This window comes from Condylostylus longicornis, unplaced genomic scaffold (genome assembly GCF_029603195.1).
Source record: "Condylostylus longicornis isolate FDR11 unplaced genomic scaffold, ASM2960319v2 ptg000018l, whole genome shotgun sequence".
In the NCBI taxonomy this organism is placed as follows: domain Eukaryota; kingdom Metazoa; phylum Arthropoda; class Insecta; order Diptera; family Dolichopodidae; genus Condylostylus; species Condylostylus longicornis.
This window is the reverse complement of record NW_026577987.1, coordinates 3,528,718-4,038,848: the sequence shown is the minus strand read 5'-3', so window position 1 is coordinate 4,038,848 and position 510,131 is coordinate 3,528,718. Positions and strand designations below refer to the sequence as shown.

General features: G+C 26.0%; 17 protein-coding genes across 25 annotated transcripts; 9 read left to right on the top strand and 8 right to left on the bottom strand.

Moving 5' to 3' along the window:
* Nucleotides 1-28,975: 28,975 nt before the first annotated feature.
* LOC129606275 (neurogenic protein mastermind) lies at nt 28,976-101,998 on the top strand. Its single transcript, XM_055516507.1, has 6 exons — nt 28,976-29,929; nt 47,392-49,512; nt 96,736-96,961; nt 97,047-98,063; nt 98,122-98,382; nt 98,466-101,998. The coding sequence occupies exons 1-6, from the start codon at nt 29,921-29,923 to the stop codon at nt 99,419-99,421; spliced, it is 4,590 nt and encodes a 1,529-aa protein (XP_055372482.1). The 5' UTR covers nt 28,976-29,920; the 3' UTR covers nt 99,422-101,998.
* Nucleotides 101,999-115,590: 13,592 nt separating this feature from the next.
* Nucleotides 115,591-406,837, bottom strand: LOC129606305 (SH3 and multiple ankyrin repeat domains protein 3). 4 transcript variants are annotated; one of them, XM_055516558.1, is made up of 15 exons: nt 406,560-406,837; nt 404,024-404,784; nt 308,811-308,906; nt 280,999-282,515; nt 227,461-227,478; nt 149,322-149,447; nt 148,852-149,183; nt 138,528-138,696; nt 135,010-135,204; nt 132,322-132,388; nt 123,469-123,744; nt 120,239-120,749; nt 118,814-120,173; nt 118,324-118,751; nt 115,591-118,240 (listed from the first exon to the last, which is right to left on the bottom strand). In XM_055516558.1, the coding sequence occupies exons 4-15, from the start codon at nt 281,164-281,166 to the stop codon at nt 117,127-117,129; spliced, it is 4,764 nt and encodes a 1,587-aa protein (XP_055372533.1). In that variant the 5' UTR covers nt 281,167-282,515; nt 308,811-308,906; nt 404,024-404,784; nt 406,560-406,837; the 3' UTR covers nt 115,591-117,126. The 4 variants fall into 4 exon arrangements, with proteins under 4 accessions (XP_055372533.1, XP_055372534.1, XP_055372535.1 ...); XM_055516559.1 differs by lacking the exon at nt 406,560-406,837 and adding an exon at nt 405,962-406,163 and having other exon boundaries at nt 404,024-404,786; XM_055516560.1 differs by lacking the exons at nt 404,024-404,784; nt 406,560-406,837 and adding exons at nt 332,200-332,267; nt 368,457-368,582.
* Nucleotides 406,838-422,722: 15,885 nt separating this feature from the next.
* On the bottom strand, nt 422,723-428,044 carry LOC129606223 (WD repeat-containing protein 19). The gene is made up of 14 exons (XM_055516404.1): nt 427,882-428,044; nt 427,659-427,816; nt 426,770-427,495; nt 426,464-426,707; nt 426,041-426,406; nt 425,838-425,987; nt 425,644-425,785; nt 425,281-425,568; nt 424,943-425,225; nt 424,715-424,883; nt 423,576-424,659; nt 423,230-423,522; nt 423,097-423,173; nt 422,723-423,039 (listed from the first exon to the last, which is right to left on the bottom strand). The coding sequence occupies exons 1-14, from the start codon at nt 427,894-427,896 to the stop codon at nt 422,934-422,936; spliced, it is 4,101 nt and encodes a 1,366-aa protein (XP_055372379.1). The 5' UTR covers nt 427,897-428,044; the 3' UTR covers nt 422,723-422,933.
* Nucleotides 428,045-431,801: 3,757 nt separating this feature from the next.
* Nucleotides 431,802-434,183, top strand: LOC129606523 (putative zinc finger protein 66). 2 transcript variants are annotated; one of them, XM_055516877.1, is made up of 5 exons: nt 431,802-431,955; nt 432,033-432,072; nt 432,220-433,194; nt 433,257-433,389; nt 433,612-434,183. In XM_055516877.1, the coding sequence occupies exons 1-5, from the start codon at nt 431,927-431,929 to the stop codon at nt 433,887-433,889; spliced, it is 1,455 nt and encodes a 484-aa protein (XP_055372852.1). In that variant the 5' UTR covers nt 431,802-431,926; the 3' UTR covers nt 433,890-434,183. The 2 variants fall into 2 exon arrangements, with proteins under 2 accessions (XP_055372852.1, XP_055372851.1); XM_055516876.1 differs by having other exon boundaries at nt 432,033-432,164; nt 433,612-434,034.
* Nucleotides 434,184-435,506: 1,323 nt separating this feature from the next.
* Nucleotides 435,507-447,580, top strand: LOC129606453 (zinc finger protein 41-like). Its single transcript, XM_055516790.1, has 10 exons — nt 435,507-435,765; nt 435,825-436,653; nt 436,705-436,889; nt 436,955-437,078; nt 437,159-437,458; nt 441,434-441,615; nt 445,712-445,861; nt 445,928-446,801; nt 446,881-447,062; nt 447,127-447,580. Exons 1-10 carry the CDS (start codon nt 435,637-435,639, stop codon nt 447,526-447,528), a joined length of 3,357 nt encoding a protein of 1,118 aa, XP_055372765.1. The 5' UTR covers nt 435,507-435,636; the 3' UTR covers nt 447,529-447,580.
* Nucleotides 437,480-438,683, bottom strand: LOC129606525 (uncharacterized). The gene is made up of 3 exons (XM_055516880.1): nt 438,385-438,683; nt 438,217-438,297; nt 437,480-438,147 (listed from the first exon to the last, which is right to left on the bottom strand). Exons 2-3 carry the CDS (start codon nt 438,294-438,296, stop codon nt 437,739-437,741), a joined length of 489 nt encoding a protein of 162 aa, XP_055372855.1. The 5' UTR covers nt 438,297; nt 438,385-438,683; the 3' UTR covers nt 437,480-437,738.
* On the bottom strand, nt 441,299-443,614 carry LOC129606522 (rab proteins geranylgeranyltransferase component A). The gene is made up of 4 exons (XM_055516875.1): nt 443,465-443,614; nt 442,642-443,190; nt 441,991-442,584; nt 441,299-441,934 (listed from the first exon to the last, which is right to left on the bottom strand). The coding sequence occupies exons 1-4, from the start codon at nt 443,511-443,513 to the stop codon at nt 441,474-441,476; spliced, it is 1,653 nt and encodes a 550-aa protein (XP_055372850.1). The 5' UTR covers nt 443,514-443,614; the 3' UTR covers nt 441,299-441,473.
* Nucleotides 447,581-448,153: 573 nt separating the features above from the next.
* LOC129606524 (60S ribosomal protein L12) lies at nt 448,154-448,870 on the bottom strand. Its single transcript, XM_055516878.1, has 2 exons — nt 448,753-448,870; nt 448,154-448,690 (listed from the first exon to the last, which is right to left on the bottom strand). Exon 2 carries the CDS (start codon nt 448,677-448,679, stop codon nt 448,182-448,184), a length of 498 nt encoding a protein of 165 aa, XP_055372853.1. The 5' UTR covers nt 448,680-448,690; nt 448,753-448,870; the 3' UTR covers nt 448,154-448,181.
* Nucleotides 448,871-451,412: 2,542 nt separating this feature from the next.
* On the bottom strand, nt 451,413-457,764 carry LOC129606200 (repetitive organellar protein). Of its 3 annotated transcripts, none has more exons than XM_055516360.1 (8): nt 457,605-457,764; nt 457,371-457,549; nt 457,108-457,302; nt 456,455-457,044; nt 456,183-456,311; nt 455,249-455,470; nt 454,638-455,171; nt 451,414-454,569 (listed from the first exon to the last, which is right to left on the bottom strand). In XM_055516360.1, exons 1-8 carry the CDS (start codon nt 457,668-457,670, stop codon nt 452,456-452,458), a joined length of 4,029 nt encoding a protein of 1,342 aa, XP_055372335.1. In that variant the 5' UTR covers nt 457,671-457,764; the 3' UTR covers nt 451,414-452,455. The 3 variants fall into 3 exon arrangements, with proteins under 3 accessions (XP_055372336.1, XP_055372335.1, XP_055372334.1); XM_055516359.1 differs by having other exon boundaries at nt 451,415-454,569; nt 457,359-457,549; XM_055516361.1 differs by lacking the exons at nt 457,371-457,549; nt 457,605-457,764 and having other exon boundaries at nt 451,413-454,569; nt 456,455-457,048; nt 457,108-457,284.
* Nucleotides 457,765-465,714: 7,950 nt separating this feature from the next.
* Nucleotides 465,715-473,457, top strand: LOC129606251 (C3 and PZP-like alpha-2-macroglobulin domain-containing protein 8). The gene is made up of 6 exons (XM_055516460.1): nt 465,715-465,874; nt 471,937-472,233; nt 472,297-472,401; nt 472,478-472,562; nt 472,629-472,708; nt 472,764-473,457. The coding sequence occupies exons 1-6, from the start codon at nt 465,865-465,867 to the stop codon at nt 473,099-473,101; spliced, it is 915 nt and encodes a 304-aa protein (XP_055372435.1). The 5' UTR covers nt 465,715-465,864; the 3' UTR covers nt 473,102-473,457.
* A 6,793-nt stretch (nt 473,458-480,250) lies between these two features.
* Nucleotides 480,251-481,651, top strand: LOC129606252 (40S ribosomal protein SA). The gene is made up of 3 exons (XM_055516461.1): nt 480,251-480,316; nt 480,562-480,811; nt 481,002-481,651. Exons 2-3 carry the CDS (start codon nt 480,593-480,595, stop codon nt 481,596-481,598), a joined length of 816 nt encoding a protein of 271 aa, XP_055372436.1. The 5' UTR covers nt 480,251-480,316; nt 480,562-480,592; the 3' UTR covers nt 481,599-481,651.
* A 44-nt stretch (nt 481,652-481,695) lies between these two features.
* On the bottom strand, nt 481,696-483,130 carry LOC129606253 (uncharacterized). Of its 2 annotated transcripts, none has more exons than XM_055516464.1 (2): nt 482,417-483,130; nt 481,696-482,293 (listed from the first exon to the last, which is right to left on the bottom strand). In XM_055516464.1, the coding sequence occupies exon 2, from the start codon at nt 482,290-482,292 to the stop codon at nt 481,840-481,842; it is 453 nt and encodes a 150-aa protein (XP_055372439.1). In that variant the 5' UTR covers nt 482,293; nt 482,417-483,130; the 3' UTR covers nt 481,696-481,839. The 2 variants fall into 2 exon arrangements, with proteins under 2 accessions (XP_055372439.1, XP_055372438.1); XM_055516463.1 differs by having other exon boundaries at nt 481,696-482,353; nt 482,417-483,128.
* Nucleotides 483,131-484,544: 1,414 nt separating this feature from the next.
* LOC129606452 (uncharacterized) lies at nt 484,545-485,060 on the top strand. Its single transcript, XM_055516789.1, has one exon. The coding sequence runs from the start codon at nt 484,545-484,547 to the stop codon at nt 485,058-485,060; it is 516 nt and encodes a 171-aa protein (XP_055372764.1).
* A 4,466-nt stretch (nt 485,061-489,526) lies between these two features.
* On the top strand, nt 489,527-493,540 carry LOC129606220 (valine--tRNA ligase). The gene is made up of 7 exons (XM_055516398.1): nt 489,527-489,854; nt 490,037-490,195; nt 490,251-490,620; nt 490,691-491,375; nt 491,428-491,635; nt 491,814-492,840; nt 492,896-493,540. The coding sequence occupies exons 1-7, from the start codon at nt 489,645-489,647 to the stop codon at nt 493,402-493,404; spliced, it is 3,168 nt and encodes a 1,055-aa protein (XP_055372373.1). The 5' UTR covers nt 489,527-489,644; the 3' UTR covers nt 493,405-493,540.
* A 2,900-nt stretch (nt 493,541-496,440) lies between these two features.
* On the top strand, nt 496,441-502,230 carry LOC129606345 (origin recognition complex subunit 3). The gene is made up of 7 exons (XM_055516626.1): nt 496,441-497,026; nt 499,507-499,762; nt 499,833-500,317; nt 500,393-500,518; nt 500,577-501,664; nt 501,721-501,813; nt 501,922-502,230. Exons 1-7 carry the CDS (start codon nt 496,997-496,999, stop codon nt 501,938-501,940), a joined length of 2,097 nt encoding a protein of 698 aa, XP_055372601.1. The 5' UTR covers nt 496,441-496,996; the 3' UTR covers nt 501,941-502,230.
* On the top strand, nt 496,995-498,997 carry LOC129606346 (cytochrome b5 reductase 4). The gene has a single exon (XM_055516627.1). The coding sequence runs from the start codon at nt 497,146-497,148 to the stop codon at nt 498,940-498,942; it is 1,797 nt and encodes a 598-aa protein (XP_055372602.1). The 5' UTR covers nt 496,995-497,145; the 3' UTR covers nt 498,943-498,997.
* A 3,613-nt stretch (nt 502,231-505,843) lies between the features above and the next one.
* On the bottom strand, nt 505,844-509,862 carry LOC129606420 (caspase-3-like). 2 transcript variants are annotated; one of them, XM_055516744.1, is made up of 4 exons: nt 509,045-509,862; nt 508,037-508,321; nt 506,686-506,821; nt 505,844-506,106 (listed from the first exon to the last, which is right to left on the bottom strand). In XM_055516744.1, exons 1-4 carry the CDS (start codon nt 509,844-509,846, stop codon nt 506,040-506,042), a joined length of 1,290 nt encoding a protein of 429 aa, XP_055372719.1. In that variant the 5' UTR covers nt 509,847-509,862; the 3' UTR covers nt 505,844-506,039. The 2 variants fall into 2 exon arrangements, with proteins under 2 accessions (XP_055372719.1, XP_055372720.1); XM_055516745.1 differs by having other exon boundaries at nt 509,063-509,862.
* Nucleotides 509,863-510,131: the final 269 nt, after the last annotated feature.

Genomic DNA, 510,131 nt, shown 5'->3' with positions numbered 1-510,131 from the left:
CCTACAATAATAAGTTGAAATGAAACGGCACTTTTTATTCATTTATTTCACATTAATTAAAAATATGGCGTATTCGGAGAATAGAACTAAAATAATTCATTTTTATGAGCTGTTGTACTTAAGAAAATTTTCTTGATCATGGATTGTATTACAGATGGACATGTATGCGGTATTGACACGTGCGGTATTGCACGCTTTATATACATATTTTCCGTAAAATGTCATAAAACTATATTAAACAAAAAAAAACAACGCCCAAAATTAGGCAATATTTCTGAAATTTAATTTTGAACTCTATAGTTATAAAGATGAAAATAGGTTTGTAGCTTTGAAATCTAAAAAAAAAATTTAAAAATATAAACAAGCTTCTCAATAAAATTGAAATACTATGAAAATTAAACTAACATATCAACCCCTCACCAACATATATGTGGAAAACCCTCTACTCTGCCGAAAAAATAAATTTTAAATATTTTGCACTTAATAGAAAGAACCTTCCAAATTCATATGACTGGAATTTTGAGTGCATTATTTTGAAAAATAAAATAACTTTCAATCAAAGTATATCTACTAATAAGTAATTCGACTCGTTCCATTCCGTTAGTTTTCATTTGCATCTTGCTTCCAAATTCTTAAAATATTCAATTTTTTTTTTAGAAATAGATGATAATAAGAGTTGTGTAGGTAAGAAAGACACAAAATATTGTAAACAAACGAGTGTATGAAAAACATTGGACTGAAATAAAATTAAATTAAGTTATTAAGTTAGGTAAAAATTTTGTTATTTTTGTTTTGATAATAACAAAATTTATTTTTCATTTTTTAAAGTTAGGTAAAAAATTCGAATGTATAAAAGCAGAAGAGTTTGACATTTCATGTATGAATATACACATGCATGTAGCTGGTACAGTAGATACACAGTATCAGGTAGTGACATAGAAATAAAGTAATTTATAAAGAAAAAAAGATGTATGCATACTGATCACTTTATGAAATATAGTTATTACCGATTCATTTAAAAGAACAAAGCTTTCCACATCTCTTGGCAACAAATGAAATTTTCGTGTCGGCTTTTTTTGCCTCACGCACAATATTACATCCCAAACACTTCAAATAATGTTTACCCATTATTATAAAAAAAAAATTTTTTTCACAACTACTTAATATTTTTTTTAATATTATACGTCTTTTTAAAATTTATTTTTATTATTTTTCATATAAATTATAATAATTTTTTTTAAACACTATAATAATTTTTCCCGCTTCGCTTTTATAATATGAATACAACTTTTTTGCCACCTTGTACTGGAATGAATTACAGAAAATATTGTGTCGCTTTTAAAATTCTTAATATTTTTCCTTATTTATACTTTATATACGAGCAAATAATAAAGTGTCGCCTTTCAAAATACATTATAAAAAAATAGATTGACATCTATTGCGTACTCTTTCCCTCTCCCAAAAATTCTTATGTGTATAAAAATGAAAATAACAAGGTATACTGCTTAACTCTTTTAACTTAGAGAATTTTTTGTATACAAATATTGGTGAGTGATTGCATTAGTGTAATGTAAACGGAGAGTCGAACTACTTGTTAGTAGATATACTTTGCTTTCAATTTACAATCTTCATAATTTGTAATGATTAGTAGAGAAATAATATTTTCGATTTTTATTTTGAAATTATTGCTGAATAATTTGAAAATAAAATGCTGAATAGAGTGTTTTCACCCATAAGTCTTTAATTTGCCATAGTTAATTAATTATAACAATATATGCTTTCAAAACAAAGTCAGAATATAAAATATTTTTCCATGATGCTAGTTCAATTTATGTAACATGTTATTTTAATATGGAATCTTCCATCAACTTGTTATATAAATAATAGAATAAAACATTAAATGTTTGCCTTTAATTAAATTTTTTCGTTAATATAGAAAATATAGAAAAATACAAGTAATTATCTAATTTCAGTCACTCACTATTAAAAGATCCAAATTCTTTTCAACTAATAATTTTCAATATTTTTGATTTCATAATTGTAATACATATTTGAATATCCTAGAGTTACTCTGATTAATTAATTTTTCTGCATTTTTATAACTACAAATGTACATATTATATACTGTAGTACCAATTATATATTTTCGAATAAAATGCAAAAGAAAATAAAAACAAGAAGAAGAAATTTAAATTAAAATCAACTCATTTAAAACTTTCCCACCCTCATATTTAAATGAATTTATTTTATTTTATTTTTACGTTGAAATTTACTTATTATACCTATTCCGCTAATGAAAACCGACTCTCAAAATATCAACTTGGGAACACTGGAATAAACTTAAGTACATGGTGCATTGGCATAATAAATAAATTTTGTTGACAGTTATTTACTATACAAGTATGTATGTATGTATATGAAAACGTAAAAACGAAGGGAGAAAAGTATACAAAAATATGAGGAGAGATAAAAAATTAAATAGATCGAAAAAATAAAGAGAGAGAGAGAGAGAGAGACAGAGAGAGTGAGATGAAGAAATATATAATAATAAAACCAGAACAGATAATAAAAACTAGTAAAGAAAGAAAACCAGTTAAATTTTTTATTTATTATTTTTTTTTCTCTTGCTAAATTTCTTGTGTCATAACCCATACTGACTATTTCTTACATTTTACTTTTATAACACGCTTATATGTTCATATTAATATGTAGATTTTTAGTACACAATCGCATAAAATTATTTTTGAAATGAAAATGTACATAAGTTTTACATGTATGCACATATTAACATACAATATTCATATTAAGTACTTACATATAGACCTGAATGAAAAATTAATTTCTTTTGCTTTAAAACAGCTCATTTTTTTTTTAGCTTATAAAATGAAAAGTTCGTAGGGTTCGATAAATTTTATTCATTTTTTTTTGTTTTTATTTCTTTTTAATTTTTATATCGTTATATTGTATTTTTATATATGTATGTACATATAAGTATAAATTTTTTTTTTTTTGAGTTCAGCTCAGTTCAGTTCAGTGAAATGAAAAGAAAATGTAGGCTATTTTATGCGCGACAATATGACAAGTTGGTATGGCAACATCACGTTGCACATCTTCAATTATTTTGATGGTATATAATATGGTTGGGCTTGTTTTTCCTCTTCGGTTATAATTTTATTTTAAGTTTAGATTTATGTTATTGCCTTTCCTTTTTACATTTTGATTTTCTGTTTTTTTTTATTTTTTTTTTAGATTTTACAATATTTTCATATACGGATGTTATTATTTTTTATTTGAGAGTTTTGTGAATATACTCGTATATTAAATATATTTGTATTTATAATTGCACGTTATAAATATACAGAACTAAGTAGTTACATATAATTTCGTGAATATTTTAAGAAACGAATGTACATACATACACACATATGTGGGTATACAGAAAAAATTATACACAGTAATAAAAAAATATTGAATTTTAATTTTGATGAAGTAATAAACGTTTTCTGTATATAAGTAGATACAAAGTAGAAATAATATTCATTATTTCAAAATTTCACTTTAATTTACAATTTATTATACAATTAAAAGGAATTATTTACTTCGTCATCTCTTTAAATACTATGCAATTTTGTATAAATAAAATACGCCGATTTCTTTACATACTGCATTTTATAAGACTTGGAAAATTTATCCATAAAGTTTAAGAATAAAAAAATGTTCGTATCATATTTATTTTAAAAAATGTGAATATATTTAGCGCTTATAGTACAAATAGTGCACAAGTCAAAAAAGAAAATTTTCGAACTTTTTTTTTACAACACATTAAAACAAAATAACCAAAAATACGTTTAGGTAGGTTATTTACCATCATTGCAGCACACCCTCAAACTTTTTACTTATATTGAGCGAAAGCTTTTACCCAAAATCATTCAATATTCCAAATTCAAACACTCGCTTATTTAAACTTACTTAAACTTAAAACTAAACACTTAAAGCTAAAGACCTAAACTTATCAGTTTCTTTCTTTTAGAAGTTTAGATCTTATTTACAAATTTCCATTCAGAATCATTTATACTCGTATAGAACAAAAAGTGAAAAATTTCATAAAGAAAATTACCAATTTACTTAAGTTACTAATTGAGATCTATTGTCATTTGTACTATAGATACTTACATTTCGAAAATGTATTGATTTTAATGTAGTTACAAACACTTTATGTTTGTAAAATAGACAGAGTCTAATAAATTGTTTAAAACTCAATTATAACAATAGTGAATATTTTTTAGTATTTCAGTTGTATAATTAAGTTACTCTTGAATTGATGAAGTGCAAAAAAAGCAAACTTAAATTTAACTTAACTGTTCCAAACAGCAGCAATAATAGCGGTATTGAAGAATTTTCTCGCCATCAATTTACTTTGAAAATTAACACGGTTTGCTTCAAATGTTGATTTGGTACAATATGAAAAATTATTAATAATTTTATTAATTTGATTTACAAATTTATAAATATAAAATTATTATAAAAAGTCAAATTAAAAATTTGTTTTTTCATATATTCGCGTATACATATATATGTACAAATATTAGACCCACTGAGAAAAAAAAAATATTAAATAAAAAATTGCAAAAATAAACTAAAAATTCTTTAGATATGATCAAAAACTTTAAATCAAATTATTTTATACATCATTGACTTTTACATAATTATGCATGTATATACATATGTATATAATATTTAAGTATGTTGCATACCGTGTAGGTATCAAGATTGAAAGTTTATATTTACATGTATGGGCACTATATCTGTACATGCATGTATATAAAACAAACCTACCTAATGTTACTCATTTTTATGAAATCGCAGCACTTGGCACTCATACTTTTTAAAAAAATAAAAAGTTAAAAATTGAAATCAAAAACTTCAAAATAAAATCAAAAATTGCTACTTTCTGCATCATACTGCATCATCATCAGCAATAAAAATAACAAACAAACAAGCAACCAAACAAACAGTGAAAAAAGAAGAAAAAAAAATGAATTCATCTGCACAATGTGAAAATATTGGCAACAATTCCAGCAAAAATAAATCAAAACTAGAAGTAGAAACTGAACTAAGGGGTACACAACACAACAAAGTAAGAGAAACTTTGGAGCATAATATACATAAAATAAAAAAAAAAATAAAAATGCATAAGTATATTATATATAACAGTAGTACTTGTGTACCTATACACCTACATAAGTACATAATATGTGAACTTTATATAGATGTATATGATAAAGAGTTATAAACCAATAAGCAAACCACAACAGGTTTTCATCATCATCATCACCACCGCACTATCCTCGAAAAGAGAACAACACTTAATAACAAAATAGAAAGAGACACCAAATAATAAAAAAAAAAACCAAAAACCTAAAACTTAAGTAAATAGGTAAAGGTAAGAGGAAATATGTAGGAGGATTTTAGTACTTATTTTATATGTTCGCACATATTGAAATGTTATGTTGTATAAAACCATGTAGAAGAGACAGAGGCGCGCGCTCTATAGAAGAAATAGAAATAAATATCAAGAAAAAAAACAAAAAATAAAAACGAGATTTTTGACATTAAAAAACCACACATTGACATATTGAAAAAAAAAAAAAAGTGGAAGGGAAAAATTCATATATAAAATTGTAGGTATGTAATTGTAAAAACAAAAAAAAAACATACTGTATAGAAAAATACCATTTAGAATGCAGACATTATTTTGTTTTCTTTATAATAATTTGAATTTCTTAAATATTTTCGAAAATAATAATTTGAGATATTGTTAAATTTTAATCGCTTATAAGTATTTATAAAATATTGATTAAAATTATTAAAGAACAAATTAATAAATTAAAAACAATTTACAATTCAAAGAATATGCATTTTAAAGCTGCATATCGAAGGGGGCCTCTGATTTATGAAGTTTGGCAATTAAAAGTAATTAAAAAATCTAAAAAACTTTTAATAATTTTATTCGAATAGCACAGAAACAGACAGCTGTTTAGAATTTATAATTCTATAAGTATTGTTTCAAAGGAAAAAAAAATACGCTAGAATTTTAGTGATATATAACTTGCAACTGAACTTAATATTGAGGCTAAATTTTCAAGTTAATCTTAAACATCAGCTCAGAAATACTTTACAAAAATGTTTTTTTACCATAACTAAATTGGTCAAAAATATTTTTTACCTCTCTAATTCTGAATTGGCGAGGCTTTTGGTCAATTCTATCCACTTATTCTCTGTAAAGGTTCTAATATTTACATATATAATCCTACTTCGTGTTGTTATAAAAATCTTGATTGAAAGAAAATTTTTTAAAAAATTATTTTAATTTTTATTTTTATTAAAATCTTACATTTTTCAATTCGCATTTTAAAGCATTTTCTTCTTTCATTTGAAAAACAAAAACAAACTATAATAATTTAAAGAATTCTTCGAAATTTTTCTCCTAAAATCATGCAATTTTTATATTATTTGAATATTCTATTGAACTTCGTAGTAGAAGTAATAGCTATAGAAACGTTTCATGAAACTTTATTTTTCTTTGAAATTTGTACTTTCAATTTAAAAATTTTAAAGAAAATATTAAAAATTTAATTGACTTTTTCAAAAAACAAAACAAAAACAACATAGGCAGAAAACTAAAAAAAAAAACCTCTTCAAATTTTCCCTAACGACGACCTAAGTTCAATATATTTTAACTTTATACAAATAATTATTTATGCATATGTATGCCTTATAAGAGCATAAGAAGACGCACCAATATTTATATAATACTTCACCTCAAGCATATATACGCCATTCTCATACTTCCCCATTAAAAGAATTCTTACAAAAATAAAAAACTTCTCATCCTTATTACTTTAGCTATAAAACATAACTGTTTGTTATGTATTTGTTGCTGTTTCTCTACTTATTTTTTGCCGCCCATATGCCTTTTATTGTTATCATTATCCTGTGAGAAGATTTACGGCTTAACAGCAAATTAGATTTCGGTTCAGGTTTTTATGATCTCAAACACAAAACAGAAAAACAGAAAATACCAACAATAAAAATCCACAAGAAAAATATTGGTAAAAAATAAAGGAGAAGATAAAAACAACAAAAAAAAAAGTTCAAAAAATTTGAAAGTTTTAAAAAAAGAAGAAAAAAACAAATAAAAAAAGCTCATTTTTAGCACTTTTCCAGTTTTGAAACCTATAAGCATTTTTGAGAAAAAGTGTTTATAAGTTTCACTTTGTCCGTCCGTCCGTCTGTCCGTCCGTAGAGATGTTTAAAAAACTTTTACGCCCTTGAAGATAAAAAGCTGAAATTTCATATGTACATAGATTCTTACTAGAAACTTATTTCCGTAGAAGAAAATTTTTACCTATTGCACCCGTTCTAAAAATTAAAGCTCTTCAACGATCTAAAAATGCCATTTTTCGTTTACTTATTTTAAAGAAACTACCATATAATTGCTCCACCATTTAAGCTAATTTAATTTGAACTTTAGAAAAACAAAATGGACTTAAAAATTTAGCGTTATCTAACACCGGTTTTTCTCGAATTTTTGAGAATCCTTTAATACACGGATAGATAATTTATTTCGTTAGAATGCAATTTTTTTCCACTTTCAGCCCCCTCTTAAACTATTGGGTTTCGAAATTTGTAAAATTTGAAATTTTGGCATCTTATATATTCGAAACTGTAAGCTTTTTTAAATTTCTAGAAATACAGCTAACGGTAACTTTCATGCCATTAAAAAATATAATTAGCCTTGTTATATTAGTGTTATTATATATGTATATAACCCTTAAATTCGAGCATTATGTTAACGCGCCTCTAATATTTTTTTTGGTTTATTGCAAAGACTGAATATATTACTCATCCTAAATGTATGCAATTTTTAAAATATATTCGAATATGAATGAAAGTAGTTTTAATAATGTAGTATTATGCTAGACTGTTTTTAAAGACAGTATTTTCTGTTTTTGAATAGAAAAGTGCTACATTTCAAACCATTGATTTGACCCAACTTTATTTTTCTCTTTTTCTAAAGCTTTTATTAAAGAACTTTTATAGTTTTTCACTGTGTATAATTGTTGTTGTAGCACAAATAAGTTGTTCCTGGGATCACTTATGAAAATGTATACATATTGTGTTAAGAGACGGATTAAAAACGCGAATGAGTTTCACGGTGGCACACATTTGGTGGGTGTAGTGTTTTCTGTTTTTTTATTGCCCATCAAATTTGCTTATTTTGATATTTTTCATTTATTTTAGTAAATCTCGTTTCCTGGTTGTAAGTCCGTCCCCTAACCTTATGAAGTAATCAGTTGTCGGCAAATAACCTTTAGCTGTGGGCCGAATTTACATTTCTGCTCATATTATAAGAAACTTGCAAAAAAATTTTCTTAAAATTAAAAGTTATTTTTCAAATAAACAGAAAATAAACTTCTACTAAGAAGCAAATTTCATTTTTCTAGGAACATCAACTACAAAATTACGAAATTACTTGCACAGAATTTGAAATAAATGTTTGAGGAACATTTTCATATTCCCATATAAAACAATGTAGTTCGTTATATGCCGTTCATATCAGATTTCTTTTCTTTATCTGATTTGCAAGGTCTATAACGCATTCCTTTCGGCAGTCTCGACAGAAACTCCGCACATCAGCATTAATTTTTTTTTGCTTTTTTAATTCGTCTTAATTAAAAAAATCAATTCTGATATACATATATGCATATGCCTACATAATTTTTCTGTAAGTTTTCCATAAAAATTATACTTAATGTTAAACTTAATCTTAAAATAATTTCAAACTCTTTTATAATATGTGTAATCATACAAAAGCCCTAAACAGATATTATTTGTTATGTAAAGTTTTGTTTGATGAATAAAATTCTATAGTAATTTTTGCGTTTGAATTGCTGTTAGACTACGAAAGGATATTTTAAAGAACGTAACTAATCTTAATTTAAGTATATCTGATATTGATTAAAGGAATTTGTACATGCTTTTGAATATTTTATTAAATTATTAAAAGAAAAATGTGAAACGATTTAATGAGACTCAAGTTTTCTTTTTATTTAAATTAGAATACATATTTGGTTTTCATCCTTTCTTATAGAAGTAAAAATTTCTTCCCTAAACAAACACAGTTTTACAGGCAAATCTTATGTAATCTAAGACATAATAATTTTATTCTCAATTATTTCGGTGTTCATAGAAATTTCATATGATAAACTTTAAAATTTTATTTTTAATAGATTACAGTCTAATATTTTCTAATAGATAAATTTTGATTGTTACGCTCAATCAATAAAAAGTTAAAATATGAACCGGAAATTAAAAATATTTGTGAAATAATTTTGTTCAATATTTTTGTTCAATTCAATTACTTCAATATAATTAAAATAAAATATTTATCAAAATCACATTTTAAAACACGTAAAAACTAAGCCTATAGAAAACTATTTTAAAATTCAAATTTTGAACTGAAAATTTTTATGATAAACTTTTCAGTTTATTATTCAGTTTACTTTAAAACCCTCATTTAATTGCAACAACAAATATTTCTCATTTTTCATTTTATACCTATTTCGAATTGTTCAACAGATATTCATGCCTACATACATATACATTCATATACATTTGTTTGTATAGGCGTTTGCTCAACTCATATTAATATGTATTATAAATGTTATTCAATTTTAGTTCTCAATTTACAAGAATACTTGTGTGTGATTGTGTTTAAAAACAGATTTACAAAAATATTATTAAAAAATTCATATACGGAGTGTTTCAGAATAAGTGGCAAATGAAAATATTATAATTACTGTTTATAAATTATTTCTTGATTTAAATTTTTTCTAAACTATACTGGCCGAATTTTATACGAATTTTATTTTATATTTTTCTAAACTATACGAGGGGCTCAGAATCAAAGTGGTCTAATCCTCACTCACAAAATATTTGCCACAATATGTGAGTTAGGCCAGCTTTACACTGGGAAAAATTAAATTTTGGGTTTAGGCCAAAAAAGTAACAGAATATAGGAAATATTTGACTCTTTTGTGGATAAAATTAGGTTTTGGACTTGATTAGCACTTTTCCAGAAAATATTTGAAAGTAAGCTTATTAGTTTCAATCTGTCTGTCCATCCGTTCGCCCGTCTGTCCATCTTCCCCTCTAGAAGTTGTAGCTCCTCAAAGACCTAAAATAGCCATTTTTTCACTAGTTATTTCAAGGAAACCATAAATATTTTTCAAATTTTGTTAGCGCAGAAAAGTAGTGTGGGGTTTTTTTTTACCTCGGCATAGCATAATTAAATATTAAAAATGCGAAATGGGTGCTAAAATTTACCGTTATCCGAATTTTTCCGAATTTTCCGAAAGTCCGTTCTTTCCGAATTTTTCATATTGTTTTTCTTCTAATCCATAAGTTTTAGGAGTCTGAAATTTAAGAAGTTTTTAGATTTAGGTAAATAGTTAATTTTATTAGAAGGATTTTTTTTTCCCTTTCTCAAGTTATTGCCTCTTGAAATTCAGAAAATTTGAATTTTTGCCACCTTATATTTCCAAAACTGCAAGCTTTTCCAAATTTCTATAAATGCAGAAAGCTAACAATAAATTCCCTGCCATTAAATAATATAATTATCTTTCTTAACTCGGGCAATTAATTAACCCTTAAATTCGAGCATTATGATAACGACTCTTTAAATTTTTTTTTGTTTTATTTCAAAGTTTACATGCATTTCTCATCCTAAATGTATGCAATATTTGAAACATATTCGTATAGGAATGAAACTTATTTTAATAATAAAGTGCACAGATTGTTTTTAAAAGCAGTATTTTCACTTGTTGAAGGGAAAGTGCTACATTACAAACCATTGATTAAAGTTGGTACAAGGTTTGAACCAACTTCATTTTATTTACATTTCTAACAAAAAAGCAAAAATTTTATAAATCGAAAATGAAATACTATATATAGTGAAATAAAAAATGCAAAACAGAACAATTAGCCGGAAAATTACGAAAAAGTGCGATTTTTATCACAACCTGTATGTAGTTATAGTGAACTGTAAATGTGATTTTTTCTTCGATTTCAGCTCAATAAATTAAGTCGAACTTATCCACTCTTTCAAAGAAATCTATAAAGCTTACGCTTACAGAATATTTAACATCAAGGAATACATTTTATAAAACATTTGGTAAGACTTCACAAATTTCAAAAGTACATTTTGTTTTACGTTCTAATCAACCTGGTTACATCCACAAGAAATTTTTAAATGCAAAAACGAAATTGAATTTTTAATTTGGGGTCACCTTGTATCATTTATTTATTAAAGCATACCATACAAATGAGTACACATTAAAATATTTTCTCATAAAATTGAAAACAGAACTTAAATTTATACATATGTATATATATATATATAATATTATATATTTGTGTACATGGAAATACTAAATTTCGTCCTCGTTTTCAACTCATCCTTTCAAATTTCAAATATTTTTTCATGTGTATTATAATTTTTGGCAAATGAACTGGATTCGTGCCAAAAAGGGACTGACATGATTTTTCATTTAAAGAACAAAAAAAATTTTATTTTTGTTTTTGTTCTTCCTTCTTTACTTTTTCTATATGCTGTTTATGTTTCGTGCTTCAATTTTCCTTCTCTTAAAATTTTTTTCAAAATGAAAAAAAAAAATAACTTTTCTGAAGAAGTTGCGCGTTTGCGCATTCTTTTAAACCTACTTGCGAAATCAACAATTAAAGAAAATTAAAAAAAAAGTTTTCACCCGATGTCCTCATTTTCAGGATAAAAAGATAAAAACATAGAGAACTAAGGACAATAAATGTTAAACATTAGAGTTGAGAGTTATGGCTTACAAAAACAAACGTAGGCGAATAAAAACAAAATATGATTTTCTATAAAACAAGATAGGTAAAAAGAGAGTAAGAGATTTTAGTGAAAACAAGTGGATTTTTAAAGTTAAATAACGAAAAAATAAAAAATAACTTGACCAACTTCGTATTTCTATTCAAATTTTTATAAATTAAAACAAAACTTTTCTTCCAATTTGAGTGTAACAAAAAAAGCACTTGAGAATTTGTTGTACTTTCAAAGAAGCTAAAATGAATTTAACATTCGGAAAACAATGCTGGTCTTACTTTTAAACTAGTTTTTCATATGAATTTTGTAACGGTAGAGAAGTTTGGTGGAGAGATAAAGTTCTTGTAATAGAGAAATGAGCTTGATTTTTTAAATTTCAACTCTATAATACTAGATGATTTAAACTTGTATTTTAAATTTATTGACGTTAAAAAATAGAAACAATTTTTTAGATAAAATTTAATGCTCGCCTACGATTTAAAAATAGCTGTATGAAAATGAATTGAAATTAGTTCCAATTACCCCCCGATGCCAATTACAGTGGAAATCGAAATTTTTGTGTGCTTGTTAGTATTTTCAAAATCTCTCAATCTTCCTTTATGTTATAGTCATTTTCATCGTAAAGAATGCGAAATTATAATTGTAAGCACAAACTAATTAATACAAATGATTCGTGTATATAATATCATTCTTATCTTCTCAGATTAAGCCCGAATGTCTCCCTTTTCAGCACATTTCCAAAAAAAAATTTTGAAAAAAAGTGCTTATTAGTTTTACTCTGTCTATTCGTCTTCTACTTTCTTAAAGATTGAAAGAATTCTACTTTCTTAAAGATGAAAAAATTTCATATGCAAATAGATCTTTACTACAGAAACTTATTTTCGTTGAAGAAAATTTTTTCCTAAAAATGCCATTTCTAACCGTTCATTGTAGTGAAAACATAAGAATTTTTCAAATATTGCAAACGCATATAAGTTTCAAAATTTGTGAAATTTTAATTTTTCGCATATTATATTTCTGAAATTGCAAGCTTTTCCAAATTTCTATAAATGCAGCAAGCTAAAAGTAAATGTCACAACATTAAAAAATATAATTATTTTTCTTAGCTCACGCAATTAACACTTAAATTTGAGCATTGTGTTAAAGCCTCTTTCAATTTTTTTTTGTTTTATTTCAAAGACTGTATTAATTGTCCATTCTAAATGTATGCAATCTTTGAAATAATTTCGCATATGAATGGAAGTAAATAATGAATTAAAAAAACGGCAGTACTGTCACTTCTTGAGGGAAAAGTGCTACATTACAAATCATTGATTTGACCCAACTTTATTTAGCATTATCACGACAAATTTATAACCCCTCGGTGATAGTTTATTACGAAATAGCATAGTATAACAATAATTTTTGCAAACACTTTTGTGTGTTTACAGTTATCATGTATGTATATATGTACGCTTTTATATTAGCAATATTGTGATAATGTATAAATTAACGCATAATATAATATACAAAAGTTTTTGTTACGTATGTGTGTATTGCCATTATCTTTACATATATACTATATATATAGTATATATATATATACTATATATATATATACTATATATATGTATGTTATATAGGAATAAATAATTGTGTATATTGTCTCATACTACTATTGGCAGCGTAACATCTAATTTTTCTATTTTGTGGCAATGTCCTATAACATCAAACTCAAAACACTTACTCTATTCTATTTTTTATTTCTTTCTATGCTATTATAGACTCTAAAATTATATATTAGGTTTTGTTATTCTTCTTTCTCTCTACCTTAGTATTATGTACTTCTATTGTAGCAACCGCTACTATTGTTGTATGCAGTTAACTGTCGCTAATTCTTCGTTATAATAACATGTTGTTGTAGCTGATTGAAGTTGTTGATTTTGTTATATACTCTCAGGGTTTTATAAATTTTAATAGGTACTACAACAAGTATTATCGCATGCATATATGTTAATGTATGTATATCTGCAGAAGAAAAAGTATAGATGAGTTACCTATACATATTATCATCATATATCATCGTTATACACGTACTATAGATACGCCTGTATGTATTGTATATAATATAGTATTTCTCTGTATATACTATATAGGGAAGAATGCTAACTCGTTTGGAAAGAAGTGCAAAATGAAAATTAGAGAGCATAGGATAGAAGAAGTGATAGCATACGTGATTTATGACTGAAGGGTACTTGTTTTAATTAAAAGTAATTATGTACATAAAATAAAGTACATTGAAGGGAGAAGAAGAAGTGAAAATAACGAGTAAAAAATTTCTTTATTAATTTAATTTTTTTTGGAAAAATTTTTTCGGGAATTTTTAAAATTAACATTTTTCTAAATTTTCAATTTTCTTTGTGTCTTTTTGTAAAAATTCGTAAATAAGAGAAAAATATACATACATAAAGACTTAATGTGTTCATTTACATTTCATTCAAATCCCATAGGTCTCTGCAATATTTCATTTAATATTCGTTATGTTAAATTTTTTTAAATGTTTAAAAGATTAGGATTATGTTTAAAAGTTTAAATTCACGGTCTAAAAGACATGCGAATGCAGATTGAGTATACATGTGAACTTTAACAGCCATTTTGACATGAAATTACCCTATACTATTTTGCGCAAAAAAGCAAAAGCCCTTTTCAAAATATATTTTAACGTGGTTGAAAGAAAAAATAAAAACGATTCTTTTAAATAAAAAGATTTCGGACACAAACTCTTTTGGATAAAAGTCGGAAGTTTTCAAAATCGTAATGGACTTACTGAAATGTACTAAAAACTATTCCTAAAATGTGAACATAAGTTCAATCTTGTATGTTACATGTTCCCTTGTATTCCTAATATGAGAAATAAATAACATCAATTTTTAAATTTCATTGTTACTTTTCCAAAAACCCTCTTATTCTCTTTCGAACAAAATGAATGCAAATATCATAAAATCTGAAAAAATTTCAATTTCTACATTACATTCTATTAAAAATAAAATTGGCACACCCGAAAAAGGTAAAAAAACTACTTAATCCTAAGTAAACAAAATTAAAAACTTACTCCTAAATTAAATTGATGAATATAGAAAATTCTGTGTTGACAATTTTCATTATAATTTTTTATTATAACATTTTAATTTTTATTTTTTTATTATGAAATTGGTGCGGAAGTTTATAAATTTCCTGCAAATAATTAGAAAATAATCCATAAAATTTTGTCCTTCCTAAAATAAATTTTTAATTAAAATTTATAAAAGTTGTATTCAAATGTAAAAATAACAACAAAAGTAATTTACTAAACATATTTTTCATATAATAAAATCAAAATGCAGCGCGATTAGTGTTATACATTTCATATATGGTTAAAAATTACTGAAGAGCTTAAAAATATTTAAATGTTAATAAACTAATAAAGTAGCCTAAAAATATGCAATTTCTGTTTTGAATTTTTTTACTATAATTTAATAAAATAATTTACTTATGTACTTAAATATCATTATTATTATATTTAATTATATTAAATATAATCAACTTTTATTTCTAAAAAATTACGAAAAATTCTACTCTATTCATTAATTACGTTTTGTAATGTGTGTTTGTTTACAAAACATCGAAGAAAATTTTTCCTCTTAACCCAATTAAAATTTTCATCTACTGTTCTTCCATTTATTGCCCTCCAAAGAACTGAATATGTAATTTATTTGAAAACGATAACAATTTTTTAAATTCGACATACCTAATACTCGTATTATGAAAACTTCTCTTTATCTTTCCTAGTCTAAAATATCATAAGTAAGTCTCATGTTGAATTTAAACCTTAAATCCATTGTTATCTTGAACCGATTTCTTCTTCAAATTTTTGATCTAATTTCTATTGCTTTTACGGAAATTAGGGTAGATTTCAGAACTATCATTTTATAGATATTAATAATAAATACGAGTATTATTACTTTGATACTCCTCTCAAATAAATGCGACAGGATTTAGTATTACATAAATAATTATTTTTGGAAATGTGCTATTTTACAATTCATTGGTTTATAGGCTCAGTTTTTTGCACTATGAACAAAATATAGTCAAATAACACTTAACTAGTAATAGACTAGAACGAGAATTTTAATTTCTAAATGTATGTACATATGTATGTATTATAATAACATGTAAAAAAATTATTAACAAATTTAAAAATTAATATTCAAGCAAAAATTAAATCAATGACCTTAGCATAAGAAGTTTCCAAAATTGATAAAAATATTTTCAGTATTTTATTTAATATTAAAAACGAATAATAACAAAAACAAAAAATAAAAAATTTTAAATACTTTCAAAATTGTAATAAAAAAAACAATCAAATAAATTAAAAAATAAAAGTACATATTCAAATTATTTCTGATAAACCAATAAAAGTTTCGTTAGCAAGAGGAACATACAAAAGGTGTTCGTAATTCGCCTTAACTAATTGATATCCTTTATAAGCCTCACTTATGTATATGCATACTTTTTATTTACTCTCAAAGATAATTTATGAGCAGAAAACATAATATCAATAAATTTGTAATACAAAATACGCACACACACTAATGCATATTTTAAAAAAACTCATTTTTTCCTCTAACTCAATCTCAGAACACAAAATTTCGTAATTGAGAAGATTTTCACTAACACATTCATTGTATAGTGAAAAAAGTACATATGTATGTAGGCACATAGAATTTTTTCACTTGTGGGTTTTCTTTTTGCTTCATTCAATTCACTTGCCTTGTTAGCCATACGTTTCCTGCAAAACATTTTCATTTACCTTATAAAGCATTGCACAATATACTATTTTATTTTCTTTTATGTTTGTTTTTTGTTTTTATTTAGTCTGTCTTCTTTAATTTTATTTAATTTTTAACATCTGGAAACAAAGCTTGGACACAAAAATCTGAACAGCTGTTTTCTTTTTTTGGATTTTTTTTTCCTTCAGGTATGTGAAAGGAATAAATTCATATGTTCGCATATGTATGTATTTTGATGAATAACCGCAAATTATTATTGAATGACTGCAAATTATTTAAAAAATTTACAACATTTTCCCACAACTTTGATATTGTAAAACAATTTTTAGTAGTAGCATATGATAAATCTGCAAACTGTGCAAATTTTTCAATCTTTATTCGCATGAGAATTTTTACCCCAATATAAATACGTTATGCACGTTATGTGGATTTCCAACCTATATTCAGTTTGTGCCAGTCAAATAAAAAGTAGAAATATTGACAACATTGGATTAGTTATACTACCTCATTCATTTTACTAGATTATAGTTATTCTGCAGAAAAATCAATTCAAACAAATAAAATAAAACAAAACCAAACCTCGCCTAAAGCCGACACGATTTTTTTCAAATTTAAAGTTCATCCAATCCAACTTTTGTATATAGTTTTTGTATCCAACTTATATTGGCTTTTGATTAAATAAATAATTGATACTATTCTATTTATTTAAAGTAAATGTGCATGTAATGATAGGCTTTGCTTTATCACGAACAGGGTTGCCAAGTACAAAATATTAAATGATCAGAAAGAAGATTTTTTTTAATGTTATAGGGTAGATGAGGTAGTTGTTAATGAAAATCTAAAAACACAAAATTATTAAAAAATTTTTTTATCTATCAGTGTACAATTTTTTTTTTTAGTTTTTAATTATTTTAATTAAAACTATTCACATTAATTTCTAGCACTAAAAATAGCACAAAAGCTGGAGATATAGCAATAATAATAATAACATTAAAACTATTTCCACTATACTTACGTTATACTATATATGTATGCACATATGTATGTATGTATCTAATATTAAAATGCAATATACGTGGTATAGATGGGTACATGCAGATGAGCAATGTTATAACGTAAAAATTCCTATTAATTTTTTTTAAATTAGCTTTCCCTACAAAGACCTTTTTTTCGTAGCATACATAATTTAATGAATTTTTCTTGATAAAATGATAATAAATAAAAATTTATGTTTGTAGTTATGTTAACTTACATTTACATGCATTAACACACTGATAACATTCCTTATGCTTCAGATCAGATTCTTAATGCTCAAATAATTTTCATAATATTCTACCACGAACACATACATAAATAAATGATAATACTTATGTATATGTATATAGCAAAAACTTTTATACCCATGTAGTCGTCCATAAATGCTTAGTTAATATAGGCATATTTCATTTCAACATTATTATCTAAAATAAACAAATAATAAGAAAAATGAATCACTTGAGAAACATACATACATACAAAGCGAATCACCCATAAAAGTCGAATTTCGAAACAGTACTTATATATTATGCATAATATGTGCAACTGTTTGTAAAGCAACGATGAATTTCCGACATTAAATATGATCGAAGCGCGTGTTGAAAAACATAACATGATGTAAAAAAAGAGGAAAAATAAGAAGTTGACCGTGTCAACTCTGTCATACCCATACGAATTTTTTATCCTATTTCCGAATAAATATGCCATAGCTGACTATGGGACAGACTATGACTTTAAGTTGCCGTATTACCATGTTAATTTCGAGAAACGAGTCAAAAAATTTCAATGATTTTTATCACATATAACAGCCCTAACAATGCACTTGTTTTTACGAGATTTTTATATTATAATTTCAATAACTTCTGAGATAATGCCAAATAACTTTTGGAGTTGTATGGCAGCTGAATCAAACAAAGCTAAATCGACTCAGAATTCAACGCTGATGAAAAACACTTGAGTCTATATTTCAGACCATTATTTCTTAGCGTTACAAACGGTAAGGCATATTTAGTATACCCTTCGAACATACATTTGGCTGAACGAATTTCAGAAAAACTATGAACTCTGGAGAAAGAAAAGGAGGATAAAAAGCTAAAATAAAAAATTAATTATGTTTTTTAATTGTACTTACAAATTCGTATAATAATGTGCAATATGTACACACGTATCGAAATAGGAGAACGGTCAAGTGCTTCTAATATAACAACAACATTATTAAAAAATATAAGAAAAATACCAATTTTGTCGTAACCAAACGTAATTTTGTAAAAAAAAATTGTAAACTGTGAGAATTTCACTTTAGGATTTAAAATAATAAAGAACAGTGTTGGGATATTAGCGTAATTTAAGGCCAAATTTGACGTAATCCATATTTGATTTCAGTTTTGGATTGAGTTTTTAAAACATTACGCCTAGCGCATATCTGGCACAATAGCGTTTTAAAAAAGTATTCAAAAATCTTTGAAAAGAAAGCTTTAAAGGTTTAATTTTTATAAACAGCTTTCATTGTTTGATATACATATGTATGTATGTATGTATCACATCTTTTTATTTCAACAATTACCACTGATTCGAATTTTGTGAATGTATTTAATTTTTAATTTTGAATATTAAGACTTAAAAGATGGTTTCATTTATTTTCATATTTGTAAGTAAGATAAATTTACATATCTAAATTAAATTAAAAAAAAACCGTTTGCTTTTTTAATTAAACTCATTTTACCTACCAAATTTTTGAAATTTGGCAGAAAATGGCATTGTATTTTGCCTAATCTAGCACAATTTACTCAACCAAAAATATCCAAACACTGAAAATGAACCCCATTTTATTTCACATTGTTTTTCTAATTGTTTTGTTATTATTAACTGTGCCTCTTTTTTTTCTCTCTCTTATCAATTATTTGTTAGAATTAGTTGTTGTATTAGTCAAAACTAACACACACATAAAAAATCAAAGTTTGTGTGGACGAAGGTAAAACCAACGCAGAGTAGCAATAGTGTGATATATGTTTGTAAATAATATATGTATATAAGCATAAGTATAGATACATACTTATTTCGCTTTGAATTGAATTGAATAATAAATGATTTTATATTTTTTGGACTATGTATTCTCTTTCATTATCTATGCATGCCTGACACAGGTACATACATCCATAGATAAATCAATACTACAAGTAGTAGGATTGATTTTTTCAACGAAATGTTAATTTAAAACATTATACATATGTATGTATGTAGTTTGTAGAGGTACTAAAAGAAAATAATATGTTGAATTTTTGATCACATGTATTTATCTATGAGCAGCAAACTTTTATGAAACATTCATACATATATGTATCTAAAAATTTGATCAAAGAATGCCCTCTTAAATAGTAGAAGAAGAATGTTCACATGTGAGATTAATAAACTTTAATTAAACGATCAATTTAAGTTACAAATAAACTTATTTTTAATAGCACATTACGTGAAAGAATAGGCTAGTTAATTTATTTATACATACATTAATAAATTTAATTCACTTGGTTTAATAAGTAATACTCTTTAATTCATTATTTATTCAAAACATTTTCCATAATTTGGAAAATATAAACATAATATGTACGCATGAAATGTAAAAGTATTTAATTTGAACTTAATTATATATTATTAATTCGAAAATATTAAAGTGTGTGTCTAATATCAAAGAATAATGGAGGCGCAATTTAATACAACGGCCGGGTCTGACTTTATTTATAAATTCCGATTAATCTTGAAATACACTTCACATATTACCCAATACATACATACATATTCACACGCAAGAAATTAAGTAATTTCATCGAGAGAGAACTAGAAATGTATATGCAACAAAGTGAATTTAACTTGAAATAACTAGAAAAAAATATATATAAAAAAACATAAACATAACAACAATGTAGTTTATTGTTTATCGCTACAAAACAACAATGGCAACCACGCGGCCGACAAAAAATATTTTAATAAGAAAAATAATTGATAAAAAGAAAGAAAATGATAATTGAACATTCAACATTTAAACTACATAACCACATTGTGTTATTTGACTAACAACGTTTATTATTAATTCCTTAATTCATCATCATTTTCATTAAAGATGTGTACTGCATTACCATTGAAAAGTTGTTCTCGAATACAATAATATTGGGTCGCTGGTACCTTTATAAAACAAGCTACAAATTATTTTTATTTGTTGTACATATGTACATACATACATACTTACATATAATTATTTTTATTTCTTTGAAAACTTTTACACTACTTATAATCTAGTGCATCATATTATACATATATTATTCAAACCTCTTTAATAAATTATTCAAACCTTTTTTTATGATTTTTAAATGGAACACAGAATGCAGCTTTTAAATGGTATGCTTTTCTATGCGAAGCTTCTATAATACTGTTTGAATTTCTTAATTAAAAACTTATTTATGAATGATAAATATCAAAGAATTAACGATAATTTTTCATAAAAAAATCTGTCTCTCTTTTTTAAAGAAATTTTAAACCTGAATATGCTTCCTGAAAATTCAATACGAAACCAAAGCTCTAATTTACATTAACAAATTCTAAGTAAAATTGGAATATAACATATCCTAGTACAAAATATTATTTTTGATATTTTTAAACAGTGCCGAACAGTAAAATTTTCGATAATTTTACAAAGATTCTATAAAGATTTGTTTTTTTTATATAACGAAATACAAATAGCTTTGAAGAAGTTCGCAAGCAGAAAAGTCAGAAAAATATTTGAGTCCGAGCCTTGTTTGAATCATAATTTTAAATTCCAGTTTTTAAGAAAGTTACTAATGGTTTGATTTGTGACTATATTGCATTAAATAGCAATAAAACTAAAGCAAAACTTAGCCGAAACAATTAAAAAAATAATTAAGTTTGCAATACGATGCCAATGATATAAAACCAAAAAAACAAACAACAAGTAAGTTTGTAAAATGTTGCCAATATTTAGAGTTTCTACATATAAATCTTCATCGAGAACGGTTTATCATCTGTATTTCAAAGAACATCTAACTTGAAATCACCTAAAAAATCTCGAAATGATATTTAAGTGAATATACATTATATAAATAAGATGAAATGCCCTCATACAAGGTTTCGCTGGTTGAATTCAATTACGAATTTCGGGTATACAAATTGCCATACTATAGTAATACGAGTGCCTTCAAATAATCAGACTGACCGACCCACTTTATCATAGGAATAACTTCATACTATTTACTTTCGTAAAAACAAAAAGCAATTAAAAGAACGGAACAATTTTTTTTTAATTTCACGTTGAAAATTCCATTTAAGCAAGAGGAAATAAATCGTAAAACAAGATTGTTGCCGAATTGAGAAATTTTAAGAGAAATGAGAATAATTAAAAAAAAGTATATACATGTATGTGCATATGCAATGATGTGTAAATTGTAATACGATTAAACGAACGAAATAAAATGAAATATTATGGAAGGGAGAAATTTAAAGAGTAAATTTTGTTTTAAAGGATACAAATACATCCAACACTTTCAATGAAGAATAGAGTGTTAAATAAAAATGATAAAAATCAAATAAAGAGGAAATAAAAATAAAGTGAAAGATTTTGAAGCGTTGCGTTGCGTTGTCTTCTCTCTTAACTTCATTTGCATTTTTTTGTTTCTAATTTCTGAATTGATGAAGGGGAATCTTCTGTTATATTATACGGTAAAATATTATAATGTATATAAATATATTTGTATGCTCCTACTATTTATTTTTCATGTGTTTTATTTTCTGCAATCATCCTAATGTATTACATACACATGCATGCAGATATATACACATGTGTATGTGTGTTTTATTTTAGTTAGGCTTCATCTAAACCGGCATTACCCAGCCTTAAAAATTTGATATAATTTAATTTCATTAAACGTTTGTAATATATGCATGTATGTATATTGTATGTATAAAATTTGTAGGTTTTAGTACTCTAAAACAGTCAATAAAACATCAACGTTTAAGCCTATAAAATTATTTTGTACTTTGACGACTTTAAGGCTTCTGGTACGTACTTACATAAGTATGTAGACACATATGTAGGTAGTTTATTCATTTACCTCAATTAAACATAATTTTGATAAAAATGAAATTTTGAGAAATTACTGGAACAATTTTTGGTGCTAAAAGCAAAATATATTGATTGTCATCCTTTAGAAAAAAAATAAATACAGGGAGTAGATACCTATATGTTGCAGAAAAATCAGAAATTAAGGATGGTTTTCTAACCAGCCCTTCTTATGTACATATGTATGTATGTGCGTAAAATCTAATTTAAGAATCTTCAAAATTCAGAAAACTTAAAGCTGTAAGACTTTGAAATATTTTTAACAATCAGGCATATCTTTTCCAAGTACATAGATAGATGTGTACGTAATTATGTTGATTTATAATAATGGCGATAATTTTCGTTTTGGGTTCATGGTTCATTAAACCACAGATAAGTGATATTTGATATTGTTGTACATATGTACATACTTACATATACTTATGACGTCCAATATCCAAATGATAAAAATGTCTTTTTATTGTGCAGAGCAGTTTTATTTTTCTTCTGTTTCTTTTCAAATTTAAAAGAATTTTTCTACGAAAAATATTGAAAGTATTCTTGGCAGTAACAGCAACATATGTATACTGTACATAATATACACAAAAACAACTCAATGTTATCCAAATACCGGAGTATTGTTCACTCTTTTGCTCGTGCGCTCTAAAGTGCTATGGTACATATGATTATTATTTATTTACATATTTGTAAACATACATCCATACAAATAGTATTTATCTATATCACATATTTCAAGTACATATGTATATTAAATTTGAATTGAAGGTATGATAATTATACTTATAGTGTTTATGATCTGGCTATACTCTTGCTTACGTATTATAATTTTGTAGTGAATTTAATATTAAGTAAAAAAGTAAATCGCAAATTGAAATTCTTCGAAAATATACACACATTTTTGTTTTTTTGTGTATTATTATGTATGTGTGTATATACTAAATCTAATAAATAAAAATATGTAATACAAAATAATATTTCTCTAAATAAGTAGATATGTATAATGAGTCAAAAACGTAAAAAATAAACGAAGAGAGTGTGTAAACATTTGTAAGTATAATTTAGCTTATTGTATTCACTTGTGTGTGTTGAATTTGTATTCTTTTTGTTTGCAAATAGAGTATAGATTTAAATTTAAAAAGCAATTGGATAATTTTTATGCTGAATTTTATAAAAAAATCGCAAAATATTACATTTTTCACTAATTTGAATGTGTTTTTGGGCTAATATAAAAAATACGTGTGTAAGTCCAGAGTAAAATAGATACATGGCACATTTTTCAAAAATTAAAATGTAGAAACATACATACATACATACATATGTACATACATACACTATTTCTAAACATGAATTTTATTGAATTCATAAGAATGAGAAAGTGTTTTTAAAACTATACATTAACAGAAAAAAATTTTAATACTTATTACGAAAAATAGTATCGCTAAGTGTTTCTCATAAGGAAACTAAATTACAGGCGAAAAACCCGTAGCAACGCTCCAATAAGCCGCGAAACGAAATTGATCGTCAATAATGAAGTGGATCCACAAACAAAATTATAAAGTTTGAAAAACAAAGATTAGATACGTATGTAAAAAACTGCGATCAAGTAAAGCAGAAGGAAAAGAAGTCAAAAAGAATTATTAACAGACAAACATAATGTCGTTAAAGATTAGTTGGCGTAGTAATAACATGATATTTTAAATAAGTAATTAAGTTCTAAGCAAATTGGTCTCGTAGTTTGCAAAGTTATATAAAGCCAAATAAACCACCTGAATCTGATCACGAATAATGGTTTTTAAAATGAAAATATAAAGTTCATTTACAATAGACAAGAGTTTGAACTTTGGCATAGACTAAATTTTTTTTTGGTTAGTTTAAACCTAGCTTATTTGGATAATTCAATATATTTTTGTATATAATGTTACACAGACCTGGAAACAGATGATATCAAAAAAAAAAACAGCGGTAAAATAGGAATTTCGCGTCGGTAGTTCCCCTTAATTCTTGGCAGTCCGATTTAAATAGGTGTATTTTGTATGAATTCAAAAAATCGCTCTTGTTCTCTTTTCAATTTAAAGCAAATAATTATTCAAGTAAAATTTACATAACGTTATTGTGACAACAATTTGACAGTTCGTGTAATATCATCGCAATAAAGATAAACTTGATGTCTTTTACTATTGGATTCATATATATACATATGTATGTACTTTGATAGGTTACGCCGGCAAAAGAAAATTAACAAAAAAAAACAATTTTCACAAAAGTGAAAAATTATTTTCAATATCTTGTATGGATTTCACTTAATTGAATTAAAAATAGAGCAAAAATATTTTTAAATAATATGTAAAATAATGTAAATTAAAAATTAATGAATATATAAATACATGTTTACGTATGTATGTATATACTTACATATAGTATGTACATACATTACATGGATGTCCGTCATATTAAATTGATTAATTTTTGGATTGAAGTTTCCAAGAACAAAAAAAATTAATTTTGTTTTAATTATTTTATTTAATATTTAAGATTTTCTATTTGCATATTTAACAATTCTAATTGCATTATCCAATATAATTTCTTTTGTAAAAAAAAAAACAATTTTTATTTTCAAAATTTATAATAAATATTCATACATATATATATATGTATGTACATATGTACATACATATGAAAGTACATGCTAATCTATTTACACCGAAAAATACAAATTTTTTGAAATAATTTTTGCAAAATCAGGAAAATTTAATATAAAATAAGCGAAATTACAAAAAAAAACTTAAAAAAAATTGCTATCACAAATTTAAATAAGTGTAATTTTGATAAGTACATAATTATGATCACTATATTATTGTTTTGATTAAATGTATTCATACTTTTTATACTACTCTTACATGCAACATACACATGCAAACAAATGAATAAAAACAGATTTATATTGTATCTATATAAAATATTTATTTATAAGCAAGCATATATATGTTTGTAAAATATGCTTATATGTTCTACATAAGATTAATAAATTATTGAGTAAATTGAGTAAGCGTTGCCATATTGTACTTGAATATATGTTCATATCATAAATCGTTTCAATAAGAAAAAAAGCCAAATTTTAGTTTTATTTTCGTAATAATTCCTTTGCGCGTCAATTATTATCGTAAAAGTAAAATATTACAAATTGACATCACATGCATATGTATCTACTTAAAACGATAACAAGAGGAAAATTCACGAATTTTCACTCACTTTCTAATTCACAAAATTATTTTCTTAAATAATTCATAATCTCTTAATTCAAATTGAGAGAGAGCCTCACAACCTTTCCCCTTCTGTTTATGCTAGTGTTATTATTAACAATCCCTAAAAGAATTGATCTAAGCATTGATCTAAGCTATAATTTCTTTTTGTGTAATGCTGTGAATATATTTTTAAAGCCGCTTAATAATTATATTTAAAGAATTTGCTTAATAATTACTGGTTGATATTTCAGTGAAATTGTTAAAATAAAAGAAAAATAAATTGTTCTCCAAGACTGGTAATACTGCAGCTGTCAAAAAACAAGAAAAACAAAATTGGAAAAAGAAAAATGTTTTTATAAATATTGAAAATGAATTCCTTTAAATCTACCAAAACTACAAACAGAATATTGTTTTATTTCATACATTTTTCTTTTTTACTTTTTTTGTAAGGTACATATATATAAGTATCTATAATTTTGTAGCAGTCTTATGAGAAATTTACGTGACGCAGTGACGCATTGATAGACTTTATTTTTTGTTCAGACTGTAGTTGTGTGGTGATTCTCTATTATTTCTCTTTATATCAGTTTTCCCACTTATTCTCTCATATTAATATGTATAATGTAGTATAAAATATATGTATACTGTACATATACTTTTGTATTTTTTTAGTTGCATTTTATAATCAGTCGTTTCGATACTTTACCAAATAACATAAAAATATCATAGGAAAAATAAGATTTATTTGATTTTAAAGTGAGCTTTATTTTACATAGTACTTCCTTCTCTTTGTATTTTTCATTTCTTTTGTAACTGTATAACAAAATTACACATTAATTTCCAGTAAGTATTTTTAAAAAAATACGAACAAATTCAAAGAAATTGTTATACATATGTTAATTGAATTTTTCTCAGTATGAAAATATTTAAAAAGTTTTTTTCAACGTTACACAGGCTATTTAACGCACAGGTATACGGTATATGGTATTGTACGCGTTATACATTGTCCAAATTAAAATTAATATTAAACTTTTTTTTAGCAATCCGAGGATATGTACAATGTATACATATTTAAATATGTATGTATGTACATTGGCAACCATTCATTTTGAAATTGACTTGAGTTTATATGTACATATGTTTAGCTATGTACCTATGTACATATGTACAATCAAAATGATATTACTAAATTTTCAAATTAATTTTTTCGGATGCTGAGTAAATTAGTAAACAGAATATAAACCTTTAATGCTTTTATAATTTAAACCACTTTAATAGTTTTGTATTCACATCGCATAACTTCAAATGTACTTTGTTAATGAATTTGATATCTTTATGTGTCAAAAATGTTATGTTAAAATGACATTCGTTATCGTTTGTATTGTTTCAACCAGAGTTAAAATTCATTTTTGAGCTTGCCAAAGAAGCAATTAACTTAAATGGACTTCGCCATATTATTTTTGTATTTATTCTATTTACATGAAGAGGGAAGCGTTTTAATTTCAAGTTACTTGAAAATTTCTCAAAAACAATGCTGTTTCTTTAAAAGTTTCGATTATTATTTATATTTGTAAAAATTAACCAATAAATTTAAATGAGATTTAACGTTTATTTTCGAGAAAAAAATATTAAAGCCAAGAATTTGACATTTATTTTCGGTAGAAAAATATTGAAGCCTTAACTTTCGCTTATTAATTTAACAACGTAAACAGAATATTTGTCTACACTCGAATCAAATCAAGTTTCACATTCCACTCAAATCAATGAAAATCCAAAAACATTTGTTATTAACATGTACATACATACATACAAACTTATCAAAAAGCCAACAATAATTTTTTGTCAAAATCAACAAAAAAAAATGCATTGAAAATGAGTTGCTTTGCTGCTTTGTAGTTCGTATTGTATCATTGTGAGTTGTGAGATTTTTTTATGATGCGCTACATAATATGCGCGTCCAATGCTGCATAACATTTGTTTTTGTAATATTTTATTTGTTTAATATTTTCTTTTCTTTTTATTTTTCGCTTTTTTTATACATTGGGGACTCTTTGGCAAAATACTCAACATTGAACAAATGCTTTTATATTTCACCTTGTTAATATGTACACACACACAATTCTCTAATATATTTTCGTAATTTTTTATGATTTTTATTTTCATTTTTGTTCAAAAAAAATTTTTTTTTCAGTTATGTGATTTTATTTTTGTTTTTCTTATGTCGTGTTGTTCTTCTTTGTTGTTTTTTTTTCAATTTCTGTTTTCTTTTAATACTTGTAATTTTCGTGCAGTATTCAACTGACAGTCGAACCCGTTATAAGTATTTTTATTTTTAGTGTGTATTATTGTGTTGTTTAGGGAAAAAGTCATATTGTGTAGTTAAATCCTAAAATGAGAGGAAAAAATTAATTTGAAAAAATAAAATATTTAAACATTTTCCTGAATAAAAATCATTTTTGCAATATTAATTTTAATTTAAATATTTAAAATTTTTTTTTATTTCCAATTTCTTTCATTATTTAAACACTTATTTTGTACAATTTACTTTACAAAATTTGCAATAAATTTCAGTTTTTTATTAATGATAATTATTTTATATGTACCTATTTATTTTTTAATATTGTCATTAAACCTAAATTATTAAGTGATAAACATTTTTTGAAAAAAATTAAGTATTAAAAAAAAATTATAACTAAATTTAATTATAAATGCACTTTGTTAGTAATCGTGACATAAATAAGAATTAGATAGAGAATCAAATAAAAACATGAAATTATTTTTAATAAATTACATATTTCAATAAAAAATATTAATTATAAATTTTGAATTATGTATATTTGAAATTGATTAACATATATTTAAATTTATTCAAAAATAAAGTTATTGTGAGATATATTAGAACAATTCAAAATACATACGTTACGAAAATATGATATAACTGAAATTTTATTATTTTAAAGTAAAAATAAAAGGAACCGTTAATAGTGGCGCTAGTGTCGTTATTTTAAATATTCTTTAATAACGGAACTTTTTTGACGTATATGAATACATACAAAAGTAATAAGATTTTGTTTTTGCAATCTAGTTACGGTTACTCAGCTTTTAAATAAACACCAAAGGCACTATTCAACAATAGGATCGTTCAATATACTAGATATACCTATACAAATATAAAATTTAAAGCAAAAAAAAAAAAACAACCAATAATAAAACTAAATACACATGTTATTTAATTTTAAAATTTTTAAATTTAATACCAAAACAGTATTTGTGATAAATTTATTTTTTTTGACTGTATTTTATGAAAATATTTAAGTGTGTGTGTGTGATATTATTAACTTTTTAAAAATTGATAAACATCATAATTTTCCCTATTAAAAAATCCTAATTTTAATAATAAAATTTAATATGTGAGAAAAGTAAATAATTCTTGAAATTTTTCTTTTGCTGAAAAAAAAAACACAAATCAAACGAAAACTAAAAAAGTCTTACAAAAAAAAAGCATTTTTTAACAATGCTCTTATCACTGTTATCAGTGTTGTGGTTCCATCACTTTTGATTTCCTCTTTTTATCAAGTTTGTTATGTTATTTGCTCTAAATATACTTCCGAAACAAATTAGTAAAAAAGAGAAAAACTAAAAATATTAACAAGGAAAAAAGAGAAAGCTTAAAAACTTAAAGAAAAATAAATATTACGTTTTAATTTAAATAAAAAACACTTAAGTATAAAGTTAATGTGTAACTTATGTTATTTATGGTAGCAGAAAAACTTAACATGTTTCTGAAATGTGGAGGGTAAGATTTTTGATTGCAACACAATTAAATGCTACTTATATTTAATTATTAATTGATTTTAATGAAAAATTCCAAAATAATGGGACAAAACTGTCTTCACTGCAAATTCAAAATGACTCAAATTGGCTAAAATGTTTTCGGGTAAACTGGTTGTTCAAAGTTGATGCTAGAAAATCTGAATGCGCAAAATCAGTGATGCATGCGACAAAATATATACTTATTTATGGAAATTAATTTTATTATCAAATGTTTGATCGAATGACGCGGCGTGACTGATAACTTATCGATTCTTCGTTGGTTTTTAACTATTTAAGCACAAAATAGTTAAAATATATATGTAATTAATTTTAACTCATGTTTTTTTTTTCTTAAAAATCACATTTAGATTAAAATTTCTTTGCATTAACAAGCATTTCAATGCATGAAATTTTCTTAGTTTAAAAAATCACCTGTACAAAATGTGTGAAACACAAAAATTGTTTTGAAGACTCATTCTTATGCGTATTCACTACACCGGAAGTTGTTCTTCGTAACGTGAACTTTTTAAAAACTATACATTCAACACATATATAAATCATAAACCTGAGAGAAAATGTCATTGGTTAATGTAAGGTGTTCTTTGGAAAACTGGTACCATTTAAAGACAAGTGACACTTTTAGATAAGATAACATTAAAATATGTTTATGTACTTAATTTTTTTTTCTTCTAAAAAAATCAGTTCTGCTTTCGTTAAATTTTCTAATTAGTTTTAAATTGTCAAAATTGCTAATTTCATTGTCAAAATATTCATCCTAAATTAGAATTTATTTTAAATTTGTGTTTGGCTCTGACTTTTTATTCAATTATGAATTTTTTATAATTATTTTCTTTAAAACCAAGTAAATTGCAAGTATGAAAACTTTTGATACTTTTCAAAATACGTACAACATTATAAGAAAAATAATATTATTTATGTGCGATACGTTTATATGCATACACACTTATATACATAGGTGTATTTTTAGGTGTTTTAGGTTTCAAGTAGGCAATATTTTGTAAGTTTGCGCAATCGCAGTATTTTTTATATTGTACATTCAAGGAAAAAAGTGTACCCATAAGTACGCAAAAAAAACCTAACAAAAATTTAGTATAACGAATGGGTTATTTAGTACCACATTTATCTTTAACAAATGGTTGAACCTAGAAAAATAATTAAGTTTATTAACAGCATTATTGTTTACGTAAATAAACTCTAACGATAATTGCAATACATATGCATATATTCCATTAATTGTTTTATAAATATGAGAAATTCCCGATCATACTGAAAAAAGTCATCTAATACTAATTATAATAAGTGCATTTCAAATTAGAAACATTGCTATTTTGGGTTTAAAATATTGCCAAAAGTTCAGTTAACTTCTTATTTGTTTCATAGTGTTTATATTTTTTATCCTATATAACAATATAGGTTTTAATTCCGACTCAATTCAAATTCCGTTCAATTGGAATTTTCCGTTCAATTAGAAATGAAAGAGTTTTACAATTGCAAATGGATTTGCCACTTTCAAATATTTAATATACATGCACTTGCCTATCAAATTCAACTGTTAATCAGTTCACTAGTTCTTGTTTTACATAACTTTTCTCAGCTATTGTCGTAGTTTGTAATAAAATAGTAAATGATACAAAGAGTAAAACTAAGGAAGTCTCAATACGATCTATATCAGCATTGCCTTCTCTAAAAGGGCCTCATGAAATCTAAGATTTTGTTTGTTATATATGCATAATTCAATACAGAATTCGACACATAGGTAGTATTCGCAAGTAGGTATTTCGAATATTTATTTATTCAAAATAATAAATGAAATAGCATGTATGGCAACCACCGAAAATGATAAACATTTGTAAGGAGGTAAAGATTTAAATTAATTAGATTTAACTTAGTTTTGTTACATTTGTTAAGTTAATTACATTTGAGTTGCACGAACTCATTTATTTTGAATTTTAATGTCTGTACTATAACATACCAATGGAAAATACTGCGATTGAGAGGAAATAGCCAGTTATAGTAAAATTACCTTATGTGCCTAAAGTAGATAGAAGAATTTTGACTTTCGGAAACAGTTTAAAAATAATGTCTAACAATCTTAATTACGCATAAAATATTTTGTGTGTCAATATTTCGGAACTTTCTTGAATAATAATGTAATTTAAATAGTTGCATGTACATACTTTTTATTAAATAGGAAATAAGTACTCTAAAATTTTACAAGTACTTAAAAATTTAACTTAATGGATTGCTTATATTATTGTATCTTTAAAGATATAAGAAATGACGAATGACCATTTAAATTGTTAGTTGAGGTTTTGCCTTTTTATACCGATATGAAGTAATGTTGAAAGGGTATTATAAGGTTGTCACTCCGTTTATAACGCTAAGATAAAGTCTTCTGATATAAAGGCGGTTTTGATTTTGAATCGATTTAGCAATGTCTTTCCGTTCGTCCATCCGTTTCAGCGATAACTCTACAACAGATCAAGCTTAGCTTACCAAATTTTAACAATTTGCTTTTAAAAGTCATGGTACGAAATCTGTTAAATTTGGGTTTGACTAAAATATCGATATTAGTACCTGTCAAAGTAATAAAATACTTCCAAAAATAATACTTCTACTAATATAATCGATAAAGGCTATAAAATATGAATAACTTCTAAACTGGAAATGCGAACGCTTAACTTAATAGAAAGACGCAGCTGCAAAAACTAAAAATTTGACATTAGCATAAAATAAAGCTTTTTTAGTTATAAATGTTCTAAGATTGTCATAATATGTTTTTTAAAGTTTCAAAAGTGAAACCACAAAATTATAAAATATTTAATTATTTGCAGTTCACTGAAATATAAATTTAAATTTTTCATTAAAGTAAAAACAAAATTTAAAAGCAACTTCTTTTTATAAATTCTGTAAATCTGATCTTATTTTTTTAGAACAAAAAAGTTTTCGCAGCAGTAAAATCAAAACTGAGTTGTTGCTGAGTATATCTTAAAAATCTTGTTGTAGTTATGTTTAGATATATTAAAAATCTACAAATGCAGACTAAACTGGTCGTTATAAAACAAACTGCAGAAATAGTACCACATTATCATTTTGACAGTACGCGTGCAATACTTGATTATCAAACGTAGGACACATTTAGTACTAAGTTGGAACTGAATTACTAAAAATGCAGAATGTTAAATTTTTATAAACTAGTTTGCTAATAAATTGTAGTTGCACAATTACTTACTGTATTTACAACTCAAACAATAATTAAATCGTACCTCAAAAATTTTAAGGCCTAACTGCTTAAATTTTACTGAAACAAGTTTAATTTTTAAACGGTTAAGATTCTAATTAAATGTTAACAGAATCTTTAGGATTCTCCGTTTGATGAATTAAAAAAGTAGTACGAGTATCACAGAGTTGACATGGTCAACTGTTCTTTCCTCGCTTTTCTTTTTTTTTGGAATAAGAATATTTATACAAATATAAATATTCTTATGCCAAAAAAAAAAAATAAAACCAAGAGAAAAAAAATAAACGCAGAATTTTAACAAAAAATAATTCTCACGGGAAACATTTGCAGCTTAGACATTTTTTTCTTCTTGTTTGTATATTTTCACTTTTTGTGGTACGTGAATGTTAAATGTTATGTTAACTCACATAATGTAATTTTCTTGCATCTCTCTAAAATGCAAGGGTATTATGTACTTTATAGAATACACTTGATTTCGATTTATTTCAAAAGATCTTTTTATACCTGTACGAACGTGTGTTCGAAGGATATACTAAATTTGCCTTACCGTTTGTAACGCTAAGAAATAATGATTTGAGATATAGACACAAATGTATGATTTTGATCAGCGTGGAATTCTGAGTCGACTTAGCTTTGTATGTTCGTCCGTCCGTTCATCCCAACGATGGCTCAAAATTTGAGTTAAGTTAAGAACCCTATTTAAATTGGATATGATCGAGGTACTGGCTCGGGTAGCTGCTATACAACTTGAAAATTTATTTGACTATATCTTAGAAACTATAAAAGCTGTGGTTTGAAATTTTGCACAAGTAGGTATATTAGTAGCGCCAATGTGTTTGACAAAAGTTGTTGAAATTGTTTGGCTCGTTCTGGTAGCCGCCATGCAACTTCAATAGTAGTTTGGCCATATCTTAGAAAATATTGAAAACACAGTACTGAAATATGAAATAACAACTTAAAGTCATAGTCTGTCCCACAGTCAGCTGTGGCATATTTAATTGCACATAGGATAACAAATTCTTACGGTTCTTACAGAGTTGACCGCGGTCAACTCTATTTTTTCTCGTTTTACTCTCAAAATTGCAGATGAAAGTATAGATGAATAGTGTCTTGGAATTGGAAATAAAAATATTTTGTGGTATATGATTTTCGTTATGAAAAAAGAATAAAAAACGTAAATTATTCTTGTGGTCAAATTACAATAATTCAAATATTAAAATTTTATTAAAAGAATGTATTTAGTTCTTTAAATACAAGTGGTATTTTCGTGATTACTTTGGTTTGAAAGGTTCCTCTACCATTTATCTATTTTTCAATTATATATTTTATGTGAAGAATATGTACATTTACGGTTGGCCAAATGAAGAGCGAAATAAAATGCTTCCTCAAATGATGGCATTATAATTAAGACAGGCCGTTGCAAGATGAAAAAGTTTTTGTGTTTTAACATTTTATATTAGTAAAGTTTGTCTGCCTGGCTAAGAGCTGTGGGGATCAAAATTTCTACAAATTCCTTAGTTGAATAATTGCTATACAAAAAAAATTTACTTTGATTTCAAAAACAATATACAAAAGCTAAAATACTAGTTTCTTTAAATAATTTCATTAATGAGAGTATTAACTATTTCAAAAAAAAGAATTGGTTGTTGCTGTCCAAATAATTTAGTTCCAAAACACAGAATTCAAAGCAGAACTCCCAAATTTCATACAAACACGTACGACGCGAAACAGGAGCAACTCAATTCTGTTTTATCTAGGTTAAGAATATTTTTATCTTATGTTATAAACACAGTGTTACACTTTTTTTTTATTGTGCCGCATTTAAGATGCTGTGTTTGATGAACAATTTTCAACACTGTCAAAAGTGTTGATTTCACGTGGAATGTGCCAGCATTTTCATGGTAAATTATGATAAAAGAGAAGATGTTCGCAGGGAAAAAATATGTATGTATAAATTTTTTCACTTATATGATATGTACATTAATTACAAGATCTGTTCTAATATTCAAAGCGGCCTATTGATGTGAAAACGACAGATTTGTTCTCATGTTAAGTTTAAGTTTTAATTGTTACATACATATGTAATTAATCGCATTTTCTATTTTATTTTTACTCAAATTATTGAATTATTTTAACTTTTCTTTAAAATTTAAAATTCTTTTTGAAACCTATAAAAATCATTTTTGCGTAGAAGTACATAAGTAACTAAAAATTTAATTAATTGTACACTTCTATTTTATTTACGATAATTAGTTTGTTTTCATAAAAATTTGCAATCATTTTCATAAAATAATTTTATTTTCAATATACTTACTTTTACGATTAAAAAACCACAGAACAATTATAAAAGCTTATTTAAAATTAACAAGCGCGTGTTGTGTAATTACTGAAACCATGTTTTCTTATCAGTTCTAATTTAATTTTGTTCTCTATTTAAAAATAAAATTTACCCATCCATGTGTGACTCATTCATTTATATTAAAAATTAAAGTTTTAAATAAAGGAAAAAAGTGGAACTAAGTGAGTCGGAATATCGCTTTAGAGACACAAAATATATGTTTGATCTAATTTTTTAATTGACACTGATTTCGCTTTTAATGTACGTAGATACATTTATATAAGTATACTTAGATAACATATTAATTTGCCAGATATTGCAAAATAGCGGAAAGCGTATATGTATGTATGTATGTACACACATCTACACATGAAATTTCCTATACTGTTTTTATGTACAATAATTATGTTAAGCTCAAACTAATAAATATCACGATATTATGGAATAACAAACAAAAATAAAAAAAACCTTGAGCCGTTTACTAGAAGTAATTGATGGCAAAACTGTAAGCAAAAGTTTTTTATGATAAGCTCCGGTTTTTTCCTTGAGGTTGCAGTTTTTAATGTTAAAGAATTCAACAAATTTAAATGTTGCTCCTTATATAACCGCTATTACAAAATGATTCTATTAAATTTTTATCATTATATTTAGAATTTTAAGCAACAGCCCAAACTCAAGAACTAATCAAAGTATACAAATTAATTTTATAATAAACTCTAGTGTATTTGACTGAGTATATTATGTGTACTAGTGCTAGGTATTCACTGTTGATTTTATATATAAATGTATACGCACAAATAACAAAAAGGCATGTGTTGGACTGACCATAAAAAACAATTTTTTATTTATTTTCATTATCCTTACCTTAAAAAAAATCAGCTACACAATATAGAAAAGAAAATCATGTTCCTTTTTTTTCGTAAAATCTCTTAACTCAGCACTATTTAGACAGCATTGTTTAACTTTTAACCAAATTTTGTTCAAATTCTATTCAAGGTTTTATTTGTATACATTTAGTAACAAATTATTAGAGTCTTACATAAAACAGACAATAAAACAAGAAAGAGAAAGATAATAATTCACTTTTACGACACACACTAAAAACAAGACCTTTTTTCGATGTCGTACAAATATCTGTTTAAGTATAGGTACATTTAATTTTTTGGATTGTACCTACATAGTATTTTTACATTCTTGTAAAATGGAACAATTTTCAAGAGGCGAGCAAGAATTTTATATGATTTATTGTGCAAAAATTTTAAATAGGCGGCTCACATAAATATATACATACGTACTTATATAGAAACAAATGTGTTATGTAAATAGAGCTGCCATTTATGAAAAAGTAATATATGTATATATTAAAATTTACATACATATTAAAAAGTAGCGGCGCAATATTATAGATTGAACAATTGATAAAAAAGAAAGATAGCCCTCATGTTTTAATAGTCATGAAATATTCTTGAAAATGTTCTTCTGCTAATAAGGTACAAAGGCAAACCTAATTTATAAAAACAAATATAATTTATTCTACTTCGTAGAATCAGTAACTTACTTTAAGTCCCTGTATCACAGGTGTAATCCTACAATTTAGAGAAACTAAGTATATGTATAAATAAAAGAGCTGAAAAATACGAAGTTCACTTCTCTAAGTGTTGCTGGTTTGCTCTAGCACATTGTACAGGTGAATCACATGCTTAGTATAAACTTAGTAATGCTCTGCAAGAATAAATTCATATTGTAATCAAGTTAAATATACAAATGACAAATACAGAAAATGTTCTATATAAACTATATATGTACATATTATAACTAATACATATATTATTACGATATGCTTTGCAAGCATTATGTTTATTTACATGTTAATTACATAAAAAAATCTGATATGGTCAACACGTAACCGACCGCAAGACATTTTTTAGCTTAGCTAAAATGTTGTATAAGACAACGGAAATGCCTTTTTAAGTACTTTTAGTTAACATACCTAGAAAAATGTAAATTTAGCTTTTATTAGATGCTCACTTTATTCCAATCAAATTTCCTAAAAAGTTCGTCATTTAGTTTTGGTAGCAAATAGAATTCAAATTTTTTATTTCAAGAAATTTCAAGATAACAAATCAAATTTCGGCTCCTGGTTCGGAATCTGAGCCCCAAAATTCCCAAAAAATTTATAAGTTCATGGTGTTAACACCCTGAATGTAAACATTAAAATTCACGGGAATTGAATAATTATTTTTCTTTACATTCGCAAAAATGTAAACTTAGCCCGTATTTTTTGCTTTAGTTACTTTATATTTACATTATATCTGATGTATCGACCACCTCAGTTGTAAACGATTCGAAAGTTGATTGAAATTTGAATATACATTTGTACATATTTACATGTATATATAAGTATTTTTTTCTATTATAACATAATATTAATGCATGTAATTAACGCAAAACTTTTTTGGCTACTTAAGTTTATGAGTAAAATCAAACATAAAAAAACAAACTCTTTTTTTTTGGATTGCTTTATTTTATATGTGATATTATGATTCATGCACGAATTATATTTCTTTGCTGATTTTATTCATTTTGCAGAAAATGTATGACAAAACAATAATAGAATAAATTATACATAAGTAAATGTATGTTATCGATTCTGCTGCGTAACAGGCTTATTAAACTTATGACAAAATAAACATAGCACGAAAAATAAAAAAGTTCTGCATTAAATCTGTATACAATTTATAATATGATGCACATACCAAAAATGCTAAGGAAATTCAGAATAAATTTAATTTTTCGGTTTCCTTTTCTACGTTATTCTTCCGAAGATGAAGAATATAAGCGAAAATACACGATGGTTGCGCCATCGGATTTGGCTTGTATAATGTATATGTAATATAGATAGAATAGATGTATGTATTTCAAAAATCATAAACAAATAGATGAAAAACACATAACGTAGCCAAATGCATAAATAGAAAAATTAAACAGTTAAAAAAAAATACAACAAAACCTGTAAGTAAACAGTATGCAAAAAAGGAGTAAAAATAAAAAAAACTTATTGCTTAAAAAATCTCTAAAACGCAAGGAAAGTAGTAGTGCATTTTCACTAAAGAAGCATTATGGCAAGAGTGAAGAAAAGTTTATGAATTTTTTTTTGTGTATCTAAATATTTACGTACTAACATACATTAATGTAAAAAATACGGTTCCATTTGCGTTTCGTTTTATATTATTATAAAACGAAAAATTCCTTTTCTATCTACTACATACCATTATTTTTTTTACAGTATATTAAAAAGAAGGATTTATTATGATAAATATAATAATATAAATATAATAATGATATAAGGATGAAGGATTAATAAAGATAAATTCGGTATATGTACATACATATATATAGCGATATATATTATATGTTTATACGTACATCTTACAATACATACTTAAAATATTAAATTATATTTTAAGTATGTATTGTAAGATGTAATTGCATAATTATCACGCACTCATTAACCGAATAATATGACCTAATTTATAGAAAAAATCTAATGTGATCAGCACATAACCGACCGCAATGTATATTACCTAGTTTAGTGAAAGTGTTACAGAAGGTTATGGAAATGTATTTTGAACACTTCTTTTCACTTTTAAGGAAGTTAGCAAGCTTTTAACTAACATAACTAAAAAAGTGAAAAGTAGAATTTAGCTTTGTACCACCTGAATCTCCTGAAAAGTTCACTAGTCAGTTTTTGTAACATTGTTAGATTCATTGTTTTAACACTTCAAATTTAAATATTAAATTACAAGAAAATTGGTTGGTCATTTTATATACGCCAAAATGAAAAATTGACCCGCAAAAAGGTCCAGTTTCTTAGGTCTCATATACCCCAAAAGTTGATCAATCCGTGCTATAGCCAAAATAAACTCGCATATAAAATTTCATCAAAATCAATTCAGCTAAATTTGAAATACACGCGTACGCACACAGACCGACATCTTTCTAAAAGTAGTAAATTTACACTTTCCTACTATGGAGAAGTGCGTTTCCACCGAAAAATCGACATCCAAAATTTGGTGCTATCACATCATCTACCTTATTGTATACACAATGCGGTCGGTAATAAAACCTACAGAGTACAAAAAAACATGTTATACTTAATAATTAAATATAATTGAAATGAAATTTTAAGGGTGGACTCTAAATTTCATTGACTTTGGAAATTAAACTGAATTTCGACAAACAAAGTGTGTAAGAAGTTTTATTTATTTAGCTTTTTGTGCACATAATATACTTAATATATGTCAGAGATATAAATATGTATGTATGTACGCATACATATGTTTTTTAAATTTTGAAAGAAAACACGCTTTTTTTTTATTAATAAAGTTAAAATATATGAGTACACATAAAAAGATAATTACAAGTTGTAATTAATTAATTTTAATTGTTTAAATATGAAAATTAAAATATGCTAATTAATAGTTTGCTTTCAAAACTTATTTAAATAATTTTTTAAATAAAAAATGGTCAATTTGTGAGTAAATTTATGTCTAGCCTCCTGAACTTACTTTCTTGCAATTTAAAAGTATTGATAGTAATAATGAATTCACAACATTTTTTGAACGAAACAAAAATTTATTTGAATTTTTTTGTAAAACGATAAGAGAGTGTTAAAAATCAGTTTGTTAGTAATTATTGTAATGAAATGCATTTTTCTATAAAATCTTGTTCACTAATTGAGGACATTTTATTTTATTGATCATATGTATTTAAACTTCTAAAATTATCACTCAAAATGTGAAATATCAACTTCTCTTAAAAAGCAGACCTTAAGTTTGAAGTTTTTGAATAAGAAATAATATCTTCGGCTATTTCTAGACATAGGAATGGAAAAAAATCGCAATTTGTGTGGCAAAATAATTTTGTTTGTATGACTGCAAACACGTCAAATTATGAAAAAAAGTGGTCTTTTAAGTTAATTTTTTATTAAATTTTGCAAAAAATATCTTTACTTTTTATATTATTTTAATAATTTTGAAATACAAAAAAAAAGCATATAAGTATTTATGTAAGAAAGAATAAGAAAGAAAAAGTAAAGTATAACTTAAATTATAATTTGAAAACATGTTCGTTTCCATTTAATCTTATCTTATTTAAGTAATATAAAATTTTTATTTAAGGAAAGTGGTACTATACACTATCTGACAAATATCGTTGTAGAATTTAAAAATTCAAAATATTAAGATAATTTGTCCTTAATAAACTACGTTATTACAATAATTATTAAGTGTGTCGAAATTAAATTTCCTAATGCAAACGTTATTTAAATGTTTATTTTTATTAAAAATAATTAATTGATTACATTATTTAAAAAAATTTAATTACGGGTATATTAAAATCAAATTAAATTGAAATGTATTGTCTAATATATAAAAATATATTACATATTATTACTTTATTTAGAACAGACGTATGTATTATGCATTTATGCATACATATATGAATGTATGTGCATATATAATTATTGCTTAGTTAATAACTGTAAGCTTAACCAATGTTTAAAACTATTTCAAATAAACAACTAAATTACTATGATATTGAAAAGGCAATTTTATAAAACAATTAGGCCTCAAAAATAAGAATCCCATACGTACGTCGAAAACCATTCACAATACACATGTAATTCGTAATTATTGGAAAGGTTTAATCGTACATTAAGAAAAAGTCAAATTTTCATTGAAACTTCATCTTCCAATAATGTCTTAATATTGTCAAATCTTTCGCAATATAGCTCTCAGGTTCTTTGTTCTACGAGATATTCTGATTTTATCTTTCACTATTCTACATTTTATTTAACACACCGAGTCCCAAAAAGCTGTAGCGGGTTCGGTATAAAGAAACAAATACAAAAAAATACTTTTTGAAAATGTTTGGAAAAAATATGAAATTTATTTTGACATTATGTCAAAATTCGTTATTACTTGTGTCAATATATACATTAATGTCAACAACCATTTTGATGTTATGTTGAAATAAATGCCAAATTCTTTGAAGTGCAAAATTGAAAACGTTAGACATTCAATTAAAATAATTCATGAGAGTTTCCACTGTTTTTACTAAAGCTCAGACAAATGTACTAGAAAAAAAATGTTCTAACAATTATATATGTTAAATGACATTTCTTATATTATTGATTTATATAAAGTAAATAAATGAGTATGAAACCAGTTTTAAAATTAAAGTTTCGTATTTTTAATATTTTCCATATGAAATGAAAAATATGGGCCTATTTTTTCCCATCACACTTCTTGCAACAATATAATTGAATTTTTTTATTTTAATTTATTAAAATATTATGCAATAACTCAGTATTAAATTATAAAGTTCTGTTGCAAATTGAACTTGAAATACTTTGAAAATAAAATAAAACTTTTTTTAGAACGTTTCACTCTAATTCACAGAGTGCATTTGTGTTCAATTTGTTACAATTTATATAATTGTTACCTGACATGTTTTTTTTTAAATACTTATATATTTTTTCGTTTGTTGTTTTTCAATTACTTAATAAATATAAAATTTATTTGGCCATACATAAATTCATACAGGTATGGTACGAGTATGTATAGCTACCTACAATTTTACAAGTTTAATATTATTGTTTCACGTGCAATAAATTATTAATTATAGTTTGATGGATTGACTAGAAATCCATATATTTTTTTCATACTTCATAACATTTCAGTCGTATTTCGTTTTTTTAAATATTCATATAATATTTTATTTAAACTAGTTTTTCTTCAATATAAAATTAATATTAAATAATTTAATACAAGACTAATATTAAATAATTGAAATTTTGTGAAAAAGGGTTAAATTTTAGAACAAAGAAAATAATTGCAATACTATTTTTTATTAAAAATATTAAATGACATAAAAATTGAATTAAATTGATAATAATTAAAATGCAGTTTTATATTTGAAATTTATGTGTGCAGCTCTAGCTGACTGTTGTTGCACATAATATTTTCGATGACGAGATTATGTTGCTGGATTAAAAATTACATCTTCTGTTACGTCATTCACATGTAAAGATATACATACACATCTTAAAAAAAAGTCGAATAATAACCGACCGCAATGTGTATTATCTAGTTAAATGAAACCGTTACAGAATATTATAAAAATGCCTAATAAATAACAACCAAAATTTAAATATCAAATTTCAAGAAATTCCATTAATTCGTTCCGTAGATATGGTAAAAATGTAAAATCGGCCCGCAGATCAGTTTTCTGATCTTTCCAAAAAATTTATATGTTCATTGTTTTAATACGAAGAATTTGAATATTAAATTTCAATGAAATCGGTTTATTATTTCTCTTTATATACGCAGAAATGTATATTTGGCCCGTAGTAAACTTCCAGTTGCTGACGCCTGATTTCCTCAAAAAGTTAAGTGGTTTCATGAACAGTTGAGCCAAGCTTATATATGAAATTTCACGTAAATCTGTTGCATATTTTCTTCATAATGATCAAAAATGTAAAACAGACCTGCTAAAAAGTGCAGCTCCCGAAGCCTGACATATTCCAAAAGTTGAACAATCCGTGCTATATTCGAAATAAACTTACATTTAAATTTTCATCAAAATGGGTTTAGCTGAACTTGAGACACACGCGGGCACACATAGAACTTGAGAAGTGCGTTCCCACCAAAAGCTCGATATTCAAAATTTGTTGCCATCAATCCTACCTATTGTACTCGTATACACAATGCGATCGGTAGAAATAAGAGAGAGATAGTTTCTAAAGCGCAACCAAATTTTTTTAAAATCCTATAAATAATTATTTATTCGCAATAAGAACTATAAGCATATTTGTGTACTTATTATAATAAAATGATTGTTTTGATTCCTTTATTTTTCTATTGAAATATTTTGTGTAATAATATAGAACTGAAAAATAGAATAAATATTCACAATACTTTTTGCGTCATCAATAATGATATATGAATTTCATGGAAAAATATAACAGAATTAATGCTAAAAAGAGAGAAAAAAAAGAAAAGATGTTCAAGTTTATAATAATAAACCGATAATAATTCATTTCCTATTTTAATATTGTAGAAGAGCTTTTCTTCAGAATATCTCATAATTCATAAGAATATTTAATCAATCAAATTTTATAATTTCAATATTGTATAACAAAAATGTGTAATGAGCAATAGGAATTAAATAATTTTTTTTTTAATTTAAGTATTTTGTATTGAAATTTCGGGCAAAAATAAAAAATGTTTCGCTTGATTCAATATTTCTATATTTATTATAACAGGAAATATTTGAGTGAATTTCGAATTAATTATCTATAGTCGCTCTTAATATTTTTGAAAATTATAAAATGTAAAATGACATTTTTTAATGATTTCGAACTGTAATATTTTTATTTTACATTAAATTATCGAATTACAATTAGATTCCGTTTTCACTATTGCAGTGTTCATTTTAGTTCTTTTGAAGAAAAATAACCATAAATGTATTCGAAACGTTATGTCTAATGCCTTTTATTAACCAAATACTGAATACTATTGAAAAATATTTGTTCTTACACAATGACGCCTGTAAAGATAAAAGATCCTCGTTTAGCCGCATAATTACGTTTTTATATGGCTATAACAAGACATCAACTAAAACTTTAAATGTTTGACATTTCAAAACCAAATACATTCAGATATGTATGTGTATTTTGCTAAATATATTAGCAAAAAATTTTTATGTTGAACAAAATTTTTCTTACATTAAATACCGAGAAAATATTCAAAAAATTAGATTTCGGTAAAAATACTCAAAAGATACTTTTTTAATAAATCTTTGGGAGACATCAAGGAGGTTCTTAAAAATAGTTTGTAAGAAGAAAAAACTGCTGAAAACTAAGCCTTTATCCAAACTGTTCTATGATCATAGAAATATTACACTCGTTTGTTTAAAGTTATAATTAGAATTTTTACGGTATTAGGGAACAGTTGTGTTTTGAGATAACTTTCTATTATAAAAACATGATCAAAAATTTAATATGTTCAAAAATAAATAGAAGTAATTTATATAATACTTATTTATATTATGTATGTAGATAACATCAAATATGTATATACATATATTATTTCATATGTTTATATAACAAAACTTCAGAGGATACTTACGTAATGTGTTACGTAAGATGTTAGTTTGCAAATCATTTGGGATCATTTGAAAAATTTATATAAGTAAATTAAAGAAAAAAAAAATAAATCGATAATTCACAAATCAATAGACCTAAATAAATCTAAATTAATTTCTTTTCTAAAATTTACATTTTTACAACAATTTAAAATTTTTATTCGAGTGGTAATCTTTCATTTTTCAAAATTTATATTATATGCAATTTCCTTGCAACCAAGTGCGAATTTTCATTTAGTAAAGAAACATATTTCTTTTTATTTGAAATCTGTATATGGGCGGAAAAGTTTTATACTACCATCAATTTCTTTATAAAATTTTATTTATAACTCACTTTCTTTTTCATTTAATGTTCAAAGAATATATTAAAATAGCAAAAAAAACAAAAAAAATGTAATTTAAAAATTTTAATTTATAATAAGATTATTTAACCATCGCTTTCTAAATTAATTGAACTTTAAAGAAAATTCAAATGTTTTTCTCTCCTTTTTATCTATTGAAACTGAAATTTTACTCTTAACTTGTCCACTTAATACGCTTTTCTTTTATGCAATTATCACTACTTTCCTTTGAAAGTTTTCTCTTAATTAATTATTAAAAGCATTTTCTTTTGTTTTATTTTTTTTCTTCTTTTATTTTTATTTAAATGTTTTCTTAATATAAACGCCTGTAATTTTTATACTTACATGTTTGAACATTGATACATACAAAAGTATCAGAAAGTAAAAATTTTTAAAATATTTGAATAAATTTTCTCCATTACAATCTTTTTTTTTAATATTATGAAGAAACAAAAATGTTTTCATGAAAAAAGCATTTTTTTTTCTTTAATTTTATTAAGAAAGAAAACAGACAGAAAAACTAAAAAATTATAATTAAAAATTAAAAAAATCGCAAAAGAAAAATCTGTTGCGCATTATCGCTTTACTTTAAACGAAAACAAAAATAATTTTCTATTTAATTTTAAGTGAAAATTGAAAATTACATATATACACACAAGCATATAAATGGCAATATAAATTTTATATTTACTCATATAGTCCATATTATAGATATTTTTCACACACATTCATGTTTGTATATAAAAAATATAAACATAAATGTAAAGTCAATCAATACACAAAAAAAGGCTTGGACATTGATATTTTTACGCTCTCATTTGGCAACGCATTTTGGTGGTATAAAACTTTTACATACTTATATGCATACAAAAAAATATAATAATATGTGAGCCTTTTTTAAAATATGTACATTTTATAGAATGTTTTTAAAATTATTATAATTTAAAAATAATTTTCGTGTAAAGAGTTTAAACTCTATTGAGATTTATTATTTTTTAAGAACAAATTTTATTTAATTTATAATAATTGTATGAATTACATCAATTATAACCAATATGACCTTTCTCAATAAGAGAAGTTGTTTTTTTTTTAAACTTTTGTAAAATTGAATACTGCACGTTCTTCATGCTTGTCCAGGACAGACAACAATTTTAATGTCATGTATTAAAATAATGAAAATTCGTACAGAGAAAGAAAGAGAGAGATAGATAAAGAAAAAGAAAGAGAAAAGAAATAGTAATGAACGAACATTTTTGATTTCCTATTAACGTATAGAAATTGAGCTGTAAAAATGACAATATAAATTTTAAAAATTTAATTGTTAAACCTTTGTTTTTAAACTTTTTAACGCAAATTAAAATATTTTTACTTAATTTTACAAAAAGCTGACAATGTTGCATTGTTTTGACCAATGAGAAAGAGAAAACTAAAATATTTAATGAATATGAAAAGTAAAAAAAAAATAAAAATTGATTTTTTATTTTAACGAAGTATTTACATACATACATATTTATAAAAACAACTATTTTATAAAACTTAAAAAAATTATTCAAAAAATAATTAAATTTATGAAATAGTAAAAGTTAGCAGCAGCAGTGAAAAATGCAATTTTCAATATGTTGTGCGAAAACTAATTGCTACTCCTGTTACTTTTCTATTTTCTGCGCTTCAATTTCGGTTATTTTCCAACTTTTTCTACATTTTTATAAAATTAAATCAATTATAACATAAAACACTTTGCAATTTGACCTAAAAATGTATTGAATTCATTAATTTCATCTAATGTTTTGTTGTTCTGCAATTTCCCATTTTTTTGTAAAATAAATTAACTAAAAGTAAAGTCAAAAAGCAACTCAAACAACATGTAATTGCAAAGTATAAACAAATAATAATTAATTAAGTGATGGTGGACATCAAATAAATGAACGATCTAACAAATGAACCAATGAATATCTTTAACAAATGAAGGAATGATTGATTTAGTTTTTGAAAAATGGGAATACATACGTTATATTGAAATGAGGCAATGTGTTTGTTAATAGAATGTACATATGTATATACATATATAAACTTATTTACTCATGTAAATATTTGACTTTTAGGAATTTTAACAGAGAACTGCAAAATTTGCTCATTCAGTTTTGAAATTTTTCCTTATATATTAGATAAAATTAACCCATTTTGTGTTGTACATGCAAACAAGATTAATGTTTAAAAACGATATTTTCACATCTTTAATATTTAAATATTTAATACTGTATTTCATAAAAGCTTTCCTTGTTTTTTTCTTATTCCAGCAACAAAAATTCCTTAAACGATCTATAGACGAAACTGATCAGGGTCCAGACAGCTTTGAGCCGCCGGTTAAATTACACAATAATGGAAATGGTCCAAATGATCCAACTCAACAACAGCAACAACAGCAGCAACAGCAACAAAATCCAAATAATCACGGTGGTAATGCTGGTGGTCCAAATGCAAATCTTGGTGGAGCAAATGCTAACGCTAATTCTGAAAATCTAACTAAATTCTCAGTTGAAATTGTTCAACAATTAGAGTTCACAACATCGGCAGCTAATTCACAACCACAACAAATTAGTACAAATGTTACAGTCAAAGCATTAACAAATGCATCTGTAAAGAGTGAGGGTGGTTCACAACAGTCTCAAGGCAATCAGCAACAGCAACAATCGCAAAACCCCAATGATAACAATGTCAATCAAAACATGAACGGTGGTATGCCACCGGTTAATAATCCAGGTGTTAATAATGTACCAGGTGGTGTTGTGGGAGGTATGGGTGGTCCAAATGTTGGAGGACAAAACGGCCCGGTAGGTGTTGGTCAAAATACCGGGGGCATAGGTTTAGGTCAAAATAAAACACTTAATAATTTAGGAAACTTAGTTGAATGTAAGCAAGAGCCAGACAATGACTTTGCTGATCTTGCGGCATTAGAGAAGGATGGAGGTGGTACCGGTAATTTTCCCGGCTTTCCGGATCTTATGGGAGGTGATTCAAATGAAGATAATGATACATTCAAAGATTTGATATCGGATTTACAAGATTTTAACCCAGCATTCTTAGACGGTTTTGAAGAAAAACCACTTATTGATATTAAAACTGAAGATGGTCTTAAAATTGAGCCCAATGCACAGGATCTGATAAATAGTTTGAATGTTAAAAGTGAAAATCCAATATTCAATCCGTCATTTGTCAATGAAAGTCCTTTAAATAAAATGCGGAATCAATTTTCTTCAAATGGACCACCTGCCAACACTGGAAATGCAGGTAATAACAATTTACCTGAATTACCAGCTGCTCAAACTTTAAAAAATATGGCTGAACAACATCAGCACAAAAACACAATGGGTGGAATGAACTTTCCTCGACCACCTATGCAACCACCCCAACAAAATCAAATGCACGGGGGCCCAGGTGGTAATAGGTACAACGATTTTGGTCCATTCGGGAATGATTTCATGCAATCTGCTGGAAACGGTGGTCCAAACGGTGGAATGGGCGGCCAAGGACAAGGTGGTAATGGTAATAACTCAAATTCAGGTGGCGGTATTCCAACACAGCAGCAGATACCACCACAATTTCATAAGGGTGCTCAACAGTCATTTGTTGATATGAAGCAAGAGCTTTTTTACTCCTCACAAAACGAATTTGATCTCAAACGTATGCAACAACAACAACAAGTTGCAGCAACTGCCGCAGCGATGCAACAACATCAACAACATCAACATCCACAGCAACATCATCATCAGCAGCAAACACAACAACAACAACAACCAACACAACAACAACAAGGTGTACCTCAACAAAATCCTAATGGTCCTAATGTCCCTCTCGGCGTTGGACCGATGGGTCCAAACGCTATGCCAAATGGCTCAAAAATGGGTATTCCGCCTACTGTTTTTCTTAGTAAGCAACAACAACAACAAGCGGCTGCAGCAGCAGCTGCCGCTGCAGCACAAAATCAAAATCCACAATCACAATTTCCGCCTTACGGATCATCAATGTCACAAGGAAACAATGGTGGACCAAATATGGGTGGTCCGCCTTTTATGACTAGTCGAGGTGGTCCCGGTATAAATCCAGGTGGACTTGGACCTGGTAATATTATGGGCGGTCCAAATGGACCCCAAATGTCACAATCAGCACAAAATGCAGCTAATGCTCAAAGAGGTGGTGCTAATGGGCCACAACAACAGCAACAACAATCACAACAACAGCAGCAACAACAAACAAATGCTGGAGCAAATATGGGTACTAATGCGCAAAACAATAATCAAACTGGTAATAGCGGTGGTAATAATGGTGGAACAGGTGCTAATACTCAAACGACTACTCTCCAGATGAAACAAACTCAACAATTACATATTAGCCAGCAGAGTGGTGCACATGGAATTCAGGTTAGTGAAACTTTTGTTGTTAATTTAGTAAGTTTTTTTTTACTTAAATAAATTTTGTAACGACTTTAATTTGGTAATTCGATGTTTTCTTTTTAAGTCTCGATGATAATTCTTTCATGTCACTTTCTGTTATTTGAAATTTAACAAGACAATTATTTTGATAGTTGTAATATTCATAACTGTGAATCTTGCGTTATAATAGATTTAATTTACAAAATTAGAAATGGTTTGTAAATTTCAAGAAACAAAAACGGAATTTACATTAATTTAATTAATTTATTTTTTATTAATTTTTAATTAAAATCAATTCCAAAAAGAAAGCAACAAACAAAATTTTTATTCTCTTACGATTAATTTCACACATTATAATAAAAAATTCGTGAATAGGTACATATTTTATTTTAATGCATACATTCTAATATGTTTCGTTTGTATACAAAGCAATTAGATCTTTATCCTTTAGTTACTCCTTCCATATAAACCAATACTTACAAGTATTTTATTATTCAACAAGATCCCTGTATTTGATTCCGCTATTGTAATTGAAAGTCCATCATGGTAATCCACATGAAAATCGTCATATCATCATAGTAATGATTATATAGTAGCTACATTACATTAACAAAAGGTCAACATCACTACTGTAATAATATTCCCGAGGGTTATAAAAAAAACTTACATTTAAGACTCCTTGGAAACAAAATGATATGAAACGAAATTTTCTTGAAAATATGAAGTTGTAAATGCTATAGATAAACCTTCCACTATGAATTCAAACATACGCTTATGTAAAATATATGAGTATCTATAAGTAGGGTAGGTACGTTTGTAAGACAATTTAAAATTCCGCAAAGGGTTAAATTGACTCCCTCATTTCATTTCATTTTATTCCATTTCATTCCATTTTCATTTCATTTCTTCATTCTCATTTTAGTTAATTTTGCTGTGGTTTTACGTGGTATATGTATGTAATATATTTAAAAGAAATTTTAAACATTCTAATATGTATTTCTAAAATTCTAAGTACATAGATAGATTTTAGGTTAAGTAATATTTTGAAATTGATTTTTGTTTGCTAGTTTTTAAAAAGTTTCTTATCATTACTTATCGAAATATTTTTGAACAACCTCATTTTCGAAATAATGGTATGTTTTCAAAACAATAATTAAGTACATATGTTAATTTTTTAGAGCGTTTTTCTCTATTTAACTTAATCTTCGAATATTATCCGAATTATACTAAATTTACTAATATTTAGTAATTGTGACTGTAACTAGGTAGGATCTTAAAATTTTTCAATTCGTTATAAAAATATATAAATAAAATAAATGTATAAACCACTTAATTTTTAGACTTAAATACAAAAATTAACTAATTAAATTGTTTTTTCTTGAAATTATTTCAAAAATTCGAATATAAGTAATTTAGTTCAAGTGTGTTCTCTATAACACTTAAACAATTTATAACTCCTGTTACTAATTTCGTTCTCAATTTTTAACTGAATGTTCGTCTCTCATTTTTGTATTATTTAATTGCTAAAAGATCTTATTTTATAATAAATTTTGCTTATATAGCAAGATAATTGTTTTTATTTATATTTCTTTTTTTTTTCATTTTATAAACTATCACTTAACACTATGAAACCGATATCCATTTTTAATCTGTATAATATTTTTTCGGCTTTGTAGTTATACGACAATCTGTGGTAAACTACAAATATACATTTGTGAATTTATTAAAAACAACAAGAGAAATACAGAACAAGAATTAAGCATACATTTATAATTCAAAGAAAATATCTCAATATCAAATTTATACATACATCTGTATCTACATTTATTTGGCTGTAAAAGGATTGAAACGCTTTCTCCTTGTTCTCAAAAAAAAAAAAAAATGAGAAAAAATAAAATTTCATTTAAAAACAAGCATGAAAGAAAAAAAACAGCAACTAATTGTTATAAAAAGTATGTGTACTCGTAATACAAACACATACATTTCAACATTTATATAATTAGAAATGAAATCCTTTCAATATCCTTTCTTCACACCATGATTTTAATTTTTGGTTTTAATTTTTCGTTAGAAATCGAAAAAAAATTTTTTTTGCGTGTGTTTTCTCATTTTTCAAATAAAAACGCTAAAAATAATTGGATAGCAACAAAAATTCTTGACTTTAAAATATAGGTTCAAATACATATACACACACAAATATACAAATGCATATGTGTTATATAAAATTTTACACTAAATTACAACAAATGGAAAAGAAAACAATGTGAGTGAATAATAAATAAAAATACAAATGGATTGCAGAATGAGAATTTTCAAAAGTGAAGTGAGCACGAAGGAAATAGTGTAGTAAAGTAAATTTTTGGAAAGAAAGAGTAGATAGGGATATTAAGCGAAAACAAAAAATACATGGTTACATTACACGCTTATACAATATATACTTTGTGTATCTAATCTATATATATTTTTTCAGGTACACATGAAAACATTTTTTTATACATGTGTATATATAAAAATGTGTAAATAAAACCACAAATATTATCCGAAAAGAGAAACTAAAATCCATTAAAATTTTCTGTATAATAATTTTAATGCCTCAATGGACGTTATTTGCTTTCTTCCTGATCTTTTTGAAATAATATTTATACGAGAGTAATATCTACACACACATATAAATATGAGGTATGTCCCTTATATATAACTTTGCAATACACTTACATAACTGAGAATATGATGAAGCGTATTTACTAATATTTTAATATAATTTGTATCCTTGTTCTAAAAAGAGTGCAAATATCCTTTGTCACTCTGTTTATTTTTTTTTTTGCATGTGCATATACCTATGTATATGGCATAGCAAGGATTTCTATAAAAACATAACACAACAAGTCAAAATTTATTAAATTAGTAAATCTTTTTAAAATTTGAATTTTTTTTGGTATAAACTCTCTATTTTATAATGCGCATGCTGCCGTATTTCATAAAGAGGGCAACATTAAATTTTTGATATAGGTACAAATGGTTAGAGGAACATTGTTGCTGTATCTTAAAATATTTAGATATTTTTTTTTTATTCATGGACAAAATGTTCACACGGACAAATCTTTAAAGAATTTCTGTATTAGTTTTTTTTTTCTTTTTTGTTTTGAATTTGATTTTTTTGTTATAAAAGTTTGCCTTATTCGAGTTGAAGAAAATTTACTGAAATATTATAATTTTGTGTTTAATAAGAAAAAATAGAGTTGATCATGTCAACTATGTGATGTCCGTTATCATAGAGAAATAAGTAATCCAATTACTTATTTTTCTATGCCGTTATTCTCTTGGCAAATTTATAATACCCTTCCAACACACTTTAGCATACGGAAACAATAGTTATCGTGTTACCATATTAATTTTTGCAAAATTTCAATACTATAATTTTAATAGTTTATAAAATATGAACTAACAACTACTGATATTTGTATGTCAACGATTTTTATTACATATAATAGCCTCAATAACATACTTGTTTGCGCGAAATTTCTATATTATAGCTTGAATATTTTCTAAGATATAACCGAGTAAGTTTTGAAGTTGTAGTGCAGCTACATAAACCACTGTCTTGATCACATCCGATTTAAAAAGGGTACCGGCAATTTCTTTTATAAATCATTTGTGGAAATTTGCTGAGCTTAGCTCAATTAGTTTTTGAGTCTTTTTCACAGATGAACAGAAATGGTTATATTGACTCAGAATTCGGCACTGATCAAAAACATATACTTGCGCCTATGTCTCAGACAGCAGTGTTACGAACGGTAAGGCAAATTTCTAATACCCTTCGAATATACATTCGTATGGGTATAAAAATTAAAATTCCCTTATTTGTTGATTCGAAAGGATAATTTGTACCTTTTTTTTGACATTCACTGTTCCGTACACTTTTTTTTACATGATGGAGTTTTGAGGAAGAACTTCTTGTTTGATTTTGGTTTTCAGTTTCGATTCTATTTTTGGTTCAAAATTTTTAGCCAAACTAAAAGGGTTTTAAGTGTAAAGTCTCTCAATATGAATATTTTTTTTTTTAAATTTATCGATTCCAAATTTTTAAATAAATTCCCTAATTTTAATTCACAAAATATTTCCATATTCTATATCAAGAACTAAGCAAAACACTCAGAGTAGATACATTAAGTCTTATTCAAAAAACAGGTTTTCCGAAAATATCCGAAAGTATTATTTTCACATTTAGTTTCACAAAAGTATGTAATTTTGTGTTCAACTGAAATTCACTTTTCCGTATCGCGGCAATGCAGAAAAAATACATATTTTCAATGTGATATCATTTCCAATGAAATTCAGTGTTTAGTAACAAATTGTACTAATCTTATTGCATCTTACGGTCGCATACAATTTTTTAAATAAATTTGCATTCAAAATTTTTAATCTTCTTGAACCCAAAAAAAAAGGAAATATTTTCGTGTATATGTACATAAAATTATTGCATTAATTTCTTTATAATAATTTTTTATATCATTTTTAATAGCTGTCAAGTAACATACAAAATTCATTTCCAAATGTTACCAAAACAAATGTACTGTTGCGTGTACAAAATGTACTTTTCTGTGAATTTTAGCCCATTTGCAATTCTTGTAAGCATTCTATATTTTCGGCTCATTTTTCCTATATAAATCTGAAATTTTTTGATAGAAAGATATACTTTACCAACATAATTATTTACCAGTTTACCTAAAACTGGTTCAATATCGGATATCGCGATGAAATTTCAAATTTTTCAAGTAGAATATAAAAATCCTCATAAAATTTTTATTTTGATATCAAATAAATCAAAATGTAGTGAGTGTCATTTGGATGAAAGTATAAAATAAAAAAAAGCATTTATTTTAACATGTTGGCAAGTGGTTAAATATTTGATTTATCGATTCGTATGGATTTTTCTGTCTTTCCAATATTTTGAATTTTTGTTCTATACCTTTGTTGTCGAATCCACACCGTTCAGTTTATATAATAAAATTTTTAACATGAAAGAACATTAGTTCACATATTTTTAAAAGGAATGCATTGTTAATGAAAAATAGTTTCTTTAATTCATTAAGTAACTCTAGGTAACCGCAATTAAAAAATTTCCAAATTTAATTTTCCAGAAATATTATTAAGCAACTTTATAAGTAAATCGATCTTAAAAATTAGTGTTAAAAAAATTTTAATTTTATATTTTTAATTAGTTTAAATGTGTATACACTTGTAAAGTTTTCGTTTACTCTACAACATATTTAAATTTCGTTCAAAAATGTAGTGTTGTTCATATAAACGCTTGGTCACTTTAAACTTTGACTTTACAAATTTTAATTTGACTTGATTGCTATTTTGATTTGAAAGATTCTATTTCTGAAGGTCCTTATCGTCTTTCAAAGAATTTTTGACCAGATATGTGACTTCAAAAAGTTTTGATTTATTACCTGCGGTCATCTTTTAATACCCGATTTTATTATTAATAGATTTTCTTTTTAAATTACTGCTTTTGTTTATAAATTTTACAATTGCACTTGACTATGTAATTTAAATTATTTTGTTTCACATCAGAAGATTCTTATTTAATTTCATTTGACCCACTTGTAAGAAACTACAGAAAACTGCTTCTGTAATCGTTACCTCCATTTTATTTTCGTAAAAAATTCTTTAAAATCTTACAATTTCATAGTTTTAGAACCTAACTCACATATTTATACAATAACGAGGTAAACTTTTTTTCGGAAATTTATTAAAAGAAAAACTCGTACATCTGTTATGAAAATTAGTAAAGTAAAGTCAAAAAAAAATCCGAAATTTTACGAACATTTTCATTTTAAAAAATATTTTTGTTTTTATCTACATACGTTGTACATACGAGTAGATATTATATGAAAGTATAAAACTATTCAAATAGCAAATTTCTATATTCAAATAAAAAATGAGAAACAATAAAAGATAAAACAAAAGTTTGAAATTTTTGGTAGCGGAGTAAGATGTGTAATGCATACATAAATGTGGTACCTACCTCAATTATCATTATTATTCTATGGTTCTCCACCATCAGCACTGAATGATCTCTTACCTCCTCCCATACATGCAATATGATATAAAAAAATCCATAATTTATTATGTTATTGCACTGTTGTCGTTTGGTGCCTTTTCTATTTTTTCGTGTTATATAAAATGAAAAAGTTTTGTCAAAAATTTGCAACTTTTTGAATTGAATATAAAAATTGTAAAAAAAAAACAACAGAAAAAAGAACAATAAAAATAACAAATGGAAAAAAAACACTCGTCCTTATCTAGCACCCGAAAATCTGAAATAGGTTAAAATGGTTGTTACAAGTTTTTCTCATTTCTAGTTTTTTTTTTTTTGTATTTAAAATATGAGATTTTGCTAACATAACAGTGGAATTTTTGCGATAGGCAGATAAATTTTTATTTTTCGTTTTTTTTCAATTTTTGGAAAATATCACTAATAGCTACTAAAACAACAAAACTTTTTATATTTTAGTAAATCTGTTCTTCCTGTTTTTTACACCTTTCATATTATGCGATTACAAATAAGGTTGATTTTCATTTTTTTTTTGGAATTTTGAATTTGAATTTTGCAATGAATGTATACAATAAATTTATAGGAGTGTTATTATTTTCTCAGATGAAATATATAAAAAGAAAATTCCAATAAATATTTTGTGACTTATAAAATGGGGGTTATATAATTTTGCTATGTTTTCAATGGTTTTATTAATCAAATTTATTATTTTAAAAAAAAAAATTTAATTCAATGATTAATTCAATTTATTCGTGTTGTGATTTGAAAGTGGCGGCGATAGAAAATTTTCCCATGATTTTATTTTAAGGTAAAAAAGTCTATTTTAAGAAATGAGATGAATTCTTATAATGTCTTTGAATATTTTTTAGGTTGCCCTCGTTTATTATAATGCCGAATTTTTAAGAAGCAAAAAATATATTTTATTATACTTGTCTCATATAATTTGCACTTTTTGCTGGCCAAGGCTTTAAAATATTTGTTTAATTCCCTCAAGTATGTATGACGTTTCGTTATACTATACTTATATTGTTTTTTTTTCCATAATTAAAGTTCCTAAATTCTTACTCAATAATTAGTTACTAATTTATCTAAAAACAACTCATTTCAGGCAACGTTTAACTGATTTTTAGTTTTGGCTTGTTTTGCGTGAAGAAAAGCAAATTGGTGGGTCTGAAAATTAAAGTTTTCACAAGACCTGTAAACTATGAATTTAATGTTCTTTACAATTACATAGTTTTTGTTTTAAATTCTAATATTTGTCTTTTTTCTCGTTTCGTTTCATTGCAAAACTAATAAGATTAGTCCAAGGAAAATTAAAATACATTTATCAAATAAATAATACCTATGTATATAAAGAAGTATTTGAAACTTAAGGAAAAAAATAAAATGCAAAACTACATAATAGAGTTGAAAGACTTAAAAATTTTGTGAAATTTCGTATTATACCATGTAAAATAATTTTAAAACACACGTGCATACTTTAAAAATACATAAAAATTTTACATTTGGCTCTATTTTTTCTTTCCTATCATTTTATGCTTTCTCTTTTTTAATTTGCTTTATTGCATTTGCATAGATTTAACGATGTAAAATTTTATTGGACAGTATCGTTTCAAATAGAATTTTTAATCTAAGTTTTGAAATATTTTCATTTTCGAAGAGCCCTTTAAATAGAATTATAAATATTGTACTTCACTCGTATCCATCATATAAGCTACCGAAGTAAAATATATGTATAATAAAAACTTAAGTTTAGAGATATCTACTGAAATATTACAAATATAAATATGACAGCGGAAGCTATTATAAAGTTGAAAATGTAATTTTTAATTTGGTTAATGCAGACAAAAAACAAAATTTATTTAAGAGTTCGAGATTAAAAATTGAAGTTTGTCCAATGAGCTTCAGTATAATGTCGAGTTGAATTAGAGAAGAAATTTAACATACTAAAGATATCGGAACCGCACTTAGGGCCAATCGTATTTTTCAATTTTCCCCTAATACATAAGTATGACTGGTGTGAGTACTTACATTAAACAGTATACTGAAAATAATGTACTTTTCAGCAAACATTTTCTGATCACAAAAATAGAAACACGCAATTTTCCCTTATAAATCAAAAACTCCATATAAGCGAGTAGAATAATAAAAGCTAATTTTTCTTACTAATTAAGCTAATAAAACGTAATACACTTCAAAAAGAATAATTAAATTATTGAACTTCAGAAATATCTGCATATGATATTTTCATGAAAAAAATGTTTGATTCGAAAAGGTTAATTAGAAAGTGATCGAACATGTTTGATTACGGTTTGATTTTTAATTTCTCATGTTTGATAAGGTTTAAATTATATAAAAAAACGTTAATTTCGATTTGTTTATTAATCAATCGAAATTATTTTTGTTTAGTAGAAAAATTTAGTAGAATTATAGTAAAAACTTTTCTTTATATTCATTTTCTTGCATTTAATTATGAGTTTGATATTTTTCGATTTATCTTTTTGTTATTTGGTTTAATTTTTATTTATTCATCAATATAGTTGTCTAATGATTTAATACAGAAATATACTGAGTACAATAAACCTATTTTATTTCCCTCATTAATTCCGTTTCTTGGCGTGTATAAATACGTATCGTAAATGCAATTAATGAATATACAAGAGTGTTTTTTTTTATTTTAAAATATTTTTAATAATTTATATAAAAATTTCGATTTTGCTAATGCCCTCTCTATACATTTAAAAATTCATTCAATTTTTCTTTATTTATAAAAAATTTTTGTTAGCTTTTCATATTTTACTTATTTAATTCAAATTTGTTTCATATATGTATTTTGTTTATGTACTCTTATTTTTTTTTATTGATTATGCAAATGACATCAACTGTATTTGGTATTACAAAATAAATGTATATATATATGTGTATCACTCGTATATTTTCGTAGCTAGTGGCATGCAACAATATTGTAATCAGTCCAATCAATTTCATCATTCGGTGTTATAATGTGAATATTATCACTTAGTATAATTTATTTTTGCTTTTTAATTTGAAATTATTGTAGAAAAACTCCATAATTTCATTCCAATACACCCAAACGTATAATATGTACAATTATTTATTTATTTATGATCGTATAATTTCGGTATTATACGTACTGGCTAGTACATTTTTATGCATATATACATATAAAATATGTGTAGTTATAACATTTAGGTTAATTTATGTAATGGCAACAAGGAAAAAAAAAGAGGTTAATATTTTTATTTTATTATTTTATTTTCTATCCAAATTGAAGATTCTTTGTGCAAAAACTGAATCCTTAATTCAATCAAAGTGGAATTTTGTATTTTTTATTTTCTTTTTAGTTTATAATTTAATTAAAATGGAAAATAAATTTGCATTCATGTTTACAAGAACATACGTACGTATAGATACATGTATAGTATTTATGATATATAAATCGGAAATTTTCAATCTTTTATATTGGTACCTGTACCTATTAGGAAAATTATTAACATATGAAAAAAGGTTTGCCCATAGTTTTCGAGTGAAAATATAAAACTATGACAATTCAGTATTTCAAAAAACAAAAAATTAAACTTCAGTATTTCGAAAAACATGAAAACAACATGTTCTGCAAAATTTATAATATATGTACATATGTATATTTTTTCAGACATCGTGGAAATAAATGAAAATTTTTTAACTTAAACTCCATTAATTTTTGTGTGTATTGTAAAATTTCAAAAAGTATGAGACTTAATAAGCCCGTGTTCGATTATCTGTTTCTCTATACTGTATCACCAAAAATATTTTTAAATTTTATTATTACAAGTCAATTAGTTTAAACAGTATTCAAAATTAGATTTCAAGAGCTGAAAAAGACTGAAATGAATTTATTCTTTAATAAGATAAAATCTGTTATATTCATTTAATATCAAATTTTGAATTTACATAGATCTAATTATATGAAATCGAATTTTTGTAAATAATCCGGTTTTTACTATTTGTAATGCAATTTTGTAAATAATAAATTTTGTGCATTAAATTTTTATTACTGTTAATATTTATACGTTTTAAAGCTGAAAAATTCCAGAATAAATATTTATTCAAATTTTTTTTTTCTTTAGAATGTACATAACGTATAAATACATACTATTGTGAACAGTGTTCGAATACAATTTACAAACAGAATTTATTAAAGCAAGAAAAAAAATTAAAATATAAAGGTGAGAAAAAGGATTAAATCACATACAAAGTGTTTTTATTTAAAAAAACAAAAACTTTAAATTAAAGAGAAGAAATTCATTTATTCTCTTCAAAAATATTACGGTTAAAAATTTACTTGAACTTTGAAAGTAAATTTAAAAATAAAAAAATTAAGTGGTACAAAAAATTAAAACAGTAAACTGAAAATATCTGAGTCACTTACTTACTCCACTTAAACGTTATTTTTATTTAAATACTTGATATTTTTCTTTATATTTTGTTTTTTCTTTTTTACCCACACAGTTGAGTTTCCCTACTTTTTTTTTCAATTTTTGCCCTTATTTTCGCCATTTCTCTGTTTTTACAATTTTTCTTCTGTTTATTTTTTGTATTTAACTACTATTCATATTTTTTTTAACAATTATTATTATTGAAGCAAAAAAAAAATGAATTCCTTCACATTTCTTTCTACTTAATGTACACATTTTTATACATTTATTTTATTACAAGAAAAAAAAAAGAAGTATAAAATTTTTAGTAAACTTCACTTAAATTTACTGTTTTTTTTGTTTAATATTTTAATTTTTTTGCTATTGTAACTTTAACGTTGTTTTTACCTCGTAAAACAAAAATTAGTCATATTTATATCTTTATTAAGTCGTTATTATTTCGCTTTTTCTTATATCGCGCTTAGCATATACATAATTCAACCTAAATTCAAAGAAAAAAAAAATTATTTGTATTTGCCTATATGTATAAGACTTTGAATTTTAAAAAGATTCATTTTCTACTTTGTATTTTTCAAGAAACCAAAAAAATAAAAAGGAAAACAATTTCTCTGTTGCTGCTCTATAGACTCTACTATGTATACCTTATGTAGTAAACTACCTACATTTATTATTTATTTATAGATAAATGCTTAAGAGATTGTACACTAATACAACCTACTGCTGTTAGTTATAATAGTAATTTTTTTTCGACTATTGTTCAAAATTACATAAAAAAAAAACATTTTTTCTCTTAAGTTTCAATAATGATAAAAACATTAAAAAGAAATAATTTTAAAAATTACTTTGTAGACGAGTGAAAAGTAATTGTTTCTGTTTTTTGAAATTAATGAAAAAAAATAAATTATTAAAAATTTTAATATTTTAATGGAATTATTAATGGAAAAATGTAAGATTAACTAAGGCAATTAAGTTTTTATGTGGGTGTAAAGAATTTAAAGAAAAACGGGTTACTAGGTTTTTTATATTTTGGCTGAAAATTGCTCTTCAAAATATCGATTGAATTTATCACCTTCAGAAACAAAATGACTTGATTTGATAAAGATTAACTTTCCTATAATTTTCGAAAAACTCAGATAAGAAAATGCGTAACATGCATGTAAAGAATTGTTTACATATTGATATTACATGTAAAAATTATACAAATATTCGAATTTCAAGATTCGAATTGAAAGACAATTGAAATAAGTAGGAAGCCAAAATATCACGATTTCAAATCGAACCAAATCAAACACCAAAAAGGTAAACTAATGGCGTGCACGATGATAAAGGTATAATAATCTGTATATGCATTTAGTTAATGCGCCAAATCGATTAATATCGAAATAATTGCAGCGGAGAATATCAGGAATTTTCTATCATGGAAGTAACGTTACCATGCGTTCTCTATTAAATTGACTTCCTTTTTGGTCAAAATGTTTTTTTGTGAACTTTGGAAAATGTAAAAATTTCCAATTCTAAAAAACTTCAGTAGCATCAATAAAACTTAATTTTGAAGATATTTTTGTATGTAAAATTTAAAAATTTAGAAAATCTTATTTTGAAGTTTTGGAAAACATGTAACAAATTGTTTCATATTTTCAATCCATCTTTATAATTGTTGCTATTGTTATAATCTATGTGTAGATTAAATTTCAGAGGGTTGAGGGAAAGAGAATTTCCCAAACTGTGGGAAATTAATCAAATTTTTTTGTTTTGTTTATTTTTAAACGAATCCGAGTTTACCTTTGGTTTAAATAAAATAAATGCTAACAGAAATACAAATTTTTTAGAAACAATCCTATTTCTATAACTTCAATATTTTTTATTCGAATTTCTAATTTCTAATTCTTGTCATACTTATTTACTTATTCTGCAATATTAACGTTTATTAGAAATTGTTACTATATAAAATCGTTAGCCTGTTAGTATAAAATGATTTTAATGGTTTTTTGTAACTGCTGGGATTATGTTATTTTAATTATGCTTAAGTAAAATAAACAAATATTAAAAGTACCACCTAATATTATTTTTAATTTATTTTATTAAAGGTAATCAACGCACTTATACAATGTATACTTTTTTTCTTCACTCTTTGTGTACCCATACTTTATTATTACGAATTTCTTTTGTAAAACATTCAAGGGCTTTGAAAAAAAAACTATTGTATTACAAATAAAATTGTTGTACTTGTATAAAACGACTGGTTTAACATTGAACCGACTTGATATACTTATTTTTTTATTCAACTGTATGGCTACACTTAAGTATGTACATATACATATGTATGTAAGAATATAATGTATAAATAAGTATGTTGCATGATGAATATGAAATTTGCGCAATTACTAATTAAATTGTTTAAATACACAAAACAAAAAATATTATGAAAATTAAATTTTAAACTAAAATCAAAAATCTCTTCAAAAGAAAACCACAGCGTAATTCAAATTATGCACGTACCTACACCACCACCATCAATATTGTTGTTGTTACGATTTGTGATACAAACATACGTACATATTTAATGTTGATAAATACGTACTTACATAATATGTGTACGTATGTGTAGTCTAATATGTTCATGTGCTAGAAATATTCAACCTTACCTGATTTCTATACAATAAAATCTATGTGTAGTCTAGTTCACTGCAGCTGGCTTACCATGAAGGCTAAGCTAAATTGAAGTTAACCGCATTTTATTGAAAATTTTATTTTCTCTTTCATTTTGTAATATGTTTAAAATCAAATTTATCTCTCTCTTTCTCTCTTTGTCTTTTATATGATCACTTTCAGATTTTTTTTTATTTTGTTTTTCTTCTTTACGTATTATGCTCCCAAATTGACATTGAGAAAATTTTTTATTAATATTTTCCAAGATTTTTTTTAACTTCAATAAAATCAAAGAGAATAAAAATCTGTAATTTGGCAAATTCTGACTAATTTTTTTTATATTTATTTTCATCAAAAAAAAATTATATCTAATAAATTGAAAAGTAAAAACAAATGAGAAAGTTATAAAGAGAGAAAAGGATCATAATACCTCATAAGGATCATAAAACTATTATAGAATCCTAACGAAAATTTCCACTAAATTAAATTCCAATTTGTATGGAAAATGGAACATGACTGGACTTTTTTCTGCTAAGTTAAAACTCTTGGGACGCGTTTTCGTTTAATCTTTTGCACAATATTTCCTTGATATTAATTTAATTATAGTTTGGTTATATTAATTAACTTCAATTGAATTAAGACAACCTAAAATCGAAATGAATTAAAAATTTTCATAATAACTCTAAGAATATAAGAATAAAACGTTTCTTAATTATTATGCTCGCATTTGAAATTGTTTTTATGTTCGCATAATAACAATTGAAAACTTTAAGATTAAGTTCGTCCTATTATAGTAAGATAATAGAAGGCTTAATGCTTAATAAGATATTATAAAACAACAATATAATGAATATTTTAAAATTCAATTGAAAAGGGGCCTGCAATGAAAATGTTTATGATTTTTGTTATTTGTGGTTATCTGATCTCATATACGATTCTTTATCTATAAATTTTAAATTAATTTTTGAGGAAATCTCTTTCAAATTTTTATGAAATCCTTCCCAATTTTCACAAAATTGGAAGCAATAGGAAAAAATGAGAAAATATTTTGATTTTTATGTGTAAATAAAATAGCAATTTTAACTGGTATTGTAATTTTTTATTTTTATGAAATTCCGGATGTTAGTGTTATTTTTTTTTTTTGTTTTTCCTTTCCGTCTCTAACATTTATAGCAATTCTTTGAAAATAAAGTACATACATATGTATAACCAGATGTGCACACATAATATTATATAAATGAAATGATGAAAAACACGGGGAAGAAATAATTTTAAAAATCGTATCTATCACATACACATGTGAAAAATGTTTTAATTTATTGCATATACGTTATCCTTTTATTATTGGCAGTTGCCTAGAAGATATTTCGGCTTTATTTGGTTTAAAAGAAAGCAAAAAAATTAATAAAACAGAAATTTTTAAATCATGATTTTCGATTTCATACGTTTTATTGTTAAATTAAATTTTTGTATAACACGAACTTGGAATTCTTCAAAATGTAATTTTGTACGTAAACCATTATATTTTCTCGTTATTGACTTCTAAATGAGAAATGATTGCGTATCAGTTTTTTGTGGCATATTTTTATTTTATATCAAAATTTGTGAATTACGACCACCATTTGTTTAAAATAGGAAACCATAAACCTCCGACTTATTCAGATTTGTAACCGACTTATTCAGATTTCATTTCAAACTGCAATTGCGTATATATCCGAATTGTGCATTTATTCATTTTCTATTTAATTACAAAAATTACATTTGAGGAAAAAATGCAGTGTATATTAAGCAGTTTTTCTTATTTACTTATTGCAAATAAGCGTGTTCGGATGTATGTTTTTATCGGGATTTCCAAATCTTAAGATCATTTCAAGCCATTTTGTGAAAAGTTGAGATTACATAAAAATAATTTGAAAGCATTTTGTGTTCCAAAAATAAAAAATTAAAAGTTAGAATATGATATTTTTTGTTAGAGTTTTACCAACTAAAAAATTCTAAAACGAGTTTGGAACATAAATTTTTTTTTCTCTTTTTTTTTCTTTATTCTGATTTTGGTACCATTTTACATTCTTTTAGTATCTTTGGGCAATATAGGAAAAAAAAGCAGAAAAATTCGCTTTTAAAATACAACATTTTATGTGTACCTACACATAAGCGATTGTATGTGAATTTATTAAAAAGGATAAATTATATCATATCCTTTTTTCTGAGAATCAAAAATGAATTGTGACAGAGAAAGGCTTTTAATATTAAACTTTTTGTAAATTATTCTTGGTAAAGATTTTGTTTTTCTTACTATGTTTTTATTTTCACGTTTCTATATTATCCTCGGATCGGGTTCTCTTATGTATTTACAGTATTACAAAGAAAAATGCTCCCTGTTAATATATTTGTTATATGAAATGTCTTCTATAAGTTGTTATATATACGTTATAATAATAATAATAGTTTTTTTCGGTTTAAGATTATGATGGTCCTTATAATTTGGGCAAATATTATTTCTCCTTAGGTATATATGTATATGTACCTATGTATGTTATACATATGTTTACATAATAAGACCAAAGTAGAAATATGTACGTAAAGAGTTTTGTGATATTCATAAAATTTAGGAAAAAAGAGGATGTTTGCTGTAAAAATTTTTTTAAAAAATTCAAAAGAAAAGAAATTAAAATTTAAAAACTTTTTTTCCGAATTTATACATAGAAACAGGGGGACTTTTTGCTTATTTTTTCTTATTATATATAAAATCAGAGGAAAAATCCTTTATGTGCAATAATCAGCATATATGCAAAATTTAGCTTTGAGTGTAAATTATTTTAATATATTGCTCTCTTACATATAAAGAAAAAAACAAAGTAGTTCTTAGTCTATGAGAATGTAAGTATATGTGAAAATATGTGGGAATATATGTATGAATTCAAATAAATTCAAATTATATTCAAAAAAATATTTACATTACACATAAATTCTTATTAAAAATTAAGATATAATTTTTTTTTTGCTCCAAAAATGAATTTTCTAACAAATTTTTGAAATAACTTTTTTGTATGTAAAAATATTGTAGAAAATGAATTAATTATTAAAATATTCTGTCTGCATTTTTGAAACAAATTAATTATGATGAAAATGTCATGAATATTATTTTAAAACTCGTAAATGAAAGTAAGTTATTACAGGAAAAAAAAATAAATTAGAAAACTTAATTTTTTGAGTACTGAAGATCATAAGTACTCTATAAAGGCTTCTATCAATACTATTGCATTTGTGCTCTATGCACTATAGGGAAAGAATTAAATTAAATATTCTATAAGTATGCAATTTTTTTTTTTAATATATTTCATTTAAATCAAATGCAACAATTTTGTAAAATCTTAAATTGCACAATCATTGTAATTTTTAATTTATACAAAAAATTCAAATTCAATTTCAAATACTTTCAAACGCTTTTCTTATTACAAATATTGTCAACAAAGATCAGAAATTTAAATTGTCATCATTTTAATATCACAATTTTTCATAATAGCCTGTTAGAATTAACAATTGCTGTTTTCTATTGATAAAAAATAATAATAATTTTTTTTTACTTTTCTCTATGTTTTTTTAAGTTTTCTTAAATTTATTCAAACCTTAAAAAACTGTTGAAGTTAAATTGAATAATTTGATTTTTTATTTATCCATTCTATATTTGTTTTGCATTTACAATTATTCAAATTAAAAAATTTTTATATATTTGTTAACATAGTTGAAAACTTTTTTTTTTTAAATAAAATAGAAAACATCTATATGTACACACTTATATAAATTTATAAAATCAATAATTTTAATTATGCAAATGCATTCAATTTGATTTACTTCACCACAATAAATGTTTCTAAATAAGTTTCTTTCTAGCATTAATAAATGTGTTTAAGAAAAGAAGGAAAAACTTAAAAAAATATTCTGTAGATGTTAAATAGACTCTTTTTTTTAATGAAAAAAAAACTGCTATATTTCTAAATAATTGAAAGTATTATTTTGTTGTCTTTTATTTTAGTTTTGAAATGTTAAAAGAGGGAAAAAAATTTGTAGAATTTGCAAAAATTTCATGAAAGTTAGACATAAATTTTATTTTTGTGGTCATTATATAATAATAAACTGCCTTAGTTATAGAAATGATTTTCTAATACATTTTCGAAAATTTCTGGAAAATATGCTTATTGTGTTGACTAAGTCTGTCTATTTCGATCTTTTTGGCCAGTTATATATAGACATTTTTGACTAAAACCAAATGTACTTCATTAAAAGTAAAATATCTTTATCACCCTTCCAAATTAACTTTTTATTTTGTTAAATTTTTAAAATGCGTTTCTTTTGTAAATAATTATTTTCTTCTTTGTCATCTTTTAAAAATTATAAACGCCTTTGAAAATCTAAAATGATAAAATTAAAATTTTACTGCTCTACAAACTATATAGATCTGATTCGAGCAAAAAAATTTTATAAGGGTTTAGAAAAGAAACTCATTAACTTGAAAATTTTGAAAGGTAAAGCGCATCTTTTAAGTCGGTCAAAATGTAATTGAGAAAAAAATCTGTATCGAAAACCATTCAATTTCTATTCGAAGAAAGCTTTGTATTTCAAAATTTCTATACACTAAAACTGTTTTGCCAGAATATTATATAAAAATTTTATTACAATGTAAAAAAAAACCGGCTAATATTTTCAATATTAGAAAAGAAAAAAAATTCTTAAAATTTTCTACCAAAGACAACAATTTTGTAAAATCACATTTATCAAAAAAAATTCAATTTACATAATAAGTAATATTGTTATTAGTTTAATGATATTGTAGCACGACTTAATTTTTTGATAATAATTCATGCCTTAACACTTTTCAAAATGTATATGTGTACTTTATTATTTTTATTTTCCTACATTCTGCTTTGTGACTTCGGTTCAAATTTCACTTAAAATTATTTGTTTTTTTTTGCAATGTTGGCACTTTTTTCAATTATTTCAATCATCTATTTTGATACCTATATTTTAAAAGTATAATGTAAATAATTATACTTCGGAGTTTTAATTCATAATATTTGTAAATAGTGTTATTTAATATTGCATTTTAACATTTTGTTGACAAATTTATGCTCTTGGTTGATCAATTTGTCAATTAGTACAGTTCTGTTAAAATTGAACTTGTTGCAACGATGATGTATTTTTGAAATCTTATATCTTTCTTGATGAAATCTAATAAGTATTTATTAAAATAATTTCTATTATATAAAAAACAAAAAATTATAAACAAATAATTCGTTTTATGTTGCTTCTCCTATAATGTTTTCATTTAAATTTTATATAAAGTCCGAACGCTGATTATTATTGGCGATTTCATTATTTGAGTTTCATTATTTCAGTTTTTGTGTAACAGATTGTCATTATTTTTGTTGGTTTATGTATAGTTTTTACTTTAAGTACCAAACATTTTTTATTTAAAACCAGATCGATTTTATTTTTCAACTTTATTGTTTTATGTGTACATACATACTTATTTCATTTTTAATTATGTAAATGCATTCACTTAGTTAAAATGAATTCGTCGCGTATACACAAAAACAAAAGTATATTTTTTGTTACAAATATATAGTCACGTATATTTGTAACAAAAAATATTTTAATATATATGTAGTAAGTATATATATATATACGCATTTCAATATATAGTGTAAATAAAAAATATTTTAATGTACTTTACACACACACAAAGTCACATACATATTTATGTGTGTACATTTACAATAAAATACACATATATAAATTTTACGATATTTTTTTTACGGTAAACATAATATTTTTAATATCAAACATAGCATTTTTAATATTTATTGAAATTTAAGTCTTTTTTTTAAGAAAAAAAATAATAAATGAGAAATTCTTGGATTTTATTTTTTAAATATAAGAAAACTAAATTGAATTTTTATGTGAATTTTGTGTTAGCTAATTTTAAAGAATTTTGAAGCCAACCTTATTATTTTTTATTAAGTGTTAAAAATAGTAAATGTTCTTTATTCTAAACATACAGCAATGATATAAATTTCTTATATTTACTTGTCAAATAAATTATTATAACAATATTAATTTATTTTTCATTTCGGATTTAATTTTTGACTTCTTTTAGTGCTGCAATACTAATAAACATTTGCAGCTACAATTATGGCTAAAATTATAACTATATGAAGCCTTTTTTAATACACAAATATTATATTAATATAGCGAAAATATTTCGGAAATTTTTAATTTACTTTTATTTATTAATAAAGTCTCGGCGAAATTATTTTTGATGCGCAAAAAAATTTCAAATTTCAAAATAAATAATTAAAATTTAAATTTTATTTGAAATATTGTGATTTGATTTCAAATCAAAAAATAATAAAAAAAAATTAAATGGAGAAATGCCAAAATAACATTAAGTTAAAAAATTTTCATAATTTCGAATTTTGGTGAAAGGCAATGTCTATTATACAGTGTGTAAATATGTATAAATGTTTTAAAGAGTGTTGATATACGCAACATTAAATGTCATCCATCTGCAGTATTTGTAATAAGTATTTTATTTAGTTGTTATATAGTTAATTTAGACTTGGAATTTTATTCATCAACTGTACTGTTTGCCAAAGTTAAAAGTTATTTGCTACATAAAATGTATATATACATGTATAACATAGAATGTACGTTTAAATTAATTCTAAAAAAAACTTTTGAAGCAATTAATAAACCAAAAAAAAAATTTTATTTAGAGTATTCTGCTCTTGTTTAAAATTAGTTGCAAAAAATCAAAAACAAAAAAATTATTAATGTTCAAAAATATTCTTGAAAACCTTAATGTTTGAAAAACATTTTAAATAAAGTTGGGTCAAACCAATGGTTAGTATTGTAGCACTTTTCCCTTCAACAATTGAAAATACTGCTTTTAAATACAGTTTATGTATACCTATCACTCTATTAAAATTATTTTCATTCATAAACGAAACAATTTCTAGGATTGCATATATTTAGGATGAACAATTTATGCAGTCTTTGAAATAAAGCGAAAATTAATATAAAATGGGGTTAACATAATGCTCGATTTTAAGGGTTAATTTTGTGAGTTAAGAAAAATAATTATATTTTTTAATATCATGGAATTTACCGTTAGCTTTTTGCATTTATAGAAATTTTAAAAATCTTGCCGTTTCGGAAATTTAAATTTTACAAATTTCAAGAGGCGATAACTTGAGAGGGGGTGGACAAGGAAAAAAATGTTCTTCTAACGAAATAAACTATTTATTAGTGTCTAAAAGCCCCTAAATTTCAAGCTTCTACAGGCTGGGGTCTAGAAGAAAAACGACATCAAAAATTTGGAAAAAACGGACTTTAGATAACGGTAAATTTGAACGGCCAATTTGTTTTTCTAAAGTTTAACTATAGTATACAGCGCTAAGGGGAAGCTGGCCGCTGCCTTTCTGCGTTTGCAAAATTTCTAAATAGTTATAAAATGGCATTTTTAGGGTTTTGGGGTGGTATAACTTCTAGAGGGAGGGAGATATGTAAAAATTTTGTTCAACGGAAATAAGTTTCTAGTAAAGATCTATGTACATACAAAATTTCAGGTTTCTATCTTCAAGGGTGTAGAATTTTTGTAAACAAAAAAAGTATCCACGGATGGACGGACGGAAGAACGGACGAACAGAGTGAAACTAATAAGCACTTTTTTTCAAAAATTTTTTGGAAAAGTGCTAAAAAGTGCCTGTAAAGTTTACGCTATCGTACTCTCACCCCATCTGTGTTCGGTTTGTGTCTCTGTTCACCTCGTATTCGTACTTAAACCCTTTTTTTTATTTTTAACATTTCATTGAATTTTTAATATTTATTATATTGTTAATTGTATTTCTAACTAATTTAATTTAAGTTCAATTTAAAGTTGTACAAATACATTTAGGAACATATATATAAGGAAAAGGCTACATGGAACGCTGTGATTTTAAAAAATTGAAAACATTTATTTTTTTATAATTTCCAACTTTTGGGAATAATTGCAAGAAAAAATGATTTAAACGGTATTTATTTAAAAATTTTAATTGTGACATTAAAAATGTTTAACAAAACAAACCTTTCTTACAAAAATAGATTTCAATCGTTTCACAATGTGTGAAATTTTAACAATAAAATCATATTTTTTTAGAATTTCTAGTTATCAAATAACGCATATTATTAAAATTTTTTTCACATTATTTAAAGTAGTTTTTAATTTTACACACTACAATTTATAAAAGACCTTGATCTAATTCAATTCTGTTTTAAAGTACCTATAGATTTTTCTGTTTTTTTTTTTTCAAAATTTATTTTTTAAATATTTTCCAAGTTTGATAGTGTAGTGCTTCATTTTATTTCTTCTTTCATTAGTATATATGATATTAATGTTTACACGAATATCATTGCATTAAGTTCAAATTTTCACATAAAAATTTTTGAGTCATGGCTTTGGAATTTCATAAAGTTTTTTCTTCAATCGATTGTTTCAACATATTGTTTGCAATTTGTGATCGATCAATCTGTGTAATTTGAGAAAGGCTATAGTTATGCACACAATTATTAGTATAATTTATATTTTTTTCTAATATTGTTTTAATGTAGTGAATTCCTTAAATTTTAATAGAGTGAAATCACTAAATTACATCATATTTTAGAATTTGATAAATTTTTATCTCAACATTAAACTTTGTCAAGACACAAAATTAAATTAAATTATCAGAAAACTCCAAAGATATCAGTATTCTAAAAATTGTTCAAATAAAACCCTTTGCAATTCACAATATGAAAAAATTTTTTGTAGTTATTTTGAAATACACATGAATTTCTCGGGACAAGGTAATTTTGTAAGTAAATAATCAATATTTTCGTCCCAATGCAAAGACATCTTCAAAAGAAAAATATTGTGTTTCATTTATGACGCATTATGCAATAAAACTTAAAAATTCCAAATCATTTTAGCTTGCAAATATTATGTATGATTCAGTGGTGGAATCATGTTAGTAAGAACAAGATGCGAACCGTATCCATCCCTTTCTTATGTATACACCTATTGCTGTACACTTATACGCAATATTGATAATGTATTTGATAAACTTCTGTAAATTGCTTCTCATTCCGAATTATTTTGAACCAGTTAGTGCTTTTTATACGAATTAAAACCAAATTCTTGTTTATTATGTAATCAGAATAAAAAGTTTCAATATAGCAAATCATTTTTATTTTGCTGCACATGAGCGAATTGCTTTTAAGAAAACATTCATTCTTCTCCTATTTACATACAGTTTGTATCTATACACGAACTTATAATTTTGTTTTATCTCGGCTTTATTTATCAAAAATATCTTAATTTTTCTAAGAATAAAAAAAAATTTTATTTAATCCATAATATAAAAAATTCATCGAATTTTTAATATTTTCAATTTTTTTTTATATTTTTTATTTTTATATAAATATTCCTCAGCATTTTTTTGATTATTTTGTAATTTATTGAATTTAAGAATTGGATATTTTCATTTGTTAAATTGATTTGCTTTGAATCAATAAAAAAAGGGGATCAGATTAATTCCATTTTGATTTGTGTTCTTTGTTTTTTTCTTTTTTTTTTATATACATACAAAGTATACGAGCAGTATATTTTGTGCACGTTCTCACATATTTCAGGTATGTGTATGTATGATTGTATTATTGATAAGTTTATATCATAAGAGAAAATTCATAAATTGTTAATGTGTGTTTGTATGAGTGAAAGAAAAACATACACTCTACACATTGAATAAAAAATTGTTATCTGCAGAAATATTATATACAATACATAATATTATATAGACGATAATATAACGAATATAAATGTTTGTTTGTATGTACATTCATGTAACTTATATATGGATGAGATGAAATTTGTAAAATTTTGTAAATTTGTGTATATATGTAAGTACGTATGGATTATTCACATTATATGCTAGTATATAACATAATTTTGCAAATGGTAATAAATTTTTGAATTATTATAAAAAGTTAATTTATTCGAAAAAGGTAATAAATTGTGTATATTTAGTAATGAAATTTTCCATTTATTTATTAATAGTGTTCAATACTTTTATTTTATACTTTATTTTTTTTTGCCTTTTGATTTTATTTTATATTATTTTTGATACCTTTGTTAAAGTTTTAGTAAAATTTAATTTTTAATATGTGATAGCCCAATATTTAATAAGTTTTTACAAGTGATAAATTTAAAAACAAATTTATTTTTCCATTTTATAACTACTAGTAGTACTTGTTTTGTTTTTTTCAAATTTTAAAGAAAGTTTTAATTTTAAACTTTTTAGTTTTTAAATCTATAAAAGTTGAAAACCTGATTTTCTGTTTAACACTCTACATTTTGTGTTGGTTCTATGTAAATTCAATTTCTTTCTACTGTAAATGGAATTTTGTAAATATTCAATGGGGGATAATCAATTTTGCAAATATGTTGCAAATTTCTATCCTTTATATACTTTTCTTATATCTAACTGTATCTTTTATAATTTCAATCCCCAATTACACGAACTCTATGGAAACTTATCAAATAATAGTATAGCATCTGATATCGGGATATCACAAAGCTATTTTCAAAAAATCTTAATCTGAGTCGAGTCACTACTTCACGCTCACTTGGCAAGCGATTTTTTGGAATCCTTGAGACAGAGCTGATAACTTTCGCTTTCTAAATTTTGCGAATCGACATTATGCACAATATCTTCCTGAAACGATTTCGAAATACTTAGCAATTTTTTTTTTTACAATTCTAATTTATCCATGCAATTTAAAAAATATGATTGAATTGTCTGAATTTATTGTATAATAAAAATCAATATTCATATATTGGCATGAAAAGAAGAAAAACATATTTTTGTATTCCATTAAATATTGCATATGTCAAGGCGATATACAATACATAATATGAATTAGTACTCTTATACTCTTAACTATAGTACTTTCAATTTTTTTAATTAAATTTAAATAATAAAATGCATTAATTTGTTTAATTTTCATTTATTTTATGTTTTTTAAATTGATATGTTGACCTAAATTAAATTTGAAATAAATTTTTAAAGATGGTACTGTCAATTTCCAAATTTGTTTTATATACGTACATATATTTATTTGTATGTATGTATGTACATACATATATGACAATGAAATATCTAAAAAAAGAAATAATTTTCTTACTCTGTTGTTCTTTAAATCAAGAGTTTGTATAAGATTTTCTATATTAAAAATATCTAATTTGGAATTTTACATGTAAATAGGGGTGTGATTTTTTATTTCTGAAATTAAGTAATACGAAACGATCTCAATTAAATTTTTTTTTGTTATTTTAAAAGTAATAAACTATAAATATCAATTGTGTGTCCAATGTGTCAAAATGTAATATCAAAATTCAATTAAAGCTTCTTATATTTTTTTCTGATTTTCTTTTTTATTAAAAGTCTTGTCCTTTACTTAAATTTAAATTGAATTTTACGCTCTTAAATAAATTAAGATTTGTTATGGAAATTTTAAGAAAACAAATTTGGAAAAATTAAGTAAACAAAAAAATGAGGAGACAAAAAAGTGTACAGCAATAAAATTCTATAAAATTAGAGCGACGTTAAGTAAAAGCAACAAATGCGTATGTAAATATAGTTTTCTTTCTGTCAGAAATGATCGTTCCCATCATATGGCGAATACATATAGGTATATTAATAGAATATATAATGAAACTAGCATAAAATATTTACACACAATATAGCAACATTTTAAATCACAAAAAAAAATTAAACAAAGTTACAAACAAATATTATAACACTATTTACTACAATACACACATACATAAGTATACGCATGTACACAATATAAATTTATTGCTTTTTTAAATCAATGTTTTGGAATCGATTTGACGACGAAACGACAACAACAAAAATGTGATCAAGTCAGGAAGCATCCCACCTAATAATAATAAATTCTCTCAAAAAGCTTTTCAAACACGCGTAAATTCAATAATATAGAAAAAAATCAAATAGACAATTATTTTATTTTTTTCTATACTCTAGTCGTCATTCTCTATCACATTTTTGAATATTATTATGTTTTTATACAAAGAAGTGAGACGACTGCGTTGCGTTGTGATTTTTTTTCTTTTTCTTCTTTTTTTTTGTATGCCCAAATGATCGACCCCAAGGTCTTTAAAACAAACCGAAAAAAAGAGCAAAGAGGCAAGAAAGCATTCAATCAAAAACGACAAAATATTAAGAAAATATGAAAATTTTAGATTGTTTTAAGCTTTTTTTGGTTGAAATTACTGACACTTTTTTTTTTGTTTTTCATATTTTCTATCGTCGTTTCGTATAAATTCGTTTAAATTGAAGTTTCGTATGCTAATACGACGAAAGTATTTGCTAACAATGTGAAAATATTTGTTTTTACGTTTCTTTTTTGTTTTTTTTTTTTATTATTTTTATAACAGCTTTATAACATTAAATGACGTTTAATGTTATTTACTCGGTTCAGTGCCAAGTAGCCGTCATTATCAAAAGTTTATTTTTAATTTTTAATTGTGTTAATACATTTATATTGTGATGACGTCACGAAAATCAAAATAAGAAAACGTTGTACTTATTATTTTTACTTACGTACATGAAAAATTGCAAAGATAAAAAAAAATTCCAAAATTTCGTTCATTTATCGAAATTGGCAATTAAATTTTTCTAAACTCTTTGTTTATTAGTACATTTCACAAGTGAATGACTACGAATTTCATGAAATTCACTAGATACAAATATTAATTATTATTTATCCTTTATACACCTTTGTCGAGTTATATTTTCCATAAATAACTAGGAGATGTCGCTTATCTATTGAACAGTGATAAATGAACAAACAATTCGCATTTCAGACAACAATAACTGGCAAATTTTAATTTAATAATTTTAATTTTCAAATTTTGATGTTTATGTGAAATTTTTGAAATACATACTGACTTTCTTGTAAAAATAAAAGAAACAACGGTGTATTTCATAATCAAATATTCGTAATCAAAGATTATTTGATAGCTGCAAGAAGTTGAAATATATGACATAAAATTGAAAGAGAGATACGATATTTTCATCAACTCATGTCTAAGGTCAGATTGTGCCGTTTGACAACAACAGACTTATCAAAGTTAAATTTAAGTATTTGTAGATTTTTTCTTTCATATGTCAGCATATCGTAATTTGCATTTGTAGTAGGTAATGTGTCATGTGAACTAATCACATTCTGAAGAAATACATGTTTTGACTTATAATATATTTTTATACCATGTAGGCAAATATATGTTTACTGTAACGCTCTGAGTAATGTAGGTTCTAAAATATTTCTTAAATTGTTATCAATATAAATGTTAAGAACAGTAAATGTCAATTACAACTTTTTATTTGAGATTTGATTTTTAAAAATTTTAAAAATGAAAATGAAATACTAAAAGTGTTTTTCGTGTTAAACCCAAATTACAAATTTATAAACCTTTATATAAACCTTTATATTTATAAACCTTCGATATACCTTTAAACGGGCTAAACGGAAGCGGAACTTATTCTACATACTTATTATTTATTTCTTACATTACGTACGTACATACATACATATACATTCATATAAACATATCTTCATCAAAATTTTACTGAAATGTTTAAAATACATACATACATATGTATATTAACGTATAAGTATATACCTATGTTATCAGTTATAAGCTTGTTAATTTACGATTACATTGATGACAATTAAATCGCAATTATTTTAAAATGTTTACTAAGAGTTCAGTCAGTTCAATCCGTAATTTTAAGTGGCGTATTAGTAAAATAGCTTTTAAATATCAAAAAAATTCTCCATTATTTTAATATGCTTTGAAAGTATCAATCAAATTTTCGAAAAGTACAAAGAATCTTGTGTCGTGGAAATTTTGTAATTAACTTTTTAGACTGAAATCTTATTCTATTATTATTCGATAAAAGTATGAAAATAATTTAATATTGAAAATATTTTTCTTTTGTTCTAAATTTAGATTTTAAAATGCTAAAATAAAAAAACAATTTTTTTTTTTATTATATTGTAGGTACTATACATGCAATATATTTTGTACTAATACTATTAAAATTCGATAACTTCGGCCAATAATCACGCTTTTATATTATTTTTAACAAAAAAAAATTTTTTAATTTCAATTACAAATTTCGAAAACATAAGAAAATAAGAAAAATTTTGATATTTTTAGAAAAAAACTTCAATATACATAAACAGAATTATATTTAAAACGGAATATTTTCATGCTTACAAATGTTTATACGTACATAAAAATACACGATATACACAATATACATACATATGAATGTACGTACGAAAATGTGAATATTATATACATTTGTACAGAAATATGTATTTATCGTTTTATATTAAAGAAGATCTTAATTTGGAAAAATAAATCATTGGTAAGTTGAGTAAACAAAATGAAAATGTGTAAGTACTAATGTACATACATATATTCATATGTAGGAACATACAGTTAATTCTTGTAGTGACGGCGCCATCCTTTTTTTTTCATTACAATATAACGTACTTACAAAAATTGCATTTTTTCCCACACGTACACGTATTTATATCATGTTGTTATTATATGCATACATATAAATAATGTAAGTACATGTATAATGTAATAACTATTTCTATCCAAAATATTTTTCGTAATGATTGAGAGAAAAAATCTGAGCGTTTTCCAATTACCAATTTATTTGTTTCATCATCCCACATCCAATTCCATATATCATAAATGCATACTTAAAACTAAAATAATTAACTGAATATTTTATCGGAGAAAACAAAAAAATAAGAGAGAGATAAAAGAGAAAACTTCATACATGTATGTATACAAAACAAAAATGTTGCCATAAAACTAATAAAATGAAATTTTGTGAGCGAGAGACAATTAGCGGCAGATTTTATTTAGTAAAGAAATATTTATTATTGTATTTTGTGTTTTATGTATGTATTTGGTCCTTTTTTTAAATGTAACTATTAGTAAAGTATCGAAATTCTTGAACAAAGATGGGAACATTGAATTATTTGCAGCGCTTTTTTGTCATTATTTGCTTTATAGGTCTTGTGGCGACAAATTTTATGTTGCCATTTGGAAAGTATTATTCTATATTTTTATATTGATTCACACTATACTATTTTATAACATATATTGTTAAATATACTTTTATGATCAAACCAACATATTATTTCAAGATCCTTCGATTAAAGGCTCAATACCATAAAGACTGTATCGTTATTTAGATGTTTTGAGAGTTCATAATAAAAATATTATATAACACATAAACAATCAATTATTAATAATGTAAATTAATTAGATTCTCTAATAATGCAATATTAACATTAATAAAACAAAATGCAATTCCAAATTAAATTAATCGTAATACAAATAAAATAAAAACTCTTAATTAATTAAAAAAAATTATTTTGCAACTATCCCGTTTGTCCAATAGCAACTGTATAATTACTAAAATTAATTTACATTGGCAACATTTCAAAATTTCTCTCTTTTTCCAGCAGATGGCCTTAATTAATGAATATTATTATTTTGTATTTTTTTTTTGTTTATAAATTTTTACATTTTTTTATGTTCAAATCACAGGAAATCTTTAAGTACTCTGGTTTACTTTGAATTAAAAATAAAAATTATTTTATTTTGTTTTCTTTAGACTTAGTGATTTAAGCAAAATAAAAACATTATTTTACAAAGCTTAAAATTATAAGTTCTATGAATCAATTTATCTCTATGTATGTGTATTTTATTTCATTTCCCCATTATTTTATTAAACTATAAATAGAAAAGATTTTAAAGGTGTATTTCTTCATTTATCTATATAACAATATAGATAGACTCTTATTATTTAGTCGGGTATATGCAAATATGTGTGTTAGTATATATTATATATATAATTGTGAATGTCAATTAAATTAAACTTAATAAGTTTAATAAAAGCAGAATACTTTTTTAATCATTTTGTTCAATATTAGTATTAGAATTTAATTCTATACTAATATTTTAATTCTATTGAATTTTAATCAGTATTCGATCTGCTACGCTATGGCAAAAAAAATTATTAAAATTGTCAAGGCTTTCAAATTATTTATAGTAATTGTTGTTTTTTTAATTAAATTAACTTGAATTTAGTTTTTTTTTAGATGCAAAGTATTAATTATGTTTTTGTTTTTATTACTTACAGGTTAGTTCTTCCGCTTGTCCTAAAACGTATTCAAAAGGCTTACGGTATGTTAAATTAATAAAAATAATTTTAATATAACTTATCATATTAATGTTTTTTGAGTCTACTGAACATGTCTGTCTACAAGTAGGTAAAATAACAATAACTTTAAGAAACATAACATTCGACGTAAATTTAATGAAAAGAAATATTTACGGTGATTAAAATATTTCCAGACTTTTACATCTTATATATGTATACATGTTTAATACTGCTCTTAAGCATAAATAATCATTTCCTTTTAAAATAAACTATAAAATATTTAATATTTCGAGCACAAATTCTGTAACGCCTTAATATATGCAATTTTTCGTATTTTATTCTTTTGTAAATGCTTGTTCTTGATGAAGCTTTAAACAGCGAAAAATTTGAAAAATATTTTTTAATTTTGAAAATTTAAAAAAAGAGTTGATTTTTCGAGATATTTATTCTTGTAACAAATTTTCTTTGAAGAATTCCGGATATTACGAAATATAGGAAACTTTTAAATGAGAATTTAAAAAGAAATTCAAGTTATAATTTATTTAGAAGCTTAAGATTTAGTATTAACTTCAATACTATGAAATTTTACTTTTATCTACTTTTACCTATTAGAATAATTACTACAGTTCCGTTACTAAATATTTTACACAAAAAAACAAAACTATAAAAGTGTATTATTATAGTACACTTTAATTAAATTAATATTTCCACAATACATACATACATATGCAAATATTATGTGGGGTATATACTTATTAAATGTTCAACAAATAATTTTTTATAATTTGAAATTGTGCGCAACAATCTTCATCCTATATATTCTTCCGTCTCTGTATGTTTGTCAATTTTATTTTTACAAATATGTACATTTGTACATGGGTATGAAAATAGAATAATAATAATTGTTTCATTATAGATTTTATAAATTGCTAAGTTGTAATGCTTTAAATAGAAACTGAAAAACAAAAACAATAATAGTTTTAGTTTCTTGGCATATTTTAATTTTTTGTTTCTTTCTCACGCGTACGCAACATTTAAACATTTACTCGATTCTCTCGATTTCTCCTCTCAGAAATAATTAAATGTTGATTTTGCAAACAGACACATCTCAAATTTACTACTTTGTACAAAAATTTAATTAAAAAATCGTACATTTTTGAAAATTAATTAATATCAAATTTTTTAAAAATTTACTTGTCAAAGTATTTTTAAAAACATATTTGGGGGGATTTATCATAGTATAATTATTAAAAAATTTTCTTAAATAATCGTGTATACAAAAGACGAATATTATGTGGCATGGTGTAGATTTTACAGAATTTAAATTACATACTCATAATCGGTTTACAGAATTAAAAATTACATACTCATAATCTAACTGAAGAGGAGGAATGTAAACAAAATGCCCAGCCATTTTATATATAAATCAAAGCGTAAACAAATCAGTAATTTTGTGCATAAATATATAAAACTTCATTTAGAGTTTTAAGTAACCACAATACCATTTTCGTATTTAATATTCTTCCTCTCACAATTCAAGTAGGTTCTGAAATTTTATGTAAAATTTGATAAGACAAGAGATTTTTTGAGAAATTTTTAACCATTCGATTGAACAGCGTTTAAATTTTGCTGTATAAGAATTCCTAGATACTCTAAAGTTGCCAACCATAAATTTGTTCGTTTTATAAATAATTTAATAATATAAAATAAAAATAAATAAAATATTTTTATAATATAAAATGAAATATATTAAAGTTTGATGGGCTTTAAAAACATTCACTTGCTATTTACTTATGATCTCCTAATTCTATTTAATTTTAATTGATTGCAAAAAAAAATTTACACGAATGTGTAAGATTTTTAAAATCAATGCTATAAAAATCGCAATAATCGAGTGTTTTTAATAACAAGAAAACTAAATTAAAATTTTATTTGTCGGGGGCAAGTAAATTATTTTATGGCTAAACAGAACCTAAAGTAAAATAGAAAACCATACATATGTACGAATGAAGCGGATTGATATATTAAATGTGGAATAGAACTACAGAAATCAAGTAAAATATTTTTGATTATAATCTTATTTATAATGTGCATATAGTAAATCGTATTTATTATAATGAACGACGAACTTTAAATGTGAAACCTTTAGTTTCGTCATGAGTTTGAAAATAGGTATTTATGAACATAATATACTTAAATTTTCTGAACATTAATTGTACAATTTTGTAAAATGAAAAACAAAAAATTATATTTGTTTTTTAAAATGTATTGTGAATGTATGCTATGTACAATGGAATTTTTCTACCGTATCACCTTCAAACTATATTCATACATATATCCGACTACATAGCTATTTTAATATACATTTACTTGCAGTAAAGTAGTAAGTAAGTATATAGAAATAGCAAAATTTAGTATTGTTGACAAAGTTGTCAAGAGAATAAGAGACTAAATATATTGTACTATAAAAAGATATATACAAAAGCAAGAAAATATATAAAAAGAAAAAGAGCAGAAAATAGAATAAGCGTGCTGCCTGCCTGCGCTAAGGCTTTTAATATACATAAACACCATAGATATTTCAACGTTTATGTTATATAAATTTATACTTTTTAGCTTTTATGCTATCCTATTAGATATTATGTATATTTTATTCTGTTTTATAATTTGTTTTTTTGTTTTCTTTCGAGCAAATAATTTAAGCACACGATTGAGTGCCGTTGTCGATTTTTAAGATTTTTATGCGGAAGACTGCTATAAAATGAAGACGCTTTACTCACATAATATTATAATATAAAAGTGTATATATAAGAATATTAAAAATTCTGTTATACTATTTTATAAACTTTTATAATATTTAAAAAAAAATCACATGCACGCTTATACTACTTATGCTCTCTCATAATATTCTATTTACGATATTTTGTTTGCACATGGAATGAAAGAATTACAACATTACGTGTCTTTAAGATAAACGTTTACATATGTACATGCAAATAAGTAGGTACATAATTTTTATACATGACTTTGTGACAATAAACTTTTATACGAATGTATTCGTGTATAAAAGTTTATATTTTTAATAATAAATATGAATGTATGTGTGGCCGTGTTTGGAAAAAATTACACGGAAGAAATTTATATTGCTTTATATATATATATATATATATATATATATATATATATATGAAATAAATATATATAACGTGTAAATGGTTATGTACATATTCCTATTAATATTAAAACGAAAACTTATTTAAAATAATATTATTTTGATTTAAAATTGGCTCGTGTCAAGTACATACCCATACTTTTATTATTTCTATAATATTTTAAATTTTGATGAAATTCTAAATTTGTTTTAAACATTAATTTTTATATACATATACATAATGTAAAATGAATATTGTGTGATATTCAGTTTAAAATACATTATGTAAGTTTTATTATTACAAAATCAGGATGTTTTCAAATATAACTTTTGTAAAGTGTATAAAATTTACATTTTTTATTCAAAAAAAAAATTCTCAAATTCCCTTGCTAAGTTAACAAGGTTCGTCCATCTAACCACTTTCGGAGTTAGCATCTCAGTATTGAACCAACACATGGCAAAAGGTACTCTTTTTCGCAAACTTGTATTAAAACTACGTAGCCAAACAAAATTATTCATTAAAATTTTTTTATAATGTCAACTTAGAATAAATCAAATTAAATTTTCTTCCAATTTTTATGGTTTATACATTGTAAATTTTAAAACTTTTCTATTTTAAAAAATTGTGCAATCCTTTTGTTATTATTTGTTTAAACTGTGTAGTGGTATAAGTGTAATAAATATGTGATATTACTCAACAAAGTGGTCATAAAGTTGCTTTATTGTACGATCTTTTAAATTTACATTTGTATGTTACGTGATAGTAGCTATAATTTCAAAGCTATTTTATGCATAATAAATGAATGTTTCATTATAGTTTATGTGGGAAAAAGTCTTTAAAAAATATTCATAAGAAATATGCTTAAGAATATATATATATATATTTCAAATTAAAGTAAAATTAAAATTGAAATTTTGATATCAAACAAATTTTATTTAATAGTACAAGAAGCTTTGGTAATTATTTTGACATCTGTCTTTGACTGAAATTATAAAGAACGAAATTCTAAATTTTTAAATAACTTTCCGAAAATTGTGAATTTAACAGCTAAGGTTATTTCTAACATTTTTCCGATAGCCTAATGAAAGTAAAAAGCAAATGTGAGACTAATCACATTCTTATATAAAAACATACCTTATTGTCGTAACCAAATCAATTAACAATTTGCGGAGCTTTTTAGAAAATTATCACTTTAAGATTAAAGTTCTTCAATAGTGTATTTAAAAATTTATAACATATTACCATTCACGTAATTCTCTAATTTTGGTTAATTATTAGCAAGAACGATTAAGGTGTCGTTTTTTAACACTTTTACGAAAAAAATTCTGAATGTGTTTTTATTTTTATTCTGTCCATTCGTCCATCTTTCCGTGTCTGTTTACAAAACTTCTACACCCAGAATAGAAAGCTGAAATTTTATATATAAATTAAAAAAGAAAATTTTTACCCATTTACGAGTACGACACTCTTTTCGTTTAACGTCATATTTTTGCGAAATATTGAAATTGATTTCAATTCATTTTATATTTTTTTGTCGTTCAGTTCCCAGTGAATAATATTTACATAAATGTACACGATATAGAAATTATTGTATATGAGAATGTATGTAAAGTCTATCTTTTAACAGGATAATAAAAAAAATGTAGTTGCATTGGCGGGAATGAAAATAATTTTATAAAATTTTTGCGTAAAAAATATGATAGAATTTTTTTTTTTTTTCAAATTCATTTAATAATTTCCGTCTGGAATGATTTGATCGAATTTTATGTTGTATGGCAGAAAAAAAGGAAAGCGAAATTGGAAAAATATAAATTCATATTTCATCTTGTATTTACTATAGATTGGCACTTTAGTGCTGCAAGAGTAAATTTTACATTAAGTAACATATAATTTCGAAATTTTCATTAAAAATTGTTGTAGCTGCAAAGAAATGTGTTAAAAATTTAAATTTGGCTTTGTTGTAGCCTACTCCAAACGTTAGTGGACGATGCTCATTTTCAATTCCTACAAATTTGGCAACTTATTATGGCACCTTTAAAGTGAATAAGATAATAACGCACAGAAATTTTAGCATAGCAAAATCGAAACTTTCATTTTTTTAAAACAAACCACGAAAATTGAAGCAAAACGCTGACGAACTGAATTTTTTAACTCGTTTTTCGGAAATCTTTCTTCAATTCGAGCTATGTTGACATAGAGAACTTGAAAAAAATGCATGTATACAATTTATATTGATTATGATATGAAACGAATCCTTTCCAATCTTTTGAGTTCTTGCAATAATTTGAGTAACCTTGCAAAAATTTATCACTCTTTTTCTTCTTACTCAGTGTATTTATATGTGGAAATCGAAAATTTTAATAAATTTTTTTATTCAAATACCTAATATATAATATCTCCATTACTATTTTCTTGTACTACCGAAATTATATCCTTAAGTATAGGAAATAATTAAGACGTAATTAGAAATGAACGGAAAATTAAAATCCTAATTTTATATTTAAAAAAGTTTTCAGTTTAAGAAAAATTTGTTTACTTATTTTGGAAATAAACAAAAGTTATGCATACTCGTATTATAAAAATTGGACTATGTAGTTGTAGACAACAATAAATTATAGAAGTATAAAATAGACAGCAGAATATTAAAATATTTAGAGTATTCCTTGCCTTGTTTTCGGAACTTTTGACATTCACTATACGGTATTGTAAGATTATTTGTAATAAATGGAAAATTAAAGTGTTTTATGAAAAATGCAACTCTCCCAACTGTTGCAAATTTCAGAAATAGCTGATCAATAACAACCATTGGGATTCTTATGAAGTTTAGGTTTTAACAGTATATATTAATACTGTTATTATTAATATGCGAGTGAAAAAGAGTAATTAATTCTGTGGGTTGTATACTTCACTTCCAAAATTAAACCTTTTAAAACTTTTACAATATTATCAAATAATCATGATACTAAAGACTTATATTTTGCAACTTTTAATAGGAATAAGTGATTTAGCATTTCCAAATCCGAAAATTTTGTTACCTTATAGAAGCAGAAGATATCAATTGTATATTAAAATTAATAAATTTGTTAACTGATTTAAACTACAAATTATTATTTATTTCTGCTGATACATAAGTACATCATTGTTATTTTTTTATATTCGGCAACACTAGTTATACTCAGTATAAATAGAATAGAATTCAGTTGATGCTTTTAAATCGAATGCTATGTAGAATTATTTTTTTTTCTGTTTCTACGTTCGTTTTTCGTTGTCGTTCGTTAATTTCATGTACTCCTTGTGCATGACAGTAAAAATATTTCCCCTAGCAGTTGGAAAAATACAAAATGGATTAATATTGGTGAAAGCATTTTTTTCAATATTATAAATGATGAATTTTTAGATGTTTGTATACATGTTCATTTAAAAAATGGATTTTATAAGTAAACTTATATTTTTTTTGCAATTCGTTTCTTCTTAACTTCATTGCTAATAGTATTATTATATTTTTGTATACATTTTTATTATTTGGAAGTAAGCCTTGTTATACACAATATACATATTTATATAACTTATGAATGTGTATGCTCCGTACACAATATTAAACACAGATATAGGTGATTTTATGTTTATACACAATGTTATATTCACATTGTTTTGACATATGACTTACAAATGGCACACATTAAGTTAATTTAATTAAATAAATTTATTAAAATATGTTTTCTTCCCTTATATTATGATACTTCAATTAAATAAAGTGAAAATTTTATTATTCTGGAAAAGTAAATGCTATGTGAATTTATGATTTTTTTTTCTTGCTCTTGTTTTCTCTAAAAAAATTAAATTTAGAGAGCTGGGTAAAACGAATTTGAATTAATTTTTTTTATTTTCTTAGAATCAAGAGTAGTACAAGATAGGTTTGAAATGAATGGGTTGAAATGAAATATTTTGGTGACAATGAAAAACGCGTATAAAAGCATTCCACACACACATTTATTTTCGATTTCATTGTTTTAACTTGGTTGATTTTTAAAAGTTCCCTAAAGGTATGCAATTTAAATACTCCAAAATTATAATGTAGTATTTTTCTTGTTTCAATTTTTGCCTTCAACTACAAATGAAATAAACTGGCAAATCAAGTTTAAGGAAGAAATTATAAGAAAAAGACAAAAAAATCACAACGAAAATTAAATTTTCTACTAATTCTAGAACTGTTGATTCAACTTTTAAGAGTTTTGATTTATTACAAATCTTATTACAAAATGTTCTTCTGTTATAAACGATCATTAAATACCAAAGTGATGTAAATTACTTTACACACGAAGTATGTTTTTACAGTCTGGTTCTCTTTTTCTTCATTTCCTTTCCTCTCTTACAATCCTTTTTTTACCATTTTTTCAACTGACATTTCCTTTACTTTGAGCATTAAATGTAGTTCACCACAAATTTCCATGTTTAAACTTGTTACTTAAAATCATAACAATTATGTTGATCTCTAAAGAAATTTTTTATATAAAAATAAAAAATTAAAAAAGCTTTGCTACGCTCTTACCGTTTTAAAGCATATGTAGTAACTGTTTTTAAATTTTAGTTTTTTTTTATATTCTTACACAGTTGAGTGCACACATAGTTTTATAAGTATAGTTGTATGGGTATATAGTTGAAGGAATATATACATAAGTATAAAGAAAGAGTATACATAAATGAAAAAAATTAAGTGAATGGGTAAGAATGAGTGCCGTGTTTTTAAAACATGACAGCTAAAAATGACAGAGAATTTCAAAGAAACGCATATATTTGGCTCCTGAAAGTAGGCACAAATCTTCGTGTGCTCTGGTAATTGAGAGATTAAATTACTATTTTCTTCTTAATTAAAATATTTGTGAATGAGTTGTGCTCGCAATGAATAACACATAATTTTTTCCAATTAAAAGTGTTTTTAAAAATTAAAAAAAAAAATCTTCCATTTAATTTTAATTTCCCATATATTTTAAATAAACAACAGGCACACGAAACACTCTGAATTATAAAGAAATAATTATTACATAATTTACTTACATCTAATAATAGAAGCAAACATAAGTAAGAAAATCTGATGTGGTCAGCACATAATCGACCGCATTGTGCATTGTCTAGTTAAGTGAAAGTGTTACAGAATATTATAAAAATGCCTGTTAATTACCTCTTTCCAGTTTTTAGGACATTAATAAGCTTATAGTTAACATACCTAGAAAAATGTAAATTTGGCTCTTAGTAGAATTTCGCTTTGTGCTACCCGAATTCCCTGAAATGCTCGTCAGTTAGTTTCGGTAACAATCAGAACTCAAATATCAAATTTCAAGAAATTCTATCAATTAGTTCCGTAGATATAGTGAAAAATGTAAAATCGGCCCGCAGATTTCGAGCCCTGATCTTTCCAAAAAATTTATATGTTCATTGTTTTAATACGAAGAACCTAAATATTAAATTTCAATGAAATCGGTTGATTATTTCTCTTTATATACACAAAAATGTATATTTGGCCCGTAGTAAACGTCCAGTTGCTGACACCTGATTTCTTCCAAAAGTTAGGAGGTTTGCGGCCGGTCGAGAAAAGCTTATATATGAAATTTCAAGCAAATCGGTTGAATAGTTTCTTTAAAATGATCAAAAATGTAAAACAGGCCCGCTAAAAAGTGCAGTTCCCGAGGCCTGATATATCCCAAAAGTTGATCGATCCGTGCCATGGTGGAAATAAACTTACATATAAAATTTCATAAAACTTGAGATACACGCGTGCACACACAGACCGACAGACGGACAAACGGACAGACGGACAGACGGACAGACCGACAGACCGACAGGTTGCTAAAAATAGTTTATTTACACTTCCCTACTATGGAGAAGTGCATTCCCACCGAAAACTCGATATGCAAAATTTGTTGCCATCACATAACCTACCTATTGTATACACAATACGGTCGGTAAAAATAGAAAATGCTTTAATAAGGGCAAAACCTTATTATGTATAATAATTTTAAATGTAATGTATGTATGTATATCTAAATGTACATGTGAGTATACAAATAATTTTTATACTAGGTCTGATCCTTCAATTTTATATAACATTCATAACTAATAAGATATACACATATATAAGTATAAGTATATTATTATTTATATACCGAATTTATCCAACCTGTTTCGTAAGTACATATGTGTTTATTCACATACATAATAGTGAACATATATCTATGTTCCATTGTATATAAGAACAAACCGGCAAACCAGATTATTATATACACTATATTTTTATATGTAACAATTAAGCTTCCCAGTTTTTCTTATATTAGTGGAAGTTACCAAAAGAAGTATAAAACTTTTAGAAAAAAAATTTAGTTTTTAAGAATTTATTTTACAATATGACAAAAATATTTAGCGGTAAATTGCATTTTTATCCTAGCCGCTGAATAATTATTTAATAAATTATTTTGCATTAAAAGTTTCAAATAGTTAACAAGCAATTCTGCAAAAGATTTTGAATTTTTGTTTCATTTTTCTAATTTTTTATTAAAATAGTAAAAATATAAGAAACTGACTAACACATTTTTCGGTTCAAATATTATGAAATTAAATTTAAAGCGATTTGCAAAAAAATATTCGTATTTCTTAAAGATAAACAAGCAATAGGTTTATAAGCTTATTTGTTTTTATTTCGAGGCGTTTTAAAAATCTGGTAACTCTAAATATAGTTGATGTTTTACAATCACTTCCGTTTATTTAAAGTGAAGCAAAATATTTGTTCCGACAATTCCGAAATTCTTAAACTATTGAATTGTTTTAAACAAAATTAAAAAAATAATTTCTGAGAAAAATAATTTCAATGGTAGCTTAATTTACTTAGGAACTCAATGTCATTAGAAAATAGAATTTGATTGGTTCTTGAACACCTTTCTAAAAACTTATGTAATTTCTGAAATCATTGATAACAACTAGGTACTGTGTACCTTTTATTTTATCAATTACTGATCTCAATTAATAATTTTTAATACTTCCTTAAATTATCTTTTAAAAATAAAAATTATTTTTAAATTATTTTCGTAAAAATTTTTTAAAACAAAGAATTTTTGGTTTTTTCTTTCAAAAGTGCTACATGTCATAAAATTACATCTACATTTATTAAATAATTGACAAAAAAAAATTAAAAAAAAATTTATTTTGAAAGTGATGCTATTTTTAATTCCTTAAATCTTATATTAGATTTGCAAATAAAACCAATGATATTTTTAGATATTTGGAAATATTTAATCAAGTAATTGATCAGGCATTATAAGAAATAGAAATTTTTAATACGCATAAATATATATATACATACATATGTATGTTAACCAAACCCAACAGGGTAGAATTTAAATTTTCCAAAAAAATTTTTTCTTATACCTAAAACCCTTCTTGAAATGAAAATGGGTTTGTCGATCCTTTTTACAAAAATTATAATTTTAACACACGTAATCGCATTTTTTATGTGCAAATAAATTCTTTTACTACATTATATCTTAATTTATGTGAATAGATCCTATAAATATACATTCCTATATATACATTGATATTTTATTGTATTTTTTAAGTATATTATTTCGTTTTTATAAGAGTGGTGTAAGTTCAAATTTATGTTGCCATATGCATATTACACAATCTTTTACATATATTTATTTAAAATATGACGGTTTGTTTTATATCTGCTTAAAAGGCTTTTTTCTCTTTTAAGTTTTTATAAGATTCCAAAGTAAACTCTTTTCAACCTCTATATTTTATAATTCCCTACTATCTTTATACCCTTTGTCGTCAAAAACAAAATAAAGAAAAAGGAATGGACATTCGTGAATCCGATATAAACTACGATTATAAAGAGCAAATTTACATTGATATCCATGTAAATACATATGTTTACTATGTAAATATATATATACCTATTCGTATCACACTAAACATTTAAAAATTTGAGGAAGAAATTTTAAATATCGCATTTCCATTTTATAAATACACAATCATATACTTTTTTTACATAATAATGGTATTAAAATTTTTCAAGTAATTTATACATAACCATATTCTGTATGAAATATAACAATCGACAGAGGAAGAGAAATTGAAATGGAATAAATGAAAATTGTATATAAAGAAACATAAAAAACCCCCAACACTCACCCACGAATTTAAGTCAAACCGCATAAATATATTAAAAATTAAAGCATTTTTAAGTATATACTATAATATAGATACACAAATACAAAAAAAATACATATAATATGTACATACATACATTATACTATTTGATATATACATAAATATTTGCTCAATTGTTATATATTATAGTTATATACTGTTATATTTTAAGTACACTTTATCCCGATGGGTATAACATTCTTTTGATTAATTGTTTATTATAACGGATCTTTTTTGTTGATAATGAGATACTTTAACTGTGTAAGGTCCCATCACTTCACTAGTTTCAAATATTTCTTTTTATACTTTACGCTCTTACTTTGTACTTTTGTATTATTTTTATTATGATTGTCATTATTGTTATTATTATTATTTTTATTATTGTAGCAGCACCGCTTTCGATTTTTATAAATACATAATGTAAACCTTTACATAATACATTCATACACAAACTAATATATTATAATGTTTTATGTAAATAACATCACACACTAATATGTAAGATGTATAACAGTATACGTCTGCATATATGAAATTATAAAAGTACGTATATAATAATAATAAGGGAATAATATTTGTAGTTCGGTAAATTTCGTATATTTTTTAAGAAAAATCGTTTTCGTTACAGCTTTTTCTTTTACATAAACACTTTATGTGTTTGTACCAATTGCTTATGTAATATTCATATAATACACATACATAACACATACTTTTACTAACATTATGTTGGGCAATTATATACTTGAATGTACATAGCGATTTTATGTATTATGATAACAATATGAATAAATTAAAGTTGAAAATTTTTGAACATTATGGTTGTATTTTATAAATAAAACATTATACTAAGGGGTGTATAGAGAGTTTGAACATAGTGGGTATCTTTTACACTACATTTTATAACAAGGGATATTTGTTTTTTGTATAAGGAGAAATTTTAATTTAGAAAAAAGGATAACTTACAAAAGTTTATTGTTCCCTTAGTGTTTAAAAATTTTTATGGCATGCGCATCACTTATTTTTTTCTATCTTATATTAAAGCTTTTTAGCAGAAGCTTAAAGCTTAGTATAAAAATAAAAATAATTATTTTCTTTTTATACGTTTTAAATAAAATTCTTTCGAATTAAAAAAATTTTTATAACAGTTTACCCTGTTTATTTTCGTATTTATTTTGATGTTTATTTATTTTAATTGAACTTTTAATTGAATTAAGAGCCTACTTCTGTGTCTCACTTTTTCAGTAACACTTTGTAGTTGCTTTTCAATAAAAACTCTGTTTTTTTAAATATAGAAATTTTTTTTCAATATAGAATTGTTATTTTTTTCAATTAAATTTTCTGATTTTTTCTCAGTACATCAAGTACAAATATTATAATGTCTTAGCCTATATTATAATATTTTTAAGAGGAAATTATAGAAATATGATTAAATATAATACAATATACGATTGTATATTAAAAACGAGATGTAAGAAAAAGCGTTTCTTATTTGAAAATTTTATTACAAAAGTCACTAATTTACTCCTCATTTAAAGAGTAAAGAAGTTAGAATAAAGCCTTAAATAAATAAAACTATTTATAAGTAAGCGAACTTTGCACACTTTTTTAGATTTATTTTATGAATTTTATATTAATATTATAATATGAATAAATCTACATATTTTACGAAAATATTGCTAACCCCGTTAAGTTATATAAGTTTACGTTTAAAGTCTACCAATTTGGTTTACTAAAACTATTCGATTAATGCAAAATTATCCCTTGAATCAAAATTTATATATAAAGAAATTCAGGCTCTCTTAAATAGTAAAGTTGGATCAAACCAATTGTTTATAATGTAGTTCTTTTCTCTTCAACAAGTGAAAATACTGCTTTTAAAAAGAATCTAGTTATGTGTTACATTATTGAAAGTACTTTAATACATATACGAATATGTTACAAAGATTGCATAAATTTGGGATGAGCAATGAATGTAACCTTTAGCAATGAATGTAATAAGGTAAGGAGCGTTAACGTAATGCTCGTATTAAAGTTAACATCCAATTTCTTATATAATCTTTGACGAAAGATATTTAGATAGAAACAAATTTTAGTGAAACTAAAATTAATTAGAATTGAGAATAATATATAAATATATTAAACAACTAAACAAAATATTGCCAAGTATTGAATGTATATATATGTACTCGTACATTACATTCAAATATAACGAGTTAAGCTCAAAAACACCTACAACAAAATTTTTTGCGAATATTAAAATGGAATTGAAGCAAAAAAATCGTTATATATGTATTGAGTTATAAGTATGTAATATATTTTTTAATGTTTGAAAGAAAAACAAACTCAGAGATGTGTAACTTAACAATTTACTTGTTGAATTATTTTATAAATACGTAAATTATTAGAATGAACGAATCTGAATCGTATCTTTTGTTAACATTTTAAAAGAATTACATTTCCAAAGCGTTCAGTTCAAACTACGTGGTTATCCTCTTTTTGAGCTCTATTTTTTTATGTAGATATGTCTACATTCTAAATATGTTTATGCATGACCTCAAAACTACAATAATACTGTAGTGCCATCAAATTCAACAGTTATTCCAAATCATAATCTCAATTATATTTTTTTGTATAGATTAAAGGAAAACATTTTAAACACTAAAAATTCCATGTTCTCTAATAAAATTCCGTCATCATAATCTTATTCAACTTAGTTTGTCGCTATTCGTCTATTTTTCAGATTGAAAAAATTCAATTTCTTTTCAGTTTTATTTTGAGATTTTTTATACTACAATTATTTTGTAGCTAAATAAAAATTTAAACAGGTACAACATTTATCTTCAATATTTCGTTTCGATTTTTTTTTTATTTTTGTAATTTACTATATACGGATATTGGCTATGGCATATACATACTCGTACATATACATACATAAATATATATTCTATCACGCATATATAGATTTGAAATTTTTTAAATCAATTTCAAATATGTAAATCAAACACACAAACACATAAATTTGTTGTTAAAAGTTCCTCGTACATTTGCAATAATTTCTTAATAATTTGTACTGTGCAATATGCACTTAACCACAGCAATGTATTTAAAAATAATAAAATAAAAACAATAACAATAATGAAAACGGATAATCTCATTACCAATATAAAGAACAATGACCTATTTTGTATATTAGAACGAAAAGCGAATGAAAAAAAATTAAAAACAAAATAAAATAATAAAATTTGCACTAACAGTATAAAACATTTCACAGATCACACATATCTACACTTCACTATAAAGAAGAAGTAGAAAAAAATCTGAAAATATTTAAAGAAGAGAAAGAGTATAAAGTCCACACCACAGCAAAATCGTATAAAATACAAAACACCAATACTCAAAATACCCTATACAAAAGCATTCCTTCTGGATTTACAATCGCTCTTGAACTGTGCTATCGTTCCAAAAAGTTGATTGGGAGCAAAGCTCTGATCTTTCCAAATAATTTATAAATTCATTGCTGGTGTGAAAAAAAATTTTATTAATTACTATTTAAATATAATATCCGAGTTTAAATATTAATTTTCAAGGAAATTGGTTTGTAATTTCTTTTTATATTCGCAAAAATATAAAATCGCCCCGCAAATATATATCCCAGAAGCTAATCAATCCATAGCCAAATAAAGACACATATAAAGTTTCATTAACATCCCGACATCTCTCCAAAAATAGTTTATTTACGCTTCCCTAGTATAGAGAAGTGCGTTCCCACATAAAACTCGATATCCGAAATTTGGTAGCATCACATAACTTCTCTCATTGTGTACAATGCGGAAAATTCAAAATCTGTGTAAAAATTAAATTCAAATTATGCAAAAGAAAAATTTCTAATTTTCTTAAGAAAAAAGTAAAAAAATGACAGAGAATTAATAAACGCCAATTTAAACTAATTTTTTTTGTTCACATACAATCTTAAGTGACTAACTAAAAAATAGTGTATATACTACGATCAAAGTAAATGATAACGTATAGACAGCGATTTAAGTGGCTATTCATACAATAATACCAAAAAGAAGAGAATTATTGTAAATTGTAATTTTTGAAGATTTTTTAAAAATGAGAGTAAGGAAATTGGAGAAGAGATAAAAACCTTTTTAAAGTTTTTCGCTTCTTTATAAAGTGCTAACTACTGGTTCTCCTATTTATATCCCTTGTTTTACATTATATATACTTTTTCTGGCGTGCCAAGTTAATTAAATTTTCTTAAGATTAAGTGGAATGTTTTACCAACACATGACAATCCTTTTTTTCATTTTGTTTTTAAATTTTTTAAAAACTAAATTTACAAATAAATTATTAATTAAGATATTAAAACTTATTCAATATCAAATAATTACGATATTTAGCATCCAGTAAATAGATACGCAACATATTTTAATATTTAAAGAAATTAAATTTTTATTAAAATATACCTATATCTACGTGTACTGATAATAATAAAAGTATGTTTTTCGGTAAATCTCACAAAATGTCTACATTACTCTATTGTTGTTAATTCAGTTATACATATAACAATTTCAATATTAAATTAAATTTTGTACTTTGAGAGTTTTTTTTACGCATCTCTAATTTCTATACTCAGAATCTCTTTTTCTCATTATTTCAACAGCAAAATTTCCAATTTGTTAAGTTTAATTTCTTGTTGTTATTTTGAGGATGTACGGTGGAAAAATGATTTTTTTTAAATTCTCTTAATACGTGTGTCATTCACTCTACGATCACCTCGTTTGCATATATCATTTCCTATCTTTTGTTTTAATCTTTTGTAACCGAATTTTTGTTTTATTTCATTTTGTAATCATGCTGTATTTTTAATGAAACAAATTAAATAAGTAGCTAGAATATCGTAAATCAAATTAAAATCTATTAATTCGGCAAACTCCGTGACATGAACACGAATAATAGGCAGTCCTTAAGAAATTTATTGGTAGGTGAAATTTTGCGTTAAGTGTATACTTAATGACTGTGAATACATGCAGATGTTATGTACATGAATGTTAAATTAAGTCTGAGAGCCAAACTGACTTTGAACGTACCGCAGTACTAAACTACGTTTGACAAGTTTGGGAAATTTTTTTTCTGTCTGATTATAGAACGTAATATATAGAAATTTTTGTATGTACATGTAGAATTTTTGTTTATTATAAAATTATAGAAGTTTAGAAACGATTGGTATTATTTTAAAAAATCATTATTTTCAGTTTACAACAAATTGAAACCTAAAAAGTATTTTATAATCAAAATGAAATGAATTTTCCACATAAAATAGCTAGAAACCATTTGGTCAGGCCGCATTCAGTTTTCAATTAGTTCCATCAAACATGTACATGAAAAATTTGTAGGAAAGTTTTGTAAACTTTGGCAAAATCTTTATTTTTAATTCGAAAATTGTGGATTTGATTGTATGTGCTTTATATTTACAAATCTACATAGATAATAGAAATAAACTAACTCCCTAAAAAACCAACAAATTTAGCATCTAATTAAATATTAAATAATTCAATTGTTATTTAACAAAATTCTGTTTTTAGTTTCTTCTAAAAAGCTACTTTTATGTGATTGTATGTCTGGTTCTTCAATAATAATTAAAATAATGAATCGCTTGAAAAAAATGTTTCCTGTTTTATATTAATACCCACATTCTTTCCTGCAGACACCACGGTATGCCGTTCCCTAAACGTATTGAGGATATTTTTCCTGAAATGTATTTAGCATAAAAATGCGAATTTTATCAGTTGGTGGTTCGCACCAGTTTTCGCAAATAAATCATAAAAAAGTACTAATAGTATCATGTTATATATGAGATTATACTGTACAGACAATTCTCCTTTTTAACACTTCTGCTTGATTCAAAACAAAGGAAAATAAATGTTAATGGAGATTAACGGTGCCAGTCTCATAATAAAGCTATTTTTTTCCTGCTGTTACTAGCATATAGATTTGTAAAATTATTTTAAATGTTTAATGGAAAATGAGTTATAAAGGGGAAAAATGTATAATAAAGGAGACCCTGCTTTTAATTGAAGTAAAAAAATGAGTAAGCAGTCGACTTAAATAAATTGGTGATTTATGTTACTAAAAGCATTCCTTTTATAAATTTAATATTTTTCTACTACTTAGTTATTCTATAAAACATGAATTTCATCTTATAATCGAAAAATTTGTAATCGAAACAAACTGTAATTTGTGTAAACAATTAAAAAAATTTTTTTTGCAAAGTATTTTAAGTTTTCAAAACCTTCCTTAAAACATACGAAAACTAATTCCTTTCTCTTTTATTTTGGTAGGTTTCAGCTGGACAACACCTACATCTTAGTAGTGAAATGAAAAGCAATGTATCGGTAGCAGCGCAACAAGGGGTATATTTTAATCAACAACAAGCAGCAGCAGCGGCAGCAGCAGCAGCAGCTGCAGCACAAAATCAACAATCTCAACAACATTCACAACAAAATAATAATAATCAGCATGGTAATAATCAACAAAATCAACAAGCAAACCCTAACAATTCACAAGGTAAAGTCGTGTTATTTTTAATAATTATTGCACTATAATAGTATTGTAAAATTGAAACTATAAAATTATTGTGTTTTATGTATAGGAAATAATAATGAGTCCTCATACTCAATGACACAATCACAGAATATTAACTTTACCCAGCAACAAGCTTTGAGGCAACATCGACAACCACAATCATCAACAGCAAACAATTTTGTTGGAATGAATAATGTTGGTCCTACAAACACAATGGGTAACAACTCTGGAGGTGTAAATACGTCTTCTGTTGGCAATAACGCTATGCCTAATAATCCTACATTAAACCCAATGAATCAAAGTTCTGGACCTAATGGACCAAATAGCAATAATTTATCAAATACTAGTGGAAATCTCATGGGAGGGCCACAAAATGGTCCCAATAGTGGCCCCAACACAAATAATGGCCCAAATACTAATATGAATCAATCATCTGGAGGCGGGTCTAGTTTAGGTGGCTTGAATCAAATGACGGGTCCAAACAATTCCCTTGTTGCTAGTCCGAATCCTTCCGCGAGCGCTGGTATGGGTAATGTGGCAGCTGGGGGTGGCAATAGTGGCAATAATAACTCTAATTCGGGTACTACGACAGCGAATTCAGTAATGGCAGCTGCTTTAACTCAAGGAATGGGACAAATGGGACCACATGGCGGAAGTCCTAATATGATGGCTGCAATGGGCGGACCAATGGGTCCTGGAGGAAATGTGGGTGGTAGTCAACATGGCCCTGGCGGTTTAAATGGACTACCAAATCAAATGGTGCAAGGCGGCGGATTAAACCAAAACATGGCTAATACAAACGGTCCTAATTCAATGATGATGGGCAGTGGTGGAGGTGGAGTTCCACCGATGGGTATGACACAAGCTAAATTCTTACAGCAACAACAGATGATGCGAATGCAGGCAATGCAGCAGCAACATATGAGTAGCAATCGGCCACCACCTCCAGAATATAAAGCAAGTCAAACGCAGTTGATGCAAGCACAACTTATGCAAGCGCAAGCAGCAGGAGGTAGATTTCCAAATGCAGCAGCACAAGCTGCGGCAATGCGTCGTATGGGTCACCAGCCTATTCCTCCTTCAGGTAATATTTGTAAATTGTATGTTTTTGGAAATTTTTACCAAATTTTGTCTTGTTTTAGGTCCAATGATGAGACCGCAGCACTCCATGTACATGCAACATTCCGCAGGTCATGTTGGTGGACCTCGTAGTGCCATGGGTGGCGGTGGGCCTTATGGTGGTCCCATGGGAGGACCACAACGTCCTCCAAATGTGCAAGTTAGTCCTGAAGGTATGCCAATAGGATCCCAACAAGAATGGCGTCAAATGATGATACAACAACAGCAAAGTATGTCATTTTCTACTCAAAACTCCAGTATGAGACAACAAGGCTTTAATACTGGTAAGTTAATTACTGATGACACTCTGAATTCTAGGAAAATACTGTTACTTGTCAATATTATAATTTTTCAAATTCTTTTTTAGGAAATTTCATGCCGAATTCAAACGCCGGTGGACCTAACCCAAACAGTATGGGATTAGCGAACGGTATGCAATTAACACCAGCGCAACAACAAATGTTACGGTCGCAACAAGCACAACAATCACAATTACAACAAAATCAATTGGCAGCACAGCAAAATCAATTAGCTGCGCAGCAAAATCCTCTAGCTGCAATGAACGCCCAGGGAATGATGATTGGGCCTAATGGTGGCAACTGCATGGGTCCTAACGCACAGCAGCAACAACAGCAACAACAATCCGTAATGCAGCAAATGTTGCAACAACAACAACATCATCAACAACAGAATCAACAGCAACAAGGAATGATGCAACAGATGCAGATGGCATCTTTGCATATGTCACAAACTCAACAAATAGCAATGCAACAACAATTTGTTCAACAAACTTCCTCAACAACAACACATCAACAACATTCACAAATGATACAGATGTCCAATAGTGGTCCAATCGGACCAGGTGGACCGAATGTTTCGAATAATCCTATGGCACAAATGATTGCTGCTACTGCTGGAGTTGGTAATCAAGCAAATAATGGTCCAAATGGTAATAACGGAGGTAATTCAAATAGTGGTGGCAACAGCAATTCAAATAGTCTTGTAAACGCTGGTGGTAATAATAGTGCTGTTGGCTTAGGTGGTGTTGGACATGGCGGTATGAATTCAAATAACCCAAATAATAATAATGGTGGACCCATGAATAATAATAATATGTCAATAACTGCCGCTACAGTTAGCAGTAGTAGTAGTTCGGTTACATCAATTAATCAAACTATTAATTCTGTTGTAGCAAATAGTTCTGATTTTAGTTTAGAATTTTTAGAAAATCTTCCAGTAGGAGACGGTAGTAGTATTTCGGCACAAGATTTATTAAATTCACTTGAAAATGATAATTTCAATCTCCAAGATATTTTAAATTAATTGTAGATCAATGAAAGAAAAATGGTAATGAAAAAAACATATGTATGTATTTGTTTAAATATTAAAAATGTTCTTAATTTATATAAACAATGTTTATAATATTAATAAAAATAATTATATTTTCTAACGAATTGCATTAAAATTTGAAATATCCTATGTATTGGAAATCATATCTTAACGTTAAAAAAAGTATTGTGTACTAAAAAGTAAAAACACATTAAAAAACTACCAGTATTGAGTCAACTAAAAGAAAATTGTCCAACAAAATTTTTGTGTACATTTAATAAACTTCAAGGATTCAAAGCCAAATACTTTATTATGTTAACTAAAGTAACATTTTTAAATCCGAATTATTGTGAACTTATAAATACATTATAATCGAGAGTATTTTTAAATATGAAATTTAACTTAAAGTTCTGATATCAAAAGGATTTAATGACATCGGATTTAATGTTATAAACATTGTTTGTACAATTTATTTTTCTAAATTAAAAGATTGAAAAAACTTATGAAATGTTTTCCGCCGGAATCGCCCATTTTATATACATAAATAATTATACACATTATATTAATCATCATTAGTAATTATTATTTACTAACTATATATTTATATATTTAAACAAAAAAAAAAATAAATAAAAAATACAAAAAAACATAATAAAACAGAAAAATTATATATGATATATAAATGTTCATATATATCATAATTTAATTGAAATTATAAAATAAAATTGGTGATATTTTTTAAATTAGTGATTATAAAATAAAACAAGAATTTATTTAATTGATTATTTAATTAATTAAATATTTAATAATTTTATAATTTTTTTTTTACTTCAACTATTTGTTATTAAAACATGCAATCAAATACTTATATTTTATTTTTAGTTTATTCAATTTTTTATATGTTTATAATATTTTAGAAGTTTTCAAATTAAAATTTGATTCAAAAAATTTTGTTGGAAATTTGAATATGATTATTTATACATTAATATAAATATACATAAAGTAATTATTAAAATCCGTATATTTCTTGTAAGTTTGTTTTTTTTTTTGATCACATAAGTATGTACTAGTAATTGGGCATTTACATTAATACATGAGCAGTATAAAAGATTTTCTAAAACTTTTGTAAGGCTTCCCATGAATGTTTTTGATAAATTCTCAAATGTAAAATAGAAAACATAAATAACATCAGATGAATTGAATAAAAAAAAAATAACAAGTGTGTTTCTAAAAAATAAATGAAAAAATTTCAATTATACACGAAAAATTTAATGTAATATTTATACATTTACCATTATATATTCTTAAAATTGAATATTTATGTAGCTTATATTTTATTTATGATGTGTAAATAATTATGTTCTAAGTAATATACAGTATAAATAATCATATTCTTATAATTTGAATTAAAAAAAATACGAAAATTAGATTATTATTAGAGGAAATAATCAACAAAAAAGCTAATAATTAACAAGAAAAGTTTAAATTTTTAAAATATTTATAAACTTATAAAATGAAAATTAACAAAACAAAAACTAGTTTAAATATTTAACTTATTTTAATTATTACAATTTTAAAATTTTGTAATAATAATTAATAAAAAACCAACAAAATTTTAAAAGAAAAAACACACAAACAAAGAGCAAAAAAAAAATTCAAGGACACTAAAAAAATCTGTATTAAAAAAAATTTACAAAAAAAAAAAATCAAATAATATAATTATAAAATTGATGAATGAAAATTATAAATAAAAATAGAAATTAGAGAAGGAAAGAAACATAACATTAATAAAATATTTTATTCTTAAGGGCAACAAAAAAAAAAACAAAAGAATGATAAACTAACACTAAGAATTAATATAAGGATATTTTGTTTATTAAAATATCCTTTCAAAAATATTAAAAATCAGAATTATTAATAAATTATTACACATAGTAGTTATTATGATTATTATGAAAAAATAAAAATTAAGTGTTTTTATTTATTTAAAAACAAATTATATTTATACATGTATGCATAAATGTATTTTGCATATATTTTAAAATTTTGACAGAAAAGAAAAACATTTTGAAAACATTTAATATTCAAAGAAAAAAAACAAAGAAAAAAAAAGTAATTAATATTGGAAATTTGCAGTTTTTAAAGAAAAATTTGTGAAAATGAAATTTTGTTTTTTTTATTATTTCTGATTTTCTGGTTTTTTTTTTGTTGTTGTATTTTTTCCGCGGTTTTAAACATTTTCCTAACATATTTTGTATGTAAATTTTTATATATTTATTTGTACAAAAAATGGCATTACAAATTTGTAGAAAAATTTTATTTATTTTAATATTTTTTTAGTATTTCTTATTAATTTGTAATTTAATAGTAAAAATAAACTATGCTGTTTATGTTTTAAAAAATAAAAATAACTCAGAACTATGTACGAGTATAATCCTGGTAATGTAGTTATTAATAAGTGCGAATCAAGAATTTGGGAAATTTTTAAGTAGCTTAATTTTTTCTGTAAAAAATTCAAAATTCCCTCAATACTAAGCTATAAATATTTAAAACAAAGTAAAAATTTCGATTTTCAACAACACATTATGAAATTGTTTTTATGATACATAATACACAATAGTAAAGTAGTGCATTCTATTTCTATTATAGAAAAAATGCATTCTTTAAGTAATACAAAATTACTTCACTTTCTTAAACTTTATTATCAGCAAAAATTGACAAGTGTTAAGAATAAATTTATTGTCCAAATTTGTAAAAAAAAATAACATATTCTTACAACAGATTGATTTCAATAGCTGATCTTACTTTTCTGTATACTTTTGTTTGTCAATTAATTGTTTTTCTAATTTATATTCATATTTCTACTAAGCACTTAGTAACATCCAACGTTATTTGCTCGCTCTTATCTACAAAATCTATTTAATAATTACCACCTGATATGATCATGTAATGAGTTATCTAGCGAATGTAAAAAAAAAATAGTTTAATTTTTTTTATAATTATATTTAATTTAATTTTATGATTATTTGCCATTTTATTGTACATTATTTAATCAATTTATAAAAATAGTTATCTTTTTTTTATATATTAATATTATTTAACTATAATTAAATGCTAGTTTCTCGCAAATTAAATTAAAAATAAAACAATTTATTCCTGTGTTTTTTTTTTTTTTTAATAATTATAATTCAAAAATAATTTGAAAAGCGATAAAGGTATGTAAGTTATAACAAAAAAATTTAAAACAAAAGTTAATAAAAAAAATTAACAAAAAAAAAGTTAAACTTAGAAAACAAAATTTTCCTTTTTAATCAAAAAATGAGATGAATTAAAACAAAAAAAAAAAGAAACATTAAAATTTAAACAAGTAAAGAAAAAAAAAAAACAGAAAAATGTTGAAAAAACAATAAAAAATTCAAAAAAAAAATGTTTGTACATAAATTAACTGTTAAATAAAAATAAATTTTTATAGCGATTTTATTTATTAATAGATGAAGATAAGACAAAAATTAAACAACAACAATTATAACCGATTTATAATTACTAATTAATTAATTAACACTAAGATTTAAGCAATTTCATATTTAGAAAAGTTTAGGAACAAACAAACATCAACAAGAGAAAAACAACAAACATCAATAAAATTACAAAAAAAAAAAAAAATATCCAACAACTTTTTTTTTTGTTTTTATTTTGTTTATTTCAAAAATTTTTATTTTATTTAACACTTTTAGATTTTAATGTTTAATTAATTGTATATTTAAATTTTAAGTGGTGTAAAATAAACGCAAACTATATATTTACTTAGAAATTAAATTAAAAAGAAAAAATAAAATAGTAAAACTTAACAAAAAAAAAAAAAAAAAAAAAACTTAAAAAAAATTACAAAAAAAATTAACATAAAAAATATTTAAGTATAAAACAAAATTTGTAAAAACAACAATAAAAATGCCATCTACTACTACAATACGAATTTTCGAACTACAGTTGAACTACCCTGACTCTTGAATTCATTCTGTAACCAATCTTTTAATACATACCGCAAATTCTTTAACGTCAAAATTTTGTTTTCAGTCTGCAAACTGTCTGACGTATAAAACTTTTACGGACAGAAATGTAGTAAACTTTTTACCCGTAATTGACTTTGAATTTTGATCATCCGTAAACGTCAAAACAAAAATAAAATTTTTTTTAGATTTAAAATAATTTTATACTTACACATTAAAAATTAAGAAAAAAAATATTTTTTATATTATTTTTAACGTAATGATAGTCACTCAATACATCTAATTTATTTACTGAATTACTACGTCAGACTGTCTGCATATAAAAAAAAAATCTGCAATTTTGACGCTTAATTGACTTTTTTTAAACGTTTAAGAATTTAAACTTTGACTGAAAGTAAAAACGCATTAGAGTATTCGTAAACTCAGACAACTCAGATTTTGTAAAATTTGACGTTTAAGAATTTACCAATAATTTTTATATTTTTTTTTTAATAAACTCATTTGTAATGGAATGTTTAACTAGTAATGATTAAATTATAATTTTATATAATGATTATTTGAAAGTTTTGTAATTATATTTTTAGTAATAATTTAAAAAATTATACATTTTTATTAATTAATAATTAAGTTTTTATAATCAAATAATATTTTCGAATTGACGAAATTAAGATGCAAATGTAGATTTCAAAATCAAAAGAAAATACTTTGTTTTTGATGTCTATTTTAAGACTGTAAAAAGTTTTATCCGTGAAAAATAAATCTTTGTTTCTATTTGAAAATATTTAAATATTATTTAAATATATAATATTTAAATAAATATTAATTCTATTTGAAAACTTATAGAAAACTATTATTATATTGCATTATGTAGAATATTGACAAAATTTATAACATTTTAATACTAAGTATTATAATAGATGTAACATTCTTAAAATGTTATTTTTGGATCATCAGAACTTAAACACTTATACACTTACTTGCCTACATAATTTGTATCGATATATAAAGTTCAAATTTTAATTTTACATTCAAATATTAAATTATACGTACTTATTATGAAAAATTTATTTTTAAGTGAAATTTTTTAAATTACAAAATTTTCAAATAATCGCCTATAAATTGGTTTTGATAACATTCTATACTTAAAAATAATGGAACATATTATAATATTAAATTATAGATAATCAAATTTCTTGACAAAAAAAAAATTGAAAGACAATATAAAAAAGGGTTAGAAATTAAATTATCTAATTGCAATAATTTATATTCGTATTATTTTAGTTCCATGGCATTTTCAAAATATAAACATACAAATTTTAAATATCAAAATATATTGATATTGTAAAGGAAAATTCTAAACAAAAAAAAGCTAAGTAAAAAACTTAAAATATAATTCTTAATTAAATAATAAAATTATAAAATTAAAAATAAAAATACATATGTAAAACAAAACAAAAAAAAAAAACATTGATTTAGTTGTTGAAATTCGAAACGAAAAAGTTGAGTTTCCCAGAATTTCAACAAATTTTTAAAAGTAATCCGATTCCCTAATTTTAATTAATTTTGTTATTTTTTTCGTTTTATATTATTTTTTTTTTTTGTATTGTTAATCATTATTATTTTACCTTTTTGTAACGGTCAGTAATATTAAAATAATTCCATGTTTCAAAAACGGAAAAACTGTATTAAAAAAACTCCGGGTAATTTAATAAAAAAAAAAAAAAAACTTAAATTTCTGTCCTTCCGCGCCCACGATAACTCAAAATAATTAAATTCAAAAATGGGTTTTAATTTATTAATTCTTTATTAAAATAAAAAAAATAATAGCGACTAAAATAGTAATTTTAAATTAAACCAAACTATTTCAGTAGACTACTTATTAATATTCCCTTATTGAAATCTGAAAGAAAAATTTTTATCCAATCGTAGTGCTGTTTCGAAAATTAATCGATAGATTCAATAGACTTAAATAATTATTAAAAGATTCTAATTCTTATCAAAGAGCTTGAAGAACAAAAAAATTGTTTAATTAAATAGTAATAAATTTTAAACAATATTTGTATTGTATTTTTGTTTGAAGTGCAATAAATATACAAACGTGTATGAAATTTTTCCTAATGCAATCTAAAACTTTGATTCCCAATTAAAATTATTTCTTAATATTTCTATCTTAAATCGAAAACACACCATCAAAAATATTTAAATGAACATTTTTTTTTTGTTTAGAATTAATAAATTAAATCTTGTTTAATAAAAAAAAAAACTCATAAACAATTCATATAATATTTTTTAATGTTATACTGCAATATTTTTGTATAATATTTTAATAATTTTATATTGTTTTTATTTTTTTCAATAACGAAATTATCCTACTGCATAAACATAACTAAATATAATGTATATTTAATTTTTAAGTAGTTTTATTTCATGTACATTACTCAACTATTTAAATTTATTTAATTTAATAGACTATAGTAATATATTTAAAAAAAAAAAATAATTATTTATATTTTCAAAAATTAAAAAAAAATGCAAAAAAATTATAATAATTAAAGTAAAAAATAAAACGACACTATTGAATTATACAAAAAAAGAAGTGACAAAGAGAAAGTCTTATTCCAATCCAATTAACAAACAAGAAATAATTTATGCCAATTTAAGTATCGCAAAAGAGAAACTTATAATCAAAAATGACAGTGAAAAAAAGAAGAGAATTACATACTTCAAGAAGGATTAGCTATCAATTTCCATATACCATTTTTGTAACCTTGCAATTAATTAAGTAGGGCAACAAAACAACCAACTTCTTTTTAAAACATTCTGTATGTCTTCCAAGGCAAAAAAAAAAAAAGAGGGAAAAGGAAAAAGAAAACTTTAAACAATAAAATTGGCATAATGGCAATGGTTTCTATATTGGGGACTGTGCTTTCTTCGAAATTATAACAATTCAATAATTTTTATTTTTTTTTTTTTAATAATAATGCATTATATAAACTATTTATGTATGTTTTTGAATGCTGGCCTCATTGGTATTAAGCATAATTGTGTAAAAGCACTGCGAGAATGGCCTCAGATTTTAAACTCCTGCAATTTAAAAAACAAAAAATTCGATTTTATTCATTTACATCACCTTTAAACATCATTGAATAAATAAATTATGCAATTGAATAATAATAAAATGATTTATTATGCAGTTTTCATATGGTCTACTGATCTGAATTTCCGGTTAGTACTCAAGTATTTTTTATTTATTAATTTTTTTTTTATTAGACCGCATGTAGAACATTGGAATCCTTAGATAATTTCAATTAGTTTGATCATATTGCATACATAATGTGTGTTTTCCTTTTTACAAAAATAGTAATAAAATTATTCAATAATTTATACTTCATAACTTTTTCTTGAAAATGTTGAAAGAAAGAAAAAACAGAAGCCGGACAAATTTAACGAAAAAAAAACAAAAAAAAATAATTTTTTTTTTTAACTTAAGCAAAAAAGATTTTATTTAATTTTAAAAAGAATTTATAATTATTTTTTTTTATATTTTAAGATTATTTTATAATTAAGGGAAAATATTTTATGTGAATAAAAATGAACAAAAATTTTTATTTTGTTATTTTTAAAACAAAAAAAAAAACGAATTTGTGTTTTATTTCGGTATTAGGATTCAGCAATGCTAATGAGTGTTTATTCCAACGAATTATAGGAAAATGAATAATCGCTAAAATTGGGCTCACTGCTTCGTCATATTTAAGTAAGGGAAATTGAGTGGAAATAAACAGACCTGAATTTTTTAATACACACATTAAAAATTTAAATATTTCAAAAGTTGTCAAAACTGTACCGAACTTTAATCAATTCCTTAGGGGAATACCCTTAAAAATTTTTCAATTCAATTTAAATGCGTCTAATACGAGTACAAAATTTCGTAAAACATATTCAACTATTGTAAAAATAACTACTCTGCGAAGTTTTTATTTGAATTAATATCGAGTGCCTGAGTCATGTGCGAAAAATTCAAGTAATTAATTTTGGTACGTCAGTTGGTTAACACTTGAAGGAGTCATCTCCGTTATGGACATTTATATACAGCAATCCCTCCTATAACGTAATTTTTGGGACCGAAAAATTTTTACGTTATGTGAAATTACATTATAGGAGGTCCAACTAAACTAATATGACTAATATGTATGTATGTACTTGATATTTGCCTAAACTAGTAAGTTGTCTGTTGGTAAAGAAAGAAATTTAAATTAAAAAAAAAAAAATAGATTATTGAATATTAAATTATTTTAAAATTACGTAAAACGAGGTAAAAATTACATTCAGTGAAAATAGGTAGGAAAAATAAAATTTACATATATATCGAAATTATATAGTAAGAGGTTACGTTATAGGAGGGATTGCTATTCTTACTCAGCGTAAAACTTTGCGTTGATTTAAACATGTCCATCCGTATGTCCGAAGGCACGATAACTTAAAAAAGAATAAAGCAAATACAACCAAACTTTGGGGGTTTTCGTTTATTCAGTTCTAGAATAATTCTAGCTTGCAGTACGTTCGAAAATTTACGCTACATACACTGAAAATATAGATCGATCGAAAAATACTGGCTGCAATAATATGTGTTCGGAAATTCAATCTGTAATTAAGAAATATGAGAAGTGAAGCGCAGACCTCTAGTATAATTTTGTCGGTGACTCATGAATTTTTTTTTTTTTGAATTTAAATTTCAAAAAAAATTTTAAATTTCAAAAAGGCAGATAATATTGAAGTTATTAAAGTAAGTTTTCCTTAAGTCTTAAAATTTTGTTCAAATTTCCTTATTTTGCATTGTATTGAAAGGCGAAAAGTATTGGGATACAATTTCATAAACAATTTCATTTCTGTTATTTTCGAATGACTGATTATTTAGAAGTTTCAGAATTTGAAGACGGCGTAAACAAAAAAAACTTAGCTAAAGCTTTTGCATACTGTTTAACGCTGCGACTTAGAAATTTTAGTTCTAATATAGAACTTTCAGTGCAGCTTGCATAAACGAAAACCACCTTTTACAACTTACTTCTTTTGTGCCAAGGACTAACGCTATTGTCATAGGACCGATCCGGTCAACGGGTTCGAGTAGTTGCCATGCAAGCTATTTAAAAGATATAAATATGAAATTTTGTATACGTGTGCCCATTTTATATACATTCTAAAAATTTTAATGGGATGTCTGCACTGGTGCGGGTAGCTGCCATATAAAAGTGAATAGCAAAAGCTAATTTTAAATAATAAAGTTAAATTTTGTGGAATTATCTAACAGGTTCGAATATCTACCATGCAACCATAAAAGCTTATTCAAAATATTTCAAAAACAAATCTTCATATTCAGACTCTCAAAGTGCAGGGTAGAATTCAGGGTATAGTTCGGTGTAGACCAACTGAAACGTTTTCCACAACTATGAAAACTATAAAAATAACACTCACAACTATAAAAAGTATCCCAATTCCCCGAAAGTAATGATTTTTTTTAGAACTATTCAAAACTTGCATTATCTGTCTACGGTCTCTTTTCATGATTAATAACAATTTAATAAGTTCTTGACACTAAAGAATTATGGAATGCAAATACGAGTAACATTTACACACATTATACATTGTATTTGAATTTTTTCTAAAATTTTATTCAACTACAGGCGATAACTGAAGATAGAATTAAAGAAAATAATAAATTTCAAAGTTACAAATTGTCTTATCACGCCTGCTGTAAAAAAAAATGAAAAGAGAAAGAAAAAGAAAAAAGTATTTGTACGCATGTGGAATTGTAAATTTTAAATTAAGATTAACAGCCTGATCGTGTATCTCGACTTTTTCCTCACTTTTTATTAACTTTGAAATCAGAATTCGCAGTATTTTCTAATGGATGTTTCTCTTTTCCAATAAGATGACTCATTTTTTTTAATTGGATTTTTGCATGTTTTCTCAAATTATCGACTGAATGTTTCTTCTCACTCGAAAATTACATTATACAAATATATGATAGTTACTCACTTTCTTCTCACTTTTTGAGCAAAATAGCGAGATAGACTTTCAGGCCCTAAATATTAAACAAATTTATATAAAAGTGACTTAAAAAATGCGGAGGAGCTTTTTTACTAATGTAAACAAAATATTTGATATCCAACATTCATGTAAAACGAAAACACAATATCACGAAAGCTTAAAATTCTTGATTTTACTAGAATGCTAGAATGGCGAAATTCGAATTTTGAAAATAAATAGCACACTTCCAAATATATTTTTTTTATATGGTATTATCAAAGTGCTTTACCAAAATTGCAATTATTTTTTTAAATAAATCTAAATTGGAGTTTGTTACAAAAATTAAAATTATGAGCTTACGCTATATGGTTCTTTTTTTTTTTATTCGCTGTGGTGCTATTGGCCGGATCTTGTTAAAAAAGAAATCAAATTATGCATTATTAATCTAATTAATTGACTTTATGCTTAAGGTTAGATGGTAGGGCGCTTAAAAGCAGAACAATAAAACAAATTTTAATTGTTTAATATTTTTATAATATATTTGTATCCATTTATTTATTTTTCTTCTATAATTTTATAATTTACTTTAATATTCAATAATTTATAATACTATAAATTTTTATTATTTTATTATAAATATCTATATAATGCATATACATATAAGGTTTTATTATAATGTGTATGTATATATATATTTATATATATATATATAGGCAAATACTCGTACATAGATTGTACATAATATATTCAAAAGTTTTTATGTTATGTATTTGAAATTCGCTTATATTTTCGAAAGAAGTTTTATATGCTTTTATATTTTGCTTTTTGGCGTTGCTTTTCTCATAAAACATTCTAATGCAAATTAATGCATTTTTCCCTATTATAAAATAGCCAATTGTGAGCCAATTTTCTCGGAATTTTTCTTACAATATAAAATTGCTTAAATTTAATTGAAAAAAAAAAAATTGAAGTAAAAATTTTCAAATTATTATTCTGTCCCTTTTGTTTTTACTATTTTTAGTTATTAAAAATAAAAAATTTTATTTATTTAATTTTTACTGTTTATTAATAGTGTTATTTTTAATTATTATTAGTAAATATCTAAATTGATTTGTGGCATAAACTTTGAACACGAAATATTGTTAAGAGTTCTGTTTTTATTATTTGTGTTTTATTTATAAAAGTAAATTGTAAAATGACTCAATTACTTTAAAACCTGATAATTAAATAAGTAATTCTTTGGAAAGAATTGTTGATTACCGAATATTTTAAATTAATTGAAAGAAATTAAGTGAACTCGGTCATGTAGCTTTATTCCTCCTTTTTTCTTAAATTTAATCAATGTTCTATAATTGCTATTCCTAATTCTTATATTTTGTAATTTAAAAATTTCATTAGCAATTCCTTAAATTTAGTGCGTTTATAATTTTTTAAATAGCAAAAAAAAAAAGAAAATACTTTTCTCATAAAATCTAAGTTTAGAGCTACAAACTTTTCATTGTGGTGTCAAGTGAGGCTGAGAAAGCGTTTTACTCTTTTTAATAGTATACCTTACAATTTTTAACTTTCATTTTGGTTTACAAAACAAACTTCAGTAATTTCAATCTAGTTAAACTTGAGTATACAAAACCACCATTTCTTATAAAAATTCATGATATTTATTAAAGCAACATCTTTGTAGTGAAAAAATGCAATTGATTGAATGCAAAGGGCTTTTCCTAAAGAGCAGCAAAATTTCTGATTTTAGTACATTATAAATGTATAAAAAGAAGAAATGTAAAACAAGAATTTCAAAAACTAATACATATCTAAAAAGTTATGTATGTTAAAAAAAAAGAGTTCCATATTTTTAATTGAAAGTCAAGGCAAATAGACAGCAGACCATAGTTAGAGAAGTTCTATATCAAAAAAACAAAATAAGGCCCTTATTATGATCGGCAAAGCGAATAGAATTTTTGGCGAATATGAATTTTTGGTATTATGATTAGCGAATTCGCCTGAATTTTAGGCGAATGAACTGTCAAATCTGTCGAATAAAAATTCTGTGTGAAAAACTTGGCGAATGAAACCAAAAATCAAAATTAATGGAAAAGTGTTGTTTTTTATTTGATATTATAGCATTTATAGTGATATAATGGAAAAATCTAAACTATCTAAAAATCTAAAGTAAGTTCATAAAATTTAACAAATTATTGTAAAAAATTTTGATTGTTAAGTATTAATTTAAGCGTGAAAAAACGAACAAAAGGCAATTCGAACATTTAATTAAATTAATGGAGAACAACGCCGACATTGCTAAAAGCCGAAAACTGAATTGCAAAAAAGCAAAAATAATGTACATATTATGTGTGGTGTTAACTTTATTATTTTTGGTAGGTTTTCTTGAAGTCTTGCAGTAGCAACATTTTGGATCTGGCGAATGAAAGCTTTCGCCGATCATAATTTAAAATGTCATTCGATTCGCCTAACCATTCGCTTCGCCCATCATAATAAGAGTGTATAAGTAAAAAAATTTCAAATATTTAAATTGCATAACTAGTTAAAGCACCTAAATAATTTTAAATAACAATAAAAACTTTTTCATTTAAATTAGATTTTTAAACTAATCTTGACTTTCGTGATAAATCATTTCTAAAACGTTATGTTCAAACGTTATGATAGATGTAATGGATATAAAAACAAGTGGCCCCATCATGAATTTCGTTCATAGCTCTGAAATTCAGAATTCATGATAATTCATGATAAGGCTGAATAAAAGACTAATTAAAACGCATTTTTTGTTCTTGAAAATTAATTTAACTTTAAATGGATTTTAATGAATTAACTTTGTTGAATTTTTTTTCTTTATCATATTAATTATTTTATGAAAATCTTGTGTGATAATATTTATCGTATATCTACTGTAATAAATTTTTTATATGAAATTGAAATCTAATCGTGATTTTTTTTTTTTTAAAAGATAAACACTTTAAAATTCGTAGGTGTATTTTTAAATTTTATCTTAATTCGTTTTTATTTATTTTTTTGTTGTGTTCTTAGCCTGTTACATATTTTTTTTCTTGTAATTGTTGTAAATTTTATTATTAAAATTTTATAGTATTATCGATTTTTACATAAGTACATATTATACGCTTTTAATTACATTAGAAATTGTATAAAAAAATTTATATTTATCTATATACGAAAAATATTGCGATATTGCAAGAAAATAAAAAGTATGGATGTTATTTTTGGTACACTTATTAAAAATTTTAATATTACAAATGATAGAGTATTTCTTCGATATTATAATTAAGTATGTATATTACACTTAGTTTTTGTATATATGCCAAGATTCAATTAAAAATTTCAAAATTAAATTTATTATTCAGTGAATCACATTTAAAATTTCACACATAATTTTTTAATAATTTGTGACAAGTTAAGACTCTGTGAATTTTGTTTTTGTTTTTACTTTGAAACCTAATAAAATTTTTTTACTTAAAAATTTTTCCACTGTAAAATATTGTAATTTGAAGTTTCTTTAATATAATTAAATGAAGATGTGAAGATTACGTCTTGAGAATAAAATTTGAGTCTTTATTGCTGACAAAAAAATTTAATGAACGATATTTAAAACAGTTTTGACTGTAATTCTAATATTTAATTTAGCTATAAAATTATTTTTAAAAAAATTTCATAGGCTTGTTTATTTTTTTACAATATTGTATTTTTAGAATTCCATTTAATATTTTGAGGACAATTATTTTTCAAAAAAAAAAAATTCCTTAAGAGCGTTAGTATTGTTTTTTCAAAGTTAACCATAATATTTTGTTATTATTACGAGTATTTCCAAGTCAAAATGTTAAATTCTTTGTTAAATTTATTATAAGAATGCATTTCAGTTCATTTTCTTGGATTCTAGATTAAAAAATTAATGTAGTAACAGATAAATAATTTCGTATAGAAATTCTATTACAAATTATAATACATATATAAATATATATATATATTTGTATATTTAATATTTTATTATATTGAAAGCAACATTTCTATAAGGTTCTTTGATTAAAAGTCTTTTTCTTTTTTTTTTTGAAAATTATTTTTATAATTTTTGAATAATACATTCGTTTTTAATTAATTTTAATTATTTTAATTATTTAGGCTGATATATTAAATAGATGTATTACATATTAATTTTTTATATTTTTTTATTTTTGTTTTTTTTTTTTTGTAAATTTGTTTCTAATAATAATTGAATATTTTCACTTCCCTTTTGTAGTAAAATCCGGTGAAATTCTAAATATTTTTCTAATGAAATGAACTTTCCAATTTTTAATAATGATTTTAAAATTTAGTACTTTGATTTGTGAGTAATATTTCTTTTTTTTTTTATATTTAAGAATATTATATTAAACAATTTTTATTTGAATTTTTTTAAAGCCTTAGTAAATGTTCTTCTAAAAGTTTTTTTTTTTGAATGTCTAGTGTACATTATTCATATTTAAATATAATTTTAGACAAAAATTTAAATTTAAAAAATGTTAAAAAGGAAAAATATATAAACAAAATATCGAGATACAATAATTATTACAAATTTAATTAATTTTATGTAAGGATAATTAGAAAAAGGGTAAGAAAGGAAGGAGGGAATAATTAAATAAAAATTTTTCTTTCTTTTTTATATAAAATATTAATTTGTATTTAAATTGTTTTGTTTTTCATTTTGTTCTTTTCAGTTTTGGCAGGATAGAATTGTTATTTAATATAATTTTTTAATTAATAATATATTGATTTTAAAAAATTTTAGGCTAATATATTTGCTTCTTATCGTAAAATTATGTTCATTATAATTTAATTTGAATTTAATATAAATATGTTTAAATTTATTTACAATTTTAAATATTTCGTTGTAATTATAATACAATTATTTATCATAAAATTTTATTTTATTTAATACTATAAAATTATAATGTGAAAATATAATAAAAAAACTAATATTACAGGATCATGACTGCAGCAATTCCTTATTAACTGAAGATTGTTCCGTATGTGCATTCTGCATTTAACAAAACATGACTTATTGATTATTTGATTCTCTGCGAAAAGAACGCCAAATTTTTTTGAAAAAAATAAAAAAATTTTTATTCAAATTTTATTTTTAAAACGTGTAATTTTCTGATATTTTTAATATTGATGATGATAGCGCTATTAGCTGCATTATTTTAAGTTTTTTTTTTATGATCTTTATTTAGTATTCATCTCTTTTGTTTAATTATGTTTTTGTAAGCTTATTTTAAATTTTTATGTTCACTTTTATTTTATAATAGAATTTTCAAAAAATTTGTACAGTTTTATCAAAAAGATGTCTGTGGAATATGAAATGTTTAGGTTTTTTATAAATTTCGATGAATTTAATTTAGTGAATTACTTAAGTAAAATTTAAACTGATTCTTCATACAGTATTTTTAATTAGTTTTTTGTTGGCTTTTGTGATTTTGGAAATTCAAAAATTTTTGCCAATAATTTTATTTTATCAATAAAATTCATTGTATATTTTAATTTTTTTTCCTTATATTTTCATATTATTTTTGGTAATGTTTTAATGAAAATGTGTTCTGATATTTTGGAGTCTTAATAATTTTTTTTTTGTAAATGTTCAATGCATTATTGAATTTTGATGAAAAATGAATTATTGAATTTTGTAAACGATTTTAAGAAAAATTCTATTGTTATTATTATTTTAATTAGTGCACTTAGAATGGTAGATAAATTTAATTGAATAAAAATAAAAAACGGAAAATCTTTGGAATTAAATAAAAAAACTTCTCACTAAAAAATGAAATTGATTCAAAATTTGTAAAATAAAATGAAACAAAAGATTTTTATTACATATAATATTGATTTAATGTTGTAAAGTAATTTTTAATATTTTATAATAATGGTTTGTGTAATTATAATATTACAATAATTTTTTTTTCATTTCTAAATTTATATTTAACTTACATTAAATATATTATTTATGTTTTAGTTTTCACGTTATTTAGATACTACAAGAGTTTTTTTTTCTTTAAATAATATACAAATTAATTTCAATTTTTTTATTTGTTAAAGAAGAATGAAAACTATATTAGTAGTGTAATATTTAATTGTTGTATATAATAATTAGGTAGATAATATTTCACTTTTACTATATTCTTTAATAATTGTTATTATTCAATTAACATTAATTTTATAATAGCTATATTTCTTTTTTTTTTATAATAATTATTTATTTCATTTCAATAGAATTTACTTTTTTGTCTTTTTCATTGTGAATTAAATTTAAATTGCACGATTAATTATTTATTTTTGTCGAATTTTAATTATATAACTTTATTTTTTTATAACTTTTTGTATTCTTCTCCGATTAATTTTATGAAGATTTTAATACTATTAATAATAATAATATCTATTAAAAATTTATGTTAATTTTTTTTTTTCATATAAATTTGGTACAAAACAAGTATAAGACAAAAATACTAGTACGAATATTAAACCACTGACTTAAAAAAAAAACTCATTATAATTAATTTTGGAAATCTTACTAATTTTCTAAATCAACTATGAATAGAATGAAGAAAAATTATAGTTTAATGATTTCACTAGCATTTTAAGAACAAAACAAAATATTATAAAACAAAGATAATAAAATTCATATATAATTTTAATAATTTAAATGAATTAACATATTAACTATAATAATTATATTAAATAAAATATAAACAATTTCAATGAAAATGATCAAAAAAGAAATTATTTAAAGTATACAAAAAACATGGTTTATTTTTATTATTTCTTTCACCTAATAATATAAAAAAAAAAAATTTAAATTAAATTTGACGCAAACAACAATCGAGACCCAAGAAAACGTTTTGGAGAATTTTTTACTGTTTGTTTTATAAACTTTTCAGGAAATATTCTTGAAACTTATTTGACATTGATTTATCCTTTTGTATTAATGTGATAATTTCAACTTTAATGTTGCCCTGAAAAACTTATTGTGCGTTTAGCAATATTACATACGTTGTTTCTTTTCAATATAAAATGAGAGTAAATTTAAAAATTAAGTTTTGAATAATTCATAAAACAAATCTCCAAAATTCTTAAAGTTTCTCAACGCTTAAACTTAAATTATTAATAATAATTAAAATAGGTATCTAGTTGAATATTATGTTTACGTAATTAAATTATAAGCGTCCAGAAATTAGTAAGTTTTAAAATAATTTGAACATGTTTCACATCTTACTTAAAACTTAATAAAATTGCAAAAAAAAAGGAGTAGATAACAAAACTTATTCGTTTTTAATTCAATAAGAAACAATAAAAAAAAAGGAAGGGTAGTTTTTTATATTTTTAACTCTTCAATTTTTAAAATTTAACTAGAAAATTTTTTTCATATCATTTTAACTCTAATAAATTCTTCGATTAAAACGTGTGTTTGTTTCTTAAATTTCATTATCTCTTTTGTTATCTTATATTCTAAAATTAATTTTTAAAACAAAAAACATTTCAATAAAATATAAATATTGCATTTATATTTTATCCTTTACAATATTATCCTAAATTCCTCCTTTTTCAAAGCAATTTTTAATTTAATATTAATTGTAAAGAGAACATAAATTAATTTTATTTTTTACTATGTTATGACTATGCCAATCTATGAATACTACTTTTCGGTATTGTTCCAATAATTCTTACACGACCTGAACCGCTACTACCTGTACTGCTGAAATGTTGTCGACCTAATGTGGAATGACCTAATTGCCCAGTCGCTGCTGCACTATGTTTTATATCATTACAATCACAAAATTGCGGTGGAGGAGCTAAAACGATATTATCGGGACAATTCGGATCTGTACAAGTTGTACCCATATTTGTATTAGGTATATCAATTTCAAGATCAGCTTCAATAGGTGGCGGCAATTGCACCAAAGAAACTGCACTTCTTGTTGCTCGATTCATTGCAATTTGTGCAGCTTGTTTACGTGTCAGCGAATTATGACGCTTGAATGCATTTGCAGGTGGACTTGGACTTAAATCACCATCATCATCACTACGCTGCTCAATTGATACTGATTTTGATAAGTGGTTGACTGGAATTGGTTCAATTTTTAATGGTTTTGCAGCAGTTTTTTGTATAGGATTTTGACTTGATGTTATTAACACAGATTTAATAGCAACAGTCTTTGTAACAACAGGTTGTTGGATAAATTGAGGCTGTTGGTGTTGCTGTCGTTGTTGTTGCAATTGATGCTGATATTGATGCTGTTGAAATTGTAATTGTTGATGAATCGGTTGCTGCTGTTGTGGTTGCTGTTGAGCAGTTGTAATAGAAGTAGAAGACGCTATACGAGCGGTTTGTTGTGCCGAAACTGCTGCTGTTACAACTGGTGCAGTGTTTAAAACGGGTTGAGTTACAACAGAAGGTACTGGAGCAGAAGTTATGTGTTGTGCATCTGAAGGTTGTGCTGAAATAATTGAAGCCGGAGTTGTTGAATTTAGGTTATTGCTTGCTGGTTTCTTTTTAATTGTGTCTGTATTATTTGTGGGGATTTCTTGGTCGCTGCTGACTCCTGATGATGAGTTATCACCTTCTTCTTGATCGCGATTATTATTATTAATTGAATTATTTTGCTCTTCACTATTTTCTGGTTTTAAATCATTGGGGTAGGATTTTGATGTTTTTAATTTGGTTCGCATTTTTTGGATTTCATCAACGGAGAAAGAATGTGGCATGGAACTCGATCCAGTACTACTGCCACTAAAAAATATAAAGCAAAATTTTAGACAAATGAAATTAAAGTGCCTTAGTAAATTCATTAGTTTTTAAAAATCACTAATTACCTTGTATTGCTGTTGCCGCTTGTTTCGGGAACATCCATTAAAGCAATCTTTTCGTTTAGTTTAGTATTTCGAGCAACAAGTATAGAATTTTCATCTTCTTCATCGGACTCACTAAGACTATAATCGGGATCGGGAATTGGGGGAGCAGGACCAACTAAAGGAGGCTGGGCTGTACTAGTATTGTTTTGAGGTTTAATTATTTGGTTTGAAGCATATATTTTAGCCTGTTGAGCTTGTGGCTGTTGTATAGCAGTTGTTGCAGGCTGTTGCGGCATTACTATCATCTGTCTTCCAGGTTGTGCATATTGGTTGACCTGTGGCTGTTGTTGCAGTACTGTATTTTGGGATTTATTTGATTGGGCTTGTGTTTGGATTTGTTGTGCCTGCTGAAGAGTTGGCACCCTTGGATTGGAGTTTTTACGTGTTTGCTAGAAAAAAAATATAATTTTTTAACGTAATCAGTTTTCATATTGTTAAACCAAACATTTACTTCTTGTTGTTTAGTTCGGAATGCTACATTTCTTAAGTCTTGAGGTGATGCATATAATTTAGCATTTGTCGATGGATTGAATGATGACGCAATCCCTTCAGCAGTGCCATTCGTATTAGAATTCCTTTGAATTGTTTTCTGCAAGGCAATTGTACTTTCATATTCTGACCCACGAGAAACATCAACTTTAACAACTTGGCCAACTGGTGGGGGAGGAGGTGGATGACTTGGTGGCGGCAAATTGAGACGTTGCATTGATGCATGAAGAGTTGCAACGTCATCTTGAGAAAGATGTCCTTTTGTAGCTGCAGCTCCAGCAGCCCAAATTGACGACGACGAAGAACTCAATTGAGAATGTAGATCGGGGGTAGAATGGAAATTTCGTTTTAAATCTGCACCAACCGTTGGTATTGCGCAAGGTTTTCCCCGAAGTGTACCATTCTTTGAAGATTTTTTTCTTTTCATTTCTGCAACACTTGCATATACCAAAGGACCCTTGTTTGGTGATGTATTCGTAGGTGGAGTTGCAGTTCCGCTATCAGTTCCAGATTGGAATCTGGACGTTGTCATCATAGTTGAACTGCGATTTGTACCATCTACACCTTCGCCTTGTTGTCTTTGGAATAGCTCTTCTAATTCAGCTGCTGTAATTCTGCTTGACGTAGGACGAGCTTTAATGCTAGCAGTTCTTAACTGTACAGGTGTACCTGGATTTTGGGTGGGTGTCGATGTTGAAATCGATTCAATTGAGCTAGACTTTGCTGGTATATCGCCGTCTTCATTTGGATCTTTTTCGCCCCCATTTTCAAGACCAGCTACCATTGATTTTGCTCTTGCTCTACCAACACTCAATGTTGTCTTTGGATCGCGTCGTGGTGGAGTTGGCGCTGGTAAACGACCACCAGGACCAGACATTTTGCGTGGAAGTGTAGCACATTGTCTTATTGATGATAAATTAATTCCATTGCTGCCATTAATGTCGCCACCCCCTTGTAAATTTTGGAACTGAATCTGTTGGTGCTGTTGTATTTGATTATTATTATTACCATTTTGTGGAAAATTCGCTGATATTACAGTCATTTGAACCAAAGCGCCTGAAGAACGGATCATATCAACAACTTGTTCATGAGACGCTTCGCGGACATCATGTCCATTTATAGCTAACAGAAAATCACCGGGTTTTAAACCAGATCTGTCAGCAACACCACCTGGATCAACATCGTCAAGGTACTGTAAAGCGGGAAAACGTTCTGACGGTTTCAACTGCATTAATGGAGATGATGCTTTTGCTCCACGCAATACGAAGCCAAAACCACGTTTTGCACGATGTAAAATAACAGTTCGCGGTTCCAATAGATTTCTAAAATAAGCATATTTAAATGTAAATCCCCAAAAAATAAAAAAACAATAAACAAAATTACTTACACTTTCTTAATTCTAGGACCAGTTGAACTGTTATATTGCCCGTTCAGCGTAACTGATTGAGTCATAAGTGTTAGATTTTGGCTGCTGTTGTTGTTATTATTGTTGATATTATTGTTGTTACTGCTATTATTATTACAATTATTATTTGCATTGGTATTTGATATAGTTGTAACCGACGGGGGTGGTGGAGAATTTTGATATTGGCTAGCTGTTGAAACATTTGTAATATTTTTTTGTCGTATATTAACTTCTTGAACGTATTCAGCTGGGAAAAATCCAGAACGATTTGTTCCGCGAACATAACCTTCAAGAAGGCCACAATCAGTAGATCCAACAACTTCAATAACTTCTCCCGGTTGTATACGAATATGTCCAATCGTATTACCAGCATATGGTTCCATACAAACTACAGTCGTGCTGGGATGTCCGATTGAGCATGCTGCACTATCAGAATTTGTACCGACACCAGATGAATCGCTGATTATATCGCTTGTATCTCCAATGCTTTTATCTAAAGTTACAAAAAAGATAAATTTTAATAAAATTTAAAATCACATTTTAGTCAAAGCTTTATATATAATTTTATTAAATTCCAAACTTTGAATTTTCTCAAAGTTCTTTTGAAAAGTAACAACTTTTATACAAAAACTGAGATTTAGAGATTAGCGTCACATAAAGGTAATTTCATTTATATGAAGAAATTTTACAAGCAAATAAATTACTTTTAGAAAATGATTTATATCTGGTAAGTTGTTCACTTATTTTTGCCCTTTCTTCGATTTTTACGAAATTTGTGTTCAACAAAAGAAAAATATTTGCGGCAAAACATTATAAGGAAGTATTAGAATTTCAAATCAACCGTTATTGAGAATGGAATTTTGCTCTTAACTTTAACATTTATTCGCTACTTAAATTTCGCAAAATTTCGACCTTTCAAATTATGGACTTTGTTTTATATTTCTCCTAATTTTCAGTTAAGCAATAAAATATCTTTAAAAATTAAGAATACATTTCTTAACTAATATCACTGTCGTTCTTATCTTTTAAACTAACATTTCTTTTTTTTAAATTTTTTCAATTTTTCAAAAGATCCCCCTAAATATTTGTTTTTTTTGAATGGAAGTTGGCTTTTTATATTCCAGCCCTTAAAATTCTAACAGTATCAAATCCTAAAAATTTTTAAACTTAAATGTGCTACTTGCTGATATAGCCATTCAATTTTATAATTTTCTTTATAAACTTCAATTTACAGCTTTTCTGGTTAAACCTTTTAAACTATTTTTTTTATTGAAAAATCCATAAAAAGCGGCTTTGGTAGAAGAAATGAAAAAAAAAATTTTAGACTGATATATGTAGGTTATTTCGAAATTGGCGTTTATTCCGACACATTTATTATTAAAGTTGGTGTCAGAATTGAAAAGCTATTATTTATATCCTTCTTCCTTTCAAAATATGGAATGTTTTTTCTTGAACTCTTTGCCTTCATTTTGTTGTATTTTACATTATTTGTATTCTTTGAACTTTTCGCAGATATTTTGATGTAAACCAGGCATTTTTTCATTCCTTTCATATTGAAAAACAACACGTACAATGTATGAAAGTTTTAAGTTTGTAAAAAACAATTTCGTATAAAAGTTTCTCTTCTTTTTCTAAATTTTATTTTTACTTTTTGCAATAATTTTCCTCCCCATTATATTAATAGTTCCATGGGACATTAATGGAATATTGATCACTGGAGAATGCATACAGCAAAGCAGTAAAATAAACGTCGGAAATTCACAAAAAAATTAAAATAAAGAAATGCACTGAGTATTTAGACTCAGTTTGAAAAAAGATTAAGCACTTTCAATTTTGTAACTTTTATTTCAATGTTTTTAAAAATAAATAGGAAAAATTTTTTTAACATTAATTTCTTAAAGAATTGGCCAATTTGTCAAACTAAAATGACATGAACATACAAGGATGACATGAAAAATATTTTAAAAAAGAAATCGAATTCAGTATAAAACAAACAATACAGTAATTAAATTTGTCTCACAAAGGGGCAAATGGAGAAAAATTCTTATTGATGATCGACAATTAATTTTATTTATAAATTTATAGGAGAATTATTGGATTATAGGGTACGTTGAATATTGTGAAATATTTAAAAATAATTAATGCACATATGTGAGAAACTGCCCTTTTGGTATAAAAATTCTTTTATAAAATTTCGCTGATTTTCTCTAACTTCTAAATTTTACATTTTTTAAGAATAATTACATTGGTCCTGTTCCTTTTTAATTTTGATTTTAATGAAATCAAAGTACTTGCCTAGGAATAAAAAAAAACTTTACCCTTGGACTCTAATCTCAAAATATTTTTTTTATAGTTGTATAATGCGCAAACTTGGAATGCGACAGAATCAGATTTAAAAAAAAACATAAACAAAAATTTTAATATATGTGCATATTTATTAATTCATTTTAAATTCCTAAGCCTTGGCCAGATCAAAAGTTTATATGTAAAATCAAATGAGAGCTCTAGCCATAATTTTGTATAATTTGTGGAAACGCAAATAGCTAATTTTTGCTGTATGTAAGTTATGACACTTGTGACATATTAAATATGTCTTCTATTTGCTATATATATGTACAAAAAAATATGTATAAAACTAGTGAGCAAGCAGATTTTTCGGCTTTAAATTATTAAATTAAATTAGAGTACATTATTTATCAGCAATTCCATATTATTCCTTAAAAATTTAAAATGTTGTTCTAATTTTTCTATATATGTACACACATATACATAGATTTATTCGTTTTATATTATTATACATTCAATATAACATGATTGAAATGAAATCTATAGAACATGCAAAAATGTTTAAGGAAAGTTTATATGAAAAAAAAACGAACTCAACATCTCTTAATCATGCAAATAATAATTAGATAAATAATAAACTTTTGGAGATTGAATATACGTAACAATGCAATTAACAATTATATGTAATCATATACAAATAAAAGATACTAAAAAATAACATTCCTAATACTTTTTAACTTACTTTAGACTACGGGACTACTCTTATTATTCATATTGAAACTTGATTATTATTGAAATGAATAATAAAATCAAATTATTCTGATTCTTTTATTTTCCATTTCAATCAAACAATCAATTATCCATCTCTCTTCGAAAATACGATTTAACAAAAAAAAAAAGAAATGAAAATTTTTTTTCATAAATACCTGTAACAATACTAATATCATCCTCATGTGAACGATGTCCAGATGAACCTTCAGATAAACTGGAGCTTGCTGAACTATATGGCAAATGCTCAGACGGACATGGTGATGGTGGGCCACATGTACTTCCTCTTGACAATGTTGAACCTAATATACTTCCACCAGATATACTACCATTACCATGATGATGTGCTAGTGTACCACTACCAACACCATATGCCATCCATCCGACACCGGAACGTCGTCTTGGATTATAACGTGGGGGACCACGGAATGGGACTAGGTATATATAATTAAAATTATTTTCTTTAATGATTTTTTGGATTTTAATCTACAGTGCGATTGAATAACACTTTAAATCGTTTGTTTTTTTTTTTCTTTGTCTTTTAATTTTGAAAATTAAATAAAAAATTTTTATTTAAATTTTAGTTTGCGTTTTTTTGAAAATTAATTTTTTTGTTTTTAAATTCGCTTATTACAAATTTTTGATTTATTTTAAATATAAAAAAAAAATCGATTTTGTTTTCAAATCAATAAAAAATTTCAAATCACTCAAATATTTTTTTCGTTTATTACGAACGATGAATGTACAAAAGTAAATGCTGTGTGCTTCCAATATTTTTTGCTAACCAACTTTTTTGATTACAAAATTCAAATTAAAAATTAATAAAATTAAAATTTATTTTGGAAAAAACAAAAAAATCACATAAATTGAGAATCGAGCAAAGCGCAATTAAAAATAGAAAAATTAAAACCAAAACTCCTTCTACATTTTTCCCCCGTTTTTCGAAATTCAAAAAAAAAAAAGAAAATTTTTTTGGTTGAGCGCAATTTTGTTACAACCAAGTTAAAAATACAAGTTGGTTTTTTTTCTTGTGTGTCTATAAATAACAACAAAGTGATCGTAGAGAAAAAAAAAAAAAGAAAAAATAAATCGTTGTAAGAAAATAGGAAATTTAAAGTAAGTTTGCACTTAACGCTCATTTGAAAGAGAGTTTCACAATCAATTAACTCAATTAATTGAATTCAATCGGGAGAGTTAATGGATTGAGAGCAGTGAACTACTCGTATGAGTAGCTGATTATTAATTGGGGTGACAATTTTGATTTTAATTAAAATTATTTTTTTGTTAATAAAGGGAATCCAAATGAAGTGTTAATAAAATAATTCCAACAATAAATTAAAAAAAAGTAGTTTTTCGTTAAGGGGTGAAACTTCGTTTCACACTGTCGCAACTATAACAAAGTACCGTTAAAAAAGTTCGCAATCACTGTTCAACACTTTTTTTAATGCAAGTTTCTTTTTAACAATCAAAGGCTTTGAATATACAAGCATTTATATTCAAAATTTTTTAATCATTTCCATATAATGAAATTCGAATCTCCTAATATTTTCGATTTAGAAATAATATCTTTGATATTTTAGACTGAAATTTGTACATTGACTTATTTATTTTTTAAATTTTCGAAATAAGAGCGATAACAGTTATACACATATTCGCATACACATGTTTGTAAACATGTAAGAGAATATTATGTTTAAGTTGGATATGAAATTTACAAATTTATTAAACGTGCGTGTAAACTGTACTTAATGAAAAATAACATGTAATTCGTCGTTGTAAGTTCGAATTTGTAAATTTACCTCACATGTAAATTGAAAGCTTAAGCATTTGTGGTGCATAATTGAAATTATAATTTATTAAAAATGCAAAATTTTTATTTTAACTTTTGCTTTATGGTTTGCCAGAAAATATACATATGTTATGTATGTATGTATGCTATTTTGTAGGCAAAATCTAGGAATTCAATACAAATTATGTGTACAAAAGCAAAACGAGAAAAAAAAATAAAATTAAAAATATTTTAAAATTTATTTTTTTTTTCAGCTTGATTTTGTTTTTTAATTTTCAATGCATTACCGCGTCAGTTTTGCATATTATTCGATATTTTTATGATAAATAATGGTGCGATATTTATTCCATGTTATTTTCATGTTAATTTCGTATGTTTTTTTTTTCTGAGTAAAATTTCAAATATTTTGGTAGTAAGATAAATATTAAATTGTTGTAAATATTCCTATGCGGTTTTCATAAATTATGAGATATTAACTAGAAAATTTGCATTTTGTATAAAAATGTTGAGGATATTTCATGGGGATTATATTAGGTGTATAGGTTTTTGTATTAATGTAAGCATTAAAACACATTGTTTAATTAAATTGCAGTGAAAAAAGGGCTATGCGTTACTTCAAATACATTTTTTTAGCGAATTAATTAAAATAATTAATTATATAACTGTATTGTGACATTAATATATAACATGGCTACTCACAATTTTCTTTTCGTACTAGTACAATTTATTCTTAGGATAATTTACTCCTGAAAGAATTCACAACTTTAGCTTCATATAGTACAAAGTAGATTAAGAAGATACAAAATAATAGTGTTAAGAATTAATTTGAATTCACTTAGAATTTTTATTAATTGAAACCAAAACACCACAAATTATAAAAAAATGTCATACGCATTATGTAAACACCGACATCGTATATAAAACAATTTTAATTTTAATGAAATTTATTGAATTTCAACAAACCTATGTGTACATTAATTTTTTTTGTTCTTTCTCTAATTAATTTCTTTAAAAATTAAAATTTTTATAGTTAATTAAAAAGCCATGAAATTGAAATCAACATAAAGTACCTACAAAATAAATATATAACATTGGTACCTACATTGTTAACATAATATATATTGTATGTATACTTATATTGCCTATGTTACAATGTAAAACTACTTTCCGTTTATATTTGCCATAATAAACGCTATAATTGCAATTGTCTGGTGTTTTAAATTAAAATAATTATAATTTATATAATAAAATATAATGAAATTTTCGTGGTATGTAGGTACATGAAATTTAAGATATAGGCTTAACAAAATACCGTTTACTTGATTTTTTTATATATTATGCATAATTATTTACATGCGATTTTTTTAATTATTTTTTTAAATAAAAAAAGTTAATTTTCATTATAGTTTCGTTCGTTCTTAGTTTTGAATATTTTATATTGATATTTCAAGAAATTTTAATACAATAATGTGCTGAACTTTAATTTACGTTACATATTTTCAGGAGCATATCAAAAATAATAAACTCTTCAAGTATGCCTTTGGTTTAAAAATAATTTTGAAAATAAAATACACGGTTCTTTGCTTTACAAAACAATTTCAAATTTCATAAACGAAATATACAATTTTTAAAGTAATTTTGATTAATGATCAATTAACAGAAAAAAATCTAACATTTAAAAAACTTCAACGAACTTCCGATATTACCGAACAAGTATTGACTATTTGCATGCCAACGATCGAATGTTTTTCATAGTAAGTTTTAATAAAGAAAAAAAAAATGTAAACAATATTATTTTTTAGTAAATAATATTAAAATTTATTAAAAAGTGTAATTAAATGTAACATAATCTTAATAGCGTGAAATGGTGTTGAACATGCAAATCATGTTCATAAAAATGTTTTGAATGCGTTCATCTTTAGTCGTTGTAAAATTAATAAACTTATACTATTTTGAAAAGAAAATCCTTTAAAACGAAATAATAAAAAAAGCATGAAATTGTTAAAAGTTGAAATTTTTTTTTGCAATTTGTAACTACTGCTGTTTATTTATCCAAGTTCATCAATTTAGAAGTAAAAATTAATTAAAAGAAAAAGTGATTTAGTGTACATATGTTTACCTATAAATATGTTTTTTTTTATATACTTTTTCATATTTTTATTTATAACTTTTGTTAACAAGTAGCTTATTGATAATTCCTAACTGTTTCTTACTATATTGGCCTAAGTAAGAGAGCAGAGCTTTAGGATTGCTTGCGATTGCGATTTATTTCAAAAATATCCACAACATTATAAGCTTTATAGTCTGAAGTCTAAAAAATTACATAAATTATTAAATATTTAACTGATATACGTAATAAACAGCACAAGCTTTTAGTGTAATTTTTGAACATTTTAAAGAACACATATTTTTTAATAGGTTGAAAATTTTGCCTATATAGAAAGCCTAGCATATTATATCTAATTTTTTCAAATTCTTACATTTCTTTATTTCTAATCTAAGCATGTTTTTAATTTTGACCCCGACTTTAGCTAAATCCCACTATCTTTATGAATATTATTAGTGTGAATAAATTAGCCTGTATTCAAAAGTCACTATATTAAGTATCCTTTTTTCATCTAATATTTTTCTGTCTTACAATTTCGCATTTCCTAAAAAATTCACAATCTATACATAAAATCAATTATACTAGACTCAAAATTCATTATTGGTCGAAACTTATCAGAATTTATTTTTTTTAACGATTTATTATTTAACAATATTTAAATGTAAACTCTCCAAATAAAAATGTAGAAATAACAAAAAAAAAAAAATGTTTTTCTTTGAAAAGCACATTAATCGAGCAAAAACTAATTTTCAATATTTTGCAATATTTTTTATTTTTGATTAATTTTTATTTTATTATTTAATATTTATTGTAATTAAGCATATTTAGCGACATCTATGAATAATTTTTCAGAGCTATTAACAATAATAATTACTTACGATTTAGTTGTCTTTTTAGCACTTAATCCTATTATGAAATCCTTAGAAAAATTTTGTTGCTGACTTTTCATATTTTTTTTTCTTTCTCTCTTTTGAAATAATTAATAACACTAATACTATAATAATTTAACATTTAAACAAATACAAAAGCATTCCAGAAAAAAGTAACTATAATAGTATGTTTATTATATAAATGTTTATAGGAATAGTAAATAAGTTTATATATATATATAAATTTTAAGAAAAGCATTGGAGGGTATTATAAAGATAAAAAAAGAAACTAGAAAATTAAAAAATTTGTAAACAAAAATTAAATAAAAAATTCAAGTGAAATGAAAAACTAACAAGAAAAAACTTTCGAACTCTATAAACTAAATGTTTTATTACTTTGTATATATATATGTATGTATATATACATTAATGTACCTGAAATATATATGTACATAATTTATGAATGGAACTGTTTACAAAATATTATGAATAAAATGTTGTAATTAATTTTATGTATATTTAATTTTACTTTAAAAGGAAAACAGAGACTACTATGCTACACAAGTATTTGCAAAGTTTCGAATGCTATATAAAATAAACAATTTTGATTTTCCAATGTCGATCGTTATGACTTAAAAACACTTAGTACTAAAAAATTAATACAATTTTCTGCAATTATTCCTTGTATCCAAAATGAGTTACATGGGAATTAAAGAACAACTTCATTTATTCAGATATTTGTTATCTGTTAGAATTTCAGCTAATGCATATAGATAGTATCCTAATATTCACACCCAATTATTGTTTGCTTGTTCAATAACTTGAATTTGGTCTGATTCAATTTGGTTGACCGGAAATATTTGAAAATTCAAAGCTAAAAATCAAAATTTATTGATTTTTAAAAAGAATTTGCGACACTTTTTACACTTGAATGGGGCACTGTCGGAAATTCAACATTAATGTAAAAAAACTAAAACTTATTCAAAAATAAATTTTAAAGAATGAGATCTTCTTAGCAAAATATCACATATGATAACAAAATTTTTTTTAAAACCTTCATATCCTATACAATTTTTACATAATTCGTTCTAATTTCAAAATAAAATTTGAACTTTAATTGTTTTATATTGTTTTAAACACCACTATTTCTGAATCTATATTGTATGCATTGTTGAAAGTGAAAATGTCACTCAATATGTTTAATTTAGTAAAAAATTCAATTAAAATGCCTTAAAGCAATTTTTAAAATAATAGTTGTAATAAAATGAAAAGTTTTCCTAATAATATTTTATTATATACGTGTATATGCAAAATTAAAAAAATCTCTTAAATATTTTTATAATTGGAAATTATTTTATTAAATTTTTAAAATTGAATGTTCAATATGCAAAAAAAATTATGCGTAATTAATTATTTTCTAATGTGAGCAATAATTTTAATTGGGGTAATTCAAATGACAATTTGTACTTTATATTCGGTTTATTTGCATATGCATAATTGATATAATGATCTATATACATACACAAATAATTGTGAACATGTTATTATAATCCAGAATCTCTCAAGCCTAAACAATGTAACTGCATTTCGATTCTATAGAAATGGAAGTTAATTGACTTTTGTATACGCTATCAAAATTTATTTTCTTAAAAATGAACTTCAAAAGTTTCATACATAATTTCTTCAACAAAAAGTATATCTAAATCAATGGTTGGTATTGTGAATGAATATTTTAGTTAGATTAGAGCTTGTGAAAATCTTAATTTATTGTCAAAAGAAATGTCTTTTAGAGCTCACTTTTTCATATTGTTGATCTATATTCTGTGGCAAATTATTATGTTTGGTCTAATATTTGAACTACCGAATTATGCAAATTTTAATTTGAAAATCAGTTTTCATCTTCCGTTGTGCTTTAATGAATTTCTTAAATAAGTGAAATCGCTTTATATAATTTCATACGATTCCGGAAGATGTTCTATAAATTTCAAATCTTATACAAGCATCTCTTTCATTCAGCAATAAATAAAAGAGTAATAAGGAGTGAAATAAAGAAAAGTAAATCTTTATGTTTTGTAAAATTTAAGGCATAACTGTTAAATTCACTGTAAAATTTTCAATGTCAACTAAACGACTATTTTATTTATCAATAACTCAAAATTCATAATAATATGTGAAATATTTAACTTAATGGAAATTTCTTCATGTAACTGCAGAACAGATGGATGACGTAATCAAAGGAACGAGTTAAAAGCGAAGTGAAATATGATATTTATAGCTAAAACTCAAGCCCTAAAACTTTTTCAATTTAGCAAATTGATAAAAACTTAACGAAATTATAAAAAGAAAAAAAAACAATTTTATTTTGATTTCAATTCTGAACATTTCCAGCAAACTTGCAGAAGATGGGCTTGCTAATTTTACCAAGCACGTGTGTTTACTCGGACTGCTAATCGCTACTGAAATTCAGAATACAAAACCTTCAGAATACAAAAAACAAAAATTTATAATAGAAGAAAATTTTTGAGGTAAAAATTTTTTTAATCTTGATTATAAAGTTTTTATTACAACTTTCCAAAAGTTAGGAGGTTTTAATTTAATTTATTTTTGTGTTTTTGTGAAAAATGAAATTTGTTTAAGATTTTTATTAAATTCTTGGAATCTTTTTTTTCATTTCTCTAATACGTGTGCAGATCAAGGGAAACTGTTATATTTTAACAGTTTGTAGGAAACCACAATATTTGACTTTATATCAAAATAACAATTTTTTTTTATCTTTTTCTTTACTCGGGTTAATACCACTTAATCATTCAAAAATGTCCCTTTTCCCGGACCAATTTTTTCAACTTTACAATTTCATCCTAATTCTATGAAAGCTACAATGTATAATACGTTCTCTTATTAATAAATTTACCCTTATATTTCAATTATTTGTATTAATTTATTAACAACTTAACTTAATTTTCATATTTGCAGATTAATTACTATAAAATTATTAACTATGTTGCATATTTTTAGGAGAAAATCTACTATTCCTAAATATATGCAACATTTTATAGCAATTAGAGAATTATTTCAATAGAATTTTTTATGTCCCCTGTATGAATTTTTGTAAAAAAAAGTAAATTTTTTTACGATAACTTAAAATTTTTAAATAAATAATTCGCGTGATCATAGTATCTATAAAAATTAAGATTTATATATGTCTGTATTAAATTCGTTTTCCATAACATTAATCTAGAATTCCCATAATATTCTTTTCGATTATTTATTAAACACACTTTTTTTAGCAACAATTAATAACTAAGCTCAAAACTTTAAAAATGTTCATTAGGTCTTTAAACACATGTTTCGAAAACACATAATATTGGTAATTCTTCTGTTACTGGATCTAAGTAAAGACAACTACATTTAGTGACATCTATAAAACTAAAAATTGTAGACACTATGCTAATACTTTTTGCAATTTCTGTGATATTTAAAATTAGTTCACTAAATTGTTTTTCATCTATTTTTTAATATTAACTAATTAAAACTAATATTTTTTTTAGAATATATTTTTGAATTGAGTGCTTATATAAAAATTATAAATTGGCGCATTAAAATTTTAAAATTTTCAATCAATTTCAAAAGCAATTTATTCAACTATACAAAAATATATTATTTATAAATTTATTGAGGGAAATTGTGATGGTTCTTATTTATAAATGAATGATTACAAATTGATGATTTGAAAACAAAATTTTAAAGATTAAAAATATCTCAAATTTATAATGGTATATACTATGTATGCATATTATACATATATATGTATGTATATAGAAAAGAAGAATAAGCTAGTTTTAAGTTAACAATGTAACAAACAAACGTTTCTTTTTTTTCAAAAATATGCAAACTATGAAAATCTTAAAAAATAGTTTAAAATAAAAAAATAATTTAACAAAAAATAAATTTATTTAAAGAAAAACATGTGTTTTTTTTTTTAATTTTGATCTTTGAAATTTTGAGAGAAGGAAACTTTTTCTATTAACAATAGATTTATTTATTTTTTTCATTTAAATAAAAAATGAAGAATTTATTAATATAATTTTATATTTTCTTTGATGAATCAAACAAAAAAATATTAATGAAATTTTTGTGAGTAAAATGTGTGTTATGTTGTGACACTTAACACATTAACAATAATTAAGTTTGACTAGATTAAAAAAAAAAACAATAATACAAAAATTACAATTATGTTTAAACTTACCGATATCTTCAGACTTATAGTTTTGTATGACTTCAGCTAGCTCTAAATTACCGGCAATTACAGCCACCTTAAGTATTCATTTTGATTTAATTATAAAATTAAAAGAAAATTTAAATGTTTTAGTTAAATTTTATTTTTTTTTTTTTATGAGAATATACGATTTTTGTAATTTATTTAGCTTTGTATAACAATATAATAAGTATGTATAAAAATAATTCAAATTAAAATAAATGTTAAAATATCCATTATAATTAAATTGAGTATGTTGTATAACCACAGCAACTAAATAAAATTTCGAAGCAATGATCGTATTTTTTTTATATTTTTATTTACGTTATTTGCATAAATAAAATTTATTTTAGTTACGTTTTATTTAAATAAATTTATGAAAAATATTTTAAAAATTACTTTGCTATTACTTTCACTTTCTAAAAGTAGAATTATTTTCTATTGTCCGATCTTTGTAATTAAAATCTTTATCACAACAATCAAAGATGGAAGACTTTTAGCAACTTGTCGGTCTGTGTGTGCACGCATGTATCTCAAGTTCGGTTGAACCGATTTTGATTAAGTTTTTTATGTGAATTTATTTCAATCATGTAACGATGGATTGATCAACTTTTGGGATATATCGGGCCTCGGGAATTGGACTTTTTAACGGGCCTGTTTTACATTTTTCATTATTTTGAAGAAAATATTTAACAGATTTATTTGAAATTTCATATATAAGCCTCAATCGATCGTACGTGACCTCTTAACTTTTGGACGTTTACTACGGGCCATATATACATTTTTGCGTATGAAAAGAAAAATAATCAACTGATTTCATTGAAATAATTTAATATTTAAATTCGAAGTCTTGAAGCAATGAATCTATAAATTTTTTGGAAAGATCAGTGCGGAAACCAAACTGGGGGCCGATTTTGCATTTTTTACCATATCTACGGAACGAATTGATGGAATTTCTTGAAATTTAATATTTGAGTTTAGGTTGGTTCCAGAAGTTACTGATGAACTTTCGTATAATTCTGTATTCACATTTTTCTAGGTATGTTACCTAAAAGCATATTAGTGTCGTTAAAATTGCACAGAAGTGTTTGAAACACATAAAAATACTTTTACTTATCTAGGCAATATACATTGCGGTCAGTTATTTGATGACCACATCCGAATGATTTTTGAAATTTTAAACAAAGTGTTTTGTGAATTCTTTTGTAACGCTTTACGATTATCATTACTTTTTTTTTAATATTTAACACCTCTTTAACTTTTTAGTTTAATGCGAAGAGAATATTCAATTCCTTGCAGCTCTGAGTTCTAGGCATCTTAAATCGAAGACCTAATTTTTTGGTTAAATTTAAATTCATTTAGTGAGGGTGTAAAAACGATAAAAAATACAATTTAATTTCAGCTTCTTCATACCAACATTTATAAAAACCAACATCCCATAAAAAAAATTTAATTTACGTTATTTAGATAATATGCAAGAATCCATTCCTTAAAGCAACTGAAACGATACAAACAATGGAGTACGGAAATGCAGTTACGAGAAAATTTGCTTATTTCAATCACCCATCGAATTATTCAACCAAACCCTGCAAATTAACATATGCTAAAAAGTCCATACTGTATAAGGATCGTGTTTAAATTTATTACCTATGTTTATATGTGACGAATATTGAAATTTCTTCTTCAATTCTGATAGTTTATTTTTTCAGCAATTAAATAACTTTTTCACATAGTTAAAACATCATTCAAAAGATATTCACTCACGTTTTTCAATGTAGTATTTAATCACTAGTGTGTTAATTTAATCAATTAAAAAGTTAGACAAAACTCTTTAACATCTTTTAAAAAAATACGACCATTTTGTATAAAAAAAATAATGTCCTTCACATATTCTAATAATTGTCGAACATAAAATATTATGCTATTTATTTAAAAAGGCTAAGTTGCAATTAACATTAAATGAGAGAGGAAACAAATGTGTTAAAAAAGTTTTTAATTAAATTTTAGCACAAAAAAATTTTCTTTCACTTTGTAATTCACTTAGTTTTTTAGTTTTTGATTAGCATAATATTTTCCGCTCAAATATTGTAAATAAAATTATTATTTTTGTAAAATAAATCAATTATTCCTTTTAGTAGTTAATCTTTTCTTTTTGACTAAATTAAACAAAAATTTTAGTATAAGAATAAGTGTTTTAATAAAAACCTTCTTGTAAATTAGTTTAATTTTTTAAAAATTATTTAAAAAAGAAAAATGTTAATGCAGAAATACAAAATTTTGGTTTTAACGTTATTTCAGAAATTTTAAAATTTAAGATTAAATTATTAGAAAGTTTGCCATTAGAAAGATAATTGTTAGCACTTGCTATTGATTTGTCTATAGTTTATGTAAAAGAATTGAATAATGAGTGAAAATTTTTGGTATTAACTTGAATATATGCGATGGTAAGGTTTTGTCAATCACAAAATTTAGAAATAATTTAAAATATTTACTCAGGAAAAAATTATGTTATAAAAGTGTTATTGAATTAAATATTTTCGAAAATTGGCCAAAGAAATTTTAAGTTAAAATCAAAAGTTGCATATTTCTACAAAATGAATATAATACATACATACATAAGTAAATTATGATAAAATGTTATTATTTGTTAAAAAGAAATATTAAAAATACAATAAATACCTGATAGGGAGTTTGATTTGCATAATTAAGTGCACCACGTTGGGCGCCACGAAATAGAAGCATTCTAGCACAAGTCTCTTGATTGTTAACAGCGCATACATGCAATGGTGTATTACCAGAAGCATTACGACCATCCATGTCAGCACCATAAAACAATAAATGTTCCAAATGGTGGACTAGACCATGTCGGCATGCCTATATTATTATTATTATTTTGTTTTTTTTTTTTTTTGATTATTTGAATTTAAAAATGAGAGAAAGAAATATTAAGAAAAAGAATAAGAGTATATAAATAATCGTAAGCTAAACAAGTTTCTTAAAGAAAGAGTTATTTTTTTATTCGTCAAATCAAATTATGTATAAGTATAAATATTTTTAATCTACATCTTAAAAGTGCCTTAAACCATATATTAAAATTAAATCTAGATTTGAGCTACATAAATTTTTTCAAAAATATTTTAAGAACAAAGTTATAATAAAGCTCAATTCTAAATCACCAATAGTTAAATTTTTTCTTTGTATAAATTTAATATTAATTTATAAAATAGACACTTTTAATATTCCGCCCACAATCACTACAAATATACTTTTCTTTGAAAATTTCTACTCATAATAATTGAAAATTTTATCTTTCATATTTTATATAATATTTTTTTGATTTGTGTTTTATAACCACAATGCAAATTTTTAAGTTGAATATAAAGATATTTTCTATTTTTACGAAATACAGTGAAACCTGCCTACGACGGACACTGTTTGAAATGAAAACCTGCTTTAAAACGAACTTTTTTTTGCACGTTCATATTTCCATACAAAGCAACCCGCATAAGACGGAAAATAGTTTAAGATGGAAACGGAAAGATTTTGCGTCATATAAACGGGAAAATATCACATTTGTGTATTTTTATATCCCCCCGTTCTCGTTTTCTATTTTGAAGTTTAATTTTTTGCAAACTTTATGTCACTTCCAATATGAATTTTTTGTTGGGTAAACTTAATTATTGTCACTTTTATCACCATTTGGTATCATGGTTTGTTTACTGGGTATTTTTAAATCTTTTTTGTTTGGTTAAATTTGAAATTTTACTGGGTTATCTTGTTTTTTATTTCAATTGAATTTAAATTTCAAAATTTTGTTGATAAGTTCTCCAGCTAAAGAAAAAATTAACAAAAAAAATTCAATAATTGAAGAGGTAAGTGGACAAAGGGGTTGAGTAACATTTTGACGAAATTTCGAGCTTTTCGGATAGAACATCATTAAATTTCATATATTTTCAACTGTTCTTATAACTAGAAACTTAATAAAAGACGAGATTGACAGTGCACATAGGAGGTAAGTCACGAAAAAATTAATATTTTCACAATTCGTTAATGAAAACAAGTGTTAGTATGCAAATTTAAGTCCATCCTTTTGTCTACTTACCGCTTCAATTATAAAAGTGTTCAGAATAATTTCAAAACTTTTTGCAGTAACATGTGCAAAATAGAGAACACATTATCTTTGAAAGGAACATATGAAATCGCTTAACTAAAAGGGAAAAGGTTAAGCTAAATTTTTGTTATTTTGAATTAAAATTAAAATGTGTAATAAACATAATGTATTACATACATTATAAATTCATAAATTTTTTTTTAATTCTGTGTAAGACGGAAACCTTCTTAAAACGGAAATATTTTTTTTTATTGATCCCCTGAGATTCAAGGCCGAGTTTGATTAGAAAAATTTTTGAATCACTGTTTAATTCTTAAAATAAGCTTGTTTCTTCTTTGTTAGTAAGACGAGTTTTTTAATTATTAAGATTTTTCGTTTAAAATTGGTTGTTGAAATATTTTTCACATGGAAGCAGTATCCAAATATTAACACTAGTATTTGATTCCTAACTTAATTTCCTAGAATAAAAAAATTAAATATCTGAATTAAAATGTTTACTGCAACAAACAGTGATTTTATTTTTGGTACCGCAACATTGTGTTATATACCTTTCATATTTATTTTTTTAATTATGGGACTTATTTCATTATACGCATTATATTTTTCATACTAATTATGTACATAACTATACAAACGCAATACCAAATTGTCTTATTAAGTGATTGTATGCTTGATTTAACAATAAAATAAGAAACGAGCTGTTAAAAATTATTTTTAATTTTGTTTTAAGAGTAAAATCTTATCAATTCGCAATAGATATATACATTCATATATGTATAAATTAACGCACAACTAATTGAAAAGACAATAGACAATTTCCTGCCGATCAATAGATTTCAGTCTCTTATAAAACAATTGTTTATCTACTCTCTAATTAAGACGTATGTACTAAAAAATTTATAAATATATACAGTATGATGTACACATACGTCAGATTAAGCTGACATATTCATTTTTCTATTAACTATTTTTATTATACATACAAGAAATACATTATGCATATACAAGCGTAAATAAAAAGCGGAACAAGTATAAAAAATAATAAAAAATGTAATCAAAGCTGACCTAACCTCAAAAATAATTAATTAATATTTGCTTTGTATAATATAAAATAATATAAAAAAAAATTTAATATAAAAGAGAATACAAGAGAGATTAATAGAAGAGCACGTGCCTATTAAATGTTTCAGCGTAGGTATTGTATGTACTTGTATAATTTATGTACACATATGTGTGTCTATTATTAAATTTATTATAATGATTGCTCTCTCTGCAACCTACATGCATTATGTAGCAGTAATAAAAAAGAGAACGAATATTTTATAAACGTCGTTTTCAGATTTTTTTCCGAAATCATTAAAATTTCAGGAGGTTAGAAGGACACGCAGTATTATTGTTATACAACTGTAAGTTTGCATATCCTTGATCTGCATTTTAGCAATATTAACAAATCAATCACAGGATCAAAATTTTTAAGTTCTCTCAAACGATATAACAATTTTAATAATATTTTTTTTTTTCCAATTTTTCCTCGAAATATGCAGCAGAAAATATTGAAACAGCAATAGCTTAAGCAGATAACTATTTTCATATGAGATTTAAAAAAAAGAAACCTAAAAAACAATGTGTTCATTAGTTTCCCTCGTCATCATTTCAAGACTTGTGACGTACAAGTACTTTCACCTTTGAAACTGTTATACAATTGTCGATAACTTAAGCTATTAAAAAAAATTGGTTTCTGTTTTGTACATTTGCCTTAAAAATTGATTTACTAAAATTTAAGTAATTTTACAGTAAGACATTATGATAAGTCTTAAGTTTTTATGTTGTCTATTGGACTAAATGATAACCCTTTTCTTTTGTTAAATAAATCAATTAAGTAAGCGAATTTTATACAAATTATGAAAGATAAAATTCTTTATATTATGCTGAATTTTTGCTTTTAAGAGCGTACATTTTTTCCTTCTAATATAAATAATTTTCATTTATGTATACTAATCCAATTCCCACTCAAATTCAATGAGAGATACAAAAAAAAAATTGGTCTACTATACGTACTTAAATTGATAAAGCCATTTTAACTTACCTGATGAACTTCTTGCCAACCTTGATTGTCCTGTGTACCAAGAGTTGCATGATCATGTAATAAGCTTTCAGTTATTTTTGGATCTGTTTTCTTTGTTACTGATAAATAAAGTGGTGTTAATCCTTTTGCATCTTTATAATTAGGTGATGCTCCTAATTCTAATAAAGTTCTAAAAAAATACAAAAAAAAAAGTAATTTTTTGCTCAATATTTTACGACTTTAAGTTTTTTTTTCAATTCAAATAAAAAAAAATTATTTTAAATTTATATTATGCTTCTAAAATAAATACATGGCCATTTTAAATCATTACAGCGATATTGCACATGCACGTAAGCAGAAGAAATAGAGAAGAAATTGTCATAAAAATAGCGCTATCTACAAATATGTTTCGCTTTTCCAGCTTCATATTTTAACTTTCATTGCATATTTAATATTTAACAGATTTCGTAAAATGAATACAAATAACAATTCATATAAAAGAATTCTAGTATCATAATTACTTTTCAAAGAAAACATAGAGAACTTCATGTAGAGCATTAAGGCAAGGTGTCTGATCTATAAGATTTAACTCTGCAAAATTTCAGTTTTTGAAAGTATTATTATTTGCTTTCGAATTTTTTGAAATTTTCTTAAAGTTAAAGTTTTTACAATCCCAAAACTGCTCTTCCTTCATAATTTACGTTAACTCAATAAAATTTTTATATGTATTTAGTTTTAAATTTATGAAATTGCTCTCCACTGTTTATAAAAACTTATATAATATTATTTTACTTACATAATATATATAATAATAGCAGGTTGACCCTGTGGAATATAAAAAACTATTACTCTAAACTTGAAGAATTATAGTTTTTCGCAAATAATAAAGTCTGGTCTTTTGAAGCACAAAATCTTCAGTCTTTTATGTAGAACTGAACGGTTAATCAAAATTTATAACTATTATTTCACACTTTTTATACATGAATATAACTCACGTAGATATTTTTAAAACGTTATAAATAACCTTATTTATGTATAAAAAAAAAAGAAAATAGAAGTAAAATCTCTTAAATTAAAAATCCTTAGAAAATCTCCTTAAATGTGCCTTAAAATAATAATCAAAATTCCACTGCCATGAAACTAAGAAACTGAAAATCACTCAAGTAGAACTCAATAATTTTTGTACTGTGAAATAATTGCGATAACAGAGCCATCTTCCAGAGCCAGAAGAAAATCAAAATAATAAAAAAAAAAGTTTTGTTGAAAAACTAAAGAAAAGTTGAAAAAAGAAAAGGAAAAATTTGTTTCCATTGTTTCTATAAAACATTGAATCGCATGTCCTTTTTATTTTGAAAAGGCCTTTAAGGATAAAGTTTAATTAAGATTGGATTTTTCTATTCTCCGATCCTCCATATACAAAATAAAGAAATGATTCAATGGGCGTTTGGTTTCTTTATTTAATTTTTATAGGAAATGGTGTCAAAAGAACGGTCGTGCAAAAATATTTCTTTCTTTTATCTTGTTTTGTTTTTATTATATTTATTCTGACCCAAACTTATACATTAAAGTTAAACAGATGATGGTAGGTAAGTTTTCTTTTCTTTTCCTATAAATTTCCGTTAGTGCCTCGTCTCCTTAAAGACAAAGTTTTAATAATAAGCTTTGGTTTTATTATTATCATTTATCTTGAATTTTTTCAGGAAATTAAATTTTAAAAAATTTCAACGAAATTTAGAGTACAAAACGTATTAATATATATATATATATAAACATGTATATTTACGCCCATATATTACGAATCCAGCTTATTCTGGAATGAAAAAACATAAAAACAAATTTCGGCCCGTTTTTGAAATAATTTTTTCAAACATGAATAATTTTTAAAATTTCTTAGATTCAGGATAAGGAGAAAAAAAACATGAAAATTCTATAAACTTGTACGGTTCGTGAATTTTTTTATAATTCATCTGATAATATTCTTTGGGGATAATTCAGAACATCCAAAATCGAGTATAATTATTGTATATAAATTTTTAAAGGTGAAAGCGAAGCAGAAAATTAAAAGAAATAAAACAGAAAATAAATTATTTTAAGTACATAATTTAAAAAGGATATGAAAACAAAAACGCTTTACAATCAAAAATTTCGGATGCCTTTATTTATTACTTTTCCTATTATTTTCTTCAATTTCTATATGATACACTAAATAATAAATAAACGTTGTTTATTATTAAATAATTTAGGTGATTTTTAAAAGAAATTTTCCTTTCCAAAATTTACTTGAAATGTTCTAATATAACATGGATTGAATTTTTTCCACGTTAATTTAATATACTTGCACTAAAGAATCTCAGGTAGTTTTTCATTGTTGCGCAAACTAATGAACATTATGTTACCTTGATCGTTATTTACCATCTTTTCCTCTCCTCTCCCAATACACTTTTTCATTTGAATAAATAATAACCAAAAGCTATCTCGAAACACTTTAAATTTTTTTAACTCCAAGCTTCAAACGTGTCACGATAACAGATATGAAACGCTGAAAAATCCTAACAGACAAAAATAAATTACTTTTATGAGGACAAGCATCCTATCAAAAACTTCTCAAATGCTTCAGACATCCAAATATAGTAACGTGGGCTATAATTGAAGAATTTGCATTTTTTGCACAACAAAAACAAATGCTAAAAAGTGAAAATTATTATTTTCATTTTATTTTGTTTTGAAAAGATTTATTCAGTAAAATAGCTATTTGATCGCCAAATTTGGCACGGTCAGTTTTGCTTTTTAGCGACCGCATTGTTTATACAATAGGTAGGTTATGTGATGGCAACAAATTTTGAATATCGAGTTTTCGGTGGGAACGCACTTTTCCATGGTAGGGAAGTGTAAATAAACTATTTTTAGCAACCTGTCGGTTTGTCGGTGTGCACGCGTGGATCTCAAGTTCGGCTGAACCGATTTTGATGAAATTTTATAATGTGTAAGTTTATTTCGACTATGGCACGGAACTGCACTTAGCGGACCCGTTTTACATTATGAAGAATGATCATTATGAAGAAAATATTCAACAGATTTACTTGAAATTTAATATATAAGCTTCGCTCGACCGTGCGCGAAGCCTCCATACTTTTGGCAGAAATAAGGCGTTGCAACTGGACGTTTACTATGGGCCAAATATACATTTTTACGTATATAAATTTAATATTTAAATTTTTCGTATTAAACCAATGTACATATACATTTTTTAGAAGGATCAAGGCTCGGAAACTGATTCGGGGGGCCAATTTTACATTTTTTATCATATCTACGGAACGAATTAATGGAATTTCTTGAAATTTGATATTTGAGTTCTGGTTTGTATCGAGACTAACTGACAAGCATTTCAGGGAATTCGGATAGTACAAAGCGAAACTCTACTCAGGCTCAAATTTACATTTTTATTTTTCTAGGTATGTTAACTATAAGCTTACTAATGTCCTAAAAATTGGAAAGAAGTATATAACAGGCATTTTTATAGTATTCTGTAACACTTTCACTTAACTAGACAATGCATATTGCGGTCGGTTATGTGCTGACCACATCAGATTTTATATATTGCAACAACGTGAAAATAATTTCGGAAAAATTTTCATTTCGACTTTTTAAGTAAGGAAAAATGGATTAAATCGATTTTTGGTCACACTTTGACTTATGCATTTGCACAAATTATTAAAAATTAAGCAAAACTAAAAATTTTCAATTAGTTCCACTAATTTGCATTTATGTACTTTTGAACATTATACAAGTGCAATTTTCTTAATTAATTTTAATAATTAAAATTTTTCAACTACCTTGAATCAAATAAATTATTAAAAATATTTTATAATCTCCTAAATGCATAATGTAGCATGTTTAATAAAATTGTCCAAAATAAAAAAAAAAACGAAAATTAAGTTCATCCTTTTCTGCAGGATATTAAATTATTTTCTCTACAAAATGATCATGAAGCGAAATATTGTAAAGCACCTACACTCGAACACATTTATAATTTAATTTTATGTTGAAGACTACAATTTTACCTTCCCATATAACATGAATTTCCTTTAAGACTTACCCATTTTATATGACACTTTGTATTACAGTCCGTTATATAAAAGGTTTTCTTTCTATATAATATGCCAATATGTATTATGTATAGGTCAGTTTCTATATACATACATACATCCATATATATGAACTCGATTCATTTTTAATTTAAAAAGAACATTTTTCAATTTTATTAGAATGCAAAAAAAAAAATATAAAGAAAAAAAGTATAAAGAAAATTTTACTTAGGACTAAATGAATGCATTGCCATTATTACCTACATAAAATATAGGATTTTAAAAATAATAAAACGAAGTTATACACCGATTTATGCAAGTAATCGGAAATGAAAATGCAATTCAGAATAATTGCAATAAAAATTCTATACTTATCTTCTGTTACATATATAATGGAAATATTTTTATGTTTCGAACGTTTTTTTGCTACGCCCTGTAACAATCAAGGACTATATATTTAAGTTTTACCATTTATATTCCATTTACACACATTCATACATATTTTATGGTATAGTTACGGTACGTCTTGGAAATTAAAGTTGACTACTCCTTAATTAATATAAAAATTGAAATAATTTAGGAATAAAAAATTTGAAAACATGATTTTTATTCTCAAAGTAAATTTAAAGTAAAAATTACCCATTGATATCAATGGTATATCATAGGAACTATAATATACCATTAATAATTAGCACACCCTTCATAATATAGGTAAATAAATTAGATTTATAATATGAAAATAGAGAAAAATATAAAGAGAATTTTCTTAAACTAATCAATTACATTTCCCATTAGCACAATATGTAGCAGCACCCTTGATTAACAATATGCTCAGCATAAATTTAGAAAGGTAATAAAATCTTGAAGTAAAAAATGTTAGAATCCCTTTTTTATTTATTCCTGTTATTTTTTTTCAATTATCACCAAATTAATAGTTGTATTCATCACAAGCACTTTATATTCTCATCCCTCTAGCATTTGTTAAAAATTAATTAAAATGAGAATGAATCCGTTTTGGTCTGCTTCGAGATATTACAGAATATTATTTAGAGTTTCCAAATTGAATTATTAGTAACATTTTAGCATTGAATAATTTCTTAGTTATATTTACAATGCGTTGTTCAAGTTGTATAATTTAAATTTTTTATTACGAATCAAATTAAAATGCAAAAATACCTATAAAATAGGATTATTGTAAATTTCAGATATTTTTGAAATTATTTTAAAAATTTCAGCGGTGCTTATCAAAATTTTTTATATGCTATTAAACAAACGTCATAGAACAATTTCGACACAAAAACATGGTTTTACTCCGACTATAGATTGTTTTTGACTTACTTTTGAGCTACCTTTCAAAACTTATTTTCGAAACGAACGGTTATCGAGTCAGAACTTCCATTTACAAATACAAACAAAAACTTGTGTTAATGACTGATATTTTTTACTTAAAACTTATTTACTAGTAATTTATTCATGAAATTTATAAAGTAATTAAAAACTATAGAGATTGAATTCTTGCTTGTTTGGGCTTGCGTCTAATTTCATTAAACATCCCTATATTTAATTTTTCTTGCAAATTTCTGTTAAATTCTTGATACCCATGTTATAATTCCCCAAAATAAGTTTGTAAAAAGGTTCTTTTATATAGAGATATCCATTTATTATATAACACCTATACATAAATTTATTTTATTAAATGAATTCTTTAAAGAAAACCACAAATTACAGAGGTTCTTTGTATTATCCAACTGTTATAAAAGATTATATGTTTAATAAAGATTATGGTATATAAAAGATTTTCCATAGAAAGGAAAAAAATATTAAAGAAAAATTCAACATGGTAGGAAGTTCCTGAAAGGAAGGCAATAGAAAATATTTTATTTATGGTTTTTAATGCTTTAAGAACAAGCAATTGTGTTGAAAAATAAAATTATTAATATATGAAACTATCTACATATTTTTAACGTATAACAGGGCTATAAATAATCAAGAATAAACAAAAATAAGTGTTTTTGAACACATCAATTTTTAGGTAAAAGCGTTCATAATTGTCGACTGCATTGTATACAATAAAGGAGGTTATGTGATGGCACCAAATTTCGGATGTCGAGTTTCTGGTGGGATTTCCCCATGTTAGGGAAGCGTAAATAATCTATTTTTAGAGAGATTTTAGTCTGTTAGTTCTTTTGTTTGTTTGTCAATCTGTCGATCTGTTAGTCTGTCGGTCTGTCGGTCTGTCGGTCTGTCGGTCTGTCAATCTATTGGTGTGTGTGTGCACAATTTTGATGAAGTTTTATATGGGACTTTATTTTGGCTATGCCCCGGATTGATTAACTTTTGGTATATTATTTAAATTCAGCTTGTTAAAAGAATGAACTTAGAAATTATTCGGAAGGATTAGGGTTTGAAAACCGAACTAGGGGCTGATTTTTAATTTGTATCTTATCCAAGGAACTAATTGGTAGAATTAGTTGAAATTTAAGTTCTGGGCTGTTTACGAAATTAATTTTGATGAACTTTTCTGGAAATTCGAATAGCTAAAAGCTTATTAACATTTTTATAATCTTCTGTAACAGTTTTGCTAAACTAGACAATACACATTGCGATCGATTATGTTCTGATCACATCATATTTTTTTTGTTTTATGTTAACAAAAGTTTCAAACTGTTACTTTATAATGTTTGTATTCATTGCGAACTATAACAGATTAAGCTCAATACAATATTTTACACTATTTAAATACATAATGAACAAATGTATAGAATTTTTATAGTCAAATTTAAGTTCAAATATTTTAATACAATGGTCTTATTTTAGTATATCAGAATGAATAATTTTGTAGGATTTTAAAGTATTAGTTCGTATATATAAGAAGCTCCTAAGGAGTATAAAACAGAAAAATTATTTTCTATTTCATCGTTATTCGTTTTATTTATCGACCGTATTGCATACAATAAATGCAAATCGTAAAGGCAATTTTGTTAAGAATAATGTTAGACAAAGAAATTCGTTGTAACGTAATATTCAAACATGCTTAACATGCAAATATGTTTGAATTTGATTTAAATTTAAAATTAATTAAAAATTGAGCATTAACTACTTTTCTTCTTAAGATTGAGTATATCTTTTTTTGAAATGTGTTTATATACTTTTGAACATACTTTGCTTGAAATAAAATCATCTTGCTTGTATTATTTGATTTATAAAATTTTTGTAAGCTAATTAAATAATATTTTGCATCCTCAGATAATCTAACTATTCTTATTCGAAAAAATTACATCACAAATCGGACTGTTTTTTTGTGATTTGTATAAGTTCATTATACAAAAATTGAACTTGTATCAGTTCCCAAAATAAAAGATAAATAAGCTTAGTTAAATAAATTTCAAAATTTTCATTTTTTGAAAAATTAACTAGAAAGAAGTTGTTATTTCTGTGGCCGCACTAAAACATAGCTTGAATCGACATTAAGACGAAACTGATATTTTACCATCATTAAACTAATTTTGTTTTTAAATAGCTTTAAAATTAGGTATTTTGCTTATAAGAAAGTTGAAATAGCCAAAAATATCAAGGTAATCAGTCCGCTGCCGTAGTTCTGGTATTATTTACATTTTTATTTGAACTAAAGAAAGAAATGCAAAATATGTAGGTACTTATTGGAATTATTTTATTCGTTAGTCCCATTTACAATTTATTCAAACAAATTCAAGTTACAATATTAAAAATTATTCTTGGTTTTAAAATAGAGTAGTCCTTAATCATAATATTATTGTCGTCATATTTAATTTTTACTTATTTTTACTTGAAGTTGTTTATTAACACACATGTACACAAATTCAAAATTTAATTTATATAATCCCTCACCTCTCCTCAATTTTAGCATTTCAAAGTCCTAACTTTACGCTAATTTTTATAAATTTGAGTTTCTAAAGAATGTGTTCTTAGTTTTAGAAAACTTAAAGCACTGCTTCTTTATCTATAAGCGAGTAAAAGTTTCAATAAAATAACGAAAATCTTAATAACGAAAATTCGTTCACATTTTTAAGACATTTGATTTAAAATTTATTTTACAAATTTTGCTTATTAGTACTCATTTGCCAATTAGGTTTGGTTTTTTGTCCAGTTTGTAACCAAATACAATACAGTTCTCAGCGAATTCTTTAATAATTTTTGCTGCAATAAATTCCAACAATGTTTTTTGTGATAATTTTGTAAGTATGTAGCAAATACAAATATTTCATTAGTTAATAAGATAAGACAATAAAATCGAGATGATTCACCTTCATAAAATTTAAACTATTAAAATTTCGAGGATACAAAATTTCAAACTGTATTGAATTACATTACAGATAAATACCATTATTTTTTTGTGCTATTAAGTATATACGTGTAAATATGTGGGTATACTTAAATGAATTTGTATAAATGTTTGTACATTAAGGGGTTTATGTACACGAATATAAAAGATATTCGAGTGTTTTGTACAAAGATAGAGCGAAATTTCCAAGAAAGGTTACTAAACCGTTTTCAGACAAGGTTTTAGAAAAAAAAAAGATAACAACAATTTTGTTGTAGTTGTCGTTTTTTTTAATACGCGCGTGCTGGTAAACGCTAAATTTTTTTAGTAAAAAATAATCTTTGAAAAATGCATTTGGTTTTTTTTTATTTGCTGATTACCATTATTTAGAGATTGGAAAAAGAATAGAAAGAACAGATATACGAGATTCCATAATATCACAGCAAAGGTTGACCATAAATTCTTGCGTATTAAAGCTACAATAATCTTTTCTTAAATAGTGGATTTTGTTCTATGCATTATACATTTGTCCTTTTCTTTCTTTCTTCTTTGTTTGATTAATTTTTTATAGATTAAGAAAGGAATTTTCTTTTTGCACAATTTTTCTTTGACTTCAACAATTTTTACTTTGTTTATTCGTCTTGTTTTTGCAAATACCTTTTTTAGATCATTTGTTAAATTCCGTTCTAAACAAGTTTTCTTGTATTTATAATTGAATTTCAATTAGTGTGTGTGTGTACTCAGAGGTAGCGTTTCTATTTCTTGGTACATAAAAGTATTCTATAAAATTTTGATACTCTTCCTCTTCTTGTCTTCGGAACACATTTAAGAAATATTTCATTAAAGAGTACAATGTTTTTAAGAAAAATTTTAGTAGAAACGAGAGTTTAGAATCAAAGAATTAAAATGCCTCTTCGGTTTTGTATTTTATTGACGGAAATTATGATTATCGAAAGACATTTCTTTCTATACGAACTTCACCGACAATGCCTTTGAAATATTTGAACTTTACCAAAATACTACTACGCTTTTTACTCGGAGATGCTTTCGTACCGTACGTCCCTGGAGATGTTTACAAAACGTCTACACCCTTAAAAAACTAAAATTTCATATATGCATGGATCTTTTTTAGAAACTTTTTTCGTTAGACAATTTTTATCTATATCCCACTCTCTAAAAGTTATAAATACCCAAAACCATAAAAAAGCTATTTTTAAACTATTTATACACTTGTAGCTGTCAAACCACCACTTTTCAAATTTTTCAAAAGCAAAAGTAGTTCTTGGCTTCTTCTGCTACGACATACCATATTTGAAATTTAAAAAACTATTCCAAAATGCAGAAAGCTAACGGTAAATGTCACGCGATTAAAAAATATAATTATTTTTCTTAACTCATGCCTAAATTCGAGCGCTATGCTAACGTCGTTTTATTTTATTTAACGTACAGTGCTTATCCTGAACGTATGCAATTTTTGAAATAAATTCCTATATGAATGAAAGGAAGTTAAAAAGGTAGCAGGTGCATAGATTGTTTTATTTTCATTTGAAGGGGAAAATTGCTACATTACAAACCATTGCTTGGACGCAACTTTATTTGTATTCAAAACTAACCGTTTTGTGACTTGAAGTCAAATTGAAGTAATGATATACTTGGAAAAATTAGTTTGGTTTTTGGACAAGGAGCAATTATTTTCCTTTTTGAAAAAGAAACTTTTCTTCTTTCATTTTGTACGGTAAGCTAAATAAAGAAGAAAATTTTTTAAAGATAAAATATTGTTCAACTTTAGAAACTCCTTTTAGAAGATTGAAGCTGAAAAGTCACTGAAATGAATACAAAACTAAATATTTATCGGGGACATTTGACTTTTAAAATTTTCCCTAAAAATAACTTTTATATCTACACTGAGAAAACTCTAAGTTATAGCAATTTTAAAAATATGAAATTTTTCAATACTTACGTCACAGCTTCTAATGAATCTTTTTCAACTGCTTTATGTAATGCTGTTGCACCATCTTTGGTACGATAATCTAAAAGTGCACCACCATTTACTAATGCAATTAAAATTTTATTTGGTTTTTTAGTTCCAGTTGCAACAGTCAGTGGTGTTTCACCACTTTCAGGACAATGAAAATTTGGGTCCAGCCCTTTAGCACACATTTTTGCAATTTTTTCAACATGTCCACCATTTATACATTCCATAAAACGACGTAAATTCGCTCTCGTATGCAATGCTTTCAACTGACGTTCATCTAAATTTAACATTTTGTAAACTCGTCTCTTATATTTAAGCTAAAATTTAAAGAAATAAATAATTTATCATTAAAAATTAAATTTGAAAAACAAGTTGCAAAAAATATTTAAAAGCTTAAAGATGCCTACACAAAAGTTTATAAATGAATAAAAATAAAAATTTCATTAAACTCATACCTCTAAATATCCGACAGGTCCATTAAATGGATAATCGCCAAGTCGACGTTCCTCATCTAGGAACTTACCGGCCTTGCCATTAGATGGAGGACAAAATAATCCATAATTAAAGCTTTCTTTCAGTTCCTAAACACAGAAAAAATACGATTTGAAATTAATTAAACTATTTTAAAGCGAATGTAAAAATAAATTTTGTGTTAAAGGAGATAGAATTGTTACAAAAGTAACATTTGAGACGACATTTGAGAGCTAAAATATGTTATAAATTTTGCATATATTAAATTCGTTTTTATATATTAAGTTCGTTTTTCATGAGAAATTTAACACAACCTCAATAGGAACCCTTTGTTGCAATGTTTCCAATGGGTTAAACCTTTGGAAACATTTCCCTTAAACAATGAGGACTTTCTTTTTAACTGTTGGGTTTACATTTTGATCTTAATATCATAATTTTCCATATTACATACTTTTAGGAGAGTTTAGTTTGAGTTCAATTTTTATGGGTAAAATTATGAGCTCTCCATATGCAAACCATAAGAAATTTGATCACGTAAACAATTACTTAAATGCAAAGCATTTTGTTCAATTAATTCAAAGTATTAAAGTTAATAAGGAAGTATTTAACAAATGTTCTCTAAAATCTCTGAAATTTTCATGAAAAATTTTTAATTCAAATTTTATGTTTTTTGGATATTATTAAATTTTTAAACTACTCTCCAAATTCAAAAACTTAAATTTCTATTGAACTTGGTAAACAAAAACTTTAATTTCATTACTCCGAAATTAGCCGTCCGTTATAGTTGAATATTTTATTTCAAGTTTCTATGCGCAAATTAAATTCTCCTTATGTTGTTATTCTGAGTCAGGATATTAAAAGAAATGTAAATACACATAAGGAAAACAGTTAGCTTGGAAAAATTATTTGCACACAAATAAATTTTTTTTTATTTATTTAAGATTTTTTTAAATATAAATCTTGACCTACATAAATGCTGTCACTAAATGAAAAAAGAAACACTTTTATCTGCAAGAACTCAGAAGAAAAACAAGTACAAAAATAAAAGAGCTAAAACAAACTATTGAAAAAACAGCATAAAATTCTTTAGTCTCGCATAAGTCGTTATCAACTCAAGGATAATAACACTTACATAATAAGTTACATTTGAAAATAAGAAAAAGTGGAAGATAAATTTTTCTTCTGTTTCTGAAAATTTATTGAATAATGAATGAGGCAATGATCTTTAGAGCTTTATATTTATATATATATATATATGAGTGTGTGTGTGTATGTTTATATCTTAATGTTTTAAGTATGGCAATCCATGAAATGGATAAGATTTTCTTAAAAGATTATAAGGTCTATAATGTTTTTAAACTGAAAATTCGAAAATTTTGTAAATAAAATTACAAAAAATAAGAATAAGCACATTTAAGAATTATTTTTTTAAATATTAAATAAAATCCACAAAAAAAATTATATAAGCATACAAATTTTATATATAGTATATGTATGTAGGTATGCATTTGTATCTATGGCAGTGGAATGACATGACAAGTTTGAATGAAAACTTATTTGAAATTAAAATTTTAATTTTGGAATTCTTAAAGGAATTTTTAATAAAATAATTTTGCCAATTGTTTTATTCACAAGTGCAGTTTTATTAAATTTTTAAATTGAATTTGTAAACATATTTTTGTAGCCATATAAATACATACATATTTATGCAAATATGAGACTGTTAAATTTTTTATTATACATAAATATTCTTTTTAAGCTGGTAATCATTTACAAATTTAGAACATTTTTAAAAAATTGAATTAATTTGGATTTATTTCACCATATAGGTGAGGAGAATTTTATTCCAATTCTTTCTAATTTAAGTTTAGTAAAGTAATGTGTGTGTATTTGAGAAATTATTAATTAAAAATATGCAGTAACGAATATAGCAACTGAAACTAGTTCTTTAGTACAACTTTTTTTTTTATCTCGTTTTGATTTTATTAAACTGATTATTAATCGACATGTCAACTGACATTGCGATGACAGTAAATTTTCTCAAGTTGATTTAACAGAATATTCTGTAAAATTGTAGTTTCGCGTGAGAATTTAAGTAGCTAATAACACATCAATTTAATCTAGATGCGTTCGCAGATTCCCAAAAGAGAGAAAGCGGGTTCGCATGTTTTTTCTATTTAAAAAATTTATGAATAATATAATAGCTCAAACCCTCCGCATATTAAAATCTCCGTTGATAAATTGGATTTATATTAAATATAAATTTACATATCCTTTAGTAAGGCTAATATAAATTTTTTAAAATTTATTTATATATAAATACTAAAATTTTAATTTGATCAATAAGAAGTAAGAAAAGCAGTATAGAATTAATTTACCGAAGGCAATAAAAAAACTTTTTTACGGCAGAATAACGCATTGAAGATCTATTAAAATTATGTTCCTCACATGAAAACGTTTCCTTCATATTATTTATGAATAATCTGAAATGATTAATTTAATTTTCATTTCTAGTATTTTTCAACATTTTAATGGCTCACAGAACAATTCCAGTAAGTCAAGAACAAAACTTATGATACATATAACGTGTATATGTATATGTAATATTAAGTAACGTTCATGTTAATATTAAGTAACGTACATACATTTGTATGGAATTGCAATATCATACGCAACAAAAACAGCATCTTTATAACGTTCAACGAATGAGTAACAATGTTTACTTTTACGAGATTCTTAATTTAATGTCCTTCAAGTGAATAAGACAAAGGATATTATATAGTTGAAGGTTAACTTGTAAAATTTTATTATATCAGTTACATAACACTAACTGTACTATACATTATTTTCTATTTTGCAAAACTGTTTGAGTGTGTAATAAAAAATGTAAGAATAAAAACTAACTGCAACATTTTACATAATCTTTCTCTTGTTTTTTGACATTGTGAATGTCAAAAGATTTGTTTAAATATTTAAAAATAAAATAAAATTTCCTTTTTTTTTTTTGTCCAATAAAAAAGATGACAATTTTTATACGAATAAGCGAACAAAATCTAATGGAATAGAAAAATTTGAAAAAGACAAAAAACTTGTATTCTTTGCCATTGAACTGAAATCAAAAATCAAAGAAAATTAAACCTGAATTGAAATATCTGAAGAAGTCGAATTCAATACCAAAAAATCTGAATTAATAAGGACCTGGTTAATAGAGCAAAATATTATTCGTTAAGAATATGGTTGGCAATATAAAACAGTGTTACAAGTATAATTTGCCACCAAAATTAAAAAATAGCTCTTGATCACTACAAAATTTTGATATAAATGAATTTATGATTTTATGAAAAAGTTTATGAAAGACAGTTTACATGACGAACAAAACATTCCTTTTTTATGAAAAAAGTTCGGTACTACAAACATTACAATTCATCTTCCTCCAAAAATTTGAAATATGAAATAAGAATTATTTTGACAATACTTATGTATTTCAATTCGCGTTGATATAAAATTCGTTACGTTCTTGTTAAATTGGCTTTTGAGCCACCATTCTAGCGTATATCAAAAGTACAGCCATATGGGAAACAGTCAAAATTATAGCCTACTTTTTATAAAATCAAGCAAAGAACCCGTTTGGTTTTAAGAGTCGATAGCACTAAATTTTGAAATTTTTTTTTCTTTCCTACCAAAGATCTTTAGATATCAATGTAGCGTTATGTCAATTCCGAATACCCAATAAAGAATTTAAATTAATTTGATGTATCAACGGATTGAGCATCATAAAATAGACGCCCGAACTCACCTCAACCAATTTCTGTCAACAAAACAAAAATCACTGGTTTATTTTTGTTGATCCAAAATTCGAGAAACTCGTTTTATTTATAAACTCTTTTTTATTTCGCATTACTTTCTAATATTTATTAAAAAAATCTTAATAATGAACTTCAATCTCATTAAATCTCCATTTCTGAGGTAAAATAGATTTCGAAGTACAAAGTTCTTGTAAACAACAAAAAATTTTATATGTATATCTGATACATGCAACATAAATTTTCAGAAATAAAGCTTTTGCAATTTTCACAGATGGCGAAATATATGTATGTATGTTTTCACTTCTACATTCCTACGAAAAATTTGCTTTCCAAGAACAAATTACAATTGTACTTGTTACAAAGTATACTATGTACGTACATATTTTGATTGAAAAATAGGCAAAAATTTAGTTTTCAATAGAGTGAAGGAAGGGAATTCAATATTAAAAAATCATATAACTAAATTATCTATAACCAACATGATAACTTTAGTTAAAAAATGCTAAAGTATAATAAAAGATAAATACTAGTCATTGACCTTATTGGGCGCATTGTTTCATTCCGATACCTTTTCGAGCATCAATAAAGAGTAACAAAAGTAAAACTCAAACCATAGCAAATGGAATAACTATCGACTAGCAAAAAATTCCTTTTTACGTTGTTAACTATTCTAGTACATATGTATTATACACATAGATATGTACACACATGACATAGCTATGCATAGTATGCACTATAACCATACAATTGTACCATAGATTTATTTAAGAACAGTTGATTTAAACTGGACTCTTGTGTGGTTTTGCATTCACTGACCTTATACATTGTTCTGATTTCTTTAAAAAAAAAACATAAAACAGAAAAATATAGAAAAATTTTCTCTACATTCTTTCTTTTTATTTGTTCTCCTTTTTTTAATATTTTATATACGAGGTTGCTTTTTTTCAATATACAATCTTGTTACCTGAGCGATTTTACATGAAACACAACATAACGAAACAAAATATGGAAAGATTTTGCTTCTTTTAAATTTTATATGCTCAAAGTTGAAGAAAAGCTAAATCTAAAATTAATATACCATAAAAATGAATGATTGTTAAAGGATCATTAAACCTTAAACTTAAAATCTTAAATTTTAAAGAATTTGGAATTTTAATACTTATTTGCTGTTTAAATTCAAATTGGGGGCAATTGCTTCAAATTAAGATAACTAATGGGCAATCGTTTTTGGAAACTAAAACCTTTGTGATTTACAGTTTTGTTACTTTAAATATGCAATCAATTTCTGGTATAGCTGTTGTATCTATAAACTATTAGAAGGAACTTTTTTTAAGAATTCGTTAAATATTACAGTTTAAATCTAATAATCAGATTTGCTGCAAATACTTTTATAATCTAGATGAATTTTCATAATTTTACGGAATTACTAAGAAAAAATCAACTTTTTCAACAAAAGTTTTTTAACTTATATGTTGTAAATTTTAGATTATAAGGCAATCTTGAATGCATATTAGAAAATTTTTCTTAAAATATTTTGAAAGAACTGTTTGTACACGAAATTCGCATCTTTTTGCTTCAATTATCTTTTGTAATGCTAAATTAGAACTACGTTATAAAATATTAAATCTAGCAATATAGTAACAAATTTAACTTTCCGAAACTGCATTACAATTTCTTTCCAGAAGTACCACTCGTACCTCCTACATTCTCACTCCAAGAAAATTACAAACTCGAAATTTTATAATTGGCTCAAAATTTGTTCTAGATCAGGTATATTAAATGCATCTATACATATTTAGATAATTGTAAATTCTATATATAAAAATATATGTATGTTTTAAGTTCGATATTTCCGTAAGATATTTGTTGCTAAATAATGTAATATGAAAATTCAAGAAGGCATTATAAAATATTTATATTTAATATACCAAATTGTGTCATAATAATCTCAAATCAAAAATCTTAATATCTAAATTCATTCCCATAAATTTCATAACTCGTCCTATTATATAAGTGTATAAAAGAAACTGAAAGAATTTCAATCTAGATATTAACGCACAAGGTACTTCGTTATGGTTGATTTAACTATACATTCTTATACATTCATCATTATTTTCCTGTGTATGCAAAAAAATATTTTATATGCACTTTACATACACACAATATATATTCAAATATAAAAAATGAATGTTATGTGCACCCATATATGCTGTGTACAAAAAATTATAACCAATATCATAAATAGAATCATCGAAACAAAATGAACTTGTAATAAAATCTTCAAATACCTGTTCAATTACATTAACATCACTTGGGGGAAATAAAAAAAATTGAAAGTGAAAAAATTCAAAATTTTCACACTTAAAAACACAATTTAACAACAATGTTTAAGAATAACTTTGTTGTAGCTCATAATGAAGTGAATAGTAAACGATCAACACTTCAGGAACCTAGTCATATTTAGTTGAACACCATATAGTTTAGTTGAATAAGCTTTGTCATGTTAAAGTTTTGTATAACCTTTTAGATTTTGTTAAAACTATTTATTCTTGCAATTGATTGCTTCAAATATATTTCCTTTAATTTACCTTTCAATATTCAAGAATTTCTGAAATATTTTAAGGCAATAAGGATATCTTTCCACACTTCTAACTATTGTTTTAGAATTTTTCAAAAAATGCATCTACATATGCACATTATACAGAAACTTTAATTTTAATTAATTTCTATGCAATATCTGAATTAGTTTCTATGTATCAGGATCTTAAAGATTTCTTAAAAACAATCATTCAAGTTTAAAATTTGCTACTAAAATCTAATATAATGAAATTTCAACAACTTAAAAATCAAAAATTGAGATAATCACCTATATTCTGTTAGATGAATCACTTGAGATGGTGGAATATTACTCAAAAATACATACTAAGCTTTTCAATGCAAAATTTCAAATTTTGAAATCAATTTTTGTTGAGAAAATCAAAAAATATTTAATAATATTCCATTACATCAAGTGACTCATCTTAGATATTATGGTTGAACTTATTTATTCTCCTGGACAGTAATCTATTAAGGACTTTAATTTAAATATATCTAAATAAAGAAAGCAATAGTTCAAAATAAACCAAAACACTTTTTTGTTTTGTAATAAAGGTCTGAACATTTATGTTTCATATTTCAAACCGTCGAGTCCAACGTTCACTTTTTTAATAGAAAACTTAATAGATTCTTTTCTAACAAATATTTTTTACTGGGACTGGTAATCTAAACGCTTTTAAAAATAAAATTGGGTCAAATCAATGGTTTGTATTGTAGAACTTTTCCCTTCAACAAATGAAAATACTGCTTTTAAAAATAATCTACGTATACCTTACGTAAACCTACCACACTATTAAAATTATTTTCATTCATATACGAAACTATTTCTCGGATTGCATATATTTCGGATGAACGATTTGGAACAAAGTAAAAAGGGTTACCATAATGCTCGAATTTAACGGTTAGTTGCGTAAGTTAAGAAAAATAATTATATTTTTTAATGACATGGAATTTACCGTAAGCTTTTTGCGTTTATAGAAATTTGAAAAAGCTTGCGGTTTCGCAAATACAAGGTGCCAAATATTCAAATTTTACAAATTTCGAGAGGCACTCATTTGTGAGGGGGTGGAGATGGGAAAATTTTTTCTTCTAATGAAATAAGCTGTTTATTGGTGTCTAAAATCTGTTAAAATTTCCGACTTCTACAATATACGGTGCGAAAGAAAAACGGTATCAAAAATTTGTAAAAAAACGAACTTTAGATAACGGCAAATTTTAGCCGCCATTTTGTTTTTTTAAAGTTTATTTATAGTATCCCGCGATAGCAGAAGCAAACCACTGCCTTTATAAAATTTGAAAAATGCTTATGGTTTCACTACAATAAATAGTTAAAAAACGGCATTTTTGTGGTTTCAGGGGGGTATAATTTTTAAAGGGGGGAGATAGGCAAAAATTTTCTTCTACGGAAATAAGTTTCTAGAAAAGGTCTGTTTATATGTAAAATTTAAGCTTTCTATCTTCAAAAATGTAGAAGTTTTGTAAACAGACACGCGAATAGACAAACAGACGGACGGATGGACGGACAGAGTGAAACTAATAAGCACTTTTTTTCAAAAATTTTTTTTAGAAAATTGCTAACAAGAAAATGGTTTATGAAACTTTTGTAACATTTTTATTTATATCATTCTTTTTTTTTGCTCATTAGATATCAGAAATTATATCTGTGACAAATGCTGTGAGAACACTAATGCTGTTGCTTTTTGAATTTGAAAAAAACAACATAAGTACTCTTAATTTTCAACACTTTTCCAAAAAAAAAAATGGTAAAATAATGCTAATTAGTCTCAATTCGTCGGTTCACCTGATTGTGGGTCTGCGTACAAAATTCCTATACCCTTCAAGATAGAAACCTGAAATTCTGTATACAAATAGGTCCTTTCGAAAGACCAACTTATTTTCCTACAAGAGCAGAAGAATTTTTAGTTATCTCCCCTCTTTATATTTAGAATTTTTTCTATTATCAACAATAATTGCAAAACAGTGGCTTTAACAAGAATTTTTTTAATGTAACCGTTGTATTTTATTTAAGAAGATGTTAGCAAAATTTCTTTATTTAATATAAAAACACAAAGCTAATACATTTTATTTACTTAATTTTGCACCTTTTTCCAATAATACAAAAATAATCATCTTTAAAATGAGAAAACTAAAATAACTCAGAAAATAAAATGTCAGTGATGATTATTTTATTTTGTTTGTCTGTTATTTCACTCATAAATACATTTACATTTATGTACGTGGGCTTGTGTTACCGTGTTTACAATAGCGATAATTAAAAAGAAAAAACTATACAACAAGTAATAGCAAAGCGGAAGAAAAACATTCATAAAGGTTTGAACAGTCTGATAATTTAAAAAGAAAACTTTGCTTGTTTAAATCCTTTTATGTGTGCAGTTGGTTTTCCCCTCACCACTGTTCTCTGAAACAGTCCATCTCTTTGAGAATAAATTGTTCTCATATTTTTCTTCGTCAGAGGCATTGCTCCTTTGCTGTTTAAATAACCACACGTACATGTACGATATATGTAAGTGCGTATGTATAAGTAAGTATTTTATGAAATTTGTCATTATTTTTATTCCGTACGTTTCATTTCTAATTTCTTCAGAACGAAATGCAGTTAGAAAATGGTAAAAAGTTAACAATAAAATATAAAAAAAACTAGTCTTTAAAACAGCAAAATAACTTGTAACATTTCGTAAGAACAACAAAAAAAAAATCATCAACGCGTTCACATTTTTCCCTATTCTGACATTTACTCGTACATTTCTTCCTCAATTTCTTCTATAAACTCTCTTCTTTCTTCTTTATTCGGAAAATTCTAACTTCCCATCCTTTCTTTTCCTCCTCTTTTTCTTTCTATCTATATGCTTTCTTTTTTGTAAATGTTGTTTTTTTCTCTTTGTTTTCATTATGAAATTCTTTTCATTAGAAGTGACTAACGGGAAAAAAACAAAAGTTACAACAGAGCTTGAAAAGTAAAATGTGTGGGTGGGAGGGGAAAATAAAGTATTATAAACAATATGGCATAAACGAATAACATCATAATTTTCAGTCAGTTTGTATCTTGTTGAATTCATTGAGCTAAAAAATAATTACTTAAACACGTGCATTGACATTGCCATATATAATACGTTATCGTTTTGTACCCCTTCTCTTATTCTTGAAGAGCTCCAATAATATGTTCTTCTAGAAAAAATTTTAATTCAGAAACAAAACTATACATATATGAATGTACATTTATATAAAGAGAAAACCTGGAAGAATTCCGAATATATACGTACATATGTACATGTAACAGAATATTGCAAATGTATACACAATATCATAAATAGAACCCACTCCTTTATTCTTATTTTAAAGAGGGGGAAAGAAATTTAAAAAAATAAACAACATAAAATTTAACTAACCTCCAATTCTCCAAAAACGTTAACACCCTCATTTATTCTTTCTTTTACATATTTGTTTTTAAAGTGACTCTTTTCTTTCTTTTAAATTCTTTCTCAATGCATTTGTAGCTAAAGGAAATCTTCAAATGCTCTGTCGCAGAACATAAAATGTTGTAGAGGGCAAAAAATAGTGACGATATGTTGACTTTTAAAAGAATTTCTGCCATATTATGATCTTTATTCCAGTAATAATATCTGAGACAAGGAACTAGGTGTTTATTAATCAAATACAAACATTTAATTTTTATTTTATCAGGAAAATACCCATTAAGATCTTAATCATGTATTAATATGTATATGCATATGAGTTGCTATTGAACTTTTTCTTTCTCGAGCTTTAATATTTAGTTTGAAAATTAAAAAAAAATAATTGAGAATTAACCGATTTTACAATATATTTAAGTAAATTAAGTTCAGAATAAACTAGCTTTGTTAAAGTCTAAACATTTTTACAAAAATGTACAAAACTTTTTAATCAGGTGGTTCGGTATTCGTAAAATCTGACGTATACAGATGCCTGGATAAAATAAATACATTAAAGATAACTAAAGTAATATTCCACTAGCACTTCACTTATTGTAAAACAACTGAACAGAAAAAAACAACATAATAGAGGGGAATTTAAATATGTAGGTACGATGAGACAGCAAAATTCTAGTTGCAATAAGTAGGTACGAAAGTATTGTACAAAACATGCTAAAAAAATCCATTTGTTACGGTACTTTCTTTTCGGTACCGTAAGTATAATTTAAATTGTTATCTCTCAATCAAAAATTTCGAAGCTTAATACATTTGTGCGAAATTTTAGATAATAATTAGCGAATGTGACAAGTTCTTACTTTCTAAATAAAGATACATATACTTTTATACATATGACAGTTTAATTATCATTACAGTTTGACAGTTTAATTATCATTACAGTTTACAATTGTACTCACATTTTCCCTAAATTTTCATTTGTAAAAACAAATTTGAAAAATTCGGAATCACACTGTATTTCAAATTGTATATGAAAACATATTATTCATAAATATATATATATATATATATATATATATATATATATATGTACAAGTATTTTTATTAAATATAAGGGTAAAAAATTATGGGGTTGTTGTCCTCTGAACTATAAAAAGTCTGCTGATACTGTTATTATATAATTTTTTTGTTTGTTTTTGTTTTTCATGTTGATTTTTCTCTGAAATACTAAAAGTGTAAAGGCATTTTGGATTCTCTGATAATTTCTATGTTTTTATGAATGAAAAATGACTTTTTATATGGTTTTTTTATTATTACATTTCTACATTTTTTTGTTTTCTTTTTTTAGTATTGAACCCTCAGGAATAATTGAGACTTGCTAGCAACTAGAGCAATGTTTTTTTTCGGTTTAATTTTTTTTAATATTTAAAAAAGTTTTTTTTTATTTTCGCATTTGTCGCTTTGCGTTTTTATGATTGCAGAATTTTTGTTTTGTTGCGACATTTAGTTTTATTTTCTAGCATTTAGTTTTCTTGAAGTTTTGTCATAGATCCTATGCGTCAATATTTCTTAGACTTTGATATCTTTAGATCTAATATTTAGATGTTTCCTTGAAAATTTTTGTCTTGAAAAACCAATTATCTTTTTTTAAACTTTGAATTACACGAAGTTTCATTCTAGTTCTCAATTTGTTTAATCTTGTGCGATATAGTAATTAAATCAAAACGGATATTACTAAGAAAAAGAGATCAAAAAACTTAATGGAATACAGCTGCCCTACAAATACACAACTTACTCATTTACCATTTGATTATACAAAATTATTAATTGTAACTTAGGTAATCTTGCCTGGTTCACAACTTTATTAGAATCAATGTACATATTTTTTAATCGACGTCAAAATGCATCTAATTAACAGTGTTGGTATGATCAATTGTATTTAAATATAAGATTATACGGATCTTGAAGAAGATAATTAAAGCTCCACAATATTTTATTAATACTAAATTTAAAACAACATCAAGTTCATTAATATCTACATCAATTTTATGACTGCAAATTATGTATTTGCAATAACAATGTGTGTATAAGTAATTATAGCAAGTAATACGGATCCATAAATTTAACAACACGTTATTGTAAAATTATTGAAATGAGTTGAAGATTATCAATAGTTAAAGATAATTTTTATTGAATATCGCGAGTATAATATTTATGATTCAAACTATTTCCCTATCTGCATACGCAATTAGGAACAGAAAATGCTTGAGGAATAAGATGCTCTAGATAAAATCAAAGACTAAAATAGCGTTTAATAACCTTTTAAGCTAACTGTAGTTCATAATTTTCATTTTAATTTATAACTAATAATGGAAATGATGTACAAGAAAATGTGCTAATTTTAATTTTATTGACTCTTCTTCATAAGAAAAATTTATAGAAATCAAGGCGAGTTGAAAACAAGATAATAGTTTGAAAAATCAAATACCCCTTTTGCTTCTGTATCTATAATTTATGGTTGAAAGATTTTGTTTATCATATTCTTGTGGTTTACCTCAAGAATTTTTAGGTTTTCATGTTTCTTTTCGTTTCCATAGAGAAAATGCTTTTCTTGAATGCATCTATTCTTTTATAATAGTTCAAGAGTAATTTCCGGGAATCACTTTAGTTTGAAATTTTTATACTCAATAACTGATTGATTCGTTATATGTAGCAGATGTAAGTGAAGATTTATAATATTGATTTTATGGCTTATATGCAAGAAGTAAGTAAAAGAATGAAAACAATTTTACATTTTAATTAACATGAAATCAACTTCAATTTTAAGTGGCATATAAGTTTAATTTAAGAGATTAAAGGGAAGTTTGGTCCACTTTCGTTTTCATAATAGTGTGACAATGTCATATAAACAATTATAAAATAACATATTATATTATAAAATTACCTTGCAATTTTGTTGCGCCTATTTACTTTTACACAGTTTACTAACATAAAGTTTAAGTTAAAAAAATTATGCAAGCGATTAGTTTAGTCAGCGTTGGCAATCACTTTTCATATTTAGCATTCACTTTACTACACGTAAGACAAGAATAACAACGATCATAATGTACTAAATGAGAAACTTTCCTTGAAATTTAGTTAATAACACAGTTTGAGTACATGCTATAAAATCTAGTTTCCTTTCCTGGGTTAAAATCCAGAAAGGATGGCTTACTAAAAGTAACAGTCTATTTGAAAATTTTACAGTTGCCATACTAAAAAATTCGAATATCAGTGATACATACTTGATTTGAAATAAGAAATGTTACGGGAACAACTGTGAAACTTTCAATGCCACTTTAACTTGAACTTCCATTTAAGTTGGTCAAATTGTTAATTATATTTTTATTCACATATCAAATAATCCCTAAATATTTGATTGTGATTCTTAAACGGAATTGAATATTATATTTTTGTACTGCATATTTTTCATAAAACAGTAATTTGAACTGAATTGCATTTGTTATATTTAAAATTATTTCAACAACAGCTTTCCTAATAAATCTTTCCTGATCTGTAAAATAATTGCGTAAATAATGTATAAAGAAAATATATAGAGGGTGTTTCGAATAAGATTGCAAACAGTTTCAGGGATCATTTTTTGAATATGCAAAACATCTGCATCTCGTATATCTTTGAAAACCAGTAAACATTAACTTCCGTTTAAATTGCGTAATTTTATTAATAATTGATTAGTGTAGAGATGTTTCGAAATCTCAATCAGTATATTTCGATTAATAAAATTGATATTTATTTTCAAGAGACCTTATCTTTCAATTTAAAAGTTTGAAGTAAAAACAGAAAAGTGTTTGATTCTGCAATGCAGACAAAGTATGTTATTCTTTTTCCGATTCAAAGGGGAAGGGAACGATTCCATTCAAACTCAAAAATGTTAAATTTTTATCATAATCACATTACTTTTATTTCATTCAATTATTTTTATTATCACTTGAATCTAAAAATTACACACATACACAAATTACACAAATATATTATATAAGAGAAACATATATTTCAATTGTAATTGGTACAAAAGCAAGAGAAGCACTTTAGAAATCTACATAAAAATGACTTAAATTTAGATGACCTTCGATTACTATAAAAGTGAAAAAAATTTTAACAAAAAACTTTTCAAAAGAATTCACTTTTTTTTTAGAATAAATTTTGCGCTAAATTCAAAGTTTCCATATGCTTTTTTTTAATTGATTTTTTGAACAAAAAAAATATTTAGGATCCTAGAAATATGCAAACAGAAATGAAAAAAGAAAATAAAAATTCAATGAGTTTTCGATGAGTTTTATATTTGAATTGAATTGCATACATTCTTTTAAAATATCCTCTGATATTATGCTACCACTCTCCTCTTGTCAGTTACAATAAAAAAAAAAATTCAATTTCACAGAATTTCCTGCTGAGCTCCAAAATATGCACACACACACATCGGTGCATAAGTAGAAATATTTTTTTTGTACCACATTATGCAATACACCACGAATAAGCAATTCATATTCAAACCTTACTTTTTTTGTTGATTTTTCTATGTCCTCATCCCTTATCCTCGTATCAACCTCGTGTGATCCTTGAAAAAAAAAATTATTTTTTTTTCTTTATTTGCTTCTTATGTATGTACCTAAATTTTACATTAAAAACAAAAATCATTGGCGACAAAAAAGAAAAATAAGTAAAGACACAAAAAAAAAGAAAAAAAATAGAAAATTTTGTTGTAGGGTTGCGACAATTGAAAAATGATGATGAATGCTACAAATGCCTACAAAATAAAAACATAAGAATATTTTTAAGTTCCCCATCAACGTACTATATTATTATTTTATAAACATGCCGAGTATAATATACCGTATAACGTAAAGTATCGTATACAATCATGACTCTTTTGTATTAATAGCATTTTTATACATTAACGTACATAAATTTTATGGATTTCTACATAAATTTGGGTGGGCTTGACAGCACAATAAAACAAAAACAAAACGGCAACACAAAATAGAACATTTTTTTGCTATTATTATACACAACATATGTACATTCGTATGTGTAGGAATATATGTATGTTATATGTATGTGTGTATATAAAACTGAAAGTTATATAAGTAACGAACAATCCACTTACACGCGTTTGCATTTCAATGGGCATTATTACATCGTATAATGATGTGATATGAGACTGGATGTCGTCTGATGGGTACAATATTTTGAATTAAAATATTTTTTTTAGTAATTTCAGATTCAAATGTATACAAAATAGTAGAATTCTAATATAAGAACATACTTATTACATACATATAAATCAAAATTTATTCCTGAATATAATTTTTTAGAGTATTGGAATGCTATACATAAAATATTTTAAATTTTATTCAAGTATACGTATAGTTGTATGAAATAGTCTAACATAAATAGTTTTGAGATTCAAGGAAACATAACATATGTGAATTACAAAAAAAAATTAAATTTATTTTTAACAATAAATTTTGCAATTATTAAATTCTAAATGATTTGAGAGTTTTCCTTCTAAGTTCTTAGATTTCTACATGATTGATTGAATATTCTATATGATTCTTGCTGTCTCTCTAATAATAGTAGCCACACATGTTCAATTATATTAGTATGTTTACTTAGTTTCCTAATTTTTTAAATAATTACATGAAGTTCTTTTGTCAGAGAAAATTCCTGGTGCGCATTTATAAATGTTCTTACTTTTCTGAATTAAAATCATACTTCAAGACTGCATATTACTCAAAAATAATTTTATATATAATATAGATATAAAAATTCTGATTTTCGCGTAATTTTTAAAAAAAAAAATTACAAAAGTACGAAAAATTTATTATAAAAATTTCAGAATTGCCGAACTAAAACTGAAGTCTAACATATTTTTAGGACAAAATCAAAATTTCATATAAAATACATGACTTCTTCGCAAATCAGAGTACTGCCTTTAAAAAGAATTTCTAGCAATACAGGAGTTACAAAGGCAATTCATAATGCCATATAAAATTTAACGCATTCAAATTTCAATTTCTGCTTCATGTAGCCATTCGTATATCGTTCTTTTCCTTGTTTTCTCAAGTAATTTTTGCTCGTTATGAACGCAAATAAGAATCAAAGACAATGAAAATTAAATGATGGGGGGAAAAGAAATAAAAAATCCTTTTTTTTATTTCATAAATTTTCTTTATTTTTTGTATCAATTGGGGGAGATTTGCAGGTCATAATTTTCACAACACACATACGTTTATTATTTTACGTATCATAAGAATCTAAAACAAAAAATTTATTTGAAAGAGCAGGGGAAAGAAGGTGCAGTTTACATTGCGTTAAAAATTATGTACCATAGGCATACAATTTTTTTTTATTTTTTATTATTTTTTCGTGTTAATGAATTAAAATAAAAAAGGTTTACAATATATAAATTCGTTTTAATCGCACAAATTTATTATTATTTTCATAGAAATATTTTTATTTTAATTGTATCTTTATATTTTATCACACCTCTATGGTAGAACAAAGAAAAGGATACAAAATATAGGGTGTAAATTTAATTTTCTTAAATGATTATAGAAAATTAAAAGTAATATCAGTAGAATAACATTTACAACATCATACATGAAGTGAAATTATTAAGGAATCCCAGAATACTCATAGAAAGGAAATAATAAAACCAAATTCTAACAATTCTTTAATCTTCTCGATATTCGAGAAATTTCCCATGGGCTTAATATTTAAAATTTTTAATTTTCTTTTAATTTCTTAAAGTTTTAAATTTAATCGAAATGGGTAAAACGAAATTTTAATTTCTAATATTGGAAAAGAAAATGTTGCTCAAGTAAAGGAATATTAAAAAAAAATTATCTTTTACTGTAATAAAGGAAAAACAAATATGTAAATTAGTTTGAAAACAAATAAAATTTATTCATTTTTTATTGAGAATTTTCAATTGAAATTTCTTTCAAAAGCAGCAAACATTTGCTTAAATTTCAACTACTTTTATTATAAAAGTAATTTTGCATCACAATTTTTCTTTAATTTAAATAAAAAGGTTGCCAATTTCCAATAATATTAATTGTTAAAATTGAAAATAATTAAACAATTCGTATAGAATTGGCAGTTTTGTTGGAATTAATGACCCAGAGTTCCAAAACGCAGTATAAAAAGTTTTAATGTAGTTTGAATACCGTTTAAATACAGCATTTCTTTGTTGTTTAAAAAAATATTTTAAAATATTTTACTAATCTCAAAATTATTTTTACCAAAATATATTTTTCTACAAAATTAATGTAATAATAATTGGGAATTAGCAATTTTTGCAAGTTTTTTTCACTACACGCTCTGCTTTTGTTTTACGTTTTAATTGTATAATGTCAAGGGCTCCTAATATACAACAAACATTTTGGAATATGATACATATGGTAAATATTACCTTCCCATTGCATTTTGAAAGTCAAGGAATTTATGAAATTTCAATTGTAAATTACAGATTTTGATTTGAAAAAATTTTGTTCTATGCTACTGCAAAACGCAATTCTGCAAAAATATAACGTGAAGCAGCATATTTTTAATTTTTATTCTGTAAAACCAAAGCAGTTCATATGACGTAACTTCGCTATACATAAAAATTTCACATTAATGCTGCTAATTTAGCAACGTTTAGGAACAGAGTGGACTAACAACATTTGTTTATGAATATAAACACAAAGCAGTGTCTAATCGCGTATATATGTATCGCAATGTTATACTGCCTTTCTAAAAACGATTATAAAATTACTAATTAATTTTTATTAATTGCTATAAAATATTAGTGCCATAAACTTTAAGCTTTAGAAAAAGTGAATCTTCTTGTGCTCAGATAAAAAAATTATGCTTTCTGAATTTTCTATATGAAAACGGCAGTTTCTTATACATAATGTATTATATTTCGGAATATTTCAGGATGCCATATAAGATTCTCCTATAATTACTCCATACAAAACCAAATTTGTTTCTTGTTTATTAAAACACGCTTTCTTAAAATTTTAACAAAAATTATTAGTTTACATTGAGAAAAATTCTTGAAAGAATTTTCTTTCAGGAAAATAGTACAAGTTGTTTAAAAGTATGTAGAAGAAAGAACCGGTTAAGAAAGAAATATTACCCCACTTTATAACTGACAATTTTTAAGAAAAGTATCCACATTTTATTCATCCTATCGATTTTTTTTTTCTATTCCCATTATTGGAAAAAATTTTCAATAAATTTTCTTTCGAATTTATGTACAATAGGTAATACCTTATGTAATGATGATAGATAGTACATTTATCCCATGCTATATGTAGGTTAAGACGTCAACCAATGTTTGTCATGTTTTCTCACTTACTTTTTTTCATCATTTCTTGTTTTTTTTTTCTATTAAAAGCTGATGAAATCAAATTTGCTTTTGTTATTCATTTCAGCAAATTCTTAAGTGTTTAAGTATACTCGAAAAATTCTAGATCTTTTAATTCTTATAAATGTTTTTAATCAAGGAATATGAAATGTTGAAAAATTTTCTTTGAAGAGAAAAATAAACTTTTAAGCATTTTAGAAATAAAAAAAAAATTTCTTAAATAAAACGAATTTTTTTTTTGTATATTTTTGGTTGTTTTTCTCGAAGAAAAATTTCGAAGGTAATTTTAAACTTTGTGTTCACGCATTTCTAATTTTTTCAATTTTTATTCATTCTATTTTTTTTTTCAAAACAAAAAGGAACACAAAATTAATAACATTTTTAGATTTGAAAAAAAAAATTGAAAATTAATTTGAAAATTTTCAAGCGTGCTAGGAGTGGTTTTGGAAAAACAAACTTAAAAAATATTTTAAAAGAAAAATTAAAGTTTTAATTTATTCGGATCTTTAAATGACCTTTTCTTGAACGAGATTTTACCAAAAAAATATGGAAACAAGTACTTGAAATAAAAAAAAATTATAAAAATGGCTTTGACTTTTAAATCCTTACAATATCAAAAAGAACGATTCATGAATTTATAATTTTTAAATCGACAAGTGGACCATAAAAGGTTCTCATTTCCTCCTTTAGTATTATAATTTTGTGATTGCAAAATCAAATTCTATATATCTACAACTTAAATAGATAAATTTAATATGATTTTCAATTGTTTAAAGTAAAAAATGATTTGTAAGAATCTTAGAAGCTTTATGATTTCAAAACGCTAGAAAAGAAAATGAGAAAATTTTTTCAAAATTGGTTAAATTGTCATATACTTAGCAACCTTTGGAATCAGTTGCACATTTTAAGATGAATTCAAAATTGACAAAAGTTTTACAATTACAAACCATTCAAAACTTTCGTAAATGCTTAAATTAGATTTGATTTTTCAGTCACTCTATTGGCTATCTAATTAAATTATTACGTGATAAATTCATTACTTTGAAAATAAAAACCTTAAGATGAATTAATCGTAAATTTTAATTTTAAGATGAATTAATCGATTTTTCAAAAAAAAATTTATTTCACATTTTTTTTTTAAATTCATTTAATCTTAATTTTCACGTTTTGTTTTCAATTTTGCTTGACCCAATTCATTACCAATTAATTCTGTTTATTTAACAGTTCTTCCCTAATAGCACTTACAGCTGATAGCAGTGTAAGTATTAACAAACAAAGATATTTTTTTTTAATGAAAGGCAAATATTTACACATGTAATATGTAAAACGTAAAGTTAATTTGTAAAACACTAGATAGTCATTCTAGTTCAAATGAAAAAAAGTTTATCAAAATCGCATAATACTTTTATACGCGTGTATTGTGCACTAATGGCATTTGGAATCTAATAATGGATGTGGAAATTTTAATAACATTGTAAGTTCTGTGAAAGAGAAGTAAGTAAATGAACTTTTATTTATTATAGAATGATTTTCGATCAAAATAAAATAATTTTGAAGACATTTAGGATTAGTTTAGCTTACCAATAAGGAAATGAAAGTTTGATCAAACAGTTTCATGCACATAAGAAAATATAAAGAGTATTTTACATAAAAATCAGAAGAACATATGCAATTAATTTCTGATTTTGTTTTGTGCTACGTTATTTACACATAATGCAAGACAACATTTTACAAATTCGGATCGATTGAAGAGTTTGATTAAACGCTTTTTGAAAAAATGTTCATCTTTCAAAGCCAAAATCCAATGTCTAAACGGTTATTATTGGAAAACAATAAATTTGACAATTTTCCATTGACATTTTAAGTACATCTTTAAAAATATTTGAAATACGCGAATCAAGAGTTAGAAAGAAGTTAAGAGTTATTTTCCAATAACATAATGAATTCCAATTATGGGGGGAAAATTCCAGGGAAAATTATAATTAAAACATTGTGCCATAAACAAATGTAATAATTCATCGTAAAAAAAGAATTTTCACTTTTCCAAGAGAACAGTGGTACTTTTCAAACTATTGGTTTGATCTGAATTTAGTGTGCTCATATATGTATATGTTACGTCATATGACTTTGTTCGAGCAGAAACATAAAAGATTATAAAAAAATCTAATTCTTAGTAAAAATACCACCTTCAGAGGTATTATTCACCTGTATGTTAATTCAAGAAAGTAAATCAATAATAAAGTGAAACAATTTATCTAATTTAGTAAAGAAAAATTTAGAAAACATAAAACAATATCTTGGGGGCGTCCTATTATTGCTGCATATATAAACTTATTCAAAATCAAAATAATTCCATGCCGCCTGCTGACATGTAACACAGTTTTCAATTTCTGTTCATTTTTAAATTAAACATACATTAATTCTACATATTTAAATGAAAAATAATAAGAAGTAATAAAAAAAAAGAAATAATTGAGAATTAAGAATCAAACCAGTTACCTAGTTGTTTTTCTAAAAAATTATTATAATTATTTTTCCTATATTTGGAGCACCATTCAGCGTGTAGGTAATTATCGCACACAAAATGGATACTCTATATGCGACTAGTAGTAGTAGAATTACTTGTAATCTGTTTTATCAGATTATAAAATACCATTTTTTAATTTTAAGATATTTTTGATTTCATTTTCTGTTTCAAATTGAAATAAATTTTTTTTTATAATGAAATGTATCTTACTTTTCCGTCTGTCGATGCTTTGTTGGCATAAATTCTATTCACTACTTAATATTTTTTGAACGATACACAACGAAAAATACAAAGTTATTTTTGCTACTTTGTTATATTAAATTATAATTCAGGTGCAGCTTCCCAGATAACAAAAGATGCACACTGCATTTGGAAATTAGCAAGATTGCAATGTATTTAATATAGAAAAGATTATGATTCTAATATAGAAAATTGTGTAATTCCAAAATGTAAACGAATCACCAAATTAAAATTTTCTGATATCTTCTTTCTCATAAAGACACTATTTTAAAAAAAAAGTTAAGTTAATGAAAGTTAATGAAACTCTTTTCTTAATAGAAAGTTACTATCAATTAAATCTTAAAATAAAAACGCATCACCATCAGCGAAGTACAGCGAAAACTTAGTTACATTGTGTATTTGAGGAACGACTTAATTTACAATTGAAACGAAGAGATTTATTTCGGATGTATTAAATTGTTTAGCATCGTAATTCGTAATTTATAGTAATAAACAAAAGGTAACAAAACTTTCAAACAGGTCCTATGATACTTGAGCGAACAAGCCAAATATTTGTAACAATGTATTTGTAATAGTTTTCTTCAATATAGTAAATTGTTCCGAATACAGAACAATATGTGTACTACATTATTCTACGATTAAATATTATTATAAAATTTTTATCCTGTTATCTTCCCACACAAGGAATTAAATTTGAATTACTTACCTAAAAATAAATTATAATTCAATCACATTTTTCTCATATTTTGTTAAATTTTAATTTTCGTATAACCACGTTCCAGGTAATGAAAATTTTACTTTTTTTGGAGACATTTAAAAAAATAAACGCAAATTCGAATTAAAAAAGTTGTCATTACGGTATTTATATATGTTCTTAAATGGCAGAATCATCAGATTATACCCACAAAAAAAATTGCAAAGAGAACAGAAAAATTCAGTTGTAAAATCTGCCTGTATCACTAGCAATTTTTGTATGAAAGAATAAAAACACATAATTATTTTGTAGACCACTTTTAAAATACATATATTAAAAATATATTCAATGAAGTATAATAAAATTTACAGATTGTGTAGAATTTGTAAGCTTCTTGAAAAGATTATAGTCAGCATTGTGTTTTAACTATAGCATTGTTAAAAAAATTCAAGTTGCATTCTAATTAGTAAGAGCTTCCCAAAGTGTATCATGTCACACAAATGGTTGTCAGACAATATGAATAGGAAAAAACACAGAGCTGTCAGATACTTTTTATATTTAAAAAATTAAAATTTATTACTCAAAAGAAAAAATTTGCTACATAACGTTAAAATAAATGAATATGAGAAACAAACACACTCCATTGGAATCACCGCAATCATATTTTCCCACCAGGTACATTTACAAGTAAAGTACAAACACGTAAGTAAAATACAAACCCAAAATACCATATGAAAACTTACTTTAAACATACTTTTTTTGATTTTTTGTCAATAAGTAAAAGAATTTTCCATCTCACCTGAAATTAAAACAGAAAAAAGGAATTAATTGTTAATTTTATACAAATGTATAATTTTATAATAAAAATAATATATGAACACAAAAGTCTTTCTGAACTCTGACTCGGGCTATTCAGGATTCTTAAAATTAAAATCTAATTCTGAAGTGATAATAAAAAATTTCTTTATTTCAAAAAAAATATGAAAGTTTAATCATTGATTGTAAAATTAAGCTTGAACTTAACAGGGATTAACTTTAAAAATTTTACGGCTACATTTTAAAATTCAATACCTAAAACATAATTTCCCATTATTTGCCATTCACAATTTATAATTTTCCATGTTAATGGTAAAACAATATCAATTTTTTTAATTAAATTTCTTATGCCTACAAGACATTTACCAATCAAAAGTAATTTCAATAAAACAGTATTTTTAAATTAGCATTAAAATAAAAATTTATTTTTGGCCCCTTAAATAAACACAAATTTTTACCTGAAATATGAGTTTTTATTTTTTATACATCTATTCTACATCAAAAATTCTTATTCGTTCTTGTTTCTTCTTTGTCTCTTTCACGTATACAAATGAATTTTAATTTTTTGGTCGGCCAGTTATTTTCTCAGTGTCCGACTAAATTTCATTTTAAAAAGGACAAAAAAAGTTTTTAGTTCATTTTCGTCAATAGCTTTGGTCCACAATCCCATCCTTTCTCTTTGATTTAAAATAAACTTTTTGTAATAAAGTTCATGTATCGTTTAAGTATTCACATAACGTTTTTTGAACTGCATTAAGTCCAGCAAAAAAATGAGAAAAAAATTCGATTTTATTACAAATCCTAGAGGGTTTGTTACTATTTTATCATAGTAAAATTGTAAAAAAATATTTAACCAGAAAGTTTTCAGATACTTACAGTGCATATAATATTATATTATTATTGTACATACACGCTTATAGATACAAAATTACAAACAAACACAAGAAGAGAAAAGAGGAAAAGAGAAAGATAAAAATAAAAATTTATTATAACCAAAATGTCTTTGGGAAGTTTTGTTGTTTTTTATATTTTTATTATTAGAACATTTTCGAATAATTGAAAAAAAAATGATTGTCTAATTGGTTTCACTTTGTTCGCTCATCCGTCAGTGTGCTTATTTTCAAAACTTCAATAAAAAACCTATCTGTCAAAACATTTTCTTATCTAGAAAATGTTTTCATAATTATTTCACCCCTCAAGTTTCAGTCTATTCAAAAATTCTTGTTTCTTTTTGTTTGTCAAAATTACGTTTTATAAATTTTCGAATGGTTCTTCAATCGTTGAAAGACAAATTTATATCTCGAATCTACTTTATTTTTTAAGTTTTTAAAATTCTTGATTTTAAAAGAAGACCGTTTTTGGTTATCTTTTTCTTTTTGGTTATCACAAATCATCGTCTTTTAAAACGATTAAAACCTTAACCTGACAAAAAATTTTATCTGACCATCTGACTGCTAATTAAGCAGTCTAAAAATTTAAATAAACATCGTTTTTGTTTGAAAGAATTGTTTCTAGTTTATTTTTATCGTTTTTAGCACTTTTCAAAAAAAAATTTGATTTGAGAAGAGTGCTTATTAATTTCACTCTGTCTGTCAGTCTGTCCGTGGAACTGTTTACAAAACTTCTACACCCTTCAAGATAGAATCTCACGTTTCAATATATAAAAAGATCTTTAGCAGAAATTTATTCCCGTAGAAAATTTTTACCTAAAGAAAAGAAGTACTTTCAATTGTTGAAGTAAAAATTGCTACTTTATAAACCATTGGTTTGACTTAATTTTATTTAATATTGGAAAACATTAATACAAAAAAAAAAATAATAAGAAAACAAAAAAAACATACTTGCTGAACAAACCAAATATAATCCTTGGAATATTCGATGGATGATTTATGGGACTTTGAAAATATTGAAACAAGAAATTTAACTGTATCAAAATTAACTGTTCTGGATTGGGTATAAGTGAACCGAAACGAGCAAAAAAAAAACAATTTACATGAATTTTTTTTTGGCTACTATGAACGGCTTTTTTCCACGGTGTATAATTTTCTTCTACATATTGCGTTTTTATGTTTATAGTTTTAATATTCTTAAACGGTGGTGCACAGAGTATTAATGATCACATAAACATTTGTTTTGTGTAGTTCTCTGTCAATTAACTATGAATTTATACCACTATTATTACTTTGATAACCAGGAGCCAAGATTAAACTTTTATTTCTTTTTTTTATCATTATTTCAATTGTAACTCGAATCCTTGTTCTATATTAAAATTTATCCTTAAAATAAAAAATTGTATATTTATTTTATTTATTAAAATATATCCGTACTAAATGATAGCCAATGATAGGGGGCGTAAGATATTAATATTCTGTATGTTTTAGCATTGCTTTTTTCCCCTGAAAAGCAACAGAGTGCTTGAAAATTTTATTTGTGAGTGAGGTTAATACGATTTTTTATTGTGTTTTGTATTTAAAATATTCGGCGATTTAATAAGCATTTTAAGAAATTTCTCGATTAATTCCATATTTTTCTTTTTAAAAATGTAAGTGCATTATTTTTTTTGAGATATTTTTTAAATACTTTATTAACGAAATTTGAATTGAAACTTCTTTTATACGTTTTTTTAAAGAAGGTTATAAAAAAAAAATCAAAAGATTTAAAAGTTTAAGTAATGAAATTTCAATTACTGAAATCAAATTTGTAAACAGAAAATTTAAAAGTAAGAGTAAAATTCAGTGCTCTCTGACAAACGCAGTGGAAAACATTTAATTCCGGATAACATGAAATTAGCTTATTCACGAACTATAAAAAAAATCAACCGAAAACAATAAAAAAAATCAAGCCCAAATATTTTTACTATGTTAAAAATTAATTGCTTAATTAATATTTCAAAATATTCAACACACACTTTAAACTAAAACTCTCTTAAATGTATGGAAATAAAGTAACACTTGTAGCCTTATAACCCTTTAAAGCTTGTCAAATACGTAAAATTTTATAGCAACTTTTGTTATTTACATAATATCATAATAAAACAAATAAAATTCCCTATTGTAAGCAAGCAAATCCCAATTTTATTTATCTTTATTTAAGTTTATTACTTACTCGTTTTTTTTTTAATATAAATAGAAAAAGTTAAGTTATAAAATCTTTGTACGACATAAATCAATTTACAATAGCACAACAGACAACCAATCACTCAGATTTAAAATTATTAAAATAGGTCAGGATATTTTATTTTTATACATGCTGTCTTTTAAGGGAGCATACATAACATAGCCATACAGTATACTTTCATTTCACACGCACAATACTTTCCTGTAAAAAAATGCATATTTGTACAAAAAATTTTCAATCAAATATAAACACTTGAAGTTCGAATAAAACCGTAATGTTCACAACAACAACAACATAAACAAGTACAAAAATCTCAACATTATTATTTTTAGTGTCATATTGAAAATCTTTTAACGATGGCTATATAAATTCTATTGAAGTGAAAATATAATGGAAAAAAATTTATAATAATAAAAATATTTTGACCTCAAGTTTGGCGCGAGTGGCAATATCACAACGTTCAATACATAAAAAGAAAATGAATTGAAAAAAAAAGAAATACAATCGATTCCATTTCTAATTTTCCTCCTATTTTCCAATTCTTTTACTATTTTTTTAACTCATTTACTTGATTTGTAGCTCCCAGAGGGGCTTCTTTCTTCTACATTTTGTACTGGCATTAAAATCTGTGCTGTTTTGACTTATAAATATTTTTTTTCCAAAATTTTACGTTTTTTTTTTCATATTTTTGTTCCATCTATCCTCTTGTATTAATTTAAGGCGATATCACAGCGGGATTCATTAATTAAAATATACCATTCCAGTGGTTAATGCTATGGTCGTACTTATTTAATTGGTGGTATATCGGCATATGGCATGCTTAACTTAGAAATTATTGCATATTACTTTCCTTTTTATTGTTGTCACAATAGTTAATAAGTAATAATATATTTTATGATTTAGTGTTTTGATTTTGACTTTAAGAAAACAAATATTTTTTAATAATATTCTTTTAAAATTTTTTTTGAATAAAAAACTTAAGTTCAATTTCTATTTATAACAATATGGCATTTTAGGAAACTTTATGAACACTACTATGAAGGGATCACTATAAGAATTCTGAATGACTAAATCATATCTGAACAATAAATTGCTTCAGAAGTATTTTTCAACATATTATATAAAATTCGTAATTATTTTAAGAAAAATTCCTAGTATCTTGTAAGTAATCCATATCTAATTTTTAATATAGAGAATTGAAATTTTTAAAGTTCAGGAAATGAGCTCGTCTATATAACGCATATCATGTACATATCTATGTTCGAACTAAGAGGTTCAATTAATAGAGAGTTATTTCAAAAGAATCTCTTTTGCTCACTTTATCTGAGTGTGCTCTAAAATAAGCTATTCATCTTAACACATTAATGTTCATTAAAATTAAAAACTATTTCAACCTTTCTTTGAAGAAATCACTGATATACATATGCAGATCCGAACTACAAATGTTTAAATCTAGAATTAGATAGAGAAATTTGTTGTATTTACAGTCTTAAACAATTACGAAAATTAGGAAATCACTTTCTGTAAATAGAAATTCAAGTCAGATTAAAAGAAGCAATAAAAAGAATTTTAAAATTTGGATTTCTTTTACTTCAAACAACAATTAAAATGCAAATTTGTCGGGGGCTTCATCTATCTCGGAGGCCGTGATGTTTAACGAATGGATTTGTATAACGGATTACCTTATTGTAACCTAAATGTCATTTGTTACATGTTCAGACTTTTTAAATATTACTATCGAACTTCAATCCATCAAATTTAGCACAATATAAAAAATTAAAGGTTGTCTTTCTATCTTATAGAAAACATTTGACGTAACTTCGAGATTTACGTAACTATTATCAAAAAATTTCTAATTATTTGCTATCGTAACGACTCAAACAGCATGGAAAGGAGTATATGACGCCCATTTGCTGCAACAGTGGCGTAACTCAAAAAATACGTTTCCTAAGTTATTTATACAGAAATAAGCACTTGAAACATTTCTTTTTTGTATAAAAACGTCAATTCTCTAGCTTGAAAATGATCGTTTATAATAAATTAAAAATAATATTAGAACCAGAGGACTTTAAAATTTGATTTTCACAAATGTGCAAGTTTCAGTTATGTTAGCGTTGCAATAAACGATCGATGGTATTCACATAAATTAATAAAGTTGGGTCAAACCAATGGTTTGTATTGTAGCACTTTTCCCTTCAACAAGTGAAAATTCTGCTTTTAAATACAGTCTATGTATACCTATCACACTATTAAAATTATTTTCATTCATATACAAAACTATTTCTAGGATTGCATATATTTAGGATGACGCATATATGCAGTCTTTGAAATAAAGCAAAAATTAATATAAAAAGGGGTTAACATAATGCTCGATTTTAAGGGTTAATTGTGTGAATTAAGAAAAATAATTATATTTTTTAATTTCATGGAATTTACCGTTAGCTTTTTGCGTTTATAAAAATTTGGAAAAGCTTGCGGTTTCGGAAATATAAGGTGTCAAAAATTCAAATTTTACGAATTTCAAGAGGTGATAACTTGAGAGGGGGTGGAGATGGAAAAAAATTTTCTTCTAACAAAATGAACAATTTGTTAATATCTAAAAGCTCCTAAAATTTCAAGCTTCTACAGTCTGGGGTCTAGAAGAAAAACAACATCAAAAATTTGGAAAAAAAGGACTTTAAATAACGGTAAATTTGAACGGCCATTTTGTTTTTCTTAAGTTGAACTATAGTATACCGCGCAAGGGGAAGCAAGCCACTGCCTTTCTGCGTTTGCAAAATTTCAAAAATGCTTATGGTTTCATTGCAACAAATATTTAAAAAAGGCCATTTTTAGGGTTTTGGGGGGGTATAACTTCTAGAGGGGGGGAGATAGGTAAAAATTTTGTTCTACGAAAATAAGTTTCTAGTAAACATCTATGTACGTATTAAATTTCAGCTTTCTATCTTTAAGAATGTAGAAGTTTTGTAAACAGACACACGGACAGACGGACGGACGGACGGACGGACAGAGTGAAACTAATAAGCACTTTTTTCAAAAAATTTTTTGGAAAAGTGCTAAAAACAGTTTACGTATTCTTGCACACAAATGCATGTATTTAAATATATACGGTACAATCAAGCGTGATTACTAATTAAAAATCCAATTTTCGTTAAGTTAAGAAAATTAGTACTAACATTTTAATTTTGTTATAAAATTGGTCATATAAAATCACATCAGTTAAAAGTTATTCGAAAAAATAGAACTGCTTATATGAACCGTTGTTGACAACTCCCATATAAATTAAAACAAAATGTGCTCAATAGCACAAAATGTAATTACGCAATACGAAACTGTTTCTATTTATGTTTTTTATTCTAGGTTTTTCTTATTATTCTTATTTTTTTTACTATGTGCTTGTATTATACATGCTATGTTCTCATTGACTTTTAAGATATCTAATAATGTCATTTATCCAGGTCACAAACCAACCTAACACAACATTAAATAGAAAAACTACATAAAAATTCCATATAATGTCAATAAATAAATGAATAAAAATAGTAATAAAATGATAAACCTGTTCATATTCGCTTCAATGTTCAATCACCTGGTTTTATTTCAATATACTGATTTTTTTCTATTTTGTGTTGCTTTTTTTGATTTTTTCTTTTATTTCAATTGACACAGTTAAAGAAAACGTGTAGAATGACAATTAATCAATTATGGCGAATCGTAATTCTCATCATCACATTAAATGAATTCACATGTTGTTTGTCGTAACTTTTACCTTTAATATTTTACAACTTAATCGACTTTTTTTATTAATTCAATTTTTACGTTTTTTTAGTAATTTTTAGCTATGAACATATTACACATGTTTACTTTTACGATCAATATTATTTGTAGTAAATATAAAGGTACTATAAGTCGAAGTAAGGTGCGTCTATTTTGAAATAGACCTAAATATAGTTCATAAGTCATTGAGCTTCATGTTCTATTTAAGTAAAACTGCCTATATTTACCTACGTTTTAGATAAGATTATGACTCAAAAATTGTCATGTCAATGTACAATTAAGAACTATTCATAATTTGATTAAATATTGCAATTTTGAAGTATTTTATTTAATTATTTCATGAAAAAATACAAGATTTAAAAAATTGGTGCATAAAAATGGAAAAACTGAAAATAATTATGACTTTCACTGCAGCTATTAAGTGATGATAACAATTTTTGTTTATCATTTGGTGCAGTATACATACATATATTACATTCATATAATATGTGCAATACATACATATATAGATTACTACTTATTAGTATTAGTTTTCATTACAAAATTTGCACAAAAAGTTAATGTTATATTTTTTTTTCTTGTGTAAGTGCTGGATAATGACTACCCTAATTACTCTTGACCTAAAACTACTTTTTGCTAATTTACAGGGATTAAAGTTATAATTGCAATGAAAAAAATTTTTATTACAATGTTTACATTTAAATCGTAATTTTCGAAAAAAAAAATCGAAAAGGACTCGAAATAGTGCGCCAATAATGTTCGTATACACGAAACTTTCTCTTAGGACAAGGCATTATATTAGAAAAATGTGTTCAAAGGAAAACATCAATTAGAGTGTCTAGTCAGTATCTATCTACATTTGACACAATTTTTTTCCACTTTATTTTACTGGTATTTCATAATTTCTATATTTCATAAATTTCAACTGAGAATTGAAAAAAAAAATCTTTTGTCATTTTAGCGATTGCTAGATTTTCTATGTTTTTTGTTTTTTATTTTGATTTACGTTTTTCTAGCTTCAAATAAATATTAATACTTTATTACATACAATTTTTTGCAGCACGGCATATAAACAATAAATAATAGTTCCCCTTTATGATTTTGTCAGTCTAAATCATTAAATAACCTCTTGCATACATGTAGCAAGAGAGGTATTGTTTTCATATTTAAAATTTAAAAACGACATAAAATCAATTATCTTTTCGAACAAATTTACAAGCAAAATGAAAAATTTTCTATATAAATACCAACTAGCACATAATACAAGATCACATTTACTGACTTTTTAGAGTTCAAAAAAGTTGGTTTGTGCCTTCAAAGATTTTAAAATTATAGTAAAATTGGATATAATTACTACATATTCAAAAAAGTTTATAAGAGTATAGGTATACAAATCCTAACTGACTGAACAAATTAATGAAGGTCGAAAATGATATTTTAACATCATGAGTAATAAAACCTTCAGGGGCCAATATTAATTTAGTAACATCAAAATAAATTAATTGATGTTTGATTTATGGTAGTAGCTAAACTGTGGAGGGTTTAGTTTTATTTTATAATACAAAACTTACCACTTAATATCCTGACATTACCCTGTATAATAAAATGAAAGTTTTATTCAATAGTTAATTGAAGGCTACCACAAGTCCTTAACTTTCTTTTAAATGAATTTACAATTGTCTCAGATGTTTGAATTTTATTGTGTAAGCACGTTAACATAACTCCCTGTTTTGAAAGTTTGTATCTCTGGTATAGATCAACAATCGACAGTGTTCTGACCATAGCGGGATCTTTCATTTTTATTCCTTATATTTAGCCAAGAAATCGTAAACTATATTTGTTTGCAGTTTAGTTTCATGAATTAAAAATGTACATCGTTGCACCACAAGTTCATGCAATATGAAAAAAAATATTGCTTTGATTGTCTTTCTAAGAAAAAAACAATACAACACCTTTCAGAGTCGAATTCTGATATTTTTTATTACACTAACAATTTACTTACATTTGCACATATTAAGAAATTGCAAGTGTTCTTCTTACTGCAAGAAGAGCTTTATACATTATAAAATTTTGTTTTGATTTTCTTTCTTTCTTTCTTTACAGATCTTTATCAGTATTAATAACACAAAATTTTTACTCATCATGTGGAACTTTTGTAATGTCGATGAATTAATTAACTTGTATCTGAGTGAGTGTTATATTTTACTGTTCGGCATAAATTAATTGTTGAATTAGTTGTTTTTACTTTTTAGTGTATTTGAGAATGTACAGTGATTTATTAAAAATTATTAGCAAAACGAAAATATGTAAAAAATGTCATGTTATTGTTATTGTGTCTATATGCATAATATGATGAAACTAAAACAAAAAACTTACTGAAACGGTGCAAAAAACGTTTTAAGTAAAAAGAAAATTAATAAAATGGAAAAATATTAAACGTTTTAACACTGGAGAAGTTCTTTAAGTTTTAATTTTTTTTTGGCTCTCGGAAAAAATTAATGTACGTATGATTCAATTTTTATGTTTTTCAAAATACCCAAAATGAATGCACGTAAAAAATGTAAGAGAAATTTGTAATTTTTTTGGTATTTTATTTTTTCACGTTAAGTTTTTGCTTTACTTTTTTCTCTACTTTGTTTCTGCTTTTGCATTATTAATTGCAGTCTATTAACATTGCGTCTTTAAATAAGCTTTTATCATTTTTTTTTGTTTCGATTATTAAATTTTTTCGCGTTTTAAAAGAGAAAACATTTAATTACTGTTAAAACTAAAAAAATGTTAGATCGTTTTTTATATGCAATAGAAGAAAGGCAGTGAAGAAAAAAAAAATTTTAAAAGTAAAAATATGCATGAAAGTGTAGCAGAAGGTGGAGCAGATCGGTGTATTTTACATTATTCAAATGCATTTTTTTGAAAATAATTTTAAATGTTTGATATTTAAGTATAAGGCGGACGTTGTTTAAAAGTTGGGAAATTGCAAAATACACAACATTAATATTATATTAGAGAATATAAATTTACAAATATATTCATACCTACATAAATGTATCAATGAAATTCCCATTCAAAGAATTTCATGTTATTTCCAAAAATATTTTATTATTAAACTCTGATGCCTAATAATATTAAACATTTATTGCATTAAATTATTATTAAAACCTTTCTATATGTAATTATTAAAACCTTTCCAGCTGGAAAAATATTGGAAATCAATCCAGATTTAAAGTATTTAATTTATTTTATTGAGAAAAGCTGAGTATAAGAATCTTAATTTAAGTCTTATAATATAAGAATCTTAATAGTAGCACAAACATAGTCCAAAGCATTAGTATGGGTGATGGTTCTATGAACAATCTGAACAAATAATAATAGACCCTAAAATTTTATTTTAGCTCGTTTCAAATAAGTCTGCCTATTTCTGCAAGCACTTGCATTGTACACTTTTCAACATAATATGAAGATTTTTTATAAAAAAATAATACTTTAGATTCTCATTTATTTTAAAGTTAAGTAAATATATGGTTGAGCTGCGTATTTTAATGCAGTACTTTTAAATCAACTCTCTGCTATCAATTTAAGGAAGTGAAAAAGTTTTCTGTCTCATATATTTCTAAAACTTTAAAAACAGAGCATAATAACTATTGTTGTTGCCTGAATTAGCCTAAATTTATTATAATTGCTAAATAAAAATTATCTTTTTATATTTTAAAAAAATTTTGTGTAAGTACCAAATTAAATGCCAAATCCATTAAGAAAGAAACTTTGTATATTAATTTTATCTTTCATTTTGACTTATTTAATGTAAACAATATCGAAATTTGTTTATAACGACAATATACAATATACATATATGTATGTACTAGAGTGGATGTAACATAATCTTGGGTTTTCCAGTTACATGTTATGATGTGTGCTATATGGTGTACAAATATACGGTTGATTCACTTGTTGTGTAAAGTTAAACTAAAATTGTACTGTATAAAAAAAAATATTCATCTATGTGCATGCAAGTATGATAATATTATGTCATGTAAATTGTAACTACAATGAAACGTGTTATACATAAAATTTGTACATACATTTGTGTGTTCTACATTTCCACCGGACATATTTAAAGATTTAGCATGCAATAACGGTATTATATACGATGCAATTTTGATAACCACAATATTTAAGAGGATTGAAATTTCATTACATTTACACTTATAAATTTTGAGCATTCTCAGCACTATATTATAAAATATATTGTTTTATAACACTAACTAAAAGACGAATTTCAAATAATTAAAAATTACTCTTATCATATTATGAAAGTAAGCAACCGTTCTCAGTTATATACTTGCATATTATATTGTGAAATCACGAGTAAAGGCATATTTAATTAAAATTAAATAAGAATTAAATGGTCTAGCAGACAAATGCATTTCTCTGTTTGTAAATAAGTTTATCTATAATTTCTGGTTTAAGGAAAAGTATAAATTTAAATCCTTATCCTTCTTTTACGTTATACTTATCCGTAGAAAAACAAAACTTAATTTTTATAAGTTAGATTTTAAATGAATTGAATTTTTAAAATTTAACAATGTTTTTGACAAAAAATGTGCTTTTTTCGATTTAAGAAACATAGTACCGCTGATGGATATTGAAAATATATTTATAGACTTTTACAACTGTGAATACTAATTAACATCACACGAAAGGAAATAAATTTTAGTCTAGAGTAGTTAGGATTTATAAAAATATTTAGCGTATTATAATATTCTTCTAATATTAAAAATTGTACGTTTCTTAAAACTTAAAAAAAATATTTATAAAACATTTCCAAAAATCAAAACTTAATTAAAACGTAATCAGCATTATTGTGATTTTATCCCGATTTCTACTTAAAATTCGAATAATTAGTTACTATTTTAATTTTAATTTATGATGTGAAAAAAACTATTCCTGAATGTTATAAGAAAAGCGGGAACTGCAGTACGATACTAGTAAATGAACAAAATGTTTATGCAAACTCAAATTCAACAATATAGAATTTCATATTATCAATTTTTAGTTCATAAACCAAATTTTTTTTTGTTCAATTTTTGAACTTTTAAATTATTTCCTTATATAAAAAGGAAAATAACATCCAAGTTTAGCAAAATACTCCATTCTTTTCAACTTTCTTAACTTAAAATTACAACATAAAACTTTCTCAGTAATAAACAATCATCTGGTAATGAAACTCAAAGGTAATATTGCATTAAAGTTGATAGCTAATTCAACTACATTTAGTATATTACATAACTATAACATAAGAATATTAGAATTTTCTTAAAAATTATCACTAACAAAATTATATAAAATTTAATATTATCGTTATTTATTCTAAAAAAGTAATGTTACAAACCTTTCCAGAAATTTTAAAACGCGATTTTACAAAAATTGGTTTTTGTTATACTAAAATATTTCAAATTTATTACAAGTTGAACATTGTTGGAAACTGTTATCATTCGTAAATTTGGAACTACTACATCTTAAACTCTTGTAGGAAATAAGTTATACACCAAAATGAGTTGTAAGTTATTAATTTGAATGTGGAAACATATCCACGTTATTTTTAAAATTTGATCATCTACTAACGTAATAACCAAAGGGATACTTGTGGAATTTCATCTCTGCACAAATTACGCATTTAGTACAGAAATTTATTTTTAATTTTATAAGCTGTCATAATTAATTCGCTTTCTCTATTGTAGAGTTACATAGATTCAATTTTGATTTTTACAGTCCCACTTCAGTTTCTGCTTTTCGTTTCAATTCACAAAATTATAAGGTGCATATGGTATACCTTATGGACCCAAACTTTCTTTTTTCATTGTAAAGTTTTGGTTTTTTTATGTGTATTTCTCCTAGCATAATCACAAAAACAACGAAAAAATTATAAACTTCGTAATATTTAAGTGGAAAAACATATAAGAATCCAAAGAAATCCGAAGGGAGCGTAGAGTAGAATACAGAATTTTTTTCGCTTTTCTTTTTATACCCGCACGAACATATATTAGAACGGTATACTAAATTTACTTTACCGTTTGTAACGCTAAGAAATAATGGTCTCAGATATAGACTCAACTATATGTTTTTGATCAGCGTCGAGTTCTGAGCCGATTTAGCTTTGTCTGTTCGTCTGTCCGTCCGTCCGTCCCAACGATAACTCCAAAACTAATTGAGTTAAGTTCACCAATATTTCACAAATAATTTATTATAGTAAACGCAAGAACCCTATTTAAATTAGATAGTACTGAAATTTTGCATAAATTAATACGGTAATACGGCAACTTGAAGTCACAGTCTATCCCATTATCAGCTTTGGCATATTTACAAGCACATAGGATAACAAATTCGTACGGGTATCACAGAGTTAACATGGTCAACTTTATTTTTTCTCGTTTTTTATTGTAGCTATTCGTTCACTTTCGTTACGAATATTTTTCTTATTTTCTGGTTATTTTTGTTTAAAATTTTTATATTGTATTATATTTTGTATCCTTTGTATCCTGTACCCTGAAACGTGACATACAACGCTTTTAGAATTAACAAAAAACTTTGATCATTACTTACAGTTCACTAAGGTACCAACACAAACAATATGAGTAAAGCAAAAAAAAATTGAGAAAATTTATAATAAGGAAAACAAGATAAAATGAAAAAAAAACTGATGAGAGAAAATATGTGCCATGGGTAGTTTTCGTAGATCCACGGGAATATCTGCAAATATACAAGTTATTGGAAAAGTTTTCCCTTTCTTTCCGATATTTATTTATTTATTTTTTTTTTTTGTGAATTAAGCAAGTTTCTTCCTTAATTTTGTTTTGGATCTTTAAATGAATACGTTTTGATTAAGCGTTTCACAATCAAGAATTTTACGTGATGGATTTTTTTTTGGTCTAATTTTATTCTGTTCTCTTTTTCTACTTTAGAGTTCAAATACTCATCCGCATAAGTTTTAAAACTTACATTTTTCTAAGAAGGAACAAAATATATACAAACTGAAATATGAATTGATTAAATATTTTTACTTTTTATTATATTAGCCTGATATTTTACAACGTTCAGAGAAATATATCCAGGACATTTTTATCGGTTTCCCTTCTTATCCAACTTCGGAATTGGTACATGAAATGTTCATGAATTCATACATTAGAAAAAGAGTGAAGTGGAAAAAAAGTTTGGAAGAGAAGAAAAAATTGAAAATAAAATAAAAGAGAGGAAAAATAATATTTATGAGTTGTAAAAACTATTCTTGAAATTTTTATTAGACGATGAAGAGTCATGAAATTTTAAAGAAATCTTTCTTCGAACAAATCATACCAAATTAATAAAACAATTTGTTTTTTATTGTTAACCTTATATAAAATTTATCAAATCGTACTTTATTTGGACTAACACAGTGGATACTCGTATATGTTTGTATTCCCGTACATAAAAATGTAAGTATATTTTTTGTTTAAAATTAAGTTAAAATAATTTATTACAACGGTAATCAAAAGTTTATTATAAATATTTTTAAAGAAAATTTAAAATACTTTTTAAATTATATTACTGAATTCCTCAATTTTCACTTGATTGAAACGATAAGCATATTTCAATTACCCAAAAAGCACCCGGTCTCATGACCCTGTCTAACTTATAATAGGGAAAATTGTTATTTTACTTGCTTAAATGCTTTTAAATTATTAGGATTCAGATCGAAATTAGGTTCCAAAATTGAATATTATTTTGATGACATAACATAATATATATACCTACGAGTATAACCAACAAACAAACTGCAGAAAAATAACAGCTTCTAGCTCAAGTGAAAATATATCTATGTTTAAATTTATGGTATAAAAAGCAGTTTTCGGTACCTACATGTGTTATACTAACAAAATACCAAATATTATTTAACTCGCGAATTCCTATTCCACAAGTTCATAGACTGGGTCCACAAGTCGAAAGCACTATGCTTATTTTATTTCTCTTATAAGATAAACCCAAAGAGGAAGATTAAAACTTTTATAGGAAAAAGAATTTAAAATATAAGTTTTAAGCGTTTTTAAGCTTTTTTCTGAAGTATAAAATGTTGCAAGCCATTTAGCTTGGTTACAATCATTGCTTAAAATAAATATTTTTTGCTTGTTTTTATGTAAGAAGTCACAAAACTTGTTTTGCTCTAATAAAATTAAGTGACATAGTGTTTTTCCTTTGTGAAATTCCATTAAAACTATTTTATTTTTGTTCTTTGTTTTACTTTTTATTGATAATTTATTTCGTCAAATTGCAAACTTTAATGTTATTCGCCCACATTCTTCAAGAAATCTAAATCCTATAAAATATAAATTCAGCGTTTTGTGACAATTTTTTTTGACTTGCTTTTTTTCTTTTACTCTACATAAAATGTTATTTTACATGGAAATTTTTTTCATTTCTATCTTATTAAAAACGAAACCTGGTTTTTCATTCACTCTAGTTTTTCGCTTGCAGAAAAGCAGAACATACCTACATAAATTGGACTTATATTTAGAATAAACTTGTAATTTATCAAAGTTTTTCTCTTATTTTTCAATGGAAAAATATTTTGTTAAAAAACTCTTTAAAACATAAACATAAGCTTCAAAATTTAAGTATAATTGTTGTATGACCGAGTAAAATACTGCATGAGTTGCACTACACCACACAATTGTATTTAAAATTAATTCTCTGGATGGACGTAAACTTGAACCATTTTAGTATGCGTGTATTTTGGACGAATTGAATATACATAGAAGTTAGATCAGAAAGTAGGTTGAAACTAAGACGAATATTTGCTTAAACAACCCTTCATTTGAAAAAACTGATAAGCCCAAAAATGGTTCTTTGAAAGCCCATATTCATCACCAAAAGTGTCAAACATCGCATGATAAAATTGGGTATGCAACTCAAGTGAACATGCTTTAAAAATGTGAAAATAAAAAGTAGAATTACCTATTAATTTTTTAGAATTTTTGATTGTACCTTGAAGGAAACTGAGATTGATTTTTGATTGTTGTTATTGCCAAAACAAAAATGAGAAATAGTAACTTTTTAATGTAGTATCAATAAACTTACAATGGGCACTATGATTTGCTTTCGACGACCTCTATTATATATGCAATATAATTTTATAATAAAACTTTTGATATCTATAAGCAAAAATATTGTAGAAAAATATTTGCTTGCAAATTTCAATCCCGACATTGACAAGTTTATAAAACAGAGATAAAAAAAATATAATAAAATACAAATTTGAACCATCTTTGAAGAATGTTGAAATTCTAGCCAGAAATTCTTCTTGTGATAATAAAATTTGTTAATTTTTTTTAGGCCTGCAGATTATTTTCTTTTATTCTTATACTTTTATCTCTTCTTTGAAGAAAAAAATAAAAGTGAAAGGAACCAAAATGATTTCGCAAATATGATGATTAAATAAATAATTCTAGTTTTAGCTATCGTGCAATAAATTTCTTTGGGTTATTTGAAATGAACTAAATGATGAGAAGACTCATGATGCAAGAGTCAAAAAATTTGATTGTTTTTTCGTACATTTGATCGCCTTCCAGAACTTAGTTTTCTAATTTTCTTCTTATTATTTGGACTAATATTTTTATTTGTTTTGTATTTATCGTCCGACCGTCCGTCCCTTTTTTGAATTGCGGAGAGTAGTTTTTCCAGTCCAACTTTCAGTAAAGTATTGGAACAAAAAGTTGTGTAATTTTAGGACAAGTAACTGCCTTTCAAAGAACCAACAAACTGTAATATATTCGATAAGTTTTGAACTGAAAAAGCCTCGTTGGAACCTTGATTCCCAAAGCAGTTACCATTGGTTTTATTGCTTTCGATAAGTAACTATTTTTACGGAAATTCCTATTATAGAACGTTTCGGTAACTTTCGCATTAGTTACTTGTAAGCAATTAAAAAATTAGTTTAAAAAAAATATGAATTTCATTTTTCCTTAATAATATTAATTAATTTCTATCACAAAAAAATGTTTACACATATGCACACTCAAGAATTAAGTGAATCATAAACAGACAGGTACTAGGTACAGATATAGGTACTTTTCAATCATGAAATATGTACACATATACATATAAACTTCTTACACAAATAATAAATACCAAGCTTGCTAACGCAAAAAGAAAAAGGATCAAAATATTCTAACTTTGATACTTGATAAACATTACATATATGGGCATAAAATATATCAGCATTTTCCAGTAATGACACTTTAAGGTTTTTTAGTAAGCAAATTCAGTTTTTTATATTATTTTTTATATTATTTCCAAGCAGAAATCGGTAAAATTAAAATGATTGGTTCCTACTCCTTTTGTACAGCTACATTGGTAGCTCTAGAATGAGACCCCCGTATTCTATACGGTAACAACAAAACATGCAAATAAAGCCTCCCGATGCACTAGCTTATAATGGTATTAATAAGAAATAATACAGCAAATTAAACTAATTAGTTTCAGTAATAATTATTAAAGATGATTTTGAGCTTAACTTAATAATTATATTTTTTTAATAGTGAATGCAATCGATTTTGTTTGGATATTTTAGTAAACATTCCACATAACTTTCACTTAAAAATATTGTAAAAGTACAAATAAATTTCATGTTATTAACTTATTAACAAAATGCTATTCAGACTTATGAATTTAATCTTATCTAAATATTTTCCTCTTTGCTTTATTTCTGCTAAATTTTTATTTCACACAACGGAATAATTAACAATAATAAAATTTAAACGCTACACCACTGATTTTAAATGGCGTTTTCTCATTAAATTTGTGAAAATCTTCTTCATTATACTTTACGCTTTTTGTCGTGATCAAAACCCATTAAATTAATGAAAAATAAGAAAATTGTGTGATGAAAATTTAACCCATCATATTATCGTACATATGTATGTATACAAGTGAGTATGTACACATGTATAAACAGCAGCTTTGTACTGTGTGCTTTGTACATATTAAAGCGCGTGCGTTTATGAGTAAAATAATGAAAATGTTTATTCTCAAATCTTACTTTAAACACTTGGTTTAATTAACACTAATTAATATAATGAATTTGAATTTTATGAGCAACATAAAGGAACATATTTTTGTTACTAGTTAATTTTATGAGCAAAACAAAAATATCCGTAAGTATCTTTTATATATTAGTTATTTGGTGTTGTTATTTGTACCTGCAATTATTTTTTTTAATTAAAACAATAATATTTTTTAAAAATTGTACAAAATTTCTATAAATATTTTATTGCCCATTAATTTACACGTGTGAAATATTGCTGCTGTTTAAATAGCAAGAGTGCGATTTATTCTTTAAATTATTTTTGTTAGTTAGTAATATTTAAAAGGAGTTTTTCAGCTTGAGTGCATTAAAGTGTCATTAACACCTCTTGTGTTAATATCTTCTAAAAGATTTTTTCTGTTTTTAAAGGAAAGTGTTATAGATCGTTAGAAAACATAAGTCATGTATAGAAAATACTGGGAAAAATTTCCGAAACAGGAATTTATTTAAACAAAAATTTATAAAGAATTCACATGGCATTTAAAAAAAATGGGTTAATTTATTTTATATTGACTATTTGTTCCCGCGTACCTTTAAAAAATTTCTATCATCCTTAAGATTGAATTTTATGTAGCTTCATTCTCTTCAAAGCCCTTAATATATACCCTATTTTATTGATAAAATATTACATCGCGACCACAAAGTGTTTTAGACCTCCCACACCAAAAACAAAACAATTTCTGTTTGCTTGTAAAGAAAGAAGGAACGCCACCTTGGTGCTAAGAAAATATATAAATTATTCTTATTTTGACTTATTAAAAACTGTATCAGTAGAAATAGTTTTTTTTTTCAATTGTTTAATTAATTAAATTTTTTAAGTCAAAATTGGCAGCTGACTGTCGATTAAAATGTTCTGGTTTTCCATTTGAAGGAAGTAAGGTCAACGGTTTTGTAATACTTATTTTGTTACATAAGTAACAAAACTACAACGCATTTTATAACATTCAATAAACAAATTTAATTTTACTAGATTTTTTGATTAAATATGAAAAAATTTTAAATTTCTAGACACATTAAAAAAATCCTAAAAACGCTCCTTTTTCCTTTTGTAATAATTTTAAATATTTTCCATTTTACCATTAACAATAGCTTTTATATTTATTTACAGGTGTATTTCGGCAGAAAAATACCATTAAAAATACTCCTACGTGTACATTCAAACATAAAAACTGTCAAAAAAAAACAAAGTTTTAAATTCTGGAATAAAAACATTCGGAAACAAGCACACAAACCTACACACCCATATACATACCAAAAAAAAAGGAAAAAAATCCCGTTTTTAATCTAAAGCAAAACTTTATTATCGTTTTTTATTTTTGGTTTTCCATTAAAAATCTAAAAAATTTTTGTAAAAACGGCACGAACAAAACAACGACACTAACAAAAATCAACGTCTTTTTTACACCATTTATTTTTATTTTCGCTCAAGAATTTTTATAGGCAGAATAATGGAAAATCATAAACCCATTTACAAATTTACGTTTTCAACTAGCTACATATATATACGTTATGTATGTAAAATATATGCTCATAATGTAAATTCCAGATTCATATTTAAATATTTTAGAAAAAGCAAATTATATGCCTTAGAGATTTACTTTTCCATAGAGAAACCCTTTACTTCAAATTTATCCTTTAAATTTCATTTTACTTTTCCGTAGAAAGAGTAAAACTACAATATTTATGTTTTCAAGAAATACTCAACAGAATTCGCAAGATATCTTCTAACTTTAATATTTAATTTATCGCAATATTAAAATATTACAAAACTTAACTGACTTTTAGCAAATTTTAAAGTGTATAATGTCCTATATTTTTTAAAACTACTTAATTTACTAAAGCTGTTCTACATTTTGTTCATATCATTTAAACACTGGACATTTTTCCTTCCTAATTGATTGATTTTAAAAAAACAGGAGAATTTTTTATATTCTGGAAAATTGGCCTTTTAATACCCGTAGGAACGAATGTTTGTTTGTAACGCTAAGAAAAACGATCTGAAATATAGAGATAAGTGTATGTTTTTAATCAGCGTCGAAATCTAAGTCGATTTAATCACGTTTGCCGTATGTCCGTTCGTCCCAACAATAATTGTTTAAAAAACTAAAAATAATAAATGCCGGAACCCTAATTAAATTGGATATAGTGAAGGCAGTGGTTCGGGTAGCTGCTCTACAACTTCAACTTTATTTAACTATTTACATCAGAAATTATCGAAATTTTGCAACGGCAAATATTTTTTGGCTATATCTTAAAAACTGTTCAAACTACTGTGATGAAACTTTGCAAAATAAAATATGGTAAAATGGCAGCTCTATTATTTAAAAGTTGTTAAGATCTCATGAGCACTTGAAAAATTATTTGGCATTATGTCATATATTTTTGTAGCTGTAATACAGAAATTTTTTAAGTACTATTAGAGATGTTTTGTGTAATAAATATCGTTGAAATTTCCTGAACCTATGTGGTAGCTGCCATACAACTTCAATAGTAGTTTGGCCATATCTTAGAAAACATTGAAATCACAGTACTGAAATTTTGCACAAATTAATATGGTAATACGGCAACTTAAAGTCATAGTCTGTCTCATAGTCAGCTTGGGCATATTTACTCGGACATAGGATAACAAATTCGTACAGGTATCGCAGACATGGTCAAATCTATTTTTTCTCGTTTTTTTTGGCTCAATAAAAATAATGTTTAGCCTTCAGTTAATATCTTTTATAATACCTTTTGCAAGAGGATAAAGAATAAAATAAAAGATTTTAATTCATTATTCTTCCTTCTTTGTTTTTATTATAATAAACTTTTGGGAAAATATTTTTTTGATGAACGTGTGTAGTCAGAAAAAAATAATTAAATTTATTTTTATTTTAGTTTCAAACCAAGATTATAAAAATAACGTTCTGACCAAATAAGAAAAATTTATTCACTTAGACTCTTAGAGAATGAAAATTTTAAAGTAAGAGGCAAAAAATTTGCATACCTATTTCTGCTTTTGACAGGCACGAAACTAATTAATTTACTAATTAAAAGATTACGAATTCAAAATAATAAAGGAATTTGAATTATAAATAAAGTTTTTTATGGATTGTGATCGCAGGTTTTATGACATTAAAAAAGTGTAGGATTTTCAATATGGTTTGGCAATAATTTAATATGAAAGTAAAATTTATTTTGCCCAAAAATCCATAAAATTTATTTTGATTTTTGTTTGTGTGTAATAAATAATAATCGTTGTAATAAGCGAAATTTTTAGTTGAATCTAGGAATTCAATTCATATGTTTAATTTTTAAATGTACCTGGTTGTGGAAAATCTAATACAATATCCAATAATAAGGCTATTTTAAAAGAGTATAGATGTGAAAAGGTTAGAATATAGCGACGATTTATAAAAGAATAATTGAGTCGTTAAACAAAACCTGTTCACTACAATTACGCTTTCATAAATCGATTTCAGTTCATAATGATTGTAATCGTCAGAATAATTGGTATCAGAGGTAATTTTAAAGCAAATTCGAATTCAAAAGCATTGAATACATAGACATGTTAAAAAAATCTGTTTAATAAGTTCAAGTTAACATTGTGCATAATTTGTAAATTATTTTGTCATTACAAACTAACATATAAATAATATGTAAGCATTCTTTTAAATTCTAACTGTATGGAATAATTCCAAATTTCAGTTCTTGTAAACCAGTTGGAAGAATTGCCGAAAACAGTAGTCCGCTATTTTTGTCTAATTATAAATTTTCTGTTATAACTTTTTAATTATTTATGAAATACGCATATGTACATATGTATGTAGCTATATGTATGTATATCTATAAACATTATACAGTTGACAATCTAACGTGGATAGATTTATCATAGCCGACATTTTTGTTATTAATCAACAAATTCTGAATTTTTTCTTTCACATTATAAAATTAAAATAATTCAAAAGTTTAAATTTTTTTCACTTCTACACAAGAGCCTTGTTTGATTTTCAAAACTTATAATAAAGTTTTCATACACAAAAAAAATAAAAATCAGAAACTTTTCTTTTGTGCAATCAAATAATTCTCCCTAGAGAAACATGTTTTCCTCTAGTATTTGTTCTTTTTACAAATTTAGTTTTAGTTTTGTTAAAAGTTTTTAATTATAAGCAATTCATTCCCTAAATACAAATCTTATTTTTCATCAACTAAATTATAACTTATAACTCGGTCATGCGGGCAATGTTATTAATAGCAATTTTATTTTTATTAATTTAAGGGCAATTGGTATTTTCAAATACGCAATTATGTGTAATATAGCATTTAACACTTTAAATGTTTACCACTCCCGATTCCTCCTGCCTTTACACATAGCACTTAAGTGAATGAAAAAACAAAATTATTGGTGGTGCCACCAAATTATATTTTAATTATAAATTAATAAACTTGTCCTTTTGAAATTTCCTCAATTTTAAAATAGCTTTCTACACAAATTATCACACACACCCTTACAATTATATTAATTTGCTGCTGAATAATGTGAAATAAGTGGTTAGAAGATCGAAAATGGATAAAACTTTTGTTCCGGACTGGATGCGAAATCTCAAGAGTTTCCGAGTTCCAGGGATTTTAACGAATTATTAACGAAATTTTTACATATCCAAGTTTTTTGAATTATAACTTCCATTCTGAAAAAGATAGGAACTTCGAACAAACAGTTTCAGAAAGGTCTAGCAAAGGACTTGAAATAGATATGCTGCTTAATTCTGTATTTTATGTACCTTCGGAATACCAAGCATTGGAACTTTAGATAAAAACAAATTTTTCCCTTAATTTTCAGTTTTTTCTTGCTGGATAATTTCCTAAGAAATTTTTTTTTATAGAATTTGGTCCAGCTACTCTAGTTTTAATTTAAGCCCTCAAACATAAAAAAATCTGTTATGGTTCAAAAGGTGTAGCACAAAAACCATTTCTATGTCAAGTTTTAAAGGCCCTATTTAACATTATTTTTGATTTCTACTTACATATGTTAACCGCTGTAATTATCAACTATCATTAACTTTTGATGAGCAAGAGTCACTCGAAAAAACAGTTGACATTTTTAAGAACCGTTATTTTGATAAAAAATCTGAATTTTAATATTTTTATTGAAATGTAACAAGTAATAATAAAATTGAAACGAAATTTTATACAAACTTTTTATTTGGAAAAAGAAAAATTGATTTTAAAAAAATTGATTTTAAAAAATTTGAAATTTCTGAAAAGAAAACATAAATTTTTCTATTAGGAATAACAAAAAAAAATCTAGTAATCAAAAAATTTTTTTCGAAACATTTCTTGGTAAAAAAAATGATAGGTTTTTAATTTTTGCCAATTTTTGTAAGAAATGGTACCTATATGGTTTGGAATTTTTAAATGCATTTTTCTCAGATTGGGTGCAATTTAAAAATTTGAAAAAAATATTTTTGAAATCTAGACGCCATTTGGCATCTGAAGATATTAAAATTAACCAGCTGGAGCGAATTTTTGAAGACTGCCATACAAATTAGAACATTTATTCTAATAGAAAAAAATTTTTTTCAATAGGAGAAATTTAATATTTTTGAACAAAATGGAGTTTGTCGTATTTACATTATGAAGATGATAAATAATTAAATAATTTAAAGTGATTAATTAACTTTAAAGATATTTCTACAAAAGCTAAAATTGGTGTAAAGTTGATGCAACTAAAGAGGTGTTCCAGTAAAGCAATTAATTTAAAATATGCGATGGAATAGAAATAGATTTGAAAGAAGAAAAACATAAATTTTTGGCGAATCAGGTGAATTTCATAGAAGAATTTAGTCTTTGTTTTAAAAAATTTGTAAATTTTTTGGATAAAAAAATATTAAATTGAATTTAATTTTAGTTTTGTCTACATTTGGTTTGATTTTAATTGAATTTGTGGCTCACAATATTTGTGGTTTTTGTACTATATCTTCTGTACTATAAACATTTTTTTTAATGTTGGAGAACTTAAATTAAAGTTTAAGCAGCTGGGAAAAATTTAATAAAAAAAAATTTAAGGTTTTAAAAAATTTTTTCCGAAGATATCTAGTAAGAAAAAAATGACAAAATAAAACAAAGGAAAAATTTGATTTTGCCTAAAGTTCGAATGCTTGATATTCCGAAAGTACATAATATAAGAAATAAGTAGCATGTCTGTTTTAAGCCCTTTACTAAGCCTTTCAGGAACTGTTTGTTTAAAGGTCCTTTCTTTTTCAAGACCGAAGTTATAATCAAAAAAACTTGTATAACTAAAAACGTCGTCAGAATTTGCTAAAATCCCTGGAACTCGGAAACCTTTGAGATTTGGCCCTCAGTCCGAAATAAAAATTTTTCCCATTTGCTCGATTATGAAATAGAATTATAAATCCTTAACAGGCAGTTTTTTACAAGTTTTTGTTTCTTATTTATAAATTGTTGAATGCAGAACATTTTGATAGGAGCCATATAATTTGAATTTTGATAAAATGCTAGAAATAAGAGGTTATCTGTATAATTGAGGGAATTGGTAGTCAAATAACATATGGTTGGTAAATCTTTAGGCGAAATAGCTAGAATAAATGAAAAAATTAAATCTACGGTTCAAACCGTTATTAAAAATTTTCGAAATATTGAGGTTTTAGCGTTAAAACTATGCTCAGGTAGACCAATTTTTAATGATGTAGAAGAAAGAGCAATAGAGAGTGTTAAATAAAAATAAATTCTAAAATTAGCCTCCAAGATGGAAACCAAAAGTGGGAAAAGAGCCTATGAGTCTACAGTTAGAATAGTATTACATAAAAGGGGTTACAACAGTAAAATTGCGCGGAAAAAACCTTTTATTATTGAAAAAAGCGGAGCAAAAAGACTGAATTTTGCCAAAGAGCATAGAAAACGTCAAAATATCTTCTGTTGTAAGAACTTTGTAAAATTACAAATTATAATCAAAGCACTAGTGAGTAAATTTTTCTTTTAATTATTGAAATGAATAATATGTTCATGTATAAAAAAATTATTTGTTTTTGCAAATAGGAATAATAATTTAGAACTATACACCTGTTTCTTTTCCGACAAATTTTTTTTATTTGTTATAATTCTTATTTATTGTTAAATATTTTATATTTTTTTTATTTACGCACTGCACTAATTTTATAAACAATATAACAAAATCTTAAAACAATATTTGACATTTAATGTTAATTTCAGTTTGATAATCCTCGGAGCAAAGAAAGAGACTTACCTGAAGTCTTTGGCTTCACTATGTTTTTTTTTTTAAGATACGATTTTTTAGGAAGTGTAAGCAGGATAAAAGCAAAGATGCTCCTTCATTTAGTATTTCTAATTCGTTGCTTGCACCTGTGACACAGGGAATCTACGAAGGCTTTTAGATTTGCTCATGGGTTGCACGATGGGAACTCAACGTAAATATTTTTTATATTTTTTGTTGTCATGAATGTTAATTTGGTTTTAATGTTTTCAAAAATATTTGAAATTAGTACGATTTGCACTAGAGGATTCTAGTTATTTTAAAAGGTATCCGCTTCAAATCACTTTTTGTAATTTGTAGCACCAATTCAATTACCTACCAGTTTTCTAAGATATGACATCATACCGTTTCCGATTACAAACCGCACATCCACCAAATTAAATATGAGACATTTGCAATTTCGTAAATAATTTTATCGATTATAATTAACTAATTTTTTTTTACAAGCAACATAATTAACCCCAAAATTTTGTAACCAGTTTGTCTCACATCAATAAACAATTATTAAAAGTTAATCAAGTGTAGTAATAATTACTTATGAGCCGTGAATTAAAAATTAAAACATAAAAACCAAAATTGTAAGTAACTATACTCTTTTTTACCTATATACTCAATGATCAGCTGATATAATTAATGATGATCACAGTGAGATTATAATATCAATTTTCAAAAATTCAATGTCCTAATGTCAAAGGAATTCTTTAATTTTTATGATTACGTTCATTTCAATAATTTTTTTATTTGTCTATGATTTTCTTTACCAAATTTAACTGTTACTGCAACTATAATTATTGTCGAATAATTCTCATAAATAGAAGATGAAAAAAACAAGAGTTGGAAATAAGTAAAGAAAAAAACCCTCAAAACTGACGTAATTCACTAACAAAACGCAAAAAATATAAGCAATATAATCAGTCAAAGTTAAGTTGACGATTTTAGACCATTGTCTTTGTGTTTAAGTTTTAAAGTGCGCGATAGACGATTAATGATGATAAATCGACTTATTTCAAAAGATCATCAACATCTTCATGATGAGATCATAATTAATCGCGTACCTCAAAGTAAAAAAAAATTAAAAATTAATCATTGAACTTATTAACTTATGGTATCTTGTTTTTTATCAGTTAATTTTCAAAGATCGAAGTAAAGAAGCCTTACAGAGGAAGAGACGAAAGTAAGCAATAATAACTTAAGAAAATTACGGCAATTAGAAATCATTAGGTGGCATAAACCAAAGATAAATCCATATTTCACTTTGAATTTATTAATAGACCATTTGTAGCAATCAATTCTTTTTTAACTGGTGATCTTATAGGCGACCGATGGTGATGTGTTCACTTGATTTTGTAATTGCGTTATTTTTAGTTCATTAAGTTATCAATAAGGCAGTGTAATAAAATGTGTTGCTTTTTCGAATTCTTTTTCTGCATATTATTAAAAAAACATTTGATTTCAAAGTTGTGTATAAAAATATTTTGTATGAAAATTTCTAAATTTTCAAATTAAAACGAGAAAAAATAGAGTTGACCTTGTTACAAATGGTAAGGCAAATTTAGCATAACCTTCGAACATACGTTCGTACGGGTATAAAAAAGATCTTATACATAGTTTAAAAATTTGAATATTGTGTAGTCCAGCGAAATAAGCTTTAAACATTTTTTGTAAATTTTAAAGAGGCTAATAAATTTATAAGTTTAATGTTGACATTATATGAATTCAAATATTAAATTTGAAGGGAATCAGTTAAATATTGTTCTACCTGCGATAAAAATCAAGTTCCTAGCATTTCATTTCGGTGAAAATTTAAGTGAGTTCTAGTGAAAAGTGCACAATTAGCCAGTAGTAAAGGATCAGTTCCTTAGACCACACATATCCCAAAAATTTATCAAATCAACCAATCTTCGAAATAAACTCAGATATAAATTATCATGAGAATGGATTCATCCGAACTTAAGAAACATTTCTGCACCGACAGACTAACAGTCATGCAAACCGACATTTCTCTAAAAATATTTTATTAACGCTTCCCAACAATGCGTTTATCGATATGCAACATTTGGTACCATCACATTACCTCCTACCACCTAAAATTGATCTATGAAGAGAAGAATTTTCAAAAGTAAAACTAACAGATAAAAGCAGTTCTTAAATTCCAAAAAAAAATATGTTCTAATTCATAGTTCTTATAAGACATAGTTGTGAATCATAAAATTCAGAGGGCGACAATATTAAAAAAATAGTTTTTTTGTTTAAAGGATTAAAAATAATACTCGTCAATAGCTCAGAACAGTATAATTCAACATCATGTATTTTAACTCGGATTATGACCATGGTAAAAGACACAGATTTCGATCATTAATAATCATTCAATACTTTCAATACATTAATAATTCCCATAGCAAACAAGCTTATGAACAGTGTCACTATCGAAAACTGCAATAATTGAAAACGATCAAAATTCCAATTACTTTATTTTTAAAATTTTTTTCAATGAGTGCATTTAAAAATAAATTAAACTTATTAAAATTAATTGTTCTCCACAAAATTCCAAAAGTATAATGCTTCAACAATGTTTACTTTTAAACCGAAAAAAAAACAGAGAACCACATTAAAAATTACACGTACATATGTACGTTTATATGAAATAAAATGTCGGTTTTTTCGCAAAGACAAAATAACTTCCACTAAATTTCAATGGAATTCAGTTTAAATTTATTAAAATTTTGTTTTTTAGCATAAAAAAATCCAATTCATTTAAGAATGCAAAAATTTATTGGATCAATTTGAACTCGAATGAAAAATTAAGCAAACCACATTGTACATACATACATAAAATATTGACAAGCGAATCAATTTGATCTATTACAAACGAAATGAAATTTTGTTAAAGTATTCCCTTTAAATGTTTCAACAAAAAAAAAAAATAAGTTGGAATTTTAAAATTAATAATGACCTTAAATTTAAGTTTTTCCTCCCATAACTGAATATTCTTTTGATCTTTTCTTGATTTTTTTTGAAAATGTGCGGATATAAAATCTTCACTCAATTGAAGTATTTCATAAAGTAGAAAAAAGAGTGATACGGCATAAATTTGTGACATGTGACAGTTAACAAGTGGTTCCATTACTAAATTTGGTTCTACTTGGTTTTCATATGTGGCTGCTATTATAGAATTTTAGAACCACAACCAAATTTAAAAAAATAGTTAATTAGCCCTGCTATTTAATTTATTTATGCAAAACTTTAATACAGCTTCCGAAATATTACCAAAAATTTTTTTAGGATTGTGTAATAGTTACTCCTACAATTACTTGAACCCAAAATATACGGGCTTCTAACTGTAACAACTCTTAGTACTTAATTGCTGCAAATTTTTTTAGCATAGCTTAATGGATATTGAGTTGTCATTGAGACGGGCGTTTGAACAGATGTACAGACTGAGAAATTGACTAAATTGGCTCAGAATATTAACGCTGAACATAAACATATTCTTATGTTTATATGGCAGATTTATATTTCAAGCGTTCAAAACGGACTGACATAATTTATAATACCTTTCGAACATCAGTTCGTACGAGTATAATGAGAGATTCTTAAAAAAATTAAGAGTTTTGAAAATTCGCCGAGAACGTCAATTGACTGTACTGTACTACAAAACAAATTAATTAAAAGTTTAATTGGTTATCAGTTGTTGATATTTAGTAAAAAAGTAAAAGGAACGATGATTTCAAGGGTACGAGTCCTGAACAGATATTTATATTATTTGGATCGCTATTCAGATTTTTTTTTGATTGCAATGAAATTCATAATTATTAAAAAACATGCTCAATTTCAAGATGAGTACACATTCATTAACACTTTTACTAATTTGCAAAAATTGTCTGCAATTTGAAATCGGAAGTTATTCCCGTTTCATAATTTTAGCGGAAAATACACGCTCTTCCTTTTTTTCCTTTTTTTTGTATCCTCATATATATAATTTTATGCAAGTAGTGAAAGTAGATTCATAGATCGTAGCAAGACTCATATGGCATACGACGAGTGTCGGGAAAATCCTTTTAACAAAACCACGAAGTAGATCTAACTTGGATCTCTGGCTAACAACTTTTAGAATCTCCAACTTAAAATTTATGTATCACATAAACAAATGTAAAGCCGCACCAATTCATTAAAAAAACCAAACGTAGGAAAGCCTGGAAAAACTTTTCACAAATTAAAATAAAAAATGATGCAGTGCCACAGCAGAAGTTTGTGGAAATCCTATGTTCACAAAGGGATGTTATAAAGTAAAACAAAACTAAATCTACGAAAATTAGAAAAAAAAATAATTTTTTTCAATCGAAATTAGTGCAGTTCTCGGACTTCTTCTCTTAGACAAAATCTTATTAGTTGGCTAATTCTAGTAATACTTGTTTGCTAATTCTAGTAATTTTATTATTAACTTCAAACCAAATTTATTATTAAATTTTTTTCAAATTGCATACCGACATTGTTATTTATAAGCTTTTGGTTACTGTAATTAAAAGTAATCAAAATTCAACAAAAGTTTTCAAAGACGTCAGTAACTTTTAGAATATAATAGAGGAATTCTGACATTCAAACAAAAACTCTCTTTAACCTTTCAGAATGAAAATTGATTCAACCTTTAAAGAATTCCAATTTTCTCTTTTGTATACAAAAATAAAAGTCTGTACTTTAATTATAGTGTAATTTCATTTCCATTAAAATGTGCTTTCGGTATATAAAAGTAATTTTGATCTCATTATTTTTTTTGTATTTACTCTAATAAATACCACATAATTAATTCAATTAAGCAATTAAAATTAAACAAAAATGTTCTTAGGTAATAAGCAATCAAAATATTTGTAATTTTAAAAAGCCATAATAGGCTCCAAGCGAATTCTAATTAGGTGAATAACGTAAATGGAAATTACTTTTTTTTTATAAATAGCAATGAAAATCTTCTTCGTTCAAAAACAAAATTGCTTCTCCTATGAAAAATGAAAACAGAAAAAAAAAGAAAATTATATTTTTTGTATAAAATGTTCATAAATGTAAAAAGTGTACAACAAATAGACTATCCCAGTTAGGTCGTCTCAAGGTTGGCGTGGAATTTTGTAAAATGAAATTTTAAATGTAAATAAGAAAAAAGTAACAACTTGAAAGAAAAAAAAATTATTTTTCATTCTCATTTCAATACTAACGAATTTTTAGTAAAGAAAGACTAGAAATGAAAGACAGAAATAATCACACGCAATGTGGCTTCTCACGCAGTAATCATTGTGTCAAATTGACCTCTTATATCCATAAGAGACCATACACAAACTCTCACAGTTTAAAACATTACTTTTTTTTTGTATACTTAATACCTACCAATGTACTTCCATATTCACAAACGAAAACAAAAACAAAGTAGAAGAGGTGTGCCAAGTTTGTGAAGTTTAAATGCTCATATTTAATATTTTTTATTGCAATGTCATTCCACAAATTTGTAGTTCAAAACGAAGTAATTTTTATTTACATATGCTGAATTCGAATTAAATTCTTAAAACAAATTCTTAAAACAAAATTATTAAAACTAAATGGGTAAAAAATGTTTAGCTTTTGGTCAGAAGGGCTTTAGTTCTGAAAACATTTTTTTATCTTTTAAATTATATTCTATAGTTTTTATTCGAAAGTAAATATCGTATGTGGGAAAAATATAAAAGTAAACCTTTTGCGATTTGCAAAAATGGAATTGATTAATATACAGAAAGAAAAGGTTGCTCAGAACTTTACACAAAAACTGTAGAACTTTACACATGCAAAAAGTTATACAATTATTCAGTGTCACAAGCAAAGCGAATACCAAATATTTCTAATTTTGGACAAACAATAAACCCCTGTAAAAATGTTGGTTAAAAAATTCCACCGAATGTCGAAATGATGGGCGAAAAATTTGGTAAATTATTCACTTGTTTTCATTTAATATTATACATCTGTTATAGAACATGCGAATGCTTACTATACTAAAAAATGTAAATTTTTGTTTAAAGAAAATAGCTATCATTGAATTTACGATTTCTTCCAATAAACCATTTTTAAAATTTTGAAAGAATTCCCAATTCTTACTTGAAAAAAATAATACAACACACTTAGGTAATTTCAAGGTGTACGAATTCTTAGAATTTTTATCGCAATTCAGAAAATATTTACCGACCGATGGAGACTTAATTCTCCATAGTATTGCAGACTTTTTAATATCCTACTTTTAGAGAGATGTCTGTCTATCTGGATAGATCAAGTTCATCTGAACCGATTTTCAAGAAAATTTATATTTGAGTTTTCTTTGAGCTTTGACACAGTTTAATCAGCTTTTGAGATATGCTATGTCACTAGAAATCGATATTTACTATGTTTTGGACAATTTATATGAAGTAATCAACAGATTTTCCTGAAATTTAAAACATTAGCTACGCACGACTATACAAAGTCTGACTTTTTAAGTGAATCAGGCAACCTTCTACTACAGGCCGAATTAACATTTTTCATTCACATACCTTTAATACAAAGAAATAATGGTTATCAAAAATTAACTAGTAAATTTTTCGTGTATATCAGGGCTCCGAAACAGAATGTTCACGACAGAGATGGTACATATTTGATCATATCTCTGGAACTTATTGACGGAATTTTTTTGAAATTTAATATTTGAGTACTGATTGTTAATAAAATTAACTTAGAAAATTTACGACGAGTTCGGGTCACGAAATTTGAACCTGCACTAAGATTGAAATTAGCATTTTTTTAAGGTACATTTAACTAAAGTGTACTTTCTATCTTTCATAGATTTTGGTTTAAATATTTAAAGGAAATTTTTAAAATCGTTTTTGTGTTGTTCACATCTGATTTTTTTTTATAATAATGTTATTTTATATGTATAACTTAATAATGTAATAAACGTGAAAATTACGTATACATTTGATTTTTTTAATTTGAAAATTTAAAAAATAAAATGCACGACTTTTATAAAACATTCAATAACACATACTTAGCGTTTGATGGCGCCCATTTGAAACACTTTTTTTTATTTGTTTTACTTTTATTATTACTGTTATTGTTGCGTTTAACTGTTTTGCTGCTGATAAAGTTGCAAAATTAAGCCGGTTTGTTGAAAAAATAAACAGCAAAGTAAATAAAATTGAAAAATCTAAAAACGTGATCTTTAGTTTTCAAATAAAACGTGGGCGTTTTTAGGGGTCATCAGCTCAAACTGGCGTTGTTTTTCTTTCTCTGCTTTTTTCTTCAATTTTGTTTTTTGTTGTTGTGATATGAACAGAATATTCAAGCAAACACTAAAGTTGAACTCAAGATTTATGACAGTTCTTTTGACTTTTCTTACTTTTTTTCATTTATTTTATTTTTAATTTGTTTGTATTTTTATTTTACACGAAATTTCAAAAATCTAATTTAAAAAAAAAAACAAACAATAACGAAAAACTTGGTATGGAGGAAGTCGCCATTTCAATTTAGTTAAGAAAAATTAAACCTCCGAATACAAGTTTTGTGTAAAATTGGAGCAAAAACTGCAAACACAAAAGAGCTCCATATTTGCCTATAATTATATATGAATTTTTTTGCTTTTTCATCTTGATCGCACGCTTACAATTTAACCGCTTATTGTTAGATTTTTATGTGCGCTTATTCATTTTAAATTCATGGTCTTGGAATGATTAATGAATTAGTTTTTACTTTATTATTTACGTTTGGGTGGTAAAGGATTTTCATAAAGAAATTCACTTTTTGAGTCAATTGTTTGTCCAATTAAAAGTCAAATCGTGAACACAGTTAAAATTTTATATTATTTTTGTTAAAGTATTTGAGATCCTGACATTACAAAAAAATTAATATTTATTAAACATACTTATAAAATTATTGAGGTCTATACAGTTTTCTTAAAACGGGCTTTATCGTTAATTTTAAAGTTTTCACTACAAAGCACAGAACATGTAAAAAAATAAAGTTTAGTCAAACCAGTCGTTCAGTCTATTTATTTGCATATAAAAATATGAATTTAAAAATTTATTGCATACTTTAAGGATGAACCAAAGAAAATACATTGAAGGAAGTTTTAAGAAGGAAAAGTTAAGAAAAATAATTATACTTTTTGTTGGCATGGCATTTACTGAAAAAGTTCCAGTCTCGGAAATATATAAATACAGAAAGTTAACGGTAAATTCCATGCCATTAAAAAATGTAATTATTTTTCATAACTGACACAAATAACTCTTGAGTTCGAGAAAAGCCTTAAGTCTGTTTCAATTTTTTTTTTTTTTTTTAACCTCCTATATGCATGCAATTTTTGAAATATTTTAGTATGTGAATGAAAGTAATTTGAATAACGTGATAGATTGTTTTTAAAAGAAGTATACTTTCATTTGTTGAAGGGAAAAATGCTATTTGAAACCATTGATTTGAACTAATTTTTTTTTTATTAGAATAAAAGAAAAACCTAAATTAAAAAGAAATTGCGAAGAAATTTATTTATTGGACCAAGAAATTTTTGTTTCCTTCTTTACTCTCCTAGCCTGTTGCATGATCTGGTCACAGTTTTAAGAGTCCTACTAGTATTTTTTTCCGCAAGATGTCATAGCAGATTTGCATTATTTACAGGATGATTCAGAAAGATTTATATTATTGGTTGTACATCATTATCATTGGTTGGACGATCGAAAGCTAGTCCAGCCAATAAATTTTCTAAATCATCCTGTAGCGTGAGCCTAGATTTTTGATGCATTGCATATGTGTCTTTATGGATATGAGGTAATTATTTTAACGCTAATTCTATAATTAATTCTATAACTCTATATTAATAATTCTATTTTTAGTATCGGAGACAATTCGTTCAAGTCACTAAAAAACACAATCAATGTGTTTTGATCGATGAGGTCTTGAGGCTACACCATTGATCACATTAAATAGAGTAAATAGCTTTATTTAACCTTGTCATCAACTTTAGTTCTATGGTTCCTAATATCGTAGCAAAGTGTCGATCAAAATAATTAAACAGGATCGACTTGTTTTGGAGTTTTAGCGGATATTCTCGACAATTTTTTTACAGTAACAAACTTATTTTTTTATTGTAACAAATTTGAAAGAAACTCAACTATCAAACCAAACAAAGGTTCTACACTTTGTATTTAATGTGGCTGTTTGTGTTTAATACACTTTGTGTTTAATTTCATAATTTTTGCAATTTTTATCATTTTACTTCTACATTATGCATGTACCTACATATGTACATAAGAGTATGTCACTTTGCATACAAGTGTAAATGCTTTTGCTGATAATGAAAATAACAATATCAACAATAATTTCATTTTATCGCTAGAGTTTTTGTTTTTCTTTTTTTTCAGCGAATTATTAACAGTTAATAAAATTTGACCTTGACTTTTTCCCATTTTATTTCGAGCGATAATCATGAAACTTTTTTTTCCAACACATATGAAAATAAGAAACAAAATTTAAAACAAAATTAAAGCTTGAAAAATTTATGGTTTTTTTTATGATTAGAATAATTTTACTAAAGCATTTCAAACAAACATAATTGGAAAAAACAAAACGCAAGTAAAACTACAGTAGCATGTTTTTTATGATAACGATAACGGTAAAAATAGCAACAACAATCAACAATGAATATAAAACCATTACGAAATGACAATTTCCGGTGATTTGCATTTAGTTTTATTAAAGACCATTCAAGTTTTGCTTTTTTCTAATTTGCTCTATGTTTTTGAATCTAATTTGTGATTGCGATTTACTAAATATGGCTCTTATTATAATAGATTGTCAGTACAATAATAACAACAAAAAAAACTGCTGGGAGTATTTAGCGCATAAATATGAGCTTTGTACTTAATTTTTATTTAAGGGGGAGGGTATAAATATAAACTATTTAGATAATCAGTTTTTGTAAGCAGGGAACACCCTTATACTTGATGATTGTGGGAAAAAAAAACATTTAATTTTTTCCGTCTTTGTTTGCACAGCATCACACACACTGTTGACGTATTATGGGAAATGAGTTTTAATTTTGAGTATTTCCAGTTTTTTTTTCTATTTTGTTTTGTTTGTAATAAATTGGTGACTTGCTAAATATTTTGCTCGTAGTATTGTAATGCTTATTATCGCATAAAAAATGAAAAAAAGCATAACAAAAATTTGAAATTAGTTACTTGTTATGATTTTGCATTTTCTGTACTCGATTTGTACTCAAAACCTAGTTTTCTTCTTCTGTTTTTTGCTAGCACGGGATCGTTAATTACATGTAATGTTTACGGTAATTATATAAATAACGTGGCTTATTTAGTTTAAATGTATGTATAGACTACAGGGATTAAAATTCTATTATTTTTTATGTTTTTCTTTTTTTCTTTAATTTTCATTTAAGGAAATTGACCGTATTTTGTAACAATTAGTGTTTTCGAAATAGTTTTATAGAATAATAATGTCTCGATTCATTAATAGGCATTTCCTGACAAAATAATTTTATTTATTTTCTAGGTAAATTTATACCAACAATAATTTATAGTGTAAGATATAGAATAGGTTTATTATTTTGTGTTTTTTTTTACATAATCGATTTATATAACACGAGGCATTTTTGTGGCAATTTAAATTATTTTTCCACAAAGTTTATAAATTAAATTAAAGATGAAAAACAAAAAATATGGGGGAAATTTAAAATGGCAGTGACTTTGATACAGAGTTACATATTATAGAATATAGATGAATAAATTAAAACATTTACACCCAACATGTTTTGAAGATAACCCAAAAAATGTACCAAAAAAATATATTTTACTAGGTAAGCAATTCAGCGAGACCGGAGAGTTAATAGAATATATACTTGTATGCGGAACAGAACATGTTAACAAAGTACCTGCAATCTGTATTCACACCTATGCATCTGGTAATATTTCGTAACAAAAAAAATTAAACTTAGATAATTGGAAATTCAAGGCGATCACTTACTTCTTCTACATCTTTCACAAAATCTTTAAAGTTAAATTTTTCAAATAAATCAATTTGTAGTTATATCAAACGTTCAAAACAATCCTTGTTTTCAAAACTAACAAAAATAAAAATGCGAGTATTTTCTATTACGTATGAATTCAAAGTTTAAGCAAAATTTTGTCAAAAAAATTCTTATAATTTTAGGGCATTTTAATTTTAATGATATTTTTCTCAAAGAATTTTATTTTATTTTATTTTTTTTTATAATCTGTGCAAATGATATTTTATTTACAAACATAAACACTATGATATGATAAGGATACTTTCAAGGATAATAAAAATAATAACTTCTAACTTTTACTTATTGTTCTACAAAACTTTTTTTTTACATTTTATACAAAAACCTTAAAAAAATGGGAAGATTGTATATCAAAAATTGTATTATAAAAAAATGAGTTCAAGGGAATTCATAATATTCGGAGAAATTTTTATCTTTATCCTTTTTCAAAAGGGAAGGAACCCTATACTTAAAAATTTAAATAATATTGATACCAGTATAACTAGTGTTTATTCAGGTGATTTAAGATAATATTTAATTAAGATAATATTTGAAATTTAACTTTATACTTGTAAAAAAGATATAAAAATGTCATGAACTCTTCTGTATTTTGCTATTAAAATAATAGGGCATAATGAAGTTTAAAGTGATATAAAATGAAGTTCTTTACTTAAAATAACAATAAAAATTTTCTATTTAGAATGAAAATACCATAGGAAGCATTTATAATCCTCAATAATTCAAATCGGAGCAAAAAATAACTCTAACTAAAATTATGAATATTTTAATTTTGAAATTTGCTGTCCATGCGTGTTTTTTTTAGTGAATTTGTCAATTTTCACTAAATTCACATGTATTTACTATATTTTGTATGGTGTTTTAAGAAAAAAACAAAAAAAGAAGCTAGACTTTAAGAAGCTAGAATGAAATTTTTAATTGTTCCGAGTTTCATGTTAGTCATATTTTCTTCGAAAGCCTTCTTTCAACAAAGTCTCACTCCCATTTCTAACTATCAAAGAAGATCTTATAATTTTAGTCATAATTCTTCTGATTCTTTTATTCATTTTATTTTTAACAGTGGTAAAAAATTAAACTAATGTCAAAAAAGTATTACCGAATGCTCAAAATTTGATAACATTTTAATTGTTTCTAACTTTATCGAATTAATCGAATTCAAATTATTTAAATTCAAGTTGATATTAAATTTAACTATCATGAAAGTTGACAAACATGAAAGTGTGCATCAACAATCCGTGCGGCCAGCGACAACCCGAACGTCCTCCAAAAATATGGAGAGAAACCTGGACATCAGCCTCGCAAGAAACAACACAATGAGTATCAAAAACAAACAGAACTTGTCCTATAACAAGAAGAAGAAAAAACATTTATTTTCCTTGTACACGATTTTCGAAATTTATTTTGGGATCTAGGTTCTTAAGTCCTGCTGAACTCAAATCTCCAATCTTAAAGAACATATTATACTGCATTAATATTATAAAAATCCGATTGTCATAAATATTTTCTATATAATTTTAAAATTTTATTAAACTTATCACATTTAAGAGCAATTTAAATTTTAAACTTACACTTACACTTTATTTTATTACGATTATACAATGGCATTCATTATCACTTTTTCAAAATGTTTTAATTGTGACGAGACTTACCTGTAAATAAAAGTAAAAGTTAAATGAATAAAAAAGAAATTAATTTTATACTTTTTAATTAAAATTACATTAAAAGATTTAGTCAAATGTTAGTAATGATGTACTATAATTAAATTTTAATAATACAAGAATATGATAAACTTAATGAATTCACCTAAAAAAAAACAAGAACAACAAGAAAACATAAAACACAAAATTTAATTTAATTTATGTCATGCGAGAAAAAGTTCAATGAAGACATAAAAATACTTTTTTCTAACTTTGATGTTTCATTTTTCTAATGAAAAATTAGAAAAAAAAATAATAATTATAAGAAAAAAGAGTAAAAATAAAAAATAATTTTGTTATTTTTTTACCATTGACATGTGGCGTTTATTACTTTTCATTAAAAGCAGTAAAGTTAATAATTTATAATTACTATTTTAATCACATGCAGAGCTCAAAGTGAAAGTTATTTTAAAACTTTTTTGTAATGAAATTAAAAACTTAAATAAAATAAAATAGTTTGTTAGTAATTTAATGCAATTAAAAAAAGAAAAAATATTTTAATGAGTTTTTCAAATATTTAATCATCTTGCACTTTATCACGAATAAAATATTCAAAAATATCAAAAATTAAAAAAGAATTCAATCAATAATTTTGTATAAAATCTAATGAAATTTATTTTAGTTAGAATGTTGGACATAGAATACCTAAAGGAGAAATTTAAAATACTAGTACAGATTGATTGAGATTAATCTTCATATTTGTAATAATCAAGAAGATATTTGTAATAAAGAAATCAGGCAAACATCTTGCTTTCATAAGAGCTATTCTATATATTATTGAAAAATTTATTGCGTAAATGCATATAGAAGTCTGATTTTTAGAAAAATATATTCTTTATAATTTATCAACTAACGCGTTACCTGTTTTGCAAAGATACTATTATCAAACAGTTTACACATAAAAATCACTGATATCACTTTGACAATTGCACTCAGATACTACTTAAGTGGGCCAAGGGCAAAGTTGGAATTTTCAGGATTATATTGTCTTAGTTTCTTATTCCTATTCTATTTGTTATAATCGAACAAAATTTGATCGTCTTTGCAAAATTCTATAAGGTAGTCGTAAAGTGAAACAAACTTTTCACTAATTTACAAAAAAAATATTCTAGCTGCAGGAATTTTGTCTAAAAATTTATAAAAATGAATTAGAAATTCAATCCCAATTCATTACATTAATCTAATATATATATATATATATATATATATATATATAATATGTATATATTAATCTAAAACAAATATATTTTTAAAATTTCATTCTCTTCAGACACCTACTAGTGAGAACTCTCACGAAATACAAAACAATAATATATTGAATTCCCTTACTTAATTCATTTGATTTTTATATAAATGCGACGATTAAAATATTAAAATGGTTCCATTTACTTCAAATTAATTAAAATTAACAAATATTCTTTAAAAACTTTCTATCGTTTTCCGTTATTACTCTATTTTACATTAATTTTTATTTAAATGTTTTCAATAAAGAGCAGTTGTCTTGTCAATTAACCTCATATTAAAAAAAAAGAAAAATTCAAATTGGAAATTATCGATATTTGGAAGAAAAAAAATGTCAAACTAATTTTTAACAGGTTTAAAACTAAAACTAAAAAAACATTTTAGCAGAAGAATAAAAACAAAAAGGAATGATTAAAAAAATAACCTACAAAATGAAAATTGAAAAACTTTGCATACGCGTTTCGGTACGAGTTTGGAATAGGTCGTATGACAATATTGCGAATGACTTAATGCTTATAATATATTAAATATGGCTTCAAGGTAAAAAGCAAATATTTTAGAAAAAACGAAAAAAAAATAGAGTTGACCTTGTCAACTCTGTGATACCCGTACGAATTTGTTATCCTATGTGCGAATAACTAATGTGCTATAACTAACTATGGGGCAGACTATGACTTTAAGTTGCCGTATTACCATATTAATTTATGCAAAATTTCAGTACTAAGTGTTTTTCAAAATACTGGTTGTGCCAAACTACTATTGAAGTTGTATGGCAGCTACCAGAAAGAGCCAAGAAATTTTAGCGAATTTTATCAAGCACAACGGCCCTACTAATATATTCACTTGTGTGAAATCTCAATATAACAGCTTTAATAGTTTCTGAAATATAGTCAAATAACTTTTGAAGTTGTATGACAGGTATCAGAAGGAGCCAAGTAATTTCAACGACTTTTATGAGACACATTGGCCCTACTAATATATTCGTCTGTGTGAAATTTCAATACCACAACTTTTATAGTTTCTGAGATATAGCCAAATAAATTTTGAAGTTGTATGGCAGCTACCCGAACCGGTACCCCGATCATGTCCAATTTAAATAGGGTTCTGGAACTTACTGCAATGAATCATTTGTGAAAATTTGGTGAACTTAGCTCAATTAGTTTTTGAGTTATCGTTCGGACGGACGGACGGACAGATAAAGCTAAATCAACTCAGAATTTGACGCTGATCAAAAACATACACTTGAGTGTATATCTAACACCGTTATTTCTTAGCGTTACAAACGGTAAGGCAAATTTAGTATACCCTTCGAGCATACGTTCGTACGGGTATAATTAGAACCATTGAAGTAAAAGTACAATATAAAAAAAATGATTTATTTACGTTGGAAAAAATTCTTTGATTTATTTCAAAATCATGGCGTTTCATATTGTTTTTTCAAAGGACAATTAATATTTTTCATAAAAATAATTTCCAAAAAAGAAAAATTGGATTATTTTTACAATTAAATTAGACCAAACAAGAAAAAATTTCCAAAGTAAAATTGATAAATTTTTGTTCTCCTTATTCGTCATAGCCTTCAAGCACATAAGACCATTCATAAAATTTAATGAGAGAAAAATTGTGCCCTTTCCTTTATATATCACATATGTTCTCTTATACTATTATTTACTCTATGATTTTTATGAATAAAATTAACTGTTATATTAATTTGCCTTTATTCATTGTTCAATTTTTCAATTTAATTAAATCAAATCTATTTTTTTTTCATTTCAAAGCAAAATTTTCCTAGTAAATTACAATTCATGTTTGTATCAACAATAACATTTTTGGTATTTTCTTTTCTTTTCCTTACAAATCTATTTAATTAAAATTCACTTTCATATACAAACATTATTTAAGGGGTTTCCATTAAAACTTTTCAAATCATAAAGTTTAGTTTTCAATTAAATCTCATACTAAATTATCCTTACAATCGCTTTATTTTTGAAGAAAAAGCATGGTAAATAAAGTTTTTACATATTCGATTCTCATTCAACTTCTAGCGAGTATTAATTGCTGCGACATGACAGCATTAAATATGTCATATTTTATCAACTTTCTTCACAATCAGCAAATCGAAAATCAAATTGAAACTTTTGTTGTATTAAATATTGCCAAATATCGCAATTCATCATCAATTTTAAAGAAATTTTTAAAAGATTTTTATGCCAATCCACAACGAATACCAACAATTCTTTATAAGAATCAAGAGATTTCATTTTTACATTCACAATTTCTTCAATTCAGTGATAAAATTTTACTTTTGATAATTATAGAAGACTTTTCAAAACCAGTTATACAATTTCTACTTACTTCAGTCATAAATAATAGTAAATTTGGATTAATAAAAACAATTATTCTATCTCCGGCAACCATAATTGTACGAAATGGACAAATAAATTCATTTTTAAATATAATCTTAAATAACTCTGCAATAAAAAGAATAATAATTACGTCTGCTGAAAAGGAGTTTTATGAAATTATAACATTTCCGTATCGTAAAATAACCAAAATTAGTGAAAATCATCAGTCGATGAAAAATATTTCGAAGATATTTTTAAAAAAGGATTTAAATTTGAATAGAAAACGTATTAAAACATGTATGTCAGAAAATGATTTTCCACGAATATTTTTAATTAAAAAAGGATCACCTAAGGTTTCAAGAATTTCTGGAACAGCTGCTATACCTTTACAAAATTTTTATGCTCATATAAATGCTATTCCTGAAATGATAATTTTAAATAATGAAGAAATTCATTTTAATTCAATTGAACATTTAAAATCAAGTGATACAGAAATCTGCATGGTATTCAATGAACCGACTAATGACACTGAAATTAGTTATACTTTTCCAAAGGAAATAATAATGACATGTTTATTTTTGCCATACAGTTCGGAAATTAATAGAAATTATTACATTATTTTACCTTTTTCCTGGAATTTGTGGACCAGTATATTATTTCTATTGGTATATTTTACAATTATTAACATTCTAGCACTAAATTTTTCTCTACATACCCTAGAATTAGATTATATTAAATCATTTTTAAATTCAATTTGTACTATTTTATTTATATCGCTGCCGACAGTCAATAACAATTATAAATTTAATTCTAAGTGCAGTATCTGTAAACTTTATATAACATTCTTACAATTTTTGCTTGGATTTATCTTAACTAATTTATATTATGCAAATTTGTCCAGTTTTTTGGCGAAAATAATTTTTGAAAAACCGATACGTACAGTCAAAGATTTAATCAATTCTGATTTAAATCTTTATATTTTAGAGGAAGAAATAGATATTGTTGTAAAATATTTGTCTGAAAACATTCAAGATATTATTATAACAGCCGAAAATTTTAATAAATATATTGAATATCGTACAAAATTAAATCGTAATTATGGATATATTGCAGCTTTTGATCGTGCTAAATTCCTATTGAAACAACAGGATCTTTCAAAAAGGCCATTATTTATATTTTCTAATTTATGTGTTTCCAGTACTTATTTATCATATCCGATGAAAAAAAATTCACCAATTTTAGAAATTTTCAATGAATATCTCATAAGATTATCAGAATCTGGAATTGATAAAAAAATTGAAGAAGATATTTTTCAAGATGCTTTCATTGGTGGTATAATTCAAAATAGGAATCAAGATGTTTTACATAATCACAAAGTTGAAATCGCACATTTGGAATATGCTTTTATTGGATTAATAATTGGATTAAGTATAAGCTGTTTGATATTTGCAATTGAAGTTTTTATGAAATCAAATTATTCGAAATTGTTATTTACAAAAAAAATGTCCTTTTATGTTTACACATTAATATGTAAAATTCCAAAAATTAAAATAAAATCATAAATTAAATATAGAAAGATTATAATTGCTTAATATATTTAATGCTTAAGCCTTGAGTCATTGAATATTTTCAAAGCAATTTACAATTAAATGAAATCTTGAAGTCCACGGTTAAAATTACTTTTCGTTATAAATTATCATTTAATTCTTAAAAAGTACTAGTTTTAATCTGTTCGTCCGTGCGTTTGTAGAAATTTCAATTTTTTTAAAAGCTATTTTTTACGTCGCACATATTTTTCTAAACAAACGTTTCATAATTCTTGCAAACGGAAAAAAATTAGTAATTGCTTCTTGTATTTTAAAAACAGCTGACATGTTTTTTCTCTTTGACGACAAGTCGATCAGACGGAAATTATACAGATTAATATGTGATTTAATTTGTCGCGACAAAGTTTTGTTTCAACATCAACTACCAAAGAGTCGCATCTCAAAGTTAACAAAATTTCAATTTAGGACTCTTTGTTTTTTCTCGAAACCGCCAGCTTCTCCGATTTTTTGTAAAAGGAAGAAAGTAACAGAGAAGTTTGGCCATAAAAAATGTGTATAAATAATTTGTTTAAAATACCAGTTGAATCCGACCGTTTTTTGTTTTCAATATAAAGGCATTTACTAGCTACCATTTGGCATATTAATAAGAACAATAAACTCAAACAATCGCACTTATTTAAGTGAATTGTGCTTTTTCTACAACTAAAAATTAATTTCATTTAGATTGTTAACTATTATTCTAAAAATTTATTGTCGAATAAGAAACTAATTTCCACAGGTAAATTTATTAAATGAATCTTAGATTTTTGTTATTAGCACTTTTCCAAAAAAATTTTTGAAAAAAGTGCTTATTGGTTTCACTCAGTTCGTCCTTCCGTCCATCCGTCCTGGACATGTTTACAAAACTTTTACACCCTTGAAGATAAAAAGCTGAAATTTCATACGTACGTAGATCTATACAAGCAACTTATTTCCGTAGACGAAACTTTTCTTCCCTCTAAAAGTTATCTCCCACTCTAAAAGTCACAGCCACTCAAACCCTTAAAAATGCCATTTTCAACTATTTATTACAGCGAAACCATAACCATTTTTAACGCAGAAAATTAGTAGCTTGTTTCTTCCGCCGCGGCATACAATACTTGAACTTTAAAAAAACAAAATGGTTGTTAAAATTTACTATTATACCTTAAACCCGTTTTCTCCAAATTTTTTTGATATCGTTTTACTTCTAGACCGAAAGGTTTAGAAGTCTGAAGTTTTAGCAACTTTTTACACTAATAACTAGTTGATTTTTGACTAGATAATGGTAACTTCCATGCAATTAAAAATACAATTAGATTTCTTTGCTCAAGCAATTAAACCTTAAAATCAAGCATTATGTTGGCAGCTCCTTAAATTCATTTTTGCTTTGTTTCAAATACTGAATAAATCATTCGTTCATCGTAAATGTATGCAATCCTTGAAATAGATTCGTATATGAATGAAAACAATTTTAATAATCTAGTAGGAATACATAGATTGTTTTTAAAAGCAGTATTTTCACTTGTTGAAGGGAAAAGTGCTGCATTACAAAACATTGACTTGGCCCAATTTCATTTTATTTAAGATATTTGTTGTGTACTCTATAAAAATTCAATTATAGCAATTATTTTTATTGTCTAACATAATAAGTCTATTTAAGTAGTTCTTACAAAAATAGTCAAATAAGTTTAAAATAAAAAATTATAAAAATTTTATTAATTTGTCCCATTAATGTTCAATAATTTATTTGTTTTATTACATTGAATTTTTCTGGAAATAAAAATGACTTACAATATTCTATAAGTTTAAAATAATTTTTCTCAGTTTTTATTCACCCTTCAAGCGAAAAAAAATATGATTATAAAATATATTTTTATAGTAGCTGTTGTTCAGTTTATTCTCAAGAGTCGCTTAGAGGTGGCTTCCTCAATAAATATTACGTTTTCAATTAAATTCATTAATCTTCAACAAATTGAAAATGGAATCGAAACTTTTGTCTTATTGAGTGCTAAAGACACAAACCTTCCAACAAAGGTTTTCGATCAACTTTTATATAATTTTCATGGTCATATTAAAATACCGTTAATCTTTCATAATAATGATGAAATATCATTTTTGTATATGGAAAATCTGAAATTTAAAAAAAAATGTTTACTTATAATAATTGTTGAGAATTCATTAAAATCGAACTTTGAATTTCTACAAAAGATTCTATCAAATCGAAAACTTAGTTTAGTTAAAACAATTGTTTTATCGGATGATCCAGATTCGTTGTTGGAACTAGAATCAAAATCAAATTGGTTCTTTAAAATTATTTTGAAACACACATTCATTAAAAGGATAATATTTATATCCAAGGATAATTTATATTACCTCACCACATTCCCATATCGTAGTGTGAAAACAATTACGTCAAAATCAATGGAAAGTTATTCAAATTTATTTTTGAAAAAAGATACAAGCTTTGACGGAAAATCTATTAAAACATGCGTTCATAACAATGATTTTCCGCGAGTATTTTTCGTTAAACAAAAAAACGGAAATACAAAAATATCAGGAACTGCAGCGTTACCATTATTAAATTTCTATAATCATATAAATGCCATCCCTGATATAATAACTCTTAATAATCAAGACATATATGAAAGCTTAGACGATCATATGAAAGAAACCGATACAGAAATTTGTATGAATTTGGTGGCACCAACAAACAGCTTAGAAATAAGTTACACTTATCCAAGACAAATAATTCAAGCTTGTTTATTTTTACCATATAGTCCTGAAATTAATCGAAGTTACTATATTTTTATGCCATATCATCTATCTGTATGGACGATTCTAATTCTTTTTATCATTTATTACACATTTATTAATTTAATAATGATCAAATTAACTACACAGAATTATTTAAGAAAATTAAAATTAGATTATGGTAAAGCTTTGTTAAATGGAATTTGTAGTATTTTATATATACCGGGACCAAATTTTGATAATCGTTCAAAATATCGAAATAGTTTTAGCAAACTTTGCATAATACTTTTAAAATTCTTACTTGGTTTCACTTTGACTAATTTATATTATGCAAAACTTTCAAGTTTTTTAACAACAACAATTTTCGAAGAACCAATCAAAACTGTAAAAGATCTACTTCAGTCAAATATACGACTTTACATTATTGAATATGAAATTGATAAAATTTTAAAACATTTTCCTAAAGACATGCTAAGAATTATAACACCAGCTAAAAATGTTGATAAATATATTGAATATAGAACAAGTTTAAATCAAAATTTTGGTTATTTAACAAATTCAGATCGTGCGAAATTTCTATTAAAACAACAAGAGTTATCAAAACGACCATTATTTTTCTTAACAGATATATGTTGGGGCTGGTCATTCTTAACATATTCAGTGAAAAAGAATTCACCAATATTGGAACCATTAAATGAGTATCTTCTAAGGATATGGGAATCTGGAATTCATCGGAAATTTGAAAAGGAAATATTTCAGGACGCTTTTGAAGGTGAAATACTTAAAAAAAGAAATCAAGATGTTCTACATGGAAATTCAATTGATGTAGCTCATTTAGGGTACATATTAATTGGTTTATTTGTGAGTTATCTTATTGCATGCTTAATATTTGCCATAGAAATTTATATAAATAGAATAAGATTAGCACAAAATTCTAACAAGACTAAATGTAATTCCACTTTAATTGATATTGTTGCTTATTTGTACAATCACCACGTGCGTAGAGTGTAAATAAAAATATGTTAAAGTGTAAATAAAATAATATACTGTGTATTTTTTTAATTAAGGAATTTGATTGAAAGTTTCTTTTCTTTCAGTTTTTTATACGCAATATTCATTTTCAAACAATCAAAAAAATATTGTTATTAATTTCTTTTTTACACAATACCTCATGCGAATCCATACAAACCATTATTAATACCAATACGAATGAAGACATTAGAATTTTTCATTCCGTTGGTAATACTCAGACATACAGATATGTACACACATATATAAGTTCACGACCAGTATCGAGTTCCAAGCCAATTTATCATTTATCTATATCCGTCAATCTATATGTCTGTTCTCCTGTTAATCTTAACGATTATTCGGAAACAAATTGAGTTAGCCTAAACAAGTTTTAAGAAGTTACTAAGAGTTGTTATTTTATTTTAATTGCAGAACTTATTACAAAACTTTATTTAAACTAGACTCCAGAAACAGCTTCAAATTAGAATTGCCCGAATTGCTTATTCTGAAACTCCAAAAATAATTTTGTAATATTTTTACAAAAATATTGTTACGAAAAATTTTTAAGTAAAAACGAAGCATGTTTTTTCTACATAAATTTTTTGCCTGGTAAATAGATCACAAAGTTAACACGATAAGAGCTTTGTTCCTTTCTCTATCCAATTCGTTTAAAATATTTTGGCGTGACATTTCATGCATGTACCTAACATCGAAAATTATTTGTTATGAAGAAAAAAAACGCTTAAATTTATGATATTATGTTAACTACATATTCAATAATAATTGAAGAGATAAGTGAACAAAGGGGTTAACTAACATTTTGACAAAAATTGAGCTGCTCTGATAGAACATCATTAAATTTCATATACTTTCATATACAAGACGAAATTGACAGTGCACATACGAGTTAAGTAACAAAAAAATTAATATTTTTACAGTTTGTTAATAAAAAAAGTATGATTTGAGCGGGCGGCCTAGCGTGGGCAACAATGTTGCGTAGCGGGCGAATATACAATGTATACATCGGAATACATAAAAAGTTTGAGGGTCCTATTACTCAGAGAATGATAAGTTTTTGAAAAAAATATAACAATAAAAAAATGTCCAGAATAAGTTTCTACATCCATATTGCCTATAATAGGATTATAAGGGACTATGCACACAAGCGGGTACTAGTACCTGACCCGCTCATAATGTGTTAAGATGCAGATGTAAGTTATCCCCTTTGTCCACTTACCGCTTTAATTATCACAACATTATTATCTGTATGTCATTCAAAAGAATTGGAATATACATGCTTTAATTATAGCGACTAAAAAGGAGAAAATGAATTGCATTAGAGTGACAATGCCCAACTCTTATCAAAGTATCTAGAACACGGAAGTAGTGTTAACATACACAATATCTTGAGTAAACCACATAAAAGTGACAAAATATTTAATAAAATTATGTCGTCTAATTAAACTAAGTAAAATTTTGTTTTATTAAGATTTTTGAGAAGATAACCAACCATATTATAATTACCGACCGCATTTTGTATACTATAGGCAGGTGTTGTGATGGAAACAAATTTTACATATCGAGTTTTTGGTGGGAACCCACTTCTCTGTGGTATAGGTATGTGCAAATAAAATATTTTTAGCAACCTGTCGATCTGTCTTTGTTCCCAATTCGAAGAAATTTAATTGCAACTCTTATAGCAATGGTTCAAATATACAAAACCAAAATAAATAAATTATTTTATTTCACATTTTTTCAATATGTCTGCTTTACTTTAGAACATACGTCAAGTTATAAGACACACAGTAATTTAATAAAAATTATCCACAAGCAACAAATTGGAAAAAAAATTTAAACTTTAATTTTAGTGACCTATAATGGAAATTTAAATTCATCTTCAAACTTCAAAGATGTAATACTTAAATTAGAAGCAAATTCTGAAATCCCCTGAGTTACTTGCAATAATCCAAAAAAAAACTCTTTTTTTTTAGCAACAAATATTTGCTGCTTTCCACATCGTAAGGTATCCAGATTAATGTTAGTGACACAACAAATCTTTCAAAGTTATTTGTGAAGAAAGACACCAATTGGAATGGAATAACTATAAAAACGTGCGTTCAGGAAAACGATTTTCCTCGTGCATTTGTAGTTGAGAGGAAAAATGGAAACAAAAACTTACATTCGAAGAAATATTATACGTACAAGAAACTTACAAAAATATATAGAATTTCGTTGGTCCTTAAATCTTCAATACGGGTACTTAACAAATTCCTTTTAAGACAGCAAGAACTATCAAAGAGACCAATATTTATGTTTCCAGATTTGTGCGTCTCCAATACTTATTTATCACATCCAATTAGGAAATACTCAACAATGTTGGAGACTCTTGACGAATATCTTTGGAGAATTTCAGTATCGGGAATTTCTAAGAAAATTGAAACCAAATTCTTTTCTTCAATGACTTAGAAAAAAGTGCAACAACCGTTCAACATGGTGTCTCTGTATTGTCTTACAAATGTTCAACTTAACAACCGAGTTTCCTTGAAGAATAGATTTATGAATGAGGGCCTATACAATAGCATATAGCAGTGCACTTTGTTAGGAGACATCTTGTAAAACCAAAAATATCCATTTCTTTAGGTGACAGTAGCTTTAAGTAATATATTCATAACATAAATCAAATTAAACAATTCAAGATAATTTTTACAACATAGAAAAGGTTGGTAGCCCCGAAACATTGTCGATTGAACATTTTTTACAAAAATTTGCAGAGTAAAAATGACCAATATTGCATTTTATAAACTATGTCTCCACTATTATAAAATTGACTCTAGGAAAGCCCTTATTATTCTCAAAAAATCTTCTTCTTTAACAAAAAAAACTTTGTCTTATTTACATTATTGTTACCTGTTAGGGGGGAACTAAAAAGAAATGACACTCCATTAGTATATAATGCTAGATAACACAACTAATTGTTTAAATACCTACATTTTCTAAAAAAAAAGCCATTTACCATTATTTTTTTGTGCATCTCTCAACCACTGAAGTTGTGCTCGCTGAAGACATGTGACGCAAGAACTTAGCATAATAAAAATGACTGACATAACATAAAACAGTCCTAATCCAATTGATATACAATTACTTGAAAATTAATTTGATAATCTATAGCCAAATCAATGTGAAATTGAAATAATCTTGTGTACCCATAGTCTTTAGGGAAATCGTCGATAATTGTAATTAACAGAGCACACTATTCAACTAATTTGATTAATATAATTTAGATTACCATTTTGAAAAAGTTAATTAATTTGGAAGAAATTTATTATTTTATTTATTTTCTTTGATTCTTTTCACCTCACAAGTTTTAAATCGAAATTCACGGAAAAATAAATTTAGTAGGAATTCATTTTTGTTATAGTTGAAAAATCATATTTTTTTAATATGATTATTTTAAAGGCGCTAACTTATTTAACTTTCCAGCATTGCGTACTCAGCAATAAGGCTACTAATATTAACGTGATATCTGAAATAATAACACAATTTAACTATAATTTAACAATTATCGGGCACAAACAACAACTTGAGAATAAAATTGAAACTTTAATTTTATTATTACGTCAAGATAACACAATTTCATCTTTAAACTTTAAAGAACTTATATTCAATTTAAAGGCAAACTCTGAAATCCCCTGGATTACTTATAATAATCAAGAACTATCTTTTTTGTTCTCAGAAAATCTTGAGTTCAACAACAAATTTTTGCTATTACTAGTCATCGAAAATCTTTCAGAAAGTACGTTATCATTCGTTAAAAAAGTTGTGTCAGAGCATGAATTTACTTTAACCAAAGTAATTATCCTGCCACTACTCTCTGATCAACAAGAGAAAAGAAGGAAACATCTGCTAAATTTGATCATGGACTTTAGTGTTATAAAACGGATTGTTATCATATTCAGCCCCGAGATCGCGTACGAAATTGTCACATTTCCATATCGTATTATAAACGAAGTCAATGTTTATACAATAACAGAGCTTTTACAATTATTTATGAAGAAAGACAAAGATTTTTACGGAATGATTGTCAAAACATGTTTTATTGAGAACGACTTTCCACGGGCGTTTGTTATTATGAAAAAAAACGGCAGAAAAAAAATTACTGGAACTAGTGCTTTACCTCTGTTACACTTTTATGAGCATGTAAATGCTACTCCAAAAATTGAATATTCATTGGGTAACTTGTATTTCAACTTTCTCAATAATATACAAAAAAATATGTCAGAAATTTGCATTAACTTTTATGAACCTTTTAATAGCGACATAAGTTATACATTTCCTACAGGATTCGCTTCATCATGTTTATTTTTGCCTTATAGTTCAGAAATTGAGCGAAGTTCTTACATTTTGTTGCCTTTCGACCTTACAATTTGGAAATTATTAATATTTTTTGTCTTTTATTACACAGTAGTACATTTAATAGTCACAAAATTTGCTACCGAGCGATCGCAATTGGATTTTGGGAAATCTTTTCTAGACGCAATTTGCAATATTCTATTAATATCCAAGCAAATGAGCAGTTGGCAACTACAATCACAAAAAAAAATTTTAAAACATTGGATCTTCTGCTTGCAATTTTTGTTTGGATTTATTTTAACCAACATTTACTATGCAAAATTATCGAACTTTTTAGCTGCAATTGTTTTCAAAGAGCCAGTTCGAACTATCAGAGATTTAATAAAATCAAACATCCTCCTTTATATTTATGAAATTGAAGTTGACTTTCTTGCGGAAATATTTTCAGATGATATTCGCCCAAATTTAGTAATAACAAATGATTTGGAAAAATATAAGCAATACCGTGTATCCTTGAATCATCAATATGGATACGTTGCCAATTCAGATCGAGCTAAATTTCTATTAAAACAACAAGAGCTTTCGAAAAGACCTTTATTTATATTTTCCGATTTATGTCTTTATAGTGCATTTTTAACATATCCAATAAGAAACCATACACCAATATTAGAAATCCTCGAAGAATATCTTCGGACAATTTCTGAATCTGGAATTTCAAAAAAAATTGAAGAGGAAGTGTTTCAGGACGCTTTTGAAGGAGGTGTGATTGAAAATAGAAACCAAGAAATTTTTCATCATCACGTAATTGAAATGGAACATCTCCAATTCGTGTTTTTAGGTTTAGTGATCGGTTTAGGCAGTAGCATTTTGGTATTTATCGTTGAGGCTTGTTTTGGCAAGATTTAAACACGTCAGCAGACCCATGATATAAAGTCTCAAAAAGAAAATGTTTGGGTAAGTATAAAAATTTAAAATTAAAATTCACAAAATTGAATATTGAAATTTAATATTTGACAAATCATGATTTCCTCATTATTTTGAAAGTTAACTTACTAATTCAAGTATGTTTTCACTGTGATATTGAAAAATTTCAGAAAATGGCCAAAACATTTTAGGATATGGCTTCCTTACGTAAAGAGCAATATTATTAAATACTAGTATATTTACAAAAATACTATAGTTGAATTATATTATCACATTCCTTGAAAAAATTAGAAAGCTAGGACCGCGTGGATCTTTATAGATCCATCTAGTCAGTCTAGGATCAGCTAGTCAAACCACCATTTCACGCATCATTTTCCGAGTTACTCAAATTTTTAAAGTTCCTTTTCAAAGCGCGTTTATATATGTATGTATTTCCAGCCGTCACAAGTTTGTTTTTTAAGATCTTCTTCTCGTGGAATGATGAAATTTTTTCTATCAAATTAAACGAATAATGTGCATAAATTATCTTACATATTATGGAAAAATGGGATTGGAATAATTAAGAATGGAAAAAATGAAACAGAAAATAATGGTTAAAATTATCAAAATCTTGTAATACAAATCGCTAACCAAGCGTAATATTATGTCAAATATTTAATTAATATTAGTTTAAGTTGACATGTCAACTGAAGCAAGAAACACAAACTTTAAGGGGCAAGCTTTTATATAGAAATATGGAACAATTAAATACGCTAAAACGAATATAAGCAACGCCTTCAAATTAATAAAATATTATATAATTAAGTGTCCTTTTCTAATGATTTAATAAAAAGTATTAATATTAATTTTAAATCCTACGCTACCAAGTTAATTAAAATTATTAAATTATTTAATTAACATTTTTCATTCGTATTTAATATTATGGGTAATTAGAAATATCTAGCAACAAAGTGTTCTTAGTTAAAATTCCCAACAAAATTAATTTAGTTTTTCTCATCTTGTTCGAGCTAAAGGTTCAATTATCTTAACATTTTTAATATAATGTTTAAAAAAAATGGATTGACTAATTTAATCTCCCATTGTTGTGTTCCCAGCAATAGATTTTTAAAAAGTTTCGAGAAATAATGCAGTTACAAAATTTCATTATAATTAATTTAATAAATATTTTTTACAAGCAACAAATTGAAAATAAAATTGAAACTCTAGTTTTAATAACAAGTCAAGAAAACCGGAACTCATCTAAAAATTTGGAAGACTTTATATTAAATATAAAAGTAAAATCTCAAATCCCGATAATTTCTTATAACGAACAAAAAATATCCTTTTTAGATTCACAAAAAATTCAACTTAATAAAAAACTCTTGATATTACTAATCATCGAAAATTTTTCAGAGAAAACGTTGGCCTTGGTGAGAACAATTTTATCAGAACGTGAATTTACTTTGATTAAAATTATTATACTACCACTGTCCTTTGATCAACAAGCAAAATTAAAACAAAAACTATTAAGTTTTATTATGAGTTTTAATATTATCAAAAGGATTATTGTTATTTTCAGCCCAAAAAGGTTGTACGAAATTGTCTCGTTCCCACATCCTATTATTAACGAAATTCGTATAACTACAGAATTAGACATTTTAAAATTATTTTTAAAGAAAGATACCAATTTTAATGGAATAATTATTAAAACATGCGTTAACGAGAACGATTTTCCCCGGGCTTTTGTCATCAAGAAGAAGAATGGGCAAAAAAAACTCACTGGCACTAGTGTAATACCTCTGCAAATATTTTATGAGCATGTCAATGCATCATCAGAAATTATACACTTCAATATTAATGCGACTTATTCAAGCTCTGTTCAAAATATAAAGAAAAATATTTCAGAAATTTGTATTAATCCTAACGATGTCATAGACAGTAACGTAAGTTATACATTTCCAAGAGAAAAATTTCCAGGGTGCTTATTTTTGCCTTACAGTTCGGAAATTGAAAGAAGTTATTATATTCTATTGCCCTTCGATTCAACAGTCTGGAAGCTTTTAATAATTGTAGTTATTTATTATACAATCATACATTTATTGATTACAAAATTTGGAACAAAACCAGCGCAATTGGACTTTGGAAAATCATTCTTAGATGGTATTTGCAATGTATTGTTTATACCTAAGCAAATAAATAGTTGGAAACTGCAATCACAAAATAAATTTGAAAAACATTTGATTTTGTGTATGCAATATTTACTTGGATTCATTTTAACCAATCTTTATTATGCAAAATTATCCAACTTTTTAGCTGCAACAGTTTTCAAGGAGCCGATTCGATCTCTGCAAGATTTAATAGAATCAGATATACGCCTTTATATTTATAAATATGAAATTGATGATATTGTACAACAGATGTCAGAAGATATTCTAAAAAACGTGATACCAGCCATAGACTTAGAAACGTATAAGGAACATCGAGCATCTTTAAACCGTCAATACGGATATATTGCAGACTCTGATCGAGCTAAATTTCTTTTAAAACAACAACAGCTTTCAAAAAGGCCATTATTTATACTCTCTGATTTATGTTATAGCAACACTTTTGTATCATATCCAATAAGAAAGCATTCACCATTATTAGAAGTCCTTGACGAATACCTTTGGAGAATTTCGGAATCCGGAATATCTAAAAAAATCGAAGAAGAAGTTTTTGAGGACGCTTTTGAAGGAGGTGTGATTGAGAATAGAAATCAAGATATTCTTCATCATCATATCATTGAAATAGAACATTTGAAATTTGTGTTCTTGGGATTTATAATTGGAATGTGCAGTAGCACTTTGGTGTTCGCCGTTGAGTTTTTTACTAATAAAAATAAATTAAAATCTAAAATTATAAGGTGAATTTTAAACATAAAATAATCGTGTAAGCGCTTGAAAATAAAATTGTGAATTTGTAAAATTTTAATGCTCACTTATGAGAACATTATCAAAAAAACAATAAAGCTTTTAGAAATAAATATGAAAGTTAAACATAGAAAGCTTTTATTCAAATCACAAGAAAAATTGTGCCATTTAAATTATTATGAAAAAATTAATTTTTTGTTTTATTTTTTATAAAATAGTAACACTTAGTATAATTCCCCAAAATTCATTAAAATTTTGCTTGCAAATGAGTTTAAAAAAATTTAATAGAATTGATAATATAAAATACAAGTACCATAACTACACCTTAGCTAAAAATATTAGAAAAATAATGAAAAAACTTGTAATTAATAAATTTAAAATTGTTATTAAAAATAAAAACTTAACTTTAAAAACAAAGCGGTCATGCAATATTTAAAGTAAATAATTAAAACTAAAAAAATAAAAACCTTCACCAACCTTAAACCAAAATGCGACCTGGGATAGCATTTACATCGTTTTTTTTTGTTTTGCAAAATCAGTGGTCACCAGAAGTGCGTATACATAATGTATATTTATTATCCCAATAAACATTTTGTTACAAAATCGTCCGAAACAAAAATATTTAAATAACCAGATCGTATTTTACAAACAACATTTTTTTTTTGGTTTGTTTGTGTGAATTTATTGTAATAAAAATTTTATGAATAGATTTGTAACATTTTTAAATTTTTTTATATATCAACGTTTATGGTATTTGTTTTTTGTGTATTTGTGTTTATCCCATAACATCCCAGATGTAAATATAAGAAGCGCATACACATATAGACACATTTAAAGCAAAAATTAAAAAGAAAAAGAAAGAAAAAATATAATTATATAAAAGAAATAAAATATATTTAAATTTTATAAATAAAAATAAAATATTTACTTAAAATAATTGTTGAAAATAAATAAAAAACACACAAATGAAGAATTGTGAATTTTAATTTACTTTAAAACTTAAATTGAATTTTATTTGACTACGTCGGCAGCGATTAATGTGCAGTCAAAATTAACTTAAATTTTCATAAAAGTCAGGTGAGAATTTAAGCCAATTAAACGACGCGCGGTTTTAAACGACGGCGGTACTTTCTCTTTTTTCCAATATTCTACAATTAAAATTCACAATTTAAACTTATTCTTACATTACGTTTTATTTACAAATTCAAATTGATTTTTCATGTATACACAAAAAATATTCAGTGTAATTTAAAATTTGAATATTAAATTAGATTTAAAGTGCACCAAAACTCAAAATATTTACTTAATTTCAAGATTTGTTGAGTTACGATATCTTACAAATAAAAATCTTAATATTTTTTAAATTTGTGATTTCTAATTCATAATACATAAAATTTCTAAATTTCATAATATGTTACATAACGGGAAATTTGTTTGTTTTTTTATTTCACTTGCTTTTATATTTGACATTACTTTATATTTGATTTATTATCATTGCCGAATATGAAATCAACTCAGTTTGGTTTATTATTTCCCATTGGAGAGATGAACGTTCACACAATTATTCTAATTTATTAACATTTTCAGTTTCCAATATTTTTTAATAAATTGGATGTTTGAAATGTCTACTAAATCGTGCAATTTTCTGGCCTTAAATAAGACATTTTTTTGAGCTTGTAAACAAAATCCCTTGTTTTGCCAATTAGAGAAAACAAAGCTAAATTTGTTGTTCGTGACACGTTGTTTATATTTCTTCGCTATGTTCCGAAATATAAAAAATACCTGTGGCCAATATTTTGAAATTCAATATGAAATTAAAAAAATAAACGATTAATTTATCGAACTGAATAAGTTGGCTTCATTCATGCCGTTTTTTTTTTTTCTAATTTTTTCTTCAAGTCATCCTTGAAGAAAAAATTAGAATCCATAATTTTTAATTTTCATCCATAATTTTTAAAATAATTTTTTAGTCTATTTGTATTCTTTATGCATACATTCCCATAAATGTATAAGTAATTATTATTTTTCACATTAATTTTTAATAATCTTTAAAAAAAAATAATTATTTTCATTTTATATAATATGAAACATAAATTTCTAATAAAAAAACACAACAAAAAACTTTTTCGAAAATTTTAAATCAAATATGTAAGTGTCAAAATAAAATATCCAACAAAGAAAATTGCAATTAGAATATAAAATCACTTAAATCAACTTTCAATGATAATAAAAGATTGAAGTGAAATGAAAATTTAAAGCAAATTTAAGCATTTTTAAGTAAAAACTGCCCACAATTTTACTCATTATTTTTTATAATGAAAATTATATGTATCTTGTTGTATGTGATTTTGAAATAATGCTCTTACCAACAATCATAAAATATCACTTGATTATTTCAAATAATCAATTTCACACTGCCGACTAACCTTGCCTATATAACAGAGTCTCTAATACAACAATTAAAAGTTTCTCTAATGCAAAATATTTTGGATTGTAGCCAAATTTCAATTTTGAATGAAAAGGATAGAAAATGCAGACGTTGGTGAATTGCGTTATGAAGAGAAGCTCCTTTTTAAGTGCAATTTCTTATTTTTCCCTTAATGCATTAAAAAATTAAATATTTTTAATTGAAAAATTTAACATTAGATTTAAACTATTGTTTTTTATTTACTATGATTTTAATATTTATTAATTATGTGATCTGAAAATAATTACACTATGCCAAACATTTGTAATTCTTGGAACGCTCTCTTTATCTAATAATGATTTTTTTAATTTTTAATTTAGTGCCGTAAAATGCAAAAATGTTATCACTTTGAACATTTCAATATTAAGAACAAAAATTTTCCCAACAAAATTTTACGGCGTCTCTGATAGTAATTTGTGATAGTTAAAAGCCATAAATGTAAAATTTATATTCTTTCTCTAGATTATAAAAGAAAATTTGTAATATTTTTTCCTGCTCAGACATTATTACGAAAATGTTTACCAACTCTGTTGTTTAGTCTTATAATCAATTGAAAAATGTGAAGCACGTTTTTTACAATATTTAAAATTGTTTTGTGGTACATGAAACATGAAAGTACATTTATGAATATATGTGTATAGAAATATGTGTGTAGTACTGTGCGTATACATATTTATTCGTAATAATGTCATAAATTTTAATCACTGTTTTAATAAACCTCAACAAAATTATTCAAATACACATTATTTACAAAAACATTGCTATTAAATATTAGATTTATTGTTAAACCATATTGTATGTATGTATATTTAAGTATGTATATTGAAAATAGAATAATAATTTAGCAATTTTACAATTATAAAACTTTTGTAAATATTCTAATATACTAAGAGCTTAATTGAATTTCATAAAGTTCAAAAACCACTAATAAAATATTCTGACATTCAATTCACTTTAATTTTAATCCAAAACATAAATTACTTTTTAACGATCTACTAAATAGTATTTAAAATGAATAAAATAATATTTTATGACCAAAACTAAATTAAAACATTTCCAAAAAATTCTCATTAATCTTTGGATAAAAAAACAAATTTTTTTTTTTTTTTAGAACAAAAATTTTTTTTTTTCATGAATTTAAGAAATTACACCAGAAAAGTTTAAAACACTTGTACTAATTAATTTTATTAAAAACGCAATAAAGAAAAAAATTAAACGAATAATTAATTAATTGTTTTTTAAGACGGTAAAGGAGTTGATTAAAAATGAATTTAATTAATTTAATTTCATTTGAAAATAATCTGAAAAGTTTCATCAATTCTAATTTTGAAATATAATAAAATTTTGTATTTTGAAATTAAAATTAAAATTTTAGGAAAAATACTAAAAACTAGTTCCAATCTTAATTTAATAAAAAGGTGTCAGTTGCAAAACAAATATTTTTCGAAGTGTTTTTTTGTTCAGATTAAAGTCGCCCGTTTTCTGACTAGTATAGGTGAAGTAAATGAAATCAATTAGCTGCCGACGACAGAAGCAAATTATTTTTCTTCCACCTTGAGCACTAATAACATTGTACTGATGTATCAGCACTTGCATTTAGACTAGTTATTTAGACCATATTGATTTGAAAAACTGTTACTTTAGCCGAAATATCTTATTGATTTTTTACTAAAGAATTGATAAAGTTCAGATTTTAAACTTGTTGGAAAAGTATTCATGTATCAGCTTACAATAGATTCAAAATGTATATCGGAAATAAAATTCTGATTGAATTTCAGTCTCAGTCAAAACCAAAAAAAAAAATTTATATTAGTTTGTCGGAAACATTTTGAAAATTATTAATAAATAAGCTTATGAATATTAAGATAACGCCAAAGGACGATGTTGTTTAGATTTAAGGACAAAAAGTTCAAAAGAGTTGATAAATCAAGTTGATAATCAATTTGTTACTAAAAACAATAATAAAAACAACAATTAAACCTAATCCTATGAAACCTATATAATAATATTAAAATTTTTAAACTTAAACAATATTTCTGCATTTGAATTTAAAGCCCTTATTGGAATAATATTATTTAGGAGAAATGTGTAAAATTTAAGATTTCAGCCAAAATATCTCCTATCCATGCCATATAATATTAAAATTAATTCGCACATGCTATTTAAAATAATGATTGCTTAACCATTTTTAAGTAAAATTAAGACGAATTTAATTTTGAAACTATAGAAAAAACTATCTTAAGAATTAGATGGCATTTTATGTTATTTTTCGCTACAGAATTAATTTGTATGTACCTTATATAAATGCACCTACATAACATTTTACAATGTAGTAAACCTGTTTGAATAATACATATGTACTAAAAAAATTAAATTTGCAAAAAAAAAAATATTATTATTTATTGTTCACTAAATTTAATATATCGTTTCCTAGCAATATATTGTACATACGTGTGTACATAAATATTTTCAATTAAAATCATACTTTACATTGAAGGGATGGGGAAAATTTCTCAAGAAATAAAAACACTCGTAATAAAATAATAATAACAATACCTAGACTTAAACAATATGTATGTAAGTATATATAAGTATAGAACACGTACATATACATATAAGTAAATCGATACAAAATGTTCAAACACATACATAGTGATAATATACATACATACATATATAATATGTTTCATACTTTTTTAAACTTAACGACTCAGAACTACTTTCATATTATATCATGGTATGTATACCTACGTCTCTAATATTTGTGTGGGTGTAGGTACCATCAACTTCATGTACACATATAAAATTTTTATCCTTGATAATTTTATTGTTGATTTTTTAGCACTTTTCCAAAAAAATTTGAAAAAAAAATGCATATTAGTTTCATTCCGTCCGTTCGTCCGTCTGTGGACATGTTCACAAAACTACTACACTCTTGAAGATAGGAACCTGAAATTTCATACGTACATAGAGCTTTACTAAAAACTTATTTCGTAAAATGGCATTTTTTAATTATCCACTGCATAGTGAAACCATAAGCATTTTTCAAATTTTGCAAACATTGAAAAACAGTGGGTTGCTTCTTCTACCGTGGCATGCCATACTTGAACTGTAAAAAAAAACAAAATGGCCGTTTAAATTTACCGTTATCCTAAATCCGTTTTTTTTTTTTTTTCAAATTTTTGATGTTGTTTTTCTTCTAGACCACAGGTTGTAGAAGTCTGAAATTTAAACAACTTTTAGACACTAATAAATAGCTCATTTCTTGAGAAGAAAAATTTTCCCGCCTCCATCCCCTCTCAAGTTGTTGCCTTTCGAAATTTGTTAAATTTAAATTTTTGCCTTCTTCTATTTCCGAAACCGCAAGGCTTTTCAAATTTCTATAAACGCAGAAAGTTAACGGTAAATTCAATTCCATTAAAAAATATAATTATTTTTCTTAGCTCACACAATTAAACCTCAAAATCGAGCATTATGATAAGCCCCCTTTAAAATTATTTTCGCTTTATTTCAAAGACTGCAAAATCGTTCATCCTAAATATATGCAATCCTTGAAATTGTTCCGTATATGAATGAAAATAATTTTAATAGTGTGATAGGTATACATAGACTGTATTTAAAAGCAGAATTTTCACTTGTTGAAGGGAAAAGTGCTACAATACAAACCACTGGTTTGACCCAACTTTTTTTTTTTTACTTCTTAAAATAATATGAATATGGCGACGGCGTCATTGTAATTAAAGAACCTTTATACTTTAAGGATTTATTATGTACATACTACTTAAATTTACATTGTATTTAAAAAGAAATATTTTAATTTACATAATGACATTATATTACATTATTGTACTTTAAAATTTAAATCCATTTAAATTATTTATAATTATGTAAATAATATGTATTTTTTTAAGAGGAATATTTTGATGTCGACATTAAATTTTATAATTTTATATTTACTTCTATATTAACAATAAATCCTTCGTTTTCAAAACTTTCAAATATTTCAAATTTTATGCGAAATTTTTAAGCTTTTAGAACTAAAAATTACTAAATCTAGAGACTAAAAAATTTCCTTTTTTTGAAACATTCCTATAGATTAAGGCTGTTATAGGAAATATAAAATTTTCAAACCAAAAATTTTGCAGGTTTATAAAAACTAAGAAGTTTAATAAACATTATATACAAACACAGCCAATATATGCATTCATAATGCCAAAAAGGTTTAGAATCCTGCAAATATATGCTGCAAATTCTACGGTAAAAGAACAGATTTTGAACAGTTATACATAAATTACTAGACCTTGTTATTCAAACATGTTGATTATTTAAATAATAGTCTTCTTAGCACTTTTTAGCACTTTTCCAAAAAAATTTTGAAAAAAAGTGCTTATTAGTTTCACTCTGTCCGTCCGTCCGTCCGTCCGTCCGTCCATCAGTCCGTCCGTGGACACTTTTTTTGTTTAAAAAACATCTACACTCTTGAAGATAGAAAGCTGAAATTTAACACCTACATAGATCTTTACTAGAAACTTATTTTCGTAGAACAAAATTTTTACCAATTTCCCCCCCTCTAGAAGTTATACCCCCCAAAACCCTAAAAATGGCCTTTTTTAACTATTTGTTGCAATGAAACCATAAGCATTTTTGAAATTTTGCAAACGCAGAAAGGCAGTGGCTTGCTTCCTCTAGCGCGGTATACTATAGTTAAACTTTAGGAAAACAATATGGCCGTTCAAATTTACCGTTATCTAAAGTCCTTTTTTTCCAAATTTTTGATGTCGTTTTTCTTCTAGACCCCTGCCTGTAGAAACTTGAAATTTTAGGGGCTTTTAGACATTTACAAATAATTCATTTTGTTAGAAGATAATTTTTTTCCATCTCCAGCCCCTCTCAAGGTATCGCCTCTTGAAATTTGTGAAATTTCAAATTTTGACACCCTGTATTTCCGAAACCGCAAGCTTTTCCAAATTTCTATAAACGCAAAAGGCTAACGGTAAATTTCATGACATTAAAAAATATAATTATTTTTCTTAACTGATACAATTAAACCTTAAAATCGAGCATTATGTTAACCGCTCTTTATATTAATTTTTGCTTTATTTCAAAGGCTGCATATATGCGTCATCCTAAATATATGCAATCCTAGAAATTGCTTTGCATATGAATGAAAATAATTTTAATAGTGTGATAGGTATACATAGACTGTATTTAAAGCATAATTTTCACTTGTTGAAGGGAAGAGTGCTACAATACAAACCATTGGTTTGACCCAACTTATTTCTAAAAGAATTAATCGAAGACCTTTAAAATAGAAACTTAGCGTACTTTACGGGACTGTGTCATAGCCTAAAACATAATTAAATTTCCAATATAAAAGTTGTTACTAAAATTTCCTAAATATATGTACGTCATATACATACTAACAGTGCGAAAAAAGTATATATATAATGTATGAATATATTTTGATATTCCAGATAAAAATAAGTTTCTTTCTTGTTTTATAACTATGCAAATCAATATTAAAACTTCTAACAAAAACATAAGTAGATTTCCACGAAATCTTGAATTTTAATTAATACTTAACCAAATTTTTTATTCGAATTAAAATTCTAACATTATAATGAACTTGAAAATTTCAATTATTTTCACGATATGATGCATAACTGCTATATAAAATTATAATAAACATACAAGATTCGATGTGATTTTTTTAAAAAATATAACAGAAAAAAATCATTATACACCGGATAGACCTAATATTAATATTAATTAAATAAAACTTTGCATAATTTTATTATTAAGTGTCTTATAATTTGTCATCATAATAGATTTTAATTATAATATTAATCATATAATAACGTCCTTAAGTAGATTATAGATAATTAAAAAAAATTAAAATCGAAAATATGAAAACATTAGTTAAATTTAAAACAAAAAAAAAACTGGCATGTCAACTCTAATAATTCCAATAAAAACCACTAGGCTTATATAAACAATTTCCTATAGTAAATAATATTTGTACCGTATTCTACAAAATTAACATTAATAATGCACGTCATCATTTTTAAATTAAAAACCAAAAATAAAATATTTAGCGTTTATATTATGATTTAACAAAAAAAAATAAATTTATTTAATATAAAATATTTAATAAAACCTGATTTTATTCTATTTTATTTTTGATATCTTAATTAATTACGACAACATGATTAACAAGTTTCTAGGAAAAATAAATAAGCCGAATGAATACAAATGAATAAACTACAATATTTTTTTTGTATATAGGCACTCTAAAATATTCAGTAGTTACTTAAACAATATTAAAATTTATTTAACTACTGAATTTTTTGAAAAATTCAAAATAATATGACTAAGATTTTTTATGTAAAATATGAATTTTAGTATGTTATAAATTGTAGAGCAATACTGTATTGAAAAAAAAAATATAATTTTTCGAATTTGAATTAACAAAAATAAGTACCAGTTTTAATCTTATAAAAATTTAAGTTGAATTTGTTCGCAATTATGTGCTCTCAAAAAATATGTAAAAGAAAGTGTTGTATTTGTTTCGCTTCATGGTGTTCGGAAAAATAACGAAGCTTCGTCTCAAAAATTTATAAATTTTTGAAACATTTTCTCAAAACAAACATCCCTATAAACGAACAAAATCAATCGTATCTGTGTGTTCACATTCAAGGGTTTTTTTAAAGATCCAAAAATTGTACAAAAACGGCTACATAATTTCTAAAATTTTGTCATGTTATTAAATAAATTTTGCCTGAAAATACCGACGGTATTAGTTATAAAAACATTCAACAGTGACTTATTAACAAAGCTGTATTTTTGGGATTAACTTCTAAAGGGATAAATAGTTTGTTTTTCTCATCAATAACTTATTCCTCATTTATGGCTTTAATGAAAGCAAAAATAATTTTAATTTTCAAATTGAAATTGCAAACTTTCAAAATGAAACTAAAAATAAAATTATTGTACTAGTCATCAGAAAAATTGTGTTAAAACAAAAAAAACAATATAGGCATAATTAAATATTAAAAATACAAATTGACTTTAATCTCAAATCGGTTTTCTTCAAATTTTTGAAATCGTTTTTCTGCTATATACTTATCGCATTTCGAAATTTGTAAAATTCGAATTTTCGGCACCACATATTTCTCAAACTAAAAACTTTTCCAAATTTCTATAAATGCATAAAGGCAACAGTAAATACCATTCCGTCAAAAAAGATAATTATTTAGCTTAATTGACGCAATTAACCCTCGAACTCGAACAATACGCTAACGCTTCTTTCAATTTTTTTCGTGTCATCCTACATGTATGTAATTTTTGAAATATTTTGGTAAATAAAAACAATCAATCGTCTTTAAACAAACTACCCATAGTTACTCTATTTCGGACGGTTCCGAAGTTATAAGCATGTATTGATAAATCTGGTAATTTTTTTTCAATAAGTCGTAGCTCAAAAACGATTGAAATTGATCTCCACCATATTGAAATTCAGCGCGAATCGCACTAGGGACTTCTAGTGTAATTTAAATAAAGTAACAGATTGTTTTTTTCACTTATTGAAGGGAAAAGTGCTACTTTACAAACCAAAACTTTTGTTTTGGTTTAACGAACTTTATTTCTTACAGAAACCTTATTTTACATACAATATATGCTTTGAAATTTTGATTTGTCTAAAAAATCATAATTTTGCTTGGTTTTAATAATTTCTAGACATTCTATGCGACTATATAAATATAATGTACAAGTACATAAACACCTACATGTCCTTTTACTTACACAAGTACACAAAATTATTTTCAATTAATTTCAATTAAAATCCTAAATTATTTTTCTCAGTAATTATCGAAGCATATTTAAAACATTAAAAAATTAAAAGTAAAAAACTTTTCAAAACCAACATTTTAGGTTTTTATTAATAAATAATAATGAATGTCAAAAACTATAAATATTTATAAATAATTGATATTAATTAAAAATTCATTAAATTTTAATGACACATTCAAAATAATTTAATAAATATTTTAGCTAAGCGATTTTAATATTTTTAATAAATATTTAGAAGGCAGACATTATATTTAATTACGTACTTATTGCATATTTTATACGCGCAAATTTATTTCAATTTATAATTTAAATAGTTTAAAATTTTTTGGCATATTCAATTAAAAAAATTTACATATCTTCAATAAAAAAAGCACATTCACAGTGTTTTTTGCATTATATACGATAATATCATGTATTACAACACTAAAGAAACCCTTCAAATATGTTGTCAGTTATAAAATAAAAATTTACAAAAAATGGTGGTCGAATTGGATTCAAAATATTCCACAATTATGCAGGCTTTTGAGTCTACTGAAAATTAAAATCAGCAAAGTAAAAAGCATAATGTGTTTAAAATTTTCTTATGAGGAAACTCTCTCACATATAAGCAAAGTATTTTTTACGAATTCCTTAATTTTACTTAAGTCAACTTCTCTTTAAGTAGGTTAAATACACCAGATTGATAAATAAATGAGTTTGTTGTGCAGGATTGTTGCACTGAAAAAAAAATAGTTGTTACTTTGGTATCCAAAAACAGAACAAGAACTCTATATCAGAATTTGCTAAAAAAATTACAAAATTAGCGATATATCTGCCTCCATATTGAATTCATATTTATTATATCGTGGTATACATAGCTGATTTGTTTCATATAAAATGTAACTAGATTTTATGACTACTTTGACCTTGCGAGATTTTTCATGTGTACATATGACAAACAAAACACTTCTAAAATTACTGCGCAACATTGAAAATTTAGCTAAATAATAACGCTGTTTCTGTAACAGAACATATCCACTTAAAACTTTCACTATAATGTTTTTTTTTTGTGCAGCAATAAAACATTGCTGTAATAGCTAAAATATATGCTGATGATTTGGTCAATTTTATGGATATATTATATTCCCATATATATAAAATCTGGGAAGAGAATGCTTTAGTCAAGTTACATGGCATTGAGTGAAATAAATTGAGAGAACAATATGCGCACCTACAATAATATATAACTCTGAGTTATGAAAACAACTTCCATTTTTTGGGAACATAAGATAAAAAAAATAGCAATAAATGTTAAGAATGCGCCTCATCCCGATTTCTACGGGTTTTTGTCACTAAGAGTTTGTAAAACTATGGCAGATGTAGTAATATTTTTTTTCAGTGTGTTTTTTTTTTGGAATTATTTATTATGCATAATAAAATTTTTTCGTTCTCATTTTTTTGATATTCTTATTATTTGAAATTTAAATTATTTAAACATACTCAATTATAAATTAAAATCAAAATTGTTAAAAATCATAGTAAATGTTCATTATTCCCAAGCGAAATTTATACAAATAAAAACATTCATTTTCTTAAAATTTAATAAAAATACCGACATACAAACATGATTTCCTTTTAACTAATGAGATTATTATTGTTAAAATATGAAAAAGAAAATATTTTGTGGCAATCTGCTATTCGAATTGAATTGATTTGTACAATAAATTTTTTATTCGAACATCCCCATTAGATACCGCCTGCTTCCACTTCTTTATTGCCTGCTATATTATTTAAAGAATAAATTTTTTTATTATTCTAAAATCAAAAAAGAATTTTTTTTTATAAATAACTAAATTAAAGGTCCTTCAGTGTGATTCAAATATAAATTAGAGATCCTTTGTGACATTTATACAAATATATACACATATATGGGTATGTAAATATGTTTTCTTCTTTTTATTCCAATTCAAATTTACATTTCATCCAATTGTTATTGAGGACTAGAGCATTTGTTTTATTAAGAAAAGGAAATGAAATAAAAAGGAGAATAATATTCAAACTTAGTGACTTCATCCTTAATAAAATTTAATGCAATTTACAAAGAAATCTATATATATAGATATATGTAGTATATACTAGTATATATTCATATATATTAATAAATAAGCAAATATAGAGCAATATACTCTCACGAATACTAATTTTTAAAAAAAATAAAATATAGAACAAAGTTCAAAACCTCGAATTTTTCTTGAAAAAATAAAAAAATAATTTTTTTTTTATAATCTTTTCATTGGAAAATGAAAAAAAAAAATAATGTTACCGAAAATATACACACAATTCTACTTGTTTTTTCAGGAAAGCTAGAATTGAAACCCCAGAAACCTTTTAAAAACATTCTTAACTAAACTTACAATAATGTATTCATAATGTTATCTATATCTACTTATTTTATACACTTATACAAATATATAGACATAATAAACCCATAATAATCCTCAAAAAGTTTCTTGCCATAACACTATACTGAATATCCTTACTCACAAAAAAAAATTCTTATATATAAGAAATAAGGAACAAAATAAAACAATAACAATAACCATAATAATAATAGAGAAAAAACAAAAGGACGCTAGACCGAAAAAACTGTATTTAAGAAATATGTTTGTATGTATATGTATTTATATAGTTATTCTTCTATACTCAAAGAAGCTTTCCCGTACATAATCTTACTTATAATGAGCTAATTCTCATAATATACACATACTCACTTATATAAAATAGTGAAATTTATATAAAAAGCCTTTTAAAACCGTTTTATTTTCTTCTGATTCTATGGTCTCATTTTCTTATGAAAATATCCACTTTATAAAGGATTCTTTTACCATTTCAGAAAAAAACAAAAACACAAACACATTTTAGTAATGAAAATTTTATTTTCCAATTCAAATAATTTTCATCTTATTTAATTTTTACCCTACAGCATAAAATTTTATAAAATCCGAATATTCAAGCTGTTTTACTTTTTCTTTGGAAGCAACAAAATCAAAAGGATTTTTAAGTTTTATCTGGTTTTTCTATATATTAAAGTGGAGAGATGTAGAGAATATATTTGAATTTTTTTTTATAATAACTGTCCGTCGAATTTTTAAATTTTTTTCATAATCATGGGAAATTTTAAAATAACTGATTTGAGTTTTGAAAGCAAATTTTTAAATTTGATATAGAAATTTAATTGAAAAATGAAATCCATTATTAAATTGAATTCTATTATTCGATCGATTAATTGAATTTTATAGTAGAACATGAGTTTTCAGAGTTTTTTTGTAATATAGGCGTAATTAATGTAATTATCTAGACAAATGGTTTGTAATTAATGGTTTTGCAAAGTCTCAAACGCTACACGCTATAACTTTAAATTCGGAATTTATTCAATTCGAAATAGAGAAAATTGAAATTTTTTAATCATGAATTTTTGGTTTAGAGCTGGAGCCAAATGTTGCAATAAAATCCAAATAAATGGATCAGATTCAGTTAATACAAAATTGTCAGAGCAAATTGAGGAGAAAATTTTTACAATATTACAGAAATGATCGTCTCTCTCTCTCTACCTATGGCTATCTCTTCTACCTATGGGTAGGTAATTTTGGCTATAGCTATACAAATTAAATTATGCCAGAAATGAATTATAGCATAAAGAAAACTTGGTTTTACGAATTCGAATAATGCTACTTTTATTTTTTTTTTATTAGTGTATTGATTTTTGCGAGATCTTTAAAACTATATCTGATACCCACCTTCGAAATATTCTTCTTTCCTGTAATTCCTCCTCCTCCCCCCTTATTTTTATTATTAACTAAGCTATATTGGAAAATTTTTAAAAGTAAAACTTGATCGCATTTATCCTTTTTTTTAAGGATATTATCAAAACGAAATCCACCTCATTTTCGCCTCTTCTTTTTTAAAGTAAAAAAAAGTTTATATAAAACATAATATATTTTTTAAACTCATATTTCTCACGAAAACATTGACCTTTTTTTTATAAAAATAGAAGAAACTGATAACAATAGCCTCCTCATATTCGTTGTATCTTTATTGGCCTTTTCACCATCCTTTTCTTAACACACACATGCCACTATGCATTTAAGAGAACATACACTTGTAGTAAAATATGAAAGAATTTTATTTAGAGCTCAACTTAAACATTTCAAAAAAAAAATATTGTTGGTCTTCCTATGTGGTTTAGAGATCCGTTTGCAAGCAAAAGAGGAAAAAACTGTATACACTTACGTTTGGTCGAATATTCTAAAGAAGTTATAACAAAAAAAAAATCAAGAAGTTTCCATTTTTCTTTTTCGAATATCATCTAGAGAAAATCAAGAGGAAATTTTTTTATAACAAAAAAAAAACTCTTCTTTTATTCTTTCTTTTGTATCAAAAACTCGACGAAATCACAACAGCACTTGAAACTTTTTTTTCCTCTACGCAATTTAAAAAATGTAGAAAACAAAAATATAAAAGAAAAAAATTTTCTACAAAAATTTATTTGTTTTAATTTTGTAATTTAGGACACCCAATTGAATTTCAGATAACCTTTAGCTAGTGATTTTAGGTTTCGAATCTTTTTGTTGGATTATAAGAGATCTTTTACCATAGATAATTTTAAATATCTTTTTCTAAATTTTAAAAGGATAGAATTTAAAGAATTAGGTTCCAACACCTAATGGAGCTTAAGGAAACTGAAGTTCCATTCAGTAGAAATCAAAGTGGATTTGATCAAATTTATAGAAATATTGGAATTAGTGGAATTTTTTTTAATTTTCACGAATCACAAATGATGAAAAAAATCTATTTTAAATTGAAAACTATAAATATAAAAGTTTAAATTGAAAATTTAATTTTAACATGAGTACATACATGACATACTCTACTTTTTATTTGTGTTAAAAACAAACAACGTACTTTCAAAAAATCAATAAAAAACCTTGATTTTAATATTACACAAGTGCTAAAGAATTGAGTATTTGCATATGATTCTCTTTTCACTTTATTCTAGCTTAATTCATTCTAGTGTTTTTAAGTTGATGCTAGTGGATTATAATGTGGAATAAGATCTTGTTCAGGTAATTTGATACTAGAAATATAGGACATTTAGTTTGTTCCAGAATGATAAATTTTGTCTCTCCGATATTAGCTGAAAAACCTCTTCTATCTTATTCCACAATTATCTGTTCGGTTGGCTTTAATTTCTATTTTTTTTTTTTTTTTTTTTGGTTTAGAGATTACATTTAGAACAATGTTAATGAATAACATCACTTTAAATATTAGTCCAATCACTTCAAAATTTTTATGAATAAAAGTTAATTCGTCTCTGAATAATTAGAAATGCAGAGTATTAAATAAGGAAATTAATGAATAACTTGAAAAATTGACTTTACGTCCAAACTTTCGCTTTTTTTTATCAACCTTGTATTGCCTTAAGAACTTGTGATTATGAAGCTCAAATGATCTGTTGACTTTCACTACGCTTTTTAGAAATTTGACAATTTTGGTTTATTTTCAAAAATGTCACCTACAAATCTACTAAATTTTAACGACTGGTTACAAAAAATGACTGTCTATGATGTCATTAAACGTTACCAGGATTTGGGGAGGCACTCGATGAAATTACCATCGAACAGTATTCCACTAATGTGAAAAATTTTCCAAAGCGCCTCAGAGCATGTATTAATGCAGGGGCCCAAAACCGCACTGTCACCTCCTAGTGGTGGGCCCCGGTAATGGCGGAGGATAAAGGGGTGATTGAAACGATCAAAGTTACGTTCGTGTCGTGGTCATGTCTCGCGGCGAGCTTCTTGCTTTGTGAGTTTCAGCCCTATATCTATACGTCAGCTGACGACAGGCGTCCCAAGTCAAGGTGGAACAGCATATGCCGATGACTGCGTGGCTAAGGGGGAGCTTAGTCGTTAGTATGCGGACTCTGGATACCAGGCGCCCTCCAGTTTAAACAAGCCTTCCCATGGTATGCCGGGCTCTGCCATGGGTGACTTTACTTTCCCGCGCTATTCGTGGGACCAGTAATGGATAACAACAATAACAACAGTGACAATTACATACAACCACTTAGTGCTCAAGGGTCTTCGGAACCAGAGCTTCTCTTGACTGACGCAGAGGAGGAACTCCTTCTCACGCCAGTAGAGGAAAAGGCGGCGCCTCCGATGGAGACGGATAATCAGGATCCTCTTGGACCTATTATCCCAAAAACTGAGGAGGACCTGAAGGGGTTGGACATCAGGGGAAAAAAACAATATTTCTCTGGTGCATCCAAGCGGCGTATCGCGGCTTATATCAGGGATGGCATGTCCGCAGAGGAAGCTCGCAGATATGAGAAGGAAAGGCTGGAAAAGCTGAAGGCCTGCGGATCGGTTGATGTGGCCGACCATCCCCAAAAGAGGGAAAGGTCGGAAAGCAACACCCCTGATGCAGGGCCCTCAAAGAAGAGATCGATGAAGGGCAATGTTGAGGAAAAGGTCCCTGGGAACATTCCTCAACAAAACCCGAAAATGACTTCTTATCGAGATGCAGTAGCACAGGTCAAGGTGGCCATCACTCATAGACTGCATCCAGAGAAAAGGCTATCCGAAGTCCAGATGGGGAAAATCAAAGTAGCCATCATGGATGAAATGGATAGGGTTGTGGACTGTCATCCACAATTCACTGCAGCGTTGCAAAGGGACGGATGGATATCCGTAACATGCAACAATCAAAACACCAGGGAGTGGATAACCAGTGTCTGCAGGAAGATAAAGCCTTGGGACGGTTGCGATGTCGTGGTACTGGATGGCGACGACATGCCCAAACAGCATGTTTGCGTCACCTACGTACCAAAGGACGAGACAACCGTCACTCTCTCCAGGGACAAATTTCTCAGTAGGATAGGGAAGCAAAATCCCAGCCTCAAGATAAGTTCCTGGAGGGTGCTCAGGATGGATAAGGAAAAGGACGGGGGCTGCTCCATCACCTTTTCCGTGGATGATTCCGGATTGGAAGATCTACGGAAAGCGGAGTTCCGACTTTTCCTGAATTTCTTCCGTGTTACCGTTCGGGTTAAGGGAAGAAAATCCTTTCAAGGTGCTGGCGGCAGGGCAGGACAAAATAAAAAACCAGTGCCCACCGCGACAACGACGAGCACTTCAGGCCAACCAAAAGAGCCAAAACTCATTGGAAAGTCTGACGTCGCTCCGAAAATGGCGGCGAGGGAAACGGAAGGACCATCGACCAGCACGCCAAATACAAGCGTCCCGGGGGAACCAAAAGGGCTTAAGCCCATTGGGAAGCCCGGAACTGCTTCGGTGTTTGCTGTTGGAGGGGCTAGCATGGCACCTGGGGCAGCAAAAGAGGCTGTGGCAGGGCAGGCGCCCACCAAGATGTGTAAAAAGGCGACAATGGGTGGTAAGGCTCATGTAAAGCCTTTGTCTAAAGGGTCAAAGCCCATAGACAAGAGACGTAGAAAATAATATGGCTGTGAGGTGCATCCAAATAAATCTACAGCATGCTAGGGCATCTACTGATGTTCTAGCTCATAGATTTATGAAGGATCACCTCGATATCGCCCTTATCCAAGAGCCTTACATAGTGAAGGATCAGGTTAAGGGCCTGACAGGTGAGCTATTGTATGATAATACAACTGAGGGCAGGCCTAGGGCTTGCATTTTGTTTAGTAAAAGGCTAACGTATTTTCCCATTCCAGATTACTGTTCCAAGGATCAAGTAGCTGCGTTGGTGAAGGTGAAGTCCTGCGGGGGCTGGACAGAGTTCATTGTGTGCTCATCCTACCTCCCGGGGGACTGTGCCCACCCGGACGAGCAACTGAAGGATCTGGTGGACTTTTGTGGAAGGAGGAACTTCCAACTTATAATAGGAAGTGATGCCAATGCCCACCACACAGTCTGGGGAAGCAGCAATATAAACAAAAGAGGTGAGTGCCTACTTGAGTTTATATATAGCAATAAATTAATGATTATGAATGAGGGCAATAGACCGACATTCATAAATGCAATTAGGGAAGAGGTCCTTGACATCACCCTTTGCACTGAATTTATCGGCAGTAGGGTTGGTGGATGGCATGTCTCAAATGAGACATCCATGTCCGATCATAGGCAGATTAGGTTTGATATCATGGTCTCCGGGGGCCTGGCAGAAGAAATTTATCGGGTGCCCCAATCCACAGATTGGAGTCAATTCGAAACGCTCCTCATGGATGGGATTAGATCCGTTCCTGCTTCTGTCAGAACGGTGATGGATATCGAACTGGCCAGCGAGGCCCTGACGGCGGCTATTACTAATGCCTATCACGGGAGCTGCCGTGCTAAGCCGAGGCGGAGTAATAGGAAGTGCCCGTGGTGGAATGAAGAGCTTTCAAGGCTTAGACTAAAGACCAGGAAGCTATTCAATAAGGCCAAGACGTCAGGTTCGTGGGAAGAGTATAGAGACTCACTCACAAAATACAATAAAGAAATTAGAAAAGCGAAGAGAATCTCGTGGAGGGCGTTCTGCAAGGGCATTGATGAACTCCCCAGCAGTGCGCGTCTTCACAGAGTGCTTTCCAAAAAGTATGTTAGCGGGTTGGGCCTGATGGAACGTCCTGATGGCTCCATGACTGAGAACGGAAAGCAGACGTTGGAGCTTATGGCGTCAACGCACTTTCCTGACTCGGAGATTCTTCGGAATCACTCAAGTGCAGTCATCGAACCGAGGGCATCCTGGCCCAGGAGGGATGACTGGCAACGATCCCGTCTGGTCTTCACCATGGGCGTGATTAGATGGGCTGTTTTCTCTTTCAGGCCCTTCAAATCTCCAGGTGATGACGGGATATATCCTGCATTTTTGCAGAGGGGTTTCCAACATATCGCTGGGGCACTGTTGGAAATTTTTCGCGCCAGCTATGCGTGGGGTTACATCCCTCAGGCATGGAGGGTGGCTAAAGTGACGTATATTCCGAAGGTGGGTAAGCGACCAAGCAACCACCCAAGGTCTTTCCGTCCAATCAGCCTTACTTCTTTTCTATTGAAAGCAATGGAAAAAGTGATTGATAGATTTATACGGGACGGTGCACTGGGAAGCAATCCCTTGCATGAATCTCAGTACGCCTATCAGTCGGGAAGGTCTACTGTACTCGCTCTGCAGAGTCTGGTGGGGGTCCTTGAGAACTCACTGGAGGTGCGGGAGGTGGCAGTTGGCTGCTTCCTTGATATAGAGGGAGCTTTTGACAACACCCCATATCATGTCATCTGTGAGTCGCTGCACAAACGAGGGATTGATGCGACGACTAGCAGATGGGTTAATCGGATGCTACAGGATAGGATTATTAAGTCCACCATAGCTGACGATATACTCTTCATCTCCGCTGCAAAAGGATGTCCGCAGGGCGGGGTTCTTTCGCCCCTCCTGTGGTCCATTGTAGTGGATGATCTAATCGCTGCTCTCAGGGGCTCCGGGGCGCGTGTCTGGGGATACGCTGACGATGTGGCCTTCGTCGTGCGGGGAAAATTTGAGAGCACTATTTCTGATCTTCTACAGCAAAATTTACGTGTTGTGGAAAGGTGGTGCAAAGGCGTTGAGTTAAATATAAATCCAAGCAAGAGCACTTTGGTCGCCTTCACCAGACGCAGAAGCAGGGACAGATTAACGAGCCCAATTCTGTTTGGTGAACGTATTAGTTACTCGAGGGAGGTGAAGTATCTGGGGGTAACCCTGGATGATCGTCTCTCTTGGAATACCCATATCGATAGAGTTATCGGGAGAGCTACGGCGGCCTTGTGGACGTGTAGGAGCTTCATCGGGGGGACCTGGGGAATTAGTCCCAGAATAGCACTGTGGCTATATACGGCCCTTGCTAGGCCCATCGTCACCTATGCGTCGATTGTATGGTGCCGTAAGGCTCAACAGGCGGGTGTGCGGGCCAAGCTGGAAAAGCTACAGAGGCTGGCCTGCCTGGGAGTTACCGGGGCGATGCGGACGGCTCCCACCGCTGCATTGGAGGTGATGATCGGATTGCCGCCACTGCACCTCCATATATTGAAGGAAGCTCGGCTGGTGACTTACCGACTTCTCTCTGGCGAGGACGGGGCAGGGCTAAAGTTGGCCCACAGGACTCACAGAGACTTCATTGAGGGCGATCCGATTCTAAGAATAACCATGTCAGATACCTGTCTGCCGCGGTACAACTTCGACCACAGGTACAGAGTTCTGTTTCCCGATCGATGGACGTGGGATCGGGGTGGTCCGGTACTTAGGTCTGGTTCGAGCGTGTGGTATGCGGACGGGTCCAAGACGGAGTCGGGTGTGGGTTCGGGCGTATACGGTGTCCGCCCGGACACGCGTATATGTGCAACCCTTGACCCGTATTGCACAGTGTTCCAGGCCGAAATACATGCAATAGAGATCTGTCTGAGAATCAATTTGGAAAGGGGGTATAGAAACCGCACCATCTATGTGTTCTCAGACAGCAGGGCTGCACTGCTGGCACTCCGTTCAGCTCAGGTTACATCCAAGCTGGTCTGGAGCTGCCTTGCTGCACTTATGGAATTGGCATCGGAGAACAGAGTAATGCTCATTTGGGTGCCGGGCCATAGTGGCCATGCGGGCAACGAAGTTGCCGATGAGCTGGCGCGGAGGGGATCTGGGGCTGCCTTTGTGCAGCCGCTGCCTTTCTGTGGTCTGCCTTCTTCCGCGGTGAGGGCCAGGCTTGCCTGCCTACTCGCGGCGGAATGTGGCCGCCACTGGCGGGACACGAAAGGGTGCCGTCATGCGAAAGTGTTTCTTCCGGCGTGCTCCAGCGAATTCGCCGCGGAGTTACTGGGCATGAACAGGAGCCGGGTTCGCACTATTGCGAATTTCTTCACGGGGCACTGCCCGGTGAAGTACCATCTGCATAGGCTGGGGAAGGCGGGCTCCCCCCTCTGCAGATTTTGTGGGGATGGCGATGAAACCGCCGTACACATTCTCTGCGACTGTCCAGCACTGGCTGTTCGGCGCCGCAATTGTCTTGGACATGGGTCCCCAAGTGTTCGGGAACTGTTGTCCAACTCCCTTAGGGATATCTCCGGCTTTGTGATTGGGACGGGGATATTATAGACGGGGGAGTGGGGTGGCTACAATAAGTCAAAATGGCTGCGGTGGCTTGGGGGGATGCTCCTGCCCCACTCGGATCCCTTGGAATCTACGAATCTACGAATGTATTAATGCAAAATGGGGCTAATTTTGAGTATTTGTTGTAAATTTTTTATTAAATACTGTTATTACTACTCTAATAAACGTCTCTGACCAGTTAACAATGTTGATTTCCTAATCCATGTAGCAGTTCTAAACTGCAAAAAATATTTAAAAAGAGTACGGGAACTTTTCAGATACCCAGTATATTACTCACTTCCAAATATACAAGCATCCTTTAGTTTAGTTGGATATGACTTGCCACTGAGCAAAAATCAATTAATTTTTTTTTGCAAATAAAATTATTGATTGACACTCTCTATTAAGTCTAACTGACATTATTTTATTTAGAAAAGAGAAAAACTCTTTTTTCAACCATTATCAATTGATATCGATGCGGCTTGCTTGAAGCTTCTTATCAATTTTCTACCGTTTTCAAATGTTATCATTATCAGTACATTTTTAGCATGTATACCGTTACTGTAAATGTTTATTAACATTTTGTACAGTTTCGTATTTACGTTGTCTGTCAAAAACATGCAATACAAATTAGAAATTTCTTTTTTTGTTTCATTATTAATGTTTCATTATTTTTTTCCCCTTTTTTGTTCTTTTTTAGGCATTTGTAATTTTGTAAGTGGGTGTAGAAGGCATAAAAAATAAAATTAACTACAGTAAAACAAAAAAAAAACCCCAAAGTAAGAAAAAAAGAAGGAAGGGAGAAAAACGGTTTTGTGTAGCATTTAATAACAAAATTGATAAAATAAAATATTAATGGGTAATAGAAGCAGCAGTTTTTATTGACAAAACTCTGTTTGTTTGAATGTATGTGTGCTGGTAAGTATAAAAATGTTTAAAAGTTCAAGGTTGTTATTGGAAATAACAAAGTATTATAGTAGGTATTCTGGCACTCTGGGATGGGAAAAAATCAGCCCATATCGCACGACCTACTTTCACTTTCTTATTTCCTGGTACAGGTAGATGACCTGCTAAAGTGTGTCATGACTTGTATAACTGGTCGTTTATTTCCTGGTATAGGTAGATGACTTGTTTGAGTGTGTTATGACCCATGTACATATGAATGTACGAAGCTGAGGTGGTCGCCAGGTCAATGAGGTCAAAGGTTGCAAAGCAAGTTGTTTACTTGTCCGAGTTCAGCGTACTTGAGACTTTGCATGATTTGTTTACATGTGAGTTTCCTTTGCCGGAGTTGTCCAGCAGATAAGGAAATTTAAATTAAATATTTTAAAAATAGTATTAGGTAATCAGAAATATCAGAAAGTATGTATTTTAAATTTTACCTTGATAGTAAAAAAGGAAAAAACTTGTTTTATTTACATTGAGGTACCTATAATTTTTATTTTCCTTCTACCTTAATTCTTGTTATTGTATTTAGTTGCTTGCGCACCGCATTGTTTTTGTTTTTACTATGCATAATTAAGAAATAGCAGGAATGTCTTATTGCTTACTTTTGCATAAGAAAAACAAGATGCATGAAATTTGTTGTTGTTGATGCAAATAGTTGCGTTGAAAATAAAAACAAATTCTTGTTTTCATTTTCTTTGATTGTACTTAAATGCAAAAAAAAACTGGTTAATCAAAAAAAAAAGTCTAGTTGTTAATACATTACGCATTTGTATTTTTCTTAAAGTAGAATGTTCTATAGAACGTATAATGAACCTATAAATTACAAAACACATTTTTTTTTTTGTACTTTTTCTTTAATATAATTATATATAGTACATATTTGTTCTTGGAATCTTTCTTTAAATATTTTTTTTCGATGACTACAGGTTAGAATTGCAGATATCACTGGTTCAAATATTTGTATACGTCTTTGAAACCGGTTCCTATCTCGTGCAAGCTTATCGTATATTCCTTTTCGAGCAATTCTGTAAGCAAAATCCCATGCATACATATAATGAATTTTTAATTTCAAGTTAAAGTGAACTTTTGTTTTCATATTTTTATTATGTAGTTAATTCAGTATTTTTTCCTTTATCAAATGTATGTAAATGTTTATTGCATTTTTTACAGCACATCTTAATTTTTTAATTCCATTATGTGCAGCAATAGGGCATAAAGACTTATAGTTTTCAATTTGTAATAATGATGGCATACTTTCTGTTCTGGTATAGGTAGATGACCTGCTAAAGTGTGTCATGACCTGTATAACTGGTGTTGACCTTTTGAAGTATATAGGTGATACGAGTTTAATTATACGTTTTTAGGAAGTAAGAAGTTTTAGGAAGTTGGCCTGAAAAGTTAAGTTACGAGTTGAGGAGTTGTCTGGTTTAACAGGTCATTAATCTTGTTTACAGAATGTTGTTTACCTGTCGAGGTCATTGTTTTTGTTTTGCTGTTCTTGTTTTTGTTTTCGCGTTAAAAGAGGTAAAAGAAATAATCTTATGATGCATATACCTACATATTTGAATAATATTTTTATTTAAGGTCAGAAAATTAAATAAAAAGAAAAAAGAAAAAGTGCTGGAGGTTTAAAAATATTATGTAATAGAAGAATATATAACATAGAACTGTATTTTTAATAGTAATTACCTGGTTTTGATTATGAAGCTGTTAAGTGGAACATAAAAAATTCTTTATGTAATAATACGCATATATTATATAACATACTTACTTTTATTTTTATATGTAAAGAACCAAAAATAAAATATGATATGCACATATGTATATATTATGTATAATGTACAACATAGCTTAAGACCTTAATACCTATAAGTGAAAAGAACACGCCTGTAGATAAGAATTACGGATAAGAAAAATTAAGATGTAGGTACCTATAAAATTTTTGTTGTAATAATTATTATACAACATCCATATGTACGTAGGTCTAGTTACCTTTTATTTTAAATCTGAAAAAACTAAAATGAGCTGTAATAGAAATTCTGAAAAATTTGAAAAATTTGTAAATAACAAAAAACTTCTTATTTATTATAAAAATTTTATTTTTATTTTTCATTATACTTAATCGTTACTTATAAAAACTACTTTGAACTTAGTTCTAAATTTCCATGCTTATTTTTTTTAATTAAAAATTTGTTTGAATTTGCCATTTGGCAATATTCTTCTTTTTGTGAAAATAAATTCACATATTTTAACGGCATGAAAATAAAAAAGGATTGGGTGATAAACACCCAATAAATTTTCCCCTTTTGGGATATTTTTTTTTCTACGCCATTTAAGGCGTAGATTTTATCTGTTTCCATTTCGGAAACAGTTATATATTTTTTTGAAAAAAAATTTTGCTGTTCATTAAACGCGTTAATAAACAATAGTTCCGATTGTGATTGTTGGTGTTGTTGTTGCTGTTGTGGTTGTTGCTGTGGTTGTTGTGATTGTTGTTGTTGCTGTTGTGGTTGTTGTTGTGGTTGTTGTGATTGTTGTTGTTGCTGTTGTGGTTGTTGTTGTTGTTGTTGTTGTGATTGTTGTTGTTGTTGGCTCATATGCACCTCATGGTGCAGCTTCATTCTTTTGCGTTTTGGTGGAACAACTGTCTGACAGTCCGTTACCACAGCGTTGTATGGAGTAATGAACTCCTGCAAAATAAGATCAACCTCGGTTGGTTCCATTTTGAAAACTGATAATGTTGGTAGCAAATTCTCTCAGTATTTATACAACATTTAACAGGATATAATTATTACATATTTTTGTAAAATTGTAAATTAATTAAAAATTCTTACAAAAAGGTAGATATAGAATACTTGTTTTCTTTCAAGATAGTACAAAGTAATCTATTATTAAAAAATTATTAAATAAACCTACTATAAAAAAAGCCTGCAAAAGAAACAAGTTAAATTAATAAATTTATCATTTTTATAGATCCTTTTTCATTCTCAATTTTTAATGAATTTAATTTTCTCTATCTTTAATGAATTATTTTGTGTATGCAAAATTATACGATTACAGCCTGTGACAGGTAGTATTTTATAATTGTTACAATGTTGAAGATTATTTATAATAAAAACATTGATCGTTGAAAATGAAAGAAACATTATAATAAGAGTAAAAACTTCTATTTCTATCATTTTGCTAGGAAAAGTCATTTTAAAAACAACATAATGTCTAAAAAAGTTATCTTACAAAAATTTTTAAATTCGAATCGCTATACAATTGAAAGCGATTATATTACAATTATCAAGCGTTTTAAGGTACGTGGGAGAAAAATAATATTTAAAATAAATCCAATACCCACCAATGAAGACCCGATTACTTGGGTAAGGGAAGCCGTGGAAAAAATCATTAAATATGTATTACAAAACCTGACAAAAAGTGACATGGTCGGGTTGACCTTTTGTGGAGAAAGTTTTCAACACCGCGGTCCTGCGTGGCTTGCTTATAGGCCAGCTGAAAGTTTAAAATTTGAAGACGTATGGGATATAATTTCAAAAATTTTTCAAAGTAATTCCGAGGGTAAGTTGTTACTACATTTTGATTTTGTATTATCTTTTTTATTACATAATTTTTTTTTGTTACAGGTTTAAATACGGACAATTTTTGTGTGACAGTAACACATGTCAGTCTACCTGTTGGTAGAGGAAGGCCCAAGAAATATAACAATTTTGTTGAGGAATGTAAGCAACGAACTGGAATAATTAGTATTAACAATAAAGATAACTTATGTTTGCCCCGTGCTCTAATTACCGCTATTGCCAAAATAGAAAATGATGTAAACTATGAAAAAATTCGACGAGATGTAAATAAGCAACAATTAACAAAAGCCCAAGAATTGGTAAAACAAGCTAACGTCATAATTCCCGTACTCGGCTGTGGAGTAACAGAATTAAAACAATTTCAAAGTCATTTAAATAATTACAAAATTGTTGTTTATGAATATGGAGGTGGTGGTAGAGATGTGATATTTGAAGGGAGTAATCATGGTAAAAGGATCAATTTATTACATTATGATGACCATTTTAATGTAATTACCTCTCTTACTGCGGCTTTTTGCTCTTCATATTATTGTGAGGAGTGTAATATTCCGTATCATGGAAAGAATGACCACAGATGTTCTCGTATATGCCCATGTTGTCAACAATTACCACAATGCCGATCAAATGGAAACAATATTTTATGTAAAGATTGCAACAGACTGTTTCGAAGCCCTATTTGCTTAGAAAACCATAAAGCATCGGGTTCAAAAAGCAAAAGTATTTGTGATGAAGTGAAAAAATGTTTAAGTTGTCTTAAGACATATAAATCTAATCGACAACATATTTGCGGGGAATCATTTTGCAAAACCTGTAATATTCATGTTAGTCAAGGACATCTATGTTTTATTCAAAAAGACGACAAAGAACCACCATTAAGCAACTTTATTTACGTATTTTATGATTTAGAAACACGACAAGAAAAAAAAATTAGTGAAAATGAAAGGCTTCACGAACCAAATTTATGTGTGTTATCTCAGAGATGTGATAGTTGCATCGATGAATCTAAACTGTTGTTTTGCCAAAAATGCAAATTTAGAAGTAAAATAATTAAAGAAAAAGACGTTATTGCCAACTTTGTTTTACATTTGTTAGCACTGAGAAAGCTTTTTAAAAAAATTATTGTTATAGCTCACAATGGACAAGCGTTTGATCATCAGTTCATCTTAAATTATATATTACAGGAAACTGTATTAAAACCTAAATTAATCATGAGAGGAACCAAAATTATAATGATGTTAATTGACAACATAAAATTTCTAGACTCGCTAAATTATTTTCCAATGGCTCTCTCCGAACTCCCAAAAGCTTTTGATTTACCATCAAATTTTAAAAAAGGATACTTTCCATACAAATTTAACACCATAAAAAATGCGAATTATGTTGGCCTTTTACCAGCAATAGAATACTACGGGGCAAACAGCATGAAACCAAAAGAACGTGACATATTTCTGCAATGGCATGAAAATCATAAAAATGATGTTTTTAATATGCAACGTGATATTATTGAATACTGTATTTATGATGTTGTAATATTAAGAGAAGCCTGCCTTAAGTTTCGAAAATTGTTCATAACTGAATGTAATGTGGAACCGTTTTTAGAAGCCACAACTATAGCATCAGCCTGCAATTTAGTGTTCCGGAGAAATTTTCTTAAGTCCAATACTATCGGGCTGATTCCTAAAAATGGATATAGATATGCAGATAATCAGTCAAAGCAGGCTATACAGTGGCTGGTTTTTGAAGAGGAAAACCGTAAAATCAATATTCAACATGCAGCTAAAGAACGGGAAGCTATAGTGGCCGGTGTAAAAGTAGACGGTTATTGCCAAGAAACTAATCAAGTTTTTGAGTTTTACGGATGCTATTTTCATGGGCACCCCTCTTGTCTACCACATAAACGTGACAAACCTTTGTACGATGATTTAAATGATACTCTAAATCACCGCTATGCAAGAACAATTGAAAAAAGTAGCCGATTAAGAAATTTAGGTTACGAAGTTGTGGAAATGTGGGCTTGTGACTTTGAAAGTTTACTAAGTACAAAACAGAAAGAGCATTTAAAAAATCACCCATTAGTAAACTGTACCCCGTTATATCCTCGAGATGCATTTTATGGTGGTCGCACAGGAAATACATTTAGTTACTATAAGTGCAAAAATGCAGAAAAAATAAATTATATTGATGTGTGTTCCTTATATCCATATGTATGTAAATACGGAAAATTCCCTATTGGACATCCCAAAATCCATATTGGAAATACTAAATGTTATTCATTAAATTTACAAAACATAAATGGTCTCATAAAGTGTAAAATATTGCCACCTGAACGTTTGTATCATCCGGTTTTACCGCTGAAGCAAAATAATAAATTAATGTTTACGTTATGCCGTTTATGCAGCGAACAAAGAAATCAAAATAAATTTTGCACACATTCAAATGATGAAAGAGCCTTAACAGGAACTTGGGTTATCGATGAAGTTATTAAGGCTCTAGAAAAAAATTATAGGATATTGGAGACGTATGAAATATGGGAATACGACGTATCACAATATAATAAACTTAAAAACGCTGAAGGATTATTTAGTAAAATGATGGATAAATTTTTAAAAATAAAACAAGAAGCTTCAGGGTGGCCCAGCAAGTGTTGTACTAAAGATCAAAAAGAAAAATATATTGAAGATTTTTTGCAAAACGAAGACATACAGCTCGAATATGAAAAAATTTTGAACAATCCTGGGTTACGATCATTTGCCAAATTGATGTTAAATTCATTTTGGGGTAAATTCGGACAAAGAGAAAACTTACAAAAAACAAACATTATAAATGAGCCATTTGAGTTGTATGAGATGTTAACTAATGCAGCAATAGAAGTATGCCACATTTTACCTATAAATGAAAGAAATATTGTTATTAACTGGCAATACAAAGAAGAGGTAACAGAATCTTTATCAACTGTGAATGTCTCTATTGCTGCATTCACAACCGCACAAGCCCGTCTAAAATTGTACACATACTTGGAAAAGCTAGATAATCGAGTTTTATATTACGATACAGACTCAATATTTTACATAAGTCGTGAAGGTGAATATGAACCCCATACTGGAGAGTTTATAGGGGATATGACTAATGAATTGGAAAGCTATGGCCAAGGTAGTTATGTTACAGAATTTGTAAGCGGTGGTCCAAAAAATTACGCCTATAAGGTTTTTTCTACAAAAGATAATTCTGAAAAAGTGGTTTGTAAGGTGAAAGGAATTCGCTTAAACTACGACGCTTCACACAAAATCAATTTTGAAACGATGAAGGAAGCTGTTTTAAATTTAAACAATTTTGAAAATATTTCCATACTTTCTGACAATATTCGAAGAACAAAAGAACATGAACTCATTACGGTGTCTGAAACCAAAACATATCAACCAAAATCCGAAAAGCGAAGATTTTTGCCTGATTACAGTTCGTTGCCATTTGGTTATAAAAGAAGAAAGATAACTCAATAAATAGTCATGTAATTTTATAAAACGAAATTTATTATAATAAAATGTACAAGTAATTTCAAATTAAGTCTTTTTTATTAATCCAGCTGTTATGTTTACTGTCAAATCCCAACCACTTTACAAAAATTTTATTGCCCTGTTTTTTTAGGATTTTTTCTACTAAATAGGCGTCAGAATTTTTAACAGGTGTTAATTCAGGTTCATAAAATTTACCAGATATATCATTACTCTGATAATCACGCAACTCATAAGTAACTGGATATGTATTATGTACTTTAATAACTTTAAAAATTTCAGTAGACCAATTTGCATTATAACCTTTTTCAAATATTCCTTTATATTTACTTATCCTAACATAGTCTCCTACTTTATATTTATGTTTTTGATAAATTTTAGGCTCTGCATAAAATTTTTTTAAAATAAATTCTTCATTTTCTTTAGAAATTTTTCCAGGTGGTAGCTTGGTTTTTCTATGGGGGGTTGAGTTATATATTTTTAATAAAGACGGTAATATAGTAATCCATTTGTAACTACCCTGTAAGCTAAACTTTCTCCACATCAAATTTTTTAAAGTACGATTAAAGCGTTCTACAATAGACGCCTTAAGATCCGAAAACGTATGGTAATGATTAATTCCTTTCTCCCGCATATAATTTTTGAATTTGATATTAAAAAATTCTTTCCCTTGATCTGAATGAATATTTTTTGGTACAGTTTTACTTCGTTTTATAATTGTTTTAAAAGCTTGTAAAACATTATCAGCAGTTTTATTTTTTACCGGTTCAGCAAATGCGTGCTTAGAAAAGGTATCTATAACAGTTAACATATATTTTTTGCCCTTATTAAACTTTGCATAAGGAATCATTTCAACTAAGTCAATTTGCCATGTATCATTTAAACCTTTTTGTAGAAATCTTCTCCTCCGGTAATTTTTTCGAGCCGGTCTATGAATTTCTGACACTATTTGAGCTCTTGACATATTTTTCGTACCAATTAATCAATTTTGCAACTTCAATTTTGTATTTTTCTATTGTATGGCATTCACAAGTATCAGGTCCAGATGTAGTATCGTTGCAAGCCCAAGGGCAAATAGTAAAATGGCTTCCGTGTATAGAAGAAGTTATATGTAGTTTATTTTGAAATTTTTTTAAATAGTTGTTTAAATATAAAATTCGTTTTTTATGTTCGTCTAAAATTACTGAATCATATACATTTAGAAACTGATTAACGTCCATTTTTTTAAATGATAAAATTGCAGAAAATTTTTCTATTTATATAAGTTGGGAGCTTTCCAATTCCGATATAAAAATGACGGTTTAGTTCACGTACGTCACATTTTCAATTTGATTTTGTGTGCGTACTAATACAATGGAAGCAGATTCAACTAGTGTTTCAAATGAGATGTGTAATCACAGGAATCAAACTTGTGAAAATCTACCCATCCAAGTAAATGAAGTCACATCAACCGTTGATGATGAGGAGTTAATATTAACTCAAGAGTTTATTCCACCAGGACAACAATATAGAAACAATGATAACGATAACGCAAACCAAGATGAAGACCTTTGGGACGGAAATAACCAGGAAGGTGATCCAGATTATTATAATATCTTTTAGTAGCTTCTTAAAAACACAATTCTAATTAAGAAAAGCTTTAGTATATTACAATTGACAATCGTAGAAGCATAACAAGTTTTTAAAACTTACTAAAGAAATAAGAATGGATACTCAATTACCGAGGAGAGATAATGTTTCAATTATGTTAGATAAGGAAGAAGAATCGATTTCGGAACCAAATTCGTTCTGCTGGAATTGCTGCAAATGTCTCATGCTGTATATGGTGTTTTTATGTTTGCTTTTTATTATTTTTACAATTACTCATGTTTTAAATAACACAAAAATAATGTAAATAAAAGAAAAAATAAAATACAAGTAACATATTAGTCTAGTAGCATAGTGCTTTTATTTATTTCTAAATATTTTTTTATCTTATTTTTAAGTAAAAACGGAATTTCATAAAACAATCTAGAATAATTACATTGAAAGTTAAATCGATCTAATGGTATATAAATTTCATTTTTTAGTATGATTTCATTGTTTTCTACACATTGTCTTATATATTTCCTTACATAGTCTTTTACACCTTCTTCAGCCTTGTGGTTGTAATCCATTACCAAATGAATAAAATCAATTAGGATATGAAATTCATCCATCTCTTCGCTCCTTAACACGAAAGTTTGTAAATTTTTTGTTTTTATTCCAAATTGTAGACAAGAGACCTTGTTATTTATAAATTTTTTTTTATATTTTGTTTGAAATTGCTGATAAAATTCCACCCAATCTTCATAATTTACAAAAATTTCCTTTTTTCCAATACGGTGTATTGAAATGGTTGCTTCTAATAATTCTACGTGGAATCCTATTACTACTTTTACAGTATGTGTTTTGTTTAAAAAATAAGTATACGCCAACAACATGTTTTTAAGAAACACTGATTAAGTAGTGCTGATCTAGCTATCTGTTTTTTAAACTGCATTTTAATTGAGACATTTCATCTTTTATATAACATGATTTCTAGAAACACATCTCTGAATATTCTGCTTTCCAAATATTTTGTGAAATTTTCTTAAAACTATTTGATCATTTTTAATATGGTTGCGTTTCTTAAATTCACGTAAAAAATTATTCATACTTATACCAAAACATCTATACCATGCATACACGCAACAGTATTCTCCACAAACTTCTGAAAAGGTGCTTTGTAATTGTTTGTCATTGAAAACAATACATTTATCTTTTAAAAAACTTAAAATTTCCTTTTTATTTGGTAAACCTCCATAAGAATCAAAGTATTCAACACAACCATATTTTGGAATATATATGGCTAACCAATGTTCGCCAGGATCTTTTGCTTTATCAGTATTTATAATTATAAGGGAAGATCTTTCAAGGTTTTTTGGTATTTGATCTAAAGCAAATACACCTCTAAATTTTTTTCTTGTATATTTATTGCAATTTAAATATTTTATAATATCTAAAGTATTCATAAATTTAATTCACTTAAATCATAAACTGTACTGTTTTCTTTAATGTAATGCGAAATGAAATCCTTTTTGATTTTTCCGTTAGTCAATATCACGCTGAATTTTTTTAATATTTCTTTAAGTTCATAGCTTATATTGTCATTAATCAAAGTTCCAAACGAATAGTTTTCAAAATTTTCATATATTAGTTCCTTAGTTGGAAATTTGTAAGAAAACTCCTTTACAATTTTTTTGCATTTTTCTTGAATCCCAACTAAGCAAATATCTTTTACAAATAAGGTATTCTTGTCGTCACAACAAAACGTTATATCAACAAGTGCATAAGACGATGACATCATCTTGAATATTAAAACCATTTATGTAATTGTTCTATTTATAGGTTTGTGAAAATATTTCTATTTTTGTCAATTTCAATACTTGCATCAAATTCTCCATAGACAATAGCAGTCAATACAGATGATTGCGCTTTAGATAACCTTGCCTCAATTCTAATTGTACCTTGATTAAATAGACCCTGACATATCTCATTTCCTGATGCATCTGGTGTCAAATCGAAAGCCAAGATGAAAAATCCACTACTAAACATAGATTTTGATATTTGATGTCCTTTGTCATTATGATAAATTCCTGTACCAGAGAAAAGTGTATGGTATGCACGAGTATGACAATTATTTTCATCTGAAAAACTTGTTTCAATTGCTGTGTTTGGTACTTGTACACCATTTACATACAATACAAACTGGGACATATCAAAATGTCGAAAATTATATGGATTTTTTGATCTTTTTCCAGAGTAGCCAACATTTTCTGTAAGGCAAAAAATTATGGTGTTGGGTAATTGCCCAATGAAGACATTATCAAGTGAAATAGTTGATGTATTAGAAGGAATTGTAAAACTTTTTACTTCAACACGTTTGTAATTGTACTTGGCATTAGATTTTTCTAGAACAGCATTATGGGCTAGTAGTACACTTGGGTTTATTGTTACGTGCTTCATAAATAATGTAGCTTCCAAAATTTTTAACTGAGATTCATCAGCATCGTCTGCAAAAATATAAAAATCTGGTTTTTCAAGTGTTAAAGTAATTCTCACATCAACGTTGTTTATTAAAAGAGTCGGTTGGTTAAACATATCCAAATGTAGTTTACCCATTAGCTCTACGATATTGCTGTTGTGATAAAGTTTTTGACGTTCTTTTGATCCATTATTATCTGGTTTTGCTATGTTTGGTTTATCTAAACACCATCCAGCACACTCTAAATGAGTAGTAGCGGCATCCGTACCATAATTTAATAATGATTCAATGTATGCTCTGTAATGATAATTTCCATCTGACGGGGTAATACTTTTTCCGTTAAATTGAACATTACACTGTTTTATTATTGAGTGTAGAAGATTATTCACTACACTTGGTTGGGGCAATGTTTTTCCGTCGGCACCTTTGTCGTTATTCCAATGGTTTCCGTCTTTTTTAACAATTTGTACCTTTAATCTAAGATATGTAGAAGATAAATCTCTGTATGTATCACCATGACCTAATGAGACAAATTCAATAGTTGATGGATTATCTAAAGAAGCAATAGGATTGTATGAAACTTCTTCAGATCTTAAAATACTAGATTGAATTGGCTTTGTTCTAAAAATATCCAATTCTGATTTCATACATTCAATCATAATTAATCAAAAATATCAACTTTTTTTCTTTTGCTATTAACTTTTCGTCGCTTTGAAGCAAAATAGTCGATTTTTTTAATGAGGCGCCTTTTTATAGTTTTTCTTTTTCTTTTTCCAGATCCATACATTTCGTTTAACTTACGAACTGCTCCACGTCTCACATTTTTTAAAATTTCCTTACCCCGATCCTGAACTACTTCTCTTATATTTGCTCCAGTTGCAATATCAGATAGAGCATTCATACTGGAATTAATTGCTTCATTTTTCAATATATTAGCTCCGGAGACAAACAAAGGTTTCAAATATTTAAAAAGCCCCCCAAAAAAACTTCCCAATCCTCGACCTCTTTGATAGGCAAGGGCAGAATGAAGTAAGGGGCCGATATCATCAAGCCCTTTACCAGATTGAACTAAATAATACTTATAATACAATCGTTCCATAATATAATAGAAAAATAATATAATTTTTGCTTAATACCTTTTATTTATACTTTTTTGAAATGTAATACAATTTTTGTAGGAATATTACTATTAGAAAAATTTATTCTTTTACCATATTTATCACATAACATAATAGAAATATTATCAAAAAATTTATTTTCAACTGGAAAATAATGAATATTTTTAAATTCAAAAAAATTATTTTCGTATGTATTCTTTATTATTATTGTTCGTAAACACCTCAAAGTATTGTCACCGACAATTTGTGGTTCTATAATGTCACTGTATACAAACATAATATCTGATTTATTTACTGGTATAAAATATAAGGTTTCTAAATAAGACTTGTACAATTGCACAATTCTGTCTTTATATTTTTTAAAATCGGGGTATTTTATTAAAATTTGATTAAAACATTCTTTGATAAAAACATCAATTGACCAATTGGTTTTTACACCTATTTTTATGTCAACTTCTGGATCGCTGACACATATTTTAACCACTTCACCAGTGTATTCAGTTGGTTCTCCAGATTTTATGTAACTTGAGTTCCTTGAAATATAATCAAAAATTTGCCATATAAGTTGACGCTCACATTCCTTTTTTGTATATCCTGCATCCGGTTCTATATTTTGTATGAGTGTAGGTAAAACAAAAGTTTTCCAATCACAATTGATTTGTTCTTTCCTATATGGAATATAAGTTGTACCTATGTTTTCATATTTTTTTTCTGTACTTCCAATCGTAATTGCAATTCTTTTTTCGTTGTTTTCTCCGTAAATGGATGATACAAAATCATTTACATACACTTGTGAAATTCCAACTTTCCATTTTTCATCAAGGGCAAATTGTTTATTTAATTTATTAGTAAAAGCTGCCAATGTGTTTTCAGGATAGTAGTTAATGGACGAGTCACTTAGTAAAGTTACATAAAATTCATCATTTACCTGTAAGTTGTCCATGTGCTTGTCGATTTACTTTTACGTATGGGAAAATCAAGCTGTGTTTGTGTGTCACCTGCTTTAGCTGATCGTAAAACACGTCTTTGAGATTTTTCTGCGCTTTTGCTATTTATAGTTTTTTCTTTTTTTGTAGGAGGACTTGGACTGTCTAGAGGAACCGTTATAATATCTCCACTATCAGTTTCGTACATCTGAAAATTTTGATTTCTGATAGACTTACGTTTTCTAAGACGTTCACCAGCTGATGCAGCAGAAAGCGCTGTCGTAAAAACATTTTCATGCAATTCATTATCAAATACATCGTCTGGTTCTTTTTCGAATATTTCCTCCTCGGGGAACTGTATTTTAGCATCCTTAAATTCCACAAAATTTGTTTGGGTGTCTGTGTTTTTAAAAACAGTTTTTGGACGAGTTTGAGTACTCTTTGTTTCTGTAAGTTTGGGCTCGTACGACTGTGCTGTAATGTTCTGAGGAACAGTTCTACTTTTGTTCCTTATTTTAAACAGGTTTTGACGATATAAATACCACTTTTGGATATCAGTCAAATTTTTATTCAGTAGAATATTTTTCATCTTTTTATTTAACTCATTTAGCTCGACATCAGAATTTTGTTTTAGTTTTTCATAAATTTCAGGTTTTATTATTACCATTTTATTAAACATTGCGCTATTCATTTTAAGAAACGTCCTATTATTCCAGACAGTATGGCTCCGAGAAGGCTTGGTAAAAATCCCCCTTTTTGAATAATTATTTTTCGTTTATTATTTATAGATTTTTTATTGGAGGTTAACGCCCGTAACTCTTTTTTATACTTCCTTAGTTGATTCGTTATTTTTTTATTAAGATTGCAATTTCCTTTTAATATATTCAAAGCTATTTCACAAAATGTTTTTATTACTTCTGGTTCACAATGCTTAATTATTATTTTTTGAAACCTTGGTTTAGAATTTTTTAATAGGTGCAATATATGTCGGTTGGTTTTCAAACGTCTCATATTCTTGTGCTAATTGCTCTAACTGATCTTTTGTACAAAAACATGAATTTAGACCAAACAAATCACTTCTTAATCTAAAAAGATCGTTGACTTCTTGAGTGAGATCTAATAATATATATCCATATGGTTGTGATGTTACCTCATTATATACTTTTTCGAATTCTTTAACCTGATTCGGATATATTTGTCTGGCCAAAGGTAATATTTGTGATTTATCTCTAGGGTTTTTGAAAAGTACTAAATATTTACAATTTAATGAAATATCTCTTGAAAATTTTCCTTGATGAAATAGATTTTGTGTTACAAAAATTACAGACAAATTTCTGTGATGTGAACCTCTAGTAAATAACTCACATATTCGTTTGTCCTGTGTACTTAACATCATATCGTCTAATACTATTAATATAGGTTCATGATTATCATTTATGTCTGGAACAGTAACATAATGCTCAAGCCGTTCTATATTTTTGGGAACAGCATTTTTATCAGGATTACACCAAATTATTTTTTCAACACAAGGTTTTATATTGTCTTTATTATTTTTTAAGAGATTATGTATAAAAGTGGTTTTCCCACAGCACGATGGACCGGCCACCATCATTGTAAATGGGTGAAAAAACATAATGAAAATAAAAATTGATCTTGTAACCTACATATATTTATAACATAAAACATGTCAATTGGTCAAAATATTATATAAACCTAGTAACCTCTTCAGTACTTTTATTTTCATTTAAACTTTCATTGAGGACAAGCACTTGTTTTCAATATGAGCGGACAGATTTTTATTGTCGACCTTCAATTTGTACAAGGAAATGAAAAACACTATTTTGTAAAAGAATTAGCTTTACTTGAAAAAGGAAGCATGATCCCCATGGTGTATTATTTTAAATCTCCATACTCTGAACACGAACTTACCCAAAAATCAAAATATAATGTTCAATATTGTGAAGATAATATAAATGGATTAAAGTGGAATAGCGGAAATATAGAATATTCACAAGCACCACATATTATTAAGCAAATTTTACAATCAGCTGAAAAGATTTATGTAAAGGGCATTCAAAAAAAGGTATTCTTACAACAGTTCATTGACAACTCCAAAATAGAGGATTTAACAGAAAGTATGCCATCATTATTACAAATTGAAAACTATAAGTCTTTATGCCCTATTGCTGCACATAATGGAATTAAAAAATTAAGATGTGCTGTAAAAAATGCAATAAACATTTACATACATTTGATAAAGGAAAAAATACTGAATTAACTACATAATAAAAATATGAAAACAAAAGTTCACTTTAACTTGAAATTAAAAATTCATTATATGTATGCATGGGATTTTGCTTACAGAATTGCTCGAAAAGGAATATACGATAAGCTTGCACGAGATAGGAACCGGTTTCAAAGACGTATACAAATATTTGAACCAGTGATATCTGCAATTCTAACCTGTAGTCATCGAAAAAAAATATTTAAAGAAAGATTCCAAGAACAAATATGTACTATATATAATTATATTAAAGAAAAAGTACAAAAAAAAAAATGTGTTTTGTAATTTATAGGTTCATTATACGTTCTATAGAACATTCTACTTTAAGAAAAATACAAATGCGTAATGTATTAACAACTAGACTTTTTTTTTTGATTAACCAGTTTTTTTTTGCATTTAAGTACAATCAAAGAAAATGAAAACAAGAATTTGTTTTTATTTTCAACGCAACTATTTGCATCAACAACAACAAATTTCATGCATCTTGTTTTTCTTATGCAAAAGTAAGCAATAAGACATTCCTGCTATTTCTTAATTATGCATAGTAAAAACAAAAACAATGCGGTGCGCAAGCAACTAAATACAATAACAAGAATTAAGGTAGAAGGAAAATAAAAATTATAGGTACCTCAATGTAAATAAAACAAGTTTTTTCCTTTTTTACTATCAAGGTAAAATTAAAAATACATACTTTCTGATATTTCTGATTACCTAATACTATTTTTAAAATATTTAATTTAAATTTCCTTATCTGCTGGACAACTCCGGCAAAGGAAACTCACATGTAAACAAATCATGCAAAGTCTCAAGTACGCTGAACTCGGACAAGTAAACAACTTGCTTTGCAACCTTTGACCTCATTGACCTGGCGACCACCTCAGCTTCGTACATTCATATGTACATGGGTCATAACACACTCAAACAAGTCATCTACCTATACCAGGAAATAAACGACCAGTTATACAAGTCATGACACACTTTAGCAGGTCATCTACCTGTACCAGGAAATAAGAAAGTGAAAGTAGGTCGTGCGATATGGGCTGATTTTTTCCCATCCCAGAGTGCCAGAATACCTACTTATTATTTCTGACAAATCGTATTAATAAAACTAATTTTTTATGTAATGTTCTATCTCCCTTCTTTGCATTGTATACGAATAAAATAGAAAAAAGGGAACAACAGTAAAATTCAAATCCCTAATTTATGAAAATTATTTTTAATAGTATTGATTTTCAAATTTTTTTCTTCAAAACCAGAGAGATAAGAATTGATTCCATAAATTACTGAACTACCAAATAAGCGGCTGAATATGAAGCAAATTCTGTAATTATGGTGTAAAATGCAAGAAGAAAGCCAAATTTTTGCTTGATTAAGCCTCTCTTTTCGCCGTGGTCCAGTGAACCAATCATTAAAATATTTAAAGAATTCATAATCAATGCAGAGCGATAAAAAAAATTATACAAACCGCTTTTATTTAAAGTAAAGCTTTGCAAGAAAATTACATTAATTATAGACAACTGAATTGGATACTTTAAAAATCTTACATGCATAAACTACATAAAATAGTTTATTAAAATTTGTCAATACAAAAATATTAATAAAAATTTCTTAAAATAAATCACCTTAATTTTGGTACAATTATAGCGAAATATGTGAAAATTTATTGTTTAAATGTGAGTAAATGGAATATTTTACGGAGTGCGGAATAACGTTAATTTTTAACATTTTTTGTAAATAAACACTAATCATATAGCCAAACAACAAATAAAATATTAATAAAGATTAAATTTATTACAAGCCTAAAATAAAATTGAACCATAACCGAAGTCAATTAAATTTTATAGATTTTAAAGTACAAAATTCAAAAAATTTTTGGCAGTCTTTTTCAACAAAATTCATAAAAATATTATTCAAAATTATTTTTATTGCATTTTAAGTTGTATATGATGTGTGAACTTTTATACAATTTAAATATTGTTTTTTACGCTTAATTTACTTTAAAAACCATTTAATTGACGGCATAACATAAAAGTACGTGAAATATACTTAACACCTTAATTTAACACGAATTAAAATATTTAAAATGAGCTTAAAATTTTAAAACTCAAGTAAAACAAGTAATTAACTCGAATTTTCGTAAAACAAAATCGAAAGACAAAGTGTAGTAAACAATTATTCAATGAAAAACTTTTCTTTATTTTCATTGCCAAAATTATAATTAAAAACTTTTAATCTTTTGAAACTAAATTAATTGTCACACCACTTGAAACCAATAAAATATACTTAAAACTTTTGTAAAACAAAGAATCTGGAATAGTTTTCAGATCGGTTTTGAGTATTTTTCGCTTTTATTTTTTAAATATTTTAATAAAGAAGGTAAAACATAAATCTCGTTATATTAAATTATCGAAATTTTGAAAATGGAATCAACAAAATGGAAACAAATGATAACAGAAATTTCTGTTATCAAAAAATTAAGATAATATAATTATAATGGACACTTAAGAATGTCAATTAAATCTCAATTACATTGAGTCACACCACAACTCATAATTGATAGTACTGTGTAAAAAATTTAATAAATAAGCGAAGAGATTAAATTTGTTAAAAAATTTATTGACTTTAACGTATAGGTACTTCAAATACAAAACGTATATTTAGATTACTGAGTGATTATTCAACGATTTTATTGATAACTCGAAGAGCCACAAACCGAATAAAATTTTCCCCTGATAATGGAAAGCAAAAATATTTACTTCAATTAATCTGTCCATCATTTAGTAAATTTTAATATAGAAAATCTATTATGAACAGACTTAAACACTAGCCAAACATTGTTCGCAGGTTTGTTTGATGCCATTAAAACTTGATAAGAGCAATGGACTTTGTTCGAATCTCTAACAATTTTGTGTAAATTGGAATTTTGGTATTCAACAAGTTGACCTTCCATTGTTTATCGATTTATTGTACAATTAAATTCTATTCGAATTTAGTTAAATAGTTATTTTATTAATTACAACAATATTTAATTATTCAATAATTATTTTTACATTGAATTCTACTCTGTTTAGTATTTTGTTATCATGAAATTCTTAAATTTCTTTTAAGAACACAAAATGATTTTTTGTTGAAAACTTGATATTTGTTTTCTCTATTAAATAAACTAAGTCCGAAAGTTTTATTTTCATTTCTTTATTATACAAGTATACAAGATTGACAGCCCACAATAAAAACTTTACTTATGTAATTTTTTTTTCATAAACAAAAAAAACAATAAATTTTTCAAATTATAATTTGGGAAAATTTTTATATAATAAATTCTTGCAAGAAAGTTATTTGAATTGAAAAGTTTACTTTTATGCCCTCAAATGACCTTGAATTATTCACATATCCTAGAGAATAATTTCAGATTCGAAATTTTTTTTTTCTATTTTTTCATCAAATCACTTACTTGATTGTTGATGGTTGTTCATATGATTTTCTATTACAAAATGTGTGCGCAGAAATGTGCAAATTTTTTTGTGTATATTCATTATTGTGTACGAAAAGAATAATGAAAGTTTTCTGACCAAAAATAACAGCGCGTTTCTAAATATATTCAAGATAAAATCAATTGTAGTTCTAAAGCAAAACTTATTTTCATCTACGAGAAAACAAAGTAAAAATGAGAGTTCTTTATATTCGCCTTATATTCTCAACTATTATAATGTTAAATAAGTTAATGTAAATTAATGTCTATTTCTTGTACACTTTATTTGCTTATTTTTACATTGTTATTTAAATTTAGTTTTGTTCTCTTTTATCTTCCTCTTAATTTATATTATATTAGCGCCGTCAATTGAATTTTATTATAGATTTAAGTTCTATAATATATAAGCTACTTAGTATGTAAGTATATACATATTATGTATATAATATGTATATATATATACATAATATGTATATATATATACATATTATGTATATATGTATACATACACAAACTAAAATTTGTATAAATATTTATGTTAAGATTTTATGTACAAATTTTTCAAAAAAAATTATCAAAATTACCATTTGTTTTAGTTTCTCTACCTTTGAAACAAAATTTGAATGAAAACTAGAGGAAATTAAAAGAGTAGACATAATGTATATGTATGTATGCATGGAAATATATACATATGAAATAATTGAATAAAATATTTACGGTAGAAAACAGGTAAGTTTGCATGTACAATATTGTTTTTGTTTTACATTTTAGTAAAAGCACAAAATTAATCCACTGAAATATTAATTAAATTTGATAATAATCTACTGGGATTTAGAATTTTTTTATGGTAGGTAACTGTTACTAATAATTATTATTGATTTTTAATCTAAATTTTAGATTTATAAACTTTAAATTAATTTAGAACACAAAAAAACGATTTAATTAAAAATTAAAAGATTATTTTGTATAATTAAAATTGTTATACTTAGTGTTTTGGATTTATATTAAAAATCTCACCTGCGGAACAACACTGCTATAACACAAAATATTACAGAAACGAACTAGTACTAACATCATGTATATATTAATTAATCTGTTTTAATTTTGAGGTAAAGTCGAGGAGTTTTACGATAATATTACAAATTGTTTATTACAGAAAAATTCATAATTGATTAAAACAATACGCTGTTCCACACTAAAATACCGTTACCTGAGAGGCATATTAGGAAACTAACGGTCTTATAAATAAATATTTTGTTCTTTGTAAAAGATAACTTTTAATATCGTAAAAATTTAGTTAAGTGTCAAGTCAAATATCCTTAATCGTAAATTTTTGTAAAATTCAATATAACAATTAAAATTTTGGAGTATGATTTACAGTTTTGCATTCATTTATAATAGATTTAATTTTTGTATATGAATTTTAAATAAATTTTTTTTGGAATAGATCTTGAAAATTTAATTATGTTTGCAATTGAAATTACAAAATAGTTTTCTGAGATTAAAATTTTGGTTTAGTGTCATACATGATGAATAAAATTTGTTGAAATTTTTAGAAAAAATCTGAAATAAATCAAAGAATTCATTCATATTGCGAGTTATTAAGATTATTAATGAGTTTTAAAATACAACTGCGACTTTTGCTAGCAGGTCTTACGTGTTATTAACTTGCACATTATCGTTAATTAAACGATAACAAAGTCCAGCGCATTATTGGCACTTGTACATTCCCACATAGGATATTTTCTATAACGATAAAATCCAATTTATACTTATTCATGACCTACTTAAACATATTTCTAATAAAATTTTGAGTTTTAGAAGTGAATGTGCTATAAATATGTATATATGTATATATGTATGTATGTATATACATAAAAGTATTTAAAATTATTCAATATCTTCAGCTCCACATTTTATATCGAATATCATAAATTAAGAAAACGTAAAATATGCATGAGATTAACATTGTTATAACATTTATTAGAAAAATATATGAATTCAAATTTATAGAACAGATGAGTTTATATAAGAATATTAAATTTCATATGGGGATAATGTTTTTTTTTTTTGTAAAAAATTCGTGGAACACATGAATATCGTAAAAAACATGTATATTGCATACTTCAAGGATAATATTTTTACTCTTGTTATACTGTTCATTTTAAGTGAACAAAACGTGATTAGAATAAAAATTTTCTTCAATATACAATAAATTATTATAAATTTTTGTACTTAAAATTGATTTTGCTATAATATTTGTACAAAATACAAAATATTTTTCAGTTCATTAAATGGCACGAAATTATAATATTTTAAGAAAACAAATTTTTTATGAAGAAATTTTAAAAAAAAATTAATGCAGAAATGATTTTCATCTTAAAAATATAATGGTAGCATTTTGTCGCCAACGAGAACAAAATTATAACAAATATATTTCTTTTAACACTTTCACATATAAAATAGGCATTTATATGTTCAAAAAATTTGGAGCTAAAGATTAAAAATCACGTAAAATTATACGAAATTTTTTGAAAATTTCTGAATTTCATAAAAAACCATATATTGATACAAAGAATCATAAGTTGCTTGCCAAAAAGTTCTTTAAAATTCATTTTGAAATTGAATTGACGTCAAAAGCAAGATCAAACTGTTCTAGTATGAAGTCCTAAATTTGTTGAATTTTCGTTGAATTTCAGATTAACAAAATGCAATAAAGCTAATTTTTTCTGTGAACTTCTAGAAAGTAAACGCTGATGCGTCTTTTGCCGCTTACACCCAGTGAAACATTTGCCAGTAATTTTTAATATAAATCCCGTTAACTTTTTATGAGTTATTTTCAAAATATAACATGGAATTGTACTTCAATAACTCAACTAATATTTAGCCCAATACCAAAATATACAATTACTATATATAAATACTTATATGAAAATTCGACGATCACCTAGAAAATTATTAATTTTTTTTTATTATTCCTCTTTTCAAATATTTTATTTATTAATAATTTACAAGATTTTACTTCATTAACCTTCAAACATTTATACATAATCGGAATTTTTTGTACAATAACAATATTGAGAAAATTTTTATCATTGAAATTTAAATGGTTTTTATTTAACTATATCGATGTCCTTGCTATAATATAATTGTCACAAACAATTGAAATTTAAAATCAACTAATTTAAAAAAAAAATATTCTCACATTCTTGTTTTTGTTTTCGTTTTATTAATTATATAATTAATAATATTTTTTTAATTTCAGCAAACAAACACTAATTTTAAATTTTTGGATAAACAATGCTAATAAAACACCATCTGCTATAAGGAACCCCTACTGTTTTTTTAATAAAACTCATTAGTTAAAATATATGCAAATAATGTATGTGTGTATATGTGTATTTATTCATAGTTAAATCAGAACGGTTATTTATTCATTTTATTAGCAAAATTTCGCAAAACAACAAGAAAGACAAGCAACAAAAAAAATATTTGTGAGAACTTGAGAAAAGAATAGTTTTTTCTTGTTTGTTTTTCTTTTTTTTTTCAATTTTCTGAGTTAAAGTTTGCTTTGAATAAGTATGAAATACGAATAGAAAACAAACGAAAACAAAACAAAAACAAATCAAAATTTAAATATTATAAGAAACGATGAGAGGTCATGTGTAAAATGAAAATAAATATAAAAAAAAGTAGAAGTAGAAGAGAGACAGCCAAACGAACGCTGAAACTTAACAACTTTTTATGCAAATTTCAGTTATTTCTATGTTCTATTTCTTCTTCATCTTCTTTTCCTATCTCTTTCCCGCTCTATATTCACTTATATTTTATTGTTATTATTATAATTCTTGTAAATCAGTTTTTTTCTTCTTAAAACATAAATTATTATGTTGAGGCCATCGTTGTAGTCGTCATTGTTGTAAATACAGATAAGATCGTCATTTTGTTTACTAAGCGTTTCTCTTTATATTATTTTCGTTGTCGTTTCATTTTCTCCAAAGCTATACCATTAAAACTGATGTGCCGGAAAAAAAATTAATTTTTTTGATTTTTTATTTATAATAATTTCACGTTTTTGAACGTTTTTTTTCTGTTTTTCTTCTTTTTATAAAGAAAAAAGTGTTTGACGTGTAGATATTTTGGAATAGAAATTTTGTATGATTGTGTTATAAAGGGTGTGTTCCAAAATTCACGCAAAATTTGAATTTTGTGCCATTTGTACGGTAGCAAAAAAAAAAATACAGCGTGACAGCTGACAGTTCAGGGTTATTAAAAATGGACCACGCAGAGCAAAGAGAGGCTTATGGAATAACAAAAAGTGGATGCTGATTTTTTGAACTTATTTTTGCGGCTTATTTTCATCTTGATGGCTTTATTAATAAAGAAATTGTAGCATTTGGGATTAAAAAATTCTGTCAATGTGAATTCCGCCATTGACACAACGTGTCAATGTGATTTTGGGTTGGAGGCATCATCGGGCCATTCCTCTTCGAAGATGCAGCCGGTCAGACAACAACGGTTAATGGTGCTCGCTATCGCGACATCATAATCCAGTTTCTTGTGCCAAAATTGCAAGATATGCATGTGGACGTATGTGGATATGTATGTGGTTTCAAGCCCAAGTCGTGTAATTTCCCGTTTTGGTGATCAGAATTGGCCGCCCAGCTCGTGTGATTTAACGCCGTTGGCTTTTGAGGTTTTTGGAGTCTAAGGTTTACGTCAACAACCCCACAACAACCCACACCTTGGAAGAGGAAATTGAGCGCTTTATCAACGAAATTCAGCCAGATTTATGTAAAACAATCATAGAAAATTTCTACAAAAGAGTGCGTGTGTGCCAACAAAGTCGTGAAGGCCATTTACCCGATATGCTATACGGTATAGTATATAAATCAATAAAAAATTCACAATTTTCAATTATAAACCTGTATTTTCTATCAAAATTACTTCTTGCGTGAATTTTGGGACACCCTATACATTTATTAACAATATATTCATGTTTTTGTGTACATACACTTCAATGAATACGTACATTACATGAATGGCATACGACTGTATATACTCTAAGTTACAATGAAAACGCTAACGTACGTTATTGTACATGAGGATCTAAAAATACACTTGTAAAAATAGTTAAAAAAAAAATAAATTTATGAAAATTGGATATTGTAACGAATTTAACATTTATTTTTCCTTTTTTGTTTTTTTGATTTTCATAATATTTTGACATTTGCTTTGAAATACTAAAAGGGAATTATGAATAGAAAATTATGAGAAAACAGAAAATAACGAAAAACCACACTGAATAATTCTGAGTTACAAACAGTTTATAACACAAATTAAATTTTGTGTTGCTTTCCCAAACAGTATGTAATGAATCTATCTAATCAATTTTTTTTTCACACGTAGCCATTTTTAATAAACTCGTATATTTTATTGTGAAAAATCTTATAATTGTGTTACATATTGCATTCCAATTTTTGTCTTCACATAAATGATACAATTTTAAAATTAATAAATTTAAGCATCTTTTTCCAAAAAAAAAAAAAACAAATCAAAGCAAATTCTGAAATAGAAATTCAACAAAAATTTTTAGAGAGCTATGAAGGAAGAACAATAAGTGTTCAGTACATTGCGTAATATAATCCGAAGAATATATTATTCTTACTATAGCTTGAGTCTATTCATTCGTTTATCCCACAATTTATATGCATGTTTTATAAAAGCTTGAAAAAATTTCAATTATGTATACAGAAACCTCCACTATCGAGTTATCATCACCTTTAAAAATTTTAAAATGCTCCTAAATTTCTGTAAAAAAAATTATCAGAATATCTTTCTTAAAACAACAGAAAAAAATTAAAGCAAATTTTTATCTTAACTGACCTAATTAACTGACTGGGTTCATCTTTATATTACACATAGTACGTTTTCTTTTCCTAAAAGTATGCAATTTCAGCAAAATAATGAAAATAAGCGTTGATCTTGATTTTTATTGTGTCAAAACTAAAACGCCTAATTCTTTGACAGCAAATATCAACAAATTGTGCCTCTGATGTAGAATTAAGAAACCATTTAAAACTAAAATTTCAAATTATATTATTAAACTTGTATTTAATAACAAAGAAAAATTAATAATCTAAGGAAAATTCTAATCAATTGAAAGATGAAGAAGGGAATAAAACTTTACTGTTACCAGCATTATTTTTTTAAAATTCAACTTTACTTTTAAGGGTAATATTAAAATAACAAAAAAATCCAATTGATTGAACTACTTTTCGAATAAATTTAAATGATAACAATAAAGTAATTTTATTTTAAATAATTAGTTATTCGTAACTACTACGAAAAATCTCCTTTACATTTCACTCTTTTATTGTATTATTCCTAGAAAATTAATTCATGTCATGCCATTCAGTTAAACAAAATTTATTTTTAATTTTCTTCTTTTCATTTTTCTTCTTTTATAGGAAAATTCATTTTTATATAGTCACGAAGAATTTTCTATTCTTCAATGAATTGAGTACTTTGAAAACACGACTAAGGCAAATTGAGTTAAATTTTCACAAAAAGAAAATGCCATTTAAGAAGGTGAGGTTAAGTTTTTTCGATTCATTACTTATATTACAAAGTAGAAGTTAAGGTTGATTTTCATTTTTGAACGAAAGAAAAAAAAAAACAACTCCTTTTATAAATTGCACAAATTTTCAAAAAAGAATGAATTGAATCGGGCAAAGAATACCAGCCAGCAATTTACTACCATAGAAGTGAATAAGTAGGGTGGGTACATACCATTTTACAAGCTATCGTCATCGCGTGTCGTGATTATTGTTTTGTGTCTTATGCTTTTAGTTTGTTTTTGTTTTTATTTTTATTCTATGTATTTTAACTTTGTTTTGCTGTAGTCTTTTATTTTAATAAATTCCTCTTTTTTTTTATGTGTTCGAGAATCGATTAAACCTGATTTGTTCTTACTATTTTTATTACTGGTGATATTTTTAATTTTTTCTTTTCCTTTTTTTCGAATTGCTCTTGACTTTTGCATTTTTCCTGTCTGATTCTTTAATCTGACTTTGAATTTTTGTGCAGGAATTGTTTATGTATTAGATTTGTTTTGGTTTTTGCATGGTTTTTGACTTTTAACATTTGAATGTCAATAAAAACTGTATTTATGTATGTATGTATAATTGTTATTGTATTCGAGAATAAATAACAAAGTAATATAGTAGTGCAGCAGGTATTTTAAAGTTTGACCCAGGTAATGACATTGAATATATAAATGATGACAGTAACATTGACATCGTAAGTAGAAATTAATTTTTATGTTATAATTTTGTGCACAATAATTATTTTTTTTTCAATATTTTTTAATTCTTAGATTAAATTGTGAACTTACTGTTTCAGTTACATAACATTGAAATTTTTATTTAGATATTTTTTCTCTTTTCCTCGTTTTATATAAAAAGTTCTTTTATTTTGACAAAACAATAAACGATGGTGTTAAATCAAATGTCAAAATATCAAAATCAAAATAATAATTATGAATAATAGCTATAATTGTGAGATTTTTTTATCTATTTTTGATATCTAGTTAATTATATAAAGTAAACGTATAATACTCATTTTACAGTTAAAAATTTTAGTATTAAGTAATACTAGGTTAAATGACGTAGTGAAAAATGTTGGGACCTTGAACTCTTTCAACTTAATTCTTTGATTTTTATTTCTCTTTTTCGCTTAATATCTTTACAAATTCCCCATTGTTTTCTTTATAATTAGACATTAATAATATTTGATAATCAAATATTAGAAATTGGTTTTAAGACAGGTTATTGTTTTTGTATTATTTGTACATTGCACAAGCTGTAATAACTAATTTAGCAAGATTTTGAAATTTGAAAAAATGATTATCGTTGTAGTTTTTGAAATTGAAATATTAAAACTAATTGAACAATTACACATGTATGATTTTCCATATGTTCAAATTTCTCTAAATTAAATTAATAAATTAATAATTACAGCTAGTGATGAGAACAATCTTATGATTTTCGAAAGACAAATAATGCAAAAAATATATGGGCCAATACACTAATGACGAATTGAATAGTCTAATCATAAAGTCCAACCGAATCAGATGGGCAGGTCATATAATACGTATGGAAGAAAATTATTTTCCAAAAAAAATGTCGAATACCATTCCGGAAGGTAGTAGACCAACAGGTAAAACAAGAAAGAGATGGCTTGGTGGACTAGAAACAGATCTAAATAAAATGGGCATACAAAAGTGGAATCGGAGAAAATAAAAGGAGAAGAAACCAAGACCCACACCAGGTTGTAAGGCTGAGGATGATGATAAAATTAATAAATATCAGAAGTTTCGAAAATAGTTTTAACTTGAATACTTATTAATATTGCATTGCGTCGGCTAAGTTCTAATTTGCCCCATTTGCCACCAACACGAATTCAAGAAATTTGAAAAAGAAAATTTAAACCTTATAAATTATTTATGTACAACGGAGTAAAATTCATCTATCCCAGTCTAGATTTTTCTTGTTGACACTTACTGACAAATTATACTGAAATCCTTACATAATGGAATTATATTGAAATCCTATAACGGTGGAGCAAATTATTTGAGAAATCTGAAGGAAAACCACGCATATCGTCATTTGGGAAAGAATAAGCTAAAAAAACGAGTACAAGAAATATAATAATTATATTCCAAAGCGGCGAATTTTGATATTCAGCTGAAATTTTTAAACGGTAAACACGATGATCAGATAAAAAATATAAAAATTTCGAATCATGCTTTTTAATATATTTTAAATGCATTTTGAACAAATAAAAATTTTACCTTTAAATTTTAAGTTTTGCTCCATTTTCCTAAAACATAAATATGCTAAATGCAATTTTAAGCAATATTACTATATCTATGGAGCACACTAAAAGTTCTAAATGAAAGCAATAGAATGTGTGTAGTGTAATCACAATTACTTTTGTGTAAACCAATAACCAATTGCCAATTTTGTGTAAACAATGACCCATTTAGTGTAATAATGACATTTTTGAAATTATCTATTGTACGTAAGGAATACTATTGGTTTTTGTACAATTAATTAACATTATACCAACAAAACAATAAATGATAATTCATAAATTTCAATTAAATTAATAATTGCATTTTGATCGCATCAAAAAAGCAGATCAAAATTCATACTTAAATTCTAAATTCTATTTAAGTTGAAAATATTGAAGAATCAAAAATTATATTCGAAAATCAAAATGCATCTTGTTAAGTATTAATTATTCAATGTCATTTAGCATTATGAAGTTACACAATATTTTAATAAAAAAAATTGTAAACGTCTTGATGAATTTAATAATTTGACGCTGGTATATTCAGAATACAGAAATAACTCAGTAAACGCTATCAATTTGAAGGCAACATGATTTTGCCTTTGTTTTATTACATCTTTCACATTATGGAAACACAAAAAGCATAGTTCATGCTAACCAGAGTATTGCTGTCTGCAAAAGGTGTGTTTTATTTGTTTTTTAATTTTCTGATATAATTTTTTATTAAAAGTAAAACTACACTAAATTGTGACGCCTAAGTAGAGGAAAAACATATTATGTAGGTTATCAAAATTCCATAAAAAAATTTTCAATGATTTGCTAGTCATTCAATAATTACAAAATATTTTTCTGAATTAATTGCCTTGACAAGCATCAAGATGAAATTTCCCTTTTTCAATATTTTTGTTTTTTTGCCTTCTTTTTTCATTTTCTTTTAAAATATTACATTTTGTGTATTGCATACATAAGTACAGTCACACTTCATGTACATATTTATTTCTACTTTTATAAACACATTTAACATACATTCGCTAATTTTAAATCGATACTGATTGATTGCAAGTAATTGCTTTGTAGTTCAACATTTGCTATTGTGCTTTTGACAGATTTACTTGTCAAAAATTTTGTCAAAAAATAAAAATAAAAAAAATTTTTATCAAACCAATGGATCGCAATGTAGCCCTTTTTCCTCCAACAAATGAAAATATTTCTTTCACGAACCACATTATTAAAATTACGTACGTACGAAATGCACATACTAAAAAATTTCCAAAATTGAAATATTTATATTCAACACTTAGGATGAGACAAAAAAACAAGCGTCGAAATGGAATGGCATTTACCGTTACACAATTTCCCGTAATGCAGTTTCGGAAATTTCAGACTCCTGCAATCTGTTATCTAGAAAAGACCGATATCAAAAATTTTGTGAAATCGAATTTTAGAAACGGTAAGTTTTAATTTACTATTTTGTCTTTCTAAACTTCAGACACGCTACGCCGCATTGGAAGAAACCAGTCACTACTTATCGACGTTTGCAAAATTTGAAAAATCTCAAATGATTTTGCAGGGATATATTGTTAGGGGGAAGATAGGTTTAAATTTTCTTTTACGAAAATAAGTTCCAAATAAAGATCTATGTTTATATATATATATCAAATTTAAGCTTTCTATCTTCAAGGGTGTATAGAAGTTTTGTAAACAAACATATCCATGGATTGACGGACAGAATGAAACTATTTAGCACTTTTTTTCAAAATTTTTTTGAGAAAGTACTAAAAAAGGAAAAGAGAGACGTCATTATAAGGACTTTTTCTTTTTATTCAAAATTTCAAAAAAGAACAAGGTGAATTTTTTTCCTCTATCCCTCCCTCTCGCTCTTCTTTGTATAATTTTCTTTAATCGACTAAGACAACAAGAAGGAAGAAAATGGAAAGCAATTGACACTTTTGAATGATGAAATAAAATGTGAAAGTATATGCAAATATTCATATATAAATTAAGGTTTACAAACACATACATTAACAAATATTTACGCTATTGTATGCGAATATGTGCACAAGAACATATTGAATAATATTTCTCCTTCTATTTAAAAGCTCTTATGTGAATTTATAACTATATTACTATTTTTATATTAATGGATAAAAGAAAATTTCTTCAACATCTTGTATTTTTCATTCTAGAAATATTTAAGTGTGTACTAAGGATGACTCAAAGAAAAAAAAATGAAATGCTCCACTTTTATGGCAATCAATCAATTTCAAAAATTTGCTATTGATCAAAGCTTCATGATGAAGATTTTATGCAAAATTCTATATTTTTTCATTTATTCTTCTTTTAACTTGGTATTCAAGGAAAAATATTTTAAAAAAGGAAAAGAGCTATCAAAATTTTAAATTTTCATAATAAATTTTATTTTTAGTAATTATTCAATACTGCAGGTTCACGTCAATTTTTTTGATTAAATTTTGAAATTAAAAAGAATTTTTATATAAAATAACTTTTTCATACTTTTATATTTCTAAATCAAAATTAATGTTCTCATAGTTATAAACTTTAAAAAAATTTATTTCTAAGTAAAATGAATAAAATTAAAGATTGATGAAATTTTTTTTTTTAATACGTAACAATTTTTATTTTCTAATAAAAATTAGGAGAAATATCAGAAAATCGTTGAATTAATTTTAAAAATTTTATTACAGTACGTGTTTTATAAACTATAGAGCAATTTTTGGCTTAACTCAAGGAATCCTAGTGACAAAGAAATAACTATAAAAATAAATATAGAGAAAATTATTTCATCCAAAAGAACGCACGGACAAAGCCAAAAAGTGTTTTGTGTTGATGCTTAGTTGCTAAATTCAACACGTCAGATACGATTACACTTAAAAAAGTTTCATTTTTAAGTTTAGAAAAATTGTTTTCAAGTTTAAAAAAAAGTGTATTGACAAATACAAATATATTACACAATAAGGAGAGTGCAACTAAGTCCATAACCAATTTCAAGTTGAGACTTTCGGTAAACGTCAATCTGAGCTAGTAAAATATTTTACCTAGACTTAATTTGTTCTCTCTGTTAGTAGAATTCAAACAATTTCTTATTATTTTTATTAGAAAAAATAAAATAATAATAATTTTAGAATAAAGTTTTTAATTTTTCCTCACATTTAGTTCCAATTTGTTTTAAAGCAATAAGATTCTAAGTTTTAAGAAGTGATCGTTTTTATAGAAAATAAACTTTAGACGTCGAACACAATTTCCTTGAGTTACCACTTGAGTAGATCGAATAGAAGACGAAGACGAAGAATTCTATTATATATATTTTTTAGTACAATGTTTTATCTCATTATGACTACAATATTCTTAATCCAACTTTCTCTTGAAAATAATTGCATATATACATGCGTTTCATTTCTTTTAAGTGTAATAATGAAGCTATTCAGATTTTCTTTTCCAATAATGTAGAAATAACATTAAATTTTACGAAAATTTAGAATAATGGTATTTGAACCTCAAATTTAACAAAATATATTTCATTTATTAAAATTCTATAAAGCAATTTAAATATGTTTAAGATTTAATATCTAAAGCAAATTGTTTATGTATTTTTAAAATATCGTAACTCTCATTTTATTTTTTCAAGAAATTAAGTAAATCATTGTGTAATAAAATTGTGCAATAAGCTAAAAAATTTGACTTTTCTTTAAAATAATTTTCTAAATTTCCTAAATAATGTAAACTTAATTCTAATTTACAATTAACTAAAAAAAATCTATATACATAATCTAAGGACACAAATTAAAGTATTAATTTTAAGTTAATAATCATAAAACAGTAGAAACTTACCTTAGGTAATGAGGCTAATACTTGCTGTTTAACATCCCATACTAAACGATCAGCTGGAAATTGTAAACATTTATATACATTAAGTTCGGGCACATGAATTCGTACTAAAAGCCAACCGTCACGTGGTTCTGGCGGTGGATCATCATCAAAACCTGATGTTTGCTCCATGTTTTTCTTTTTTTATTATTTGTGTTTTTTTTTTATTATTTTTTTATTTTATTTTCTTTGTATGCTTAGTGACTATTTTTTTTTTTTGTTTTTTAATTTTAATTTTAAATTTTATTTTGAAATTTTTGTAAGAAATTTTTTATAAGTATGAATAATTATGTTATTTTTAAGAATTATGTAATTTAAAAAACAATTATTTTTATAATTTTACTTCTTCATTAATAATTTTTGTATTTTTTTTTATTCTAAAATTTTTTTGCAATTCTTTTTCTTTGTTTGTTTGCACTTAAAACTTTTTTATATTTTATTTTTTTGTGCTTTTGACGGTAATTTTTTTTTGTATTACCACAAAAGTCCTTAGAACAAAAATATTTTTTTCTTTTTATTCTTAAAAATTTACACCATATAATTTAAATAACTGTTATAAATATAATAAATATATACCGTTAGTTGATAATAATTCTCTTCTCTTCTGACGCAGTTAATATTTTATATTCTTAATGCCTACTTAAATTTAGTAGGAGCGTAAATGCTCTTTTTCTTTTTCTATATATTTTTCGCAATTTATAATGTTCGCTTTCGAGTATTACGGTTATGATAAGGACTTCTCTCTTATAATAGAATATTATTTTCTCTTTTTATTTTTTACTTAAATATTATTTTTTGCCGTTTTGTTTTTTTATGCAAATTATTTCCCTTTATCCGTTCTCTCGTTTATTCCTTATATTGCTTGAATAGTTTTATGCTAGTGTTATATTTTTGTCTATTTCCATGTAATCGTTTTCGTTTAATGCAAATGCAGCAAAGATTTCGTTCCGAAGAGAAAATAGAAAATTCGGTCGACATCTTAGAGAGTACCGAAAAAAGAACAAGGGAAACGAAAAAATAAAACGAAGGAGAAAAGAAAAAAAAAATATTTTGAACAAAGAGAAAATTAAGAAGAAAATGAATCGTTCTAAAGTTTTACAGTTTTAAATAAAATGTGCATTTACAATATTAACCGTTATTGTTGTTACTTTTTACGTTCTGATGTCGTTTCGCTTTTCAATGGCACTATGAAGGAATTAAGTTTTTTTTTTTTGGTTTTGTTTATCTTCGATGTAATGACGGTATAAGTTTTGAATCCTTTTGCGCTTTTTTCTACTTGAGATTTTGTTGCCTTTGTTTAAAAATTCTAATTGACATTTATAATAATGTTTTTTTTTTTTTGTTTTTGAAGAATAATTAAACGTCAATGAGAAAAAAATAAAATTGTGTTGCCATTAATTAATTTTAGCACTCTTTTTTTTCTTGCTTGTTCTTTTCTTAGTTCACTGTTTATACAAATGATAATGTGGGTGCTGGTGTTTCTGAAATTGAATATGAAAAGAAAAGGTATTAAAATAAAAATCAAATTAATGGAATGAAAATTTAATTAACTTTTTTTTTTGAAATGCAAAAAATTATTTTAAAAAAATATAATCAATCAAAATTACTGGGAATAATTTAATTAGAACCAATGGTACTATAACCAGAGTGAATAACTGAAGTTGACTAGGAAACGAAATACATAATGAGATTTTGAATAATTTGGTTGCAGAAATTTGTTTTGAATGTTGCAGAGTCACGAGTATATGATAATCTTAAAACCAAAGGATTCTTTTTATTGGGATCAAATAAGAAAAAATATGAAATAAAAAATTTCTTATTTTTTCAATTACAATCTTTTTTCATATTACAGTCAGAGTACGTAAATATCTATTTGCTTGTCATAAACAGCTACATAACTTCCTTCACCTTGCAATTTCTTCATTCAAGTCAAAGAAATTGCAAAGCTAAATTTATTTTTAGGAATATTTTTGCGAATTTCTCATGTGATATCTCATGTGATATTCACGATGAATGCGAGCAAATAAAATCCTCTTCTAGAACAGCTTCAAATTTTAGTGGAACACATTGACTCCTTATAGTTTTTCAGTTTAACTTTATAAAAAATGTTCAAACTTTAAGTTTCATTACAAAGCTTAATTGTATTGTATGCTGGTTTAAAAACTTTATGATGCATTTCACTAACCTAATACTCAATGCATATTTTAGCTTACATAAAGTCAATGCACTATTTTTAAAATTAATGCAAAGAAAAAATATTTTTTTTTGCTATACTACTTTTTGCCATTCCATTAAATGAAATGCTTAAAAAGTTTTTCTCCATAGAATAAACAATTTTCTTCAGATTTTCATTTCATATTTCTCTCAATAAGCTTTATATAATCTTCGTTCTGTAAAAACTTTTATATTAACCTAATAACGAACACATGCTAAGCTAGATAGCAAATAAAAAAAAAATTCCTTATTTCTTCATAACTAGCTACTATAAAAATTATTAAATTTTCTTAAAATACATGTTTATGGTCATTCAGCATTATTTATTTAATAAAATATTGCTGAATGTATGAAAAAAATAAAAATTGAGAAATTTTTATTTAATATTCTAAAATTTATGGTACTCACGTGTATGCATACAATGTACTTTGATATACCTCGATCATAAATACAAATATAAACATTATTTCGAAAAGAGGATATTTAAATAATAATTTTCTGATAATTTTAGTTCAAGGACTACTATTCATAACTTAAGGATTATGAGAAAGAACCATGAAAATAATGAAAATTCTTAAAATTTATTGTTGTATGAAAGCTCAATGAAAAACCAATAATTCTTATTCATTTTCATGCTATTTTCAATAACCTTCAATAAAATAGTTAATAATTGAGCTAGATTTATGAATAATCATTAAATTAATTAGATTTCAAATAAAAAAGAAAGTCTGAATTAATTGTTAACTATTATAATAAATAATAAAAAAATATTTTTGAAGATTTTCATATTTCTAAATTATTTTATTTTATTACAAAACAAATTTATTGCATGTCCAAGTTCTTTTGAAAATAAAATTTTTAATAAAGTGTGGAATATAATAAAGTTTTCTTTAAGAACGTATAACGATAGCACAATTATTATAATTATTATAATTATTTTTATGAAAACTGGACACCTGCGTAAGCTAACATGAAACTTCCATAGTGTCAATCTCACTTGTTCACTATACTAACTGAAAACGTAAGTGGACAAAGGAGTTAACTAACATTTTGGCGACAATCTAGTTACTCGTGTAGAGCGTCATTAAATTTCATATATTTTCAACTGCGATTACTCTCATAGCTAGAAACATAATAGAAGACGCGATTGACAGTGCACATAGGAGTTAAGTATCAAAAAAATTAATATTTTTGCAATTTTTTAATGAAAAAAAGTGTTGAGAGGCAAATGTAAGTTAACCCCTTTGCCCACTAGATAAAAAAAACGCCATTCAAGGATTTTTGCATTTTTTTCGGAAAATGTCTTGCAACTTGCAAAATGTTTATTCATGAAAAACCCTATTTTTCTTAAAATAGGAACTATGTATTGTTTATTACAGGATTTTTCACAAATACTTCTCTAATATTTTAAAAGTACAACTACAAAAAAAAAAAATATGCTATAATTCTATGGATAACCACAAGACTGTGGCTAAGCAAAAATTGACTTCAACACAAGAATATTAAGGTCTACTACTAACGAAAATTGAACTCAAAATTTTTGCTCAATTTACTTCAAAATCAATCATCTGACTTTACCAGCTTTTCCTTATGAACCCAGAATTTCTTCACTAATAATTTTAAAATTTACCTGAAGGATAAATTTTAATTCCAAAGTTGAAATAAAATTCAATTAAAAATTAATATTTAAAAACAAATTTTTATTATTTCATATAAAATAAATTTTTTCCAAAACTTCAATGAAAATTTTATGAAGAAAACTTTTTCTTGTAATCTATACATTAAAGATTAAATCAGAATCTTTTGCTATAAAATTTGGCCCTACTTATCCCTAATTTTATTATTTGATTTTGAAAACATCCTAATAATTATGTCTGATGTCTAAAAAGGAAATTGAATACGAAAATATTATTACATTTTTTTTCATCATTTTTTTTAAATAATTTTATTACTTTCTTAATGTTTAATTTTAAGCAAAAAAAAAAGGAAAAACACAATTTTAAAAATAAAAATTGAAAAATCAAATAAGTTTTTTTTATTAAAATGCCATAAGTAAAAAAAAAAACAATTTTTCTGTTACTTTTTCACCCCTTTTTACTGTTATACTGTTATATTCATACTGTTTTCGTTCTCGCATCCCTATATTAAAAACATTTTCCTTTACATCTCATCTTATCTAAAAATTTTTGCTTCCCCAAATTTTACTTGCACTATAACTATGCTTTATTTTACGGAGCTTGTACATATATTTCCATATATTTATAGTTTTGTTGGTAGACATTTTAAATTTAATTTCCGATTATTATCCTTAGGGCTTTTATTGAACGTTTTCATGAACAAGAATACTGAACACTTCTATATACAGAAAACTTTGATTTTTCCTATACTTGAAATTAAATTCAAATAAAAAAAAATGTAAAGAAAAATTTCACCTGTGGGATAAAAAACATAGAATTTATTTTACTTTTTTTCTATGTAAGTCTCATAAACAGCATAAAATATTTCATATACCGACTAAGTTATTGGGAAAAGGAAAATTTTCTGTAGAAAAAAAAAATAAAATCATGTTTGTCAAATTATTTCCTCTTCTTTCTTTTACTGTTAGAAATAAAACGTTTTAAAATTATCCTGTTTTTTTTCTTTTTGCAATCGTAAAAGAGCAAAATTTTTAAATTAAATTCTCGTGAACTCTGTCGAAATGTATATGTGTGCGTCTAAAAAAAGTATGGAATACTTTTTTTTATCAATATACGACACGAAAATCAACACTATTCTAATCATGTAACTTGGAATTTTAGATTCCAATAAAATTTAATAAAATTGGGTCAAACCAATGGTTTGTAATGTTGCACTTTTCTCTTCAACAAGTAAAAATACTGCTTTTAAAACAATATGCACCAAATCATTAAAATTACTTTCATTTGCATACGAAAAATTTTCAAAAATTGCATACAATGAGGACGCAACACTAAAATAGTATGCATACCTTTTGGATGCATTCTATGTAGTGCACGTATCTACTTTTTGAGTTGATGTTTATTAGATTGGATCAGAAAAATCTTCAAAACCAAATTAAAAAAGAAAATGAAAATTACTTTTTCAGTAATAACTTTACCGAACCCATAATGTTGACATATGTTTCAAATGATTGGCAAGTTAAATATTAATTTTGTTGGACAAAAATGTTTTCTTTAAATATTCGATGAAATTGTTTTCAAATTAAAATATTAAAACCAAACGATTTACGCATTAAAAATTTTTATTCCTACCCGCTTGTTAACCTATCCGTTGATTATTTCTCAAAAATATATTCAACTTAAAACTTTCGATGTAAATTTTAAAATTTTACAAACAATTTTATCCACAATGAATAAAATTTAAGAAAACACTTCCTCATCATTTCCAAATGCTTATTTTTTCTCAAAACCATAAAAAAAACAAATATCAATTATAAATTGGTACAATGTAATTAACTTTCATGAAAATACTTAAAATTTTAGAAACTGTTGTGTAAAAGATTGTTAAATAAAAGTCTTTTGTTTTATTTAATCCAATTTTTACGATCCTCTTTTACTATAATAACAATGAAGGCCCTTTAACAACCCAGATGTTCAAAGAAATAATAATTCACATTTACAATCTTAAAAAGCACAACGAAAATATTTTAAAAAAAAATCACTTTTTATATCGCTTTCAAGAACTCCACTTAAATTCCAAAAACAAAATCTCCCATTTGTAATATGACCGTAATCTGTTAATCCAATCATATGTCACTCAATCATAATGAAATAAAAAATACAATTCAAATTCAAATCGCTTTCCACTCTTTCTGTATGTCATATTAAGCGTTTTTATTATTTTGTTGGGTAATAAATCGTCATTCACATATGTTTTAATTTAAAAACAATACCTACTTTAAAGTTGTTTCCATTTCTTCACTTTTGGGTTCATTTATTATTTTTGATCACATTTAAACTTTGTATTTAATAAACATTAAAATTTTCACAATAACACTAAATTCTTTTTCTAAAATTTCAAAAAAGTTTACCAAATCGGTACTTTATTCTTTCATTATTACTTTTCTCTGTAGGTTTATGAAATTTTTCTAAAAAAAATTAAAAAAATTGAGAAAATTCTTTCCAAATGTTACTATAGCCATCTTCAAAATCTCATTTTAGCATTATTTAGTTAGAGAATCAACAATTTTCTAAAATTTCGTAGCTGAAAAATTGAAAATTTGTCAGGGTTACGTTATATCGCACCTTTCACACCGGGATGTTAAATTTATGACGTATATATATACGTCATTTGCAAACAAATGCATGTGTTCATAAAAATGTATGACTAATTAACTGATGTCCAAGCATTTATGACATGCATATACGACAAAATCTAAAATTTAATCTGAATCTAATGAAACTAGAGTATTTAAACACTTTTGAAATTAGAATTTATTTTCCAGTAAATAACAGAAAGTACTCTATTCTCATCAGATTTACTCAAATTTTTTAAAAATTTCAACTGATTTATATTTTGAAGCTTATGTCAATTAATTTTATTCTGATATGTAAACAGTCAATATATGTAACTAATACTTAACAATTTGGACTTCAACCAATTATCTTTGGATGATTCGGCCAAATTATTTAAACGCAATACTTAAGTTTAAAGAAAAATTAAAAAATTTGACTATGTAAAATTAAATAATTGGCAACTCTAAAAAATATTGAACAACTAAACATTTTCTCTACTCTTTCAAATGTCATTTTATTAAGAAAACCATTCAAATTTTGTCATCTTGTAATCTTTTGTATGTTTTTCTCTTTTCTTTAAATTTCTTTATAATTTTTTTACAATTCTGAACTAAGGTTTATATAGAAAAATTCAAAAAGTTTCAATAAGACCAAAAATTAAAACACCATTCCGAAAGAAATTGACAAAGTATAGCGACAAAATCAAAACGCAAACATGGAGAAAATTAATTCATAAATTAATGCGAGATGAATAAGTAGAGCAACGATTGAGACAACAAGAAAAAGTATGTATAATATAAAATACGGTACTTCTTTTATTTTTCAAAATATACACATTCTTACACAAAATACATTAACAGAAATCATACATTACTCATACATTACCAGCAACACAATGAACATGCAATGAAAACTCCTGTTTGTATCTAATACTGCATTGAAGTTAAAAGATGCTGTGGTCATAGTTAACATGTACAGCGTTCACCATAGAATTTACACGAACAGGTATGCTGAAATTCATACATACATACCAGTTGTACTTTATACTTGTATATATATAAAAAATATACCGATTATTATAAAATCGGAATTATGAAATCGAAATGAAATTAAAAAAGGCAACAGATGAAAAGAGTAGGTGTTAATAAGATTAGAATTTTGTACTTTTAATTTGAAAGCAATTTACGATATAGTCTAGGTACTTCTTATGTTCTTCATTCTTCATTTACTTTTACACCAGAACTATTATAAAGAAGCATGTGTATACATAAAGATGTTAATGCAAATGCAAACGTTTTTCAAGAAATTTTAAGCGAAAGATAACGGTATGGATTGTTAATACTCTTTTTCTCCTCATTTCAGCTTTTCTTATTGCTACCATTATAGTTCTTATTACTTTTACAATGCTATGGGGAACTCATAACTGTATTAAAAACTTAACTTTTTGTAATTCGTATTGTTTATCAATATGGCGTTGATATTTAGGCGTATATGACATATAACAAATGAAGCGCAACCAACCAAACAGCGGCTCCAAGCGCTGGAATTTTTCAAACAACTTTTGTTTGAACCAAATCAGTCAGTTTGATAAGCCACATTTGAAACGAAATTTGAATTTCATTAAAAAATATTTTAACAAAAAATAAATTTAAATTTATTTCAGAAAAATTTGTAAAATACCTACACCTATACACCTATACACAGACTCTTTTTATAAAATAAGCAAAAACTTTTGCGAATATAATTGATGGGCTCATTCCTATACATATATTGTATGGGCACGCTACATAGTCACTTGGATTTCATTTAATTTTCCATGCAAAGGTCTCACTGTTTGTCTCAATAAGTGTAGCGCTCTTTTAACAAGAGAAATTTATAAGCTGAGACCGTATAACTCGCAAAATGCTCTAAACCTAATTAATTCTGCCTAAAATATAATTTTTCGGCAAAATATAAAGAAATATGTATATTATTACTTATGTTACTGAAACAGGAGAGAACGAGAAAATTTTTCTCCTAATTAAATATTATTTTTCTTAAATAATATTGTTTCACGAGTGGCCCTAATGACTACATTCGTCTATTGAAGAAAATTATGAAAAATTTGTCCTCTCAATAAATATAATTAAGATTAATTTTTCGTAGAATAAAAATCTAAAATTTCCACTTAAAACTTTTCTACGTTTTCCAATTTAACTTTCAAATTCCTTTTTCATTTTAAATCAATAATTATTTTTCATATATAAGTATGTATGTACAAAAACATTAATAGCCTTGAATTTAATAATATAAAAATTCCATTTTTCATTTAATAACTAGGTCCATAAATAATTTTTTTATTACTACAGTAGTATAGTACCATTTAGTGTATACATTTATAATTATATCCTATAGAAGCTCTTGTATCCAAGACCAAAAACATGAAAAATTAGAAGAAAATGAAAAATAAAAGTCCTCTAAAAATTTAATTATATCAAAAATAAATTAAATTAGAATTGAAGAGAAAAGTTATATAAATTTTCTTGGTTTTCTTTATCATAATTTCTATTTTATCCTGGTCCATTTTACCGTATACACAAGGATGTACGAGTATGTTAATTTAACTGAAAACAAAAACAAACCACAATATTTAACTAGCGAACTAATCAAGATTTGCAGTTAAGGAGAAAAAGGAAAAGGAAATTAAAAAAAAAAAAAAATAAACTAAAAAGTAACAAGAAAAATTTCTCTTTTTAAATTTTCTCATCCTAATTAGCATAAAATATTAAAATAGAACGAAAATAAGTGGAATAAGTTTTGTACGTTTGTTTTATTAAAATTAAATTAAAGGTGAATTTAGAGTACAACAAGTCAACTTAGTTAACTCTCTAATGCATAGGTTTCTTCTGTAAGGGTAACAGAATTCGGCAATATTTATTTTCTATTGACTACTTGCATATAATTAAAAATTATTTATAGTTGCAATTGGGCGATGATATACAACGACCTAAAAGATCTATTAAGCCTCCTTTCTTCTTGTCTAAAACAGCTTCCCGGAACCCACATTTCCGATTAATCCGAGTGATTATAGAAACATTTATAATCGGTAAAGTTGAAACTACTACGTATCAAATAATTAAGTGGAAAAGAAACTTGGGTTGCATTCAATTGTGAAAAGTGTTTAAATGAATTTTTTCATATAATTTCCAAATTTGTTCAACAAGCTACAGAAGTGAATCTTACAAAATTTAGTTAGTAAAGAACAAATAGGTCGTCTACAATAGTGACATTATTTGGTACGACAAACTAATCTTAGTATTTGGACTAACAATTTTAGTTATTTAAAATCGTCAATAATTTCTCAAACTTTTGAAACCAAATTAAAATCAATGAAATAAATTAAGAACCTTCAACTTTTAATGAAGCAAAATAAAATTGGAACAGAATAAAATTGGAATTTTCGGGTCCCAAAGAAGAATTTAAAATACAAAATGTTATTTTTATAATTACAACTCGATAAAAATGTCAAGTAAATAAATTTTAATTCACTATTCAAGGGATAATTATAACAATTATTTTTTCATTGTTTTGTAATTTTAGATATCTCATCTTTTTTTAATCTCGTCCTTTAAACATTTCCTATAAAAAGTCCTAAGAAATTTTTTTACAGTGATTTGACCATTTTTAATTGCACGCAAAAATAAAACGGTTCGCTTAAATTTTTTTAAGTTGTAATGACATTGAAATTTAGTAGATGCAATCTGGACATGGTTATCACCGCTAAGAAGTTATAACATGAAGAGTAATGCTAATAAAAATGAAGAAACATGAAGAGTAAAGCAACTAAAACTTTGCCCAAACAAATAGTGATAAAAAAAACTTTCAGTTTCAACATTGTCATCAGCTTAGATCCTATTGTTGGCTATGTAGTCATTTGCACAGTTTGGTTGTCTAAATTACTTAGTCTTATTGTAATTTAAATGAATTTCTGATACGGAAAGAGAAATAAGAAAAAATCCTGAAAGTAATGAATAAAAAACGCATTTAAAAATCCCCAAGAAAAATTTAAAAAATTTATCTAGTAAGCAAAAGCTTGGAAAGCATAGCATTTAAAAAAAATTTCTTGTAAAAGTAAGAAGCATAAGAACAAGCCAGTTTACAATATTTTTCATAGAACTTAACATGCCAACATATTTATTGGCCTATGCTATCTTACGACATCATGACAATTTCAGAATGACCTTCACTAATTTTAATTTTTTGTTTTTATACTTAGTTAAAATAGGCATACAAAATCCCACCACTCACTCACTCTTGTTTCTATCGTTGTAATAAAAATGAAATTTATATGAAAAGTATTTTTAATTACTATTCTTTCTTTAAAAGCAACAATTTACGTAATATCTTCTAGCTATTTAGGTAATCTATTCCCTCCTCATTCAACTTTTTAATATCATTTTAAATGGATGAAAGATACTTAGATTTTTTAATACTTATAATTAACATATTATAAGAGGAAAAAAATGCAAATTATAATGCGGCCTACAATTAATTATTATGCGGTCTATAATATTAATGATTTTTAAACTCGCTTCTCTCTCGTCGGTATCAAAAACAATTATAAAAACTGTTTCGTTCTTTTTTTTTTATTTGTTTATTCATTCTAGGTTATTTATTAAATCCATTGAGACTATAAATGGCCATTATTTAACAAAATATTGTGTGTATGTAAGAAATTTATTTAAAGTAAATTGAAAACAATTTTAAATACAAAAAAATATAACAGAAAAACAATAATATTTTAATTTATTCATACAAATAATAATATCAGCGATTCAGCCGGCAAGCTACTCGCCAATTTCAATATTTCAGTCCATAGAATTTTACCAACCAAAGTTTTGCTTGTTCTCTTATTCTTGTTTTCATATGAAGTCCACTTTTAATTTATGAAATTAAATTGTGCTGATTAATTAATTTACAATTTGATTTAAATGTGAACGCGTTTATTTTTTTATGGTTTTTTTTTTACATTTTCTCCCAAATGACAGAATTAATTTTTAATCAAGAGACCTCCGCAAAATTATTTTATTTAGTTAATTGAAATAATGTGGATAAAGGCATACCAAAATTTATCGTTTTCGCCTATTTACCAGAGTATGATTGATTTTTATTTTTATGTTACACTTTTTATAAAAATGTTTCTGCCTAATTGAATATCAATTTGATAAAGTTGGGTCAACCAATGATTTGTCAAGAAGCACTTTTTCCTTAAATAAGTGAAAATACGGTTTTTACAAGTAATCTGATACTTCAATCTGATACTATTCTTAAAAGCAATCCGTTCTTAAAATGAAATCTACTTCATTCGTATACCAAAATATATAAATCGATTTATTGGATACATTTAGAATGTACAAAAAGAAAAATTTAAGATCTTTAGCATATGATGGTCGAATTTGACGTTGAAATTAATGAGTTAAGAAAAATAATTACACTTTTTGATTTATTTCTGAATATAATTTCAGCTTTCTGTCTCAAAGTGAGTAGAGGTTTTGTAAACGGGCACAAGAACAACGGACAGACGGACGGACGAACGAACAGAATGAAAATAGAAAGCACTTTTTCAAGTTTTTTTTTTCGAAAAATGCTGAAAATAATTAATTTTGGGTGTATATTCTTAAATAATTTTTCGAAAAAACGTCCATAGGAGTAAAACACTGCAATAAAATAGTTATAATTAGTACACATTTAACATTTTTGGACTTTCAAATGTAATTGGTAAGAAAAAAATCATATTAAATTGAAATTTAATCTGATTTTCAAAGATACCCATACGTACATAAATTCGAAAATTTTAGGACAAAAGTATCTTAATTATAGAAAAAAAACGCTTATGAAACATCAGTCATACTGTTTGTTTTAAGCACGAAACGCATTTTAAAATAGACCGGAATTCTTACAAAAATATATCTTAGCTTTATTCATCATATTCATTTACTTGTCAAAAAAACTTTTTCTTTATATTTAATCAGTTAATTTTGTCAGAATTTAATAGAAGATTGGGACCTTAGACATAGAACAACAATGTTCAAAATGAATATTAAATTTTTTTAAATCTTTTTTTTTTCTAAATCATTTTCTAAATCTGTTTCAAATAAAAAAATTAAACCACATATACATATATATTCGTATGTACATGTATTAAGTAAATATGTACATGTGTGTGTGAAATAACATTTAAAGAAAACAAAATTGTGGTTTTACAAATTCTTGCATTTAGTTTTTTTTTTTTTATTTAATTTTTTATTTTTATAATTTCTCAACTTAAAAGTTCATTCATTTCAATTATGTAAATTTAAAAAAAAAAAAAAAAATAAATAGAAAACATTTAATCTTAAAAAATTCTCATTCACAGAACAATTTATTGTTAATTTTTTGTGCTTCGACTTGTTCGAAGTTTTTCCTCTTCATATTATTGCAAGGTAACAAATAAGTGTTGCCAATAATCTTATCAAAAAATAAAGTCAACAAAAAATAAATATACAAATAGAAGGTGATTTCTTGCAAACAATTAACAAAAACGTTGCTAAAATTTCAACTTATAAAAAAAAACGTGATTATTAAATAAAATCCATGGAAATCTTATTTGAATCAACTATAAACATATTTATAAAATGGAGCAAATTCCCAAATCAATAGACTGTATTTGTCATCGTTTGAGAAAAATTAATAAGAACAGGCAAATGGAAAAATATCAGAGCCGTAAAATTTATACATATATAAAGTACGGATCATATACCAAAACATCGACAAAAAATTCTTCATAAAAGCAGTCCCTAAATATCATATAAGTTCGACAACTTCATAAACAAACAAAAGGTGATTATCTGAATACACACAAAATCCCTCATGAATTATTTCAGAAAAAAATAAGAATTTTTTGAAAAGTGCATGAATTTTCTTAAAACCTTCGATAATCGCAAGCAAATACAATGTTGAACAGAAAATGGCCTCGAATATTTGAAATCTCATAAAACTTCCAGAGAATTTATTTTAAACAGAATTGGAAAATCTGGCAACAATATTTTTTTATTTATTTGCTCCCTGTAAGTTTAACAAAAAATTAAAAAGTTTTCTTTACAAAGGAATAAAAAAAATAAAATAGAATAAAATATTTCAAAAAGAAAAACAGAAACAAAAAAATACCACTATTATTATCCTTTTTGTTCTTTTTCCTTAATTTTCTTTATTGCCCCAAATACATAAGAATTGTTAAATTAGGAGCAAAAAACATTGTAAAATTTATTTACCAAAAAATTTAATTTTTTTTTCTTTTTTTTTGTTTAAATATTTTACAAATAAAAGAAACAGAAAGAATAATTCGCATTTCATCTCTTTCACTCTTATTTTTTTGTTTTCATTTATTCAATAAACGTATACGATGCTCTGTATAAATCAACGATGTATGTTCGTGCATAAGTATACAAGCGAGTATTTGTGTATGTGTTTGTATGTACATTATAATATTCATAAAATATATATACAAATATAACACAAATACATACATTCATCTTTCAATTTTCTTATATATTTAATTCAAAATAGATTTTTTAAAATTATTTTTACAATTTTTTTTCTGTGTAAAATAAATAAATAAACAAATAATACAAAATAACACCATAATAGTAGAAAAATAAATAGATTTTAGAGGCTCCATTTAGGCGAAGAAAGAGATCACAAATTAGAGAAGGAAAGAGAAATATTCTAATATTCTAATAAATCTATTTTGTTTCTTTCTTCAATTATTTCAAATAATATTTTATTTCGAAATTTAAACAATCAAACTACAATAACAACTTCTCCATTTTTGCCAAAAATAATTATTGGGCAATACAACTAAATTAAGGTCAGTTCAAAGGGTCAGTTCTATAATATGAGTTAAGAAAGGTCAATTTTCATTTGAACATTTAATTTGAGTTTCCACTTTGTCAAACGAATATTAAGTGGAAAAAAGTTCTCCCAGAAAATTTGTTGCGAGACATACTCAATCATTTCAAATTTAATATATAGGGAAACCGAATTATTTATTTGCGGATGCTGCAATTTCTAACAATTTCTAACACCTATGTATATAAGTGTTTTCCTGTACAAATTGATTCAACATGTTTAGCAACTAATATTTGAAATTAGCCAAGGGTTGAAAATAGGGCTAGCATTTTTACAATACAAAAAAAAAATTAAAGCCAAAACAGGAATGCTGTGAATAATGTTCCCATGCTACTTTCTATTAACTATGAAGGCAATCTCATTAACTTATAAAAACAAAACTGATTATTAAACATATTTACCCTTACTTAATCCACTGAACTTTTTCATTATGTCACACAGTCATTTTTACATAATTCCAAATATTTCTTTTATTGAATTATATTAACATTTTTATAACGTAATAATAATCTTTATTTCCTCTCTTAAATAGAGTTATTTGCTTTCCCTTCATTCATTCATAAATGAGCGAATAAAGTAATCTCTCGCATATACAAATAACACCCACCTAAAAATTTTTGAAACAAAAATTTTGAAAAGCAATTTAATTTAAAAAAGAAAAAAATTAATTAATTTTCATGCCATTCAACCGTGCTGATTCACCTGCATATCAGATCTACCGAAGCTTCATTTGTTTTATGATATTATAGGTGCTCAATATACACACCTATACATTTTATGCTAAGTTTTATATGGCTATCATAACGTACAGTGCGTCAAAACAAATTAATAGAAAAAAATACATAACATTTACATACGAAATTACCAATTAATATAACGGACCATAAAGTAAAATCGATGAATCGATTTAATTAAAAATTCATCACACCATTTATGGAAATTCCAGCGACGAAAATATTAAAAAAAACCAAAAAAACAATGCATTATTATAACAGGAGAAAAATATAATATGGCAGCTAATTTAGAGGTGATATGATAATAATGATATCGCATATTGTGAATAAATGGATTTTTAAAATGGATGTACCTTAAAAATAAATCGGCATTTCAGTCGTTTACATAATTACATAGGCACTTGTTTTATAAAATTTTCAACTTAAAACTTTCGATTGTGAATAAGACTTTTACTATAAATGCCTACTATGTGTACAATAGAATTAAGATAACAATATTACTGATGGATTTTCATTTCTTAAGCAATATCATTTGGAAAATTGAAAATATGTCACAACTTTGACAATTCTAAAGTCGTATAAAGTTTATCAATTTTAAATATTTTAGTGTACATAGATACAACGGACGGAGAGAGTACTAAAAAGCTCTTTTTTCCACAGTTTTTTCAGAAAAGTGCTAAAAAATTACGTAGTGAGAATTTGTTTCAGAACTATTTGCATTGTGCTAATTCTAAAAACCCTGTTTCTTAAGATACAACGTAAAGTACAAAATTCTTGAAAATTTTCCTTACAAGAGTGATTTTTTTTTTGTAAAAATTAATATTACTCATTTTTTTTGCCTAAAGAGTTTTCCTTAAAGCTTATAAGTTTTCTGTAACGTTCCATGGGCGATTATTACTCTATAAAGACACAGAACAGAACACAGTTTTATTAAAAAAAAGCTCATTTAGTTTTAATCGGGTTTAATTATAAACAAAAGTTCAAAAATAAATGTTTATTTATTGTATGCTAAATATATGTATGTAAGTCTCTTTAAAAGTTTATATATCATTAGATCTTACAAAATCTTTATTTAAAAATATTTTTCCGAGTACACACGCAAAGGTACAATAAGATCTATGATTACAAGTTAATTTAAAATATTTTTTAATAACTTTCTTACAAACTCTTATTTACTTATGTATGCAAACTCATGTCACACTTAATGCAACTATTTGTTAATTATATCAACAGGTATGTCAATAATTAGTGAACGGCTAATGGGTGAATAACGTAAATAATAACATTTATGTTAGGTGCATCTAGACAAGCAAACTTTGTATGTAATTTACAACATTAAAATTTAAAAATTTATACTCAAAAATGTTTTTAATGTAAAATTGAAAGACAAAGACTAACAATTAAAAATGTAAATATGTTATAGATATGCAAATACATAATCTGCAATAAATATGAGTCAAAAACTATTAAAAATACTAAATGGTGCAAAATAGTCGAACAGCGAGTCAACACTTTACTTTTCTTCTTATTTTTGATAATTATTATTTAGCTTCACTTTTGTGCCTCACAGACATGTTATTTCTAGGATTTTTGCCAATAACAATCTGGAATGCAGCATCTGGTTCGCGTTAAACACATGTAATTAATATAAAACCCCCACTAAACAAAAATTTAATGAATATTTGGAAAAAAATTTCTTTATCTATTATTATTCCAAGAAAATAATTAAATCTGTCATACTTTCATAGGAAACTGTAAAAAAACACTATTACTTTAAGACTAATAGCTCAATAATTATAAATTTGTTCGCCTGGGCCCTTTGTTTTACCAATTTGCTTTGCCATTACAATTAAGTTTTGAATATTAAAAGTAGAAAGGTATTATATGTTTTCAAAAAAATCAATATGACACCTAATTAAACAATCCATGAGTAATTTTAAATTAAGCCCAAGTCAAATTCTGAAATTGAAAGGTGTCAAGAAATTCGGTAGCTAATCAACTTTAAATTTCAACTAATAGATTAAATAAGTATCTAAACTAGCTTGTTGACTGAGTGTCAACAAATGTATTTATAATTTATATTGATACTAACCATAATAGAAAGCTCAAAAATGTAAAATCGGCTATTGTTATAGTTAGTAGTGTTTGAACAACAGTAATTCTAGCAAAATTGTTTATTTGTTTTAATTTTTGCTTTTAATCTTTTCATAAGAAATGCAGTGAACGTATAGTGTAGACACATACATAGATATTTCATGAAACAACAAAAATTTGAAGAATTCCAAGTCAAATTTAGCAAATGTTTTCAATTAAGCACATTTTCCATATTTGAACAATTTTAATATTTTCGTCTTTTAGAAAAGCAATTTGACTACTCTAGTTTTTACAAAAATTTTAAAACCATTGTGTTTAATCATGGTAACTAAACATTTTTGTACTACCTCCAAATAGAATTTGTTTAGGTTTGATCATAAATGGGTTTCTTATCAAATTTTCTCATTAATTTTTAGCCCGAGCTTTATTATTTCGTCTTAAATACCTAATATACAAGTTTTCAGACAAACAAACTACCATTTGAAAATAGTCATTTTTTTTTAATTAAATTGAAATATGCTAACAAGTAAAAAATAGAAAATGCTTAGTTTAATGATAATTTTCTTACGTGTATACGAAAATATTTAATATTTTTTTTTTAATATCATAACCTCAATAGTGAAAAAAAACATAAAACGAATACAAAAAAAAACCCGAAAAAAATGCAGTAAGCATAAAACTTTACACCTTGTTGACATAAATAACTGTTTATTTATACACATATAAATTCATATTTACATTTCATTAAAGTTTCTTTTGTTTCTTTATTCAAAATTATGTCATTATTTAACAATTTTTTGACTTTATGTAAAATTTATAGAAGAATTGTGAATATTTCAACAAATTGCATAAAAACAATTAAATATTAAAAAAAAATAATAGCCCTTTCATAGTTTTACATGATTGGGTCTTTCTTTCATTACAGAAGAGTACGTAAGTACTTCTAATAAAACAAGAATATAAAACTTTCACAAACGTTATTTGATGTCGTTTTGGTGTAAACGATTGTGTTCGGTGTTATTACTACGAGACTATTAATTCATTTTTCATTTATTGTTTGTTTAGAATTTTTAAGAACTACTCAGAATCTTTTCATTTTAGTGTACACGACTAAATTCCATATGAAATAATTATTCTCAGATATTTTAGGTGCCGAAAATCAAATTTTCTTCCATAATAGTTCAATTTACTTATAATTTTAGAATAAATACTGTGTTTCGACTTTTTAAAAATCAAATTATTCGCTATTGAATTTCAAAAAATAGTTGAATCAAGCACAATTAAAATATTTTACAATTGAAATACTATTTCATTACCAGTTTCAAAAAATATTTTTATAAATTTACATCAAGCTTTGCTAAAGTTCATGATTAAAATCAAATCTTTAAAAAAATCTAGACTTAAAATTTTGATATGGTGCATTCGTTTACATGTTACAAACATACAACTAAAGAATATTTTTACATTTTTATCCGAAATTTTTATTATTCTTCTAATTTTCAATTTAAATTCACATCATTTCATTCTTCTACAAAATTTGAAACTTTTGTGAAATTCTTAATTATATTCATTACAAATTTTTATTGAATTGAACATTTTCATTATTAGACGATTTAAATGAAGTAATTAAGATAAAATTAAAATATTTCGGTATTAATTACGAAAAAAATATAATTGCAAGTGATAATTAGAAAAACCATGTGATGCAACAGTAAATGTTCTCTAATGTAACCCTCATTTGATTTTTATAAGATAATTTACAAGATATAACATGTGGTTAATTCTGAAACTCACAGTTAGAGCCGCAAATCATTAATAACCCGAAGAACCATTGCATATAATGCATACGTATATGGCCAAAATAATTAATTTTTGATTTAACCTTAAGACTTTGGCTTAGAATCTAAATTAAAGATTTATTGTCATTACTATTTGTTAATATAAGATCTTAACAATACGTGGAATTACAAGAAAATTATCCTTATACGAATGTTTATTGACACTTCGAAGTTCAAGTACATGAAGTTCATTTAATAAAATCATTTCAGTCTTTTAATAGTGTCATTTCCAATCTTAATTTATTTTCATATAAATTACATGGAATGTAATTTTCAATTTGCTGATTTCAAAACTCATTTTATGCCATTTACACATTTTATTATAATTTAATTTTTTTTAATACATATTTAATTTTTCTATAATAATTGCAATGAGTCTGTGAGTCTAATTTGGCCCGTTTTTTTTTGGTTTTTGTATTCAATGCATAAAATCATCTCTTGCAATTTATTCAATTAAATTGAATTTTAAAATTTAATATAAAAATCTAGAATTTTATTCTTTGGATTTTCTTTTCTTATATTTACTTTGCCCTTTTTAATTTGAAATTTCCATGAAAATGCTAATTTTTCTTCTTCATCTTTATTTCTTTTTTTTGTCTTCTTTTAACAAAATTAAAAAAAGAGAAAAAAGATTAGAATGCGGAATTAAAATGATTGCAACTCATCCAATATTATTTTTTTACCTTACACTACGTGTGCATTTAGTAAATAAGTAAGAAGTATGGAATTAAATTTTCTGTTGGTTTTTCCACCAAATTTTCATTTTCAAACGCCATTACATTTACGGCATCATTGTAGAATTTCATATAAAAATTTTACATTTCATAAAAATATTTTTTACTTTCTTTTTTATTTTTTTGATTCAAATGTGTGTGTGATGGCATGGTTTGCTTTGATTTACATTTGCAATAAGTTTATCTGGTCTTGTATTCCGTACATTGTATAAACTTTTTTAAATATTTCCATTTTTATTGTTCAAATATACGAATAGCCTTCATATTTTCCATGTTTCTTTTAATTTTATTAATGAAAAGGCTCGAGGAAACTCAAAACATTTAAGTTCAAAAATTTATAATCAAGTTTTCCTCTATGCGTTAATTTCGTTTTATATTAACAGCAATTTAAATATAAAAGGACTTTTTATAGTATTTAAATGTAATTTATAAATTCTCTAAATTTTTTTAGAGTTTTCTAAGTGTTCGATGTGTCAGAGAGCAAAGTTTTGTCATTTTAAAATGTTAAAAAATTGACTAATTTCACAACAAAATCATTTTAACAAATTAATGCATTAAGAGTTCATACATACGTACGCATATAATTAAATCGTTTAATTAAACCTTGAATGTATTTTGCCATTGATTTCTAAATGCTATAAAAATACCAGAATACCTAAGTAAAGTCTTTGAATATTTTCAAGTCAATATCGAACATTTTATGTTTTATGGCTAGTGTTTTTGTAATTTTAATGGAATAAAAAATACTTAAAACAATCTTACTTACTCAATCTTTTGTTATCAAGCTTCAAAATCAGGCCATTTCTTCGTCTATCCTTTTATCAAATAAAGAAATAATATAATTTAAGGCTGTTCACTCAAAGACTCTTGAAAAAATCGAAACAAAATCAAACTTAGTACCAAAATTTAAAAAATGTCTACAAATTAAAGATTACGCTTTACGGTCAAACTAAATTTTGACTTTCTTTTCAGCCTTCTTTAATAAGAATATTAAATTTTAACTGTTAAATTAATTGGAAATAATAGAATTTAAAAGAACAAAACTTGAAAAATAGGAAAAATTGCTATACTTATCTGAGAAGATACGGGGAAACAGTCTAATACAACTTTCGACAAAAATGAAATCTGACAATATCAAAATTCTCCATATTCAAAATTGTACATAATTCAGGAAAAAAATTTGTCGGTTTCGTATAATAATTTTAAGATGTTATAATGACGTAAGAAAAACGCATTCTACAAATTTGCCCATATTATTTTTACAAAAATGTACTAGGATTCAGAAATCTGATCAAATTAGGTAACATGTTAGTTAAAGCTGAAAATTACTTTCTTAGAGAAACAAAAAAAGAATATGGTTTTGTTAATCAAAATGGTTTTCAAACCCTCGAACTTAATTAACTCAAAAAAACTAAGGATTACTCAAATTGTTTCTCCCGATTGTCATTAATATAATAAAATTTGTCATGAAGTTTTCGAATCCATTTATCTAATTTATTTAAATAGATGTATGTATGTATAACAGTTATATCAAAAAAAGTATAAGACTTTTCCTAATATTAATTTCAAAAAATTACTTTTGATTTGTTCAAACATAATTTCAATTTTTTTTAATTATTTAAAATTAAATGAAATTCAATTTATAATTTAAAGTTAAAGAAAAAATATAATTAAATCATAGTTTTTGCATTTCATTCCATTTCCTTTCGAAATTCTTAAAATTTTTCCCATGTGAATTAGAAATTTATGTTAACCATAAAATCCTCGTTATTTCAGTTTGCAACTAAAAATAATATTTTGATTTCATACCACTATATATGTAAATACTTTTCACTCACTTTAAATTGTGTTCTTTTTTGTTTTATTCTCTTTAAAAAGAAAACAGCGATGTCTATTCTTAGTAAAAGGAAGAGAAAGAGTGTTGTTATAAAAATCAAAAAGAACCTCTTCGTTTAATTATCTTTTTCCTCAGTGAAACGTAAATAAATAAAATTATAATTTCATGGCGTGTGCATCATTTTTATCCGTTTATTTATAAAATTTATTATTAAATTTACAGTTTTGATCTGCATTTCCTCCATTAATACCGTTAAAAATCGCCATAACATTAGCAATTATTTCTCATATTTAATTTATTTAAAAAAAACTTTAAATTTATACAAAATTGGTCTAAATAAAAACCATAAAAATTTTTAAATACATAAAAGAAGTAAACACACAAATAGACAATTAATAAAATCTCATATTGCCGCGTCCTCCATTAAAATTGAAAAGAGTGTTGAGATTAAAAAAAGAAACCGGCAAATCTATTAATGGTGCGCAGTTGTCAAAAAATTGTAAAGTAGTAATTTATATGATAAAGTACTATTCCTATAAATCCATAGATAATCCGGAAAAGTTGAGTTTTTAATTCTCTCAATTACCTGAGGGCACACCAACTTAAAAAAAATAAAATCAGTTACTTATTACGTTACAACAAAATATATAAAATCAACTACTTTTGACTCAGCAAAGTCATAACATATGTATATAAAAGAAACTGTGGTATATGAATTATTGTACAAATGCATACCTGAGATCGTACAGACAACACAAAAATTTCGCTATAGGGTGTCGTGAAGCTACACAATTTTGTTTCAGATACCTTAGTAAGAGTTGGATTTGCGCTGAAACAAGATCTAGAAAGGGACTTACAAGAAGAAAATTTTTCCTCATGGATAGGAACAGCTTCCATTTCCCATATTAGTATAACATAATATGTACCTATAAGCATAGAATACATGAATAAAACATAACAGGTATGTATACAACTTTAACTGACCCCCCCCCCCAATAAGAAAATTTCTACATAAGAGAGAGAAAATAAAATTATATCTTTCCAAATTTCGTTACCAAATAAAATGTACCGCAAATGAATTTGAATATCAGAAACATTTGTTTTAACAGATTGTTGAGTTGCGGGTTTTTTTCTTTTATAAATTAAGAACTATGAAACAATTAATAGTAACGTTGCATTGCACATTGAATTTATAGACAAGTAAACATGCTGCATTTTTCATTTAATAAGCGCTATTAGATTGCTCTTTTTCATGTATTTTTTATTTTGTTTTTAATTTCTATCATTCTATAATTTTTATTTCTTTATTCTTTCATTGAATTTTGTGAAGAAGATTGTATGTAAAATGAAACGAATTTCTCTATACAAAGACCGCGTGTTATTTACGACAATGGTTTATTCTTCCATTTTATAATCTTCTTGTGTTTTTTTAGATTAAAAGAGCATTATTATGTATACATACATATTTAACGGTTAAAAACGAAATCTTAAGTAATAAATTTAAGGTACTCCAGTTAAGGTACTTTACCTTAACATTAGAGAAATATAGGTGCGATTCTTTTTATTGCTTTCTTGCATTTAAATAAAGAAAATAATTTTATAATTTTATTAATTACCTATGAGCAAAAAAAAAAAAAATAGAAAAACAACCTGGGAAAGTTCATGTGCTTTTTTGTTTCAATTCCATTTCAAATAAAATTTTAGAAATGTCTAGTTTAAACACGAATTTGAAAAAAAAAATTGCACAGCATGAATTTGCGTGTAAAAATTTCGTAAAATATAAAATTATACTAGGTAAAAAAAAATTATTCTTTGACATCCTTTTTTATAAGTGCAAAACTGTAATAATTAAAAAAAAAAATTTTATTTAAAAATGAGAAATGCTCAAAACTTATGAATTCACATTAAACTGGTGACATCATGCTGCAATAAAGTTATTAAAATTTCGGTAAAAAGGTGTTAAGCCGCACCAACGCACGTATAAGAAAAATTTATCTTTATACAAGATAGCTATGCATCTACATAGACTAGTCGCCCACATATAATATGAAACATAACCGAGGCCGCATGTACTGTCCTTGAAAATGGAGAAAGGAAAAAAACTTCAGAACTAAGTATATTCTAAATTAACTTGAGTTACTTGAAAAAATTTGATTTGTATGAAAATTTTTGGAAGTAAGCATTAGGGAAATAAGCACAGAATTTTACTTTGCAATGATTTTATCACAAAATTAGCGAGTAAACTACCCTTATTTGTCTATTAAACGAATAAATCTTATGACTTCATTGAGGTAAGTAGTTATACTATGGGGTTTCTGTCCTACCTAGCTAACTCTCTGTGACTATAGGAACTAGGGCATGATAGATATCAGCACTAGCCCTATACTTCACCTAGGAGTGAAGAAGGAAAAAAAAAATCTTCTAAACTATCAAAGTAGCTTCTAAATAAGAAAAAAGAATTTTAAATTAACCAAAAAAAGTGATAAATTTTATTTTTAATAACATAAATACAACACTGGGCCATTAACCTTGAGTCTAATATAAAATTTTTCTGTTCTTCTTTCTTTGTCAATAAAACGGCCAGATTGGCCTGAAAGTACACGAACAACACACAAAGCTATTGAAAAAATATATTTCTTCGTAGTGTTTGACGTGACATTTATCGTTTCCTTCTTTAATGTTAAAAAAGCCAACAATTTAATCAAAAATAAATTTTTAATGCTTAAATAATACTAAAAGTCCCACGAACAAGCACAAATTATTAAAATTGCTATAATTTTTAGTTTTGATCATCAAAGATTTTCTGCATTTCTGTAATAGATTTTTTAGAAAAATTAAGTTGCCCAACTGACTTTCAAAAAATGCCAAAAGCGATCCGACGGACCTTACTTTATTTTGTATATTCTTTACGCCTTCATATGAATGTTGGAATAGATTAAGAATTGTTAGAATAGATTAAGAAATTGGAAAAAATTATATCAATATTGCAAGGGAATTTAGGTATAGATTTTTCTCGATATGATTTATTTCTTTCTTTTCTTTCTTTAAAATTCTGAATTTCTTTAAAATTCTGAAATGAAACGTGCAAAGTCAACCTATTGCACATTGATTAAATATATGAGTTATAATTAATTTTTATTTTTTCAGATAAAATGAGGCTTAAAGAATTAGAGGTAAAATGTGTGATTTTCATGAAGAATGAAAAAATACCAAAAAAATTGATTTGTAGATTATCAAGAATTACAACTCGCTTCCATTAAATGTTTCGAAATGAAAATCTTCCAATGATAAATCTCTTAAAGAGTTTAAATAATTTTAAAATGTGTTGCACAACTACTTAACGTACTACAGTTAATTGCAACTACCTTACAATATTTTCGCTTCTAAAGTATTGTTTTTAACAGCATTTTAATGAATCGTTAAATTTTCGTAATACATCGAAACCATTTTTTGATTTCGTTAATTATTATAAGTAATTTTTGAATAATTTATTTTCATCCCGTATTATTTACTAAAAAACAAAAAAAAAATATCTTTTTGAATTTTTCAAATCTCATAATAATAAAAACCTTGAAATTTATGTTTATTTTTTATAATTATGTTACATTTCCTGACCTAATTGTATCACTATTCCAATTATTTATTCATCCACATCAGCATCCTTTATTTGTTTTCTGAAATATTTTTGAACCTCAATATTCCAATATATACATAAATAAGTAATTATGTATAAAATAGAGCTTATAACTTGCGTTCAATGAACAATTTATTTCCATTTAATATAATATAATGTTTACATATAGAAGTATATATATTATACGCGTATGTAAATGTACATATAGGGGTAAAATAAAAACAAAATATTAAATTATTTCCTCCCCTATATATTTTGTGTTATAATAAAAATTTTCATTTCCATTAATTTATCATTTCCACATCAAATTATACTTAATTTTCTCCTCACATTTTTAATATACTTATATATATGTAAGTATGTACGTAAGCCAATATTTATATAGGCAATAACAAACAATTTACAGCATACGTTTTGAATATCAGTGTGTGTGTAAATGAACGTTCAATATATAAATCACCTCCAAATTTCACTTATATTTTATTTACCTGATACATCTACTCAACATCCTAATTTTTCTCATTTGCAAACTGATTTCTTGAAAAATTTAATTTTTGTTCTTTGCTTTAGTTTGAATAGAACCCTGTACGAAATTGTAAAATTGCATTAAATAAGCTTGTACGAATGCTGCTGTCCGAACTTGATCCTGCCTGTATTAAAACTCAAGTTTTGTAACAACTTACGTTTTGGTGTTTCTGTGTATTTTAGAAATTTGAACCTAATTTGGTAATTATGTTAAAAAAGCTGCCATCTACACACAAAATTGAATTACTAAAAATAATTGATTGGAAAAATAAAACAGAGTCTTGGTTTCTGAACTCCATCAACATGGAGAGAAATTTTACATTACTGATGTTGAAGCCGTCGTTTATAACATTTTTATACAGAAATAATTTTGTATCTAGATGCATCTTAGTTTTGTTACAATATGAGAAATTTTTCTAAAATCTAAAAAAAATTGTTTGCAAAACGGTTATCCTCGATCGATTCTATTAAAACATTTGAAATGTCTATCAATATTTTATTTATATATTTCATAAATTCTCACTTTAAATGGAAAACCCAACAAATTAAGATAAAAGGTTGTTATATAATAAAAAAAATTTATTCATTACTATTATAAAAAATATTCCTATTTTAAGTTGTTTTCGAGTGTTACCATTGACACTACATGCTGCAGTTTATATACTATTTATGTATATCACAAAAATTAGCTTTGGCAACACCCAAAAGCATATTAAATAAGTTTTGTTATATTCCTTTTTTCTCATTTCATTTTCCGTTTGAAAATAATATACAATATAAGAGAGAATATTTTGCAGATATTTATTGTTAACCTCTATGTTTATGAGAATTTATTTCAAAAAGAACACAAAAAGTCTTCCGTAAACCCTATAGCATCATTAAATCACAGAAAATACTTTAACATCATCTCACTTTAATTTCCGAATTGCCTCCTCCACTTGCCGATATTACAAACAAACACATTATAAATATTCTCTTATACATCAATCCTTTATATTTAATATGGAAAATAGTTAAGATGTACACGATATTTTGTTTTCATGTGTAAGATTTAATATGTGCCGCCACCCTTTTTTTAGTGTTTTTTCTCTAGTTAATTCCAGTGAATATTAAAATTAATGCTTTGGTATAAGAATCATCAAAATGCTCCATCAACGTTAATCCATCAAATGATTTAGGGTTGACTAGTTGTTTTATTTTTATAGTGAAAACTAAAAAATTGTTATAAATTGGTATACGTATTTGAAAAGTAACAAAATTTTTTGAAAATAAATTTTATGCAGCACACACAAATATATTCGTATATACACGCTTACATATGTATATTTGAATTGTATCCCTTAATATAAGGGGATGATGAATGGTGACTGGGTTTAACTTTTTAGTTTTTTACGGTCGTGTTCCATTTATAATTTTTTTTTTCGTTTTAATTCACAATAATTTTATTTAGGAGAACGGAAGTCCGTTTTAAATATATATTAATCTATTTACATTTATATTTACAAGAGAAATTTAATCTCTTTCATCTTGTTTTTTTTGTTTTTGACTATATAAACAATTTAAGGCATAAAATATAAATCCTTTAATAAAATTATTGATTTGGAAATGAAATGGAATTGCAAAATTTAAATAAAATTTAAAGAGGAAATTATTTTGCCATTGTAAAAATTTAGGGTAAACAATTGCTCACAACTCATTCTACTTTTACCACTAGTATAGCATTACATAATAACATGTAAAGAACCCCTAGCAGCCCAATGGAAAAGAATATTCTTCAATAAAATAAAATTCTTCAATTTTAAGTAATAAAAGTAGAATGAAGAATAAAGGTTTTCAGTAATAGCAAAAAAAAATATCAATTACCATTGAAGAATATAAGCGTAATGTAAATCAAAAACTGGAAAACGCATCTTTCTCAAAAACAAAAATTTTAAAAAGGGTGCTCACTTTCATCTTTTTCTAACGCTTAATTCAAAAGATAACTTACCTTTTAAAAACTGTAAGACGTTTTCCAACTTTTTTCTTAGAGCTATAGTATAAAATTCTCTCTCTAATTCATTTAATCTCACTTTTATTAGAGAACCTGTAATTATAAAAAGAAATAATAAATTTTCAGTTATCGGAAAAAGAGTGAATTAATATTAGAATTTTTGTATGTACAAGCAACAAGAGTTAAGCTGAAAATGCGAATACCGAATAGGGTAATGAGGAATCATAGCACAGTTTTGAAGAACGAAATGTAGAACTTTTTTAAACATTTGCACAAATAGACAGATGGATAGAGTTCATTTCGTTTTTTTACAAATGTACTCAAAATGATCTAAATAACACAAATGAGAATACATCTCATACATCTGAGTTAATTGGAAATTTTCGCGGGTTACGGCCTAAAATTGCAATTTTTCGTTTCAACCGCTAATAAATCAAATTATAAAATACTTGAAAACTTAGTGAGCCTTTAAAAATTAATGTCACCACACTAGAACAATAACTTGTTCAATAAAAAATTATTTAGCCCAAATATATAAAATTCAGTATTCAAAAATAGTAGAAACTTTTGTTATTCAAAACATATTGAAAATTAATTTTAAATATGAAAAATTAATTCAAATTTTGAACAATTTTGTTTTTTTTTATTTTCACATTCCTTTAAAAAGTGACACACCATTGTAAACATGAACAATATGAGTACAAAAAAAAAATTTAATATTTTTACCAATTTAATTGAACCTATACACCTATTATTCTCTTTACAAATTCTTTCTTCTCCAGCTGTAATGCTGTAATTGTTATAACAAAGACAAACCTGAATAAAAAAATTTGTTAAAAAAAAAATTTTCTCCTACCTGTCAATTCATTTCAACTATCTATTCAATAGACATACAGACCCCAACTAATTTAACAATAATTCTCGATTTTAAATTCATTCATGCATGCTGAGCAAATTAGGTCCAGTATTACGATTAATTTGTATCGCCACAAATTTTAAAATCATTTTATTTTTAATTTTAAAAAATAATTTTAAAAATATTTCAAAAAGCATTAATAAAAATACCAAACTATTGAATACGATCGATGACTTTTCTATGCAGTCCCCAAATCAACCATTAATAATTTTTCCAGTATGTTGCCATGATCACTACAGCATAGTCGCATACAAAACTGTATAACAATATACGTACCATATTTTATGTGTATGTACGTAAAAATGTAAACAAGTATGCATTATGATAAAGTTCGCGGAATAACAAAAAGCAGTGGAAATACAAAAAAAAAAAAAAAATTGATTTCAAAAGATGATGAAAATTCCAAAAAAATATTCCATAAATTGCTATCGAAAGTATAATAAAAATGTTTTAATCAAAATGTGTTAGGTGGCAACACAATATTTTTATACTAGTAAGTAGTGCGCTCGTATTTACACTAACACACAATCGAATATGTGATCGAAAAATTTGCTTCGCATAATTTTAAATTAAGCTTTAACATATTGACTGCTTTTTTAGTTCCACTCAAATTTATGCTAAAACTTAACTTTGCCATATACACATACATACGTTACATATGTACTAACATACAAAAGTAGTTCTTCGAAATTTAATCAAGTTATTAAATTTCCATTCCGCAGTAGATGAAAATACTCAAAAAGAAATAACAATGTTGATGCAACAAATACAGCTACATACAACAATTACTACAAAAAAATAATAAAAAGTTTGCTAACAACGCGAAATTACATTTTTTTAATCAAATTTTAATTTTTTCGCTATAACTTTAACGATACGCTTGTCATATTAAGTATAGAGCATAAGCATAGCATGTCGTGTATGGTAATATTATATGGAGGCGGCTTATTTGGTGAAGTTTTTTTTTTGCCATTACTTTTAATTTTTCTTTTATTTTACAACATTTTAATGCGCGCCTATTCAGTTCAAATTGAATTCTTTTTCTTTTTGCTAATCGATCAATCGTATAGCTTATATAATTTTTGAATCGAGCTTCATTCGTACAATTTAATATTTTTGTTTGTCTCATTGCGTTTACATGAAGCTCGTGCGTAAAATTTTCAAAAAAAAAAATCTATAATTTTTCTTCGGTTTTATTTGGTTTAATTATAATGTTATTGAAATTTTCGATTTTACAGCTTACAATATGAATATTTATAAAGATAATGGCGGCATAATACCGTTATTTATGTATTATCTATAAAATGAATATTATTCTTTATTATAGACATTTGTTATACATATGTATATAACAATTGAATAACAAATTGAAAATATTTTTGTTATACTTACACATGTAATTTTATGATTTTATATGCAATTTTTAATAACAATTACTTAAAATTTTTACGATTTTGTTATAAAAAAATATTTTTTGTTAATTAACATCTCAACTTAATATATGTATGTCAGTCAAATAAACGTCATCAACGTAAGATGATTTTACTAGGATAAAAATAATTAAATTCTCAGAAATATTGAGAATCTTGCTCAATTCAGTAGCGTAATGTACACAATATTTTGATTAATTTTATAATATTTAATTATATTTAAAAAATTTTTAAAAGATACAAAACTAAATTATGAACTTTTAAGAAAACGTTTAAGTATTTACCGAACCGAATAAAACGTATAATACACTATTTCATTCGCGAGTCCTGAATATATGAACGTGGCACATAACATTCGTACCTTCGCACTAAAACATTCGCTTTATTTTGATATTTGGAGTTAATCTGATTTTTTTCGGCACATATAATATCAGTATTGACAAAAATTTTATAGTTTAACTTATTCAAAAACTGTTATCCAACAACTGTTAACTGTTAACCTAGATAATATGGTAACATATGGTGGTATTGAGAAAAATCAGTTAATAAGAAAATAATTGTGCCATAATACAACAATTTAATTGATCAAAATATTAATAAGCGAGAATCGAAACTTTTTCAATATATACCTTTACAATAGACTAACAATTTATATTATTAAATTAAAGTGACAGATAGATATTTTGTAATTAACACGTAATAGCTTTGTATTCAACTTCAAAATTCAAAAATTATGAGCTGTTTTAACAATATACACATACAAGTTCGTAAAATTGTAAATATTTTCCAGATGAATATTTCCCAACTCTTTAGCTTTATTTAATAATTTTGTTATCCTATCTATTAAGCAGATTTTGCTTTTATATTTTGAAATTTTCAACTCATGTATCAAAATCAAGTAAATTTCTTAAAACTTTCAGAAATTTTATTGTAAAAGACAAATATTTAAAAAAATCGAACATTTATTTATGAATAATTTTTCATACCTACTAGTCCAGAAAATTTTTAACATTTCTACTTTCACATTAATGTAGTATTTTTGAACTCATATTATTGAATTCAAATTATTGTCGACAAAGTATAACTAATTTTTAATATTAGCAAAAAATTTTAAGTTAAAGAAGTTAAAATTAAAGTCTGATCTTAAAATTAGTAGAAAATAGTATAAGAACGAACGCCTTTGCTCATTATGGAATATTAGAAAAATTGAGCCACAAAATCCACAACCTTTTCTACACGTATCGGTTAGGCAATCAACAATTTCAAATAAGTTTTTACAATTTTTCTTAATAACGATATACCAAACTCACTTCAATCATCAATATTATGTAAAAATAGAAATTTGTGTTCTAATTTTAAAAACCAATTTTATATAAAAAACAATTCAGATAACAAATAAAAAATCAATTTAAAATTGTTATTTTATTATTTATGTAAGTTCAAGACCACATCGAATATGATTGATTTATTTTTAATTATAATACAAAATATGAATAAATTATTATTTGCCATTTAAAATGAATATTCTTTGCAATCAAATATTTAATTTTACAATTTAAATAATTTGTATGAGAAAATTTAAACAACTGACCACATATTAAAACTTTAATAAAATTATATGTTATTTTTTTTGTCTTTGTGGATTGTGAAATTTACAATCAATAATTTGCAAAAATTTTATTGAATTCAACTTAGATATTCAATGTAATTTCGCAAAAAAGACTGCAATTTCCTAAAGTACAAAATATAAATTATAAAATTTTAATAATGGCTAGCATAAAACTAGATATATTCAGTGAATATTAAAAATTTTGATTATTCAATTTCTAATTTTAATTCCGATAATTCTAAGTTTTATTTAATAATAAATTAATTTAAGCAATTTTGTGCAGAAATTTAATGTGTTCATAATTTTGTGCGTGTGATTGCTGCCCTATTTTATTCAATAAATTACAATGAATTCATTTTTGAAGTACAGTCGTCAAATTGTCAAACCATTTTTTAATTCATGATTAATTGTACTATATAAGTTTTTCCCTTATTGTTAACAATTTATTTTCTTTATTGTTAATCAAATATAATTTTTCAATTTAATTGAGATCAAAATTAAAATTATTTTTAGTTTTCATCTTATACAACAAAAAAAACGACCAGCAAACATCGCAAAAAAAACATAAAACAACTTAAACGAGTTGGTTATAACCGCGTGGGAAGTTACATTTCCTCTTAATTCTCAACTATATTTTTCTTTACTCAATTATAATTGTGTTCATTTAATGATCTTATTGAATTTACAAATTCTCTGAATGATATTTTAATGTATAATATTGGAGTAATAATAAAAAAGACAAAAAATACAATAAAATACAAAAAAAAGTAAGTTTGAAAAAAAAAATAGTTTTTTAAATGAGCAGAAAATTTTACAAAACTTAAACGATAATATTAAATGACAAATAAATTGAATTAAATATCGATTGGGCTTAGACTGTCAAATCATCAGGGCATGTGTAATGTCAAACACAATTTTAAATTAAATCCACAGATCTTGGAATTTTGTCTATAATTGATAAAGACAAAAATTTAAACATTAGAAAAATTTTCTGCTTTTCAAAATATTACTAAATTTGCATATTTCTTTGCGTTCTGGCAAGTTTCAAAATTAATGTTCGTAATCTTCTAGCTTTTAAAATGGAAAAGACACAAACTTAAGACAAAAATGCGTGCAGAGTAAAGTGTGCAAAGGAATTATTTGTCAGTACAAATACTATAAAAAAAAATATTTTTATTCCTTGTAATGAAAATGAAAATTATTAGTTCCAATTTTATTGGAAAATGACATTATCCAAGTTAGTTGCGTTAAATAAAAATTAGATTAAATTCAAGTTTTAAATGGGTTATTTTTAAGTTTAAAATAGGTTATAAAAGTTATAAAAATTAAAAAAACAAAATTTACCAACTTAACAAATTGATTAGAAATTAAAAATTTAAGCAACAACATGTCAAATTTTTAGAAATTTACATCTAATCTATGAATTCTACCATTTTGTGAAATTTTTCAGAAAGTTATCGTTACAATTGAAACACAATTCCTATAAAAAATTTACTTTCGATCAATTTTACGACATCAATGTATGCATAAGCATGTTAAGTAAAAGTTTTCTAATTTAATGTCAAAATATTACTAGATTAAAAAAGTGTGCTGTCAAATAACTTAAACGTTATGACGTTTTCGTATGCCTTATTATATAAAGAAAGACAACAGCCATTAAGTACAATAATACCAACATATTAAAAAATCAAAGGGCAGCATCTTTGAATGAATAAAAGAAAATTAAACAAAACTAATAAAAAAATGCGATTATTTCCTTTTAACACTCTTTCTTTTAATGGCAGTGAAAATTACTTTTTGTTACTGTTATTGAATTTCCTGAAATTCTGTCAAATATATTTTTATAGGTACTTAAATGTCTAATAATGTAATAAAATTTTATTCAAAACTTATGCTTCGCAACATCTAGTTAACGGCAAGCACATGGTATGTCTTGTGTAAGTTATCAGACTAAAATAGTTTTTAATTTAAAAAGGAAAGTTTATGTGTAGTAAACGATGGTTATGATGATGATGACGTTTAAAATGATCATTTATGATGACAGGTTTTCATCAAAAGTGAAGTGTTGATAATGGTAAAAGTTTTTCTTTATTAAAAAATTCTTTATTTTTCTTTTGTTTGTTTTTTTTTCCATAATGACACTTAATGATTATAAAGTCAACCAACATGTGAATAAATATTTTGTCAAATTTTCAGATTTACTTTTTTCTCGTGTTTTTAATCAGCGCAAGAAACAACAATTGTTGAAAAAATTGTCATTATTCGGACGTTAAAAATGGTAAAAAAAAAACACACACCCAGAAATTATCAAATTACAAGCAAATTACTTTTATGAAATTTTACTAGGTTTGTCATTTCCCGGCATCAATTTTTAATAAGAAAAACAAAACAAAAAGCATTGAAATTTTAAATATTCAGCAGAAAGAAAAGCGAGAGTTTTTGGAAATAATTGAAAAAATTACACTTTCGCGTTCCGATTGAATCATAAAATTTTTGATAATTTTTGGATTTATGCAGTGGAAAGAAGTATAAAATAACATTTTTACTTTTTTGACAACTGCAGTTTTACACCAAAAATGTGCATCGACTCTTAACCCAAAAAAAACCCTATTAAAAAGCTCCAAATTCAGCGAATCGTTTGGGATGAAATTTATAGTTAATTATAGAAAGTTTTGTAATTTCAATTTTGTCACCAATATTACGGATGCGACAAAGAAATTGTTGTAACTTGTTCATAAAATTTTATATTTAAAATACAATTCCGCAAAATTCCGTTAAATTTTAATTTTATATACTTAAAAGCTTAATTTTACCAACTAAGAGTTTCGTTAATATTCGAATATTTGAATTATGAAGAAATTGACTTGTTGTCCCTTATCGGAATAGCTGATAAATTCTCAAAATGGAGCTATTCTTAAAATTCGTTACGTGTGGTTGGATAAATATTAAATAAAATTTTTACAATTTTTTTTAGTTTCAGTTTTTGTTTATTCGATTTAGTCCGATTCGATATTGATTTTCAAAATATCAAGAGCATGGTTTTGATCGCTTTTTTCCAAAAAAAGTGTTAAGTTAAGAATACGAAACGGAAAATTATCTATAATTATTTCATTTTTATCTCTTAGTTCTACCTTTGTAAAGATTTTACATAATCTAATAACATTTAGTTTTAGATTAGTTTTCCTCTGAGTTAGTGGCAAATTAGTTAGTGGCTCCTATTACATAAATTCTTAGGTTAAGGTGAGTCGCGATATACTAACTAAAATTAATGTAAACTCAGCCTTCCAAATTCCTGCATTGATTTTGTTTTTTATTTTATTCAATGCGTTCAAAGAAACTGCTGAATACTGAGAACTTTCACAATTACTTTCGACTTTCGCATGTACATACGAGTATTTGAAAAATTTATAAAACTAAAAACGTGTAAAGACTCAAGTTTCTACAAATTTAGACAGTGAAATTTGATTATTGTATAACCGTCTCGTTATTAAATTATCTATAGATACCTGCCGGACTTCTTTTTAATTAATTAATGCATATATTGAAATACTTAATACATGAAGAAAAATTACTATTTGTATAAAATACTCTAAGTACATGTACAGTAATTTAAAAAATTAAAGAATTTTCTCACCCCTTTTTAAAATTGTATTAAAAATAGTTGAACGTACACAAAATTCAATAAATTATTTTTAGAATTGCACTTATAAGAAACCAAAAGAATATATGTAAAATAAAAATTCATCATAATTAAGAAACCGTGAAAATACAATTACAATATTTGGAATGAAAAACAAAATTATATACATACTTATATGTATATTGTCCTAAATAAATAGATGATAAAAACAAGTAAAAACGTTTCAGTCGGTATAAACCGATTGAATTATACCCTGCACCTTTCATTGTTGTGTAGCAATTACTCGAACCTGTGACATCATTCTATAGAAATTTCATGGACATGTCTGACCTATAATAAGACATCCGACTGCCAAGTTTCATGAATCTGACTTCATAATTTTTCCAATTATTTAAAATTAGCTTGTGGAGTTGTATGGTAAGTACCTGAACCTGCCAAGCAATTCCACCAAAACTTCAGAAATATCTTTGAAATATAATTGGACACACAACTGCGAAGTTTTATGAATTTAACTTTATTATTTTTCCAAATATCTAAAATTAGCTTTTGGAGTTGTATGGCAGGTACCCGAACCTGTCAAGCAATTCCACTAAAACTTCGCAAATATATCTGATCTATAATTGGGCACACAACTGCCAAGTTTCATGAATTTAACTTTATCATTTTTCCAAATATTTAAAATTAGCTTTTGGAGTTGTATGGCAGGTACCCGAACCTGTCAAGCAATTCCACTAAAACTTCGCTAATATATCTGATCTATAATTGGACACACAACTGCCAAGTTTCATGAATCTAACTTCTTTATTTTTTCAAATATTTAAAGTAAGCTTTTGGACTTGTATGGGAGCTACTCGAACCTGTCAAGCAATCCCAGCAAAACTTTAGAAATATGTCTGACCTACAATTGGACACACGACTGCCAAGTCTCATGAATTTGACTTTATTATTTTTCCAAATATTTAAAATAAGCTTTTAGACTTGTATGGGAGCTACTCGAACCTGTCAAGCAATACCACCAAGACTTCAGAAATATATTTGACCCATAATTGGACACATGACTGCCAAGTTTCATGAATCTGACTTTATTATTTTTCCAAATATTTAAAATCAGCTTCTGGAGTTGTATGGCAGGTACCCGAACCTGTCAAGCAATTCCTCTAAAACTTCAGAAATATATTTGACCTATAATTGGACACATGACTGCCAAGTTTCGTGAATCTGACTTTATTATTTTGCCGAATATAAAAAATTTGCTGTTGGAGTTGTATGGCAGCCACCCGAACCGGTGCAGCTATCCCATTATAATTTTTAGAGCATGTGTAGAATATAATTGGACACATGTATACAAAATTTTATATTTATAGCTTTATTAGTTTTTGAAATATTTAAAATAAACTCTTGGAGTTGTATGGCAGCTACCCGAACTCGTTGTCTGAATTAGTCCAATAACAATAGGGTTCGTCCTTGGCACAAAAGAAAAAACTTGTGAAAGTTTGGTGTCGATTGCATTATTCGTTTTTGAGTTATCGTGCGATCGGACGGACGGACGGACGGACATGTCTAAATCGACGCAGAATTTTACGCTGAGCAAGAATATATATATATGTCCATACCGCAGACGACTCCTTCAAGTAGTTACAAACTCCATACCAAAGTTAATATACCCTTCACGAAGTGCAGGGTATAACAAGCCCCTTCGTCTGTAGTATTGTACAACAAAATCTAATGGCAAGTAAAAATTCATATTTATAAAAACACAAAAATTCTCAGAATTTGAAATCTGTTTGTACTGCCTGTCACGCAGACGAACACTACACTTATTACATACATCGATACTGGCAGCATAAGCATTACACAGGAATATAAAAATTTAAAACTTTTCATATAAAATGTTCTACTCAAACATGCAGCATCGAAATATACTGAGGTTCTAAATATACTGATTTTAAAATATACATATATAATTTAAATTTTTGGTAATCATATTTGTAAAAAAAAAAATTTTTGTTAAGAAATATTCAAAGTCACAACACAAAATAGTGTTTAAACTTTTCTTATCTTGCAATAGAAGCAAATTAAATAACAAACCGTCACCAAATATTTTGAAATTACGTAAACATACAAGTATACCAATAATGCAATTAATATCTGTGAGTCATTCAATATTTTATACCGCTTGTTAATCTTCAGCACTATTTGGTAACAAAGGTAAAAAAAAAAAACAGAAAAAAAAGTTACAAGTGACAACAATAACCACCCAACGTTTTCATATCATAATTAGAAATATAAAACAAACAGCTATAACAGTAACAACACCGACAAAACGACAACAAAAACAACAACAATAATACCAAATTAAAACAAAACATAACATTAAAAATCCATTTAAATGTTTGGATTACTGTTTACCATCATTTGTGGCTCAAACATAACCAAAAAAAAAAAAATCTATCGTTTTTCTCTGTTATCAATTCTTTTATCTTCAGGTCGTGCGATTTAATCGAATTATTTACCTTTAGGCTTGTCTAAAAACAAAAAAAAAAACAAATCTATGAGAAAAAATATTTTTCAACAATTTTCGTATAGTTAAAATTAAAGGAAATACACACAAACACATAAACGTTTTAAAATGGCTGTCAAGCCCAAAATAAACGAATAACAAACAAAAACCAATTTGAAGAGCAAAGGCAAAAAATAAAGTGAATTAAAATTGGTTTTATACAACAACAACAGAATCAATGCATTTTGAATCTTTTTTTCTTTTTTTTTGGAATAAAGTCGGAAAAAACGCTTAGAAGGTGATTTACCGACTAAATAGCAACTTTAGTTTTTTGCTTTCCTCTTCTCCTTGTTGTTTTCTGCTTGTTTTTATCGGTAATGACAGTGACATGCAATGTTTTGAAGGTGATTTACTTTAAAAAGAAAATTTTATTTTCGATGTCAAGTTAAAGGCATCTCTTGAATTGAAAAGAAGAACAAAAAAATTAGATAGGAGTAAAAATAATTCGGCTTTTTCTTGTTTCTATTTTAAAGTAACGGATTTTAATCACATACCTACATCATTCTTTAACTTGTATTTGTGTCTAAAATGTAAAATGATCCGATGGGAAACAATTATATCATAAAATACAATTAGGAGTATTTCTAGTAGAATGAACTTTATTAACTCTGTTATTTTTGTTTGAAACTTTGTGTCGTAATTTAATGTGTGATATATGAGCACTATGAACGTAAATTGTATCTCTCTTACAAGTAAGGACTGCTATTGAATAGAAATAAACCATTAAAAACACGTTATTGTGTCTCGGGTTCAATTTAAAATTGTAATCGCATTCTGATTATTATGGAAAACGATAGACGAATCACGTCATTTTACAACTACATATTGTGTAAATAGATAATCAAATTTGAACGTCATCGCATTCAGAAATCCAAAAAGGTACACCATGTAAGTATACTCTGATAAAATTAATAAACAATATATTATTTTTACTTAAAGAACGTACCGGAGTAAGGCAATTAATTTTTCTAGGTACCGAATTCAAAGCAAAACACCAGGCCACATACAGGAAAACTAAAAATATGTATGTATCGTCATTTTTTTTTTTTTAAAACCCATCCCTTATTTTACAATTAAATATCAAGATTTTTAAAAACATAATGTTAAATAGCTCGTTAAAAAGATAAATTTTCCAGTCTTGCATCCTGTAATATTTATTGGTTTTTTGTCGTCTTAATGCTTATATGTATGTAAAATTTCTAGGTCATTTACAGAAGATATCAAGTTTAATTATTTATTTTTCAACAATGTACACATTCAGAATTACTCAAAATTTCGAAAGAAAGTAGTTAATCTTTATTTTACTTTAATATGATATTGATAAGCAACTAACACCAGTAACTGCTTTATAAATTAAATTTTACGTGTACACTCTAGTGATTCTCAAAAATCCTAATGATTAAGTGTAAGTAAATTGCTTCAGAACCAAAATTTATTTGAAGAAAAAAAATTATGTTTATGATCTCTTCAAAATACAGGAAATTAATTGAATTTCATTTCACAATGGATCTAGTGTGAAAATACAAAAATATTTTACCAAATACCCAACAGATCAAATACACTCATTACAAGATTAAAAGTTTATAAGTAATTTACAAAAACCAAATGAAAAGCACATTAAATATCACGTTTGCATTGCACATTATGCAATAAATAACATTTTATATTAAAAAAAATCATAAAAATTTGAAAATCAATCTATTAAACTCCCGCTTACCTGTTTCTCGAACATTTTGTACTCCTTCTATTTTTCTTTCTACTTAATTAAATGGCAATTAAGGCCATTAAAAAAGCCTTCAAAAAAACATTTTTTTTCAGTGTTTCGAAATTTTCACTTCTATAAAAATTTCCAAAACCCTTTCTGTTTTATTTAAAATTATAAAAATTTAAAAAGGTTTAGGAATTATTATTTCTTTTTAATATATTTTGAATGATTTTCGAATATTTAAATTACCATTTAATTTTTTTGTACATTGCATTTTTATTTTCCAATTAATTTTTATCGATTAAATGGTCTTTTTGCTTTTCATAATTAAATTCGCATATAATCGAATTCGAATTTTTCTGATAATTAATTACTAATTTTTATTAAATATTTTTAAATCTGTCAAATTCAAGATAATGATAAATTTTACAAAAATTCAAGTGTATAAATAAATTTTAAAAATAATAAAGCCGAACCATTTAAAATCTTAACACCTGGAATTGTTCGCATAAACAAAGTAATCAAGGTAAAAACTATTTGTTGTATATTTGTTAAAGCAATTAAAGAAAAAAACAATTTGTTGTAAAACTAAATGTAAAATTTTTTTATAAAAATCAGTTTAAGATAAATATCTTTAACTAAAATTAACTACTAAAATAGTAAATAAAACTATGGCTAATAAAGTATCATTCATAAACTAAAAACAATAATCACCAATGATTATTTAACCATGAAGGAATTAGAAATTTTATTGAAAGAAAAAAAAGCATAAAAAATTAAAATCAACTAAAATTTAATTTTTAAGTTAATTTTAAAATAACTTTGATTTTAAATAGCTAAAATTTTTTTATTCCAATTACTATTTTTTCCCAAAACAAAATAAAAAAATATTGTAATTAAAATTAACACAAAAATATTTTTAATTGCTTATTTTGTTATCCCAAGTAACAAAATCGGGTTAATAGTTGGCAATATTTAAGTCACATCATCCCGAAATTTTGAATCAAATTTTGAATTACCAAAGAAGTAGCATTATATAAGAAATGCCTGTTTTACTGTTTTACTATATAAATTATGCCATATTACTTTATTAAAAAATTTTATATTATAAAAATATTGGGCAAAACAATGTTCATAATTAGAAGCTAATAAAAGATTTTAAGAAATTTTTTGTTGTTGTATTTCTATGTTTGATAATTTAGTATATAAATAATTTTAATTTGAATATTCTTTATGGAAACGGCGGAACATACTTTTATGCGAGAATATTGTTTTTTAATTATTATTGTCAATTTAAAAATGTAAAGCATTTACTTGGACAGGTATATATAGAACTTTTCGTAATTCTATCATCTGCCGAACTGCTTCAAACTATTTGATTTTAAAATCCGATAATATTCCAAAAATATTCCAATCAAAAAATGTCAAACGGGTAGTTGTAATCAAATTGAATTTTTCTCTTCTAATCAATGTTAAAATAAGCAGCGTTTTAATTAAAAAATTTTCGACTCAAATTTCATTAAATTTTTTTAACCCAATTTATGTTATTTTTCGCGATATATTAACCACACAAACGTACATACATACTGGTATTATTTTTTTTTAGTTTCAAAACCGAATAGAATTTTTGCTCTTGCCGATTAATCTATCAAAGAGTATCAAACTATCATGTTAAATTAGCACGCATTTTTTTCTTTAGTTTTCTGGTTTTGGTGTGTTTTTTCTTAAGCGCGCAATTCTCTGTTTTATAAAATTACAAAAAAAAAATATTATGGCGGCGGTATTAATAAGTGTAAAATAAAAATCACAGAATTAAAAAGCGCGCATATGATTTTTTTTTTGCTTAATATTTCAGTAGTTCTTATTTTCTGTTTTTCTTGTTTTTACCGCCTTTAATTTAATTTGACCTTGAATTATTTGGCTTTTGTAGGAAAAGAAACAAAAAAAATATTATTTTTGTACTCTTTTAAGCTATTGTTCATGATTTAAGTTTAAAATTACATAAGTTTATTTTTAAAATGTTAAGCTATAAGATGTCTTGATTATTTGTTGTCAAACAAGATAAAAAAAAAGTAGATACTTATGTACACATACATCATAATTAACTGAGGGTCTTTTTATGTGTTATCTACCCAAAAATTTTTGATTGATTTTTCTTTTAAAACATTGCCACGTTTATGACGGATGTGTTACCTAGTATATTTATTTGCTGAAGTCATAATATTTACAATAAAGTTGCAATATATAGCATAATACAATATTGATATTTTGATTATTCACAATCAACTTTTGACCAGTTGAAATTAAAGAGCAAACATCCATACATATTAATGTTAATTAAATTTAAGAAGATTAAAAATTTGTTAGTTATTAAAATTTGACTAAATCGCTATCGGAACTACTATACACATGGTTCCAAAATATCTCTTTAGAAAGCAAAAAAAAGCAGCGAAAAATAAAAAAAATCCTCGCAACATTACCTCCATAAATTAGATCTTCACTTTCTCCATCTTCTAAAAATTATAGTCTCTCAAAGTTCTAGAAATCTCATTTTTTTTTAATATTTACTGTAAATAAGCTAAAACCTTTTTTTTTAGTTTTGTAAACGCCAAAAAGTAGTGACTGCATTCTCTTACCGCGGCCTTACATAATTGAGCCTGGAAATGATAAAAAGGCCGTTATAATTAACCGTCGTCTAAAACCCCCAATTTTTTTTCAATTTTTGAAACCGTCTTCTTGTTGAAGATAGAAGTCTGAAATGTTAGTAACCAATATCTAGGAAATTAATAAATAGTTTATTTCCTTTATCTCATCCTAAATATATGCAATCATAAAAATATTTTAATACTTGTTAAAGGAAAAAGTATTGCCTTGCAAACCATTGGTTTAACCTAGTCTTTTTAATTATTTTTTAATCAAAGTTATACAAATACGACTTTTTCGATTATTTTACACAATGAATTTGATGTCCTCCCTTCATTTTTTTCTTTCTATTTAAATGAATATAATTAAAATTGAAAACCTAACATATTTAATTACACATATTAGTGTTAAAAGTCTAAAAAATTCAATTAGTTTTCCTTCTTTATCTTATTTTCTCTTAATTTCAGTCCAAGAAATTTTTTGACTTTCTTCTCATTTTCATTTACGTCTGTTAAACATTTTTTGTTTTCTCAATTTAAATTATATAGTCGTATATTACACGAGTTAAAAACAAATAAAAGTAGAAGAAATTTAAAAATTTAATCTATCAAAAACATTTCTATGCTTCTGAAATAACCACAACCAATTTAACTGTTAAACTAACGCCCCTAGCATTTAAATAACATGATACACAAACAAAAAAACAAACAAACAGAAATAAAAAAGCAAGTAACGAATAATATGTAATTTAAAAACATGACCCTAAAGAATAAAAATATTAAATCTGTCAACGTTTAAGTCTTCAACTCACCAATTTGTTTTTTTTTTTTCGGAAAAGAGAGAAAATAAAAACAACTGAAAGAACAAATTAGTAACCTAACCATTCAACCATTGTTAACATCACTCAAAAATTTCACTAAATTCTAAGGTTATCAACTGCATTAGTAACTTATACAATAGCATTAAAAATAAGTTATTTAAATACATACATACATACATACACATATTTTATTCTCTCCACGCTTTTAATATACTAAATTATCAAATGTCATTGTTGTTGCTGCAGCGTGGTAGTTTTTTTAAGTTAAACGAGAAAAAATAGAGTTGACCTTGTCAACTCTGTGATACCCGTGCGAATTTGTCGTCCTATGTGCAAATAAATATGCCCTAACTGACTATGAGACATACTACGACTTTAAGTTCCCAATTACCTTACTAATTTATGCAAAATTTCAGTACTGCGTTTTTCAAAATACTGTGTGTGCTAAACTACTATTGAAGTTGTATGGCAGCTACCAAAAAGAGCCATGAAATTTTAGCGAATTTTTTCAAGCACATCGGCCCTACTGACATATTCTCTTGTATGAAATATCAATATTACAGCTTTTATAGTTTCTGAGATATAGCCAAATAACTTTTGAAGTTGTATCGCAGGTACCAGAAGGAGCCAAGTAATTTCAATGACTTTTATCAGACACATTAGCCCTACTAATATATTCGTTTGTGTGAAATTTTAATACCATAGCTTTTATAGTTTCTGAGATATAAACAAATAACTTTTGAAGTTGTATGACAGGTACCAGAAGGAACCAAGTAATTTCAACCACTTTAATCAAACACATTGGCTCTGCTAATATATTCGTTTGTGTGAAATTTCACTACCACAGCTTTCATAGTTTCTGAGATATGGCCAAATAAATTTTGAAGTTGTATGGCAGCCACAAGAACTGGTACCCCGATCATGTCCAATTTAAATAGGGTTCTAGCATTTACTACAATAAATCATTTGTGAAAATTTTGTGAAGTTAGCTCAATTAGTTTTTGAGTTATCGTTGGGACGGACGGACGGACGGACGGACAGACAAAGCTAAATCAACTCAGAATTCGACGCTGATCAAAAACATACTTTTGAATCTATATCTAAGACCGTTATTTCTTAGCGTTACAAACGGTAAGGCAAATTTAGTATACCGTACTAAATTTTAGTATTCGAACATACATTCGTACGGGTATAAAAATAAAGAGCGAAACAAATCAACCATTGCAAAACTGTTTATAATTTTGATAAAATAAATTCAAAAGAAAAATAAATAAATAAAATTAAATTAATTGCGTAAAAAATTCAAATGGTACTTACAAATAGAAATTTTTATTTTGAAAAACTTTCCATAAAATAAATATAAAAATTTTCAAAATGGTAATTTTTGCTGTCACCAGATTTTACAGTAATCACTAAACCTAATTTTCCAGAATCTAAAACAGGTCTAAGCACAAACGAACATTTAAATTTTCGAGGCTTTAGTGTTAAAATAGTTGAAATAAAAATATTAGTTTATATCATATGCATTCCTTCATAATTTAAGAGTGCATATAGACATACACAAATTACTGAATTTATTCTACAATCATCCTCCGTATTTCTTCATTTTGACTTTGATATTTTTTTCTAAATTTACAAGAATTTCTAAAATAAATATAATATACGAAATATTCAAAACGAATAATATAATATACGAAACTTTTAATTTTGTCGATTAACCAACCCATCAAAATGAAAATGAATCTCATTGTTGAAGACGATTTGGTTCAAAAAATCAGCATCCACTTTTTGTTGTTTCATAATTCATTCAACGAAGCTGTACATAGTCGGTAGGCTTCAGTTCTTGAGTTAATTGAACTTTGTAAGCATCAATCTCGAAATGTCCAATTCTTAACCCCGGGCGCGGAATTGATGCTCCTGGACTCTCAGCACTACTTTCTCGAACTTCTTTAATGTATTGTGTTGAAAAACTTGTTGAAGGACGGCCAGACTATTTAAGATCACTAATTGATTCAGTCTCACCAAATTTTTTAATTACTCTCTTTATATTTGAAGAAGTTAAATCAGCATTCCGACCAAATTTGCAAACCACAAAAATTGCGAACTGTTGCTGCCAAACTTTCATTATTTACAAAATATTGCGTTGTTCTTTTGTGTAGTGTTCCATTTTTAATAACTCTGGGCTGTGAAACTGTTTGTTTTTTTTTTTTGGTTGACAGCATTTTACTGCACAAATGGTGCAAAATTCAAATCTTGCGTGAAATTTGGTACACCCTTTATATAGGAATTCCCTTCCGTACGTGAACATATTTCAATGCTTACCATTTACGTTTATCTACAAGCCCTCTTAATTATACACTCAATCTGAAAACATTTCATGTTATCCGTAAAAATATTTGCGTGTTATAATTTCTCCATTTCAAATTACATTTATTAATAGAAATCGTATGGAGAAAATCAAATTCAAAGTTTCTATCTGTCAAAATGAATTCAAATTTAATTAAGGTTTTCTTCTTTTCTTGGCTTGTTTTTATTTTTGGTTTGAATTAATTGCGAACTTGTAGATCGCCGCTGGATATTTTTAAATTTTCCGTATTTTAAATTCTTTAGGTTGTTATATAATATGTATAGCAATTTTGTAATAATTAAGTACCTATATGCTGTTGCTATTAAGCGAAAATTTCATGTGAAAACAATCACAATTTACAAAATTTCATATGAACATTTTCAGTTAGGAGAAGTGTAATGCATACATGAGTATAATAATTTTCTTTAAAGCTTATAACTTAACATATTTTTTCTTCAAGTAAACCAATTTGTTCATTCAAAATGCTTTTGTATTGAAACTACAAAGAAAATCTTGATTATGTATTAAAAAACGTCTTTTGGAGAATTTGGAAATTTAAATCCGTTTAAAACAATTTATAATGTTCCACTATTGAGAGTGGCGGCAATTGGTTTTTTTGCCAATTTTTGTCTCATTTAATAAAAGCCCATTAATCATTCATTATTAATCAATTATCAATCAATATTAAAAATCGTGTTATTATTTCCATTTTGTTTATTATCTCATAGTTCTCCAATTAGTTCATTATTGATTCGTAATTTGGATTAGCTATAATTTATCATGAAATTCGGCTCAAATTTCGATAATCAAGAATTTTAAATTTTAAAATCAAGAATCACAAAGTACGATGCATGTGAACTAAATAAGAAGCTTAAGGAAAGCATAAGCATTAAAATAATGACCACAAATTTTCTCTATCATTAAAGTTCACCTTTGAATCATGTGGGAACTTTAAATCTACTTGCACAAAAACGCACCTAAAAACTTATTAGTTCCTTTTTCAAATTTTGAAATAAACAAATAATTTTCGTAACATAAATATCAATTACTTTGCCCATGAATCATTTTATCATATACAATTTTGCATTCTTTTATTGCATTAGAGTATTTCTAACAGGTTATTTTATGTAGGCAAAATTCAGTTATTTCCAGCAGGAGATGGCTATTATGAAAACCCACAATTTTCAAAAATTTTTTGATTTTATATTCCAAACATATTTAATATTATTATTTATTAATATTAATATTTTTAAATGTTGCATTATATTGAAATCTCCAAAACTTAATTCACATTAAAAATTTTTTTTCAATAGATTTTCAGCAAGGTCACATCGGTATAGCATCAGCAATATATTTTTTTGCATCGACGCTGCATTGATGCATATTTTTAATTATTTCCGATTACACCCTATTCTAATTAATAAATTGCAATTAAAACAATCAAATAAATTCAAATCGAATTTAAAAAATAAATGAAACTCTGAAAATTTTATTGATGGGCCATTCCTAAATTACAAACTAACAATCAATCAAATTTATAATTTTTACTTTGACCTTGTCCAATCAGAATTTAAGAAATGTTTAAAAATTGAATTCTAAATTATTTTAAATGAATTTCTTTTAATTATTCTTAATTGAATGTCAAGTTACGCCACGCCGTTTACAAAGAATTTCTGTTCGAGGGGAATTAAAATCTTCAGTATAAAAAACTAAATAAAGAACATCATTCCCATGACGGTTTCATGATATTTTTATCTTAAAATTTATTTGTTTGATTTTTTCATTATTTTATTTTTTATTTTCATCACTTCAACAAAATTTTAAGTTTATAAAAATAGAGAGAAAGAAAAAACTTCAATTTTCTCGTCAAAGTTCCCATAATTTCATTGTCGTCCACTTAAGCCAATATTCATGAGTTCGTTTTAAATTTTTTTTCATAAAACTACCACACACTACTCCAATTTACAACTAAATGATCATATTATTTCTCTATTCAGTAGCATATTATATTTTGAATACCAGCATAATTTATTAAAATTTAATTTAACAATTTGTTATACAACTACAACTTTCCATTATCGCATCGTAAACAGATGATTATTTTCAGTTATAGCTTAATGAGTTTTACAGCCCTATAGAACAATTGTACAATTTTTAAAATAAAACAAAAAGAGCTATAATAAATTGTAAACTTTTGTGCCGGGTACAACAGGCAGCATGACAAGTTAACATTATCTCAGATTAACGTTTTATTTCAATTTATTTTTTATTGATTTTCGCTGAAATCAACATAGAATATGATAACCTGAGTAAAAACAAAGAAAATAAGTCTTGGTAACAACCATACAACCATACAACATAATAATAAGTGATTATTATTCGATTTGATTGTCAATTAAGGTGTAGGATTAAGTATTGGAACATAAACTCTTAGTATTGATTACGATAAAAAAAAAAGAAGAATTTTAAATTTGAAATTTTTCATTCTACGGAAAAAAATTGATTAAGAATAAATATTATGAAATACCTTATGCAGAACATCTACCAAAAAAATAAGAAGCATGTCAACAAGCTAATTATAGAGATTAGAAATTGAAAACACTCATTTTTAAAACCATTACTAAATGATTTGAAATCTTGACATTGAATATTTTATTAGCGAGGGGAAAACCTCAAAAAGTGAAATAATATTGAACAGCTTAAGTAAAAGAAGCTGCATACCTACAATAACTTTTTTTATTCCAACACGTGATAATTGTTTAATATTATAAATTTAATCAAAAGACTTAGTTAATGAAAGTATAAGATTTAGGAAAATACCAAGTGATCAAACAAATAAATGGCATTGTGAACTAAAATAAAAAAACTGCATGATTTTACATTATCACTCAATTTTTATTTAATTTTAATATAAAAATGCCACAATAAACACTTAAATTTTGTTCTGATTCTAGTCAAATATACACAATAATGAAACTGCATTTGTATTTACTTATGTACTGTACATATATACATTGTTGCCCTTTAAATTACATTTAAATAGCTTACATTTCTTCCCACGCTAAAATTTAAATCAAAAAAAAAATTAAAATAATTAAATATGTTTCAAATCTAAACTAAATTAAAACTCTTAAAACTATAAGAAATACAAAGTTATACACATATGTACATACACATGAATATATGTGTAATTAAAAATGAAATTAGGAACAAAGTTGCCACAGGAAGAAAAAAATAATTATCATTTTTAATTTAAAAAGTTATCGAGTTAGAAAATGTTACCAAAACAACAAGGTAAAGAATATTTGATGCGACCAGCAAATAACCAACTGCAACGTAAATTGTTTAATTTATGGATAATTTTCTACAATATTACAAAAATATCTCAAAACAATTGGCTCTTAAATGCGGTTTCGAACTTCATTGCTGCCTACAACATAAAATGCATTCTTATTGAAAACTTGACATGTTAAATATGTCAAGTTTGTGTGTGAAACTTGACATATGCAAAACACAATCATGACCTTTCATATTGTATACAGTTGGATTGGTGATTATTCCGCGCTCAGATCGAACATGATGACCTATACCTACAGGATGTCTGAAAAGTTCCCGTACTTTTGGAAATACTAATCTTTCTCGTTATAATTTTGTTATTTTTTTTTCAAATTTGGTTTCATTATTTGCACTCATCGTGCAATTTTACCTGGTTACTGTGTCTTTATTTTTTGTTAGCCTACAAATGAATCGCGATAGCAAACGCATTACTATTATAGAACTACACAGGTGAGGTATGAAGACAACTGAGATTGTAAGAACGAATGGTTGCAAAATAAATGACTGTCCATGATGCCATAAAACGTTACGAGGTGTTGGGGTTCTGTCACTCTATGATGAAATTACCATCCAACAGTGCGCGGCGAATATCAACAATTTTCTAAAGCGCCTCCGTGCAAGTATTTCTGCAAATGGAGCTAATTTTGAGCATTTATTGTAAATTTTTTATTGAATATTGTTATTACTAATCTAATAAAGGTATATCTAAATTGATTTCTTAATCCATGTAGCAGTTCTAAGCTGTAAAAATATTTAAAAAAAGTACGGGAACTTTTGTACATACGAGTATATCTAATTAATTTTGAATGAATGGCAAAAGTGTCTTTTAACAGTGGTTTTGTATATATTATTTTTGACAAATAACACAATTATTTTTCAACGACGTTTGAAAGCAATAAAAATAAAGTTACTATACTTTTCAACGAAAGCACAGTTATTACTTTCAGTAGAAAATTTTCAAATTGGCAACTCTGATTAGGAGAACAATATTGATAGATTTGGAAACAAAAGAAATTATATTTTAGATACACACATATATACATACAAGCAAATAATGTATGTATATGTATGGTGCATGTAATTCAATAAACGTGAGATTCAAAAATCTTACATAACAATTTCTAAGACAAAAAAAAAGTTTTCGAAATTCAATTTTGTAATCTCGTGAGAAAAAAATCGTTTATCACACTTGAAGATTCCCTTTTTATATGTTTTTTTAGATTTACATACACATCATTTATATGTAAGTATGTTTATACATTTATCGTTTATGTAAGTATATTAAGAAAATAAATATATTTTTATATGTATGTGCTTGCGACTATAAATTTGATTTTTGTTTAACACAAGGACTGCGCCACTTTTTCTTTAAGTACTCCCAGTCTACGAATTAATAAGAACAATTTATATAAATGCGGATAAAAAAATTAGTACATAGTCAGGATAAAAAATTTGGTCATGTCTACTGTACGACATCTGAACAATTCGATAATATTTGGGAAAAATTTAACTAAGCTTCTTACTTGTGGAACAGAACAAATTTTTTATCTTTTTGCAAAGATAATCAAATTTATTTCTACTAGTTATAACTAAACTAGTTAATTTTATGCGGACTATTACAATCACGAAACAATTACATTTTGAACGACTTGTGATAATTCGTGATTGGTGATAAATATAACCAAAAATAAGAAAAGACTCTTAACTCGTTCTGGCTTATTAACTCATTCACATCATGAATAATAACTCGCAAACTAATTTTTTTGCACGCTACAATCCATGAATCATTTGAGTTATTTAAAATATATACTCTAAATCTTTTAGGAATAACCCAGAAAAATACTACAATATCTAACCTTGCAATTCGATCAATAGCTTTAATATTTCGAAAACTCGCACTCAGAGACCAGTAAAACAAAACTTGCCGAAATATTTTTACTAAAACTACTACTCTAACATACTAAAACAAGCACAGTTTATAGAAGACGAATGTATCCACTTATCACTGATTAAACATTGGATCCTGGGTTACGTTTCTTTTTGTTATCGCCGGTTTTGATTATGAACATGTTAACAAATTGCTGCAAGGTGCTGTAAATGAGAAAAGTATAGCAAAAGGAAAATGAAAGTTAAGATAAGACAATTTCGCAGAATTTGCTGAAAATAATTCGTAAAGATACGATTACATTTCAAAATTGTGGCCAAATTTTTTGTAACAATTGATTCAAATTTCAAATAAATCTGGTGAATCTTCGAGTTTGCTTCATAGTAAATCAATTTTATTTATTGCTTTGTAATTTTTCTTCACGCTAAGTTAAGAATCCGAATTTGTTATATATTTTATGAATTTAAATAAATAATAATGAAAATATTGACTTACAAGTAAATTTGTTTGGCTTAGATATAGAAAAGAATCCAGTATAGAACAATGAAACTTGATTTATTTACCTAAAAATAAAAAAAAATATTTAATTAATATTATTTCTTCAATTATTAAAATTTGAGTAAAATAGACTATTAAAATAAATTCAATAAAAGAAAACCTTCAAAATTATATTCAATAACATTTCGTATAAATTACGCCAATTAAAATTTTTTATATCAAAACTCTCAATATAAACAATAGCTGAGTCGAACTTTTGTCTTATTTAGACTTTTTGTTTATCTTCTTCAATAATTGTTTACATTGCAAAATAAAATAACTTATTTTTTTGCATTAAGTGTTATTGAAAAAGAATTAAACTATTAAAGAACTTTATAAGAGTATTTTGCTAAAATAAATTTTGGAATTTGAAGAATTTAATTCAACATGTTTCCTGCTACACACCTTTTATTATTAAATAATATGTTTTACTCGTAAATAACTGAGCAAAAATTACTCATGTTAGACTTTACTCAGTAAAACTCTAATCTTATTTTAAGAATAGTTTAGCAATGTTTCAAATTTATAAATCCGAACTTTTTACAAATTTCCGAACCGTTTTAAAAATTTCTTCTTTCGTCACTTTAAAACTAAACCATATTATCTTAATAATTTTCGAACGCCGACGATCTCTCTAAATACCTCAGATATTTAAAAACAATATTTAACGAAAATAGTGTTAAAACTTTCACCATAATTTAAAACACAAAATTTATTTTAAAAAAGCCATAGTTATTTAGCCAAAATCGGAATATGCGAAAAACAGTTACGATAAATTCTTTGAATCCTCTACAGTTTTATCTACATATATCATGTAAAAATTCTGTTGATATGATCAAATAATTGTCGTATGCAAAATATTGAAACTTATAAGCCTCTTTTCCAAAAGCCCCGGTACTATCAGGCAAATTAAAATAAAAGATATAGAAAATTTGTTATTCATCTCCTTCTATTTCAATAACAATAACTAAACCGTCACGTCACGTGTTCTCGTCACCACATGATTATACTGAAATTTTATTGATATTAAAGATTTTCGAGAGTTTTAACATGAGTTTTCTGCTGTTATCAAATTTCTTCTAAAAGTTACTAAAATCTATTAAATAATAAAACGCCGAAAACTTTCAAACAATATTCTGTATATGATCAAATTTGACGACTTTTTATTTTACAACAGAGTTAATTTCACTCGTACTTTTGAACTGAAAAACTTTTTAAATTTTTTTTTAAAAATCAATGCGGGTTTTTTCTAAACAATTTTTTCAAATTTAATGGTGATCGGATGAACGTATTTCGGATGATGTATGATCGGATGAATGTATTTAAAGGAGCTTTTTTATTTCATTTTTATTTAAGTATAAAGATTCTTTTATCTTCATGGTTCAATCTTACAAAAAGGTATTGTGTAGCTAAAGACTCACAATATTAATTTTAAAATTAGAAATTGTCCCAATAAAATGATTCACAAATATTAACCCCCTATGATAATTAAACCTAAACAAGTGTCTTTTTTTATGATATTCTCTGAATATTTTCTTCTTTTTAAAAATTTTTACATGTTTTACATTGTAAAGGTTTCTCTTTTTTCACTAAATCATTAAAATTTTTGCTTATTAGAGTATATTGCATAAATATTCATCAAAACCGATTAAATATTCTGCCTTAATACTTGTATTAAATGTAGTGTCATCTTTTTATTATTATTATTATTATTGCATCTCATGTGATAAATATAGCCATTGAATTGAATACCTACTTTTCATCATATTTAATTCATAAATAAAAAAGGTTAAGCTTAATTTTATGACACATGATACGAAATAAAATATTGTGGTGGCTATTATTTTTAAAACTTAAATTCTATAGCTTTGTTTAACTTTATAAAATAAATATTTATTTTATACCGCTGAGAACTATTTTTAATAAATGTTTTTTTTTTACTTATGTATACTTTTTTTTAAACCACAATGTTATTTTCATAAGTACGCAATTATCTAAATATCTATATGGAATTTCATAAGATTAATATAATTTTACGTTGCACAGTTTTCATCTCATTTAAAAATTTTTTAGTTCCAAACTAGTTACTTATTAATTCAAATGAAATGTGCGAGTACACCTTTACACTTATTTTACATATGTACATGCGCAATGTTCACAAAATTTACCTATTTTATTATTTTGTAAACCTTTAAGGCGAACGTTATGAAATCTTAGTTTGTATAAACAAATAAAAAAAAAAGCATTCGGTTAGATTGCACCACATTAAAATTGCGTTTAGATTTATTGTTTTTCTTTTTAATTTTCATTGTACTCATTCTTATTTTAAAGTATTTCTAGTAGGAAATATTAAAGTTAAATTTTTCATATTCAATTTCCGTATTTTTATAAAAAAAAATTCTCAGCATACTTACTTTGTGCTTCAGTAAATTAAGATTTTCAAATTGCAATATTAAAATAAATGTGAAAATGAATTCATAGATAAACAAGTTTTTTCTATACTGTAATAAAAAAAATGTGATGTGATCAGCACATAACCGACCGCAATGTATGCCTGGTTTAGGCATACATTAAAGTATTCCAGAATATTATGAAAATGTGTTTTAAACACTTCTATACAGTTTTAAGGGCACTAACAAGTTTTGATTTGATATACCTAGAAAAATGTAAATTTGGCTCTTAGTAGATTTTAATTTTGTGCCGTCCGAATTTCAGTAACTTCTGGTAAAAACCAGAGCTCAAATATTAAATTTCAAGAAATTTCATCCATTCATTCCGTAGATATGGCAAAAAATGAAAATTCGGCCCCCAGCTCGTTTTCCGACGCCTGATCTTTCCGAAAACTTTAAGGATTCGTTGTTTTAATATCCCGAATTAAAATATTCAAGTTTTTCAATAATCAAGCAATTGAAATTTCAAGTATTTCAATTGCTTGATTATTCATATACGAAAAACTGTATTGTTCTGCAAAATGGTCCAGTTCCTGAGGTTTGATATATCCGAAAGTTGATCAATCCATGATATAACCAAAATAAACTCACATATAAAATTTCATTAAAATCCGTTCAATCAAACTTGAGATATATACGTGCACACACAGTTTGACAGACCGACATTTTTCTAAAAGTACGCTTATTACGCTTTCCTACTATGAAAAAGCGCGTTCTTAATGAAAACCCGACATCCAAAATTTGGTACCATCACATCACCGGTAAAAAAGTTGATTAAAATATCGGAAAAATATTTGAAAACGCAAAAGTTTGCACAACAACAGTTTTTGTGTACTATAAAAAACTTTTTCGCTAATAAAATGTCTGATAAAATATCAAAATTTTAGTAACGTAATTCTACAAAAAATAAAGTTGGGTCAAACCAATGGTTTGTATTGTAGCACTTTTCCCTTCAGCAAGTGAAAATTCTGCTTTTAAATACAGTCTATGTATACCTATCACACATTCTAAAAATTATTGTCATTCATATACAAAACTCTTTCTAGGATTGCATATATTTAGGAACAACGATTTATGCAGTCTTTGAAATAAAGCAAAAATTAATATAAAGTGGGGTTAATATAATGCTCGATTTTAAGGTTTAATTATGTGAGTTAAGAAAAATAATTATATTTTTTAATGTCATGGAATTTACCGTTAGCTTTTTGTGTTTATAGAAATTTGAAAAAGCTTGCGGTTTCGGAAATATAAGATGTCAAAAATTCAAATTTTACAAATTTCAAGAGGCAATAACTTGAGAGGGGAAGGAGATGGAAAAAAATTTTCTTCCAACGAAATGAACTATTTGTTAATGTCTAAAAGCCCATAAAATTTCAAGCTTCTACAGGTTGAGGTCTAGAAAATAAACGACATCAAAAATTTGGAAAAAACGGACTTTAGATAATGGTAAATTTGAGCGGCCATTTTGTTTTTCTAAAGTTAATCTTTAGTATACCCCGCTAGGGGAAGCAAGCCATTGCCTTTCTGCGTTTGCAAAATTTGAAAAATCCTTATGGTTTCATTGCACTAAATAGTTAAAGAATGGCATTTTTAGGGTTTCGGGGGGGTATAATTTCTAAAGGGGGGGAGAAAGATAAAAATTTTGTTCTACGAAAATAAGTTTCTAGTAAAACTCTATGTACGTACAATTTCAGCTTTCTATCTTCAAGGGTGTAGAAGTTTTGTAAACAGACACACGGACAGACGGACGGACGGACGGACAGAGTGAAACTAATAAGCACTTTTTTTAAAAAATTTTTTGGAAAAGTGCTAAAAACACTTTAGTGAAAAACTAAAGAATTTGTTAAAAGAATAGTAGTTATGACGAGTTTGGGACACTATTTCACTATTTCCGTGACCAGCGCGAATTGGATGCTCCCGGTGCCAAATTTTTATTCTCAGTGAAAATTTTTCTCAAAGTTTTATAGAATATTATGAAGAAAAATTTTCGTAATAAAGTTAAAAAAAATATTAAGAATCTGTTAAATGAACCACTTATCACAAAATTTATTATATAAGTATCTCTAGTGCATTCAACTAAAATATAACTAAAATATTGCTTCAACACTTTTAAATACCTAAGAATTCCAATCAAAAAATCAAAGAATTCCTGTTAAATTGGTTTGTATTTTTTCAATTTAAAGCACGATGTGATCGAAGTGAATTAAAAAAATCAATCAGATGAAATGGACTTTAATATGAGATATTTCTTTACCCTTTAAATTTGGATTTATTTTTTAACGTCAATTGAAACGAAATCATATGATATCATTTCAATTAAAAATCTCTATTTGACTCAGAGAGATCTTAAAGAGATTAAAATAGAAATTCAAAAATCTTAATTAACACCTAGACAACATTTCACGTGCAATTTTCTTATTAGAAAATGCTTCTTCTATACTATTCACTTTCTATGCTTTTCTTACACAAAAGTTCAATGCATTTATATTGCAATCGCAATGTGACGTAATTTAAAAAAAGAAATTAATTGAAAAGTTTTCTTTTTTTTCATCCGCCCACAGTTGTTACTTAAAACGAAATGATTTTATGATTATTTGCAATTTTATACTTTTAAATAAATTCAAGTTGTTTAAGAGGTCGGATAAATATAAAATCAAAAATCACTAACAATAAGAAATCATTATTAAATTTTAAAAATTCATAGTAATTTTTAAAAATTTTTGAAAAAATATTGCAATTTGAATATTCTTTTTTTTAATTGGTTTTGTCATTGAATCAATGTGAGCTTCAATAAATAAAATTTTAGAATTTAAGCGAAATAGCATACTTTTTCGCATTAACTCTCCCTTTCACAATCAAAATAAAATTTCCACAATAAACAACTTTAGTAAAGTAAATTATATTTTTAGGAAAAGAACCAAAAATTTTGACCACAATAAATACAAAAAAAGAACTAAGTTCAAGACTTTTGAAAAATCAAATGTCTGTCGAAGAATTCGAAAAAAGTACTTATTTTTAGTACATTTCTGCATATAATAATAATAGTTACATAGTAATAGTTACATATAGCATAGACTATATTTTTCTATAGAGCATTGTTTAAAATGTAGAAAAGTGGTTCGATATACACTCGAACGCCCAATAAATTTTAATGTAGAGCATCAGAATCTCAAATTTTACCAAGAATTTTCAAATTTGAAAATGATTTTTTGGATTTAATACCTTAATCTAAGCTTAAATATTAAAATAGTCTAGAAACCTTAAAGAAACAAGAAAGAAACTGAAAAATCCTTTTGAATCTCTTAATAATAAAATATGAAATTAATCACAAATATTATTAAAAAATTTTATTCTATTGTCAGAGAGCTTCTCACTTAATTTACACTTTAATGTAAAAATATTTTCAACTTAATAAAAAAACCACAATTTTTTATAAAAGAAATATTTTTTAATCAAAAACCTGTAAACCCACATACATATGATTTGGTAACTTTGTTATGATTAAGTATGACAACAATATTAAAACGTATAACAATAAGAGAAATATTATGCAATTTATAACGGGGAATTTGAATGAAATATTCAAAAATTTTAATAAACGTTTGTAATTTTTTTAAGTTTTTTTTTAACACATGATAGACGAACGTCTCAAGAGTCATGAGTATTTCACTTCTTTTCTTTCTACAATACATTCATTTGAATCATTTTACTCAATTAAAAGAGCAAAAACAGAAAAATTTAAAAAAAAATTTTTTTTCATAAAATTTTATTCATTGTTGAATTTAGCAGTTTTTAAGAATTTTTAATAACTCATTACTTTAAACGAAAATTATTTTTATTTTCCGCATTTTTTTTTTAATTTTTACGTGCACCATTATTTTTGCAAATATTTTCATTTAATTTAAATGTTAAACTCTTTCACAGGTGAATTCATTTTGTAAAAAAAAAGTAAGAATAGCAAATAAAAGGAAAAACTGTAAGAAAAACATTATTTTAATTTTTATTTTACAAATATTTTTTTTGTATATGAAATGCGTATTTATTCTGTAAAATTTACTATTGAAACATAATAAAAATTTTGCATAATTAAATATAGGAAATAGTATTTATTTGTTTTACAGAAAAATTCAATTATAATAATTAAATATGGAAAATAATTAATTTCAAAATTGTAACTTGCTACAATAATTATATTTGGACTTACTCTAATATTCATGGAAAAGTTTTTAAGATTAAATTAAAAAGTTTTAAAGGTTTCAACATGTAGAAGAAACAAATGCGTATGCAATTAATTTTAAGAGAGCTATTTAAAAGAAAATTTTTAATTTTGTGTATAAACTTTATGTTGCAATTAGAATATAATTGGGTAATTAGAAAGGGGAATGCTAATTAACCAAATTCAATTACTTGCTCTAATAGCAGTGATGCAAATATTCAACATAATAGAAACACAATTTACTTCAATTCCCACAACGGAATCGGACTGATACAGCCTTATCAGTCTTTTCAGCCAATTGCTGAAATATTTGCGCTAGTACCAAAGGAGGTCAGAGATATTTCATATATTGAAAAAAATTCATTCCGATTTGTAAGTTACATTCACCTTAAAGTAAAATCATTTTGTTTGAATAATCCAATTACCAAATTTTCTCTTCCAAGTGTCGCCGTTTAACATCAATTCAATGCCACGAAATTAATTTGTTATCATTCAAAATGGCCCTTAAAATTCATATAAATTTTGCTTAAGGTACCATACCTTATATGAATGTTTCATCAAATTTTAATCCCTTACATAAAAAATCAGATTATAAGATAAATAATTTTTAATTTATTTTAAAATATAAATTAAAAATTATTTATCAGTAATATCATAGCGGAACTATATTCTTCAAAGGATTTCGTCACAAATAAATAACATTTTCTTCAAGAAAAGCATAAAATATTTAGCAATTTATTAAAAATATGCCATCACATCTTTTAAAATTCACCTTCATTATTCAACAAAATATAATAATAAACTTCATAACTATACTATAATTAATTTTTCATGAATTTTTTCTGCATCGTAACAAATAAGAAAGTAAGAAAAAGAAAATACAATATTAATTTTATGTCAAAGTAATTTACATTTGATCTACATTAAAATAGAACCTGCTAATCATCTCTTGTATATCTTCTCTAACTCTAAAATTATATATTTATAACACTCATGTTAAAAAATAAAGAAAAGTTACTTAAATTAGAAGTAGAATAACATTGTATATATATACTAACCCATGTACATAAGTAGATAATGTTTTTGTACATATACAAATTTATATAAGATGCAATTTCTATGTAACGATGTCAAGTTTTCCCGAGAGAAATAAATACTAAACTAATACTTACTCTATATGCTTCATAATATATAATTCAACAAACAAATAGTAAAAGTAAGAAAAAAATACAAAGATACTAACCAAAACTAGCATCTAACAAAAATGAAAAGCAAAAAAAAATTGCATATTTTTACTATTTTCATACCATTGAACTCATTTCTTTACTTGTTTACAAAAATTATTTTTAAAAGAAATGTAAGCAAAAGAAAAAAAAATTAAGAGAATTAAGAGAAGACACGACTTATTAAAAAAGCTAGCGCATAAATTTCACCTAACTAGGTATAGAAACTAGGTACATATCTATGATCATGCATTCAGTTAGTTAGTATAATGTATATAGAGGAATTGAAACGGAAGCAAAAAATAAATATGCATATATGCATTATAAATTCTATAATATCAGGTTTTTTTTTTGCCCAGATTTATCTTGCTCATTCCCTCGCAATTAATGTATGTAAAATATTTTATGTAACCACCTATATAATACCAATATGATCATTTCATGTGTACATACTTATGCATATTCAAACGAAAGACAACATAGAATGGTTTAGGTCAATTTAAGCTTACCTTATAATTAAAAAGAAAACCAAGTAAGTGTGTTAAAGCAATTAGATGAAAAAAAAACAACGAATTCAACAAATTATTTTATTATTTTTCTCTTCAACTTACTTTTACAGCATCAAACATGATTATTCTTTTTCATTTGTTCTAGTTTATATTACAGTAGCACATAGCAAACATGAAAAAAGGAATTTTTATTGGTATGAGCTTAATAAACAAATGGAAAAAAAAATATCAGAAATTTTAATTAAAATATTGAAAAAATATTTTATTTATTTCCATTTGTTCTTTCTATTTCAAGCCATCGATTCCTAAATTATTTTAAGCTTTAATGCTTTGAAAAATTTATATTGTTGAATTAACGGGTCTAAATTACAGAATTTTTGACATCTTCTTGCGTTAAAAAATATTTCGATTCGGCTTACATACGAGGGCAAAGTGGCGACGCATAAAAATTTTTGAAACAGTTGTGGAAGGATATTGACTTTTGGTTTTAAATTTATAATTTATTAAAAGATGTCGGGCTATATTACATAGTGCTATTTTTATTATTAGGAGGTATAATCTAATACATACTTTAAAAAATCACTGCTTTGTAACATTCAATTGAAAAATCACGTTTGATAATAAAAAATTTTTTTTTATGGACCACATTGCGTATACAATAGAAATTTTACATATCGAGTTTTCGGTGGAAATACACTTCTCCATGATAGGGAAGTGTAAATAAACTATTTTTAGCAACCTGTCGGTCTGTCAGTCTGTGTGTGCACGCGTGCATCTCAAGTTCGGCTGAACGGATTTTGATGAAATTTTATATGTAAGTTTATTTTGATCATGACACGGATTTATCTTTGACATGAACTTTTGGGATCTTTTAACGGACCTGTTCTAAATTTTTATCATTTTAAAGAAAATATTCAACAGATTTTCTTGAAATTTCATATATGTATGTATACAATTGACAATAGCTCGCTGTTCCTTCGCACTAAATATTTCTGGCCGCCCACTTCGTGGCTTTATTGCCGTTGTCCCACTCTCTTTATTTTTTTTATTAGATATTGTACCGTGGCGTGATTCATCCCTACATTAGCTTCGATTTCCCGCACTGATTTGTTCTCCAAATGTAACGTAATTTCTTTACCTCTGCCCATATTACTCTAACAATGTAATTTTCTTCTAATTCTAATCTTCTTCTAATTACACTAGTATTACAGTAAAATATTTAATTTATAAATATTTATTGGAAAAAAAGTCTGAAACAGCTCCTAATCGTTTGAATTACTGACTTATAATGACTGTATGAAAACTTTTTTGATCAGAAATAACGTAATATATTTTGTTTAAAGCGGGGAATTCCCTATGTCGTACAAAGATTTTTTCAAATCCGAAAAAAATTTTTTCTGCACATCCAAAACACACGTTTACTTCGATTTTTTTCTAAGAACTTATTAAAAAAGTGCATCTTTGGAAGCTTTAAAGTGAAATATTCGGGGTGCATGAAAACTTTTTGGACCGACTGTAAGCTCATTCGATCGTACGCGAAACCTCCAACTTTTGGAAGAAATCAGGTGCCAGCAATTGGGCGTTTACTACGGGCCAAAGATACATTTCTACCTATATAAAAAGAAAAAAGCAACCGATTTCATTGAAATTAATATTTAGATTGAAGGTGTTAAAACAATAACTCTATAAATTTCTTGGTAAGATTAGAGCTCGGAAACTGATCTGGGGACCGATTTTACATTTTTTACCATATCCACGGAACCAATCGATGGAATTTCTTAAAATTTAATATTTGAGGTCTGGTTTTTACGCGAAGTTTATTACGAACTTTTCGTAAAATTCGGACAGCACAAAACGTAATTCAACTAAGAGCCAAATTCACATTTTTCTAGGTATGTTAACTAGAAGTATATTAGTGTCCTTAAAATCGTAAAGAAGTTTAAAACGCATTTTCACAATCTTCTGGAATACTTTTACAAATCTAGACATATATTGCGCTAGGTTATGTGCTGACCACATCTGTTTTTTTTATAATTCTTTTCAATCCTTGAAATCAATTTATAATGTTAGCTTTCCCATTTAAAAAGAAACATAATATTTTTTTTATTCAACAATAACTTCATTGATGAAAATTTAAAAATATTTAGCATGAAAATTGTGTATATCTTGAATTCAATTTGTATTACAGTAGAGTTGTTAGACGTCTCGGTTACATTGACCCGGTTTTCATTAAATTTTTTGCGCGCTCCGTTTAGGATTTTTAGCTAAAAAAATATAATAAAAAATTCTGGGCTTTCAAAAAACTGTCATTTTTCAAATAATTGATGGTAATTATAGTTAAGTTAAAATCACAACACAACGAGTAGCTTTGTCTATGGGAAAAAATAAAGTTTGTTGTATACATTACTTTGATTGAATTTAAGTTCAAGTGCAAGTAAAATAGTGTCGCTAACAAAATTGCAATAGTTTTCTTTATTTCCACAAACATTCTTCGCATATGGAAAAGAAAGCCGCGTTTGTCTGAAATTATTTGATACTTTTACAAAACACCCTGTGTAATCAATATACGTGTAAAACCGGAATAAGTTACAATTTCTGGAAAATTCAATTTTATACGAATTTTTTCCATTTTTTGCAAAGAATTGTTAATTTTATTATAACTTGCATATGCATAGCTATTGTTGTTTATTTTAATTAGTTAAGAATGTCGTTTAACCTAATTATAAAAGCTAAGTAAATACCTTATCAACTATATTATTCTTCTTCCAAAAATGCTTTTCTTTTTAACAATTTCCAAAAATTTTAAGTATAGATTTTTGTAATATGTAAGTATCATATACGTTATATATATTCAAAATATGTGTATATTATAAACGAAAAAAAAGAAAATTTTGATGACCTCTAGTGAGTCACATTCCGTTTTATTTACCAAAATTTTGGACATGCTTCATTTTAGATTTTTTATAATTTATAATGGATTTTTTGAAAGAAATTTCATGTCTTTTTTATATTGTTGTAAACAAATAATACGCTATTGTGCAAATGTAAGTTGAATAAATTCTGTTTTATTTGATAGGATTGAAATTCGTGTCCAATTTACGAGAAGTTCATTTTATGACCTGAACAATCCTTGTTTATGACAACCACTTTCAATTTTTTATATTCGAAATAACATTGCAAATTGTATATAGTATGCAGATATACAAATAATATACATCTTACCTTATTTGTATATACATACATGTATGTATGTAGATTATTTATAAATCATTTATGCAAAGTCTGTTGAATTAAAATCCTGACAAATTATTTTTGTTTATACGCACGTACATTACAAGATGAAAAAGCCCATGCAAAATACAAAATTTTAATTATGCAAATCAAAATAAAACCTTGAGATACGGTTCGATCTTAGATTTGATTTCATCGGCTCGAGTTACTAAGTAAATGAAATAAGAATTTTAATAATAAATTTAAATAAATAAAACTTATAAGATTCAACTTTCAGTGCAAGAAAATTTGAAATTAAAATAAGTTTTTTATTAATACTACATTTTATTAGTACTTTAAAAAACTCTCCAGTGGTGTGCAATTGTATAATTCACACAAAATATACTGATTAAAATTTGTATTATAGTTTACTTAATGTAATCGAAATTTGTTCATTTTTAATAATATCAAGAGAAATGATGTCAATTTCCCAAGTTAACACTAATTCAGACGGACGGAAGTCGTTTAAAATTTCACGAAAACATAAGCGAATAACAACGATATTTCGTTGATAAAAAATCCAAATTTCGAGTTTCAGTTTGAAATGAGACATCTCTCATAATATGAAGAAATTTCAAAACCAAATAATGAAATTGTTAATGTTAAACAAAAAATAGTTCTACTAAAAGTTCGAATATACTAAAAAGCTGCCGAGTAAAAGAAAAAAAAAATCAATTTTTAATTTATATATAAGTTTTTAATCGTAAGATTTTCATTATTGAACAAAATTTTTTTATTTTTAATTTATGATAACCAAGCATGCGCTAAGTGATCAACTTGTTAAAAGTAATTATCAAAACCTATTCATAATTATCTTAATTAAAGGTAAACATATACTGTTTATTTGCTAAACAAAAGCGCTAATTAAGAGGTAGGCATATGACATTTTTCTTTTTAAAACTAAAACATAAATAAATTAAGCATAATTTTGCAAAAAAAAAAAATAAAAGCAATACTTAAAATAATAAAGGAATCCAGGCACAAATAATTACGCCTTCATTATTGCTCTTTCTTATGCCTGTACATCTTCATAATGACCAATAAACACGTAATATTTAATCATAATGTAAAAACTTTACACAATAAACATAGATTGACCTTAGGGATCACTATATTTTCAAATAAAATATAAAAATTATGTAAAAGAAAAGAAACAAAATCTTAGCTAAAATACCGCCATCATTATTTTCATAATTGACCGCAGCTCTAATGAATAAATTTTATCAAATGAACGTTTATTTTACATTAGAAACCTATTCGTGCATCACACCATCATTTTTCATGTCATCACTATTATCATTATCAGCTGCAGCATAAAGTGCCATATGAAAATTTGGTTACATAATAGAAGAAGAAAATCAAAAAAAAAATAACAAATATAACAAAAAAAAATTTTTTTAAAAGAAAAGTTTACCGACCCAAAATAAAAAGACCTGTTTATGTTAAAATAAGAAAAAAAATATTAACTACACAATTACATGCATACTTCCTGGATGATTTAAAATTAAAAAACAAAATTTAGAAAAGCATTAAATGTAAAAATTACTTTCGTGGTTAATATTTTTACGATTTTGTTCTTCTTATTGCTTTTAATAAACTTTGTGTTTAAAAAAGCGGTAAGGAATAAGTACTTCAAAATAAATTTGGAATTATGCAATTATTAGAGCGTATAAAAATTTTAAAATTTTAAGGTCGAGTCATTAACATTTTGTGTTTTAAAAAAATCTTTTTAATAAATGATACGTGAAATATTTTTGCATTTGAGTAGGTACTTTTTTTTGACAATAGTTTTTAAATTTGGTTAAAGTAAAGTGTGCTCTAATTGAGTTAAAAAGGAAAAATAGAAAATGTTACAGTAAAAATTTTAAAAAATAATTTTACGATTTTACTTCCCGACTAAATATTCAAGAAATAAAATATTATTCAATCACATTAAAATATTAACGCAAAACCGATAATTTCGAAAATTTTTATTCGAAATTTACATGTTACATTCTGAAAAAAATTTTAATGAAGTTCTTAAGGTTGCTATAACTAGTTTTAGCAAAAAACTGACATAATTATGTAAATACTTATGTTTTCAATCAATATGAAATTGATTTTTTTAGCAAAAAAAGTAAATTGAATTAGTTTGGGCTATACCTGTGGTGAAAACCGGTTTTTAAAACTGAAAACTTATTTAATGTTTTAACGGTCATAAACATCAATCATACTTTTAAAATAAGAAAAGTTAGAAGCGGGTTCAGGATGCCACAATGGCAATAAAGAATTTTTAACATCCGCATATTAGATTTAGTGAAAGCACTTAAGTTGAATTATTACTTCGTGGTATTGAAAGCAAAATTTTGCAAATTTCTGTACTACTTTTTTTCGCTCTTATAAAGAATCAAATTTAGTTATAATTTTGTGATTAAAATAAATTTCTTTAAATCTTTTTGTAAGAGCAAAATATTTCCAACAATAAACACAACAATATTAATAATTTCCTGTTTCCGGTATTGAAAAACGAATCCTTGCAAAATAAAGTTTAGTCAATTTCAGTAAAAACCGAAGTAAGTTTTTTTTTTATTTACACCCAAATTTCTTTCGATAGTTATAATTTTTTTGTAAAAGAAATAATTTTTTTTTAAACTAAAAACACGCAATGTAATTATCAATTTAAACATCGTTTATCAAATTATGTCAAGAACATTAAACTTACCATAATTTTTTTTTTCTAAAATGTGTGTATATCTTCTAAAATCATTCATTATTTTCACTCACAACAAAATTCACATCCTCCTGTTTTTGATAAAGAACATATACATACGTACATATGTAGATTACTTCAAAAAAATTTCATGAAAAAACCATACATATTTATTTACTTATATGCCTAAATACACATAAGGAATTTCCAATGAAATAGGGACAATGATTTTTACCCCCACTATTTTCAAAATGCCAAAAATAACCAAAAAACAACACAAAAAAAGAACAACAGCCGGCAGTGATCATCTTTTTTTTCTAAATCTTGGCTTTTACCAATCTTCTCACTCTATTCTAGCCTACTTCCTCCACATGTAATGTGGTAATTATTTTTATTTCTAAAACAATGTAAAAACAACACCAAAAAAGTTATATGACCAAGTGTGCAATCGTGTGTATGAAAATCAATTTACTTAAGTATTTATTTATGTGAAAATTTTACCCTTCTCTTGTCTGCCTTAATTTTGTTCTTCTTTCAATCAAAAATGACAAAGATATTGCACTTAACAACAAAATTTGAAATATAACAAAGTTGGGTCAAACCAATGGATTGTAATGTAGCACTTTACTTTTCAACAACTTAAAAACTGCTTTAGAAAACAATCTATGTATGTACCGCACTATTAAAATTACTTTCATACATATTCGAAACTATTGCGAAGATTGCATCCGTGAAGCAAAAAATTTAAAGAGGTGTTAACATAATGCTCGAATTGAAGAGTTAATTGGATGAGTTAAAAAAATAATTACATTTTTTAATAGAATGGCCATTTGCCGTTAACTATATGAATTTATAGAAACTTGGAAAAACTTGCAGTTTCCAAGTTTCTACAAATTTTTTAAAAAAGAAGCGATAACTGGAGAAGCGAGGAAAAAACTTTTCTTTTTTTAAAAAATGGGAGGGAGAAAAAAGGATGTAGGTCAAACTGTCTTCTACGGAAATAATTTTTCTACAGATACATGTTTTGTAACTGGGTCCGTGGGAGGACGGACGGTCCTACGGAACGACAGAATGAAACTAATAAGCACCTTTTGCTAAATTTTTTTCTGGCAAATGGCTAAGAATTACAAACAAAAAAAGAACATATCACCAAGTTCCAAAATATTGAAAAATTTTAATACTTTGACGGATTAATAGCATCCAACCATATGTTAAGTTGTACATGCAATATTCATTTTACATGCATATATATTCACATATTATGGTCTGAATTTTCAAATCAATAAAATGACCGAACTTTCATATCAGTAGTTCACCTTTTTCCCTTAATCACTAAAATATTGCCGTTTAGTGCTGTCGTTGTTCTGTCGTCTTTGTTGTGATTATTTGATATGTCATGTAAATGGGGAGTTATATATATATAAACACACAGCTATACACACAAACACACACTAATTTAGTGCAGAAGACATTGATTACACTCTTTTGTATTTTTGTCAAAAAATTCGTTCACTATTCCTTGCTTCATAAAAAAGATTTTGCAAATTATGTACATATAACGAAAAAACATTCAATCAACACTTTTTATGGTGGCGATAATAGTCCATAAGTGTATTTCATAAGTTTTTCAAACAAAAAAAAGGCAAACGACATAAAAAAATTAAAATTTAAAGTTTTTTTTGAACCGTTTTGTTTTTCTTCTAAATTTTTTTTAGCTTTGTTCGCCTCGTTTTTTTATTTCTTGCTTAACATGTACTTGCTCTTGCCTAACATACCACATACGGATTAAATGTATATGCAAACATAGACAAACGTACATTGTTTTCATTTTACTTGCATACAATAATTATGTAAAAATGGCATTAAATACAACATTAAGAAGAAAATAACACATGATAAATCTCATGAGGGTCTGCTTAAATCTTTAATAATTTTTTTCCCTTAATGTGCTTTTCATGCTTCTTCTTTTTATATCTACATATTTCCATATGTACCCAATATGAAAAATTCATTTTCTTGAATTCGAAATATTCCACTCGAATTAGAATTGTTTATTAAATAATAAACAGAACTTTATAGAATTATGTACAAACCATATATGCTATAGAAATGATTTCAATTTTTCAAAGGATGCTCTATAAAAACGATTGTTGCAGACGATGCGTGTACAGAGAAATAAAATTATACAAGAAATTAATATGAGAAAAAAGTATGAGTAGCTTAATATGTGTACAAATCCAAAATGCAAACAAAGAAGAATTGGAGTTGTCAACTGTTCAAATAGTTGCGGATTGTAAGAACAAAAAGAATTTTAAGAAAATCTGAACTTTAAAGAGAAATTATTTACAAAATAAATATTTTAAAGAAATCAGAAAAATGTATCCACTCTCCAACCGTAAAAAGAGGATACTTAAATAATGACACATATATCTATCAGGCCACCAAGCTCAGAGCAAATCAAAAATAAATTCCACATATATTTATATGGAGTTTAAATGGAAGGGTTGTCGGAATTTATTTATGTGAAGGAAATTAATCAATATTTTTGGCTTTACTGATTCTACATACTTATTTTTTTAAATTTAAAATTTGAATTTCAAAAAAATGGGTTGGTAAATTCCATCTGAAAAATGCATTTAAAAAAAAAAGGAATTTTTAGCCATGACAACCTTTCTTGTCTTCCAAATGAAAGGGTACTGAATTACATTATGAATAATTTTTGGATAAGAACTAGAATTCAAAAAGAAATTGAAAAAAAAGCAACAAAGTAATTATTATAACCCAGATGGCTTTTACAACTATACTAAATAAAATGAGAATCATAAAGAAAATACTCAAAAATTTCGCAAAAAAAATAAAAAAATATTTCAATCAGCATACTTCGAAAACACAAAACATTAAGAATGGCTTTGTAATTTCTTTCCGAATCAAAATTTCGATAAATAATTTCGGTTTGGTGGCCTGATAGATATAAATGGCATTATTTAAACATTTCATATGCTCAAACCAAAGATAATTTTGTAGTATCGGCCAAAACATACAGACGAGGTTATTATTAAGTTATATTAAGTTAACTGCTTCAAAGTAGCAGTTATCTAAAGCCACCATTTCTCTCACTTTTTAATTTATTACCTCTAAAATAGCAACCTAAAATTGTTATAAATTATAAAATATTTTATTTAACATAAAAAAAAATTTTTCTTTTTCATATGGAAGTGTGAACCTAAATGTGAACAGTCCAAGTTTATGACACAAGTTACTACAAACCGATTAAGCATTCGATTACAAACTCCTATAAGATAAAAAAATCACCTCATACACCGATCAAATAGCAACCTTAATAGTTCACCTGTGGTTTCTGACATTATTTTCCAAATTCTTCTCTTATTTTACTTTTTCAATACTTCTTTAGAATCAAATAAAAGTAAATGAACTAATTTCATTTTATTTTTTATTATTTTGAAGTAAACACAAAACACTCATGAAGTCTGCTTCCATAATAATAAAAAAAAAGTAAATATTGCTCAAAATTTATTTTTAAAGCATTTTCAAAAGAAATTAGCAGTATAGATTCAATTGAATTTTTGTTGTTCGACCTGTAAGCATAATATTCAGTTGGTAACAAGATCCAAAATTTTATGTCAACTATAAATATGAGTAGATCGTAAAGATATACAAAAATAATAAAAAATTTTAATTAGTAATTTTATTATTTTCATTAAAAATAAAATGTGATTGAAAGCAAATTATTTGTTACCACACCATAAAACTTGTGTACATGATATAAAAAACTTGTCCATATTATCAATATACTGCAAATTATTATTTGAAATGAAATATGTTTGAATTATTGTGTATATATGAAAAATGACGTCATAATAATTAAATAAATCATTTTCAAACGATATGCTCAGACACAAACACCGTTCTTTTATTTAAATGATATCATCTAGCATCAAAAAACATGTTGCGCCGACAAAAGTTGATTCATCTGATTTATACAATTAATCACCAAAAATACATAAATTTGCACTTGAAACTCTAGATTATTATAATAATCAAGTTTTATATAGCATCAGTTTTATAATTTCTGGGGGAAGGAAACGCTTTCGATTACGATGCAAGGAAATCTCATTTCTGCCTGGTGCTTTCTGTTTTTTTTTTGCACAACTACATGTACTTACTGGATCATAAAAAGTTTATTGAATATTGTAGAACGGTATTCAAATTTAGAATACACAGAATAAACCGCATTTACTAGTTATACATTCACAAAATGACAGAAGACCATACGAATTAAATGTGTCATTACATTAAACTTAGATTACATTGTAACATTAACAAAAAAAATTTCCCAGAAATTTAAATTAATTTTGTTAATATTGTTTGAAAAATATTAGCAAAAATAAAAATCTATCAACTATCTTTGAACAAGTTCCTAATGATAACTCTATATTACACAGTTCCGATTAATTTTTCTTAGGCAGCTCGATTTCCGAACTTCCTGGTCTAATTTTATTCAAATCCTAAATCCGTTCTTGTTTACTTAAGATGAGATTAATTAACATTTAAATATTGATTTAGACATTCATCCACTATTAACTAACTTATTATACAACCGCAATTATTCTATAATAATCAAATTATTAAAACAATCTATTTGTACATATGTATGTAAGGATATAAAACAACTTTCTACATTTGAATTAAAAATTTCCTTTTAAAAATTAAATATTATATGTTAATTAAATTAATTAAAATTTTTTATCCAAATAATTTCATTGACACGACATGTATGTAGGTAATTAAATTTTTAATAAAATTTAATAGAAAAACGAGAAATTCCTGTTTTATATAAAATTGTTTTCTATCGCATTATTTGTTAGAACAATAGTTTTTTAATAATTATTATTTAAGTTTAAGGTCCAATTTTAAATAATTAATGAATTAATGATCAATTAAAACTATAGAAAAATTTTGAATTAAACAGAATAACAAATTAATCGGTATGCTCTTTTTATTAGTTAATTTAATGGCATCCTTACTGAGTTTCAATTTTACATTAAATATTAAAATTCATTTTCAAAAAAATATATATATGTACATATACATATAAAAATTTTAAATAAAATAATCATTGAAATCATTGAAATGATTGAAATTTCAATCATTTTTTGTTTCAATTAATTTTAAATTATTAAATAAGCGCCATTTTTATAAAAACCACAATAAAATCTTCCATATTCGCTGTACAATACTGCAGTACTTGATTTTTGTTATACAATTAGTAATAATATCGAAATCTAATCAATAATTCCCCCTAAAATCTTTGAAAAAAAGTAGAAAGGTAAAGATTAAAATGATAATTACCGTGACATCAAATACAAACTCTACGTTTCCATTTTAGAGTCCGCACGTTTAAATAAATTTAAAAAATATTATTTCAAAGGGAATTACGTAATTAACAATAACGCAGTGACTATGTTTTATATTTTTTAAACTAGATTTTAATATACTTGTTTAATAGATAGAAATTTTAAACTTTTGACCTTTAGTATGATTATTATTTTACTATTTTTTTTATAAATTACTTGAAAATAAAGTCGCTCAGAGTGTGTTATTAGTTTGCTAAAGTTAATGAAAGAAGGTTAAAAATTTTTATTTTTATATTATTATTATTATAGAGGAAGCTTTTAATTTCCAGCACATTTACATTTTACATATACAACATAATTATTTTTATTACAATTATAAAAACATTTTCTGTATTTAAATTTTATTTTATTCAATGGTAGTAAAAAAAAAAATAAAGAAAAAAAAAATAAACTAAATGTACAATTACATTAAAACTTTTTAAACTCTTTATATAATATGCATTTCGAATTTTTATTATTATTTCTTTTATTTCCTGTATTGAACTAAACCGCGGTATATGTATAATAAATTTTATTATTTTTTAATTCAAAACAAAAATAATATATTTCTTGTACAAGCTTTACTGTTAAAAAAATAAGATTTTTCGATTCTCGAGATATTCCACCAAATTACATATTATATATTTAACTACATGAAAGTTAACGCATTAAATTGCACCAACATTCAAACGTATTAAGATTGCCCCTACGTAATCGGCTTCTGCTTGTGGAAATATCAAACTTAATTTCTCATTTTCTCAATTAAATTTCTCTTTTTAATAATTAAGAATATGTTCTTCACTTCAAATTTAACAAATAGATTTTAAACTGATAATTTACTTTTTTATGACCGTATGAGTAAAAAATAAAGAGGCTCTAAAATTTTTTTATCAAATTTTAATTATACTTTATGTAAATTAATACTATTATTATATTTTTAAACATTACATTTATTTATATAATTATATATACATAGATAAATAAAATACAATAAATTTTTCAACTAATTTATTCGAAAGCAAAAGATAAGTTTTCAATTTAATAACTACTTTAGAATGATTAGCTTAAGATTTACGACTTTTGTCGTATGAATTGTTAAACAGGTTTTTATATTCTAACTAATCCTCAATTTTCAAGCTAAAAATGAAATATACTCAACTTCACTACTTATAAACATTCTCTTTGCACACTCGTTTGGCAAGCAAGTTTGTCAGACTACATTTTCACTCAAAACACGACGAAATTAAATTGCTTTGTTATTGCTGATCCATGTAATTTTCACTGTTTCAGTTTCTTTTGATTCAATTTAAATCAATTTGTTCTTTATTTTTAAATTGAATAATTCAAAACGATTTTTTCTGTACAAAAATGTTGCAAAAAAACTTTTATTTCTACTTTTAATAAGACTTCAAAAGCAATAAAAAAATATCAAAAATTTTAATCAAAACAAATTCATATTTTTAATGTGCAAGTATTTGAGTATTTTTAAAAATTGTAGTTTTCAAGAGTGAAAAATTTTCAATTCTTTTCGAAGAATTCAAAAAATTTTCGAAAAAAAAGCCACATTGGTGTTCATATGCTTGGAAAAATTTATTTTTTAAAAAGAAAAAAAAAATCGACTGAAAAAATTCACGCAAATTGAAAAATATTTTCTCTATCATTTAATAAAAAAAATGAAAAAGGGTTTGGCAAGAGCGCCATGTTTTCTCACAAATCAAACTGTTCAACTTAAATAACGAAAACCGCATTTTTTGAGGAAAAGAGTTTATTGACAATGGTTAATTCATTTAAGTCTTCAATTTTTCTGTTTTATTTGGCTATCATTTAATTTAACTAAGTCCATAGATATGAATTGGTATCGGATTTAAGAATGGTTTGCCTTTAATTGCTGTTTAGTCATAAAACATTTTTGGTTTTTCTATATTAGTTCGAATGTTACCAATAAACAGTTTTCAACTTTTAAATCTTACCAATAGCAATTTCATTCTTTTAAAAGATTTTTAACAAAACGCAAAAAGAATGTAGATCTGAACCTATGTAATTTGCGTTTTAGAGTTTTCAGTTTACAAAATAAATTGTTATTTCAATATTAAATTCAACTTTAAGTTCATTTATAGTTGATCTTGTAGCAAGCATGTTGCTTTCTTATTTTAAATGCAGCTTAACTATTAATTTTTGACAATTGAAATTCAAAATAAATTACTAAATCATAAATATTTCATTTTAAAACGCTTTGTCTCTATATAACCAAAGCAAAGTGTACAAGTACAAACCCATTCATGCAGGTTCTCGGATTCAAAACATCGACGGGTAAAAAATTTCCGTAATAACGAGAAACTTCTGCTTTTTTCTACTAATGCCCACATAATTATATTTTTTATATAAGTATTTTGTTCAATTCCCCTTTAATTTTTGTACAATTTTATTTTCACCACATGTGGTTAGTGTAATTATTATTATATTAAATTATATTGAAATTATAGTCAAAAACTACCACCGAAGAACATAATTAAAATCAACACCTTCTGAACAAAACTCTTCAAGTACTCCAATTACTCTATCAGTTATAAGTGTAATTTTTATGACCGCATGCTTTATATGTAATTATAAAACATGAAAAAGACTAATTTCAAATATTTATGAATGCGGTGGTAACTTGCATTCAAAATACAACAAATGTTGTGGGCACTTGCAGTTATGCAGAAATATATTCGTGTATAAGAAATTAAATAATTTTTAAACGAAATATCAAAAGTAAGATAAAAATTTGAACTTGCAGAAAACAAATGCTAAATTTTTGACTAATTAATAATTCCTTACTTGAAGTAAGAACATTCGCTTGTAAAAGTACATTTTCGAATATGAATATAGTATGAAAGTATTTTAACTAAACTTAACAGTAATAAAAACAAAATTTTTTAATTTTAACAACGCTAAGTGGCAGCAAAATGATGAAATACCGAATTTTGTTATTCTTGCCACAAATAAGATCAAAGGTTAAGATTGAAAAATAAGTTTGTTCATTGACATTGTAAATCTCTTAACCGATCCAATTATTTTGCGCAATTCATCTATTAATTTGCTAAATCAGTCTATAGAAAAATCGTTTAAGGAAATTAAAGAACTTCTAAAACAGAAACCTACATATTTTCCAAAGTTTATTTTTCAAACACTGATTTCAAATATTCGTAAAGCTATAAAAATCTTCTGAGATACATCAAAATTGTATGGTATCGTGAAAATCATTGTACAAAACTTTTCAAACAACTAAACCCTATATGTGCCGGCATCCGTATAAAACGGAGCTTTGCCCTATAGCAAATTAACCTTTTTTTTTATAACAAATACTTAATAATAAAATTATGATTAAAATTGATTACATAAAAATAACTAAAATTGATTAACAATCACTTAATTATTAATATTTTTATATTAATTTATACACCAGTTATCAATCATTAACGGTCAACACTATTTAACTTCCATTCACAAATAGTATTTATTGATTAGCCGTGTTTTTTTTCGATTATAATATAAAATTTATTGCATAATCCTTACATGCTAAGTTGCTTGTAGTTAGTTACCCACATTAAACTTAAGTTGTCTTAATGAATAGAAATTTATATTTAAAAATTTAGAAAAATTAATATTTTCGATAATTTAAAGAGAATCCACAAAAAAAAAAGGTTTTTTTTTTATCAAGGGTACAAAAATTTCTCATAATAAATTTTATCGCTATGATACAAGAAAAAATAAGTGCCATATAGAAAATAATAATTTTGGTTAAGTGCCTTTTTTGAAAAAAAAAATTTTTTTTTCATTTTACAAAAGACCATTATTGTCATTATTAGTCATTATTATTATTGTTATTGGCAACTCTTATCGATTGCCGACGACGACATCTATTGTTTTGTTTTATTTTGTTTCTTCGATTACTTTTTATGTAACAGAATCAATAAGTGATTTAAAAAAAAATAAGGAAAAAAAAATACAAATTAATGAATTGTTAGTTGAACACGAGGCTACACATATTAAAGATTTTGAATAAAGAAAAAAAAACATTTCTTCTCCTACATTTTTTGTAATTTTTTTAATATTGTTTGAAATGGAAAGTTTGTCAAACTGAATAAAACTGTTGGAAGAATCGAAAGTGTAAATTTTCTATTTTTGATCATCGATAATTTTTTTTTGCGATTTTCAAATTTAATTAAGTTGAATAAAATTTTTTTCTTTCTTTTAATAGGATAATATTAAAATGACCTGTAATGAATATTATTAGAAAGATATTAATATTGAATATTACCGAAATTAATTAAGTACGATTATATTATAAGAAAGTACATTTGTAATGAATTTTCAGAAATAACGGAATTTATTTATATGTATGAACAAATTTATAATTGTTAGAATTAATAACTGTGAACATAATGCTCAAGTCGAGAAAATTTATGTTACAAAATCTGATTTCTCGATATAGCAAATTTTGATTTAATTCGAACCATTTCAAGCTCGTCGACCAAATCAAAAAATTAATCAAATCAAAAAAGATTCGGTCAAATTATAAAAATTTCTGTTCAAAAAAATAATGTCGGTTAAGCAATAAATACACAAAATATGCAGTTAGGCAAAGATAATAACGCTATAAATTTGGGTTAAAATCAAAATCGATACTTTAAAGTAGAAGTATTTTGAAAAAATGTATACTTTCCAAGATTTTAGAAGAAAAACTATTTTTTCTCAATTCGAATGGTTTCGAATGCTTTATTTTGATTTTCAAAAAATTCAGAGCATTGTCAGATCACTTTGTAATATAAATATATGTAACTACACTATGTTAAGAACTTGCTTATGGAATATTTTAATAATGGTAAAAGTTCAATTCATAATACAACTACTTACATAGAAATAAGATCTGAACAAAAAACACTTTGATAAAAGAATAAATTTCATAAGATTTTAAGTACCTACATACAACTCGTTCGATAAGTTTACTATGTATGTATCTATATGCTATAAATTCAGTCAATTAGATACTTACTGGAGTAATGAATTTTTTAACTAAAATTTTAAAAAATAAAAAGTTTATTGCTTGTAAGTTTTTTTTAAATATAATTACTTTAGTGATTAATTCTACCATGCGCAATATTCTGTTTAAATAAATATGCAAGTCTAATCATTAAAAATAATTAAATAATAAACAGAACGCCATAGCTTTGCATTCCTTACTACGGAATTTCCGATAATGGTAATCAATTGAAGTTCAATAAAAATTATTGCTAATTTTTTTTATTATACAGATGATTTTATTATCAAATTATTTTTTAATCATACAAACGATAGTAAAATTAAATAAACATTGTTATACCGTATTCTTAGAAACAACAACAATTTGAACAATTAAAATATTTTCGAAAACTTATTTAATTGTGAATTTTTAATCTTAATACATACATGCATACATGCACAACAAATTTCATCAACTCATTATCAATTGAATTAAAATTTTTCGAGAATTTAAAAACTCAATAATAAGGAATTTTCACTCAGACAGAACCAGTAGAAAGCAAACTTTAAAATTTAAAAATTGTAATTGGGGACTGTGGCCTCGAAACCAAATTTAAACTGATTAAGAAACTTGAAACTCTTCTTGAAGTATAGGCAATTTCTTTTTAATTTTTGAATATCAAATAATTTTCGTTTAATTTTTATTTTCTCGCATAGCATATTTTAGAATTGGGTAAGACTATCAAAGATATTTATTTTAATTACCTTTAGTTTCCAAAATTCTTTCCATTTTCATATTAAACCATTTTTATGGTGTTCACCCATGGTTCACCCTAGTTTTAAACCATTCCATTTATTTTAATTAACATTTTTCTAATTTACAATACCAAAATTTTCCATTGCATGTATAGTAAAATTAAAAACTAGGTTAACCTCACTCACTTTTCCAGTTTTTCTTTTCTATCCTTTTCCTTTTGAAGCACAGAAAATTGATTTTGATTTCAATTAATGGTCATTATTCATCATCAAAATATTATTTTGTCAACTTTACAAATTAAAACCAGATAACAATCGTTTACCATATACAAATATGTGTAGCTGTAAAATTTAATTATATGTATTTAAAAAGTTAAACTGAAATACCACAAAAATGCATAAAAATCATTTTGCTTTTCAAATTCCTTAAATTATTTCTAAAAAAAAAATTTAAAGCAAAATTTTCGTCTAAATTCATTTTAAAAATTTTTATAAAAAAAAAATTAGGTCAACTCAATATTCCTATAATTAAATTTAATTAAATAAAAAATTAAAATAAAAAGAAAATAAAACAAAAATGCCTGAAAAATTATCCCTAATTTTTTTTCTCCGTTCTATTTGTAATGCAATTTGTAAAAGTTATTTCCCACATACTGCTGTACTGCACTGCACTCAATATGCTATACTCAAACTTTTTCTCTTCATTCTCTCTGTTTCTCTCTCTTGCTGTCTTCACTTTTTGTATTCCGTTGAGTCAATAAAAATATTTTAAATTTAGATTAATTACACATATGGTAGCTGATAGGTACAGCAATTACAAAAGAAGTACAAATAAAAAATAAGACAACTCTTCTCTTATGAGATTATAATTTGTTTAATGGATAGAAAATGCATTATGTTTACATTCATATATACGTCATTGCATACATAATTATACAACTTCCTGTTGTAACAATACTATAAAAGAAATAAATAATACAAAACACAAAAATAATAATAAGAATAATAGTTATTTAACTTCTTCCGTCTCCTTTGCTTCCATATCCCCCTTCTCATATCCACTGAGAATGCAACTAAAGTGCAAAAGAAATTTTTTTTTTTCAATTAGATGAAATATTTTTCTTTTAGCTTTTATAGTAATTTTTTTGTTTTAATTTTAACTTGCCAATTCAAAAGAATTATTATTTTTATAAGTAAAAATACCAGTACTAAATGCACATAGTATGTACATATGTATTAATAGACATGCAACTATCAAACACAAATACATACGATGTATAATAATGACATGTCCATCATATTGGTATGCAGTATAATATGTGTATGTTACAATAATCTAATAATAATCAACTATATTTATTTTATATTCTTATACAACAATGTCCTACTTTTGCCATAAATTATTTCGAAAAAAAAAAATCGTAATGATTATTAGTCTTCTAAATCATTCTCGATCCATTATTTATTTACAATACAATACAGATTGTACAAAAAAATACTCTACTTCCATTCTTCATTGACGACGTCAACGACTTTAAAAACAAAAAAAAAAAAACAATTTACTTATACATATACACATTTTATACATATGTATATATTGTAATTGAATAAAAGAAAATAAAAAATAATGGAAATAATGGTAAGAGGAATTCCACTACTGTAAATATAATTAAGTCACTGTTACAAATTGCTAAATAAACCTGGTTACATTTACATGTATAAGTATGTATAAAAGTTTTTCATGAAAAAATCAGTAAAGTAAAACTTTATAACGTGAACAATAACGTGAATTATTCGTTTCTCTTACGAATCTATGGAACTATATATGTATGTATGTATATATATATACATTACAATTGTAAATATACATGTAAGATAATAATTACATATCGACATATTTCTTTTCACTGTTACTACTTTTATTTATAAATGCATTTTTTTTCTTTATTGATTTCTTACAAAAAATTTCTTATTAAATGCCATAGCAATATCTAACACTATAATTATTTTCACGATCATCATCAACTAACACTATTATCATTGTCATTATTATTATTGTTACTATCACCGCCATCGACTTTGTTTTAAGAGTATTATTAGTTATAAATGTGTAAATATGTATGAAATCGTGTAGATATATGTAAGTATAAATATTATATAAATATATATGTATATAATATTAAAACCATAAGTGAACGACTTTTTTCTCTTATACTTATTACAACAATATAAGTTAAAACGAAAAATAAGAAGAAAAAAAAAGAAAATCAAACAAACTAAATAACAAAATAATAACCATATTTCAATAGAATATTAAAATAACAAAAAAAAAAAAAGAAAAATTTAATAATCAACAAATAAAAAAATAACAAACCTTGTAAAAAAAAACAAAAAAATTAACCACGTACTTCTTTTTTATTTGTTTTTGTTTTTTAACTCTTATATTCCATTCCCATAGCACACATGTCTCAAATTTCCCAAATGTATTCCAAAATCTCGAATATCTGAAGAACTGAACTAAATTCAAGAAAAATTCAATCTTATAGCAACTATTCGTAGCACCACAGCACTAACAGCAGTGGAGCATTTTTGTTTTTCTTCTTATTTTTTTTTTTTTCATAATTTAAAATTTTCGGTTTGACCGATTTTTTTTTTTCAACAAAAACAAAATTATAAAGGGCATACATTAAAATACGTACATATATATGAAAATGGAAAACAGCAAACTACCATTTAAAAATTTTTAGAAAATAAAAGAATTTTAGAAATTATTGTCAAATTTCTTATTTTTGATACAACAACATCTTAATTTTGATCCTATTATTAACAGTATACATAGATTTATACTTAATATTCCACGAATTTGAAACAGGTTCGAGTTTGCTATTTTGTGAAATAACGAATTAAATTCCGGATCCGGGTCCAGTTACTAACAATTTCGAGAAGAAGTATAAAAATCCTGTAAAATTAGGTAACAACTTTAATTTTTTTAGGAGTTGAACACTAAAAAGAGACAAAATGTAAAAAATTGTTCAAAGTCAATTTATCATGCTGAATGTACCATCCAACGGCAAAAAGAAATTGATTGTAAAAAACTTTCAACCCTGTTCACTTAATTTCATCAAGTGGTTTTTAAAATAATATTTAATATTTGCATTTTAAATTTTAATATTTTGTAAAATTTTTACAATTATACACAAACATTTTGTAAACTGTTTAAGTCTGACTTTTTTAACGTTATAAACAGCGCTATCAAAAGTAAACATTTATCTTCAAAATTATGGTTTTTTAATGCTTCTAAAGTTTTTCAGGAATGGAATTTTTTACACCTTTTTCAATATTTTCAAAAGTTCACCCAAAAACATTATGACCCAAAAGTCAATTTAATAGATAACGCATGGTAGTAACGCTACTTTCATGATAGAAAATTTCTGATATTCTCCGCTGCAACTAATTCTATATTAATCGACTTTACGCATTTACTAAATGCACGTACGGCTAATAACATCATATGTCCTTGTATATGTCAATAGTTTTTTTCGTTTGGTGTCTAATTTGATCCTATTTGAAACCGTGATATTTCGGCTTCCTACTTTTTTCAATTGAATTTCAATTAAAGATCTCGAAGGATTCCTGAAGATTTTTTTATTTTAAAAAAATTAAAATATTTGGGCTAATCTAAAAATTAAAATATTTGGGCTAATTCCAAGTGGAAGCACTGGCTTTAAATAAGAAATGATCTTGTTTGTTTTTCTCTTTTCCTCTCCTTTTCAAATAACATTCGTTTTTAGAGTAGAGCAAGGAATAGCGATCGATATAATATAGAGAAACATATTTTAAAACAATAATCTAATAAAAATAACACAAAAGTAGAACAAAAGAAAAAGAAAAATAAAACGAATGTTCTTTTGAAGCAATTGCAATGGGAAATGAACATTTTATTTTATTATGCACATAGAAACACTATTAAAAAAATTCAATTTCAAAAATGGTAAATAAATACGAAACGAAATGAATGGAATTATAAGTCAACATCCCGCAACATCGATAACAAACAGGCAACAAAAAAAAAGGTTTCATTGATATAATAGTGGCATGAGCAGTGTTCTTTCAGATCTTTTCATTTTTTCTTGCACAAAACCAGCAAAAAGTAGCAACTGAAAAGTTATATACAATAAAACCAACTTTTGATGTTAGTGTGCATACAGAATTTGAAACAGAAACACAAAAAGAAAAAAAAAGATAAGAAAACAAAGCAAAAAAATAAAACTGGTTCACACATTTATGTCTTTTCCTTTCTAATGTTAAAACCGTTAGCTTTTTACATTTTACGTACATACCAATGTGCGCTTTAGTTTATGTGCATTTTTTAGGGACAATTCAAAGCAAAATATCAAACTAATAAGAAACACACAAAATAAATAAATTTTTTCAACAAACAAAAATAATTATATTCAGTTTTTAGCACATTTCCAGCAAAATTGGAAAAACAGTTGCTTACTAAATTCACTCTCTGTTTATCCATTTATCTGTGCATGTGTTTGTTTTGAAGACTTGTAATTAAAAAGAAACCGTAATTTTTATCAGAAAATTGAAAACGTATTTCTATTTATCCTATTCTATTTAGCCTTCTAAAATTAATCAAAAGCACAAACGTTATTCGAACTCAGAAAAGTATGTGTAGCGAAAGTTTTATAGTAGATTAATAATAATTGTTTATTCTGCTAGAACAAATATTTTTTATCTTTGTTCCTCCTTACCTTCTTTCAATTAAAATTATAGCAAGATTTTAATTTTCGAACACACATTACCCTTTAAGCTGTTATCTTTATCAAACTATTACGGTAAGAATCGTTCGCTAGAAAAAGTATTAAATATTTATTTTTAATTTACATAAAACGACTGAATAGAACGAATGGTTCCTTTACTAAAATACAATAATTTTGGTGTATATGTTCATATCGTGATATCAAGACTGTAATATAGAAAAGATTCAAAAGAACAAAATAAAAGATATTAAGAGAAGGAGATTAAAAAAGTTAAAAGCAAAATCATTTCTCGCATTAAACCTTGGTTTGGTAAATAACCAAATAACCAAGTTTTTGCCTTGAATAAATGGAAAACCTTTTAAAAACAAGTTTCTACTTATAAATTACAAAAAAAATGTTTAAAACTAATAATAAACAATCATAATATATTCTTCTAACACTAAACATAAAGAACACACTAAGTATATAAAATTCTTTTATGCAATAAAATTTATTGCATATTTCAGGGAGAAGGAACAAAAACTAAAAAAAAAAAATAATAAAACAACTGTCGGATTTGACAGTTAATTAGGTAAATTAACAAAAATTTTCACATTTCTTAATTACTTTTACATCAAGCCTCAAATTGAACTTAATTGCGCCAAAATAAACCATTTATTGGTTTCAATAAATTCTCTAAGGCTCTAAAAGTTTTGTAAACAGAAGACCGAATCGACACACCAAAAAACGGACGAATTTAGTGGACAAAGTAAAACAAGTAAGCATTTTTTGTTTAATTTGGTTGAAAAAGAGTATTTTTGATTGTACAAAATGTGCTACGTTATAAACTGTTAATTTAAAACAAATTTATTCCCTTTTACTTGAAAAAACATTTTTAGGTAAGAAAAAATTTATTTATTTTAACGTTTGACAGCCAGTACAAACGTACATACGTATGTATGCATACATAGTCTTAAAAATGTATTAGAACAACACTAAATAAATGGGCATATGAACTTATATAATATGTATGTACATAGAAACTGTATATATGTACATTTAATCAGAGCAAATATCCTATTTTTATGTAGGGTAAAATTAATGGGCACACATCAAAATATCAAGTATGAACTATTAAATTATTGCAAAAAATGTGGTTTTTTACAAGAAATTATTGTTCTTTATCAGTTTTCAGAACATTTTCTACAAACGATATTGTATAAATTAAAATTATGGAACCAAAACTAGGATTAGCAATCAAAACATAACATTTGAAATAATAGTATTATGTTAATAAGAAAACAAATCAGAAAAAAAATTAATAGATATTATTTCTTGAATTATACACAAATTGCAATGCAAGGTTATGCGAAAAGTTTCATTTGTATATGTAAATAGAAGTGATTAAATTTTTCTCACAAAAGTGTGTGTTTTTATTTTATCACAAATCTAAATTGATTTAGTCAAAATGTACAGATTGGCGTATAAGATGAAATAGTATTAATAGTATTAGTATAAAAAATAAATTGTGACAGCGCATGGTTAATTTTATAAAATTTAATTGCAGAAACTTTATTATTTGTTTTTTTTTCATGTTATCAAATTTATTTACAAACAAATATGTATAAAATATAAATTCAAGCTTGAAATGCGTTTATGTAAATTTTTTGGAATTAAAATTAAAAAAGTTTGGTATGTATACAAAATGACTTTATCAATTCGTTTGGAAAGTGAAAAGCAAAAAAAATCAAATATTAAAACAAAATGTCAAAAATACCATTTTTTTTCAGTTTTTTATTATCGTAAAAAATTAAAAATATTCTGCATGCGGTCAACTCAGTTGTTATTAAATAACGGTGATAAAATTTTTTTCTTTTTTTCCTTCTTTAATTTTATTTTTAGATTTCATTAATATTTTAATGTGGAACAATATATTAAAAAAGATCAAAACAGAAAAATTATTATGATGGTTAAAAAATTAACATATGCATTTATCTATGTATGCATATGTGTGAATGTAATTATAAAAGATATATCATAATATTATACTTACTGTAGAAAGAGAAAGGCAATAAAAGAGTAAAAGAGTAAAGCAAAATACATATTAATGTGGGTAGTTAACCGTAATCCTGGTCATAATTGGGACGTACAATCAATGAATTATTGTGATATATAAAAAGATTTTTATGAATATTTACACATATGTATGTATATAGGTATGTACATATATAAGTACACAAATATGAACAACAACATATCTTCGTATACACATACATATGTACGTGTTGTGTATTGTGAAAATTCTATATTGCTATTTAAATAAAACTGGTATACAATTAAATTATGTGTTTTTCTTTTGCTAAATTTTTGTTAATAATTTGAGGTTAAAATTTATTTTACAATGAATTTTTACAATGAATTTTCTTGTACAAATTTATGTATAAACACGAAATTAAAATAAAATTACATATATTAATTTTACTTATTATCTTTATAAATATTAATTCCATATTGGTTATGAAATTTTCACCGCGAATAAATTTATATTTCACAATTATGAAATAAAACTGAACTTAAAATAACATATGTACATACCTAAACGTGAATTTAAAATATTAAAATACAAAACACGAAATTAAATTATAAAAATAGTGGCTCACAATTCCAAAAAAAAAAACTATATTATTCAACTAGTAGAAAAGTATAAAAGCTCTGATGAATTTCGAATAATAAAATTGAAAACGTTTGGAAAGCAGGTAAGTATGACAAGTACCAGATACCAAGTATATATATACGTATGTACATATGTAACTGCGCATCTAAGTTTTTTGTATTAAAATTAAAATTTAAATATCAATTTGTTGTAAAAACGATAAATGAAATAACTGATGGGTATGTTTACTAATATATGTAAGTACTTTTGATATATATACATGTACATAGAATTCTGAGCCAAGGGTGGTACTTGGATATCAATTTTTCCACGATTAAGCCTTAATTGATTTGGTGCAAAATTAAGATATTTTAATTTTTTACTGTTCTCAAACCAATTTCCATATTTCAACAAAATGCAATACCAGACAATTCACAGGAGATCAAATTATAATGAGAAAAAGACCTCCAAAAATAACTTTTAGTTGCATTAATAAATTTTCAAAGATCATGAAGTTTTACATAAACCAACAATCAAATAGATAAGTATACAATCCATGTTATACGTAAATAAATAGATTTTATAAACAAATAGTATAATATTTAAGCATTTAGCTCTAACAAGTTTATATTTAAATAATAATAATAATAAACAAAAGAAAAAAAACATTTTTTTTATTTCCAAATCTAGGACGATCACTCAATATACACATATGTACATAAATGCATAAGAAGCTCGTATAACAACATAGATAACTATTTGAAATTATTGACTTGTAAGATTAACATATGGAAATAATTTTTAACATTTGAATTTTTACATTTTTACAGTGCTTTTTATATATACATATTTATAAAAACGATAAAAGCGTTTGTAATTTCTAGTAAAAATAAAAGAATAATCAAAAAAATTTTTATGGTCAATTAAAAACAATAATAATTTTTTTGGTAATCGTCCATAATAATGGTAATTTCGTTGAAATTTTTTATATTTTTGTTCCATTTACATATACATATATGTACATATTTACATGAACATGTATGTTTCAGAAATAAAATTTAAATAATGAGGCTTTTAGTTTGACTGCTTTTTTAAACCACATATTACATTCATAATCAACACGTGTATGACGGTACATAACAAAAGGTTAGGTATTAAGCGTTAGCGTTCTTCTTTTATTGTAACATGAGAAAAGTTATAAAAGTGGTTATTTGTGATTTTAGGATAAATTGTTTCGACCTATCTAGTATTAAGATCTATATAACTTTTTTAATTTAACTTCTGTAAATTCTTGTACTCCAAACTATAATAAGAAAAGAAAATAAAACTGTGTGAATATAGTAGAAAAGATAAGCGTCTTTTGTTAATAAAACTACATTTAAGTACGCTCATCCCTCGCTTTCCAGAACTAATATGTTCCGGAAATTTTGTCCGTAAATCGAATCTTTTTACTCACATTACTTTACAACCACATAATTTTTTACCTAAACTGATATATGTAGATTTGCTTGTTAATTAGCAAAAAATATAGTAAAATCTTATTATTATTATTACAACATTAGACAACAAGAATCAACAAGAAATTTTAGTTCTTGGAAAAAAAGCAATTACATACGTATAAATTCTTTACATTATTTTGCTCTAATCTCTGTTTCATATAAAACATTAGAGTACATACAGAGACTTTGGTTTAATTTTTTAATTCCGTAAAACCGAAATTCCGTATAACGACTTTCCGTTAAACAAGGGATGAGTGTAGTGTAATAACGGAAAAACTAATAAATAAATATGCGCCTATATATTATGCAATTCATACTTCATATAATAAAAGTCATTTTTACATACATAGGTGCATCACATAGGTATAATACACATAATGAAAGTGTTTTAAAATTGCATGGAAAAAATAAATATTTAACAATAATAATTCTAGATAGTGAATTAATAAGCTGGTCAAAATATAAGATATAAAAAAAGGGGTTTTCTTTCAAAATAATATGGATAGATTATTGTCCATCCGGAAAGGAGCGGTGCAAGGATGAGAGAACTGCCGGCATTGACAAGAGAGATTTGTTGTGGTAGGTATTTGGATAGGACACTGTTCATTGGGAAAGATGGATAAGAGACTGGGCGTTTCTTAATTAGATGGTGCCAAGACCTCGGGGTGGTGGAGGATGTGTATCTTGTTCTATGCGAATTTTGGGAGGAAATCGGTTCGATAAATTGGAGGAGCTCTCGGGGACGTCTTTGGCTGATCTGCTGAACTTTTTCAAGGGACTTTAATGGATTTAGGGCGATATGTGTGCTGTGGAGGAGTGCCGATGGGCCATCTACTGGCGATAGTGTTGGACGGCAGTGCTGAGGCGGTCACCTCCCTTCTATAGACTTCGCATAGACGTTGCGAAGCAATTATATAGAAGGGAAAAGAAAAATTAATAAATGGTTATGAATGCAGTAGTTGAAATACTAACTACATTTTTTTTTGGAAAATTTAGTGAAGCTTTAGTAACTACAAACAAGATATGTACCAATATATTTCAATATTTTGTTAAATAATATTCAAGGTAAAATATAACCGAGTGTGTATGTATTGTCATATTAATGATGAGCACATTCAATATAAGTATCATTTAAAAAAAAACATAAATTTCAATACGTGTCATTTATATTAAATTCACAATAATATTGTTCAAGGTTTTTTTATTATAAATTTTTATATTCAGTTTGAATGTGCTTTTATGCAATGTTGCATATAAAATAGTTTTCATCATAATATTCTTATTAAAAAATGTTTTATTTAGTACTGAAGTCATCAAAATAATATTGAATTTTATAACACGATTACTTACATTTTTTATAAAGAATTGGTTTCATATTTTTTCTTAAATTAATACCAAACCAATATTTAACCATGTTAATTCAGTATAGTTGTGGTTTTTCTTTTATATCATTGATTTACAAATTGTTACTTTTAGTAAAATATTTATCTAGCATTGAATTTTGATCTAAAATTCTAAACAAACTGTAATAAAATTAAATATTCTATTTCTAAAAGTGGTGTTTATTAGTGTTTAATTTCCCACGAAAAGAGTATTATGAATATAAATTCAATATTTCGTATTAGAATAGAAGAGTTTCAAACTGCTGAATTGTGTATTAATACTCTTAAGCTTAAGAGTAGTTGCTGAATTGTATATCTATACAATTTTGTAGTCTTATAATATTTCTCATATTATTGAAATTCGTTAAAAAATGACTAAGTATTTAACAATAAATAACTTACCCTAATATCGGAATTTTAGTATATAAGTGTATACTACACATTTCTGTTATCAGAACTTATAAGCGTAGTTGCTGTACAATTCAGTAATCAAAACTTATAAGCTGAATTATCCTCAGAGTATTACTAGAATTCTGTTACTGTTAACTGCCTATAAAATTTTAATAATAATATTTAATAAAATGAATTTATACAAATATTACATTTCTTTTTTTACAATTACAATTTATACAAAAATTACAAGAATTACAATCAATTCATTAAATAAGAATAAAGTCGCAGTATCTACTACTTAATATAAGTTTCTTTGATCTTTTATGAACATATATGTAAATATGTAGACAATTCTATATGCACACATTATTAAATCACATAATCAAAGATACAAATGAAGGAAATAAAACGCGTCATCTTTCAATGATACTTCATTTCACTGGTTTTTCGAATTATTTCTGTGCCTGATATGAAATTGCAGTTATTATTTTGACTTCGTGAGAACAAGAAATTTATTATTTTCTCCTTTTCAATTTTTACAATTTCTCTCAAAAATACGTATATGTATATAACTGTGTAATATGTAAGCAAAATATTTCTTTTTAGTATATTTACCAGAAAATTTTTAGGAAAAAGATTCGTCAAATAGGATATATCACTTTAACAAACGAATTTGATGTCTTAAAAATAAATCTATTAAGGTCATAATCATAAAAGTGTTTTCATTATAACGTCCACACACAATGTTGTGAATTAAATCAGTTAAGGAAAATTAGGCTTAAAGTTCGGTGGCGACCCTTTTACCACTATTTATTTGTTTTTATAGAAGTTTAGCAAATAAACATGTGTTCCAATTAAAATTTTAATTGAAAATTTTTAATTTTAGGAAATGAAGGCAAAACGAAATAGAAAATAATTTTCTTCCAAAAATAAAATGTTTTCTGTTATATCTATAATTTTTTCTGACTTGTCGCTTAATCAACATAAAATTTCCGAAAAAATAATTGTCGTTTCACAAAGTCAAATTGAATAGAAAATGATTTGTTATTTTAAAAAACTGATGCACAATAAAACTTGAATATGCATTTTCTACGAAACTTTATTGTTTACAAATCGAACAGCATGTTTACGATAAGAGCCGAGTTTAGCGAGTTGTCGATATGTTTCATGTAAGTTGACTTAGTCAAATTATCTTTAATAAAGTTGGATCAAACCATTGGTTTGTAATGTAGCACTTTTCTCATCAGCAAGTGAAAGTACTGCTTTTAAGAGCAATTATCTGTTTATTAATTATTAAAATTACTTTCATTCAAATACGAAAATTTTTCAAAGATTGCATATATTTAGGGTGAGCGATATATGTATGCAATTTGTGAAGTAAACACAAAACCAAAAGTTTGAAGAGGCGTTTTGATTATAATGCTCGAATTTAAGGTTTAATTGCGTGAACTAAAAAAAAAACATCTTTTTAATGGCATGGCAACTTACCGTTAGTTTTCTACATTTATAGAATTTTGGAAAAACTTCAAATTTCGACAAACGATGACTTGAGAGGGGTTAAAAGAGGAAAAATTTTCTTTTAATGAAATGAACTATTAATTAATGTCAGAGAGCTGCCAAAATGTCAGACACCTATAACCTACATTTAAGAAGAAAAACTAATCAAAAATTTGGAAAAAACGGATTTTAGATAACGAAAAATTTTAATGGCCATTTTGTTTTTTTTTTAAGCTAAAATATACTATAAAAGAAGCCGACCACTATTTTTTCTCTTTTCGGAATTCGATAAATTCCTTTGGTTTTAATATTTTGGGGGGTAATAACTTTTAAAAGGGGGAAGGTATGTAAAGATGTTAGCTAAAGCTTTCTACTAAAGATCTATGTACACAAGAAATTTCAACTTTCTATCTGAAAGATTGTAGAAGTTTTTTAAACATCATTAGACGGACGGACAGAATCAAATTAATTAGAAATTTTTTAAATTTTTTTTTAAAGTGCTAAAAACTAAACAATTTGTTTGTCAAATTTTTAAGGTTCACGTTTTTAGCTTGAAATGTATTTTTTGTTACAGTTTAAGTATTTGGTTTTTATATATAATTTTTAATTTCGCTTTTTATTCATCTTATATACCGCATACTTAAATTATCATGTATTTTCTCTTAAATTTATTCATACGCTCTATCACTGTTACGTAATTTTCAATATTGTTTATTTGTATTCTATAAAAAATGTACGCTTTCAATTCCAACACAATGACGAATTTATTAAAAATTCGAAAACAGACCTGTTAATTTTCCAAGTAAAACATTCAGAATTCTACGTTTCTTTAATTACCACATGTTAACAGCTTTGTATCGAATTCATATTAGATACTTAAATTATTTATTCAAATGAATCAACAAATATGTTTTTCTTTTGTAGGTTTCAATGAATATTTAAAAAAAAGCAATAAACAAAGCAAATTACGTAAAATTTGTTTTAAGAATAAGAATTTGATGGTATTTTAAAATAAATTTTGCATTTTGATTATAATTTTAGTTTTCCTTGTTTATTTTAATAATTAATTTTTTTTTTAAATTAATTTGAAAACGAAATTAAAATTAGAACGTTTGTTAGAGCATCTCTGTCCACTTAAAAAATAGCAATAATTCCAAATTCGTTAAATGTTTCTTATCTTAAATACTAGTAATCACAATTATTAAAATAGACAAAATAAAATCGCCGTCAGAACAAAAAATTTAATTAAAACATAAAATTAGGACAGTATTAAAATTAAAATTTTCTCTTTTCCCATTCCTATTAGTTTCAATAGGCTCTTCTTCGTAGTGTTTTATTTTTTCACAAATAAAAAAATTTCTCTTCCAAAATAATAAAAGTAAAGATAATCTGATTTATCTATAATTTATTATATATGCACATATGCTATTTATCATTCATATATTTATAATATTTTCATCCTTGAATTTATTTCTGTTTTGTTATTTACGTGCTTTACAACCATAATAAGGAGCAAGGGAAAACAGATATATGTATTTATATATAGAGTACAGAATAATAATGGAAATCTAAATCGTAACTAATTCCCGAATAAATCATAAGAATTGAGACAACGAAAAACCAAATAAATATGCTAATGAGTAAAAACAACATTAGAAATAATATATGAGAATGGAATTTATAAAAAAAAATTATTAGAATTCTTATTAGGACATTGTGCTTCTAGACTATAGAGTTGGTTTTTCTGATCTCTCGGGTATCTGTACTGATTTCGGTTAAAATTATTTGTTTCATTTCAAATGTAATTCTTCTTGAGTTCCATACTGTACAGTGGCAAGATTTTAAAATTCAATTAAGCAATTTATTTCTAAGCTGAAGCAGCAACATGAATCTAAATATATATTCAAATTTCTCTGTCTGTGATTTTAAGAAAAAATTGTGTTTAAGATGTTTTTACTTTTTAAGATTTCGAAATATTTTCTATCCAAATTTTTTAAAAAATATAATTTGATCGATAAGATCGGAACCAAATGAGCTATACAGAGCAAATTAACGGTGAAAAATAGAATTAATTTTAATTTTAAGTCCTACATTTTTAAATTTCATACAATAAACGAAATGACACATTTATAATATGGCACCATCGTATTCAATAAAAATGTAAATGCACAGCAATGATTTAAGAAATTTTAAATAGGATATTTTGTGAAAATTGATTGAAAATACTTTATATTCAAATGTGTGCTAAGATAAGATAGAAAATTTTTGAGTTTTCTTCCTAGATATATAGCAGGCTCTATATAGAACATATTTAGATAAAAAAAGAAAGAAATTAGAAGTTTATCCTTTTGAATTATTCAATCTTTTGGAAAACAACATTTCAATAAAAATTCTAATATCAAAAATGAATTATTTCGCTTCGATTTAAAGAAATAATAAAATTAAGAAAGAAAATCGAATAAAACTTTAATTTTTCATGAACAAAAATCAAATTGCAAGAACCAAAATCCAATTTAAGGAATAAACCAGTTTTCTTTACACTCAATTTATTGATAAACAATCAACAACATTAATATTTTAAATTTTAAATACAAAAGAAAATTTATTCTATCGTTATTAACTCCTATGGTTATAGCTTATAAACTCCCTCTACATAAGTACTCTGTTCAAATTTTCAATCATAAAGAAAATACGTTCTATTTATCCGATCATGTTTAAACAAATTTTGTTAAACATGTAGGAAATATTAATTGATGTTAATATGGTTTTCGGAGTTCGATAGCCACCTTTCGAACCTACCCAATATTCAAATTTTCTACAAAATGTGAGGTACCATTAAAAAGATTTCAGAGAACTTTGCAACTTCCGTTTCTCATGCCGTTTTTGGCAATTAATAATTTTCATTAAACGAAACACGATTAAATATTTTCAATTTATTTCTGCATGGATTTCGTTTTTTTTATATACATGTATACATGAGATTTCCAAACAAAAGTAAAATTTAGAGCCATTAAATTAACAAACTCCGTTCTATGATTAACAGCACAATATTACCAATTTAATTTTATAATCAATTTTTATGAAATTTATATGTTTGATTGTTATTTTATAGGCTAAGACCACACGATTCATCTTTTTTCAACAAAATTTTTATATTTGAATCTGCTATATTTCCAGTATTGTACTCTACCAAGATGTGAATTGTTCTAAATCCAGTAAATAAATGACAAAACAAAAAAAAAACAAAAGCATAAACATTTTTCTTTGCGCTAGTAGATTCAAACGTTCACCTCAAAAAATATTGGATTCAAAAAAGATGACAGAAATTTCATAGCTACAAAACTACAAATGTAGTATATGGAAAAGAAGGACGAAACGTAGCATGAAACTTCAAACAATTAAAAACGATGACGAGTCGTGATACAATTCAAATATTTTTTCCCATTTAGGTCACTAATAGAATTTTTAAATCAATAAACTTTCAGCTCTTAACAAATAAATTCTTTAATTTTTCAAATTTCCTAATACTTATCACTTTGAATGATTCCAAAGTTCTTATGTGGGTTAAAAATTAAAAAATGCTCCCCGTGTTTTGTAACGACTTAACAGAACAGTTTCGTTTTTTTTTTGGCAAAAATTAATCAAATATTTAAAAATTTTTGGAATTTTTTAACTCTTCCTTACTTATATAGAACCATTTTATTTGTTTTTATAAAATTAAGAAAAATAAAAATTTCCTTTCTCCAATAACATATTTACCTCAAAAATAAACACGTCATTTACCTTAAATAAAACACGTGTATTAAAAATTTTTACGTAAAATTTTGTTTTTCCAAATTAATATACACACACACTTGTAGATTTTGACTTTAAAATGACAATAAGTTCGTTAACAAAATATTAATTAACAGAAAAAACTTGTCAAAATATTTGAACAGCCAAAAAAATCGACAATTAAGTGTCAAAATAGATGATGACTTTAACTTTTGTTTAAATTATTAAGTTATAGGTGGTATAAATAAATTGAAGAATTTCAAAATGAAAATTAAATTATTTGCAATTTAAAATGAAGAAAATAGAAAATATTATATAAGAAAGCCTCAATTTATATTTTTTATATGAATTTTCAAGTTTTAATTATATATTAAGATGAAAAGAGTTGTTAAGTTTAATGTGTGTCACTACTTTATTGAAAATAATATTAATGAATCGAACTGTGGCATTACTTAGCATTTATTAGGACTTATTACGTTTCGAGATAAGGAAACTTATAGACCGAATCAGGCAAACTAAAAGCGTTAATGCATTTTATATACTTCCAGTTGCATTCATAAATATCTGAATATTCTGCTTTAACTTTTAGTTTTTATTTTAAATTAGAAATTTTGTTTTATATATTTTGTAGAGCAAATACTTCAATATTCATTAAGATTAGGAAACATTTATTCTTGAACTGTGTGTTCACATGTATGCGAATTAAACACAGTCATATCGTTACAACAGTAAATATAACTATTTTATAAGTACTGTGTTACGCAGTTGCAGTACTCGTTTCATGATCTTTTTAACTTTTTTTAATTTTATAGCAAATATTTGCATTATAAAATTTCGCTTTTTAATACAAAATTTATAATAGCCAATAAACACAAGTTTTATTTTTCAAATTCGGTCACGTTTTGAGGCAAAAATTTATGAAAGAATTGATTTTTTGATTTTAAGCCAGTGAAAGATTGTAACCGATTTTTTTATAAATTTCTGTATTATACGATTGAAATCACAATTATTATTTCCATTACTCAAAATGTTTTATATTAACAAACACTGGTGTAACGAAATATCACCATAATTTTATTTATACTAAAAACACAGACCCGTCAAAAATTTTAATATTGCTCCTGCCCCCAACTAAGTCACGTTTAACTGGGTTACTATCTCAACTTTACAGGCGCTTCGTTTTTGCTCATAATGTATCACTTATGTATACTTGTGTATTAAATTTGCAATTAATTTACAAGAATTAAAGAAATTTTATACATTTAAAACTAAGTTTACCTTAAAATTACAGTCAGTGAATTAAACACCACACAAACGTACCTGAAATAAAAAACATCTTTGTATAATCAAATACTTGTTAAATTTGTATTTAAAATATTTTAAAGGAAAATTAATATTTTTAATGAATTTCTGATGTAAAATTAGATAACTTTTGAAATAAATTGCAACAGAATTTACTTAAATAAGGTATGAATACATCACGTTCGATACTGTCAACACTCTTTACCTCAAAACTCTGTAAAATTTTCTACATCGTCAAATATTAATTTAATATATAAAACTCTTTGATTCTCTGGTTCGACATCTTAGAATGTGATGAGAAAAGTCGAACCGAATGAATAACTTCTTAAATCTAATAAGCTTATGAGTCAATTGTTTTATCCAAGTTAAGAAAGAACCAAATTAATGGCGAATTAAGTGTCTTATAAAAAAACAAAAATTATAATAATATTAGTAGATAGTTTTTGAAACCACTATTCCCAATTGGTAGAGCCAAAAGTCTGCTTTACAAACCATTTATTTGATTTAAATTTGATCTCCTTTAAAAAATTCAATAAACAATTCAAGTTTCAAGTCTTGAATTCTTGCATTACTTTGGCACATTTCACAAAATATAAAATAAAATTTATTAATATTCACAAAATCAAATAAAATTTTTGAACTGAAGAACTGAGTTAATGTAAGAAAAGTTAAGATATTGTGCTTGTGCTGTACGTACATATTAGGTCAATTCAAGTTTAAATCTCTAAAAATTTTCCTATTTACTTTTTATAAATTTTTTTGTCATATTTTTTTTTCTTCCAAATATGGAGCTTCAACTGATATCCTGCAAAAAAATATATATAGGAATAAAAACAAACATATTTCTCTTTTCTAATAACAATTTAAATTATATTAAATAGTAAAATATCAATAGTTAATAAACAAAAAAAAAACTGAAAAAAGAATCCAAAATAATAATTGCACCAAATTGAATATACGAATTAAGAAATGATTCATGACTAAGTTAAGAAGAAAAGGCAATAACGCGCTGCTGCGGTTCCTTGTAGTGAAACAAATCATTAATAAACCGCCTTTTCTTTTTTTTCCTCTTTCTTTGCATTGTTTTCGCATAACAATATCGAATAGCAAAAATATAATGGAAAACAAAATTTTTATTAAAAAAATTTTCCTATATTTTGAAGCGTCTACTTACAAACAAGTCAGGAAGAAAAAAAACAAGCAAGTTACATTTTTTAATAGAAAACTCTCGCGTTCGCTTACTTACTGTGAGTTATGGCCAGCGTTCCCATATTGTCAAATATATCTAATTTTTTATATTGTTCAATGGTCTGCCAGATGACAATTTTTTAACTTCGCCAGATTTTTCCCAAGTGAAATTATTTTAAATTTCTTGTTTGTTGAATCTTTTTTATTTAAACGGTAATCCAGTATTTACAATTTGACATTACAAATGAATTGACATCTAGGTGACGCTGAAGTTGGATAATAAATACATTATTGTGGATTCCGACAGAATAGACAGTGACTATGTACTTAACTAACGAAATACTAATTTTAATATAGTTTGTGAAGTAAAACTGATTTTGTTAGAGACATACAAGTTAAACTTTATGTTGATAGCTAATAGTAAAATAAATTGTGATTGGTTAAAAAATCAATTAAGCTTTATTTTAAAAATAATAGATCAAATAAATAATCAAGAAAAATTATAATTTCAAAAATAATTTGTTTAAATTTATTTTTTGAAAGCCTAACTCTAATAAAAATAGTTTTTGATAAGTTCGTAAGCTATGACACAGTAAAAATGTGATTAAATAAATATAAAAACTAGTTTTTTTATCAGATTTTATACCAGTTTGTCAGATTTTTCAGATTCTAATCGAAATTTTTCACAAATTATGTGAAATCAATATGGCAACGCTGGTTATGATGCGTAAAAGAAGTTGAGTTGAAAAAATTTTCAATCAATTTTAATCTCTTCTTTTTATCCTACACCGATTGTATGGAAGAAACTAAACATTTTTTTTACTACTAATCAAAATGTTTTTTTGCTATTTTTTTATCAATTTAATAGCTTTTTTTTAACACTTCGTCTTCTTCAGGCTTAAATTTATTCATACTCATATTTGATTTAAAACGCGCTAATGATGCGATGCGTTTCGAAAAAATCGGAAAAAAAATTTATCAAATTTTTCAACATTCCGCTAGAGGCAGTACATATGGTTACATATTAGGCAAATAATAGTGAAATTTTTTTCAGTGAGTTTGGAATTTTTTTGTTTTTTGTGAGACAACAAAATTAAGTAAAAGTGCAAAGAGAAGTGAGTAGAAGCGTTGCAAAAGAAATTTACTTGTTTAAATTTAAGAGTAAGTACTTTATGTTAGTTACACTCTTTCATACGTACATACATACATATACATACATGTAAGATGTACATTTTACACACAATTAATGAGCATGGTTACATTCACATACTACATATATGTAAATATATACAATGTGTGTAAGTTCCAAAAAAAATTTGTGATTAAAGAAAATTAGAAAAAAAAAGCTAATAATAGTGAAATAGTAACTATGCGAGTATTATAGGTTTTGTAGTGAACATGAAAAAAAAAATAATTTGGCATGCTTACATTGTAAATTCATGGATAAATAAATTGAAAATTTAGAAAGTGGTTTTGTTTTAAATCAAACAAAAAATTATTTTAATAGATGTTAAGTCATCCTACAAAAAAACTGTAATATTACTTTAAACATCATAAAGAAAAAGAAAAAAAGAAAAAACAAAGAAAGGAAGAGATAAATGGACCCTATAATTAAACGATAACCTATTTGAATCAAATCAAATTCAGCGAAAAACTAGGTTAAGATAAAGGAAAAAAAATTGTAGAATTTTTAATAATAATTTTTTAATAGAAAAATGTATATAAAATAAGTTGCCCACAAAAAGTTAATACCAACAGTACACTATCCTCCAAAATAAATGACTATTAAAGAAAAAGTACATATATACAAACATGCATTCATATAAATAACCTAGTTTTTTTTTTAAATATGTAATTTTTAAAAAGTAAAAAATTGGGTGAAAAGTATTGTATTGTGCGACCTTACATACACATACATATTTATTAAAATCATTTAATTTAACAATGAATAAATTTTATATGATGGGATTAAAAAACAAATTTTTATTTAAGTAAGAATTTCCTTCATATATGAACAAGGCATCCCTAAAATTTGTATTGATATTTGATTTGTGCTTGTAGAAATTGGCAATTTCTACAAGCAGAAATCAAATATCAATTCTACAATTGGAAAAATCGAAATATCATGACTACAACATCACATCTGGAAAAATACGTTTTTTCAACAGGTCTCACTCGTATCTAATCAAGTATCGAATTTTAAAAAATGTTTGTATTGTTAAAAGCTACGTTTTTCTGCTTTGCAGAAGTAAGTAGTGTAGTAAAATATTATATAAGACCTTATTATTATTCTTAATCTTGAAATTCTCCATTCTTAAAATAAAACAGCATCTTTTGCGATAAAATATTGAAAATTAAGGATTAAAAATCTTTTTAATTTTATTACAAATATTATCTTTCATATGTTATTTCCAAACCGCTTCAAACATCGTTTGCTAAAATTAAAATTCTTTGTTTTTCTTCAACACTTTGTATAAATGTACATAGCTTAATCTCCAACTATAAACCAACAAATTGCATTTTTGTAAGAGTATGTCATTCGTCGTCAAAGCTTTACACAATAAAATTCTTTAGAAAAAAGCATACCAGGTGTATAAAAAATCAAATTAATCACCTGGTATTTCATTTTTTTATGATTATGTCATAAAAGTTTTTTTTCTTATAAATATTTTATTATAAAAAAATTGATTGAAAAATTTAATATAAAGTCCATTTTTTTTTTCATATTTTGTTTTTTAGTCTATTAAGATTAAAATTTATTATTTAAAAGTCAATCAAAGAAAATAATTATAACTATGCATAGGGTTTACGTATACATATACTTATATACATATATGCATAATATACAGATATTTAATATGTAGATATAATATGTAGATACATTGTACAACAGTGTCGTGACGCAAGAAGCAAACATGCAAGTGAAATAAATTTTCACGATAAAATCAAAATATCTACCCTATATACATTAATATATGAACTTAAAAGCAGAGAAATATAAACTCGCGATAGACACAAAGCATACATGTGTAAATATTTGTATGTTTGTGTGTCTATGCTTACATAGAAAAATATTGGTGGGAAATACACCTGATACTGACCTTTAATAATGAATAAAGGTGATCACGATCTATACAATTGAAAATTATAGGAAAAAAAAAAAATATAAAAGTTACAAGCTTTTAGTAAGTACTTCGTGTTTTCGAAAAATTTCTATTTAAATTTTGTTTTAAGAATTATTAAAAGACAATTATTAATTCAAATGTATAAGAATGTATACTTGTACAAATAGTTAAATTTTTTATGAAAGCGAACAATTTCATTGAAAGAAAAGAAGAAAATTAATTTTTATATTTATTATAGAATACAATCGTTTGATTCGTTCACAATTCTCGCGCAAATATGATGGAAGAGGAGCATTAAAATAGTTAGTGTGAAACATTGTAAATCAGGCTGCATCAATCGGTTTGATTTCTTTAAGAAGATGTCCAATACTTTTAAATTTTAAATCTTTATTAAAAATGAGTGAGATTCACCACAATAATAGTATTTCTAACATTCCCGTGATTATACAAACAATTAAATTATTCTTCATTTTGAATTTTTAACTCCATATCCAAGCAGTCTTTTGGACATTACTTTAGTAAATGGCGTTTTATAATTATATCTAATCTAAAAAGGCTATTTTGAAGAACATTGACATTCCGAATATTTAAAAAAAAAATCTTGGCATTACCATATAACTCCACAATTCACGTCAATGTTGCTAGTACGCGATAGTATCCGATATATGTACTTTGTGTTATCCATACTTAAAAATTCTCACACTCGATTTTGATATCAAAAGCCACTGAGCCAAAAATTATTCAACTTACACGTGGTTTCTATTTAATTTTCCGATATAACAATTTGCTATTGCATTTATTTTTTTTTATCCATGCATTAGTGAAATTCGAAATGTAATAAATTTTTCTCGAAGATGCTATCACACCATTATTATTACCGTAACACCATTCATAACGTCTTCTTTTTTTTATTTCCTCTATATGTAACATATACGCACATGCATACATATTTACATACATATACATATAAACTGAATGAGTTATTGGTATAAGATTAACGAAAATTCTTGCATTTCTTCTTTCGTGATTTCGTACAGTTTTTATTTTTTTTTCTCACAATAATAGTAAATTTTCATCGTTCAAATCATTGAAAACCCGTTAAATAAATACACGTTTTCGATTTTCTTTCTTATTTTGTTGTTATTGCTTTGTTTTTACCGTCTATACACACTGATCTTCTGCCTTTTCTTTTAACGTTATTGATTACAGTTAGGTTTCTAACTATTTAATATGCCAAAAGTGGAATCTCTCTTAAGTTTTTCTTTATTTTATTTACTTTTTAGCACTTTTCAAAAATTTTTTGAAAAATAAGTGCTTGTTAGTTTCACTAACTCAATTTAGTGGACAGTCCGTCCGGTCCGTCCGCGGGCATGTTTACAAAATTTCTTTCAATCTTCAAGATAGAAAGCTAAAATATTATATGTATATAAATCTTTAATAGAAACTTATTTCGTAGAAGAAAATTTTTACCTATCTCGTCCTTTCTAAAAGTTATAGCTTCCAAAACTCTAACAAACCTATTTTTTAACTATTAACTGTAGCGAAACCGTAAGTATTCTTCAAATTTTACAAGGAAAACAAAACGGCAGTTAAAATTTACTCTCTTAAAATTTGTCTCACGCCAGAATTCCTTTAATTAGGCATTATGCTGCGTAATATGTAATGCGGAAGAGAAAAGTGCTACAATGCAAACCGTTGGTTTAACTCCACTTTATTCACTAATAAAGTAAATTTTTATATAATATACAGTGAAAATAAGAATAAATTTTATGTTTTAGTTACCAGTCGTACTTTTCTTTTCGGAAGAATAAATGATTTTTTTTTATATTTAATAAATGATATAAATGATTTTTTTTTTTATTTTTAACTTTAAAAATTTGAACGATTTTTCTTTTTTAAATGAATTTAAATTATATATAAGGACAGCAGTTTATGGTTTTTTGCGGATTTTGCGGATCAATTCATAGTTTCTGATATTGTACCCTATTTTTAAGCAAGAAACTTTTTATTTAATTAGTGTAATTGGCACAATACCTATTTAGATATGTTCTTGTGATTGTGCTTTTCAAATAGAAGATTGAATGTAGCATCTCAATGTAAACAATACTTAGTAATCATGTTGATTACAGTATAAAGCACTGTGAAGAAGAATTCGTCGGCAATTTATTCATGCCTCTGTAGCTCAGTTGGTAGAGCGTCCGTCTAGAAAGCGACAGGTCTCTGGTTAAAGTCCAGTTCGAGGAGAAAAGTTTTTTAATTTTTCTGCCTTTGATTACGGCATGCATCTGTTCTGTAGTTGTATGACGAAATTTACATTAAGTTAACAAACTTTTCTTCTACTATTTTTGATGTTCGGCACTCTGAAAGGACGAAAATAATGTATATCTCTCGAAACTTTGAATCGTTCATGTTTAATTAAGTGGCAGATAAAAATTATTTTTGAAATTCGCTACATGTATTAAATTTTTCAATCGCTCATAATTCTCATAATGTCACAGTTTTCATGAGGAAATTAAATTATGTTATTTAATTTTAAAACTATTGGTTTTTTTCATTTAAAATTATTAGTGGCTCATATGTATAGTTTTTTAATTAAATTTAAATAGTACCATTTCTTACCTTAAATTTGATATACTTAGTATACTTAGTAATGTTCTTTAATGGTTTAGGTAATCAAAATTTTTATGCAAAATGTGTATGCTAAAAAATCAACTTTTTGAAGAGATTTTTTGAAATTTATTTTACGATAAGTAGATAAATTGTGTCACGCATACTACGTGTACTTCTTTCAAATTTCAAGCATATTGTCACCCTGAAAAAGATTTTTTTATTGAAGAGAAAATAAAATTCATTACTTCCTTTTTGTTTTTTACTTTATACTTATTAATTTTTATATATTCTTTATTAATTGAATGCTTAACATCAATTTATGATTTCCTCGAGTTCCGACAAAAAGAAAACCACTTAGAATTCCAATTAATTTGATACGTAACAGATCCAAAAGTTTTGATACCATACACTTACTATACCCAATACATGTACACATGTTCACTATTAAAAAAAATTTGTTTAATTGAGTGAAATTAAGTGTTGCATCCACAAGATCATTTTCAGTATTTCATAAAATAAAATAAATCCATTTCTGTGAAATGCCTGATCAATGCATTTGCAAACGTGGATAATTTTACTCTACTTAGTCTTAAATTATGAATCTTCTAAATTTAAAGATTGACGATAAACCAATTGATATTTTTACATTAAAATACTATTTTTTAATTCTTATTTAACGGTTTTGATAAATAAATATGTAGATAATTAATGAAAACATGTGTACATGCATGTATGTATATTCATGTGCTTTTTAGCGGTAAAATTTGTGTAACAGTTTAAAAAAGACATACTAGATCCAGAACTGAAAATGGAAAGTGGAAACCTCTGTAAAATTTAAGGAAATTACCTTTAACCAGTTTTCTTTTAATATAATTTATTATTATATAAAAAACAAATTTGGGTCGAGCCAATGGTTTGTAATGTAGCACAATTGTGCAAAATCAACAAATGTATATTTTTTAATGGCATAGTAAGTTCTGTTAGCTTTCTGTATTTAAGAAATTTGAAAAAGCTTGCAGATAGAGAATTAAGATCTATATGCTAAAATTTCAAAATCTTGCAACCTGTTGTCTAGAAAAAAAACTGTGTCAAAAATTTGGAAGAAATGGATTTTAGGGAACGATAAATGTTTTTTTAAAGTCGAAATATGGTACCAAATAGTAAAAAAAGAGCCACTACTTTTCTGCATTTGCAAAATTTGAAAAATGCTTATGGTTTTGCTACAATGAATAGCCAAAAAATGGCATTTTTGGGTCTTTGAGAGACTGAAACTTTTAGAGGATGGGAGATAGGTAAAAAATTTCCTCTACGAATATAAGTTTCCATTAAAGATCTATATGTATATGAAATTTCAGCTTTCTATCTTCAAGGGTGTAGAAGTTTTGTTAACATGTCCCCGGACTAATAAACACTTTTCAAAATTGTTTTGGAAAAGTGCTAAAAACACTTAAATGATATTAAATCTAAATACTAAATCAAAACTAATTAATCAAAGAATTCAAAAATATGTACATAAGTATATACATACATATCTAATTTTTAATAGAGTTACAAAAATTCAACGAAATTCGATATTCCTCGTTATACGATAAACCAAAAATAAATTTAAAAATACAAAGGCCAATTGAATTAAAAAATAAGATAAACCTATAACTTATGAACTGCTCCTTTAATATGTCATCCTACCTGGTACATGATAACTAGATCATGTACTTCGTCATACCTGTTTCAAATATTCTATATTTATGCCAATCCTTCAATACAATTCTGTGTGATACAATTCTGATTATTCTGTGTGTATGTACATATCGAAGCGTAGGTAAATAAAAAATGTCTAGAACACATTCACAAGTTATTTCACAAATTATTTTTTTTTGTTTTCTCAAAACGGTACTACGGACTAAACTGACATGACACTTATTTATTTTTATGAAGACTAAAAAAATATATATATGTACATATATACATATTTTATTTTTTATTTGCATATATAAACATACATACATATAAAAACAACAGAATTCTGAAGATCAAACAAAATTCCAGAATAAAATCAATAAAATAAATTTCTAAACACTATAAAAAAAACAACAAAATGAAAAGGTGTAAAAAATAAATTGGAATTTTTTCAATTGAAACCTGAATAGACTTAAAATATGTTTTTACCGTTGCGATGCTGTTTTGCATAAATCTTAAAGCTTAATGGATTTTATGTTTTTTGTTTAATTTTCCACTTTTTATTTTGTTGTTTACACTTAAGCAACCAATATAAAGTTGCTTATATGTGTGTATGTAAATAAATACCAACTTATATTTATGTTTATAATTTTAGATTTAGAGTATTATAGATACGCATTTCTATTCTTACATGCTTACATACATATGTATGCATATCTAAATGATATAATGTAAATAGAGGAATACACAGTATATGCACATACCACACATAATGCTTAGTTATAAGTAATATAAGTATGTATGTAAGTTCATTAAGTATTTAAGAAACGTAGAGTAATATACAATTACCTATATGTATGTATGTACAAATGTTTAAAAAAAAATTATAAAATAAATATTGTTAACATACAATTTTTAATGTCGGCGTTTTTCTATATTTACGTATGAAATTTGATATTTAAACAATTCTAAATTTTAATTTAAAATATCTAGCGCTACTCATTAAAAATAAAACATGGAAAATTTTGTTTTAATTAAATTTAATACATAAAATAAGACTTCTAGACAGCACCCGACTTTTAAACTTTAAAAAATGAATTGCATTAAAAAGCTTAAGTTACTCGTACGTTCAGTAAAAGGCCACTTAAAAAAAGCAATCCGCATCATAAGTTGTATTCTTATAAATAAATCAAAAATATTTTAGTCACGATGACGATTAGCGTGGATACAATCAATTGGGCCAATTAATTTTCAACATTATAAAGTAACATACATAAATCCCTAAATTGGAATCTAATGGAATTTAATCCCTAATATTCGAATCAAAAATAAATAACCAAAAAAACATTTCGTAGAATGTAACATTCTCATGAAAAGGCTGATAAATAGGAATAATAAGCTCAATACACGTCTTTAAGTTTTTCTTAAACCAATCCTCACTGAACAACCGCTCAGCAAAGATAAAAAGATGCAATGAAGTTTTTAGTAACAAAACTATCTATGTAAGTTGTGAATAAAAGCTACACAATCGGTGTAAAATTACCCTAACTCAATTAAAATAAACTTATAGGGATCAGAATAACAAAGATAATATAGAGAAAACTCTTTTATTTAAGTATAAGTTCCGAAAACAAAACGTTATCGTAAAATCAATTAACAATGCTTTTGGAATAATTAAAGTAATTTTCAGCACTCAAAAAATATAATTCATATTTTGCATTTAAAGCCTCTAAAAATTCCTAAAAAATACCAAAATCCAAAAATACCTAAGTAGTATCCATTTGTACTTTTAATTATTTTAGCTATAAATTTAGATAATGACTATAAGTAATATATTTACTATTATTTACTAAACGCTTTTATACATATAAATTTATAATGTTATTATTGTAAATAACATTCAAACAATAACGTAAAATTCAATGTCTTTTTTTTAATCAAAGCAAAAATAAAAAAAAAAAATAAAAAATATTTTTATAACAGTTAATAAAAAATTTCAATCGAAATTCACAAACTTTATCACACATACCATCAAACACACTTTATTAAACACAATCTTTGTCATTTTACACTTTTAAAGTGCTCCCGTCTAGTGTGATGATGAATTCTTTTCAACCTTTTGATAATAATTAAAGAATCCATAAGAGAAGTGAAGAATAGACAAAATTAATTTACAATAGAAACACAAAATTTAAGCAAAAAGAATTTTAAAAACCGAAGGAATTCATCATGATGAAAGGTTTCCGATTTTTCTTTTCTTCTACTTCTTTTTATTCTTCTTCAATAAAAGAAAATTAGAAAATGAGTTTCTTTTTACAGAATAAAAAAAAATTAAAAACGAAAAACTGCAGAATATTGAACTTTTGACTTGAAAACAAACAACACTCTGTTTAGACAAAATATTGGAAACAAGGGTACGATTCGAAAAAGAAACAAAAACAATCAATGAATAAATTTTACAAATTTTGAAGAACACGGAAAATATAAAACAAGAGTAAAATTAAAATACAAGAAAAAAACGAAATGGTAAAATTTTATCTATTCAACAATCAAACTAACAAATTTCATTTGGGCAATCCATTTTCATTACTTTAACTTATTTGCTTTTTTCTTTATTATAAATACCTAGTATGTCTATCAGCGTCAAGAAAACACACCATTTCTATAACTGACTTCATATTCCTTTTCATTGAAATTTAATTACAAGTTTAATTAAAGAAAAATATCTTTTAAAACATTCTCCTGAAAAATTTACCATTTTCGAATTGAAATATATTAGACGGGTCGATAAATCTGCGAGTTGTATGAGTGAGGTCAGAAAAATTAATTGGAAGTTTCAAAAAATTCAAATTAAACTTCTTAATTTAAAATTAGACATTCAATATTAGATCATATTGCTTTACTTTTCCCCGATAAAATATTAGCATTAATTCTGCATCGTTACAAAATTCAGGTTTTTTACTAAATAAAATTTAATATTAACAAACATCGAATTTATTTGGACAAATAATCATAATGAAATTAAAAATAAAATTTTTTCAAATTTAAAATTGAAGTGATAAGGCGAATTCGTACACTTTTTACAGAATTTATTTACCAAATAAAAGAAAAATTGAAAATTGACCAGAAAGAAAAAAAAAATTTTCTCTCTCGTCATATTTTATTATCAATAAATTCAAAACAATAGAACGTGATCACCTGTATTTATGCACGTTTACATATGTATATATATTTCTTCTGTGCATTTAAGTACATATATATGTACATAAGTTACATATGTATGTAAATTATATACACGTATACACACCTGTATTAAATTTTATTCAAAAAAATATGCACATCACGTATACACACACATATTCATAATGTACATAAATTTCTTGAGAGAAAGTTATTTCTACACTTTATTGGTGTTCTTCATTAATTTTTTTTTGTTTAGACAAGCAATTTTAATTCAAAATTAAATTTAGGCATTGAAATCTTGATTTCGGATTACGTCATTACAAATATTCATAAAATTTTTCATTTCTCATTAGCTGCTTCTTTTACAATTTTCCTTATAAGAATAAGATTAAGTGCATATATGTATACGTAATATTTACGGACCATATAACCTTTGTACTCTCTAAACCAAAATCGACTAGAAAACGGGTAGTCATAACTAGATTGAGTCCATAGATTGGAGTCACTAGGACTCTAGTTGTCAATCTAGTTAGAAAAAAGTAACTAGATTCTAGTAAAATTTCTTTACTAGAGTTTCTAGTCATATCCTAGTTAGCTTTACTAGATAGTCTAGGTATTATTACTAGGAGAATTTTTTACTAGAATAGCCATTGCCGTAGATGTTTATTCTAGTCAAAACAACTTGAAGAAACCAGTTCGTCAAACTAGAAAAAACTAGGCTTGAGTACTAGAAATTTATCGTTACAACTAGTTGAAATATTGTGGCATAACTAGAATCTAGCGCGGTATTCAACTAGAATTTACAGCTCTTGCAACTGGGATTCGAGTGCAAGAGTGCTAGATGTAGTTAGCTAGTGCAACTGGATTTTATTTAGGCATTCCTAGTATTTTTACTTTGAAATGTGGTCATTACAGCTGGAAAGTAGTTCCTGAAAAAAAACTGATTTTTAGAAAAAAATTTCTACTATTTTATTGATAAAAATTTTATTTGATATATTATTTATTTATTCATAAAGTTCCAAAATGAGGATATAAATCTAACATTGATTTCGAGGCTCTTTGATCCCGAGTTCCGCCCGTAACTTCAAAAATCTTTTTTTATTTATTCATTTAGGTTCAGGTTTTTGAAAAGTATCGATCTGTATCAAAATATAAAATGGGAAAAATTTGTTAAAATTTTATCATGAAAATTTGGTGTGAACTTACATTAATTTTTTTTCTTTAAAATTCGCTCCCATTGTGTGCTACTAGATTAACGGTTGTGAAAAATGTTTTTCTCGTTGAATAAACTAGGTAAACAGCTAAACTAACTAGAAAAATATTTGCAACAGATGAAAATCTAGTAACCAAGACTTGAAACCTAGCTGCTTAGTGATAGTTGTTGTTGTTTTAATATTTAGTTTATTTCACAACTTTCAATAAAACTGTAAAAAGTGGCAATACAATGTTGCTATCTTTAGAAAATTGGAAAATAAATAGAAGATTAACTGACTTACCTTTGAATAAAGTTTCAGATTCTTTATTTACTCCATTTCTTATAAAAAATTGAAATAATTGATAATGGCATCCATTACGTATATCACAATATTTTTTTATTTATGATATTTTAAAATATCATAATATTTTTTTTCTAAAATTTATTATTTATAACACTATTTATAATATTTTTTTATTAATACACTAGAATAATTTTTTTTTCACAACAAAAAATTTTTTTTCACAAAAAATCCAACTTAAATCAAATGATAATGTTATTACGACTGATCAATTATCAGAAATTTTATTAGAAAAAGAAAACGCGAAATGTTTTCTGTAACTGTAACAAAAAATTCTCTCTTTTTGAGAACTTAGAGAGAACTAAAAGAGAAGACAACTAGAATACAACAATTTGTATATTTTTATATTAAAAGTTCTACTGGAGTTCTAGTTGAATTCTAGTAAAACTAAATTCTAGTTGAATTCTGGTGAAACTAAATTACCTGGATTTCCAGCTTTTCAACTAGAATCTCAGGTATTATGAATGGATTAAAAAAATTTAACTAGATTTTCAGTTATTTCGTGCTCCTTTTTTTCGCAATCTAGGTACAACAAGTGAAATACTAGCTATCGTAAATAAAATTCCTAGTAAAAAAAGCTTAACTAGGATTTAACACCGCATTCTAGTCGAATTTGGTTTAGAGAGTAGATTTTACCAATTTTAGAACAATATTGAAAAATTTTCGTGACGAAAACAAAACAATTTTCAAAAACTAATTACAAATTAGATTAAAACTTTTTCCTCCAACGTGAATTTAGTATATGTACTTGTATTTAAAAACAAAGTTTTATGTGCATATACTCTGGTAACCTAAAATGAAACATGTGATATACTTAACGTAAGTAAGTATAACTACATTTTTTCTTAATTTGGAAAAACGTGTAAAATAAAATTGAAAGGAAAATGGGTGAAATTCTGCACTTAAAAAAATTTCAAATTTATACAACCATACTTGGTCAAATTAAATAGTACAAAAAAAATTAAAATCAATTTGGAAAAATTTGGGTTAAATTTATTAATTTTGCTTATTTATTGCGCGCAAATGAGGGTATTAGAAAAAACGCCTTACTTTATGTGCACGTTCTTATTTTAAAATTTTAATTCAATATTTTTATTTTATTTGAAATATGAAGATTAATTTCATTATATTTAAGATAACGAAAAAGTTTGTGGGCTTTTTTTAAAAAACCCCTTTTTCCTTTGTTCTGTTTTCATTTTGTTTTGAAAAATTGATTTTCTTTTTTGTTTTTGAATGTTTTTATATGATTTCATCTTTTATTTCAATTCATTAATCATTTAAAATAAAATTTTCATTATTTGAAAATAAAAAATTACATAAGTAATGGAATTTTTGAACAGTATAATCTCGCATAAAAAAACTAAAATCAAATCAAAACAAATAGCCCGAACGGACAAATTTAAATTTTTTACTGAATTTTGATAAAAAATCATTTTCAATAAAAAAAACTTAAATTGGCTTATTATAAATTTGTTTGCAAAATTCATAATAATTTGCAATATGTTCTAAACTTATAAGGATCTGTGTTACATGAGATACTCTTCATTAAGTAACAAATTAAACAATTCAAAATCAATTTACGAATTCTATGTTGTCAAACGAATTACCGAATGACAGTCTATCTGCCCAATCTGTTAAATTTCGCGCAACGAAAATGAGTCTATGGAATATAAATGATTTTGATTACAGACTTTAAATTTCACTTCAATATCGATTTCAATAATCTGAGAAGAAGCCCGTAACAGCAAAGCACAATAGATTTACTGGTAATTTGTTTGTAAAGATTGATCATGTCTTTTTCCAATATATTTGCCTTTTTTACTGTTCCTATAGTTACACTGAAAAACTCACGTTTTGAAAGAGATACCATCTTAAAATGAAATAATTAATTTTTTTTGTTTTATGTTTTTAAACGTCAAAGAATCATAAATAAATAAAAACTACGCCTCTTTTAGAAAATTAGCTCTAAGTTATCAAAATGACAATTGTGATACTTAATATTTCATGAAATCGAATTTTAAGATAATAAAATAATTAATTTCCTTACAGAAAACTATGTACATATATACGCATTTATTATAGGTACTAACACAAAATTATCTGACAATAATTTTTGGTTTTAATTAATTGTCACAAAAGCGACCTTTGTATATTGTTTAATCGATCCTGTCATAACAAAAGATGAAATAAGAGAAAATAATCAATTAAGGTCGAATGAATAATATTTTCTTCTTTTATTAATCCTTGTCTTTATTTACAATAATTACAATTTCTTAAATCTTTTTAAATTAATGCAAAATAATATTGCACTAATTTTTAAAATTTATGATTTAAGTACTTAATTTCGATATAAAGGAACATACAAAGTTTGGAATAGTAGGTACTTTTTTGTTGTAATACTAAAAATCCCAATCTTTGTTATACATATATAAATTTCGGTCGCCCGGGTAGGTGAATGCATGAACAAGTACCAAATAATAAAAAAAAACAACCTTCTGATTTTTCCTTTTTATTTAATCGAATTTTATTTGTCAATATTTTTTTTATCGGGTGAAAAAGATTTATAAGGAGTTTAGTTAATTGTCATAAAAAAATGTGTTTTCCTACCTACATACATACAAATGCATGCAAGTACATAAAAGCAAATTCAATTTCAAACTCTAAAATTCTACAAATAGAAAAAATTCCCCAAATTTGTTTTCATCTTACATGTCGTAACACTTCATATTTTTTGATTGAATGTATTTCTACACGATTTTTGCGCTTTTTAATTTATAATTTTATCCTAGGTCTGTAAACTGCCTTTTCAGTTTACTTCTGTAAACTCTCATGGCTTTTGAGAAATCTTAGTTTTGCTCCATATTAACCATTTTAAACATTATTATGCAATTTTTAATTTTATCTTAAACTTAAAAATCGTTTTTCTAGAAATCAAATAAACGACTTATGAACTAAGCTAATAATAAAGAAGTGTAGCACTCTAGCTTTCCATTTGGCTTTTTTTTAGCATATATTTAGGCTTGATACTTTGAAAATTTTAGAAATTCGCTTTATTTCAGATAATTTAATTAGTTCCCTTCCATTGAAATTATTAACTAGGTCTATAGCATTATTCACCGAACTTTCTGGTTACATGGGTATCTAATTTTTGAATAATTTTTTAATTTTTATATGGTGTAGCTACTATAGATTTTTAAAAAATTATTTTCTGTATACTTAATAATATTATTGGTAATTTAACTTATTTTTTGCTTACATGCATACATACATATATGCATATGTACGTATGTACAAAATTATTTTGTTTTGTAAAATTCCTTACTATGTGTGTATGTTTGCAATCGTATGGCACAATTCAATTTTTAATTTCAATATTTACTTCATAAGTTTCTTTTCTAACCACGAATGACTATTTTGGTTTGAGTTTTTTCGTTTTGTTTTTTTACTCTTGGATTTTTATTTTGTGTAATTATTCAAGAATTTTATTTGCACATTATCGGAAACCGAAACTGGTTTTTTCTTGCTGCTTTTTGCATTTTTTTCTTTTTAATAAATTACTTTAAAATGGTGGTATTGAAATTTAAAAATTAAAATTAAAAAAGCACAAAAAGAAAAGTATTTTGTAAACAATTTATTTATTCGAACTCGAAAAAGTGGTCTTGTTCTACTTACAACAACAAAAAATGAACTAATTGAGAAGATAAGCAACAAGCGTTTATGACTTTATACTCTTTGACGTACATACAAATTATTGTACTTTTGTGAATGCAAACTTACATAAGTATACATATGTATGTATATTTATGTATGTATTATATATTTTAAATTTATACAAGTTTATGTAGTGATCATGTATATAGTGGTGATTTATCACATTAAATCAAAATGGCCATTTAACCATTTAAATTCTAAAACAAAATGATAATTTCGCTAGATAACGTTTTATTACCATAAAGTAAATTAAATACATAAGAAAATAGAATTAACACATTTAATTTTCACTAGCTAAAATAAAATGTATAGGTACTTTATCTACACAAAATTAAAATGTAGTATGAGTTATATTCAGAACTAAATTTCAACACTCTCAAATGAGTTGCAGAGATTCTATACCAATATTTAAAATAATTTTAAAAATATTTTGCAAAAACATACATACATATGTACATACATTGAAAAAATACTACAAGCCAACACTGTCAAAACGAACTTTTTAACTTAGATTGTTATTATAAATAGAATTGAGTACAAAATGTAGAAAATATTTATTTTTATAGTTTGTACCGTTATAAGAAAAACTTTATCATTGAGTTTGCTTAATATAAGTAAGCAAAAATAAAATCCAAAATTATATGTAAGGAAATAAAGAGAATTAAGGTTATGACAGCAAATAATTATTGTTTAATATTTGGTTCTAAGTACTTTTGCACACAAACAAAATAACATTTCTTTTGGACTATAAATAATTAAAACGAATGCCAAACAAGTGATGCTCCTAGTCAAACGAAGAAATTGATTTTTCCAAAAAGAGTTCATACATAAATTCCAGCAATTAAAAAAACATCTACCAAATTTTAATAAATTTTCTTTTCAGCTGAGTCTTTGCAATTGATAGTTTTTTGAGTTTCCGGAAAAAATTTGGCTAAGGCGAAAGAATTTAGAACTACGTGTCTCAATTCAAAGCTGAGAATTTATTTTTAAAGAAATCTGTTTAAATAACTCTTGACGAAAGGTAAATATTAAACTAATCATATTTTGACGGAACGTAAGTAAAGTTCTAAAAGTTCGCATTAATTTTAAAACGAAACTTGAAAGGTTGAACCTTTAATTACATATATTTAATTTTTAAGAATTTACGACAAGTGTGTACAAACAATTTTTTTTTATTTTGTACAGCTTCAGAGCAAATTAACGCTTAATTAAATTTTGTTAGAATTATGACGTACATCAATTTTTAATAAAATAAATGCATTTAAGAAAAGCAGTAAAAAGCAAATTGAACATTTTTTTAGCAAATTAAATATTTCTAAAATAATCTACTATTATAAAAATATACAACTCCCCCAAAAGAAAGTTCTCGACTATACTCGATAAATATTGAAATACAATGAAAAATATTTGTAGAGTTGAAATGAATTGATTGAACTGCAAGTCATCAAATCCGAATCCTTTCACTTTTAAATTTTTATTTTAATAATACGTAATTCGTTTTTTACCTTCAAATTTGTATTCTTAAACTGTAAGTGTATTTATTTATGTATTTTTTTAACAATATTGTTCTAAGTTACCACCGCACACATGACAATACTATAAAAATACAAACAAGCATATATAAGCAAAATTTATCCTTTTAAAATAATTTTATCTTTATATAACACCTACTCGAATTCTATATAATAAAAATTATCGATTCGATAATAATTTATACACAAATATATGTACGTATACAACAGTTAACACAAACACATTTAAAAAAAAGAAGCGTACTCAGTTATCAATATCACTTACTTAAGTAACATAAAAATATAAATAAAAACCAGAATAGAAAATATAAAAGTGAATATACCCGAATATATATGTATGTACGTTTGTTGATATAGAAATTCTTCATATAGATAAATCTGTATACTTACTTAATAACGGATCTAAGAAAAGTGAAAAATGATGTGAAAATTTTTAACAAAAATTGGTTTGAAAACGAAACTGAAATGAAAAATTTTCCCCAGTTTATTTAGAATTTACTACTTCAATCATTCTCTCTAACATCTTTAAAAAAAAAAACAACAAAACGAAATTTCGAATATATCGGAAAGGAAAACCAAAAAAAAAATCTTTCCATTCATCCTGTATGGAAAGGATAATTTTTTATTATGTTTGTTACGTGTTATGAAGTTTTTTTTATCTCATAAAAACAAATTTACATTAAAAAAAAATTCTCGAACAATCTTACCTCATATACAAAAAAAAACCTGGAGAATTATTTGAAAACAACATTGTAATTTTTCAGAAGACTGAAAGGCAACTGAAAGGCAATATCCATTTGAGCATCTTAGATTTGTACTTCAATAATAAACCGATTCTTATTAAGAATAGTCCCGCAATTGAAAACATGTAGGTTCACAAGTTATAGAAATTTTTATGATTAATAAGAGCAAAATGGTAAGTCGATAAATATAAGACTATATACGGGGTATTGTTAGAAAGATCTCACTAACCTCTACAATTTTCATTTTAAGGGATAAGGGAATTCATTTTAAATATGTTCTTAAACAATTTTACTTTTATGCACATATGAATGTTATGTATATACAGATTTTGTGCAACTGATTTTAGTAGATTTTAGAAGAAATTTACTACATCACTTTAGAAGCCTTAAGGCCATCGGAATAATATTTTAGTAAACATATTATAATGTTGTGAAGTATCAAGGGAAAGATTTTAATACATATTGAAGAAGTTTGTTAAAGCAAAAAAACCACTTCCTTTCTTCGGCAAACGCTTTCAATACAGCACCTTTCAAAATCAAACCTTCCATAAACAATATTTAATTAAAATACAATACCCCCTCATATATGTACATTGATTTTATGTATTGCAAATTTGTTAAGGTGCGTGAAAAAAATGTACAAAATATTTCAAATAAAATCGATGGAATCATAAAAAATATATTTCTTTCTTCTTAAATTTTTAGAACTTTTACATTATTTTACTATTCACCGTTTAATTTTTTTTAGAAGCACCTAAGACAAGAAAAATACCCTAAAAGAATTTTCAGCATATCACATTGAAAAATTTTCAGATAATCACCCATCTTTTTACATATGTATCTAAGCATGGTTTGTAAACGCATATATATATGTATGTCCATGTAAAAATGTAATAATAACGGTAAGTTCTTTATACATCTTTTTAAGTAAATAAAATGAAGTTACATTTTTTACGTTCAAATTTAGATAAAATCAATTCAATGTAAATTTTTTTTATTCTGTCAATATTATTTTGTGTCCTTTTTGAATTCGAAATAATATAAAAAGGCTTAAAGAATTTAAATATCTAGAAGTATTAAACGTTACGTGCTGCAGATAATGTTTAACATAATATATTGTGAAATGTTTATTAAAAGAAACAGTTATAGAAACGAAACAAGAATAAATATTTTTTTTTTTTGAAAAAATATACTTATTTAAAATAAGCATACTCTTTTGAAATACGAATTTGATTATGTCGAAAATATTCTAAATAGAAAATTTTTTAAGTAAAAGTATTGGAATTTGATTATAGGATATTTTGCAACCAAAATTGGAATTAGTAAGTAGTTCGAACTGCAACTGATTGAAAAACAACCCTGCATAATAGATTCTTACCGCAAAGACACTCCCACATCAGAGTTATTAAATTTTTTCCTCCAGAAATTCTACAATTTTGGATTTATAGAAAACAAAAAAAAAATGCGAAGCATTATAATTAAGCAATAATTACTAAGTATATAATTAAAGGTGAAAAAGTATAATCATTATTACCTACTTCAGGTAAATTTTAGTAAATGGTTTTTAGCTTTAAGTACAACAACTATATAAATAATATATATATATACATATGATTTAATAGTAATCTGCTGAGAATGATTAGAAGTAAGTTTAAATTTTCTGTAATAACTTGTTATTGCGATCTAACTGGGACTAAAACGCACACCACCTCAATTCCTAAATTTCCTTATATTATATTTTCGAGTATATTTTTGATTTAATACTCGACTTTCTGGTCCTATAAGTATGACAATAAATAAATACATGTACATACATATGTATAAATATTTGACTCAGTTGACTGAAATAATGCGTATGTAAAATAATTTCTCCTATCCTAATACAAATTTTTTTACTACTCATTACATTTTTAATAATAAGATATCCTTTTCTTTCTATTCAAAATTTAATTATTTCTATCAATAAACGCATATTGCACAAATATTCACACGTTTTACCAAATATTAATATCATAATTTTGTTGTGTACATAAATACGTAGATACATATACTTAATAAATTAAAAACAGAAACCATGTTTATATTTATTATATACGTAGAAGTATTTTTGTATACAATATGAGCAAATTATGAGTATAGAATATGAGCAAAATTATACAAATTAAATCGATAAAATCTGTAAAGTACAAGACTCCTTCATTCTTTCATTTCTTTTGTATAAATATGTATGTAGCTGCATAATGAAAAGAACTTGAAAAATTATAAGAAAAAAGAAACATTAAATTACTGTTTACATACATTCCAACATAAAATGAGAAAAAGGGAAATTGAAAAAGCAGTCAATTGAAATAGAAAAAAAATGCAAAAAAAAATTCTTTTCAAGTTTATTAATTTTATAAATACACAATTAAGTACTAAATAATGATTTTAAATAAGTAACTTATTTAAAAATTTGAATAATATTTTACATTGCACTCTATGAAACCAAAAAAAAAAAAAATTATCCAATTTAAGTTTCAATCACCTACCACTACATTGGTGCTGCGCAAACTCTAAAATTTCTCTTTATATGAGTAAACTTAATATATAATACCTGCACAATTTGAAATACATACAGAAAATAAAATTCCTTACAATTTTATAAGTTTTTTGTTGTAATAGAAGTTTTTAAAAAGTAAATTTTGTAACGAAATAATTTCTAATAAATATAATAAAATAAATATATCAAAACTAAAATAGCTATAGGTACATATAATATAACACTTTACCAAAATTTTACATTCCGGTTTGGATATGTTGTAAATGTTAAGGAATGACGATCTTTTATACACATTATTGATTTTTAAATACCACAACAGTCCACATACAATACATTTATAAAAAAGTAGATAATCTAAAAAAATAAATGTATACATACTTATAGTATGTATTCTAATTCTCTCTTAGTAAAAATTCCCTCAAAATCAATTTCTGCTACAATAACAAAAAAAAAATTAGAGTAAATAGAGTTTCCTTTCATTAAAAAATAAAAACATCCTTTTCTTCATATTTTTGTCTACTTTAATAAATGACATTTAATTTAGCAGAGTAAAGTGTAATGTCAACATAATGTATTTGCAGATATCTGTATAACAAAATATATGAAAAATTTATAAATTTATTATTGTTATTATTATTATTATTTGTGTATATATCATAAAAATATCCCAACCCTTAAATATTTAACAGAACATATACATATCTATACTAAATTGGTAAATATATTTACTTATACACACTTGCTTGTTATTATTTATTTATTATACATAAAAATTAAATACATTTTAATTTTGCAAGGTTTAAGATTAAATGAAGACATATTCTTAAATATTGCTATTATTTTGAATTCCAAATATATTTTAATAATGCATTATTGAAATCTATAAACAACATTTTCATAATCAAATGCAATATGTTTGTACGTGGAGTTTGTCTTATGAAAATTTTATTTTTCAAATATTTAATTATAAAGAAAATAAACTTTTTGAAGAAAAATAAAATCTAAACACCATGATATAGTTTAGAGTTGAAGTAGTTAGTAAAGCAAATACAAAGCAGCAAACACATAAATTGTGCTGTGACCATAGTATGACGTAGCAACACTGAAGTACAATTCGTTTATGGTTCATTATGTAAGCAATGTGAGTATTTCTTTTCGAATCTTATTATTATTATTTATTATTATTACAGAGAACAGATTATTTACAATAATTGAGTTAGATGAAAGATTTTAAAAATACAATACAGTAATTATAACGTCTTTGGTTAGATTCGAAATATAAAAGAGATTTTTTGGAAGCAAAATGAAGAAAAACCTTACCTTCAATGTTTTTTTTACTTATAACTATTACTTATAACTAATTAAATTAGTATTTGAAACTATTTTCCTTATTGAAAAAGAAACTTTTAAATCATGGCGATAAATTACCGAGATTTCTAATAAGAGCATTTGTCGGCAGTAGAACATTTTTCTATAGTTCTTTCTGTTATATTATTAATTCTTATTGATAATACTTCAAAATTTGTTTGATCATGAAATTTGGTTATGGAATAGTAAAAAGGGGGGTTGAGTATTAATTTAAGTAATTTATTTTGAGTTACTCGTAGTTTTTGTATGGGTGTATTTGCTATATCACTAACAAGCCTAAATTGAAATCTGTAAGAAAACTCCCTTCATAAATATTAATTTATTTTGTAAAAAATATTATACACATCTTAATTTAAGAAACTCTTAAATGGCATTGTTGAATATAACATGACTATTGGTATATAAGATCTGTTGAAATCAAATAATTTATAAATTTTAACCAATTTTTTTTAAATTTCTTTTCATTTGTTTTTTTTTACTAAATATTTAATTTTAAGTTAATTATTTTCTCTGTATTAGAATCCTTATTAATTAAAATCTCTACTAATTTTTTACAAAAAGATTCGTAACTGTAAGCATTTTTAAATAAATTTCAATTTGAAAAGCAGAATTTGCGCTATGAAAATTATAAATTATAAAAAATAAATGAAAAATTTTGGTTATTTTTAAATTAAAGCTTTGTTGCAATCTTTAGTTCATTTACAAATAAAAAATATAATTCTTTTTCATTTGCTTATAAATAAATTTAAAAAATATAATTGAAATAACTCTTGTTTAATATGGGAATGAATGTATTGAGAACTAATTAAAAAATATAAATAACAAAATAAAATTAAATATTTACGTTTCTAAACGTAAATAAAAAAATTCGATGTAAAATTTAGATATTTGAGGTATTACACCGGAAAAACTTTCCCAAATTTACACCTTTGTGGTTTCAAGTTAATCACCCATACTTAACTGTTTGATTTAGATTCTTGAATATTTTCCAAATAAATGTATGTAAGTACTCATCGTATTAGAAAACTTAAATTTTAAACTTAAAGTTAAAAATTTTTTTTTTTAAATTTCTCGAAAAGTACAAAAAAAAAAGAAAAAAGTGACATAAAAGAAAACCAAAAAAATTTGAAAAAATACCCAAGTATTTTTTATCCCGTTGAATCCAACAAAAAAGAAACAATAAAAATGGAAACAAATAAAATAAAATAAAGAGAAAACAAAGAGTAAGTAATAGAAATAACAATAATGGTCCTTTCTTTCTCTACTATTATAAAAATAATTATTACAGATCTTATTTTGTTGCTGTTATTGTTGTTATAAAACCCTTGTAGTCATTTCGTATTCAGTTTTCTTTTTATAATACGTTTTATTTTTTATTTTAAGGATTGCTAAGGATATTCGTGCATGTATCTATTATATCTGTACAGATAAACTCAGCACTACCCAAAAAACATTATATAAAAATATGTATATATATATGCACATATTATATATCTTTACACATGTTCATATATAATGTGATTGTATAGATAGAGTTATGTATACATTCATACAAATATAACCAAAGTCATCATCATCTGATATTTTTTAAGAAAGACAAATGGATATTTTCCTGTTGGGTTTTTATTCTATTTATTTACTTTTTTTTTCATATTTTCCTTTCAAGAAATTTCATCACGAACCGTCGTCAACAAAAATGATAAATACATGAACGACTATGCTTAAGTCATTTTCGTATTTTCTCTTTTAAACAAAAAAATCGTCCTTTTTAGCAAATTATTATTATTTTTTTTTAGAGCCTCATATATTTTATATACCATTCATAATTTTTCTCAACATACATAAATATAAATACTAAAGAAAAATAATGTAAATGTAATGAAAGTCTTGACTAAGAAGATTGAAATAAATTTTTAGCTTCATATGGTCGTAGTTCATTAATAAGCTTGCTTCAAAAATTATCAAAACTATTCCAATTAGCATCACCGAGTGTCATTTTAAAATGAGATGCTAGAGTTTAGATTTAATTTGAAAGAAAACTCTAATTTCTTATTTTTACATCCACATCTCCCGAATCAATTTATTAGCATTTTTCCAATTAAATTTAGAAATACAAAAATAAATTAAGGCTATTATTTCTTGTATAATCGTCAATGAATTCAATAAAATAAAATTGTCTAAAATCCTGTTTATTTTTCTACCAAGGACAAACATATGATTCACTTGGGCATTATTTTTCAATTTTTCATTAAAATTGCGTGTATATAATGAAATCTAAGATGCTAATCGATTTATAGTTAAAATGTAATTCTATTTAGCAGAAAAAATCCTATGACAACATTTCTATATTTGTCGTTTGAGCTTATTTTATCTTACATTCATCAGTGTTAAAACAAAAATAAACCAAAAAACTTCTGAACGTTACCCTAAAGTTTGACCGGTTAACTTCTAATTTATTTTATTGTTTATTTTACTTTTCCCTGTTTCTACTTTTTGTGGTTCTTAAAAGACTATGTAAAAGTTATATATAAATTTTTTAGATTAAAGAAAATCTAACGAAATAAACTAGATAGTGTTAGTCATTGAACCTTCAAGTGTAGGTTGAACGAAGTATACTGAGTTTATACTTGTTTAAAAGATTTTTTTTTATGTATACACACTTGATGTAAATGTGTTTTTACAATCTTTATCTTACCTTAACGCTAGCTGCACGTTTACGCAAGTATTTGAAGGACATTAATTTAAATTTAATAAATTTTACTTGGATAAATGAATGTAAATTAGGCAGATAAAATAATGTTGCAAAAATAAAATAGCTTATATCTTTATAGAAGGAAGTTTTAATTTTAAGGGTCGAGTATAATTTACTTTACAGGAAATTTTGGAAAATAATGTTTTTTTTTAATATTAGTGCGTGCCTTTTTCATTGTTTTTTTATCGTGATAATAATATAATTGTTATTACAACACCAAAACTTTTTATTTCAATTAAAATTGAAATAGTGAAAAACAAAGAAGTTCAGAGAAAATTTGACGTGTGATTCAAATATTTGTGTGGGAAGTCGGCTCTTAGTATTTGAAATAAAACAAAATGTTTAAATTTACAATAATAAAAAATATATAAAATGCGCATAAAATATAAACACGAGTCATATTTCATAAGAACCTAAAATACGTAACTTAGATACTTAAAACTTTTAAGATCTGTAAACTCATTTTAATAAAAACTTCAATTTAATCAGAACATACACTTAGCATAAATTTTTATTATATTGCGGCCATTTTTTTGGTATGAACTAATTTAAAAAGATTTGTTAATGTTGGATCTATTAGAGGATAAAACAAGGCCGCTGTGGTCAAAAACTGTCACATATCATAATAACCAAATCAATAATTATTTGGCCAAAAAAACATGGCATCGAAACATATATTACCAAGTACTAAACTTATCTTAAACAACATCAATTTATAGCTTATGCATTCAAACATAAGTCTTTGAATCACCAATAAGTGCAGAAACATTTTTTCATAAATAAGTATTAAAAAAATTAAACATATTCCTAAAAAGCTTAATATATGCTTTAAACGGAATAGGTGCGGAGGTGAGCTTTTTCAAAAAAGAAATTTTTTTGAGCAAACCCGTTCTAAAATGATACCATTTGTTTGCTTAAACCTTTGTTATTCCAATACCGTTTTACTTTACTCCCTTTTTTTACTTACAAATATTTTTTTAACGTAATCATTTTTATGCACGTTATTATACCAAATAAAACCTTTCTCTTCAAGTCAGAAAGCGCGATGTTTTTAAACAGATAGTTAAATATTGTAAATTGTAAGAAGTAGGAAGAACGTTAAACAAAAATTATTCGTTCTTTACGAAACTGGCATTTTTGTTAAAAATGTTAGTTTTTAGTTTTGAATTGAATTAATTTCGAAAGAGATAATAACAGAAAGTATGTACATTCTCTTGCAATAGTAAAAGTTTCAGAATAAAAATTTGTTGTTTAATTCATTTAGAAAGCACAGGCATCATCAGATTTTAATTTAAGTAAGTTAAAATGTCAAACACAAGTCTCACTTAAATAAAATAACAGAAATCTTGAAATTATTTAATTAAAATAACACTGCTGATATCGACAAGGTCATTAAATAATTTGACCATTTAAAATAATTTTCCCATCAATTATTACTTATTCTTATCAACACTTATTCATTTAGTAACCATAAACCATCGTAAGTACAAACATTTAGAGAGAGAGGAAAGAATATTTATAAATTATCACATATTTTTTATAATTATCTTATCATGCACAAGTTCACTTAATCGCAGAGCAAAACTATTTTATTTTTTCAGTTCCAAGCCACAAGTTGTAAAATATTTCGAATGATAAAGTATTTTGAAAACCAAGCGAAATTAAAATAATGGAAAACTCCACCCGGAAAAAATGAATAATTTTAGTGGAATTAAGATTAGAAATTTAACAAGACAAAAAAAAAAATAAAAATTTTATATTCCAATTTGAATTCCCAAATATGAGTGTGCACTTTACTTTCGCTTTCATACACATTTTATGTACGTGTATTAAATTATGTGACTTGTTTACAAGTTCAATTTTGTAAATGGCGCCTTTTAAAATTGTTACTTGATTATCTTAAAATAATTATAAAATACTTTGGTGACAGAGTTCAAAATTATTTTTCAATTAATGGCACTATTTCAAAGGCTTTTTTTGTTGAGCGTTACAACACTATATTTGAATATTTTTGTTTTACCAATATAATGTTAATTAACCAATAACTTTTTATGTGCTTTTACATAATTAACTAGAAATGTGTAATATATAATCATAGCTCCCAAATTTCTTGACAACACACTGTACGCTAAACTATAAAATATAAAGGAGTTTCAATATAGAAAAAGGCAAATCTGAAACGATAGTGTAGCTGTTCACTTGTAAAACTACCACCTGTATTAGAAATAGATGGAAATTAATTCACATTCTATACTAAATAGAAATATGGATTTATCATAAATATGAGTTCGAAAGTACTTTTGTAATTCATTAAATTCCGTAATTTATTTAACCTCTAACCAACGAGGTGGTAGTAAATTTTACACCTTCCGCTTCATTTGTAACTACATACTTCCATATATTTTTCTCTCCAGACTTTCATATACTGTTTTATGCTCTCTTGATACTGTTTATGCTCTCTTACTAAATGTTATTTTTGTTATTGTGCGTAAAACACTTATGGAGAAGCTCGGAGCGAGCTGTAATATAAACTCGAGGAATTTTCACCTCGTACTTTAAAGGTTAAGTACATTTGTTTAAATAAATGTAAATATATCTCATATGTGCCAGTATCAAATCTGCAGAAATGAACCTGCTCAGAAATTTATATCTATTCATTTTATACGTACTTCTATATACACATAATTATTACTTTGAAACATTCAAAATAGGGGACAAGATAAACATTCCCGACCAAAGGATACACATACAATAATAATATGCTGACAATCTTCACTAAACATACAATAATATTAATATATATGTTCCATACTAAAATTCTTAATTCATGCAACACACTTTTTGTATTTATTACAAAACTTTACTTTTAAGCCATTCAATTTTCATATAATATATGAAAGTACGTATATGTATGTACCTATATATATGTATGTATAAGGAAAAAATAAATTATAATTATAATGTTGTATTAAAATAGATAAAATAAAATGTAATTTAAGATAAAAATAAGAGCAATTACCTTATAATTTTCAAATACAATTCGATTTTCAAGAATTTTCCATACAAGCTTTTAATAATTTTCAAACATTAAATTTTTAGCACTATTCCTTATTAAGTTCTATTTTGCTTAAATATTTAAATATTATCGAAAAAATGAGTATACTACACCACTTATTTCTTATTAGAATTAATTAAAACACATTTAATTTATTTACTTTTTTCTTATACAACTAAGTAAACAATTTTTTTTTATTATTTTTAATAATTTTTAACATTACACAGTTGCTTTCATTTATAAATTAAGATATCCAACTAAACATGTGCATGAAAGTAAATATGCATGTATGTACATACATACATATATGTATATAAGAAAAAATTTAATTATGTATTTATTTATGTATGTATTTATTAATTTTTTAAAAATTTTATCGCAACTTTTTGTTTAAAATTTATTTTTAAAATTATTCAATACAAAGAGAAGCACCAATATTTATGTTAATAACTTTGATAAAACACTTATTTTTTATCTCTTTGAAATAATTACATAATATGTAATTACTATATTTCATTTGCAAATTAATTACATGTGTATAAAATTTAAACTCATATAGTGAGGTTATGTGCAACACTTTATCACCTATTTTTACAAGTAATTTATTCCCTTGTTATTGAGTTAATTATTATATATTTTTGTCCACTGTTTTCTTAATCCAATTTTTTTGCAAACAGTCCCAAAATATTCAATAAAATTTGTTCGAAATTAATTATTAGATAATTCTCTGGAATTTTTAAATGTCGCACGGCAATTGAATAAGTTTTACCAAAATATAAGTAAGAATAATAAATTATTAATTCAATTTAAATTATAATAAAACTAAAAAAAAATTTAAATTAAATTTCTTTTAAGTATGAATTTTATAAACTATATTATGACGTTAAACGAAAAAAACTCTTTCTATTTCTGAAAAAATTTTCAGAAATAATTTCGTCGTTGTATCATTCGATTATCGATTCAAACAGACCATTCACAAATGCTATGCAGGTGCATGAAGATCCAAATATTGCGTTAAACCATTGGGTGTATTGTTTACAATTCTATATAGGTAGAAGATAATTTTTGTATGTAATTACATACGTAATAAAACTACCATTTTTGAGTAGTGCTAATTAAAATTAAAAAACTTAATACTCTCTAACGCCTAAAAAAGAAGTTTGTTCAGTAATTGCAAACATTATCCCCTGTAAAGTTTTATAAACTACATACATACATATATATACACAATGGTAAAACAATAGGTGAAATTTATTAAATTCAACAAAATAGTTTAAGTAAAAGCAATATGACTCGGACTTTGGATTGTTATTCTATTTCTCTGAATAAATGTGAAAAAGGGATTTATGTACAATGTAAACTTCATTTCTTTATAATTAAATTTAATACAGAATTTTTAATTAGAATCAGATATCATAACTTTACATATTTTAATATGAAACCAATAAAGGTAACAAATAGAGTAGCGGGCATATATGATATAAAATAAACCGACAATGAATTTTATCCAAATACTATTTGTTGAAATTTTGGAATTAGAAAAGTAGTAATTAACTACATACATATGTATATTACTGGTATATTAATATTATCTTATTACATTTACATATATAGCAATGTTTTTAATTAAGAGTTAAACAAAAGTGTACAAGTTAATTAAATGCAATGGTAAATGTTTTTATTTAAAATTACTTGAATACCTATATCCTTTTAAAATATACATAAATATTTTTATATATGCACACCTATTTTTACAAGTAAATTAACTTTTTCGTTACAAGTGTGTATGTTTGTACCCATACAGTCAGATTTATTAATCATTTACAAAAGTATCATGTACACATATGTGTACATACTTTTTTAAATTATTAATAAATCTGAAAAAAATAACAAAAAATCAACCTAACTGAATTGACTGTTTTTCATTTCATATTTTCCTTTTGACTTTAATTTTTCATGTTTCATCCTATCAATTTTTTTCTGTAAATTCCTGTATAAATGCATGAAAATTTCTGCATTCTGCAATATTAATATACCAACTACTGGCAATGCTATACTACTAAAAAATTCAAGAAATTCCACAATTTTTAGTATTTTACTTATTATTATTTTGTTTTTTCTTTTTTGCCAATTTAATAGAGAGTAGAATGTTTTTTTCACTCAAAATTTGTGATATGGACACACATTCATAATATAGGAGATAAACCGGTTTTAACCTTAAAATATATTTTCAGTTTGTACTACTGAAACCAAACTACAAAAAAAATACAAAAAAATTATCATAAAATTTTATAAAGCACACAAAAACAAAAAGAAAACCAAAAATTTTGATTTTTAATATCGGAAATTTTATCGTATTTTATACTAATTTTAAAAAATTTTATTTTCTACATGGGTATACATACATATGTATATATGTATGTTTTGTTTAATTTTTCATAATTTGAAGAATTTTATAAAATAAATAAAAATTTTGAAGTTTTCTTTACCAAAAACACACTTTTCTTTATTTCTTAATTCTCACAAATCACTTTTTTTCTATTTGCTAATGAAGAAAATTAATCCTATTTTGTTGAAATTATCCTTTTTTAATTTTTCTTTGTAAAACATCCACTCCATTTTGGTATAAAATTTAAATAGGTTTTTCTTTTCTTATAAATCAGTACATAGGCTACCTAGTTTTTTCTGTAAAAATTTACTGTATTCAGTTCAAAAAAAAAAATATATATTTTTTGATAAATTCGCAAAAAAAATTTTACTCCTTATAACCGAACGATACAACGGATTAAACTCAACTGAAAAGATGGGAATTTATTTGAAAAAAAATCTGCTAAATTTCAATTTATTTAATTTTATACCATAGTGTGTGAATGTGTGCAATCAAGTACGGTAATTTTTATCAATTTCCCATTCCTATAATTTTCTCTCTTTTTATCTCTCTTTCTCTTTCCTACATTCTCTCTAACTTCGTTATTTGCTGGTTTTTAATCTTAACTTTATTTAATTTATAAATACGCATCAGTTTTTACATTACATTCACAGTTAATTTGTATTTCTCTTATCATTATTCTATATCAATGTTGCCAATGCATTATATGTTGTAATATGGAAATTCATATTTTCTAATAAAACAGGCAATTTTAAAAACAATTTTGCTCCTCTTTTGATAATAAACAACATAAATCTATTCCACAATCAGAATTAATCAAGCTTTTATTTCCATTTTCTTTTAACATTAAAAAAAAATTTAGCATAAATATTGGATTTTTTTTGTATTTATGTATATTCAGTTTTGTATTCTGGCAAGAATATTTAAAAGGGAATTTTTTAATATATTTTCCCAATTTTATGAATATCATCATATGGAAATGGAATTCATGAACAGAATGAAAATTTTGTTTTCAAGTTAAATGATAATGTAGTGAGAAGGGGAATTCCTAATAAAACTTTAAAATCGTTTACAGAAAAAAAAATTCTTTTGAGAAAAGGAAATTTTCTCTTAATTTTTGAGAAACCAATTAAAATATAAATACGTAAATATAATATAATATAAAATTCCGAGCAGAATTCTCATTTTGTTTTCCGTTATTATTTTCTTTTGTTTAAATGTATAATAAAATTTTTATATTTAAGATGAGACCGTACCACAAGATATCTTTTATTTTAAAATTAATCTTTGAAAAAGTTTTTTTAACAAAACTTAAATATTTTCAATAAAAAGACACTTAAGGGCGTCTAAGTAAGTGCACACTTTTTGTCGTCAAGTTTACATTCCACTTTTTATCAAGCATTTAAGTAAACGAAATGACAACAAAAAACGTCACCTCAAAATATCAATATCATAAAAAAATAAAGGAAAGCAACACAAATGCTCAAAGAAAACTGAGCAGCGTATACCACCAAAAGATTATCGAGCTGATTTGATTTTACTTTGATATTTCTGTAAACAATTCCGGAATGAATTTTATTTTCTATATAATATTGTACCAAAATTCAACAAAGTAAGGTTGACGTAAAATCTTATTTTTGATAGACCTCCAAAGTCTAGCGATTTAACAGATTATAATAAAGTTGATATTTTAACTGATTTTATTTATTCACATTCATTTACATGTTTAGCATCTAATATATTATATTAAATTTGTATAATTTGTTTTACGTATCTACAATTTATTATACATACATTCATATATTATGTATTCATACACAGCGTTCCCACTTGGATACAATTGTATCCACTTGGATACATTTTTGCTTTAAATTTGAACTTGGATATAAAGATACTCAAATCTGCTAGAATGCCGAAGTTGGCTACATATTAAAATTTTTCTGAAATATGGATACATTTTTTTTTCAAACACTAAATAAATATTACAAAACCGTTAAAATGCTGCTAATATTAAATCGCGAAGTTGCTTTCTTCAAGAAATGTTTTTTACTGGCTTTTCTAAGCAGGTTTCCAAATTTTTTAGAAGAAAGTAAAAAAGATACTTTATTAACTGCCTCTTCCTGTATTCATTATACAAGAACGTACCAGAAATATTTTAGTGTAAACTAGGTGTAAGTGTATTTTAGTGTAAGCTTTTGGCTGTATATATTTTTTAAAATTTGTCCGTTTTCATGGTGATCGTCTCTAGCGCATAGTTCAACAACTATGGAACACATACATACATATGCTTTTCTTACCTTAATTTTTACATTTAAAATGAAATAAAAGTTGTATGTGATTTCTTAAAGAATTTACTATAAATAACAAAACTCATATTGTGAAATAAAACAAATTATTATTAATTATGGGTTAATTTGTACAAAATAAGACGACTTAGTATAATAATGCTATTTTAAGAGGTTGGATACATTTTGGTTACATTTTTATCTCGAAATTGAATACATTTTGTTTTTACCGAGTGGGAACACTGTTTATACATAAGTTATTATACATACATAGATTCATATATTATGTAAATATGAAGTCGCAGAGCTTTCTTTAATAATGGGATATACTTAATTCCCGTATACATATATATGTATGTACGACTCGTATGTACATTCTAAAATTAAATGTAACAATATCTAACTAAAAATATTGTAGGAAAATACAAGATTAAAAAAAGGGATTTTTTTTTATCGTATCATAAGTATGTAATTTAAATTAAATATATTATGTATAATATATATATTGCTTTTTTAAAGCAACATTTTGATAATTTAGTTTAATATTTACTAAATATGCTCACTTCTGCAAATCGTCGGATACTGCAAATTTAAAATTCCTTTTTATATTTGCGGAATTGTATACCTAAATTAATTAAATGTGTAGGTGATGCATGTATACATGAATAATGTATAAAATTATAAATATGCATGAGTTAGATTAACATTAACTATGGATACATTAATACGAGTACTCATTAATACATATATACACAATTCACGGTATATTTCTTGTTTTCCAAATGTCAAATCAATTGTGTATTCTCATTTTATATATGCGACTTCAAAAGGGATCAAAAATATTTCCCTTTTCGAAGTTAACGGAAAAATATAATAAACTTGGAGAAAAATGCTTTTTCTACCAAAAATGTAAAAAAACATGAAGCTGTGAAGTAACTTTGTGAAGTCTTTTTCCATTATTCCTTATTTCCTTATTGCAAAGTTTTAATAGGCATCGAATTGAAACAAAATTTTATAACAAACATAAGTACATAAATTATATAGTTATATAATTTTGTAACATCTTTCAACAGAATGACATTCCTAAATTTAGAATTGTCACTGATTTCCTAGCTATATCTTTATTCGTTATTTTGCTTCCTTTTTATTTTGCCCTAAAGAGATCTTTATAACATCTGAAAAATGTGCTTGTTAAACTTTAATATTTTTAATAAAGTAATAATTCTCTCTAAATAAAATAAATATCCCAGAGATCGAAAAAACTATTATCACTTATATTGATTGATCCAGTGAAGCAGTCAATCCAGTGATTGCAATCGCAGATATTTATACACTTTTTGAGGTTATAAAGTATTAATGACTTTATTGCAAAAAGGTACCATATACTCACTTTAAATCAATAGTTATTTTTATTTTATCTATGTTCAAAATTTCCAAAAAACTTTTATTAATTTCAAGAAATAGCTGATTAAAAGAAATTAATTTGATTTAGAGGGAAATACGGTGAAAATTGGATGTCAAAAACTGTTTCTAATCTCAAAAGATATAACATACAAGGACGTTCTCCAAACGAAAACCGATGACAGTGGCACGAGCAATAAAGCAAGGGCTAGTGACGTGAATGTTTTGCATAAAATGCAAAATATGATGCAAAAAATGCTAGATATGAAGGACAAAATTTCTTAGAGGTTGAGCATTTTAGAGAGCGAGGGAAAAAATCGAATCCCAAAAGACCTGGTAAATGTTGACACGAGGTAATTTTAAAATAGCAACTATAGGAATTGTAATGTTATTGCAAATAAAAAGGACATGCTTGAAGTTTTTCTAATAGAATACAGACGTGAAGAATATAGACGTATGCCTCATAACTGAAACACATATGACTTTAAGATTCAGTTTCCAGGTTATAGAATTTACAACTCAAGTCACCCTGGAAATATAGCGAAAGGCGGAACGGCGATAATAATAAAAGAATATATAGCGCATTGTGATGTGCACCAGATGTAAGCCGAGGGAATGCAAACGAGGGCGGTTCAGATCACTTCGACTAAGCAAAAATTTAGAGTGGCTGCATTATATTGTAACCCCAGATTTAAAATAACGGCAGAATTGTTTCAAAACTTGACTTTAACGCCAAACACACTGATTGGGGTTCATGGCATACATCAACTAAAGGAAGAGAACTTAGGACAGCGATTGGCGGCGCGCGGGTCATTTTTGACTCTACTGTGAAGCCAACGTATTGGCCAACCGATATTAATAAGTGTCCAGATTTAATAGATTTTTCATAACAAAACGGATTATGCGAAAAACTTCATTGAGGTACATGATAACTATGATCTTAACTTCGATCATTTAGTGGTTATTCTTAAACTTAAGCAAAATATTGTAATGAAAAGAGAGAAGCCTGGCTCACAAATGTAACTAAAGATTGGTCAAAATTTCGTTTAGAGATTGAACGACAAATAGATCTAAGGAAAAGAATAAGAACGACCTAGCAGATAGATGAGAAAGCCGAAAATTTTACTACAATTATTCAAAATACGGCTTGGAGTAGTTCCAAAATTAATGCTATTAGAGGGGGTGGCATTAAATATCCCTCACATATACTACCAAAAGTAAGACAAAGCAGGTCGGCGAGAATGAGGAGGCAGCAAACGTGGGGTCCTACTGATAAACCCAGATATAATCGTGAATCGCAGCAACTAAGACGCTGTATTAGAAAACACAAGGAGGATTCGATTGTCAATTATGCTCAAAATTTGACGGCGTGTGAGAAAACCAATTACTTACTGTGGAAGGCAATAAACAAAATGAAGCAAAATATCAAACATCTATTCTCTCCTATTAAATACAAGGATGGAACGTGGGCAAAAGCTGAAAAAGCAAGCCAAATGCGTTTACGGATCATTTGGCCGATATATTCTATCCGCATGACAGTCAGGACATGTATGAAAATGAGGAATCTGCTTTTATTGAGGATAGCGTGACTATTCCAATTGTCAAGGAAAGAGATGCTATAAAGGTCTAATAACGGTCGATATTTTGAAAAATTTTCCCAAAAGAGGTATAACGATGCTTACGCGCTAGTGACAAGTTGGTTGACAATCAAAACTTTGTTAGGAGACTTAAACGTACCAGACCTCTCGAGTTAGTTTAATGTTTTTTATCTGGAACAATGAGTACTTAGCACACTATTGTGTCAGATCAAAAGCTTGTAAATAATCAAAAAAGTTGGACCAAAATTAATGGTTAGTCGTTTCCGACTAGTTTTATAATTTATTTTGAAGAGGGTTTTTTTTAGTGAATTAAAGTTCCACACTCCTGCTTTTCATCCTAGATTTTTCACCCTTCCTCCCGGTAAAAAAAAAACTGTTTCTTCTGAGACATTTTATGCTATATCATTTCTATGTTTCTTCTGAGACATTTTATGCTAAATCAAACAAAAAGATCAAAAGAAAATTTCAGAAAATTATTGCAAAAACATGATGTAGACATATGTATGTCTGAGACTACTAACAAAATTTTTGTGTAGAATATTTCTAATATTCAAAAAATAAATAAAAGATATCATTCGCTTTATATGGAGTGTTTTGCACAAGTTGGCAAATGATTTTTGGGACGATTCTTTGTTTTTCTCATTGTTTTTCTATGATTCTGATTTTTCTAGAAAAAAATTGGGTGCAGATATAATTTTTTCGAGCTACAACCTGTTGAAGGTGTAGCTCAAAAGGTACCAAGTTTTTCTTGCGCCTAACAAATGCTTATAACTGCGGGACCATGTGACGAAGAGTAACCATCTGAATACTCTACAAACGGTTAATTGCTTTTTATTTTCGATCTCACAATCAATTTGATCTGAGCCATAGCTAAATCTGTTTTAAAAATATGGAAGAAATACATAGTTCATACACTTCACACAATTTCCTTATTATACATACCAAACAGAAAAAATATTTAGTGTATGTTATGTTTGTAATATTTGCAATGAAAAATTGGCATATACACTTAATACCTAATTAAAAAAAAACCGGCAGGTTAATTACAATCTTTTATGAAGAATTTCATACAGAAAATTTTAAAATTCAAGGTCAGAAAACTTACTTTATTAAAAAGGATCTTCCATCAATATATATACATTTCGTTATACAACACACATTCCCTATTACTCCCTATTCATGTGCACAAATACATGCGTACTTACTTATATACCCATACTGATGCTACCATACTCATTATTCTATGTATACCTACAGCATAATGTTGTAACAGCATAAAAATTCAATTAAATAAAATAAATGAAAAAATCTGACTTCATGTTATTCAAGTTCAATCACCGCTGTTTATAATAAATCACGATTAAAATAAATTTAAAACAAAAAGAAGTTCATAAGTATATACGTATATTGTGCATAATATATACATACATATATTAAAATGCCCTAGACACATGAACTATTCGTATCTTTATTTTTTTATAAAAGAAAATGCGTCAGAAATAATATAAGTAATAAAGTTTAAAAGAAGGTGCTGCATTCTATATAAATTTGCAATATCTATTTACACATATCTATACATGCTCTTATATTCATATACACCTAGTTGTAACATAAATATTAATAGAATTTAATAAACTACAAGTCTTTTGTGCATAAAAATAATGTTGTAATGTAAAAATGCAAAACCCCATCAGACAATCTCGCGCATATAATCGAATGAAATTGCCATATAAAATTTAGTACACCTAACAAAAATCCTACCGTTGTTAATAGTATGTTTTTTATCCAACAAGTAGCGAATCTCATATTATAGATGCGTAATGCGTTCTTATAATTTTTTTTTATTTTGCGCTATTCTTATCGTTTTGCAACAATTTTTCTGTTAAAATCTATTTTTAACATTATATATTTTGAGTTTTTCTTAAGATACAAATGTCATCATCTACCCAGCACCATAACTTATTTTTATTAATTTCTATAGGAATTTTTATTAATGTTTTTGGTTTTCTTTTATTTTGGTGATGATAGCAGCCCCCCCATGGCAATTCATGAGTATTTTTATTATATACTTACAAATTATTGCACAGTACATATGTATATGTATAATTTTAAATGATTCCTAAAGATTCAATATTTAATAGTGTCCATTTTTGTACAATAGTGTTCATAACACATAAATATGTGCATATGTCGATATTTTAAAATATAAGTATTTTACAATTTAGAACATATTTTTGCATATGTAATTATTTTGTTCCAGTAAAATCATAAAGATTACGGCATTCCATGTAGTGAAATTTTCATAATAATAAAATAATAATTAATAAATAATAATCATGAATTTATCTAAGAATAATTACGTTTTGGTGTCAAATTTTTAATAATAACGACACCATAAAAAAAAACTCCCTTTTAAAAACGTTACACAATTTTATACAAGGAAAATTTGACATATCGCACAAGATTTACACTCCGCGGAAAAAATCTGCGTATAAATAGCACTATTACATATACATAAGTACATATATTTTACATTGAAAAAACTTTTATACTTTACATTGAAAATGTTCTATAGTTTTTAGTGTTCCAAAAAACGAAAAAAAGTTTTTTAATCTTTAACTAAAAGTTACTCAATCTAAAAATTTTGAATAGAATTGCATTCCTCTAAAACCCTTAGCATTCTGTAACGCTAAAGTTACAACAACAGATTTATTAAAATTTGTAAATATTATTTAGAAAATCGGTGGTAAAGCGAACATAAAAGTTGCCTTTCAAAACACAAAATGATAGAACTCAACACACATTTGGTTGACTCTGCTTTCATTTGGCCCTTCCCTACTATTATAATACTTTAACCCTAATAAATGTGACGTTCTTTGATTTTTTAAATATTCTAAATTTGGTTGTTTTATTTTGAGGCGATGATAAATGATTGTCATTCCGAATTGTTTTTAGCTAATCAAACGCTATCATTTAAATTTATTTTTATTCACATATGCCTCACATTACCATGTTCTTTTGTTTTAATGTTTTTTAGCAACAGCTATGAATGACAAAAATTTATTTTTTTTTATAATTTCAATTAATGCAGTACCTACCGAATTTTAAAGTATTTTTTTACATATATTATTGCAATTATTAATTAAAGTTGTCATTTGTGAAATGAGAACGAAAATGAAACAACGAAATGACCATTCGTAAGGTTAATGCTACAACTAGATAACTCGAAAATTTTATATTTTTAGATAATAAGCCTAGGCGTCATAAAATCGAATGGTCTTTCATCTGCGACCAATATTTTAAATATCTAAAAAAGATAATGCCTAAACTAGATATCTTTATGATTAATTATTTGTTATTGCTAAATTTTGTATCCTTAAAAATCAATATCTCTAAAATAATAACTGCGAGCTATCTAGTTGTAGCATTACATATTATATTTATATAATATTATTATAGTTGACTATAATCAATTAAATGATTTTTCATACATTTTTTAATATTTTTTTAAAAGTTATAATAAAAATTTCTTTAGCGGTTTAGAAGTGAAACACAATGAATTGATAAGAAATACGTTTTGTGTGAATTAATATCAATCCAAAATTAGACAATATAAGGTACATATGTGCATGTACACGGAAATAAGTGTTAAAACAAAGAAGGTTGGAACAATTTTGTTTTTTATATTGCTTACATAGCCAAGACCTCGCTATTAAATTCTTATGTTTTACTTACAAAAATGACGTATATACCCTTAAATGCATACTTTTTAACAAATGTACAAATAACAATTGTGCAAATTTGGAAAATATATTTAAAAAATCCGATGTGTTAACATACCTAGAAAAAGATCAATTTTTAAATTTTGTTATTTAAATTTTAATGTATATCTTTGGTAATATAGGGCATCGATTTAATCTTCAATTCTGTGTTTGCCCTAAAATTTCTGAGAAGTATCCTGTTGCTTATTCGATATTTTCGAAAAGCAAGAGGCTTAAAAGTTTTTAGATAATTTATTGGCATATCTCAACATATTGGCATAGGTTTGTACTTCCATTTCTTTAAAGACTTCGTGGAATGAATATATCGTAAATCTTAAAATCAGCAGTAGGAAAATTTTTGTGTGTATGTATTTTTTTTAAAATATTTTATAATAAAACTTCTTATCAACATTTTTAAATCAAACTTTTTTTTAACATTCACATTTTATTCATATACGCGTCTGTTTATTTATTTTCATGCTCAATTTATTTACGTTTAATAGCATAATATTATCGATAAATTAGAGATCGATTACTTCTGCTTCATCTGTAAAAATAAAGAAGCAAAAACAATATTCAAAATTATTTTGATATTACAAACACTTTACTTTATTAATTTCGATATCACACTATAATATTTGAAATTATGTGATAAATTCGATCTGTAACAATAAAAATCGACAGTAATGTAATAAATGAAACTTCTTTTATAAATGGTGTTTAATCATATTAGTTTAATTCTCCTAATTTGAGAAAAAACCAGTAATATATTAAAGAACAAGATAAATACAAGCATAACAAGGAATTACAAAAAATTACCGCACACACAATTATGTATTTTCCTTAAAATTCCTTTCTGTTGAACATCGATTCGTGCTGAGCTCTATAGTTTTGGCATATTCTAATCAATTTCCTCCAGAATCTTCTATAAAATTCAAATAAAGTCATATTTTAAAAGTCAGAGTTAAAACTTGATTATTTATGGCTAGTAGACATTTTTGCAAGAATAATTACCTTTTCAAATCATGGTATGCAACATTACAAATCCCTAAACAAATCATGACTACAAATCCTTGTATTCTACCTCTGTACAACACATTTGTATTTTCTACAACGTACTTTCTTTTACATAGAAAAACCTTTTTAAATTTTAGTACATATGTGCTCAATTATATTAAAAAAACAAATTCTTATATTAATAATTAAAATGAAAAAAAAACAAATTTCAAAATTAACCATTCATTTAATTTTAAACCAAATTAGAAAAGTTAAGAATTTAATCAAAATTATAAAAAATATTTAAAATATTAAAAAATAACAAAAAGTTTACATAATATCCTGTTCGGATAAAATCAATGATAATATTAATATCAGTATTGATAATATATTTGTAGTTATAAGCTTCGGAGAAGAATAAAAATTAAAAAAAGGTGTTAAGATAATGACGAAAGTTAGACATTTCGTTTTCCGAAGTTAGAAGTGTATGGGAAAAAGATATTTAGTATGCTAAAACGTTAATTTCATTGCAATTTTGTCACTATTTCACACTTTCTATATAAGAGAAGCGTATTTCTATGTTTCCACCACGCAATAAGCTACCTTACAATTAAAACATTTAAAAAATTACATATACACACATATATATACAATACATTTTTCCACAAACACTGCCCTGGTAAGTAATTTATTTAATATACTTATCAGGGCAGTATACATATATATTTTTAAGCCTTTGTAGGACTATCTATATGTTTTAGAAGGGAGTAGGTATATAAAAGTTCTTTTAAATAGAGAAATAAATTTTTCGTATAGATTCATTTGCATACAAATTTGCAATTACCTATCTTAAATTGATTCTATACACACATAGAAGTTTTTTGGACAAAAGGACAAAAGAAAATCCTAAATTTTAAAATATTATTCAAATTTCAGCAGATTATTCACTTTTTAATTGAAATAATATTCCAAATTTACAAAATTAAGTTTTCTAAAAATATTTTTTAGTCAGAATGAATGTATTCTAGCTTCTTCAATTTTGTAGTTCAACCACAAATTTTTGTCATAAGAGAAGTTCTATATAATTCACGAGTTGTATTTTTTATATTAAAAAAATTTCTTAGTTGATGATATTAACAGCAGGAATGTTCCACTACGTCACATCACATGAAATATTTAAATTAATTAGAAAAAATGAATTTATTTTCTTAATTTCTAATCACGTGACAGCGAGGTAGTGGCTTTTTCCCACGTTTTTTCCACTAAAATTAGTACAAAAATGCTTCACTCTGATTTAAGATTAAATTAGCAATAAGAATTTTATTTAGCAAAATTTTGTAGGACGTTTTCAATTTTTTAATACAAAAAAAAAATCTCGATTAAAAAATTTTAAAAAGCGCGTAGATTTTAAATTCTACAAATTATATATGTACATACACTCCACAAAAATTTTAATAATTAGTGTTTTTATTTTTATAACACAACCGTATAAAACTGTAACACCCACAATACTAAAATTCATTTTTAATTATAAAATTCAATTCGTTAATTTTAATCCAAAAATAAAATTTAAAACTTTATTCCTTTAAAAATTTGCTGATTATTCAAAAAAAAAAAGAACAGTGTAAGTAAAAAAGTTTAAGTTTTGCTTAAAGATCGTGGATTCAATTTGTTCTTATGCATATTCATATGCCATACATGCTTAAGCATAAGCAGGGTTAGGACTTTTTTTACTTAAAAATTAGGCATTTAGAATGCTAAAAAATACATGCAAAACAAAATTTGTTCAAATGTATGAATTTAATTCATCATTTTTCAATGATTTATAAACTAACTGGGTGCGTTTCAAAAATACAGCGCGGAAATACTCTTGCATACTTTTTAATAGTACTGCATTGTAAAAGTACTACTAAACGTTTTAAAAGCCTGTTTGAAAAACAATTTAGTATATTTTAAATAAGTTACTTTTTTAGGTTTACATTGTAACTGACATATACATATATGCATATGTTATATTTCTAATTTAATAACAGATTGCAAAGTTGTTTTTATTTTTATAACTTGTAAGTGGTTTTGTTTAATAAAATTGACCTAAAATAAAAGTAATAAATAAGCTAAATAAAAAAAATAAAAATTTTTATAAGAAAATTAGGTAAACATCAAGTCTTTATGCTTAAAAGCCTGATCGTCTATTTCGCTTTTGTACTCACTTTTTATTTACTTTCAAATCAGAATTCTCCGCTTTTCTAATGGATAGAAAATGGATAAAAAAACTTTTGATTTAAATATTGACAAATCGTCAAATTCAAACACGACTAAGTACTAATAACAATTGAACTTATACGAAAATAAATACATATGTAAAAATATATTACAAATATATAAAAATATATCTAACACTTGCAACTGAAAAATATAGTTGTTCCTGTTCATAAATTCATACAAGAAATATGAAATGGCCCAGAAATCCGAACCATATTATGCATGCTTTATATATGTATGTTTTTGTAAGTATATAAGAGCACATTTTAATATCTATACAGTAGCCCCTTTAAAACCGCATATTCAGAAACAAATATTTTGAAAATTTTCTTAAAACAAAATAAGTTTTAAAAAATAAAGAAAAATGAAAAAGCGACCGCAGTGTGTATTATCTAGTTAAGTGAAAATATTACAGAATATTATAAAAATGCCTTTTAAATACTTTCAATATTTCCAATTTTTAGACAGTTATAGTAAGCTTTTAGTTAACATACCTAGCAAAATGTAAATTTGGCTCTTAGTAGAGTTTCGTTTCGGTAACAACCAAAACATAAATATCAAATTTCAAAAAAAATTCCATCAATTAGTTCCATTCAATAAACAATATAAATTCGGTCTCTAGTTGGGTTTCCGAGCCCAGATCGTTCCAAAAAATTTATATATTTATTGTTTTAACACTCCAAATTTAAATATTAAATTTCAAGGAAATTGGTTGACTATTTCTCTTTATATGGGCAAAAATCTAATATTGGCCCGCAAGAAAGTCCAGTTCCCAAAGCATGATATCTCTCAAAAGTTGATTAATCATGACACAGCCGAAACAAACTCACAGAAACACAGATCGACAGGTTGCTAAAAATAGTTTATTTCCACTTTCGAACCATGGAGAATTGCGCTCCCACCGAAAACTCGATATTCAAAATTTGTTGCCATCACATCACCTACCTTGTTGTATACAATGTGGCCGGTAAAAATTTGTAGGGGTAGGAGGAATTTGTATGAAAATTGTATAAAAATCATAACTACATTTAATATTGTGTTAATAAATTAATTTGCGAAATAGTAAATAGTAAAGCACATCAAAATATATGCATAAACACATTTTGTGTAATTTATAATAAAAAGCAATATACATATATTTTTTTTACTATGGTATGGTCGGGTATGAATATTACAGTATAGACTATAGACAATATTAACCAATGAGCAGGCTAGTATGCTAGCGGCGATAGAGAAATTTAAAGGCATTCCCGTACATGTTTGTATTGGTTGATGTAAAATAGAGTATACATCAAATGAATTTGAAAATATTTTTTGATTTTCTTAAGTTACCTAAACTACCATATTGTAATTAGATTTTGTTTTATATACATACACGTTTATGTATGCATATAAAGTGTACATTTCTTAATGTAATAAATATAAGATCAGATTACTATATATGAACACAATTTCATATTTTGTATTAAGATTCGATTGTGGGAAACTTAATTCTTCATCTAGCGAAGATTACTTTTCGGTAGAAATATTTCTAAGGTGAAAAAATTTGATACCTTTTAATTTTTAATTCCATTTATTTTAGGGTCGTCTTCCCTAAAAAAAATTTTGTATAAATCTTAGAAAAAAAACGAGATACTATACCGAATAATTCTTCCCATTCTAAAGTTACATTATTTAAATATATTATAGATACTCATTTTCTTCTCACTTGGTGAGTAAAATAACGAGATAGTCGATCAGGCTCTTAAGCATAAGGACTTGATGTTTTCTTAATTTTCTTATAAAAATTTTTATTTCTTTCATTTAGCTTATTTATTACTTTTATTTTAGGTCAATTAAAAAAAAAAAAAAACACTTACAAGTTATAAAAATAACAACAACTTTGCAATCTGTTATTAAATTAGAAATATAACATATGCATATATGTATATGTCAGTTACAATGTAAACCTAAAAAAGTAACTTATTTAAAATATACTAAATTGTTTTTCAAACAGGCTTTTAAAACGTTTAGTAGTACTTTTACAATGCAGTACTATTAAAAAGTATGCAAGAGTATTTCCGCGCTGTATTTTTGAAACGCACCCAGTTAGTTTATAAATCACTGAAAAATTATGAATTAAATTCATACATTTAAACAAATTTTGTTTTACTTACATTTTTTAGAAGTCTAAAGCCTTATTTTTAAAAAATCGAAAATCGCATTACGTAATAAGGTCCCTGCACTTAATGTAACTAAATATTGGAAAGTAGGTTTAAAATGAAAAATAACAGCCCATACAATATATATATATACATATGTAATTAAAACACAAAATTTTTATAATTTTGGATTGAAAATTCTAGTTTATTTCAAATAAACTGAGTTTCAATTAACATTTTATTCACGCCTTGTGCTTCGGAAGTTTTTCACTTACCTAACTTATTTTTACTATAAAAATAACAAAATTCTATCTATTGTATCTATCTCACCTCTTGCTTAAAAAAGTCATTAATAACTTTCCCATACATTGAATTATACACTTTAGTTGATTATTTTGTTTACATAAACAAAAAATGAAAGGAAGGTTGTGTATCCGTAGTCAGTACACAAGTAACTTAGCCAGTTACGGGTTATATTCCTAAAAACAAAATTTGTAAATTTTAAAGTCTTAAACCTAACATCTTAAGAAACCCTACTCAATAATTACGTTATATTGCAAGATCGTTAGTTTTTTTACAAACTACATATAATCCAAAATTCAAGTAAAATATGTACATTTGTACATACATACATATTTATGTGAGTTTTCCAGACTAATCAAAAAACAGCTAAAATAACAATTTAGAAAAATTTTAATTATAGAATAAGTCTTTAATCTTATAGAGTCTTATTACTTCACTTTAAATCAAAATAAAATTTTTTATTTTGGGATTCTGATACCTAACCAAAGTAAAAATAAAATAAAAAACATAAAATCAAAAATGTGGGAAAAGGTGTATTTGCCTCAAATATCAGAAATTTAATACTGAAGTTGAGAAATATGCCATTAACGGAAACGAGAAGCAAGTAAAAATATTCCGACTGTTATTTAAATTATATTAATACGCAAATTTTTCAAGAAATAAAAAAAAAATTGTTTTAAACTAACTTCTTAGGTATTAATTTTTTTTTTTCAATTTTTACATATTATTTTATATATTAATTTTATATGCAATTGATTACATGAAGCCCATTTTGATGCAATTGATTAAAAGTGACCATTTAAACATTTTCTGTACAACCACAAAATCTGGGTTTTAAAGTAGCCGATCATTTATTAAATAAAATGTCTTATTTATTTCAAATACATATATGTTATTACGCAAAATATATGTATATCTGAAAGAGATTCACTTTTACAGTAATTGTAAATTTATGATAATAAAAATGCTAATTGTCTTCTTCTCGCTATGTGCAAAAACATATAGTATTGCAGGCAGACTTTAATTATTGTTATAAAAAATAAGTTGTCTTTTATCGACTTAATCTAAATTGCTGTTTATTTCTTTTTCACATAGCGTCCTTTTTGGATGTATAAGAGTATAGATATCTTAAAAATACAGAGTTTTTTTTATTTAATTCGATTTTCGTGAAACGATTTTCGTACTAACTGAAATGGAAAAGTTGTATCATGCAAATTAATAGATACTACTTTACCCTTTATCCGAATACGAAAATCGCTTCACGAAACTCGAGTTATATGTTGAGGCCCAAATAAACAATTTTTTGAAACAAACAATTATTCAAGGCAATAAATTGAAAAATAATTTTTTAAATGCAAAATTTTCACCATCATTTTTAATAAGACTTTGTATTTAATTTAACTACAGATAGAAGAATTAAACAAAAATATATAAGTTCCTTGCACTTTACAAATTCACAATTTTTTGTTCTAATTTTCGAATTGAGCATTTTTTGAATATCAAAAAATTTATAACGAAATTAAATTATTTTTTCCTTTTGTAATTTTATTTTATTTTTAATGCTTCTTACTTTGTTAAACAAAATATAAATTTATTGCAATTAAGTAATAGTGGTAGTATGTCAACCTAAATCAACATCTAAGCCACAAATAAAGTCTAAAATAAAGTCCCATGTAGAAAATGTTTGTTATGTTGTTGATAGTAAACTCAATAAATTTTTGTTGACAAAAATCAAGATTCACGTAGATGATAAAATATATGGTCGAATATCCTCCACATCCATTAAGCGATTTGAATCAACAGTTTCACCGCACATCGGACACAGATTACCCTCGGTCAATATTCTACAAGAAAAAAAAGGAAACATTCTTCAATTTTCATTTTAAATTAAATTTGTTTACTTTTCCATTTCAGATCTAAAGCAAAGAAAATCGCATTCAGGGCACGCTGTCATATTTTCTTTAATTATATGTTGGCCCTATAATTATTGAAAAATTAATATTATAAAATTAGTTTAATGAATACGAATTTTACAGTTGCAATGCATATGGGTAAAGTTGTTTTGCACTGATAGCATGTGACTTCCATAATTGGTAAATCAGCCGAACAAATGGGGCATTCCATGGTTTCATCTTCTATATTGTCTTTAAATTCTTTAATACCCCTGGGAGCTTTTCTCACTATTGATTCAACTTTTTTAGCATATTTGGGGTCTATTTGATTTCTGTATTCTGGTCGCATTAACATAGAAGCATAAGTAAACGCAGATTTTTTTAACCCAGCTCTATGGCACTCAATAACAGTAGAAGTAAGGATTGGAACAATATCTAGAATAACAACATTTATTTACTATTTTCAAATAGTGTAAGGAAAAACGTACGTGCAGGAAATTGTGATATGTTTGCAGCAACTTGTACTAAAAGTTTTGAAGCTAGTAAATGATTTCCAAGTCGGACATGAATCCTGACCAATGTGTAGCGATGAAGTAAAATCAAATTATGCCTCATATCTGAAGCTATACTTAAATTATTTCTTCTTAATTCTTGATACATTGAAAATAACAAATCATGTGCACTACGATAATTTCCCGAAATTTGTTCTTGATTTGCTATTACTACAGCCGTCTTTGCAGCATCTTTAAAATGTTTTCTAGCCATATACAAACGAAATAAATATTTAGGGTCTTTAGGTGATCCATCAATATCACCTAATAAAAATTCAATTAGTTGATTTGACAACTGTTCGTTATTAGACGTTGCAACGCAATCAATTGCCAAAGACAGTGCTTGTGATTCTTCATTACTAAACGATGATGCTTTCAATAAATATTTTAATGCTTTGGAAAATTCTCTTGCCAGGAAATAATATTTTCCAGCTAGCAATGTATATTTTTCATTTTCAAAATAATGTGCTAAGGCTAAAAAGTCACTTGATTTTGCATTTTCATATTGTTCCAAGAGTTCTCCATAATGCTTTAGTTTATTGTGACGCTGTGCTAGTGCAAAAGCTTCTTGTATGCAACCACATAATACAAGAAATTGCAAAGCTTGTTCTATATCTCCAATTCGCTGATAAAACTTTGCTAACAATTTCGCACTCTCTGTAGAGCGTGACTCTAATACGATTTCAGACGCTGGATGTGGATCAGACATGTGTTCCAAATATATTCGAACAACTGCATCCAAATCGCCGGCAATTCTATAACTAGATATTGCTTCATTGAAATGTCCTTCAGATTCTTTTGCTTTAGCATAAACCGCATGCAATTTTGTACTTGTTACTTGCGGTAATAATTGGTTGACTTTTGTCCACATTTTTAATTGAATATAAAACGAACAACTTTCATCCCAAAATTTTCCCTTTTCAAGCAAGCCAGCCGCTTCTGTTAGATGACCAACAGTTGCTAATGAGTCTGCACAATCATGCAAAAGTTGCGGATCATTTAATTCTAGCGCGTATTGAATCTAAAAGAAAAATATTATTTCAAATATACATATTTCATTTTTATTCATATGTTACTCCTCTTCTAAAATCTCCCGTTTTAATACTTGTTCTAGCTATACCAGATTTACACAATTTTATATGTTCCTCCATTTCCGGAGAACTCGAAATAGTATTATTAGAACTATATATGAAATCTTCTTTAAATCCCTTTTCGTAATGATAAAGGGCCTCAGAATAGCTTCCACTGCAATGGTTTGAAGTATGAATTGTTATAAATCAATATATAAAACTATGAATGTTTACGTAAACTCCAGTTGTTGAGCATATTCTCTAGCAATAAATGGAACTTGTTCCGGGGCTAAAGAATTTGCAAGTATCATTGCTTGTTCCCATTGTAATAAATCCCTGCATAGTTCAAGTGCTTCCTGCGGATTAGAACTCTTAGCAAAAAATGCTTTTGCTTCTTCAGATCTATCTAGCAACAAAGCACAAAATCCGCAAAGCATGTTTAAGTCTTCTATATATTTAATCTCTTGTAACGCAAATACCATAGATGCATCTCCAATGTGATGATAAACTTTTAGTGCTAAGAAAAAATTGCAATAAACAAAAACTCTAAGCAAACAAACAAAAATTCCAACCAAAATCGATATCAAGGTCTGATATTGCTTTTCTGCCTAACTCTAACCAAACTGAGGCATCTTTTATGACGTTGTCACATAGTTTAAAAGACTCATAATACTTTTTCAGTTGAACTAAAATTTTGAATTGATCTTTTGAATCTTGACCCGGCGTCACAAGATGCGTTGTTAAGGTTAAATTTGATAAAGTACCACTCTCTGTACATAAACTTAAATCACCGTCATACAAGAGTAATGGAATTTGTCCAGATATTAATTTGGTTTCTCCAATTTTAATTGTGTGCTTTCCTAATACAAGTTATATTATTTAAAATTATTGTCTTACACTATTTTCATAAAAAAAATATTTCCTAAAATTTTCACCTTCTATAGAATACCGCATGAAGCTATAAGTAGTGCAGACCTTGTTATCGAAAGCTATGAAGATATTCGGTTGAAGTATATCCCATATTACACCTTCACATTTTTTTGGAAAATCAATTATTAAAGTGGATTCCTCAGAGGACTAAAACAAATTTTTTGAGATCTAATACTTTTAAATATCCAATAATATTTACAGCCAAAAAAACAAATCCCTGCATATGATCATCAATAAAAATTAGTTTTGTTCCTTCTAAATCGGCTTGTATACTTTTGATGCCCATTGTATGCTGATATTTCACACATACTGTCCATTGTTCCAAAGAAAAAAATATTATATAACCGAGCTGAAATAACAATCTATGTTTTGTAACTAAAATAAAGAAATTAATGTACTAACATCTGTCGCAAATATTAAAAACTCATTTGTAAGTAAATGACAAGTTATCACGGCGTCCGATAATCCTGAAATTGCATCTGGAAATGATTGGGTTGTTTTGTTCTTTGTGTTTGGATTATCGGTTTCAATCGATTGCAATATTAAATGACCCGTGCAAAGAGCAGCACAAAAATCTGAATTTATTTGTACTTCTTTAATTTCAGAAATAAATTCACGATCCCCTAGAAGCATAGGACTTTCTCCGAGAGTTCGACCCAAATCGTAAAACCATACATGATTATTCATTCCTGCAGCTAAATGAAAAGGTCCTATAGCGATAAAGGATGGCTCCACTTCTAAATTTAATTTAATAGGTACCTTATTTTTCTAAAATAGTGAAAACGACAAAAGATTTTAAATAAAAAAGTTTTTATTCAATTTTACCCTGTCATTTGTGAGTGAGTATATTGAAACTTCCGCTAAGCTACTCAGAATTGCTATTCTAGGTGCGGATACAGCATATATTATTTGTAATTTTGTAACAAAAGTGCAAATGCTACCATGAGTAGTAGTAACAGCCATTAATTGGCCGTCAGAACTCCAGTCAATCATTTGCACTCCTGATTGGTCTGGCAAGGTTATGATCTTTTCGGTTTCTTGTAAATTAGTTATTGAATGAATTTTTATCCTGTTGAATAAGGTTTTAAACATTTTAAATTCACTTTAAAGATAATATCAAAGAAATCTTACGTATTATCTCCACATGAAGCTACAATATCTAATGGGGGACAATACGCTACTCCAGTTAAAATATCTCGATGATTTTTGACTTGCCAAAGCTCCTGTCCAATGTCTTTTAAATTTGTAGATATAGCAACTAAGTTACCATTTGAAAATCCTAAAAGAATATAACCATCACCAAACCATTTATGCTGCACCAAAGAACCATATCTGCTTTGAAATCCTAGCTCTGTAGGTGAATCGGGCTCCGGAAGATAATATAGGAATAAAGTTCTCTTTCCAATTATCATGCTAACAGTGTTTTCTTCGCCAGGTACTCGATCCTCAGTCCTCATTTCAGCAAAATACATATCACTAGGAACATCTCGCAAAGGCACAACACGAAGTGAATCACCTTCCTCATTACTCAATGAAAAACTTTTATCATCACTTCCTAAAGCTAATAAATTTTGCATTGACCATGCACCACATAAAATTCTTTTAGAATGTTTTCCTAATATAGGAATTCTTTTCGAGGTATGATGATTATATATTGATAAATTTCCTCGACTTGTTCCAACAGCCATGAGTTGAGACTGCTTTGCCCACATTACGCAACTTAACGAATCTCTTAACCCTGTTTCAATAATTTGTTTTTTATGTGAATTTGAATCCCAGATTGTAACTTGCGATGAATTATTGGTAATAATAGCTAATAAATCACCATCACAATCCCAAGAAAAGCCAGAGCATAGACTGAAATTGAAATTATTATTTTATATGATTTAAAGTACTTTACTCCCGCAGTATATTTATTAGTTTCTGTGATTTGAATAGATTTCGGGATGAATGTAGCAAAGATATATTTACGGATCAAAGCATATTAACTATTGATAAACAAGATAAACTTTGTTCTTACCCTTGTAAAACGATTCTCTCCATTAAAAAACCCTGTCGATTAAATATGGCGACAGTCCCATCGCCTCCAGTGGAAGCCAGTAACGATCCGGTGGGACCTTTTTGCCAAATAAAGTATACATCCCCTGGTCCGTGCGGCTCTTCGTGCTTAAAAAGTACCTAAAATAAAAAAATTACTGCATTTGACTTGATAGTTCGTTTAAATAACCATAATAAAGGTATACTTTATCAAAGCCCATTCTAAATTGACATTATAAAATATATAAATATTTTATTAAATCTAAGTCGTTTGTGTATTCTTATTAGTATTTAATTAGCATGTTTTCATTAGTAGATTTTTTTTTGTTTGTTCAAAGCTGTTACCATAACAATGAGAATATACCTCCTCATATCTTTCAACAAAAAGTATTTTGTGAATGCTAAAAATATATTATTTTGTTTTGTTTGTTTACAAAAAGAAATTCACCACAAAACAAAAAAATAAAAAGTTTACCAGTACGAGTGTCAACCGCGGCTGACGATTGAAGGTCAGTTTCGCAAAAATATGATTTAGCCGTTTAATTTCAATGGCTATCAGATTTTTTATACACAAAAAATTATAAGTATCTGATAGCTATCAGACTTAACGTCAAAATCTATTAGCTTTGTTAATTGCTACGAAAATGATAAATAAAATAAAAATGGCTGGTGACCGCTGTACCAAACTTCGACAGAAAATTAATTTCCTGCATATTACCTTTAAAAATCTGACATTCTGATAAAGTATATTCTATAATTTGCTGCCAGAAAAAAATTGATGTCGAACAGGATTTACATATATAAATTGATGTCGAACAGGATTTACATATATGACTTTCATCAGACTCAGATTAGCTTGTTGATTACGTCGTACATATAAATAGTAACTTACATTATGTCTGATAACAGTTTACATATCTGATAGATATGTAAATCTGATCTATAGATTTAGCAATCAACTGATTTTTATTTTGATTATAATTTTCGTAGCAAAATTGTTAAATTTTAATGTAAAGTCGTCAGACTTAATATTAGATTCTATCGTATACACAAACAGTTACCTCGTTTATATGGCAACTTGAGTCCATGACCTGAAATCAGGTTTAAGCTCAAACTGCGTTTTTACTTTTAAAAGCTTACATACTAATAAATCAAAGAAAATACATACTAATAAAAAATATATTAATGATATAAAAAAAAATGTCCTGTCATTTTCAAGTCAAGTACACCCGCACTTCGTAATGTTTTGTTAAGCTCTCCTGCGGTGTTTTTAATTTTACGTCAACATTTCAAGCCAAGTAATCTAAATTTTTTGATTGACTCGAGTAAAGCCGGCTTCACGTCGAGCAACGTTTATATTACTTCGCTTATATGGTGAATCGAGTACTTGATTTAAAATTTCAATCTGCATCAGGGCTGTCATTTGGCACCGATTTGAAAACTTTGCTAATGCAAAACGAGGCGCCAACATTTCAAATTCAAAAGAATTTTTTAAAAACATTGATGCAAAAGCTAGGAACTAAGTATTGACCGTAAATAAAATTACAGTAAAAAAATTTGAAGTACACATTTTTTTTATTCGAAGTACGCTTTTTCAACACCAATTTAATCTACATTATAAGGAAATGAATAATGCAGTAAACATTATGATCAGGAAGAAAATGTAATAAATATTTTTATGAGTTTTTTTTTTTAAATATTTCAAGCCTTTAAGATATTTTGTGATCATCATGGCTCTAGTTATTAAAAAATTAATAAACTATTAAAAAATGTATAAACGTATATAAAGTTTCATGTAAAAAATATTATTTTAAGTTTTATTTGATTTTAAGTTTAAGTTTTTATTGTGATACTTTTTAATTCGAATTTATTTATTAATTTGTTTATAATTTTTGTTTGTAATGAATAATTTCATTTTTCAATAAAATTATTCACTCTTTAATTGGATTTTTGCATGTTTTCTCAAATTATCGACAAAACTTTTTCAATTTTTAAAACAAAGCGAATAAATTTTGTATGCATTTTAGGAAAAGACAAGATACGCAATACCAAATAATCTTCTCACTCGAAAATTACATTATACAAGTATGTATATGAAAGTAACTCACTTTCGAAATAAAATAGCGAGATATACGGTCAGGCCCATAAGCTATACATCAGCTTCAAGCTATACATATGTAAACGCAGTATATAAACATAAAATAGGTTACAGAGGTAAAATTAAAAGGAACTCTGATCTCAAGCAATGTTTAGATATACGATTTTCGTCAGACTCAAATTAAAAGTGGTAGATCTTGTCGTATATATAAATAGTAACGAAAATGACATTTAAAATTCATGTACTCACGCGAATTAAAGAGTTGCTAGGAATAGCGAAGTCCTCAAATAAAAATGTTAAGTGACTATGAAAAAATTCAGTAACAAGATACGAACATCATGTTTTCAAATTCGCTTTGTAAATAAATATATGTATTTTGATCAGTTTAGTAATTAGTTGAATAAATAGTATATGATAGTTGAATATTAATAAGTAATATTCAACTATTTATATAGTGTTATATATTTATAAAATTTAATTTTTCTATCTTATTATACTTTCTTATTATTACTAGGAGTTTGCTTTATTTAGGTAATTAAAATTGAAAATTTTTGCTCATTAACTATATTCATCAACTCTTTATTATAAATACCGACTTCTAGTATTTTGGAGAATTATTCATATACATATACCAATTTTACCAACTCAAACAATTTTCACAATGCAGCTTCAACTTTATAATCAAAACATTAGACACCGTTTACACATCGAGCAAATCAAAAAAATACTAGGCGATAGGTTAATTGAATCAATAAAAAATTTCTAGTGGTTGTTGCTCATTAATAATTGAATTTTTTAAATCTTTTTGAATAAAAGAGTGTTTGTGGAAAATAAAATCAGAAGATTATAAAAATTACTATGAAAAATCGAAAAAACTTTTTTCTTTCCTCATTTTTTTTTTATTAATTTTTTAAGTACATAAAAACCATTATTCACCTTTACGTAAAAGTCTTTCAGCTCGTCATATATAGCTTCCAGGACTTTCGGTATAAATAAAAAAATTGTCGGTTTTGACAATCCAATGATATATTGAAACCATCACTAACCAAATATATAGCTTATACCAAGGAAATTGCCAATTTCAGTTTGGTAGAAATCATTTCTCTGAACCGGTTTTCCGGCTTTATTATTTTCATTCTAGAAAAAAATTTAAAGTTTATTTTCGAAAACTAAATTATTTAAAACACAAACCAGTCAATACAGAAGTTCAAATGCATCATGTTTAATCCTTGTGAACTTTTGAAAACATGACTCGTTCTCATCTAGCAGGTCGGACAGCACTTTGGTTTCGATATCGAAAAAGGAATTTTTACTAGAAAATTGTTTTACCAAATTTTTTTTGTTCTTTGAATACTATTTTCCTGTTTTTTTTCCATGACTTCTTTATCGATGAGACAAACCAAAACTGCGACAGCAGGTGCTAAAACTTTCTGATATGGCATCTTAATTATATTATATTATATGCTATATCTGAAAATAAATTCGACGAAAACTATATGTTTTTATTTTAGTTTATTTTTTTCGCGTTGATTTAAATTATCTTTTATTTGCTTATTAATTATTCACTTTTCGTTTGATTTTAAAATAATAATTTAATTAGTTTGTTACTTATTTTTACTTTTCAAATAAATCACTCTCACTTTGCTATGTATATATATGTACTACGAATATGGATAAAGATTCAACTAAATGCTCAATGTGTAAACAGAATTTCTCATCCATTTCATAATAATTGTGAAATTTAAACATCAAGATTTGCTTGATGTGTAAACGGTGTCTTATGATACGACTAGGAATTAGCTCCTAATTTTCCCAATTGTCATATCCAAGTGTTTTTATTTTTCAATTAAAAACAAATGCTACGTTACGGATAATAATAACTCCATATATCTATTTCTGCATAATAATACTTGAAAAAAAGAAATAAATTTATAAGCTTCCTGGCGACCAAAAGCAATTACGAATAGAATGGATTGAAAAGCAAAATAAATAGAAAAAATTGATTAAGAGTACTTATTGTAAAGAGCAGTTGTAAAGTTATAAACTTGAAATTTTTTCTGGCAAATTATTTCAACTTAAAAAAAATACAATTGAAAATAAATGTGTTTTCTCAATTTAAAATTTCCCCGGTGCTAATGAAATGAACAATAGAGATGCAATATACAAGAAAACAAAACAGAAAGTGTGTGTTTTTTTAAGATTCACTATGTCCTATTAATGTGTTTTTGGAAACCTTTTAACATTGTCCAATTTACACAGAACAATATTATGGAATGGTATCGATGGTGCAGATTGTGTGGTAAGGAAAATGGAAATGAAGTAAATATTTTCACAAAAGAAGAAAACTCTTATAGTATAGCTAAAACAATACATCAGTTTTTTTCAATTCAAGTAAATATCACAATTCATATTTATAAACTCACATTCAAAAGTTCATAAATTCCAGATCAACAATTTTGACGATATGCCGAAAAATATATGCCTTGTTTGTAATGAATTTCTTAAATCTTTGCAAAGTTTCTCGGAAAAGGCGAGGAAAGTTGAAGAAATGCTTTTGGAAATTGATTTTAACTGTAAAAATGGGCAAAAAATAGAAACATATGATATGAGAATTAAGTATGGTTTTGAAAGCATTGATAAAAAAGGAAACAATCAGTATGAGGGTTATAGAAATGCTAATTATTCGAAAATTTCAAATAAAGTGAACATTACGTTTCGAAAAATTAAGCTAAGACATACAATTGATAATACTTTTAATAATAATGGACAATTTACAACGAAAAATGATGAAAACTTGTTTTTTGATGATATTGAAAAGCTGCAATGTAACGAAAACAGGCACTGCGCTCTAAATCAAAATAACTCAGAGGATAAAATATCCAATATTTCGGTAGAAGATGAAGTAAAGCAGGAACTAAATGATTTTGATCAATTTGATAGTTCTGAAATGAATTTGACTTCAAAGTTAAGAAAACAAACAAAAAAAATTTTCAATGAAATAGAGAAAAAAGTTGAATGTGAAGAATGCCACATGAAATTTGTCAGAGAATCAAACTATGCATATCACTTAAAAAAAGCACATAACGTTGTTAAACCAATTTTGCCTTGTAATATTTGTGGTAAAGTTTGTAAGACAAAACAAAAATTAAAGTTCCACATGGAATTACATCTACCTCCCGAAGAACGTGAAAAACTGCTTTTCAAATGTCCGGAGTGCCCACAAAAATTTACCCAAAATGGGGCTATGCGTTCTCATGTTAGAGCACAACATCACTTTGAAAAGCCTTTTATCTGCGAACAATGCGGGAAGAAATTTTCTTCCCAAACAAATTTATGGTCTCATAGAAGATCGCATGATGACAAAAATCATTTAACGTGTCCCAAATGCCCAAAAGTTTTTAAAAATAAATTTAGGTTAAGGGTAAAGTTTTATATCATTATGTATGTTTAAACTCTGGGAATCACAGACGGAAATTTTTTTAGGTACATATGCGAGGTCATAATGATTCCTGTCACCCATGTTCCATATGTGGCTTAATATTAAAAACAATGAACACATTAAAAAATCATATGTTAGTACATTCGGATGCAAAACCATTTAAATGCAACTTTTGTGGTAAGTTACAAATTATCCCAAATTTTTTCCAAATCCAGATAAATTTGTACTTTTTTTAAAAAAAAAAATTTCCGTTTAATTTAATAAAGACAAACCTAATTTTTTTCTATTAAAAAAAAAAAACAAAAAGATTGAAAATTACGATTTCGCAAATTATAAATTCATTTTTGAAAACTATTTTTTAAAAAGATTTATATATGTATTTTCATTTAACATTTTTAGGAAAAGATTTTAAACGAGACAAAAATTTGCAAAATCACATGATTACGCATAGTGGACTGAGGCCATTTATATGTAGATTTTGTGGTCAATCATATGCAAATCGTTCAAATTGTAAGAAGCACGAAAAACATTCACATCCGAAAGAATACGAAGATGCAGCTTCACTTACATGTTCGGAGCCACAACAAAAGGTTGTAAAAAAACTGCCAAATATTCAACAGTTAGAAGCAATGCTGGAACAAATCAAATCAGATAAAATTAATGTTGGCGATGAATAAATTTTACTCAGAAACGTTAAAATATATGTACATACATACATGCATTTAATATTTATTTATTTGCAATATGTTTGAAGGTACTATACAACGAAATAAATGTCATCATCCGTTAATTAGTCTCTAATTCTATGTTGCCGTTATGAGCTTTATTGTAAAATGCATATCCTTATAATTTTGAAGTTGTCTGAGAAGTATTTTTTACTGAGTTACATGAGAATATGGAATCCTCACATTCATAACTTTTTATTACCTTGCAAAATATTACATTTTAGCAATTTTGTTATTTGAAAACACGGCTGACAGAAACACAGGCATGGACCCTAAAAGAGAGTAACAGTTCACAGCTGATGACCTTACACGTATTGTTATGGGAGCTATAAAGGGCCCATTTTTAACATCATGAATCTCCCACAAGATCAACTTTTTCCAAATTTTTAATTAGAAAAAACTAAAATTCAATCGTTTTTTTGGTTTAATTTTGCTTACATTCTTAAAGTTTTGTGTTTATAAAATATTACAAAATTGATTTAAAAAACCTTCCTGGATCTTTTTTTTTAAGATTTCAATAAATGCTATACTGCAAGTGTAAATTTTTTTTTTTCGAAGCATTTACTTGATTTTTGTACATTTTTTCAAATTTGAGAAAATGTATACATACTTGATATTAACAAGTTTATTAATTATGCATGTCTCCCACAATGCATATTTCCTAATAATCACATTATAGCATTTATAGTGATATAATGGAAAAATATTGATTATTTAATATTAATTTAAGCGTGAAAAAACGAACCAAAAACAATTCGAGAATTTAGATAAATTAATGGACAACAATCCCGACATGCTTAAAGGATAGGAAAATTCAATTGCTTTTGCAGAAAAGCAAAAACAATGTACATATATATTATGTGTTGTGTTAACCTTATTATTTTCGGTAGGTTTTTTTATGTCTTGCAGCAGCAACATTTTGGATCTGGCGAATCAAAGTATTCGCCGATCATAATATAAAATATCATTCGATTCGCCTAGCCATTCTGTTCGCTGATCATAGTAAGACTATTAATTTGATTTTTGGTTTCAATTGCCAAACTCGTCATACAGTATTTTCATTTGGCAGATTTGACAGGTCATTCGCTTATCATAATACCAAAAATTCATATTCGCCTAAAATTTCATTTCCTTCTTCGATCATAATAAGGGCCTAAGTTATAGAAAAAGAATAGCATGATCCGAGCAACGGTATATTTAACAACAAAGAATGTTGTTATAAATGAAATAAATATAAATCGTTAGCTCGAATAAAATATAAAGACGTTTCGTTATTTCTGTTAATTACCACAAATTAAAAAAAATATTCTCTTATGGGAGATTCTTTATATAGGGATAAGAAATACCCTCGAATTATTTCTATAAGAACACGTGTAAACTCTTCACCTTGAACTATCACTCGTAAGATTCAGGCATCAGGCCTGTATTGCTGTCAGCTGTTAAATTAATTAAGTTCCTTTTCTTGAATTGTAAAAATTCTACTTGCGAAGGTTACTGAAATACTAAATTACCTAGCAGTACCATAAATTTGACAAATTGCTTCTTCTCACAGATATACATACATAAGTACATATGTATTTGAAAAAAGGAAATTATGTGCAGATTATAATAAATAGAACATGTGTCAAAAAATAAAGTAGTATTTATTTTTTGTTAAATTTAAATAGATATTTTGAAAATTTAAAAATTATATACATATATGAAAATGGAATGGAGTAAATGGTGTCGGCTATGTGCAAAAGACGATGGAACTTATATCAATATTTTCATAAAAAATGAAAATCAGTTTAATGTAGCAGATGCTGTTAAACGATTTTTCTCTATTGAGGTTTTGTCAACAAATATATAAACAATAACAGATTTTTAATGTTGTTCTTTATTTTATAGATTATAAATACAGAAGAACTTTCAAATAATATTTGCTCACTTTGTAGCGATTACATATGGTCACTAAATAACTACGCTGCAAAAATTTACAAGGTGCAACAATTATTTCTTGAAATTAAATCAAACTTGAAAATTGGAAATAAAATTCATCCCAATGAGCTTCGAGTAAAATATGAACTTCAAACACGGTCACCTCATACCAAAAAAGATATTCAAATTGATACAGAATTTGGGAAAACATCAAAACTAAACTTATTCGAAACTCAAGCGTATTTGAAAACTGAAATCTGTCGAAAACAAGTATCTGTTGATTCAAACGTTTTAGAAAATCATGATTTTGGAATATTAGAAACAAACACACCGAATTGTTTTAGTATAAAAATTGAAAATTCTGATTTAAAAGCGTTAGCAGAAAAAAATTATCCCGTTCACCAGGCTTCGGTGCCTTTATCGAATTTCGAAGATTCCAATGACTTCGATCAGGATACCTGTTCAGTTAAATCATCATCAAATGAAAGTTTAAATCAAAATAATGAAGTCAAAAGGAGTGAAAAAAAACAAGAGAAATATACAGAAACCAAAAGGAAAATATACAAAACTGGCGAAAAAAACTTCGAATGTGAAGAATGTCATCAAAAATTTACAAGAGAATCGAATTATCTATACCATATTAAAAAGAGTCATAAAGGCCTGCCGCCATGTGAATTTTGTGGAAAAGTTTGTAAAACAAAGCAAAAATTAAGACTTCATCTAGAACTACATTTGCCACCAGAAGAACGGGAAAAGCTTTTATATAAATGTCCACATTGTACCAAAAAATTTACACAAAGTTACTATTAACATTAAAAACGTCTTCAACAATTAATTATACATTTTTCAGGTGCTAAAGTAAAAGAACATGTTCGAGCAATTCATTTGCAAGAAAAGCCATTCGTTTGTGAGCAATGTGGCAAAAACTTTGCTTCACAGTCAAATTTATGTTCGCATAAACGAACCCACGATAATCAAAGTCGCCTGAAATGCAGTATTTGTCCCAAAATATTTAATAATCCTCACAAATTAAGGGTAAATGTTTATTTTGAAATCGAAAAAAACAAAACTTTTATATGTATTTAAAATTTTTAATTTAGTTTCATATAAAACATACACATAACTCCATCGGACATCCATGTTCAGTATGCGGGCAAGTTTTAAAAACTCGTAAGACATTAAGAAATCATATGTTAATTCATTCAGATGATAAACCATTCAAATGTAAGTAAATCCAGTTATTGTGTTAATTAAAAGTTAAATATTTTATTTTTAAAATTAACTAGTTCAATTTTTCTTCAAAGGTAATTATTGTGGTAAAGATTTTAAACGCGATAAGAACTTGCAAATACATATGATAACGCATAGTGGATTAAAACCATTTGTTTGTCGATTCTGTAGCCAATCATACGCAAACCGATCTAATTGTAAAAAACATGAGAAACATTCTCACCCAAATGAATACGAAGCAGCTGCTGCTATCATCAACGATGAACCACAACAACTAATACAGAAAAAGCTACCAAATATTGCTCAGTTGGAAGCAATGCTTGAACAATTAAAGGCAGAGCGTGAACCTCTAACAATTAATGAGGGTGCATTAAGTTAAAAGTGAAAACGCGAGAAAATTGAAAAAAAGTGAAATAATACAATTAGACTTTTGATTTAAAAGTTACAAAAAAAAAATGTAGGAAAATGTGAGATACGAACTGAGGTTATTATTAAATATTTTAATCCATTTTCAATTCCTAATGCTAGAAATTGAACAGAAAATTGAAAAAGAGTTTGGTTTGTTCCATTTTATTTTAATTGTGAAATTGTCTAAGTTGTTTTTCAATAATATATGAAAGTATTTTTTCCAATATTTAATTATTTAAAAGATTTTTACATTCTTTCTCTTATGTTTAAGGACGGTAAGTAATTCGTACTCTCAAGCATCTGAGTCACCTCAATAATTTTTAAGACATTTTTTTTGGAATTTTCCAAGTTGTTTGAGACTATTTGTAATGCCATTTGCGATTTCAAAAGCATTTTATCAGCTTCCCTCACTTTTTTAGTTGAAAATATCAAATTGTGTTCTATATTTTTTTTTATGTTGTCCCAAACTAAGTATTTAAATTCTGTTAGAATAAGCCAAATTTTATCCGAGAGTATTCCTTTGAAAAAAAGCTGTTCTTTTTCCGCTTTGTCTTTTGATTTATCTTTTCTTTTATCATATTCAATCAAATTCTTATCTTCATTTTCAGACTCTGAAGCCTCACCATCAACAGCTATTCCATAATTTCTAGAAAACCTACAAATCTCGTACATATTATTTTTTTTAAAAAAAGCAAATTATATAGGGTGTTTATATTGTTCATACATAAAACCATTTTTTTGCTCATCATCTGATTCGGATGCCTCACCCTCCACTGTGTGATGCATGTTTTCCATGTTTAACATTCTAAGAAAAGATGCAAAATTGTTAAAGACCTTCAAACCCAATATTATGATGTAATGTAAGTTGCAACATAGCCAATATTTATTATACCATATATATCTGTATGCATGTATGTACACAATACTGAAGATAAAATGCGAATTATTGATGCAGTGGATTATTGTTTATGTAAGTGATGTGATTTCAGTTCTTAAATAAAAGGTTTATCTTTTGGTTCCGTTTATTAGCCAAATAATCGTTTTCTATTTCAAAGCAAACTTTTTGAACTGAATTATATTTGATTATTTAATTTTCACTGTCCAAATTATTATAACTTCACTTAAATTTCATACTTAAAAATATTGTTCAGAAAAATGAATTTACATATGTATGTAATAAAAATTTTTATAATATATGTACATATGTATACATATATAATCGAAATATAGTTAAATTATTTGGATTGCTTCGGATTTTTGATGGTGGTTGACAAAATCCCAATTTTTATTTACATATATAATAAACATATGTATGTATGTATATTAAATCAACTTTTTCCTTAAAAAATTTGAAAATATCAATTTTATCAAAAAAAAAATTGATACTTTAAATAATGTCATTTAAACAGGCCTGTTTACACGTGGTTGTATGGTATGTTGGAATTCTAAAATAAACTTTTGATCAAACTAAAAAAAATTCAAATTTTTCAAAGCTATGTTAGTTCAAACTGGTTCAAATTCGAAGAATTATTAAGTGACAGAATATAAGCTCTGTCGTATAATTTTTCAAATCAGAGTTCTCAGTAAATGCTATACATACATACATATATACAACATCACACATTATGTCAATCGGACCATTAAGTTAAGCTGTTAGCTGAAATTATTCTCTAAAGTATTTCGAAGTAAAATATGTTACAAAAACATTTCTTGATATTTTATACTCAGAAGTGTTTCAATTTAAATAATTTTGTTCAATCTTTGATATGCTCATTTTATATAGCATGTTTTTATTATTGATTTAGCAAAGTCGCCTAAAATTAATCTAATTATGTTTTCCTAAATGAAAAAGTAAAAGTCGACGGCTCCAGATACAACTATTGTATCTCAAAAACGTAGGTTTTCAGGAGAGCAAAAAAACTTCTCATTATGTATCGTAATGAAATAAAAGGCGAAATATTGGAAATAATTTTCTTAATAGGTCCTGCTAAAAATTTATTTTTTTTATTTTAATTAGACTATTTAAAACTAAACTTTTCTCTTTTAAATAACCAAAAAAATGGCAATTTACACTAAGTCAACATACAACCGCGAAGTAAATAACATTTTTAGTGTATTTATACTTACAATAAAAAACGTTTCACAAATTCTGTGTGATATTAATTCATGTCGATTTGCAACATTTATTGTAAAATATTATAGTATTTATAAATAGAATATCATGAAAAGCAATGTTTTCATTAAATGTAAGAAGAATTAGAACAAATGCATTTTGTATGAAAATATTGTAACTTTTTTGCAAAAACTTAACGTTTCGTGACTATTATTGAAACTTTAGTTAAAACTTATATTTTTACAAGCAATAGAAATGCAAGTCAACAAAAAATAGAAGTTTTGCGATATCTTATTATTGTAAATCACTTTAAAAAAAAAACACTTTAGAATAATGTTCTAGAAATACAATATTTAAAAGCCTCTTGAACAGCCTAAAATAAAATTTTTTTTATACCTATTTGTGGAATTTCTATTAAAGCTAGATTTACAAAAAATTTTATGGGTACATGAACAGGAGCAGGGAAAACTTTTATTAGTGCACTTAGAATAGTTCTATGGAGCCGTCGAGGTAGTCAAATTTACTTAAATTAAAACTTTTTTAAGTTTTTAATTAAAAATTTTTCTATGGATTTCAATATTTTTTTCTATCTATTTCGAATATAGGAAGGAAAATTTGATGCGTTCTAGCAGTTTTGCTAGTCCTTTTTTTTGAAGTTTTGAACTGTTCAAATAATATGAAGCATCACCAGAGTTCAAAGTTTTAGTCAATTTTAAAAAGCCCTTTTGATTTTCATACAAATTTGGAATTTCTTTTTTATTGTATTCCGTTAGCTTGGCAAACCCGTGATGTGGTACAGAACAATTTTTAAATATTGAAAACGGACTGATTTTGCGACTGTCAAATATCACTACGATCAAATTGTCAATACGATAGCTCTCCCAGACCCAACCTCTGAAAGTCTGAACGGAACTAAAAAACTAAAATACTGTGACACAAAAGTATTTTGGTCAGTCCAGATCATGGCTGATATTTTTGTTATGTCAAGGTATATGAATATACATACATACATACATACATATGTAGGTTATACAGACAAAGGTATACATTTAAGTATGTTCATTGTGTAAGCATGTTCCGGGCTCATAAATATGAAAAAAATTAAAGAATGTTGGTTTTTTCATAAAATTCAAATTATATAATTATATAAAACTGAATAAGAAATTAATTAAGAACACCAATACTACAAAAATACATATGTATGTATATTTTAAAAGTTATAAATTGTTAGATTTTTCTTACTTTTTAAAATTTCTAATATGTACTGTGAATTATTTTCAATTTATCATCATTTATGATCACTGCTATTTATTCATTTGTTCCAAAAATAAAATATCTTCATATTTGCCCTAAGATAGGAAGGTACAATTCTTGGAGGTGATGGTATTCTGGGTTTTTATATACTCCATCTTTTGCAACTATGACTTTCGATTATTTTGAAACTTTGCCAAAAACATTAGATTTAACAGGCGATTTTTTTAATACAAATAATACGAAAACCAAAATTTGTCCATACACACATCCTTTCTTTGAAGTTTCGTGATTTATATATGTACATAAATTTCGCAACTTATTCCGAGTAACTGAAACTTTTCAAGTACCTAATTATATTTAAAATGTAAATAGTGTTTCACTTTTTAACGGTCTCACTTATTTTGCGCCACCAAAGAATGAATTGAAAATCACCTTCACGTAATCAACAAAATGCTTGTTAGATTTTATATATCAACTTGAAATATTATTTTTCTGTTTCATAAGAAAGTGTAATAAAAGTCATTAATTAAGATAAGGCTATAAAATAAGTTAAAATATTTATATTAAATTAAAGCCACAGTACCATTTGAGTACCATTTTTGTGTTTTTGGATATTATTTTTCGTTAGGATCGTTAGACAAACTTTTTTCCATAATGCGTAATTCATTTTCAATACCTTCTTCCAGTTCTTTAATTTTATCTTTAATGTCTTCAGTTATTATCTTTTCACTAGCAATAAAAACTGAAGATGGTGCTGTAGGATCTTCATCCCCCATCACTATTTCTTCAGGATCTGGGGCCCGAGGTAAAAATTCACTGTTTGGATAAATTTGATCAAATATGTTCTTAGCATTTTCAATGGATAAATCGTAATCCAATTCTGCATAAGGCCCACAAGCAAAATGTATTAAATTATTTTTCATATTATGATAACATGCTCTGCATTCAGAAATAATAAAATATGCTGAATAAAGCAATTTTGGTGGATTCTCTAGATCAAATATTTGTTCAATGTATTGCTTCAAATCCTTTTTTGCATTACCAGTCGCAGAAGGGGATGTGATATGTGTCAAATCTGGAAAGAAAAACTAATGTATTTGGTTTTATAAATACTAAATCTCACTTTCTTACACAATCCTTTTGGGCAAGTACCAGAATAATGTGACAACTGAATAATTGAAACACTGTTTATGTTATCGGGAATTCTTAAAAAATTTACACCCCCCCCACCAGAATTAATTGTCTCGTTTCCAAATGGCGAAGATGTAATAAATATGGCTCTTGCTAAATTACCACATTTTTTTCTATCTTCTAAAGTATTTTGGAAATTTTGCGGCAGACACGTTCCAATGTCTCCATTTCCAATAACCAAATTTTTGCTTCGAATTATATGATTGTCGCTCTCTAAATGGATTTCGTATTCAATTTTTTCGTCTGCATATTTCTCTTCAATTTTAATTTTATCTATTTGTTTCTTTAAGCAGTATATTCCACCAAAGACCGCACAAAGTCTGCAAAAGCATTGAGGTATTTCTCCACATCCATACATAGGAAATAAGAAAGGCGTGTTTCCATAACGCCCAAGTCCGTGCAAAAACTTTCGAATCCTCTCCATTCCTTCTTTAAAACCGGTATTATCACTGCACATACTAATGGAATGCAAAACACAATGTATAATTTTATCTGTGAGACGGTTTTCATGAAGAAACTCTAGGAACGTCATTCCTATGAAATTGATAACTTTATAAAACATAAATTAGTTAATTAAAAAAAACGGCTAACCCTCATATTTAGAAAATTCCTCCGGATGTTCTTCATAAGTCATACATTGAGATAAAAGCTTCATAAGTAAACGTTTTTCAATAATGGTTAAATCTTTTGAGTTAAATACATCAGTACGAGAGCAGGGAACACTACGAATTTGACCCTCAAAGATAGTACAAACATTATCAATTGCACGGAATTCTGCATATCGACTAATATTGGAGCTAATTAAGAGCTCAACTAATTTTCCAGAACTAAATAACAATTTTGGTGTCAAGTCAATATTAAATTTTCGAAATTCTTTTACAATTCTTTCTTTAGTCCAATTGTCATTTTCCGATTCTTCAGAATTTTCTTCTATAAACCACTCTTGTTCGCCTGATGTTATTCCACATGCATTTTGAAATGTTTTATTTTGGTCTTTTTGATTAACTCGTGCTATAAAATCTTGGAAAGATTCCAAATTAAATGAAGCCCACGTGCCACCGTAAAATTCGTTTGGATCCAAATGAAGTACTGTTTTTCCAATACGGCTTGCTGCTGCTGCGATTATTGATTCAGAAAAACCTTTGAAAAAAGGTACAACAATATGCAAAACAAATTGGAATATTATATTTTTAGTTTCCATTAAAGATATCTAGTTGTTTTTCTAAAAATTAGAAAAGCAATAAGTTTATTAAACTTTTTCTATAAGTACAGAGCTCGGAGCACACACGCTATTTCCTGCGTACATATTATATATACGTAATATATAATATATATCTACATAATATGTACATATATAAATTACCAACCCGTAAACAGCATACTGATTGTACTTACTGCTATATTGTTTTCTTACCGGTTCCAATAACTATTAAATCAAATTGACTTGGCAATTCGTCTTCCATTTTGCTGTGCTCCAAATTTCAAAAAGTGGACGATAAATATGCATCAAATTTAAATATTGTCCGATCGATAAAATTTTATTTACATGTATGTACACATCAATGACTAAGAAAGAAAAAATAATATGGGGTTAACTATCAACGTTTTTGACATCAGTCTTCAATGTTTCAATTCTATTTATTTTCATGATAAGTCACCTCAAGTGTTCCACGGTATGTAAGAAAAAATTGACTTACTCGTCTAGGCTGAGTACAAAAAATATTTTCACCCAAAACTAAAAATGTGATTGGCCCGATTTTATTTGGTTGACTTTTTTGCAGGAAGAGTCCCAGTTACTTAAGATCAGTCGAGATTTTCAATTTTCCGCGTCATATTGCGAACTATAGGAAACATGAGCCAGTGACGCGTTTGTTGCGCGAAGATACGTTCTATTCGTCTGGTTTCTGTACGAACATAAATACTAAATCAGGGAGTGCTTAACTTTGGAAACTCAATGAGAACGACATCTATACGTAATCACATGATGTCGGTGAAACAACACTCAATGGGAACGACAACATTCAACGACCTGTTTAAAATAACCAAAGCACCCGTTTTTTCTCATTAAACTTTTGATTTTTTTTTTAAATTTAATTAAAACTCCTTAATTTTATTGTTCACTTTAAGTCATGTATATTTTAATTATTAAACCTTCACTTTGATTTCAACATTCATTTATGTACTTCATACTTGATGCACCTAAGATATTTTTAAAATAATGGTTGTCTACAATTTATTGGTGAACAGTGATTTAGGAATATGGCTTATTGCAAAGCAATATTTACTATTTTTGTAAAATCGATTACAAAGGAAAAAAATATTTTAAATAACAATTATTTGTTACACAGAGCATAAAAGCTGTTTCAACAACTTATTTTTATAAATTTTTAAGTATACATATTAAAAACTCTTTAATACATTTATTTTATTTAAGTACTTTCATTTGATACATTTTGTTTATACAAAAAGTAATCTTTATTTTTGATTATATATAAATTGACAAACAGCTTGACAACCAAATGTGTTCCAGTTCCACTAAGTTCCTGTTGTCAAATTTCTAACGAGAACGCTAAATTAAAATTTCATTCAACGAAACTAAAAATTTGTTTTTGTAATAAGTAGTCGTTTTCGGTGTCGTTCTCATCGAACGTCGAGGATAAGGCCAAATAAGGTAACATTGAATTTTGTTTAATTTATGATTAACTTATGTGACACTTTCTATTAATTCGTTGCACAGTATTTGTATAGGTTTGGTTTTGGCTTTTGTATAAACTAAAATAATTGAACAGTAATTTAAAAAAGTGAAATTTTTAAATATAAAAAAGAAGTACTGCATAAAAAACTGTAGCGTTTTTAAAAAATTTTAAAATAAAAATATTTTAATGTTTTTTCAGACATCCATTGCTTAGATCAAAAAATTTTCTTTGAATAGATAAATACATATTACATATGTAGGTCTGTCTGGTATAAGAAAGTTTTTAAAAACTTGAAAAGACATTACAAAGTTTTAGTATGCACTCTGGTATATGTAATACTTAAAGACAAATTTTCAAGTTGAAGAAATGGGAGAAAATGATAACGCCATCGTTTTCTCAATGATTAATGTTTTTCAAAAACTTTCAAAATCATAAAGCTGTCAAAATATATCCTCTGTTTTATGTATGTACTGTTTATGTTTGATAAATATTTTGAAATATGACGTTTGTTATGTATTTTATTAAGTTCTTTAAACTTTGCCGTCTGGTTAATTCTTTTTAAATCAGATTTTGTTTTTCGTTGCAAAAAATCAGATTTTGTGACGTCACGGTTTTCGCTTTTTAAAGTTTTTCAAGTTTTATCATAGGTTTCTTTCTGCTATAGTTCTTGCAAAAATTTATAATATACATAAATAATTGCAATTAATTGATTGGCAAAAAGAAATGAAACGTATGTCAATCATTGCGTAAAAGTCGACATGTAAACATAGGTAATCAATCTACGAGCCAAGCAAAAAAAATTCGGAATCGAAATCTTGTTTGCACAATTGATACTTGTCAGTTGTCACAACACACGAAACTATACAAAATTGTAGTTTTGCACTAAAAAATATTAAAAATACATATAAAATTATGTATATAAGCATTTATACTAGCAGTCATTATAATTTAACAAATATTAAATTTATATAAATATATTTTTTAAAAACATAATGGAATGGATAGAATGGTGTCGTCTTTGTGGGAAGGAAAACGGAAATCAAGTAGATGTTTTTATTAAAAATGAAAACTTTCCAAATATATCAGAAGCTATTCAGAAATATTTTTCAGTCACGGTACAAAAAGAAAATAAAGTAGTTTTTTCAAATACATACATATTTGTATTTTCTTTTTTCATTTAGATAAATACTTACGATGAGTTCCCAACCAAAATTTGTTCATCTTGCAATGAATATTTATTGAACTTAATAACTTTTAATGATTCAACAAATAAGGTTCAACAAATGTTTCTTGATCTCGAATATCTTATGAAATCCGGATCCCAAATTAATTTCAATGAATTAAGGATAAAATATGGCATCGAGAATGATAGCTCAGTTTCCCAAGATAATACTCTGTTACACGAAATTCAGAAGGAGGAAACAACTTTAGATCAAAAGAAGAAAAATCGAAAAAATGCAAAAAAATTCCTATTTGACTCAATTTTTATAAAAGATGACAGTATTTCAGATCATGAGGAAGGAATACTTTTAACAATTTCAAAATCTGAAGACGATATTAAGAGTATTACAGATTTGAAGGATACATTCGAAATCGATAAAGAGCTCAAATGCGAGGAAAATTTACACGTTGGTAATAATTACAATAAGGAAGTAAAAAACAATGACATTAAAAATAATGCTGAAAATGTGCCTCCGATATTAGTGCACACACGGAAAACGAAGAAGATACAGAATAAAAATATTAGGAAAAAAAACATATATAATCTAGAAAAAGATCAAAATCCTAAACGTGTTAAAAAAAAATACAGAGATGAAGAAAAAACCATTCAATGCGAAATATGTTCTATGAAATTTGTTAGAGAAAATAATTTATCAACTCATTTAAAAAAATCGCATAAAATTATAAAAGAACTTCCCCCTTGTGAATACTGTGGTAAAAAATGCAAAACAAAACAAAAATTAAAATTTCATAGAGAATTACATCTGCCTCTTGAAGAGAGGCAAAAACTTTTGTTTAAATGTCCAGAATGTGGTCAAAAATTCACTCAAAAGGGTACGTTAAGAAGAAATATTTAAGACTATTAATGCCTTTATACCTAATATATATTCGTTATACTTTGTTAATTTTGAAGGAGCTATGAGATCTCACATACGTGGAACACATTCCCATGAACGGCCATTTGTGTGTGAAGCATGTGGCAAAGCATTCTCTTCTCAAAGCAATTTGTGGTCACATCGTAGAAAAACTCACGAGGAAAATATGATGTCTTGCGAAATATGTCAGAAAATTTGTAAAAATTCCACCAGTTTGAGGGTAATATTAAACAAAATATTCTCAAATCACAAATTTTTTCAATAATTGTGATTTTTGTTTTTAGAGACATTTGAACACCCATAAAGAACCTTCAATTCCATGTTCAGTTTGTGGTATATTATTAAAAACTAAGAAGACTTTGAAAAATCATATGTTGGTCCATTCGGATGTTAAAGCATACCAGTGCAACTATTGTGGTAAAGAATTCAAAAGAGACATTACATTACAGCTGCATATGTTGATCCATAGTGGCTTAAAACCTTATGTGTGCAGATTCTGCGAACAAACATACGCCAATCCTTCAAATTGTAAAAAGCACGAAAAGCATTCTCATCCAGCTGAATACCACGACGCTGAAGGTACAAAAGGATCCACTCAGCCGCAGAGAGTTTTAAAAAAATTACCAAATATCAAACAATTGAAAGCTATGTTGGAGGATATGAAGGCAGCAAAAGAAAATATGTGAATTGTCTAATACATATGTATATTGAACGAATAAAGTATTTTTTTAATTTTGAGTATTAATGTCTTATTTATTGCATATACAGGCATTATGTTTTACAATTATTGGCCAATGAAAAATTTTACGATATTCGAGTGTGGGGTTTTTCGAAAATTCAGTTCACAATACAAAAAAATCTTTAAACGTAGCGTGTTCACTAAATCCATTAAAAATGTTCGAAAATCGCATTACGCTTGAAGTTCTGAATCTGAAAAAGTAAACTAGTTAATTCCTATAGATCTGTTACGATGCCAAATGATTTTTGAGAATTAAGTCAGAGCTTTAAGTGCAAATTTGAATTATCAAAAATACGCTGTACAAAAATATAATTGTCGTAATACCAAATGATATCACAAAAACAATATCACAACAAATTTAATATTGGAAGCATTAGAAATAAGGTATCTTAAAGATCCATTAATACCAGCATTATAAACATAATCTCATACATGTATTGCCTTATATTCTGTACCAGGTTCTTTGCTTTATATCCTGTACTAGCTACGTAGCTACCTAATTTAAAAAAGTTTCACTTGGAAATTAATGCGTTAAGGTACCTAGTTATTAAATTATTAATCTAAAACAAAAATTCAATTTAAATATAAGTTTTAATATATTTATTCTGCTGGAACTTCAATTTCTCCATTGTTAATGCTTTCTATAACATCATGGGGATGTTGACCATCTATTGTACACCCAACACTCTGAGCAGTTCCTAAAACTTCTTTTACTGTGCCCGAAAGTTCACGAGCCATTGATCTTGGTCTCATGGTTCTTGCAACTTGTAAAATATCATCAAAAGACACGTTGCCATTATGTTTAATATTCTTTACTTTTTTTCTATCTCTTGGTGGTTCTTTTAGCGCTTTAATGATAAGCGATGCAGCTGAAGGCACCACAGAAATGGCAGCTTGCCTGTTTTGAATAGTCAAACAAACTGTAATTTTTAATCCTTTCCAATCTGCTGTGGCTTTAGCAATATCATCACCTACTTTCTTTGGTGATAAACCAAGTGGACCAATTTTAGGAGCCAACGATGATGTAGCTCCCACTTCACCACCAACACAGCGGAGGTAAACTAATTTAATTTCAGTCGGGTCAAATTTTGGCGGCATGGTTTTAAATCCTAAAATTAATTTTAGTATTTAATATTTTCATTTTACAAAATTTTAGTTAGCTAAATATCACCTTACAACTGTAGTCTGGATTTTCAAAAGGAAAAGGAAGTCGCAAATATCATAAAAAATTGGGTTATGTTTCTATTTTTATTAAATATATGTCCGCCCTCTTCTGTTTTATGTAAAATATTTAGATTAACAATACATTTAAAAAAGAGACAATTATTACGTTATGAACTATGTTTAATGTTACCTTAGTGCAGTTGAAATGTGTAGTTTAGGTAAGAGGTGACACGAATTTGTAACAAGTAGTTGTACATAAATTCTGAAAAAACTTTAAAAAGAGAAATATGTGACATCACTTGTTATGTCAAAAATTCTTATTTCAAAAAAAAATACGTCAGACGGAGAAGTTGAGCTTCAGGGAATAAAAAAATTTATAAAATGTATGTATAAATAAACGTCAAACATAAACAAATATTTTTGGTTATACAAAAAAGCGCAAGCTTTGATTTTAATAATAAAAATATGAAATTAGAAAATATTATTCATAAATTTATTGTGATTATTTTAATTTTAATTAAAAAGTTTTGGACAAAAATATTTTGTTGAAGAAAGAGTTTTTTGAAATTTTCAGAATAACCAAGAGAAACGCATGTTTTGACCGCTTTATAATTTAAAAATTTTATAAACACTAAATTTTACTTTACAATACAAAAATTTAAACATTGAGAAAATGTCGACGTCATCATTTTCTCCCATTTTTTCTCAAAGTGTTATGCGTTTTCCGCACTAAAACTTTATAAAGTTTTTAAAAACTTTCTTAAACTATATAAATACGAATTGGTATTTGTGATTTTGTACACCATAAAAGTACAAGTCTTGTGTTGACTTTTGTGGTGATAAGTTGTAGATTTTTTTAGTTGCTTTTATTTCATATTTTTTTTTTTGAATTTATAAATAAAAATAAAAAGTTTTCTTTTTGTCTTTTTATAAATAAAAAGTTTTCTTTTATCTGATTTAATTTGTGATTTTAATTGACTGTTTTATTTGCGTTTTTTGGCGATGTGCTTAATGCTTGATCTAAACAATAGAAGTCTGGTTTTAAAAACACATAACAAATCCCTTCACGAAGCTTAAAAAGTTTTCTACAAATGAACTAAAAAACTGATGTAAGAAAACATTTTGTAATTAAAAAAGAACAAAGGAAAATAAAATTAAATAAAATATTATTCATCAACTTCAAACTAAAAACCTAGATGCTAAATACGCATCAGATTAAATGTACGATTTGCAGCCTAATCTCGCTTCCTTTACTCACTTTTTAATCAGAATTCCTCGTTTTTCTAATAGATATTTTCCAAGAAGATTACTCATTTTTTCAATCGGATTTTTGCGTTTTTTCTCAAATTATCAACTAAACGTCTCAAAAACAAAGTGAATAATTTTGTATAGATTTTAGGAAAAAACGAGATACTTAACACCGAATAACTCTTCTCACTCGAAAATTACATTATAAAAATATACAGGGTGTTTCACATAAGGTGACAAATAATTTCAGGAATGATTCTTTGATGAATTTCCAGCAAAAAATTGAATGGCTGAGAGTTGCAGATATAATCGTTTTGGGGCTACAGCCTGTTGAAAAAACAGATACCGGATTTTTCCTGCGTATAAATAAATATTTGTAACTTTGGACAGGCGATTGATTGTTCTTTATTTTTGGTCTCACAATTAATTTGATTTGAGGTATAGTTTTCGAAATACAGCTGGTTAAAGTCATAACTTTTGTTATTTTTTTTTTTTGATATTTTTTTACAAAACTCAAAATTTCACGAAATTTTAAGATCTAAAAGTTAACCTATAAAATATATAACTTATATTTTCTTCTATCAATCATAGTTTTGGCCCCCGCCACTTGACGGCAATGTTTTAAATATCTACAAATCTATAAATTAATAAAAGTAAAATCCCGATAATTGCTGTTTTTTTTTTGTCTAACTTTATATAATCAAATTGTTTTCTATTTTTCATCAGATATAGCTACACACCAGATTTCAACTATACATCAGATTTTCATCAGTAATTTTTCATTAAATGTAAGTTAATTATATTTAGATTAATCTAATGCTATATACATATGTACGTGTATCAAAAATCTATTAAGTTTTGAAAAGTTAAGAAAAAATAATTAATTTTATTTATGTTTTTTCAACATTTATATCTGTCTGGTATATTTTTTTTTAAACCATAATTTTTTTTTCTTTGCGATAAGTGACGTCATTGTTTTCTCTTTTTAAAAAATTTTCATGTTTTATACCACGCAGGCCTCAGTTTAAATTTTGATTTATGTATATTAAAATTATAAATTGTCAAAAACATAAGAGTCTCCGAATTGCAAACATTTTTTATGGAAAATGGATCGATTGGAAATTCCACTAGAAATAAAAGGAGAGTTACACTCTACTGCCAGTTCATTAAATTAGTAGGGGTTAAGCTGGATTCATTCGCTCGTCAGTTAAACGAGGAGCTGATGTATTTTACATCATGTAAAATTAGGACATTCCCTTTATTTTTAGTAAAGCTTTTTCTCTCTATCAAAAAGTTGAATCAACTTCAACTTTAGTGTGCAAGTTTTTTTAAAACTTCAAATTTACATATACTGAACTATTACAATTACATATAAATCTTGTCAAAAAAGTAATAGATGCATCATATTGTTATGAAAAAAAAAACGATCAGCTTTTTTCAGACGAACCAATGAACACAGAAGAAAAAAAAAATCCGACTATAAATAGACCTCGTCAAAAACGACGAACCAATGAATACAGTTTTACTGATGAACCAAATAGTATGAATTTTGCTAATCTTGGTATTGCCTAATTCATATGTGTAGCTATGTTTCAAAACTTTAACAATAATAAAATCCTACTATATTTTTTTCGCTTTTTTGTTATATTTTTTGCTTATTTTTGATTTACGGACAACGTTTCCGGAACATATTAGTTCCTTGAAGCGAAAAACAACTGCCAATTGAAATATATTTTATTTTTTTTTTTTTGAAAATTTTGAGTATTCTTTGTGACTATCACTTTATTTAGTATGGTTTTAAAAGCCATCTAGATTATATTATGTAATTATTTTTTTGATTTTTTTTCCAATTTCTTATTCAAAAGGCCTGATCGTCTATCTCGCTATTTTACTTGGAAAGTGAGAAGAAAGTGAGTAACTATCATATACATACTTGTACAATGTAATTTTCGAATGAAAAGAATTATTTGGTTTTGCATATCTCGTTTTTTTTCTAAAATGCATACAACTTTTATTCACTTTCTTTTTGAAAGTGAGACGTTCAGTCGATAATTTGAGAAAAAATGCAAAAATCCAATTGAGAAAATGAGTAATCTTATTGGGAAAGTGAAACATCCATTAGAAAATAGTGAGAATTCGGATTTGAAAGTGAATAAAAAGCGAGATACAAGATCGAGTTGAAAACTTTACTCTGTCTGTAATTCAGTACCTTATTTGAGCATTTGGAAGACAAGAAAGGTGGTCTGCGTTAAAAATTTCATTTTTGTTTAAATGCATTTTTTAAATAGAATTTACCAACCGACTTTTTTTAAATTTAAATTTTTAATTAAAGCCCTCTGAGCTCGGTGGCCTGATAGATATATAGGGCGCATTAAATAGAGCTTAAATTGTAAGAGAGAAATATAATTTAAATTTGAACTATATTTTGAGACTTTAATATTTGAATCATAAATGAAACTTGGTTAATTAACTTTAAATTTTCGGTTTTTTCGTTTGATAACCCAGTTAACAATTCCATCACTAATATCGTGTTGCATTTCATATGTTTTCGTAGAAGTTACAAAATACTTTTGACTTTCACCTGAGCCATGATTTGTTGAAAAATTTGAAGCATCTTCATTGAAAATTTCTTTATCATAAATTTGATTATTTTTTAGGTTTATTTTTGAATTATTCATGTTTTCCGATTTGTAGTTGCAAATTTTTTCACAATTATTTTCAGCTTTACTTATTTCTATATATTTTTCATTGGGTGGTGATTTGCCAAATATACGTAAAAATTCTTGTTCAATATTATTTTCATAATTAAAACTTTGATCAACTTTATGTGGACTCTTAAATGAGTTATAAATATGTTTTTCAATACAAGATTCATCCTTTTCTTCATTAGTAATTTTTCCTGATTGATTACTATGATTTACAACTTCATAATTGGAAATTTTATTTATCTTAGGTATTTTGCATGAGGATATGCTTTTATGATAATTATTTATTTGTATTTCATTACAATACTTCGAATTTGGTTCAGAACATGAAATAACTTTATCCGATGCAAACAAGTTTCCATTAAATAGCTCAACGTTATCGCTAATATCCAGTGAGGAATTTTCATATGCTTCCAATCCTCTTTTATTGTTTTCTACAAAATCATTTACACCTATTTGAGCACTTTTACGTTTTCTTTTTCGTTTTTTCGTTATATTCCAGACTGGGACACCATCACTATCCATTTCCATTTCGTACTTTTTATTTAACATGCACAATTTGTTTGGTGAATCATTTGTTAAGCCGTATTCCTCATTTATATCACAAATTTCCGTCATGACGTTGCATTTTATTTCTCCCAAATTTTCGATATATCTATTGCTATTAAAAGGGGATTTTCCGAAAATATTATCAATTTCTTCTTGTAAAATATCTGCTTTTGTTTCGCACTTCAGCGAAATTATGTCAACAGATGTGGGATTGCATTTAGAAGTACTTGTCACAGATTCACTTTTTTCGCACTGCTCACTAATTGGTTCACCTGTGGTAGTATTTCTAAGATTCACAGAACCTTTTCCGTAATCATTTTCCGTATTGTTTAAAACATTTTCTTTGTTTTTACCTCTCAACCTTATTTCACATATTGACCTTTTAGTTGCTTTTTCATTTTTTTTGTTTAATATACTTATTTTATTATTTGTTTTCCGCAGTGTTTTCTTTGAAGTGTCTCTTTCTTTGACAAATTTTGCTTTAATTTTCTTTTGTGTTTTAAATTCTAGTTTTTCGGATTTATTTTTCTTTTCTAGTTCAAACATATTTTGTACACATATTTCTTTTGGCATTTTTTTCACATTTTCTTTTTCCGTAGGCTTGTTTAAATTTTCTTTAATATATTTTTCAAATTTGGGAGTATTAATTACATTTTCAAAATTGTCTCCCTTAGGTAGTTCCAACGATAAATGTTTTTGCTCTTTTAAAGGGCTACATTCATTACTGATTTCCAATAAATTATCAGTTAAAAATTTTATAGCTTCTAGGGTTTCAGACTGATTAGGAGAATCTGAATTTTTATCAGCTTGAAAAATATCAGGTTTGCTTGATGAAAGTTTAAGTTCATCTTGACGTCCTTCTAATAATTTTGTATCATCTTTCAATTTTGCGAATTTCTCATCTAAGTTAGAACTGCATTTACTTGCTGTTGCAATTTGTGATACTTTTGGTGCATCGTCTAATATTTTAATAAGCTCATCTGTCGCTATCTTATTGATTTGGACAGAATTGTTCAGAAACGGAAGCACTTTGTTCACATCTGGTTTTAAAATTTTCGGTTTTATATCAATAACCCCAAATTTTTTATCAGTTAAAGTATTTTGAGTGAATTTTTTTGTCCTTGGTTCATTTTTTGTTTCAGCCGCAGTACTATTAATAGTTTCGTCTCCTTGTGGTGGTGCTATTTGGATGTTCTGCAAGATATTTATTTTCGAACATGTTTTACCATCGTTATACTGATTTAAGGTTTCAAACGTTTGCGAATTTTCGTGATTGTCATCAGGTACATTTTTATTAATTTTTTTATTTTGATTTTTCGTTTCTAATGTAAAAAATTTCCAATGTCAAAAATATTTTACAAACTCATATATTTTTATATTATGTACTTACCGGCCAAAAAAATTTTACCACATTGATTCAATGTATTTTGCTCACTTAGAGTATTATGAAACATTGTTAAATTATTTAAGGGTTCCAATATTAAATCTATTGATTTATCTTTTTTGGAGCAATAGTTTTCATCGACATTTCCTGTTGTGATTTTGTTTACTTTCTCTATCTTTACTTCAAGCTCTTTACCAGATTTATATTTTTCAACTGAATCACCTTTTCTTTCACACTTTTCTGTATTTCCTGAAATAATTTCTTGGAAAAGTGTTTGTTTTAATTTAAAGGCGTCCTTGCCTTGTTTTTCAGTATTTTTTGGTTTGAATCCATCAATTTTATGTCCAACGAACTTATCATTCTTGTTTTTGGTTATTGCTCCACTCTCGTTGTTTTTAAAATTTTCTTTTACCAAGACTTCCTGCGGTCGTTTTATGTTACGTTTTTCATCACAATGCTCGAATATATTTTCTTTAATATTTGTGGAATTGTCTTCATGTATTACTTTCATTTTGTCAGTGTTAGAAATTTCGAGGTAAGCTATTAAAAAAAATCAAGTAACAATCATAGAAAAACAACAAAATTTAATATTTACGAATTTAGTTTTACATTATTACCTGGGTTTTCATAAGCTTTAGATTTCAGTTGTATATCTGATAACATAATTCCATTTTTTTTCAAAGAACAACTTTCAATATCCAATTGTTCTGCTTCAATTAAATTTGTTTTATGCTCAAGTTCAAAATCAGCATTAGTTTTCATAAAGGCTTCATTATTTTCAAAACCATTTCTTAAATTATTGTATTTTACACTACAATATATTTTCGTTTTATGTAAGTCTGCAATTTGCAAAAATAAAAATATTATCAAATTTATCATGTTAATGATAAAATAATAAAAATTAGTATATTTTTATATTATTTTGTTACAGCGATTTTCATATAATGTTCTCCAATATTTTACAAAAAATTATGAAAATCGTACGTGTAGATTCTAATGGTTAATATTGTTATAACAATATTGCAGCCCATTTAAAAATTATGCGTTATTATTAATATCTAATCGTGTATTCAACCTCAAATGATTTTGTTACAATTTTCATCTGTAACAATTGCTATCAGGTTAAACATCGTTAATAAAAGTTCGTGTTTTGAAAATAAAATTTATTGTGCTTTTGAAAAAAAAATTTTGAATAATTATTTTAAATTACCTGTGAATATGTGCTAAAAACAGAAAGTTTTGAATTAAGTTTATTGAAAATATGGCTTTCTTAAACATTATAAATCTTTTTTTTCAATTCCAGCTCGGTCGTATCTTAATTATTCATAAAAAAATTCTCTACTATAGAAATCGTTACGCAAACATGTGTTTTTCACCGATATTGCAACAATATTGCATGGAAATTGCATTGTGTGGATGCTATCTCCGAATATTGCTTCTATTTAAATTTCTGAACATCGTGTGAAAATCATTGAGTGTAGAAAACTTTTAAAGTTGTAGAATTTTCATCTATTAAATGAAACTTCTAAAACGTTTACCGTTAAAGCTTACTTAGTTCTTCCTGTTTTTCTTCTCTGTTTAAACTTTCAGCGCTTTCTGGAACATTTATTGTTAAATTTGTTTTGTTTTTTTCATGTAACAGTTCTTCTTCCATTTTATCAAACGTTTTTTTAATTTCATCTATTTTACGAAAAGAAATTATTTATGTATAAAGAAGAAAAAAATTTAAATTGAACAATTAAAAACAAAAAAAAATGTATGTATAAAGAAAAATTTTATTAGAAACAAAGTAATAGAATGAATATTTACATAAAATACAATACCTTTGATATTAGCTATGGAGGACTTCTCAATATTTTTATTATTCACCTTATTACCGCGATTTTCTACATTGAAGGAAGTAGATTCTAAGTTTGCTGTATTTGCTTGAACATATTTACAAATTTTCTCGTTCTCATTGTCAGTTAATACTAATGTACTTTCAGTATTCTCTGGTTCAATGCTTTTATTTTTTACATTTAATGAATTTGACTCATCCAGCATTTCATCAAATATCAAATCTTCAATATTTCTGGCATATTCTGAATTGATATCAGTTGGTTGTAACGCACTTTTTACAACCTCATCCTTGTTTTCTTTATTTTTATTTTTCTCCTTAATTTTGATAACATCCTGAAGAATTTTTAATTGGATACTTTCTTCTGACATTTCGGTTTCTTTTTCACTTACAAAATTATTTAATTTTTCTTCTTTTATTATTTCACTCAGTTTTTTTTTGTCGCTCCTGCTCTTTGTTTCATTTTTCATAAGGAAATTTTTGGAGTTTTTTACACTAGTATTAATAGATTTAGATATATTGGAGAGTTTTGCAATTTTTTTCCCTTCAGTTGTAAATTCCCCAGATGTTCCAAGGCTACCTCAAATTGACACGTATATATTTATGTTACAGAAACTTTCTGTATAACTAGGTACTCACGGTTTTGTACGTATATTAGAGTCACTAAAATTATCTGCATAATTTCCTAAGCTCTCGTTGCAACTTTTACCATCATTTGACAAAAAATCATTTTTAAAACTTATATTCACAACATCATCTTTTTGAGACCATATTTTCTCGAAAGTTTTATTTTTTGGTTTCGGATTATGCCTTCTAAATGTTATATTATCTAGCCTACAAAAATAATTCTTTTAATTTCTTCATATATACTATAAGTAAATAAATTTTACTCTTGTCTTAACTCATTAATTTGCTTTTCTTTCCTCTTTACTTCCATTTTAGCTGTTTCCAAAAGACTCCAAAAGCTTCTTTCAATGTTTTTAATTTTTTTTTGGTAAGCCTTATTTTCGTTTTGTAGATCATTTATAGTTTCAATTGATCTTTTATATTTTGCTTGTAATTCCAAAATTTCATTCCATTTCTAAAATCATAACAAAATTAGTATTATTATCTATAGTATAATTAAGTTATTGAACTTCTTTGAATTTCTGTTCCTTGTTAAAATTATCCAAATCGCCATATATATCTACTTCTTTTGACATTATAAGATATTTTATTAATAAATTAAAATTGAAACTTTTTTAATAAACTTATAAGAGGCAGCAAAAAGTGTTGCATTTTTTAAGATCCGCGGTATTTTTTGTCAATATGAACAGCTGACAAATCCAAAAGCATATTTAGTATTACCATATATTTGAAATTTTTAAAGAATCAAAATTGATTAAAATGATTTTTTAAATATTTCAAATTAAATAAAACCTTTTTTCATTCAGAAGATACACTGAACTTCTGCTTGTATCTCAAGCGTTACATACGAAGCTTATCAAAGCCTATATTTCTTTTGTTTTTTGGGCATCTTAAAGCTTTGAGAATCGACAACCGGCAGTCTTGTAATTTTTACTTTTGCAATAACAGCTCCATTATATTTATAATTTTAATATATTTACATTACACTAATGTGTTTACGTTATTTACAGTATTTACATTACACCAACATAGAAGCAATCAAAGTACTACGTCAATTTAAACGCGTCAACTAAAAATTAAAAAACTACTGTTAACTGCTTGATATAAGCATTAAGCACTCATAAAGTTACGTGCACGGTTGCTCTATCGTTTTAATAATTACTAATAAAATTTGTAAAATTAAAAGTTGCATGTCTGCCTGACCTCTGAAAGGAGATTAATTTGTGAGTAGTTTTTGTGGGATTAATTTGGGGGTACTCGCTGTTGAACTGAGCGGGTTCTTTAATCATACTTCATTTGTTACCTTCTGACAAGAATATAATGTAATATGTAAATCAAAGTATATCTACTAATAAGTAATTCGACTCGTTCCATTCCGTTAGTTTTCGTTTGCATCTTGCTTCCAAACTCTTAAAATATTCCATTTTTTTTTTTTAAATAGATGGTAATAAGAGTTGTATAGGCAAGAAAGAAACAAAACATTGGAAACAAACGAGTGTATCAAAAACATTTAGAAAATTTAGGTAAAAAATTCGAATGTATCAAAGCAAAAGAGTTTGAAATTTCATGTATCATGTATATGGTAGAGTAGATACACAGTATCAGGTAGTGACATAGAAATAAAGTAATTTATAAAGAAAAAAAGGTGTATGCATACTGATTACTTTATGAAATATGATTATTACCGATTCGTGGGAAATATGTTCTAAATTTATTAAGCTTGAAATAAAAATAAAAAATTTAAAGATAATTTATTTATTTTATTTATTAATAATTATCAATTACAAATACTTAACACTAAAAATTTTTGTTTTATATCAAATTGTTGTATACTTTTATTAAAACTTTTTATTATGTGGAAAATTCTAATTCTCACAACATTCATAGTTGAAATTATTTTTTAAGTGTTCATATATTTTACATTCTAAATTTTTTTCTGTACAAATATCATTAAAAATTTTAATAAAAGTATTTTCTAAAATCTTTAAATTATTCATGAAATTCTTGGATGGTTTATAAAAGACTGTAAAATATTTTTTTTTTTCACAACTACTTAAAATTTTTTTTAATATTATACGTCTTTTTAAAATTTATTTTTATTATTTTTCAAAATTATATTATATAAATTATAATAATTTTTTTAAACACTTTTTTTCCGCTTCGCTTTTATAATATGAATGCAACTTTTTTGCCATCTTGTATTGGAATGAATTACAGAAATTATTGTGTCGCTTTTAGAATTCTTAATATTTTTCCCTATACTTTATATACGAGCAAATAATAAAGTGTCGCCTTACAAAATACGTTATAAAAAACCGGTTGACATCTATTGCGTACTCTTTCCCTCTCCCAAAAATTCTTATGTGTATAAAAATGAAAATAAGAAGGTATACTGCTTAACTCTTTTATCTAAGGGAATTTTTTAAATACAAATATTGGTGAGTGATTGCATTAGTGTGATGTAAACGGAGATTCGAACTACATGTTAGTAGATATACTTTGATGTAAATATGATAAAAATTATACAATAAAATATGGATGGTTGCTGCTAGATGTTTTCAGAGAAAAAATGAAGCCAACATAACATTATCATAGAGTGACTCTCTTTGACTAGTACAAATATTGATTTTCTGTCACCATCCCTAATAAGGTAAAAGGTAAAAGTATTTTTGTGGGAAATTGGAAAAAAATCAATTCAATTTAAAGTACAAATTTAACTTTAATTATATGTATTATTTGAAAAAAAAACTAATTGCATAAACTAAAATAGAAATTAAAGATTGCATAAATTTTTAAAATTAAAAAGATGAAATAAAATACTAGGTCTGTCTGAGATAAGACTTAAAAAACGCTTTAAAAAGGAGAAAGAATGACAAAATTTCTTGCAAAAAGAAAAAAAATTCTCATATAAAAAAAATAAGACGGAAAACTTGAAAAAACTTTTAAAAACTTTATAAATTTGTGAAAAATGTCAAATTTCAAAGTATTTATCAAACTAATGTCTTTATATCTAACAGGTCCCAATGCTCATAGAGAAACTTGAAAGCACGACCTTATTTTATATGGCCTTTTTTAAATCAAAGTGGCTATTTTTTGAGAAGAAATATTAAAATAAATTCACACTTATTATAAAGTAGGTAAAATTTAGAACATATATTTGAAAAATCAAAAAAATATATTAATATTTTCATTGATAATTATTTTAAAATTTAAAAAAAAGCGGAAAAACAACAAACACAACCTTCGCCTTCAACGTTTTATATGTTACTGAAAGCATTTCATTATTTTTAAGTGAACAGCTTTTTTTTCTCATAGGGTAAGTTAACTCAAAATATGGGAAGTACCTGTGGTGTCAAGTTGAAAATATAATTAATAAAAGATAATTCTTAAATATTGATATAAATACCTAGTAAAGAAAAAATTTGAAGAGAAAATTAGAAAATAATATCTAAAATACAATCAATTATTATTCGTTAAATACAAATTTTATATAAACTTCAAAATTTTTCCTCTATTTTTATTTGAAAAAATATTAAAAACTTACTATCATTTATATCAATTACCTAAGAAAAAAAAAATATTTAAAATGTTTGGAAAAAACGATCATATATTTTTATGACCGGATTTGAATATTTTTCTATTTTTGAAATAAATGGTATTTTACCAAATGACTCGAAAATTCCGACTGTAAAATAACAGGTATTTTAAAATTTTTGTTCGGGTATTTTAAAATTCTTTCCGTTTAGAATTAAGATAGGTCATACATACACATGCAGGGACATCTTATAAATAGATTGCTCTTGTTTACCTGCTAATAAAATATGAAAGAAGTGCATAACAAAATTTTTGAAGCACTCAATATAACATGTTTGAAATAGTTTTTAAATAATTATTTAAAAAAAAATTGATTGGAAGTAGGTACATACATATTTTTTTTTAATAACTTAAAAACTAACTGAAATTATTTGAAACAATTTTATAAGTAACGTGTAAATAACCGAAATGAGATAGTTCAAAATGTTGAAATATGTCAACCTATATTACTTTTAATAAAATTTTTGTTAGCCGACACCACTCAACTTACCTTTTTGAAAAATACAAAATGTGCATAAAAAATCCTACATCCTTCCTCATTAACATTTGAAACCATACTGAAATACGAATTTGAAATTTTTTTTAATTTTTTCTTTCCTCCTACCTTTCTTTCTTTTTCGTGCAATAGAATTTAAATGGGAAGCTTTTTACAAAATGTGTATAATATCCTGAGATTTTTTAAAATATTAAACTCTTTTTTACTTAAAAAAAAAAAAAATAATAAAAAATATGACACGATCAGTGGCATTTAAAGAAAAAACCAGCAACGAAGCCAAAAATTCGTAATATTTCGTAAAAAAAATTGAGTATTGGGACTTGTTAGATATAAAGACATTAATCAAACATGAAGAAATATTTTTTGGTTATACCAAAAACCGAAAATTTTGATTTTGGATTATAAAAGTGTGAAACTTAGAAAACACTATTTGTGAACCCACTTTAGTCATTTTATTTTTAATTGAAAAGTTTTCAAAAGGTATTCTTGATGAATATTTTTTTTTTCAAAAATAAAACATTCTGATATAACCGAGAAAAGCATATTTCGACAGCTGTAAGATTTTAAAAGTTTTTAAAACACTAAATTTTACTTTACAAAACTTGCAAAAATTTTTGCATTGAGAAAATTAGAAAATCATAATTTTTTGTCATTTTTGTTCAAAAAGTATTATCCTAGACATGTTGCATGCAAAAACTTTATAAAGTTTTTTAAAGTTTTTAAAAACTTTCTTATACCAGACAGACCTACTATGTTATGTTAAATGAAATTAATACAAGAAAAGTCCAGTACCTTTTTTTCAACAGCTTGTAGCTCAAGAACGAGTATACCTGCACACCGCCTTCACCCCCGGCAAACAATACAAGTTTCTGCTGGAGATTGATCAAGGAATCATCCTTGAAATTAATTGCCATCTTACGTGACACACCCTGTACATAAATACTAAAAGCGGCATCTATGTATACTTTTTTGTACCAGCATTAGTTCGAGTCCCTACCATCAAATGGAAATGGCGCCACCTCAAAAAAAGTATTTACTTGCGCATCTATTATTAGTTATACGAACCATTAGAAATTTAAACGTATTTGTTAAAAAAGTAAAGACAAGGCTCCTTAATTTTGAACATACTGAAGTTGGTAACTTGTTATATACATATTTTAATTTAAATTTGTTTTATATAAATTTTTCATATGTATTTATATTTTTATATAACTGGTATGTAATGAAATTTTTAGTGGCGTTAACATTATTTTAATAAATATTAATGCCGTATTTCTTATTCTTCTAGTTTAAGAACCATTTATTGTAATTAGAGAGTATAAAGTTTTAAATAAATAAGTAGTTTTTACTTACATATGTATATCTAACTCCATTAGTTTTCTCCCAAGAGAAGTTGAATTGACTTCATTTAAACAATTATTTTCTCATAAGGGGATTGAAATCAGATTGAAATAACGAGATTTATTATGAACCCCCCCGACTTCTAGTTACATTTACGGAGATTAATATTTATTCTTACCGTAATCTGAAGGTAACTATTACTTGCGACTATTAAAATTTTTCAAAAAATTTTGAAAATTCAGTCATAAATATAGATAAGAACATAAAATTTCATACAAATTTACTATTTTCCAAAACAAAGTAATAAAGTCAGTTGAAAATGTAATTTTTCTTGCAAGTAATGTAAGAAAATCGAGAGGCCCATACTCATACTCACATAGTACATATTTGCCCACCCACAAGAGTTTGCCGACGTACGATTTAACCAAAGTAAAGTTTAATTAGTAAAGTTCAGTTATAATTATGTAAAAAGATTTTAGTTAGAAAAGCTTAAAAAGGAGTAATTAATAAATGCATATATAATTGTCTATTTCTCTTATAATATACAAAAATAAAAATAAAAAAATATTAAGCAAACAAAAAGGAATTACTTCTTCAATAGTTTTTTTCAAACTAAAAAATAACTTCAATAGAAAACAAATCGAGGAAAAACATACGAATTATATTAAATCTGACCCTTTTACTTGCCATCGGCTTTTGGGGTTCGCCGGGGAAGTTCGGATAGGAAGTCTATGGAGTTGGATTGCATGGGGGTGTGGAGTGTCGGTTTAGAGGGTTGCCAATGGGCCTTTCTAATGGCCTAGTGCATGGGGTCCACGTGCGTATCAGGGTGGGGTCCCCCTCTCTTACTACTACTATACTACTACTACCATGGCAGCGGTTGCAATATACCACGGCTGACAGAAATACATGTCTGGACCCTAAGAGAGAGTAACAGCTCAAAACTGACGAATTTACACGTATTCATATGGAAACAACATCAACTTTTTTTCAATTTTTAATTAGAAAGAGTTAAAATTCAATCTTTTTCTTATTCTTAAAGTTTTGTGTTATTAAAATATTAAAAAATTTATTTAAACCTCCTAGGCCTTTTTTTAATATTTCAATAATGTATACAGCAAATAAAAGTGCAATTTCTCTCGACGTATTGATTTTTGTGTATTTTTTCAAATTTGAGAAAATGTACATTTGATATTAACAATTTGATTAGTTTGCATACTTCTTTAACTAGTTTGTATACTATATTAATTTAATTAATATGCTTTATGATTAATAAAAATTATTACATACATATTAGTGTGTATTCTTTTTATATAAATTTATAAATTATATGGACTTTTTATAAAAAGTGACTATGGGACAGACTATGACTTTAAGACAAGTATTACCATATTTATTTATGCAATATTTGCGTACAATGTGTTTTTCAAAATACTGTGTGTGCCAAACTAATATTGAAGTTGTATGGCAGCTACCAGCCAAGAAATTTTAACGAACTTTATCAAGCATATATAACTACTAATTAAAACAAGCCCCTACTAATATATTCGTTTAAATGAAATTTCAATACTATAGCTTTAATATTTTCTGAAATATAGTTAAATAACTTTTGAGGTTGTATGGCAGATGCCAGAAGGAGCCAAGTAATTTCAACGACTTTTATCAAACACATTGGCCCTACTAATATATTCGTTTGTGTGAAATTTCAATACCACAGCTTTTATAGTTTCTCAGATATAGCCAAATAAAATTTGAAGTTGTATGGCAGCTACACGAACCGGTACCCCGATCATGCCCAATTTAAATAGGGTTCTGGCATTTATTACAATAAATCTTTTGTGAAAATTTGGTGAGCTTAGCTCAATTAGTTTTTGAGTTATCGTTGGGACGGACAGAAAAAGCAAATCAACTCAGAATTTGTTCATAGAAAACTCGAAATGAAGAATTAGCAAAAAAAGAAGAATTAGATAGAAAAGAAAAGATAAACTTACAAAAAAAATTTTAACAGCCTGATCGTGGATATCGGCTTTTTATTCACTTTCAAATCCGAATTCTCAGTATTTTCTAATAGAGTTACACTTTTCCAATAAAATTACTCATTTTTTTAATTGGATTTTTGCATTTACCTCAAATAATGGACTGAACGTATCACTTTCAAAAAGAAACTGAATAAGTTTTGTATGCATTTTATAAAAAAACGAGACACGCAATATCAAATAATTGTGTATGATAGTTACTCACTTTCCGAGTAAAATAGCGAAATAGACGATCAGGGCATAAATTTTCAAGAAAAAAAAATATCTCCCCAATGGCGTCACATTTTCAAACGTCTAAGCATTTCTATAAACCTTGTTATTATTAGACCATTGTAAAAGCAGTCAGAGCTGTCGTTTTACAATATAACAAAGGAGACAATTTTACAAAAAACTGAGCTCTCAAGTTTGAAAAGGGGCTTAAGCATCGACCAATGTCCTAACTGGTATTCTAATGCTTGCGCCTTATTTGTTTGCAGTTTTTTTTTAATTTATTTTTTGAAGATAACCAATCCATATTTAAGAGCAATATCTATATTTCTACATTTATATTATATTCATATATGTATTTTAAAAGCTGCTTATCACAAGCAAATGTATCTGAAAATAATATACATACATACATCCATTCTTCGGCATATACATAAATATACAGAAGTCTATAGTTTTACTGAGATACTATTATATATCTCTAGTATATATAAATTAAATATATACTATATTTGTATATTGATGATTGCTGTAAAAAATTAAAAATATAAAAACAAAATTTTTTATTTCAACAATTATAAAAATTTAAATATCTTATGAAGTTTCTCTCAAAGTAGTCATTTCAGTATAAATTAAGAAACAAATTTGAAAAATTAAAAAAAATTTTATATTTTGATGTAAAACGTAAGAAAAATAAACGCAAAATAAACTACATACATATATCTATCTATAAAATCAATGTTTCACCAAGTTATCATTTTAAAAATATGCTTTGGTACAAGTACTTATTATTAAAAAGGAGCTTTAAATATACATGATTTCTAAATCGCAGCTTTAGTTGAAGTAGAATATTCGAACACACGTACACAAAAGGGAGCAAAAAGCTTCGTTCAAAATCCCAAACGACAGCCCTGAATAAAAGCAATATAATTGTATGAGTAATTTAGTCAAATTTTAGTTTAAATCGAGAAATTGTTGTGAATACATAAAAGGCGATAAAGTATCTATTAATTTTATATAACCTTATTTTAAAATACGGTATATTTTACAAATAATTATTAAACTCATATTACATACTAGATATATAAAATTACAATGCCGGTCGGTAAGTATCCACTTATTTTTCATTTAAGTTACTTAGACATAAATTTATCTATAACAGAAATTTGGAACAATATTAAAAATATATGCATATTGAAATGGAGTATTTTATATTTTGAAATATGTATAACTTTCAAATGAAAATGTATATGTATATAAGTATATTCAAAAATCGTTTTCAATTTTATTATACAATTTCTAAAAATAAAGTTATAAAATTGAAATACGTGAAATTATTTAGATAATAAAATTTTTTAAAATGTAATTTTATACAGATTTCCATATGTAGATATTATATTTTAAATATATATATGTGTGTATATATTTATCTGCAATATCTACATTAATCGGCCAAATTTTTTAAAATAAAAGTGCGTGTGTCAAAATTCTTATAAGTATCATAAGTTATCCACATATTTTTTATGTAAATAAAAAAACATGTTTCTGTTCTTATAAGTTGTACATACGAGTTACATACATATACATATATGTAGATTTTAGAATGTACACGATATTATAACACAATTAAATTTAGAAATCACGAATACCATTTAAAGTTAAAGTTAAATTGGAACCAAGTTTGTGATTCAAAAATTCAATTAACAACTCTAATTCAGCGTATATTAACAAACGTAATTCAGCGTAAGATTTAATTTTCACAATATTTTGTTATTTAAGTGAAAAAACAATATTATTTATAGGCAAACAGTATTATAGGCAATTCTTACAAAATTTGAAATTTAGTATGTATGAATTTAATAAAAATGGGTATAATAACTATTTGTATATTTATATACGTATGTGTATAATATATGTATATAATTTGTATTTTTCATAAAAATATGTGTATTATGTTCATATAACTAAATTACAGATATGTGCTATAATTTATAAGTTATTATATATATATATATATATATCTATATATGTATGCTTATAAAATGCACGTTATTATGTGTACAAATGATATGAAGACAGATATATATTTGTATATACCTGTGTTCAATCTTTATTCAATTTATAAGTAGGTTTGTTTTTTTTTTATTTGTGCTTCAATATTCAAATTGTTAAGATGATGTCATATCTTCACTATTTGATTTTGGATTGTTTTTGTGTATGCTACCTTCAAAATATAAATTAGAAATCTTTTTTTAAGCTGGAATTTTTCATATAAACCAAAACAATATGTACATGCACACATTATACAAAACTTTTAAGGTGCATGTTTAAATAAAGTTAAACACATTAACAAAACTTATTACGTGCACAAATACTGTTATGCAGATATACATATATTCACGCATACTTATGTACATACATATATGATTTATACATGAAATGTTAACGAATTTAGACAGTAACATGACTCCAGTTGCTGTAAGGTTACAAGAGTTTTCTGTAAGGTTAAAAATAAGTATTAGGTAAACAAAATAAAATTAACAAAGTGGACAAAATATTTGTTTTTCCACAAAAAAATAAAATATGTGCTTTTCCTAAATAATTTTGGCCAAATTTTGAAAATGCTACTAAACAGAAACGGCATTGGCAAGCAAATAAAAAAGCGCAATAATTTTTCTGATTATTTAAAAATATGAAAAAGTTGGGAACATTTGAAAATCAAATATTTCACTAAATAGTAAATACCATACTTTCAAATTCAATTGGAAATACTATGTACTTTAAATTTAAGATATGTCTTAAATTCTTACTGCGGTTGAAAATCCCACTTGTTATCTTCTATTGTACTCGCATATACCTACGTTCATATGTATATATTCTATTATATACGTACTTATATGTATAAAGTTCAACTTACTTTCCGAAATAACAAATTTTCAAAACAAATGGCTTAATATTTTGCACTCCAATACATAACGATTGAAGTTCATTTTTTAAATTTTTGAGTATTGTCTTTTTATTTAACAAGATTTGGAACACAAATTGAAAATAATTTATAAAAGAATACATTTCAAAGTCATAATCCCAGTAAGAGATGTGTAAAATAAACGAGCAAATTAATTATGGGAGAATATTTATTGAATATGGCATTACAAATTTGAATATGGGAGAGTTTAAGAAGCTTTAAACCTTTTATCCTTAAACCTTTAAACCTTTATTTTGTCTGCTATTGAAATTTCATATGAATGTTTTTTCCGTTTCTTTTGCGTATCTGCATAATTTGTTTATTTGCGGTATTACCGAAGCAAAAACAAGAGCGAAGTGAAGTTTTTTTTCATGCTATAATAAACAGATTTAATTCTATTTATTTTCAAAATAAAATGATTGTTAATTGCTCTTCTCGGGAAGATGATTCGTCGCTCGACGGATTTTGTTTTTATTAGGTGCCAGTCATACATCAGGCTAAATTTACGATAAAGTCTGATGTGCATTTATACATCAGATTCTATTTATACTTTTACGTCAAACTTTTGATGGCAAAGTTTTTAAAATTTGTAATCTATAAACTAGAAACAAAATAAAAAAAAAAAATAAAAATCAAAAATAGCTGATCATGACAAAACCTTTTTAAAAATTTTACTTCCGTCATGTTTTCTTTTTAAATCTGATGATAATCGGATAGGTTTCTCTTTTTTTTCATTAGATTTTATCTGATGTTTAATGATCTGATATCAGATTTAGATTTTCATCAGATTCAGATTTAATCGTAGATTAAATAAATCTGTTGTCCAAAAGGCGTCTTACACACTTTTATATACAACTTTCTTAAGGAGAATAGCACGTAAATGTAATGTATAGTACAATAGTCAAAGTGAGAAATAAAATATGAATTTAGACTATTGCTAAATTCGCAGCGACAATTTGTTTGTTTCATTTAAATATTATGTATTTTATGAATCCTGACATTTCGCCGCGGAAAATTTTTTACAAAAGTTCAAATTCTTTTCTCTGAAACTTCGTTATCAATATCAACAATTTTTTTCATTTTCATAATACAATAATTGCATTTTCATTAATAAATACATACGTACATAATATTCAAACATTCTGGAACTCAGAGATTCGAAGAGCTTTTCTGAATTTGAAGCTTTTCCCCATTTGAGTCATAAAGTGCTTATAATTACGTTTTGTTTAGAATAAGTTTTATCTATGGTTTTATATCTCATTCCTACGATCATTAGTCATCACTCATCAATTACTAAAACATTAGAATTAAAAACAGTGATTACGTCAGTATAACATGAATATAAAGAGTACATATGTATGTATTATATGATTATACATACATATTATATTATGCAGGGTGTTTCGCATAAGGTGGCAAATTGTTTTAGAGATTATTCATTGATCAATTTCCAGCAAAAAATTTAATTGATGGGAGGTGCAGATATAAGCATATATAAATGTATGCTTATAAATTCGGAACCGTATAGCATAGAGTTATCATTAGGAGCTTATTGTACAGGCGATTAATTGTTCTTTATTTTTTGTCTTACAATTAATTTGATTTGAGCCATAGTTTTCGAGATACGGAATTTTTGAGGCTGAATTTTTGTTTTAATTTTACAAAACTCGAAATTTCTCGAAAATTTTTTTTATTTTTTTTTTATTTGTATGCAGGAATCTTTTTTATTTGTGTGTGGTACCTTTTTTTTCAACAGGCTGTAGCTTGAAAACGAGTATATCTGCACCGCCCTCATTCTTTACAAGTTTTTGCTAGAAACTGATCAAAGAATCATCCCAGAAATTATTTGCCACCTCATGCGAAACACCCTTTATATACGTATTTATAAATGAAAATCTTCAAAATGACGAAATAGTATTATTTTGTTGTTGACTTCAACTAAAAGGAATTCAAATTTCATATAAATGTATACATATAAAGTTATACATAGTTAACGTATATACTACCGAACAAAATTTTGTTTTGGTAGTGCAAGAGTTACTTTTCTTATACTCGTACATAAATTCAAATTGTCTAGTTGTTCACTGTTTACCTTGATATATAGTAATTATGCATTGAGTTAACTTTGATAGTAACTACTTATGTGTTAGCAAATGATATGTACATTTATTACATATTTTGTTGTGTTTGGCTAACAATAAATTTTAACCTTCACTTTGTCTATGATATGTGATGTCATCAATAATTAAGCTATTTGGAAAAAAATACTCATACATATAACGTACTCACAGTGAGTCAAAAAAATTTCCGTACACTTGTAAATATTTTAGGTAAACTTATTTTAAACATAAAGTAAACAAGTTATAATAATTTTTTTAATTCAAATTCATTTTTTCATTTTATTTAGAGACTATTAACAAAAAAAAAATAGTTCAACAATTTTAAATATAACACAAAATAACAACAAAAACAAAAAACATTCTTTAAAATTAAGTCAAAAAAATTTCCGTACACTTATTACATATTAGGAAAAAACTATAACAAATTGGATCAATTAACAATAATTGATATTCAGTGTGCAAGCCTTTAGCTTTAATAACAGCTTTAAGGCGGTCATTCATACTAAAAACCAAATTGGCACAATCTTGAGGAGTTATTTTGCCCCATTCGGCCAATAATGCTGTTTTTAATTCGTTTTTGGAGCTAATTTGATGTTTTCTGACTCGCCTATTTAACAAATCCCACAAGTGTTCGATGGGATTCAGATCTGGAGACTGTGGCGGTGAATTTAGTTGCTTTGGAGCTCTATACAACATCCATTCCTTAACAATTTTTGAACAATGTTTTGGATCATTGTCTTGCTGAAATACGAAATGGTTTTCATTTAAACCCATTTTATGGACACTGGTTAGCTAATTTTCTTGTAAAATTTTTAAATAGCCAAACTTGTCCATTTTGTCAACGATAAACACCAAATTTCCCACTCCAAAAGCTGACATGCAACCCCAGACCATACAATTTCCACCACCATGTTTTACAGTAGGAGATACATTTTCTTTATTAAATTCTTTACTAACTTGGCGCCAGACTTTCGCGTGACCATCTGATCCAAAAATATTATACATATTTCGATTCGTCGCTAAATACAACTTTTTTCCAGAAGTCGTTCGGTTTGCCTATTATAAACTAAGCCTTTTAACACGATTCATTTCTCTTAGTAAAGGTTTTTTCGTATAGAACGACCGTGAAAACCGGGTTTGTGTAGTATATTACGGACAGTTTGGTGGCTACATTTTTTTTCTAAAGATTCCTGCATCTCTCTACTAATCATAATTTTTTATTATGTATTGAACACTAGAATGAGTTTTCCCAACTATAGCTCCATTACTATTTTATTTGGGGAATCCCCATTTTTTATACTGGAAAATTTGCAGCAAATAAATAAATCTGAAAGAAAATGCTGCAAATTGTACGCCTACTATTTTTTTTTTCCAATTAATTGCAAGGAAGTTACAATTTTCATAAGTTTTATAAAAAATTACATAGTGTACGGAAATTTTTTTGATTCACTGTATATACGTAAGCATATGTACATAGGAAGATCTAATATAATTCTGTTCATACAAACCACGGCTGGCTGAAATACAGGCCTGGGTCGTAAGAAAAAGTGTCAGTTCAGAGCTGAATGATTTACATGTATTCTTATGGGATTTATAGAGGGCCTTTTTTAACATCATAAATCTCCCGCAAAATCAAACTTTTTTCAAATTTTTAATTAGAACAAGTTAAAATTCAATCTCTTTCTACTTTACTAGTGTTTACATTCTTAAAGTTTTGTGTTATTAAAACTAAAGGATTGATTTAAAAAAACCTTCCAAGCTTATTTCATTATACCCATACGAACTTATGTTCGAAGGGTATACTAAATTTGCCTTTATACGACTGTCTAGGCCTTGATTTTTCGTAATGTCAGGATATATGTGTACATACATACGTGTCTACATTATTTTATATTACATAGTTGTTAAGTCGATAATTAATGCTTTATAAATTAATTAGGAGTTTAAAAAACTGAAATAATCTTCCTTTTCTTAAAAATATTAAATTAACTTAAGCATAACACATGCATAAATAAAAGCATAATATACATCCATAAGTACATAAATACATACATCATATGACGTAACTATTATTCTTCTTAGAAATTAACACGCCAGATAACTTAACATACCAGTTTCACCCTGTAAGTGGTTCCTGTTTCCAATTTAAAGTACGTTCTCCGAATGATGCTCATTTAGCTTTGACCAATGGTCCGAACGAGTCTGATCCAATGTATGAGGTATTCATTGGAGGATGGCAAAATACTAAATCAGTTATAAGAAAAAATAGGACTAAACCAGATGTTGTTGAAACTGATACACCTGGAATTTTAAATCCTGGAGAATTCCGTGGATTTTGGATCCGCTGGTACGATGGCGTCATTACAGTTGGACGTGAAGGTAGAAAAATCAAATTATTTGCTAATCATTAGAATTGCAATAATATGTTTTCTGATTTGATAGGTGAAGCTGCCGCATTTATGTCACATGAAGATCCCGATTTATACCCCGTTAATTTCATAGGTGTTTGTACTGGTTGGGGCGCTTCTGGTACTTGGCTTCTTGAAGGTGTGACAATATTCCATTAATATAAATTACAGAAGTAAAAAATGAAATATATATGATTTTGTTTTAATTATTCTAGAATCTCAATCTGCTCCACCAGGAGTAGCTGCCGCTCTTACTGCAAGTCAACCAGGATGGTCAGCTCCAGCTGGGGCTGGTCCAGGGTAAATTTTAAACTTTATTATAATAAAATCAATCTGGGATTTAAATTGATATATTTTCCTAAATAGGTGTTGGGTGGCAGGCTCCGGAGGCAATGTACCGCCCGGTGCAATGGAAGGCGGTTTTGATGGAGAACAATTATATATTGGTATATAATTATATAATTAACGTTACCAGAATAATAATTCGAAATTTGCTTTTAGCTCGAGCCCGTCATGAAGGCGCTTTAATTCCTGGAAAATTGCATCCAGGTCATGGGGTATGCTATATTCCATGGGGCGGAGAAGAACATGCCTGTTCCGATTATGAAGTTTTATGTTCTGGTTCTGGATATTGGGTTCCGGTAGAAGGTGGAAATATACCACCGAACGCCATGCCAGCTGGTGAAACTGAAACTGGTGAACCATTGTTCATTGGGCGTGCCAACCATAATGGTACAGTTACTGTAGGAAAAGTTCAACCTTCTCATGGATGTTGTTACATACCATATGGAGGTCAAGAATTGGCATACACAGATTTTGAGATATTTGTTTCAAATTAAATATATTGCATACCTATTCTTATCACAAGTCACTTTACATTGTATATTATATATTTTTATTACGCATAAGTAAACTGTTATTGATATTATTCGTATACAAATTAATTCTAATGACACACGGACAAATAATAAAAGTAGAATATGATATATGCGCTACAAAGTGCCTTGAGTTCCAATGATAAATAAATTTTTATTAAAATGTTATATCTCATAACAACAGAATCTCAGAAAAAAAAATTAATTGTATTGATGCTTGCATTTAGCGAGTTTATTTTTAGTTTTAAATGAAATAAAATGTTATATTCAATTTTTGGCACGGCATGTTAACAAGTAAAAAATTGTTTTTAATTAATATTAATCTATCTATTAATCCAGGAATTAACTCGAGAATAAAAAATAGTGGAATTATACTAATGGAAAATGAATTGCGTAAATGTAAGAGAAATAGTTTTCTTGTAATAGTTTTCAGAAAAATTTATACTACGTAGTTTTAAAATAATTCGATTTAAAAACAACTACATACAAGTTATTTTTTAACAACGTGAAAGCCTTTTTCGAAACATTACTCAGGTACTTAAAATTAATGCTTATCAAAATATGAACTAATTCTTGGTGAAAAAAGCACGCTCACGAAACAAAGGTTATTATTTTTACTAAGATAACTAAATTAAAGTCCATGATTGTTACGAAATATGAGTGAAAGACGAAAACTACCTTTCACCAAAGAAAGATTAAGTGAATGATAAGCCGCATTTTTTTAAGGATGAAGCCAGATTTTTTTCCACATAAAATTACAATATGTGCTCAATGCCAACTATTTTTCATATCTCATTCTTTAATGATGACGCCTGAACAGAATCATAAAAACAATGACAACATGTCCCAAAGTTTAATACGAAAGTTCAGCAAGCGAGGAAATCGTGTTCTGGGAAATCAGGGAATAAGTCGCCTGTTGAAATTAAATTACATCTTAGACTAAATCTTAATCTGATATGTAATCGAAGTCTGATATCAAATTAAATCCTTATCGGAAAAATAGAAAGCCGCCAGATTTTAATAACATGGTGCAAACCAATTTTTTTTTAATTTTGACGCAATTACCCGTATTTCCTTATTTTTTTAATTTCATTCTTCAAAATATTTGTTTCCAAAAATTATATATAGGGCATAAAATGGGGGTATCTCCGATCATTCAGATATGCATTTAAAATTCTAACATCTTAAAAATCTTATTTGGAATTATTACATATCAACAGGAATTAATTATGCCATATATATCTATCAGGCCTCCAAGCTGAAAATATTTTCCGAAATTTTGAATCGGAAAAAATACAAAAACACTTCTTAATGTTTTATGTTTTCGAAGTATGTATGTATGTATAGCGATTGAAATATTTTTTTATTTTTTTGTGAAATTTTTTTTTGAAAGCCATCTAGATTATAATTATTACATTTTTGCTTCTTTCTTCAATTTATTTTTAAATTCTATTTCTTATTTAAAAATTTTACTCTGTAATTCAGTACCCTTCCATTCGGAAGACAAGAAAGGTTGCCTGCACTAAACGTTCCAATTTTTTTTTAAAATGCATTTTTTAAATAGAACTTACCAATCGATTTTTTTTAAATTGAAATTTTAAATTTAAAAAAAAAATATGTAGAATCAGTAGAGTCAAAAATATTGATCAATTTCCTTCACACAAATAAATTCTGACACACCTTCCATTTAAACTTTAATTTATATGGATAAATTTGGATTTTATTTTTGATTTGCTCTCTGAGCTTGATGGCCTGTAGATAATAATATTGCATTAACTAATTACATACATACGAATGTAGTTCCTTTTTTCTTATTTTTATTATCTTATATTATGTATGTATTTTTCTATGTGCTTTTTCAAATTTAAAATAATTCTGCAGCATTAAAAAAAAGTCTTAAAAAATACTTATCCTTATGTACCGAAGGATATTAGATATTTGACATTAAAATCACTGCAAAAATAGATAATCCTGTTCATCTGTAATAATCCTAAATAAAATTTTTAAGATTTAAGTAAAAAGGTATGTACATAGTAACATAATTTTTTGTGGCTTCAGTCATCATTCAAAAGTTAAAAATTTTTTAATTCAAAAATGTGGATGAGCGAATTGTTAAGCCATTGCAGTTTTGTATGTGCATCAGCGAAATGAAATATTTTGATTACAATATTGTCCGACCGTCTCGCTTACATTTCCTGAAAAATCGTATCTTTAAAAAAACAAATGGTGAAACCAAAGCTTCAGGTAAGTCTCTTTCTTTACTCCCAGCATTGTCAAACTGACATTAACACTAAATGCCAAATGTTTTTTTATTTTCTTTATAAAATTAGTAGAATTACATAAAAAAATTATAACAAGTGAAAAAAAGAAAAAGGTGTATAGTTCTAAATTGTTATTTTTATTTGCAAAAACAAATAGTTTTTTTACACCATATGCATGTGGATATTATTCATTTCAATAATTAAAAGAGATATTTATTCAATAGTGCTTTGATTAATTCATATTTCTAATTTTATTAAGTTTTTAATTTTGCAAAGAAAACATGTTATGTTTTTGTTTTATTTTAAATTAAAATTACTTCGGATGCCATAATTTTACCAGGACCGGTTTTTTAAGCAAAATCAGTTTGGGTTTGATAAAATTTAGCATGCAAAAAAATATTTTAAATAATTTTTTTTTGTATAATTACAGTTTTCCTATAGAAATTATGAAATAAGATATATTTCCCTCTATAGAGTGAAGATTTCGTCACCAAAATAAATGGAGACGTCCCGATGACGTTGCATTCAGCAAGTAAAATAAAATATTAGCGTGAATTATTTATATTCCAAAATATTTTGTTTCAGAATGAATTAATATGTGAAGCTTAATTAATGAATAAGGAAGAATATGACAACATACCACCTACTTCAGGGAGTAATAACCATCATATTAATTAAAATTAATTGTTATTAATTAAACTGTTTTAGAATCATTCAGATTTACATGTTAATTAATAACACTGTTTAGAGTTGTTCAGTAAAATTATCAAACTGATCAAATTATCAAAACTGAAAATACAAGAAATTTCTTAACAAAATATCGTCGGCTGAGAAAGAAAACAGCGTATAACATTTATCCGATTTTATCACCATTGGATTCTCCATAGTCGATTCTATAAGTTGAGTTACTTTATATTTCTCTATCTTTTCATTCTAACATACTTTTTAAATAAAAACGAAAATATTGTATAAAGCATTTTTAGAAACTAATTAATAACAAAATAGAGTAAAATGCGTTTACTTTGTTTTATTGCCAAACCGTAATTTTTTACAAAATTTAAAATAACGTAATGAATTCTTAAACTATTTTGGTAGAAAATTTATCATTCGGTTGTTAATTTCAATACCAAATAAAAAAGTGTATGTTACTTTTACACGCTTTTTAAATTTTAATAAAAAAAAATTTTGCAATAAACTGAGAAGTAAAACGGTGTAAGAATTTGATACACTGTTTCATATTGTCTTATACACTACTTTAATTTTGAATTTTGAATCGTCTTCCCTGGCAAACAATGCAATAAAACAGCGTACAAAACAAACGTACATATGTACATTGTACTTGTTTAATTGTGTTTAATTCTATATGCATCTTCATGTATAAGACAAATATTTTTAAGAAATAAGTATTCTGTTGGATTTTGTTGATCAGTACAGAACTTAAAGTTATAACTTTTTTAATAAGTGAAGCAAATAATTAATAATTTAAGGCAAAATTTTATACTCACAACAATTAAAATAATTTTGTTGTGTTACGTAAAAAGAAAAGGAATAAAAATTTTAATGATGAAGAAGTGGTAACATTTTTCGAGAAGTCACCAGAAAATTCTATTACAGACTTTTCTTCTGGTTCTGATGACAATTATGAACCTAGCAAGAGTTCAGCATCTGAAACGGGTGAAGCGGAACCAGAAAAACTTACAGAATGTTTTATAGACTAAACGTTTGATAATGAAACCATTACATCTACATCAGCCGAAACACTACTCGAAAAAATTTTATAAAGTACTAATCCAAGTGAAAATGTAAAAAAGCAATAAAAAAAATTAAAAAAGAAAGAATTCAAAGCAAAAGAAAGTTACAACGGAGTTTGCAACTGCCAACACATTAACTCAAGCATTATAAAATACACATAAAAGTTGGCTAGCATACTTATAAAAGAATCTTTAATACAAAATTTAATTACTCGTTTCATGTGCGCAATATGAAAACATGATCAATCAATCTTAGTTAGAAACATTCAGTAGCATTTTATCAAAACTTGGCAGAAAAAGCCTAATCTAAAAATAATTTATCTAAATTAAACGAACCAAGCTATTCAGAAGACGAGATTGAAGAGCTATAATTAATTTTTAAAACTAAGTTTCAAAATTTCAAGTAGAAATAATGTACATTTGAATTATCTTTTATGTTAATATTACTTATTTTTGTTTACGACTTTTCATGTTACATTAATATCGATAAAAATACCTGTTTATATTTTTATACGTTGAGTTAAAGTATGTAATGTTAATTTTGTTTCTCAAATTATATTAATTTTTTACAAAATAAAATAACGTATAAATAAAAATGAAATGGTGTATACCATACAAAAAAATTAAAATGAAACAGTGTATAACTTTCTTCATACAATTTCTACCAAAAATAAAATAGTGTAAGAAGTACCAAAAAATTTCAAACCTCTAATTTTCTAAGATCTACAAAAATTTATTTAATCAAATTTATGCAAATAAACTATTTATTCCCCCAAAAATGTTTAACATAACTTTTCAGGATAGTCAAAGATGACAACCGGAAGATTTTAGATTCGAAACTTCATTTTCATTTTGCAAAAAACTTCAAACGCGATTTACTCAAAACTATACCTTTTTTTATACACTGTTTTATTTCTCAGCCGACGATATATTCATTTTTGACGATCATAAAATATTATGATATTAAAATACTTATAAATATTTGCAATTTATAAAATAAATTTATTAAAAGAGGAAAAAATATATAATAAGTTTTGTTTAAATTTGTTGTTTTTTTTTTCATAAATATCTAGAATGAAAAAATATTTTAAAACAATTTTTAGTTTTTACTTCGAAAAAATTTTTACTTCTCCTTCTCAAAAATTACGCATATTTTATTACAGAGGCCAAAGAAGAAAATAAAATAAATACACTCCTGTTACGACTTTGACAATTCTCGGAGCAAAGAAAGTGACAACTAGAAAAAAAAAATTGACTTCACTGTTTTTTCAAGATGCTCCTTCCTTTAGTATTTCTAATTCGTTGGGTAACACACCTTTCTTTGCCTTCACATTTTTTAAAAATAAATGATCATTTTTTAAATAAAAAAAATTTTTAATAATAAAATACAATGTCTTGCATAGTTCGATCAAAACTTATATATTGCAATGGATGTGACTGATGAATAACATTCTAGCATGTCGGACAATTTTTCTTTTCTTCCAAGTGTTTTACTAAACATCTTTTGTAAACTAAAATTATGTTGTGTGTTTAATTAAAATGATCTGATTTTTGTTTTGGTTATAATTTTCGTAGCAAAGTTATTGAATTTTACATCACAAAGTAATTATTTAAACAGTAAAAAGTCATTATCATGCACGTCACATCGTATGAAAAGTTTTACACGATGATTTTGATATTTGTCATCACGTTAAGTTATTACCACTTAACGAAAACGTCTGCGACCACTGAGCCTAGAAGGTTTTTTTAAATCAATTTTGTAATGCTTTAATAACACTTTAAGAATGTAAGCAGTAGTAAAGCAGAAAATAATTGAATTTTAACCTTTTCTAATTAAAAATTTAAAAAAAGTCGATCTTGTGATAGATTTATGATCTTAAAAAGGGCCCTCTATAGATGTAAATAAGAAAACATGTAAATTCATCAGCTGTGAGCCGTCACTCTCTCTTAGGGTCCAGGCCTGTATTTCTGTCAGCTGTGCGTAAATCCGCTAATGCCATATATATCCATATAGGCATCCAAACTCAGAGAAAAATAAAAAATAAATTCCAAATTTATATGGAGTCTAAATGGAAGGGGTGTCGGAAGTTATGTGAAGAAAATTGATCAATATTTTTAGCTCTACTGATTCTACATATTTTTTTTTAAATTTAAAATTTAAATTTCAAAAAAATTGGTTGGTAAATGTCATCTGAAAAATGCATTTATAAAAATAAAATGTAATTTTTAGCGCAGACAACCTTTCTTGCCTTTCAATTGGAAGGATACTGGATTATTGACAAAGTTAAGTTTTTGAATGAGAAATTGAAAAAAAATCAAAAAAATAATTATCATAATCTAGATGGCTTTTAAAACCGTACATAAAGTGTATAATAATAAACATAATAAAACCATAAATAAAGTGAAAGTCACAAAGAATACACAAAAATTTCACAAAAAAAAAAAATTTCAATCGGCATACTTCGAAAACATAATATTAAGAATTGTTTTGGTAATTTTTTTTATGTATGGCATTAAATTCATAATTCGGGTGTATATCTTTTCCGGAAGAGAAATTATAAGCCAATAAACTGGGGCAAGTAGAAATCTTGTGAAAACCAATAAAATTGAAATGATGGTATTTGTTAGGTCACTGATAACTGAATCACCCTTTATATAAACGTTACCTCACAATTTTCAATTGTGAATTCTTCAATTCTGAAGTTGTTATTTATTTCTTCTAATAGTTGAATATTATTTTCTTATTCCTTCTCTATTCTATTATTTGTTGTAATATATTAAAAATTCTGTGCCAGTCCATAGATTGGCATCGAATTTTTTAATTGTCAAAAAAAATAATTTCATTTATTGTAATACATACATATATATTTTTTTATTTTAAAACATTAACATATGTAAATAAAATTCGTTAAAAAATACATAATATGTACATAGGCTTCATTTATAATATTTAATTTATTTTATGCAAAATGTAAAAAATTCCAAATTCAAATAACGTATACAAATGTATCAAACTAATTTTTCAAACGTTATAAAAAAAAATTTCAAACTAAATCGAACTTGTTGAATGCACGTACTGCTTTTTATTCATTCCTATCTGAGGTTACTTTTTAAGGTGTATTTTTTGACAATGTTCTTTTCAAATCTACTCCCAATTGGCATCACGCGTAAGTAATAATTTGGTTAAATTATATTTTAAAATTATTAAGAAATAATTTGTAATATTTTAATTAAATGTAATATTTTAAAGTAATATCTATTCTTCAACTTGCGGGATTAATAGCCATAAAAATTGGTTTTACTTTAAAAATTCTAAACATGGGATAAACCACGTGGCTGCTTTTAATAATTTTTCTATACATTCAAACATACAAATTCATTAAGTTAAAGTATTTAAAATTTAAAATTTTAGGTTATTCGTTGCTCCTTACTAAAACGTAACAATGTCGGGAGGACTTGATATATTAACTCTTAAAGAAGATGATGTTACTAAAATGTTAGTGGCTACAACACATATTGGGTCTGAAAATGTAAATTTTCAAATGGAACAATACATTTATAAAAGGCGTCCTGATGGTGTAAATATAATCAATTTGGGCAAAACATGGGAGAAGTTATTATTAGCTGCTCGTGCAATAGCTGCGATAGAGCATCCGCAGGAAGTAAGTTTTTATTTCAAATGTATTTAAATTAGTAAGTTAAAGTGTTAGATGATGAAATTTTTAAATTCATCTTTCGGGGCTGATATTTTTTGATGTAAATTATAAATCTGAAAAATAATTTTATCGTATAACGTAAAAATCTTTATAAATTTTGTGCGTAATTATGTACATATATCCAATTTTATTCTAGGTTTATGTCATTTCATCTCGCCCGGTTGGTCAGCGTGCAGTCCTTAAATTTGCAAAATACACTGACTCCACTCCTATTGCTGGTCGTTTTACCCCTGGTGCATTCACAAATCAAATTCAACAAGCTTTCAGAGAACCACGTCTCTTAGTTGTCACAGATCCTATGACGGATCATCAACCTATTATTGAGGCTTCGTATGTCAACATTCCAGTTATTGCTTTTTGTAATACTGATAGCCCTTTGCGTTATATTGATATTGCGATTCCATGCAACAACAAATCAAATGATTCAATTGGATTAATGTGGTGGTTCTTAGCACGTGAAGTACTACGTTTGCGCGGAACAATTTCTCGACAACCAGAATGGAATGTAGTTGTTGATTTGTTCTTTTATCGCGATCCAGAAGAAACTGAGAAAGAAGAAGCTGGAGCAAAAGAACTTTTGCCGGCAACGAAATTGGACGATGCTGTTGAACCAGGACCTGAAGAACCAAGTAATTGGGCTGATGAAGTTGCAGCTTCAATGCCGGCAGCTACTGAAGACTGGAATGAAGAAGATCCTGTTAAAGGTTCATGGGGTGGAGATGGAACCTTTTAAATATGATTATTGAAAAATTTTGTCAATAAAAATATGAAATGAAACAAAATCAATATGTGAAAATTATTTTTAGTAAAAATTACACAATATCTTTAATTTATTATTCGTTTATTCTTAGATTGTGCTTGGTTTTCTCAGTATAAAGTTTTATTTAAAATAAATACGAATTACGGAATTATGTACTTGTAAACTATACAAGAAAAATATATATACAAATAGACATATGGACATTTTCTTAAACTTAACTTATGCTACATTCACATAAATTGATGGTATAATACAAGCATGTAACTAATTTCTCGTATCTTTCATTTTTTGAATTTTCATTTTCACAATCGGGAAGTACTTCTTTTGCGTCTGTTTCTTCTATACTGCAACTGCATATTTCATTTGTTTCATCAAAATTAGTCTTGTCATTTTTTAAATTGTTTTCAATGGAACAATTATTTTTATCTATGTAGGAGTGTGAATTGTTTTTAGATGTGGAGGGAATAACACCATTTAGGACTTCTAATTGAGCATCACATATCATTAAAGTTTCAATTGATTTAGGTCCACCTAGGGTCCATTGTTCATTCTTCTTCTGTGTTTTGTTGTAATTCACTGGTTTTTTTGTAGTTTCGATTTTACCTTTTTTGTTAGGATTTTTGCCTGGTACCCACAATGTTTTTAATCCATTCTTGGATGTTGCCATGCTTTGGTTAAAGAAAATTACATTATTTTATATGTTGAAAATGAATTCAAGTTTTGAGTTCCTTTGAAATATTCATAAATTATATTGAAAAGTTTCAAACGCATTAAAAGATTTATCAACTTACATTTACAGCTTTTAGAAATAAGTATGTGTAATTCCAAAGGAATTCATTATGCAATTCCTTAACAGTAGCAAAAAGTTTATAACATTTTCTCTAAAATTTCAGTGGAATTTTAATTACACAAACTTTCCTTAGAAAGATATTTGAGGAAATATGGTGATACCTAAATAAATTTAGTTAAAATTTAAAAAACAAATTTATCCTGCAATGAAAACAACTTTGCTTTTGGAAAAAATATTTTTTTGTTATACATATAAAAAACAATACAGAGTTGGCTTCTGTCGTCTTTTGGGTCTAAAGTAGTGTTTAAATTTTTATGCAAATGTAAATTGAAGATTATCAATAAGTTCTACTCAGATTGATTTACGTTTATATAATTGTTATGTCGAACATAGGCTATGTGTTGGTCTGTTTCGGATAAGCAAGTTTTTAAAAACTTTATAAAGTATGCAGGTCTGGTATACTTTTTCAGAAATGAACGAAAATGATGACGTCATTGTTTTCTCAATGTTTAAGGTTTTTTAAAGTTTTGCAAAGTATAGGATCCGTGAATTCAATAATGCGCTTCCTAAGTAAATTTCACAAAGTATCAAATTCTAAAAAGTTTTTTAAAAGCTCTTGACATTGTACACTTTTCCTAAATGCGTTTTATACGTAGTGGAGACGTAAAATAAAAGTAAATCGGGTATTGAAAAAATCGAGCACGCTTTTCTTATATCCCGTGACTTCAATAATGCTTTAAAAAAGATTTAAGTACGGTATTAATACGGTATTAGTACCGTCTCAAAGCTTTCAATACCTTTACATTGTAAAAAAAACTACTAAAGCTTTTGATACATTTTGGAATACAATTTTTACCATATCAATACAACTTTGACATTTGTTTGAAAATTTTAATTGAAAGTTCGGTGCAAATGTTAATTTTAAAAAAATGAATGTGTTCCCAAATATTGTTGTAAATAATTCAATTGATTTTAATAGTAGCAATCAATAATTTTTTCCTATCCACGGTCCATTTCTTATTACTGCAAAAATTAAATGTTAAACAAATATTACATTTAATGAATTAAGGTATAACTTACTGCTCTTTTTCCATTTTATTTCAAATTTTAAAAATAACATATACGTGAATGTTTTCAAAAAACTTTTTTGTTTATGAATTTGAAATATGACAAATGACACTAAATTTTGTATAACTAACAAACGTTACCACACCACTGGAAAAATAGCATTCTTATGCTTTATTTTGGAAAAAACTTAATAGCTACCACTTTATTGCTGAAAATATATGCTAGTTTAGTTTATCGCTTATTTCTGGCAACATTTATATGATAAGGTATAAGAAAAGCGTGCTCGATTTTTTCGATACCCGATTTACTTTTATTTTACGTCTCCATTACGTATAAAACACATTTTGGAAAAGTGTACCATGTCAAGAGCTTTTAGTAAACTTTTTGGAATTTGATACTTTGTAAAATTTTACGTGTTAAGCGCATTATTGAAGTCACGGATACTGTTGTAGTAGTGTCTCAGAGCTTTCAATATCTTTACATTGTAGAAAAACCTACTAAAGCTTTTCGTACATTTTGGAATACAATTTTTACCATATCAATACAACCTTGACGTTTATTTGAAAATTTCAATTTAAAGTTCTGTTCAAATGTTCATTTTTATAAATCGCTACCACATCAATAAAAATATAGCATTTTTATGCTGCATTTTAGAAAAAATAAAATAAACTAGCATATATTTTCAGCAATAAAGTACTAGCTATCAAGTTTTTTTCCTAAATGCTTTAATTAATTACTTCAATAATTAATAACTTCAAAAATTTTGTTGCGTTCTTCTTTCATATTTTATTAGCAGGTAAACAAGAGCAATTTATTTATAAAATGGCCCTGCCTGTGTATGAGTCTTAATAGTAAACGCAAACGGACAAAAATTTACATCAGTACCTACTACCATGGTATAAAGAAAAAAATGGTAATATATTGCGCATGTCTGTTGCTATCTCTTTTTAAATGTGTTACGTCACGTGCATGGCAAAAAATGTAAACAAAAATATTTTTCATACAAAAGTGATGGGCGTATAGTTAGAGTAAAATTAATAATTTAAAAAATACAATTAATAATGGTTATTTGCGCGGTTTTTAATTGCAATAGCAACAGCGATAAGAAATTAAAAAGAAATATGAATGATTCATCGTTCAAGCAAACGAAATTTTTTCGATTTCCAAAAAATAAGGAAATCGCAAAAATATGGATACAAAAATGTGGAAGGAAAGATAAATTTAATATCCAAAGTTCGTACATATGTAGTAAACATTTTGTACAAGAACACTATCGGCGAAACTTACAGCATGAACTGCTGAATTATTCGCCAAAAAATAGTAAAAAATTGAAGGATGACGCAGTCCCGCAAAAAATTTGCGCATTACAATTTAAGTATCGTCTTAAAAACTATTTGCTGGGCCGAAATGAATCAATCATATCTCAATCTGCAAATGTAGAAGAAGATCGGGAAGCAGCTTTTAAAATGAATGTTGATGAAGGGTATTCAATTCCGAATAGTAACAACGAAGAAATTGAAATCGATGATTGTGAAAATCTCTTAGCAAATAGGATGCTTTCAGATTTAACAGACTAGCAGACTGTATCATTTACTGTAAATGATACAATTGAAGAATTGAATGATTTAGAATTTGATGGACTCGAACATATTGGAGGATATATTATTCGATCGCTCAAAAACAATATTCCAAATTTAATAGGAAACTATTGTGAACAAAACCCAACTACCAGTTTCACTTGGACTGATATGGTATCCGAAGGAATGTTACACAAACCTAACGAAAACTTTATGGAGAAATTACAGAAACTTAACCAAATATTCGTAAACTATAATTCTAAATTATCAAGGGTCAACCTTAATTATCTAAATAATCTATTGACGCTGGCAAATGATGTAGAATTAGATTCAAATATAAAAAAGAAATTTTTCCGCTGCAAAATATTTTTTAAAATACGAATAGATAATTCTGAAATATCAGCAAACAGTCGAAAAAGAAAAGTAAATAAAATTTTAACATAATGTTAGTTTATTTTCAAAAGTTTTAAATAAAAAATACTAAAAAATTATAATTTAAAAGTTAAAAAATATGTTTAATATTATTGACATTGAATAAGAATTAAAATTTCAAAAAAACTAAAATAGCTTCATCTTTTATTTTTTCAAAAACAAAATAGGTCTTTTATGAGAAACTCATATTTTCCTATTAAACAATGTAACATAACCTAAAAAAATTTCTACCATGCAGATGACGTAGATGCGCAGAAAATACAAAAATTGAAACTCTGAATATACTACCATGTTTTCTTTATACCATGCCTACTACCTGTAATTTTACAATCGAAGTTTTTGAGTCATTTGCTACTCATAAGATACTATTTATTTCAAAAATAAAAAGAAATGTTCGAAGAATTTTATGACCAGAATAAAAATATATTATTGTCTTTTCCAAAACCTTTTAAATATTTTTTTACTTAGATAATATATTAAGTTTTAAAAATTTTTCTGACAAATAGAGGTAAAATTTAGAAGTGTATACAAAATTTGTATTTAAAAAATAATACTTGATTGTATTTTAAATATTATTTTCTAATTCCCTCTTCAAATTTTTCCTTTATTACGTATTTATATCAATATTTAATAATTATCTTTCATAATTATATTGTTATATTGAGTGCTTCAAAAATTTTACTGTTCTGTTTTTTTCATATTTTATTAGCAGGTAAACAAGAGCAATCTATTTATAAAATGTCCCTGCATGTGTATGTATGACCTATCTTAATTCTAAACGGAAAGAATATTACATAAACAACAAAAATTTTAAAATACCTGTTATTTTAGAGTCGGAATTTTTGAGTCATTTGGTAAAATACCATTTATTTCAAAAATAAAAAAATATTCAAATCCGGTCATAAAAATATATGATTGTTTTTTCCAAACATTTTAAATATATTTTTTTCTTAGGTAATTGATATAAATGATAGTAAGTTTTTAATATTTTTTCAAATAAAAATAAAGGTAAAATTTTGAGGTTTATATAAAATTTGTATTTAACAAATAGTATTTGATTGTATTTTAGATATTATTTTCTAATTCCCTCTTCAAATTTTTTCCTTACTCAACTTCAACTTGACACCACAGTTACTCCCCATATCTTGAGTTAACTTACCCTATGAGAAAAAAAAGCTGTTCACTTAAAAATAATGAAATGCTTTCAGTAACATATAAAGTGTTGAAGACGAAGGATGTGCTTGATGTTTTTCCGCTTTTTTATAATTTTAAAATAATTACCAATGAAAATATTAATATATTTTTTTGGATTTTTCAAATATATTTTCTAAATTTTACCTGTTTTATAATAAGTGTTAATTTATTTTAATATTTCTTCTCATAAAATAGCTACTTTGATTTAAAAAAGGCCATATAAAATGAGGTCGTGCTTTCAAGTTTCTCTCTGAGCATTGGGACTTGTTAGATATAAAGACATTACTACTATTTATATTGATTTGAAAAGATATTGTTTGATAATCAAGCGAATGATAAGAATTTTATGTTGAATTTATGTGGTGTCCAAGAAATAGAAGTAAAATGAAATGGTGCATAATTTATTTCACCAAAATTAAAACAGTCTGACTTTCTGAAATTTCAAAACCACAATTTATCATAGACTCATGTGGGTATGCAAGTCTGTAAACACTAATAAATGCATTGCTAAATTCGTAAAAAATATAATAAAAAAATATAAAAGGTTATACACAAAAAGTCACAAATTTGATTGAAGTTTTAATTTTTCCCAAATTTTTAAATGCAAGTCGAAACTCTTTTTATACATTGTTTCATTTCTCAGACGATTTGTGAAATAAAATGCAATTCATTTATAAATTTAAAATTACGAATAAAAGTTTGCAATGATTGAGTTTTTCATTTAAAATATAAAATTTCGCAATGATTGTACACTCAAGTATACATATAAGTAAATAAATTTTTACTTTTTTTTTTATATTCAAATAAACTTTGAAAAAGTTTATGTATTGATTTTTTTAAAACCTTTTACAATTTAGTTTCACTTGGGCCAAAAAGTAAATGTATGCTTTTAAATGATTGAAATAAATCTGATCAGAACTACATAAAATATAGTTAATTAAATTACCTTGTTGTTGAATTTATAAAACAAAAAGCTGAAAGACTTTAAGTATTCAGCATGATAAGGTTACAAGAAAGTGAGTTATGATGCACAATGTGCAATTAAATCGCTTAGGGCGACGTTATTCGTAGTTAGACCGGGCTAAAAGGTGGAAGTAGCTAAACCTTTTCTACGGAAGTAAGTTTCTAGTAAAGATCTACTTAGATACATATTATGAAATTTCAGCTTTCCTTCATAAGGATGTAGAAGTTTTGCAAACTTGTACATGGGCAGAGGGAAACTATAAACACTAATTTTCAAAATTTTTGAAGAGTTCTAAAAAATTAAAGACAAAATGATCAACATCATTAGTATCAAATTCATCAACATCATTTTTAAAAAAAAATATTTAAATATTTTTTCGAATCCTCAAAATATTAAAATTTTAATTTTTTTTATATTTTTCTACATTTTCTTTTTATTGTTTTTATGTTTAAAAAAAAAGAAGAAAAAGGAAAAAAAATCCCTTTTCAATTTCAGAAAAATTTGATTTCCGTGTACGTAGCGACATCTAACCTGTTTTTTTTTGGTAAAACCATAACATATTTGTTTGTGCTTGATAAATACTTTGAAATTTCACGTTTATTACATATTTTGTAAAGTTTTTTCAAGTTTTCTGCCTGGTGTATTTTTTTTAAGTGAGAATTTTTTCTTTTTGAGAAAAATTTCGCCAGACAGACCTGATAATTAGCAGTCATAATATAATTTCTTAATAGAAAAAATTAAGACAACATAAAGTACGCTACGCTTTCATATAACGCATTGTATTTTTGCATCAAATTGACAATGTCAAATTTTATTTTTTAGCAAAATTTTAGCATTACCGTAGTGTCTTGTTTTCAAGCAACCAAATTGTAGGCTATTTTAAGTTGTTATTTAAATTTTCGTTTTTGTAAAAGCGAAAAATATTTAAATAAAGATTTTTTTTGCGAATATTACGAAGGAAAATTTTTTGGTAAAGTTAAATTTTATTTTTTGATAAAATCATGAAGTTAAATTGAGAACATAAATTTATGTTAATGAAAATGTGTTATAAAATGTTTTTGAAATTTATGCGTCAATAGTTTAACTCGTTCGCTACCAATCGTCACATATATGTGTCACCGCGTTTCTTTACCACAGCCCGGCGACACATATATGTGACAGATATTTTTGTATAATTTACAAAAGCATGTTTGAACATGTTGAGTATTGAACTAAATTGTTAAGTTAGCCCAGCGTCACATATTTGGGTCAGTTTAAAAGAATACTTATTTTACTTTTTTAGACTGTTCTAAATATACATACGTAAAATCTATTTCAATTCATTTAATATAACCACCAAAAAAATGTTGGGCTATTGTGGACGTTTTTCCCAGAAGACCCTGGTAGCGAACGAGTTAATATAATACACATAGCAATAATACATAGAAATATTAAGTTAACAAAATTTTTTTAAGAAATAGTTGTGTATTTTTTTAAAACCTTTTACAATCTAGTTTAGTTTAAATAAAAATATGTATATACATATGCATATACATATATTGTTGAAAAATTATAAATTTTTTATTAAAAAAATAATTCATATAAACTTCTAACTATATTATATATCCAAAATATATTTTCAGACCGTTTCTCATTAAGCATTTTTTCATTTATTTTTCATTTTAACTTCTATAAAATAAAAATAAAAAAACATATTTTATGACGGCTTCAAAAATTATTAGATCCATGGTTATCTCAAAAAATTACTTATATTTTTTTCATATTCGCCAAGACATCCTGTATTTGAAATGTCACACAATACGCTATCGAAACAATTATTGACATTGCAACACTGTTGCTAATGTTGCACCCCTGACTAAGGTGGATATAAGATAGCAGTATTCCAAAATTTACACGTTGTGTGAATAAATTTCTAAACTGAAATACATACTTGTTATTTATGAGTCGTAGTGCCGAAAATTAATAAAAAAAGTATAAAGTTAATAAATTTCAAAATGCCAGAATCCACCGGTAAAAATGATATGGAAAATTCAAGTTCTGCGTCCGCTCCAGATTCATCAAATCAACCAGTAAAGACTGCTAAGCAATTGGAAAAAGAGGCCAAAAAGGCCGCAGAAAAAGCTGCGAAACTTGCAAAATTACAACAGAAACTCGAAAAGAAAGCTGCATCACAGCCAGCAATTAAAGAAAAAGAAAAGCCTGAGGTAAATTTACATACTATGGTGAAATTTTGAAATTATTGAATTATCGCAATTAAGTACTAAAATGTAGTGAACTGATGCAATAATTTACAAAACATATGACATATACATAGTAAATTGCATATTTTTATGTACATATTTTGATTTAAAAGTTTCATTTTAAATAAAAGATGTTTTTCTGTTAGAAAAAGCAAAAAGAAGTAACAATTTATGTTGCTGATACTGCTCCTGGAGATAAAAAGGACACTACTGGGCCTTTGCCTGATTCATATAGTCCGCAATATGTTGAAGCTGCTTGGTATAGTTGGTGGGAAAAGGAAGGTTTCTTCAAGCCTGAATACAATGTATTTGAAAAAATGTTAATGCAGATATGTATATTTTAAAAAAATATTTTTGTAGAAGCGGCCTGTTTTAGAAGAAAATCCTAAAGGTCGCTTTGTGATGGTTATTCCACCTCCAAACGTTACTGGTTCGCTTCATTTAGGGCATGCGTTAACAAATGCAGTTGAAGATTGCATTACCCGGTTTCATAGAATGAAGGGTAGAACTACTTTATGGGTACCTGGATGCGATCATGCTGGTATTGCAACGCAAGTAGTTGTAGAAAAAATGATATGGCGTGAGAAAAAACTAACGCGTCATGACCTGGGACGGGAAAAATTCATTGAAAAGGTTTGGGAATGGAAAAATCAAAAAGGACATCGTATTTATGATCAGCTTAAAAGAATGGGATCCTCATATGATTGGTCTCGCGTTGCTTTTACTATGGGTAAAAACATTGCTTATCCTTTAAACAACTCTTTTAAAGTTTATAATTAGAAAACCAAATAATATTTTAGACGAAAAATTATGTAAAGCTGTTACTGAAGCATTCGTTCGACTTCATGAAGCAGGAAGCATATACCGCAGCTCCCGTTTGGTTAACTGGTCTTGTTCTCTTCGCTCGGCTATTTCGGATATTGAAGTTGACAAAGTTGATATTCCTGGTAGAACTTTGCTTTCTATACCTGGCTATGATGAAAAAGTTGAATTTGGAGTTCTTGTGTCATTTGCATATAAGGTTGAAAATTCAGATGAAGAAATTATTGTTGCTACAACCCGTATTGAAACTATGTTAGGAGATACAGCAGTTGCCGTACATCCAAATGATGAACGTTATAGTCATTTACGAGGTAAATATGTTTTACATCCATTTTGTTCGAGGCGGCTTCCTATAGTATGTGATGAGTTTGTTGATCCTGGCTTTGGTACTGGCGCGGTTAAAATTACTCCTGCACATGACCCAAATGATTATGAAGTAGGAAAGCGGCATAATTTACCTTTTATAACTATATTTAATGATGATGGATACATAATTGGTGATTATGGAGAGTTCACTGGGATGAAACGATTTGAGTGCAGAAAAAAATTATTGAAAAAATTACAAGAATTGCAGCTTTATAAAGAAACAATTGATAATCCTATGGTAGTACCAATATGCAGTCGTTCAAAAGATGTAGTGGAACCATTAATAAAGCCTCAATGGTACAAATTCTATTTAATAAAATTTATGTTTTATAAGACTTTCAAACTTTAGGTACGTAAAGTGCGCGGACATGGCGGCTTCAGCCACTAAAGCTGTACAAGATGAAGAACTTAAGATTATTCCTGAACATCACAAGAAAACTTGGTTTCATTGGATGGATGGCATAAGAGACTGGTGTGTGTCAAGACAGTTATGGTGGGGACATAGAATACCAGCCTATTTTGTGTCATTTACTGACACAAATATAAAATGTGAAATTGTATGTTTTTCATTTTTCATTTTAGAATTTGAAACTGTATATTTTTATATATTGTATGAATTTATAATTTTTCTGCTTTCTGTAAGAATGAAATGTTGGTATGTTGGAAAATTTTATTAACTAATGTATGATGTAATAATTTTAATAGATAACAACGAAGGTTTTTTATATTTTCTAGGATGACGAAAAATATTGGATAGTTGCTCGTTCTTCTGAAGAAGCTCTTGAAAAAGCTTCACAAAGGTTTAATGTGGATAAATCAAAAATTCAGTTAAAGCAAGATGAAGATGTGTTAGATACCTGGTTTAGTTCAGGGCTTTTCCCATTCTCTGTTTTTGGTTGGCCAAATGATACAGATGATCTTAAGGCATTTTATCCAACAGTGCTACTTGAAACTGGACACGATATTCTATTTTTTTGGGTGGCCCGAATGGTATTTATGGGACAAAAACTATTAGGAAAATTACCGTTCAAAGAAGTGTATTTGCATCCAATTGTAAGAGACGCTCATGGTAGAAAAATGTCTAAATCCTTAGGAAATGTTATAGATCCAATGGATGTTATAACCGGCATAACTTTGGAAGACTTGCACGCCCAATTGTATAATTCGAATTTGGACCCTAGAGAAATCGAAAGGGCTAAAGCTGGACAAAAACAAGATTATCCCAATGGAATTCCAGAATGCGGGACAGACGCATTACGTTTTGCTTTATGTGCTTATATAACACAAGGTCGCGATATTAATTTAGACATTTTGCGTGTGCAAGGTTATCGCTTCTTCTGTAATAAATTATGGAATGCTACGAAATTTGCTTTACACTATTTTGTTGGTGACGAAAAATTCGAACCAAAAATAAAATTGTCTGGGAAAGAAAATACTATGGATATTTGGATTTTATCACGACTTGCAAATGCTGTGGAATGTTGTAATAAATCATTTGAAAATTATGATTTTGCTTCCGCTACGACAGCCTGTTATAATTTTTGGTTATATGATTTGTGTGACGTTTATTTGGAATGTGTGAAGCCAATTTTTCAAACAGGAAATGATGAAGAAAAGGAAGAATCAAGAAAAGTTTTGTATACATGTTTAGACTTTGGGTTGAAACTTATATCTCCTTTTATGCCGTTTATAACTGAAGAATTATACCAAAGACTACCAAGAAAAGAGACTACGCCTAGTATTTGTGTTGCCTCTTATCCAGGTATAAAAAAAATTAAAACAAAATATTTTAGCTTCAAATAAAATTTTGATTTTAGAGTTTGATGTATGTCCATGGTACAACGAAGATGTTGAAAAAGATGTTGAGTTTATGCAGAAAGCAGCTTCCAGAATACGATCTGCACGAAGTGATTATAACATACCAAACAAAACGAAAACAGAAGCGTATGTTGTATGCACTGTTGAACAACCAAATAATGTTTTGAAAAAATATAAAAATGACTTGGCCACCATTTCTTTTTGTAGTAATATAAAATTTGATGAAAAACCGCCTATTGGTTGTGCTATAATTACTGTTTCTGGACAATGTGAAGTCCATTTATTGCTTAAAGGATTGATAGAAGTTGAAAAAGAACTTGCAAAACTAGGAAAGAAAAAGCTATTCTTGGAGCAAACTGTAGAGAAATTGGGTAAAGTCATGGGTGCAGAAGACTATTTAATAAAAGTACCTCCAGAAATACAAATTTCAAATAACGAAAAATTGGAACAAACCGCGAGTGAAATATTACGAATTACTTCGGCAATGGATACTTTAAAACTTATGTAATGAGTTTAATATTTAAAGCGATGTTATTATGTATAATTTGAAGTTTTTAATTTAAAAGAAAAGATAAGTGCTGTGACACATTTTTCAGTTTTTTGAGCTTATTTATTCTTAATAAAGTATTTTTATTATAACGGCACTAAAATTCTTTAGATAAATTTTTTATTCTCAATTTATACAAAAGTTTCTTAGCTTTTATATTGTATTATATTGATTTTTCGAAATGAAAATAGCTTTTGAATGCGCTTCACCATCGATATATAATACATATTATACATAAGAATAGGTATTGTTTAAAAATTTTGAAGATTAGATTGTTTTTGAAAATTTTCGAAAAGAAGCCAGTTAATTAGAGCAACACCACCATATTTTAATTTTTATTACATGTTTTTTTTTAAATGAAACTACTTACTTAAAACAATTTTTGACTTAAATAAGCTTTTAACAAAATTTGAGTTTTTGCCCAATAGGTCCTGCACTTAGCATAAAATGGCTAATAGTAAAATTGCTAATATCTACTGATAAATTTTTATCATATTTGGCTTCAACACCATATCCATTTTTGAAGTAATATGGTTGGGCCAAACTAATGGTTTGTATTGTCATTCATGTACGAATATACTTCAAATATAGCATACATTTAGAATGACCAATAAATGCAATGTTTTTGAAATAAAACAAAAAAAAAGTTAAAGATACTTTAACATAACGCTCGAATTTAAGGATTATTTGCGTGAGTTAAGAAAAATAATTGTTTTTAATGCCATGATATTTACCGTCATTACGCTCTCTAAATTTATAGAAATTTGGAAAAACTTACATTTTGGAAATATAAGCTGCCAAATATTCGAAATTTACAAATTTTAAGAGGCGATAACTTGAAAAGGTATAAATACATTCTTCTATGTATTTATTAGTGTGTGCTAAAATTTCATAGCCCTACAACATGGGGTCTAGAAGAAAAACGAAGAATAATGGTAAACTTTAACGGCCACTTTGTTTTTTTAAAGTTCAGATATGGTATGCCGTTGTAGAAGAAGTCAGTAAACACTTTTTTGCGTTTACGAAACATAAAAAATATTGCTAGGGCTATAATAATATATATAAATAATTTTAGGGAGCTATAACTTTTCTTCTACCGAAATAAGTTTCTAGAAAAGATCTATGTACGTATGAAATTTCAGCTTTCCATCTTCAAGGGTGTAGAAGTTTTGTAAACATGTCTATCGACGAACCGACAGAATGAAACTAATAAGCACTTTTATTAAATTTTTTTTTGGAAAAAAAACATTCTAAAATAGCACTTAGCATGAACAACAATAAATAGGAACCTCAACAACTAGGGTCCTCAGCGTCTTCAACCATATTTATTCAAGTGTCTCTATTATTTTAAAAATTTTTTGATAGTTTCTTATCATTAAAATAACATATAAAATCACATTAAATTTTTTAATTACTATTTAATAAATTTGAATTTAGTACAAAAAAAATTGAATAACATCTAATTCATCTAATAAATCATTCTCAATTCTAATTAACGCCAAACTATTTAGCATATCTTGTGTCATATTTGTTCTTAAGTAAGTTTTGATTAATTTCAATTTAGAAAAACTACGTAAAAATATAAATATTACTATCAGAATCGACGAAGCAAATGACACTTTTGGTACTATGTAATTATGATTTATGAATTATGATTGGCGAATTCCCCTAAATTTCAACGGTGTTTTTATTTCTAACTTGTTTTTCAGTAGCATTTTATCCCAAAAAAATAAAGTACGGAGAACCTTTGCGTAGTAATATGAGGTTATCAAACATCAAACAAGTATGGCATCATTTTTGTTATGATAAACTCAAAGGCGGTAAATAGATTATCTGTTTAAAATTGATTTGAAATCAAACAAAATTGAGGGAAAATGATGACATTCTCATTTTCTCAATGTTTAAAGTTTTTTCAAGTTTTGTAAAGCAAAATTTAGTGTTTTAAAAACTTGAATTTCACTGGGTTTAAAAACTTGCTTATGTCAAGAGGTTTTATTTTTAATAAATTTTAATTTTCAATTAAAAATAACTTTTTTTTCAATACTTTTTAATTAAAAATAAAGCAAAATAACCAAAATGGGTTCACAAATGGTAAAAAGTTTTACACTTTTTTAATCCAAAATCAAAATTTTCGGTTTTTTGTTTATGTTGAACGGTTTATGTAACCAAAAAATATTTGTTTATGTTAGATAAATACATACTTTGAAATTTTATGTTTATCGCATGATTATACAATTTTTAAAATTTTTTTTTGCGTCCGGTTTGTTTTTAATGAGATTTTTTTCTTCTTTTTATGAGAAATTTCGTCGTTGTTTCTATTTTTAAAGTTTTTTCAAGTTTTATCCCAGACAGACCTCCTCTACTTTATACCATGGGCATGAACATCTCAGTTTGATAAACTAACGGAATGAAAAATCACCTAATTGTCAGGAATCGCAGTTTGATAGTGGATTCATTGTTTCGTCGCAGTTATTTCAAGTCTACTAATTTGTGTCTTGATGGTTCGACGCTTTTAAGCTAAACGCACTTTTTTTATTATGATTTAGCACTCTTTTGACAAGAATAATTTTCAATTAAATAATTAAAGTATATAAAACGGGCTTGTTAATTATAATATAATTATAATAAAATTGACATTTCAAAAAAACCCAGGCTAAATAAAATTAGATTGAACTTTTCGAAGCAGAGAAAAAAAAAACTATTTTAAAAATAAAGAAAATTTTTAATTTCATGAATCCTGCTCAAGTAAATTTTTACTACCTAAGATATTGATAAATATGCCAAAAATTTCTTTTACTTTTAAGATTTTCAAAAATTCAAAGTTAGGAATAATATGTTTCTGTATCAAAAATTGACTTAAAATCAACTATTTTAATTATTTTTATGGCCAGCTTTGGTGTGACAACATTTTTGTTTTTATTGTTTTATTTAGAAATATAATTGGTTACATTTACAATATTCGTTGCTTACTTAGTTCTAGTAGTTTGATCAATAAAACAAAAAATATTGCAAATAAAAATACTGACACAACTATAAGGACTTAAAAGGAAAAGTGCATATTTATTTTTTAAGTATTTATCGTTACTGAAAAAGTAATAAGAATAGAAAAATAACTACAATTTGTGTGCATGAATATTCCTATCCTATTATAGTAAAGGATCGAAAAGTTGCCTTTTAAGCAGAAGCATATTAAAAAAAATTTATTAAATTTACATACATACACACCTACTTCAAATTTTTGATTTTCGATTTATGGCTCCTATAGCAATTTTGCAGTTTGATATGTATTTTCGTAATTACTAATGTGAAAATGCAAGAACGATTCGGGAACTTGTAAATAAATAATATCTAAAAAGTGTTTCGTCATTATTGCAAAACGAAGTTAGTGTTGTGCAATTTTCTGTGTGACTGATACAATCAGCTGATGAAATTAATGTCATATTTTCGCGCTTAAAGTAGTAAGAAATACAAATGGAAAAATTTTAGGAAAGGAAGTGGAAACTTGGTTAAATCTTTAAAAATATAAATAACTGATCACGTAAAAATATATCTTATGATGGATGATACTGTTTCCGTGGCAAAGGTAAATTTGGAGTAAAAAAGGACGAGCTTTTTTTGGCTTGACCTATAGTTCTATTTTATGCTACATGTTCTAGTCGGATACAAATTACTATATTTTTATTGTTTTTAAAACAATACCTAATGAAAAAGGTATTTCCGTTCCTAAGTAAAAAGGATAATATGAGTGCTCCAGGAAGGAGTGACAAAGTTCCTAGTTCAGATAAAAGCGAGGTTACAAAAAGTAATGATTATGAGAATAAAGATTCCGGAGGCTCAGCAACGGGAAATCCGCGAAACAAATGCGCACTAAAGCCAGGTCATTCTCTCATGGACTGGATAAGGTTAGGAACGTCTGGTACAGATTTAGCAGGTACAAAAGGTGTTATCACTCCAATAAGTAGCACAGAATTAGCTAAACATTGCAATCAAAATGATGCTTGGATGGCAATTCGTGGAAAAGTATATAACGTCACCAAATATATGGATTTTCATCCGGGAGGAGTCGAGGAGTTGAAAAGAGGAATAGGGAAAGACGGAACTGCCTTATTTAATCAAGTTCACGCATGGGTGAATTATGAGCAGTTGTTGGCGAAATGCTTCATTGGACCATTACGAAATATAGTTCAAGTTGATTTAGAACCAATTAAACCTAGACAAAAAGCAACTACGCCAACACCTGACTGCACTGAAAATCTGAACAGCAAAAATTTATTTAGTTGTGATGAAAGCGATAGTTTTAAGAAACCTATATTACCATTACGTTTAAGCAATTCTGAAAAAAATTCACCGGTAAAAACTGTTAGTCCTGAAAATAATTTTATAATGAATAACTTAACGGATGCAATAAGCGAGAAGCAACAGCAAAGATCATTAGCAGAAATTGTGCCAAGATTTGATTGGATACAAAATACGTCCGACTTAACACTTATTTTTTATACCAGACCATTCTCAAATCCAGGTTTAGTTGTATCATACAAGACTTTTTCAGAAATTAATATTCGTATTTTCATTGAATTCGTAATGCATGAGTTTAGTGTAAAATTTAATAACGATATAAAATGGCCATGTATAATTAAAATTTCCAAAGAAACTGGGAAAATAGACATCATTTGCAAAAAAACTGAACCACAGTTGTGGACAATTTATGGAAATTTAAAGCTTGAAAATACTTATAAAAATAATTACAATTATTCTGACAAATACGAATTTGAAATAGAAAACTGTGAACAAATTAATCATGATTCGTTTGGATTGATATTAAAATCAAATGAACAAGTGTCAATTTTAACACCAGTTGGACATCACCTCAGTTTAACCGCTTTAATAAATGGCGATGAGGTGACAAGAAGTTACACTCCAGTGCCATTATTTTATCTGCCGCATAACAACTTAAATGTGTCTTACAAAATAGCTATGCTTATTAAATCTTATCCAAAAGGGACGCTAGCAAAGTTTATTACAGATCAATCGCACAATCAGCTCAAAGTTAAACTATCAGCCCCAAAAGGAAATTTTTCATTACTTAAACTTTTGGATCATAATCGTGTTGCCCTATTAGCAGCAGGAAGTGGAATTACACCAATATTAGGATTATTAGAACACCTCTTAGGTCGAAACAATAATAGATTAGAGCATATAGAGTTATTTATTTTTAATAAAACTCAAAAAGATATTTGGTGCAAAGAACAGTTGGAAACAATTGCTTCACAGGATGAAAGGATAAACATACGATATATTTTATCAGATAGTGATAATAATTGGAATGGTGAAAAAGGAAGAATTTCAGAAGATTTGATAGCTATTCTCAATGACAACACTAAAAACTCATTTGTAACATTTTGCTGTATTTGTGGTCCTAGACCTTTTAACGATTTAGCTTTAAAATTTTTGACAACTGTTGGATTTTCGACAGAACAACTTCATTTTTTTCAGGGATAAAAAAAGTTTAATTTTTTAAAAATGTAAAACATATTTAAGGAATTTTTAATAATATAAAAACTCAAGGATAATTATTTAATTCTTCACAATATATTTTTAGTAGAAAATGCACTATTAAATATAAAAAAGATATCTCTATTTTAAAATAAAAAAATTAACAAGAAAAAATACACCAATTTATAAAACAATAAAAAGCTTTTTGTGTAAGAAATAGAAAACAATTTATATTATGCGCCCAATAATTTTTAAATATTAAGTCAAAAAACTGAATGTGATAAAATATGTGTTGTACCTCCATATATAAAAATGACACTATAAAACTTTAAATATACAAAAATTACTGTAATATTAATGCAAATTGTTACTTGAATTTAATTTTAAAATGGTTTATGTTTCTATTCGAATACTCTGAAGTATTTTTTACTATAAATAATATAAATAAAAAATTTAAATAATATAAATAAAATAAAAAATCCGCACTTGCACAAATGTAACCCAAACCAATTTTTCTTATGTTGGTGCGAAATATTTAAGGAATTTCCATCTACTAATTATTCTTTTTAGGGTGTTTTTGTCTACAAAAACTCTAATTTTAAAAGATCAATGGGAGATACAACAAAAAAAAAGTCAGCTATAAGAAATTTAAAAGAGCAGTTGTCCTATAAAACCTTTACAAAAATTTGGTTTTCTATTCAACAAGACATTTCTGAATTGCAAAAGGAAGGTTATACAAAAACGATAGAAGAAGTAGTTAGCTATGCTGCTAACGCACATAAAGAAAACTATGATTGCATTTTACCGATTGCAGCTTTGTTAACCGGTAATGCATTTAATTTAGCAGTTGTTCAGTTAATTTTATTTTTTAAGGCAATATAATATTGTGTTTTTAGGAATTAATCACCCCGACCATTTGGAGCAATTTGAAAATATAAAGTCTGAAATTTTTAAACGTTTACACGCAAGTGTGGCTATTATTCAGTCGCGGGATTGTGGAACGTTGAAATATGCCATAGAAACTATGGTTCGAAATTTCATTGAAGTAGTAAATAAAGACGAAACGTTTAATGAAATTCCAAAAAAAATTCGAAAATCACAATGTACAATGCAATCACTAGAAAACTGGTACGTTAATCAATCTTCTGGAAAGGAACTTCTGTTGGTGGTAATAATACCCGACTTTGAAGGATTTAACGCTGAAATTTTGGAAGATTTTATATTAATTTTGAATTCTTACTGTGACAGAATTTCATTTGTGCTTATTTTGGGAGTTGCAACAGCAGTATGTGCTATTCATAATACGTTATCATATCGCGTTATAAGTAAAGTAAAGCTAAAAATATTTCAAACTAATTCAGTTATGAATTCTTTTAATAAGGTAAACGAGTTTTTTTTCTTTTTGTGCTCTTCGTAATAATAAAAATTCAAAAAAATTTTACAAAAATTATTTCAGATATTTGACGAAGTAGTTTTATCTCCAAAGTACAGTTTCAATTTATCAGGGAAAATACTAAAGTTTCTAAGCGACATTTTCTTGTTTTATGATTTTTCTATAAACGGATTTATTAACGAATTTAAGGTAAGGAAATAAAAGTTTAAATTACTCTTCATAATACGTTGAAAAATCTTTAATTTAGTATTGCCTTTTGGAACACTTTCTACAAGATAATGTTTTTTCATTATGCATAAATTTCCAAGAGTCTCTTGAAAACTTAAAATATCTTACACATGATGAATTCGAAGTTTTGAGACAACTACCATCATTTCGTCCTTTTGTTGAGAGTATAAAAAATCCTGCCAAAATATTATCAATGTTCATTACTAGTAAATACTGGTTAAAAAAGGTCGTCGATTTGTTAAAAAAATGCCAGATTTACTTCAAAATTTTTCGGTGTTTTATAGTGTTTTTAACAAGTTTAGTTGGAGATTTACCAAACTCCCCACTTGGGAAGCACAAAAGGGAGGTGTACATTTATTGTTTGTCTAAAGACTTAATTGAAACGGAATCTTTTCGTGAGTGTTGGAAAATTTTGGAATTATTTTCTAAAGAGGAATTTGTTTTCAAAATAAATAAAGCAATAGGCGATACTACACACTTTATTGCGAGAAATTTAACAAATGGCGAAGTCGATTCAGAATGTCAAGAGTTAATTTTTGGAAAATTTGATGCCATCAAAACTTTATTGAGATGTATAGAAGATGCTGACATAGAAAATGAACTTTCAAATGTTACTGAAATTAATCGGCAAGAAACTCAATTTGAATTGGGGAAATTAAATCGACATCAACTGAAAGAAAAGCTTTTGCAAATGTCGAAAAAAGCAATTCCTGTTTCTAATTTTATTCGTTCGATACAACAAATATTAGAATATATTAAGATTGAAATAGTTTTTAAACACTTAAGTCCACCGGACGTGCACGGACTAACATTTTATGAATTATTTACCTTTTCTGATTTAACATCAATTCGTAGGCATGTTATGGGAAGTCCACGGGGTTCATTGCATACTGCGCTAAATGATCCAAATTTTTATTTACAATGCGACTGCTGTGAATTGGACTTGCCGCAAACTATAAAGAACACATTACCTGACATTTCAATTGCCTACAAATTGCATTTGGAATGTGGTAAACTTATAAATTTGTATGATTGGTTACAGGCATTTCGGTCAATTACCGATTATCAAGAAGATGATAATGATCAACAAATTGATCCAAAGATTCAGTAAGTAAAATTAACAAACTGGCAAAGAAAGGTAAATTGACATTTTATTTTTTCAGAGCAAGTTTTACAAGAGCTGTTGCGGAATTACAGTTTTTAGGTTACATTAAAACTTCTAAACGTAAAACGGACCATGTTACACGACTAACTTGGTAGCTTTTAATTAAAATAACTAATTGTAATCTATTATAATTTTCTAAAATTAAAATTCTAAATTATTTTTTAAAGTTAGAGTGTTTATTTTTTTTCTTAAATTTCAGCACGTGGAAAGTGTTATAACCTGTACTGTAACTATGTTTGTACATACATACATACGTACACATAAATGTGAATTTCGGTTTACTTACATAATGGTAAAAACATAATAAAAACAGTATACTGCAATGGCGAATGATATCTAATCCTAACACAGAACAGCTGCGAAACGGGAAAATCAGTAGTTATTAGATTAGACTTGTTTCGAAAACCCGCATAAAGCAAAGTGGTCGTGCTCCCAAAATTTTCGAGGAGAGTCTCAAAGAAACGTTATTAAGTGCGTTTTGAAAGTTTTAGAAAAGCTCGGTCATTGTTCAACGACGTTTTAAGGGCGTGAAACAAGCTCTTAGCTTTAGCTCTTACCTTTTAAATAATTTGAAAAAAACTTTAATTTGTTCTTACCGTTTTTATTTAGTCAAAGGAAGGTGTTACTTCTGGTGTTATTTGTAAAACTTGCTTTACTTCTAAAGAAATCCCATTACAATTTTGAAAAATTTATTTGCAAATAAAAAAAGTGGTATCTTTTTGAAATGTTTACTATTACTGCAAAAAAAGTTATATGGAACTTTCTTCAAGTAGATACTTATATTTTATTCAAAACAAAATACATATTATATTATTTTAGAAAAGTTATCAGCCATTTGTCATCTTTGGTTCTTTAATTTAAAGGTTTTTTGAATTCATCAGTAGCAACCTAAAGGCAATCTATCAAAATCTAGATTTATCAAAACGATAGAATCGTTTCAAAAATACATCCTATTGAAAAACTACATAATTAAAATGGAAATTTTTTTAAAAAATCAATGAAACATTGTAGCACAAAAAAATCGAATGCAGTAAATCTAATGTAAAAATCTAATGTAAATTATGAGCAGTATGGGGCCATGTGATTGAGTAAATCAAGCTACATTAGATGAAAGACAATACAGTTTTATGCCGAATTTTAAAAATTACATATGTATGTAATTTAGAGTTAATTGCAGTAAAAAGACGATTTTTTTGGTTAAATCATAATTTTGTGTGACAACCTTATAAATATATTATGTAAATAAAAAGTCAGTACTTTTTTCTTTTCCATATGATATTCCATCATATGATATAACCACTTACAAAAAAATCTTCAACTTACTTGTTAAAAAGGGTTTATATTCAATTGGTTCTTAAAACTAATATGTATTGCATATGTATATACGAACATGCTAAGTATCAATTAGTTCTGTAGTGAACGTGATACACCCATAAACTCCTATAATGTAAAGATGCTGCGGTAGTAATGTACTAAATTTCTGACAAGTAAATGATATATGTAAGTATGTATGGAGTTATTCCTTTTTAAGTAAATATCAAATTTATGAACTCGCTTAATTTACTTAGTAAAAGATTCCAATGAAAATTATATTTAGTAAAATTTTTGTTTCAAAGTAGGCTGTAAAGAAACGTATAGAAAAAAATTAATAAAAAAAAAATTATTTGATTCAGTCGTTTCGAAGAGTAAGACGTATCAAAGCTTTCAAAAGGGAGAAAATAAACTAATTACAAAAAAAGAAGCCATTATTTTCAAAATGAATAAAAAAACCATTTTTCTCTGTGCTTTCATTATTTTGGTATGTTAGGAATTGTTTGGATAGAAAACGATTTTCTTATTTAATTTTTTTCTTTCAAGATTCAATTTTTGAATATTTATAGTGCTGCTGATAATGAACGTGAACAATTAGTAACCGGGAATAAGCAGGAAATAATGTACAATATTTTGAAGGTAAGTCATAATAAATTATGTACATATATGTATGTACATAATTAATAAAAAATTATGAAAAAAATAAAAACTAGTTTGAAAATATCCTTTTCAATGTTTAAGAAGATAACAACTATATTTATTTTTTTAAAGGCAAATGCTACTGGAGGAGGTTCGGCACTATATATAGCAAAAGGAGTTCTTGGTTTGCTAGCTTTACCATTTATGATTTGAATGATGGATTTAAAACGACTTTTTAAATAAAATTAATAAGAGCTGTTTTAATCTGAATTGTCCCAAAACAATCTAAATTATACATTATTTTGTTATGTAACTCTAAATATTTCATTTGTTTGAATAAAAATTAATAAGAGAGAACAAAGTCTTTACCTGCTTGTATATGTAAATACCATTTAAGAAAATGCAAGTCGGGGAAAAATAGGTTGAACTCGCGTTTTCAGTTCTGGTTGCGGGATCACAAGAGTTTAAACTGCGAGTTCAAAAATGAAGAAAAATGAAGGCTTTGTGGTGATATTTTTCTGCAAAACTGCAAAAAACGATTTTACAATTTTTAAATTTGTACAAAAATATCTTCAGAATTAAAGTTTTTTAATGCTACTGAATTAAATTTGCCTCGCCAATGGTGCAATGGCTATTGAACTGGTTCTTTAACAGAAGGGTCTCGGATAGCCCAGCCAGGTCACTATAAAAATTATATTCAATATTATATAAGCTTTATACAAATTACATGATACTATACATATTAACTAATTGCTATATTTCAATAATATCCAATATTAAAAATACCATAAAAATAAAATAGTAAATATCAATAACCTTAAATATTTAATATAAAACTACGATAGTTTCGTCACCTACCTAGTAAAACTCAATGACGTAAGAAACTGGTGTTCATGATTATCAACAGTATCGCGCACCAGCCCTATGCTCTTCCCGGGAGCGATGCAGGAATAAAAAAAAAATGCTACTGAAGTTTTTCAGAATTGGAAATTTTTACACTTTTTTCCATGTTTTCCAAAGTTTACAAGGCAGTCAATTTAATAGTGGTAACACATGGTGACGCTTCTTCCACGGCAGAAAAATTCGATATTCTCCTTTGCAGTTAACTCAATATTAATCGACTTGACGCATTAACTAAGTGCGCATACGGCATATGATATTATGTTATTGAGCATATTATTTTTCGTTTTGTTGTGTGATTTGGTTTGAATTAAAATTGTGATATTTCGGCTTCTTCCTTTTTCCATTAAACTTTTTCTCAAAGGGTTTTTTATCGAATCTTCAAGTTGAAGATTTTATTTAAAAATAAAAATAAAGATATTTGAGCTAATCCATTTGGCGGTACTGTGAATTTACATCAATGTCATAATAAGCATTCTTTCATTTTTATTTTTTCAAATTGACACTACAATCACTTCTCATATTTTGAATAAACTTAGTCTATGAGAAGAAAAGCACTTCAGTCATCACTTAAAAATAATGAAATGCTTCTACTTTTTAGTACCTTAAAAAATGTTGAAGGCGAATGTTGTGTTTGTAATTTTTCCGCTTTGTTTCATGTATTTTAAAAATTATAAATAATTGTGAATGAAAATATAATTATATTTTATTGATATTTGAAATATAACTTCAAAATTTTACCTGCTTTATAACAAGTATGAATTTATTTTGTTATTTCTTCTCAAAAATAATTATTACGATTTAAAAAATCCATATAAAATAAGACCATGCTTTCAAGTACTCTTAGCATTAGGACTTATTAGAAATAAAAATATTAAAGAAAGTTTGAATGAGCTTTTGTTTTACAATTCTGACCATGCGACTTTGTATGCAAAACGATATCAAGGATTTTTATTTAAAAATTTTAAGGTTTTCTTCAAATGAAAAATTCTAAATGCTAAATTATTGCAATTTTTAATTAAAAATTAAAAGTTCAAATTTAAAAAAAACTTTAAACATTCTGAATTTTTAGCACAATATTTGAAAGAACATAAAAGGATAATTCAATTATTTTATAATAAATTAATTATTCTAATAGTAATTAATAACAAAAATAATAAAATAATATTAAAATAAGTGTGCAATTGGATTTAAAATTTTAATAATACAATTTGAAACTATTGCAAGTCTTTATTGTTAATTACTTTAATTAGTAGTACATACAAAATATCAGTTACATTTATGAAATAAGTTTTAGTGATCTTCTATCTCATTAAATATCGTTTTTCATTCCGAATTGACTTTTTTCATTGCGGAGTCGTTATAATAATAAAACAAAAACTGGATTGCTAGATTACTTTAGTAATCCTAATTAAAGTTGGTTTTCGTAGTGTGTGCTTTTTAACTTTAAATAACCATTTGCAATTTTTATACATGATCTCCGAAAATATAAGGTACTGTCATTGTGTGGGTTATTGTCGGTATTTGTAAGCCCCTGAAATATATATTTATCATTTTTTTTTGTTAATGAAATATTTCCGTTGTAAAAAGGCAAAACTGCTCAAGTTAGAGATAGTAATTTAAAAAAAATATTTACTGTATATTAATACAATTCTCCCCTTCCAGAAACTGTTATTCCCTCTTAACTAAGTCTTCTAAATATTTTTATAAATCACAAGACAGCATTGTTTTGATTTCATGTAATAATCTAAATAAAAAACAATTACAAATTCCTTTTGCTTTAATTTTTTATTTCACATATATATATCGGCTATATATGTAAATAACATTTTTAAAAATAAGGTAATAATTTCGATACCATATACACATGTGTGTTTAGTACGTTTTCTAAAAAAATATTTGGTGTAAATCTCTTAAAAAAAATTCCCATTTTTACTTGTCTACTACCAAAGTGCCAGAGGAAATAAGCCAAATTTAGCATTAATATAGCTCTAATACAGGAGTTTTCTGAAATATAATATTAAATGGACTTTGTCCTAAACCGACTTAAAAAGTTTTGCCTTTTTGCAATAGATTTATTAGATTTATTATATGTATGTTACATGTGAAATACCTAGTTTCATCTTGAATTAGTTTTATGGTATTATTCATAATGTCATGAATGTTCTTTCTATCACCAAACTGAGAAAATTCTGAACAGAATTTTCTGATGAATGGAGTTCCATTAACATCTCTGTACGAAACAAATCCTGGAAAATTATAACTGCTTTAATATTTTTTTCTAGTATTACTATACAACTGAACCTATATAGTAAGATTTACCATATGGTCCACAGTAGTAATGTATTTCACAAACAAAGAACGCCATATAAAATTCTGTTAAGTTATCTTTTGTGTAACTTTGAATTAGAAAAGTTCACTAGAATATTTCGAGAATGCTGAGATGACTCTTAAGTAGTTTTTTTTGCATTCGCGTATTACATTTGTGCGAAAATTTTAAACAAAAATTATTATAGAATGTTGGATAAAATTTGAATAGAACAAAATAATTCCTTGTGTTTACAAAAAGGAACAATTATTATTTAATATTCAGGGTGGTCCGCAACTGATGTCAATACTCTCCCTCGGAAGGTTTTTTAAAATCTTAAGTTTAAAAAAAATCAGATTGGAAAAATCTTGGCTATAACATCCTCAATAGCTTAACCTGGACATAAATCGATGCTCTAGTGTACCTTAAAACCGGTACGTGTGACGTGAAAGTTGTATACGATTAAGTTACGGAAAATGATGTATCGCATCAAAAAATTAATAAAAAAAAGAACCTTTATGAGGTATTCAACTTTTGTTTTATATTTATTAATTTAAATTATTTAAATTAATTTAATGTTCAAGCAGCTATTACTCGAGCACGGTAAACTTGGTATCAACCATATACATTACCGTTATGTAGTTCTAATAATTGCGTAAAGAAGTTGCGAACTTTATTCCAACATCAACAGCTACAAAATTGTTCTGAAAATATTTGTTAAACAGAATTTTTCAATCTGATTTTCTATAACCCTCCAAAACTAACCCAAAACTTCTGAGTCCTCCCAAACACAAATAATATTTTTCCTAAAAAATGCAAATCAAATTTCTCTACAAGGACTTAATACTAGTTCTGGGGCCTTACTATGTATGTAATTTGATTTTCATATTCAGAAAAATGGTAACGTAAGTACCAATCAATTTGTATGGCATTACCTTCCCATTTCTGCAAATACGAAAATCGTTTCAAGAAAATCGGATTGAGGAAATAGAGGAATAGAGGAAATTTGTTACCAGGTCGCTTTCGTGATAAATAAAAATTGGACATATCAAATATTTATTTAAAAAAATATATAGTTGTGATAGATAAAAGTAAAACATTCACTGTACATATATGGGTGCAACTGAAAAAAAAATTATAAACAAATTACAATTACCTTCAAATGTGCTGGAAAATATGAGAATTTCTCTTGGCATACCATTAAATTTATCTTCCGATCCATCTGTATGATAAGACCTAGGGTCAGTCGATCCTTTACAAGCCTGCACAAGGAATATTTTAGGCTTGTTTGATAAAGTTTTATTCTTAATAACACGAAATATCACATCATCATAAATAGAGTATTCTTTTCCATCAGAGGCGTATACTTTATCATTTCGTTCACCGTGAGATAAAATTGCAAATACTACGCATGAATGATTGCTAAAATTTTTCCTTTCAACTGTAAGAGAATTAATTAAAAATAGTTATTGAAAAATATAAAATGTACACGTTTATTATTTAGTTTTAAGTTATTTTTTTTACTATAAAATATACAACTTTATCATTAAGTTTCGATTGTCGATGCTTTTGTTAATTTTTCATTGGTATCAAGCATATGTTAAACTTCAATTCGTTACTGGAATGAATTCTGAAGCTGGGACGGAAATCATTAGAAATTTTTTATTCGATTTTGATTAAGTAAAAAATAATTTGTGGTTAAATAAAATTATTTAGACGTATTTGAAGCGTATTAAATGTTTTTTGAATGAAATTTTAAATAGATGAAAAAACGTCGAAGGCAGTTTTATTGGATTTCAAATGCCTCAAACTGAAATATGTATGACAAGGTTTCTTTTTTTTCATGGTATTCTATAAAAATGAAAAAAAGTAGTTTGCGACGGATACAATATAGGTTGATGTATTTATTTTAGGGATATTTATGTACAATGTTGCCGAAAAAATACAGAATTATATCAAAGAACTAAATTTTGTAAGCTCTTTAAGAAAGCTCAATTCCAATATTCTATACCTTAACGTATGTTCAATATACTTTGTAATATTATATCATGCATCAAGGTTTTAAGTATGTTGTCTAAATCGTTTTTGCTAAAATATGGGTCGTTATCGTAGGAATTAAGATTCATCTATGAATGTATCTATACGTATGAACATATGTACATACTTATGTATCTGTATTTACCATTTGCCATAATGTTTTGGATCTCCAATGCACTAAGGTTATTATGTGTTTCAGTAATTACTTTAAACTTTTTGAATGTGCTTTCTAATAATTCAACATCTTTTTTGCTTCCGATTCTCTTTGATAAATCTTTAAAATAATCATGATGGAAAATATGCAAAATTCCAGGTTTTTTAAGTTTTTCTAATTCTATTGAAGTTGACGCAGAAAGTTGAATTGGCACTGGAATTTTTCGGTTTTTTCTTATATTGATTATGGAATCTTGGTTAAGGTTTTCAGTCAAATACGGTGGCGAATTCAAAAGTTTTGTAATTGTTTGCTTCGGAGTGCTAAGAATTGGCTTCGTAACGTGTTTTGTAGTTGTGGCTGAATTTTTTAATAAAGCATTTGAATTATATTGAGAAGAAGTCGGCTTTTGATTTTTTGCATCATCATGACACCAGCTTGATGGCGGAATCTCTTCTTTATTTAAGCAAGATCTTTCTCCACCGATATTGAAGAAATTATTGTTTAAATCATTGTCAATTTTTTTAATTGTTTTATGAAACTCTTTATTTGTAGTCACTTCACATTTTGTAACAGTTTTTTTTGTAGTTTCGTTACGATATCTTTCAACTGTAATTCTTTCGTTGAAAATATTTGCTTTTCCTTCTGGAAAGTGAAATTTTGAAGATGTTGGTTCACTTATATTATTTAATGTATTCAATGTTGACTTTTGAGCCTGGTTTAAAAGTTCCCATTTTTCAAGTTTAACTTTATTTCCTAAATTATTTTTATTAGACATGCTTAGTTATTATTTTTTTTTTAACAGAATCGATCTACTGTAAAAACTGCACTAAAAATTTTTCAAAAAACATTGAATGGAATTGATTTTATTAATATTTTGTGATAAGATAAGATGTGTATATGTACATGTATTAAAAACTTTCGCACTAAAACGTAGATAAAAATATCCCTTCGAACATTCTAGGAAGTAAGAAGTTTTAAACCAAATAACTCAAGAAATGCTTAGGTAGTCGTTTAGTATAGGCTAGATGATGTGTTTCAATGTGTTAATAAATTAGACGTT

What these genes read in the sequence shown, in the direction of transcription:
- LOC129606275 (XM_055516507.1), top strand. An exon ending in AAACCCTAACAATTCACAAG is followed by an intron (nt 96,962 to 97,046) that starts GTAAAGTCGTGT and finishes TTTTATGTATAG; the next exon opens with GAAATAATAATGAGTCCTCA. An exon ending in ACAACAAGGCTTTAATACTG is followed by an intron (nt 98,383 to 98,465) that starts GTAAGTTAATTA and finishes ATTCTTTTTTAG; the next exon opens with GAAATTTCATGCCGAATTCA.
- LOC129606305 (XM_055516558.1), bottom strand. Translation starts at nt 281,166, where the DNA reads ATGGAGCAAACATCAGGTTTTGATGATGATCCACCGCCAGAACCACGT. An exon ending in CAAATCAAACTCCCTATCAG is followed by an intron (nt 132,389 to 135,009) that starts GTATTTATTGTA and finishes TGAATACTTAAG; the next exon opens with GTGGCTGTAATTGCCGGTAA. An exon ending in AGCGGCAACAGCAATACAAG is followed by an intron (nt 118,241 to 118,323) that starts GTAATTAGTGAT and finishes TATATTTTTTAG; the next exon opens with TGGCAGTAGTACTGGATCGA.
- LOC129606223 (XM_055516404.1), bottom strand. An exon ending in GCTCAACAACTGGAGTTTAC is followed by an intron (nt 424,884 to 424,942) that starts GTAAACATTCAT and finishes AAACCATTGCAG; the next exon opens with TGGAAGCTATTCTGAGGCCC. An exon ending in CATATCACAATTTCCTGCAC is followed by an intron (nt 423,523 to 423,575) that starts GTACGTTTTTCC and finishes TTGTTATTCTAG; the next exon opens with ATATTGTTCCAATCCTTACT.
- LOC129606523 (XM_055516876.1), top strand. Translation starts at nt 431,914, where the DNA reads ATGAACAATAGAGATGCAATATACAAGAAAACAAAACAGAAA. An exon ending in ACAAGAAAACAAAACAGAAA is followed by an intron (nt 431,956 to 432,032) that starts GTGTGTGTTTTT and finishes CAATTTACACAG; the next exon opens with AACAATATTATGGAATGGTA. An exon ending in ATTTAAATGCAACTTTTGTG is followed by an intron (nt 433,390 to 433,611) that starts GTAAGTTACAAA and finishes TAACATTTTTAG; the next exon opens with GAAAAGATTTTAAACGAGAC.
- LOC129606453 (XM_055516790.1), top strand. Translation starts at nt 435,637, where the DNA reads ATGAAAATGGAATGGAGTAAATGGTGTCGGCTATGTGCAAAAGACGAT. An exon ending in TACCAAAAAATTTACACAAA is followed by an intron (nt 436,654 to 436,704) that starts GTTACTATTAAC and finishes TACATTTTTCAG; the next exon opens with GTGCTAAAGTAAAAGAACAT. An exon ending in AATTAATGAGGGTGCATTAA is followed by an intron (nt 437,459 to 441,433) that starts GTTAAAAGTGAA and finishes ATTAAATTAAAG; the next exon opens with CCACAGTACCATTTGAGTAC.
- LOC129606525 (XM_055516880.1), bottom strand. Translation starts at nt 438,296, where the DNA reads ATGTTAAACATGGAAAACATGCATCACACAGTGGAGGGTGAGGCATCC. An exon ending in GAGCAAAAAAATGGTTTTAT is followed by an intron (nt 438,148 to 438,216) that starts GTATGAACAATA and finishes CGAGATTTGTAG; the next exon opens with GTTTTCTAGAAATTATGGAA.
- LOC129606522 (XM_055516875.1), bottom strand. Translation starts at nt 443,513, where the DNA reads ATGGAAGACGAATTGCCAAGTCAATTTGATTTAATAGTTATTGGAACC. An exon ending in GGAATTTTCTAAATATGAGG is followed by an intron (nt 442,585 to 442,641) that starts GTTAGCCGTTTT and finishes TCAATTTCATAG; the next exon opens with GAATGACGTTCCTAGAGTTT. An exon ending in TACTTGCCCAAAAGGATTGT is followed by an intron (nt 441,935 to 441,990) that starts GTAAGAAAGTGA and finishes TTTTCTTTCCAG; the next exon opens with ATTTGACACATATCACATCC.
- LOC129606524 (XM_055516878.1), bottom strand. Translation starts at nt 448,679, where the DNA reads ATGCCGCCAAAATTTGACCCGACTGAAATTAAATTAGTTTACCTCCGC.
- LOC129606200 (XM_055516359.1), bottom strand. Translation starts at nt 457,670, where the DNA reads ATGTCAAAAGAAGTAGATATATATGGCGATTTGGATAATTTTAACAAG. An exon ending in CTCCATAGCTAATATCAAAG is followed by an intron (nt 456,312 to 456,454) that starts GTATTGTATTTT and finishes TTCGTAAAATAG; the next exon opens with ATGAAATTAAAAAAACGTTT. An exon ending in AGAAAAACAGGAAGAACTAA is followed by an intron (nt 455,471 to 456,182) that starts GTAAGCTTTAAC and finishes TGCAAATTGCAG; the next exon opens with ACTTACATAAAACGAAAATA.
- LOC129606251 (XM_055516460.1), top strand. An exon ending in CATTACAGTTGGACGTGAAG is followed by an intron (nt 472,234 to 472,296) that starts GTAGAAAAATCA and finishes CTGATTTGATAG; the next exon opens with GTGAAGCTGCCGCATTTATG. An exon ending in CCAGCTGGGGCTGGTCCAGG is followed by an intron (nt 472,563 to 472,628) that starts GTAAATTTTAAA and finishes TTTCCTAAATAG; the next exon opens with GTGTTGGGTGGCAGGCTCCG.
- LOC129606252 (XM_055516461.1), top strand. Translation starts at nt 480,593, where the DNA reads ATGTCGGGAGGACTTGATATATTAACTCTTAAAGAAGATGATGTTACT. An exon ending in CGATAGAGCATCCGCAGGAA is followed by an intron (nt 480,812 to 481,001) that starts GTAAGTTTTTAT and finishes ATTTTATTCTAG; the next exon opens with GTTTATGTCATTTCATCTCG.
- LOC129606253 (XM_055516464.1), bottom strand. Translation starts at nt 482,292, where the DNA reads ATGGCAACATCCAAGAATGGATTAAAAACATTGTGGGTACCAGGCAAA.
- LOC129606452 (XM_055516789.1), top strand. Translation starts at nt 484,545, where the DNA reads ATGGTTATTTGCGCGGTTTTTAATTGCAATAGCAACAGCGATAAGAAA.
- LOC129606220 (XM_055516398.1), top strand. Translation starts at nt 489,645, where the DNA reads ATGCCAGAATCCACCGGTAAAAATGATATGGAAAATTCAAGTTCTGCG. An exon ending in AAGAAAAAGAAAAGCCTGAG is followed by an intron (nt 489,855 to 490,036) that starts GTAAATTTACAT and finishes TTTTTCTGTTAG; the next exon opens with AAAAAGCAAAAAGAAGTAAC. An exon ending in TCTTCAAGCCTGAATACAAT is followed by an intron (nt 490,196 to 490,250) that starts GTATTTGAAAAA and finishes ATATTTTTGTAG; the next exon opens with AAGCGGCCTGTTTTAGAAGA.
- LOC129606345 (XM_055516626.1), top strand. Translation starts at nt 496,997, where the DNA reads ATGATGGATGATACTGTTTCCGTGGCAAAG. An exon ending in ATACTGTTTCCGTGGCAAAG is followed by an intron (nt 497,027 to 499,506) that starts GTAAATTTGGAG and finishes TATTCTTTTTAG; the next exon opens with GGTGTTTTTGTCTACAAAAA. An exon ending in CAAATTGATCCAAAGATTCA is followed by an intron (nt 501,665 to 501,720) that starts GTAAGTAAAATT and finishes TTATTTTTTCAG; the next exon opens with AGCAAGTTTTACAAGAGCTG.
- LOC129606346 (XM_055516627.1), top strand. Translation starts at nt 497,146, where the DNA reads ATGAAAAAGGTATTTCCGTTCCTAAGTAAAAAGGATAATATGAGTGCT.
- LOC129606420 (XM_055516744.1), bottom strand. Translation starts at nt 509,846, where the DNA reads ATGTCTAATAAAAATAATTTAGGAAATAAAGTTAAACTTGAAAAATGG. An exon ending in ATTTTCCAGCACATTTGAAG is followed by an intron (nt 506,822 to 508,036) that starts GTAATTGTAATT and finishes ATAATTTTCCAG; the next exon opens with GATTTGTTTCGTACAGAGAT. An exon ending in CTAATTCAAGATGAAACTAG is followed by an intron (nt 506,107 to 506,685) that starts GTATTTCACATG and finishes TATATATTTCAG; the next exon opens with GGGCTTACAAATACCGACAA.